Source organism: Colletotrichum tamarilloi (assembly GCF_030869305.1).
Source record: "Colletotrichum tamarilloi strain Tom-12 chromosome Unknown Scaffold_24.1, whole genome shotgun sequence".
Taxonomy (NCBI): domain Eukaryota; kingdom Fungi; phylum Ascomycota; class Sordariomycetes; order Glomerellales; family Glomerellaceae; genus Colletotrichum; species Colletotrichum tamarilloi.
Genome location: NW_026849407.1, coordinates 1 through 497,586, shown reverse-complemented (window position 1 = coordinate 497,586; position 497,586 = coordinate 1). Strand labels below are relative to the sequence as shown.

Sequence of the window (497,586 nt, the reverse complement as noted above, 5' to 3'; positions counted from 1 at the left end):
CGGCACATCGACGCCGGCCTGGCCATAATGGCCACGATGGACGGGCCGGAGGTGTACAGGGTCAGGGCGATAAGCCGGCGCCTCAGACGGCTCCTACGGGACCCCCCGGGTAACGATAATACCCATATAAAAGAACAGATTATGCTGGACCTGGCTGCCCACGCGGGCTGGCACCAGGAGGTCCTGTGCGCGTTGGAGTGGGTGAAGCTCGCCCTGTAGGCGGCTGGAACTTGGGAGGACTTCACGCGGCGGAAGGTTGGGAGCTGTTTTGATTAGTAGTTAGGTATGGAGCGCAATATACCCAGTTTTCCCCAATACGTAATACACGGTACGGCCCCGGCGGATTGCTCCGTCGGGGGGTTAAATTAACTTATTACTTTATTTATTTTTATAACTATTTTTTATTTAAAGCGAAGCGTTTTTTTAAATTATAATTTCTTATTATACTCTAAATAACTAATCCTCCTCTTTTTTTATAATTAAAATCCCGAACTTATTAATTTTTAATAATTTTTAATAAACTTATAATACCCTTTTTAACTAAGTTAATAACTTTATAAAAGCTAATAAATTTAGTATTATAAAGTAAAATAAGTATAAAATTTAAGGCCGAATTATTTAATATACTTTTTAATATAATTAGTTTAATAAGCCTAAGCTTATATAAAGCGTTAGTATTTAATAATATAAATTTTATAAATATAGTTATAAATAGTAAGTTATTACCGAGGCTTAAAAAGAAAATAAGTAGTTATTATGTTATTATTTAAACCCTTAGTATAAATAGTATAATTATAGCCCTAATTTTAAAGCCTTTATATATCCTTTATATTATAAGCTTATTAAAGTAGTTAAAGATATTATTAAAACTATAAATTAATAAATTAGGATTTAAGCTCGTAATATACGTATTATTATTTAAAAATAGTTTTTAAAATCCTTATTTATATAGTAAGATATTTATAATACTAAGGCTCGTATATACCGAGAGAAATTAGCTAAATACTTATTAATTATAGTATTAATTAAGCTATTTAATAAGTAAATTATTTTATATATAGTAAAATAGGTAGATAACGAGCTAAATTACCTTATTAGCCTTATTTAGACCTTTTTCTATTATCTCTAAATATAAAAGCGATTCTTTAAAATAATTAGCTTTAATAATACTTATAATATTAATTATTTTAAGCTCTTTTTTTTTTAAATTACTAAATTAACCTACTTTAAATTTATTTATAACGCCGCGTTTAGCTTTATTAATAATAAAGAACTAAAGAGTTTCCGGTTTTTTTTAATAAATATTTATTAATTTATAAATTAATACTTAGTCCGTTACCCTATTATTATTATTATAAACTATAATAAATAAATAAAGGCTATATTAAATAAGTAATTCCCGGACGTTTAGTAATAATCTTATATTTATTATATTAACTTTGATATTATACTTAGGGCTAAGTAGAAGTAAGTTAAGGACCGTAGTTATAGTAATAATAGTAATAGGTTTAATAACGAGGGATATTAATTATTAATATAAGTAATAGTTATACTAAGTAATAAGAATAAGGCTTATATTAATATACTTATTAATAAGCCCCCCCTTTATATATATTATAAAGTTTTTATAATATAAAAACTTATTATTTTTACTAAAACTAAGTATACCTTCAAAAAAGCTTAGACTAAGCTTTATAAAAGGTTTAATAACTAATACTTAATCTTTTAGTATTTCTACGTAATATACTTATTTTTAAAAATATAATAGGCCTCTTATTTTATTTAAAAATTCTAGAACTTTAGTATTTGTATTATTTCTAATACTAAGTTAAATAATAATAATACTAAAATATATTTTTAAATAGTCTTAATTACTTATACTAGCTTATTAATATTATATAGGATATACTTAGTAATTAAAAGCTACGCTTTTACTAAGCTTATATAAAGGACGAGGTATTTATAAACTAGGAATATATAAGTACTTATTTTAAATACTTAAGCGAACTTTAAATAATACTTTTTTTAAAATATCTTATTTTAATTAAGATATAAAGCTAGTTTATAAAAAAAGTAATACTATTTAATAAGAGGTTATTTTCAAACTGCCTCGGATTTTATAATTAAAATTATACTATTTTAATTAAGCTAAGTATTTTATATTATTATAAAATCTATTTTAAAATATTAAATTTAATTATTTTTAATAAGTAAGAAGTATACCCTTAGTAGTATTTTTAAGAAACGTTTTTTTTAAATTTATATTACTAAATTCTTAATTTTAAGATTATTATATCCTTTTATAATAATCTAAAGAATATAATATAGTTTATTTTATTATAACTAGCCTTATTTAAAAAAGGCTAGTTAGCTAATTAAGCTTATATTATTTATAATAACTAAAGTATAAATAATGAAAAGCGAGGCTACTTATTTAGGAATAAAAATAAGTCGACGTTAACTAGGCTTATAAAAAAAATAAGTTAGCTAAATTAAAGCTAAATATCGAGCTTATTTTAATAATAAATAAGGAGCTAATTTAGCGTTTTTAATAAAAAGAGGATAATAAGGAATAATATAAATAAATAGCTAATATAGCTTAGTATTTAAAAAGAATAGAGCTAATAAAAAATAGTTTATAGTAATAATAAATTATTATAACTACGTTAAAAGAGGTAATTAAGTAGACGTTATTATAATTTACTTTTTATATAGTGGTTTTTTTTCCGGCTTTATAAATATAAAAGATTAACCTTAACGGGATTATATTTTTAAAAGAAATTATATAATACGGTATACTTTTTAACTATGTAATATATATAACATACCCTAAGTACGTATTTAATATAATATAATAATTTTAATATAAAAACCGCTATATAATTCGGGATAATTAAGCTACTTTTTATATAGTAGTACTAGCTAGAAAGGTTAATAATAGTAGTCGGCTATAATAGTTAATTATAATAATTAGCCGTAATAATTAGAGGCGGCCTTTTTTTACTATAGAGGTTCTAAACTTTAATAATAATATAAAAGTTTTTAAAAAAAAGGGCTAAAAAAGTTAATATTTATTACTTAGAGCTCGTAAAGATTTTTTTTATCTTTATTATTTTTAATATTACCTAAAGCTACTCTCTATTTAAATTGAATAAATTTACTAAATAAATCTACTAAATAAACTTATTAATATATAAACTACTACTTTTGCCGTTAATAATCCGTGGTTATGAACTTTATAGGAGGGAAAGTTAAAAAGTTAGAAAATCTAAAAAAAATAGTTTATTAAGATAGTAGGAGTATCCATTGATACTGTATATTGATACTGTATAATCGATATCGAGAACCGCCCGAGCAACTAATAAAAGTAGAATGAAAAAATAAATATATAAATTACTACCTAAATAGCTAGTTAAATAACTAGTTAAGAAGTTAGTTAGTTAAAATACTACCTTAATGAGAACTTAAAGATATTTATTAATAAGTCTACTCCTCTCGGGCTAGGTACCTTTAGCTAGCTTAACGCTATAGCTATTATAATTAATATAAATATACTTAAGGATTAATAAAATATTTTTTAATAATATAGAATTTAGCTAAGTAATAATATAAGTATTATAAATAGCTAGGCTAATATAAATATTAAAATTTAATATATTAATACTAACTTAGAAATTATATTTTATAAAACTAGAAATCCCTTTAATATAAGCTATATTATAAATATAAGAGAATATATAAGGAGCCCCTTAATTCTTAATAAAAAAGAGTATATAATATAGGATCTAGCTATTTATATAAGTTAATATTAAGAAGTCTTATATATATATTAAAATAAGTATAGCTCGCCCTCTAAACGGGCGGGAGAAGGTCGGGAGCTATTAGTAAAAAGAAAATAATAGTTAAGTTAGTTAACTATTATTTTAATTATTAATTAGATATAGAGCGCAATATACTTAGTTTTCCCTAATATATAATACACGGTACGGCCCCGGCAAATTGCTCCATCGGGGGGAAACTTAATAATATAATTAAGAACTTAAAAAGAGCATAAGTAAGCGTATTAAATAAGAATATTAATAAAAAGAGGTTATTATTAAGTAAAATAAAAAGAGAAAATAAGAGGTAGTATTTAGCTATTAAAAGGGCGATTAATATATTACGGTAGGATTATTAATATCTTAAGTTTAGTTAGTATTAATAGTTAATAATAGCTACGGCCGGTTATAGTTAGTTATAAAGTTTTATTAAAGTACGTAATAAAAATACTTAATATTAACCTTAATAAACTAGCTTACTTATAAGGGTAAAGATAGCCCCTAATAAGGCAGACCGGACCCTAAAGGGATTAAGGTTAATATTTTATACTTATAAAGCCAGAAAAAAACCACTATATAAATAAGTTATATATAAATAAAAAATAATAATTACGTAATAAAGTAATTACTATGATTACTTTAAATAAGCGCTTATTAGTATTTACTAAGTAATAACTTAATAAATTGGGCGGCTTATAAGGTAATAGCGTCGGGCGCCTAATATTACCGTTAATAATCCGTAGTTATAAACTTTATAAGAGGGAAAGTTAAAAAAGTAAAAAATCTAAAAGAAATAGTCTATTAAGATAGTAAGAGTATTTATTAATACTATATATTAATACTATATAAATAATATTAAGAACCGCCCGAGCAGCTAGTAAAGGTAGAAAATATAAATAAATAAATAAGCTAGTTTATTAAGGTTAATATTAAGTATTTTTATTACGTACTTAATAAAACTTTATAACTAACTATAGCCAGCCGTAGCTATTACTAAGTAAATACTAATAATCCCGCTATACTATATTAATTACTTTTTAAATAGCTAAAAACTACCCCCTACTTTCCGCTTTATTTAATAACTTTAAAATATCCCTTTAAATGTTTTTTAACTTATTATTATATTACGTTTTTAAGATATTAATAATTCTCTAGAGTTAGTTAAGTATTTTAAGCCCGTATTATATAAGCTAAGTACTTATTAAAATAATAATCATATTAATATATATCTTTCTAATTTTTAAGTTAATAATATTTAATTTATATTTTTTAAAAAGGTCGTATTATAATTCGGGGTCCTCTAATATAATATTTATAAAATCGAACTTCTAGTTATTAAAGAAGCCCTAGGGGTCGATAATAACTACGTGTTTCGGTATTTTAATAATATATATTCAAGAATAAGTAGACGATTTAATAATAATAATAATAATAGGGTAATAGTAATAAATAGCGAGGAAGTAGCGTTTTTTAATTTTAATAAAGGAAACGAGGTAACGAATATACATATATATATATATATAAGTCGAAGTTAAAAGCGTAGTAAATATTAATAAGGTTAGTATTATACTTAATAATAATAATAAGGGTATTTTAAAAATTATACTATTATAAGCTATTATTATAGATTTGTTTAGTTTAAATAGAGAGTAGCTTTGGGCGATATTAAAAGCAATAAGGATAAAAAGAATCTTTATAAGCTCTAAGTAGTAGATATTAGCCTATTTAGCCCTTTTTTTTAAAAACCTTTATATTACTATTAAAGTTTAAAACCTCTGTGGTTAAAAAAGGCCGTTTATGACTATTATAGCTAATTATTATAGCTAATCATTACGGCTAACTTCTATTATTAACCTTTCTAACTAGTGCTATTATATAAGTATATTACTTAACTTATTATTAATAAGTAATAAAGTAGCTAACTTATCCCGAATTAAATAACGGTTTTTATATTAAAATTATTATATTATATTAAGTGCGTACTTAGGATATATTATATATATTATATAGTTAAAAAATATACTATATTATATAATTTCTTTTAAAAGCGTAATCCCGTTAAGGTTAATCTTTTATATTTATAAAGCCGGAAAAAAACTACTATATAAGCTATTATTACCCTTTAGAGTCCGGTCTGCCTCATTAGGGGCTAACTTTACCCTTATAAGCAAGCTAGTCTACTAGGGTTAATACTAAGTTTTTATTATATAATAAACTTTATAACTAATAATAACCGGCCGTAGCTATTAATATTAACTAAACTTAAAATATTAATAACCCTGTCACTATAGTATATTAATTACCCTCTAAATAGCTAAAAACTACCCCCTACTTTCTACTTTTTTTAATAGCTCTATATTTTTCTTTTTAATCTCTCCGAATTTCTTATTTTATTATAATAATATTAAAGTATTAATAATACTCCTAAGTTTATTAAGTATATCGAGGCTATATTATATAAGTTTAGTATTAATAATAGTAATTTTTATAAGGGTATTATTATTTTAAATCTTTAAGTTAATAATAATTAGTTTATACTCCTCTAAGTAATTCTTTTATAAATTAGGATCGTTAAGTATAATATTAATAAGATCGAAATACTAGCCCCTAAGGTATCCCTATAGGTTATTAAGTTATTAATATCTCGGTATTTTAAGTATTCTCAAAGTAAACGGTTCGATAATAATAATAATAATAATAGTAATAAATAGTAAGATAAGCGTTTTTAACTTTAATAAAAGAAATAAGGTAACGAATATATATATATATATACGAAATAAAGTTAAAAGTATATATTACTAATTAGTATTATTCTTAATAACAGTAACGAGGGTATTTTTAATATTACTATTATAAAGCCGTTATTTAAAAGGGCTACGAACTTAGCTAGGTACGTAGTAGGCTTATAAAATAGTAGCGTCCTGCGCCTAATATCGCTATTAATCCGTATTTATAAATTTTATAAAAAGGAAAGTTTAAAAAATAAAAGAAAATTAAAAAAATAGTTTAACAAGATAGTATAAGTATTTATTAATACTATATATTAATATTGTATAACTAATATTAAGAATTGCCCAAGTAGTTAGTAAAAGTAAAATAGTAAAATAAATAAATAAGCTATTATTATATTATTAATTTATATTTATAAACTTTATAAACCCCCCGACGGAGTAATCTACCGGGGCTATATTATATATTACGTATTAGGGAAAACTAAGTATATTACGCTCTATACTTAATTACTAATTAAAACTCCTAACCTTCCCCCGCTTCTAGCTATTTAGAGAGTAAGCTATACTTATTTTAATATATATAAGACCTCTTAGTACTAGCTTATATAAGTAGCTAGATCTTATATTATATACTCCTTTTTATTAAAAGTTAAAGAGCCCTTTATATAGTGGTTTTTTTCCGGCTTTATAAGCGCAAAAGATCGACCTTAATGGGATTACGCTTTTAAAAAAAATTATATAATATAGTATACTTTTTAATTATATAATATATATAATATATCCTAAGTACTTACTTAACGTAATATAGTAATTTCGATACGAAAACTGCTATATAATTCGGGATAGGTAAGTTACCCTTTTTAGCTATTTACTAACAATAGGCTAAGCAATATACTTACGTAGCGGCGCTAGTTAGAAAGGTTAATAGTAAAGGTTAGCTATAATAGTTAGCCGTAATAGTTAGTTATAATAATTAGAGGCGGCTTTCCTTAATTATAAAAGTTTTAAATTTTAATAATAATATAAAAGTTTCTAAAAAAAGGGCTAAATAAGCTAATACTTACTACTTTTTAGAGCTTATAAAGATTTTTTTTATTCTTATTGCTTTTAATATTACTTAAAGCTACTCTCTATTTAAACTAAATAAATTTACTAAATAAATTTATTAAATAAACTTATTAATATATAAACTACTACTTAAATAGTCTATTCTTAGTATATAATTAGTAATTAGTAAGCTAAAGATGCTTATTAATAAGTTTACTCCTCTTAGGCTAGGCGCCCTCTTTAGCTAGCTTAATACTATAGCTATTATAATTAATATAAATATATTTAAAAAGTAATAAAATACTTTTTAATAATACGGAATTTAGCTAAGTAATAATACGAACGCTATAAATAACTAAGCTAATATAGACGTTAAAATTTAGTATATTAACGTTAGTTTAGAAATTATATTTTACGGAGTTAAAAATCTTTTTAATATAGGCTATATTATAGATATAAAGGAATATATAAGGGGCCCCCTAACCCTTAATAAAAAGGAGTATATAATATAAGATCTAGTTACTTACGCAAGCTAGTACTAAGAGGTCTTATATATATTAGAATAGGTATAGCTCGCCCTCTAAACGAGCGGGGGAAGGTCGGGAGCTATTTTAATTAGTAGTTAGGTATAGAGCGTAATATACCTAGTTTTTTTTAATACGTAATATACGGTACGGCCCCGGCGGATTACTCCGTTAGGGGGAAGGAGCCCTTTATATATTCCTTTATATTTATAATATAGCCTATATTAAAAAGATTTTTAGTTTTATAAAATATAATTTCTAAACTAATATTAATATATTAAATCTTAATATTTATATTAGCCCGGCTATTTATAGTATTTATATTATTACTTAGCTAAATTCTATACTATTAAAAAGTACTTTATTAATCCTTAAATATATTTACGTTAGTTATAATAACTATAGCGTCGAACTAGCTAAAGAGGGTGCTTAGCTTAAGAGGAGTAGACTTATTAATCAGTATTTTTAGCTTATTAATTACTAACTATATACTAAGAATAAAGTAGTAGTTTATATATTAATAGGTTTATTTAGTAGATTTATTTAGTAAATTTATTTAGTTTAAATAGAGAGTAGCTTTAGGTAATATTAGAAACGATAAGGATAAAAAGAATTTTTACGAGTTTTAAAAAGTAATAAATATTAACTTATTTAGCCCTTTTTTTAGAAACCTTTACGTTATTATTAAAGTTTAGAACCTTTATAATTAAGGGCCGTTTTTAATTATTACGGCCGATTATTATAGCTAACTATTATAGCCGACCTCTATTATTAACCTTTCTAACTAACGCTACTACGTAAAGGGTAGTTTACTTATCCTAAATTATATAATAGTTTTCGTATTAAAATTACTATATTACGTTAAGTACGTACTTAGGGTATATTACGTATATTATATAGTTAAAAAGTATACCGTATTATATCATTTTTTTTAAAAATGTAATCCTATTAAGGTCGATCTTTTGCGAGTATAAAGCTAGAAAAAAACTACTATATAAACTTTATAAAAAAGAAAGTTTAAAAAGTAAAAGAAAATTTAAAAAATAGTTTAATAAAATAGTATAAGCATCTACTAATATTATATATTAATACTATATAACTAATATTAAGAATTGCCCGAGTAGTTAGTAAAGGTAGAATAGTAAAACAAAAGTAGTTTATATTAGTTTATAAAGCGCTTATAATAAAGTTAAAAACTAAATAAGTTCTTATTAATAAATAATAGTATTATAATAAAAGTAATTTAGTATTAATAAGCTATAAAATCTAGAGCTTTATATCCTATTTATTTAGTTATATTACCGAGCTATAGCTAATAAAAATACTTATAGTAAATTTAAGACTTTATAATAGTAATAACCTTAATATACCCCCTTTTCTTATTAATTACTATTTTATTAATTATTTAAAAGATGGTATAAAAGTTTACGTAGTTAGTAATAATATAAGACTTTAGGCTTTTATAAGTAGTCTTGGTAAATAAGTTTGTATATATATTAAAGTTTTAATATTTATTTATTTTATTATTCTACCTTTACTAGCTACTTGGGCGATTCTTAATATTAGTTATACGGTATTAATATATAATATTAGTAAATACTTATACTATCTCGTTAGACTATTTTTTCGATTTTCTTCTACCTTTTGAACTTTCCCTCTTATAAAGTTCATAAACACGGATTAACGGCGATAAGTTTTTATATTTATTAATAAAATACTAAGCTTATTAATAGCGGAGGGGGATATACGTATTAATTAAGTATAATAAAGCTAGAGTCTAGTTAGTAAAATCCGCTTAGAGCTTTTTTTAAATAATATTAAGATTAATTTCTAAATTTACGTAAAATACGTATATTTATAATTAATTAAAGCCCGTAAATATATACTTAAACTTAGTAACCTTAAGTTACTAAGTAATAAATAATTTATTAATATATAAGATCTTATTAAGTACTATAATTTATAAGTTATAGAGGAGAGTAGTAGTAGTAGCCTTTTACTCTTTATAAGCTAATATAAAAGCTTTAATAAGTTTTCTATTTTTATTAACGTTAAACTTATTTTAAACTTTTCTAGTACCGTTACTTAGCTATTTATATTTAATCTTAAGGTCTATATTCGTATTAATATAAAAAATATAAAATTAGAGTTAAATAATAAATAGGACCTTAAATAGGGCTGAGTAAAGGGTATTTTTAAAATTAATAATAGCTATACTTAGTACCTAAGTACCTACCTCTTATTAAATCGTATTAAATAATTATATAAGGAAGTTATATAATTCGTAGTATTTTAATAAAATAATAATAAAAGCGTAGTTAAATAGTAAGCTAGTATTTATAATATTAATAACCTAAAAAAGAGGTATTTTAAACTTGTTTATTTTATATATATTATTAAAGCCTACTACTTACGGAAAGCGCTTCTATATTCTTTTATATTATATAGTAGTGTTTTTCTAGCTTTATAAGTATAAAAGATCGACCTTAATAAGATTATGTTTTTAAAAGAAATTATATAATAGAGTATACTTTTGATTTATATAATATACGCAATATATCCTAAGTATATAGTTAATATAATATAATAATTTTAATACGAAAACTATTATTTAATTTAGGATAAGTAAGCTACCTTTTTTAGTTATTTATTAATAATAGGCTAAGTAATATACTTATATAGCGGCACTAGCTAAAAAGGTTAATAATAGAGGTTAGCCGTAATAATTAGCTATAATAATTAGCTATAATAATTAGCTATAATAATTAGAGGCGGCCTTTAACTATAAAGGTTTTAAACTTTAATAATAACGTAGAGGTTTTTAAAAAAAGGGCTAAATAAGTTAATATTTACTACTTAGAACTCGTAAAAATTCTTTCTATCCTTATCGCTTTTAATATTACCTAAAGCTACTCTTTATTTAAATTAAATAAATTTACTAAACAAATTTACTAAATAAATTTATTAAATAAATTTACTAAATAAATTTACTAAATAAACCTATTAATATATAAACTACTACCTCAATAAGAACCTACTTTATTCTTAGTATATAGTTAGTAATTAGTAAGTTAGAACTAAAGATACTTATTAATAAGTCTACCCCTCTTAGGCTAGGCACCCTCTTTAGCTAGCTCGATACTATAACTATTATAATTAATATAAGTATACCTAAGGAGTAGTAAATTACTTTTTAATAATATAAAATTTAGCTAAATAATATTATAAGCGCTATAAATAACTAGGTTAATACGGATATTAAGATTTAATATATTAACGCTAGCTTAGTTATAATAATTATAATAAATAAGTTAGAAATATATAAAGTTAAAATAATAAGCTAGTACTTTAAATAGCTCTTATAAAACCCCCTAGGTAATAATAATACTTATATAAAAAAAATAAATTATATTAAACCTAGCTACTTACGTAAGTTAGTTTTAAAAGGTCCTATACGTATTAGAATAGGTAAAGCTCGCCCTATAAGTAGCTAGAAGTAATAAAAAGTTAGAAGCTATTAATAAAAAGGAGATAATAGTTAAGTTAGTTAACTATTTTAGTTAGTCATTAGGTATAGAGCGCATTATACCTAGTTTTCTTTAATACGTAATATACAGTACGGCCCCGGTAAATTACTCCGTCGGGTGGATTCTTTTATATTATAAATAGGTCTATAATATAGCCTTAGGTAAGTTTAAGTTTTTTATTTTATTTTATAAGACGTAGTAATAGAAGCTGCGTGTCTAAATATTATAAAAAAACTACTTAAATAAGGGTCTTATTACTAAGGCACTCGAATTACTACTTTTACTACTTATTATAAACGTTTTTTTATTTAAAGTATAATAATATATTAGGTATATAGTTATGAATTATTATAAACATCTCGCGAGGCTTAATAATATTATACTTAAATAAGCTATTAATAAGAGTAGTTTATTTAGAAAAAAGCTAATAATAAGTAGAGTAGACCGATAAGTAGAAGGATAAGCCGTAATTATAATCTCTTAAAGTAGTAGCGTTAGGCGCCTAATACTATTATTAATAATCCGTTATAAACTTTATAAAAGGGAAAGTTAAAAAGGAGGAAAGAAATTCAAAAAAGATAGTTTATTAAGATAGTAGGAGTATTTATTAATACTATATATTAATACTATATAATTAATATTAAGAACTGCCTAAGTAAGTAATAAAGTATTACGACCTAATATATATAACTAAGACCAGGGCCCGCCACGTAGGCTTATAATAGCTATAATATACTATATATATAAGAGTATAGGAATATAAAGTAACTTTTATAGAACGGAAGAACTATAAATAAGTTATATAAAAATGAAAGTAATAATTACGTAATAAGGTAATTATTATAATTATTCTAAATAAGCGCTTATTAATATTTATTAAGCAATTACTTAATAAATAAGAGTAATTATTAATAAAGGATATATTTATAAATAGACTTATATATAATATAAACTTAAGCTAGACTTAGGGATAAACTTTTTATAGCTTTTTTAATAATTAACTTAGTATTAAATCTTATAATCGCTTTTAGTTATTTTTATTAAAAACCCCTTTTAATAAGACTATTATTAATTCCTAAAGCCTTATTTACTTTATAACTTATAAATATAGTTTTAGGGAAGCTATTTATGACTATAATACTATTTACTTAGTACTCGTAGCCTTAACTTTTACTAATATACTTATTACGACTAGCTAGCCATAATATAAAGGTAGAATATAAAATTAAATACTTAATTATACTTTTTCAAGCCCCCCGACGGAGTAATCCGCTAGGGCCGTACTATATATTATATATTAAGGAAAACTAAGTATATTGCGCTCTATACTTAATTACTAATTAAAATAGTAATTAACTAACTCGACTATTATCTTCTTTTTATTCACTTTTAATTTTCTACCGCTTTTAGCTATCTAAAGGGCGAGCTATACCTATTCTAACGTATATAAAACCTCCTAGTACTAGCCTATATAAGTAGCTAGATTTTATATTATATACTCCTTTTTACGTAGTTATAAACTTTATAAGAGGGAAAGTTAAAAAGTTAAAAAATTTAAAAAAAGAAAATAATTTATTAAGATAGTAGGAGTATTTATTAATACTATATACTAATACTATATAATTAATATTAAGAACCGCCTGAGTAACTAATAAAAATAAAATATAAAATTAAATACTCCTTCTTATTAAGGGTTAGGGGGCCCTTTATATATTCCTTTACGTTTATAATATAACCTATATTAAAAAGATTTCTAGCTTTATAAAATATAATTTCTAAATTAATATTAATATACTAAATTTTAGTATTTATACTAGCCTGGCTATTTATAATATTTATATTATTACTTAGCTAAACTCCGTATTATTAAAAAGTACTATACTACTCCTTAAGTATACTTACGTTAATTATAATTACTAGGGCGTCGAGGGGGCCTAAGAATTTATCGAGCCCTAGAGGGGGGTACCTATCGAGGGGCATTTTTAGAATAAGTTCTTAACGAGGTAGTATTTTAACTAACTAATCTCTTAACGAGGTAGTATTTCAACTAGCTAATCTCTTAACTAATTATTTAACTAATTATTTAGGTAGTAGTTTATATAGTAGTTTTTTTCCGGCTTTATAAGTATAAAAAATCGACCTTAATAAGATTACGGTTTTAAGGGAAATTATATAATATAGTATACTTTTTAACTATATAATATACGTAATATGTAGTTATGAACTTTATAGGAGGGAGAGTTGAAAAGGTAGAAAATCTGAAAAAAATAGTCTATCGAGACAGTGGGAGTATCCATTGCTACTGTGTATTAATATTGTGTAAATAATATCGAGAATCGCCCGAGCAGCCAGCAAAGGCAGAATGAAAAAAACAAATACTTATAAAGCTAAAAAAAAAAACTACTATATAAAGGTTTTAAATTTTAATAACGACGTAGAGGTTTTTAAAAAAAAGGGCTAAATAGGCTAATATTTACTACTCTTCGTACTAGAGCTTATGAAAATTCTTTTTATTTTTATTATTTTTAATATTACTTAAAGCTACTCTCTATTTAAACTAAATAAATTTACTAAATAAATTTACTAAATAAATCTACTAAATAAACTTAATAATATATAAACTACTACCTAAATAGCTAGTTAAATAATTAGTTAAGAGGCTAGCTAGTTAAAATATTATTTTAATAAAAACCTAAAAATACTTATTAATAAGTCTACCCCTCTTAGGCTAGGCGCCCTTAGCTAGTTTAATATTATAGCTATTATAACTAATATAAATATACTTAAAGAGTAGTAAAGTACTTTTTAATAATACGGAATTTAGTTAAGTAATATTATAAGTATTATAAATAGCTAGGCTAGTATAAATATTAAAATTTAGTATATTAATACTAACTTAGTTATAATAATTATAATAAATAGGTTAGAAGTATATAGGGTTAAGGTAATAAGCTAGCGTTTTAAATAGCTCTTATAAAACCCCTAGGTAATAATAATATTTATATAAAAAAAGAGATTATATTAAACCTAATTACTTATATATACTAATACTAAGAGGTCTTATGCGCATTAGAGTAAATAAAGCTCGCCCTATAAGTAAATAGTAAAAGATTAGGAGCTATTTTAGTTAATAATTAGGTATAGAGCGTATTATACTTAGTTTTTCTTTATATATAATATATAGTACGGCCCCGGCAGATTGCTCCGTTAGGGGGAGGTAATAATATATATATTAATAAGTTTATTTAATAAGTTTATTTAGTAGATTTATTTAGTTTAAATAGAGCTTTAGGTAATATTAAAAGTAATAAGGATAAAAAGAATCTTTACGAGCTCTAGTATAATATTAGCCCTTTTAGCCCTTTTTTTAAAAACCTCTCTGTCGCTATTAAAGTTTAGAACTTCTATAATTAAGAGCTACCTCTAACTTTTATAACTAACCTTTATTATTAACCTTTTTAACTAATACTATTACGTGAATATATTACTTAGCTTATTATTAATAAGTAATAAAATAGCTTACTTATTCCGAGTTATATAGCGGTTTTTATATTAAAATTATTATATTATATTAAGCACGTACTTAGGGTATATTATATATATTATATAGTTAAAAAGTATATTATATTATATAATTTCATTTAAAAACGTAATCCCGTTAAGGTCGATCTTTTGTACTTATAAAGCCGGAAAAAAAAAAAACTATTATATACTCTTTTGAAGTTCTTAATTATATTATTAAGTTTAGGTTTATTTATATTATTTCATTATATTAAAAGGTTATTAATAAAGGTAACGCTTATTATAATATATTTATTTATTTTTTATAAGTTAATATTATAAATATAATATTTATTAAAGCGGTCTTTTTATAGCTCGGGGTCGTTTAATACAATATTTATTTATGTTTATATTCTATTCTTACTAGCTACTCGGGCCGTTCTTAATGTTAATTATATAATATTAATATATAGTATTAATAAATACTCCCATTATTTTAATAAACTATTCCTTTTAGATTTTCCTTAACTTTCTCTCTTATAAAGTTTATAACTATAGATTATTAACGGTAATATTAAGTACCCAACGCTATTATTTTATAAGCTTACGTACCTAGCTAAGTTAGCTACTTTTTTAAGTAATAATAGCTTATAATAGTATAATATTAGAAATACCCTCGTTATTATTATTAAATGATATTAACCTTTATAAGCATAATATCTACCCTAATACCTTTAATTTTAATTTATATATATATATATATATTCGTTACCTCGTTTTTTTTATTAAAATTAAAGACGCTTCTTTTATTATTTATTACTATTGCGCTATTATTATTACGCTATTACTATTATTCTTATTATTGAACTATTTACTTTAAATATATCTTATTAAAATACTAAGATACTAATAGCTCGTTAACCCTTAAGGCTCTTTTAATAATTAGAAGTTATTTAATTTTATAAATATTATACTAAATAACCCCGAGTTATAAAAAGACTACTTTAATAAACACTATATTTATAATATTAACTTATAAAAATCGAATAAATATATTATAATAAGCATCGCCCTTATTAATACCTTTTTAATATAATAAAATAATATAAATAAGCTTCAAGTTAATAATATAATTAAGAGCTTAAAAAGAGCGTAATTAAGTATTAATTTTTATATTCTGCCTTTATTAGCTATTTAAGCGGTTCGTAATATTAATTATATAGTATTAATATATAGTATTGATATATAGTATTAATATATAGTATTAATATATAGTATTAATATATACTCTTACTATTTTTATAAACTATTGTTTTAGATTTTCCTTAACTTTCTTTTTTATAAAATTTATAACCCCCCCGACGGAGCAATCCGCCGGGGCTATATTATATATTACGTATTAAGGAAAACTAGGTATAATACGCTCTATACTTAATTATTAACTAAAATAGTTAACTAACTTAATTATTATCTCCCTTTTATTAATAATTCTTAACTTTTTATCGCCCGCTTATAAAGCGAGCTTTATTTATTTTAATATATATAAAACTTCTTAATATTAGTTTATATAAATAGCTAAGTTTAATATAATTACTTCTTTTATATAAGTATTATTATTATTTAGGGGGTTTTATAAGAACTATTTAAAATATTAAATTATTATTCTAACCCTATATACTTTTAACCCGTTTATTATAGCTATTATAACTAAATTAATATTAATATATAAAATCTTAAAATCTATATTAGCTTAGCTATTTATAATATTTATAATATTACTTAGCTAAATTCTATATTATTAAAAAGTACTTTATTATTCTTTAGGCATACTTACGTTAGCTATAATAACTATAGTATCGAACTAGGTAAGGGCGCCTAGCCCGAGAGGGGTAAACTTATCGACGAGTATTTTTAGGTTCTTATCGAAGTAGTAGTTTATATATTAATAGGTTTATTTAATAGATTTATTTAGTAAATTTATTTACTTTAAATAGAGCTTTAAGTAATATTAAAAGTAATAAGCATAAAAAAAATCTTTATAAGCTCTAAAAAGTAATAAATATTAACCTATTTAGCCCTTTTTTTAAAAACCTCTACGTTATTATTATAGTTTAGAACTTCTATAGTTAAAAAAGGCTATTTTTAACTATTATAACTAACTATTATAGTTAATTATTATAATTAACTTTTACTATTAACATTTTTAATTAGTACCGCTACGTAAGTATATTACTTAGCTTATTATTAATAAGTAGCTAAAGAGGGTAGTTTACTTATCTTAAATTAAATAGCGGTTTTTATATTTAAATTATTATATTACGTTAAGCGCGTACTTAAAATATATTACGTATATTATATAATTAAAAAGTATATTATATTATATAATCTTTTTTAAAAGTATAATCTTATTAAGGTCGATCTTTTATACTTATAAAGCTAAAAAAAAACTATTATATAAAGTTTATAACTACGGATTATTAATAATAATATTAAGTACCTAACGCTACTACTTTATAAGCCTACGCACCTAGCTAAGTTACCTACTTTCTTAAGTAATAATACCTTATAATAGTATAGTATCGGAGATACCCTCGTTACTATCGTTAAATAAGAGTTTTGTTATTAGGGTAGTACTATTTAGTTATTAGGGTAGTAACCTACTTTTTAGACTAATTAGAGCCTGCTATCTAAACTCTAAACTTTTTAGCCCCGCTATACTTACCTACGGGCTACCTAGCGAATGTACGTTATAATTATATAAAGTAGCTACGGGTACGTATTATTATAATTACTTACGGTTATAATTACTTACTTAATTACTTATTTAACTATTTTTTTTAATAAGTAACTATAACCGTGGGTAATTACGACCGTACGTACCCGTAGCTACTTTATATAATTATAATATATAAATATAACTATAAATAATTACGACTATAAATAATTACGCTAAGTAGCCCGTAAGCAAGTATAGCGGGTATAGGTATAGGGTAGTAGTTCGGGCTCTATAGCTATAAGCCCTTATTAGTTTAAAAAGTGGGTTACTACCCTAATAGCTAAATAGTACTGCCCTAATAGCAAAACTCTTAAATAATACTAACCTTACGATATTTACTTTTTAAGTTTACTTATATATATATATATTCGTTACCTCGTTTTTTTTATTAAAATAGAAAAACGCTTCCCTTATTATTTATTATTATTATATTATTATTATTATACTATTATTATTATATTATTATTATTACTATTACTATTTAACTATTTACTTTAAATATACTTTATTAAAATACTAAGACGCTAACTCGTCGACCCTTAGGGCTTTTTTAATAACTAGAAGTTCGATTTTATAAATATTATACTAAATAACCCTAAGTTATAAAAAGACTATTTTAATAAATATTATGTTGATAATATTAACTTATAGAAAATGAATAGATATATTATAATAAATATTACTCTTATTAAAACCTTTTTAATATAATAAAATAATATAAATAAGCTTAGGCTTACTAATATAATTAAAAGCTTAAAAAGAGTATAAGCGAGCGTATTAAATAAGAATATTAAAAAGAGGTTATTATTAAATAAGATAAAGGGAGAAAATAAGGGGTAGTATTTAGGTATTAAGAAAGTAATTAATATATTATAATAGCGGGGTCGTTAGTATTTAATAATAATTACGGCTAATTATAATTAGTTATAAAGTTTTATTACGTAATAAAAACACTTGATATTAAGCTTAATAGACTAGCTTGCTTATAAAGGCGAAGATAGCCCCTAATAAGGCGGACCGGACCCCAAAGGGGCGTAATTAAGTATATTTGTTTTTTTATTTCTACCTTTACTGGCTGCTCGGGCGATTCTCAATATCGGTTACATAGTAATAACACATAGTATTAGTGGATACTCCTACTGTCTTATTAGACTATTTTTTTTAGATTTTCTACCTTTTTGAACTTTCCCTCTTACAAAGTTTATAATCACGGATTATTAACGGCGATATTAGGCGCCCGACGGTAATTAAGTATATTAAATAAGAATATCCCTTTGGGGTCCGGTCCGCCTTATTAGGGGCCATCTTTACTTTTATAAACAAGCTAGTCTATTGGGGTTAATATTAAATATTTTTATTACGTACTTTAATAAAACTTTATAACTAATTATAGCCGGCCGTAGCCGCTACTAATTATTAATACTAACTAAACTTAAGATATTAAGGATTTTACTATTTATTTTTATATTTTACTTTTACTAGCTACTCGGGCGATTCTTAATATTAATTATATAATAATAATATATAGTATTAATAAATACTCCTACTATCTTAATAGACTATTTTTCTTTTTTAGATTTTCTACCTTTTTAACTTTCCCTCTAATAAAGTTTATAACTACGGATTATTAACGGTAATAATAAGTATTACTATCTTATAAGCCCGCGTACCTAGACGATCCTACTTTAATATATTAATTACTCTCTAAACAGCTAAAACCTACCTCTTATTTTCTAACTTATTCAATAACTCAAGAATATCCTTTTTAGTCTTTTTAAAACTCTTATTTTACTATTATTATACTAAGATATTAGTTATACTCTATAGTTAATTAAGTATTTTATAAAAACTATTTTATATTAGTTAAGTATTAATAAGAATAATACCTATATTAATATACGTATTTTAGATCTTTAAGTCGATAATATCTAATCCGTATTCTTTAAAATAACCTTATTATAATTCGGGGTCCTCTAGTATAATACTTATAGGATCGAACTTCTGGCCCTTAAGGCATCCCTATAAATTAATAAGTTAGCGTCTTAGTATTTCAATAATATTTATTTAAAATAAATAATTTAATAATAATAATAATAGTAATAGTACGATAATAATAAATAGTAAGGGAAATAGCGTTTTTTAATTTTCATAAAAGAAATAAGGTAATAAATATATATATATATATATAAATAAAGTTAAAAAGTAAACATAAGGTTAGCGCTAGCTATTTTTAATAATAGTAATAATAATATTTTTAATATTATTATTATAAACTACTATTACCTAGAGGGCTATAAACTTAGCTAAGTAAATAGCTTATAAAGTAGTAATATCGTATTTAATATTATTATTAATCTATAATTATAAATTTTATAAAAGGGAAAGTTTGAAAATGTAAAAGAATATTTAAAAAAATTAGTTTAACGAGATAGTAAGAATATTTATTAATACTATATATTGATACTATATAATTAATATTAACCCTTTGGGGTCCGGTCCGCCTTATTAGGGGCTATTTTTGCCTTTATAAGTAAGCTAGTTTATTAGGGTTAATATTAAGTATTTTTATTGCGTATTTTATAAAACTTTATAACTAACTATAGCTAGCTATAGCCGTTATTAACTATTAATACTAACTAAACTTAAGATATTAACGACCCCGCTGCCGTAGTATATTAATTACCCTCGAAATAGCCAAAAACTACCCCCTACTTTTTACCTTTTCTAATAGTACTAGATTTTTCCTTTTAATCTCTCTAAATTTCCTATTTTATTATAATAATATTAAAGTATTAATAATATTTCTAAATTTATTAAGTATATTGAGGCTATATTATATAAGTTCGGTATTAATAATAGTAATACTTATAAGGGTATATACGTTTTTTCGGATTTTTAAGTTAATAGTAGTTAGTTTATATTCTTTTAAATAATCCTTTTATAGATCGGGATTACCCCCCGATAGAGTAATCCGCCGGGGCCGTACCGTATATTACGTATTAAAGAAAACTGGGTATAATGCGCTCTATACCTAACTACTAACTAAAATAATTAACTAACTTAATTATTATCTCCCTTTTATTAATAGCTCCTAACCTTCTACCACCCGCTTATAAAATAAGCTTTACCTACTTTAATACGTATAAAACCTCCTAATACTAGCTTATATAAATAGCTAGGTCTAATATAATCTATTCTTTTATATAAATATTATTATTACTTAGGAGGTTTTATAAGAGCTATTTAAAGTATTAACTTATTACTCTAAACTTATATACTTTTAGCCCGTTTATTATAATTATTATAACTAGACTAATATTAATATATTAAATCTTAATATCTATATTAACCTAGCTATTTATAATATTTATAATATTACTTAGCTAAATTCCGTATTATTAAAAAATATTTTATTATTTTTTAAACGTATTTATATTAGTTACGATAGCTATAGTATTAAACTAGCCAAAGAGGGCGCTTAGTTTAAAAGGAATAAACTTATTAATAAGTATTATTAGCCTATTAATTACTAATTATATACTAAAAGAGTAGGTTCTTATTAAAGTAGTATTTTAACTAGCTAACCTCTTAACTAGTTATTTAACTAGCTATTTAAATAATAGTTTATATATTAATAAGTTTATTTAGTAAATCTATTTAGTAAATTTATTTAGTAAATTTATTTAGTAAATTTATTTAGTAAATTTATTTAGTAAATTTATTTAGTTTAAATAGAGAGTAGCTTTAGATAATATTAAAAATAATAAGGATAGAAAAAATCTTTACGAGCTTTAATACGAAGAGTAATAAATATTAGCTTATTTAGCCCTTTCTTTAAAAACCTTTATATTATTATTAAAATTTAGAACCTCTACGGTTAAAAAAGGCTACTTCTAACTATTATAGTTAATTATTACGGCCGACTATTATAGCTAACTATTATAGCCGACTTTTATTATCGACCTTTCTAGCCGGCGTTACTACGTAAGTATATTACTTAGCTTATCGTTAGTAAGTAATAGGGTAGCTTACTTATCCCGAATTAAATAGTAGTTTTTATATTAAAATTACTATATTATATTAAGTACATACTTAGGATATATTATATATATTATATAGTTAAAAAGTATATTATATTATATAATTTTTTTTAAAAGCGTAATCCTATTAAGGTCGATTTTTTATACCTATAAAGCTGAAAAAAAAAACCACTATATAGATCGAGATTATCGAAAATAATATTAATAAGATCGAACTACTAGCCCTTAAAATATCCCTATAGGTTAATAAGTTAGCGTTTTAGTATCTTAAATATTTTTAAAAATAGGTAAATAGTTCGGTAGTAATAATAATAGTAATAAGGTAATAGCGATAGGGTAATAATAATAAATAGCGAGGGAAGTAGCGTTTTTTAATTTTAATAAAAAAAACGAAGTAACGAATATATATATATATATATATATAAGTAAAATTAAAAAGTAGGTATTAGTAATAAGAAAATCGGTATTATTCTTAACGACGGTAACGAAAGTATCTCTAATACTATACTATTATAAGCTACTATTACCTAAAGGGGCGATAAACTTAGCTAAGTGCGTAGGTTTATAAGGTAATAGCGTCGGGGACTTAATATTATTATTAATTAATACCTACTTAATATCTAGCCGTAGTTATAAACTTTATAAGAGGGAGAGTTAAAAAAGTAAAAAATCTAAAGAAATAGTCTATTAAAATAGTAAGAGTATTTATTAATATTATATATTAATACTATATAATTAATATTAAGAATCGCCCGAGTAGCTAGTAAAGGTAGAAAATATAAATAAATAATTAATATTAAGAATTACCTGAGTAGCTAATAAAAATAGAAATAATAAGTAAATAAATAAGAATATTACGGAGAGGTTATTATTAAATAAGATAAAGAGAGAAAGTAACGGGTAATATTTAGTTATTAAAAAAATAATTAATATATTATAATAATAAGGTTACTAGTATTTTAAATTTAGTTAGTATCGATAATTAATAAAGGCTATAGCCGGCTATAGCTAGTTTTAAAGTTTTATTAAAATATATAATAAAAATACCTAATATTAACTCTAATAGACTAGCTCACTTATAAAAGCAAAAATAGCCCTTAATAAGGCGGACCGGACCCTAAAGGGAATATAAAATTTATAAAATCGAACTTTTAATTATTAAAAAAGCTTTAAGAGTTAACGAGTTATTAATAACGTCTTAGTATTTTAATAAAGTATACTTAAAATAGATGATTAAATCCCCCCGACAGAGCAATCCGCTAGGGCCGTACTATATATTACGTATTAGGGAAAACTAAGTATATTACCCTCTATACTTAATTATTAATTAAAATAATAATTAACTAACTCGACCGTTATTTTCTTTTATTAACTCCCGACCTTCCCCCGCCTATCTAGAGGGTAAGCTATATTTATTTTAATATATATAAAACCTCTTAATACTAGCCTATATAAATAACTAAATCCTATATTATATACTCCTTTTTATCCCTCTAACGGAGTAATCCGCCGGGGCCATACTATATATTACGTATTAAGGAAAACTAAGTATAATACGCTCTATACTTAATTACTAATTAAAACTCCTAACCTTCTACCGCCCGCTTATAAAACGAGCTTTACTTATTCTAATATATATAGGACCTCTTAGTACTAGCCTATATAAGTAACTAAGTTTAATATAATCTATTTTTTTATATAAGTATTATTATTACTTAGGGGGTCTTATAAGAGCTATTTAAAGTACTAACTTATTTTCCTAATTTTATATACTTCTAGCTTATTTATTATATAATGGTTTTTTTCTAGCTTTATAGGCGCAAAAGATTAACCTTAACGGGATTACGTTTTTAAGGGAAATCATATAATATAATATACTTTTTAACTATATAATACGTATAATATATCCTAAGTACGTACTTAATATAATATAATAATTTTAATATAAAAACTGCTATATAATTTAGGATAAGTAAGTTACCCTGTAGTAGTACTAGTTAGAAAAGTTAATAATAAAGGTCGGCTATAATAGTTAGCTATAATAGTCGGCTATAATAGTTAGAAGCGGTCCTTAACTATAGAAGTTCTGAACTTTAATAGTAACGTAGAGGTTTCTAAAAAAAAGGCTAAATAGGTTAATATTTATTATTTAGAGCTTATAAAGATTCTTTTTATCCTTATTGTTTTTAATATTACTTAAAGCTCTATTTAAACTAAATAAATTTATTAAATAAATTTACTAAATAAACTTATTAATATATAAACTACTACTTCAATAAGAACCTACTCTCTTAGTATATAGTTAGTAATTAGTAGGCTAAAGATGCCTATTAATAAGTCTACTTTTCTCGGGCTAGGTACCCTTAGCTAGCTTAATACTATAGCTATTATAATTAACGTAAATATACTTAAGAAGTAATAAAATATTTTTTAGTAATACGGAATCTAGTTAAGTAATAATACGAACGCTATAAATAGCTAGGCTAATACGGACGTTAAAATCTAATATATTAACGCTAACTTAAAAATTATGCTTTATAGAGCTAGAAATCCCTCCGATACGGGCTATATTATAAATATAAAAGAATATATAAGGGGCCCCCTAATTCTTAATAAGAAGGAGTATATAATATAAAATCTAGCTACTTATATAGGCTAGTACTAAGAGGTTTTATATATATTAGAATAAATATAACTCGCCCTCTAAACGGCTAGAAGTGGGGGAAGGTCGGGAGTTATTTTAATTAGTAATTAAGTATAGAGCGTAATATACCTAGTTTTCCCTAATACGTAATATACGGTACGGCCCCGGCGGATTGCTCCGTCGGGGGGAGCCCGTTCATTATAATTATTATAATTAAGTTAATATTAATATATTAAATCCTAGTATCTATACTAGCCCGGCTATTTATAGTACTTATGATATTACCTAGCTAAATTCTATATTATTAAAAAGTATTTTATTATTTCTTAAGTATATTTATATTAATTATAATAGTTATAGCGTCGAGCTAATTAAAAAGAGTACTTAGCCTAAGAGGGGTAGATTTATTAATAAGTATTTTTAGCTTATTAATTACTAACTATATATTAAGAGTAGAGTAAGTTCTCGTTAAAGTAATATTTTAACTAGTTAACTTCTTAACTAGTTATCTAACTAGCTATCTAAGTAGTAGTTTATATATTAATAGGTTTATTTAGTAGATTTATTTAATAAATTTATTTAGTAGATTTATTTAGTAGATTTATTTAGTTTAAATAAAGTAGTTTTAAATAATATTAAAAACGATAAGGATAAAAGGAATCTTTATAAGCTCTAAGTAATAAATATTAGCCTATTTAGCCCTTTTTTTTAAAAACTTCTATATTACTATTAAAGTTTAAAACCTCTATAGTTAAGGAAGGCCGTTTTTAATTACTACGGCCGACTATTATAGCTAACTATTATAACTAATTATTATAACCGACTTTTACCGTCGACCTTTCTAACTAGTACTACTGTAAAATAACTTACTTATCCTAAATTAAATAGTAGTTTTCGTATTAAAATTACTATCTTATATTAAGCGCGTACTTAAGATATATTACGTATATTATATAATTAAAAAGTATACTATATTATATAATTTTTTTTTAAAAGCGTAATTCCGTTAAGGTCGATCTTTTATACTTATAAAGCTAAAAAAAAAAAAACTGCTATATACTCCTTTTTATTAAAGATTAAGAGGCCCCTTATATATTCCTTTATATTTATAATATAGCCCGTATTTCCCTCTAATAGAGCAATTTACCGGGGCCGTACTATATATTACGTATTAAAGAAAACTAAGTATATTACGCTCTATACCTAATTACTAATTAAAATAGCTCCTAACTTTCTCTTACTTTTAGCCGTTTAGAGAGCAAGTTATACTTACTCTAATATATATAAAACTTCTTAATACTAGTTTATATAAGTAGCTAGATCCTATATTATATACTCTTTTTTATTAAAAGTTAGGGGGCCCTTTATATATTTCTTTATATTTATAATATAGCCCGTATTAAAGGGATTTCTAGCTCTATAAAATATAATTTTTAAGCTAATATTAATATATAAAATCTTAATATTTATATTAACCTAGCTATTTATAATATTCGTATTATTACTTAGTTAGATTTTATATTATTAAAAAGTATTTTATTATTTTTAAGCGTATTTATATTAGTTATAATAGTTATAGTATTAAGCTAGCCGAGCGCGCCTAGCCCGAGAGGGGTAGACTTATTAATAGGTATTTTTAATAAAGTAGTAGTTTATATATTAATAGGTTTATTTAGTAAATTTGTTTAGTAGATTTATTTAGTTTAAATAGAGAGTAGTTTTAGGTAATATTAAAAGCGATAATGATAAAAAGAATTTTTATAAGCTCTAGTATATAAATATTAACTTATTTAGCCCTTTTTTTAAAAACCTCTATATTATTATTAAAGTTTAGAACTTCTATAGTTAAGGGCCGCTTTTAATTATTATAACCGACTATTATAGCTAACTATTGTAGCTAATTTTTATTATTAACCTTTTTAATTAGCACTACTATAGGGTAGCTTACTTATTTTAAATTATATAATAGTTTTCGTATCGAAATTATTATATTACGTTAAGTACGTATTTAAAGTATATTATATATATTATATAATTAAAAAGTATATTATATTATATAATTCTTTTTAAAAGCGTAATCCCGTTAAGGTTGATCTTTTGCGCTTATAAAGCTAGAAAAAAAAACTATTATATAGCTCGTATTAAAGAGATTTTTAATTTTATAAAATATAATTTCTAAATTAATATTAATATATTAAATTTTAATATCCGTATTAGCCTAGCTATTTATAATATTCGTACTATTATTTAGTTAAATTTTATATTATTAAAAAATACTTTATTATTTTTAAGAATTAATATACTGCCGTCGTAAATTAATATACTAACGTTACTCTTATATTAATATTGCTATTTTATTTTTTTAATTAGTTTTAGAAAAATAGTACTTCTTTATAAATGTAGTAAACGTAATTATATTAATATAGCTATTCTTATTATCCTTTCTAACTTAAGCTCTAATTTAAAAGTTTTAAAAATAAGAATATTACTATAACCTACGTACTCATTTAGAATTACTATATTATTTATTTAAAATTCATAAATCTTAAATTAGTTAATAATATAAGCTTTTATAAATCTTAAATAAATAAAGCTTTTTTTTTATATATTTAAAATATATAAAAAGTAAATTATAATAACGTCCGCTTAATTACCTCTTTTAACGTAATTATAATAATTTATTATTATTATAAACTATTTTTTATTAACTCTATTTTTTTTAAATACTAAGCTATATTAACTATTTATTTATATAATTCCTTATTATCCTCCCCTTATTAAGAACGTTAAATTAGTTTTTTATTTATTATTAAAATAAGCTTAATATTTAGTTTTAACTTAGCTAATTTAGTTTTTTTATAAGCTTAGCTAGTATTAACTTATTCTTATTTTTAAATAAGCGGCCTTACTTTTTATTACTTATACCTTAATTATTATAAATAGTACGGGCTTAACTAACTAACTAGCTTTTTTTAAATAAGGCTAGTTATAATAAAATAAGCTATACTATACTCTTTAGCTTATTATAAAGGGATATAATAATCTTAGGGTTAAAGATTTAATAATATAGATTTAAAAAAAACGTTTTTTAAAAATATTATTAAGAGTATATAGTGGTTTTTTTCCGGCTTTATAGGCGCAAAAGATCGACCTTAATAGGATTATACTTTTAAAAGAAATTATATAATATAGTATATTTTTTAATTATATAATACGTATAATATACTCTAAGTATATATTTAATATAATATAGTAATTTTAATACGAAAACTACTATATAATATAGGATAAGTAAGCTACCCTCTTTAGCTATTTATTAATAATAAGCTAAGTAATATACTTATGTAGCGGTACTAGTTAAAAAGGTCAATAATAAAGGTTAGCCGTAATAATTAGCTATAATAGTTAGTTATAATAGTTAGAGGCGGCCTTCTTTAATTATAGAGGTTCTGAACTTTAATAGTAACGTAGAGGTTTTTAAAAAAAGGGCTAAATAGGTTAATATTTATTACTTTATTATATTAGAACTTATAAAGATTCTTTTTATCCTTATTATTTTTAATATTACCTAAAGCTCTATTTAAACTAAATAAATTTACTAAATAAATCTACTAAATAAACCTATTAATATATAAACTATTACGTCTATCGAGATAGAGGGAGTATCTATTATTACTGTGTATTAATACTGTGTAATCGATATCGAGAACCGCCCGAGCAACTAGCAAAGGCAGAATAAGAAAAACAAATATAAACTATTACTTAAATAGTTTACTCTACGTATATAGTTGGTAATTAGTAGGCTAAAGATGCTTATTAATAAGTCTACCCCTCTCGGGCTAAGTACCCTTAGTTAACTTCACGCTATAACTATTATAACTAATATAAATATATTTAAAAAATAATAAAATACTTTTTAATAATATAGAATCCGGCTAGGTAATAGTATAAAGACTATAAATAGCCGGGTTAATATAAATATTAAGATTTAGTATATTAATATTAATTTAAAAATTATATTTTATAAAACTAAAAATCCTTTTAATATAACTTATATTATAAACGTAAGGGAATATATAAAGGGCCCCCTAACCCTTAATAAAAAGGAGTATATAATATAAAATCTAGTTTTTTATATAGTAGTTTTTTTCTAGCTTTATAGGCGCAAAAGATCGACCTTAACGGGATTACGTTTTTAAGGGAAATTATATAATATAGTATACTTTTTAATTATATAATATATATAATATATCCTAAGTACGTACTTAACGTAATATAGTAATTTTAATATAAAAACTACTATATAATTTAGGATAAGTAAGTTACTTTATAGTAGTACTAATTAAAAAGGTTAATAATAGAGGTTAGCCGTAATAATTAGTTATAATAATTAATTATAATAGTTAGAGGCGGCCCTTAACTATAGAGGTTCTAAACTTTAATAGCGACGTAGAGGTTTTTTAAAAAAAGGCTAAATAGGCTAATATTTACTACTCTTTAGAGCTCGTAAAAATTCTTTTTATTCTTATTACTTCTAATATTACCTAAAGCTTTATTTAAACTAAATAAATTTACTAAATAAATCTATTAAATAAACCTATTAATATATAAACTACTACCTTAATAAGAACCTACTCTACTCCTAGTATATAGTTAGTAATTAGTAAGCTAAAGATGCCCGTTAATAAGTCTACCCCTCTCGGGCTAAGCGCCCTTAGTTAGCTCGATATTATAGTTATTATAATTAATATAAGTACGCTTAAAAAGTAATAAAATATTTTTTAATAATACGGAATCTAGCTAAGTAATAATATAAATACTATAAATAGCTAGGTTAATATAAATATTAAAATTTAGTATATTAATATTAGCTTAGAAATTATATTTTATAGAGCTAGAAATTTTTTTAATATAGGTTATATTATAGACGTAAGGGAATATATAAAGGGCCCCCTAACCCTTAATAAAAAGGAGTATATAATATAGGATTTAGCTACTTACGTAAGTTAGTATTAAGAGGTCTTATATACGTTAGAGTAGGTATAGCTCGCCCTTTAGACGGGCGGGGGAAGGTCGGGAGTTTTAATTAGTAGTTAGGTATAGAGCATAATATACTTAGTTTTCCCTAATACGTAATATATAGTACGGCCCCGGCGGATTGCTCCGTCGGGGGGATCTAGTTTTTTATATAAGCTAGTATTAAGAGGTTTTATATATATTAGAGTAAGTATAGCTCGCTCTCTAAACGGCTAGAACTTAGAGGACTTTACGTAGGAAAAAGTCGGGAGCTATTAATAAAAAGAAAATAATAGTTAAGTTAGTTAACTATTACTACGGTTTTAATTAGTAATTAGATATAGAGCGCAATATACTTAGTTTTCTTTAATACGTAATATACAGTACGGCCCCGGCGGATTACTCCGTTAGGGGGATTACTAAGAGTATACTTCTTATTTACTAAAAGTAGCTAAATTTAATATTTTAAAATAGATCTTATAATAATTCAGGATACTTAGCTTAATTAAAATAATATAATTTAAATTATAAGATCCGAGGGGGTCTAAAAATAGCCTCTTATTAAATAATATTACTTTTTTTATAAACTAGCTTTATATCTTAATTAAAATAAAATATTTTAAAAAAAGTATTATTTAAAGTTTACTTAAGTATTTAAAATAAGTACTTATATACTCCCGGCCTATAAATACCTTATTTTTTATATAAGCTTAGTAAAAGTATAGCTTTTAATTACTAATTATATTTTATATAATATTAATAAGCTAATATAAATAACTAAGACTATTTAAGAAATATATTTTAATATTATTATTACTTAACTTAGTACTAAAAACAACGTAAGTACTAAAGTTCTAATATTTTTAAATAAAATAACGGGCCTATTATATTTTTAAAAATAAATATATTATATAAAAGTATTAAAAGATTAGGTATTAGTTATTAAACTCTTTATAGAGCTTAGTCTAGGCTTTTTTAAAAATATACTTAGTCTTAGCCCTTTGGGGTCCGGTCCGCCTCATTAGGGGCCATCTTCGCCTTTATAAGCAAGCTAGTCTATTAGGGTTAATATCGAGTGTTTTTATTACGTACTTTATAAAACTTTATAACTAACTATAGCTAGCCATAGCCGTCACTAAGTAGTATATTAATTACCCTCCGAATAGCTAAAAACTACCCCCTACTTTTTGCCTTTTTTAATAACACTAGATTTTTCCTTTTAATCTCTCCGAATTTCTTATTTTACTATAGTAATATTAAAATATTAATAACACTCCTAAGTTTATAAAGTATATCGAGGCTATATTATATAAGTTCGGTATTAATAATAATAATATTTATAAGAGTATATACGTCTTTTTGGATTTTTAAGTTAATAATAACTAGTTTATATTCTTTTAAATAATTCTTTTATAAATCGAGATTATTAAGGATAATATTAATAAGATCGAATTACTAACCCTTAAAGTATCCCTATAAGTCGATAAGTTAGCGTTTTAATATTCTAAATATTCTTAAAATAAACGGTTTAGTATTAATAGTAATAGTAATAAGGTAACAGTAATAGGGTAATAGTAATAGATAGTAAGGGAAGTAGCGTTTTTTAATTTTAATAAAACAAACGAGGTAATAAATATATATATATATATATAAGTAAAGTTAAAAGTGTAGTAAATATTAGTAAAATCGGTTTTATTCTTAATTATAGTAATAAGGGTATCTCCGATATTATATTATTATAAGTTATTATTACCTAGAGGGGTAATAAACTTAGCTAAGTACGCGGGCTTATAAAGTAGTAGTATTAGGTACTTAATATCGTTATTAATTAATCCGTAGTTATAAACTTTATAAAAGGGAGAGTTAAAAAAGTAGAAAATTTAAAAAAAATAGTTTATTAAAATAGTGGGAGTATTTATTAATACTATATATTAATATTATATAATCGATATTAAGAATTACTAGAGTAGCTAGCAAAGGTAAAAAACATAAATAAATACTTAGTCTTAGTAAAAATAATAAGCTTTTATATTATAAGGACCCTATAATATATATAAGGGGGGGGGCTTATTAATAAGTATATTAATATAGGCCTTATTCTTATTACTTAGCGTAGCTATTATTTATATTAATAACTAATATTTTTTATTATTAAACTTATTGTTATTATTATTATAACTACGGTCCTTAACCTACTTTTACTTAGCCCTAAGTATAATATTAGAGTTAATATAATAAATATAAAGTTATTACTAAACGTCTAGGAACTACTCGTTTAGTATAGGTTTTATTTATTTATTATTTTTTTTATTCTACTTTTACTAGCTACTTAGGCGGTTCTCGATTTATTTATATAATATTAATATATAGTATTAATAAATACTCCTACTATCTTAATAAACAATTTTTTTAGATTTTCTACCTTTTTAACTTTCCCTCTTATAAAGTTTATAACTACGGATTATTAACGGTAATATTAGGCGCCTAATACTACTACTACTTTATAAGCCTACTGCGCACCTAGCTAAGTTAGCTACCCTTCTAGGTATAGTAGCTTATAATAGTAGTATCGGAGATATCCTTATTTATTTATTATAGTTTATAATAATAATAATAGGGTAACGGACTAAGTATTAGTTTATAAGTTAGCGGATACTTACTAAGAAAAACTAAAAACCCTTTAGTTTTTCATTATTAATAAGGCCGAACGTAGCGTTATAAATAAATTTAAAATAAATTTACTTAGTAATTTTAAAAAAAAGAGCTTAAAACGATTAATATTATAAGTATTATTAAAGCTAATTACCTTAGGGAATTACTTTTATATTTGAAAATAATAAAAAAAGGTCTAAATAAAGTTAATAAAGCGGTTTAGCTCGTCGTTTACTTATTTTATTATATATAAGATATCTCGCTTATTAAATAACTTAATTAATATTATAATTAGCGAGTATTTAGCTAGTTTTTTTTTTAATTTATATAAGCCTTAATATTATAAATATCTTATTACGTAAATAAGGATTTTAAAAACTATTTTTAAATAATAATATATATATTACGAGCTTAAATCCTAATTCGTTAGTTTATAATTTTAATAATATCCTTAACTACTTTAATAAGCTTATAATATAAAAAGTATATAAAGGCTTTAAAATTAAGGTTATAATTATATTATTTATATTAAAAGTTTAAATAATAATATAATAACTACTTATCCTCTTCTTAAGCTTTAGTAATAACTTATTATTTATAATTATATTTATAAAACTTATATTATTAAATATTAGTACTTTATATAAGCCTAAGCTTATTAAACTAATTATATTAAAAAGTATATTAAATAATTCGGCTTCGAGTTTTATATTTATTCCGCTTTATAATACTAAATTTATTAACTTTTATAAAGTTATTAACTAAGTTAAAGAGGGTATTATAAATTTATTTTAAATTATTAAAAATTAGTAAGTTTAGGATTTTAGTTATAAAAAAGAAAGAGAACTAGTTATTTAAAGTATAATAAGAAGTTATAGTTCGAAAAAATGCTTTATTTTAAATAAAAAATAATTATAGGGGTAAATAAGGTAATAAGTTAATTTAAAAACCTTATATTTATTATTATTAACGGATATATTTTTATTAATAAAATAGTACTATTATTAATTATTAATTAGATTTAATAACCTATTTAATAAGCTAAAAAGTATTACTAAACTATTTTATTATAAAATAAGAAAGTTACTAAGACTATTTATTAAAGAAAGAGGGGTTATATTCTAAAAAAAGTTATAAAAAAATAATTTACTAAGTTTTCGTTATTCCCTTAAAAAAATAATAAATAAAATATAATATAAGCTTTATATTAAAGTAATTATTTATAAAAAGTTACGTATTTTATAAAATATTAACTAAGAGCTTAATAATAAAGTTATATTACTTTTTAAAATTACTAACTTTATAAAATTAGCTAATACTAAGGTAGTTATTTTTTAAAAAGGGAAATAATAATAATTAGTTAGATAATAATAAGAAACCGTAATTAATTAATAGTCGTTTTTATAAAAGGGGAAGTTTTTTAATAAGGGTATTATTTTAAAATTAACCTTAAGGAACGTTTTTAACTTTAATTATAAAAACTATTATAAATAAATACTATAAATTAAATTTCGAAGTTTAATAATATAACTTAAGTATAAAGGGAGTAAAGGAATAAAAGCTAAGAATACTTTATAAATCTTTAATAAAATCTAATTATATTAATAAAACTTTTTTAAATTAATTAAAAAGTAGAATAGCGATATTAATATAAGAGCGACGCCGGTATATTAATTTATAACGCTAGTATATTAATTCCCCTATTTTTTAAATATATTTATATTAGTTATAATAGCTATAGCGTCGAGCTAGCCGAGGGCGCCTAGCCCGAGAGGGGTAGACTTATTAACGGGTATCTTTAGCTTATTAATTACTAATTATATACTAAGAGTAGACTATTTAAATAGTAGTTTATATATTAATAGGTTTATTTAATAAATTTATTTAGTAAATTTATTTCGTTTAAATAGAGCTTTAGGTAATATTAAAAGTAATAAAAATAAAAGAAATCTTTATAAGCTCTAATATAAATAATAAATATTAGCTTATTTAGCCCTTTTTATAAAAACCTCTATATTATTATTAAAGTTTAGAACCTCTACGGCTAAGGGCCGCCTTTAATTATTATAGTTAATTATTATAGCTAATTATTATAACTAACCTTTATTATTAACTTTTTTAATTAGTATTACTACGTAAGTATATTACTTAGCTTATTATTAATAAATAATAAAATAGCTTACTTATCCCGAATTATATAGTAGTTTTTATATTAAAATTATTATATTATATTAAGCGCGTACTTAGGGTATATTATACGTATTATATAATTAAAAAGTATACCGTATTATATAATTTCTTTTTAAAAGCGTAATTTTATTAACGTCGATTTTTTATATTTATAAAGCTAGAAAAAAACTACTATATAAGTATAAAAACCTCTTATTAAAATATTCTATTGCTTATTAATTATAATATAATTAATAAGTGTATACGTAAGTAAATGCGTAATCGTAGTACGTAATTCTATCTCGAGAGAATTCTAAATTATTTAGTTACCTTCCAATACTTTCTATTGCTCACGTAAGCTTATGTAAGCAGTATTGCTTACATACTCAATACCTATAATAATCTATAGAAATCGTAGATTAATATAGTATATAGTTTGCTTACGTAATATTGATAATAAGGCGAATAATAAGGTAAACAAAGTTACTTTCGTAATACCCTTTTATTAATAGCTCCTAACCTTCCGCCGCCCGCCTACAGGGCGAGCTTTACTTACTCTAATATACATAGGACCTCTTAGTACTAGCTTATATAAGTAACTAAGTTTAGTATAATTTATTTTTTTATATTAATATTATTATTACTTAAGGGGTTTTATAAAAGCTATTTAAAGTACTAGCTTATTATTTTAACCCTATATACCTCTAGCCCGTTTATTATAATTATTATAACTAAGTTAGTATTAATATATTAAATTTTAATATTTATATTAACCTAGCTATTTATAATACTTATAATATTACTTAGCTAAATTCCGTATTATTAAAAGTATTTTATTACTTTTTAAGTATATTTATATTAATTATAATAACTATAGTATTAAGTTAGTTATAGAGGGCGCTTAGTTTAAGAAGAGTAAACTTATTAATAAGTATTTTTAGCTTATTAATTACTAACTATATACTAAGAATAGAGTAGTAGTTTATATATTAATAAGTCTATTTAGTAGATTTATTTAATAAATTTATTTAGTTTAAATAGAGCTTTAAATAATATTAAAAATAATAAAAATAAAAAGAATCTTTACGAGCTTTAGTATAGTAAAAAAGTAATAAATATTAGCCTATTTAGCCCTTTTTTTAAAAACTTCTATATTATTATTAAAGTTTAGAACCTCTATAGTTAAAAAAGGCTACTTCTAATTATTATAGCTAATTATTATAATTAACTATTACGGCCGACTTTTATTATTAACTTTTCTAACTAGCGCTACTATAAAATAACTTACTTATCCTAAATTAAATAGCGGTTTCTATATTAAAATTATTATATTATATTAAGTACGTATTTATAATATATTATATATATTATATAATTAAAAAGTATACTATATTATATAATTTTCTTTAAAAGCGTAATCCCGTTAAAGTCGATTGTTTATACTTATAAAACTAGAAAAAAGCCACTATATAAATAATTAAATAGTAATAATAATAGTAATAATATAAAAATAATAAACAATAAAAGAAGTAACGTTTTTTAATTTTAATAAAAAAAATAAGATAATAAAAATATATATATATATATATTTATATATATAACGTCAGGCGCCTAGTATTATTATTAATAATATTAAACTTTATAAGAGGGAAAGTTAAAAAGGTAGAAAATTTAAAAAAATAGTTTATTAAAATAGTAAGAGTATATACTAATACTATATATTAATATAAGAGATTAAGCTATAAGTACTTAACTAGCAAGGTTATAATATAAGTATAAATATATTATAAAACTAAAGCTTATAAAGTCCTTTATATAAGCTTTACTTCTTAAAAAGTTCTTTTATAATATAATTTATATATAGGTTACTAAGTTATTAACGTCCTATTACTAACTATATTCTAAATTTATTATAATTACTCCCCCTTTGTATAACTTTAGTCCCTAAAATTATTATATAATATCTTTTTTTAATATTAATAATAAAGCTATTAACGTTATTATTTATAATAAATTCTTTAAAGTATTAATAATATCCTTTTTTATTTAAAAATAAGGTATTACTCCTATTTTATTATTTACTAAATACTTTATTATTATTATTTAATAATAGCGCGCCGACCGATTACTAAGTTAGTAATACGTATTTATAATAAAGTATTCTAACTATTATAATATATAAGGGCCTGCTTAACCTCGTAGTTATTATTATTACTAAGCTATTAAGTAAAATAAAAGATTTTCTCTTATTACTAATTACGTATTTATTTATTTTTTCCCCTCTTTTATTTAATAACCGTTTTATAAATTCTTTTTTATATAACTATACTTTTTTTTATAATATTCTAATTCTATATCGTTTTTTAATTATAATTCTCTTATTATACTATTACTAAGTATTTATTAAAATATTTATTATTTCGTATATTTAAAATATATTTAATATAGAGTATAATCCTAAGAAAGGTTTCTATAGTCTTTATAATAGTACTCCCTATATACGCTACTTAGTTAGTATATATTATAATATTAACGAGCTTATTTATATTATTAGTACTTATATTACTAAGTATATTATTTATTAAGTTAATAAGAAGAAGTATTTTATTATAAATTATTAAGTCCTTATTAATCCGTTATTAAAGTATTTAACTAATAATATTTTTTTAGGTTTTTAAAGAACTATATAACGCCGCTTAGTTTATTTAAAATATTCTTATAAAGTTTTATAATACTAAAATATAGGATAGTTTTAACTTTTATAAGTACGGCTACGTTTTTTATATTTTTAGTTATACTATTAGTATATAAAAAAAGGTCGCTACTTATATTACTAACCCGTTAATAAATAATAAAAAAAAGAAAGTTTAACTTAAGTAGGCTATTTTTTAAGAGCTTATTATTAACTACTAGTATTTAAACTTATTAATTTTAATTATAATAAGTTATTAATAATTATTTAGTAAATATTTCTTTTTATTAACTTAGATTTTTTTTTTAAGTTAGTATTCTTAATATTAATAACTAAGCTAAGATTATTTTTAATTTTAGTTATTTGTAGCTAGCTTATTTTTATAATAATAGCTGCGTAACTATTTTATAAAATAACTTTAATACTTTAGTTTAGTATTATAAAGAGACTCCTTAGGGTATTATTATTATATATATTTAGGAGTTTTTTACTTTTTATAAGCGCGTTATTAAGTATTTAGTAAATAAAGTATTTATTTATATTATTATTATATATAATATTACCCCTATTTTTTATAATCCTAAGACTCGGATTTTTATTAAAAAGTATACTCTTATTATTAATTATATTTTTAATAATAAAAACGAGTAAAATAACTTCGGGTTCAAGTTTAATAAGTCCTAGTACGAGGATAATAACTCTAAGAAATTCCTTAACGATTTAGAGGGTTCTTTTTTTTAATATTATAATAAGCGCTATTATTTTAATATTAATAATATTATACCCCCTACTTTACTTCTTATTTTACTTCTTATTATACTTCTTATTATACTTCTTATTATATCTTTTATTATAACTTTTATTATACTTTTTATTATAGCTCCCGTCGTACTTCTTATTATAACTCCCGTTATATTTTTTATTATAGCTCTTATTATACTTCTTATCGTAGCTCTTAGTAATAACTAAGTAATAAATACTTTATAAACTATTATTATTAATATATATAATAACTTACGTAACTTTAATTACTTTCTTTTTATTTATTATAATATTAATAAAGTTAATAGCTTTATTTTAAATAATTAGCTAAGTACGTATATAAAGCCTCCCTATTTTTTATTTACTAAGCGTAGTACTATTATTAATTATTATATTTTAAAAGTATATACTAGAGCTATTATTATTATTATTAATATTATATAAGTTACTCTCCCTATATAGCCAGATCTTAATAATCCCTTAGTAACGTATTATTAAGGGTTATAATATTATATTTTTTTTCAAAAAGTTACGCTAAGCTAAATAAAAAGGGTTTTATAAAGTATTATTAATTAACTTATTTTTAGTTACTTTTTATTACGAACTTCACGTTTATTATCTTATTTTATATATCTTTTTTTTATAATATTCGAATTTTTTAACTATTTTTATTATATTTTTAAAATATTTAATAAGCTTTTACGTATTATATTTTATAAGCTACTTAGCTTATTTAATAAAATAATATAAGTTTCCTCTTTTATTTTATTTTATAACGATTTTTTTAATTTTTTAAATATTCTATTTATTTTTTAACTCCGGGAGATTTACTATTTAGTTACTAATTATTTAATAATTTCTTTATAATTCGAGCTAAAAAACTAGGAAAATATTATATAGTTCCTAATATTATTTTAATAAATATACTTAATAAACCTATTTATCTACCTTTTTAGCTATTATTATTTTAATTTTATCTTAATACTAGTTTATTATTTTTAAAACGTATATTTTTTATTAATAAGCCGACGACTTTTTTATAATTAAACTCTTTTATAATATATATTTTTTATTATAATAAGCTACTTAGCTCTTAGAGGCTTATACCTAAGCTTACGTAGCCTAGGCCCTAATTCTATTAATTTTTTAAACCCTTTTATAAACTCCCTAAACTATAATTTTATAATTAAATATATATTTAATATACTTAAAGTAATAGCCGTATAATATTATATATAAAGATACTTTTATAATAAAATATTAGCTATTATTATATATATAGTAGTTTTTTTTTTCCGGCTTTATAAGTACAAAAGATCGACCTTAATAGGATTACGCTTTTAAGGGAAATTATATAATATAATACACTTTTTAACTATATAATACGTATAATATATCCTAAGCACGCGCTTAACGTAATATAATAATTTTAATATAAAAACCGCTATTTAATTCGGAATAAGTAAGCTACCCTTTTTAATAATAGCGCTAGCTAAAAAGGTTAATAATAAAGGTTAGTTATAATAATTAGCCGTAATAATTAGCTACTATAGTCGGCTATAATAATTAGAGGCAGCCCTTAACTATAAAGGTTCTAAACTTTAATAATAATATAAAAGTTTCTAAACAAAAGGCTAATAAAGCTAATATTTACTACTATTATATTTACTATACTAAAGCTTATAAAAATTCTTTCTATTCTTATTACTTTTAATATTACCTAAAGCTACTCTCTATTTAAACTAAATAAATCTACTAAATAAATTTACTAAATAAATCTATTAAATAAACTTATTAATATATAAACTACTACTCTATTCCTAGTATATAGTTAGTAATTAGTAAGTTAGAACTAAAAATACCCGTTAACAAGTCTACCCCTCTTAGGCTAAGCGCCCTCTTCGGCTAGCTCGATACTATAGTTATTATAATTAACGTAAATATACTTAAGAAGTAGCGAAGTATTTTTTAATAATATAGAATTTAGTTAGGTAATATTATAAATACCGTAAATAGCTAGGCTAATACGGATATTAGGATTTAATATATTAATATTAGCCTAGTTATAATAGCTATAATAAATAAGCTAGAAGTATATAAAGTTAGAATAATAAACTAGTATCTTAAATAGCTCCTATAGGACCCCTTAGGTAATAATAATACTTATATAAAAAAATAGATTATATTAGACTTAGCTACTTACGTAAGCTAGTATTAAGAGGTCCTATGTATATTAAAGTAAGTAAAGCTCGCCCTATAGGTAAGTAGTAAAAGGTTAGGAGCTATTAATAAAAAGAAAATAACGGTTAAGTTAGTTAACTATTTTAATTAGTAGTTAGGTATAGAGCATAATATACCCAGTTTTCCCCAATACGTAATACATAGTACGGCCCCGGCGGATTACTCCGTCGGGGGGCTATTATTATATATAAACTCAGCCTTTTTTAATTATACTATTTACTTATTTAACGAGCCCTTAGTATAAATCCTTAGATATTTTTTTAATATTTAATAAGTCCGTTTTATTTAGCTATCCGTTTATAAATAATATATAATAAATAATTAATAATATATTACTTATTCTTTAATAAACTCGTTTTAAAATGCGCTTATAAAAAGCTTATTTCTATTTATAATAATACTTTTTAATATACCGAACTTATATTCGACCTTTTTATATAGGATACTTATTATTTATATTATATTAAATATTTTAATAATAAATAAGAACTTTATAAATTTTATTATATAATAAATAATAACTAAGATATAATTATATTTAGCGCTATTATTACGAGTACTTAATAATAGCTTTATAATAAAGTTTATAAATATTTTTTAAAATAGATATAAGGATAATAATAGTAACTATAACTACCTATATAGCTTATATTTTAAAGTTATAATTCCTAAATAATATTCGTAGTTCTTAACGTATTTTTAAATATCTTATTAAATATTATTTTAATAAAACTTTTTTTAAATTAACTTAAGAGTTTTTATAGCTCTTATATAACCTACTTTATAATTATTATAATATTAATAAAAGATCTTTATTTAAAAAAACTTTATTTAAGAAATAATAAGTCTTTTTTTAAAAAATAGTATATCCTATTTATTAAATAAATATACTTTTAGCTTACTAATTATAACACGAACTCTTATTAATTATAATATATAAAACTTATTTCTAATTTATAATCTTTTAATAAGCTCCTTAATTTGTAATAAAAAATAAGAAGTAAATACTATTTTATTTTTTATAAGCTCCTTTATAATAGGATATAAGATATATTATTTTAATATAATAACCCTAGCTCTATCCAACTCCTTTTTATCCTTACCGGACTATTAATAAGTATTTATTAATAACTTTTTTACTTTTTTATTTTAAATTATTATAGTAATAATTATTATTATTTTATTAATACGCCCTATAATACGCTATTAATATAAGAGAGAGGATTTCTTATTCTTAAAACTAGTTAATATTTAGTTAGGATTATAAAAAGAGGCCTTAACTACTTAAATATATATTTTAGTAATATTAATTTTTTTTTTAAATTAATTATCTTTTATTAAATATTAAGTAGTAATTTATTAATAAAACGTAGTTTTTAAGCTAATATAGAGAGGACGTTTTTATAAAGTACTTCCCCCTCTATATAATTTAGTTTTTTAAATAGACTATTCGCTAGGTTTATTTTTTTTAGCTTATATTCTAAGTTAAAGTTAAATATTAATAATTTATATACTTACTTTATAAGCTTTTTTTAAAAGTCCCGTATTAGTATACTAATTACTTTTTTAAATACTTAGTAATTTATTAGAATTATAAACTTTTATAAAAAGCCTTAAAAATAATAAGCTTAGTATTTTAACTTTTTTATTATAATAAGCAGTTCTTATTAACCTATAGCTTATTATTATTTTATATTTAAGAGCTTTTATAACTAATAAGTAATAGGTTATTATTTTTTATTAACTTATTATAATAAGATTATTATAATAGTTTTAATTAAAACGTCGGTTTTTATTTATATAATACGTTATAAGTTTTAATATATAAGTACGGTTATTAAAATAAAAGCGATTTTTAATTAATTAAACGCTTTATTTATTTCTTTAGTTTATTAAAAATCCTTTATTTACCCCTTTTTTATTTTTAATAATACTATTATTAGTATAATAATATTTAAGTATTTAGTAATAAACTTTTAATAAAAGTTATAGAACCTTAGGAATATTTAAATATCCTTAATAAACTTTAGTACTTTTTAATTAATAATCGTTTATACTTATAACAGGTTAATCTTAATTCTTTTTAGTATAATAATATAACTTAGGAATTTAACTCTCTTTTAATAAAACGAGTACTTTAATAGTTTAGTAAAAAGCCTATATAATTATAAATATTACAAAACTTTTTTAATATCCTCTATATACTACTTTTTTATTATTAAATAAATTATTAAATCGTTTATATATATTATATAATAAATATTTAATAAGTTAGCGAGCGTTTAGTAAATATATACTTAAAACGTTATAAATACGTTCGTTAACTTAAAAAGTATAATAATATATTTAAAATAGTTATATTAGCTCCGGAACGCTATTTTTTATTAATCTTTTTTTTTAATTTAAATATAATAATAAGTATTTTTAATATTTATTTTAAAAATCTATTTTATTTTATAAAGCCTATTTAGAAGCTCGTTAATAAGTAATAATAAGTATTAATTCTTTATAGTTATTTTATTTAGCTTATAATAGTTTATATAAAAATATAGTATACTATTTCTTTTTAATATAAAAAGGATTAGTACCCTAGCTTTATTAATTAAAAATATAATATAACCGTTTACTAAGTTCTTAATAATATACGTATAAAGCTTATTAAGTTATTTCTTATTTGATAAATAAATAGGGTTATATAGTAGTTTAGTACTTAGAATTAGGTTAATTAAGTATTTTACCCCGTTATATAATTACGGTCTTTTTACTAATTACTTATTAAATATCTTTATTTCTAATTAAAGTTTTAATAATAAACCCCTTTATAATTTAGTCTCCGTTATCCCTATAATACTTTTTATAATAACAATATATAATATATAAGCCCTTTTATAATTCTTAATAATATTATAAGTTATTGCTTTTAATTTAGTAATAAAAATAGGCTCGTATAACTATATATTTATTATAATATTAATATAAATACCCTCTTAGCTTATTAATAATTATAATAATAAAAAGTTTATTATTTTTTTATCCTTATTAATTATAATGAATAATTACTAAATTTTCCTTAGCTATTTATAGTAATTAATAAAGAAGAGCGTTAATTAATAAGCTTTCTTTTAGCTTATAGCTTTATTTTAAAAATCCCTTAATAAAGGAGCTATAATAATAACTAAAGTTAACCTTAAATAAGTTATAAACTTAGTATTAATAATATCTATTTTAAAATATATATTTATATTAACTTTTATTAGTTTTTTAATAATCCTTTATAAAACTATTACTTTACTTTTTATAATTATTTTTATTAATACCTTCTTAATACTTAGTATAAGTATATTAAGTATATTACTTATACTTATTTATTTTTTAATAAATTAATTTTTATAACTCTTAGCTTAATAATAACTTATTAAATAGTTATTAATATTAGCTTCGATTAGGGGTACGTTAACTTATTATTACCCCTACTTCCTAACTTATTTTTTTAATATTTATTAAATATATAGCCTATTTTATTATATATAAAGTACTTAATATTATTATTATAATGCTTTTATAATAACTCGGTACGAGTACTCTTATTATATAGTTTTTATAATATTACTCTTAATAAGTCCTTAAAGCTTAGCTTTTTAAAACTCTTTTTATTCTTTTTTTTATAAAAAGGGGATATTTAATATAATTATTTTAATAATAAATATAGCCTCTTTTTACCGTCTTTTTATAACTAATTACTACTTTTTTATTAATTTAATAATTATAATTTATTAGCTTTATAAATTATATTATATACTCTTTTAATTAAAACTTTATAATAAATTAAGTCGTCCTATAACTAAAATAATAGTTTAAAAAAGAATTAATATACTTTTATTTTTAAATTCTTTATATTTTTTATATTTAGATTATAATAAATTATTAATTATTTAGTAAAAAACTAAGTAGGGGTTTAACCCTTTTTTAACTTTTTTATTCTTAACTTTTTATAATATTCCTATTTTTATATCTCGGGGTTTACGTATTATTAATAAATAAATATTAAGAAGTTATTTTAAGAGAGGGGATCTTAGAGGCTTTTTTTATAATTATATTATTATATTTATAATAATAAAAATATCTTAAATAGGGCCTATTTAATATACTATTTTATAAAACTTTTTATATAAATATTATTACTTATTTTTATAATAATAATCTAATTTATTACTTAAGTACTCATAAACTCTTTTTTAATTAGTTTATAATTATAAAAAAAAGGTTTTTTATATTTTTATTAACTTAAATATATTATTAATTACTTAGTAAGTTATTTAATAAGCTTTTTATATTAATACCGTTTTTAATTTCGGTTTTTAATTAGTATCTTTATTATTTTATAAAAATAAGTTATTATTAAGCTTATAAAGTTTACTAAACTAGCTATTTTAATATTATTTATACTTTTATACGTACTTAGACCTTATATATTTAGTAATTAGTTATTAATAAACGCCCCGTTTATAATAAATAAGGTCCTTAGGGTATTAATAAAATAACTAACTTATAAAAATAATTTACCTTAATTATTTTTTTTATTTAGCTTTTTTATAAATATTAATATTTAAATAAAACTCGTTTTATAATAAGCTCGTTTTTTTAAATAAAATAGGGTTAAGTAATTAACTTTAAATAATTATAGTTCGTTAATATTAATAACTTTTTATTAATAATTAAATATTATTTTATTTACGTTCCGTTCGTTTTTATAATTTATTATTATTTATATTAATTATTTTATAAAAATAAAAGCTTTAAAATTATAAAAAATTAAGCTATAAATACTTAATTAATAAGGTTATAATATAAATATAAATATATTATAAAATTAAAGCTTATAAAATCTTTTATATAAGCTCTATTTTTTAAAAAGTTCTTTTATAATACGATTCGTATATAGGTTACTAAGTTATTAGTATCTTATTACTAGTTATATCCCGAATTTATTATAATTAATACTATTTTTTTTTTTTTTTTTTTACTAACTACTCGGGCAATTCTTAGTATCGTTTATATAGTATTAATATATAGTATTAGTATATACTTTTACTATCTTAATAAACTATTTTTTTTAAATTTTCTACCTTTTTAACTTTCTTTCTTATAAAGTTTAAGATTATTAATAGTAATATATTAATATTATATAATCGATATTAAAAACTACTTAAATAATTAATAAAAGTAAAATATAAAATTAAATATATATATATATATATATATATATAAATAAATTAAAAAATACTAAAGTAAATATTTTAAAGTTAGTATTATTTATAATAATAGTACCGAGGGTATTTTTAATATTATATTATTATAAGCTATTATTATTTAAAAAAGTAGCTAACTTAATTAAGTATATAATAAGTTTATAAAATAATAACATCGGGCGCTTAATATTATTATTAATAATCCGTAGTTATAAACTTTATAAGAAGGAAAGCAAAGGAAAATTTTAAAAAATAGTTTATTAAAATAGTAGTAGTATTTATTTTTATTATATATTAATATTATATAATTAATATTAAGAACTACCTGAGTAGCTAGTAAAAGTAGAATATAAAAATAAATAAACTAGTACTTAATTACTCTAATTAAGGTATGTATTCTAAGAAGAAACTATTTAATTTAACGATTTCTAATAAAATATCAGTTAGAAGTATCCTATTGGCTTCTGTGACGTCACGTCGTTTTGAACTTTGCCCGGCAGGCAAGTCTTCCAGGCAAACCCGAATTTCCATATCCCCGTGTATGCCCTCCCGACGAACAGGCAACTTGCCCATTGCATTTCTCGATAGGGATGCGCAACTCATTCCAAGATGGCCGCAAGATCGGCATCCCGCGATTCGAATCCTCCCATACCCTTCACCGGCGACGCTGACAAGGGCAAATCCAGCCGAGATCTTTCACCAGTATTCCCACTTCTCAACAACGACGAAACGGCGAAAGCTCTATCCTCCGATGCTGCGATGCAAATCCGTCCCGGCGAAGATGACGTCGATGAAGAACCCGCGGTCGCAAAGCCCTTTGTCAGAACGTCAAGTCCTGACTCTGCAGCTCGGGCGGCGGATGCTTATGATGAAAAGGGTCCCGATCGCCTCGATCGCAAGATGCATAAATTCAGCCTTTATGAGACTGCCACGCGGTACTACATTGTGGGGGGAGACGTGACGGAGAAGCGGTACCGCATTCTCAAGATTGAAAGAACAACCGACGACTCGGAGCTCAGCATTACGGACGACAAGATCATCTACAGCCAAAAGGAGATGAACCAGTTGTTGGATACGATCGACGATGGCAACAAAGGCACTGGTGGCATCAAGCTCCGATGCACTGCCTGGGGCTTGCTAGGTTTCATCAAATTCACTGGACCGTACTACATGCTCCTGATCACGAAAAAGAGCACAGTGGCAATGATTGGGGGGCATTATATCTACCAAGTCGATGGTACAGAGCTTGTGCCGCTGACGCCCAATCGATTCAAGGCGGACGTTCGCAACACCGAAGAGTCCCGGTTCTTGGGCATACTGAACAACCTGGATCTTACCAGGTCGTTCTATTACAGCTATTCGTACGATATTACACGCACACTGCAGCACAATCTGACAAGGGAGCGCGAAGCGCTTGCGCGGGGGCTTCCAGGGACCATGGATGACTTCAATGGCATGTTTGTGTGGAACAGCCACCTGCTGCAGCCGGCCATGAAAGCACTCAAGGACCCGTTCGACTGGTGCCATCCCATCATCCATGGTTATATTGACCAAGCTGGTGAGTACTGGCAAATGACACTAATAAGTCAACTGGGCATCTACCTGACTGCGTTTCATAGCCTTATCGATATACGGGCGCACTGCGTATATCACCATCATTGCTCGGCGATCTCGTTTCTTTGCTGGTGCGAGGTTTCTCAAACGAGGGGCCAACGACCTCGTGAGTTTGCCCAACTAGTATGCAAGAAACAATGCGGCTGACACTATATGAATAGGGTTACGTTGCAAATGATGTTGAGACGGAGCAAGTCGTCTCAGAAGCCTTGACAACTTCATTCCATGCCCCAGGACACAGGCTATTCTCCAGCCCGCAGTACACTTCCTATGTTCAGCACCGGGGAAGCATTCCCCTGTACTGGACACAGGATAACACGGGCGTGACACCAAAACCCCCCATCGAGTTGAATCTCGTCGATCCTTTCTACAGTGCTGCCGCTCTTCATTTCGACAACCTTTTCGAGCGCTACGGCGCTCCTATTTATGTGCTGAATCTCGTCAAAGCGAGAGAACGGACGCCGCGGGAATCCAAGCTGCTGTTGGAGTATACAAACGCAATCAACTACCTGAACCAGTTCTTACCCGAAGGCCGCAAAATCATTCACAAGGCGTGGGACATGAGCCGAGCGGCGAAGAGTCGTGACCAGGACGTTATAGGTACACTGGAGCGCATTGCCGAGGATGTTGTCACCACGACCGGATTCTTCCATGATGGCGACGGCAAGGTGTACCCAACCAGCGTCCAAAACGGCGTGGCCCGAACCAACTGTATAGACTGTCTTGACCGAACCAACGCTGCCCAATTCGTCATTGGGAAGAGGGCCCTAGGCCATCAGCTTCATGCACTCGGCATTCTCGAAGACACCTCCATCAACTATGACACAGACGCCGTTAATCTCTTCACTCACATGTATCACGATCACGGTGACACTATTGCTGTGCAATATGGTGGCTCCCAGCTTGTCAATACCATGGAGACATACCGCAAGATCAATCAATGGACGAGCCACTCTCGCGACATGATCGAGAGCTTCAAGAGGTATTACAATAACTCTTTCCTAGATGGGCAGCGCCAAGAAGCGTACAACCTCTTCCTCGGCAACTACATATTTGCTCAAGGGCAACCAATGCTATGGGACCTTGCGACCGACTACTACCTTCATCACGCGGACCCACGAGCTTGGTCCGAAAAGACGAAGCGAAACTACATCAATTGGTATACTGCAGATAACTTGCAGGAAAGAAGTTTTCCGCCTTACATGCCACCCCCAGGCGAGGCAAAGAACAAGCCAGTATCTCACTTTGATGATTACTGGGTCGAATACTATCGCCCATCCACACTCTCGTCATTTCTGAAAATGTTTCCCTATAAAATGAACTCAACCATCAAATACATACCCTTCAAATCCACGCAAGATGGACGGTATGACCTGAGTCCTTTCCGGGTTCGCAATGAGACTGATATGGACGCCCACGAGAAGAAGAAGCCCAAAAAAGAGGTGACAATCGTCGATCCGCAAGACTTGAAGTCCCCTCGGGACATTGACGCTGCATCGGTCATGTCAGACCGTACTGCAGGTGGGAAGGGGATTTCCATTCACCGCTGGCTTCAGCCAATGCAGGACAGAGTGACTGGGCATCATGGAATTATGAAAGAGACCCATGCAGAACCACAAGATCCGTCAAAGATCAAGCCCACAGCCCAGGAAAAGACTAAAGCGGCTCAATGGACCTTCACGAAGGCCGTTAGTGAGTCCCTCAATCCATCTGTCAGCCAACAAGAGGCCGAGGACTATGAGCGGTACATCAGCCACCCTCAAAACCTGCCGCTGGTAGTGTCTGCCGAAACGATCCAGGCAGAAAACCAATCCGAGTACCAGCACTATGTCCAGAGCAGTGAGCAAAGCGACGCGATAACGCCTGTCGGTACCGAGGAGGATATCGCTGTATATGCGGAGCTCCTCAAGGTTGGCAGCAATCCTCTTACCGTTACCGAGGAGGATGCTCAGAAGAAGCGATACAAGGCCTATAGGAAATGGCTTCGTGGCAAGTCGTTCTTCAAACAGCAGCCACTTGATTGAGGTCACCTCCGCTGTTCCCTTCACCTACCGCCACTGCCCCATCCCCCTGGTCTCCAAACAAGTCTTCGAGCCTAGGCTCCGCAGCTAGCAATGCCGATATGTGAGGCTTTAAGGGCATATCGGCCGCTGCAAAGATCGCGCGCAGGATAGGTGCAAGTTTGGAGATTTCAGCTAAAGCCTCTTTGGTCGCCGCATTCTCAGGCCCGTTCCTTTGCTCAGCGAGCATATTCAACCAGCAAACGCTGGTGGATCTAAGCACTTCGCCTGCATGTGTCCCGTTTGGAATTCTCGGCCAGCAGTTCACCAGTATGGCACCGAATGCCTGCGCAGCCGCTTGTATGCTGCTCGGATGAGAAGCGAGAAAGGGGTCCGTCATGATTGCAGAAACCATGGACAGGAGTTCCTATGGAAGAGTTAGCAGTCGAGGCACCACGCTGGAGACATGTGGAGTTACCTTCAAATGTGCTGTGGCAAGAAAGCCGAGTTCGTTGACGATAGAGGTCGTTTGTCGAGCAAGTAATTCAACAATTCCAACATAGTCGGACGCTTGCCAGTAGCCCATGAAAACTCCTTCCCTGAGCAAACGAGTAAGAAGTCCTTTCTTTTTGTCTCTGTCCCCCTCCCCAGGAAACTGAATTTTGGCAAGCCGGATGATTGCACTATATGCCGGATCAAGTAGCAGGAGGGACTCTTTCTCAGGCGTCAGAGTTGGCAAGGATAGTAAGGTGGGGAAGACGGATTGCTCAAATATGTCACCCAGGCCGGTTTGGACGAGGACCTTGCCTGGGCATTTGACGAGAAAGTCGCCTAGAACAGCCAGGCCCCTTGCTTTATTTTCTGTATCGGGGTCGTCTAAGAGAGCGAGGAGAACTGGAGTGAACAATGGCCAACTTTTTTCGACAAGCGCATCCTGTAGATTAATGGTTAGCCGGCCATTCCAGCATCATGACTACTTGATATCGGAAGTGTGACCAACATGGGATTGTTCCACAGCCCAGGAAAACACTGTAACGGCATAAGCTTGAGTGGTTTTCCAAGATTTCGCGTCATCGGTATCAGCGGAAGCGCCAGGAGTGAAGCGGTCCTGACTGTCGTCGGCGAAATGAGCTTTTCTGCCGGTTGAAGTGATGCGACTAGAGCTGTTCCGAGAGAAGAGGGGTCGAATAAAGCCCTCCAGCACTACCGATGTGATGAACGCCTGCTTTTGAACACCGTCCAATGAACGCTCCAGGATCTCTCTAGCATAAAGCTCTGCATTGACGGTCGTCCAGGTTCTCTTGCGGTCGGTGTATGCAGCAATAGCAATGAGATCTTGGTCGTCAAGCGATGGAGAAAATCTCACGACAAGACTTCTCAAGATATCCAACGCCTGCTCGGCTAGAGCTGGGTCAGTGTTTGACAGCGGGCCAGAAGAGCTGCTCAGTAATCCTAGTGCATGGCTAGATAGCTGTGCGATAGACTCGTGATCTTGAGGCCCTTCGTCGATGCGGTCGGCGTTTCTGAGACAGAGTGAAAGAGCGCTGAGAGTGGATATTGGTGGCTGCTGGTGGTGTTAATGACTAACAGTGTAAGATGAATTAGATGGACTAATAGGTCGAACCCACAAAATGCTCGACCTCCGATAAGTCTTGTGCGAGGTCTGTGAGAGTATATCGTTTTGGTAGATCTGTAGCTCCTGTCAGCTTCCAATGTCTAACGAAGCACTGCTTTGATCGCGAGGGAAATGCGGACCTCTATCGACGTTGAACTCAAGTGAGCTTGACGTAGCTCGATGCAGGGCCTCAACTACGTCGGAGAGCATAGCGGGCAATGGTGAGACCAAATAAACGTGGACGATTGAGGCGGGACAGGGCCCTTGATGCGGTTTGTTTACTTGTATGCAGGTCGTATGACAGGTTCCTTTCTGGGCAAGTTGGGACCACGGATGACATGAGAAGTCTGACTTCTTCGCTGCCGAAATTAAGTAGATGGTTAACCGTTGATGGAAGCAAGTAGCAGCAGGATTGAGCGGGCACAGTGAGAGCGAAATCAATGCGTGCAGCCTTCAGAGGGCAAATCGTACAGACATGTACAGTACATATATAGTGTTCTACACTGTGTGGTGCTGTGCAGGCTTCTCCAACATTTTGTACTCGAGTACAGGCAGACCGGCAATGAAGGACCGCCGCATTGAAGACGTAAGGAATATACAGAAAATCTGCCTTCATAGACAGAGAGATGTCACAGAAAATTTGGTGGCATTTCCCTCACAGCTTCAATAAGCAAGTGGTCTTCGGGTATTTCAAGCCGGCCCCCCTCAGGCAATAATATTGTCTTCACCGGCATAACCCCTCCTCGCCGTCACTCCTTTGTCAAGTAGAACCTGCATCTAGCACTGTCAAAGACAGTCGAAGTCTTAGCTCGATTTATAGTGCAGAGCCCGTCTTCAAGGGCATTCTGCCCAGTACAGCTGGGTTCATCATATGGGAAGCCCTTCGATCCCTAGTTCTACTGCCCGTCGTCGCACCTCTTCGATGGCCCCTGCCGGCTCAGTCTCGTCTGGGTGACGAAGCTGCCAGGCAACGCAAACATCCAAGGCCTGGCCCATCCACTTGCCGGGGCGGACACCGAGTTCTTTTCCCAGCAATCGCCCGTCCACCAGGCGCGTCAACGAAGGTGCGTCCATGACGTCCAGATCAGTAAGGTGGTCCAGGAACTTTTGCCATCCAGAGAGAAACTCTGCTCTGTCTGTGGCGGAATGAGCAAGCTTTTCCGGGGCAAGGTACGAGGTGTACGGAGATGGCGGTACTTACCCGTAGGTGAATCGGATGGCAACCTTTCAATAGCCTCGACAAGTAAGGCATAGAGTACCTGGATTCGCCAGTGGCCTCCATGGCTGTCCCACTTACGAATTGCCATACCAACGATGCCCCTTTCGGTAGTCCTAGATTGCCCGGCACCAAAGCTTTTCTTCAGACCAAGAATCTCGACGCGGTGGCGATATGCTGCAGTAATTACATCGCAAAGCTTGTTGGGGGCCTTGATGCCTTCCCGGGCAACCAGCGTAGTCAGAGGCACAGTACCCCGAGCCTTTGGTAATGGTACTTCCTCCGTTATGTGGGAGTACGGGGTAATTGCAGCCAAATTCCAAGCAAAGTATGCAGCTTCGTCGGATGTGACGAGAACATCATAGATCAATCCGGGGTCCTTGTCATGAGCGAGCCTGTCAAGGAGATCGTAGGCCAGTTTCCACTTGGAGAGATCAGGTGACGGGTGACCGCTATCACTAGAATCCGTGAAGATGGCCTCGTACAGGTTGAGGGTTCGAATCAAGTCCAGAGACATGCATGGGTTCTTACCTGCTCCAGCACAAAGCCAAACGAGTCAGTTCACCAGATTCGTATATCAAAAAAGTTAAGCATAGGCAGACGAACCCTTTAGCATCTTTTCCATCTCGACACCAACCCTTTCGCGGCTAATTTTAAGTTTCAGAGCGTTCAAAACTTGGGGGTCGGCCATGACTGCAGTGGCAGCAGGATCAATTGAAAAGTCGAGACGACTGGCGAAGCGGAGCAATCTCAGGACTCTGAGGGGATCGTCTGTAAAGGTCTGGAAAGGCTCCATGGGTGTGCGGATCAGGCGAGACTTCATGTCTGCGAGTCCTCCGGTCAGATCTTCGACCAGGCCGGTGTGCAAATTGTAAAAGAGGGCGTTAATGGTGGCATCGCGGCGCAGAGCATCTTCCTCGGCAGTACCAAACTCCATCGTAGGATTGCGACTGTCCTGAGTGTACGTCTCCTTGCGTAGATTGACAAAGTCAACGTCCAGACCAAACATACGCGTAGTCGCTGTCTCGAGGTGCTTCGACTTATCGGGATTCGCGGCAATCCTGTGGAGGCTGCCCATATCATCGGGACCAATACTGTGCTTCTTTGTATGCTCTTCTAGAGCACAGTAGTCGCGCAGCTCCAGACTAAAGGCATACCCAGTCATGGCATTGATGGCGGTATCAATATCGTGAGACTCTATGCCAAGGAGTTTATCACGAACCCAGCCCCCAGCCCATCGAAGGACGAGAGGCTCAGGTGAACGACCGGCTCCATCGATAAAGGCAGCAACGTCAACCAAAAGATCCCTCAATTGCTGCTCTTTGGAAGTAAGACTGAGTGTCGGGGGATCATTTGCGGTGGTGAAGTTGCTCATAGACGAGGCGGCAATGGAGGTGGTCATCTTGGACGGCGAAGAGACAGACGGACGACCCACAAACGCGTCAAAGTTTCTCTTCATGAGGCAAGGGTACAAGGATGCGCGCGGCACCGAGCAGCGGTTCCAGGTCAAGACAGATCGAGGCCGAGCACAGGTACGTAGCATGACACGACAGGCCTGACAGTTGGAAGGTGTCGAGTCGGCAGATGCGCCAGTGCAGAAAGTCGAGGGGTAGAACGTGCGCCGCGTTAGACCACGGGCCTTGATCTTTGAGTTTCGAGATAGAGTCCTTCTGGTCTCACTCCAGAAGCAGCCCCAGCTTAATCACCTTGGCTAGGGTGGTCGTGGTAGCAGTGGTGATGGAGGCGGAGGCGCAAGCACAAGCGCGGTTGCATGAGGTAAGGAAAGGGCGCAGCACAGGCCTTGAGGCAAGCAGTCTGGATCCCGGGATCGTCAAAGGAAGTCGATGAATGGTGGGTTGATGATGTGGGTGCGGCTGATCATGCAAGACCGCACTGGGGTTTGAGGTGATGGTGAGCTCAAGATGAAAAGTCGATACGAGTGGCTGGTGCGCGGTTAGCTGATGGATAGTAAGGTTGGGGCAAGGCGTCAGGGCGATGAGACGAGACAGGTCGCGACAAGTCAAGATGAGTAGAGCGAAGAAGGGTGAGTCAAACCAAGAGAGCCAGGACTTGGTGTCGAAAAATCAATCATTAGGGACAAGTGATATGAATATGATCAAGACGTTGTCTGAAATTACAAGCTCATCTTGGAGGGGGTATGTATGATGTACTCATATAAGCCAGAGATGAGAGTCATTGGGATTTTGACTCACAACTTGCTACGGGTATCTAGTCAACCGAGACCCTGTAATTGGGCCAACGAACTTGATGTTTGCTTCGAGTTCGCCAAACGTGACAGTAAGAAGAGGAAAGGAAGTAATGAGTGTGCCGTGCACCGGCGAAAACCTGGCTCTGGCAGGCAGTGGTGATAGACAATGAGTCTTTACTCAGGCAGGCACACAGCGCGCAGCACGCAGGCACGGGCAAGTGACTTGTTAAGCACCTTAGTGCTTAGGTACCTGAAAGTGCTGATTTGCCCATGACTCCACAGGAGTGATTACGTAAGGAGACTTTTTAGTATGATTATGTAATGCACAGAGTCTTAGTTGACGTCGTTTCAAAGTGTATGTGAGTGGTGAACTCAAGTGGACCTTTCTTCACTCTACCTTGCAACCTTACTCCGTACTTGACCAACTTACCTTGTCTTTGGCTAATACTATACTAAACTTCCCGTGTCATCTGATTCGTCCAGGGATAAGGCTCGCGCGGACAGAGATGGGGTTGTTGGAAGCCCAAAACTGGTGGTGAGACCAAGTTTTCCATATTGCTGCCCCTCTGTCAAAGCATAGCGACGAGGGTATGTTGGGCACCGTCACTACGGATACCGTCCAGTGCTTGTGGTGTCTTGAGGGCCTCTTGTCCAAAACATACTGTCAGCTTCAGCCCCAAATGGACAATCATCACTTAGTGATACAACTTTTAACGGACCTGAATCCCACACAAGGCTGGGATACCGCGATTAAAGTCCATCTTCGACCATACCTTGCCAGGAGCAGATCCACACCTCTTCCTGCTTGACCACCTCAGTTGGGGGATTTCCCCCAGGGGATAGCATGACCGTGGTCGTAGTTTGGCCAAGGTTGGCTTAGCTTCCGCCGGCCACGTTCCCGTCCACCTTTAACCTTGATTACTCTTCCTTTCTGTTTGATCAACCGCTGGCACTACCACCACCTGACAAGCTACTGTATGCTCTTTAGACTGGCTCACGAGGATCATGCATCACACCGTTGTTGTCACCGGCTGGCGGGTCGATCCGAGGCAATTTTGTCTTCTCTCCCTCTCTCATGAGCAACGGCCAACGGGATCGATTCCATAGCTCTGCCGCACACTGGAAGGGGAAAGGCTCATGCGATTGGCCCCGCAACCATGGGGTTTGACAACTTGGTTTCACACAACATCGGTGCGCAGCCCACGTCGCCTGTTTCAAACGATGCCTGTCTCACGAAGGTAGGTTCGCCGCCCTTGGCAACTACCCACCTTGCCTAGTACCCTGCTACGTTTACCCGCTACTCATCTTTCGGTCCATCTTGAAACTAGTTACACTGGATTGTGAACTTGCTGTCTAGTCAGCGGCTTCAATTCCCTAAAGCATCTCGTCCGTTGGTCGGTGCGTGCTGGCTGCATATGCAAGCGGCAAAGGGTCATCTCAGACTTCATCTCATTATTAGTAATTCGCGGCATTCCTAGCTCCAACGGCTACTTTTTCTGTGAGGCCCGGTCAGATCACCAAGCCCGTTCCTACATCGTGGCATGTAGCTGATACGTCACAGGAATTGTCTTCCTAGAACTCCAGCCTATCGTATACGAATCCAACTGCAGAGGATGGGATCTGAAGTTGCCTATATGCACGTATGGTATGCTCCCGCATCGACATGCTGCATGCGGTAGCCACCATTGTGTGCAAACCGACCTCGTCCACCATCGCTACTGTTAGCCACCAGTCACTTAGTCTCAGCATGCACTACATGGGAGCACTTGCCATTTCTCCTCATCACGTACATGGAACGACTGCAACCTCCGTGTTTCTTTTTCCCTGAGTGCGACAAGCAAGCACCATGGCTATGACTCAAAGACTGAAAGATGTCAGGACAGAAATAGCATCTTCAGGTGCTCTCGATACCCGCCACAATCCACAGTAGCCTCTCTTTTGGCATCCATTCCTCTGCCTTGGTGGCCGTTGCTCGATGCTCGGTGCCCTCTGGGAACCCTGCGTCGTGTTGAGCGTTGAGAGGCTACAAGGTCATCGCCCCTCGCCATAGCTTTGACTAGTATTGAACCGAGCTATGGCGCTCCGCAGCACAGGGCACAGTCGATTCTCGCGTATAACGACCGGTTCTAACGCGTGTCCTACCATCGGCTGCACGATTTGCCGGTTTGCCAGCCGTTGCACCTGTGCGCGGCTCATAATCGACCTTGACTTGACTCGGCTCGACCCGACTGGCCTACGCAAAGAACGAGTTATTCGAATTCGTACTGCCTTGCCGACCATCTGTGCGTGCGTGATTCTCGCCGTTGTCGGCCGCAGCGGTTTGATCCGTCTGCACATGTGCTCTCTTTGCAACGCTGGTCGACAGTGTCTCCCTTCATCTACATTGTCTAGCTACTAATGCATCTGCCATACTGGCTTATGAGTGTCTACTCAGGGTTATCCACGCCACGGCGGTAGATCATTTCTGCCCGTGCGTTCGTAGTTGACTGCAAGTTCAATCCAATTGGGCTGCCAACTCCCGGGCTCGTTCTTACATTCCCCCCTGCAACAATCACGTCGTACCCCGGTGATCTGGATCCGGCGTTGACGCTCCCGCGCCGTGGATCGAAACAGCCGTATATCTCTGCGTCAAACACGCACGAGGCATGGTCTTTGCTTGCCAGGTCTACCACCACAAACCTGAACACAACAGCCTTGTCCCTAGTTGCTATGTCACCTTACATAGCACCTCACCCTAAGCTGGCCAGGCCGCCGCAATCCCCACGCCTGTCTTGGTCTTTAGAAACGGAAACAAGGCCGGCAAGATCCCTGTCGAGATCATATTGGTAGTGCTTAATTTCGATGTAACCCGGCAGCAATCCTGAGCTAGGTCATGTATCTCGTAACTCGCCGACTCGTGGGCCTACTCCGCAGTCGATTTTACTCATGGGATGCTGAGGGATTTGCACCAACGAGCTGGTCGCAGTATGCATTCACAATATCAGTCGCTGCTGTTTTCTCCTGGATGGGTTGAAAACCGTTCTCTGTCAGGTCAAGCTACCGCCTGTATCTGCCCGACTAGAAATACACGGAGTATAGAACTGCAGGTCATCCCCTTATGTGTGGCACTCTTGCCGTTCGTACCTTGAGCTAAGGTAGTGGACGGTGCATACGATCATTTTGCACTCATTAACCCCCTTCAACACTGGTGCATCTGGGTTGAGTCGAAATAAGGTCGCGGGCTCGGACTTTTCCAGCTGACATTCGGCCACACCAACTCCGGAACCTTGCGGCCATCCCTGCTATGGCGGCCTCATGTTGCACACGCCCCTGGCCCGAGGTTCGCATGAGGCTCTGCTCGTGGCCTCGCCACAGCCCGACTTTGTGGATACAACTTTGAGCGAGCAACAACAGCCGCGCGTGGAAGGTACTTCTGTGCATGTGCACGCTCCTTTAGCTGTAGTGATACCCCCCGGGATCTCGCATTGAGGCTCTATTGCGAAAACATGTTTGGCTTGGCGGTTTGGGATGTCGGATGGAAATTCGACCAGCGTTCTCTGAGTATCAGAGGAGAAGGCGGGAGAAGCACTCCGGATGCTCACTAAGGCGCGTAAGGGCATTGGGATGCAGGACATGCGCGTCGTCTCGACATCAGGCAGACATCCATCCACCGCTTGGTTGCTCTCAAAGGGGTGCTGACAACCAAGGTATAAAGATGGTCTAACCTCCGGCCTCAATCCTCTCGTACTCTTCTTCCCCATCCAGCATTCAGCAGTCTTTTAGTTAACCGACCACTTCTCTCCTTCCAATCATTTGTATTGTATAATATACCCCTGCCGGCCAGGACTTACCTTCTCTCACATCACAATGTCTTCCATCAAGAGCATCTTCGCCATCGGCCTCTTGGCCACTGCCGACATTGTTGCCGGCCATGCTGCCATCATCGGCGCCACTGGTGATGCCGGCGGACAGGGCATGGCCCTTGGAATCGACTCCAGCACCCCCCGTGATGGAACACGTCGTGATCCCTTCCAGGCTGACAGCACTCGCTTCAAGGGAGAGGCTGCGGATACCTTCGGCGAGACAGTTGGAGCCGGCACCAACAACCTTGAGACCGGCACCAAGGCCATGATGGCCGAGACCGGCACCATGCTCCCCCAGATCTCCGCCGGCGGCTCCGTCGACATGACCCTGCACCAGGTCAACGGTGACGGTGGTGGTGAGTATTCGATATGAAATCTTCTTCTATTTGACACTTGACTTACACGTACCAAGGCCCCTACGACTGCATGATCAACGCCGATGCCACCGGAGCGTCGTGGACTAACATCAACGTTGTCACCACTCCCCCGGGCCAGAACTCCCGTAACCGTGACGGTGCCATGACCGATTTCCCCCTCAAGGCTGCCATCCCCGCCGATCAGACTTGCACTGGTACCGTCGCTGGCCAGAGCAATGTCTGCTTGGTTCGTTGCCAGAACGCTGCCCGTGCCGGTCCCTTTGGCGGTATTGTTCCTGTCCAGATGGCTGGCACCACCACGCCCGCCGCTGCCCGCCGCAACTTGATGCTCGCCGTCAAGCGCTCCGATGAGCTTCTCAACAAGATGATCAAGCGTGCTCAGACCCCCTCCGCCGCACCCGAGGACGACGCCGCCTATCTGGCCGAGCTCCGCGCCGACGGCGAGGAGATCTAAACGCTTGTGTTTTCTGTAGAGAGGGATTGGGACTACCACGAGGGTCAAAACAGAGATCCGTGGAGGCAGGATGGATAGCAATGAAGAGAGGCTGTTAACTGATGCTGATGCTGATGCCTTTCACTTGTATCTGAGGTGCCTGACTGTGTCTTGACACCTGTAGTGCACAATTACATTCTCTGACTGCTGATCACTTTGGTTCACTGTAATGCAAATGTGTCAAATGATGTTCATATGTATGTGTCCGTGTCGAGATTCTTTGCTGCCCTTAAACAGTGGTGAAAGGTATGAGAACATCGTCTGCTACCGTAGTTGAGTATGAGAGTGACGTGCGAAAAGCGTTCACTTGCCACATTGAACAAGGTATCACTTAACGGGGGAGATGCGTACAAGTACAGCATGCGTGCATGAAACTGACGGGGAGCTGAGGCGGGATGACGGCGGGAGCAGAGAGGGGGCGACACAACGCTAGCAGATGCAGTATGAGGGAATCATAGGACATGATCCCAATCCGAGTACCTCAGTGTCAATCTACCTATGACTGCTAGCCACACTTCCTTAGATCAAATCAACGGCTGACAATGTTGACAGCCATTCTCTCGGTGATGCCATATTTTCGAACAGACGAAGTATCATGTCTTGGTCTTGCTGTTGTCGCTCCTGTAGAGCCCATCTTCACGTCGAGGACTTTTTTATCAAGTCTAGCGCAGGCCAAGGCCTCTGATCTCAAGATAATATCTAAGGGGGGTGTCGAACCGCCCAAGTGTCGCGGGTGTCGAAGTCTAGGGTTCCCTGGTCAAGGGAGGGAGCCGAGGAAAGAAGAAGGTGTTGAAGAGAGAGGGGAATCCGAAAAGGGAAACATTGGAACCTCCCCGCAGTTTCCGAGATGCTGGTTGAGTTGTGTGGCTGTGGTTGGAGGCCTGTGTTGGGATAACAAAAGTAAGGTCAGGTAAGGAAAGAATAGTTTAAGGTATCATTCGTACGTAGACTGAGGTATACTTTCGCACCACCACTACTTAAGCAGTACTTTCTCATGCTTGACCACAGCTGCGAGGCACCAATACAGAGTATGGGTGGTGGGCAGGTAGCTCTTGGGGTGGTCGCGGCCTCCGTTTATTCGCCGCGAAAGGCGTGTGACGTCAACGGCGATGGCAAATCCTCGTCACTTTCCCCGCGTTAACAGAGGGAATGGATAATGTACCTTGCGCCTACTCGAGTACTTTCAGATACAAGAAACCTTGACAACCTTCCCAAACGTGTCGCCTCACTCTCTCGCGTTGGTTCAACCTGAGATACTGTCAGATCTTGCACTCTCATGTTTTCTATGGGAGATGAACACCTCGTCTTGGATCATGTCGCTGTTAACAGAAACCAAGCCAGTTTGACCAAATGAACCCTCAACATCAGGCAAGTGAGGTGAGCTGCGATATGCAAAATGACACGTCTCCCTACAATGCGTAGATTGCTACATCATGTATGTTATGACCACCCTCATGTTCCTGATACCTGGTGTATATGAGTGCTTGGCTCTATTCAGGTTCTCTCTCGCTGCAGCCATCGTGGTCTTGGCACATAGATCTGTGTGTGCGTAAAGGTCCTTCAAAGCTTGGCTCAGGTGCACTCAAGTGAGTGATGTGCATCACACGTCGACCCAGCCTCAACCTTAGCACGTATATGATCGACAGGTTCATTAAGCCAAAGCGCCTTCGCTTCTCGAGTAGGATCAAGTGAACTCATACCTCCCTCAATAAACAAATTGGAGGCCTGGGGATCAAAAGTGCGCAACTGGCAGGTGACCACCCCGAGTGAGTTCTGGTCCGAACCTACCTTACTTTGACCTCATGTGCTCTCTTCGTACACCCCCCATCGTACAGTACATGACATGCATCGCCTCCGCCTTCGTTGACATCAACGCCCGCCAGCTGCATTGGCTAGCTACCTTACCTCTGCTCCTCCCTCACCTTGCCCTCCAATGCCATCAGTAGCACCCACCCTCCACGACTCATCCATGCTACCCAAACGCGGGCTGCTGTTAAGAAGGCAATCGCGAGGCCTGGACCTTCATAAACTCACGTCTTTCCCCCTCTCAAGTCTCCATTCCCACTCCTTTGCTCAACTTCCCCACTTACCCCCCTAACCAGCGACACCACGATACCCTCAAACAGCGTTTCCATCAGCCACCACCCTACACAAACTCATCTTCTGAACTCTTAGTAAGACCTGCCACTGAGCAAACCTATACTCATACCATCCAGTATATCCACCATCACCATCACCATGTCAAGTAAGCGTCCCCGTCCATGTGCAGCGCATGTGAACCTTGCTTACACGCCCTATCAGACGAACAAGATAGAACCCAGAGCATCTCGGCCGAGGTCGGTAGCTCGCCAGTCGTACTCGACGGAGAACCCGCCGTTGCACTCTCATCCTCGCCCATAGATCGAAGAGCCAGCACCGACGAATGGGGTGAGCTTTGGAAGTGTCCTTTGAAGTCTGCGAGTCTCTGGAGTGCTGACTGATGTGCTTCATCTACTAGACGCATCCAAGGTACCCCCGAGCCGCTTCCAAAAGCGCAAGGGTTCCATCTACGCCACGCCGGGTTCCCGTGATGGCCACGTCGACCGCAACTACGCCTCGGGGTTCCATGAGAAGCACACCGAGAAGGGCTATACCAAGACGCCCGCGAAATAGTCACCAATACAGTGATGTTTTGGGGAGGCGCACGGCGTGGTATGAGGAACGCCCCCCACGCTCGCGGCATGGAGCAGTACGCCTAGCCAGACCACTACATATGAGGCTGTGAAACACATCAGCCAGACAAGGGAAGGGAGAACATTGGAGAATGAATTGATTTGAATGGGGTGGACCGGGAATTGAAAAGTATTGTAGGGGTCCTGCTGTCTGTATGCTATTACCTAAAACTAGCCAACCACCGCCAGGCCGGAGAAATTGATACATGTTACTCGTCAAGGTCGTCAATGTCGATAGCGTCCGGATTCGCCGGTGCTGGCGGTGCTTCCAATGTGCTGCTCATCTTGGTAGCGTCGCTGGCAGCCACGAACCCGGCTGGTGCTCTTGCTTGTCGCTCAAGTGCCGCCATGGCATCGTCCACCTCGGCATCGCCCGAGTCCTCCGGTCTCCGCTGACTACGCGCAAGCGCTTGCGACGCGATGAAATTGACGTCCGTGTTGTACTGCGCCTGCACACTTCGCTTGATACGGAGCATTTCCTTGAACGTATCCTCGTTGCCATGCTGCACCTCGAATGACTCCCACTTGGTCCAAAAAGCTGGACTGGTGCGTGGATCACAGAACTGTGACGCGTGACCGTAAATGGCTCTCGCCCGATCGATCTCGCCAAGGCGCTTCTCCATGTCGGCAAACTTTAGGCACATATCCCGTGCTTCGTTGTCGGGTAGAGTGGAAACCGCCTTTTCGTAGATTGGCCTCGTCGATGGCAGGCCAAAGTTAGACGCTGACTTGGTGATGTAGAAGTTGAACATGTCTGCCCGATCCTCATCCGCCACCGCACGCGTTGCGCGTTCGTAGATGCGCATAGCGTGCCTCGCGAGGCCCCGCTCCTCTTCCAAGTTGCCGTACATGAGGTAGATGACCTTGGCGAATTTGGGTGGGCAGTCTTCAATGGCCTGTTCGAAGAGGTCGCGCAGACGCTCAATACCGATCTTGCGATCCACGGCCTTTGTAAGGTAGAGATTCCACAGCTCAAAGGCAACTGGGTAGCTGAAGAGGTCCAGGCCACGTTCGTAAATCTTGAACGACTCTTCGTAGTACTGGTGCTCTTCCAGCAGATTCGCATAGTTGACCACTGTCTGCGGTGTCGCGATTCGCAGCTCAAAGATGCGCTCGTAGACCTTTCGTGTGTCCTCCACAGTGCTGACACTCTCCACGAGGTCCACGTAGAAACTCCACAGCTTCCAGCTCTTGTGCACACGCTGCTGCGGCGATAGCGTCTCGTCAAAGTAGTCGACTGTGGATCTCTTCGGTGCCTGGACAGCCTTGGCCATGATTCGTACGGCATCGTCAAAGTTCTCGTTCCTCAATTCCATCTCAGCCCATTCAATCCACATATCAGCCAATTCGGCAACGGACTTGAATGGGACTTTGACGGCTTTCTCCATGATGATGCGCGCATTGCGTATGTCACCACCACGCTCGTAGAATTTGGCGTAATTGGCCCAAAGCTGATGGAAGGCCCCGACGGCCTTTTTCGGTTGTATCGTGGCGATGGCGGCTGTGTATGTCTGAACGACTTCGAGATGGTTGTCGCCCCAGAGAGCCACTCTCTTCTCCCACTCAGACACGTTGTTGGGGTTCTGGCGCAGGACTACGTCGTTGAGAAGGAATGGCCGTCTGTCCATGAGTTGCTCGAACCGCATCATCCGTATGTCGAGTTCGAAATCTGCCTCCTCGTCCACGATACCGTTGTCGGCACGCTCCGAGGCTACCTCCATTAGGGCTCCAATGATGGACTCTTCGAACTCGGTGTACGAATCGAAAACAAGCGTGAAGTCTCTGACCGTCATTACCGTGGTGATGGCTTCCTCGAGCACATCTCTGGCGCGCTCGAAGCTGCCTCGTCGGATCCAGTAAGTCGCTAGGCCGCACCAGAGTTTTCCTCGTTGATCGGCGAACCTGACAATGCCGCTTCTGACGATCCTGTCAACATCAATACCCGTTTCGTGACCGGTTTCAATATCCGCCGCGTGCTCGACCATCAAGTCCACCATTTCGCTCCACAGTTCATAGTGCCCTTTCCCTTGCTTGCTAGTGAAGCGCGGATTGTTGAGGATGTCCATGTACTTCTTGATGGCTTCAGTGTAGAAGCCGACCTGCACAAGGAGCTCGATGAAGTCTTCGGCGTCCTCGGGGTGTATTTGCATGTAGCGGCGCCACACCTTGACGGCGCTGATTCCTGCAGCAGAGTTGATGAACGGCTTGTAGAGAGCCCAGATTCGATTGTGCTGGGTAATCGGCAAGGCGCGAAGGGCTCGATCGAAAGTGCGTCGGGTGGTCGTGACCAGCGGCTGCTGAAGCAAGAACTTCAGATATAGCTCCCAGATGCGAGGCATTTTGTTCAACAGAATGAGCGCGCGCTCGAATAAGGCATTGACTTTTCGGTACTCGGCGGGGAAAATGGCAGCATTTAGCTTCGAAACGTGCTTGGTGCGAAAGGTAAGATACTATCCGTACAGTTAGCAATCGGCGGCGGCGGCGGTCCGCCAGCTGGCGTGCTCCTCGCGACTTACCATCTTCCATAGCTTGTAAGACCGGGGGAGTTGGAGACAGGCTCGTTCGAGCACGAAAGCGCGTTCGTGTACAGTTCCATGTTGGGACTTGAACTGAATGTAGGCAAGCCACGGCTTGATGCTTCCAGGGCTTCGCAGGATATCCTGTTCGTATACGGAGTCCTCGTCGCTCTATCGGACACTGTTAGCTTCTATCTCCAGTGTTGACAAGACGAAGAGGGCAAGTAGGAGGATGGGCGGCGCATACAACGAGGTGCAGTTCCGGCCGCCTCTGAGAGCCGTTGAGAAGCGTGGGAGCAGGCATCTTGGTTCAGGCCGTTTGTCCAAAGGCCATGAGTAACCAAGAGACTGACAGCTCGAGCGCAGAGAGCGCCTTTTCGCCTTGTGCAGGTCGCGTTGGGGACGAATTCGCAGCTTCCGGGGGCGCGATTTCAAAAGATGATCATGGCGCGAACTAGGCGACAGATCGTTCCTTTACGATGCAGTCTGGCAAGGTCGACCAACCAAGGTACTTTTTCTCGCATGCGCCACGTCCTGTATTTTTGGGATGGCGCTCGGCTATTGGGATAAGTTAGGCGGCAGTCCCAGCCACTGATACAAGCATATCGCAATGGAGGCGCCGTGCCGCTTTAGCGTCCGTGAGACGCTCACGCGCGGATAAAGACAGCCCACTGTTGAGCTTTATCAGTGGACTGCTAATCGCCAGCGATCCACCTACCTTATGTACACCAGGTACCCGACTCCATCTCTGGGGGGCCGCTTGAGGTAGGTACTTCCACCTGAGCGTCCCATCGCTGAGCCGGCTCTGAGCACTGACGCAACAGCAGCCAAAGGCCGCCTAACAACATCTCCAGCTCCTCCTTGTCGACTATATCGTGGACGACCGTCTTGCGCCCAACTGCCTCCGCCCTTCGCTGCCGTGCGAATCGTCTCGAACCTCCCCTCCGATCTCCTTTCAATTCCAAGTCCAACCTATACCATCGCCCATTCCGATCATCCAACACCATGTCGGGTGCTCCTGTAGGCCGAAGCCCTCCTACATCATCTAGAGTCGACCACGGAGCTTTCTAATATGTCGATGCATCTGTGTAGGACCGAGAAGCGGTATTCCCCACGCGCCAGTCGCTGGGTATCATGAAGGCCAAGCTCAAGGGCGCCGAAACTGGTCACAGTCTGTTGAAAAGAAAGAGCGAGGCCTTGACCAAGTATGTGTGCAATGAACTGTATCTTGCAGTATGATTTGATTCACTGACGTGTTCCATGATACAGGCGATTCCGAGGTTGGCAGTGCCGCTTCCAGTCCGAGACGAACCTAGGCTGACCGATGTGACTGCGCCCTGAACAGAAATTACAAGACGTATCGACGAGGCGAAGAGAAAGATGGGACGCGTTATGCAGATTGCTTCCTTCTCCTTGGCTGAGGTCACTTACGCCGTGGGCGGTGATATCGGATACCAGATCCAGGAGTCGGCCCGGTCAGCTCGCTTCCGTGTGCGTACCAAGCAGGAGAACGTTTCTGGTGTCTTACTCCCGGCATTCGAGAGCTACGTAACTGAAGGAAACAACGATTTCGGCCTCACGGGCTTGGGCAAGGGTGGTCAGCAGGTCCAGCGTTGTCGCGAGACATATGCCCGTGCTGTTGAAGCTCTGGTCGAACTTGCCAGTCTACAGGTACGCCGCCGCGCGTCTCCATTGAACACTGCAGAAGCACTAACAGCGCCAAGACCGCTTTCGTTATTTTGGATGAGGTTATCAAGGTCGTTAATCGACGTGGTATGTATTCGATCAAACGTTGAACTTCTTAGCGATTGACTAACATTTTGCAGTAAACGCCATGTAAGATGCCTGCGAGATCATCTTGGCAGTCCACCACTGACCGTCTCACCAGCGAGCACGTTATTATTCCCAGGACAGAAAACACCATCAAGTGTATGTTGTATGCCTCACTTTGGGATACCTATCTAACTTTGACTACAGACATTAACTCGGAGCTGGACGAACTTGACAGAGAGGAGTTCTACAGACTTAAAAAGGTACGTGGAGGTCCGTCAGATCTTGATGGCAATTTCTCACAGTGCACTGCAGGTTGCCGGAAAGAAACAGAGAGACACTGCTGCCGCAGACGCCGAGATCAAGGCCAAAAAGGCCGCACGGGCAGCAGAAGAGAAGGGCGATACGTCAGGCCCCGGCGACCTTCTCGCTGCGGAGGAAGACAACGACGTTATTTTCTAGCTTGTCCTTGGGGCACGGATTGAGAGGTGGCGATCAAGCATGCGTCGGGTGCGGTGTTATTAGACTTAGGTAGCCTTCATTGGGTACGCACTCGTTGTAAACATTAGTACCCTGCCGGAACACATTTATTACCTCCCTACATGCAAACAGAGTTGAGGCTGTTGCCTTCGTCCCAATCAACCGTCTTACTGGCGCTGGTATGTGACCTTGATCGTGTGCGTGTCCCCCAGCACCATGCCCGCCGTGTTCTCCTTCGCCGTAATGGCACCCTGCTCACCCTCGTACTCTACAAAGGCAATACCGCGGCGTCCAGGCACCAATCTGACCTCACGGAAACCCTCGAAACGGCCAAAGATACTGGTAACAGCCTCGATATCGTAGTCGTCGGGCAAGTTCTGTACAAAGAGAATCTTGTTTGGGGGCAGATACTCGTCGGGAATGACTGCTGTGGTAGAGGGATTTGTGGACTTGAGACCAGTTCCACGAGCAGCCTTGGCAGGACGGGCATCTGCTGCCGGTGCACCGCCAGGGCCAGGTCTCTTGAGACGTTTCTGCTCCTCGGCAGCCTCGAATGCCTTCTTCTTGTCTGTTGGTGATGAGAGGACAGAGTCAGCAAACCGTTCTAGTTCAAAGTAGCGAGAGAAGGCAGTGTGAAGGGCGAAATGGAATTACCCTTTTCAGCCAAGCGGCGGCGCTTGTGAAGCTCAAATTCGTCGTCGTTGCCTACCGACTTGACGGTCGCGTCGCTCCTCGTCCGGGCCAGGGCCAGCTGCATAGGCTTCTCGAATAGCTCGAATCCCTGAATCTCCTCGATGGCCTTGCGCGCAGCCTCTGGATCGTCAAAGACGACAAAAGCCTGGCCCTTGGCCTTGAGATTCGTCTTGGCGACAATGTCAATTACATTGCCGTAATCGGAGAAGATCTGAAGCAGCGCATCCTTCAGCTGGTCGACTTTGGCGCGCTCCTCGAGGTTTCGCACGTATACCCTGTGGCACAAAAGGTCAGCCAACGGCCCGACGTGTCGAAGTGCAATGACACGTACGTGGCGATAGGAAGACCGGAAGCCATGTCTACGGTTGTGTAGGCGAGCTCCAAACAAAAATGAACGGGAAGAAGAGGGAAATGTAAGTGCTGAACTCGAGTGACAGACTGAAATTGGCTTGTGCATAGTGTTGCGGTAAGTTCTGGTTGCCTAAGGCGCGTACCTACCTTGGGCACGGCCGATCTACCCTTACGGCCTGCGCGGTGACGCGCGCAACCTCACGCTTTCAACTTCAACATCAAGCTATCATAGCTTCGCTTCATTCTTGTTGCACAATCATTGAGCAATCTCTACTAGTGTTTCACGAAAACGACACTACCTACTAAGTAGACTATTGATCAGCACCTGAGAAGATGCATGGTGTTGTACTAGACTAGAGATCATTACTCTAGCTCTGTTGGACACCTCGCGGCCTTCTTTTGCTGGGCTGTAACCTTGCTATCTTGGGGCTATAGACACTATCCGCTTTACAATTGTCACATACGACCATACCCATTGGAAAACTCGGGATCCCGTCCGCTCTCCCATAGATAAGCCAATGAGGGCCAGATTAGTAGTTGGGTCGGTGACGACCAGCGAATACCTGGTGTTGTATGTTTTGACGCAGACGATCTCTTTTTCTTCAGTTTTGCTCGTTCGCAAAGAATGGGTTACTTTTGGCCTTGTACTTCAAGCTTAATCCTAAAGTATCTTGATCAGCCTGGTCTCCAGGTTAGAAGCAAAAGTCGTTGGCGGAGCTCGTGTGTTCGGATTACGCAACCTGCCAGAACAAGGAACGGTATTGTTCTGAGAATGGCTAGGGCTCGTATATTAGATGAATTCAAGCTAGGCTCGAGGACAGAATCCCGTAGATCTTCGGCAATCAACTTCGTAGTCATGTCACCTCCGTCTTGCAGACAGAACCTTCGCTGCCTAGCCCCTGACGAGCCTTTGACTGATCACTAGTCTCCAGAGGCTTGCCCCCAAACCTTACAGCAAAATCCACAGGATGCTTTCAGCAGCCGAATTCGTTTACTGCTGACTACGAATCTGAAGTCAGGAAGCTCGCCATAGGATGTGAATATACGAAAATATGACATTCACTATTTCTCTCCCCTATCTCTTCCTGGGTACCTCCTAGCTAGCCTCTACACCTAATTTATTTTTATCTGAATTAAGAGACTGAGGATAGTATTTTGACTTCCTCCAAGGGTTCTCTCTGAAAGGGGCTCTGCAAAGTCCAATATAGCGAAGCAACTCAATTTCGTCCCTCTCAAAATCATCGCGCCTAATCTTCAAATGCTGGGCAAGGACTATTGAGATTCACCTCTACATCTTGATGGAAACGGGCGCCGTCACTGGGCACCTAGGAAGGTGGTGCTGTAGGTTCGGCAGGAGGCATGTCCTCCAAGTCTGGGTCGATCATGGACTGCTGGGGATCTAAAGATCCACAATCCATTGCCGTTGAGACACCGTCGTAGAAGGCCTCGTTGTAAGCTGCATCTAGGTAGGCTTGAAAGTTCCCATCGCTGAAGGGCACCTTGGTGTGCTCGTATTCGATGCCGTTGAACTGGTCTTTCGTTCGCTGTGGCAATCGGTGCCAGCCAACGAGAGGACTCAAAGCACCGCTGGGTCCGACGTCAGAGGGAAAGAGAATTTGACCAGCATCATAGGTGACGAGAGGATGTGTCGCGGGCCCGGTGCCGTCTTTGGCGACATAAAGCGTAGTTGTTCGCTTCGTGTCGAACTGGCCGGGGCTTGTGGAATAGCTGATGCCACGAGGGGAAAAGCTTCTAGCTTCATCCGGGCATTTTTGGAAGGCAAACCATACCACTGCAGTAAGCCAGTGATGACGATGCTGCTCAGCATCTCCCATGACCTTGGAAAGGTAGTAGCTGCAGAGAACGGCGAATCTATCGTGAGATTTATCAACTCTCGTGTAAGTCTGACCAGCCTGTTTGAAACCACGGCAATCGCCTACGAAGAGGCAGCACGGGCTGCAGGCAGGTCTCTAAGTTCCGGAACATACTACTATTTCATGAACTGCGCTCTTGGGCCGGCTCAGTCCTCGGTACCTCTCGTGCAGTGGGCGAACTCGGCACACGGCTGCAGTCATGTTGGCCTTGTCGTTGGCAAAACGGCTAGGTTTGGAGTCAAGAAGTTTAAGGCAGTCTATATCCACATCAGACTGTGGGATACTGGTTTCTCTCAGTCTCAGCACGACTACACTCCATATGAGAATCAGAAGTAAGTAAATGTTGAGCTGCGTTATTCACTGTTCAACGCTGACAATGGCAGGCTCGTCTATGGTGGCAAAACGACTTCATCCAAAGCTAATCTTAACAGGCTAGTGGATGCAGGTATGTCTTCGCGTTGTTTTGTTTTGCACTGGAACAGCATGCTCATATTGTTCAAGGTATCGCATGGCTCGAAGATGCTGGATACGAGCTTACAGAGGAGCATAACTGTGTAGCCCATTACTAGTATCTTGCAAGCCTCCTCTAGTGCTGATATGTCAGAAAGCACTTGGTTTGAAGTCTTCAGGTTACAATATGGTGCAAAACTTATGAGGACACATCGGGGAACCTCTAAGTACTATGATTTACCTGGACTAGCTGAATGAATCTGCCCCTTAGGCGTGTGCCTACGAAAGAAAGTCTGAGCCAGATTTTATTCATAGATACAAGCCGTAGATCTAAACAAAGCTTCCATAATCCAGATTGCCGCCAGCTTGCTGTCTTTTCTAAAGACTTCACACCGTTGTTCCGGTCTCCCCGTTATCATCGTAACAGGACGACGTGAACTATTTTTTTGGGGAGACAAAAAAACCATTGAAACCTAACATTTGTTGGTGATTTTTGATAGCATGTCCTCCATCTGTGCCATCACTCGCACATTGCGTGTGTGAAAGAGGGCCACTTTCAGCTCCCAACGGGTTGCCGAGATGTGCTGCCCAGAACTCTTTCCCCGCAGCGTTCTGGAGCTTGCAAGTGTTGGGAACGAACTCGTGTCATCGACGCCTCTGATTGGAATAAAGAATGGCTTTCTATTTTACACTGGGTCTTGATGATACACTGCACTTGGCCACGATGACATGCGTAGCTCTACTGCGTCTCAGCTTCTCCTTCCACTCATGCAAAGCACTCTCGATGGTATCCCGTGGGTGAATTGTATCTAATGCCGATATGGCACAGCATCTTGACTATCATGAATACCTGACCCATGCTGCCCCCAGTTGCCATATATATGTACACGTAAACAGTCATCTCAACTATCGGCATTCACACTCAGGCGCCTTACAATGAGTTATCTCTAGGCAGTCGTACCAGCCGCTGGCGCCGGCTCTTCTCCACTACTTGGTTCTTCCAAGGCCAGGTCACTCTTCAGTTCTGGAAGGAAACGGTCGATCCGTTTCCAGGTCTCGTTCCATAACTTTTCCTTCGAAGCGTCTTGTCTGGGGGACACCAAGAAGCCGCTGCTTGCCATGAAAAGCACCACGTTTTTGAGGTTCTCCCGAACTGCCTCCTCCTACGTACTGTTAGCAATCTCTTCTGTAAGGTCCAGGACTCTCCACATAAACGTACCAGGCTATCGCCTTGACCGCTATTCATCAACCGATCCATGATGTCAATAATCTTGACCCACAGATCCAGCATTCCGTCCCACTCTGAGAGGAGCACGAGATACTGAAGGAACACTTTGCACAGCAGGGACGCAGCTTGAACACGCATCTCGCTCATGCCGTCACGGTCCGATGAAAAGACTTCAGGCTTAAGGAGTTTGTGAATGAGAGGGAACAGGACCTCGCCAAATATGGCGGTCCACTCCTTGTGGTCACTGTCAGTGAGCTCAGGCGAGAGTAGAGATCGCTGCAGCGACGTGAACGCCTGGAGGCGAACATCGCGGCATGGGTTTGTACATTGCGTTGTTAGTGCTTGGAAGATAGGGAGCCAGTAAGCGGACCATGCTGTAACATTGCGTTAGTCGTTGTTACTCATTTCCCAGCGGTGAAGAGCATTACCTTCGTTGCTCTCAAGATGGGACTGCTTCATCAAGAAAGGTATACGCGCTGTCATATTGTGAATACTGTTGACCGCCTTGGTACCTCGTGAGATTGCCTCATTGACACTGCTGGCCGTTAGTAACTTGCAATATGGCAGAGGCCTCGGGAATCACTCACGTCGTCTTGTCGTGTGTCCCCTCTCGGGCCTTACGCTGCTGGGCATCTAGCTTGCGCTCTGCAAGGACAATCCGACCTGCCCCGGACGCGAAGTCGCCAAAGAGAGAGATGGCCGCCTCGTAGTTGTCGGCAATGATAGCAGGTGGTGTACCTCCGCAACCTAACTCGAGAATGTCAAACACGAGAGGTGCAGAATCTGGACGTCCGGTAAGTGCTCGCATGATTGCCCAGAAGTCCGGGGAAGTCATGATCTCGTTGCGTAGTGGGCTGGGTTCGTCAATGCACAGTCTTAAGCCCTGGAGCACCATGGTCGAAGTTCTCGCCAGTGCTTCCTTGGGGAAGCTCGAGATTGTGTGCAACAGTACCGGGACGTTGATGTAATCATGAGCCTGTAAACCAGTTAATGAGGAAAAGAAAACGCTTTCAGCGGGTAAGTGCATGCATACATAGCTGACTCGGAGTAGCTTGAGAAGATAAAAGGTCGCCCTCGAGACAACAATGTAGTGGTACCGTCCAGCATCTCGCAGTACGACCTGCAGTGCTTCGATGACCCTCTTTGCTACAAGTTGGACAGTGTCCTGATCGCGAAGAGCCAGGACTGTGCTGAACTCAAGGATGTAGGCCATGGCAGGGTCGTACACAGCTCCTGGTTGCACGGGCTTTTGGCCGTTCATTGTTGCTGCGGGTACATTGTCCGACTTGACAACGATCACCGTTGGGTTGTTATCTTCAGGTAGTGCGTTGAGGAGGGAGTCAATCAACGGCTCTAGGTCTTGAGGGGAGAGTTTTCTACGCGACTCTGATTAGTAGCTGGACTGGCCAGGAGCAGGCTGACTTACGAGATGTTGGCAAAGACGTTGCCCATATGACATGAGTTGACACAGTCGACGGTGCAGAGGGTACTTTCCAGTTCCTCGTCCGAGGGTTCTGGTGGATCGTCTGCTGCGTAGCTGGAAATGTAGCTAGTGAAGGCAGAAAAGAAGCCCGTATCGACAGTCTTTGCAGCACGATCGATTACCTGAGAAGGTGTGTGCAGCGGGATCGGACCAATGTCCAGAACTGGTGAATCCGCAAAGAAGGGAGGGACCAGGGAGTTGACAAAGAGGTTGAGCCATATGCGGGTGATCTAGATTTCGTTAGTTTTTCCGCCATGATGACCCAGGAGGATGTTGACATACATGTTTCCAACCATCCTGAATTAACTCCTCACTGCCAGTGACAACCCGGAAAAGTACCAGAGTCGCCAGTTGCGCCCTGAAGTCTCTTCCAAGTTTCACTGCCAGCTCGCTGACCATGACACTGCTTTCGCCAGCTTGGACCTCGGTATTCAAGTTGGTGTTGAAGGGTATGTCAGTAGCCAAGGTTGTCATGTGGCTCAGTGCGTAGATGATCTGATCGAGAGCCTCCGTGTTTTTATACTTGGCCGCAATACGAGCGCATTCGTCAAAGCCAGTGACGATCCTCGCAAAGACTGCATCGTCCGTAGCCGACATGAATACGTAAGAAAGGGTGGACACGATAGGCCGCCACGTTGAGGCGAACATGTCGGCATCGTAGATGTTCGTCTCGCACAGAACCAGCGGACGCACCGATTCCGACTTGACGAGCAACTCGCGCCAAGCATAGTCAAACGCATGCTTGTTGTCATGCTCATCAGGCAGGATGATCTCGTTGGTTCTAATGTTGTCAAAAATATCCTGAAGATACTCTGGCGCAAAATTTTGGCCATCATTGACGCCTCGCAAATTTCGTGCAAAATCGTCCACGGTCATACGCTTTTGACTCTTGAGGTTGGGGTTGTGCTGATCCGTGTTGAGCATGATGATGGCGTAGGTCAGGACATAGACAGCATCCGCGTTGGCGACCTCGGTTGGTTTCGCCTTCAAGCAGTACTTATCTGCGAAACAGACAACGATTCTCTCAATCAATGCTGACTCGCCAGGCAATCTGAATGTCTCCAACAGTCCTCTGAGCGCCTCGTCCACTCGCTTCTCTGAAAAGTCGAAGTGGCCCATGAACGCCTCTAGTACGGCCTCGTTTCCCTTCTTGGAGAGATACTCGCCGAGGACCTTTTTGGACACGCGCGATGTTCCCTTGAGGAACTTGGCGACCGCGACTGGATCCTTGAGGTCGGAGATGATTCCCTGGGCCTCGAGATAGGCAAGGCCGCCCTTGGGGTTCTCGTTGAACTTGCTGGTACCCTTGATAATGATCTTCTTCTTCCGTCTCAGTTCCCGTAGCTCCGTAGCGTCGGGATAGCCATCGACAACCGGGGGTTCGTCCAACCTTTCGGCGATGAACTGGATGTATCTGAGCAGTGCATCCAAGCAAAGCGGTGGCACGCTCGTCGTGCTCCAAGTTGCAGAGTCCGGCAAAGCATTTCTCGAGAGAAGGCCAATCATGTCTTCGCATAGGTCCGCTCGATCAGCGTCGCAATCGTAATTGACAAAGAGTTCAGCCATGAACGTTGGCATCCTTGACAGTACACCAATGTTCTCAACCATGGCTTGTCGTGCGTCTGGCTTCCTGGCACCACCCTCAAGACCGAGTTTTTGCCGATCCTTCACCGGGACTGGCGTCGAGCGGCCGCTGCTGGTCTGCGATGGGGGTGGCTTGACGAGCTTGGGGGATTGCGGTATCCCGGCATACAGTGACGGGTCAATGCCTGGTTCTCGCGGTATTTCTACCGACGGGTGAAGGCACGCAACGAGATACGAAAGAAAGAGTTCCTGCTGCAATTTTAAAACACCGCGGCAGGTGGCTAGTAACGTGCCGGCCACGATCAACGACTCTTGCAGGATGGCCATGTTGTCCGACCTAACAAGCTGGAAGAGATAGCAGCAGAGCCTGTCCTCGGCTATCCCAGCCAAAGCAGGGTGCCGCGCAATAGAGGGACCAGAAACCTCGAGGGCAACGTGAATAATGCGCAATGCCATGACTCTCATAGTGTCGGTATGCTGCCGGTCGTTGGGGTCCAAGAAGTTGACTAGAACCCGGAAGAGTTCCCGCACAGAAGGCAGCGAGTAGGGCCGGAGATCCAAAGAGTCGGAACTCTCCGCGCCATCTGCATCACCATCGGCCTCCACATCGCCGCCAGCGCCAGCGTCGGTCTTGCTATCACCCGACTCTGAGCCTCCCCGAGATCGTGGATTCGGGTCCAAGGGAGTCGAGCTTGAGGTGGACAGGCGCGCATCCGGTTCAGGGCTCGTCACCTGCAAGCCTGGCGCAGTAGTCGCGGCTGGATCCATTTTGACGCTGTCCATGTCTGCGCTTGTTTGCTTGTCGAGAGCGTCGGACTCATCTCCGGCCTCAACCTCGAGGTGTTTGACGTCCTCAAAGATAATCTGGCACATGCGAACCATGGACGCCTCGGCTGTTCGTCGGAGGACGGGCGAAAATCGAGGTTGCGAGCAAATTGCTAGCCCCCTGCCCATCATATCGCAAACACTTTCGTCACTTAAAATGTCGCCTCCTGGCCCCGACATCATGTCCTCCATTAGGTGAAGAATCATCAGGAGAACAACCTCCACCTGTCCTGAGTCGCTTCCGTCGAATTGACACCGAGTGACGGCTGCTGATAGGGACTGCATGGCAAGGGCGAATCGTGGTGACGCAGGGCTTATAAACCCGTATGCCAAGAACTTGCGCAGGGCTCCCAGAGTGAGGATGGTTATGGGCGCGGCCGTACCTTTCGTTTGGATTATCTGAAGGAACGGATTCAAGAGAACCAGAGCGTCGAATGAGTGTATGTCTGGGGCGCAACGTTGTTAGCAAGGCTAGCTCAGCATAGCAGAGGCCAGTGCCGCAAAGAGCGAGTTTGAGTCCTACCTCTAACGCTGGCCAATTCATGACGGAGCTTCCCAAACCCGGCCATCAATGGGTTGTCCTGTATGCTGCGACCCTTCTTTCCACGTAGGCCCCATCTGTTGGCGGAGGCCACGTCCTGAGCGCCATCGATCCCGAGTCCAGTGCCTGGTGTCTTGGATGCACCCCTCGGTGAAGGACTCGGGGGCCCCAGGTGAATCGGGTTTGGGCTCCCACCCAAGATGGCCGAAACGGAAGAATGAGGTGATCGCGCATGTTTTTGAATCGCAGAAGTGATCGATATGCACTCGGACATGACCAAAGACACGGGGTCTACAGCGACAGAGACAGGTCGGCTTCGATACTGCATCCTCGGCGCGATCATGGCTCGACGAATGTCCGCGCTAGAGCGCGTGCCAACGGCAGAGGCCGTCTCGGTTTGCAGCAAGTCATCTGCATCTCGGCTCATGGTATGAAGGTAAACGCGGTGGTTCGAGGGCGCGCGCGCGAGGATCGGTCTTGGAGGGCTCTCGGTATGATGGTGTCGGGTGGCGGCGTTCAGGCTAGAGAGAAACGACGAAGCACGGGCTGAATATCCGTGGGTGACAGCAAATTACTTTGGCAATGTGTGCCGGATGCCTTGTGCAATCGCCGAGGAGGGGTCCAAGGACAGATATCCGTCGAGCCGTTGGAGGTTAGCTCGGGTTCGTAGGGTGCGGATCGAGAACGTTGAGATTTAGGTGTCTTGTCCAAGACGGAGACAGCTGTCGCCAAAAAGGATTCCTGGGCGTGGAATTGACCAGGTTGCAGATGGAGCTCCAAGTCTTACCGTGTACCTACGGAGCAAGGCCACTCTACGTGGCGCCCGGTGTTAGTGATCACTAAGTATTAGCAAGTACCCACGGTAAAGCAGCCCGATAAGGTGCAATGCCCCAGATTGGGGTTCCGCTGCAAGGTACCTCAGTACCCGAAAGCTAAGCTGTGGGGGTACGTATCCTCCCAAGGTTCTAGCCTTCAATAGAGGTAGAGGCCTACTTATCCGAACTTTTATAAGCCACCTTACTTTATCCTCTAGCCTTGGCCATAATCTTCTGGCAAGACACTTTCTACACAAATAGACACTGTTTAGACCTGGCTCTATCATATCCGTCACAGTCTTGATCCCAATTGGGGTCTCAGTAGATAAGAGACGAGGCCTATTTTGAAAAAAGCCAGACAGTCGCGATTATTCACAATCAACAAGAGTCCTGAACTGACAAAGTTGTTTCGGGCTCATTTTCTGCATCTAATCACGTATATTGAAACTTCAACTGTACATCTGTAACTCATAATTTCGCGGGCTAGTTCTATGCCCGACGTGGTGCCCGTGTCCTTGGGCCCCAAGATAAATCAACGCCTTCCTACAACATCCCTTTGTTCCAGACCATCCGGTGGCAGATATCTTAGTGTACAACAAAAGTTGACAACACGGCTCGACTCTGCTTTTTATCCCCGTGTATCGATTGCGCAAGCTGTCCGCTGGCGGCAACCTGCGTACCGATACTTGTTCATCAAGAACAGCGACAGATCCCAGCAATGTTCGACGGTAGGGAGTCATCCTACTAGATTCATCCTCCTCAGCTCTCAGCCTTCTTGGCGAATGCTGCGCCGTTTCCGTCCTTTTCCTTTTTTGCCAGCTTGTCTGACTTGCCTTCTGTATCCTTCTTGTCTGCTGCTGCGGCCTTCTTGTTTGTATCCGCTTGGTTGCTGTCGGGATCCTTGGGCGACTTGGCCTCCTTGCCCTCCTTGGCGACCTCCTTGGTGTCTTCCTTTGTGCCCTTCGTCTCTTTCTTCTTCTCTCCGACGACGAGGTTTTGCATATCAGTCTTGTCCTTCTCCCACTGGCTGCTGGCATCGCCGAACTGCTCTTTGACCTTCTTAGCCTTTTCGGCCTTTTCTTCTTCCTCTTTTTGGCTAGCAAGCCTCTCTTGTTCCATTTCCTGTATTGCGTTAGAATAGACTTCATGACGTTGCCATTGAGCAAGAGACGTACCTCCATGTGCTTGATGTCGTCAACACTAGGCTCGTAAAGATGCCAGATCGTGTAGTGCGGCAGACCGACAACAGAGTATTCCATGCGCTTCGCCATCTACACCGGAATGGTTAGTTCTCTTCTACATCCAGTAGCACAATCATCTTACCTTTCCGAATCCTTCCGTCTCAGCGTGCTTCTCGAAACTAAAAGCTGGGAAGTGTACTCCAGACCGGAAGACCTTGGCCTTGGCAAGAATACTGACGCCGCCCACTCCATCAATTTCCATCTCCATATCAGGGTCGCCATATGGGTCTCGCAGGTATGCCAAATGCGGCCGCCAAGTCGCATACTCGGCGTAACCTTCAACGATCACAGCATCTTCGTCCAGAGTGTCCGCGAGAGCTAGCGCCGTTTCTGATTCCTGCCATGAGTTGAGATCATACGGCTGCTCTCCACCAAGCCAATCGGGCAAAGGTCGCCAAACATCTGCGAACCGTTAGTGAGATACTCTCCCTCACCCCTTAGGGTTTCTCTGACTTACTTGGCACAATCACGTCCTTGTTGTGACGCATGAGATCTTCGAGGATGGTGAATGGGGCGGTTTCGACGTCAACGTCGCGCCAGTACACCCAGGAATGGTATGGCCGCAGGGCGGCACTGAGTAGCCAGTTACGGGCCTGGGCCATCAACTTCCTTCGGCTCGCCTGTGCCGCGAATCCGTGACGACTCTCCACATCCTGGTTGACCTTTTGTCCAAAATCCTTTTCGATGATGGAGATCTCGCCGTAAGGCTGTTTGGGGTCCTCATCGGCCTGAATCTCCTCTAGCATATCGTTGAGAACCTGTAGGGTGCGGTCCTTGGAGTCGGAGACCAGGAAGGCAAGGTCGATGAGGTGGTGGGGGTAGGTGAAGTTGCGCAGATGGGAGGCGAACATTGACAGATGTGACTCGGCGTCTCTCAGAGGGACACAGAGAAGAATGCGCTCCTCCCGCTCCCATCCTCTAGCAGTCCCCTGCACATTGCTGAGATCGTAGTACCGTACTGTTTCCAATTGCAAGTCGCTGCTGGCAGACAGCAGACCGAGGGAGAAGATGGAAGTCAGGGAGGCTCCCGGCCAGACGAAGACGAGAAAGAAGATGGCGACAACGGCGACAATGATGAGGCGAGTTACTAGACGCTGACGACGACGATTCGCGGGTGTTGAGGCTCGTGGTTGGTATCTGTTGAGAAGAGAATGACAGGTCAGCGAGGCGCGGCGCAAAGGATAGAAGCAATTAGCGAGGAGAGAACAAAGGTGTCTTCCTGACCTATGGGGGGAGATCTCGAACGTGTTCCCCCTTGGATATCCATTGGAGTAACCACTCGCATGATGCCGCGGCACCACCTTGGAGGCTGAGGAAGAATAAGAAGGCAACATCCAGGGCACTGGGTGGAAGTCGAATTCCCGGTCCCGAGGTGAGGGTGGAGAGTTGTACAGCAATGAAGCACCTCGCCCAGCCCTTGGGAGTCGTGAAGATTAAGCAGAGGAGAGCATCTAAGACCAGGGGGAGCGAGTGCTGTGATCGTTTGGCTGGCTGGAAAGTGCGGCTCGGGCAGCGAACGTGTCAAGTTGTCGAAAGGTATGAAGGCCGCGATCGTGATGGCGGATGACAATGCGTCTTGAGGAGGATAGGTAATATGGGTTGGGTCAGGTAGGTTAAGGGAGCGTCGACGGGATACCTGCGAATACGGGGTCTGGGACTGGGACTGGACCGGGACGCCAACTTTGGCTACGTATTATTTTATTTTCAGATTGCCTCTCTGTCATCCCAGGAATTGAATAGGTACTTGGCGGCCCAGCCGTGACAGGGCACCTAGCCAGGTACCGGCACCCCTGCTTCGCGCCGTTTGGGAAGCATGCACAGTAAGGACAGCGTACTTTGAACGTGTCCATCTGCCAAAGGCAGGGTGGCAGGGCGGGAGGATGGGTACGAAGTGCACAGTCTGCCATGTAATTGGACGAAACTTGGCGCAAGAAGCCTCCCTGAGCTCCCACTAGTCTGGATTCCATTGCCTCAAGCTACGCGGGACCAAGGTACCTTGCCATTCGAGCTTCTGAATTCGCGACTATCTGGCCGTGCAATCGCCCGGGAGGTCTGTAAATCTGCCTCCGTTAAAGCTTAACCTCCCTTCCATCCACGTTCGCTCCCAACGATAAAGCGGTATTCAGTGCTCTTAAGCTAAGTCTTCTCTTAGGCACCCCCCTCCCCCCTTCAAATGCTTTCATGACACCGGCAAGCGTCAGTCATCCTCAAAAACTCCAACATCTGTCTGAAAACGTGAGCGTAGAGTCAGACTTGGTAGAGCTGACAGGAAGCAACCGATCAGAGAAATGGGAAACTTGGCTTATGGGCTTGTGGAAGACACTAGGGAGTATGGGCAAGATCACGACTAGGAAGAGATACGTCGTAAATCCCTTTAAACGCAGGTAGTAAGGTAAGTTCAGGCGCCTTACCGCAACAACCAAATTGAACAGGTAGGTCCCCTCGATGATGAAGTCTGGAGAGAGTACGCAACACAATACGAAGGTGTCGCATTTCACTGTTAGACGTGAGGTATTCGGCATTCCCGAGGCCATCACACATAGACATTTTACCCACTCGCCCACATACTCCATCACACTGCGCTTGCGGTTGTGGGGGACATCAGGGAGGAGAGCGCGGCTAGAGACCAACACTCCATGCCCCTCTGACATATTACTCATCTCCAACGCCTTACCACATTATCTCGACTGTAGCGGCAGGTGGATAAATTGCGCATGCGAGGCTACGCTTCACTGTAGGTATCATGAACACAACGAAATAAAAGCGCTCTGAAGGATGTCACGAGAGATGAATATACACACAGAATTCACATCACCGAGGCAAGGCAAGACGAGAAGGAATCCTAAACGTGGCCATCATTAGCAAAGTGAACCACACGTAAAGACTACTTGAGAAAGTATGATGATGGCATCAGGTCAGACGAGCCGGGTGTACTCATTCAGCCTAGCCGGCCTCGCAAACCCTGAACCTCAGAACGAGGAACCGAGAAGCTCAGCACTGAAGTCAAATGACGACTCCCGAGGGAGCCAACTCCACCACCTTCCTCGTCCCTCCGGAGAGGAACTCCAGTGCGGGAGGATGACTCGGCTGGCATGACATAGTTGAATGGATAAGCTGTGGTCATCATGATGTTGCGTGTGCCCCGGGTAGGAAGCCTGGGAAGCACGCGAGGGAAAACATTGCGAACAAAAAAATTCTTACCTGTGCTTGCGCGCTTGCCCACTATGTTGGTGGCGACAGCTCTTACGCTGAACAACCAAGATTGCATGCCTCCTGTGGGACTGTTCCTGTTAGCTATTTGACTCGAATGATCAAACAGTAGCAAAGGAGGAAGATAGACGTCGTATCAGACAAAGTTTTTGGTATATGGGTTATCATCACAGAGTTCAGTAGCAGAACTGAATGATATGGTTGTTCATCATAGTCGACGATGTGCAGGTGCTGCAAAAAGAAGGACGGAAAAAAAAGCGAAGTTGACATACCCAAAGAAAGTGTAGACAGGAAGTTCTGACGATGAGGTATTCACCTGGTTTATTAACCTTGAACCACAGTTAGTGATGTTCTCTTTTCTGGTCTCTAGAGAATGTGCTGAAGGTCCATAGTGGCGTGGGATCAGATGGTGATGCATGTTTGTTCTTGCGCTCAGGAGATCGCGGGAACGGTGTGTAAGATATACATCATGAAAGTGGACAGTGGGCGCGAATGAGGCTGAAAAAAACTTACCGAGTAAAATGCTCTCGAAGCTGACCATGCGAAAGCAGCCCAATTTGACTGCCGAAGCACTGATCTTTTCGCGCTTGCGAAGGATGGTTGTTGAAGTTGATGGAGGAAAGGAGTGTGGTGAAAAATTTCGACTTGAAGTATCGAGCCTTATATGGCATAATGGGATGTCTCCACTTACCTTTGTGGACCCCGCGCCGGCGCGCAGATGCATCTAAGCGGGTATGGTGGCCGTAACCACAGTGGTCGGTAACGACCTGGAAAATTCACCTCAGGCCTCATCTCGAGCAGCTAAGAAAGGCTCTCAACCCAGGCAAACGACGTCAGGTATTCATCAACTCTACACATATTGCGGGAAGTCACACTCTACCAGACTAATACTGCCAACCAACAAACCGAACAAACCACCTTCCTCGCTATTGGGAATAAAAAAAACAGAGTCTCCATCAAGATGGCTGATCGACGGAGAATTAATGGACCGCCTGGTACAACGTTACCGCCCGTTTATGAGACTACGGATCCGATTGCGACCACCAGGGAAAGGCTGGCAAACGGAATTCGAGGATTGTGTTAGTTTACCTTTGCTTTCCCCTTGGAATTTGATCATGCTAACGGTGAGAAGTTCTCAAGACTGGCGTCACTCCTACAGCTTCAGGCTCAGCATACATGGAGATTGAGCCACCACTCGGCCAGATCAAATCTCAGGCCGCTTCTCAGTCAAAGACCAATGGCATGAAGCTCATCTGCACTGTCCATGGGCCTCGTTCGCTTCCTCGATCCGCACCCTTCTCGCCCTACCTGGTTCTCTCAACTCATGTCAAATACGCTCCTTTCGCCACACGTCGACGTCGAGGCTACCTTCGTGACTCGAGTGAGAGAGATCTCAGCGTTCATCTCGATACGGCCCTACGCGGAGTCATTATTGCGGATAGATGGCCAAAAAGTGGCGTCGACGTGATTGTTACCATTATTGAAGGCGACCAAGAGCGAGAGGCGTCCCACTCCCAAGGCAACGAAGAGTGGGATATGATGAACGTTCTCAGTGGTTGCATCACCGTTGCCGCGGCGGCTCTCGCTGACGCTGGTATTGATTGCGTCGACATGGTCACCGGCGGTGTTGCAGCTCTTGTCTCTTCAAACGAACAAGACACTACAGACGCAGACGCACTGTCTATTGTCTTGGATCCCGTTTCTCTAGAGCACGACAAAATACTTGCCGCTTGCTGTGTGGCTTACCTCCCTTGTCGTGCGGAGATCACCAACCTCTGGGTGAAGGGTCAGCTCTCGCCGTTGGACCCCTTACTCCATACGAAACTCATGGGTCGCGCTATTCAAGCTTCCAAGGGCAACTACCGCGCCGTTCTCGAGAGACTCGAAAGCAACCAACCACCCAGCAGTTAATCGATTAGACCATGGCAAATTACCTAGTGGAGGTATGCAGCCCGGGTTCGAGAACACGGCGTTGATTTTTCGCGCCTTCGAAAAGAAGCCACAACTGAGTATGGCTTCATGGTGACTCTGAGCGTCGAAAACTGAAGCATGCGTTGTCATGCATCAGCTCGGCATATTTTATCGGGTGATTCGCACTCGAGTGATCACGAAGGAGGATGAAGATCTTGGCAGACTGGCAGGTGAAAGCAAGACCACCTCGGGGAGCCCATGCAGAATTGTCAGATTAATGACGGTCGCCGAGCCCTCTACACATAGCCATACTCGTGACCGGTGCTCACAATACGGACTACGTCGAGAACAGGCGTTGCGGCCAAATCGACAAAAGATACCAGCTCCATGTACGAAGAAACATTGAGAGCTTGATTCGATAGATGAGGGGTGACAGACATGTTTAGCAAGAACTGGTGAAGTCTGTTCATTCGATGGTAGACTGGGAGGCAATAGAACTTCCCTCATCGCGATATGCCTGCTGAGAAATGAGCAAATGAGCTGTAAATGCAGTACAGATTATCCCGAAAAGGTTTGCTTATGGCCGTTGCCTGTTCTTGTTCCAGCTCACTTCAAAGTGACCGCCTTGCTTTGTATTGAGACATCTATCTGCCTGGCAAGGAAAGGACATCATAGCGGTACTCCCTAGAAGTTTACTCCGTATAGACCTTCCAGGTTGTTGATGATACCTTCAAGGTTGAGCATGGATGCTTGTCAAGTACCCCACTTTACCCCAACCTCGGCGGCGCAGTCGTCGCTCTGAGGAAGTCCTTAGCCCGTCTCTCGTAAGCACTCGGGCCCCGGCTTCCAGCTCCTCGGTGCTCTGGGCTCGCTATTGTCCGTCAGAGAACGGCGCTAAGGAGTGGAGAGACCTGGAGCGATCAGTGAGCTTCGCGGGCATGCGACAACATCCCTCCATCCCATCCGAGCTTCCGTCCTTATCCATCTCTACACCCCCACCGTCCTTGCCCTCTTGACGAGCCATCTTTGACCGACCTTGGGCCCCGATCGTCCGCGAGATACCATCGACGACCACCTGCCTAGTCGACGACCGTTCCTGACATTGGCCGTCCTCAGCTACCTTATTGGAGACCCGGTCAGCCGAACACCTCCTCGTGCCTGCTGTCCGCATAATGTTCTCCCGCATTCGACGTCACTGCCTATGATCCGAACCGCGACACTCCCAGCCGCCCCGAGCGATAAGGCTGCTGCCGCTGCCTTTGTATAATCTGGCCTGAATACCAAGCCTTTCCTGGTGACCATGGACAATCTGCATCCACCTCCTACTCTGGAAAATACAGGGGTGTGGCAGAACCTCTCGCTGTGGACGGCCCACCAGGTTCAATACGCCGTAAACATCACCAAGCTGGCTCCTTCCTTCGAAGACCTGGTATGGGCTGGCCCGAGGATGGTGCGAAAGCTCACGGCCTATCTTCCCATTCCCGACTCCCTCGAGAGAGTCATTCCAGAAGCAACGGGACCCGGCATCTTACGTACTACCGACGCGGCTACGACCGCTGCCTTCGATATGAATATACCTCCTCCCATAGGCCATCTTCCCGGAACTGGGCCTGCTATTCCGGTTGATCCAGATGCTGTCTTGGCCTCTCCAAAGTTCACCATGGAGGGCGCAAGAGGGCTAGGTAGTGTCTTCAGCTATGCGACGAGCAAGTGGGCGCTTTGCTGTATTGCCATGGCAATCGTCCTCAACCGCACGCACATCTTCGCAGCTACTCGGCGACGCTTGCGACTCACTCTGCCAATTCGACTGGCCTTGCGTGGCCTTCCCGTTCTTCTATTTTTGGTACAAGCGCGCGGCCTACTGCGGTCAATCCAGTGCCAAACATCTCCTGACTTTGCCGAAATGCGCTGGGGAAACACAAGCAAGAGCTCCGAGCTCATGTTCTCACAAGCCGGCGGTCTCCTCCATACCATGAGTTCGGCACTGTTGTTGGGGGCTTCAGACGAAGCGTCCTGCATAGCTGTAGGTATGATTCCGACAGATACCAATGACGCGACGCAGGACATGAGGGGATCTCTGTCTCTGTTGTGGCCGCTATTCGGAACGTTTTGTTTGAGTCAATTCCTGGAGACCGTATCGTGTGCTGTGCAGGGCCGACCCTTAGCTGCCGAGACGGGCATGACACTTTTCGAACACTCCCTTGCCTTTGCCGAGGCGGATGCTGCTATTAGCAACCAACTTGGCTGGGGCTTATTTACCCAATCTCAAGTGGCAGATGCTGCTTCGACGAGCGCCAGCAGCATAGCCATCAGTCGCTCCATGATTCTCAGAAGGGTTAACACCTCACCCGAGGTTCTACTTGTTGCCTTTTTTTCAACCATGAGCCATATTACCAGCCATTTGCTAGGCATCTTCAACCTGCAAGCCAAATTCCGACTCGTCAGCACCGGATTCTGGGGCCTATGCTTCATGGCAAGCATTCTTTGGAGTGCTTTCACGTTCTCCTTGGATGATCCTGCGAAGCAAGGCCTGCTCAGATTTCCGACAGTCTGCATCATCGGCTTCATCCCTCATGTTCTTGTGCTAGGCGGCATTCTGGTCTGTTTCTTCATCTACCTGCTCGCTCTCGGTCTGGCGGCTCTCACGCCAATAGAGGGTCAATCGGGACAGAGGCTGAGCCTTCGCGAGCGGCTGGCGCAAGCCCACGCCAACATGCAAGCCAACCTCTCTCTATCCGACATTCGGATCACTATGGAAATGGACTTTTACACCGCTTTGCTTCGGACCGGCTTTGGGGCTATTGCCATGGCAAGCGAAGCCGTCTACCTAAACGAAGACAGAGACGTCACAATGAGACCGCACACGTGGCTTGAGGAAGAGAGGTACCGCGAGCTTGAAGAATTACGAAACCAGTGGATTGGAGCCGGCGCTCCTGACTCTCACTATGATGCTATTGGCACGATTGGTCTAGTGCCGGTCAGGGACGACCACATGTTGTCAAAGAATGGATACGCCCGCGAACGCGCGGCTCAAAAGGTGCCCAAATCACGGTCTGGGGAGCGAAGATTACGGGACGGCGTTGGCGCTGCGGAGCGGAGTGGCCGATGGTTGATGGCATTGGACTTCATCATGAACATCAACAGACTGATCTTCCGGACGTGGGCTACCACTATGCTGAAAATACTTTCCAAGATTGGCTTACGGCACCCGAAACTTCTCCTTTGGATCGTTCGCCGGCCCAAGGCTGCCACCGACTTGAAGAACTCGAATGCCAAGGATAGTGCCGGCCGTTCTCAAGCACCTGCAGGCCCCGCCGAGTCACCCATGAACATTCCACTGACCGACAGCGTTGATGTCGAATCCGAGTTCCGACAGCAAGTATGGAGGGGAAACCAGAACTGGGCTCCCATGGACGAGGCCGACCTCGATTCGAAGCTGTACGGCTGGTGGCTGAAGGGTGGATGGTGGGGTTCGGCAGATAACAGCGGAGAGTATCAACCGTTGGCAGCAAATGATGATGATGATACGACGAGCGTCGTTTCTTTCAGCACGAACGGCGACAGCGATTGGGAGTCGGAAGACGCTGGGCAGAGAACGCCCACGCAGCCTAGGTCATGGGCTTCGCGCGAGCACACACCGGTCCTGGAGGATTCACTACAGCTGTCAGATCTGGCACGCCTGCTACACCCTAGCAACCCCGAAGAGAGGGAAGAGGCGCATGCGTTGGCCGCGCATTTGAGTAGCGACAGAATCGTGACACGATCTCAGTATCTCAGGTCACGGCAGCTACAGCGAACTCAGATACTGCAGCCAAACGGGCAGCCAAATCGTGTCACGACGCGGCCGGTCAAGATGACACCAGACGAGGAGGTTCAACGCTTGGAGCAGCTGCTGCTGTCCCGGCGCTCCCAGTTCTCGACTTCCGTGGATCGCGGGACATCGACATGGGCAGAAGGGGCGGCTGGTCTGGGTCCGGATGGTCCGCAGTGTGTTGTCTGCCAGAGTTCTCCCCGGACCATCATAGTCTGGCCCTGCCGGTGCTTGAGTCTTTGCGACGACTGCCGAGTGTCACTTGCTATGAACAACTTTGACAAATGTGTGTGCTGTCGTCGGGAGGTCATCAGCTTCAGCAGGATCTACGTGCCCTAGGGTTAAGTTGATAATGGCAGGGCGTCTACGAAGAAGCACGTTTGTACTTGCTAAAATGGGATATCAGAACATTGGGAAATTTTCGGCGTTTGGGGGCGGTTTGTAGCATAGTCATTTCATTGAGGTACACGGAATAGGGGTATCTTGTTGGTATTACATAGGTTAGTTATCTAGGCTTAGCGCTGAGCGTCACGTTCATTCAGGCGTGTGGCCCAAATTCCAGCTCACATTCCTGCCCATTCAACGCAAAATGCGCGCACATGCTTCGTACCACCGTTGACGTCGGGAACCTCTCCGCCAAACAAAAAGCCCTTCTTCACTGAAGTTCCCAGACGGCCACTGCCGACGATGTCAAGCATCGGTATCTTCTCATCCCAATCGTAGTTTGTAGCGAGGAAATGGGCGTGATACCGCAATGGATCACCCGGGTATACACTGTAATCAGCGCCAAAACGTAGACCAGGAGTCATGAAGTATCCTCTAGACTGCAAGTGTTGGTGCAACGGCCCGGCGAGAGGTTGAGGCACTGTTTCCTCAACTTCGCCTAAAGGCACCAGGAGACCTTCGCTGGTTGTCGGCGTGACTGCCACGGACGGCTTGGCATCCACGCCATCACGGGGTTTGGAGCTCTTGTCTGGAACGGCACTTCCAAACAGAGAATCATCCACCTCGGAACCAGGTTTTGGCTGGGCCGCGGCCGACTTGGCGCCCTTGTTCCTCCGCGTCTGTTCCGTAGCTGCCTTCTTGGCCTGATCCTCTGCCAGCAGCTTCTGCGCCTTGCTTCGACGTTCTTTCAGTAGTGCAATGTAGGCCTGGCGGGTGGCCTTGTCCGGAGAGCGTAGGGACGACAGATGATGCGAAGCCTCTTCGACGAGGCGGCCTACCTTGTTCTCGATGAGCACGCTGGCCTCCTCGGGTAGCAACTCCAGCGGCAGACTGAGAAACACGTTTTGTGTTGGGTTCTGCGGGGTCGTTCCCACCAGAACGGAGCAGATGTTGTGGCTGCGCCTAATTGTGGCCACATCTTCAGCGTCGAAGACGAGGTAGCGATCTGCGATCTTGGAGATGCGCACGGGAGGGACCGAAGGGTCTTCCAATGCTGCTGCCATTGTTCTTGCCTCGGACCTTTTTGGGTCGACCTTGCTGTCCTTGTGTCTGAGAGAAGAATGTTAGCTACTGCTGGAAGAGCTTGCATGCAAAAAGCTAGTAACAGTGCTGAAAGCCACATAATCATATCTCGTTAAAATGATAGTTTCGTCACAGAGTGTCAGTGGATTGACAGATTGATTGAGATTGGGTTGTTTAATCATTGAGCTTTGGGAGGTGTTGAAAAATGGTAGGAAATTCATAAGACTTACCCTGATGCGTGGTTGTCGGAGGCAAGAAGGAAGCATGGTTGGAAAAATTCGTAGGATTGAGGTTTATGGAGCTGGCAGTGGTGGAGACGGGCGGTGAGGCAGAACCCCTCTGACTCTTACGGTGGTGCTGGAGGTGTTTTGTATGCTCCGTAAGATAGCGTGGCGCTGTGGCTGTGCGTTTGTACTCTTCAACGTCGAGAAGGCTAGGATTTATACCTGCCTTTCGACTGCAAGTTACCGTTTCGCAATTCAAACAATTTGACTGTTGACTAGATACCTCTGCCATATAATCCCACTGTTTCGACACTTTGATCCAGAGAGAAACTACGAGTTCGAGGATCAAGCCCTTGAGGTACGGGTAGGGCGAACCTTCGTAGTATATCAGGACATTCACTGATAGGCTTGGGCACGCTGGATCATGGGTAGGTTGAAACGGCCTCATATTATTATAGGCTCAACTCAATCAGTCATTCATTCCATCTAATACTCAAAAGTCTAGCTTCTCCCCCTTCTTCCCCTCTGCCTTGGCTCCTTGGCCCCCATCCCCTTCATCCAACAAAGGCGGGAGAACGTAAGGCTTCACAATGAGCCCACTTGAGCTGCTCATTCTGAAGGAAAGGTCTTCCCGCGAAGACTGGCCCTCTATACCTCCTCCCCTCTCGTGGTAAACAGGGAGGCTATGCACCTTGAGCATACCTTGCACGACGTCTTCGGACTTGGTATTGGGCTCGATGTGCACTTTTCTCGGGAGGGGCAGCATTTCCAGCACTCCATCGCACAAAAGCTCCATCCATCGTGTAAATCCCGTCGATCGCGGGAATAACGAGGTAGACAGCGAGATCATAGCCGTCAGAATCCCTTCGTGCTGGCGCAGCAGTGCTCTCAGTTTGTGCAAGAATTGCAGGGCATCCGCCGGACGGCAGAGTGAGGAACCATAGAGTGCGGGCGACAAAAGGCTCGGCACTACGATACGATGGATAGCACCGGGCGGTGATGCCTTCAGCTTTGCTGAGACGTTGCTGATAAATGTGTCTAGAGGGGAAGAGCTGCCTGAACCCGATGGGTGGAGCCAGCTCATGGCAGCAGTCGATGGGGTCGCATGCAGTTCGCCCTTGATGTCACCAGGCTGTAGACGTTTCCCGAGGTCAAAAGAGTGACAGAAAACTTCGGCAGCCCCTGCTAGGCCGTTGTTGTTCGTCCCTAGAAGATTGTTCATCTTAGGTCAGTGTCCGTGGCCATTCCATGTTCCATGTGGTTCGGGAGAAACGTACTTGGTCCGGCATTGTTGCCAAGGCTCTCATATCTCCACGCTATTTTCATCTTCTCGTCTGATGCTGACGCCGATTTCTTCTTACTTGAGCCACTGGCTTTGCCAAGTCCTGGAAGCTCTCCTCTCCACGCGTCCGTTGGGCCAAGCACGTGTACTTGTTGGCCCTGCACGAGACCTTCGGCGGCATAGTATCTGAGAAGTACACCCGAGAAGTCTGTCGTTCCAGACTCCTCTACAAGAATACTGTAGCCAAGCGGTAGCCCTGTGTGTCCTGCCAGGAGTTGGTCTAGTGATGCCGTTCCGGTGGAGGTTGTAGGACGACCGTCAAGGGGTGATGAACGAGTCCCAGCCGGTGGTAGAGCTTCCTGCTTCGGAGCCATGGACTCTCTCACAGGACCTCTGGTGGATGGCCCCAGGACGACGTTCTTTTTCCTGAACGACATGGTGCCAGGTGTGCTTGAGACACTGAGTTACAAGTTCGCGACTAATACTGCTCGAAAATATGCAGTACCGGGCAGATTCTTGACTTGGAAGCAGCTGGGTTGTGGCACCTACCGTTGTGTTAGAAAAACGTTGCCCAAATAAATTACATAAAATTCTCATGAAAGTGGAAGTGATTCCAATTTTGACTCACTGCAGTGTGTATAAGACAACAATCCAGAGGCTGCTTCTGATACTGCACTACTGGGATAAATTACTCACCAGTACTTCAGCGAAAATGAAACTATATGCACTCAGATACCTGACCTGGATATAGTTGAGAGCGCCGTGGAAGTGCTGGTACGTGAAGAAAGTAACCAGTAACTTAATTACATCAGATACAGGTTCAGTCCCCTCCACTGAAGAGGGCAGGTGGGGGTTGGTTGTTGCATTCACTTAGGTACCTTACCTTACAAAAATTTAAGCCCCACTGGTCGCAGTCAGGTACCTAATTATGCTTCCCAACCCGACGCGCCCCTCGTCCGATTGCACACTACACCGGTTAACTCAATCACTCTTCGATTTTTATTTTTTTTACCTTTCCGGCCGGAGCTTCACACACCACATCTCGAAAGTCACTTGCCGTCGCTCACGATCCTCAAGCCTTTGCGCCTCCGAACGAAAGACCTTGTTATCTTCCTCGCAACAACCGACGACAATACCGCGAATTACTCGTACCATTCACCTCGGAGAAGCACACCAAATTATACAGCAATTATGTCTGGCAGCGGCGATGTTACCCTCTTCGAGGAGTCCTTCACGGTCACCAACTACGACCAGTCCAAGTACGACAGAGTCGCCCGTATCTCGGCCACCTCGACCGACAACCAGACGCTCATGACCCTTGACATCAACATTGAGCTATTCTCTGCCTCCGTTTCCGACAGCCTGCACGTGGTTCTGGCGACTTCTCTGGCCCACGATGGCAGCAAGGACGACGAGAAGGGATGGCGGGACGTGACCAAGGGCACCCAGGACCGTGAGCCGTCATTGGCTGATATGTTCGATTACGTCTGCTACGGCAAGATCTACAAATTCGAGGACGCCGACGATGGTCAAACTATGTTCGTGTTCCCGCATTGAATCGAGTGCGCCGCGCAGAAGCTGACCGTGCTGCAATTATAGCAAGGCCTACGTCTCATTCGGAGGCCTGTTGATGTCCCTCGAAGGCCCCTACAAGAAGCTGACCCCGCTGAGAGTCGACTACGTCTACCTGCTTATTAAGAAATGATTGAAAAGATACTGGAACTTTTCGTAATGGGATTTCCAACGCTTACTCTCTCTATTCTGGCGCGCATAAAAGTGAGGTACTACAAAAGGCTGTACAGAAGTTGTATGGCCCTATACAGCAAGAGCATGGGCACCGGAGTTAAAGGCGTCAGGAAAAATATTTGAAAGAGCAAGCCAGGTTGTTCGTGATATTCCCCGGATCTCGGAACTTTAGTCCTGGCTCAAGCATCCATAGCCCCTAGAGACGGGTCCTGGTTATGCGGCCCAGGAAACGGCATTCGTCGATGGATTCTTTGCGCAATCTGATCGTACTCGGGCTCGTTCTCTTTAGTCAAGATACCCCGGCGGATAAAAAAGTCGAGAGCCACCAGCGCGCAATTTGGCTTCCATACGCCTTGTGCGAGTCCTTCGCGGACCTGCTCGACCGTGCACAGGCTGAACTCGGCGACTTCGCCGTCCTTTGGCTGCGGCACAACGTCTGCGGGTAGTTCGAGATCATAAATCCATTGAACCTCGGGATAAATCAGCCCTTCCTCGCCCGCCTCTGCCTCGGTGATGTAAATGTACGTGACGCCGCCAATAAACTTGGTCTGATGGCGAACAATCTCTTCCGGCAGGCTGGCTTCCTCGTCTGCCTCACGGATGACACACTCAAAAGGGTCTTCCCCCGTCATAAGTCCGCCGGCAACGGTATTGTCCAGCATGCCGGGGAAGGTTGACTTGGTCGGAGAGCGACGCGGAACCCAGATCTTGATACCGTGGCTCGCTGACGGGTCACGCACAAAGGCCGTCAAGTGAACGCCGTATCGCATGACACCGAACAATCCTGAGGCGGCCCTCTCAATGTCGAAAAGGAGTTCGCCATTGCGGCCGTACACGGGCCACAGCTCGTCGCGCCAACCCCGGAGGATGGGGAAGGTGTCGTTGGCTCTCCAGTACTCAGAGAGGTCCGCCGCCAGCTTGCTGCGGCTTTCTAACGTCGGCCCTTGGAAGGCTCTGAGAGTGCGCTTCTCCGAGTCGACTTGGACTTCCCCTTTGATGCTTTCGGGTACCTTGAGCAGCTCGTCGACCACCCTTGGCAGGACGTATCCGAGAGGTACATCGCCCTGCTCGTCTTTGAAAATGAGAGTGTACACTGAGCCAAACGTCTCAGCATTGGGGGTGTTGACTTGGGGCTGCCTGTACGGATATCTGCATCCTGGGTCAGCTGCGGGGGCTCGGCCTCGGGGTACAATATGCTCAGTGCCAGTGTTTCTCACGAGTCGACCTGGTCGATGAGATCAATGTTGGTGAAGGTCTTCATCTTGTCAGAGTATGTTCTCTTGGTCGTCTTGAGAAGCAACTGGGTGAAAATCCGGCCGGGGTTCAATGACGATCGTAGCATGTGTTGTTGTGTGCTCTGAAAGATGCGAGGAAGGCGTGGTCTAGAATAAGGTGCAGCCGGATCTCGAAACGACGTCGAGATGCATATAAGTCTGACCCCGATGCCGGAAGTGACGTGTGTCCAGCAATAAGAACCGGCATCAAAATCTTGGACCCCTCGAGTCGGACTTCGCAACGGCAAGTACAGACAGAGTAAGGGTATATCCGTCAACCGGGTAGCGGATCCGATACAAGCATATGATTGGCTAGTGTCATCGAGGCTTCTTCCATCGTCTCGAGGCTTCCTCCACGACCTAATGCAGCTGCCCCTCCCCCCACCTTGGAGTTCGACAATAATTGTACTTGACCCGGTGCTGCTCACCTCATCGCCAACCTCATTCTCTCGCAAAGTCCTCAAGCACTGAAGCCTAGAACTTCGTCTCCCTCCGAGAAGCTCCCGTTTTTGTATAAGTACGCTGGTAATCATCTCTTTGATATACAGCCAACAAGCTAAGCTACTTGCTTCAAAGCTTCAAAGCGATTTCTCACCCTCTTCAACCAGATTTTCCGAGTCGTTCACGGGACGCTATCAAACGGCCTTCCACATCATCCAAGTCATTATTGCGTCCACCGCCATGTCCGGCCCACTCTTCGGCATCGTCCCGGCCGGCCAGCCCCTGCTGACGGACCCAACATCGGCGCCCTCGGAAACCTCCTTCCTCTATTCCATCTCCGCTGCCAGACCCTTCTCCCACATCACAGTCATGCTCCTCCCAGGCATCGTCCTGCCCCCCGACACCGCAGCCGCAATCTACTTTGCCACGGCCGCCGACGTCGCCGCCGCCACCGCAACGGGCCAGACGCCAAACTTCAAGTTCCTCGGCGGCATCGGCAGCGGCAAAGAAAGCGCAACCTTTAAACTCAACGCCGGCAGCAATGCCAACAACGGCGGTGACCCCAGCGTCATGATTGGCGTCTCGGTCGAGCCCGCCGAGTCCGTCTTCTCCCGCATCCAAGAGATCTCCGCCAACAAGGCCTCCTCCTCCTCCAACGCTTCCTCCCAGCCGTCCACGCAGCTTCTGGCGCAGAACATAATCAAAAACGCCTTCAACTTCCTCGCGAGCTTCAGCGGCACGGCCGGGCCGGGAGGTGTCGAGGTCGTCCCGCTTAAGGCATTTGAAGAGTGGTGGAAAAAGTTTGAAAGTCGCGTGAGGTCCGATCCGAGCTTCCTCGAAAGACCGCAAGACTAAGGATGCCCACCGCCATTTGCTCACATGTTCCTCTTTACCTAGTACATAGCACTTTTAATCTGATACCCGAATAGATGATTTCATTGAATTCATGTTCAAGACACGTAGACAAACGCGGTCTAGTCTTCATTGTCATCTGTTTGAAAAATTGGGCTGGAAAGGACTGGCGATTCGGCGTTGTACAACACCCAACGCAGAAGAGGAACAAACAAATCTGCGACAGCTCAATGCCATGCAATGCCTCCCAAAAGAAAAAACAATCTCTCGTCTAAAGCGGCCCGGTGACACTTCCCGTGTGATGAAACGCCGTTAACTGCCTCCATTCCGAAAAGCCCAGAGGGGCCTTGATGCTGGGCCAATCCATCATGCCTGATAAACGCCGTCTCCAGAAGAATGAACAAGAAGAATTAAAAAAACACCCAGGTGATATCCCCATCCAGTCGCTAGCAGGCATGCATAATCTTACACTGCGTATAGCAGGCATCTCTGTTACTTAATCCTCATCCAAGGGCTTCATAAGCGGACTCTTCAGTCGTGTCGGGCTACCAGCGCGACTGCGACGTCCCGCATTCACCAGACTTGGTACCAGCCTCTCCCTGCTCTCCGTTCTCACTGCCAAACCACCGCGGTCCATCGAAAAGGTTGGTCGAGCGTCGTCGAATCGCTCAATTTTGAGTTTCGGGGTGGCAAGGCCGGAAGAATGACCTGCTCTGGAGCCCTCGCTGCTGTCAGAGTGCTCGTTCTCATCAGAGTCGACGGAGCCTAGCTCGAACTGATCGGCATCGCCCTCTTCAAGAACTCGTTCGTAGGTTGCCGATGACCGTCCGAAAAGCTTGTTGGTGAATGAAAAGCCCCGCCCGAACTTGCGAGGACTGCCCGGACGTCTCGTTCCACGAACGGCAGACGCAACCTTGCCGAACCATCGTGCTCGGCGGTCTCGCTTGCGCAGGAAAAAGGCTAAGACAACCAGAACCAGGATGAAAGCCAGAAGACCAGATCCAGATTTCGTCTTCGCCTTGTCCAGGAGCTCATCAGCATCCCAATCGTCGTCGTCGTCGTTATCTCCGATCGTTATAGGGGAAAACTTGGATCCCGCGGGCTCAAAGTCGGTCGCGCCGGCAACATTGCTTCCAAAGCCAACCGGCTGGGCACTTCCTGAGGGGGGAACTTGACCGGCGGCATACAGCACCATCTTACCCAGGGTCCAGCTGACTTCGACGCCATCGATTTCGTTGACTGGCTGGAAGGGATCGACGAACCCTTTTTCCTTGGCTTCCTCCAGGGTACCCTTCGTGACGTTGAGACCGGGTTGCGGCGTATGTTCGAGTCCAGGTCGCGGGATGCCGATTCCTTCGTAAAGGACATTGATGAGCCAGGACGCCTTGAAGCAGGCTTCCTGGGCATTCTTTGCTTTCTGGGCAGAAGACTTCTTTCGCGCATCAATCTTGGATTCGATATCCACCCAATTCTGTGTGCAAAAGTCCACCACGTTCTTCTGGTATGTTGCCAAGTCGTATGCCGTCTTGTGACCCTTTCCAAATACTCCGTGGGTCGTGTGCCAAAACTCCGAGACACCGACAAAGTGATTCACGTCGAAATCGATGTTTGGTACGTGCTGGCCGTTGAGGAGGCAAGGCTCATCTGTACACGGAGTGTCTTTTCCAAGGAGAGGCTCGGTTTGGCGCAGGCATTCGTCGAATCGACCGGTGCCGAGTAGGGAGAGTTCCTTGCCCACAGACTCAGCCTCGACAGGGTCGCCTTTGACGTCTGTTCGCAAGCCCGCAGGGAGGCACGGATCCGGTAGTTCGAGGTCATTGGGCTTGCCGTACTGTTCTTTGAGCTTGTCGATATAACGCTCGCGGGCCTGGTTCGCGCCGTAGCCAAGCCAGGTGGCGGTGAAGACCCTGTGCTCAATGGTGCTGCCGTCCAGGGTGCGCAAGCGAACAAGCTTTAGATCGTCGGCATGCCTCTCAGCTTCTGTGCTGTTTGGCGCGAACGCAATCTGCGCCGAGGCACCTCCCATGTCCAGAAAGCCGTATGTGTGGTGGCCTTTACCGTGCGTGTGCTTGTCGGGGTGGTCGAAACCGCCAAGCAGATAGTTTGTAGCGAGCCAGCCGTACAGACCCTCAGTCTCCCCAGAGATTACCTGGATGTTGGTATTGCAGTCGGGTAGCGAGAATCGCGTGTTTTGTTGTAGGTAGGAGCACATGTTGCTGAGGAGAGCCTTTTGTTGGTGGTCGGGAAGGAGACGCATGCCGGCCGTAGCCATGAGGTAGACGGGCGTGTCGGCAACCTTCTTGTCGGGAACCTCCTTTAGGGCCAAGTTGATGAGGGATTCCAGGTGTCCGTGGCCGATCTCTTCTGGCTTCTCGGCAAAGGAGGACACGCCAGGACGAATCTTTTCGCTCGTCTGCAGCTTGATCTTGGGCAGACTATGAAGCTCTTCCACAGTGGCATGCTTCATGGCTTTGGCGTGATCCTTCCATTTGTAAACGTACAAGCGTGTGCCTGAGGAACCAGCATCAAAGATGATTCCATATCGCCCTATTCAGTGAACACTTGAGTCAGCTGGTTGCACAGTATAATGTCAAACGCGATGTCTTCTATGAGCGTACATTTTTTCCCCATGAGGAGCAGCTGGCGCAGTCAAGCTGCGGGTTATTTGCGGCAGGTTTGGCGTGGGTAGGTTGCAGAAGGCAGAAGGCGAGGCGGGATTATAGCATGGGCGAAGGGAACCCGGCTGATGACAGAGGAGTCGTTATCGAGGTCGAGTAAGCGTGGTGGTACGGCGCCTTGAGACTCGTTCGTTTGATCGATTCGAGTCGGTTGTTTGCTCTTTCGAGATTTGCTCCCTTGGTGGTCAAGGTCGAGGAATTTCGAAAACGCCTACACAAGACCAGTCGCAATCGAGGATCGTCGTGTTTCGCGGCGAGGTGGGCAGAGTTCGCGTAGAGGACGATAGGTGTTGGCAACGGAATGGGTTAGTTGAAAAACAATTGGGTAGTCGTAAAGGCAGGGCGCAGCGGCAGAAAACTGATTTCAAGAGAGTTTTGTCGTTTAAGATTGATTCAAGCGAGCGTCGGTCATCCTGGAGATTGGACAGGAGAGATTGGAGAACGAAGGTTGGCAATTGATTGCTCGATTGATTACCGGCGTCAGGGGAATAAACGGCCAAGGCAAATGGAAGGGACGGGGAGAGAAAAGAAGTCTGGAGACGTGGTTCTAGGACTCGGGGGTGGGACTCTGGAGTGGAGGGAGCTGATGGAGACGCAGACGCACTCGCGGTAGGTGAGTGGGTGAACAGACATACGCAGTAGGCAAACGGAGACGACGACGGGAGACGGAGACAGGGGGTGTGGCTCGTGTTGGGGCCTGGGCTGGCACGCCTTGGTATAAGTTGGTCCCTCTGGGAATGGGATTACTGAGGTGACAGGGTGGCAGAATGACGGGACAGGGTTGCATTCAGCCAGAGATTACGCATCAACGCACACTGTAAAGGTAGGTGGTTTCTGTTATCTCATGTCTTATCAGCGAGAAAAACATGGATAGCCAATGGAAGCTGGAGGCTAGAGCAAGTCTCGGCACTGTGTCGGGCACTTGCTTAAGTACCTTACCTACCTTGGAGGATTAGCCAAGCACCCAAGGTGCCTCAGTGCCTGCAGGCAGCATACAGACTGAGACTACAGAATAGTGGCTGGCTACCCTTTTCAACACTAGTCCTAAAGGTGAGGTGACGGGAGTTGAAAGATGGCAAACCGTCTGGCTGCGTGTCTGCGCCGGTCTTGACTTCAAACGAGGGAGTGCGTAACCGTCTGATTGTTGGTCATGATTGGTGCCCTCGGGGGAACGTGCCTTTTCCCCTCGACTGCCGGATACTTTAGGTACTGTCGCCCAGGGCTACACTGTACCTGCCGTGACAGCACCCAATGGAAGGTTGGACGGAAATGCTCTCGGGGGTTTCTGCATCTCGATGTACGGATACTTGCGCTGAAATCACGGTGCCAACTGCCAAGGTACCTTATCTTGTGTGTCCTCCCTTGATCATCGCCCAGAGCTGTTATGCAGCATTGCAGATAGGTATAGGGACCATCAACCCGCGGGCCATCGACTTTATCCCTCACTTCCTTCTCCCTCGACTCAAGGACCGTGCCGGCGCGTGCATCAACTAATGGAAGGAAAAGAAGCCTCGGAAGAATTGGGGGACCACACCAGTAGCAAGCACTAATCCAGCGCAGCGCGCCATTGTGCACGCTGCAGCGTCCATTGCAGTGCAAGTGTCGCCGGTCGGGCGTGCCGTGGTCCCTTACTCGCCATCGTCGCCTCCCTCTGGCCCGTGCACCGTGAGAATTCTTCGGATTGCTCACTGGGCTAGTGAGTTCACTAGCAGGTACCCCTGCTGTCGGACTGCAGAACTTGGTTGGACCCCTGACTTGGCGTGTCAGATTGGCCAGGCGGGAATGCCACGGCGCGACTACGGAGCACACTGTGCTCGCCACGTACGATGTACCTTACTTGCACTTCGTCGCACCTTGAGGCAGGCATGGCAGGCTACCGGTAGGCACGGAATTTGGGAAGCTCCTTCTGCAACCGTCGTTCCCACGGTTCCGAACTTTATGCTTACCTCATCACATGTCCACCAGGTGCAAGAGATATATCCCCCCCCCCCCCCCAAACCACGAGTCTCACGACCTTATTGACTGCCGTCCTATGAGTGAGCGGAGTTGTGCAGATGCAGGGCACAGTGCTTGAAGACAGTGCCAAGGGATGCATGCAGGCCATCACGCAACTAATAAACTAACCGGCCCACGGTTACGACGAGGATTGCCCCGTCTGCTATCGCAACCTTGGCCCGAGATAATTTCTTATTCCCTTCTCTGCTCTTTCTTTTCCCATCTTGAAATTGGTGCACAATCTAATCAACCACATGGTTGCGGGGTCCATCGTACATGTATGGCAACTTGTCTTCAAACCGCCACGCATGTATCAAATCGAGACTTTCTTCCTTTTGCTATTCGCTTTCTTTCTTATTCCTCGTGACTATCAAAGGGATTGATTTATAGGCTCTCGAGTGTCCCCCGGAACAACATGGCTCCGTATCACACTCAACATATTGTACACTACAATACTTGAGTCGAATGAAGCTCTCCAAGTCCAAGTCAATATCACTTCTGCTTGCAAGGGGCAGCTCGTCGACCCACCCCCGCCCCCAATGATATCACGCTGTGCTTAACTTCCCATCTATAGCCTTCTTTCGTCTCAACATCCCGTCTGCTCTACCAGCATCACCAACTCTCCTTGGATTTGTGTCTTGTTCCCGCCCGCTTTGATATCTGAAACCACCGAGCGCCGATGTTGAGCACCAACGTCATACACCATCGTCCGGGGCTGCAGCGAATGGCATCCGCCCTCCCGCCGCGCATCATCCGTCGCCGACCCCTCACCCCACTGTCAACGCTCGTCCTGGCTTTCACCTGTCCTCTAGATGGGATGACTCCCCAACGCCTCCCATTGCAATCCCAGCTTGCGCCTATGCGGTGGCCCGGATCCCAGCTCCGGGAGAACAGGCAATGCGCTATAAACCAAGGCCGTCTGACTGCTGTCGACATGCATCGGTGACGAAACTAGTAGTCGAGGTTTCTGCTGTCTTCGTGCTTCCAGGCTGTGTCTCCTACCTCTGCACTGTCGCCACCACTGCACCGATCGTTGCGCTGCTGCTTGTAGCCATCTGCCGCCTAACATATCGCCGTTGTTGCCGCTCTTGGCGCGAGGTCTGTTGAACTTTTGCAGTTTCTTCCGTTTCTTCGGCATAGTCTTGGGACTCTCTTGGCCAGTTTCGATGTAACGCTCTTCGCCCACACGCGACAACGACGACGTTGAGCTGTATCTCTTGATGGACCTTGGTCGGCCGAATCGTGGCATGACTGACAGTGTACCGAGTTCTCGCTGGCAGGCTCAGCAACTCAAATCGACTAAAGACAAGACTGATATGCGTATATCAATTACCAAAGGACTGTCAAACGCCTACCGTCATCGCCCCTGATATAAGTCACATCTCCGTACCCAAAGGCTCCTGCTACTTCGGCTACAACTCGTGGCCCATCCTCGAACAAGGTCTCGACCTCGTTTCAAACTCTTGAACAAGAGCCTTCATGTTGAAAACAAATATGTGGGTCGTCTATCGTCCATATTCCTTTTGCAACTTCTCCATCTATTGTTCCCTCCAAACACGTGTCTAGACAACAAAGGCATCTGTTCTCGAAGAGAACAATCATGGCCCATGTCACGGGTCCGCCAAATGACCAAATGCTGCGGGAGCAAGGCCTGGACGTTTGACTGCTGTCCCAAGTCGTTAGTCGCGATGTTTCAGAGGCGAAGGATGGAAGAAATACGATAAAAATATGGCTCCGTTTCGTCGCGTCCCGTAGAGCCATGACTACTGTGACTGGTATGACCAGTCCGGATACCGGAAGAGAGGCCAACTCCAAGACCTCGCCCACGCGATATGGGCGGGTGTCTTGCAAGTGGGAGGCTCCCCGAGGGACCGCGAGGCATTGGTGTTCCCGTTCCCGTTCCCAGCCCGGACGCAATCGATAGCCCGAACCTTTCATGGCTGCCACTGCCATGTCCTCGGGGTGTACCTCGTGGGGTGCTCATGATGCCGCCTTCGCATTTTGTCAGCGTGCAGTTTCGTCGCATGTTAATAATATCCGGCTTACCTTGCGCAGGTCCTGGTTTTGACCAAGCTCTGTCGTCGCGAAGCGGCCCGGAACCTCCTCCGCCAGCAAGAGGTCTTCGATGTCCCCTTTCCGGCCCGACGTAGGAATGTGCATTGTTGTACGCAGACTGCGACTGCGATTCGTAGATGTTTTGCCTCGCTGCGGGTTCAGGAAACTCAAAAGCCGGTAATTGTAAGTCGTATTGAAGGTTGGAGTCAACTGCATCCGAGGCGGCAGCCTCCATCTGTCCCAACTCGGCTTTCCGCTTGACCTTGTCGTAGAGTTCCTGAACTTGTGTGAGCTTGCGGCACTTGTCTTGGTAGGAACGCGCAAGTTCTTCGTGTTTCCGTCGCATGTCGTCGTAGTCAACTGAGAGAGCTACTGGAAATTAGCAAACTTGTCTGTGACCTCAAAAGACGGCCACGCTGTTGTTTCGTACCTCGCATCTTTTCCTGGAGACTCGAAATGTCGGCATTCGCATCACCCACCGTCTTTTCGAATTTGGTGTTTAGGGTTTTCAGCTTCTCCGTCAGCGTCTTTTCGAGATAGCGCTGGTATATACTATGCTAGGTAAGTGACCAATGCCGAAGGAATTGGGACAGGGACCAGCTCACACTTCTTGGGTTGTCTGGTAGGCCCAAAAGCTCAGAGCCCTTCCTGCACATTCCATGATGATGTTGGGGCTCAGCCCGCTGAGAACGCTGGTTTTGTAGTCTTCGGTCAGGTTCAAGTTGGTCACCACAGCGTCGTCTGGATTGTTGAGCTGGCATTCACAAGCCGGGCACGACTTGCGGCGAACCTGAGCTTGGCCCGTCAAGCCATGACGCTTAGAGCAGTCTACACAAAAGATGTGGCTGCACAGGTTCAGTTAGCTAGCGGCTGCTTGATTTGCTCAAGGATATCTTACTCACCTGCACGTGGTGACCAAGGCCTGGTCACTGAGCTCTTTCCGACACTTGAGAACGTTGCATTTAAGAGTATGTTCCATGGCCAACGCTGATGCTGGCCGTTGGATTAAGGGGAGGCTGTAGGATTTGCTACGTTTGGGGAACCTCGATGCTGGTCTGGCTCTTCACCGCCGCGATGTATCGAGTAGTTGTTTCGAAGACAGAGTATGGATTTTCGTGATTCGCTCGCAAAGTGCGAGTGCCTGTCCAGAGGACTAGGTTCGATTCTATCTCGGATCTTTCTCAAAATAACTTCCCAGAGGTGAAAGGTATCGGTAGTTCAAGAGCGTTCGAGAGAAGAACGGATGCCATTGTTGTGGGTAAAGAATTTCATTGATGTTGGACTTAGCCTTCCTGGGGTACTTTCCTCATTTGACCTACTCGTAGGGCAGTGCGCTGGCCGATATTTCTCCGCGTGCGCAAACTGATAAGTGAGGTCCGCCCTCACGATAGGTAAGGTACCTTAAGGTAAGGAAGGTGGCGAGGACCTACCACAATTACCCACCTTCATTTGGTGCAGGCACGTACCTAGTACTTACACCATGGACTTATGAAGATGCTCCTGCCTCGTCGTTCCTCGAGTAAATGCTAGTAGATACCCGCCTACGATATGGCCGTGACTCTTCCGCGAGAGAAGAGGGATGGGTCACATACTATTGAAATGAGATGCCTGGCCTATCAACATCGCTTGAACTCACTTTACGATACTGACGGGCTTGCCCTTGAAGTGATGGAAACACTGCCGCCTTTGTCTTGTTTCTCAACGAATAATGTTGCGAATAGGAGGCCGATCGTCTGTTTTCGAAGCTGAGGAAAGCATCTAGAAAGTCGGCTGCCGGAGCCGGTGGGAGACCCAGCCCGACTGCACCGGAGTGGGGCGCATCCCAACGGCCCCCAATCCCCGCAGTGCGGTTCGTTTCGTCTCGGTCTATCGGCCGGGTTTGGGTGACCCACAGTTAACCGAATCAGCGGGGCCGGCACTTTTCGCCGCTGTGGCCGTGTCGACGATGAGACATGCATGAAGCAGTGTCACCAGAATTCTGCTTCGCTTTCTACTTCGTCTAATTACCGGTAGCTCAGTGGTTCCCAATGAGTTTCACCAAGACTTCGAGGAGTCCGAAGGGACAATATTGAGCCTCGGTGTTTTCCGCTAATTCTGAGCAGAGCATGACCCGGTGGTCGCACCGCCCGCTGGAAGCATGACTCGTATGCCTCGTCGCATCCCGTCGACCGAGGCTATTGGCACGCCGGTGCCATCGGGGACTTAGGCCCGGTGTCAAGAGATGAGCAAAGCCTTATTCGTGGTGGGACGGCCGGAGTCACATCGTGTCCTGGCGCCCTAGCATTAAGTCTCTCGGCTCAATTGGCAAAGAACACTAGTCACTGGGAGTCTAGAATCTAGAAGAAGGCTACATCCTGGCCTACAATGTAACACCGCAACCCTTGTGTACTGTGGTATAGTCTTCAATTGAAGGCACACAAACGTCACAGAAGCGAGAGTCGCGGCAACTAGACACAGAGTGTAATGTCAGGTTTCATTGTGTACAACCTCAAGATATATCTTATTGAATTGCCGTGGAGTACAGAATGACTGGGTTCGGCATCTGTTATGACGGGCGTCGGGCGTCTCTCTCGACGCCACACTCCTGCAGAAGCCCCTTGTCAAGTACGTCAACCTCTGATGAGACTCATTTGAGCCAGAAAGGGCCTGGCAGCGGTATACGAGCATCATTGAGCTTAACGGTCCTCTTCCTAGTGAATTGTTCCTGGCATTCTCTAGCAAACAAGACTTATGATTCGCTCATCGTACAGATACGCGTTTTCATGTCTCTGCTCTTGCCCAACGGTGAGACAAAGCTGGTCCTCAAAACAAGGATAGAGGCATGCTCGTCGCGCACTATAAGGCTCTTCGCGCTGGAAAGGCTCCAGTAGCGTGGCATCTCGTTAAATATTCAACACTATCTTATTTTCCCCGGACAGACGAAGAACACCACGGCGACAAGGGTCTCTGCCGATCGCCTACATTGTCAAATCACCGTAGAATCGTTATGTGGCGTAGCAGGCAAGGTACAATGAGAAATAAAAGGAAGAGCGAGGCATATGAGGCGCCAGAGGGTAGGGGAAAACAGGGACTACAGAGAAGACAGAAGAACCAGGACTGGAACAAGGATCATGGGATGATTCTGGATGTGTGGGGTGCGTGGCGTCTATGAGGGGGAGTACAGAACAGGGGCAACTCTGCTCTCTGCGGGCCGACATCCCAGAGAGGCCATCCTTGACACCTCCACCATCCCATTTACCCGCCCAATCGCAACTCGGGTCCTCTCGGATATCTGCGCGTTCATCCTAGCTTGGTTCACCTTACCTCGGATCATGGAAACCTCACTCAACCTCAACCTCTCCAGCTCTAACCTCTGCATGAACCCTCAGCTTCTCTTTGAGGAATGGGGAGCATGACGCTAAGAGAAATGGCCACCATCGGCGAACCTTTGACGAACCATCCTGCTCCGTTCCAACCACTCACCTCCCAGCCAGCCTCGTCCCGGCCGACGCCATGGCATGATCGCCCGCTCTCCCGATCGCGACGTTATGCTTGAAATGAGTAACAAAAAGTCCCCTCCTTTGTGCCCTGTCATAGTTGTGCAACCCGAGGTAAGGTACACTTGCGCTACGTGTTGTTCAGGGGTAGGTGAAGCTCCTGCTATTCGTCAGCAGACTTATAATTCGCTGATGCTCTGGAGCACATCTTGTTATGGAACAACCTCCCGCTTCTCAAGGATGGGAAAGTTGAATAATGCTCCATGACTTCGCGGTACGTAGGACTCTGCACATCACTCGCATCCAAGGCCTCTTTACAGCCATGTGCCTGCCATGGCCGCAGCAGGACGTAAAGTTATGCGGCCACGCGGGGGCTCATTAGGATCGTAGGACCGGTCGACGAGGCCCAGTCTTGCCTTGCCGGCACTCCAGAGTAGCTCCTCGCATGGCAAAAACACACGTGGTCGATGTCATTGTTGCCAACGGCGGGCCGGCGAGTGAGCCCGGGGTTAAAGTGAGCTCCAGGCTGTCTCTTGTCACAGTTTGTTTTCTTCATGGGGTCTCGTTTGATTGCAGGTCATACGTAAAATCGTCATCGTCGTTTCGGGGCGTTTCCAGTAATCTTCGCTGCCATCATGTCCCGTTTTCCATGCTTTCAGGCGCGCCCGCCACCCTCCCCCTTTTCCTCTTTTTGGCCCCGTCAATGTGACTGGCGTACGTTCCAAGAAACTCCGAGCACTATTTGGCTCACCTTTTTGGGCATGCGAGCTTATGTACAGCATCTCTGGCTTCGGCCTATAACGCCCTCCGCCAAGTGTCCCAATCCCAGCATCAGGATCCAAGTATGTACCAGAGAAACAAAGCCAGAGCAAAATCCCCAATGTGACACATCAGTGGACGAAGAAGCCGCCCTCCATGCCGGCTACCTGGCTGCCCATCATACCGTAGTCCATATGCATCATATGCTCGCTCACGTTGTACGGGGAAAAGTCGACGGCCTGGTCAGGACCCTGGCCCCAATACATGCCGTCCATATCCCATAGTCCATGCTGATCGAGCATGCCCATCATGCCCATCCCTTCCGGCTCCAGGCCGATGGGTGACATGTGCAGCTCCGCCTCCGCCATCAGCATCCCTTGCTCGCCCGCCAACCCTTGCAGAGGGCTTTCTGACCGCATCGACGGCTGTCGAGAGGCTTCGTACATTCGCCACACGACCTCTCGGCTACGCTTCGCCGCCAATGACCAGTCCTCCATAGCCTCCAGCAGGTCGAGGATCGTCTCGATCTGCTGGTGCCAGTCGCCCACACGCGGGCTATTCCATTCCCAGAACGTGCTGACCAGTGGGATCATGGCCGCTTGGTAGAGGAACCACACAGCGTTCCATCCAGACATTTGGTTGCGAGTCCATTCCCGGGCAATATCCTCAATGGTCTGCTTCGCGAGCTCGCGGCACGTCTCAATGGCCGTGACGTCCTGCTCGGCCACGTGAGACAGCGAGCCGTTGCTAGCCAGACTCAGCAGAACGGGTCGGTGGAGGAGCATCCGCAGGTTCTGATATCGCCACTTCATGATGCATCGGGCAATGTACAACGGCTCCGCGCAGGGGTCCGTCGTTCTCAGGAGCCACGGTAGGCTGCTGTACCAGTTGACCAGCTGCCCGTCGAGGTTGCAGCGGTCTTCTGCGCGGAGGAGGGGCGAAATGGCCAACAGGTCCTGGATCTGCGTGGCAATCTTGCAGAACTTGATGTTCTCGATGAGGGGCAAGATGCCGGCGTGCTGCGCAGAGTCCCGGCCCTGGCTGATTCCAAATTCTGGCGGCCGGATGTTAATGGCAGGGCCCCATCGGCCGAACGAGGGTCGTCCCATTGTTGTTGTTGCCCATGTATCGAGGCAGAAGAGACTCCACCACGTACGGCGTCTGGTCTCGGCGGCGGCAATGTCGCTGGACCCTTGCGCCAGGCTCTCTCTGTGAAGGCCGAGAGCGCTTGCCATTCTAATGGCGGCGCCAAGGACAGCGTTGGCCATGTTGGGTCTGTTGATGTAGTGCAGATAGTAGCCTCCGATCAGCGCGAGGGCTTGCACCATTTCGATATGGCTGCTGCCAAAGGCATCCATGGGCAGATGCTCCATGGCCCTATTATAGTAGTTGATGTGGTTGTAATCGTCCGACTTCATAGCGACAATGCTGCCCATAGCAAAGACCATGTTCAGCAATGCTAGCCAGGGGGCATCAAAGCGCTGGCCTTCCAGATAATCGGCTCGGAAAGCGGCCTCGTCCAGCATGGGAACGAAGACATGAATGCGTTTGAAGTAAGCATCAATGAGCGTCTGGCCCTTCCATGACCACGGGATGCGCTGGGTATCCTTGGGCACGGCGCTTCTCTGTCGCATAGATGGGAAGCTGTGTGTGACTTCGGCGCTCTGGAGCGGCGTGGTGAGCGCGTTGCGAAGTGCCGGCTGAACCTTCATGAGACACATGAGCGCTGCTTTGATTGAAGAGGCGCCGAGATATGACGATTGACGGTCCACGGACAGCGAGAGGGCGTTCACATCGTCGGCCTCAATGGGGATAGGATCGCGTACGCGGCGTTCTTCGTCCCACTCGGTGTCCCGGCCAGGCATGAGCTCGAGGCTCGAGAAGCCCCGCTCGGAGCCGGAGCAAACCGGGGAGTCTAGTTCTTGTGAGAGGGGGGGGGTGTTGAGAGGCGGTGAGGGTAGCGCGGTTGGCGTATCCAGGACCGGGTGTTCAAGGAGACCAAGGAGGTCGTGGCGAGATAATGGGAGTAACGATTGTACGTCTTGATGGGGGAAGAGACGCTTGAGCACAGAGCGGCATTCTTCGAGAGACTGTGAGAGTGCCTCGAGCGTCTTGCGAGACGGAATGACGCGCTGCCTGTGCTTGTCATAAAAGCAGCGCTTGGGAGCCCGGCTTGAGAGACATTGGCCGCATGGCTGTTGGCCATCACAGCGGCTGTCAAAGAGGTCAGATGATATCGGGTCAAGAGAGGCCGAGCGGAACGTACATCTTTCGTCTCTTGCACTCGGCACAAGCATGTGGGGTAGTGATTCTCTTCGAGCCTGACGAGCTCGTCGATTTGCCGCCTTCCTGCGACTCTGACGTCTGCTTCCGTGGCGTCACGCCCTGGACTGGATGGTGTGAGTTGGAGAAGACAATCACGGCTCAAAGAGACTCACAGGTGTGAAACATTCCACCCTGAGCGGGTACTGAGATGGACGGAGCCATGTTCGCGGTTGCCGAGAAGATGGAGTTGCTCTGGCCGATGAGAAGCTGAGATAGTTCGCAAGAGCCTCGGGTAATTCTGTCAAGAGGCGTTGAGATGATCAAAAGATCTATCTTTGTCTTTGCGGGAAATCCAGACGCACAGATCAGTTCGTCAACAAGGTTGGCGCAGACGCAGACATTATATACAAACTGGAAGAGAGAGTTGTTGAGTAGAGTCAAAATGAAGTACCCTCCCGAGCACGGCAACCATTCGAGGGACCCGGCGCGGCAACACTGGGTGTGGGGAAAAGCAGCATGGGTCTCGAGGTGCACTGAATGAGAGGGAAAAGAGGCGATGGAACCTCAATGCCGTGTCGGCTACGTGAAGCAAGATAGACAGGCAATTGAGCTTAGGGTTGGCCGGCCGGAACCAAACCAGGCTAGACGGCCAAGAAAGTGACTGGGGGGCTCACAATGGAGGGGGGCTTGATCCAGATTCAAAGTGTCTCTGGTCCATAGCGAGGTGACATCTGTAGAATGTCGATTGCATATGTTCATGGTGTGTGAAAGAGGCGGCTGGTGGGCTATTTCTTGAGTGAGAGTGAGAGAGAGTGAGAGAAAGAGGCAGAGGGCAGAATGAGCTAGGACGAGGGGAACCGAGAGAAGTGGATTGAGTGTACAAACATGGGCGTGTTGGAGCCTTGGAGGCGACGAGCCGAAGAGGTGGTCAAAGTCAAACCTGCGAGGTTCAGCATGGAGCCGTAGACTCGCACCTAGTGCCAGGAACGCTGACCGGGGTTTCTTGTCCCAGAATCCCTGGAGGAGGGGCGTGGACGGATCATGAGAGTGAACGGGACCGTAACAGGGCCAAATTCCGGAGGGACGGGAACGATACCTAGGCACGCCAGACACTATATCATCAGACCAAAAGATGAGGTACGACAACTCGCTGGTCTGAGTGAAGCGCAACGCTGAGTGGTGGACCTGGCCTCACAGAGATTCGAGTGGGACGGCATGATGGGAAGCCTCGTGGCGGTGTCTTGGACTCCAGGGGCTTGAGGATCGTGGCCAAGGCCACTACCGAGCGGCCGACACAGGCACACAGGCACCGTGGTACAGAGAGTTCAGATGGTGGGAGAGGCGTAAAAGCAGCGCAGATCACTGTTGGTAGGTAGAGTGCTATATCGTTGGTTTATAGCAGTAGAAGTCATTGGTAGGCAAAGCAGGAAGAAGCGGAGGATGAAGCGAAAGACACACCCCCTTTGGATATCAAGGCGATCTGTGATTGGGGCAGAAAATCTGGAGAGTGTGGAGAAGGATGAGGATGAGGAGGGATAACAGGTTTGTGTCACTGTGGCTGGTGAAAGATGGGATGGGTGGGAGAATGCAGGTTTGCTAGATACAGCAAGTCAGCAGTTAGCGACACCAACAACACAGCTCAGGTGACACGGCACGATGGGCTAATGTACGGACGAAAATATGGGGATTGGGGTAAGGTTGCAGTGCGCAAATGGCTCTAAACCTCGTTGTGAGGAGATTTGCGAAAATGGGAGCGAAGAAGTCGCAGGAGGGATGGGTGGACACGGTTGGTGTTGTCGTCCGGACCGATGGGCAAATTGTTAAATTAATCAACAGGCAAAGTTTGGCGGTTGGGGGAGGGCAAGCAATGTGAATGAGTGAATGAGTGAGTGAGTGAGTGGTCTGGGGGCGGGGAAACCGGCGATGGGAGGGCGGGGGGACGTCGGGTCAAAGTGGGGTAGCGTACCGGGCCACGGGTTTGACAGGCCACTCAGAGGACAGAACGGAAGACGGGACAACGATGGGAACGTACCGCTCGCAACCGTGATTACCTACTGCGCGTGTCCACCACCCGATGTGATCAATTTACCCTCGGTACCTCTTTCCTTCTATGCCTTAGACATGTATCCATAAAGTAAGGTAGGTAAGGTAATGTAAGGCAAGGAAAGGTACCTTACTGCCAAACGGAGGTGTGTAATAAGAAACACCTTGTAGGCAACATCGCATCGCATCGCATCGCATCACATCACATCTGGCATCCGAACGGTTACTGGGATCCTTATTCGTTCTCAGACATAGTTCCTGGGACCTTGATCCACGGTCAGGTGCGTATTGCAAGTGGCAATGGCTTCCACGTTGGACGGCAAGCGGGTGAAGTAGTGTTTAGGTTGAAGTGCCCAGTGACAGCCGTCAGCCACTGACTGGTGGGGAATCTCAATCGGGCGGGGCCGAACCCCTGGCGCGTGAAGCTAAAGTCATTGCTTTTCTTGCGGTCCGCGAATGCCCACGATGCCTTCCATTACCTTAGCAGTGCTTAAGTAAGGAACATATACGTAGTAGACACGGACCATTATCTCCAACTTTCTTTTCCCTTCTCGAATTCTGGACGTGTGCGACCGTGCGACCGTCGACGTGAGGGAGGCAGGAAAGCAGTTCCCCTTTCGCGTCAAAAGAGGCAGGTTCTCCATGCTTACCTAAGGTAATAGCATCAGCCACACCGGTAATATGTAGTCCCGCCTCAGCCATGGCATTTACACCTCATTTCAACGACGACAATAACCACGGTCTGGAATTCCTTACCAGCGCGCTATTATCCGTACCGCTCTAGCCGAACGCGAAGCTCTTGAATCTTGCCCGACCCTCTATTCCCTTTCTTTTCGAGCCTTGGTGTGTCTTTCAGGCCTTCCGTCTCCGTCTCCGCGCATATCCGCAGCCGTCCTGAACATGTGGAGCAAGATCCATACGCGCATCGCACACCAAGTCTTTTTAGCCTGTCTCTAAGCTCCATTGTCTGCTCTTTTTTCTCAATTTTTTATCCACCCTCTCCATCTTGACAGCCGGTCACCATGGACTTCCTCTCATAGATTGGGTGCCAGGCTAATTCGCCTACTGTGGTAGAGGCGTGTGGTGAAGGGAGGAGGTGTGGAAGAAATAAACAGGGTGGTACCACCGCCGATCCAGGGTATCCGTACACCTTCTTTCTAAAGCCCCTCCCCCTCCTCCCCCTGCTTCTCCAAGCTGTCCCCGCATCCTTGTTAAAGAAGATGGCCTCCAATTTGTGAGGGGACACAAATTTCTTTGACATCTGACTCTGTTTTCCATGTACAGACGAGACGACACCTTCTCGGCCTCATGCGGCAGCCCGACAGCAGTCCGATATGGTTGATCAATTCATGTCTTAGACCTCTGCTCTGTCCTGATCCGGTCTGCTCTAACTGGCGGACCGGCTCATTGCATCTCACTTCGGCCGGCTTGCTTACCATCCCTCCCTCATCGGCCCATCAGGGGATGACATCTTGACCGAACGAAAAGCAGGAAATTGATCAACGGCTTGCCGGACTCTGAAAGGCTGTCTTATTGTTTCATCGTGAACCTCGTCATGGGAAGCCGCATTATAGGACCCGAAGGCGACCAAACTCGCGGCAAGCGTCGTGAAGCTATCTAGAAGTCATAGCAGCGTTCAAGTATAGGTGCATCTTCCAAGTCTCAGTAGACTTGCTTCCACTATACTCCAACAGAAAGACCTTATTTCTGCCCGGCTTCGATCCCGAAAGCTTTCGGCTGTTTCAAAGCACTTCCCGCCGGCATGTGCCGCCCATCGTGGGTCTCAATTTTGGCTTCATCGATCCAGGACGACCGGCCCTACCGACGGGTACCTCTCACAGGAGCGCCAGACGGACGAGGCGGCTCAGTCACGCATTCATCACAGCCCATGTCACACCAGCATGCGCCTATTCTTCTTTTCTGCTTCTTCCCTCTACTTCTTGGAGTACTTGAATCTGCCGCCCGTCTCATATAGCTCCATAACCGCTCCTACCCTCCCCACACCCCTTTGCATTACAAGTTTGGTTCCTCCAACCACGCTGCCTCCTCTACCGTCTCGACCTTTCCTCCCTTGGTTTCTATTCCGGCCGGCCTCCATCATTACTGGGTATGTGCTCAGAGTCTCGCGTGCGCGACCTGGACGGGACAACTGTACCTGGAGAGCCTGCACTAATCAACAACGGCAAGACACATCAGGTGGACAGCCTTCCACGCAATGACACGCCTTGCTGAGGAGCTGTACCTGGCACCTCTCCCGACGAACCGTTCCCATGTCCCCTGCGTATTGTCTGCCGCCCGTCATCCGTTAAAGGAGCAGATTTGCCTAAAGTAAGGAACGCCTATTCAACTGCTAAAAGCCACACTAATGCATCTAGGTCTTTGCGGACCCAAAGAACGACACACGGCTCACTGAGGGACTCCCTGATCTTATCACCACCACGTCTGCCTCTGGGCCGTTGTGTCTCAATCTCCCGCTGACGCACCGCACTGAAGACCTGGTACTGTGGCGGTGACCGCTCATGTGCTCGACAAGAGCTAACCTTCACTTCGCGGTTGACCTCGTGCAATGCATCCGCACTTATTGGGTATTCGATACCCCACAACATTGCCTCCCTCCTCCATCGACCAGGCATGACTAGAAGTCTAAAACACATCGACTAAGGTGTGGTATGCTCGATCCGGTCAGCCGACAGCACCTCACTCTTAGGCGCCCTTCCTCGCTGGCCTGGAGCGGGTGCCTGCTCCTGCATACCGTTGGATTTTGAAGAGAAGACTACTCTCTCTCTAATGCCGACTACACGCGCCACTACAGGGAACAATGGCCTCCCCGACAACCTGAGATGAAACAATGTCTTTCGCTAATCTGCATGACCACGGCATATGCTGGCTTGTGGGATATATCCCTCTTTGAGTTGCCATGTGCCTCACGCGGTACTCCCGGCCAATGGCAACACTACAGGCTGAGATATGTTTTGGCATCACAGAACACCGCAAAAGATGGTCTTTGATCACGTCGATCAACGAGGCGGCATCGTTTTCGCAGTCGCAAACCACCAGGCACTCCTGCAGTAGCTTGTCCATGGTCTGCAGAGGATGATCTCCAAGGTTCCTGAAGGCATGGTTCCCCAGATTCAGGATTGTGCAATAGCAGAGGGTATCGGACCCGGCGAACCGTCTAGACTTGTCGTCTCCTGTCTAGCCGCGCTTCTCCTGCGGGGATCTTTGAGTCACGGGTTGTGGAGGTAGGGGTGCGTATGTTTGCATGAAGCATGGTTGGCCTTCCAGTAGCGGCTTGTGTCCGACGCTGACTGAAGCTTGCAACTTCTCAAGCCGACGGTCGACCGGGGCAGTGTAACCGTGATTTACTCAGCCAGATTCTTCCGCGAGTCCGGTCCCAGAGTATGCTCAATTTGCGAGTAATCAGAATGACAAGGGCCTCTCCGACGACTATCCGTAACTTGTAAGGCCTCCTGCGGGATATACGCGGGAGTGATCACGAAGACTGCGAAATGCCGCATGGGCGCTCTCGAGTGTGCACCTTCGAGGCTCGTACATGTCGTTCAAACTGGCTTCCGAAAGAGGCCTGCCCAGCTTACTATGTTCGCCGGCACAGCAATTCGGCCCGCCACCTTTATCGACACGTGTCTAATCTTATTGACGCATCTGGCTCGGCTGCTCGACGGCTGCGCCCGAGAGACAGGGAAAGTTGTCGAGTGACGGCTCTACTTGACGGGCAGCGAGCCCGTTTACGGGCCAGCCCGCACAGAGACGGCTGCGCCTTTCTCTGCCCGTTATTCTCGGTTCAATACAGGACCCGCTTGTCCATCTGATGAGCGAAGAAGAAGTCTGGGGTATTCTGCTTTGGAGCAAACGTCATACATTTTGACAAGTCTTGTCAATCCTTTTGCCGGCTCTTGTCCTCTACGAAGATTGACTCTATTTCCACACCTCGATCTTGGGCCCGTCAAACGCACTGCGGGATCGAAGCAACAGCACAAGTAGCACTACGCCGCAGAAGAAGTCGGCGCTATTGCTCCATCACTTGGATTTGACGATATAGCCGCCGTTCAAAGTCTTCCTGTCGGTTACATTCTGCGCAGTCCATGCACCCTGACCCATCTTGGATGCGCATCCTGAGAATAGTCCCTCCTTGACCGCCATGATAGCAACTCGATGGAGGCATGCGGCTTGCAAACCGTCTCGAGATGCATCGCCCAGCCCAGGAGGTACGCATCCCATCATACGGCAGCCCACTTTGACACTTGCTCGGGCAACTCGCCGCACGTATCCGACCTTGCCGCCCCCCGCCGGTTCAGCCTGCAAGGCCAGCCGGACGAACCTGCAGAGGATCGTGAAGTTGATGGGTGTCTGCTGACACGGCTCAGACGCACACACACGCCCATCTGCACCCATCTACACCCTCTTATTCCCGCCGGTGGCTTGCGTATTGCTTATGGATCGTGCCAGACATTGAAGAACTGTCAGACAGACATTTCGCTAGTTTCGTGCCTTTCCAATGCCTTGGAGGCAGTCCTTTCGGAAAGCCAGCCGAAAACCTTGGTAATATGCTGACCATCACGTCCAGATTCTGTACCAATACCAAGAAGTCGCTTTCTTAGCTGTCGCTAATCGGATTCCTGTTCCGTCCAGAGCCGCCCTCGTTCATATTCCAGAATTGGAAATTCTGGACATCCGGCTCCAAAGTCGGATTGTTCCTGATACCCTTTGCGGTTTTCTGTTCTTGAACTTCCGAATCGTTTTGGTTGTTGTTCACTTGTTTGACGTTGTTTTATTCCCTCAGTCGCGCAGTATGTTACATTGTTTCTGTATGAATAAGACCACAATAAACGGGCGGCTCCGCTGTTATATGCCGTCGTTTGAGTCAGGGAAGAATCTTCTACCCAGCACTTCTCACTTATCAGTTTCTTTTTAATAAGGAAATTCAAAGGTTTGGGGGCCGTTGAAGAATTATATCCCATATCCCACCGGAATGATCTGAGAAGCAAAGAATCCTTATCTCTCCGAAATCGTCCGAGTTCTTGGCATGCATTTTCAGTGTTTTCAATGTCGTACTCTCTGTACAGATCAGACGATCGATGCCTTTTCACTGCGGACACTTTTGCCCACAATCCGGAAGTTTCATTGTCGGGACCTGATATCACGGCAAGACTGACAGATCACTCATCATTTGCATATGTACGGTCAAAGACTGAACAATTGGCGGTGAATAGGGTCCTTGAAGATTATGAAGCCGACAAGAATCATATCATAAGGCATAGCAGGTGGACTTCTCCAGGTCGCCATCGTCAGCCCTCGTCACGTCCATCTGCTCCAGAGCGGTTCCGCATACCCCTGGCCGCATCGCAATTCATCCACATCCCAGGTAAGGTAGCTGTAAGGGACTGCGGTCCGACGTGATCTCCGCCCAGACAACCACCCACCCATCCGACAGGGTCCAGTGATGGTTAAAGTGGTGTCCTTGCCCAACCCCGGCATTGCAAATCAGTTTGCTGCGGCGCTAGAGTTGCAACCACACACCCCTCCCCCAAACAAATTGCCATCCCGGAAACCATCTCCATGTCTCCCAGCTCTAGGTACCACTGCCACCACTACCCCCGTTTGACCTTTCTCCAATATTGGAAAAAACAATCTATTCTTCCGGGATCTGCGACTTCAATGCCGGACGGTTCCCCCTTGGGGTTCTCCCAGGGTCACGGTGCGTACCATCGTCTTCCCCTCATCTCTCCGCCCAAGGGGAGTTGCTCCCAACTTTTCACCAACCACGCTGGCTGGACATAGCATCGTCAGCTTCCCCGCACGCCTTGCTCTAGTGGGGTCCACGGTCCATGGTCCATGGACGGCCGTTCTCATGAAAGCCAGGGGTTACCACGAGCGGCCGGATTGGAAAGTATTTCCGACCCCTAGAGACGAAGAATTTGGCATCGGCTTGCAATGCCGTCGAATATGCAGGTGTTCTCGATGGGTACGTATTGGTTCGTGATGATTTTGATCGTCTCTTGAGCCACCATACCGCCTGTCACGGCGGAAACGTTGTGCAGCTCTCCACCGCCAGACCTGGCTACCTCTTGCGCCGCCTGCGCGAGCCGCTCGTTGTCGCTCCAGTCTGGAAGCAGTGTCTTGATCTTGTCTAGAATCTCATCCGAAGATGCCGTGGGTGTGTGTGACGTGGACTGGAGGGCGAGATAGATTGGGAACAGCGACAGTGGCACCACGCCCTCCTTGGCCATTTCGTCGTTGGCAAATTCCTGCGCTGTAAATGCAATGTGTGAGCACCGGCTGTGGCAATCCTCGTGGAAATGTTCCTCACCTGCTACGCTACGTAGTTGTTCGGGCCCGCCACTTGCAGGGACGACCAGCTTGACAAAGGCCGCATTCTTACAAAACAAGTCGACCTCGGCTGCGTCGACGCCCTCGCCACCGGCTTTCTGACGGACCGATTCAAGCACCTCGGCCGCATCTTTGCGGGCCTTGGCCTTGTAGATGTTCTGAAGCTCAACATATACGCTAGTTTGGGCCTTCATGTCTGGGAGGCCGCCCGGTACTGGCAAACAGCCGTGCTTCTCATAAAAGTCACGGACCGCTCCTGCGATGATCCAGAAGCTAGAGGTGGCTTCGTTCTGCAGAGTTGTTAGGTGGGTTGGCCTTTTTAGGTAATACAGCGGGCACTCACCTCGTCGGCATGCTTGTACTCAAAGACCTCCTTGACGGCAGAAGGGAGTGACGGTGGCGAAATAGTCTTCAACACGGCAGCTTCAGCCTCCTCAAAGTTTTCCTCACCTCCTTCAGGGTTGTCTGTTCTCGTAGCAGCGGCCACCGTCTTGCGAAATTCGACTTTTTCCTTATAGTTGCTCGGGGGCTTAGAGTCGTGAGATGACTTCCATTCTTTCAGGTAGTGTAGGAGAATAACAACGAATGGCAGGTGGCCGTGTTCATGGCTATCGAGACTGTCAATATCTTTCGTCAGGCTGTCGGCAAAGGCCTCCAGCTCTTCCCACGGGGTCAATAGCCGCAAGTCCGTGATGGCTGTAACGTCAGGATGAGTGTCGACGATGGGGTAGATGCCTGGAAGACGAGTGCTGAAATAGGAGTAGAAACCCGCAGAGTGTATCGCGATCACTGGCGTCTTGTGCTCTCGGCTGTACGACTCGAGTACGGTGAGGTCTTCTTGTTTCATGGGAAGTGTGTACAAGATGATGGTGAAGGGGTTGGAGGTTTTGAGAAGATCCTGGAGGCCCGTATTTTCCTGCTACTGTGTTAGTCTTGTGACACAGGTTCCATGATTCATTTGCCTCACCGAAGTCTTAGGATACCAATCACCCTGAACCTCAGGATTGAGCTCTAGCAGAAGCTCAGTACAGCTCTGGGCCCTGGACTTGCCGAGATGGGACTCGTCCAGGAAGAAGTTGACGCCAAGATCAGCCTCATTCACAACGGCATCATCAGCAATCGTGAAATTTCCAATTCCTAAGAACGTTAGTTTTGGATGATGAGTATTAGAACAGCAGTGCACATTCAGAGCCAGCATGTAAGCTACCGGTTTCATACCTGGAAGTACGAGATTCTTGAGTGTTTCAACACCTACAGTGCCCGTGCCGGAATTTACGAGCAAGATATTGGCAGACTCCAGAGCAGCTTGCCCGCTCGCAGCCCAAAGCCTGAGTTGGCGGTCATATTTCTTTTCCTTTTCCGATGGCACGGTGAGGGCTGGCAGCGCCTGGTCGGCTATGATGTCTGTCATGGTTGAAGCGGGCGAAGAGAGACCGGACGGGGATGTGTCAAGTATTGAATACTAGGATTCGATGAGATCCAGGGACAGTCCAAGTCTCGATATAGTGAGGTTCGATAAGTCAATGCGATAGCAAGTCGGCCTTGACTGACGATAGCGACAGGACGTGTGCACTGTGGTGGGTTGGATGTGGGACGGTCGTTGCCAGCGCCTTTTTGGCCGTTTGAAGGTGCCTGGGCTGAGTGTCGTCAACGACGAAGTGGCACCAAAGCATAGTGCTGGGGTTCTTCGCACGGTGAGGTGTGAGACCATGGATGAGGTAAGCAGGCGTTGACTTATTAATATGCTGCTGGTTACCTAAGGAGGCACGTGGGAGGGCGGGCCTCCGTCCGGCCCGGGAAAGGGGCCGCATTGGTACCCGTACGGCCGTGGGGTCTTACCTTCCGGACAACGCCCCACAATTGCGATCCATTTCCGCTTTCTTTTTCCCTTAGACATTGTGAAATTGACTGGAACTTTGCTTGTCAGGTATGAACAAAACCCCCTGCCTTCGCCCTCTCCATCTACGATCGTCAGACACCAGCAGTGCCGGGAACGGTCAGTCGTATGTGCACTCAAAGCCAAACATGAAAAACCAACAAGCCGAGGAAGAAGCAACGGAGATCCCAGTCAACCCAGCCAGTATTCTTTGCCATCTCAATTCTCTCAACTCAGCACCTGTCTCTGCCGTGTGCGCGTGTGTACATATCTCTGTGCACTCTGAGCAAACATGCCACGAAATGAAGTTTGCGTCTCCCTCGTCTGGTCTGCTCTCTGATCTCCTTACCCTGTTGTTTGCTTAGGGGTTACTGCTGCTATCTTTACAGTTCCCAAATGATACTAGGGAGAGTGGGAGAGAGCCCGGATTTACACATCCTAACAGCACATTGTATTCGGTGCGTGGCGCAGCCATCCACTACGGAGACTCAACGATCACCGAAGCCAGGACTTTGAGTGCATGACCATGGTTTACTCCCTACTTACGAGCGCCGTCCGAGTGGGCATTGCGAATAGGCGGTGTCGAACCCACATTCCTCAGCGACGGATTCGCCTCTCTTCTTCATTCCCGTCGCTGGGTTTAAGCACTGAGTCTGCGGCCTGGCTGCGCACTCGGCAGCTGGATCCAGCGGAGCATAATTGTTCGGTCGGTAGTCACGAATACCCTTCGGCGTTGGCAAACGTTGCTGAGCAAACTACGATGCTGGCCATCCTCGGACTTGGAAGATTGAGGTCATCTATCCTGGATCCAGTGATTCACGGAGCTGAAAGTTAGGGCCTTCGCCGATGAGATACCATTGATCAGATCGGGCCTGGATTGGATGATGGATCTAGACCACGTTGCAGCTGATTCTTTAACGGCCGTGGTGCGTCGGGGAGGCGGGTTTTAGCATTTCTCATCGGACGACCTGCTGCCACCGAAAAGCTATACAAGACCCCAAGGGGACTCCGACCGAAAGAAATGCGGCGGCCTAGACTACTGCACTATCGTGCCCTCCCTTCTTCGCTCGCCTCACTGGTATTGGTCTGTCTCACTACCGACTTGTTTGACTCTCTGGTGGTTTTTTTTGGTGTGGCGCGCCGGGTCCACGCCGCATTCGCCTACGGGATCAGCTTACGGCCGGCAGCAGCGGCGGGCCAAAGACAAACAACTGGGACCGTGAGCTCAGGAGGTCGTTTCTGAGCTAGCGAATGCGAATGCGTTGCTGAACGCCGAACGTTCGTTTTTTCCCTAATTCGTCTCGCCCCGAACGCCGATTCAACCTCTCCAGTTCTCTCTTATGTTCGGCCATGGCACCTGTCAACCTTTTAATCGCGTTCCCTTCGTGGGTTTCGCCCCGTTCTGCTTACTTGGACCTCGCATTCTCTTCCCAAGCGTCTTTTGATCCTCCTGTCAGATTCGCTTCCCTGGCCTCTCGTGACATCCTTCACTATGAGTTGCCCCGGCTCTGCTTCTCAACCCCGTATCTGTACATCGTGAGTGGTTGTCGACATAGTGTTGCTCCGACACCGACGATCTTCGAGTCAGCCTTTCGCCCTATCAACGGACAGGATTAAGCCGAGTGAACATCCCTTCAGAACCATCAGTCACATCAACAACTACTTAATCGTTGTACAAGGCCTGGATCCACCGACAACCTCGATTTGACATTCACGACCACATCATTACATCGACGACACTCTCATAGCGACTGCTACTTGCTGGCATAACTCTGCATCGTTGAGGGAAGCAATCGTCATGGGTAACATCAAGGAGGACATCGAGTCCACCAAGGCCGAGGGCCTAGTAGAGAATCATCATTACAGAGATGCCACCTTGCCGCCATGGAGATTCTGGCTGCTCAGTATTGGGTAATTATCCCCACGATGTGTTGAGGGCTGCTGTAGATCTCTATGCTAACCTGCCCGAAAGACTCTGTCTTGGACTGTTCCTTTCCATGTTGGATGCTTCAATCGTGGCAACAAGTCTGTACACCATTGGCACAGAGTTTGACTCGGTCGACTTGATCAACTGGGTTGCACTCGCATACACGCTCACATACCTAAGTTGTGCCGTCTTGGTGGCTCGAGCATCCGACATTGTTGGCCGCCGCAATGCCTTTTTGGCAAGCTTCATCATCTTCTTCGCCTTTTCCCTGGGCTGCGGGTTTGCCCAGAACTTGGAGCAGCTGGTTGCATGCCGTGCCCTGCAAGGCTTGGGTGGTTCTGGTGAGAAGAGAATGCTAGTTATCGTCAAGTCATTTGCTAAGTTTCCGCCAGGCCTTTATTCCATCACCATGATTATCTTTCCTGAGGTTGCCCCCAAGCACTTGCTTCAGTACATGTCCAGCCTCGTCGGCATGGTCATTGCGAGCGCCGGTGTGCTTGGCCCAGTTCTGGGAGGTATCCTTACCCATTACGCCTCTTGGCGATGGATCTTTTGGATCAAGTGAGTGAACCCAGTCCTTGGAGAAGAACGTCCGTGTTCTAACATCAAAACAGTGGTCCCGTTGGCTTCGTCTCAATGCTCATCTTCTACCTGACATGGCCCGACGCTAAACACCTCCCAACGCTGCAACGTAGACGCTGGAAGGAGCTGGATATCGTGGGCTCCTTTCTTCTCGTTGCAGCATCAGTTCTCGTTGTCTTCTCCTTTCAAAATGTCGGCTCGGACGGCAATAAGTGGCGTCAAGCCGTCTTCATCGCCCCCGTTACCGTCGGTGGCGTATGCTTCATTTTATTGTTGGGATGGGAGGCTCTCGTCGCCAAGTTCTGGAGCAGCCGCATCATGGCCGCTATTCCGATGCGACTTCTGCGCAACCGTGTCTACGTCGCCACAATCCTCAACACGATGTTTCTCGGGTTTCCGTACCTCCTGGTCATCTACGCCTTCCCTGTCCACTTGCAGATCGTCAACGGAAAGAGTTCGTTGCTTGCGGGTATCCTACTTCTCCCCATGCTAGGCTCTGTCGCGCTAGGAACCACTCTCGGCGGAATCATCAACAAGAAAAAGAACCGACTTTTTGAGACAATGACGACGGCAAGCTGCTTCGTGTGTATCGGCTGCGGCTTAATGACGACACTGTCGTCGTCTGTGGAACTGGAACCCAAAGCACTTGGTTTCCTTACGTTTATCGGCTTTGGCTTTGGTTTGTCAGCCACTTCATCAACCGTCCTAGGAGCCACGGAGTCCGAGATTCCAGATCATGGTGAGTAATCTGACTCTGCTAGATGTAGACAGACAGCTAACGGAGCAAAGCCCCCGCACAAGGAATCATCGCACAGGTGCGAATTCTCGGTGGCAGTCTGGGAATCGCCGCGTCAACGGCCATCTTGGGCAACTTCATGCGAGACGAGTTGACTGGCGTGCTCACCCCGGGACAGCTGTCGTCGCTCCACGGGGCAGGGGCGAACTTGACGGAGGCGCAAGCCGCAGCCGTGCGTCAAGTCTATACCGACTCCTTCTGCAAAGACATGCAAGTGGGAGCTATTCTATCTGGCATAGCGATCCTACTCAGTTTTGGCGTCTATCGTCGAAATCGTGTCACCATCGAGGAGCAGCGACAAATGCACATCAGAACCGAGGTGGAGAGGAGACGGAGGGCATCGGCAGCCACGACGTTGGTTTCTTCAACAACAACGGACTGAGCCTGTGTATAGCGAGCGCTGTATCTTTATTGTTTGGTTTGGTTGAATGATTTCTGAAGCATAGCACCTGGCCGGCGTTATGGGGTTCTCACTGTCAATATTTGGGCATCAACGGTTGTATATGATGAGAATGGGTTTATGAGCAATACCTCATGTCAGTATTAATTATCAATGTCGAAATATCTTGGAACCACTCCGCGGCCAACAACCGGAAAACAACGGTGATCGTTGACTGAACCGAGGGCGTAGCAAGCCGCAACCCTGGCCTATGTAACCCTGGGCCGCCTGTCGGAATCTCAGCCGGGTAGAGCTCATCGGCGTTGGTGCCGCATGGTGCGGGGATAGAAAAGGCCGCCAAGTACAAATAAGTCGGACTTGTCAATCACCTCATCGGCGCGACAGCCTGTCATGGCCAAGAAGGCTATGAATGAGCCCCATTAGACCCTCTTGTCAATTCCCCCATAGCAAAAGACTAGCCCTGCTACTTATACTTGAATAAGTGATGGGGTCACTACAAGTTGTGTCGAGTGAAGAAGCTTCAAGCAAAAATGATGCAATCGCCTGTCCCCGCCGGTTATCGGTCGGTTGAAACCCCGCAGTGTGGGGCCCATCCATTCCGTGCGCCGTGCCGTCCACTTGTGCTCTCCCCTCGTCTTATCCGTCCCTCCTTTGCCTCTGTAGTCGGAAACGTGTCGACACCTTTTTTCTGTACCGGAACAGCTTCCCCTACTAATCCTTCCCTTTCATTGGATAATAGCAACTGTACGAGCAAAAGCAACCTTCTCCTGACTTCTGCAGAATCCCAGATAGAGTCAGGTATATAAGCAACTAATTCATCCCCGAACCGACCCTCTTCTTTCCCGGTTCCTCTCACTTCACACATGCGCCCCTATACCCGTATAGCTCGCTCCGTCTGCTCTTCACTCTTGTCATCTCAACGCCAACAGCCTCAGCTGCATGCTTCACTGCGCAAAGTCCTCCACCAGAACCATCACAGAACCATAATGTCCGCCGCAGCAAAGCGCCTCGAAGGCAAGACGGTGCTCATCACCGGTGCCTCGAGCGGTATCGGCAAGAGCACGGCCTTTGAATATGCCCGTACGGCGCCCAAAAACCTCAAGCTCATTCTCACAGCCCGCCGCATCGACACCCTCAAGGAGGTCGCCGCCGAAATCCAAATGGAGGTCGGCAGCGGCGTCAAGATCCACCCCGTCAAGCTGGACGTCAGCAACCCCGAGGAGGTCCGCCAGCTGGTGCCTAATCTGCCTGAGGAGTTCAAGGATATTCACATCCTCGTGAACAATGCGTACGTTTGCTGCTCATTCTCAGTCTGGCTTTTAACTGACACTGGCTCCAAAGCGGCCTCGTCAAGGGAGTTGCCAAGGCTCCCGAGATCGCTGAGGAGGATATCAACGTCATGTTCGCTACCAACGTCACCGGCCTCATCAATGTGACGCAGGCCATTCTCCCCATCTTCAAGGCGCGCCCCGATGGCGGCTCAGGAGACATTATCAACATTGGCTCCATTGCTGGTGAGTTTGGCGCCTCTCAGTCTTATGTTTGCGAAAGACCACGTTTGACTGATCGTCGCCATGGCAGGTCGTGAGCCGTACCCCGGTGGCTCAATCTACTGCGCGACCAAGGCCGCCGTGCGCAGTTTCACCGACAGCTTGAGAAAGGAGCTAATTGCGACTCGCATCCGCGTCATTGGTATTGACCCCGGCCAGGTCGAGACTGTAAGCCATCTCTTGGGAGCCAAGTGTTAGTCACGAGATCTAACATGCTATAGGAATTCTCCGTCGTCCGCTTTTACGGTGACAAGTCCAAGGCCGACGCTGTTTATGCGTAAGTCAATGCTTTACTCTTTTGGATGCTTCTGTCTCAGACCTTGCGAGAAGCTTCAAGTATTAGCACGATGCTAACTATGCCACAGCGGGTGTGAGCCTCTCACCCCTGAAGATATCGCAGAGGTTGTCGTTTTTACGACCACTAGGAGAGAGAACGTTGTCGTCGCAGACACGCTCATCTTCCCTCAACACCAGGCGAGTTTGACTTTTGAATCGTGTACATTGAATTATGTCTGACTCTTCACACAGGGTGCCGCCGGCCTTCTCCACCGCAAGTCTTGAAGGGGAGGCCCTCGGTTATCGATTAAGCGGTGATTGGAGTGGAGGTGGGATGTATAGAGTGCAGGGCGTATATCAAACGGACTCGAGCGGCCGACGTGCCGGCCAGGGAGGTAGACCTGTAGATCAACCAGCGTTTTGTTTTGGAAGCATGAGGGGTTCGACTACGCTAGACCACGTTTTTCGTGCGAGAGATCTAGGCTGTAGAGCAAGTGGAAGAATATCACATCCAAACTATCCCCTTGTGAAACGATCTTACTACTTTGCCGGACTCGGTAGACCGACTTGAGTCAAGACATACTGATGTCACAATAGCATACCGCAGATGATGCTGCATACAGGATTAAGAGCTAGCGTTTGCCAATTCTCGAACAGAGTCATTGTAATGTGAAACGACTTTATCGAGGGGAGTACCGAGATACATGGCATCACCGCTTGTATGCGCCTCACTCGAGGTATTTCCCCCTTCACTTGTTTGCATTTAGGCAAGGTTCAGATTGAATGAGTGGTGATGAGTCTTCAGTACTCCGTACTCCGTGGCCATACAAGGATACCCGAATGAAGGTCATATTCGTTTCCCATCAGCGTGAGCTACCGTGTGACGGCAGCCCGGTACACCCAGTGGCCGAGGCACTTGCAACTGTTGGGACGTCCTTCCCTGCTCGAGCTGGTTGTGATCAGGGACTGTTAGTGTTTGCATGAAGATGGAGCGCTGCAGCTAACGCGTAGAGATGATTGGCCTTGGCACCGCCTTAGTAAAGGTCGGGGGCTTCCACTATGGGCATCGCTAACCAACGCCTCGCCAGCTGGTGGTCATTCCCCTAAACTCCCCCGCATGGTCTTTTCAGACACAGCCACTAGAGGTACCAGGCCGCCTGAGCACGCCCAAAAGATACATTGGCATCGTCCTTACATGAGCATCACTCGGCACTAAGGAACCTAGTCACATTCATTTCAACAACGATAACAGTCCCCGATCTGTGCTTCCCTGTCCGCCATTTCCCAACGACCAGGGACCTGGCGACATCCTTGACAACTTCACACCGCACACCCTCGCGCCCACTCGTCAGCAAACACTGCGAAACCCATTCTTTCTACGAACGTCGTCACAAAGCTCGACTGTACTTATATGTCGCGGTAGCTGCCTTGCCTCCCGCTGTGCCCGTAGACCGTCACCGCCGGTTCCACGCCATGCGAGGCCTACACCAACCATGAACTGACAAGATGGGCCTCACAACTTTTCTCGGATCCTCTACCGACAAACTCGTCTCCAGCCGCTCCAAGACCTCGTCGTCCAGCTCTCTCCAAAAGGCTTCTGAGAATGCCTCCTCTCAGACGACAGACGCTAGCTCTACCTCTACCTCCGCCTCCCACTATGGATACATCTACGACGAGGAGCAGCTCCCTGCGCTGTCTCCCGACTGTCCCGACCTTCGCGAGCTTAACAACAGCCTCGAGGCTCTTGCGGCCATCTTCCCTGATATTCAAATTCAGGTCTTCCGCGAAATGTTGATCAATTTTGACGAGGAATCGAGGCTGGCTGTTGTGATCGACGCCTTGTTGAAGAATCGCGTCGCCTGGGTCAAGGGTCGCTGGAGGATTGTCGATAACCAACCTGCCAGGACCCCGGTTGCGAACGAAGAAGCAGGAGAGCAGAACGAGGCTTTGATCCCCCGCGTCGAAGCTTTCCGAAGTCCCGAGTACAAACACGCCGTGCAAGCGCTGGCTTGGCACGAATTCAAGGGCCTCTCGCGCTCCACCATCAACGCCGTTCTCGCCGAGTCCAACTACTCCTATCTCGAAGCCCGCAACACTCTCGTCTCGTTGTCGTCAAAGTCGTGGCGTTTCACCATATCGTCCCTCTTTCTCCGCCGGAAACCGGTCGCTACGGGCGAAGCCGAAAATCATCCGCTGATAATATGGAAGTCAACTGGCCAAGGCGCCATCGTGCCGTCTCTAAAGGCCACGGGGAACGCAGAGCTCGACTCTGAGCTGTACCGTGATTTGGTCCGACCGCTGAAAGACCGGGCACGGCAGACGCAAGAGGACAAGGATCGAGGTCTGGCCTCCTTGATGAATAATGAAGAAGCCGAGGAAGCCGGCGCCATGCACGAGTGCGCATGCTGTTTCACCGAGTCCACCTTTGAGGAATTTACAACCTGCAACACGGACGGGCATATGCTCTGTTTCCGCTGTGTTCAACACTCTATTACGGAAGCTGTATTTGGCCAGGGATGGCACAGCAGCATCGACACAAATCACGGCACGCTGAGATGTCTCGCCGTCGAAGGGAACGGGTGCCCTGGTCATATTCCCTACGAGCACATACACCGCGCCATGCTAGAGGAGAAGAAGGGCGCCGAGATTCTCCGTAAACTCGACCAGCGTTTGGCAGAAAACAGTCTCCTGACTTCTAACATGCCCCTTATTCGTTGCCCCTTTTGCGACTATGCAGAAGTGGATGACATCTACCTCCCAGCGCAAGAAACGCAACTTCGAATCAGACTTGACAGTTTACTCAGTCTTGCGCTATTACTCGTCTGCATCGCAACGGTTCCGTTCCTCCTCCCTGTGGTCTTGTTATCCTCCTTTCTCTGTCTTCTCGTCAGCACGAAGCAGACGGTTGGCGACCGCCTGGTCGCACAGTGGCACCTGGCTCTGGGCCGCCATCGCCGACGACGTCGTGGACTCAAATTTGCATGTCAAAACCCCGATTGCGGGAAAAGCTCGTGTCTATCCTGTGCCAAGGCCTGGAAGGACATTCACGTATGCAACGAGTCGTCTCTGGTGGCGTTGCGTACGCAGGTTGAGCAGGCGATGAGCATGGCCATCAAACGCGTCTGCCCGCGATGCCATACGTCATTCGTCAAGAACTCGGGCTGCAACAAGCTCACCTGTCCTTGTGGCTACAAGATGTGCTACGTCTGCCGCAAGGACATTGGCGGTACCAACGGCGACGGCGAAGGGTACAGGCACTTTTGCGACCACTTTAGGCCGGACGGTGACCCGCGGCCCTGCACCGAGTGCTCGAGGTGCAATCTCTGGGAGAGCGAGGACACCGACTCGGTGCTGAGGCTGGCCAAGGAAGAGGCCGAGACCAAGTGGCGCGAGACCGAGAAGCGCGAGCTGAATGGGGCCGAAAAGGCCTTTTTGGAGACGGGTTTCGCCAGGAACGGGGTCTCGCCGGTCGAGAACCGCCTCAAGAACGGTCAATTGCCGACCTTGCCAGAGCTCTGCGACTTTGTGGTTGAGACCATTTTTGTGTGAAGCACGCTCCGAGTACATGTGTGCTTTGTAGAGCGGCATGATGCGGCATGTTGGGAAACACGAGAGAAAGAAAGACAAGAGCCTCGGAGTTTGATAAGGTCATGAGTATACCGGTATATGGGCATTTCTGGGGCGTTCAGGGCTTGCGGGATGGTCGAGAAACGGGAACAACCTCACATCATGAGGGTAGAGTAAATGAGGGCTGTCGTCTCGCGGCGCTCATCTACAACAAAGTAACCTTTTGTAATTGGTAAATACATTCAACTTTAAAGTTCATAACCTGCCTTATTCCTAAACTTGATCTGAAAAATCTCATGAATCATACCGAGAGAGCCATGTACTCATACAAACTAGAAAAAAACATGTCCGGTGTAGTCTTCTCACGCAATAGTTTAGAGCTTGCTCTTGTCGTCAACCAGCTCCGCCGCAGCGCCGCCAATGGCCAGTTTGCCCGTCTCCTTGACCTTTGTCTGGAAAATGACCTTGCCGCCGTCCTTCCACATCTCCGTCACGAGCGTCTGCCCGGGGATGACGGTGCCGGCGAAGCGCACCTTGATGTTCTTGACGGGGCCGAAGCGCTCGTACACGGCCTTGCCGGCGACGCCGAAGAAGCAGAGGCCGTGGAGGATGGGGGCCTTGAAGCCGCCCATCTTGGCAAAGGCGGGGTCGACGTGGAGGGGGCTGTCAAACGTCAGTCAACAATCTTAATACTTAGGAAGTAACTTCAACTCACTTGTAATCACCGCTCAGACGGTACAGCGCCGCCTGCTCCTCGGTCGTCTTCTCCTCGACAACGACGTCGGGGTGGCGGGAAGGAGGCTTGTTGGCCGCCGTGCTGGCGCCACGGTCCGCGGGCTTCTTCTGGCCGCCGAATCCGCCGCAGCCTCGGAGGAACACAGTCATCTCGTTGTAGAAGACGGGCTCCTTGGTCTCGGCATGGACCGTGGTGATGCCGCTCTTGACAATGGCGGCGTTGCCCTTGTCAACGACCTCGAGGAGCTTGCCGGTGGACACGAGCTTGGCGGCGGTGGGGATGGGGTACTTCTTGATCTCGAGGTACTGCTCGCCGTGCAAAAGCATCATGGGGGAGAAGTTGGGGACAATGTCATCAAAGTTATACGGCAGCTCCGTATTGAAGGGCGGGATGACGCCGAAGGTTGGCACCACCTGGAAGTCGTCGGCACCCTCAAAGACGTACTTGAGCTGGTCGCGCTTGGCGCCGATGCCCAGGTTGTAGAGCATCACGTCGCGCTCCTCGTACTGGAACTCGGTTCCCTTGCTCTCGGCGTTCTGCGCGGCCTTGATGGCGTCGAGGTACTTGCTGTCACCTCCGGAGCTTGCCTCTGACTGTAAGGACACTTGATCAACATTGTTCTTATTTTTGATGCTATTGCTACTTTACAGGATTGCGCTGCCGAAGAAGTCTTCATACCTTGGACTTGTTGCTCTTGTTCTCCATGTTTGCCATGATGCTCTGAAGGCCATCCTGGGTTTTCTCGGGGTGGTCGGCGCGACCGTCCTCGAAGTTTCTGATGGCGTCCCAGTGCTTGAGAACCTCCTCGGGAGTCAAGGGGACGTCGACGGGGAAGCCGTGGCCGCCGGTTCTCTGCCAGCGGGTCTGGCCGACCCAACCGCTGCCAACTTCGTACAGGCCGCCGGTAGGGTTCTTGGGGACCTTGTCGCTGGAGAGGGCGAGGACAACGGGCGCAATGTAGTCGGGCTTGAAGGCCTGGACCATCTCCTCGGGCATGATGGTTCTTGTCATGGCAGTGCCGGCGTTGGGAGCAATGGTGTTGACGTAGATGTTGTACTTGTAGCCCTCGAGCGCGAGCGCACGGGAGAAGCCCAGGATACCGCATTTCTGTACGTTTGTTAGTGATCATGTCCCGAGGTTCAACGCCATGATACTTACTGCCGCGGCGTAGTTGGCCTGGCCAAAGTTGCCGTAGATGCCAGAGGTGGAGGTGGTGTTGATGACGCGTCCGTACTTCTGCTTGAGGAAGTACGGCCAGGCGGCCTTGGTGACCTTGTAGGTACCGCGGAGGTGGACGTTCAGGACGGGGTCCCAGAGGCTGTCGTCCATGTTGTTGAAGGCCTTGTCGCGGAGGATGCCGGCGTTGTTGACAATGATATCAATGCGTCCGAAAGCATCAATCGCGGCCTTGACAACAGCATCGCCGTCTTCTGCTGAGGCCTTGACACCAACAGCCTTGCCGCCAAGCTTCTTGATTTCGTTGACAACATCGTCGGGGTTGACCAAGTCGTTGACAACGACCGTGGCGCCGTGCTTGGCGAATGCCAAACTGTAGGCACGACCGATACTAAAGGCTATTAGCTGCGAACGAGCACATGCAATGTTCCATAAGCTTACCCGGCACCACCGCCAGTGACGAGAGCCACACGGCCGGTGAAGTCAACCTTTTCACCCTGCTCGTTGGGGCCCATCTTCATGGAGTCCTCCAAGAGGGTCAAGAAGTCATTAGGACCAGAGGGGTACTGAGGCTTGGAGAAGTCGATGGCCTGATCCCACTTCTTAATGACGGCGCTGGGTGTGTAGCTGTCGTCGGCCTTGAGGAGGAGACCGCTGGATCGCTCCCAACGCAGCTTGGCAATGTGACCACCGCCAACCTCGAAGATGGAACCGTTCTCATCCTTGTTGTCCTTATGTACGAGGACGGAGACGAGGGGAACGACCCATTCGGGCTTCAAGATCTCCAGCACATCGGGCGGCATCACAGTCTGGGTCATTCTGCTGGCGGCTGTTTGTACCAGTTAGCGCTCATGATTTATTTCCCCTGCCCGCGGCTCCGCTTGCCCACACGTTGCACGTACCGATTGGTGCAATGACATTGCACAGGATGTTGTACTTGGCGCCCTCCTTTGCCAGAGTCTCGGTGAAGCCGACCATGGCCAACTTGGCAGCTGCATGAACCGAATTAGCATCACGAGGCGATTTATATCAATTGGGCACCGGGTGGGACACGTACCAGAGTAGTTGCACTGGCCGAAGCTGCCAAAGAGACCGGCAGCCGAGGCCGTGTTGATGACACGGCCGTACTTTTGTTTCCTGAAATGGGGCCACGCCGCGCGAGCGCACTTGTACGATCCTTTGACGTGCACCTTCATAATCAGGTCCCAGTCCTCGTCCTTCATGTTCTTGAAGCTGATATCGCGCAGGATGCCAGCATTGTTGATGAGCACGTCAATGCGGCCAAAGTTCTGGATCGCCGTCTCGATGATCTTGTCACCGTTCTCGACCGAATCGTAGTTGGCCACGGCCTTGCCGCCGGCAGCCTTGATCTCGTTGACGACAACGTCGGCCGCCTGGGTAGTCAGACGTCAGCGATGCGCACCCGGACGCTTTTTTCTATCAGATGCCATACCTTGGTTGAGTTGCCCTCGCCCTTGAAGGAGCCTCCGAGGTCGTTGACGACGACGCTGGCGCCGCGGGAGCCAAAGAAGGTGGCATAGGCCTTGCCGAGGCCACCGCCAGCGCCAGTGACGACGACGACCTGGCCGTCGAAGCGTAGCTGACCAGCCATTGTGTGTATGTGATGGATTGAAGAGAGAGAGGGAGAGAACAGTCGCTAAATGGAAATACAGGTGGCACAGAGAAATCCAGAAGAAGTTTGGAGATTGGATATGGTTAAGAGGTCGCAACGATGATCAGTCCAACGAATCTTTTGTTCTTGTGAAAAGACGGACGTGGTGGTTTTCTAACTTCTGCGCTTCCGGCAACTGTCTTCTGTGCAGCGTGACGGCAGCCGCTCAGAGAGCCGAGGCAGCTTGCTGTGTCCGAAGCCGACGAATTACGCTAGTCTGAAAGCGGCTAAGGCCAAACTTCACATGCTCCGTTTGCCGTGGGATACAAAGTCTCCAATGGACTCGAGCGCGACGAGGTACCCACGTACCCCGTCGTGCACATGAGGTCATGTGGGGAAGGAAGTCAACCCCGCCACTCCATGTCACATGCCCCTGCTCGACCACGGGTCTGACCACTCACAGCGCTGTATTGGGCCAGCCTCCGGTCGGCAGCGGGTACGTACTTCCCCAGCGTCTCCCCAGTGTCTGGCGCCGTGGAACACTGGGGAACGGCCACCAAGCCCCAAGGTCCAAGGTGCAAAGGCGAGAGAGCGGGATGCCGTGCCCACTCGATGCCGACGGACCTGTGCTGAGTTGATGGCCCCAGGGAACACAGACGGCGCCGAAAGAGATGGGTACCAGCCCCTTCTTCCTACTGGTCACCCCAGCTGCCGACCAAAGTCTGTCTGGGAGGTCCAGAGTCCCCTGTGAATCTTGCAAGTTAAATTCAATGGTTCCCTACGAGGAAATTTAGCCTTGGTAAGATCTCGGGTATGCTCGCCTACAGCACGAGATGAGATGCCGTGGGGTTCTGCCGATTCACTCTGGCTCCTAGCTAGCTGATGACTGATACATTAAAGATGAAGTCTTTTTGCCAAAGATCTTGCAGTGACAGCTTTCAGCCCACCTCAACCATGTAGAACATTGCATACTGCCGGGACCGGTAGATTGAATCATCACCATGGTGCACCCGCGGTAATCAGAAGCGGAAATGAGTACGTACACAATCCCGGGGACCCAGACACGCGCTTCGGCGTCAACCCGCCGCGAGGATGCATGCCGCCCCGCATCCCGCTGAACCCCGCCGGACACCTCTCGGCATCGGCGTCCAAACGGCCATGAAGTCCCTCACCTGTCTCGCCGGACCACCTCCGCATCCACAGACATCACCCGTGACTCCCCCAATCCCCAGGTGCCGCTACCACCACCGCCATGGCCTCCACCGCACCGCCCATCATCGATGACAAAAGCCCCCTCTGCATCCCCTTCATCACCTCCCTCCTCAAAACCCGTACAACCCCTCAAGATGAAGCATTAACACGCCCCTTCATAATCGGTCTCAACGGCGTCCAAGGCGTCGGCAAAACAACCCTCGTCCGCGCCCTAGCCGACACCCTCACCAAACTAGGCTACCCCACCCTCGTCTTCAGCATCGACGACCTATACCTCACACACGCAGACCAAGTCGCCCTCGCGCGCTCTCACCCAGAGAACCTCCTCGTCCAGCAGCGCGGGGAGCCAGGAACGCACGACACACAGCTCGCGCGCGCATTCTTTGACAGCATCACCAAGGGTCAGCCCACCAAAGTCCCCTCCTACGACAAGGCAGCCTTCTCCGGCCAGGGTGACCGCGTCCCCGAGAACCAGTGGACAGAGGTCAACAAGCCCGGCCAGCCAAAAGTCCAGGTTGTCATCTTCGAGGGCTGGTGCGTCGGCTTCCGCGCCCTGCCCGGGGCCGAGGTGGAAGCCAGGTGGAAGGCCCCCAGCAGGACGCTCCAGAAGCACAAGCTCGAGCACCTTCTGTTGGTGAACGCGAGGCTCAAAGAGTACGACGCCATGACTGATCTCCTCGACGTCTTTATCCACGTTGATGCCGAGGACACCCAGTACGTCTACGACTGGCGCCTGCAGCAAGAGGCTGCGCTCCGTCGCGAGAGGGGTGCGGGCATGACTGATGCGCAGGTCGTCAAGTTCGTCGACGGCTACTACCCTGCCTATGAGCTGTTTTCAGATAACGTCAGAAAGGGCATCTTGCCAAACAGCCCGGGCCATCAGATGAGACTGGTCGTCCGTAAAGACAGATCGGTCAAGGAATCGTTCATTTTATGAGGACAGTCTGTCAATGACATAGAGACTACCTGTGCCAACGCCGGGAATATGATACAAACAAACCACCCCAATACGCCAGTCATGATAGCCATGAATCATTAGCCATAAAGTGTCATCAAAATTCGCTACACATCCGAACGCCCCTTTGCATGCACCTGCACCCGATATAATGATCCATGGCGCCTTGTGATGATATTCTGCAGGATGCAGTCAAACCTCCTTGTCTGCCAACATGTCTTCGCCCTTGTGGCGGATCTTGCTCAGCTTCTTAGTAATGTTCTCAGTCCGGACGCGGACTGCCTCCTCCCTTTTGGCAATCTCCGTCTCGAAGCGATCAACCATGTCTCGCTTCTCCTTGCGCGCCTCTTTCAACTTCTTCGCAACACTGCCAAATTGGTCCAGGAACCAATCGCCGGACCGCTCCCAGTCGCCAACACTCATCTGGCTAAAGAAGGTTTTCTGGTCGGATTCGCGCTGGTCCTTGAAATGTTCGAGCTTGACTGAAAGACTGTCACCGTTCAGAGGCGTAGCCGTTGGAAGGGATGTCTTGGCAGGATCTTCGTCGAAGGGTTGCTCGCGTAGTTGGGAGTATGTCATCCTCTGGAGCTCTTCGTCTCCGTAATCACACTTCTCACGACGTCGCTTCCGTGATTTGTCTCGCTGGCCGCGGGCCGCAATCGGAAGTGGGTCTTCAAGGGGAGGCACTTCCGTTGGCATACTCTTCTTACGACTAGCGCGGGGAGTACCGTGATCGTCCTCTGTAGCAGGATAGTCACTAGCCAGGCTGCCGTCGACTTCTTCTTCCTCTGGAAAGAGTTCGGCTCGCCGGGACTCCGGAGGCCTGTCTCTTCTAACAACACGCCTCAGGTTTTGCTGATGATGTGGGACTTTACGAGTTGGAGCGTCCGAGAAGACTTCCTCGTCATCCTCAAAGGCGGGGGGCCCGTACGGTCGCTTCACAGTAGTGGGGTGAATGGCAATCCTTGTCTGGCGCTGCGGAGAGCGGTGGTTGTTGTAGAGAGGTTCGCTCGAGTATTCCTCATGCTCATGCTGCTGCTCTCGTGAGTGTGCCATGCCGCCGTGTGTAATGGGCAGAGCATATTGGTTCTTTGGCATAACTCTCATTGAGCCGTCCTTGCCAATGATGAAGCTCGGCATCCCGTTGTTTCCCATTGCCTGATGGGTATCCTCAAACTCGGGCATCGCAGGCACTTCGGCAGCGGGTTGCAGCGAGTGCGGCAGCGCACCGAGGCGATCGTCGATGCCGGCGTCGTATCGCTCGGTGCGTTGGGTGGTAGGCGAGCCGAACTGACTATCTATGTGAGACTCGGGCCAAAAGCCAGGCCCATCGCTGCTCTGCGAGTTGGATCGTTTTCGTTGGGGTGGAGGCGGGGAGCTATCCGGCAGAGGCTGGCGAGGATGCATGGGCGGTGCGGATTGAGGTTGGGCAAGGCCTGGCTCAGGCTGGCGGATGTGGGACACCAAGGGTATGCCAGACGCGAGAGGCTTGGGGGCAGGCAGCCTCGCAGACTCGGTGATGGTCTGTCGAGTAGGGAAGCCAGTTGCCCCGGATCGTAGTTGATCTGCCTGGTTGTTGCTTCCGTTCGGAAGGCCCGAGTCCATGGACGCATTCCTGGCGTACTGGGCCATTCGGTTTGTGCCACTGCTCGGAGGCATGTTTGCGGCGGGGAGTGAAGCCTTTGATTCGTCCGAGTGCTTTGATTTCGTATCAAAGCTTCGCAAGAGGGCGATTGCACGCAGGGAGTTGGTGGGAGAGGCAATAACAAGTCGCCGTGTGCCGTCGTAATTCGGGATAGGTTGTCGGGTAAAGAAGGCAGTTGCCTCGAGCTAGGTGAAGGCTGATCACCTCGTATCGCGACCTGGCATTGGGCCAGTGCTCATTCGACTGCTGAGAAGCAAACGGAAAGTGTGACGGGGAAACAAGGGTGGTTCGGGGAGGGAGAAGTCGGGAAGCAATCATGACGAGACATCTCTTGCTCTTACTTTTTTTTTGGCCGTTGTCGCGTCGAGCAGGTCCAAGTCGCGGTGCTTGCGTTGGGTCATTAAGCTGTGTCCAATGGCGTTTAGTGCATGCGAAGCCCGGGCCACCTGCAGGGGTTCTGTTCCCTACCAGGGCGTGTCTTTAAGAGCGTCGACCTACATGACGATTCCCCCTCTATATGATTTCATTTACTGGAGTGTAGTCCAAGCAGTCTCGAGAAGAATATCTCAATGGGGCTTACTTGGTGGTTTCAATGATTAAGTCACCAAGTAGGTTCAGACACAAATTTGCCTCTCGAATCCCCTATTAGCCGGCCATAAGATGATCTTGGGACTGAGCCCATCTTGAAGCTAACTCGTACTTCAACATTCTTTGTTGCTCATTCAAGCCAAAGAGCCGAAAGGAAACAAAAGCTAGCATCGCCATGTATTGCAGGGTTACCATGAGCAGTAAAGAAATGCATTTGAAACTTTTGAATTTCTAACCAGGCAATGCGCCCCTATCAGTCGGTCTGTGAAAGGCCATCGCTCTTTGCCGCCCCAAACATGTTTAGCCATGTATGCTCACAGATCTCGGTCTATCATCTTTGTCTCTTCTCTGCAGAGAACGAGGTGCGTCCCCAACAACTGCACCGCAATCGTGACCCAAATCCTTCCGCTCCCTCACTCATTGCCTCTAACTAGGCTTCGAAATGCTCCTTTGCCTGTCTTCCTCTACCTGCCTCGGCCGCAGGACACGAGTGGGTAATCCTGGAGCCTAGGTGTCATTCATCCTAATGCTATCCGCATCCAGCCAGACCTAGCGGAAGCTCTCCGTCTCCCACCTCGCCATTTCCCATCCTCCAAGATCATAATCTCTACGCCCCCTTCGATGGGCAACACATTACCCCTACCCAGTCCCCTAAAGCTGCTTTCAACAGCACTCGAGGCGGTCGTGACCTTTATAAAACCCTCCTCCATCAGAAAATCCATCCTTAGCCAGTGAAGTGGAAGCGAGCTGCCTCCAGCTGACCGAGACCCTCACGTGGAGCCACGTAGCGCCGACGATATGTGTTGGTGAAGTCTTGCAACAGCGCCCTCACCTGTCTGATGGCGGTGGGGTCGTTGCCGCTGAGACGCTCTCTGATCTTGGCCATGAGTCGGTTGGCCTCGGCGGGTGTGATGGTGCCCGGAGGCAGGAGCTGGATAGTGCTCTCAACCCAAGTCGTCGTCTGGGCGGGGAAGAGCTCGAACATGGCCAGCAAGACACCACTACCGTCAGCGAAGCAATCCCGAGGGAATGTAATCATCATTCCAGCCATGACCTGCTTGACCAGCTTCTCGCCGTGCGTGGCAAGAAGTTTGCTCACCACCTCACGGATCTGAGCAGCCACGTCCGGGGGCAGGACATCAGACGTCGCAGGGTTATCACCCCCGTACGTGAGAAGGTCACGGAGGAGGTGAAGCGTCGCCGAGAGCGGATCGCGCTGCTCCAAAGTCAGAGCGTAAATGGCAGCCTCAAAGATGGGCCCCAGGAGCTCTGACGGAACGATCCTGCCAGGGTAGTAGAGAAGAGCGTCAATCAGGAGTCTGAAGAAGTCCTCAATGACGTCGGGCAGCTCGCTCGGCTGCAGCTCGCTCATGACGCGCAGGAATGTCGTGGTCTGCGCCTCGAAGAAGGCATAGATGCTCTGCGTAATCTCTTGGTTGACGTGTTCCCGGTCTTCAGAGAACTCGCGCAGGATGGCAGCCGTGACCCAGAGGAACGCGCCTTGTCTCGACGCAGCAAAGCCGCCGGCCAGCTTGTTGGCCATCTCCGGCAGCAGGGGTGTCATGGCAGTGCGGTAGGAGATGACCATGTTTCGCCAGCAGCGGCAGATCCTCTCGCAAATCGGAACGAAGCCCATGAAGTTGTCCAGGATCGTTGCCAACACGGGGAAGACTTCCTGCCAGTACTTGACCGCCGGGTTCTCCTCGCCAGGTCCGACATACGGCACCACGATCTGAATGAAGATGGTGATGAGCTGGAGGTGGTCTAAAGGCTAGTTAGTCATATGTCCCCGAAGATGCACTTATAAAACCTACCTGCGAGCGCCAGCTTGCCCTTGTCATCGGTCGCAAGGTTGGCCTTGTTCATCAGCCGCTGCACCAACGGGTCGCAGTAAAGCTTGAGCAGCTTGTAGATCTCGGTGGGCGGCTGCACAGCAACAACGCTGGCAACGCCCTCCGTGATCTCCTCCTGACTCTGGTCGGGCAGCTTGTCGAGAATCTGGTCGTAGAACTCTTGCATTTGGATCACCTGGCCGCTCAGGAGCTGCTTGCAATCGGTGCAGAAGTACTTGATGGCCATGGCCGCAGCTCTGACAACTTCCTTCGAATCCGTCTGGAAAGACGTCACAATGTAGTTGAACTGCGGTTCCAGGTACTCGGGGTGGGCCGAAGTCCACTCGGTGTAGCGACCCAGTACCATGATAGTGGCAAAGCGCAGCTTCTCGTGGCTGGGAATCTGGACGAGAAGAGGCATGAGTTGAGGCAGAACAATGCTCTCTTCCTTGTCAACCATCTGTCCCATGGCACGCATGGCGAAAAGGGGTGCTTCAAGCTCTTGCCAGTGAGGAACTGAAGTTGCCGTTGCCTGACCGGCGTAGCTGTGCATCCAGACCTTGATGGCCTCGAGCACCTTTGTGAGGCAGTCCGTCACTCCCATGACCTCGCAAGAGTCCTTGAGAGTGTCGCCCATCTGGTGTCTGAATTCGCGGAACTTCTCCTCGGCCTCGCGGTCACCGTCGAAAAGATCCGTCTCGCTCGCAGACTCGGACTGCGGGTATCGCAGGTGCGTGAGCAAGATGTCGACCAACTTCGAGTAAATGTCCACAAGCTCCAGTCTGGCCTGAATGTAGCGCTCTAGAACAATGTACTGCTTCAGCTCGTACCAGAACTGGAATGTGTGCTCGATAACATCGCGGTCCTTGTCTCTGGCGGCGCACTCGAGAACAGCGTCCACGAGGGGCCTGAAATGGCCGGGCTCACGGGCAATTGCCACGACCCAGGCCTCGGCTGCCAAGGCGAAGATCTTGGTCAGAGACTTGTAGATCTCGGTGTCCTCCTCTTCGACAACCACGGCGATTCTTTGACGCAAAGCAATAACGCGGGGGAGCAGAATCTGGATTGTTTCCAGATTATCGTCCACATCCCGCGTTTCTCTAAAGACTGTGCACAAGCATTCCGCCGCCTCCTGGGAAGCCGAATCGTTGCTCACACCGTTAAAGATAACGTCGAGGAGGGGGGAGTTGACGACGGTGCTGACGGGGACCTCGCGCAGCCATGATGTGATGCACTCCATCAGCTGCGGGTTTTGGGCGGCGGATGCTACAGGAAAGGGTCAGTCTCGACCGCAAATGGGCTCGAAGGGAGACGGGTATTACCAGAAGATTGTGAGTAGTTGATGAGCAGCTGCACGACCTGATCCGTATTGTCACCCAGCAATTCCTTGGTCCGCTCGGAAAGCTCTTCTTCCTATCATTGCCAATTAGACTCTGATCCTTGTTGAAATCGGCCCGGTAAAACCACGTCGCGGGAAGTGAGAGGCCGTTCGATGTTTCCGTGATCCACATACAGTTAAGGTGATTTTGCGGCCTTCGGTCACCTCCTCGGGCAGTACGCGCAGGAAGTCGAGGATGGCTGCGTGGCTCTCGACGCTGTCACCGAGCGACGAGACCACCGTGGGAAGGACGTCCTTCCATGCCGTCATCTGCACCGCTAGTGTTGCCAGACAGACGCAAAGCTGGACTCGTATCGGCTTGGGGCCGGCGGCGAAGCCTTTGAGGAGGAGAAGGATTTGATCCCGCAACGCAGGGAGTTCGGCTTCTGGGACTTGCGTCGAAAGGTCGTAGGTGATCTGGAGAACGCCATGGTGAGCTCGCTGTCGCATCAAGTACTGCCGCACCTATCTACCTTTCCGCGCAACGTAATGGCCGCAAAGAGCTGGGCCTCGGGCTCTGCGCTGTCCTTAAGAATACCAAAGATGGTGCTCCACGCAGAGTTCTGCAGACATTCGTTAGCAAGGGTGTTGGTCATTCGCTCCGTGTCCGGGTGTCCTGACAGATTTCTGGAACCGTTCCAAGTAGGCGTGCGCCTTCTTCTTGTTCTCTTGCTCGCCACCACGCATCGTAACCATAGCCGATAGGACATCCTGGGGCGCAAAGGCCTCCGAAGCACCATTCGTGGCCATGATTTTGGGCCGGTATATATCGCGGGGGATGGATGGCGCGGGCAACCAAGAGCGATTTCGGTGTGAGGTGGCAGTTTAGGAAGGTGGCGGTTGTGGTGCTATTTGACGTCGCGCTAGGGAACCGCAAGGGCGTGTGGTATAAGGAAAGTCGAAAGTCTCGCGCAGCAGAGGGAGGAGGTGAGCTCTTTGCGGGCTGTAAGGAGCGTCGAGCTGCTGGGGTGGCAGATTGAATGGCTATCAAAGCAGTGCGCCGACAATGGTCCAAAAGTGGCAGATGGAGGGGGTGGTGGAGGGAGGTTCGCGAAAGGAAAATAAAACGTCAGTCAGGCTGGCGGGACAGCGGGCGGATCAGAGCACAAGGAACCTAAGGTAACCTAACTAAACCCGGCTAAGAAGGTTTTACCGCATAGCACTCTCGTAGGGCATCTCGAAGACAGACGGCAGGGTACCTTAACCTGGGGACTATGGCTGCCAGAAAGGTACTTCAGGCTTCCGCCCGAAATGGCGTGGAGGGGTAAGTATCTTTGACAACGACGGCTGTTTTCCAAGGTTGTCCATAGGCAAGCAGAGTGTTGCAGGGGGAGGCCTGTCACTGAGAGCGGCCTGCACATGATTGGGCCCATAATTATATGCCATAAACCAGCTCCTATTGATCTGTTTGATTTTGTGGGGTCTGCCAGCAGGTGGAACATCGTTTCGCCCGCTCCGTCCGATTTCTCCCAGCGACTGACCGAGCCTTGCGCATCCGACCTGGGCCAGGCAGAGCACCAAGCCAGCCTCTCTGCGATCTCGTTCAGCCTGCGACCAATTGCCCCACGACATTTCATCGACACGAGCCAAACGCGACCGACGAGAACCAAACGTCTGCCATCCGAGCCCGACCACCTAATCGCTTCAATTCCCGACTCACACACGCGAAAATGACTGGACGCGGAGGCGGTGGCGGTCGCAGAGTCCTGCTTCCTCCCATCAACTTCATCTTCAAGCTCCTCCAGTCAGTTCTGGTTCCGTATCCTTGAACTTTCTTGTACTGATCTCTTGCAGGCAACACACCACGGTGCAAATCTGGCTGTACGAGCAGCTTTCAATCCGGATTGAGGGCAAGATTAGGGTGCGCGCGTGATCTCTCCCACCTATACGGCTCAACGCGATGGCTAACAAAGGAATAGGGTTTCGACGAGTTCATGAACCTCGTCATTGACGACGCAGTCGAGGTGAAGCAGGTGACCAAGACGAACCCCGAAGAGAAGAGGAGGCCGCTGGGTATGCCGCTCCAACGCCAGAGATGTCAAGCGCGGGTTTGCTAACCTGCACGCAGGACAAATATTGTTGAAGGGCGACAACGTGTCGCTGATCCAAAGTTTATCGAGTTAGAGAACGACTCGAGTTGAGAGGATGACGCCGCAAAGGCGAAGCACGCTCTGGGGCGATTGCACAAAAAGTTGATACCACGGATCTGTCACCCCGAAAGGCTAGGCGGCAAGAAGAGAAGAAAAGCTATTTGTTGTGGGAACTATCTGCCGGCCTCTTGACCTTTCCGTTGCCCAAAACGAGACCATGGAGTGGTTGGTCATGCTGAGCCACGGGAATAGGTCCGTCGGAGGGTCGAGAGATGAACTGCTCCGCGAGAGCCAGGCCGTAGAGCAATACAGGACGCTTGGGAGACGACAGCTCCCCGTCATACTTTGCCGTGTACCTGCGGATGAAAAGATCATAAAAGCCCTTTCCGTGTCCAAGGCGCCGTAGTGAGCCCGAGTTATCGTCAACGTCGAATGCGACCCCGGGGAGTAGCATCAGGTCCAAGAATGAGGAATCAGGGGACTCGGCACCAGGCTCGCCTAGGACGCGATCTCTCTGGTGTACCGTCTCGGGGTCAATGCTGGGGATGCCCCATTTGTCAGGTTGAAGTGATTCGTAGTCGTGGATGTCGCGCAGACGGACCATGTCCATGACCCTGGGCGGCGTCTCCCCAGGCGGGAAAGGCGACTTGTGTAAGTACGGAACGTAGACGTGCTTTCCTGCTGACAGAGCGTGGCGCACGATTTGGTCTGTCTGGATTTCGCCAAAGGACATAGAGAGGAAGACGCTGACCCTCTGTGCTTCCACGTATGGTTTAAAGGTCTTGAGCGTCTCAAATACTGCTCGGCCTAGGAGGACAAGGTAAGACGGCGTCGGGACGCAGCATTGGAAGCAATGTCTTACTCTGAGTGTTGATGGATTCGTGGGCAATGAGAGCGAGTCTGTCCTTCATGACAGAACGCAGCTGGTTCTTTGCAGCTACTAGAGAAGCCATGTTCGCTTTTGAGACGACTGTGAGTCTTGATAGCTAGCAGCTGACGTGTGGTCGGTGAATCGAAGTCCAAGGCTCGGTGTAAGTGAAGCCTTGTAGTACTTTGGAGCAGGGGAGCTCTAAGTGAGGTAAGGTACCTTTGATAGGTAGCTGTAGCTGAAGGGCTTTAGTTCCGATCACCGGTGGACCTTAATCTGCATATACCTTTTATAGAGATGATTTGGTAAGCTTATGTATCAAAGGGTGCTTCTGAGCCACTTGAGCATGCGCTTCACTGTGGCTCGGCTGGATTGGCCTCCGTGTAAGAATGACGTCTAGACACTGTGAGTTTTTCGGGCACATCATCAGCAAGCCGATGGGATACCGAGGTGTTGGTCGATACTGTCTGTAAAGAGCAACACTGCTACGCATACACTGCAAACCTTGGCCGTGTTGGTGCTCCCCAACAGGAGTACCAAAGCCAACCGATCCCTAATCACAAAGCAACACGCAGTCAGTGGGCTAGGAACCGACCGGTTGGGTGGCCACTACTTTGTAAGGCATGATGGGAGAGGCATAAGTAATCCAGCTAGGGTCGATTTGCTTTCGATAGCGAACCCGACAGCACAAAGACTCCTGCAACGGTGGCTGTGTTGGTTATCGGACGGTTGAGGGAGCTGAAGAAGGCTTACTTGGCTGCGACTTATATTCAAAGTTCTCACCTCCACCGGGTGCTCGATTTCCTGGGGAATATTGTTGACGGCTATGCACGGCCTTGTGGTCTTGCATTGGATGGCAACGAAGGGGTGCGAAACACAACCGGCTGACCTTGGAGGCGCTGACGGACGGTCCAGTGCCCAGTAGTCCAGTAGTCCAGTGGGATGAAATCGAGGCAAGGCGCCAACCAATTTGCCAAGAGCGGCGAGAACTCACCACCCTGCTCCGTGACTCTTGTGACGGCTTCATCGGGTTTGGTGTCGTGCTTGGTATTTGGCGAGAATGCCTAGTTGGTGCGGCCTGTATTCGTACAGGTGTATCCCGTGGTGTTGCATGAGCAAAGGGGGGGCTTGGGTGACCTGGAGAAGTTCAATATAGGCGTCTGGTGTCTCCCCCCCCCCCCCCCCCCCCCTTCTCTCCCCCGCACCGGGAAACTGCCGTGTGGGGCGTGTGTGGGGGGGGGGGGGGCTGGGTGGGGGGGGGGGGCGGTGTGGCGCGTGGAGATTAGAAGAAGGGGGTTGGCCCCCCCCCCCCCCCCCCGTTTGACTTTCCCCGGAAATGCAACTGGGCATCTTGGGGCCGTCTTGGGATGGGATGGCCATGTAAGCCTGGGCTGGGCGCCTCGGCCAAGATAGGGGTGAAGGAACACGCCCTGTTGCATGGCGGTTCTCACTCGAGCTGGTACGGCTACGTGGACTTTTGGCTCATGCCTGATCACGAGCCACGATGGTACGGAGGGTCGGAGGGAATGTTGAAGACGGGAAGATTGAAACATTCAACGGAACCAGAGACAGACACGAGGCGAGTATGGTCTACGGCTACCTAGGCATGGTGAAGGCAACCCCAACTGGAGAGGCGGGGAAAAGAGCAGACGATGGGCAAGTTGAGTGAGAGTCTACCTTGGGATAGCTGGATAGGTACTTATCCTGCGGCCGTTCGCCAATGCTGCTAGATGGGGCGAGTGGGTGACGGTCCTCTAAGGTGCAGCTGTCGTTGCGCCTCGAATCTTAAACGTCTGTAAGGTCGGCCGAAGGACACGGGCAGTGGAGAGCATGACGCTGAACCCAACCCCAAAGGTACTTCCATTACTTCTCTTGCCTGCCTGTACTAAGGCAGAGACCTAGGGGAGGCAAGGTACCGCGCCGTTCCAATTGACCCCAACGACGCATCTCCCGCCAAGGTACCTCAACTTTAGGGACGTCCAACGTGCAGTCGGTACCAACGGGAACCTGGAAGGCGTCCCTTCTTACTGGACGAGGGCGGCCGCGGATGCTGGAGCTTGAGCCATCTGCAGGACCTCAGTGAGTAAGTACGTACCTCGAGCATCATGGAGCATTGGAGATCCACTCGCCCTGCAGAGGCAACCTTAGGAACCTTGTAGTGGCAGCCAAGATTTCCCCCAAGCTCCTCGTCCTCCACCAGTCTGAGCCTGTCTCTGCAGTCCGCCTCTGCCTCTCTGCCACTCTCGCCGCTGCGTGCCGTGGTACATACGTCCTTCACCCGTCAGGTCCTTCCTTGCCCTCTCCTCAAATTCAAATACCTTGGGTTGCCCTGCCCCTACATTTTCGACTTGCTTTCCTCAATTATCTTCCCAACACTCCTCCAACCTGACCGTGTTTCCCACCCTCTACCAAACAAACTCGTCTGGACGGGCAGAATCCTTCCACTGTCGCAAAGGTAAAAACCGCCTTCGCGACCCGTCGCTTCCGCGCTTCGATACCCGCCTTTTCTAGAGCTTCTCCGATCCTCACACAGACGAAGTAGCCGAACCGTTACTCGCCAACTTTGCCCACCATGGCTCAGGTCCCGCCTCCCAAGTCGAAGCTCGACATCCTGCCCAGGATGCAGGCAAAGGGGCCCTTCTCCGTTCCCTCTCCCGGCGCCGAAGCCAAGGACGGCGAGACTCTGCCCCGCCGACTTCCCCAGGCGGTCCCCGACCTCATCACCGTCCCCGGCAGCGGCAAGATCACAACCACCTTCGAGCTCGTCAAGCAGAGCGCCGAGAAGTACGGCAACGCCAGGTGCTTGGGCTCGCGCAAGCTGGTCAACACCCACCGAGAGACCAAGAAAGTGAAGAAGATGGTTGACGGCGAGGAGCGCGAGGTCGACAAGCAATGGACCTACTTTGAGCTGAGCCCCTACGAATACATCACCTTCCACGAGTACGAGCGCCTTACCCTCCAGCTCGGCTCCGGTCTGCGCAAGATTGGCTTGACCAAGGCCGATCGTCTGCACCTCTACGCCGCCACGAGCCAACACTGGCTGGCAATGTCTCATGGCGCTGCCTCTCAGTCCATGCCCGTGGTCACCGCCTACGACACCCTCGGCGAAGAGGGACTCAAGTACTCCATGGTGGCTACGTCCGCCAAGGCCATCTTCCTCGACCCCCACCTGCTGCCTACGCTGGGCAACGTTCTCCAGGAGGCAAAGGACATTCGCTACGTTATCTGGAACAACCAGCACCAGATCCAGCAGACACACCTCGAGCAGCTCAAGTCTGCCCACCCCGAGATCCAGGTCATGAGCTTCGAGGAGTTGCGAAAGCTCGGCGAGGAGAACATGGTCGACCCGGTTCCTCCCGCCACCGAGGACCTGTGCTGCATCATGTACACATCTGGCTCAACCGGAACCCCCAAGGGTGTTCCCCTCAAGCACAAGGCCGTTGTGGCCGCTGGTATGTCTTTCCCCGGAACTGTGAGCAGACCCCCACTAACGAAGCAAAGTTGCTGGTGTGAGTGCCGTTGTTCAGCCCTTCATTGGCCCCGGCGACGGTCTCCTGACCTACCTCCCGCTCGCCCACATCCTCGAGTTCGTCTTTGAGAACGCCTGCATCTACTGGGGCACAACCATGGGCTACGGCAACCCCAAGACCCTGTCCGACAACTCTGTCCGCAACTGCGCCGGTGACATTCGGGAGTTCAAGCCCTCCGTCATGGTTGGTGTCCCCGCGGTGTGGGAGACTGTCAAGAAGGGCATTATCGCCAAGGTCAACGCCGGCAGCGCCCTCGTCAAGACTTTGTTTTGGAACGCCCTGTCTGCCAAGCAGCACATGATGAGCCTTGGTGTTCCCGGCACCGGCGTGCTCGATTCCGTGGTCTTCAAGAAGCTCAAGGAGGCCACCGGTGGTCGTCTCAAGCTTTGCATGAACGGAGGTGGTCCCATTGCGAAGGAAACCCAGCAATTCATTTCAATGGCCATCGCCCCAATGATTATCGGCTACGGTCTCACAGAGACCACGGCCATGGGCTGCCTGACGAACCCGTTGGAGTTCAGCGTCAACAACATGGGCGCGATGCCCGCGTCCATTGAGATCAAGCTGGTCGACTTTGCCGAGGCCGGCTACTACGCCACCAACAAGCCCAACCCTCAGGGTGAGGTTTGGATCCGTGGACCCTCCGTTCTGGAGGAGTACTACCAGAACCCCAAGGAGACCAAGGAGGCCATCACCGAGGATGGTTGGTTCAAGACTGGCGACATTGGCGAGTTTGACAGCCAAGGTCACCTGAAGCTGATTGACCGCAAGAAGAACCTGGTCAAGACTCTCAACGGCGAGTACATTGCGCTCGAGAAGCTCGAGTCCATCTACCGCGCTGCTGCTGTGGTTGCCAACATTTGCATCTACGCCGACGCCAACAAGGCCAAGCCCATTGCCATCATCGTGCCTGCTGAGCCGGCTCTGATCAAGCTCGCGGAGAGCATCGGCGTCCAGGGCAGCAATCTGGAGGGGCTGGTGCACGACAAGAAGCTGCAGAGCGCCGTCCTCAAGGAGCTGCAGAATGCCGGCCGCTCAGGTGGCCTTTCTGGCATTGAAATCATCGAGGGCGTTGTCATGTCCGACGAGGAGTGGACACCACAAAATGTGAGCATCCTTGATTCATATTCCCAAGCAACTGCTAACCATTCCCAGGACCTCGTCACGGCCGCACAGAAACTTCAGCGCAAAAAGATCCTCGAAAAGTACAAGTCCGAGGTGAACAAGGCCTACGGTTCGTCTTAAGGGCGGATCGTTTCCTTCACGTTTGATCATGTGGTTTGATCTTGTAATTCTCCCCTAATTTTGCAGCAACGGATTGGGTTGGCTACGGGACGCTTGATATCCAGGAGTATAGTGTTGTGTGTGGGTGTGTGCGCGCGTCCAGCCTTGTAACAACGATTAAACCTACCTTTATCCATCAGTATCTTGGCGGGTCTTATGGGTCGGGTCAAGGATGTGTTTTTTTTTTTTAAATCTAGCTCAGTTTCATTCCAAGTGTTCGTCTACAGGTATAACGCGGTGCTCGATTTCATCATCCCATGTGTGATTCGTTTGCATGGTGGATTGACGTGGCGGAGACTGGGTGGTGCCGATGCGTTGTCATCCACCTGAACCCGGCCGGGCCGAGTCGGGGTCCCGGTCTCTGGGTCCGAGGATGCCGTGCCGGCGGGAGTTTCGGGGGTTGCTTAATTGTCATCATGACCCGACCGCAGGCTGTTCCCTTCCATCCGACGACTCACTCAACCTGGCCGACATTGGCCGTCCACAATACGATGGAAACGCGAGTGAAAAAAAATAGGTCGCAGTAAATCATTGGAATACCATTCCTGCTAGCCCTGGATAATAAAAGTCGCACTTTGATCACTGCGCGCAGCTCGCCTTGCCCAAAAACACATATAATCATGAAAACAGACCCGAGGGTGTGTGGCGGTGGTATGAGAGCCTCCACCTGCTCCGCGCCACACTACACCAGGCCGTCGTAGAGAGACAGTGCCGACACAATCGTCTCGTCACGTTTGCTTCCCTCCTTGAACTCTTCCATGTCCAGGCTGCCGTTCTCGTCCTTGTCCATCATGCGGAAAATTTTCCGTACGCGCTTCTCGGGGGTGTCTTCGTCTTCAGGGAGCTTAACCATGGAGCCGACCTGCGCGTCATCTTTGTCAGCATTTTGTTGGGAGGGCGGGGTGCCGTGGATCGTGAACGCAACAAAAGCACCATACGCCCACTGAGAAGAGACTCACCATCTTGTAGATTGCCTCGACGATCTTGAGCATCTCATCGTAGCTGATCTTTCCGTCCCCATCAATGTCGTACAGCTGGAAAGCCCAGTCGAGTTTGTCCTCCATCTTGCCTCGGCTGGTAACACTGAGGGCGCAGATAAACTCCTTGAAGTCGATACTACCCGACTTGTCGCTGTCGAAGACGTTGAAGACATAATCTGCAAATGAACTTGGATCACCGAAGGGGAAGAATTGCCTATATATCTTCTGGAACTCTTCTTTGGTGAGCATGCCCGAGGGACAATCCTTGAGGAAGCCTGCCACGGATTGTCAGTTTGATTTCGGTACTGGGAAGATAGGCCTTGCGCGGAAACAGACGATCAAGCATAGATCGATGCTGACATACCCTTGTACCATTGCTGCAACTCCTTCTTGTCGAAATGGGTGGACTTCTGCAGTTCAGCTAGCTGCTCCTGGGAGAGCTTGGACTGACTAGAGGAGTAATATTGTTAGCTTGCGAGTCTGACGATCAAAGCGCGGTTGTTCCATGTTTCTGGAGAGGCGGATCGCCTCAACATGACATGCCCTCGGTCCATTTCTGCCACACAATGGGACCGCAAGGAAAGGCACGTTTGGGGGGCGGGCAGACTTACGATTTGCCCATGGCTAACTACGAGCCTCGACGACTACTTCAGATACCGAGATCCCGGGGGGGCAGGTTTGGCTCAGGGTCGGCGGAAGAGCGGGATTGCGTGGTGGTGGGTGGCCTGCGTTTGTCGCGATGTGAGTCGTGGGACGGCGTCGGCGGCAAGAACACAGTGTCGTCGCTCGGAACGAGTGGGCCGATGCCGGCGCGGGCGAAAAGGCACTACTGGTCGCCGAGGAAAAGGAAAAGCGTTGAGTCGAACTGATCGTGGATTTTAGGCGACGGCGGAAGGGAGCGGCGCGTGGTCGAAGACTTCAAAGGAGGAACAAGGCTGGCGACAGAGGCAGAGTTGCGCTCCAAGGGCGGGGGAGGGGAAAGAAATAAAGGGCCCAGGATGCTGTCGCCTGTCGGTGGTGGTGGCCAGGCACTTTGGTGCAAGGTGCTTGCTTCTGACGCTGGCGGGGACAGGACCCGATGATTGCTCGGAAAGTTGGCGGCGGGGGGGATGGGCGGCTCCCTGTACGAAAGTAAAGGCGACGGTACCGAGCGTCCACAGAGTACGAGGTGGCCAAGACGTGAATAAACGGGGACAGAGTATCTACTATTGACCTAGTTGTCGGGCTGGATCGGCAGGGTTATGGATACCTTTACGTGCGGCTTGTGGTTTGCCAGTTGTAGGGAGACGAGGTTGCGAATCTTTGTTACTTGAAACCATAAGATGATAAACAACGAAGAGGAAGATGCTTGGTACGTCAGGTTGTAGACTTGGATGAAGAATACGCGGGAGGTGTACAGAGGAAGGAAAAAGTCGTGGGTGGAACCTGTCGTAGCCAGGTGCGAATCTGGCACGGAAGATAAGGTAAGCAAATGTTTGAAGCTATGAGCAGGCGCCACGCACACAGGTCCAGGCACACGTAGCAGGCACGGCACGGCAGGTAACAGCGGCGGAGGCGAAGGACTCGGAAGGAGACGCAGCAATGATCAACGCGACCTTCTGCAAAGCATCCAGGCATTGTGCCATGTGTGAGCACACCGCAGACAATTAATTGGCAGTACTTAGATCCAAAGGCAAGGAATGACAGTGACGGACATTGCATCCGCCCAGTGGCAGAGCGGTTACAACTGACAGGAGCTCTACGTAGGTGCGCTATCCAGTAATGTCGCAGCGAATCCAATACTTTTGGTAGAGAAATGACCGGGATGCCTGTAGCGTAAGGTAGTGCTTCATTAACACCCGCCACCTGCCACATCTGTAAGTTGACGAAGGACTGGGATAATTGACTTTGCGTCGTTGAGTCCCTCAACTATGCCATTCGTCCTCGAATTCAGACCTCTCTGAATGAGCCCGTATCTTTGTGAGCAACATTTTAAATGAAGGTTGTTCTATGAATCCGAGACTTGGCTTGATTTGCCGAGGTCAATCTCAGTGTCCAAGTGCCTTGGAGCACGGTTCATTCAGGGTGTCAGAAACATGAAGAAACACCCGACACCAACGTGGAATACGCCGCGAAGCGTTGAATAGTATGTTGCGTGGCCAGGTACCATGTATCCCCTACAAACAGCCCTCGGACGATGAGTGGTCGTCGACGTCGACCTTGAGAAGCAGGGGCTTGGCGCTTCGCCCACTAAGACGTCGGCTCATGAACTCAGCCCCCAAGCCAGAACCCCAATCGGCGGGATGCCACGATTGCCACAGGGCTCACCGTCTCTCTCGCCTCGGGTCATTCGTACATGGTGTGGATGTCGACTGGGATATGTGCCCGCATGACGTTACCAAGTGTCAATCCTTGGGATTAGAAGGCACCTTCCTACGTGCCTACCTGACGACCTGGACCGGCGTCTAAGTACCAGTACACATCTCACACTCATCGCTCTCTCTAAGTCTCTGAGGGCTCCCTCATAGCCTTTGCCCACATCACGATCTGAGTGTCAACCACACCTTCAAGACGGCCTCCAACTAACCTCGCTTTGAGACCCTCAGCCACACTTTGTCAACTAGACTGCCACGCATCTCCAGACTTGAGCAAACTCTGAAGATTCAGCCTCACTCTGGAAACACCATGCAGGCCCTCCTCGTCCGATCATCGAGGCTCGGCCACTCAACCACCGAAAAACTCCACCGACTGCCGGGACCCAATACTTCGTCCACTTCGGAGCCCATCACGCAAAAGGAAGCTCCCTTGGCGCGCCCCGGTCGTCGCACGAAGAAAACCGCCACCAATTCTTGTGGGCAGGAATGTAGAGCCAACGCATCATCAGGAACGCGATCCACGGTACCGGAGGCCACCACGCATGAACACCTTCCTCGAACGTCGTGTCTCGGTTTGTCAAAAGAAGTGGAATCGTTGTCGTCTTTTCCAGGATACGTCAGGCATTTCAAAGTTTCTAGAGATGATGAAGTAGCGTACTCACCTTGAGCTTGGGATCACCCATTCTGCCGAGCAGCTTCTTCATGAGCTTCTCATACCACTCATCCCAATTGCGGTCGTACTCATTCAGCTTGAGCAGCGAGTCAATCTCATCGCTGAGATGCTCCCGCAGGACGGGCATGAACGAGTCGATGATGCTTTTGAGCTTCCCTCCGCTGTACGCCTCTTCGCCCTTTTGGACCTTGTCCAAGTAGCCCATGTACGCGTGCAGGCCGTCGTGGAAAGCTTCGTGCTGCGCGACGTTGGCCCGCATCAGCCCCGGCACGCCGGCCAGCTGTTCAATCTCGGGGAACACCTCCGTCTCTTCCGTCTCGTGGTGCTCCTCCACCATCTTGCTCCATTCTATCGCGTATGACACAAAGTCCTGGACGTCGTTGGGGGACTTCTCCACGTTGATGCACTGCAAGTAGACAGTGTTGATGATCCGGAGGATGAGATTGTGAATGATGGTCATTTCCTCGGCCATGCGGTTCACACCTGCCGTCTTGACCCCTTTCTGTGTGCAGATGGTTAGTCTTCGTCGAGTCTCAATGGCTGCAAAGGGACTTACCTTGGTTCCCGCACGGGTGCTACTAATGAGCTCAAACGGCCCATCGGCCCAAGCCTTCTTGCTAGACATGGTTTGATATCGAACGTGAGCTTGCGAGACAGATGAGCGCCACCCAGATGAGAATCGACGTTGAAAACCTCATTTTATATCAATACTGAGCGCCCTCATCTCCGCACAACACCGCTCTTGCTATCCAGATCCACGGCGGAAGCGCTTACACGTAGCGCCAGCCAAGTAATCCTCTGGCGTAGAACTCTCTCGCAAAAAAGGTGAGATGAAGGATTCAGAGTGCTGACGAGAGCACCCAACGCGGCAACAAGTCGTCTTGTCAATCCAAAGAAGAGGCTTTGACCCCAGTGCTTACACCTCAGCTCGCTCTTCTGCCCTATCAGCGCACCTTCATTATCACGTCGTCCCGTCTGGTTGGCCCATGTTAATCCTGATGCCTTGATGGAGGTAACTCCAAGGAACGAGGACCCCCAGACGACCCCCATCACTGCTTTCATCCTGATTGGCATCGAGCAAAAGGACAACGCGTTCAATAGTGTGTATGTAAGTATATATGCGTCACGCTCCAAAAAGCGAAGACATGGTGGTCCGTAAAGGGTCTGCCCATATAAACGCCGCGGCCGAAAACAAAGTAGGCTTGCTTCCCGCCCAAATCCCCAAGTGCCACAAAGCGAGAGGAATTGGTGATTAAAGCGCAAGGAAATGATTCAAATGCCCATGTCTCATGAAGCTTGTTTATCCTCCCAAACCAGTTCCGTTCGATGCCGTGCCCTCCATCATCGCCGTATGATAAGAAACAGAATGAACCCCCCGCCATGCGTAAAACACCCCAAGCACGACACCCAACCCAACCCGGCAATTGCTTTTTGTATCCCTCTCGCGTTCCACACATTACCCGACAACGGCCTTCATGCTCAGACTCTCCAGGAACCCTCCCAGATCCTCCTTCTTGACCTCCACTACGCAGTGCTCGAAGCTGTCTATCCGTACCCGGGCATTGGTCTCCGCCACCACCTCCTGGAACGCCGATCCGAAGCGGTTGAGGCCGTAGCCCTTCTCCTTGGCGTCCTCCTCCTCTTCCTCGTCCTCCGAGTCCGAGCCGTCAGACGCCTCCGACTCGGTATCGAGCTCGTCAAAGTCTGCATCGTCATCTCCCGCCGCCCGACGCGCCGCGCGCTTCTCCTCGCGGATCTTTTGCTTGTTACGCCGTGACTCTTCCCGCTGGTTGGCCTTCTCGCCCTTGGCCGCCTGCCGCTTCTTGGCAGCCTCGCGATCGAGGAAAGTGGTATCCGGGCCGCCGCCGCCGCCGGTGCCGACAACGAGGTAAACGCCGCGCTTGTCGTTGAGGCTGGCGACGACGAGGGGCGTGCCGCGTCCACCGTGGGAGAGACGACCCGTGGTATCCTTTTCCTGCTCGACGAGGGCCTCGCCAACCCAGAGAGCGAGCTTGGTGAGCGCGGCCGGGTGGCCAAAGACGGGCACGTCGGGGCCTTCCTTGACCACGCACATGCGGAACGCTCTGAGGTGCTTGATTTGTTTCTTGTTGATGAGTGATGTGCCGGTGCGGTAGATTGCGCGGTGGAGAAACTGGGCAGTTGGCAGTCCTGCTTTGAGAGCATCGATGCTTCACGATGTTAGTACGTGCTCATGTAAAGTGCGCGAATCACTTACTCTTCCAAAGCGTCGTATGCTTCCCAGAAACGCGCAACCCACTCCTCTCCTTGCGCAGCAACAACCTCCTCGTCGTCCACATCCTCAAACTGGTCTTTCGGTGCTTGCGTGAGCTCGGCGACGTCGTTGTGCTTGCCCACCTCCAACAGAGCACCAATAACGACGCCCACGTCTTGTGCGCTCAGAGTCGCCCGCCAGCCCCAGCTGCGGACAAAGCCCCAGCCGTCCTTTGCGCCAGCGCGGTCTCTCCCGTCCGTGTCGACTGAAGGGACCATGTCGTCCAAGTTGTAAAGAGAAGCATATTTGAGCAGCTTTGTCCGGAGCTCTCTCTTCAACATCATGTCCATGTGCGTGTAGCTCTGCTTGCACTGAACCAGACTGACGCCCATCTTGGCCAGGAGCTTGTGGAGCCTCTTCAGACCCGTGTCGCTCCACGTCTTGAGCCGGGCAAAGAGGTACGGCGAGTGCAGCATGCTGTCGTACAGACTCCAGTGTCTGATGAGGAGAAACTTGGGCTCTGGCGACAGCCTGATGCTTGTGTCTTCAGGGCTGCGGGCCGTTGTGGGGATGATGCCAGAGTTCTCAGCAGCAGACGGACGGCCGCGGACGACTTCGGGCGGATTCAGGCGTCGAACCTCGTCTCTCAGCAGCTGGCGGATACGTGCGCCGCGGACACCCATCCACCCGTTTCCTTGTCCCCGGTCCGAGTTGCGGACGGGCACCGCGATACCTGCAGATGACCTTCCGTACAGCTCCATAGACGTGACACCAACGATGGCGAGCCACAAGAGGTCATTGTCGTCCCGGCCGAGCTCCGACGCGAGAGAGTACATCATGGAGGATATCGGCTCGGAGAAAGAAGCACCGATCTTGTAGTATTTGCGGAGAACGGTCTCCTTTTCTCTCCGCAGGCGCAACAGACGTCGCCGCAGGACCCTGGCAGATGGCGCGGGCGGTGGTTGAGCAGCTGATGGAGGTTCCAGGGGATCGCTCGAGAGAACCATGCCTGCGTCTCGTAGAGATACGAGCCCTCTGTGAGCTGGCCGTCGTGGAGATGAGGGGATCGAGGAAGACTGCTACGTGTTAGTGGGCATGGAAACAGAATGACGCATTACAACTCACAGAATTGCTTCTCCTCCGCTGGTGCGGCCTATCGTCTGTGTCACTGGACTCGTCCTCCTCGTCTCGGTCCGACCAGCTTTTCCGCTTCTGGCCAGCGTGTGCTGGCTCTTCAAAAAGATCCTCGTCCTCGGCATCATCGTCATCGTCGTCCAAGTCGTCCAGGTCCTCGCCGTCGTCATCGATTTCGGGCATATCAAGCAATGCCAGGTAGGCTTCCTTTTCCGCGGCAAGGTCATCCTCAATGTCGCCATCGTCAAACACAACGATGCCCCCCTTGCCTGGCTTGTAGGCGCGATCAATCCGACCAGCCACTACGCCTGGCGGACACCTGGACTGGAGCGAGGCACCTTCCTCGACGGCCGGTTCCAGTGGGAAGCCACCAAATACGTTGCCCAAGTTCCACGGACGGTGCGAGTCCATGACCCAGACCTCGACGCCGCCAAAGGTCACCTCCTCTCCCTCGGGTTCCAGTCCCAGCAGGCTTCCAAGATCAACCATGCCGCCGAGACCGAGGCACACAACAACGCCCCCACTCCCTCCTTGCGGTTCCATCATGGGCTGGACCAAGTCCCGGCCGGCGCGTTCGAGGTCGGCATATCCGGAGACGGGCTGGATCTTGTGGGGGATATAGTCGTGCTTCAACAGGCGAGTCAGGATTCGACATGCGCATAGGGAATCGGGTTCGAGGGCGACGAGAACGAGTACGGGAGGGGACAGCGGGTGTCGCGTGTTCTGGAGGTGGGTGTATAGCTTGGATATCAGAGACCGTGGAAGATACATGGCTAAGAGGATTTTGACGCGTTTCCACGGTGTGTATCGAGCGACTTCATGGGTTGCAAAATGGTTGTTGTCTCTCTTGTGTGGACGCGGTTGGGAGGGGGCTCTACGGCGGGTGCAATGGGGCCGACGGCGGGCGGACTGTCGCAAAGGGTAGTCGAGAGCAAGCGAAAAGATGAAAGACTGCAAGCCGTGAGATGCGTAGGTTTGAGGCTCAGAGGCTGAAAAGGACGGCTCTCTAGCGTGGGGTATATCAAAGTGCAGAAGAATCGACGGTGGGTAACAAACAGTAAGTATTCTGCCTCATGGGAGCGTAAGGTGAGGTAAGGTAGGGTAAAGTGGTAAAGGTATTATTTGGTGTGGTGGTGGTGGTGGTGGTGGTGGTGGTGGTGGTGGTGGCCCAGGCCCGAGTCAGAATCGAGTGATTGAGTGCAAAAGTGAGAGTGACGCGCTGGACGCGGTCTGCCAGACTTTAGCGACGCGTTTAGGTACGCTACCAGCTGTTTGCGACGTGCTGATCTGGGAACCTGTTAAAACCACGGGAAGAAGTGGACCGTGCCGTCGGCCGAGTGCACGGATCAACCGATTGCGGGACGCCGGGACAACCCCGCTCCACTTTCAGTCGTCCGTCCTAACGCCGATGAGGACATGAAGGTTCTCACTCCTATTTCCACCTCTACCTTAGGTACCTTACCTACCTTATCAGGTATCATTTGAAAGTGTCTCTCGTTTCTCAAATCTACAAGCTTCATGCCTTGTTGTCCTTGGCTTTTCTTCCAAGGTCTCTAACAAAGCGAGCAAACACGAGTCCAACGGTGCGCCCCATACCTTCTCCACTTGGTCGGCTAGTCTACCTATTTTCCAGCCGACATAGGTTGATCAGCGTCCCTCTCATTGCTCTTCAAAGTACCTCACTACAGACAGGTACTCCGCATTACATAGGTACCTATCCATGAGCCTTGGCTGGCCGTCTACGAATTGGACCACGGGGGTAACGGAGTTGTCGTCCGAAGTAGCTTTCAATGGCGCCCTCCAGTGCTAGACCGTTAGCATCGCGGGCTATCGGTATCCTACCCATGGGAACCGCTTTGTCTGCTTGAGATGTTCATCAGTAGATAATCCTAGCTCGTCACTGTCCGAATACACGCCACATCCCACATTAACACCCCGCATCACTTCACTGCTCGCACCGACGCGCGCTGTGCACTACTGTCTGTGTATGTGGTGACCGCCATCTCTGAGAGACCGAAACACACTCTGCAGTCTGCTTATGCGCGACCTCCTCGAAACGGCAAAGCTTCGATCCCCTGCTTCTGCTGCTACTTGCCCATCACAGTGGACTTGAGAGAATCGCTTCCACAGAACTCATCGCTCCCGGGCCCTTAATGACGCCGCCCGGCCGATGATGGTATAGACACCGCTCAATATCATACATAGCCGCTACCTTGCCTCACTCACGCCCTTGCCTGCCCACACAAACGTCTTCCTGTAAGCTCGCCGTTGGATCGGCCCAGTCTCCAACGGCCTTCTATCCTGTACCTCCGCACCGCTGCCGGCACCGCATGCGGCGCTGTTTCTAGCTCGCCGTGTCCTTGGAACCAGACGGACATTCACACCGCTCCAGCCTGTTGGCACCGGTTCAACCGCTGTGCCACCCTTCTGGGCACATTTGGTACACCAACAGCTGCAGAGAAGGGGGAGCTGTTGCTTGGTGATTGGCTTACCATCTAGTTGGTACGAATTCCGATTCCTAGTACCAGGTACTGTTCGTCTCTCAAATTCCTCAACTCTGGTTTTCTCCCAACCCTTTTCCGCCCGCCCATTACTTTCTTCTCTGATTCCCACGTACGAGTTGCTCCTCTGGTGCGTGCAGCCAGCTGGGCTTGCCGAACGAGTCATCTGCAAGACTGACAATGCTGTGACCGTTCTCAGGCTTGTCTTGCTCGACCATTGTACGTTAATTCGGTAGCTTCGCCCAGAAATGCGCCACCACATAATCCAGCAGGCTTCATCAGACCGTGGTGTTGTTGGCTCATATTGGATACTCACCGATACTTTAGAAATCACACTTACCCTATCTCACCACCAAAGGGCCACCTCAGACGCGGTGAACCGTCTCACGCGAGCGGTGTTGCCATAATCACACCCCTAGTCTGACGGCCCTCGAAAACCGTCTACAAACCCGCCATCATGAACATGTCCAGCAGCGAGCCCATAGAGCCTGCTCCACCAAACATGTTGGACGAGGACGAAGACTTTGAGGGGTCAGACTACGGAGGATCAGACTATGGAGAATCCCTCGCCTCTTCGGGCTTCACCTCGCTCGCTTCCCGTGTGATGAAGCACTCACACGAGGGTGGAAGGTGCGTAGATCATGTCTTCATGGTTCATCCCCTGGGAAGAGAAACGCGGAAACTAAGTTCACGTACCGTCAGACGCTATCAATCCTTCCTGCAAGGCATCTACCCTCTTCCGAATGATGAGACGGAGCAGTTCCGCGAAGAGATGAAGCACCAGCTTGTAAAACGCCTCCTTGATGAGAACGACTATCTGGCACCAATTGGTGACCACCCGCAAAAGATCATGGATATCGGCACCGGCACCGGCCTCTGGGCCGTTGACAGTAAGCCCTCGTTGTTCACGCCGGTTGGGACTCTATAAATCTGACTCACCAAAAGTCGCGGACAAATTCCCTAGCGCACACGTCATCGGCGTCGACATATCGCCTATTCAAAACTGTTACGCGCCGCAGAACGTTGACTGGAGAATCGACGACATTGAAGAGACCTGGTCGCCGCTGTACGCCAACTTGGACTTTGTCCACATGCGCTCCGTCTGTGTGACGCTTCGACAGCCAGTCAAGGTCATCCACTCGGCGTACCAGTAAGACCCCTTGTCTCTGCCCGCTATATCAAGTTTCTGAAATAAGTCTCTGACGTCCCTAGAAACCTCAAACCAGGCGGCTGGATCGAGTTCCAAGACGCCGGCGTCAGAATCGGGTGCGACGACAACACCCTACCCCCAGACTACGCGCCCGCCAAATTCATGGACAGGTTCATCAGCACCTTCAAGACGCACTACGGCTGGGACCTCGAGTTCCCAAACGTCCTGCCCGACATCCTGCGCGAGGCCGGCTTCGTCAACATCCGCTACCGCTTCTTCAAGCTGCCCATCGGGCCCTGGGCCAAGGACCGCCAACAGCGCGAGATCGGCCTGTTCCTCAGCAAGGACGTGCTGTGGCAGCTCGTCCGCGCCGTGCTCGTCAAGTGGGCGCAGCTCGGGCTAACCAAGCAGGAAGCCGATACCATGGAACAGGACATCCGGAAAGCGTTCCACGACACACGCATACATGGATATCTTCCGTGGATCTCCGTCTGGGCTCAGAAGCCGCCCACCTGAGGCAGGACGCTGCGGTCTTTGCACTCTTGGATGAGATGTGTTTGATGGTAGCCAACCAGCCAGCCAGCCAGACAATATCACCCGGCCCGCCCGCGCAGGTCATGCAGCCGCGACAGGCGACGGCGAGGCTGTGGCGTTTCGGTACGCTCGTCAGTGCCCTTTGGCTGATTGGTTGATGTTGGTGACACGGCATGCATTGTACGGCGTGATTCGACTTGCTGGGAGTGCGGGCACGCGCACGTCTGACAGCATTCGTGTCGGCACGCTTCCTGGTCAAGCCACCACTCGCCTGGCGACAGGAATGCTCATCGTCAGTCGGCAGTCGACAGAGAGAGCAAGCAATTCGTCCGCAATCGTTCGCAAGGCTGGCTTGGCGCCAGTCGACGGCAAACAACGTTGCAACGTGGCCAACGCCCATCTTTCATTCAAGCGAGAAACACTCCGGCCCCAGATCCATTTACGTGTTTGCCCCCCGGATCGTTTACGGTTTTCTTCCATAAGTTACATACACGTCAAAATACCCATGCCTACGTACATCACGCCACTCTGCAATGACATTGGCGCTAAAGTCCCAGACCTCCTCTTTCCTCCAACCCATGAAGCGGGTGAAGAGGGCCAACGTCATGGACTCGAGCCCGACACTGAAGTTGGCTTCTGTCCAGACGCCCAGGGTCTTGTGCTTGACGTCGCGCGGCCACTGGTTGATTGGCCACTTGAACTGGATCCGCACAATATCGACGAATCCAACGCTCGCCATCATCTCGGCCGCCCTGCCGCAGGTATCCAGGAGGAAGCCCGACCTTTGGCCGGCCTCCATCATCAGCTCGTTCCATCTGCCGAGGTCGCAGTCTGGCGGGATTGTTTCATCGTCACACCTCATGGGGAAGTCGATATCCTGGATCTCAAACCAACCCCCGGGGTTTAGGTTGCTCGAGACCACGTTAGCTGATGGGCGCCTACAAGGGGAGATGACCTACTCAAAGGCTTGTTGGTGGAAGTTTTGCCAATCCCTAAAAGCGCCCGTCATCATCATACAGTGAACATAGTCAAACTTTCTAGAAAAGCTCCACTCCTCCTCGAGGTCGTCGATTTCGTAATGCACGTTTGGCGGTGTGCTGGAGCGGTCAGATCTGATCAGTCTTTGTTATTCTGCCACACTCACAAGCCAGGCTGGACGGGCGAGAGATCTACGCCGACAACTTCGGCTTCTGGGTGTGCCTCGCCTGAATAGAGTCAGTAGATGTGTCATATTGAAGAGAGACTACTCGCCAAAGTCTATGGCCCACAGCCCTATGCCACAGCCGACATCTAGGACTCTGTGGGGATGGTGGACCGGGGCAAAGTTGAGCCTGTTTTCAAAGGTCAACTGGCAGAGCTGATATTGAAAAGCTGCGAATAGTTAGAGGTCTGTCAAGCCATGTCGGAGCAGGGGCGTACCTTGTCGATCGAGTTCTTCCTAGACATGTGAACACGTTAGATGCGGCTCATCTGAATTGTACATACATACCTGATCAGTGGGCAAGACATATTTCCCGTCCTTGTATCCGTGATAGATTCTTCCGTTCTCCTCACGTGCCCGTACAATGCTTGATCGGAGTGATGCTGTTGAGGATGGCCATGCCTCGGACTGCCGTCTGTTTAAGCGTTGTTTTTGTCTGTACGCGCCCCAAATTACCTACTTCTCCCAGTGCTGAGTCTACATCACTCCCTCCAAGGCTTTGCATCTCGGCATCTTCAATGTCCTAGGATAGACCTTAGTAAGATGTCCTCAAGATCCCAACTCACAGACCCCTTTCCCGAGTGCTGACCTCATCTGGTTCCAGATCAACGTTTGTCCCGTGCGGGAAAACAATGTCTATCTGATGCATCGCATCAGGCACTCTTTCGGTCATGTCGATGGTTTGTTGTCGAGATCTGTGTCGCAGTTCCAGTAAACAAAGGGAAAACTCCAGAAACAGGAATCATCCCATCAGAGACGGAAGACTGTCAAGGCGTATCAGCTTGATATTCCCTTGCCGCTGCCAAACGCCTATTGAAAAGGGTAACGGACGACACCCGTGCCGGCGAGGGGAATCGTTCGGATGGGGTAATTGTGACGAGGCGACACAAAGAAGCAGCTTGCTTGTCATTCGAGCCTTCGGCTCCGTGTCACCAAAGGCGGCGTGCTGTCAACAAGTCCTAGTTGGCCCAACGAAGCACGCAGCGCATCACGGTCAGCAGTAGATGATGCGTGAGGTTAGTTGAACCCCCTCTCGAGAGCCTCGCCAGACCGGAGAGCAAGCTGCTGCTGCAGTTTGTTCCGACAGCAAAGCTTGATCCCAACACCTTTTCAGGTGCTTGGCGCTATCCGCAGGTGGCTTTGGTCATCACAGGCACAAACATACAGTAGCGGCAGTAACAACACTGTGTGTGTTGGCGTGAACGGTGCCTTACACAAACCGTATGCACGCGTCAGCCATAGCCGGAGTTTGTCGGCTTGGAGTGTCCACCGAGCGAGCTTTCAGTGCCCAGTCAGGACACGATACCTTCCACAGGAGGAAGCAGACGTGGTTGTGGCCGACGTTGCGGCGTTTTGAAAGCCGGGAAGCGTGGCATCGTGTCATCGGCCGTCTCGTCGAGAGCCGGATGCCTGCATACAATCATGCAGAACATCGGGTGGGCAGGCAAATACGGCCGGGTTTGTTGCCGCCGTCAACTGCAAGTTGCTAGCTTGATGCTGATGATGTGCGTCGTGGAGAACCAGGGGAATAGAAGAAAAGTCAATCACCACGACGACGAGGGTGTTCCCGGGACTGACTGCTGTCTTTGAGCATCGGTGTAACCAAACTAGAGTGGCTGCAATCCGGCTCGGGAGGGGCACCACGGGTAGCAAACAGGATAACGGCTCATGGGGAATCTCACATCGAATGTGACCACCCGTATACACGGTTGTCGGACAAGAGCTGCAGGATGGAGTTTAGCTTAAGTATTGCTGCTCATCTACCATAGTCTTGGGTGGCATAGTACTTATCACAGTTTGATGTCAATCCATATAGACGAGTCGGGTTGAAGACGTAAAGTTATGGTGAATAGCCTTTTTCGCGTGCTTGGGCGAGGTTGTCGAGATACCATCTGTCTGCTTCACCGAGATGCCTGTCATATAGTAGCCTCTGGCCGGAACCCGATGTCATGCGGGTGGAACGGGACGCTGCATATGACGGCTCACATTTCTATTTCTTTGCTAGAATGATTGAAGAAGAGTAGGATGCTCGACGGACGGAGCGGGTGGGAAAAGAGGTGAAGAGACTAGGGCGGAGGGTTGGGCCACGAGACGTGGTGATATTGGTGAATGAGAGAAGCCATGATCCATCTTGCCCGAAGGAGGTGCTTGGGATACCTTACATTAGCCACCCTCTCCATATTCAATGGGTGATGAAGTGAGAGAATAGACGGAGGTGCGGTGTCTTTCTTCACCCCGGCTGCCAAATTCACAGCTTCCCTTTCCGAGCTGCTTGCTGCTTGCTGCGTTCTGCTTGCTCTTTCCATCCCATTGCTGCGGAAAGCTCTTTCCCTGTGGTCTGTGGGTGGTGTAAACTGAATCAGACAAAGGAAGAAGGCGCTCTCATCGCCCGCTGCCTGCCGTCTACGCATACTTCTACGCTGTTGCCCTCCGTAGAGGTTGCCGAGTGTCAACTGCCCGGCCAAACTTTCCTTCCCTCTTCAAGTTTACTCCTCAGACTCACTCTCATCATCATTCTCTCACTTTTCTCATCTTACAAACTCACTCACTTCCTTATCCGACTCAACCCTCGAAACTGTCCCGTCACTTTCAACAATCCGAGACATTATGGCGACCATCGAGGAGCTCTCGGGCCACATCTGGAACCCGCTTCTGCTGTTCTTTACGGCCCTTTTCATACATCTGGGGTCCTTGAGCTACCGTTCATGGAACCGTCTCAGACACATCCCCGGACCACCAGGTGCCGCCTTGAGCAAGTGGTGGATGCTACGTAACACACTGGGTGGGCAGATGCATCTCGCTCTCAAGCGAGCCTGTGATGACTATGGTGAGTTCAAAACTCTCATCCCAGAAACACCACCAGCTCGCCTAGCTAGGTGATTTGTTCCGGGGGCCAAAAAGGGTCTCAGACACACATGCCGCCCAGCCAGGCAACATCAAAGACAAACGGCCTGTTTGTTTCGACAGGCTGCTGACAGGGAACTTTGCTTTAGGCCCGGTCGTCCGCATCGGACCCAACGACTTGGTAACCAATGACTCGGAAATCCTTCGCCGCATGTGGGCGGTTCGCTCGCCATACCGCAAGGGCGCCTTCTACGAGGCCGTTCGCTTCGACCCCACGAGGGACAACCTCATCTCCATGAGAGATGACCACGAGCACAACGAGCTGCGCGCCAAGATGGCCATTGGCGTAAGTCTGCACTCATGTCTGTGTCTTTCCATACTCACACTGATCCCAGTATTCGGGTAAGGAGAATGAAGGTTTCGAAACCACCATCGACAGTCAGATACAGGCCTTTATCAGACTCATCGAGGAGCGATACGTGTCGACCACTGGTGCCTTTCGCCCAATGGACCTTTGCCAAAAGGTTCAATACCTCACGCTGGATATCATCACCTCCCTTGCATTTGGCTACCACTTCGGGTACGTCGAGCAAGATGCCGACGTTCATCAGTACATCAAGATGACTGAGCAGAGCATGCCCGTCATGATGACGCTCTCGGTATTCCCGCACCTGGCCAAGCTGCTGCAGTCGCCCCTATTCCGCCAAGCCATGCCCTCGGAGCATGACCGCGTGGGGTTCGGCAAGTTCATCGCGTAGGTAGCCCTTTTCTTTCTAGCTGTAAACAACTAACATTACTAGTGTTGCTAAAAAGGTCGTGGCAGAGAGGCTCATGTCGGACAAGACGGCCAAGCGGCGAGACATGCTTGGATCGTTCCTCGCACACGGACTAACTCGAGAGGAGGCCGAAGGCGAGACATTGGTCCAGATCATGGCCGGGTCCGACACCACGGCGACCGCCATTCGAACGACCATGCTCTATCTGATGACGTCCCCCTCATGCTACTCCAAGCTCGCCAAGGAGGTGCGGGAGGCGGCCAACGTGGGCACAATCTCATCTCCCGTGACCAACCGCGAGGCGGGCGGCCTTCAGTACCTGCAGGCGGTCATCAAAGAAGGTTTGCGGGTGTTCCCTCCCGTCACCGGTCTCATGTCGACGACGGTGCCCGCGGGCGGCGACTTCATGCACGGCATGAGCATCCCCGAAGGCACCGACATTGGCTGGACAGCGTTTGGCGTGCTACGCTCCAAGGCAGTGTACGGCCCGGACGCCGACGTGTTTCGGCCTGAACGGTGGCTCGAGGCCGGCGAGGACGAGCTGAAGGCAATGACGGCGCAGTGGGAACTCGTCTTCAAGTACGGAAAGTGGCAGTGTCTTGGCAAGACGGTTGCTCTCATGGAGTTGAACAAGGTCTTTGTGGAGGTAAGTTACGGCGGAACCTTCCTAATTGTCAAAGTAAGAGTCTAATGCCGCGTATAGCTTCTTCGCCGTTTTGACTTTGCCCTGATTGACCCCGCCAAGTCGTGGAGCTCATTCTCGGCTGGCATATTCATCCAGTCCGACCTCTGGGTGAGAGTTCAGAAGCTCGGCTAGGCAGCTCAAGACTCGGACTTAGAGGCGCGTCGATCGTCGAGGGTCGAAGGGGTTGCAGGGAACGGAAACTCTGCGTACAGTGGTGAGCCAACTAATTGGCTTATAGATTGGCATATATGGCAGAGGCAGATTGACAATACACACTTTTTTCGTTGAATTGCGTGTGCGGACATGGCCGAGTTAACCAGGCCAAGACGCACAGGAGATGAAGACGCCCTAGTGATCGGAGGGCGTTGATCGCCTGTGAAGGGAAATCCCGAAAGCGAGTGTCCGCGAACTCCGGCCATCCGAGTCATGCAGGGTGAGTTCAGGAGGGCTGAGATATTCCCGTGTAGTCCTCCATCATTCACGCACACAATGTGTTCAGTCAAACAGGTCACCTGGAAGCCGTCTCGAAAAGTCTGGTGATGAGGTTGCGAATGTGATCAAGTTACGGATACAGAGACACCAATGGTTAGAGGAGGTTGTTGAGGTTGGTAGCTCCCCGCACTATTGCCATCCTGTGGCTTCCCAACGCAGCTACTACGTAGACCTGAGGAGCGAACTTATTTCCCCATGGTCGACCAGTCTAAGCGAGCCCGACAGTCCGCGTGCTGCACGATAATCGGCCCGCAACGTTGTTCTTCTCTTCGTACTTCATACTTGATAAAAAATATAACCCACTTCACAGCAATACGTAGTAAGGCAGTAAGAACGTCCGAAAGCTGACTAGTTACTCCCGTCGAAGGAACCGAATTGACTTTTGCTCGCACTTATGTGAGAAACTCTGCCAAAGCAACTCAGGGCATTAGACTTCTAGAACGAAATGACGGATCCACGACGATCCCCTATCCCCAATGCTACCCAAGAGACGCCATCCCTGTCCGCGTTCGATTTGGGATGAACACGCAGGGGTCTGCAGCACGATGATGCCAGTAATAAACTTCGAGAGCTACTATTGTTGTTCTGTGCCCACTGCCCAGCTAGGCCCGCACTTTGCTATACGACTATGTCTCGGGGGCTATGTTTGGGATATAAGAGTTTCCCATCTCATCGTCGACCCGAAATGCTCTAGTCCGGCACCTTCACCGAACACTTCAACGACTGAGGAAGTAAAGGCACGATCACCATGAGTCTAACAAAGACCCTATTCTGTGCCGTTGGCCTCGCTGCCAACGTTGCACGCGTTGCCGCCGCCGATCTCGACGACTTCATTTCAAGTCAAAGAACCATTGCGCTCAATGGTGTTCTGAGCAACATAGGACCTGATGGCGCTTCGGTTGCAGGCGCAAGTGCCGGCATCGTCGTTGCCAGCCCTTCCAAGGCCGATCCCGACTGTAAGTGTGTTCACGAAAACGTGTTGTTCTCTTGCTGACTTGGCCAGACTTTTTCACGTGGACTCGCGATGCCGCCCTGACCATGAAGATGATTGTCGACGAGTTCATCCTCGGACACGACGAGCTCCAGGTTCATATTGAGGACTACTACAAGTCCCAGGCCGTTCTGCAGACCGTCGGCAACCCTTCCGGATCATTTCTCCCCTCCGGTCGTGGCCTCGGCGAGGCAAAGTATCTCGTCGATGGCTCGCGCTTCAACGGCGAATGGGGTCGCCCGCAGAGAGACGGCCCGGCGTTGAGGGCCATCACGCTCATCACCTACTCCCGCTGGCTCATCGACAACGGGCAAGAGGCCAAGGCCAAGGATATTGTTTGGCCCATCATCTCCAACGATCTGTCGTACACCGCTCAGTACTGGTAAGCAGACTAATTTCTCATGGCTTTGCAGGCAGCTCACAATGATAGGAACTCCACTGGCTTCGACCTGTGGGAGGAGGTCAACGGCTCCAGCTTCTTCACCACCCAGAACCAGTACCGCGCCCTCGTCGAGGGAGCTGCGCTGGCCGAGTCGCTCTCCGCCAAGTGCACGGGATGTGAGTTGGCCCCGGACGTCCTCTGCTTTCTCCAGACGTACTGGAACGCCGCGGACGGCTACTACGTCGCCAATGTCAACACGCAGACGAAGCGCTCCGGCAAGGACGCCAACGTCATGCTTGGCTCGATTGCCGTCTTTGACGTGGCCGCGAGCTGCGAGGACCCGTCCATCCAGCCGTGCCACAGCAAGGCTCTGAGCAACTTCAAGGTCTGGGTCGACTCCTTCCGCAACGGCACGCTGTACCCCGTCAACGAGGGCATCGCGCAGGGTCAAGGTGTTGCTCTCGGTCGGTACATCGAGGACACGTACTACAACGGCAACCCTTGGTGAGTTGCGCTTTCAAGGTGTCAAGACGTTCAAGCTAACTAGCCAGGTACCTCATCACCCTCGGCGCCGCCGAGTTCCTCTACGACGCAGTGGCGCAGTGGAACGCCCACGGCCAGATCAAGGTCGACGCGACCTCCCTCCCCTTCTTCAAGGAACTCTACCCGACCGCCAGGGAGACAACCTACCAGAAGAACAGCAACTCCACTCTCGACTACGCCGGCATCGTCAAGGCCGTCAACGCCTACGCCGACTCCTTTGTCGAGATCGCACAAAAGTACACACCCGCCGACGGTGCCCTCGCTGAGCAGTTCAACAAGACTACTGGATCCCCGACCTCGGCCCGCGACCTCACCTGGTCCTACGCCGCCTTCATCACCATGGCCGAGCGCCGCGCCGGCCAGTACCCGCCCAGCTGGGTGCCAGAGGCCGCATCAGAGGTTCCCGCCACCTGCGCCGCCTCGACCACGACCGGCGTCTACGTTCCCGCCACCGCCGCCGGCGCGCCCGACGTCACGGGTTCCTGCACCGTGCCCGTCACCTTCCTCGTCAACGCCACCACCTACTACGGCGAAGGCCTCTCTCTCCTGGGCAACATTGCCGAGCTCGGCGCGTGGAACGTCGACAACGGACAGCCCATGTCGGCGTCTGGGTACACCGCCGAGCGCCCGCTCTGGAGCGTCGACGTCGAGCTTCCCGGCGGGTCCAACGTCAGCTACGTCTACGTACGGAAACAGAGCTGCGGCTTTCTCTACGAGGAGAGGAACCGCACGCTCACGGTGCCGGCGTGCAACTCTACGCAAAAGGTGGTCACGGACGATGCGTGGGTTGGAAAGACGAATGGCTGCTAAAAAAAAAAAGTACAAGTGCTATTCGCTAGCACGTTTGAATTCATTACATCGTAATAAAGATGGTTTAAGGTCCAGGTAGAAAGACCCCAGATACTTGATAGACCCCTAATTTCCAAACATGTTGTTACCGTCCGGGTTGCCCATCATGCCGGGTCCGCCGCCAACCATGCCGTTCCCGCCCATGGGAAACCCACCGAAACCGCCTCCAAAGGCCCCGTACGTGTCCATGTCGTATCCTTGCATCAGGTAGCTCCAGTCCATGTCGATGACGTCGGCCTCGGACGGAGGCGGGTTCATCACTGGCGTGCCCGCCGTCACGGACGGCGGTGTCATCATCATGTTTTGCGGAATCTGCTGCATCGGGAGCTGCGACGCGGTGTTGTTCACCGGCGCTGCCCTACCCACGCCACCCGCCTGCTGCGAAACGCCGCCGCCCGGTGGAACACCGACGCCGGGACCGCCCATGCCCATCTCCGGCCCGGGCCGGCGTCCACCCCCACCCCCACCCCCGTGCTGCTTCTTCCCCATCTTCTCCGCCCGCTGCCGAAGTCTCGTGATCCACATGGGCTCCTGCACCGGCTTCTTCCCAATCTGCTCCTGCCCAGCCGCGTGCGCGTCCCACGCTTTGATGAACAGGTTGCCAAACGCAATGTGCATGGGACTGTGCAGCGTGCTCATCAGACCCCTCCGCTCGTGGTTCTCGGCGATGGCGTCCCACGCGCGCTCGACCATGGTGCCCGTCAACCTGTGCCGCAGCTCCGTCACCAAGAACATGTACGCGGGGAACGGGAAGTGGAGGTACGTGTACCACTTGTACCCCTGCAGGCTGTCGGCGGCCTGGACGACGTTGTCGTACTCAATCATCTGGACGGCCTCGAGGAAGAGCGTGTCGCGCTCGTGCTCCGCCAGCGTCGTCGCCTCGCCGTTGCCCATGCGCACGAGGAACGAGATGACGCGCATCTTGCAGAGCGATTGTCGCGTCATGGTAAGGGTGAAGAAGTGTAGTGGGATCTTGGGGTCGCACCACTTAAGGTACGTGCCTTCAATGTGCGCGAAGAAGCCGTCGAGGGTGTAGACTTGGTCCTGGCCGGCCATGCGCACCGTTGAGATGGGGCGCGGCGGGGCTTGGGGGCCGGTACTGGTGCCGGTGCCTCCGCCGCCGCCGGCGTCCTTGTCCTTGTCGCTGTGGCGTTGACCGTCGCGCAAGGTGTCGCTGCTGATGGCCATGGCCAGCTCTGTCCGGATGAGGACGAAGAGCATCTCCGTCACGCCCTGATGCGGGGTCGGTGCGTCCTTGCCGTTGACGTGGAGGTCTGTGTCGTTGATGTTGAGGGGCAGCTTGCAGTCGGCGGCGGTAGACAGGGCCGTCACGGTCGACCCCGTCATCTCTCCTATCCGGCGGTCGTAGCCTACAATGGTCCACCACAGCCGCCGGCGTTGCTCGACTTCGTACGGCGACAGGCCGAATGCGGCAGCGTCGCGGTGGAGGCCCATCCGTTGGGCTATCCTCACGGCGATACCAACGAGACAGAATATTTGCCGCGGGTCGACAAACATGCGAACGGCAATCTAGCTTGTCAGCGTGCTTCCTCGAATGTTGTGTGATGACTTACCAAGTAGAGCATGTAAGCCTGGAGGACCATCGTATCACTGGTCCGCATGAAGCCTGCGTTGACCAAGGCTTGCTGAAGTGCGGTGTGGAACCTTGACAGGACGGTAGGCTTTGGCTCGTTGAACATCTTTGCCACGTCGACGTCTTCCATGGAGGTGACTGCCATGAGGTAAATAGCAAACATGAGCGTCTCGACGCTCTTTGGGATCTTTTCGAGGTTGGCGCTGGCCTCGATGATAAGGCCCTGTACCGTTGGCACATGCGTTATTTTGAGTAAGGGGTTGACGTTGTTAATGTAGATTTGCCACAGTTGAAAGATTTGGATAGGTGATGGGTGGAGATGCGTCACGGAGGCGTTTCGACTTCCCACGATGAATGGAAAGCCGTCCTGGTTATCGTACATCTTGTCAAAGGCGTGATGGATGGTTGAGCCGTCAACCTCGTCTTCTGACGAGTCTCGCAACAGCTCCTCGCTAGCTCGAAACTGAATCCAAGTTAGATGTGCGGATGGCAAAGCAAGGTAAGAAAACACACCTCTTTGTGAAAGGGAAACCATTTGCTAAATGGCCTAGTTGGGATTGAGTTAGCTGACGATCAAGTGTAAGGGAGTGGGCCTGCGCACTTATCGGACTGTGATCTCCGACTCCCTGCCACGGAAGGGGATGTGCTCCCCTCGGGCGATGTCTTTAGCCCCTCAAAGTCGTTTGCGAGGTCGGCATCCTCGTCGAGCATGTGGTCATCGTCAAGGTGTGTCGAGTTCCTATCGCCGGCCTTGAGCTCGGCGGCGATGGGGTCGAACTTGACGCCATTCTCCGCCAAGAGGGATTCGTACTTTTTGAGGCGGTCGACGAGATCGCGTTCCTGAAGACGCTTCTTGCGCCTTCTGGGCGGCTGTGGTGGTATTACTCGACACTCTACCCTGGCCTTGACGCAGTTGGCACACGGCTTGTTCTTGTCGCAGCGGACTTTTCGTTGCTGGCACAGCACACACGAGGTCCCCCTGGTAAGCTTCATCGCTGCCATGGGGTCGGGTTCGGGTGCGGGTGGAGGAACTGCCCTCGGCGGGGGTGGGAGCTGGGCTTCTCCCGACGACATGGTTCAGTATTATGTGGATGCCTCTCTCTTGAGATGCAACGACGACGCGACAGTCAGCCACCTTGCAGACGTGGTTCGTCGGCTAGCTTGTTCCCAACTCGGATCCGAGGGGTGACGTTTGCAGGCGAAACGTTGACGGGATGCAGCATGTGAGTCTAAAGAGTGATATCCAATGAAGAAGCACTTCCAGATGCTGCCGCCAAACTTCTTGCCAGGATCGGAGGAGGAAGCTGTATTATTGACCGAGACGCTATCGACGTGATGGTGTACAAGACAGTCCCGGGATAGGTTGAAGTGCCGTATCCTGTATGCGGGCAGTGTAGATGGCCAGGAACGAGCAGGCAAGAGCTTAGAGACGGACGATCCGGATCACAATTCGTACAAAACAATCGAGGTGGTATGACAGAGAGTATGCAAAAGTCACATACGGGGACGTCTAGCCTATGAGACGAACAACATGACTGTCAACTTGGTCAGTCCGGTGCTAAGAATTGAGGCTCTTTGCTTAACTTGGGCCTCTCGTGCCTTCTCGTGTTGAGACTACAAAGGAAACTGAATGGTTGTAAGATGAACATCAGAGGAAGCGGGGACTGCGGTCAGCTACGTTACCCGCCCGGGACCGAAGGGGGACCCATCGGTGCTGGCCTCCCCGTGGCCCGCGCCTGCAAGAGGTCGAAAATGGCCCAAGCTCCTTCAGCTGAAGTGCGTAGTAGAGACCCTTAGGTAAGCCGGAGATTGCTGTGAGATACCCGAGCACCCGGCGCTATGTCGGAAGAGGGCAAGCCCCACCCTTTGCCCGGACACAACATCGACCTCCGGTGCCCGAGCAACTGCAACGCCATGTCCGTACACCACCAAGAGACAAGGGCGAGAACTGGGCAAAGCATCCTTCTCTGGACATCCCCATCGGCCTTGACAAGTCGGCTTCTGGATCTCGTCATGACTTTCTTCTTGTGAGACATTCCTATGCGGGCTATGATGGCCTTGCGTGGCTTCGCGTCGCGCCCTCTGCCTGTCACACTATGCTGCCGGCCACCGCGTCCAAGATAAGCAGGCAGGGCAGAATGGCGGCGATGGCCAGGCTCGCCATATATAGCGATCCTCGCCTCTTAGTTCCATGACCCCGTCCTAGTGTCTCTTCCGCCAGACGAGCTCGTGGTCCGAACGTGATCTGTAACTTGAGATCTGACCGTGCGCTCGAGAGTCCGGACGAACCTCTAGCTCCCTCCCCGTTCCATTAATCAACATTTTCCCGCTGCCAAGCCCCAAAAGATTTGCGCGTGCTGCATTCTTTGTTTACATTTCGTGGCTTCACTCGAAATCTTCCAGCTGCCCAAATCCCCACGACAGCTTCAACATGGCGGACGCAGGTGCGAAGCCCGTCGAGGGCGATACTGCCTCAGAGAAGACCCGTGAGTTGGAGACGTCCAACAGCTCCACGCGGACCTTGACTCCGAGAGAAAGCGACGAGCGGCAGCAGAAGAAGTCGTCCGAGGAGAAGCCCATCGAACCCGAAATTGAGAGCGAGAGACCAACAGAAAAGGCAACAGTTCAGTCCTCGGCGATATCAGCAAACGAGAGCCATAACGATGTGGCCAAGCAGCCAGACGTCGACGACGACGTCGATGAAAAGGCCGATATCGAAGGGGGACCATCCACGGGGCCCCCGCCCGTTTTCGATGAAGCCGAGGAAAACTTCAAGCCGAAAACCATTACCTTTTGGCTCGTCATTTTGTCCAACTTTGTAGCAATGTTTCTCGTTGCTCTGGACCGCACAATCATTGCCACGGCCATCCCACGCATCACTGATGAGTTTCAAAGTCTTGGCGACATTGGCTGGTACGGTTCAGCGTACATGCTCACGACTGCGGCCTCGCAATTGGTGTTTGGTAGAATCTACAAGTTTTACAGCCTGAGGGGGTGAGTCTCGATGGTCACTGACTCTGTAAGCATGCTAACACAACGGTAGAGCATTCCTTGGAAGCATCCTCATCTTTGAGATTGGTTCGCTAATCTGCGGTGTGGCGCCGAGCTCGTCGGTGCTCATTGCGGGCAGAGCCATTGCCGGTGTTGGTTCGGCTGGCATCTTTACGGGAGCGATGATGGTCATGATTCCCATGATCCCGCTGCACAAGAGACCCATGTTCCAAGGCATCTTTGGCATGGTGTTCGGTCTGGCTTCTGTCATTGGACCCTTGGTTGGCGGTGGCTTCACGAGCAACGTCACATGGAGGTATGTGCTTCAGAAGCCTATGGGCTGTGGCGCAACTAACGAGACGCAGATGGTGCTTCTACATTAACCTCCCTATTGGAGGCGTGGCGTTCGTCTTTTTGTTCTTCATGCTCAAGGCTCCCAGGCGGCAGCCTCAAGAGCCGGCTACGCTGTTCCAACACTTTAAGCGTCTCGACCCCTTGGGAACGTTCTTCTTCGTCCCCTCCGTGGTATCCCTCCTTCTGGCGCTCGAGTGGGGCGGATCAGAGTACGCGTGGAACGACGGCCGCATCATCGCCTTGTTTGTCGTTTTCGGCGTTGGCTTCATGGCCTTCGCTGCCGTGCAGGTCTTTATGCCCAAGACCGCCACTGTGCCTGTCAGGATCATCAAGCAAAGAACCATGCTGGCGGGTGCCTTCTTCATGCTGTTCTTGGCCGGCTCGATGATGCTGGCCGTGTACTACCTGCCCATCTGGTGTAAGTAATGCGATCAACATTAATGAATACGTGCTAACAACCTCCAGTCCAAGCTGTGCAGGGAGCCAACCCGGTCAACTCGGGAATCTACACCATCCCTCTCGTCCTCAGCATCGTGGTATCCTCCATCATCTCCGGTGGCGCGACGCAAAAGATTGGATACTACGTCCCGTCCATGATCCTCTGCCCCTGCATCATGTCCGTGGGCCTGGGCCTGATGAGCACTTTCCAACCAGGCATCAGCTCCGGCCACTGGATCGGCTACCAGTTCCTGACCGGATTCGGCCTGGGCTTCGGCATGCAGACCGTTGGGCTCGCGGTACAGGCGGTTCTCCCCAAAGAGGACGTGTCGACCGGCGTCTCCATCAGCTTCTTTGCCCAGCAATTGGGAGCCGCAGTCTTCGTCTCCGTTGGGCAGTCCATCCTCAGCAACCTGCTCGTGTCGGAGCTCTCGGGCATCCCGGGGCTGTCTGCGCAAGCCATCGTCAACACTGGCGCCACCAACCTGCACACTGTTGTGCCGGCGCAGTTCTTGGACGTGGTTGTCCGAGCGTACAACTACGCCTGCACGCGCATCTTTTTGGCCGGCATGGGGCTGTCTCTCGCGACGCTCATCTGCGCCTTGTTTATGGAGTGGAAGAACATCAAGAAGAACAAGAAGCAGCAGCGGGCCAAGCAGCGTGTCAGCCAGCTGAGGCCAGGAGACATGGGCGCGTAGATGAGGGTAAAGTAATGATAACGATTAGAGTATGGACATAAATTCAATATATACAGATCAGGGTAGGTAATAATAAGTTATTATGCCATCGCGCGGCCCTATCTACACTACAATTGGACAGTCTCACTTTGAGGTAGAACTAAAAAGAGTTCACCCCCCCGGTGGCGAATGGGGGCTACATCTCTTGGTGCACATGCTGGGATTTTGTCGACTCGAACTCGGGACCTCTGAGCCTTCACCGATTAGGCTGTTCGTGGACTTCAACCACTCCACCACTCAGCCAGTTTTGACCTGACCCCCAAAGGGGCGCTTGCTGGCTGGTGACAGGAATGGACCTGAAGGGGTATATGAGGGCTGTCAGTCGTGGTGTATTCGAGATGCTGGGTGAATATACGTTGGATGATTCACGAACTGTAGCTGACTTGCTGTTGAGTAACGCTGAATTGCGGGGTGGGTAGTAACTAAGTAATATTCTAGGCCATAACGGGAATAGCTTTACAGGGCATGCTATATACACCTGTTTAGGGATCCTATATATTAGCGTAGTATTTATAAAGACGGACTTTACTTAAATCGGAATAAATTCTATAAGGTAAATATATTTTTAATTAGTAGCGAATTACTTATTAAAAGTAGTACTTAATACTTTTATTATTTTACTTAATTACGAGCTATAGTTAACGAGGTATCGAATATACTAGCTATTTTAACTACTTTTTAAGTACTACTTCTTATGTTATTTAAATAGTAGCTCGTAATTACTCGGGCTTAAGTAATTATAAATCGTAGTACGATTTTACTTAATTTTTTATTTAAAACTATATATTTTTTATTAAGTTAAGGTTAGGATTATATACTAATTAGTATAGTATTAATATTCTAAGTATTTTTAAAATAAAACGGGTCTATTTAGCTTTATAGGCTAGGGTATTATTATACTAAAATAGGCTTAAATAATACTCTTAGAAAAAAGTAATAATTATTAATAATATTTAAAAAAGGTACTTCGTAATATTAATTCCTCTCTATTCTTTTTTTTAAATAAAACCTAGGCCCTTAATTCTATTAATAAAAGCCCTTTAAAATATTTAATTATATAGTTTTACTTATATAAGGATAAAAGAGGCTAGGTCCTTTATATTATATATTATTATTTATTATTTTTATATAGGGTCCGTAATTACCTAAGTCTTATTTAAAAAAAATTATATTTTCTTAATCCTTGAGCTACGACCGTAGTTAGAGGTATATTTAAATAAAATTAACTTATTATTATTTATTAACCTTAGTTTAATAGATTTAGTATAGTTAAATAGCCCGGTAGTAGCTTAAAGATTATAAAGTAGTTATAATAGTATATTACTTATAAATTAAGAAATTGGGAGGTAGAAATAGTAATAAGTCTAGTTATAGGATCCTTTTATATAAATCGTTAAATAGGAGCTATTTTTATAAATAGGCTTTTTATAATATACGAATTATTAGTTTATAATACTTATTTTTTTATAATATAAGTAGCTAGGACTCTATATAAGTTATTTAAACTTAGTAATATATATATAGTATAGTTTTTATAATTTACTTATATATCTAATTAAAGTACTTATAAAAGGCGCGGATCTCGATTTTTTAATTTTTTATAAGCTTTTTTATACGTAATTTTATAAGTATAAAGGGTAAAATAATATTATTTATAACTAGTTTATAGGTAGTAGTAGTTATTAAAAATATAATTAGTAAAATAGAAGTAGGTAGCGAAAGTAATATAATTAATAAAGTAGAAGTAAGTATAATTAATAAAGTAAAAATAGGTATAATTAACGAAGTAAAAGTAGGTAAAAATAGTATAATTAGGCCCGTAGTTAAGGCCGTAGTTAAGGTTATAATTATAAAATCTATAATAGTTTAATAAGCGAGAAAGTATAAAATATCGGCGTTAAGTAGGGATATTAGCTTTTATTTTTAAAGTATTATTTCTAAGTTTAGTTATAAAAAATGGGCGAAGAAAATAGAATCGGTACCTCGTGTGGGTAGATGGGGTATGTAACTTAACTACCCTGTTAATTCACTGCGCTAACATATGGGATCCCTGAACAGGTGTATAGATTCTTGTCTTCGTCCTAACTACCCGGATTCAAACACGAACACACCTCCTGATCTGGTCGCAGTTCTTCATCTTTCATTTATCGAGTCCGTTGCTAAGTTACCGAACACCGGCCTTCGACGGAGGGTCGGCGAGGTTGGTGGGGCCAGAAATAAAGACGGAAGAAACTCCACGCCAGTAACGACAACGGATAATGACCGAGTCGCGTCAACCTTGAGTTGGATTCGCCCCATTCATCAAATATAATTAGCCTGCGCGTTGCGGTTGACCGCGGGTAGCCTCCTTCGCCCGAAAGTCTACTGTCCAGCCCACAAGCTTTGGTCCCTTATAGTCAACATCAACTTCAACGACGGCTCGGACTGGCATCCTGATCTTGTCTTGGCATCGAGCACGCCGCCAATGCTACTCAACCGGGCATGGACAAGGAGGAGGAGATTCTCGTCATATTACTCCATGATTGATATGACTGATCAGCCCATCGCGCCGTTACGCAACCCATCTCAGCCCTAAATAAACAGACAGAGCCCGGGATTACTAGATCTGCCGGATGCTTCGTCACGAATGGCATCTACATCACAGGAAAGCGGCATTGCCACGCCTACGCTAGAGAAGGCAATCATCACCGCGAAGCGAAAAAGAGCAAGCAAGCCCAAAGTGCGGACCGGCTGTCTGACTTGGTAAGTCTCTCGGAACCGCTGTGACCAACCTTAACTGACTCGGTGGTAGCAAGTAAGACCTCAACTTGTGCTTGGCCTCTCACCGATACTAACTCGACCCCTAGAATCAGACGCATCAAGTGCGGAGAGGAGCGGCCCGCTTGTTCGCGTTGCACGTCAACAGGCCGGGCTTGCGACGGCTACGATAAAGGCCTGCCAGTTCGGCCAAGAGACAGCGATGCTCTTGTTCCCCAGGCTCTACTCATCCGAGTCTTGTCTGAGAGCCAGAACCCTCGATTGCTGCGTCCCCTCGTTGCCGACATTGACGGTACACACACGGAGCGCGTCTACTTCCACCGCTTCCGCCGCATGGCAGAGGCCGGCCTCTCCAACCATGTCACGAATCTCACCAGTTTCTGGAGCCGATTCGCAACCCAGCTAAGCCACTCGGACGACGCCGTGAAGCACGCCATTGTCGCCCTCGGCTCTGCCCATCACATGTATCAGACAGCTCCTCCTCGTGGCGGAGAGGCGCCTCCCCGCGAGCTCGAAATCTTCACTATCCAGCAGTACGGCACGGCCATGTCCAAGCTCTCCAGCTATGCCCACGTTCCGATGAAGGACAGGATCACCGTCACTCTCCTCTGCTGCGTGTCCTTTGTCTGCATCGAGTCCTTGCGGAATAACTGGCGACCAGCGCTGACACATCTTTCGAACGGCCTGCGCATCATTGAGAGTCTTCCCATGAGCAAGCTCAACGAGCTGCGAGACGCTGTGCCCCCTCATGCTAGCGCAGACCCCTCGGAAGACGTCCTGTCAATGGACTACATCCTGAGACTCTTCGCCACCTGGGAGATCTCGTGCGCGCTCTTTGCTGAGAACTTCAAGCCCGTTATCGCCATCAAGCTGTATGAGGGGAGAGAGCTCGACGACACGCTGCTGGACGAGTTCGAGACCATAGCGGATGCTCATCGAGCCATCGTGCAATACACGCGTGACGTGTTTGCCCTGGTCTGGCTGACAAAGGAGCAACAAGGCGACGACGAGTTCTGGGCTCGCCCCGTACCGCACCGCCAGCACGAGATCCTCATGGAACGGGGCAATCACCTGACGGGTCTCTTCCAACGCTTCATGGAAAGGCCCCAAGCCCCCGCGAGCGGTACCGAAGAGCACCACTCCATCTGCCTCGACATGCTCCACTACAAGTGCGCGCGTCTGATATGTCAGACGCTGCATCAGAAGCCGCACCAGAGGCAGCAATCGCCCGACGTTGTCGCCCAGCACGCGGAGCTCGTGTCGTTAGCTGCCCTGCTACACCAAGGGCTGGTTGCCAAGCAGCGCGAATCTGGGGCAATGCCTCGATCGTTTACGCTCGATATCGGGATTATACCGCCTCTCTACTTTATACTCGTTACCTGTCAAGATCCCGTTATCCAGGGGAAAGCCCTTGGGGTGCTGCGAAACTACCCGCAGCGAGAAAATCTCTGGGACGGCAACTTTGTGCGCAATTTGTTGGTCACTGTTGAGAATGTCAGCTACGGACCGGTCCATCCCCTCAAGGATGTACCGCATTCGCTTGCGTTTGGCAAAGGCATCCCGGCGCTCTATGAGAAGCTACAGGAGCTGCGCATCAACGTTGAAGGGGGTAATTAACATGGGTGGTATTTGATTTAGATGAAATGACACAGCATATCCTTGAATTTGCATTGTTCTTTAACACTTTCAATGACTGATTGAGACCCTGGAGCGTGTGTTTGGACTGTTTGTTCTGTGTCGCTATGTCTTGATACATCAGAGACATGGTTTGGGTTGTTGTGAGATCAACTGTCTTTATTTCAGGCTTAATAAACTTGGAAATCCGTTAATACTCATTATTCTCCAACCTATAGACGCCTTTGTAATTGCAAATTGGCCTTTGGCCCCTCTGTTGATTGTATGTTTGACTGAAGTTGAGGTTGTCACCAGATCGGTACGTACCGGAGCTAAATGCGCGGGGCAGAGCTCCCTCGCTCGACCTTCAACTCGGTCGCATCTACAACACCACGACCTCGTTGTGCGAGTACTGTAACCAGCTCCCCATCACCCAATTCGGCACAAGATGGCGACGTACCCTCACGAAGTACCTGCAATTGCCGAAGAAAAGACCGGATTCGACCTAAACCTCCAGCATGGACACCAGGACCTCGTCCAGGCCGTCGCCTTCAACGCCTACGGCGACCGGTGCGCGACAGGGTCCGTAGACGGCAAGATCAAGGTCTTCAACCGGCACAAGGACGGCGTCTGGCACCACTGCGATACATGGGGTGCCCACGGCGGCGAGATCCTCGAGGTATGAACACAGGAGACGCAAGCAAAACGAAATCGCTGACCTCTGCCTCTTCGCCCCAGCTCCAATGGCTCCCCCCGACAGTCTACCCGAACCTCATCGCCTCCCTCGGCATAGAAGGCCGCTTCAAGCTGTGGGCGGAAGACCCATCAGCAGCACCGGGCCGCCGATTCAGCGCCAGCAGCCGCGCGACGACGAGCAAAGCCGCCTACGAAATGCGCTCTCCCAAATACCCCTACCGCTCCTTTTCCATGAAACACAACGAAGAGACGCGGCACACGTACCTCGCCCTGCTCTCCACTGAGGGCCGTCTGGTGGTCTACGAGAATGAACAGCCCGAAAACATGTCGGAATACACACAAATCGACGAGCTGAGCATCTGCCCCAAGCCGAGCCGCGGCGAGGAGATTAGCTTCAAGGTCCGCTTCGACCCGAACCTGGACCCGTGCTACAACGCCCTGCGGGCGGGTGTGGCGAGCGACTCCTTGGGGCTGGTCGTGGCAGGCATGTCGTCGGTCAAGATCTACCGCTCGAGGGACGTGATTGCGACTTCGTATGGCGTGGCGCAGACACAACGAGAGTTCTACCTTGCCGTCGAGGTGGGTGTCCACCGCGGCCTCGTGCGCGACGTGGCGTGGGCGACGGGCAACATTCGAGGGTACGACACCATCGCGACGGCGTGCCAGGACGGCTGCGTGCGCGTGTTCCGCATCGACACGCCGCACTCGGCCGACGACGGCAAGACGTGGGCCACGACGGAGCTCACCAAGCACGAAAATCACTATGCGCAAGCAGCGGCAAAGGCGGGAGGGCAGACGAACGATAAGCAACAGCAACAGCAGCATCAATCGGGACTCAGCGCAAGCCTGGCAAAGTCTGGCTCGCATGCGGAACGGCATTTTTCGGGGCAGCCGGGCCAAGTGAAGCACGTCTTTAAGGAAGTCGCCAAGCTCGACAGCCACCGCACGCCCGTCTGGCGCGTCGGGTTTGACGATGACGGACAGATCCTGGCCAGTACTGGTGATGATGGCAAGCTTGTGTGCTACCGGCAGACCCCGAGCGGCACATGGGCCAAGAGTTCCGAGTTGGCCATGGTGAAGACGAGAATGGCAACGGTTTGAGCGTATGATGATGTTAATTGGGCTGGCAGGTAGATGAGTCCTGGAGAATCCGGCACCGTATGTCACCAAGGCTGAGTACTTTGAGTATTGTGCCGTAAGTCACCGGCCTCGTAATCACTGTGAAGCGAGGTCCTCCCAATAGCCATCAGAGGCTTGGTGGTATACGAAGAAAACAAGGCGCAACTAGACACAAGCGACGGGCACGTATCAAGGAAATGATTTTGAAGTTAGATACCCTACTGAGAGGCTTCACAGCCTGCGCCGTCTAATGCAAATGACAGCCAAGCGCCCTTGATTACACATACTCTGTCTCTCTCTCTCTCTTACTTGCTTTTTAGTCTCCCGTTTTCCGTGTTCCGAACATTTACTTTCTGCTGCGCTTCTGTCCGCCACCACCGCCTCCATCGTCGGCCGCCTGGCGCTTCCGCCCGTTCTTGCGCCAAAACTCCTTGCTCTCCTTCTTCTCACGCGCCTCCTTCTTCTCGTCCGAGTCGGCAATCTTTTTGCGGTACTCTGCGCGCTTCTCCTCCTTCTTGGCGGCGCGCTTGGCGACCTTGTCGTTGCGGATCGTCGACAGCTGCTGCAGCAGGTTGCGTGCCGTCTTCTCCTCCTTGTTGAGCACCACGGCGCGCTTCTGCATGTACGTCTCCTTCTTCTGCTTGCGCTGCTGCACGATTTGCGACTTGAAGGGCAGCTCGGCGGCCAGGGCGCGCGGGACTCTGAGGGGGTTGAAGTGCCGCGTCTGGCGCTCGATCTTGCGGTACTGGCTGTTCTTCTCGAGGGGCGTGTCGATGCCTTCGTCGCGGCGGACTTGGCCGGTAAGACGCATCGCCTGCCACCCGACGAGGTTGGTGACTGGGTTGTAGAAACGGTGGGGCTTGATCGGGTACCAGGCGCGGAGGAAGACGATGTCGCTGTAGAGGATCTTGTCCTCGAACGTGGCGCGGAAGTGGCCTTCGGGCTTGGAGAGGGCGCGCTTGATCTGACCGCGGACGCCCGAGACGGTCTTGATGGCGGCGCCCTCGAACTTGGCGATTTCGAGCGCCGTGTTGAACATGCCTTTGATGAAGGCCGTGTTCTTGTGGATCTTGTCGGCGGTACCCGTGAGCTTGAGCTTCTTGACAATCTCGGTCGACTCGTCGACGCTGAGGACGGTGCCGGTCGCCGCGATGCGGAAGCCCGGGTTCTCGGGCGAGAAGGAGTTGAAGCAGACGAAACCCGTGCTGGGCGCGATGAGCGGGCCGTAGACGGTCGCGAAGCAGTGCGTGTGCTCGGGTGTGTACTTGAGCATGCGGTTCCTCGTCCGCGAGTCCGAGGTGCTGTAGATGGGCATGGTCTGGAAGCGACGCCAGCCAAGGGAGAAGATCAAGGGGTCGTTGGACTTGAGAATCTTCTTGTGCCAGCGGTGCTTCTTAATGCGCACCTGGACGAAGCCGAAGCGGTCCTCGGTCGGGGACAGGCCGCCGATGATGATGGGGTTGCGCGGGTTGAACTTTTCGACAAACTCGGCCGGGACGCCCTCGAGCACAATCTTTGCGTACTTGCCGGCGCGGTAGCCCTCGACGGCCGCCCGCTGCCGCTCGTCCAGCGTCTCGAACTCGGCCTTGTTGATGTCGAGCTGCTTCTGGATGACGGCCTTTTGCGCCTCGTACCAGTCGTCCTCGCCGAACTCCTGGTCGCCTGCCGCGCCTTCCCGCCTGGCGTTGGCTTTGTCGTTCATGAAACCCTCGCGGTCTTCCTCTTCGAAGCGTAGCTTGAGCTCCTCCTTGCGCTTCGCGTTCTTTTCGCGCTCCGTGTCGAACGCTTCTTCCTCTGTGGGTTCCTCCGCGTCCCCTCCGTGCTGCTCGCCCGTCTCGAGGTCCTCAAAGACACCGTCACCTTCATCGTCCTCGTCCTCCTCATCATCGTCGATGCCGTCAAACTCGTCATCGTCATCCCCGTCGTCGTCACGCATGCCCGCCGTGGTGAAGCGCTTCCGCAGAGCCTCGACGGCCGCCGCCTGCGACCACTTCGCTGCCAGATCTTGGTAGTCGTACACGGGTATCGATCGGTCCTCGACCTTGTCCTCCTTGTCCTGCTTGGACTTTTGGAAAAAGTCGTCGTCCTCGTCCGCTTCGATGTCTTCTTCTTCCGGATCCTCGCCCCGCCACTTTTGCAGCGCTTCGTCGGGCGACAGCTTCTCGTCGTACATGAACCTGGCCAGGTCCGGTGTGTGGTACGAGCGTCGCTTGCCGTGGAGCTTCTTTGCGCGCTCTGCCATGTTCTCCTTCCACTTCATGGCCGCCGCCTCCTCGTCTGAGTCAAAGTCCTCGTCGTCCATGTCCTCTTCCGAGTCCTCATCTTCGTCTTCGAGTCCCGATATTGAGCCGAGGTCCGAGTCGCTGTCGGCAAAGGCAATGTCGTCCTCTTGGGCGTCCTTGTCGGCGGTTCTCCGGAACATCTTGCCCAGCTTGCCCTCGTTGAACTCCTCTTCCACGTCGGACTCGCCCTCGTCTTCCCCGCTAACGAACCCCTCGTCGTCGTCCATCTCGGCGTCGGATTCCTCGTCGCGGTCTGCGAAGCGTGCGTGGCGCTGCGTCTTTCTGCCCGTGTCCTCCTCCTCGGCCACCTGCTTCAGCTGCTCGCCTCCCCGGAAGAGCTGCACGCCCTCCTCGGTCTGGCCCAGCAGCTTCCGCTCGCCCTGGAGTCCCACGATGAGCTCCTCGCCCTCGCCGCGCTCGCCGTCCTCGGCGTCCTTGTCGAGCGTGAAACCCTTTTCCCTCGTGATCCAGATGGCGTCGCCGTCAATCTTGAGACCGCTGCGGTCGGACATGGGGGCGTAGAGCTTCTTCTCCTTCTCATCCAGGCGTCGTCGTGTCGTCTTGCCGGTGACCTTGGCGAGGGCCTGTTCCATGGCGGGTGTCGGGCACGGGTCGGGCATGACCTCGAGGTTCGCCACGGTAAAGTCGCCCAGTCCCGGAACGTGAACTCTTTGCCCCTGCTGCGTCATGTTGGTGCCGCGCAGGTATCCCGACAACACGATCGACCGGTCGCACATGGGGTCCTCCTCAATCTTTGTGGGATGCGTGATGTCTCGGTAGCTGTCGATGATGGTGTACGGGTGGGAGTTTCTCCAGATTAGGGGGCGCGGGTTCTTCATAACGGACAGGAAACGGGAGAGGTTGTGGATTTCGCGGTCGGGGTAACGTCCATTCATGACACCAGAGAGGTAGAACAGGTGAGCGCCGGCGTACAGCTCGCTCCACAGCCTCTTCTTGAGTCGCTTCTTGGCGTCCCTCAGCGCCTGGGGTTTCCGGAACAGGTCAAGATGCGTGAGGATGCCAAAGACGTTGCCGGGCATACCGGTGGCGGCGAGGATGTTGAGGAACTCCATCGTCTCCATCTCGAATCCGTAGTTGCCGTCAATCATGAGAAGGACAATGTCGGCGATCTTGGCCATGTCGACCATGGCCTCGAGCTCATTGGGGCACTCGACAAAGGTCAACCGCTGCTTCTTGGAGGTGACGACGGTGATGGGGCCTTGGGGGTCGGACACGGTCTCCTTTGCGTATCGTCGGATCAGGGACTTGAGGAGGGTCGTCTTGCCGACACCGGGGGGTCCCACGATGGTGACCAGCCTCGGTGGCGGCTCGTCGGGGAGGCGGTCGACTTGCGGGACATGGAAGCGTCGTTCTTTGATCTGTAAAGGTACAAGTCAGTTGCTGGTATGCTATGTGAGCAAGAGGAAGGGCCGCACATCTGAAGATCTTGCGGCCGACCTGGCAAGCTTTCCGGGGTTAGAAAAGGCAAAGGCCTTTGGGTTCTTCTCTGCGCGCTCGTCAGTATTCGAATTGGCGGGTGGTCATAAGTACAGAAGACTCACCCCCGGTGTTTTGCTTCCCCTTCTTGTCCTTCGCCTTGCGGTGAGGCTTGTGTACTTGGTCCTCCATGACGGCGTTGCCCAAAGATGTTGGGAGGTCCTGCAGCTACACGACGAAAGACGGGCCTTGGGGTTTTTTTTTCTTTCGTCGCAGCGCTTCGCGACTCGACTGCTATCGATCAAAAATTTGTTGCGGGTCTGACTTATCTAATCTGTCTATCGATAAGATAGTATGCGCCCCCACTTCCTCGTGTTACCCCTCTGTGCCCCTCCCTCGGAGATCGTCGTTGAGCCGACCCCACGATATGGGATCACAGTTTGCGGCATGGTCTTTACACGATGATGTCTTTACGATTCCGGTTCTTCAATGTTTTATTGTATCTAGGTGTTTTGTGGAATGTCATGGACCACGTTGGATGAGGAGGTGGTGGTATACGACACGAAGTTGGCAAGGACTCATGCATACCGGTACCTTGAGTTACGAACAGAGGTACATCGAAAAGGTAGAGCAACGGAGGCAGAGGGTTAGGTCAGCAATGACGGCATGGCGATGACGACCCGGTGGTGGGAGATGGTGAGAGATGGCCGGGGACGCATTGATTGGTTTCTGGGCCAAGTCACAAGACAATCCAAGGCTCCGCAATCCTCTGCGCGCACCGGCAGGATGATGCGTGAAGAAACGAGATGCATGAGGCGCCAGATCTGGTCAGTCTTTTCGCGTCTTATCTCGGCTGTGCACGTCGGTCGTGTTGTGGATGCGCTCTATGCGCCATAGATGCCTCTGAGGGATAACTTGTTGGTTGTCTGGCAGGCAGATGGAGGTGACCATCTCGGCTCAAGAGGCGCGCAAAGGTGGGATGACGTATTGCGTGTGCATAAGGGGAGCAATTCCTGAACAGTAGGAAGCAAGCAGATGCTGGTGCCATCCAATGCTTTACGTACCACACAGGCGTCCACACCCACGCGGTCCAGGGCAGCAGATAGGTAGTTGCTGTGGTTGCATGGACCTTTCCCTCCACTCGCTGGGCCACCCACGAACCTTTTCCGCGTCACTGTTAGTTGCCGGCTGTACGCAGTAGGCAGCCCACCTCGAGTTCCCACACCCATCCCGTCACTGTCACTGGTGTGTACCGTCTAGAAGGTAGCACATCCCTTAGCAAACCGGGCAGGCATGAGTCCTGCCGGCTTGGTTATAAAGAGACTCCGCCGGCCTATGTCCAACCTGGGAGCTTGTCAACTTCAACCTCGCTCTTGCACAACCACAGACTACAACTCCCACCATACAAACCCAACCACATCCATCAGAATGCCTACCTACATTGTGAATACAGCTCCTTTACACTGAATACCACCGTCACCGTCCAGCAAGCTAACCTCTCCCAGGTCACCTGCAAGGAGGATGCCTCCGCCGACCAGGTCGCGGCGTAAGTCTTCTCTTCCACGACGATACAGATCTAAGAACTAACAGCAGACCAGTGCCAAGAAGCACGCCACCGACCAGGGAGGAAAGATTGGCCACGAGTACAGCCTGATCAAGGGTTTCTCGTACGCTCTCCCCCATGTCCCTCAGCAGTACAGATGACTTACCAACTACAGCGTCGAGTTCCCCGAGGACCAGATCTCAACTCTGGAGAGCCACGAGCACGTCAAGCACGTCGAGAAGGACCAGGAGGTCAAGACGCAATAGAGGGATGTATCGCGAGCGAGGGGCTGGCAAGCTGTACTTGATCCACTACATACCTTAGACTCACGAGATTCTTCATGGTTTACGCTTCACTTCCTTTACTAGTTTTATTGTTTGTGACGCTTGGCTCGTAGCAACTTGCCTCGTCAGGGCAGCTAGGAAAACATGTTCTCTTTTGCCATAAAGGTCCTCATCCATACAAACAAGGTACCTTCCGTAACAGCATCAAGCGCTTGGAATCGGCCCCCGCCGACAGAGGTCCAAGTGTCTCACCACCCCCGGCGCGGGGCTCATGGAGAGCCCGGACCACCTCACCCAGGGGCCGTCGGTAGCCACTGGGAACCCCACAAAAAGGACAGTGCACAAACCACGCGCTAAGGTCCCAAAGCGTATGATCTCATGCTCTTTCCGCTGCTGCTGCTGCTGCTGCTACTGCCTGTTGCACCAGAAACCTCCTCCCCCAACGGATTTCCCCTTGACCGTATCACTCCTCTTTGCAACATCGACAATGCCGCCATGATACCCATAGCGAGACCATTGAGGCCCAAGACGCCCCAGAGGATACTCGCACAACTCCATACTCCTTCAAACACTCGTCTGCTCTCTTCCTCTCGGCACGGTCACCGTCACAGTCACCGCCATGGCTCCTCTCACCACCTGTCCCGCGTCGACGACCACGAGATTGTCCAGCTCGCCAACAAGACGCAGCATCCCTTGAGCCTCACCGACCTGGTCAAGTACTTACACTCTTTGAATCTCGAATGTCAATCCAAGCACTAACATCGAAAGACACGGCCGCCCTCCTCTGAGCGAAAAGTCCTTGCTATCCTCGGCCAACTTCACCCTCTCACTCCTCCCGATCCGCCTCGCCCACCGCATCCAGGCCCTCCGCAACCTACCCTATATTGTCGTCTCCAACCCCAACATCAGCCGCATCTATAACAACTACGTTCACTCCCTCTCCACCCTCCTCCCCTGGTGGACAAAGGGCGGCGATAGCGCTGTCCGCACCCTCGACGACGAGATACGCTTCACAGAGGTCCTCGCCGAGCTCGTGGCAACCCACACCGACACAATCCCCATCCTCGCCCGTGGCTTCCTCGAGTGCCGCCGCTACATCTCTCCGCAAGAAGTTACCCGCTTCCTCGACGAGCACCTCCGCGCCCGCATCGGCACTCGCCTCGTCGCCGAGCAGCACATTGCCCTGCACTACAGCTCCCAGCCTCACTTTGACCCCCAGGCTAGCCCGACCCCGTGCCCGGAGCAGCCCAGCTACATTGGCGTCATCGACACGGCCCTCAAGCCGGCCCACATCATTGAGTCCTGTGCCGGCTTCGTGGCGGATATTTGCGAGCTGCGGTACGGCGTACGGCCGCAGCTCGTCATCGACGGCGAGCCCGACACCACGTTTGCGTTTATACCGATGCACCTCGAATACATCGTCACCGAGCTCCTCAAGAATGCCTTCCGAGCCACCGTGGAATCCAGGGATAACAAGGAGCCCATCGTCGTCACCATCGCCCCGGAGCCGCCCCGACCAAACCAGCACCTCAAGATTGAAGTGCCCAAGGAGACGCGCGGCGAGTTCAGGAGCGACGCCATCAAGCCGCTCGAGGATAATGTCCCCGGCGTGACGATTCGCATCCGCGACCGCGGCGGCGGCATCTCCCCCGAGGTGCTACCCAACATCTGGTCCTACTCCTTCACTACCTTTTCCGATGACGACGAGTTTCCCGGGTCCGATGATGGTGGCCTAAATGTGATTTCTAGCGCGAGCGCTGGTGGGAGCTCGATTGCGGGTCTCGGGTACGGTCTGCCGCTGAGTCGGGCGTACGCCGAGTACTTTGGCGGTGGGATTGCTGTGCAGAGCTTGTACGGCTGGGGCACCGATGTCTACCTGCGGCTCAACGGCGTTGGCAAGATTCAAGAGCGGAGAACATGAGTAGACAGGAGTGAAAATAAAATCCAGTCCACACGATTCATAATGAAGGTCCATTGTCTCATAAAGATTAATTTGAACTACTAGGAGATGTATTATCCGGTGGAAGCCATCCGCGAATGTGGTGCCAAAGAACTACGATATGCCCCCAAATAAAGAGAAAGAAACATTGTAAACAAGATTTGTATCCAAGACATGCCCCTAGATTCGCAACGCCCCCAGTTTTTGTTTTAAAATGCCCTCATGATACGACAGAGATGAAAGCTGGCCCGTGTTATGTACGATTTGCCGTTAAGATGCCGATACACGTACACAGTCTACATGTTGGCCAGCTCGTTGTCAATCTGTCTGTCCATAAACGTCCTCCTCTCGCCGACGAGTCCCGTCTGCAGCCTCTGCTCGACGAGCGCGCGGACCTGCTTCTTTGTCACCGTGTCGAGGTCGACCTCGCGCAGAACGCCCTGGATGGCGTCAATGATCATGCCGTCGTCGGGTCCTTGCATGTTGCCGCGCTGGAAGTCGAAGGACGACGTCGATTGCGCGGCGCCGGCCTGCTGGCGGTTGATGCCGAGGGCCGACTGCGAGCGGTTGTTGCCGACGCCAAGACCGGGGGAGACGCTGGCCTGGCCGCGGAGGTTGGAGACGCTCGGGCGGCTGCTGGGGAAGTCCTGGTAGGGCGTCTGGCCGCGGTGGATGTCGTGGGCGCCGAGCGAGACCATGGACTGGCGGTTGGCCATGTGCTGGTCCTGGTGGTAGGGGCTCGTGGCGCCCGAGGCGCGGGCCATGCCGCCAAAGGGCGCGGGCGACTGAGGCGGGACGTAGTGGTTGTTGCGGTTCATGCCCGTGAGGACGGAGCCCTGGCGGACGGACGAGTAGACGGAGCGGATCTCGTCCATCTCGTACTGGTCGTCGTAGCCCATGTCGGCCTTCTCCATGTAGCCGCCGCGGCGGCCGGGGAGGTTGTTCATCATGGCGTAGTCGTCCCAGCGCTGGAGCGGGATGCTGCGGGGGTCGAAGCCTTCGTCGTCCACGGCGATGAGCTTCTTCATGCCCTTTTCTCCAATGACGATACGCGTGTTACCCCACGAGAAGTTGTCCTGGTTCCAGAAGGAGTAAATGGGGAGCGCAAAGTTGTAGATGGGGAAGGCGAGAATGTAGATGATCATCCATCCGATGTGCTGCCACTGCCGTTTCAGGATAAAGATGAGGGCTTGGAGACCGTACACCGCGGCGAGCATAATGATGGAAATCATGGGGAATTGTCCGGTCCTACTGGCTACGAGGTAGATGAGGTAGCCGAGGTAGAAGGTCGTCGCCGGGAGGATAATGGTACCAAAGAGATCAATAAAGACGATGAAGCGCATGCTGAAGCAGCAGAAACCGCACATCTCCTTGAGCTTCATCAGTTCAAACAGGTTGTGGATGGTGGAGTTGATCCAGCGACGACGTTGGGACAGCAGAACGCTCCACGACTCGGGGGCGGCAGTCTGGCAGTACGCGTCGGGGATGAACTTGAACTTCATGGACGGGAAGTACTTGGTCATGAGCGTCGTCAGGTAACGATCCTCACCAAGAGACAGCAGGTTCTTCTTGTGGAGGGTGTCGACGTCACACACGGCATAGTCGCGGATGATGTTGTCCGAGATAATGAGCGGCTTGCCCTTGTCGACGGTGCGCAGACGGTACATTGTGAAACTGACTGGTTAGCTTGGTCCTGCAAGTGAGAAGTGAGGGTACATACCATCCAGGCAAACATGTGACGGATCCGAAGAGAGACTCGAAAGCCTTGGCTAGGTTGTGGGAGATGAAGTACTCGTAGACTTGAATCATGGTCCACCAGGTCTTGTCATCGTTTTGCAGACCAGTCTCACCGCAGATACCGGCAATCTTAGCGTCGTTGGCACAGGCGGAAACCAGTCTGTTGAGCGAGTCTTCCCGGACACAGGTATCGGCGTCAATCATCATGAGATATTCATACAGCTCGGGGTCCACGCCGATGATGTTGTTGATCTGGTGGAACATTTCCAGCTCGAGCGGGGACATGGGAGAACGGTGGTGGACGCGGTTGAGGAAGCTCATCAGCAGAATCTGGGAGTCACGCTTGCCTCTGTTACCGGGCTTGGCCTTGCTCTGCTCGGATTCCTTGCCGCACTTGACAATGACGAGGTAGGGGACGACGTTGCCTTCGAATTCGTACAGACCAGAGTACACCTTGCCGTAGTTGAGTTGCTCGCTGCCCGTGCCGACAGACTTGAAGGGCAGCGCGGGCGGGTCAACCTTGGGGTCTACGCCGAGGATATCCAGGACAATCTTGGGGGTAGGACGATCGTTGCCTTCACCGACAATGACACCGTCGCAAATGACGCAGATGAGCTTGCGCTTGTTGTCGTACTGAAGGGCCGTTAAAGAGTCAAGCGCCTTTCGCAGCGAGTCTTCGCCTTCGGTATAGGCCGGCACTTGGCAAATAACAAACTTGTCTTGAGGAGCGGGGCGACGCTTGGAACCGAACTGCAGAGCAGCCAAGAACTTGATGAGAATGACGGCGCAGAGAATAATCGTCATGGCCAACATGATGTAGTTGTTGACCTGACACCTAGCGGAGTAGCGGAAGTCTGGAATACCCTTATAGAACAAATTCTTTGCGCAGTTGAGACTGTTCTGGACGCTGGTGTTCTCGGTCGAGTTGCTGGCGGCGGCCTTGATGATGGTGTTCCAGTTGTCGGTAATGTCTTCACCCGGGTTGTTCTCGACAGCGCTCATCATCTTGGTGTTAAGGAACTTGTACGTGTCGACCTGCTTGAAGACGTCTTGGGTGTGGTAGTAGTTTGTAAAGTCGTAGACGCCGCCGTTGTAAATCACCCACATGTGGCTGTTGTCTTGGCCGTCCGACTTGACGTCGCCCTTGTCCCAGACGAGATCGCCCTTGTAAAACTCCTTCATGCGCGGCAGCAGCTTCTTGCTGTACCAATCAGAGTCGCCGAGCGCGCTCGTACGGTCATCGGCCAGAGAGCCAGACTTGTGGATACCAATGGTGTACTCGGGGGTGGTGTTGGCCTGGAGTGCGGTGGACGAGGCGATTCCGAGACCGGGGCACACCAGAGTAAGGGGAGGCGGGAAGTAGTCGTCCATGTCCAATCCGGCGAATTGAATCATGTTGGCCTTGGTCGTCTCAATGTTGGTATCGGAGTGCTGCGTCTTCCAGAACTTGGAGACATCGTACACGCCACCGCGGAAGCTAACGTAGAAATCCGTCTCGCCCTGGTGCGTGCCGACTTCCGTGCTATCCCAGGCCTTATCAAAGTTGGGACACAGGAGCTTGCCGAACCCGATAATCCAGAAAACAATAGCAGCGTTGATGAGCACGATGAACCAGACCAAGGTGAACTTTTCACGCCAGGCCATGCGCACGTCGGGACGCTTCATGCGGCCGATGAGGCGCAGCGCGGGCGAGGGGATCCAAAAGGTCCAGAACCACACAATGGCAACCCAGAGACGGCGGTCCTTGTCCATGGTCTTCTCCTCGACGTGCTTGCCGTCAGCAATTTCGGGGTCCATCTGGCCGACAAACTCGCCCTCGTTGTTGTAAAAGACTTGGCCCTTGTAGGTGTCACCCTTGGTGCCGAGACCATAGTCTCCGTTCTGCGCGGGACGCATGCCCGAAGGAGCTACGGAAGGAGCACGCATCGCGGCATTGTGAGCGAGGGTGTGTTGGGAGAGGTTGCCCTGGCTGGCATTGCGCTGGTGGGCAATGAGGTGATCACGGCTTCCGTTGGGTGTCGTGTCCAGCATGGGCGTTGGGAAGTAGCCGCTGCCGTTTGCCGAGTAGCCTGATTCGAGGTTGTTCACGGCCAGGACATTGCCCATGCCGGGGAGGTTGTTATCGAGGGGCTTCATGTCGAGCATGCTCTCCGCCTCCCACCAAGCGCTCTCACGTGTCCACACACGCTCCTTACCGACAATGACCTCGCCGTTGGTCCATCCGCGCTCGAGGATCCACGTCTCGATGCCCTCGCGGCCGTCTTGGCAGCCCAACGCAGCGTATCGCTGGACAAACTCGTCAATGTCGAAATCAGCGGTGAAATCCAGGTTCTTGTTTCGCCTGTTGGCCCACTCGGGCAGCCTCCAGGAACGGAGCTGGCGGGAGACAGTGCCAGCTGACCAGGCTGAGTTGACGGAAGGCAAAGCAGCCAAGCTGGCGGGAGAGTCGTCGGTGGGGTGGATCGAGAGGTGGTACCACACGCGGCTGGAGCTGAGAAGCGTTGCGAGCTCGAGACGTCCGGCAACTCCGAGGTTGATGCCCTGGCCGGAGACCGGGAAGAGCAGCTTCTTGAGGAACGCGTCGTCATCGGCAGAGTGTCCAATCTTCTCGAGAACCTCTTCACGCTTCTCGAGCGCGTGCTGGCGGTCCTTGCCGGCGGCGCCAGACATGATGCCAAGCTCGTGGCCAACTTCCGCAATGGCCGTCTGCATCTCACGCACGACGGTGCTGCCGGCGGGAGACGCCTCGATGCCGTCAGCAATCATCTCCGAGTTGATGCCCACGGTGTCGTCAAAGATGCCACGCATGGTCAAGGCTTTGCCCAGGGTTGGGTCGGGGACATCCAAGATGGTGATGCAGACGGTGTCGCCGTCGCCGTTGGATGTGGGCGTGCGGGCACCACCTGCGATGGACTCGGTACCGTCTCTGATACGTGCCATCTGCGCGGAGATCGCCTGGTTGGCCTTGGAGATGACCCAGTCGACCAACGCCTCGTACAGACCGCCAACCAGCGTTGACCGGTCCTGCGTTGTACACTGCGTGGCAAGGGTCTCGGGATCCATGCCCAGCAGGCCGCTCACATCCTCGCAGATTTCGTCAAACACGTCCTCGTCCAGGTTGTAGTCGAGCGTGTCGCCGAGCTTGAGCAGGCCAGCGAGGGTAGAGATGAGGTTGCGGTACGCAGAACCCTTGATGCCAATGTCCTTGAGGGCGGTCCTAAAGTCATCGGCAGCAGCGGCATCGTCAGCCGTGGGGAGGTACGAGGGCGGGTCGTATGTGCCGGATCTCGCAAGCAGGGCATAGCTGGAGGCGGGCTTGAGGCCCAAGAACTCCCTCTCGGCGGGCGTAGAGACCGACGTCAATAGGTAGTAAAAGACGTCAAAGGCGCGGTACCCCGGTTCAGAGGGGATGTTGAGCAGGCCCTTTGCGGTATCGATGCCGCCCTGAGACAGGGCGATGGCGGCTCCCTGGAAGTTACCGGTCAAGTTGAGCGTCAAGGTGACGCCGAGGGCAGCCTGTCTGGAAGCGGAGGGGTTGTAGGGGGTGGAGCATCTCAAGAAAGGCTGGATGGCCTCGAGTGACCTGTAGACGGATGACGGGATGTTGAGTGGCAGAGATGAGAGGAAAGGCGTGAGGACCGAGGGGCTCGATGTGTGAAGGGAACTAAGCAGCATTAGCAATTGTTGTCTGTTGATTGGGGTTTGAAGCCTACCCAAGAATGATACAGCCATCCTCAGCACGGCGGCGAGCATGTTCCCATGCTCTGGCACCGAGGGCAGGATCTATGGTGCCTCCTGTTCTTCCGTCCGGTCCGGCCTGTGCTGCGGTGAGCCATGTGTTTACGACAAGGCTGGAGCCAGCGTCCAACTTGAAGGGTTGGGATGACAGGTAAATATTGTGAATGGCGTTGAGGAGGGTCGTGGTGGAAAACTGCGAGGGTTGTTGGCCGGCACGAGGACCTCCCATGCCCTCGGAGGCCACCGAGTACATGGACATGCGTCCGCTCGCCATGGTGATGGGATTGGGTTCGTGATGTCCGGCGCGGACAAACACGTCGACGGACGAGACGCTATTCGAAGTCGGTGATGTCGTCTAGCTCGAGGTAAACAAGACGATGAGGACTGTCGTCAATGGGTAAGAATTGAGAAGGAAGTCGAGAAAGTCGTTCAGTGAAGCGAGTGTCTAGAAGGGTGTGATGATTAAGGTTGTAGGTAGCAAAAAGAGGCGTATTTCCTGCACGATTTGTCGACTGAGCAACGCGGGTTGGTGGTGTGTGTGATGAGGCTGCAGCTGGATTCTCTCCCTTTCTTTCTCCTCTCTTGCAAAACGCAAATATGGCGATCAACAAGCAAAGGCAAAATTAAAAGGAAGAGGATGTGTAACAAATTAGCGATAGAGTAGGCAGACCACCAAAACGAGTGAGGCGTCTGTATAGGAAAGAGGTTTGAGAGGAAGAAGGGCTGAATAGTCTCTCGGACACTTTCAAAATCGAGTGTCGAGTAAGAAGAAAGTGGCGAGCGAAAGGGGGGGAGACACTCAGAGACAGAGAATGACCTATTTTCTCTCTACACAGGTCCCGGAGTGTCTGGCAAACGAGCGTCCGCTAATAGGTAACGTAGCTAACAGGCACAGACGGCAGACACACAGCTCAGACAAGGCGGAAGACCTGGAGCGTGGGTCTCGTAATGATGGATAGAAGATGCTTCTTTTCGTACTGCCCGAAGTACCGGTCTCACGAACACAGTAGGAATAGATACCTGGGTCGAGGGATCATCAACACACCACCAGCCTCTGTAGCTTCCATGGCCAGGTCCAAAAATACAGTATGGATTCGAACGTGTGTGTGCATTGTTCCTCCCTCTCTTGTCCTTTCCTCTGGGCTTCCTTGTGTTGACCCCTGAACTGGGGCGGGCGAGACGGACCAAAGACGCATAGTCTCAGTCCAGAGGCCCCCGGCCAAATTTTTGCCATCAGAAGGGGAACCCTGGCGACGTTGCCGTCAAGCTCGGGTCCCTAAACTTAGCCCGACCGCATGTACCTTGCACCACGGTGGAATACCTGGAGCAGACCGTTCGGCTGGAGGCTCAGGGCTGCTTCGCACTGTAAGAATATCGTTCCTATGCACGCTTCAGCTCCTCGAGGACTGCTTCACGACGGACGCTGACTATGAGGCTGGAGCTGGCCTGATGGCTGATGCTCAAGTGAGATCTAGGAAGCTCGTCAGCATGGAACACCAGGATGAGGCTTGGCTCCATCGATACTTGAACAGAGACAGAGGTGCAACACGGCCAAAACCAGATTCGAACCCAAAGGAAAACGACGTGGATCCAAGTGCCAACCACCCCCGGTGATCAGGATCCAGCTAGAAAGGCCCCCAAGAGCCCGTCTCCACGAGTCCACAGTCGTCAGTCGCGCATCCTGTGGTGGCCAACGAAAGCCCCGGCTAGCCTGGCAATAACTGTAGATCTGGCCGCGGGCAGTCCTTTTCATGGAACAAATACGAGCCCATGGAGACGAGAGTCGGCCCACCCATCCGATCGCACCGTTTGCCATTTGGTGCATAAGATGCCACTGTTGCTCACTGCTGAGAGAGGAAGTGCATGCCGACGCGAGAGCGGGTGTTTTCCAAGCGTCTGCAAGGCCAAGCAGGATTTCATCCAAAAATTGATGCTAGCAATGGCATCACGGCGTGCTGCAGCGTAGAGCCTGCTGTGTAGTAGTATTGTGCTCCCCTGAGAGATGTTGCTGGTGCCGGCAATACTCTATCGGATCCACGCAGGTGCATCTATTGACTCGGTCATGGCGACCGTGATGGAATTGTGTTGTGATCATGCATAAGCTTTGAGCACAACGTCGTAAGCGTCCGATTTTGCCTGCAATGTGGTGGCGGGTGCAGCAACTCTCGCGGCAGACTAATGGAGCTGTGCATCTACTTCGTACACAGAGGATAGATGGAGGGCGGTGCATTTTGGTGTTGTTCGTATTGAGGCACTGAGCAGTGAGAGCATCTTTGTTGTTATCGCCAATTGCCGCTGACAGGGCCACCTCGAGCGGAGCCGCGATGGCGGGTGCGAGAGCAGCAAGACTCGAGTGTGACCCGCGACCTTCGTGTCTGTTGCTGACAGCATGATCATGGAAACTGAGCCATTGGTCAGCGGAGAGGAGAGGGTCGGATTTGGCTTGGCTGAATGGAGCGGAGTGGTTGGTGGTTGGTTTGAATGACTGGCATGATGGAGTCTCGGCGTGAGGCTGTGCCCTCGAGCGCCGAATAGTTGTTTTTTCCTCTATGGAGCGTGTGAGTGTGCAATTTTTATGTTCCCGCCAAACACAGGGTTTTCTGCTTTACCTTGATTTATGGACACACGCTATGCCCGCAAGGAACCATGAACCCCATTATCATGTGCTGCAGGTCTTTTTTTGGACCTTTTAGCGGCCGATGGGAACTCGCCGGCTGCTTTCAGATCCAATGGATTGATCCCCATGCTTCTGCAATCTGCATCGGTGCCCCCTTTTTCTTTTCTTTCCTTGCTGAATTTTCTCTGGCGGCTCACTGGTTCTTCATCGAGTGTCTCGCCCTGCATGTCCAGCCTCCGGGAGTGTTGAGACTACAATTGTCGGTAAGTTGTGAGTTGCAACAGGATGATGAGGTCGTCGATGAGCAGGTACGTTCCCTCGGATCCGTAAGCACCGACACCCCGGGGAACGCAGCGGCACAATTGATCCGCACCTTTCGCACTGTACGTACATGTACCTCTCGGAAGTACCTCCCGTCCACAATTCTCTTCTCTAATTGAGACGTCGACAATTCGAGGTAATCAGCCCGCCTCCTCCACGTCTGCCGCCCCGGACCACAGGCACATGCGCGGCTTGGACCGTCTGCCGCCTGCCATCCTAACATCATGGATGAACCGCAAAATCCTGCTCATCAATCATGCATCATGCTCGATATCCAAACTCAAACGGCTTGCACTACATTCTAAAGTGCTGTCGATGGTCCCTCAGCCACAGCCGTGTAAACAAAGAATTCTGCGAGACCCGAACCACATTGTCCCAGAATAGGGATGAGACGCAATTACACGCTGCATTCCTCGAGACGCCGGGTCAACAGCATCATTGATGACAACATTTCTCTCCACGCACCGGTCCGATCAACCAATCTCGCCCGGGCGGAGTCGACCCGTTGGCTCTCCCTTGAGCCATCACAGGATCTGAAGGGAAGCCGATCTTCAGGCACTGGCCGCTGGAACGCAACGGCCTCAGCGTCTTTGGTCTGCTTGTCCTTTTTGTGTTATATCAGCGCTCCCATCGGCTGGCATGGATACAGCACCCAGTCCGCGCCCTCCGTTTGCTACGCCCATCGGGAGGACGAGAGTCTAGCGGCGCGCTGGAAACCGTCGGCCAGCGCCAACGTCCAAGTGGCAGTGAATAACATGGCGCCGTCGAGTGTGAGACGATCCCTCATGGCGCCCCGGTGCCAGCAGGTCCCCCATCAACGGATCCGTAGGACAGCAGCTGTGTACTGTTCAAGATGGCTGCCCAAGGCACCGGTATTCGCGGAGAAGCACAATGTTGGGGCGCCACCGCACCAATCCGTCCGCTAACAGCCACCACAAGGTTTAGGGATTGTTGAACAGACTTCCGGCAGAGCGGACCTTGATCTGTTGTTTCGACCACACTTTTCGCGTCTGCTTCTACGATTCAATGCTACCCGTTGGGGATGAAGTAGAGGGCTGTTATTATGCTCTTGGCATCAACTCGGAACTAGGAGAGAAGCGAAATACACATCGTGATGCGAGACGCGTGCATTCTTCATGCTGGACGGACCCTGGCCAGTGCCAGCTCTGCATTCTCAGCAGAACCACTGGCACTCGCCCCTGGCAGCGAAGCCCGCTCAATGTTGTCACAGCCAGGCTGCCAAGTCGCGTCTTCAAGGTTTATGGGAATATGCGGAGACCACTTGCAGCCTTTGGACCAACCCTTTGAGCGCGGTTATTACCCTGATGATGATCGGTCTCCTGAATTCTCATCTCCTAATGATCTGACTGCGCAGTATATAGACACGTTTGCAGCCTGGTGTCATACCGAGTATCGTCGCCCTCGCGCAACACAACAAGCATCATTGCACAGAACGTGCTCCATGTCGAACAAGCTCAAGAGACCCCGCACAGGACCGCTGAAAATACAGGGGAACGCAAGGAATATAGAAGTCCCGCGGAGGAAATGACGGGTACAGGGGGATACAGTGTAATGTGGCTTCCGCGATGAGAACCGAGATCAGGGAAAAAAGGAAGGGGGAAAAATCGAGAAGAAATTCGAGCAGGGGGGAGGGGTCTGTCAATTTCGTCTTCGCCGGCGACACCCCTCGAGGCCACAGCTGTCCGTACAGACGGGAGGCAATGCTTCAGGCAGCTGATGTCGACTCTTCGGGCTTCTCAACAGCCCACAGTGTGTGGGTGGTGCTGTGGCACAGAGTTCGTATGGACGAGTCGTGCGTCTCGTGTTCATGTCGCCCGCCGGACCACTCTTCGCGTGAGAGCAGCACTTTTGGTACCCAAAGAAAACAATCCCCTTTCCTGGTGCCCGTTGCCGTTGCCCACACCCCTCCCCCCGGTTACGCTCCCTTACCATACTGCGTACTGTGTACTGTGTAGAGAAGAGAGAGTGAGGGAGACCGTCGACGGCGAGAGACCACGAAAAATCGGGACGTCCTTGACCTTTGCCAGCACTTTACCAGCGACTACTTCGTTCGTTTTGTGCCTCGAGCTTTTCCCACCTTCAGCCTCGCCATCCCAAGTCGCTGCTGTTTCCGAATCCTCGATTCCTCTTCCTCACTTCTCCGTGCACACTCGTTTCCTAGTCTGGCAATTTGTACATCTCCTTTCGTTTGGGTTTCGGCCAATCTCCCTGTTTACCTACTACTATCACGACTAATCTGAGCTCTTTGACCGTTAATCAACATCTCAAGACTCTTCTACACGACGAACATCGAACCCCCTTTGACCAAAGTCTCTCGTTCGAAAAGCCCCGCCATTGACTACACTACGCGTATCTCGAGTCCATCGACGTTGGCGTCGTCGTGCCCAACATGGCGATGAACCTGCCTCCTATCGGTGGGAGCGGCGGAGGCGCTCACACTCAACCTTCTCTACCCTCGCTACCCGCACATTCACAATCAGACACGCAGTTAACGGCACACTTGGCCAGTCGTTTCCATGTGTCGCTGCCGACCGCTCGCCTCTCGTCTCACGCCCTCATTTCTCTCAACACCTACACGTCCTCCTCAAAGGGCCCTGATGGCGGCAAGGAGGGAAGCGCCATGGGCGGCGCCGAGGACATTGCGGACCGGGCATGGATCAGATTGGGTCACAGATCGGAGAACCAATCCGTCGTCTTTTTGTATGTGACATTCTGACAATATCAAAGGTCATGGCTAACGTGAATAGGGGTGAATCCGGCTCCGGAAAATCAACCATTCGATCCCACCTCCTGACTGCGTTCCTCGGCAAGTCCTCCACCCCTCTGTCGACCAAGGTCTCTCTGGCCGCCTACGTCTTTGATACCTTGACGACGACCAAGACCGCCACTACTCCCACAGCCTCCAAGGCCGGTTTGTTCTACGAGCTGCAGTATGACACGGCTACCACGACCAACCCGGTCCTGATTGGTGCCAAGCTTCTCGACCACAGACTCGAGCGTAGCCGTATCACGGATATCCCGACGGGAGAGCGTAACTTTCATGTTTTGTACTACCTGATGGCCGGCACCAGCGCGGCCGAGAAGGCCCATCTTGGCTTCGAGACGCCGGCCGGCGTTGCTCAAAAGAGGTGGAAGTACCTGGGTCACCCCACCCAGCTCAAGGTCGGTATCAACGACACCGAAGGGTTCCAGGTTTTCAAGAACGCCCTCAAGAAGCTCGAGTTCCCTCGCAGCGAGATTGCCGAGATCTGCCAGGTTCTGGCCACGATTCTGCACATTGGCCAGCTCGAGTTCGAGACGACGTCCGACACGCAAGCCCAAGGAGACGACAGCGGCGGTTTCTCCCACGAGGGTGCCCAGACCGTCACTGCCGTCAAGAACAAGGATGTCCTCACCATTGTCGCCGCCTTCTTGGGCGTCAGCTCCCAGGACCTGCAGACCACCCTCTCGTACAAGACCAAGATGATCCACAAGGAGAGAGTCACCGTCATGCTGGACCCCGCCGGCGCCCGCTCGCACGCCAACGAGCTCGCCCGCACTTTGTACTCGCTCTTGGTGGCCTACATTGTTGAGTCCATCAACCAGAGACTCTGCGCGCCCGAGGACAGCGTTGCCAACACCATTTCCATTATCGACTTCCCCGGCTTCGCCCAGCAAGCGTCCACTCACTCGGCGCTCGACCAGCTGCTCAACAACGCCGCCTGCGAGGCCCTCTACAACCTCACCCTGCAAAACTTCTTCGACCGCAAGGCAGACATGCTGGAGAACGAGGAGGTCAGCGTCGCGGCCACGAGCTACTTTGACAACTCGGACGCCGTCAGGGGTCTGCTCAAGCCTGGAAACGGCTTGCTCAGCATCCTCGACGACCAGACGCGCAGGAACCGCACCGACGTGCAGTTCCTCGAGAGTCTGCGCAAGCGCTTCGAGGGCAAGAACCCGGCCATCACCCCCGGCTCCGCCAACACCAGACTGCCCGGCAGCAACTTTTACACCGAGAACACGAATGCCCTCTTCACCGTCAAGCACTTTGCCGGCGAGGTCGACTACCCCGTCAAGGACATCATCGAAGAGAACGGCGAGGTCATCTCCGGTGATCTGCTCAACATGATCAACTCCACCAAGAGCGAGTTCGTCGCCCGCCTCTTTGGCCAGGAGGCCCTCAAGACCGTCACCCACCCCAAGGAGAGGTCGACGGTCATGCAGGCCACCATCAGCTCCAAGCCTACGAGAGCGCCCAGTGTCATGTCCCGCAAGACCACCAGGACCGCTCGCAACCAGCGCCGCATCCAGCAGTACCAGCAGCAGCAGGACGAGGCCGCCCAGGACGAGCTAGACAGACTCAGCGAGGGCAACTCGCAGTCGGGCGGCAACAAGCTGCAGGCCTCGGAGCAGGGCGCCTCTGGCCAATTCCTCGCGTCCTTGGACAACGTCACCAAGTCTGTTGCCGACCCTAGCAGCAACTCGTACTTTGTCTTCTGCCTGAAGCCCAACGACCGACGCATTGCCAACCAATTTGACAGCAAATGCGTCCGCACCCAGGTGCAGACGTTTGGTATTGCCGAGATCAGCCAGCGCCTGCGTTCGGCAGACTTTAGTTTGTTCCTCCCCTTTGGTGAGTTCCTCGGCCTTGCCGACTCGGACACCATCCTCGTCGGCACCGAGAGGGAGCGTGTCGAGCTCGTCGTCGAAGACAGGCACTGGCCCGCCAATGAGGTCCGCATCGGATCGACCGGTGTCTTCCTCAGTGAGCGATGCTGGATGGAGGTCGCCCAGCTGTCGGATGGCGCCTCGGCCACTGGCCGCTATGCCCTACCATCCGACAACGGCGACGGCCTGACTCCCCAAGACACCCCCTTTGCCGCCTCCAAGGAGCGCCTACTCTCTGCCGGAGGCACGCCTCTGCTGTACGGCGAGAAGGGCAAGAACGGCTACTTTGGCGGCCAGGACGGCTCCGATGCCCGTTCGGAAGCTGGCGTATCCGCGTTTGGCGGCGGTGACATGTTCAAGAACCTCGACACGCGCGAGCAGATGGCCGAGCGCGGCAACGAGAAGAACCTCGAGGAGGTTGAAGAGTTCAAGGACAGCGCCAGCCGTAAGCGGTGGGTATTCATGGTCTACCTCATGACCTGGTTCGTGCCGGACATTGCCATCCGCAAGATGGGCCGCATGCCCCGCAAGGACATTCGCGTGGCGTGGAGAGAAAAGTTCGCCATCAACCTGCTCATCTGGCTCTTCTGTCTCTTTGCCGCCTTCTTCATCGTCGTATTCCCCAAGCTCATCTGCCCCACCCAACACGTCTACAGTGCCGAGGAACTCTCCTCCAACGACGGCCAGGACGACAACTCGGCCTACGTCGCCATCCGCGGCGTGGTCATTGACCTGGGTGCCTACGCTCCTCGCCACTACCCGCCGTACGTCACCAACAAGCAGCTCAAGAACTACGCTGGCAAGGATATCAGCACTCTGTTCCCCGTCCAGGTCAACGCTCTGTGCCAGGGCAAGGACGGCTCTGTCGACCCTCACGTCACTCTGGACTACCGCAACACCAATCTCACGGGGTCCGCGCAGCTCACGTCGACCGACCTCAACTTCAAGTACCACGACTTCCGTTACTTCACCAATGACAGCCGTCCCGATTGGTACTATGAGCAGATGATTATGCTCAAGTCCAACTACAAGAAGGGCACCGTCGGCTACTCGCCCCAGTATATCAAGACGCTCGCCAACAAGCAGCAGAACATTGCCTACATGGGCGGCCGCGTGTACGACCTCACCCAGTACATGAACGGTGGTCTCAAGATGCAAGCCAAGGCGGGCGAGTCCGTTCCCGACGATTCCTCCCTCACAAGTTTCATGGACGACGCCGTCGTGCAGTTGTTCCAGGGCAAGTCGGGAACCGACCTCACGGACCTCTGGGAGAAGCTGTCCCTCGACACCGCTGCCAAGAAGCGCATGAAGACGTGTCTCGACAACCTGTTTTACGTCGGCGACGTTGACACGCGTAACTCGGTCCGCTGCCAGTTTGCCGAGTATCTCGTCCTGGCCATCTCCATCATCCTCTGTGCCATTCTCGGATTCAAGTTCTTGGCCGCGCTCCAATTCGGTGGCAAGAACGTGCCAGAGAACCTCGACAAGTTTGTCATGTGCCAGATTCCCGCCTACACGGAAGACGAGGAGGCTCTTCGTCGTGCCATTGATTCCGTTGCCAGAATGCACTACGATGATAAGCGCAAGCTCCTTGTCGTTATCTGCGACGGTATGATTATTGGTCAGGGTAACGACAAGCCGACGCCGCGCATCGTGCTCGACATTCTGGGTGTTTCCGATACCGTCGACCCCGAGCCCCTCAGCTTCGAGTCTCTCGGTGAAGGTCAGAAGCAGCACAACATGGGCAAGATCTACTCGGGTCTGTACGAAGTCCAGGGCCACATTGTGCCGTTCATGGTTGTCGTCAAGATTGGCAAGCCGTCCGAGGTGTCCCGCCCCGGTAACCGTGGCAAGCGTGATTCCCAGATGGTCATTATGCGTTTCCTCAACCGCGTCCACTACAACCTGCCCATGAGCCCTCTCGAGCTTGAAATGTACCACCAAATCCGCAACATCATCGGTGTCAACCCGACGTTCTACGAGTTCATGTTCCAGATCGATGCCGATACCGTTGTCGCACCCGATTCCGCCACCCGCATGGTCGCCGCCTTCCTCAACGACACCCGCCTCATTGCCGTGTGCGGTGAGACTGCGCTGACCAACGCAAAGGCCTCGTTCGTCACCATGATTCAGGTCTACGAATACTGGATTTCTCACAACTTGACAAAGGCCTTTGAGAGTCTGTTTGGCAGTGTCACCTGTTTGCCCGGTTGTTTCTCCATGTACCGCATCCGCGCCTCCGAGAGCGGCAAGCCCCTGTTTGTCAGTCGCGAAGTCGTCGAAGCCTACTCAACCATCCGTGTCGACACGCTGCACATGAAGAACCTGCTCCATCTCGGTGAGGATCGATACCTGACGACGCTGCTGCTCAAGTTCCACAACTCGTACAAGACAAAGTACACCAACCGCGCCCACGCCTACACCATTGCGCCCGACTCCTGGTCCGTCTTCCTCTCGCAGAGACGTCGCTGGATTAACTCGACCGTCCACAACCTCATGGAGCTCATCCCCATGTCCCAGCTTTGCGGTTTCTGCTGTTTCTCTATGCGTTTCATCGTTTTCATCGACTTGCTGTCCACCGTCGTCCAGCCCGTCGTCGTCGCCTACATCATCTACCTGATCGTCACGGTCGCCCTGAACCCCAGCGTGGTGCCGGTCACGGCTTTCATCATGCTTGGTGCCATTTACGGTCTGCAGGCCATCATCTTTATTGTTCGCCGCAAGTGGGAGATGATTGGCTGGATGATTCTGTACATCCTGGCCATTCCCGTCTTCAGTTTCGCCCTGCCCCTGTACGCCTTCTGGCACATGGACGACTTCAACTGGGGTAACACGCGTGTCATTGCCGGCGAGTCGGGCAAGAAGATTGTCATTTCCGACGAGGGCAAGTTCGACCCCTCCGTCATCCCCAAGAAGAAGTGGGAGGAGTACCAGGCCGAACTCTGGGACGCCCAGACGGTCCGCGAGGACGCCCGCTCCGAGGTCTCTGGCTACAGCTACGCTACAAAGGGCCAGGTCCCCGTCTCCGAGTACGGCTACCACAGCCGTCCCGGCTCCATTGCCGGCGGATACGCACCCCCGAGGGCCCCCGGCATGGGCTACGAGCAGCGCAACCACTCGCGCATGTCGCTCGCTGCCTCGGACGCCGGCGGCAACCGCAACAGCCAGTTTGGCGGCTCCCAGTTCTTCTCCCCCGAGGACATGGTGGGCCTGCCCAGCGACGATGCCCTCCTGGCCGAGATCCGCGAGATCCTGCGGACGGCCGACCTCATGACCGTCACGAAGAAGGGTATCAAGCAGGAGCTGGAGCGCCGCTTCGGCGTTCCCCTCGATGCCAAGCGCCAATACATCAACAGTGGTATGTCTTTTGTCTGTGATATGTAAAGCACGTGCTAACTCTTTATAGCAACCGAGGCGCTGTTGTCTGGCCAATTGTGATCAATTTATACTAATTTAATGCATCATTTCTGGATTGGGGACACCAAAAAAGGCCGACTTTGCGTCGACGGATCTCATTTAGTTTGACGGGGGCCCGGGAGGAGCATGTTTGAAATATAAAATGGAATTTAGCATAATACTGGATCAAGTCGCCCGGGCAGACAGATGTTGTTATTTGGTTTGGGACACCGCATGGCGGATGACTGGAGTTTTAGCATTCGCGTCAGAGTATATATAACCTCATTATTGAAGACAGTTTGTATTTGATCTGTATTATGTGAACTACTTGCTAGCGGCCGGCACCTCCTCGTCCAGGGGCAGAATGTGCGGCAGAGGGCCGACGGGGCTGATGGAGAAGGGGTTGATCTGGGTGTGGCTCTTTGTGTAGTGCCACTTGATGTGCTCGAACTGGGTCGTGTCCTTGAAGGCCGGCACGTTCCAGTACAGGTTGCGCATCCATTTGTGGATGAGGGGGTACCCGGAGCGGATGTCGCGGATGTTGCACTTGAAGTGCTGCACGTAGACGGGCTGTTTTGTTAGCACCAGATCATGGTTGCGTTGAGGGGGGTGAGGCTTACATCAAAGCGGATGATGGTTACGTAGCTGTCGTTATCACGTTAGCAAAAACATCAAGAATGATGTACAGAGACGTTCACTCACAGCCTGATGTCGGCCTCGGTAATCTCCTTGCCAAAGTAATACGGCCCCTCGGCCGCCGTGCTCTTTAGGTGCGCCTCCGTCTTGTCGAGCGCCTCGAACAGGGCGACGACGTTGCGCTCGTAGGCCTCCTGCGTGGTGGCGAAGCCGGACTTGTAGACGCCGTTGTTGATCTTGTCGTACGTCCACTCGTTTGCCTCGTCGATTTGCGCGCGGAGGGACTCGGGGTAGGGGTTGACGTTGCGGTATTGTTCGTCGAGGAGGTCGTCGAACTGGGTGTGTTAGCTGTGGTGCTCAGGGGTCATCTTGGTTCATAGTGAACGGGTCATGACACACCTCCGTGTAGAGCATGCGGATGATCTCGCTGCTCTCGTTGCTGACAATCGTCTTGAGCTTGGTGTCGTAGAGGACGGGCACGGTGAAGCGGCCCTCGTAGCCCGGCTCCGACTCGAAGTAGAGGTCGCGGAGGTGAGTGTAGGACTCGTGGCCCGGGACGGGGTCGGGCACGACGTGGGCTCCGGGGACGTCCTTTTCGTCGCTTGTCACGAACCGCCAGCCTGTGTTGTTAGTCTTATTTTCTAAAGTAAGGGGGGTTTCCTTTTGTTGGGTGTTCCGGCCCATTCAGCGCGAGAGATCAATCAGATGGGATGCGTGCTGAGTAAGGAGAGGGAAAACAAAAAGGTGACCTACCCTTCTCGCCAAGATGCCAATGAACAACAGAATAGCTAATAAAGTCCTCGAGACCCTTGAGCTGGCGTGTGATCAATGTCCGGCAAGCCTATTCACGCGTCAGACGAACCCATCCTTTTTCCCCTCTTTCTCTCGTTCTCATCAACACTCTCGATGAGTGAGAGAAATGAGTGAGAAACAGAAACAACTCACCCAAGGACACGCATAGCTGACGTAGAGATGATACCGCCCCTTCTCAGGCGCAAACTTGGCCCCCTCCTCGCGCGAGATGAAGTTGCGGAACGAGCTCTGCTGACGCTTGAACTCGCCCGACTTGTCGTTGGGCTTCACCCAGTCTGTGACTTTGCCGGCCTGTTGTGTCGTCAGTCCCTTCAGTCTGTTTTCCTTTTGCCTTCATCGTCATCAGAGCCTGTGGGTACACACCATTTTGCTTGGTTGATTCCGTACAGCGCTCGTGGGAAACTTTACAGACGCGTCCCTTTCTTGACCGAAACGCGAGATGGATGAGAATGCGCGGGCGGGTTGGTGGTTATGCAAGTACAACGTTCTCCGTGTCGTCGACGTGAGAGATCTCGTGAGACGAGTGAGTGCAGGGGTACCAGTGTTCATAAAGTGCTCTGTCGTTGACGAGCACTATGACTGAAGGTGCGGGGTGGGCGGATGAGCCTCTTATACGCCGATAGTCTAGATAAGGTCGACAAAGCCAACACCCCAAACTGCAATCAACCGCGCGGGCAGTCCACTTAGGCCCAGGGTTCACTTTCCAAAGCAGTGGATCGAACGAGTTGATTTGTCGCTCGCTGCTCTCATAAACACTTCAAATCTACAGCTGCAGCTTACCTTTACACAGTTGACTCGCAGACCCCGCGGCTACGCTAAGGCAGCTTGACGATTCTAAGCAATTGCTAATGGTGACGTAAACCCAGCGCTTCCCCACGCTGAGCCGCCAGCGACAGGGGTGCTTACAAATGTCTGCGTTAGCGGCTGCGGGCTTAGTAACGCCCTCGATTTAGGAAAACCACCAACACACATAGTAACAGTGAAGAGCTCTATTCCGTGATCCTATTGCCTATTTGGCTGACCACAGTTTCTGGCCATTTTAAAACCCTGGGCTTCTAGCCTCGCCAGTTCCAGCAGATATCATCAATTGCACACGGCCCCACTTACGCCATCTTCATCTTGATGTAGGGAACCTCAACGTCCTCGCCGTCCACGTCCTCGGCCACCATCTCGAAAATGACCTCCTTCTGGTGAGCCGGCACGGGCTTTTTGGACACCGTCTCAACGAGCTGGCTCAGCTTCAGGTTCTGGCGGTCCTTAAGCTTGGCCGGAGGGAAGAAGCTGGCGTACAACAAGCTGACGCCGGAGCTGAGCATGGAGATGGTGAGGCCCTGCTTCTCAAAGTGCTCCAACAGCTCCTTGAGTGTGATGTCGTTGACCTCGAAGCGGTCCCAGATCTTGTCCAACTTGACAATGCCGTTGGGGCCCTTGAACTCCACCTTGGGGCTGGCAATGGGCTCGCTGAAGCCGAAAAACGGCAGCGCCAGGTTGATGAAACCGTTCTTGTACTGCTCAATGTCGTCCTTGCCATCAATGACCTTGTACAACTCCAGAATCACCAAGCCCGTGACGAGCGCCGTTGTCGTCGCAATCGCCGGGATGATCTTGCCGGCAATGAACTTGGTCTTGTGGCGGTCAGCCTGCTCAATCTTGTAGTTGGCCGCGCGCAGGTTACTGCAGGCCGTGATGAAGTCAATGTGGTGGTTCGAGTCGTCGTCCTTTTCAAAGTCCACAGGCTGCAGTTGGAAACCGGCAAGCTCGTTAGGCGAAGGGAGGCTGCTGATGAGCTTCTGCAGCTCGTCGTTGTCGTCAAAGGAGCTGCCCGCGTCGGCGTTGGGGTCCTAGGTCTGTCAGTATTTGCATGTTTACATAGACTATAAACTCACAGGATCGCTGTCGTTGGCCTGAATCTTGACACCCTCGGCGGGTGAGAACTCGGGTACGATAATGTTGTCGAGCTCGCGCAGGTAAATGTCCTTGGAGGTGCCAGGCGACTTGATGTTGTAGTTGAAGGCGTGCAGGTTGGCGGCCGCCACGACAAACGCAAAGTGTGTCGGGTTGTTGGCGTCAAACTTGAGCGGCTCGGGCGCGCGCTTGGGGCCAGACCAGAAAGGGGTGCCGGTCGACGTCGTCGAGTCCTTGGGGAAGTTGTGCAGAAGCTGCTGGATCTTGTTGTTGAACTCCTTCTCAAAGAGAATGCGCGCCCACGCAACGCAGTCCTCAAAGGTCCGCGGGCGGTCCGTTGTGAGGTAGTCGCGGAGCGTCTCGAGCGTCAGCTTGGCGCTACCACCCTGCTTCAGCGTGCCCTCAATGTAGTTGGGCTGCGTCAGGTACAGGTTGACCGTGGAAGGAGACGTGACAAAGAGGTTCTCAAACATGTGATCCTTGGACCACGCAATCGTGTGCTCAATCTTGTTGGGGAAGCTCTTGACGGTGCACATGGGGAACTCCTTCTCAGGGGGGTCCTGCGATGAGGAGTACGACTCGGTAAGATGGGGGAGGACGACTTGGGTGTTGCCCTTGGTTCCGAGCGTTCCGCTCTCAAGGAGGGGCTTGCGGAAGAAGACACAGCGGCGGTCGACGTACGTTCTGGCCTCGACGTTGTCCAGCGCGTTGGTGACGCCATCGAGGTTGCCCCAGAACTCCTCGTTGAAGGTCTCCTCCGTATCGGGACTCACGCGATCCTTGAGGCACACAATATGGCCGTTCAGGTCGGGGTTCATCGCCTGCACAGCCTCGGCAGCGCAGTCACTCTTCATCTTGCCAACGTCCTTGGGGCGGAACAGGAACTGACGGTTCAGGTTGCTCTTCTCGATAGAGTCCATGTCGGTGACGGTGATCTGGCCCTTGGGACCGGTTCCGAGACCAATCATGGCCCAGTTCTTGAGCATCTCACAGCCAATGGCGCCGGCACCAACGAGGAATTGCCGCAGGTTGGCAATCTTCTCCTGGTACTCGCGGCCGAAGACGACAATCTGGCCGTCGTAGCGGGTGCCGAGAGGCTTGCACAGCTCGGCGGTGCGAGCGGAGCTGGTTGGCAGAGACTCGAGCGAGTCAAAGTACATCCACTGCTGGATGGGCTGGAACTTGCCCGAGACGGCCTTGAGGATCTCCTGCGCCGCGATTCCGCCAAACAGGGCAGCCATGGCATTCAGGTCACCAAGGGACTGGTAACTGAGCTCCTTGAGGAGCTTCTCGTCAAACTCCACCTCGACGCCCTCTGCCTTGGCAAACGCCTCGGCGGAGCGCAAAATCACAGTCGCATCCGTGTCGTCCAGGGGGTTCGGGAAACGGCCCTGGCTCTCCACAAAGGCGTGCAGGGCCTGGAACCCGAGGTGAAGCTGCTGGGGGCGGTCGAACTTTGCAAAGTCTGAAATCATGAATTCGGGCTCCTTGAGCGCGGCAGAGAAGCTCTTGAAGTTGATCTTCTTGGGCATCTTGACCTGCTGGTACAGGCCGCCGCGGACATACTGGCCGAGGCCGGAAACGTCGCCGATGGAAAAGGTATACGGGCCCTTGACGGTGATCTTTCGCGGCTCGCCTCCGTTGAGCTTCTCCATGCCCTCGATTTCTGAAAAGGTGACATAGTCGCCGTCCTCGAGGCCGTGGCGGGTCTCGTCGAGCGCCGAAACCAGGCCCTCCTCGTCGATGCCCGCAATGATGCCGGTCAAGGGTGCCTCGCCGGTCGGGTCGATGACGGTGAAGTCGGCGCCGAAATCGCAGAAAATCGAACCGAAAAGACCAAACGTATCGGCGGCCACGACGTAGATGCCCTTGGAGTGGCAGTAGTCGCCAATCAGCGCTTGCAGCTTCAGCGGCAGGCTGGTCAGGACGACGACCTGGTACTTGTCAAACTGGGAGAGGTTCTCGCCCAGGCTATGTGTGTTAGCGTAGTCTCACGGGAGGGCATCCTAACTCACCTTGACGACTGGTGGACCTTGACGGGGGTGTATGCGTTCAACTCGGCGACTCTCGGGGCGGTGACCTCGTCTCTGGGCTTGCCCACATCCTCGGGGTGCAGGAAGAACTGTGAGGACAGGTCGGCGAGGGCGACCAGACCGGGGTCGTAGAGTGTGAGGCTCTTGACGCCGGCAAGGGCAATGTTCTTGGCGATCTCGACACCCAGGCCCTTGAGACCGACAATGAGGATGTTGGAAGCGCCCATGCGCTTCATGGCCTCGTGGCCCAGCACATAGAGCTGGCGACTGTAGAGCGACTCATCGATCTCGGTGTTTCCGACAACGGAGTCGTCGACCTGCATGCGGGTCACCAGGTCGACCTCCGGTAGCTTCTTATCCTAGGGAGTCTCCAAGTCAGCGGCGCGATGCGTTGACGATGCATGGACGATGCGGGGTATGTAGACGGCGGCGATACGGCGAGGGCAACGTACAGCCATGGTTTTCTTATTGGGATCAGGTGTCTCCCCGTTGGAGAGTTTGCGCTTCCCCAGCTTGACGATGCCGGACCGGAACGTCGTTTGCTATGACGTGGAGGGAAACACGGGCGGCGGGTGGGACGATGAAGCTTCCAACCCCACCAAACAAAGACGTGTGTGTTCGTGTGTTCGTATAGTGGAACCGCGGTTGGTTCTCTCGTCGTTCGTCAAGGTTGCAGAGAGTGTGTCGCTGCGTTTCGTGGGAGAGGTGAAGGGAAAAAATGCACCAGGCAAGAAGCGTCGTGTTGCAGTTGATGTGGTTGTGCAGGAAGAAAGAGCAGCCTCGTTTCTGGTGATGTAAAGGTGGTCGTGGAGCCGGATGTGGAGGTGTCGACGAGGGGCAGGGGTGCGCCTGGGTTACCTCACGTAAGGCGGGCGATGCAGGCTGGCTGGCGCTGTGAGGTAGAGGGAAGCTCCACTGGGCGATTTCTAAACATTGCCCCTCAATGCATTCAGCAGTAAGGAATAAGGTACAGCCTAAGACGGCCTCAGCGAAGGTGAGGCAGTGTCGTCTGTACTGTGTATACATTTCTTCCAGTAGATTTTATGTGTGCCATCATGTATCGTATTAGGCGACTCCTTTGCGCACGGTAAGAAATTACTGTGTGCCAGTTTCTCCGAGAATCTACCGAGTTCCATCACCACTTGAAGTCGACCTGAACGTGAGTCCCAGCTTGGTTCGTTGGTTTGAGTAGGTCTTCGAGCGCAGAGGTTCTCCATGCTGTTTCTTTTTAAGGGTCATATTGGTGTCTACAATATACTACTATATTGCCCAAGGAGGTTGATTCTAGCAACATAAAGATGTTGACACTGGTCAGTGACAGGAATTGAGACATCGATTCAAACAGCAAATAAAATCAAATGTAACGTCCACCAACATGTATAGACTCGTTGAATTCCTCGAATGAAAATCAAGACGTCTACCATCATGATTTTGATTTTTTTTATGACTGGAAAGTCTGGAACGCATGTGGAATGGCGCATATCATGTTCTAAATCTTCTTTTCACTTAGACAGTACACCATGCGCAGACATGTCATAGTCCATGGACGTTATACCTGCGCTCCTTCATAGTTACTGACGAGCACTCATACACGGTTACACCAGGGCATTCGTTGGAAAGAATTAACGATGTAGCAGGATCAAGATCACATGAGTACGTGTATCACCAGCACCACATGCCGTGTGACGTGGGCACCGTCCAGACTCTGTCGCGCACACGATCCGGCAGATACACGGAAACATTCACACTAATTGACAGTAAAAGCGTTGTTATGCGGTAGTTGAAGAGAGTATATTTGGGCTCGAGCATATTCTGGGAACTGTACTATCCACCCTCTAAGATAGGCTGCGTGGGCCTCTCCATATCATCTTTCCAGCTAACCACTTGCGCGAAACGAAGTAAAGCTTTGATGCTTTACTGGACCTTCTTGAGCTCAACGTCGCTATGGGATGTGGTCAGCCAACGACGCCTTGGTGCTGACAAACAGCAGTCATCTCCCGGGTCAACTTACAAGATGAGGTCGGCGTTGGGGGGAATGTGGCCGGTGAAGCCGCTGTTGGGGAACATAATTAGCATCAATTGGTCGTCATGGTAGCAACAGATGCCTGGCATGGCCCTGGGCACCGTTGATGGTGAGTATTGCTTACCGCTCGCCATAAGCGAAGTCACTGCAAAACACACGTTAGCCAAGTTCATTGTCTTGCCGTACGCTGTACAAAGCCATTCCACTGAGGACTGTAGGACAGATGTTTCTTACCTGGTGATGTCGAGGGTAGCCTTCTCGCCGACGTTCATCTGGGTGACACCCTCATCCCAGCCTGCATTCATGCGTCAGTAAGCATCCAGTTCCGCATCACCAGCATCGTGTATGTATTCGAAGAAGCCCGAGGAGGAGAGGAAGGGAGGGAGGACGTAGGTAAGCGTCTCGGTGCAGACATACCCTTGATGACCTGGCCGACACCAATTCTGGTGACAAAGTCGCCGCGGCCGACCGAGGAGTCGAACCTGGCAATTGAGCACTCGTTAGCATAACATGCGAGGGAACAGAGACGGGCGGGGTGGAGGGGTTGTTTGCTCACTTCTTGCCCTTGTTGTCGGGCTGGGAGGTATCCTTGAGGAAGCCAGTGTACTCAATGGTGACAGTCTGGCCGGGCTTGGGGATGGCGCCGGAGCCGGACTGGTGAGTCGTCTTGGTAACACCCATTTTGTCGGTTGTGATTTGTGAAGTGATTGAATTGTGTGTTTGTGGTGGTGATGTTGGTGGGAAAGAATTGCAGAGAAGGAAGCTGAGGGAAGCTACTGCTTTAAAGACAAGGGCAGCAAAAGCAGGTAGAGGGAATCCAAGTGGGGTTGACAGAGGATGGAGGGGTAAAATCGCAGAGGGCAATGGTCCAGTAGTTTGGAGGGGGCAGAATGCAGCCTGGCGCTCTACATAGTTTCGTCACCTTGCGATGGGAAGAAGCACCTTATGGTACCTTACGGTGAGGCAAGGGCCACCCAATGTATCTATGTCATGTATCTATCTACCTTACATCCTAGGTTTACCGGTACTGAGAAACGAGGGGATATCGAATCGAACCGAACCAGGCATTGCGACAAGCAGAGGAACGGGGGGGAGGTCGACTCGCGCGCATCGCCTCGAATTGCGGTTGCGTCGGTGAGGTGCTCAAACCAAATGGAAGGGAAAAAAGGTACTTGCCGCCCCAGCCAAGGGACCCGATGACGAACCCGGGCTCTTGGTTGCGGAGACTTGTAAACGCTGTAACCCTTTGCCTGTGTCGCGCCGAAAAGTCTACTCCTCGCCTGGGTACCGTTACCAAGAAACAGAGTCCGCCGTGATGGGCGATCCCGAAGCCAAAGGTCCCCGCCCAGCGAGCAGAGGTACCTTGCCGACCACGCCAAACAGCCGGCTGTGCCTTACGTCAGGGCGGCCTGTCAGAACAGTAGGCGCGGGCGGCAGCGGACAGTTCCTCAACACCCTCAACCACCAGAGTTTAACCTCGAGCGTCCAACAACTCCCGGTCGTCCTCGCTTCACCTTGCGCGTAACCTTTCCGAGGTTCCTGACCTAGGTAAAGTACCCGGCCAAGGACTGGTTGAATGCTTGTGCACGTGTACCTGCAAGAAGCTTTGTGTGTTTGTATCAGCGCAACACAGCACTGGGGATACCTTTCACTACATGCTCAAAATAATGATTAGAAAATCACACAAAAAGTTGGCAACGGCTACCGCAACTCTCCCACGCACCCCTGGCAATCATACCAAAGGTCAACAGTTCACCCACGCGGTGGCTTGCGTCGATATGTCAACCTTATCCGTGTTGCTCACCTTCAAGCAAGGTACCTCAGATGCGAGTCACATCATCTCACCGCCCAAGCACATACCGTCAATCCGGCTCTCCCACGTCTGGAAAAGCCCCAAACGTAGCTAGCCGTCGAGATTCGGCCGCTCGCGCTGATCCCGCCGCTGAGATCCATGGTTCAGCCGGCTTTCCATCGCTTCTGACTGGTCATCATCACCACCGTCCGCCGTCCTCGCCGCCGCCTACGCAGTATTGCTATTGCGAAACTTGCGTCTCCCCCCGATTTCTCCGCTTCAGTCAAGCCCACCTCCCGTCGTCCCCATTGTCAAAAGGCTGCATCGCGACGTGCGGGAATTGCCCCTCGGGCAGACTAGCGTCCAAGCGCTAATACGTCGTCCTGCAGCGAGCCTGCGAACGAGGGGTTGCGGCTTTGCGGCTTTGCGGCTTGCCCCAGTTCTCACCTCCGGCCCTGTGTTGCCCCTCCATCCCATCGTGCTATTCGCAGATCAACGCTCGTCCAACCAACCTGGTGTCACTCGCTGCCGCCGCCGCCGCCACTCGTCAACGTCCAAAGCTAGCCTGAGATTTCGTCGTCGGCATCCAACTGCACTCAAGACGTTGTTCGTCAGCATGTCTCTCGGTCACTCGGCCGGTTTGTATACGGTCGTTGGAGTCCACGGCGCCACCCAGCCCTGTCACAAAATGATGGTGGACGTCGAAAATGACAGGAAGCGGATCCCCACTGCGTCTGCCAACCACCTCCATCATATCCCGCGAGAAAAGGCACGTCGCGGGACACGAACGGCAGAAAAAGAAAAGACGAGGTGGATTTCGTCGGCTGGGGCTTTCTCGTGGAGGCGTCAAACTCGACGCAAATGCTCCTTGGTCTTTGGTCTTTGGTCTTTGGTCTTTGGTCTTGGGCGGCGGGCACACAATGTGACTGCTCATATCCGTCTGCCATATGCATATGCATCTTTGCGGCTTTCGCAATACCGTTCTGGTTATGCTTGCGAAGAGCCCGCCATTCATCGTCGCCAATTTAGGGCCAGGCTGACAGGATCCCGAGCTGCTCCACGGCCTCGCGGCGGAACACTTCCTGCAGACCCGGTCCCGAGCAGTCGTCAAGGTGAGAAGACAGAAAGAGTCCATGCATTGCAGAAAGCAAGCCGGATGAAGTTTCCAGGGCAGCGAAGTCTCGCCAATGACTGCTTTCGCAAGCCGTGTAATGGATGCTGGACACGGCGGCTGCAGCTCCGACAAGGTATATATCTTCATGCTTCCCAATACCGTCCGATCTGCACATTGTTTGCTCCTTCTTCGCATCAAGCCGGTGCACCATGATCGAATGCAGTGGGTTTTTTTATGATCGAGAGACGAATGACATGTATTTCTGTCACGCGTCACATGATCCTGATGAACTGCTCAATACATCAATAACCACAGCTTGCCCACAAACCTGAAATGCCATAAAGGGCGTCGACAGAGCACCGTGAGCAGTCAGAAGCGTATCTGTTCTCATTGTCACGGTTGGTACATGGCAGTCGTTGACTCTCTGTCGACGTGAAGGCAATGAGGCTCCGGTAGTCGCTGAAATGACACTCGGCCGGGCAGGTACCGGCACTACGGTCTGAGCCGACCTGCCGTCCGCTCCGTCAATCTCCACACCTACCGGAGGCTCCGGCGTATGCCACCTTCCTCTCGGTGCCGGCTCTCTGACGAATCGGCCATGGCATCCGTTGGCGCCTCGAATTTAGAGTGCATACCATACCTGACACGAGCGTCGCAAGATGTAGAGTGCCCAACGAACACTATGAAATGATGAGATCCCTACCCCTGGAGTCCTCGATGCCACAGGCTGAACAGAGCGTCGCAGAAGAAATCAGAGTGGCCTGGCCGAGTACGAAATCATCGCACGTAGGCGACAGGGAAACACGTGGCTGAAGCGTCCGGTGCCACAGCAGCCCTCTGGATGAGCCTGCAACGGAATCCCTCATTCCCATCACATTCCATCATCGTACTCTGCTGTCATTTTGAAACACACAGTTAGAGCCGTGTTGGTTTTTTGCCAGTGTTGGGGACGAGGCTGCCGCAGAGTTCATCCCGACATCTCAAACATGACACCTGTGCAGCATCACCGGCGAGTCGACTCTGCGGTGCTTCGCGGGCGGGAGCACGTGCAGAAAGATACGAGACGAAGACTCGATACGTGAGAATGCCTGGGTCGTCATGTTAGTCCTGATCTCATGTCAAGTCAATCTTACCTGGGGCTGCATCAGATTCCCGTGAATTCTGCGAACGGCTGCGGCTCACACCCCAGAGACATGGCCAAACACCCGTGAGGATCATAATATGGCAAATACAGCGAAGATTTGGCTGCTTGGAACGGAAGACATTGGTCGGTAATATGAAGCTGCAGGCAATAGAATGATCGGCAGGTAAACAACCCCCCCCTTTCACTTTTCAGAGGGAGACTGACAAGCACTCCCCAGCACATCTTGAAACACCTTGGAAAATGCTGCAATGGGTCCCAAATTCGATTTTCCAGCTGTCCAGCATGTTACCAGGGTTTCAGGGTGTGTAGCCCACATTCTCAGGTGCGGCAAAGCCTCGGGAGCCTATCCGTAGAGGGAGGGAGAGGGCAGCAGCCGTCAGGTCGCACTAAACAAAGGAGAAGGCGATTTCGAATCGATTTCGAAGCAAGACACAGCGTTGCGTGGATAGCCGAGACGCTGGAGGTGACGAAGGGGTCTCGAACTCTTGATGCCGTGGTCATAGCGTCTCCCTGGACGCCGCCAGGAACTGAAATTCGTCACTTTTGGACTGGAAGCTTTCCCTGGAGATTGGGAATGAGGGCACGTAGCTGTTCAAGTTAGCTCGAGAGCCACGCTCACGCCGTGCCTTTAGTACCTGACGCACCAACGATAGCGCATGTCTTGGTGCTATTTTGACTCAGCCCGGTCCGCTCGCTAGCGATGGTGGCACGCGAAGTTGGCAGACACAGTCGATGCCGTTGGAGCGGGAACCGCCACCGGGACTCGGGGGCCGGAGCGGCAGCTTCAGTCTTCAGAGGCGTACCGCGTACGGATACCGTGCCGCCAGTGAAGCAGCAATTGATGTGACTTCATTTCGATGCTTGCTGTGGCTCCCGTCCAATGGCTTCTAGAGTGACGGGTGCCGATGGAACAGACACTCTGGCACGTTGATGACACCGCCGCTTGAAGCTCGACGATGTGACGCGACACAACACGAGACGGGCCGGACGGCAACTTGCGGATAGGCGAGGAATGGGAACGGAACATGGCTGTGGCAGAAGAGCAGAGAGACAAGGCATGCGAGTGCTGCACAGCCTCAATCTCTCGTGTATTCAGGAGCGCTGTTCCACCGACCCTCATTCCCTCCTCTCATGGCATTGCTTCAGGATTCAATCACTGTCCTGCACCTGTGACGACACTGGGGGAGGACGAGAACTGAACATGGGCCTGGGCACCAGATTCCGAGCCCCGGGCTTGAGTTCCACAGAGTCGGATAGAGCATTCGTGTCACGGCCATCGAAGCCCTTCGAAAGCCAGTACTCCGTCTCGAACAGATGATGGGGCTCTTTTGTGCCGATTAAGTTGTCCCAAGGCTGACGTCTGAGTGTTCCTGCGGCCCTGAGCAAGGAGTCGCGTGTGCAACTCGCGTGTAACTGTAAACAATCCAACTGGCCCGGCATGTATCCCGGTGCGCGAACCCGCAGAGACTGAAAACCAAAGAGAGGGATAAAACAGCAAAAAAGCTTCGATTTTTTCTTGCTTGCTCTTTACCCACGTGGAGAAACACACCATCAATGGACGTTGCAGGGTGATCCTCGATGGCTGATCAGAAAGGGCGAGACCATTCGCTGGGCTTGCGTGCCCCCCAGTGCGTTCTGATCAAAGCTTTGGGTGACTGGCTGATCGGCGGAGACCAACCCCACTTGACGAGTCGCAGAGATATTGACGGCGGCCGGTTTGCCGGTACTGAGACAATAACACCCAGTTAGCAGGTTTCCTCCAGCCCTGCGCAGCTGCGCCCTCGTGCCATCTGTAGGAAGACATGGGCATCGAGAAGGTTTTCGACTTGTGCACGAAATCGAGACTCAGTGTTGATGGTATTGATTTTCCCAGAGCCTGGGTCGTTGTGCATCGTCGTCTCGCTAGAGCTCCAAATCTCGTCTGTGGCGTGCGTTGGTGCGGTTATGATTAAAGGCTCAAGCCCACGTCCATCAACGGGACATTCGAGACAAGCTAACGACACCGGCGTCGGCTCCCATTGGGCGCGTGTTCTCAGCCATCCACACTATCGCATGGGGAAGGTGGGAGTCGAGCAGGGATGGCGCCGACGGGAAAGGGACGAGATCAGGACGCTCCAACGGTAGCCCTGCTGGCGAGCGGTACCTCGAATAAGCGGGTATTGGGCCTGTGATCGAGTATCCGCTTTGTACCGCTTCGTCCTATGGCCCGATCGAGGACCAACAACCGCCGCTTGCTAGAACTTGAAAGCGTGCTGAACACAAAGCGCGTGTCGTCGACCCGCCGTTGAGATGCCAATCGAGGCGCACTGGTATGGCGGTTGTATCATTGGCATTCGACTCTGATGAAACGTCGAGAGCGATGAGAGAGTCGAGTTTACTCTCTGTACGATGGTAGTGGTCCAGATTGTCGAATGGTGCCATGCGAATCGGAGTATTGGACGCTACGCGAGTGGTGACTCTGGTGAGGGCTACTTTGTACAGCATTATTGATTCTTGACTGCAGGTGGCGGGCGGCCTGAGCACATCAACTCCCGAGCACGGCAAGCGCAATCTATTATGCTCATAAACATCAATTTAGGCGTGATGCCGGGTTGCAACGGCAGCAACGCAACGTATCTCTACGCCCCGCAATACTGTCAAGTTGGACGACTCTTGACTTTATTCGTACAGTCCCGGCCAAGGAGACAGGTCGAAAGCGTCGCTTGTCAAGTTGTCTGTGTGTCCAGCGTTGCCATGGACCTGGGGACCACCTGCAACCCTAGAGCAGTCACAAGACGTGGGCTGCTAGCGTTGGAGCGTTGCAGGGCGGAGGTTGACGAGGGATTTCCACAAGAGGATGTTGTAAATGCAGATTGCCTCCGATTATCATTTCGTCCGGGTTGGGGTTCTTCCAGGACACATCTGTACATAGTATGCGTACGGTTACCAAGTGTCGTCAATCATACTCGGGTCTCTCGAAGGCAACGATCAACGGCGGGACTCGGTCTGGACTGTCCATCTCGTCAGCTAGCCCCACGGATCCATGATGTTTGTGCAAAGAATTGGAGGGGGATGATGGATCTGCGCCGTTGGTGGTTCTGAGCTCCGACTCTGGTGTGTTTGTGCTCGTTGGACAGCTGGAGGGCCGATGTGTGCATGCATTGGTGCAGGTTTGTGCAAGGCCACGGAAGGGAACGCGCCTTGGAAAGGTGAGACCAGGGAGGGAATAGCCCGCATTGGCAGTTGCCCACCAGTGACCACGCACCTGCCCAGTCTTTGCAAGTTGCCAGTGGCCCAGAGAAAGTGCCCACTGCGTGACTGCCCACCTGGAAAAGCCTAGAGCACTATTTAACTCTATCGTTTTGCATTACTAGAGGATTACCGCAGTATATATAGACGCTACCCTACCCTCGAATTCTGTACTATTTAACCTTAACCCTTTTCTTACCTATCCTTTCCTCTATTTTACCTTCTCTCTTATTAAAAAATCGTTAAAATCGTAGTTTTAATAACTTATTAATAAGCTAATATTATTATTTAAAAATAAATAACTTATTTTTATATATAAATACTAAGAGTTTTATTATTATAAAAATAGTAATAAATATATTAAAGTATTTAAAAAAGCTTTTTAATAAACTTTTAATATTATTTAAAGTAATTATCCTCGAGCTATAAAAAAAAGCTAAAGTATTATATTAATACGGCCCTATTTATTTTATTAATATTAATAATACCCTTTTTAATATAAGATATATTAATAATATTTTATAGTTATATTATTACGTTTTATAAATTATACTTAATATTAGTAAGGTTTTTAATATTATTTACTAAGTTTTTTATTAAGGTTATTATTATAAGGTTAGTTTAGTTATTAATATTTTAATAAGTATTTTAACTTAATTTAAAAGCTTTTATAATTCTTAAAAAGAGGTTTTTAAAAAACTTATAATTAGATTTTTTATTTATTATAAATAAAACTATTATAATTAAAATTATAGTATTACTTATAGACCTCGATAATAAGTAGTTAATAATATAGTTATTTTTTTTTATAATAAGTTTAAAAAAGTATTTTAATTTAAGTACTAAGTAAGTATTATATTATTTTATTAAAACTATATTCTTATACTTATAACTTAGAAAGAATTAACTTTCTTCGATAATAAGGTACTTAGGAAAAGCCTAGAGAAGGAATCTGGGAAGGAGGAGCGCCCCCCGGTCTTGCCCAGTGACCTCCCCCGGCAAGGGTCTGCAGGGGTTGAACGGCGCAAAATTGCCCGTAGCGTCGCATCACCGAGATTTGGCCAATGATCTGCGCTCGCTTGTCAGATTTACCCCTGTTAACCGACCCACCTGGCACGGCCTCGAAGGAGCAACAAGCCCCGGCAGAGGACGAACAGGGCCAAAGTTGACAGCAAGGCCGATGGGAAGACCTTGAAAAGGGACTTGCTTCTTTGCAGAAGTAACCACCCAAAAAGCAAGTATCCAATATTGGCGAGGGCGGGCAAGGGCCTGGGTCCCCACTTCCGACCCACCTCACATCATCTATAGCTGTGCGGTACGTACCCAGCGGCAGCCATTTCTGCCCATTTTTAGCCCGTGCCCCGAAAAAGCTAAGCCCCTCTCTCTCCATTTCCTGCGGGCAGCGGCTGCTCACCATCTTGCACATCGTCCGCACCTCAACTTCCAGTGCCGCTCAGCCAGCAGCCAGCTCCAAGCAATGCAACGCGGGCAACAAACCACCGTCTGACGAGTTTGCTTGCCAGCAACGGCTGCGGTGGACTTTGTACGGTACATACAGCACAGCACGGCACGGCACAGCACAGGAACGGTGAGCCTACGTTTTCTCCACACCACCTTGCCTTCCCGCCCTCCTACGGAATGGTGTGCTCTCCAGACCATTACTGTGCGCACTGCAATAAGGCGGACCATGAGTGCCCGGGCTGCTGCTTGCCAGCTTGGTGCTGTACGAATATCGTGTGCGGACTACCGGCGTTGGCCAGTGATCAGGTACGGAGTACCGCACGTTGGAGCCTTGTACTGGCTAGTGACTCGTTCCCCTGGCCGTCGACCTGAGAGCTGACCGTTCCGACCAACAACCACCAGAATCTAGAACAGGCACACGGACGAGCACGCCATGACAGAGGGACCTCGACGGTAGACCATGACCAGAACAGCAATGTCATTTCGCGAGATTTTCCCACCCGTCCCACCGTGGACGTCCGGCAGTGATGGCGGACAGGGGCAACACATGGTCAACACTCATCAATGCACCGTCGTCAATGTTAGCGTTTTCCGGTGAGAGTCGAGAGTTTGGCTTCCACTTGACTATTCTGGACGACATCGAGTCCAGGGTGCTATCAAATAGGGAAACAGATGCGCACGATGCGGCACCGTCCAACAACACAGTCCAAGTCGGTCTCTTGAGTCTAAAAGTCGGAGAGGCCACCGGCCCGTCTGTTTGCCAAAAATAATACATCACGTTCACGTCTGCAAGATTCGGGGGGAGGGAGATCCCGGGTCTACGCGCTTTGCTCACAATGGGGATCCTCGCCTTGACTAAACAAACCCATTGGTAGAGGCCATACGCCGCAATGCTGCAGAAGTGCAGCGTTCCAGCCGTTTGTTGGGCTGGGACGAGAGTTCAGCCGTGACGGTCGAGTCGCCTTGTCTTTCATCTCGTCTCTGGGCAATCGTCCATTCTACACAAACCCAATCCAACAATTTCGTCCCAGCTCTGTTCAGGGTTGGCTGGTGTATACTGCGTATGCAACGAAGAGGAGAGATGCCTCTCGGACGACAACCCGCCGTCCATGTGCATTGTCAGTGTAGGTGAGGCTTTTACGAGACTCGTCGGTCTCAATCCTCAAAATGGCATCCGTTTGGCTCCAAAGAAGTGTCCGTCAGCCCTCAGGACCCAGTCAGAGTCAGTAAGACCCAGACTGACTTTGCTGTGCCCAGGGGAGTTGCGTAATGGTCGGGCGACGTCGGCTGTCCCTCTCGGCCGTGGGCGCTGACGGGGATGCAATACTTCGTACACTAAGGATACGCATAACTCGTACCGGCTGGGGCTAGCTGGCATAGGAAAGGTACTCGACGGCGGTCTTCAGGTGTGGTGAGAGTATTAAGATGACGGGCCGGAGAGGCACCACAGTCGTCGTACCACACAGGTCAAGCCATGCCGCCTGCGTGTGTGCACAAAGTAAGGACCAGTAATTATTCTTACGAATAGTGTAGGTAGGCAAGTCGTGCACTTGTGCCAGCTGGGCCTTGACTCACCTGCAGGGCCTCATGAAGGGTAGTAAGTAGACTGTTGGTGCCATGGTAAGGTAGGGAACTTGCAAAAAAAGGGGGTTGACGCTTGGGGACGACGGGAAGAGGAAAAAATAAAATCGAGCCAAACGTACCTTATCCCGTACCTGAGGTGCACTACTTGTGGACGTCTTAGCTAAGACAAGTACTTTATTGCCTTGGTCACTGCAAGAAAGTACCGCACACCCCCCTGCACACCCTCGAGTTCGTGCCTGGACATATTAATTGCCTTCGCGCAGTACAGCCCAGCAGTGCCCGGCTTGGTTCCTCTGCCATTCCAGCAGCCAGCAGCCAGCAGCCAGCTCCCGTCCCTTCTCCCCCCTTCAGCACCGCGATCAACCTGGACCAAGGTACCTGTGTACGGAGTACGAGGATCAGGTACTTACCCACGAGTGTCCTTCACACGTAAAATAGCCGATAAGATACCTTGGACTTCGTACCCGCCATCCCATCACCACCCGCCCGGTCCATGCTGGCCCATCCCATCTCGTCCCCTCCCTCCCTGACGGTCGACCTGAGCCCTCACCACACTCCTCCTGGACTCCTCCCTCTACTCTCGCTCTCTTGGTTCTCTTGGTCTTTATGCTGCCACCCCCGTCCGTCCTGATCAACCCCCCCGGTCTCTCGTCCCTCGTCCCTTGTCGTGTGTTTCCATCAATCAATCAATCTCCCATCCTTCGCTGCCTCGTCCATCCACATTCCTTCTTGCGTCCCCTTCCATTCCTTTACACCACCCTCGCTTTTTCCTCTCTTCCCTTCCCTTCCCTTTTACTCCTCACGCTCGCTCTCCTCTTGTCGCCCCCACCTCTCTCCCGACCTCGTCTCTTCGACAGTCGAATTTCGACATCCCCTCGCCTCCGTCAAGAATTCATCCGGCGACGTCGAACCTCCTCTCCGATTCTCAACCTGCGCCTCCTCACGCCGTGAAAGGGGTCTTTTTTTGCCGTCGAGCCGATCTAACCGCCCCCCTTATGTGCTTTGGACGCATTTGAAGATCGTCGTCGAGGTTCCGCGCCGACAACCTGCCAGTTTCCCCATGCATTCGACAACGGGAACTGCCATAATCTCAGCCGACGTGACGGATCAATAGACGTCCTCGCCCAATTCAATCCGACGATATCTCGTCGAGTCACTCATTTCACACACCCAAAAACCCAAACGCCATCACGCTCATTGACAATTCCTTGTCAAGTACATTCGTTCTATAACACCCTGACAAAGTGAGTTGCCAAGGAGTCTTGCGAGCATCGAAGCACTTACTAACACGGAATGGAGACCTCCATCTACTAAACACCAATATTGGTATCATTACAATCGCTAAAGACCTTCAATTGAATATACGATAATCGGGAAACGAAACCATGCACGCAAAGACTGCTCTTCTGGCCGCCGCCCTCGGCCTGGCCTCTACTGCCTGCGCCGAACAGGAACGACCCAAGATTTACTTTCCGCGTCACGTTAAACGACAGTTTGTGAATTCGACGAGTACGAGACAAGAGACGTTCCCTCCGGCCCCCGAGAGCACCACTTTCCAGTCCACCGCATCGGCCTCCATCAGCTCGACATTTGGTGACATCCTCACCAGCCTTTCGGACTCTCTCTTTGGCTCATCGTCGACCGTTCCCACGCCGTTGCCGACTTCCACAATCTCCTCGGCCCCCGAATCCGCACCCCCGACGACAATCTCCACCACAGTCTCGACCCTCCCCGATGGGAGAGTGACGACTGTGATCATTTCGAGCACCGTCATCTTCGACCCGACAGAGACGACTGAGACGACAAGCTCCGCCGTGCCCACATCTACTCTGCCCCCGGTTACCGTTCTGCCGACGACCAGCGAAACCTCGACAGTTTCCAGCGAAGCCGCCTCCACCTCGCAGGCTGCCGCAACCACCCAGCCCACAGCGACGACCCCCGAGACCACCACTGCCGCCGTTCAGTCGAGCGCCGCCGCGACCTCTTCCGAGGCTGTTCAATCCTCCGCGGCCGCGACCACCGCTGTTGAGTCCGTTCAGACGTCTGCTGCTGCCAGCACCTCCGAGGCCGCTCAGTCATCTGCTGCCGCCACCACTTCCGAGGCTGCCCAGTCTTCTGCTGCTGCGACCACCTCTGAAGCCGCTCAGTCATCTGCGCAGGCTTCCACCACGGAGGCCGTTCAATCCTCGGCAGCTGCCACCTCTGCCCAGGCAACCACTACCGCCGAGGCGTCGTCTGCCGTGCCTACCACCGAGGCCGTCCCTAGCTCCGCTGCTCCCACCAACGTCGAGGTCACCAACTCGACCGCCGAGGCCGTTTCTTCGACGCAAGCTGCCACGAGCGCCCAGGCTGCATCGAGCGAGGCTACCACGGCCGCATCTTCTTCTGGTATCCTCCTGGCTCCCACCGGCGTCGTGTCCGAGACTTCCAGCACCCAGGCTACCACCTCTGCCGAGCAAGCTCAGCATTCTTCAGTGGCTGCGAACCCCGAGACTACCAGCGCGGTTCCCAACGTCAACGCGACCGAGCCCGTCGTTTCGTCATCCCAGAGCTCCGTCGTCCTTCCCGTTGAGACCACCACTTCTGCCGCCGTTCAGGTGACCTCTGGTGCCTCCACTGAGACCACATCTGCCGCCGTCTCTGAGAGTAGCAAGCCCACCAACCCGCTGGACCCCATTGTCTCCTTCGTCTCCAGCCAGGTTGCCGTTCCCACGAACCTCACCGAGCCTATCGCCAACGCGACGTCGTCCGAGGTCCCTGTTGCCTCGACGTCCGATGTTGTCATCCCAACGCCTACCGCGCTCCCGGCACCCACGGACCCGACCTCGACGAGACTTCCCATCCCGACTGAGCCTGTTGCCAACGTCACCTCCTCCGCTGAGGCCTCTGGCGTGCCCACCACCTCGCTCCCGGCACCCACTGAGCCCGTCGCGAACGCCACGACCTCTGTTGAGATTTCTACAGAGCCCACCAGCAGCAGCCTCCCCGTTGTGAGCAGCGAGCCCGCCGTCAACATCACCTCCTCCACCGAGGTCCCCGTGTCTGTCTCCACGACCGCTCTGCCCGCTTCCGATGTTGTCAACGCCACCTCGACCGAGGTCCCCGCCGGACAGACTACCACCAGCGCTCCGGTCACCATCACTGACAGCACTGCCATCCCTGTGCCGACGACCACGGCTACCGGCTCTGTTGAGATCCCCGTGAACACTACCTCTACTGAGACATTCCCGACTACCACGCAGCTTTCGACCTTGTCTCAGCTACCTACGGCTTCCACCACCATCAGCAACTCGACTCAGACGGACAGCTTGACTGTGGCACCCACGGTAACACCTTCCACCCTCTCGTCGACCTCCGTCGCCAACGAGACCGCCACGGCCACCAACGTCGTCCCCACTACTACTGAGTCTCTGACTACTGAGCCTGCCGCGACCACCACTCTTCCCGTGAACACCACTGTTCTCTCAGAGACCTTGATCGAGACCACGCCTACTGTCACTGTGCCGCCGCCTACGACGACTCCCATCATCACGAGCATCCCTGCCACGGCCACCATCACTGACTCGGAGTCTTGGTTGCCCAGCACCATCATTGTCGAGCAGTCCACTTCGCTCAGCACGCCCACAGAGGCCCTTGCCCCGACGTCGACCATTCCCCTGCCCTCTGACCTTCCCAAGGTCATTAGCGGCCCGGACCCGAACGTCGCGCAGCCCAAGGACACCATTCTCCTCCAGATTGGTTTCCTGCACGGTGAGAACTACCAGCACGTCAGCAAGAACCCCAACGCTGCTGCTCAGATCTTCACCTGCCTGCCCAAGGCTTTGGCCGATGCTGCTGGTCTGGACATTAGCCAGATCCAGATGACCAAGCTCGTCCCTTACGACACGTCCCAGACTCTCGGCTACATCACCACGCTCGCCAAGTTCTACTACCCCAAGAGCATGGTCGACACCCTGCGCATGGACATCAAGATTCCCAACTCGGCCATCTACAACAACCCCGATCAGCTTGTCTACAACCTCACTCAGAATATCAACCCTGCCATTGAGATCATTCCTGGCCAGGAGGATGACGGCACTTCCACGGGCGGAGACGGATCGTCGTCTACCTCCACCCCCAACAACCCCAATGACCCCTTCGGCACCGGTAACGACGGCTCCAACCAGTCTCCCATTCAAAAAGGTACTGCCGCCGCCATCGGTATCGGGGCTGTGGGTGTTGCTGCTGCGTACGGTGCTGCCATGTTCATTATTGCCCGCCGCTACAAGCAGAAGAAGCAGGCCCACCGCCGCGCCAGCTCCCTCACCTCATCCGAGATGCGCTACACTGGTGCTGGCAGCCCGCCCATGATGGGCGGTGCCCTGATGAGCCAGGACTTCTCCAACTACGGAGCCGCCGGTGGCCGCGAAAGCCACGGCAGCGGTCGTACGAGGGGAAGCGGGCCCGGCAACTCCGCTAGGACGGCCTACATCTCGGCCCCCGTTGCCGCTGAGAACTCTCTCGGCTGGAACTGATTGACGACATAGACGCCATTTCCATATCTGTCACCATTTTACGCTTCGATACCCTTCTGGAGGATCCTGTTTGAACAAGATGCTAGGCGGTTGCCCGGTATCCACCGACGGCATTTAGAGAGGGCACGCCCCCTCGGCCACGAGCCCCATCTGCTCGAGAGATTTCTTTCTTTTTTTGTCTTTTTGTCTACAAATACCCTTCTACCGCGGGTCGATCGATGTAGGTCGGCTCGTCGGCACCCTATTATCAAACGCACTCGGCGCCACCGTGTATCCTGCTCCGTCGCGGGCGGACACGGCTGGTGCGGGTCCATTTTTATTTTTATTTTTTAATATCTTGTATCTGTGTTGAGGATCTATACATGGGGCGAAGAGCTGGATGGTGGGAAGCATCACAATCGCGTCTTTTCACGATATGCGAGGAGTTGGAAAGTGGCTGGGAAAAAACGGCGATACCCTGGGGGGAAGGAATATAGGCCGGGCTTCCTTGTATATTTTTGCAGTCTGAGGCGTGGCCTCTTCACCTCGGTCCTTTTTTCTTCCCCCGGCCTGTCAAGCTGAGGTGCCTGTGTGTGTTCGCGCAAGGGCGTTTTCAGACAAGGGGTCCCCTTTTTGCCTGCAATGTCGCAGATACAGCGAATAGAGTAAGAACATGAGAACGAGAGAACAAAAAAAAACAATATTAAAATCACTGCGTCCGAGGGTCCAGCGTGGTAATGTGTGCCGACCTGCGCAGGCTGTAAATAGATACCTAGTCATTAGTCGGTTATCGTATATATCCGTTTGCAGCACTTTGGTTGGTCCGGGGTTAAAACGTGCCGGGTGTATCTTGTTTATGTGATGCCCCGGTGAGTTTTTTCTTTTTGCAACCCCCCGTTTTGTCGTCATGCCTCGCTGCTGTCTATCGGCGAGTACAAGGCGGCACATCATGTTGTAGTAAGTAAGTGCGGCATGCAGGTCTCACTTGCCTTGTCTATTGGAAATAAACTAACACTCGAGTTCGACATTTGATTCACACTCATCAATCGACACGATAGCAGTAAGTCTCGTAGACTGCAGCCGATTGATTCTAAGGTGGTCGGTCGTGACGTAGAATACTTACCAGGAAACCCCACATCGCTAGGTCTAAAGTTGATGCAGCCAGCTATTGCTGACTTCGATGTCAGGAACATTTTATCGACAATGTCACTGGGCCAATCTCTCAACAATCGCACATTTTTGCACCAAAACCAATGCATTGAGTATCCTCGCGACTGTTGTCGCCTTCCCAAATCCCATGTGGCCGTTGTCACCTCTCATTCATAGCAATAATGCCCTACGACTGTTGTCGTCTGTTCCTCCCACGTTGCGTCTATGATGACCTGCAACCATCACCACCTCCTTCAAATCACGTACGACCGTTGTCGCCTCTCATTTACATCAATGATGCCTTACGACCGGTGTCGTCTTTTCCTTCCATGTCATGTCTATAATGACCTGCGACTGTTGCCGCTCACTCAGCCCTGCGGCGCTCAGCAACCACCAAGTGGTGCTCTTCATTCCTGGGTAATCTGTGCCTTTTATCGTCTCCCACCACATGCTTATGCGTGCCAGAAACGCGACCAGTGATGATGTTGTGCATGTGCGGCATGGTCTTGGTGACCTGGATATTACTCTGCACATGGAGCATAAAGTATGTGTGACCAACGGCGCCAATCTCCCAGTCGGAACCATTATAGGTTGCCTTGTAATGAGGGGGGAATTCAACACCTCGGCCAGTGAAGAGGCGGATTCTAACCGGTGTCGACTCGTTCCTGTAACACACAGCGGCAATCAGGACGAACGGGACTTGTTCAGAGGACGCGGCCTCAACCTGGAAAGTCTAGATCGAGTCCAACGTCTGCCTTTCGTCGGCGGCCGGGTGGGTACTCGATCCGGATAAAACTCGACGGGCGCACGAGCAGGCGTTTGACCAAATCACCGAATAGCTGGTTGACCACGGCTCGCTTCTGGATCTCATGCCCCAAGTTCAGCGGACCTGACCCCGCCTCTCGTGCGACGCGGATGAAGCTACGATCAGCCTCCTTGCCGTCGTCCTCATACACCCACTTCTTTCCTGGTCGCGAGACGGCGCGAACAAACAACAGGCGGGCGGGCTTCTGTCACAGGAGCTGGGACACTTGCTCCGAATGAACGATCTTCTCAAACGTCGCGGGGCCTGATGTCGGGCGTTGACTCCCTTTCCCACATTCTGTCTCCACCAAATTTCACAGTCTCGCGTGTTGGAATCTCTGAGACACACGGCCCGGAACCCGCGGTTCTGCCGATGATCCGGCCGCTATCCGGCCGCTGAACGCATTTTCAGGATGCCAGTCATGTGTTGACCATCGTTCTCGCCAAGCACCCTATCAATCATGGCGTGAAGCTGATCGCGCGGGCCACTCGTCACAAATACCTCGTCGGATCGAGTAAGGTTAACAATCGCGCCGTGATGGTCAGCGTCCTTTGTCACTCTGAACCCGGTGGTTCCCTATTCCAGACCGACGTCGAGTCAGCCAAAGGCGGGCCTGCTCGAGGTCTTGCGCCGACGTCATTTGTTGGTTGGAAATGGTGAGCGGGATCGCTCGCGCCTCTGTTCCCCATCGCCGATGAGATCGTCTGTTCGAATTCTCGACTGCTGGCGCGGTCGCCGCGGTCTCTCTGTCTCGATGAATCGGAATTTTGCGACGACGTTTTCTAGTGGTGTTAGCAACAGGTCCAGTGAAGAGTTTTGGATACGTACAAAAAGGCGGTTGTGTGTTTGTGTAAAGGCGAAAAAGATGAATTGGTGAGGTAGTGTGCTTTGTCTTGCCTCCTTGTGAATGGAGAGCAAGGTCCGGCCCCCACTTCGGTGGTTCCGTGTGCTGTGTAGTCACCTCGGATCGGTCCGGCCCCATTGTTTCTGACAGCCGCCGACTCGAGCATCCGAGCAGCCGCCGGGTAGACTACGACAAATTCAACTAGGTCACGGGCAACGAAAGCACATTTCACAGGAGAAGTATTCCGTAATGGAAATTCAATCGATTGCACTACCCACCCGGTGAATGCCTATCCACGCCTCCCAGTCGGGGGGCTCACTCATGCCCCTTGGCGTGCTCATCCATGCCTCTCAGCGGGCTCCCCATATGCCCAATGCCACCCAAGCCTCCGAAAGAATTGATCCATGTCTTCTCACAAGGGGCTTCTCGCAATCGCAGTCCCGGTCAGTGACTCCTCGTCCGCTGACTTGCCGCTCTCTGACTCCTCGCCTTCTGACGTGTCGTCCTCCGTTGTATCGTCTGGTAACGTCTTGTCTAAGGACTTTTTATTCGAATTTTTCGACTTCTTCTTCGTAACTTAAGGTCTGACAACTTCAACGCCGTCGTCAATGCATGCTCACGTTCGTCATCGGTGTAGTCTATCAAATCCCCATAGAATGAGGCCTTTGCGTGTGTGTCTTGCGCCACGGGGGACACGTTCGTCACGGAAGGCATATCGAAAGCGGAGTCTCTCTGAGCCAGGGGGGCAGGGAGAACTTTCAGCTTTTTGATCCCAGTGGAAAGGCCTCCTTCAGCCATGGTCGGCGTCGGGGTCACAACGTCAACCGACGGGTTGCCCTACGCGACGTCAAGATCCGTGGCACCAGACGGAGACACCAGTGTGCCCTTTGAATTGTTCTCGTTTGGAGCCAACGGGGGCGTGGCGACCGCGTTCGCAACGCCCTGCGACGTCTGGGTGTTGTGGACCGCCGCATTAAAACCGATCTGCAACGTGTTTCTGCTGTTGCGGATATTATCCTCACTGGAGGCACTCCTTTCCTCTAACAATGGGGCGTAGTCGATGAACTGGTCAGCACTGTAGCGGTGTGTTGCCGGATCCTTGGACAACTTTTCTCTCTCCTTCTTCCAAAGCTTGTGGTCGAAGTTAACCAAGAAACGCTCCGACTGCTTCAATTCCTCGACAAAAGCCAAAGTCCAAGGATACACTCCCTGAAGGTCCCAAGATGAGAGTCCCTGATCAATTATTTCCTTCTCCCACATGATCCAAGGCTTCCGGGAGCGGATGGGGGGCATGTTGATGCAGCGGTAGAACACGATCTCGTACTGGTGCACCCAACCGAGCTCTCCAGAGCGCTTGCAGTCATCCCAGTTATGAGCAGTTGTGTTGCATAATGGACAGCCCAAAACAAATTCTGACTCATCCGGGATCAGACTGTCGCAGAGATAGTGGTGCTTATGCCCACATGAGCCGCAGACGGCAGTGATCTTGAATCTCTTGCTGTGATCAAGACACTCTATAAGATATCTCTCATGTTCCCAGACATTGCCAAAGATATCTGGCAGCTTACTCCTTCGCAGAACAGCACGTTTGACCAGCTCGACCACGACTTCAGGCATGGCAGGAATTCGTTGATGCTCCTGCATGCGATTCCGCGGAAGCTGCTGAGGTCTCTGATCCAGGGCACCCTAGCATTTGACACTGTGAACTCACGAGACGCGAGTTGCTACCCGGCAAAAGGACAGGGCATCTATGCCATTGACGTATACATTGAAAATCGAGGTGGGAAGTTCCTCGGTTACGACGAGATAACCCGCGTCATCACCGAATTGAAGGATTATATCAAGGCATACAGGATCAACTTGCGAACTCTACATGGTCAGAAGGCTGAAATTGCTGAGAGGATGCTCTTCAAGAAGGCATATGCCTTTTATGATGCATTTGGGACCTCGGCGACCAACAAGACACGTCTGATTAGCAACTCTGCCGACTTGTTTGTGGCTAATAACTTGGTGAAGGCGCTCTAGCGCAGACAGCGTGCGGCTACGGACCCTCGTCAATTCAGTGTGCATCAGATCCAAGGCATGCAGTATGTCGGATGCTCCGGTGACCTTGGTACCCGGGTGCCCGTTTACGCGGCCAACAATGCCCTTGGAGGCAAGCGCACACTGGACCCGACCTCGATCAATACGCCGTTGATACTTCTTCTTTCGGCCATCAAGGCTTCTGGGCTGGTGCCCAAGACGGTGTCGAGAGTGATACTTAAGACCTGGGAGCCCGGATTGTGCCCATAGCAGAAAGGCTCGTCATCTCATTGGCTCGATCCAACTATTTACAGGATGGCTTGAACGTGGCCGAAGGCGGCGGGCAAAGGGGCAAAGACGGGACCTCAACCATGCGTCACATGGAATTCGAAGTGTTGTGTGTGCGGCCCTATTTCAGCAGAAACATTCAGCTTTCCCTCGCCGACCTTGAGCAGAGACGCGTGTTTCTGGACAGCCTCAAGGCGATTGACAGCGCGAGGGGGGATAGTGTGAAGCTGTTTCGTGAATACGACGAGCACAAGCTTACGCTGGACAGACTGCTGAAGCAGTGGGAGACCGAGCTGAAGAAGGTCATGAAGAGCAAGACGGATAGTCTGCGATTGCAGCACACTGCGGTCACTGCCGAAGAGCTTCAATGGCAGAGGCTCGACGATATCACAATGAGGGTGTGTCTACGCCTGGGTATACAAGACGAAGAAGTCGAAGACGTCGAAGAAGTTGAGGGTGAAGATGAAGGGGCCACAATCGTGGACTAGACCGTGGCGTGGTAGAGGATTCCCTTGTAGGCGTTCCTAACACCGTAGAGTAGACCGTCATGGGCGTCGTGCCGTCGTGGGCGTTTTGCCGTCGTAGGGAGGCCACTGTGGGCGTGACATCGTGCAGTAAACGTCGTGCCGTCGCGCCGTCGCGACCACCGTAATTGAGACCAACCGTGGTTAGATAGGTGTGTGGGCGTTGATAATAAAACTTGTTTCTTGTGAAAACCGTGTGCGATTATGTGTGTACTTCATTTGTCTCGTCTATTCCGGTCGTATGTATTCAAGTTTGGCGATCTAGACGGCATCAGTTAGCTTTATTTAGTCAAAGGTGCTCATTATCGGGGTGAAGACATAGCAGCGTAATGATTAGGACTCAAGGGTAGGCGTGTTTATGAGAAAGCTGCAGAGTGATTAGCTCGTCGCCGTACCCAACAAATACTTGACACTCACTTGCCAAACGTGGCCGCGTGGCACCTTCTCATACACATTTTCACATCTCACTTGAGAAATGAGAGGGTCCATGGGACTTCATCCTGGCCAGCCCAGGTATATAACCCATGGAGACCTCCCCCCATATCGGCTTCTCACACAGCATCACACCATTAAGCACACATCTCTCGTAGTGTATAATAGACTGATTGGCCTTTCCTCACTTATACGTTGCATCCGGCCACGGGCCCGCCACCGCATTCACCACCAAGACCCGCGGGCGTTCGACTCGTTGTCATCCCGCAACTATTCTACCTGGCCATAGTACTAGATATTAGTGGACAACATATCACCAGGTCACAAGCCTTCGTGAACGGATGTCGCGTGGTCAGGATTCCTTGACGTTAGGAATAAGTCTTCCCGCGAACAGAGCAAAACGCGGTCGAGATAATCCCACGCCATAGCCATCCCAGAAAACGCCTTAGCTAAAGATATCACAGGCACAACTAAGCGTTTATGATAGTCGTAACCCCGTTACTGTGGCTAACTCCAAGATAAACAACTCTTTATAAGAGCTGACTCGCGGCTGTTCTTCCCGGGCCCTGCAAGTCAACAGGCCTGTAACTAGGAACGCTACAGACGTACGACTCATCGAGATCAGGCGCTAGGTAAAGACAGTCACTATGATTGTCTGCACCGCTCGCGGAAGGCACTTTGACGGGCTTATTACCGCGAGTTCCGTCATTTCGACAAAGGGCCCCTTGCGAGGGTGAGAATCCTCGCGCCTCATCTCTACAAAGACGAAGACCGTCCCCGGGACCGTCTTCATACCACGTCGATCATGGGATCCGCGCATCTCAGCTGCGCCTCCCTCACATCTCTGAGCGTTGTACTAGCCCCTCCAAGACGGCAGACGTAGACCCAGGATCGAAGCCCCATGGAAGGCGTGATGGAATCGATGCACCAACTACAGCTTGTCAAATCGCATTCATCGCAGGGTCACAACTCGTTCATCGTTTCCCCGTCGAAGGGCCGTCAGTGTTCCTAGCCGGCTTCGCTTGAACGGGCCGGAGTAGAGAGGCATGCCTGCGTGCATCTATATCATCTCCGGGGCCGATAAGGAACCAAGCAGCGCCTTGGGTGTATGTGGCTCGGACGACACTGAGGACCAAGTGTTCGCCCGTTGGCTTTCCCAGCAGCCTCCGCTCGCTGGCGTCGCCCCTATAGAAAGCAGCCGATACTGCATCAGCGGCCGGACCAGCGTTGACTTGGCGTTCTGGGCCTCTCAAGCTAGGCGGCCAAACGATCGCGACCAAGATTCGTTCGTCGTGACTATTCCCAAGAATCACATCGCAGGAAACTGCTTCGAATGCCAAGGCTCTAAAAAGGCCAAACATCACCTTCCTGACAACAGCTTGGCATTTGGGTACAGTTCAGAGAGGTGTACGCCCGCCGATTCCGTCACCAGGAATATCGATGGCCTCGTAAAAGGGCCACTGGCTGTAGTGGGAGTATTCTGGCGAATATGTATATAGCTGGCGTATGGCTACATGAGCTCGGCAACTTATAGGTCTCGACGACTCGATATGGCGAGCCCATACGGCTTGGTCGGGGGACCTTTGGTGAGATTGTTGAGAGGAAGAGTAGCCAACACCGACGGCATCTTTATTTCTACGACAAGGACCAAGGTGTTGGCTCGACTCGACATGACGAGCTCAGAAATGAGTACGTTAGATATATGCTCGAGAGCAGGAAGAAGATCAATTCGGGCACAGAAGCAGCGTTTGGGAGCGATAAGATCACTGAACAATGCGAAACACCCCGGGGCCTTGATCAGCAAGTCGATGCCGTTGGGAAGCTTTTCCCTAAAGCAACCCATAGCAACGGCATACGTTTGTTTTAGAGCCACGACGTGGTCGGAGCTGGGGCTGGATATTCCTCATGCTGGCATAGAAAAGGTTGTGGGGTCAGCACGGCTCACCGAGAGTCATGGCCAACAGATAGCCAACAGAGCAACAATACAAATAATATCTTTACAGTGTGATCGTCCGGTAATTGAGTGTAACCAGCCTAGGTATCGCATGGGTGCCTGGCTCTGTTTAGCCATTAACCTTTCCGGGAGCCGCACGCATCCGACGAAGCCAAATAAACTTGCCGCGTACTACTTGTCGTGACACTCGCCTCGAGGCTGTGACGATGCATACAATGGACGTTGTTGCTGTGTAGTTGGCGAGCAGCTTGCCGTGGCAGCGCTCAGCTACATAATGACAGAATCCACCTCGAATTACATCACAGGTTGGGCGATTGGTTTAGTGGTATAATGACCGCTTAGCATGCGGTAGGTCCTGGGTTCGATTCCCAGATCGTCCAAAATCTTTTGTGCATTGCGTGTTTTTGGCTTGATTCGACAAAGAAAATGGCAACGAAGATGTCGCGCTTCAGTTAAACAACCTCCCAACTGCCCTGAAGCTAATGTGCGCACGAGTCGCGATCTGTTGACGATGCAGAGTCACGCAACGTATCAAGGAGCTCCGTATGCCTCATGCGGGGGGTCCACTTTAAATCACGGAAGCAGCTTCATCATCGCATTCAAATTGTTTGCACTCCATTATTGATACTGGAGCTAATAGCAACACAGAGAAGAGCCCATCCAGCCCGTCCGATCAACGCCTAAGCCATGTTATTGCATTCGTGAGATGTAGCAAGTTTTCCGAAACGCCAGATATCCCGGGGTCGTCCACCCTCATAAATGTTACAGTTCAATCACGCCTCCTTGGCCACGTCGCTGGTCGAGGGCGTCGCAACGTCCTCACCGACAGCGGCAGCTCTGAGGTGTGATGGGTGGGCGGGCTCGCTGGGGTTGCCTTGGGAGCTAGTCGCAGGCAGCAGATCCGTCAATTGTTTCTCTAAATACCCCATTAGCATCGACAACACCGGCGCATCTCGAGAAACTTACCCAAATCTCTTATGCGGTGACGGAGCATCTGATTCTCTCGGACCAGCATCTGAGTCTCGGCCTGGTAAAAGGCGCTTTCATCGCGACCGCCGAGGGTGTACTGTTCGCCGCTGTCGCCGCTTATAGATGTTGAGCGCAATCTCGGAGAAGCGCCGCGACTCGGGGTTCGAGAGCGGCGTTGGATATCTGCTCTTGCCATGTCAAAGGAGCTTCGGGGATGGGGCACAACCGGGGATCGCGAGAAGGAGCCCGAGGAGGGCAGCGGAGCGAAGCCCGATGGCGGCTGCGAAATGGGGGTTCCATGGTTGGATCTCTCAGAAGCAATCGCCGAGTCCTCGACTGCGGAAGAGTTCTGTCCCTGGCCAGCTTGGAGTTGCTGGAGCTGCAACTGCTGCTGGCGGATCATCTGGAGGAGGCGGTTCTGTGTGTGTCAGCTTGTATCAAGTTCGATGCAAACCTAGACATACAACTTGAGCTTCCTGCTCGGCTTCAAGCTCCTGGTGGAGCTCTCCCAGACTGGGCGCCCGATTGTGATGGGGGTCACCACCAGGAACCATCATGGGCGAGGTTGTCATGGGCTGCGGACTGGCGGTTGTGGCGCCAGTCTGCCCGTGTTGGTTATCTGCGACCATCTCACCCGGGCCGGGAAGAGAAGGATCGTTAAGCTGCAGGTTCATGAGAACCGTAGACAGTCTTCGGCCGGCGTTGGGTGACTGTCGACTTCGAGATACGGAACCGCTAGAGGAGCCTGGTTCAATTAGCGAGTGTTTTCCGATGCAGTAGGGATTACACACGTCGAGAGGGTTCGTTTTGAAGGCTAGCATTCAACGTAGCTGCGGCTTGCAGCGAGGTCGACTGGCGTCGCGGCGAGCCAGCGGGGGACTCCCCACGAGGAGCTGGACCGCCGTCCGCAGGAGGGAGAGGAGCTTCGCCGTTGGTGGATGACATTCTGGATCGGATGGGCAGAGATGGAGGAGATGAAGGAAGAGAGTTCAGGTCTGGTGCCATGTCATTTGTGAAGGACTATCTTGGTAAATCGAGTGGCTGATGAGGTGCCAGGCAGTTGAAGCGAGGGATCGTCGTCGCGATGGTCGCAGCTACCCATGCGGTGACAAGCGGGAAGGTGGGGTGAATGTGCGTCAGAAGTGGCGCGTGAGGTACCCAGTGTGAGGTAATGCCGGGGAGCGCCAGGGCGAGAGGAGCTATGGGAGCTGGAAGGGGTTGAGGAACTCGAGGAGCCTGAAGGATTCAGAGGAAAGGATAACAAAGGGCATCAAAGGCTGAACACAGTCATTGGTGGCATGCTTTCTGGATGTCTGGTGACCGACGATTCCTGAGTCTTGAGTCCTTCATTTTTGCAGGTCACGAGTGATATCGGTCGATCAACGAACCGCAGCAGCAGGTGCTTCCAAGTTGAGGGGCAGCGCACCAAGGCACCTTCCAGGTTCACTTCCTTACCTAAGGCGGTAGGTGCCCTGGGGTGACATCTTGCTCCCCACGAATCAGAGTGTCTGAGGTACCTGACGACGGGGACCTTCTTCGACTGCAAATTCTTAGTCATCCTAACCTGACGATGATGGCACCACATCCATCATGATCCATCATCCGGATAGACCGTGACCATAGGAGGTCATGGGCCCGTTTGCAGCCGTCTTTACACGCCAAATGCCATCTCCTTTAGCCGCCTGACTCTCGCCAGCTTAAGAAGGGTCTTGCCAGACTCTCTCGCGAAAATTACCCGTGACTCCGGAGTCCCAACTCACGGCCCTGAAATCGCCTATACCTACCTTTTCAACGTCGCCTTGACCCGGCAAGCCACGGCTGCCGTTCGTGTACGTTTCCCACCTGAAGGGAGCTCTGGAAACAGTTGATCCAGCCGGCTGGCGCGCTGTCACCGAAGAGACTTGCGAGCGGTCTCCCGTTGTTTATCTTCCGGTGTCTATTCTCGTCGGGGTCCGTTCTAGCTGGAGCACACAGGTCTCAGGTGAGCACCATGCGCAAGCGGCAAGCCGCCGCCTGGGTGAGGTGATGCGCAACGGGGCCTAAGCTTTCTATTCTGGACATGTCGCCGCTAGATCTCCCGCCAACGCCGCCGGGCTGGGCAACCGTCGCAGCGACCGCTCCCGATCATGGCGCCGCCATGGCCTGTCTGGTAGAGTTGTTGGCCTTTGATGTCCAGCCCCGAGGGACCGGCCAGCGGCTGGTGGCGTCGATGCCCTCAAAGCCTATGTCGCCATGCCGGAGCTAGAATGGCGTAACGCATACCTCGCTGGCAGTCGCTCTCGCTTGTGACGATTCGGCTGCCAGGCACAATCCGAGATAGACTCACGTGCTGTCGTCTCTGCAAACAAAGAAACGCCACTGTGGATGTGGCCATTCGGTGGAGCGTGTGACGACGGGCTACCGTAGTTGACCGCTGTAGCTATCAGATTTGTCTGACTTTGAGACATACGGATACATCGCCATAGCACCTTTACGAGTTGACGCAACGCTGGAATGTGGCCATCAAGCCCGCCAGTTTGGTTTCCGCGCTGCCCCGGCCTTACGACTACGGACGTAGCTTGCGAACCATTCGGCCGTGACGGAGAAGCACGTACAGCTGCGCGCCCATGGCAGCAACTGACGCACGTCGTGAGCCTCAGTAATCGAGTTGGCACGCAGCGGTTGCCTTGGAATGTGACCACCGTTACGCTTGCAAGCATTCGCACCACTAAAGCGGTTGAATCACAGTTGCATTCATGATGTGCAGTAGCCGTCTAGCTAGGGCGCGATACAGAGACCCCAACGCCTAGTCACAAGCCCAGCAATACGCAGATAACGTGGCCGTCCTCTTATCTCGATATCTTGCATCATGACCTACGTACGTAGGGATTGACAGTCTGACCACGACAACGTTGAAGCCGTCAAAGTCAAATCCCAACGCCCATACCGAGCACCCATCGCCACAAGCAAGCCGGCGCGTCGATCGGATGAGCCCGGATGCTGCTGCAGTAGCTCGTTGCCCGCGGGTGCCTTACGGACTTTGTGGTCACCAAGACTGCAGACAAGAGGTTCATGGAGCCGTACGTAGTAGCCTTGCGGACAGGGGCATGCCTGCTTCGAGGTCACGAAAGAACCCGGCTCGCTGGTTGGTTTTCCGGCGACCAGGGGGCTTAGACCCAGTCGGGCCCCGAGAGGTATGGATAACTGGGATAAATGGGAAGACGCTACTGCAGGAACAACGCGACTCCAAGAACACCATCGCACCAGGTCTTTCGTGTGCGATCCCTAGGGCAGGGCTGGAAGTTTCTTCTTCATGGTTTGCACGGCGTTCGCGAGATTTGTGCTGCCGACGCTGCGTTATCGGCGTTTGGAGTTGGATCTTTGGTCCGAGACAGAAAATCACTAAGAGATCGAGTAACAGGGTTGAAACCTGTACGTAGTGCTCCGTAAACGGCTGTCGTGGTTGGGGTCCGCCCTGGACACAGCATATCGGGGCCCCATCCGGTAGTGCCTGCGTGGCCTCGTTATCAACAGGGTCGGTTCGATATTGAACGATCCGAAGAGCCTCTTCCGAGTTGCTCGACATCGTCAAATAATTGTGGGATAATTCGGCCACGACAACAGACCTCATTTACAATCCGGGACCAGCGGAAACTTTTCCGGGGAAAAGTTCAGAGTCGCATTAGCTCGCACAATGCACCTGAAGATGCGCCGTAGGACACTCTGGGCACCGTTGCTTGGGATATGATGCTGCGTATCTGCACGAGCGCCGCGTTCTCTCGTCTCGCAAAGGGCTGGATGGCATCTGCAGTGGCCGAGCGGTTCGCAAACATTAGCCCATGCAAAGGCAGCCCACGTTGGAGGCGGTAGGATGCGATGTTCTCGGCAGGATTGGGGATCACCAAGTCGCACAATGTGCTCTCGCCACGCGTCTGTCTCGATACACTCGGTATTGGGACTTGACCCGTCGTTGATCAATTTCGGACCTCACCTTCGATGGAGGATCACCACTCGTTAGCCCTCCCAAGTGGCGATGGTGGCTTGCGAGAGTGTTTCGCAAGGTGTCAAGAGTCGACGCCATGGATCGCACCAGAGAGAAAGGAAGGCTAACATGATTCTAGACGCCGACGTATTGGACCATGGGGGGGATTGACACAGAATACGGGGAAGGACAGGGCCGACGAGCAAGCGACGGGGGTGTTGAGATGCAACGACTTTGAGTTGGTTGATCCGCTTCGCCGCGCCTCCAATCTTGGCCAAGGGGCTGGCTTGGGTATTTCAAGGTGAAGCTGCAACTCGGATGCTTGGCAAGACGACTCGAGTGGGTTTTATCTTTTGCTGGAACGAAAGCCTTGTCATCAAGGGGCCAGGTCGTGGGGCTGCGGCAGGCGGTGCACATCTTCATAAGGTTCGCAGAGAGAGGATGTCATACGGGAATGGCCGCTTGGACAGTTATCCGGAGTGAAGTTGTGCACGAGAGTCACCGTTGTGCACCCCGCCGGCGCCTACAACGAACCCTGCCGCGAGGAACCAACATGACCCAAGTCTTGGGACTGAAGAGAGAGCGGCAATCCAAGGAAGCGCGGATTCAACAAGCGACCTCAGGCAGTAGTCGGAAGGCCAAGGTTTCGAGAGCTCGGAGAAATGAGAAATGGCGGTGCTAGAAGGGAAAAAGGGCCATGCGCAGGGACCCAAGCTCCCAAGCCATCATCTGTGCAGAGGGTTCTCGTGGTTCTAGGTGCCGTGGGTGGGCGATTACAGGATTGAAGGAAGCGGGAAGGGGGGAAGCTCCAACACGTCGGTGGCAGAGGCTGTGCTGCGTTGGTGGTGATGAGTGTGGTGTGACTTGTCAGTCGTCATTCATGACTGATGGAGGGCGCAGATTTCTGATTCAGATGGATGTCGGTTCTTTATTGCAGATTTTTCCTTTCTTGTTTCCCCTTGAGCTCATTTCATATATTTGCTTTTCCAAACATCCATGGTGTGGTACGGAGTACTGGGTGCCAGGTGGTTCGCTCCGGGGTGGGGAAAACATTTCCGTTCCAGGATGTCTGCTTCGGTGCGGTTGGTAGATGAGTGGGGGAGCCATGGCCCGTCAGGCCCTTAGGGCCCAGGACAAGAACCACTGGGAAGCTTTGCCCAGAAAGGATCTATGCCACATTTAGCAGTGGAACATCGTTATTTGCCCCTGCAGGAAAGGCCAGAGCTGCCCGCCCCGTCGGAATTTGGACGAAATCCGTGACGATGATTCGTTACGGAGGGTGAGTACTCGTAGGGTGGCTTTTTGGCGTGTTTCCGTTTATGAGATACGTACCGACAGGAAGGAAGTTGTTCTCAAAACATCCCCGGAATAATTCATACTACGTAAGGCACTTTACGCAGGTTGGGAGCATGGGACACCGGTCCTTCAGCGTCTGTTCGCCTGTTCGTCCTTTCTTCTGCCGCGTCCCAAGGGTGAACCCAGCTTCTGTCTTGTGAACTTGAGCATGGTGACATGGTAGACCTGTGCTCCGTAGTGCGTACAAGTACACAACTCGTACATGGCAACGAGAGACGAATTGTTTCTTGTTTTTGTTTGGGTGTGGTTGCACGGAGGATGGAAAATGCTGTGAAAGGCTACTTCTCGTCGTGGGCAACCGCAGTATCAGTCGTGTACCCGATGGAACGCTTCAGCTCATTGTTTCTCTCGTCAGGTACGTTTTGTATACGAAGTAAAGGTAAGGCAAGTTGACTGTGAAGCAAGGTGTATGCAGTAAGGTAGAGCATCGCGCCCTGCGTCTTATCAAAGGTACGTACCCTGAAGCCCAATTTCAGAGGGATCACCAAAAGACAGGATCACCGGCGTCGTATCGTCATTTCGTGGGCTGCTGGTGCTGCCGACCGGCGAAAACCGACCCAGGCCTGGCCCTCAATAATTGCAGTCTGTCAGGGTGTCACTTTGAGATTGTCAGTTGGTCGCGCCTCTTTCGGTTGAGGCTTTCATTTGCCGTCCGGCCCCAAACAAGAGATTTCTCTGGGTAGTATCGACCAGGGGTTCGCGAACGCGGCGGGCACACGACCCCAAGATGGATCCGGGCATCAGGGGATCCCAAAGGAGAAGAGGCCATCTCAGTTGCAACTTGCCAGTGTCATGGGTGCCGGTCAGGATGCAAAAGAGTGACTCGCCAATGCTGTAGTAATCCGTACGGAGTAGTCCTGCACAGGCTGCACTCTGCCACTCAGCACCAGCACTGTTGCTTGCTTGCTCTTGTTGCCAGCTAATTGTCAATTTGAAGAGTTTTCACTCCCTTTTCCCGCCTCCCAGCGCCCAGCTTCGTTGGTCCCCGAGCGGCCCCCTGTCCGAGAGTGCCGAATGTGGCCAAGGTGTGCGACTGAAATCCATCCCTCTGCTCATTGCCGGGACTACTGTATAGGTGTAGAGTCTGTATCTGTACTCTGTAGTTCGTACTCACGCAGCAGCCTATGACTACAGAGCGTCCGAGGCCCGAATATGTCTGCCCTTTGCTTCCGCTTCCGCTGTGCAGGGCTCGCTACATGGGACGGGACGGGGCTGAATGATTGGACGTATTGCCGGGGGCCCGCGAAGCAAGGGGTCACCAAGGTCCAAGGAAGAAAGAAAAGGGTATCTGTAAGGATATCAGGATGGGCAAGGTTCAAGGAGGTTATTGACGGGGTCCAGCGCTCCCCAAGCTCCGGCTCCCAGCTCCCAGCTTGCCAGCCTGGACGTAGGAAGATGCTGAGGTGGGACGGCGGACGCGCCGTCTTCTCGGCGTCTCTCCCTCCCTCGTCATCAGAAGCCAAAGCGGGCGAGCAGAGGAGCATGCTGGCATAGTAGGTACTGAAAGTCAGCGTGTTGAGCAAGTTGAGGCTGATAGGTGATCGAAAATAGGTACCCAAGTTCTAGGTAAGTAAGGCAGGCAATCTTCAGAAACCTGAGGACTGAGGTGGAAATCATTGAGGGTACGTATCTTGCAGACCACAGGCAGGGAAGGAAGTGCAGTGCAGTGTGCAGCGGGTGCGCTTGCGCCTGTGATGCCTGCGCCTGAGCAGGTACCTACGCAGCATGACTAGGTAGGCGGGGTGCGCCTGTGCTGGGCTAGCAGCTCCCCTAACGGCAAAGTAAAATCCACCTACCTGGCCTAGTGGCCGAGCTCACTTGCACTTGTAGCGTTGTACTCCATCAGGTACCGCGGGTACCCACGCTGCACCGCACATCCATCCGCAGGTGGTCAATGTCCCCCTCCCCCATTGTTGTTATTGTTGTTATTATTACTATCGCCCGAATGCCCTCCCATTTCCTGCTTTTCGCGGGTGATGCCTCGTTTTATTTCTCTTCTCTTCCCCATCTGCCATTCTGACCCCCTTTGGTGCAGCTGGCCCGGTTAGGCAGGCCCTCTCTCAGTCCGACAACTTCGTACCCACCACCAACTTCCATCTCAACCAACCACCAACAACACAGTTCTGTGAATTGCTTCTTTCTGTCGACACCAAAGAGTACAAGCCAGCCTCCAGCTTTCAGCCTCCCGCCGCGCCGCGTCTACTTGCAATAGTACCGTCTTATACGCTCATATCGGACACGCCGCCTCGCAAGAAAACGAGATATCACACACTCATCTCTCGCTCGCCTCTTTGGGTCTCCCCTCACAACATCCTTCTCATCAGACCTTCATCGTTTCCAAACCCACCCCCCGACGGACTGTTGCCGGGGTTCAAAAGGTTCCACTTCAAAACCCTGCCAACAGTTCAATTGTTTCTTATGCCTACCGAGCTCTACCACTCGCACTGCCAAATCCACCCATCGTCTTCTGTTATGCCCATGCGCATTCTCGCCTTTCACTCCAGCTGTCTTATACTCACGTCACCGCCCGCGCTCTCACCACGGGACACTTCTCTCTCGACAACGTCTGGCTAGGTAAAACACAAAAAACCCCGTCATGGCCGATGTCGAGCCAAGCAGCCCTAGTGCTGCCAACTTTGCGGAAACGCTGCAGTACCGCGCAACACAGTCCCGCAGAGCACGACCGCCCGCCGTTGAACCAGCCACCGCAGACTCGTCGAACCGCGTTCCTCTGCGCTCCGAAAACAGGCTTAGCAGGCGCGATTCGAGACTGGGACTGAGGAGCATCTTTGGCAGGGCAAAGGCGTCCCGCGAAATCGACCCCTCGGCCTCGTACTTTGACACGGGTCGCCCCAATAGCATCCGCGCCTCGCTGGCGGAAATCAGCAACTGGCCCTATATGCGATCCGAAGTCGCCATATCCGGCACAAACTCATCACGACCGACGTCCGTCGCCACCAACAATGTGCCGTTCAACGACGCTTCCCTCCAGAGACGGCCCACCACTACCGAAAGGACCAAGCCACAAAACGCCCCCGCGAGGTCATCTCGCGGCAACCTCGCAACCTGGGACCCCCCACCATTGTTCCAGGCATACCCCCAAGCCATCAAACACGCCCAGCTTCCCACGGCCACGACGTCCGCCGATGTGATCCTCCGTCTCACCGACCGCAAGGGCAGCGTCAGCATCCGAGAGGACCTGGCTCACCTCGCCCTCACCCCGGAGCTTGCTGAGGAGCAGCTCGCCGACAGAGCCGTCGAGAAGGTGCGGAGGAAGCACCTGCGAACGCTGTCCACCGTTAGGCTCGAGTGGACGTCCAAGATCTACGTGCTCTGCACGTCCGGGTACCTGCTGCAGTACAACGGCGAAGGCAACTTTGATCGCCTCCCGGAAAAGGTGCTGCACCTCAGCAAGGACTCGGCCGCGTTCGTCAGCGACGCGATTCCCGGCAAGCACTGGGTTCTTCAGGTTTCCTCGGCTATGGAATCGAACGGTGTCTCTTCGGCGGACTCGCGCGGGTTGCTGTCCCGCCTGCCTTTCCGCGCCGCCGACAAGCGACACGCCGCCAACTTCCTCATGGTATTCGAGAGCGCCGAGGAGATGGAATCCTGGATCGCTATCCTGCGCCGGGAAATTGAGTCGCTCGGCGGGAAGAAGACCCTTTCGGAGACGGGCCGGCCCAAGGCGGATCCCAAGATTGTACAGCTTCGCGGGCAGCCGAGTCAAAGGACCCTGGTTGTACGGGACCCCGACAGGTTCTCGCGAGTGCTGCCGCCAGACTTTTCTCTTCAGTTGGAGCAGGCCAGGCTTCACGAGGACGACCGCCGCCAGTCCATGATTGACGCTGAGATGACGCGCGACCCCTCCATTGACGACATCTCCACCACCAACAGTATCATCTCCCATGATGGCCGGCAGCTCGAGAGCCTGCGTGACAGCACCAACCGGCTTTCGTACATCTCGTCTGGTCAGCGCACCTTTCTTACCTCGGCCGGCTCGTCGCCCGCATGCTCCCCTGTGCGCGACAGCTTCGCCAGCAGCCACCTAGACGACCTCCCTCCTGCAGAGCATGACTTGCCTGCTGCGAGACCCAGACCCAACGCCGCGGCCATCCTCGACCGCAGACAGTCTCTGCAGACTTCAGGCTATCTGGAGCTGCGCGGCTCTCCCATGTCGCGACCTCAGTCCACGTATACCGAGGCCGACTTCGCGCATGTGGCCGCCAACTTTAGCGTTCCCATGAGCAGGCGCTACAGCGCCGTCAAGAGCCCCTCGTCGAGCCCCGAGCAGACGAGGAGCAACCGCGACTCTATTTCTAGGATCGCCCGTAAACCCCCGCCAACGGCACTTGCCATGGCCCGCCCGTTGTCGATCGTGGCGGATCAGCCATCACCGGCGTCTCCGGCGCAGGCCCCCGAACTCTCGCAAGTGTGCGAGGAAGAACGGGAGCGCCCGAACCTGAGCCGCGATAGCATGGCGGAGTTCCCTCCCCGGCAAACAAGTCTTTGCCCCAAGGAGCAGGCTGTCACGGTCACCATCCGTACCAGCCCGCGAAAGTACGCCAGCTCGCCGTCTCTGAACCAGCTGGAGGGGTCGCCTCTGTCGCCGGGACTCCGAACCTTTATCCTCCCGTCAAAGACACCATCTCCGGCCTCGTCGAGCGGAGCATCCCGCACGTCTCCCCGTCCGCAGTCGTCGTTTGTGTTCCAGTCTCCGGCTCAGAGGGCCACCCAGAGACTCAGCGCACACTCTGTCATGAGCTACTCGCCACGGAGCGAGGACGTAGCCACTGGGCTCCCGATGCTGCCCGAGTCAGACTCTGTGTCGCCTCGATCCATGCCGCGGGCCCCGATAACACCTCCTACTCCGTCGAACAAGCAGCTCCGAGTTGACCACTCCAAGGTCGTCTTGGGAAGACGCAGCATGCCTCAGCTGGTCGAAGGACCTCCGCCGGCACCGCCGCCAAACTGCGCGCTGCCGCCCATCCCTCAAAAGGCACGCTCTCATTCCAAAGCGTGACCTACCTGTCATTCACCTTGATTCGATTCATGTGACCACATCTTTTTTCTTATCTTTCAGGCTATGGCCTATAAAAACCGCCCATGGCGGCGCGGGTGTTGAATCTCCTATGTCTCTTATTTTGTTGTTGTTTGCGTCATACCCCTTTGCTGCGCAAATCGGCGTTTTATGGATAAAAAGGCGCCCTCCCCATGATATGCCATCTGGACGGCATTCGGAGTGTTTTTTCAATGGTGAACGTGCATCTCACGGCTGGTTTTGGATGACAAGGGAAAAGGCGATAGATTTCCCTGCGAGGGGCCCGATGACGCAGTGTATGACTTGTAGCAGTAGACTATGCCCTGAGGCAGTACAATATGAAGAACATTTGATACATCAAGGGAAGAGTGAAATGAGTGTGAGATGGCCTTGACAGCATGTGTGTCGGACCGCTGAGGCTGAGGTAACGGTTGCGAGACCAAAAAGGGCTTAGCGCCATCTGCCCCACACCGTCTCTGGTGGCGCACCACGAAAATCAATCAACATCAAAATTCCTCCAGTTCTAGACCCCACCACCGATTTGACCACCGCGACAAACCGCTTCAGGACTGCAAACCTCTGACGAATCCGACCGATATCGAGAACGGGATCCGATTACAGCGTATACGAGAAGATAAGGTTGCCCAACATGGCTACGCCCAAGACCAAGTACGCTCGACTCCTGCACACAACTTTGTCCGATCGAAAGGGAGAAAAAAAAAAAGACAGCTAGCTAACCCCTCTCATTCAGGCACGACTGGGCCGACGACGAAGACGTCGAGGAGACGTCGACCGAGCTCCCCGCGCCCCAGACCATCAGCAACAAGGACGGCACCAAGACGATCATCACCTTCCGCTACAATGACCAGGGCAAGAAGGTGAAGATGACCCGCCGCATCCGCTACACGACGCACACCGAAAAGGTGAACCCGCGCGTCGCCGACCGCAAGACGTGGTCCAAGTTCGGCCTCAGCGCCAAGGACCCGGCCGGCCCTGCTCCCGACACCACCTCGGTCGGCGAGAACATCATCTTCCGCCCCAGCACGAACTGGCGCAAGGACGAGAAGGAGGCCGGCGAGGACCCCGGCGCCCAGGCCCTCAAGGACAAGCTCAAGGACAAGCAGGTCAAGTGCCGTATCTGCAACGGCGAGCATTTCACGGCCCGCTGTCCCTACAAGGACACCATGGCGCCTGTCGGTGCCGACGGCGCCGACGTCGCTGCGGGCTTGCCGGACGACCCCGCTCCCGCGGCTGGCGGCGCCGGAGGTGCTGGCGGTGCCGGTGCCAAGAAGGGCAGCTACGTCCCGCCTGCGCTCCGGGCTGGCGCGACTGGCGGCGCGGGTGCGGGTGATAGGATGGGAGGCAGCAAGTACGGCGAGCGGGACGACCTCGCCACGCTGCGTGTCACCAACGTGCGTACCCCCCTTGACGACGGAGGAGTCCTGGTGGTCTTGAGAGCTGTGATACTGACAGTTGTGTACAGGTTTCGGAAATGGCAGAGGAGCAGGAACTGCGCGACATGTTCGAGCGCTTCGGACGCGTCACGCGTGTGTTCCTCGCCAAGGACAGGGAGACGGGACTGGCCAAGGGCTTTGCTTTCATCAGCTTTGCGGACCGGGGCGACGCCGTCAAGGCCGCGGCCAAGATGGACGGTTTCGGTTTCAAGCACTTGATTCTCAGAGTCGAGTTCGCCAAGAAGGCGGCCTAAGCTGTTGGTCGAGAGTGGTGATGATGGGGATGAAGATGGCGGTAACGAATGTTTTGATGCTACTACTGGAGACACGGCTACGGCAATACGGGTTTACAAAAATTTGGCATCCGCTTTGGGGATAACGGTAGTTTTTTACATCCCTCGTTTTTATTTTCTCTTTCATGGAAAATGCAAAGACATGATCTCACGGGACTCTGGGTATGTGTGAGGACATTGCTTGATGAAAGAACCCACCACATGATGACCCCGATATTCGAAACTCACAGATCACGGAACTGACGTTTAGCATCCATGATTTGAAATACTGTAACTAATACAAAGCAGGTATCTGATGGGAAAGCCAGACTCGACTCCGTTTCCGCCCCTTTTCTTCCACAACTCGAACTCAAAAAGCACACAGACTGAGACAAAGGAAAAGTAGTATAAAGATAGTAAACGATGATTACAAAAAACAAGCATTTTTCCAATAACGAGACGCCGGATGTAAACACGGAATAGCCGAGACTCCTCGTGGATGTAGAGATGTTGTGTATATTAATAGAAGAGTTCCCGTCTTCGTGCTGGTTTCCGTCATCATTATCTCGTTCAAGGCCGTGAAAAGTGTATTCAAAAACAACAATAGGAGATGAGTAGACAGTAAAGGAAACAGGGGGTGGGTTGTTTGGTTGGTTGGTGTCGTGTAGACGAAGTATAGCGAGTGTGGGTGCCGCGAGGGCGAAGAACGAGCGAGTGCCATCTCTGACTAGTGGTGGTCGATTTGGTGATGAAGCTGTTGTGTCGATGTTTGTCGTTGTCATTGTCGCGCCGGCGCGAACGGAGGATCCCGTCGCAGAGCAAGTTCCAAGCGGCGAAGAAGAGGAAGACCTTCGCACAGAGATCCCATTCTAGGAACCTCTGCACAAAGACCTCAGTTTCTGATCCCCCTCAACCACGTAATCGACTCGACTCTGCGGATAGTCCATCAAGCAGCGGGCGTCTCCTCCTCAGCAGCAGGGGCATCGCCGTCCGCGGGGGCATCCCCCTCAGCACCATCAGCCTGGGCGTTCTCCCTCGCGAGCTTCTCCTCGAGCTTCTTCTTCTTCTCGAGGGCGCGCTGCTTCTTCTTGGCCTCTGCCTTTTGGCGGCTCGCCTCCTGGCGCTCGTCAAAGACGTAGGGGAGCGATTTGACGGCGCTGAAGGTGACGGCGAGGCCGCGGCTGAGGTGCTTGAAGCACTCGGCGTAGTGCGATTTGGCGTCCGAGAGGTCGGCGCGGGCGGCGGTGGCTCGCTTCTTTGCGCGGTAGGCTCGCTCGGCACGCTGGGCGCGCTGGTAGTTGTCCGAGGCCTGGCGGCGGTTCGTCCGGAGGAGGTTTTCCGTGCCCGAGGTGCCGGGGCGTTTGGGGAGGGGCTTGGAGTCGCCGGCGATGGAGGACGTTGGGGTTTCGCGGGCCATTTTGTGTGGTCAGGCTGTAATTAATTAAGAGCTTGTTGTATGTGTGTATGGAATGAATGTATACAAGTCACTATAGACTGTTTGCGAGCAAATCACTTGTAAAGCAGAGCAGGAGGGCCGGTGACTCTTCCGGCTCGTCTTTATACAACTACCGAACGATGCTGGGCAACCCATTTTGCAAAAGCGCATATAAATGAACACTGAAAAAAAAACGCGACAAATTTGATTTGGTCCCGATCCCAGGAAGGGGCCCTGGTGGTGTGGGTTGTGTTTTGATGGTAGTCATTCTAGAAGTTCATGCAAACGACCGGCGTACCCCGGACAGCCGTCCAGGGATGCCTCCATCATGGGAGCCGCCTGGCGAATGAGTGGTCGCGAGCAGTCGCCTTGTGGTAGCATGACAACAGAATCAAAACGCGTGGCGCGCTTGGATTCGCGTGATTTGAGTGAAGGGACGTTGATGGGAAGGGTTTACATCGTTGTGCCTCCTGAAGGGTGTTTCCTTGTGTCCATGGTCTTCTTCCCGTCTTCGCTGGCTCCGCTTGGAGCTCGTGAAGCCTTGCGCTTCAAGTGTTGCTGATGCAACGGGTTTGATCAATGTTACACACCATCGATCTGTCGTGCGTCATCTAGTTCGATACAGCGTTGGCCTTGATTATCACTCGAGAAACTGTCGTCAAAGTGCGGTGATGTTTGTTGACAGACGGGACTCAAAGCTTATCGTCGAGAGGTCTCCTATCGGCACGTGCATGATCTCGAGTGAGCTTGTACATTAGCTGGCCCGAGCGTCAAAGGGCCCTCGCTTAAAGCGCTCAAGCACCATGACGCTAGACCATGTTGGGATTGGGTCGCTTCTCCGCTAGCCGTAGGCAAGAGCCCCGCACCTGTGCTAGGCGTGGCGCGCTCACGCTGTAGACTTGTAGAGGAAGGTAAGTCGCTCTGCAGTCCAGGTTGCCTGAGGTACCAATGGTATACAGGCACGAAGAAGGCGCTGCTGCATCTCCCGCATTCGCGCTTTCCCGCTCGAACGAGAGAGAAGACGCTGGAAGGTTGAAGGATTTTTCCTTCTCAACACCTTACCCTGCGCAGGGGTGCTTAGGGCCACCAGTAACCACACGTGTGCAAGTGGTGTCTGACCTCCGTCTGTACAGTGCTAGTGAGAAGCTTCAGGCCAGTTTCTTTGTTCAAATGATCTAGGTATCTGCCGCGAGATGTTGCGGAGGTAGGTAGCTCATTATAGCTACCTTTTGAGGCAATGTAATCGGATGTCATCCGTGGGACCTCTCATTGGACCCTTGGTGCCTTCCATCTTCAAGAGCTCCTGCCGGTGCTGAATCGCGCAGGCGGCTCAAATGCTCGACTTCAATGTCCACTCCAGTGTTGCGGCTGCCCACGGATCACATGCCAAGTTCAAGTGTACTTTTCTCATTCCCCACGGTACTTGCACAATGTAGCGAGTAAAGACGAATTCAACAGTTGCGGGACGGGCGGGCTTTCTCAATCCAAACCAATCCAAATCAGCAGGAACCAAACCTAACCCGCCGGACTAGTGGGGCTGGTCGTACAGTGTAAGTGCGGCAGGTGCCTCCGTACCGTACCTTCCCAGTGCTTCCTCACAACGCTGCCTCCCATTGGAAACCTCCAGCTGCACCCTCAACCCTTGCCTGTGACGTTCTTTCCACGTCGTCCTTCTTCCCAACGTCTTGCCTCTTCGCCTGTCTTCTCTCCTCCTCTCTCCTCGCCTGAACTCTTGCTCTTCTTGCATTGCTCCTGCTCGTTTCTCGCGCACACAAAAAGTCAACCTTGACACTGGCGGCTCATGGACAGCCTGAGCAACAGAATCATCATCGCACAACGCCCTTACCGACCCCCCTGCGTGTGAAAATAACCTAAACCCCTCCATCGGCATCGTCGATTGCTACGCTGCTCCTGCCCTTGGCCTAGCATGAGCTCTTCCGCCGCGCCCCTCGCAAGTGATGTCGGCTCTCTGCGTCAGCGCCAGAGGCTGACGTCCGCGGCTGGCAACGGCGAGGATGGTCTAAACCCCTCAGCCGCCGCGGACGACCAGTCTGAAGACTCACTGCAAAAGCCCAACAAGACGTTTGGTCGAACTCCCGATGGCACAGGTGGGTTTCGCGGTGATGTGCTTTACTTGCTGTCGACTGACAATCGCCTAGTCTTCACCGTCCCCACCACGCACGACATGGTGTCGCAGCTGCTCGATCCGAGACAGCCCAAGAACCTCTCCGATTTGCTCGTCTTGGCCATTCTCGCCCTCCAGATTGTTGCGGCCTATTTTGTGCCCGGCAACCTGAAGCGTCCCTTGTTCGCGCTCGTCTTCCTCTTCTGGCGAGCCTCGTACAACATTGGCATTGGATACCTCCTCACCATCCAGTCCAACCACCGCAGGCTGGAGACGTGGGCCGCGAGATGGAAGCTCTTTGAGCACCCCTCGTCGGGAAAACAACCCCGCCCTTGGCTCTACAACATATTGAAGCGTGAGCTCGAGGCCAAGATCCCCGAGGACTACGAGTTTGAGAAAGCCCCCATGGAGTACAACACCTGGCTAGTCTTCCGCCGTGTCGTCGATCTGATCTTGATGTGTGACTTTGTCTCCTACTGCCTCTTTGCCGTGATCTGCGGTCGCACACCCGCCGGCGAGAACCCCTTTGTCGGTTTTGGACGATGGTCCATCGGCATCCTCTTGGTCCTCTTCAATCTCTGGGTCAAGCTGGACGCCCACCGCGTCGTCAAGGACTACGCTTGGTACTGGGGTGACTTTTTCTACCTCGTCGACCAGGAGCTGACCTTTGACGGCGTCTTTGAGATGGCCCCGCACCCCATGTACTCCATCGGCTACGCTGGCTACTACGGCATTTCCATGATGGCTGCGAGCTATGAGGTCCTCTTCATCTCAATCATTGCCCATCTCGCCCAGTTCGCCTTCCTCGTCGTTGTTGAGAACCCGCACATTGAGAAGACGTACAACCCGCCTGCCCCGCGTAAGCGCACTGCCTCGACGCCGCTTACCGGCCAGCCGGAGCTCGTCGCCATCAACGATGAAGTTGTGGGTGACCAGGCTGCCACGGCCCAGGAGTCGTCGCCCGAAGCGCCCGCGCAGGTGCACAACCTGATCGGCTTGAACAACCTCGACCTATTCCGCATCACAGATACCTCGGTTCTGTTGCTCGGCTTCTACATGGCCGTCCTGACCATTGTGACCCCATCGACGTCGGTGTACCAAGTCCTGTTCTTACTGCACGCTCTGTTCTGGCGCGTGTGGTATCACCTCGGCCTGGGTGCCATCCTCGCGTGGCAGTCCCGCAATAAGTTCTGGACGAGACATTTCCTCAAGTACGGCGAGAGCCACACTGAGGCATGGAATCAGTGGAAGGGCATGTACCATTTGAGCTCTGTCATGTGCACGGGATCCTTCATCGCCGCGTGCTGGAAGATGTACTCGCCGCCAGAGGACTGGGCGTACGGCTGGGTCCTCCTCAAGCACGTGGTCGGAGCCGGCCTCGTCTCCCTCCAGGTCTGGACATTCATCAGCGTGTACGACTCCCTCGGCGAGTTTGGCTGGTTCTACGGTGACTTCTTTTACGACTCCACCGCCAGGCTGACATACAAGTCCATCTACCGCTTCCTCAACAACCCCGAGCGCATCTTTGGCACTGCTGGCCTCTGGGGCTCTGCCCTCATTACGTGGAGCAGAGCCATCTTCGTCATGGCTCTCGTCAGCCAGCTGTTTACGTTGGGCTTCATCAACTTTATTGAGAAGCCGCACATGCAAAAGACGTATGGTCGCGGCATTCGTCAAGAGGCCGGCCTGACCAAGTTTATCAAACGTTCGCTGCCACCGCCCGTCCAGGGCTGGCAACGCGGTGTCGACAAGGTGATTGACGACACGGCACAGTTCATTGAGGAGTTCCTCGATACCGCGCGCCCCAAGTTCGCTTCCGGCATCAAGACGATCGTCCGCGACACCTCGGCCCTGTTCAACAAGTACCCGGCTCGTCTGACCGTCACACGCCTGTCTCCGGATCTCGCTGGGCTAGACCCTAAGCTCTACTCCCTCTCCGTAGAAGGCACCCCCTCAAGCCTATCAGCCGCCAATGAGCGTGCCACGGGCAAGGAGGGTCTGACGGCCCGATTCCAACGCGGTGTCGAGACCATGATCTTTGAATATGGCGCCCCTTTGAAAGTTAAGTGGCGCGCTCCCGCAAAGCACGACAGCAAGGACTGGATTGGTCTCTACATGGTTACCGATAACCGCTCCAGAGAAGCGACAGAGGTGCCGTCCCTAGGCCGGTGGGTGCCTACGACTCCCGGCAGCTATGATGCGGCCACCGCCGACAAGGCCATCTTGATCCCCGATCGACCGGCTCAAAAGCAGGACGCGTCGGATCCCGACATTGTCGAGGGCGAGGTCATCTTTGAGGGCGATCGGCTGTGGTGGACTCAGGGCGTCTTTGAGTTCCGGTACCACCATGCCGGCAACCACCACGTCATGACCATCTCGCAGCCCTTTGAGATCCGCATCGGCAAATTCGATGAGGACGATGTCGAGGTTGACGCCAACGGCATGTACGAAAAGGCCGTCGAGCAAGCCTTGCTGCCTCTTGTGCAAAACTGCTGTGACCGTGACCACGACATTGCGCCCACCACCGTTGACGAGCCCTTTGGCGGCCACGTCGAGCGCGATGGCAAGTATGCCAAGAGAATCGTCTACGCCATCCACCAAATGTTTGGTATCGAATTCGCCCCCGCCATCGTGCCCGCCGACGGCAACGTCAGAAAGATGGCCTGGCGAATCTGCAATGCCAAGCAGGTTCTGGTGAGTTACTCGTGCTTGTCCATATGACACAAACTGACGTTCAATAGGCACCCTACAGTCTGTCTCACTCCAAGGGGAACAGCACTCCTACAACCTTTGAGAAGGCCTAAGCATCATGCGTTAGGCCTTACGCTCGTGATCTGCAATCGTACTGGAACATTAGGAGGGAAAAGTTGGCGCACACATTCAGATTGATGACTTGGTATTATGCACGTCGGTTTACCTTGGCCCGAGAGGCGACCGATGCCCGGCGCAACGAACAGGAATCGAGGATGGGAAACAAGAGCGTGTGGATGGGCGTCCGTGAGTTACCTTAGCCTGAGAAAGAGAAAAATAACAGTGACCGCGCTGCAGCGATTTGTTTTCGCAACACTTTTTTGGTACGCAAAGATTGACAGTCTCACGGCACAGCAAGTAGGAGAGCCCCCGCGAGAGACACGGCACGGAAGGACGGCCTGGCATTCCTGGTGCACACGGTCCCGAGGTGAGTCGTGCATAACCACCCGCAAGATGACCCTCTCTCGCAGATTCGATTGGCTTGGACTTTAGGCAAAGAAGAGGCGGTACCGGCGTTGGGATGGTTGAGTATGGAGACAATGCTACGCCCCCCGCATGAAGCTATAGTAAGCTATAGTCTGGGCTCTTGCGGTACTTGATATCACTCCGAGGGGAGACCTGGAGCATTGTTTGCTCAGTCCGTAATGTCCACGCCGTCTTGGTACAGCGCCCATGTGTGCCAAAGAGTCAAGATTTGAAGTGATCATGACCCAGGATGGAGAGCTCGCACGTCGTCAGGCTCGTTTTAACGCATTCTGATGGCTGTCGATATACCTCGTGCGGCATGCGAGTGTTCGTCCCTGTAAATCCAGGCACCGTGTGGTGCACATGGCCCGGCACATGGCAGACCTAGACATGCAGAATAAGAGTAAGCTTCTGTGTGACGACGATCCCGCAGTTCACAAACGGCAAGCCGGAGGCAACGCTAGAAGAAGACAAGGTTGGCCGTGGCTTGCATCGGAGTGCGGGGGAGGCCACATGGCACATCATGATGCGAGCTTGCCATTCTGGCCAGTTGAAATCCGACAAGAAGGTGATTGGCGAAGCGTCACTCTCGAGGTTCGATGCAGAGGCGCACGGCCGTTTGACTGCCGGGCGGCTCGGTCGGACGGCAGACGAGGGGTTTGACTTTTTGGTGATGTATCCGTGATTCGAGTGATGCCACACTCGACCAAGACCTCACTGGGCGCCGGCATCGTCCCGTGCCTGTGTTGGTCAGTGTTCACCGTCTCCCGTGCTGGGGACGGCATCATAAATTACCGCAAATTGGGAAATTTCTCAGAACCCCACGAACGAGAGAGAAAACCCGCACGAAATCAACAAGCGGCGCCGATTGGCCGACTGCATCTCCGTGGTTCCCCCTCACCTCTCCGCCTCCTCCAGTCCTTTTGGGCTCCTCCTCCTCTTTTCTCCACATTCTCCGCATCGGCACACGAGTGGAAGTCAAAGTAACCTTCTCCACCTCGAACTCGACACCCTTTTTCTCAGAGTTTGTGTGACACGAACATTTGCCATCCAAAGACGAGGTGCGGTTCGTCGAGTTGTGTGCTGCGGGAAGCTGTCTGGTCCTTCTGTGGCATACTGCCGGTACGCTGTACAGGAACAGAAAGGGGCGGTTGTCTCGAGGTACTCAACCTGAATCTCCCAGACAAACTCTATCATCGAACCAGACGAAAATACCGTGAACTACCCCTGGCCGGACGTTTTCATTACAGGGGAAGCCCATCACCTTGCTAACGTCGCTTCAGGGTTGAGCCTGTCTTCTGGAAAGTGTCCGCACCGCACTCCGACTACTCCGCCGTAGTGTCCGTACGCTGTGAAGTCTGTATTCTGTAGGCATTAAGGTTAGCCACAGAAGCACAAGAATCCCGTTCGCCGTCCCAAACAGGCAACCGGGTCCCGTTTCGAAGTCCAGGTCCCGGCTTTACCAAGGCAGTGAGCGCATGACCAGGGAACCAAGGTCTACGGGCGACAATCGTTGACACATTCAGAGGAGACTCCGTCCTTGCCCCTGGGGCCTTGAGGGGTCTTACGCGAAAATGGGCCGTCTTCGCTCCTCGAGTTCAAGACCTCGTCGTCGTCGTCCTTTTCTTCTCCGTCCCGTGCTCGCACTCGTCACCGTCGTCACACTCGTTCCGTGCCTCGTTCTCACCGTGCAGCTGTTTTGCCAACACAGACATTCGTTCGTCGTCCAGTATTTGCCCAGCATGTTGCGAGACCTCTTTGCGCCGGCCGGCCTCGTGCCGCTGCTGCTCTCCTCTCCGGCGGCCGCCACCCTCCTCTACGCCTCATCGTACAGCGGCGCCATCACCACCCTGAACCTCACTCTGTCGGGCGCAAACGCCACGCAGTCCACCCTGCAGTCGCTCTCCTCTTCCAACGGCTGCGCGCCCAGCCCATCGTGGCTCCAGCTCGACAAGGCCAACGCGAGACTGTTTTGCACGGATGAGGGTCTTACAACCAATGTCGGCACTGTCTCGTCCTTCAAGACCGGCGCCGACGGTGTGCTGGAGCAGCTGGCCAAGACGGAGACCATCAGCGGTCCCGTGAGCGCCGTTGTCTTTGGCGAAAAGGGCCAAGGCCTCGCCATCGCTCAGTAGTATGTCTTGATGTTTGTTGACGACGAGCACGAGCTAACTTTTGCCAGCGGCGGCTCCTCTGTGAGCTGGTTCGACATTTCCAACCCGGCGGCCCTCACGCCCGTCAAGTCCGAGACGTTCAACATGTCGGCTCCCGGCCCCAACCCGTCGCGCCAGGACGCCCCGCACCCGCACGAGGTCTTCCTGGACCCCAAGGGCCAGTTCGTCCTGGTCCCCGACCTGGGCGCCGACCTCGTCCGCGTTTTTGCCGTTGACGGCGCCAACAACCTCGTCGCCGTCGACTCCCTCGTCGCCGCCCCCGGCAGCGGACCCCGCCACGTCGAGTTCCTCGTCACCCCCGAGGGCAAGACGTACCTGTACCTCATTAGCGAGCTTGCCAACACCGTCACCGCATACGACGTCGCCTACCGCGAGAACAAGACGCTCGGCTTCACCGAGGTGTTTTCCGGCTCCACCTACGGCGCTGGTGCCTCTGCGCCTGCCGGTGCCAGCGCCGCCGAGATTTGGATTTCTGTGAGTCAACGTTCTTCTGTATGAAGTCTCAATGCATACTAACAAAACAGTCCGACGGCAAGTTCTTGACCGTCTCGTCACGCAACGATTCGGCTTTCAGCATCAGCAACCCCGACACTCCCGGCGAGGGCGCGCAGATCCCCTCCGACTCCCTCAACACCTTCACCATTGACGCCAAGACGGGTGGTCTTACGCTGCTGCAAAAGTTTCCCGCCGGTGGACGCATCCCGCGCCAGTTCTCCGTCAGCAAGGCGGGCGACCTCGTAGCCGTTGGTCTGCAGTCCGACAGCCGTGTTGTTGTGATTAGCCGTGATGCCGCGTCGGGCAAGCTGGGAGAGATTCTCACGAGCGCCAAGGTTGATGGTGAAGTGACTGCCGTTATTTTTGATGAGTAGGCGTTTAGCATGAGCGTAGCGGCATGAAACAACTTGCATCTCCTTGAATTGTATACCACAAGTAGATGTTAGATACCAACGAAATCAAAATCTGGTGTATAGGCAGTCTGGGCCCGTACTGACCTCAATGACATGTTGGACATTTCGAGACCCACGATACAGGAATCATACACCCGAAAACTCTCACTCGCTTATGCGCGTCGTGAATCATAAACGCCCCTTGGCTACGTAGGAAGGTCAGCAACCCGAGTTGGGAAGATGACGGGCTCCTAATCCGGTAACCGAGGGGCGGCTCGCGAGCAAGCCAACGTGCTTGAAGTGGCTGACCCCGTTCGACTAAAGCTCGGATCCCCGGGCGGGCCATCGTCTGCAGGCCTGGGTCAGAAGGGAACCCGAAAGGCGGGCGGGAAGATAGATACCTGGTCCATGTGAGGCTGCGCGTTCTGATGCGCACGTCAACTTACAAGACCAGAGTCGCGGGAGCTGAGTGATAACACAACATCGAAAGTCACACTTGGATGAGTGCCGACGCAATGTAACAGCGCAGCCGAATGGAATTCTCCAGACCGACACTTGAGGCAACGCGAGTGCATTTTCGACCTACTTCATGGCGGACGCAAGGAATAAGATTGGTTCTTTCTTGTAGAAGCTGAGGATTTTGAAGTCGTACTCTCAGAAGTCTAAGATTAATAGTAGAATACTCGGTTTCAACTCCAGATTCCACAAAGAAGGTACCCGTCCGCGGCTGGCATTTCGAGTGACGGAACAGAGTCATCGATAAAGTCTGGTTCGATACGACCGTGATCCTGGGGTTGTCGACCGGTATACACTCAAGAAAGGTTCCGACAGACACGGCAGAGGAATGCTGCTTCTTGGCCTGGTCGGTCGACATGCAGCAAAACTACAGAGTGTCAAAGTCTGGTAACGAATTAGAACCCCGGAAGCGGGTAGTCGGGAGGGACTTACAGTGTGGGGCATCCATCGCCATGTGTGGTGTGCCAGGGAAACGGCCGGCCGTTCGCCCGTCCGACCCCGGATTCTCTCCCGGGGACGAACTCGCGAGATGGGAAGATATGCCTAGGTAGATTGCGGACCGTCGTGATGAATGTTGGTCGAAGTGAGTGATTCGTAAGTCGATTTCTTTTTCCTTTTGGGGTACCGTCGTAAATCTCTCGTGAAGAACCAGCTACTCAGCGACATCAACTGCTCATGAACCCTGGCCTTGGACGCACGAGAGCGAGGCGGGAGCTCGTCAATCTTGTTTGGAGAAGCGTCCCGATTTGGGTGTTGGAGGGGTGGTGGTTAATCTACGTTCCGGCGGTTCTCGCCCACCACCCCTCATGACCTGGCTGGCGTTGTAGGATCCTCTGTTGAGCACCATGACAGGGTCTTGCTAACATGGCGAGACAATCTCTCGCAGCCCCATCTTTTGACAGCGGCACAGCTGGTGTTGTCTAGATTGGGCCCGAGGGATTTCTAGAACCTGGAGGTGTTAGTCGAGCTTGGTAGAGTGGCGGGAGCGAAATGAAGTTGACAGGGATGCTGCCACCTGCTTGGACAAAGTCTCGTCAAAGTGTACGAATAACCGTGAGCGTGACGAAGGGAGTCGACATGCAGGTACAGGCAGAGAGGGGAGACTGGGGCCACACAAGAACACCGGCAGACAACGGGAGAGACTCGGGATTGGGCTTCATTCGTTATGGAGTTGTGGCCATGGATAACGGAACGAGGTTGCAACGTGAAGTGTGTAAAATTACGAGGGAGGTTCGAAATGCCCACTGGCCTTAGTAAGCCAGGTATCTTGTATCCGTACTTATAGAATCTTAACTTGCAGACGAGAGGAAGGAGATACCCTCAATGACTCCAAAGAAGGCAGGAAGGCACTTTCCCGTTTCCCCCGCCCTGGGGAGCACTTGCCTCAGGTCAAACACTCAAGGTACTTTATTGATGTAGTCGTGGCCCCTCCCCCAGATTGGCAGGGCCGATCGACACTGAGGGCCCTTTCCCCATGAATGCCGTAAACTCGGAACGGAATTAAGGCACGGATCAATACTTTTGGTACCAACGACATCAAATTAACCCAATGTACCTGCGGTAAGGCATGAGGTTGTCAACGCAAAGAACACATGTCTCTCAACACCCACGATGGACAAACATGGACAAACCGGCAGCACACCAAGATGCTTCTTCCGCGCTACCTCACTGTGTAGGTATAAGCGACGGCCCCTCTGCTTAGCGTGCGCCGTTGACCCTTGTTCCCCATCTCATCCTCTCCCCGAATCCCATCCCATCCCATGCCCGTTTCGTCCCATGCCCGTTGCAACCGTCGGCTCTGGTTGGCCTGGCCTGGCCTGATGTCTGCCGCTGCGGGATGGGGTCACTGTCACGACGCACCAATCCGATGGATTCTCGCTCCAACGACTCCAAGCCGGGGTCCGGGGCAAAGGGGGATGAAGCTGGCCTAGAGCTCCCCTCTGCTCACCTGCGGGCACTCAGACGAGTGTCTCTTTTTACCCTCAACAGCGACTTGCTGCCCATCCTTGGCCATCCGACACCAACAACGCCATAGGATTGCTTCCTCCGCATTTTATTTTCCCTCCCCCCCCCCCCCCCCCCCCCCCCCCCCCCCCCCCCCCCCCCCCCCCCCCCCCCCCCCCCCCCCCCCCCCCCCCCCCCCCCCCCCTCCCCCTCCCCCCCCCCCCCCCCCCCTTTTCCCCCCCCCCCCCCCCCCCCCTTCCTCCGCCTCCTCGGTGATTCTCCCATAATTACTGCTCCACAGCCGTGCATTCGTCTCTTCTCGCCTTCTCTGTTCCGTCGTCTGCTCCCTTCTCCTACGGCACCTCCAAAGAAGTTGTGAAACACCGCGATACCTTCGAGCCTGGTCTGACTGACACCTTTCGCCTCGAGTCACGCACCCCCCGTTCAGCCGAACCTAATCGCATCGGTCCGGTCTTTGTCGATTGCAGCCTCGCAAACCGCCAGTGCATCGCAACTATTTAGCCACCAAGCCCCCCCCAAGTCGCCGCTTCACTCATCCATCCACCCCCGCCTGAGCTGCGCTATCGCGGCGCACCACCATCTGCCCACCACGTCTTCCACCAAGCTTCTTCGTCTCCAGACGCAGCACGCCATGTCCCCGTCGTCGACGGGTGACTCCCCGCGCTCGGCCACGGGTAACGGCAACGCGGGGAGGTCTTTTCCCGTCCCGTCGCGCGAGGCCTTCAACGTCGACGTTCCCTCACCTTCCATGACCAACGGCATCCACCCTCTCAAGTCACCCGCCTCGCTCAAGGTGCAAAGGACGCCCAGTTTCAGCAGAGATGGCTTCCTAGGTTCCGTGCAAAAAGCCCGGAACATGTCTCAGTCCTCCGAGAACCGTCCCGATGCTCTGACCAATGGCATGCACAAGGCGCCCAGCGACGAGGGGTCCAACCCGCTAAAGAGGAGGAACACGGACGTTGGCATCGACTACCCACGGAGGAGGGCCACCATTGCAGTATGTGAATTGATCAGTGTGAAAGACATTGTGAGCTGACCAACGACAGTGTGAAGTGTGTCGCTCCCGCAAGTCTCGCTGCGATGGCACAAAACCAAAGTGTAAGCTCTGCGCCGAGCTGGGCGCCGAGTGCGTCTACAGAGAACCCGGCATCAAGCTGGATGCCGGGGATAAGCTGATTCTCGAGCGCCTCAACCGTATTGAAAGCCTGCTGCAGATGAACATGGTCGCCGGACAGGGAAACGGCATCGCCATGAACCAAGAGTCGCCGTCGATGAGCAACGGATCAGGCCTCAACGGGGACAGCTTGATGGGCATACCAGGCTCAGGCAACGCCGTCTCCATCATCCCCAACGGCGGCCTGGGCACGTGGAACAACCCGACAAACATTTCAACCATGCCCAAGATGCATACAAACGCGGCGCTTCACCTATTGCAGTGGCCTCTCATTCGCGACCTCGTCTCTCGCCCCTATGACCCGCAAGTCCTGCTCCAATTGGAAATGGCCCGCGAGCCTCTCCATTCGCTCACAAAGACGCCGTGTGTCGACCTGTCCAATACGACTGCCTACATCGAGGCCTACTTTGAGCGGGTGAATGTCTGGTACGCCTGCGTCAACCCGTACACGTGGAGAAGCCATTATCGAACAGCCCTCTCCAACGGCTTCCGCGAGGGCGCCGAGAGCTGCATCGTCTTGCTGGTCCTGGCCCTGGGTCAAGCGAGTTTGAGAGGCAGCATCTCACGCATCGTCCCGGGAGAGGACGCTCCCGGGCTGCAGTACTTTACGGCCGCGTGGGCGCTGCTGCCCGGTATGATGACATCCAACAACGTCCTGGCGGCGCAGTGCCACTTGCTGGCTTCGGCTTATCTGTTCTACCTGGTGCGGCCCTTGGAGGCTTGGAATCTGCTCTGCACCACCAGTACCAAACTTCAGCTCTTGCTCATGTCCCCCAACAGAGTCCCGCCCAATCAGCGGGAGCTCACTGAGCGAATCTACTGGAATTCACTTTTGTTTGAGAGCGATCTTTTGGCAGAGCTGGATTTGCCACATTCGGGCGTCGTTCAATTTGAGGAGAACGTCGGCCTTCCTGGCGGCTTTGAGGGTGAGGAGCAAGAAGCGATTGGCCGGGACGACCTCTGGTACTTCCTCGCCGAGATTGCCCTGCGGCGGCTCCTCAACAGGGTCAGCCAGCTCATCTACTCAAAAGACTCGATGGCTTCCACAACCAGCCTGGAGCCGGTGGTGGCGGAGCTCGACTTTCAGCTGACGCAATGGTACGAGAGCCTGCCGATGCCGCTGCAGTTCCCCTTCACCCGTACCCTCCTCTCCGATCCGGTGCAGACCGTGTTGCGCTTGCGCTTCTTTGCTTGCCGGACGATCATCTACCGCCCGTACATCTTGGCCGTATTGGACAATGAGCAGGCCGTCCTGGACCCCGCGGTGCGTGACAGTTGCCACAAGTGCCTGGAAGCCTCCATCCGGCAGCTGGAGCACATTTCGCAACAGTAAGCTCAAGTGCTGAATCATTTCTTGTCATAACGCTAACTCGCCGCAGTCACGCCGGACACATGCCATACCTGTGGCAGGGAGCGCTCTCCATCGTATCGCAAACGCTACTGGTCATGGGTGCGACCATGTCACCCTCTTTGAGCAGTATCCTCCTCACCCTCGTTCCCCACAGGGAAACCATCGATCAGATCATCAACGACGTGGTCATGGAGATCGAGCGATACTCGACACTGGCCCCGAGTCTGAGCCTGGCAGCCGAGATTATCAAAGAGGCCGAAGTGCGAAGGAGGGCATACCTGAGCGGTTGAAAGCCGCTCGGCCCGCCCGCCTATTCGAATTGCATCTAGTTGTCTGCAGCGGGCCACCCATCTCAACAGTGCGACCCGCGGTAGTCTCCATCTCCACGTTCCTGACGGTGGGCCATCGCCATGATCCTCCTGCAAACGACCCTGGGGTTGAGTACCCCGCCGCCCGTTTGGCTGGGAAAGCCGGCGTACAGTCGCAACAGCATCGAGCGTGCAAAGCTACACTGAACGGTGGAGGCGTCCATCTGGGGTGCAGACAGAAATCCGGGGTCACGCCATCTGGAAATGGGGGCTGGACGCCGCCCTGCGAATTGGCGTGGCTTGGTTGGCGGGTAATACTTGATCTTACACGGTATTCGGACCGAAATCCCGGCATGACCACCCACACAGCCAATGAGCCAGCCTGGCGCCAACCCATTTCGAGATGGCTCTGCCGCCGACCCCCGGGAATAGAAAGAGAGAGAAAGAGGCGAGATGCTGTTACTTTTCATTGAGGGCAAGTCTGACGGAGTGGTCATTAGCGCACAGTGGCAGACTCACAGCAGTACTCAGTGGCAGCGCTGCGAGGTGGCTGGGATAACCGGCTCTGAGGCATACGGGTTTGGGAGGAACAAGACTTTACTTTGGGCGGCTCTAGATGAGCCAGCCATGGTACCTTTGGGAGGACGGACAGAACACTTCTCTGGCCCGGGGAGTTGGCTCCCAAAGAACAGGGCTGCCGAGATGTGGTGACATAGTAACTGTACAACATAGCACTGCCGATGAAGAAATACCCCATTTCCTGTCTGTACCTGGAGAAAGAAAGACAGCCCCAATTATCTGTGCATTTGTGGGCATGCGAATGTGACCATCTGGCCTTGCGTTACAGCTGCAGACGTTGAACTCAACCTCGACAGTACCCGACCGCGGCAACGTCCTGAATGCAGAAGGTCAATGTGTTTCGACCTAGATTGCGCGGGATCTTGCGATTCGCTCACTGGTGTACTGGGAGTCTGGGACGCGACCCCAACGACTCATCTATGCGGGGTAAGGTAAGGGCAGTCTGCCCCGCGGGGAACAAGGTGACTGAGGTGCATGGTCAAGGCAAGGTACGCGAAAGCGAAAGGGGCTTTCCGGTCACGCGGCTGTACTGTAGCTGTTTCCTCGTCCATGTCCGCGTGATGCTGCGTGCGGTTGATGTCCCGGTGAGGCATGTGAGGTCTATTCGCAGGGAATACATGATGGCTTAATTATGGGTTTGTGAGAAGTATATCTCTTTCTTGTCCCCAACGCCGTGTCTCGCTCAGCGTCACAAGGGGGGGGGGGGGGGGCTACCGACGGCCTACTATACGCCCCTGCTGATATGCCGCCGATGTACATACCGGATTGGCACCGCAGCGGCCGGATGGCACCGTGTACATGGGCCCCATCTTTTTAAGGAGTCCCGCATCTGCCGGCGCGGGGTGGGGCTATCGGGGCTGCATGGAACGGGATCACGGGGTGGGGTTTCCTGGCTGCGAGGGAAGGAGAAGACGGGATGGATCCACCAATCGATCTCGGGCTGGGTCCTGCCCAGGTTTCCAGAACGGTGATGCGAAGCAGCGAGCGTTGGAGTCTGTTGGTTTTTCTGCCCAGAAAGCCCAGCGCTAGGCTGTTTGGATTTTTTCTTTTCTGCCTCCTCTGGCGCGGGATGCGTTGCACGGCAGCGATGTCGGAGGATATCGAGGCACATGCGAGATTTGAAACCATGGAGCAGAGGATGCCGCCTACACGAGACTTGAGGCAGGCGGTCTGGTGTTTGGTAGGTCGTGGTGGTGTGGATTTATGGTCTAGGAAAGAATCGAGACGATTCGCCAGCCAAGGCCGAATCAATGAATCGATAGGATCGAAAGAGAGATGAGAAAAAGCAAAAAGCAAAACTAGTCGGTTAGTGGCCGATGTGTCGAGGCGGTCTGCAGACGCCAATGACTCGGGGGCCAGCACAGGGTGTAACGGTCCGGCTCGGCCCCACCTGCGCCAATCGGCCCCGTGGGTAGCTCCGATCTACACTTTTTCGCAGCCCGGCCGAAAAGAGTGGACCAGGCACACCCAATTTCAGCATGCCCTGCAGTGGGCGCGAAGACGATGGAGATTTTTCATGATTAGGGTACAGGAGGTCTGTAGACCCTCATGAAGCAAATTACGCATGAATAGCCAATGTTAACTGCAGTGCATGGCCCCCCTTTCACGATATGAGACTGTCGGCCAAATCACAGCGTCCGTGTGCTGGGCCGGCACCGCTCCCGCGGGCTGGGATCCCTGTGGAACGGCTGGCGGTCACGGGTGGAATGCGAGGGCTGAGGCACGTGCGCTTCAGGTCTGGGTACTGCGGTGAGCGCGCTTGAGGTGCGAGGTGCAGCACTGCAGCGCAGTTAGCGAGCTTAGGTAAGGCAGCTGAGGTGAGACTGGGAGGTGAGAGGAAACGGTGGCGGGCAGTCCCCTGCAGGGACGCTGAGTACAGGGGCTCAGCACCGCGCTGCACCACCCGCTAGCCCCCCGCCAGTACACCCACACGCATTTCGTTAGGCTGGTTAGGTTCGCCTCATGGTTAGGTTTGGGCTGTCAAAGAGGCAGCCGCTCCCGCGCTGTAGGCGCACATCGGACTGGCCGCTAGCTGGGACGACTGTAAGACGCTTGTACGGACACGCGCGAGAGGGTTTTTTGGTGTCCGGGTGGTGGTGGTGGTGCAGGGACTCTCGTGGTTTGTGGTGGGAGGCTGGAACGCGACGAACGAGCGGACCGGTCCATTTGAACACGAGGGCGGGTCAAACTGGACACTGCAAATTGAACACTTCATGTCTGTTTCTGGATCTAAGGGGGGCCAGAGTCAGACAGAGAAGACAGAAGAGGGTATGGGGCAGCACGAGGCGGGCAGAGGCAGAGACAATTGGATCTCGTTGTAGACGTGGGATTGGATGTGAATGAGTGAACCTAACAACCGTCCAGAAACCAAGAGATGGAGGAGGCGGAAAGGTGAAGCTCCCCGCCGCCCGCAATAGGGGCCAATCGGTTGCGCTGTGCCTCGGTGGCGCCCTGTTCCTCCCAGTGGCAGCTCTTTCCAGGTCGGGGCAATCCAAGCCAATGACTCCTGAGACCTGAGTCGGCTGTCACAAACGTCCAACCTCACCCTTCTCATTCTCTCTCTCTCTCTTTACTTCGTACCGTCTCTTGTTCTCCCTCTCCCTCACCTCACTTGGACCTTGCTCCAAAGTCAAAGCTGCCAGCCCTCTCCTCTCGCACATGGGCCGATCCAAATAAGCTGATCCTTCGAACCGTGATCCATCGAAACGTCGATATCCACTGTCTCCCCCGTCCGACCAAACAGCTTCCGCTGCTGCCCGATTGATACCTCACCGAGGGGCATCAAAGACGAGAGACACGAGGCAAACCAGTCGCGGCTCGCCTTCGTCAGTTGCAGGACACATTCACGAGAAGAAGAAAAAAGGAACAGAGAAAAAAAAGCAGGGCGCGCAATATCACCGCATGTGCATGTCCGATATGCAACCCGACATCCAAACCCAATCACCGCTCCACGGCATGCATTGAAATCACCCACTCACGAGCAACCAGCTGTCAGGGTGCACGCAGTACGCAGCACACACAGCACATCCTTTCTCGACACTAAGCCTACCTTGTAGATCCAAGGCCGTGAGACCCTCACCACACGTCCACCCCCCCCTCGACTCCCGACTCCCGCTACCGCTACCGCTCCCGCTCCCCTTTTTTCCTCCACCACCCTCAAAACTCGTCGCACTCCCGGATGAGGCTGGCCCCAGCCCAATGGCCTATCGAGATGGCGCAGAGTTGCACAGGAGAACGAGCCGTCGGCGGCATCCCCCCAGCCCGCCGCAAATGGCCGACTATGATTGGCACCCGATCCCTCACCCTCACATGAGCCCTCACCCCAGCGTCGCTGCTGTTGAGTCCGCCTACGACCCGATGCCCTACCGGAGGCCCAGAGACTTTATACAAGGGCCCGACAGCACGAGCTCACCCTCGCCCTTGGGAGCACCACCGAGAAGAATTGTGAAGCTCAGCAGTGCGCCTCCCACTCCAGGAGCCACGATGCCCAGAACCCCAAAAGCCGGTGCTCCGTATAGAAGGGGAAGGGTCCCAGTGGACAATGGCTATAAGACGTACGACGAGGAAGAGGAGGAGGAGGAGGACAGCGAGGAAGAGTCAGATGACAGTGAGGAGGAGGAAGAGTCCCCCCTGGCTAGACGGCGGCAGCAGCAGTCTTCCATTCGACACCGTAGCCGCAGCACCGCCCACCACTCGAGGACGCGGCCGCCGGTCTACGAGTCGAGACGGTCGTCGAGGTATTCGCGGTCTGAATCCGAGTCGGAGTCGGATGAGGACTCGGAAACGAGTGACTCATCCGAGGAAGAGAAGCGAGAGACACGGCGAGAAAGGGAAAGGCGGGAGCGGGAGAGGTACCAAAAGGCAGCACGGCATGCTCAGACCGTTGTCGAGCGGCGGACGCCTCCATCAGCCGATAACACAACCAAGCGCCGTAGAAAGATCAAGAAGATCATCTACATGGAGGAGGACGGCTCCACGGAGCCCACGCCACGGCAGTCCCTGGGCGACCTCAGCCGCTCGTCTTCACGGCACCGCTCTCACCCGTCTTCGTCGCGTCCGGCATCCGAGAGACACTATCCCAGACAGCATTCGTATAGTCCCGTGAGGAGATCGAGCCGTCATCATTCGTCGGCCAAGACGTACGAGATCTCTCAACCTCCCAGCGCCACCAAGAGGTTGGCGTACGAGATTCTTCCAGATAGGAGTCGTCTTGACGTGATTCCCAGTAGGCATTCCAGGAGACACCAGTCTCAGGTTGTGTACCCAGAGACGCGGTCGATCCGCCGCTCCAACACCGTATCAGGGGCATCGCATGTCACGTCGCACACGCGAAGCACGACTTCGTCAAGTAGGCCGGCGTCTACTTTGGTGGGAAACGTCCTCACAGGGAGCACCGTCTCCCGCTCGTCAGAGAAGCCAGGAGCCAGGTATGTTTGTCTACGGGTGCACGTCTGCACCAGCTAACATCGTCCAGAGTCGAGTGCCTCATATGTATGGAGGAGTTCCAGCCGAGTAGAATCGCAAAACTCAAGTGCGGCCACCGACAGTGTGACGCGTGCCTCAAGAGACACTTTAAACTCTCCATCACAGATCCGCAGCAGATGCCTCCAAAGTGCTGTGTCGCAAACATACCCTTGAAACACGTGGACCACCTGTTCACGCCCGAGTTCAAGCAGAAGTGGAATAGAAAGTTTTCAGAGTTCACGGCGGCCAACCGCATCTACTGCCCTTCGAGAAAGTGCGGCGCGTGGATAAAACCCGAACACTTCCGCAACGAAGGGGGCGGTCGCCAGTCCACAAAGTGTGGCCAGTGCAAGACCAAAGTGTGCTGCTCTTGCAACGGCAAATGGCACTCATCGAGGGAGTGTCCCAGCGATGAAGAGACGACGAGATTCCTAGACCACGCCAAAGACGAGGGATGGAAGATGTGCTACAAGTGCAGTCACATGGTTGAGCTCAAGGAGGGCTGCAACCACATGACATGGTCAGTGTTCTTTGGCATTTGGTCTGGATCTCCTGCTGACGCGTGGTAGTATTTGCGGAGCACAATTTTGTATGGTGTGCGGCACCAAATGGAAGAGCTGTGATTGTCCTTGGTTCAATTACGAGACGGTCGAGGCGGAGCGGCTTAACGAGATGCATCGGCCGTTGGCGATGGGCCGAATGGAGCAGCCGGACCCGGGCACCGAGACCCCGAGAAGCGCGAGAAGTATCCGATCAGCCGGCGTGGGTCACACGACGCCTCGTTCGCGTTCCCAAGAGTACGACAACCGACTGATGCGGAGGTTCCAAGAGAACCGCGACGAGGACCTCGCGAGGACGATGCAGACGTACGAGCTCGATGAGGCGTATGACCGAGGGTACGGGGACCTCGTTGGCATCGGCAACACGGCGGGCCACTTTATAAATGAGGACTATCGCAGAGACACCGACGTATTCGCATCCGCACCTATACCGCCTGCGCCAACGCCACCGACGGCGTTTGAGCGACCGCCGCCGACCGATTACATGTCGGGTGTCAACCGGGCGAGAGGCCTCCCCCAGGATCCTCTGGGGCAACGACTGGCTGAGCGGTTCTCCGAGTCGCGTTCGAGTCCAGGTGGCCCCCGGCCGGGTATGATGGCGCCGCCGCCACTGCCACCGCTCGCGGCCATGACGGCGCCCATCATGGGTCCTCCCCCTCCCATGATGGGACCGATGGCCATGGGCCCGCCGCCGCCGATGCCACCCCCGATGCCGATGCTGCGACGGCACACAATGGAAGAGGAATTATACAACAGCGTCAGATCGATGCGGCCGTCCGAGCGAATGACGCCGGGGCGGATGATACACGACTACGAGATGGAGGCGGCGGCGCACGCGCATACGCCCCGGAGCCGGAGACGAATGCGAGAGGAGCCCAAGTCGTCGACGCTCGCCGGGCTCACGGGCATTGGCCGCGGCGTGAACCGGGTGCATGAATGGCGAAACTATGTGTGGCCTGGCCAGCCCGAGGGTGAACACACGGCCGTAGCGTGATGCTTTACGACAGAGAAGGGGAGTCATCCTACGAACAGAAAAAAAAAAACAGCGAAACACAGCACACAACACGACTTATGATTTTGCGAATTTTCCGGCCACGTTTTCTGTTCCACATTGCGCGCGTTTACGGGTTGCGGGTAGGCTGTCTGCTATTTCCATATGGTGATGGGGTGGGTGGGTTATTACTTTTGCATGTAATACTAAAGGCGTGATATATCCTCAGATGGAACCTGGTATTTAGGGGCGGGCGTGGTTTTCTCGGGGAATTATAGGTACAGCACGCAAGGTAGTGGTGAAGTTTTACCGAAGCATAACACACAAGAAGTTTTTGTTGCCTTGCCTTGTGTGCTTGCCTCGCTCAGGTCAGCACAGCAAAGCAGAGCACAGCTGGCTCGGCTCGTTTCTCATGTGAACTACGCTGCCTCGGTCGGTTCGCCGTGAGTCTGTAGGTTGTGAGCTTTGTGTTTGCTCGGATCCCGACCGTCTGATGTCGTGGGTCAGGCGAGACGTGGAGGATGCCTATTTTGGAGTATGGGCGGCCACGTTTATTTTACGAGCAATTTCTGTATACTTTTTTTTTTTGGATTTTGCCGGGGAGATTGGTTTTGTTTATGTTGATTTTGCTGTTTTGATGAGTTGTTGATGTCTTTGTTGGCATTTGATGGAGTTTGTGGGGTGTGTGTGGTACTCTATGTGAGAGTGTATCGAATCCAAGCTTTGACTGTGTAGTTGTGTACGGACCTGGGTCCGGGGTTGCGACCGGGTTCGCACCGTTGGACCTTGGACGTGGGAAACTGAGGCGTTTGGCTGGCTGACTCGTTTGGTATGGTTCATGTTGATGTTCCCCGTTGCGCGTTGCCCGTTCCCCGCTGGCTGGCTCGTGACGTGGACGGTTGGATGTGGATATGTGAGGTTTTTTGCATTGACGGGCTTATTTCGCACTATCTCAAGGTGGTACTTGCCTGGGTTTTTTGTGAGTGCTTGGCCACATCACATGTATTCCCGATCTCACTGAGTAGGAGTGGGAGTGGGAGTGAGATGGGATGAGATGAGATTTGTTGTAACCTATCGTTGCATTCAGCCGACGTGCTCGCATAGGTGAGCGCACGTCCGCGATGGAAAGTATGATGAGTTGGCAAGGTGAAGTGAAGTGAGTGGTACGATACGTCGGATTTCCTCGTGCGTTTGATCTCAGCCGTAGACAGTACTCTGTAGATCTGTCAAGCCTGAGGTTCAGTGGTTGAGTGCAGAACAGAGTTTGGAGCAGCGTTGGAAGATGGATGAGACCCCCCACCAATGGACATCTCGATTCGATGTTCCATCGATGGGAGTCTGGCGTGGTTCACCCCGGTAAGGAACGGCCTCCCATGTGAATCTCATGGCTCCAACTAGGTGCCGTGAGACTGATATGTATGTAGTGCAAGGTCCCAGACGGTGGGGTTTTAGGCTGGGCTGATCTTTTTGTGCTTGCGGCCTTGGCGGGGGGTTTGGACTGGTGACAATCTGTGTCGAGAGAGGTATGGCATTTTCAACTTTTGCTTGTCATGAGTCGGGCATGATTTGAGAGTGAGTGAAACTTTACACATAAGCCCGTCTACTAATGTATCCCTCTCACACATAAACCCGTCTACTCATGTGTGCATCATCCTTCTCACAGATCCTCCCAGATCGGATCGTGGAAAAGCGTGTTCGATGACCTGGATCTCATCGAGGCTCTGCGAGGAGGGACCCTGCTGCGTGATAAGGCGACGAGAGTGTACAGCACCGTGTCACTGTGAGTCCTCGTGAGGTGGATTCGTGGATTTCGGAGCGTTGTAATTTGAGGCGGGCATGGCGGGGTTGTAGACGAGGTATCTCTTGTATGGCTGTAGTGCGAAAAAGTACTTGAAAGCTTAGCACTCGCTAGTTGTTCATAGACTGACGGGGAGGATGAAGAACTGGGACGGGAGGAGGGGACCCAGGGCTGCCGAAAAGGCTTCGCCCTTCGCCCAATGACGTTGACGTCGTCTGTGCGTACTGTACGCTCTTTAGCGGGCACCCAAACCGAAGCACCCACGCACCGGTGGCACCCAAGCCTCCCCCTCCACCCCTGTCCCTGGTCTGCCGGATCCCTCGTGCTCTCTTTTTTGCCCATCGGCGCCATCGCTCTCGGGCTGCTCGCTGCATCTTGCTGGCCGCTCTCGTCGGGGAATTCGACATTCCACCTTATGCAAAGCTTCGCCCTGCCTTTACTTTGAGCGTTCAACCTGGAACCCGACATAACGTACCTTACCTCGTGCCGGCTGTACTATCCGGGGGGCACAGGGCCATCCAACCCCACCTCCGTCTTTCTCCCCCATCGTCTTTCTCCTTTCCCCATCTTACCTACACTCACCTACAAAGTCTACAAAGTATCCAAAGTACACCCTCCAATACCTTGCCTACGACCGCACGTATTTGTACTTTGTCACTCCGAATCCTCCTACCTCGGGTTACACCTCACATGCCCTCTCGAGTTTTCCTCAACAATCGCCTCCGAATGCAAGACGATTTACGCGATTCCGGCTTCAGCACGTATTAAAACATCCCGAGCTCCAACCGTGCGATCCTCAGCTTCTTCACCCTTAACTTCTCGTCGAAACTCCTCCCTACCCCCCGATTCGAATCACCCAGAGATGACGGCGTCGACAACGTACCGAAAGTAGACAATCTCCCCCCCACCCCCGGCAGCACAATGCTCCTCGTATACCAGGTCGGGAGCGTCAAGATCGGAGAGGTCGTCCGCTACACCGTCACCTACACGCCTTCCCAGGACCGAATCCTGCCCTCGCCCGAGCGCCTCTACCTGCGCGTCCGCAACACCTCGGCCATTGCCCTGCGCGCCGCCTTCGTCCATGGTCCCTACACGCTGGGCGCCGCCGCCTATCCGTCCAACTTCGACCCCAACGTCAAATTTGCGAACCCGCGCCGCTATGGCGTGCCCGAATTCGAACCCATGCTCAAGGCCGGCGGCTCGTGGGAGTGCGAGCTGGTCGTGCCGGAACACATAAGGCAGAGCGCGGGTACCGGAGGTGGCGCACATTTCGGCGGCGGCGGCGGGGCATCCGGGGCACCCGGTGAAACCGAGACCGAGTGCGCCTCGTGGATCGTCGAGGTATCGTCGCAGGTCATCTTCTCCACCTCGGCCGCCGTCGGGTACGAGGTGACCATTGCGAGGGATGCCAAGTCGCTCAACCTCAGCTCGTCGCTGCCCGTCATCGGCGGCCAGGCGCAGGTCCCACAGCCCGGCAAGGTCGCCGATCACCAGCAGAGCATGGGCGCCAAGGACGGCCATCATCCGGCGCAGCCGAAGGGCGTCTTCTCCAAGGCGATACGGCTCAAGGTCGAGGACACGGCCGCGTTGTGGAACACCCCGAGGCTTCCGGGCTGGGACGACCTCAACATTGACCGCCTCAAGAGCCGCGCGAAAAAGGACCAGCCCGTGGAGAGCGTGGTCACCCAGGATAGGCAGACGGACGAAAAGCCCGAAATCAAGCAGAAAAAGGTGCACCTGGTCGTCCTTACCCATGGCCTGCACAGCAACCTGGGCGCGGATATGCTATACCTAAAAGAGAGCATCGACCAGACGGTAGCACAAGCAAAGATTGATGCCAAGGCCCGGCGTGCCAAGGAGCGCGCCGACAAGACGGACAAGGGAGAAGACAAGACCCAAGACGATAGCCCTGCAGAAGACGACGGGGACGATGAAGAGGTTATTGTGCGTGGCTTCTCGGGCAACGCCACAAAGACTGAAAGGGGTATCAAGTACCTGGGTAAGAGACTGGCTAGGTACATCCTGTCCATGTCGTACCCCGACCAGCCGTTCTTGCCCTCAAAGAAGGGACACGCAGAGTCCGCTGTCTCTGCCGTCTTCAACAAGCCGGATTCAGACAGCAGCAAGGCGGCCCACAAGCACAGCACGATACACGAAAAGGAGTCGGACGAGAAGCGTCCGTTCAAGATTACCAGCATCAGTTTCATTGGACATTCCCTTGGGGGCTTGATTCAGACATACGCCGTTGCATACATACAAAAACACTCGCCCGAATTCTTCACCATTATCAAACCAATCAACTTTGTTGCCCTCGCCACGCCCTTTCTCGGCCTCAGCAACGAGAACCCTCTCTACGTCAAATTCGCCCTGGACTTTGGCCTGGTCGGCAGGACGGGTCAGGATCTCGGTCTCACATGGCGAGCGCCCACCATTGCGAGGAGCGGGTGGGGAGCCATTGTCAGCAACCTGGGCGAGAGCGCACACAAGAGGGTCATGGGCGAGGTGCAGCCCGAGTCGAAGCCTCTGCTGCGGATTCTTCCGACGGGCCCAGCGCATACCGCGCTCAAGAAGTTCCGCAACCGTACGGTCTACTCCAACGTTGTCAACGACGGCATCGTGCCGCTGAGGACGAGTTGCCTCTTGTTCCTGGACTGGCAAGGACTGGGACGCGTGGAAAAGGCACGGCGGGAGGCAGGCTTGGTTGAGACGTTGGTTGGGGCCGGCTGGGCCGAACTGACGGGCGGCAGTCTGGCACCGACACCGAGGAGATCTAGCGCATTTCTGCCACCAGACGAGGGAGAGGTATCAGACGATCACTCTGGGAATATCACGCCTACAGCACCGACAGATGCGGTTGAAGTACCGCAGCCACCACAAAATGCCATGGTCGAAGATGACCGGGCGAGTCTGCGGTCGGTGCCCACGCCGTTCAATGAGAGCGGCCCTGAGGATGCCAAGGATACAAGTAGCGGCCCGTTTGCCGGCTTCTTCTCCCTGTTCAAAGGCAGCGAGCAGACGCAGGCCAAGACGCAATCAAAGACGCCCAGCTTGTCCAACAAGCAAAACAAGATTTACAGGCGCAGTCAGACGATCAACTTTGACGAGATCCCGCAGACATCGGGCACAAAGGTCACGGCAGGCCACGAGCTGGAGCGGGATCAACAACACGTCGCGCCGCCGAGGACGAGCTTCTTCGAATCTGCGCACGACCTGATCAATCCCAAGATCCCGACGACGGAGTACATCATTGATCCCTCCAAGCGGCCCAGAGCAATCTTCCACGACCGCGTGTACCACCCGAGCGATATACCGCCTCCCCCGCTGAAGAAGAAGCCTACCGGCTCGTTGGCGTCTCGGAGAAGCACGTTCCGAAGGGCTGCCTCAACGGGGTCTGGCGGCTCGAGGACCAGCACGGACTCGTCGCCGCACCCGTCGCAGCGCTTCTCGCACGAGGGCACGATGGATTCGACACGAGACTACGACGACACGATCAACACGAACCCCGACAAGGGTCCCGACGAAGAGATTGACGGGTCGCAGATGCGGGTCGAAGAGAAGATTGCCCGGGCCTATCACCGCGGTCTGGCGTGGCGCAAGGTGCTGGTGAAGCTGGAACCCGACGCGCACAACAACATTATCGTGCGTAGGATGTTTGCCAACGCCTACGGCTGGCCTGTCGTGAAGCACTTGGTCGACGCACACTTTAGCGATTCCGCTACAGCGAGAACGCGCGACGAGGACGAGGGGTCCGGCGAGCTTGCGCTGGACATGGGCCAGGCGCCGAATAAGTACGGGGACGAAGTCAGGGATAGCGGCGCCGGGTCGACGGGCGGCGATGGATCTGACGAACGGCCGATTGCGGGCATGTTGTCTCCCAATTCGCAGCGGGAAGCCGCAGACCGGGTGCCGGATATGCAGGCGCCGCCGAAACGACGTTCATCGTCGCGCAGCTCGTCGGCCAGCCCACCTAGGATCACGCGGGCGACGAGGCCGCAGCGGCCCGAGAGGGTTGACTCCATGACGTGGAGCGATCGGGACTGGGCGGACGACAGCGATGATAGTGAGACGACGGCGACGACGGCGAGCGTCAAGAGTCCTGTGGTGGCGGAATTCAAGGATAAGGAGGGAGGTAACCGGTCGTCGACGCCGCTTGGTGGGTGGAATTGGACGGAGAAGATTGTGGGGAGGGGAGGGTCGAGTCGCAAGGCGTCGCCCAAGCCGGAGACTCAGGCTGATGGTAAAGCCGTGAGTGACGCCAAGGGTGATGTCAAGGCTGTTGAGGGCGTCAAGACTGTCGAGGCTGTCGAGGCTGTCAAGCCTGATATGAAGGCCCCGATCAAGGCTGGCGACAAGGCCGGTGCCAAGGCTGATGCTGAAGCTGATGCCAAAGCCGACGTTACAAACGGTGCCGTCAAGAGCGACGATGTCAAGAGCATTGACAGCGGCGTCGACTAATGACGGGTGGTGAGGGCCGGCGTGCACATGAGAAATACCTACATTACATACATGCTTTTAATCGATGAGATCACGTTTTGATGACTTATTTGACCATGAGATATTCGATGAAGTGACAGTTATCATGAGAGTGATGAGTGTAGTATCAACCGTCGGGCAACACTGAGATGTCGTTGCAACTCAGTAGTAGGGTACATAGCTACACACTTCAAGGCCACTGGGAGGTATGTACCTGACTATCAGCAGATAGGAGCCGGGACCCCTGCAACATCCCGCTTGCGTCATCGGAGAGTGGAAACTCACTTATAGATATCTTCTCACTTACAAACTCGGTCTCAAAATCCCGAGTTACGACGGATTGAACACATCTGTTGATCATGTCAATGAGACCGCCGTCTCTGAGACTCCTCAATGGAGTCGCACGGATGTCTCGTCGGGGCTTCTCAACCTCCCCCGCGAGGGACGTCGATTTCACCCACGTAGTGAGTTTCCCGGACCCTTCAGTTTCCCGATATCAAACATCATCAATATCATACTCACAACCCCACAACACCGAATCTCAAACAACGACTGTACTAACACGCCCAGGTCATCGGCGGCGGCGCAGTAGGCCTCGCAACGTCCCACCGCCTCGCAACCCGCCCGGACACCACAACCCTCCTACTGGAACGCCACACCGCCGTCGGCACCGAAACGTCCTCCCGCAACAGCGAGGTCATCCACGCGGGGATATACTACCCGCCAAACACCCTCAAAACAGCCCTCTGCGTCCGCGGCAAGCACCTCTTGTATGATTTCTGCGCAAAGCATCACGTGGGCCACGCCAACACGGGGAAATGGATCGTCGCGCAGAACGACGTCCAGCGGGAGGCGCTGCAGCGCGTGCACGATTTCTGTACGAACGAGATTGGCGTGCCTGTGCGGTGGGTGGGCGAGGAGGAGGCGAGGAGGGAGGAGCCCGAGGTACGGGCGCTCGCTGGCGTGCTGGAGAGTCCTACGACGGGGATCGTCGATTCGCATGGCTTGATGGTTGCTTTGAACGGGTTGTTCGAGGACGCGGGGGGTGTCGTCGCCTTGAATTCTCACGTCGTGGGCGTGCGTCCCCTAGGACAAAAAGGAAGCCAGGGGTGGGAGGTCAGCGTGCGCGATCCGTCGACGGGGGAGACGAGCGCCGTCACGGCGGAGGTGCTCGTCAACGCTGCCGGGTTAGGCGCCGTGGACGTGCACAACATGGTCGTTCCCCCGTCCCAACTCAGGGAAATGTTCTACGCAAAGGGAAACTACTTCTCCTACTCTGGCGGCAGCAAACCCGCCCCCAAAGTCAAGAGACTCATCTACCCGGCCCCCGAACCCGGCGCCGGCGGACTGGGAACGCACCTGACGCTCGACCTCGCGGGCCGGGTGCGCTTCGGGCCGGACGTGGAGTGGGTCGATTCGCCCGACGACCTGGCCGTCAACTCCGCGCGGCTGCCCGAGGCCGTGGAGGCGATTAAAAAGTACTTGCCCGGTCTCGATGCCGGTGCCCTGGTGCCGGATTACGCGGGGATTCGGCCCAAGCTGGGGCGGAAGCAGGCCGTTGCCGACGGCAGCGGGTTCCACGACTTTATCGTCCGCAAGGAGGACGGGTACGAGGGGTGGGTGAACCTGCTGGGCATCGAGAGTCCCGGCCTGACGAGCTGCTTGGCGATTGCGGAGCGGGTGGATGAGATTGTGTACGGGTAATGGCACGATAGCATGGTACTGTGGACGAAGTGGGCAAAGTGTGATAGGACTGTTCATTCTGTGTCTCCGACGCAGATCCAAATCGGAACGCTACAATATCCTATGCTCTGCCATGTACTACACGGAAAAAATGGACCAGAGCGCATCAGACAAGGTCCAACCACATGTTACAGTAAACACCGAAATGACGCTGCAGACTTTTCATAGAGAATGCGTGTGTAGATGTCGTCCCTCCCCAAATCATAAATCATGCAAAACTCCGCGACGCCGTTACCCCCAGGGCAGCTGTGTCATTTTCGGCTGTACAGTCAACTCCGTCATTCCAAACGCCAAAGTTTATCTCACGCGCTACCGTAACGTCAAGCTGGGCTGGAACTTGCGGCCTTGAACGTCGACGTGGAACTCGTAGATGCCGTTTTCCGCACCAACGTACCTAGTCGGTCAGCTTCATTCAGTTTCACGCCAAAAGACCAACTCACAAGACTCTGCCATCCTCGCTCCACGAGATACCGGCCGTGTTGTCGGGCTCGGGGGGTGCTTCGTGGACGCCGCGCTCGGCCATTCGCTGCTCGGCCCGTCGGCGCAGGAATTGATTGCGCTCTACTTGCCGCAGAAGGTCGTGGTCGCGCTCCATCTCACGCATGTTGACACTGTTGAGGAGCGGCAGGATTTCCCTGTTGCGGTCCTGAACGGCTTGCCGGAGATCCTGGATGTTGCTCTCAAACGACATGGTGTAGAGCGCTTCCAGGTCTGCCCAGCCACTGCCCGCCGGTGTCAGGCTGCGCAGACCGCTTGATCCGCCACGTTGTGTTGTCGCCAACGCTTCACTCGGGTGTGTGCTCGCCGGACGCCGCGGTGGGTGAGGAGCCGCCAGACCGAGATCTCGGTCAGAGCTGGACTGCAAGTCCATTGTGCCGTCCCGGCCCGAGTTGGACTGCAGAATGAGACGCTGGGCCGTACGTATGCGTTCCTGCGCCCGCTCTCTCGAATCGCGAATGTTGCCGAGGAGGTCGCCAATGGCCCTGGACACGTTTTGATTCGAGTCATTACTGGGCTCGCCCGCCTCATGATCTAGCGCCCGGCGCGCCGCGATTCTCTGTGCCCTTTGCGCTTGGATATCCCACTGCGCATTCAGCCGTGGGCGTGCCATTGTTTCGGGGTCGATACGGGCACCTCCTCCACCCATGGGAGGCATGCCGCCAAAGAACTGTGGCGATGATTGCTGAGACGTCTGCTCGGCCATGCGCGCCGCGATCCGATCCCTCTGCTCCCTCCGTCGGCGGTCCTCCTGCAGAGCCTCAAGCACCCGCGTCTCGTCGGGTGTGAGTGCTAGGTGCTGGCGCCCTGGACCGTCCAGTCGCCGCCGCCGGCTTTCGCTGGCCTCTGGCAGGATGGACGACAGAGTATCGTTCGGTTCGCCGCGACCCTCCAGTAGCCGCGGGTCAATCGTAGCACGATCCAGGACGGGGATTTGGTCGTACTCGTCGGTGGCGCTGATGTCCAGAATTTGACGCTGCACAAACCCGCTCCTTAGATCCGCGATACCAACGTGGCCGCGGTCTTCGGTCCAAGCCAGGAGGTCATACGGCCCGGGACAAAAAGCCATGTCGCGGACTGCGCCCGACCCGGCCATCGGCCGTGACGACGTGAAGGATGTCAGCAGCGGATCGGCAACGTCCGGATCAGTCAGGCTCGCAACGTCAAACACCGAAATGGTGCCATATTGTGTTCCGACAGCGAGATATGCCCCCGTGTTGGAAAAACACGCCGCAAAACTTCCTCTGCTGTCGGAGCTGTCGTCGCGACGCTGGCTCTTGAGCAGAATCTTGCCACACAGCTCCCAGCGGTACTCCACCTTGTCGTCGTTCCTAAATGGGCCGTTTTCGTCGATTGGTGCCTCTGTACGATGGTGAATGTACAAGTAAGGGTCGTCGAGGATTGCGCACAAGAGGCGGCCGTCGGGCGAGATGATGGCTCGATTGACGTAGTCGGGATACGTCACTATATCCAGAGGCTCGACCTTATCCTGGTTATCAAAGTCGCGCAAGCCGACCAGAACGACCGTCTTATCATTGTTTGCCAGGACGGCGGCGGACTCTGTGTATGCTCCGTGATGCATGGGGCCGGCTGCTGGTGGAAACCACATGGTTATGCAGTTGACGCGGTCGCGCGCGAGTTTTTGGCTCTTGGCAATGACGCTCTTGTCCAGCCTGCTGCTCATATTCAGCCGCCGCGATTGGCTGAGGAGCCCAAAGACGGTATCTTGCGGTCGAGGGGATTCGGAGTCGGTGCCCATGCCGAGGGGTAACCTTGCGTCGGGTTCCAAGTTGAGTTGCAAATGGAGATTATTATCGTCATCGCTAGTGCTGTCCATCTGGATCGCCGTGAACTCGCCCGTCTCTCCTCCGCAACACACCCAGCCGTTCTCAGCGACTAGGCATCGCGGCGAAAAGGAGAGAAACTTAACCGTCTCGCACTCCTTGGTCGTCGTGTTGAGCCGCTGGACATGGTTGCTGCCAGCGCCTCCGGGGAAGTAGACGAGGTTTCGTTTCTCGGCGCTGATGAGCGATCGTAGTTGCCAGTGTCTGCAGATGGTTAGTACTTGAGGTAAGGCATGCGGTGCGCGTGGTAGTGGACGAAGACGCACTGAGATCGGACAGGGATACGGTAGTGTTTCCGCGGCTTCTTGGAAATCAAGTCGTTTGTCGGATAGTATCTGCGACAGTCAGTTTGGCATGGTCGAAACAATTGTATTGGGGTTCATACGACACGCCATCTTTCACAGCCATGATGGCTTATGCAGTGGCCAGAGGGTTCGTCCGTCGGAAAGTAAACATATAGGTGCCGAGGCACGCGTATCGGAGCAGAGTCGCCAGTGCAATCAATCCCACCCGCGTGCTGAGCGATAGCAGTGACGACAGGCCGGTGAACACGCAGCGACCGATGAAGCCGTGGGATGATTCGGGGTGTCGGATGTTTGGGGACGATGCGATGTGAATTGCGCGAGACGAGAGGCAACCTCCCGCATGACGTCCGTGTATGGCAGGAGGGGCCTGTTCTACTTTTCGCCTTCGTCCTGGTTGGTTGGCGGCGCTCTGCCACAGAATACAGTGGTAAGCTACCACCTTGGGTACTTTAGAAGGGGCGACCAGGGAGTACCTCTGCAGCACGTACCCTAGGCCAGTGCCTCGGGACGGGAGCTTGGGCTGCTGCTTACCCAACGAGGCACACTGCTTACCTATCGGAGTCTTCCACCTCCCCTACCTAGGCACCTTAGGCAAGATACTAGGCAGGTACCTCATCAGCAAGTAGTCCGGGGTCTAGACAGGCGTCCAATCCAATTGTTGGTTAATTTTCTTAGCTAAAAGACGCCATTTTGACGGGGGTTTCTAGCGCTTTAATGGGCCATCTTGGTGCACCCAACTAATTAGTATCAAACCACCTCGATGCGACCGCAACCTATGGTAAGGTTGGCTTTGCTTCTCCATCAAAAGTCGGCAAATGACCGTACAGCCTCATCTACCAATCGTGAATTCCCATCTCAATTCGAACAGGAAATCTTGCCAGTTGTGGACCTCGTTGCGATCCGTGACCTGGACTCGTTCTTAGGTGGTACGTCCCAACAGGTCTCAGCCATCTTAGCCTCAGTCGGACTTGATTCGAGAGAAACGCAGAGACGGGAAAGGAAGCCAGATTCTCGAACACTACGGCTCTCGGATGGGTAGGCGTACACTTGCCAACGAGAACCGCAGTATTGTGTTACTTCAGCCTCAAATCATTGAGCAGCAGAGTTGACTGGTAGATGATCTGGCAAGGAGACTCAAGTTTCAATCTCTGAAATGAAAATCAGGGTCTTTGAGAGTTTTCTTGATCCAAATCGCTTATAACGAGCTACAGCATGCCCAAGACGTAATCTACCATGTTGTGGTTTCGGAATTCTCCAACCGGCGCCAAAGCACCACCGCCAATCAGTTTGGAGTTCTGCTGATTCTCTGGCTTGAGAATCCTCCAAATCATTGTGCGGTCAAAGTACCGAAAGCCACATCGGATAAAAGGGGGAGATATTACCCATACGAGCAGGACCCGAGGACTTTGACTGATACGTTGGATACACCCGAGAAGAGACAACAGGAAGCTGCGTTGCGCCAGGTCTTGATCCGACCTCGGGGTATCCAGACCCACCGCCGGGTCCACTTTTCGGGACCGGAAGCGCAGCCGTCGGGGCCTGCTGGATCGGGTGTACTTTCCGCGCTGCCGGTGGACCTCTCCAGCTTTTCTCTGCGCAGTTACTCAAGTGCAGAGCAGAAGTCGCACTCCCAAACAGTCTGGAACAGCTTGCCGGTTACACAATGGATTGCATTTCGTGTCTAAAAGAGTGCAATTGTGAGGGCCATGAGTTGGATGAACCGTCCAAAGACACTGGCATGCAAAACGGAGGCGCAAAAACTCTGCGTGCCAGGGGATGAATGAGCAACATCAACGCGTCAGTGCCTCGACGGCAAAGAGCTCAATCTCCAGGTCGAAAAATTTCCAGCCGAGCTCCCCCTAGCTCCGTCCCTGGCCGGTGACACGTCCACTAGCGCCACGTCCATTACCTGCAATGGCCGGGCGATCCCGTTGCTTCAGCGCGGTGGCTGCCATTCTTCCGTCACGTGCGACCACGCCCCCACTGCTGGGGGCCTGGAAAGCCCCAAATTTCTAGCAGTGGAGCGCCTGCAAGTCGGAATAACCGATGCCGGGGTCCCGACCTTGCGGGATTCGGTCGGCTTCTATGACCGGGGGCGCGCATCATTTTTCGGGTCAAAAAATTTCGATCTCTCCTTGCCATCATCATTTCCTCGCATCCTCATCCACCTCCTCCCTCCCCCCAATTCATCCACTGTGTACTCTATAATAACCGCTTTTCCATTCCTTTCCGCGCGCCATCTTCTTTTCCCTCCATCCCCTTTTGTTATACCCACACACAATCAGGCAAGATGATGTCTGCACGCTTCTCAAGAGCTGTAAGTTGTGATCCCAGTGACACCTGTCGCGATACATCAGAGTTTTTTGCTAACGCGCAATAGCTTCCCAGAGCTACCAGCTCCGTCGCCCGCTCGGCCGGCTTCGCTCGCCAGCCCTTTGCCTCAAAGTTCGCTCGCTACGAGTCAACATCATCTGATGGCAAGGTCACCGGCGCCGTGATCGGTATCGATCTCGGTACCACCAACTCTGCTGTCGCCATCATGGAGGGCAAGGTTCCCAAGATTATCGAGAACGCTGAGGGTGAGCAGTCCGTTGATCTATCGTCCACGCACCAATAAGCTAACAGTCATCAACAGGTGCGCGCACAACGCCTTCCGTGGTCGCCTTTGCTCAGGATGGTGAGCGTCTCGTCGGTGTCGCCGCCAAGCGCCAGGCCGTCGTCAACCCCGAGAACACCCTCTTCGCCACCAAGCGTCTCATCGGCCGCAAGTTCACCGACGCTGAGGTTCAGCGTGACATCAAGGAGGTTCCCTACAAGATCGTCCAGCACACCAACGGCGACGCCTGGGTGTCTGCTCGCGATCAGAAGTACTCTCCCTCGCAGATTGGTGGATTCGTCCTCAACAAGATGAAGGAGACCGCCGAGGCCTACCTCTCCAAGCCCGTCAAGAACGCCGTCGTCACCGTTCCTGCCTACTTCAACGACTCTCAGCGTCAGGCCACCAAGGATGCCGGTCAGATTGCCGGCCTCAACGTCCTCCGTGTCGTCAACGAGCCCACTGCCGCCGCCCTTGCCTACGGTCTTGAGAAGGAGGAGGACCGCGTTGTCGCCGTCTACGATCTTGGCGGTGGTACTTTCGATATCTCCGTCCTCGAGATCCAGAACGGCGTCTTCGAGGTCAAGTCTACCAACGGTGACACCCACTTGGGTGGTGAGGACTTTGATATCCACCTCGTCCGCCACCTCGTCCAGCAGTTTAAGAAGGACTCCAACATTGACTTGTCCAACGACCGCATGGCCATCCAGCGTATCCGTGAGGCCGCCGAGAAGGCCAAGATTGAGCTTTCCTCCTCCCTCCAGACCGACATCAACCTGCCCTTCATCACTGCCGACGCTTCCGGCCCCAAGCACATCAACCAGAAGCTCACTCGCGCTCAGCTCGAGAAGATGATGGACCCCCTCATCACCCGCACCATCGACCCCGTGCGCAAGGCCCTCAAGGATGCCAACCTCCAGGCCAAGGATATCCAGGAGGTCATCCTCGTTGGTGGTATGACTCGCATGCCCAAGGTTTCCGAGTCCGTCAAGAGCATCTTCGGCCGTGACCCGGCCAAGTCCGTCAACCCCGATGAGGCTGTCGCCATTGGTGCCGCCATCCAGGGTGCCGTTCTCTCCGGTGAGGTCAAGGACCTCCTTCTCCTCGACGTTACTCCCCTCTCCCTCGGTATTGAGACTCTTGGCGGTGTCTTCACCCGTCTCATCAACCGCAACACCACCATCCCCACCAAGAAGTCCCAGACCTTCTCCACCGCTGCCGACTTCCAGACCGCCGTCGAGATCAAGGTCTACCAGGGTGAGCGTGAGCTCGTCCGTGACAACAAGCTCCTCGGCAACTTCCAGCTGGTTGGCATCCCCCCTGCCCACCGTGGTGTTCCCCAGATCGAGGTCACCTTCGACATTGACGCCGACTCTATCGTCCACGTCGGTGCCAAGGACAAGTCCACCAACAAGGACCAGTCCATCACCATTGCCTCCGGCTCCGGTCTGTCCGACTCCGAGATTGAGCAGATGGTCAATGACTCTGAGAAGTACGCCGAGGCCGACAAGGAGCGCAAGGGTGCCATTGAGGCCGCCAACCGCGCCGACTCTGTCCTGAACGACACCGAGCGCGCTCTCAACGAGTACGCCGAGAAGCTCGACAAGACCGAGGCTGACGGCATCCGTGAGAAGATTGCCTCCCTCCGCGAGTTCGTCTCCAAGAGCTTGGCTGGCGAGGGCAACGCCACCGCCGCCGAGATCAAGGAGAAGACCGACGAGCTCCAGGTCGCCTCCCTCAACCTCTTTGACAAGATGCACAAGGCCCGCGCCGAGTCTGGCGAGCAACCCGCTCAGGACGCCAACGCCGAGAACAAGGACGAGAAGAAGCCTTAAATGTCTTCATTCGTCTCTTTGCATCTCGTTTTCACCTCCGCGAGTCGAAAGTGACTCGCGTCAGCATGTTTGATTATCACTTTTGGGCGCGGCATAGACCTGCTTTGCTCAATGTTTGTATTCCACCTGTACTCATATCCCGGTCTCGGGTTCGCCTGAATGGCGCCGAGCCGGCTCTCTCTTCCTTGTTACCCCTTTTTACAACATGTTTGTTAATACCTTGCCTGCGGTCGGCGGAACCGGCGTTGGAGCATCAAAAACATTCACACACACGAGATACCGATTCGGTATTCATGATATGATCGACGGTATGGATCAAAGGGGATTAAGACGGGGTTGCATATGTACAAAACCAAACCGAATCTGGAGTAGTTAGACGTGATAATTCTACATCCCCTCTCAAAACAATCACCTGCCTTGAGACCGTGACACTTTCATGTTAGTAATGCCGGAGCCATCGTGCATGTCAACAACTGCAGAAAACGTAGAAATGGACGTGATAAAGGCTCTCGCCCGATTAATTGACTACTTTTATCTACCAAAACCAAACCATCCTCTCTTCTGTGCCTGCGGCTTCTCGCCGCTCTGTGCCGCAGGTGCGGCCTGGCTGGGTGGCGCCTTGGCAACGGGCTCCTGCGGCTCCTTGCCCGGGTAATCAATGTAGTTCCACGCCACGTCGAGGAAGATGGGCTTGACGGGGATGGCGGACAGCTTAGGCGGGACACTGACAATGTTCTGGAGGTCGATCTCGCTGGAGGGGTACTCGCGCAGCCGCTCAATCAGGGGCAGCTTCTGGGCGTCGTCCTCGTTGGAGGCCGCCGACTCCTTGAGCAGGTTCGAGAGGTGGACGAGAGCGCGGTGGCGCTGTAGTTCGCCTTGGAGGTAGGTTGCCAGGGCCTTTGCGTCCGCGGCGGACACGTCGATGCTGCGCGGGGCGTTGGGGTGCGGTTGGGAGCCCTTGGTGAGGGTCGAGGCGGCTTCCTGGGCTTCGCTAGTGGCGTGCTTGATGAGGGCCAGCGCGTTGACGGTGTTGCCGATGATGGCGTGGGAGCGGGCAATAGAGAGAAACCTGTGTTGTTAGTATGAGATAACTAAACCGGTGATATCAACTCACTTCAGAGCTTGAAAGTACTCGGTAAAAGCCTCCAGCTGGTCGGCGAGCTCCTCGTCGTTGGCCACGCCGGGCAACTCCCTCGCAGCCTCGAGACTCTGCAGGGTACCTTCGTACAGAGCGACGAGTTCCTTCAGCTTTGCCGCCTTGCGTCCGGGGGTCTGTTCCTTGGCAATCTTGTCTGCCTTCTTGGACTTGCGAGCCGACTGGTATCTCTCCACCAGGCCATCGTCGTTGCCCGTCAAGACGCGGTTGCGACCGATTCGCCAGCTAATCATCTCGTAGTTGACCGCCGTTCTGGTAATCTGCAGGCTCTGCATGCGGGAGTCGCTCTGGGAAACGCCCTCGCCTCGCAGCTCGTCGATCGCTTCTTTTGTGGCATCGGCGGCATCCTGCGTCGCCTCGAGGATGTCATCATACGCGGCAGCCACGTCCCTGGGGTCGGCATCAACGAGGGACGGCCATGTCTCGGAGAGCTTCGTCTTGGCTTCCTCTGCTCTGCCCCACGCCAGAGAGATGGCGGCGTCCTCGATCTTGACGTCGCGAGAGCGCCAGGTGAGTGCCCTGGGTGCGTTCTCCTCGCCGCCCTTGCTGGCCTCGGCGTCCACCTGCTTCAACACATTGGGGTCGAGCTCGTTGATCTGCTGAACGAGGGCCGTATCGGATTGGGGGAACGCTCGTCTGGCGATGGCGGGAACGGGTATCGTGCGCGGCGTCTTCAGCTGGTATGCGGCGTAGCGGATCGAGGGATCGATGGTATCAGAGAGGAGGTCCTTGAAGATGTCGCCTTTGGTGGTCGTTGCCATGGCGCTGTAGATGATGCGCGATACGGCATAGCTTCGCAGGGAGGGCTCCCAGTGCTGGTTCTCAAACTGGGCGGCGCCGCGGATGTGGGCGGCGTAGGCCCGGGATTCGAGCTTGTCGTTTTGTGATGCGCCAGCCTCGGGTTGGGAGAGAAGCTCGGCGAGGAGTTCGGCCGCCTTTGTTGCTTTTTGGAGTCGGGAGACTATGTGGGATCTCGTCTTGCCGGTCATGCCTTTGGCATCCGAGGCGTGCGATGCCTTGATGGCCATGGCATTGGCCCAGGCACGCTCGCTCGTGAGAAGGAGGAGGTGGACATATCTAGACAGTGTCAGTCAACATCCCCTCGTCCTTGCATGTGTCGACATACTCGTGGTTCTCGGCAATTTGCGAGACACCAACCTCACCCTTCTTGCTAAACTTTCCGCGATTCTTGGTGGCGATGTTGAGCTTCTTGCGGCTGTTGAGCAGCTTCTTGGACAGCTGGGTCTGGTAGGTTGCGTAGTCTCCGTAAAGGAGAGCCGCATCGCGGCCAGAGACGACAAACTTTGTGATATCCATCGCTGTGGGTTCGTCCGTTCGACGGGGAGGCAGAATCGCGACAGGCCACACCAAAGGGGACGGGATGATGTCGAATCGACCTCTGCGCTGCGCGGGGGATTGGTGGGGCTCACCAGTGTCCTCTGCTTCAATGTCAAAATTTGGGGTGTGTCACTAACCTCCTGACTGCACACCTTCGGTCATTAGGTAAGCTGGGGCGGACGCCGGGTTGAAGATGTTCCCATCAACGCCATGTCATTGGTTGAAGCTCCCCGAAAAAGTCCATGATGGTAGGTGGATTATGGACTGATACAGCGCTCTTTGAAGGCATCGTGCATACTTTCCGGCGGGCCCTTTGTTCGCATTTGCAGAATAGATCATAAGTCGTCACTGGGAGATCTTTCCCAATCGATACCCTCATTGAGATACCCTGCGTAGGCCAATCTAGCTTAGCTCAGCTCGGGCAACACCTCGGTCGGTCGACGACGTCTTCGATTTCGCGACTCCACCCAAAACTTTTTCGACATTGCGCGACAACACCAACGACACCCACGACCAGCATGTGCCCGAGTGCGTTTGATGTCCGCCATACATGATCGATACGTACCGTGTTGGTGACAGCTTCAATCCCAATGCTGGAGAGAACGGCGGCGACCCTGGAATCATGTACCAGTCTTCATGCTCTTCCATCCGCCGTGCGACAACTTAGAAGCCAGCGCAGGTTGTACACCGGCTTCTGGCAGCATGGCGCCGCGGCCATAGATATCTCCAGCTACTTGCTGGCTGCGCGTTTCCATGCTACCGAGCAACTCACCTACTCCGATCCGCCGCCAACGCCTCCCGAAACCCTCGCCGCCTCGACCTTTCTTCTCGACTTTCTCTACCCCAGCGGAACCGCCTCCTTCTTACGCAGAGCCTCTCCAGGCCTTCCTCACGATCACCTGGCGTCCATTCGACGGCTTCCACGGCGGTCCAGACCATTCACCTCTTCCACGGTTGCGACTTCCACAAAAGACTCTGACTCGCCAGGGGCATTGTCAACGAACTGGGGAGACGAATCTGCTGTGCAAGACCAGCGGTACGAATACCAGAAAGATGTAGATCCGGCCGAGGAAGTCGAGTTCGAAGAGGAAGACGAAGAAGATGACTACGACATAACCAGCTCGCATGACACGCATAGCGGTCCGTCATACGCCGGCGCCGGGTCGCGGCCGCAACTGATGAGGGAGCTGATGGCCGACAAAGACACGGAGTACTTTGGGTCCATATGGCAGCTCTACTCGCAGTTGGAGCCGAGTCTGAAACCAGAGTTTCGGCCCGAGATCATTGAATACCTGTATCGGTCCGCCAATGTGATCGATGCGCGAAGGGTCGTTCTCTTGTTCCCCCAAATCGACGACAGTCAGTGGACCACATTGGCCTTGACATCAGTTGTCACGGCATATCTACGCCTGGGTCGAGAGACCGAAGCGTTGCGGCTATACCACACGGCGCTGGACGAAAAGGCTTTCGTGTGCGGTCTGGACGAGCTGCTGGGTCATTTCTTTGCAAAGGGCGATTGGAAAACCGTCAGTCGGGTTTGGTCATCGTATCACACGGTGTACCTCGCCAAAGGCATCAACTGCGGAAAGTTGACGCAGCTTGCAGCAACTCCCAACCTCGGGGCCCTTGCCATGAGCTTCGCCAAGGAGGTCGAAGCGCAAGAACCAGAAGTAGCGCAGAGACTCAGAATCTTGCTCAACAAGGCGGTCAGGCGTGCAATCCAGCAACCATGCAAGCCCAAAGAAGCATTGCCTCTGCTCAAACTCATCGAAAAGGACCAGAGCAAGTGGTTCAACATTTATCTCTCGGAAGCCATGGCACGAGGACAACAAGAGGGATTGGCCAAGGTGTACCGTGTGTACCGGTCATTTCCCAAGGTGAGACCACACTGGAGAATTCTCCATGGCATGTTTGATATCTTTTACCCAGACAATGTCGCGGGCCTCGAGCAGGTCTACGAAGACTACCATACCAGCTACGGGGGACTGGACCGTTGGGGGTTCAGGAAGTTCCTCAAGTACTACGCATCACGGGGCGACGTCAAGTCTCTGGAGCGTTTGTGGGACAACTATGTCGGCGCCTACCGTCACCGCCACGTCCTTCGGGAGCCAGAAACATTCAATTACGTCATCAACGCCTATGCGAACCTCCAGGACTACAAGAGCGCACGTCGATTCTTTGACGAGATGATAGAAAAGCATGGCGTGATACCAAATACCGAAAGCTGGAATCAGCTTCTCAAGAGCGCCTGTGCGAACTACGACCTCGCCATGTCGGTGTTTGAAGAGCTCTGCGAGAACGTATCACCCGACAAGTATTCTTTTGCTACCATCATGTCCACCTCTTCGACAGACGGAGACATTGCAAAGACCTTGCAGCTTCTCGAGAGAGCGAAATCGCTGGGCATCGAGCCGGACGCCACCATGCTTGAGAGGGTCATCCGGGCCTACTCTTGGCATGACCGGACGAGAGCCATGTTGTCAGTTTGTCTCGATGCGCACGCCAACAACGTTCCGGGCGACCACGGCATCCTTTGGAACGCTCTTTTGCGGTCTCAAGCGAATCGCCGCAATCTGCCTGCTGTCGCTCGTGACTTGGAGGCCATGGCGAAGCAAGGCGTCAAGTGGACGCCCGAAACCCATACACAGCTGCTCCGCGCCTTGGTCCGCTGCGGGCAAACACAAATGGCGTACAGGCTGCTGCGTTCGGCTGCCTTTGAGAAATCGTTCAAAGTGGTTCCAGACCATTTTGAGACCGTCGTGCAGGCTGCCCTGGACGATCGCCATTTGGGCCTAGCTCGCAAGGTAACGAAGCAGTTGCGACGATACAAGACAAAGTCGGTCAAGGGTCGCATTGCCCAGGCCCGGATCATGATCAAGCAGCAGTTGTTTGCTTACAATCAAGATGAAAACAACGTTGACGGCATGGAGGAGCTGATGACATATATTCGGGAGCTGGCCAACAAAGCGGGCCATGAACGGAGTGGCTCCTCAATACGGCGCGCCGATTCCTTGCACCGCCTGCGCGTTTTGCTTGATGAGGCCATCCGGCTCTTCGCTGCGTATCGCGATTACGACGCCGTCAGAGAACTCCAACAGCTACAGAGGGACAACACTGCAGCCACGACCAGTTCCGTCAACAATGAAACTCCTGTCGAGTGGCTATACTATACGATGAAGGAGGATGCATCCAACAAGAAGTACGAAGAGGCTCTGGCAACGTGGAGACAAATATATGACAGGGTCTTGGCCATTGCTCGTCCAGCCGAATGGGGGGGTAATCGCAGAGCAGTTCTGCCGCGGCACCGTTACCGTCTTTCCAAGCCATTTGAGACCTTTACACAGGTATGTGTGGAGCTACAGAGCAGGACGCGACTGAAGAGGGGCTTTGAGAAGCTACTTGTGTCGGGCTTCATGTTGGAGCGCCAGGCCTTTAACCTTCTGGTCCAGGGCCTCGCCCGCACGGGAGCTTGGATGGACGCCTGCAAGGTATGCGAGGAGTACCTGATGCTGAGATGGACGGGCTGGCAGCAGAATCGCATACGCGCGCAAGTCAAGAGGAACCTACCGCTCGTGACGCGTCGCGTTCAGAGCTCTTCGCAAGTGCTACGCCCGACATCGTACACCATCATCCTCCTGTCCAAGGAATACCATGAGCTGCGACGCACAGCCATGTGGTCGGGCGAGGCGGCGCGAAAATTCAACACCTTTAAGGAGCTGTGTCCGCGCCTGGAGGATGCACTCAGGAGAATGGTGTACACGGGCGTAGGTATCGAAAAGGAGCTCTATGGCACCCAAAAGAGGTTCGTGGAGGCGCGGGCCGAAGAGGTGCTCTCGATAGTGGATGAGGGAGGCATTCTTGGCTCGCAGACGGAGTCTTCATCGTTTACCATGGGCGGTGTCACGATTGACGGTCTGCGGACCCGGATGTCATTGGTGCCCTCCCTTCCTCAGGATCCATCATCGTCAGCGCAAGCGCCCGAGGCTTCACTGATAATCACGAGCGGAGTGACTATCGACGGCCTGCGGACTCAGGGTTCGTCGTCGTCGTCGGTGCCTCGCGTGGAAGATGCTGGCTCTCAACCTGAGACCACATCGTCGGCGCAACAGCCTGAGCATTCATCAATGACTACGGGTGGAATTACTATCGATGGCCTGCGGCCCCAGGGTTCGTCGGCAGTGTCCGACTGACCCTATGGGGACGCGGCGTGTATCAACAGAGATATCTTGTACAAGACTTATTAGACCAGACATGAGTGTGTTGTTTAGAAGGCATTTAATTGCAGCGATGATTTCTTGGAGAGGTTTTGACATCCTCCTCGACGGGGATGACGATAGATGTGACAATACAACTTTTGTTTATTAGCTTTGGTCTAATCTTCGTTGAAAACTACAATAAGCCACAACCCGTTAATCACTCGCTATCCCGTCCTTTGGAGAGTGCATGATCCCTTGGACGGTGCCCACCATGGTGTCCCCCATGCCCTCGTTCAGCGCATCGCGGCTCGCAAGCCCAAGCTTACTCCTCTGCATCACAAACAGCGCGGCCGTCGGCGCGTCGAGGCTATAATCGAGATGCGGGTTGAAGATGAAGTTGCCCCCCTGGCAGATATTATCCCCCGTGTGGCACACGACGAGCAACTTGGTCGGATCGACCCCGTCAATGGCTTTCCCGCCCAACGGGTCGCCAAACAGCACGACGCTCGACAGCCGCGCGCGCTGGTCGGGCGGCAACTGCGCCACTGCGAGGCGGGCCACCTGCGAACCCTGGGAGTAGCCCGACACCGTGAGGCGGGTGTCTGGGCAGGCGGAGAGTGTGCGGGAGGCGACCTGCGTGGCGAAGGCAGCGCCCGTGGCGGAGCCGCCTGCGAAGAAGCCTGGCGGGTCGGCCGGGTAGGAGTTTACGCCTTGGATTGCGATGGAGCCTGTGCCGTTCATGTAGGTGCGGAGGGCGTCGAAGAAGGGGGGCCCGGTGAGGAAGCCCACGTTGCCTGTGTTTGTCAGTCTCTCAACTACGTTCCGTTCAGGGGGAGGACGGCGTACCTGGCTCGTTGGTCCCCCGGGCAAAGAGGACGGCCACGTCCGGACACGTCACGGCGCGGGTGGTGTTCCCCGGGAGCGGGAGCGGCATGCCCGTCGTGCCGTTGATGCCGAGGGCCGTGTCGAGGTCGTTTTGCGTGATGCCGTTCTCGGCGACCGTCTCGCGGAGGGCGCGCACGACCAGCAGCGTCGTGTTGACGACTTTGTCCACCAGGCCCGGCACGCGGTCGAGGACCTCGAAGGAGCCGGAGAGGAGACTCGAGAGGTCCCTGTCGCGGTAGGGGTTTCCCTTGATCTTTTGCGGTGGTGTTGGTGTCGTGTGTAGTGAGGGTATCGGTATCGTCAGCGCCGTGGTCTGCTGGTGTAGCAGGGCTGACGAGAGGAGGAGGGCGGATGACGGCCTCATCGCGCCCCTTGTGTTCGTGTAAGTCGTGCCAAGGTGGTGTAAGTGAGGTTGTTTCGTTTGGGTGTACCCAGATTGTGATCGTTCGGGTGATCGTCAACCGCAGAGCCGCAAAAGGTAACCTTGGATCGAATAAGGGACCTCTAGGTTACCAGAGACCCAAACGATTGTCAAGGGGGGTTGTTCAGGGTATTTCAAAGCTTTGACATGTGCGTGGGCAATGTCCAAACGTCCTTGGCGGTTGATGAGAGAGTTGCGTCACACACATGGGATCATGTAAGTGAGCTCCTCAGCGACGGGGGCCGCCCATTGCGTCCTTGCGTACTCACGACCAGACTCGCTTCAGATGACGCCGCCTCACTCGGACAGCATTGTAAGTGAGGAGGGGGCATTGTGAGAGAAAGTCGCAGACCACGACGGAATCTCCCTCACCACCAAAGAAGGAACACCAAAAGAAAAATGACACAGCCCCTCCCGTGCAAAACGCGAAGGCGAAGGCGTTTCACACCACCACCACTCCTAAGCATCCCCCGCTGCAGGCGGCGGGCTCACGGCGAGAATATGCCGCAGTGAAACCGTCTGATGTCGAATTCGTGAGATTTCATCGCCAATGACAGGGCACTGAGATGCTTCGCTCGGACTTTGTCGAGCGTGGGATTCCGTCATTTGAAGTATTTGAAAATGTCGACGCTCGGATGTAAGAGGAGGTGAGAGTGAGTGAGTGAGTGATGAGAGTGGGCGCATAACCCCCAAGAACCCCTCTCCTCATTAACCCGATGTCTGGCATCATGAAAGTAAGTGCATCTATTGCAGTGGTCTGACATCCTCGTTCTAGATTCACTCTGCTACTCTTACCTTCATGATCCTGCCAAGTTGGTGACAAAATGGGTTCCCCCTCATCACATTCGGCGGCCACTCTCCATCATCATTACGACCACGAATACTAAACGGAGAATACTACAAGTAATAACCATCAAATCCCTCAAGCGCATCTCTTACGTAGCATTCACTTAACCTTAATCAGAGAAGCGATTGCCTTGGTACGAGTAGAAAGAGTGCTCAATATGATGTATACTATGTTATCACCCACTCACTTCCTTCACACTCCAGCCTGATCTCCTCCCATCATCCGTGCCTCCCACCTCAAAGTCCGTGTCCCGCAACCGTGTGTTCTCAGTCAACACCTAAATAAACACAGCCAAGACCGCACGCAAACAAAAAACCGCCTTGCGCTTTCGCACTCGGGAAATCAAAAGACAGACGGACGGGAAGGCGGGAGGGCGGAGCGCTGCAAGACCCCGTCGGGGAGGGAGATCTCAAAAAGACCACGCGCAGAGATAGTAGGCATCCGTAGAACGAACTACATGTAGGACACGCGGATGGCTTCCGTGAAGTACTCCGGCCACCCGGGGACGTCGCTACCATGTGTTCGGGATCTCCTGGACTCCGTGTGGAGGATCTCGAATTTGATAGAGTGAGGTGCATAGTTTATGAGTGTATGGCTTTGAGCTGAATGATATGGAAAAGTTTCCATGTCAGACACGGCCTCTCGGGGACTCACCTACGATTCGATCACCAGCACCCACTGCAAACGACTGATCAAGTACGCACCAAGATGAGTAAGTACTATCTCTCATAAGATATCTCGATATGAACACCGCCGCCCTCGGCGGAACGTGCCTAAATAACCAAAAACTCCATCCGTCTATGACATACCCCGTTTCCCATAAAACAAAGCGCCCTTAGTGACCCTTACCCATATAACCCGGGGCTAAATAAGTAAAAACACCAAAATCGGTGTCGTAAATATGTACAAAATGGCTCCAATATGATGTCAAGTCTCCAAGTGAACCACGTTCACTACGGACGACCAAAAGGCATCTCGCCTTGCTGCTGCCCCTGTCCCTGGTTCTGTACACCCAAAGACCTCAGCCGCTGCGAAAGCAACCCCTCCGCAGCGCCACCAGGACTCCCGCCGCGCCCAGAGGACGGCGCGAACGCGTTGCCGCCGTACCCGACGTCCCCCTTGCTCAGCTTCTCGTACCTCGCAATCTGCGCGTCCCAGCCGTCCTTTGTCGTCGGCCTGCTCGCCTGCTCCGACTGCGGCGACAGGACGCCGGGCGTCGTGGTACTCGTCGTGTTTGTCGTGTCGCTGACGTCGCTCCCCAGACGGGCACGCCCTCGCCCCGAAAGGGCAAACGGCACCGCTTCCACGGGCTGATTACTGTTTCCCCCGCCAAAGCTAAAGGTTGACGGTGACTGCCGACTGTACCCCGCGGCCTGCGGCGATTGCGAGAACCCGTCTGATGTACTCCCACCATCCGCCGCGTACGGGTAGGCAGACGGAACCAAGGGAAACCCGGCACTCCGCCTCCGAAACGCCTTTTCGGCCGCGAGCGTCGCCGCAGGTCCGCTGTGGCTGTTCGACATGGGCGGGTGCATCACGCGGATGGGCTTGTAGGGCGTGAACCGCGGCTCCGGGTTCGTCGTCTCGTTTCGGAGCTTTTCTTTCCCGTCGGGGACGCGGTTGGCAAAGACGATGCGGACGCTCTTGTAGAGGTAGAAGCGCCCCTTGGACGGGCAGCAGATGTGGAGGTGCACGAGGTATCGCAGGATCGGGCGGTCGGCGGCGGCGGCGGCGGCGGCACCGGGTGCGTCCTCTAACCCGGGCGTATTCGTCTCCATAATGGGACCCGCGGAGTAACTTCGCTGCCGGATAAACGTCTTGGTCCCGGGTTCCATACCGGCCAGGTCGTAGGGCACCAGGAATAGCTTCACCGCCGTCTTGTTGGGGTTCTTGATGACGATTTGGATCTGCCCCTTTTCGGGGATGCGATAACTCCCGCCCGGCGGAGCTCTCGGAGACGCCGATCTCCGTCTGGCCCGCTGTGCGGCACGATCCGAGGACCCGTCCACGGGCCCATCCGCCATGAGGACGTCGTCTTCGGCAATCTTCTTCTCGACGTACCGGCTTTGCATTTTCCTCTTGGACCGCTGTCCCTCCTCGGGGTTGGGTAGACCGTTTTCCAGGTCAATCTGGCCGACGTACGGGCTGGGGCCGTCTTCCGACCGCACACGCCCTTGCGAAGCTCCCCCGTAGCTGTAAAACACGGCAGGAAACGGCAACGTCACATGGGCGGGACACCGCAGACTGGATTTGCACTTGCCTAGCCCCAGCACGCCAATCTGCGCAAGAAAGTCGAGCGGCTTGGACGGGGTCGTGGACATGCGGCCGCGGAGGATGCTCTCCTCGTACGACCCGACCATGGAGGCGTGCTGCAAGGGGGAGGTGTCCGAGTTGAACGACGGCCGCCTGGGTCTCAGAAACGCCGCGGGCGTCTGCGGCGACGAGGCGGCCCCAGGGAGTGGCACCTGCGGGATCGACGTGAGGGAGCGCCGCGGCTGGTGCGCCTGGTACGGCAGCGCCGCTGTGCCCCGGTGCGAGGACTGCCTGGGCGAGGGGAACGCAAAGGGGGACGATGTGACCGAGTTCAACGTGTGTCGCCGCAAAGGGCCCGCGAAACTCGGTGAGCCCCCGGTAATGGCGATGCTGTTGAGCGGCGCAGACAGGTCGAGCTGGTCGTTGCTCTCGGACTGGACCAGCGGGCTCGTCGGCGGCTTGTAGACGAAGCTAGACGAGAATGAGGAGGACAAGGAGGACGGGACGGATCGGTAGTCGTCATTCGTCGCCGGAAACGGCAACCTCGTCTCGAACTGAAACGGGGAAAAGTCCCGCGGTGGTGACGTTGCGAGCCATGAACTGCGCGACGCCAAGAACTTGTTGGTTGCGCCATGCGTCGTCTCCTCCTGTGTCGTCTCCTGCTCCTGCTGCTGCCGCGACCGCGACCGCGGCCTCGGCTGGTGGTCCTCTGTGAAGTCGCCGCTGTGCAGAGCAGACCGCGGCCTCTGTATGCTCAACCCTTCGCGCAGCCGCTCATCGTCCTCTCGCGAGCCGTCGGCGGCTGCTCTGTCCGGGGTGATGCTCGCCGGCGGCAAGAGGCTGTTGTTGGACGAGCTCGCGGGCGGCCGGGGACTCTTGGGCGTGCTCGGGCGGGGCAGGTTGTTGAAGAGCGACTCGAGCTTGGTGATGTTGTGAGCCACCAGATCGGTCCTGGGTGATGCGACACGGCGGTTCGGGATCCAGGTCGGGCTCTCCCCGCGCTTCAGCCGTTCAATCAGCTCAGCCCTGTCAGAGGTAACTGCGGCGGCAGCATCGGTGTCGGTGTCGGTCTCGGGTGTTGACGGCCTCGTCGGGCTCTCGATAACGGGACCTTCGCATAGCTCGGTTCGTATGCTCTCTTCAGAGAGTCTTCGCATGGGCGACGGTCGGTGTTGTGGTATGGGCGGAACTGCTTGCGGTGTTTCTGGCGCGGCGGCCGCTCTGTGCTCGGCTATGGATGATAAGAGGTGCTGGTGGTGTTCGAGATCGTCCTGGAAGATGGGCATGGTTTGGTCGAGGTCTGAACCACAGCACGGCTGTGGTCCAGATCTGGAGTCGGGTTCGCAATGTTGGCGGCGGTCGAGAGGAAGCCGATCATGCCTCCCGCGTCGTCTGCTCTGCTTGTTGGTTTGTAGTTGTAGTTGTGGGTTGTATGGAGGAAAAGGTGGTGCGTCTTTGTCGGGTGATTTTGGTTTCGTGGTGTTAGTCACCAGGTTAATTATTCTTTAACAAACGGGACCCGGTAAGACGTCATAAAGCGCACCCCTGGCCGTAAGGTACTATCAGTAAGTATCTTAGGTTCTGAGTCAAGCAAGGGTACCGGTGGTTCTGGCGTGCTTCACTGGCGTTGTACGAGAAATGAGGCTGTCTAAGAAGAGAGACAGGACTGCACTAACGACGGTAGGACAAGAAGGTAAAAGTATCCGTAAATATAGAGACAGAGAATGAAGAGGTTGGAGTTGCGGTCAGTGACATGCAATGCAATCCATCCGAGTGAGCTAACCACCTGAGTACTACTCCGTACTGCTGGAGGGAACATGCAGCTGTCGTTCGTCGGGGCTGGCAGAGGCGGGCCCCAGCACACCAGTGCAGCGCAGGCCCGCAAGCGTGCTAAGGCAGGTCAGGTAAGGGCCTGGGGGGGGAGGGGGGAACCTCTAGGGCAGGTGGTCAGCTGCCCCAAGTCTCCAACTTTAGCGAGCAACGGCCATCCTCGCTCTGCCAGTCCGGTGAGCGATTCACTCCGTCAATGGACCGTCACTTGAGTTTCTTGGACCGATATGCCGACCCTTGCTTCATGCATCCGCCAGAGAACCCACCAGGACCAACATCGTCCCTCATCGACCCCTTATCCGTCGTCAGATCCACCCTTGTTCTGCGCTGGCGTCGTCCCACTCGCGCGATGCGATTCACGTTTGCGTCGGTGTCCTGCCGTGCGTCTTATTCATGCCCGACATCCGCTGTAGCCATGAAATAAAAGATAACCTTCTCAACTATGGTGCAAGCCACAGACGACCAAAGGATAGTTTCTAGTTCCCGTATAAGCAGAACAGAAAGAGGAGAGACAGAGAGGGGAAACATCGTTTTCGTTACGACGCTGACCAAATAATGTTGATCAATTCAATGGCTGAAACAGTAGGCAGAGTCTTGTTTTCTTAAACTCAACCCATGCCTTGACTCTATGCGTCTGCCATGAATCCTGTTCCTGGGTTTTTACGTTTCCCGCTTTCGTATCCTTTCAGAGCATGCATTCCAAGCTTAGCCAAATGCCGGGACAGGTTTCGGACCCTTGGCCCCGCTCTAGACCTTATCACCTCTCACATTAGTGACGATGGGCTTCATAGAAGATGGGTTAGAGTGAGTGGTACGGAGTACTCAAGACCCAGTGATCAAACAGATCTTAGCTGGTAGCTTGTCATTTATACTCTGATAAAGTCCTCAGGCAGCTCTCATTATGGTAGAGTTATCACAACCCGTCAAACTCTCACGACCTGCTCACCGCCGATTTCGCGCTGATTAACCCTCTCAGCTCGTACGTAGAACACCACGTCAAAAGTATTCTAGCGGAATACTGAGAGTTAGCAGCTGTAAGACTTCAAAAGTCGTTACTCGAAAACCCTTCACCAAGAAATCACGGCTCCTGACGACGACTGCGACATCACTAAAGGGCCCTCACCAATTAACATCACGCATACGACATAGAGTTCGCCTTGGGGGTATCAAATTCTGGTATCAATTCTTGCGGTAACGTGTCGCTTTAGTGTCCGTTGAGACAATGTCGTGAGACGAATCCTCGTCCCAAACCTGCATCCTACTACTTGGAACGTATACAGGTAACACTGTAGTCTACTTCATCCTCTGCTCTCTTCCATACGACGAGCACCCCCTACTCAACTCCCCAGTCATCGTCATCCGCAACATCATAGTCCATATCCCGCTGCTGTTCCGGCTGCTGCTCCATCAGGTCACGTGCCGCCGACGATCCATTAGGTGCGGCGTTGCCCATGGCCATATCATGGTCAGACGTGCCCTGGGTCTTTGACGATGCGCCATTCTCAACAGTCTTGACGGGGGCCAGGGGCGTGGCGACCCACGACAGCTCGAGTTGGCCGTCGATGCCCGGGATCTCCTGCTTGGGGAGACCGTAAAAGAACTTCTCAGCCGTCTTGCGGTCCTTGAAGGTGACTTCGGTCTTGGACGGGGTGGTGTTGATGCCTGTGAATTCACCGACAGCAAGCAAATATTGCCGAAGCACCTCGTCCTTCTCAGACGAAGTAAAGTCCACACCCGTGACGGACACAGTCCGAGGACGGTTGTCGAGCGAGTACGCGGCGTAGGCGACGTGGACATCGCCTTGGTACCCGCCGCGGTATGATCCTCTTCCTCGAGGAGCGTAGCCACGGCCACGCGGGACGAAGCCGCCTCTGCCGCGACCCCGTCCGCGATAGCTCGCATGCCACGAGTTGGACGGTTCATCCGTCGCGCTCGGGTCGAGACCCAGGAGCTTAGCCTCGTCTTCGAGAGCCGCGAGCTGCGCGCGAAGCGCCGAATTCAACGAGCCCTCTTCTCCATTCTCCCCTCCATCGCCGTTCTTCGAGGCCAACTTAGCTTGAAGCTTCTGCTGAACCTCGCGGTGCTGGGCGAGAAGCTCGCGTTGCCGCTGCTCCAGTTCTTGGCGTTGCTTGTCTAGCTCTGCCTTCTTTTGCGCTTTTTCCTCGTGCTGCCGCTGGGCCTCTTCTTGCTTCTTCATAAACTCCTCAAGATCAATCTCCGGCTCAGCGTCTGGGTCTTCGCCATTGGCAGCAGCGCGTGCGGCAGCCTGCTCGCTCTCTTCCACGAACCAAAACACTCTGACGAAGCGGTTGTCAAAGATGACCTTGGGAGACCGGTACGCCGCATTGGCAGCATCCCACGTGTCATACGTGACAGTTGCGAGCCGCTTGTGAGGCTGCAGCGAGACCTCTTGAATATCGCCAAACTCGGAGAAGAACTTGCGGACTTCCTCCTCAGACAGGTACTCCTCGGGTATGTTCTCCACGACGATTGTCGTCTTCGTGGTATCCTCAACAGGGCCTTCAGCGGAAAAGGAGGCTCTGATCTGACGCCGTTTGCCTCTAGTAGCACGGCGGTTCTTGCGGCCCTCGCGACTGGATCGCTCAGCGTTGAATGCCTCCATGAGCTGCTGCATTTGTTGGAAGTTTTGCGACATCATCATGGCCGCGTCTCGGGGATCAAAGTCTGTGCCATTATGTCAGTCTAAGACTCGTCCAACGATGTTCAATAAAAAAAATGGTAAAGAATGTGTAGCTTTCAGTAGTCAACCTTATAAATTTTTTGTAAAGTCATCGCACGAATGCTCTGATGGATTACTCATCATGCTACGGGTTGGGAGTGATGGACAGAAAAGATGTTGAACTCACCATCGAATTTCTGAGGACCACTAGGACCGCTAGGCGGCAACCAGATGGGCTCGACGCCGTGGTCATACTGGCATGAGCTTCCCCGAGCGCAGTACCCCTTGGTCGCGAAGTCGCGGCATTTCTGCCTATTTCTTCGTGGCCCTTGAGGCGGGGCGGCGCCCTGAGGATAGGCCGGTGGCATCTGAGGCATCCCGCGCCAGTTCTGGGGGCCAGTTGGTGCTCCTCGCGGGAAGTTTGGGTCGTACGGCGCCGCCGTAGCCGACAGCTGGAACGAGCCATCGGCAGGGAACGGCTGCGCAGAGTACCCTCCAGCACCCGGAGCCGTCGAGTCCCACTGACTCCGGCGAGGTTGCTTGTAAGCGCGCTCCTCGAAGCCCGCGTCCCGATCGCCCGAAGCGCCGGCGTCGCTCCTCTCATTGAATGAGCGCTTTCGCGAACCACCCTGAGACGGAAACTCCGAAGCCGCCGAGCGATTGTCTGCCTCTGTCAACCTCTTGGGCGGGGGAGGCGCGCCCGGGAGAAACGACTTGTACTCAATGACGCGAAACAGCTCGTCAACGAATTCCGGCGCGGTGTCTGTGGTACGGTTTGTTAGCGAGAGCTTGAACGCGTCGTCATTGTTATCACACTAACCTGTGTTGAGGAACTGCGGCAATTCGCTTTCGCATGCCGCACGAATGTGCGCAGCGTCGCCTTCCTGCGAGGCGAGAAGAGCAAGGACATAGTCGGCCAAGATGTCCGTCTCTGTATCGGATCTGGGAGTGGTCAGCAAGAGCAATTACGAGGCAGCTGGCAGAGAGACGAACACTTCAGGCAGCTTGCTCAGGAGCCACGTCCTGAGCAAGGGCGCATCCTCCTCTGCTAGAAACATGGTCGTCGCAGTCAGGGTCGCGCCAGGTCATGGGATTGAAGAACAAAAGGGTTGACGTATCAATAAGTCTGATACTCAAGTAATGTATGGACAGGTTGGAGTCATTGTTGTTGCTCGGCGGGAAGCCACGCGAACAAACAAAAATTTGCCCAGAAATGAGAGGTTGTTGCGAGAAGGAGCTTTGTCGGAACGAGGCTGAAAGCTTTTATTTGCAGAGCTCGCTAAGACGACCCACTTTAAACCTAAGTGGGATCCATGCGAGGGTCGGCGTCGCTGCTGCTGCCCGCTGCCGTTGCCCGCTGCAGATCTCAGTCTTGTCTCGGGAGGATATGGCACGGCGATCTGAGATTCAACAGACTCGTGTTACTTCATCACAGTACAGGCACAATGCAGCATTTACATATTGAACTTGTCTTCATTTGAGACTACGCGAAAGCTATGGAAAGAACGGGGTCATAATTTTTGATATCATCCACCAAACCCAGTTCGTCATAAATGCCCAAAAAGGCACAACGCCATTTTCTATTAACCCGTGGGAAAGGCGTTTACAACTTGTCGTAGTACTGCGATTCGTTAGCATTGATCAGTCATGGAGGTTTGTTAGGGAAACTCACGTTCTCAACACCGGGAACCTCAACCTTGAGACCCTTGCGCTTACGCATCTCCTGGACGATCTGGCCGACCTTGGAGGTGCCGTCCAGAGGAGAGCCACCGGGCAGGGGCTGCCAGTGGTCAAAGACGGACTGGGGGAAGGCCTGTCCGGAGGTGGCCTGGCGCAGGTCACTGTTGAAGCCGAAGGACTCCATGACGGGCAGGTAGGCCTTGATGGTGAACAGGGGAGTACCGGGGCGCTGCTCCTCACCGAAGACGTGACCACGTCTGCGGGTAAGGACACCGTAGACACCACCCATGGCCTGCTCGGGCACCTGGATCTCGACCAAGAAGACGGGCTCGAGGAGAGCGGGCTCGGCGAGAAGGGCGGCGGCGTACAGGACACGGCGGGAGGTGGGGATGATCTGGCCACCACCACGGTGAATGGCATCGGCGTGGAGGGTGACATCCATGATGTTCCAGCGGACGGAACGCATGGGCTCCTCGGCAACGGGACCCTCGCGGGTGGCCCACTGGAAACCAGAGACGACGGAGTCCTTGATTTCGTTGAGGTACTGGACGGCCTTGGTCTGGTCGACGAGCAAGTTGGCACCGGTGGTGTCGGGGCCGAAGGTCCAGATCTTACGGGCGTCAGTGACATCCCAGCCGAAGTCGTCAGCGAGGACACGGGCGCGGGCCTTGAAATCGTCACGGGGGCTGATCTTGCCAGCCTCGATCTCCTTGGAGAGCTCCTCGTCGATGGGCTCAGCGATCATGTAGATACGGTTGTGCTTGTTGGGAGACTTGGAGAGAGCGGTGATGCTGGACTTGCCAACAACGGTCTCACGGTACTGGACGACGGGGTCGGAGATGATGAGGGGAACACCGGCGTGGTCGTTCATGAGATCGTTCAGGCAAATCTCCAAGTGGAGCTCACCGGCACCGGCGACAATGTGCTCACCAGACTCGGAGGTCATGGTCAGGACACAGGGGTCGGACTTGGAGAGACGCTTGAGACCCTCGACGAGCTTGGGGAGATCCTGGGCGTTCTTGACCTGGACGGAGCGCTGGACGACGGGGGAGACGGAGAACTTCATGACCTTGAGGTTGTGGGCGGTGTCGGAGGTGGTGAGGGTACCAGACTTGAGGAGGAACTGGTCAATACCAACGAGACCGACAATGTTACCGGCAGGCATGTCGTCGATGGCCTCGACCTTGCCACCCATCATGAGGACGGTACGCTGGATAGCCTTGATGAAGAGATCCTCCTTCTTGCCGGGGGTGTAGTTGGGGCCCTGGATGCGGACCTTGATACCGGACTTGACGGTACCGGCGAAGACACGACCGAAAGCGTAGAAGCGACCCTTGTCGGAGGTGGGAACCATCTTGGAGACGTAGAGCATGAGGGGACCCTTGGCATCGCAGTCGCGGATGGCAATGGCGGCCTCATCGTCGGGGGGACCCTCGTACAGAGTCTCGGCACGGTACTTCTGGGCGGTGACGGGGGAGGGGAGGTGGAGAATCATCATCTCGAGAAGGGCGTCGGCGGCGGGGAGGAAAGTGCGCATGACGGCCTTGAGGAGCTGCTTGCCCTCCTTCTCGCGGTCCTCAACGGGGAGCTTGAGGTCGAGCTTCTGGAGAAGGGTGGCGACCTCCTCCTTCTTGAAGTTCATGACGGCGGAGAAGATCTTGAAGATGGGGTCCAAGATGAACTGGTTGAAGGCACGCTCGAGCTGCTTGCCCTCGTGGGTGCTCTTGTTGGTCCACTTCTTGGTGTGGGGGTTGAAGTAGTTGTCGCCCCAGAGACGCTCCATCATCTTGTTGCGGTCGACACCAAACTTCTTGGCGTAGCGGACGGCGAACTGGCGGATGGTGAAGGCCCAGCCGTGAAGACCGGAACCGAAGGCGATGGTACCCTTGTCAGGGTAGACCTGGACGTCACCGAGCGACTTGTCAAAGTAGGTGGAGATGATGACGTTGACGGACTCGATGGTACGGGAGAAGGACTGGTAAAGGTCCTCCTTGGAGACCTGAAGCTCGAGAAGAGCACGGTCGACCTTGTTGATGATGACGACGGGCTTGATGCGCTCACCGAGGGCCTGACGCAGGACAGTCTCGGTCTGGACGCAGACACCCTCGACGGTGTCGACGACGACGAGAGCACCGTCAGTGACACGGAGAGCAGCAGTGACTTCGGAAGAGAAATCAACGTGACCGGGGGAGTCGATCAGGTTGATGAGGAAGTCGGTGCCGTCGGTCTTCTGGCCAACAATGTCCTTGACATCGTCGGGGTCGACGTTGTGGTACAGGGAGATGGCGGTAGACTTGATGGTAATACCACGCTCCTGCTCGTCGGCACGGGTATCCGTGGCTCTCGCGTCTCCGGCCTTGGCGGTGGAGATGATACCGGCCTTGGAGAGAAGGGAGTCGGTGAGGGTGGACTTTCCGTGATCGACGTGGGCAATGACGGACATGTTACGGACGTTGGTGGGCTTGTCCATGAGCCCACGGATCTCCTCGACGGTGAAGCTGTGGTGAGAGCATGGTTAGTATGGTGTTTGGCTGTGTGTGGGAGCTTAACTCCGAAGGAGAGTGAGGGGAGAAGGTCAAAGTAAGGTGAGGTGAGGGGCGGGGTAGAGATGGGCGCTCAGCAAAGCTTTGCTGCAACGATGCGGCAAAGTGTGCAGGCATTGCTCCATGATGGTGTTGATGATGATGATGAAGAGACATGTCGTGATGTTGCTTATGCCCGAGACTAGAGTAAGATGGGTTCTGATGAACTTACTTGACCATCTTGACGGCGGTGGCTCAGCGAGCTCTTTGAAATTTCTGTGTCGGGTGGGATGTGTAGAGTCGAAGTTGGGCGAAGCGGGGTTGAAGAATCTGCCCCGCGCTCACAGAGTGCTGAATCCTTTTCTCTGCTGGGAGAGAATGAAGGAAGACAGATGAAGATGTGAGGGTTGCCTCGAAAGGTTGAAAAGTCGACGGTTCCAGGAAACGACAGGGGAACTGATGAGCTCCTCTACCGATTCTTTTATCGTCGAAAAGAGGTGAATGGGATGGGGGGGGTAGAAGGGTAAACAGGTGGGAGGGGGAAGGAATGGAAAAAAAAGGGAACCGGTGCGTCCTCGCCTTGCCTTGGCCGTGTGAGGCAGGCGGTTGCCCCGAGGGAAAGGTGAAAAAAAAAAGTTAGTGACTGACTGGCCCGCCGGAAGGGAAAAAATGGGTAAGGTAGGTGGGGCACCAGCAAAAAAAGAGTGTGAGAGAAAAAAAAACCCCGCCACTCTCGAGGTCCCTCCTTCCTGGTTTTTTCGCCCTTCCCCTCTCCAACCACAGCATCTGCAAAGCATTTGGGCAGGCACGGCACACCTCACATGGGGCGTCTCCTTCCTGCCCCTCTTCTTACGCACTGTGGACGTACCTCTCGCCCTCTGGATCCCATCCAATGATCCACCTTCACCTTTATCACTTCGTTATTCCCAGACCTGTAGCCTCTTCTCTCACTAACAACCGTGGCGCCACTCACTTTGACTGCTTGTCACCTCTGCCGCAGTACGCATACAGTATTATCTTTTGCAAGGCAAGGAAGGTATGGGGTGCCTCAGCAACAGCCTTCCAGCCTTTCGTCAGCACCTTGCACACTAGGAAACGCAGCAAGTATTTGCTCCAGACCTCTACTCGGGGCACTTCACCCGGCCGGTCTGTGCAAGGAGGGGCAGTGTGCCAGGTGCCTTCCTTATGCGAGGGAAAGGGCAGTAACCCTCTCCTCCTCGCACCAGAATCGGTACCTCACCACTTGCGCAGTACACCCCCAAACACCCCCAGTTAGGTCGTCTCAACTGCTCTCCCATTCGAGCTGGACGCTCATTTGACACACGCCTTGTTTGAATTAGACAAAGCTCCCTTCCGTCAGGCCAAGGCACACGGCCACTGCTTCAAAGCTATCTTACCTTAGCTAAGCATTCCATGGTACTCGCAAGTGAGTGAAGAAACTCTACTGTAAGCTCAGCTCAAGAGGTCTGAGGGAAAAGAGCTCTCCCTGCTTATCTAAACAATCAAAACTACCCCGCCTCGCTTGGCCTCTACCGTGCACTGCACTGTACCCAAAGCCAGCCCACCCTGGTGCACCGCAAAGATGGTGAGATCAACCATCACCGCTTTCAAACCCGCCCCGCGTAGACGGCATGGCTGCGAATTGGGCTCTTCAGCACCCAATGACGGAGTCGGCGTTGGCCATGAATCCTCCCTACAAAGCTTACCTACTCTGCCCGCAGTGAGACGGTAGACCAAATCATCCGGGGTGGCGGAAGATCAGACACCCGGCCGGACTGGCTGATGTGCAGATTCTCGGTCAGCCTAATCGGGACGCCGTCATGGTACCCACACCTGCGACTGCCACTTCCCGACCGGACCACGACTCACCGGCATCCAAAGCCGCGAACCATATATCGGTCTGGCTCGTCCCGTCAAAGCAAACCTCGCCTCTCTACTTATCTTTCGTCAGGATGCTTATTTACACTTCTGCCTGTCACTGCATGCGCCTCATCCCACAGTGGGCTCGTCACTCACAAGTCCGGGTGTGTCAGTCGCCGTGGGAATAATATCATGTTTTGATTAATAAGTCGATGCTTGAATGGTATCCCCCAATGTGCCGTAGTGATGCTCAAGGTCCAACGACCCAAATGCTTAACTCCTTTAACGCCGAAAACGATTGTCTGCCGAGTGACTCAACGCCGTGGCCCTTTGCGGCTTCGCCTTCCCATCCTCAAGACCAAAGTCCCTTCATGACCCCAGAATCTTTGAATACGCATCCTCCACCTCCCCGGCCAACTCAAGCAACGCCACAATCACAATCTGGTGCGTCAGATTCGGCAACCGGTCCCTGTGAAGCCCGATCCACTCCAGCGGCGGCGTCGCCTCGCCCATGTCCCTCAACTGAGGCGTCTCGATAATCGGCGGCTCCAGCGCAACGTAGTCGTACTTGGACTGCGGGACGTTGACCTCGGCCGTGATCTTTTGCTGCTGCTGCGACGGTCCCCCGCCCGCCTGCCCGTCGCCTCCTCCTCCTCCTCCTCCCCCTTCCGTGTCGGCGTCCGGTACGCCCGTCACCTTGATCGCCGTGAGCGCCGCCGTGAGCGGGAGCTCTTTGCCCCACGTCTGCTCCAGCGATTTGGCGTGGCTCGCCCACATGCCGCGGATGTAGCTGATGCGCGAGTAGTTCCATCCCACCTCCACCTTGCCCTCGAACGCGCTCTTGAAGATGTAGTCGATGCGGTTGCGGTTCGGTGTCTGCCACGTCTGCATCACGGCGCCGACTTTGGGCACTTTGAGAATGGTTCCACCGCGCGATCCCGTGGCTCGCTCGACAACGTCTTCCACGGAGATCTCGCTGAGCGTCTTGGGCGCTTCAATGTTCCTGACACCCGCGAGTCCGATCCGCAGCTGTCCGAGGGTGAGTGCCAAGATGCTGTGGACGCGCCGCTGCTCGATGCTGGCCGCGAATCGCGCTTCCGCGCCGAGAGCCTCCATCTTGAACACTTGATGATCTGAAAATGTGCTCGGAAACACGCCCAAGTTCAGTGCCTTAAGTGTAACAACAACATCTGTATCCAGCGAGATGGGCGCTTTCGACAGCGTGTCTTCGGCTGGAAGCTTTGGCGCGCTTGTGAGATGGGGAGACAAGGCGGCGCTTTGGTATGATCTCCTCCTCATGAATTTCTCAATCTCTTGCAACGACATTTCAAAGTTGGCGCGCCTCTCCTGTATGAGTTTTTGGAACGCTTGGTAGAGCGATACGGCCTGTGCTGCCGACGTCGTGGTGCCAAAGATTTGCACAGCGTCTCCGTCAAAGATGGCGACGAGCCTATCACCGGTGCCTTCGAGACTGCGTCGAACATTGTACATGAGGAGCTCGAGAGATGTTATGTCGGCGACGAGGAACGCCTGGTAGTCAAAGGCGGCCTTCACCCTGAACTGGCTGAATCCAATGGATGCTTGTACCAGGGGCGTTTCGTTGAGCGCCGCCTCTCGCTCTGGCCACTGGATGGATGTCCGCAGCTGGAACTTTTGCAGTGCGATGAAGCCGCTCAACCGGCCTGTGCAGTCTATGCCAATCTTTTCGAAGCCCAGGCACAGGTTTTGCTCCCAGTCCGACGTCTTCTTTGACGAGACCCAGAACTCCTTGATGGCAAAGACCGACTTGCCAATGGCCTGACCCATGTCTACGCTGACATCAAGAGATGTAATCGAAATGGTCGCCGTCCAGGGGAACGCTGCTGTGGCGGCCACCTGCTGATATCTCTGCACCAAGTGGCCTTGTTGTGATGTTTCCGTGTTGAGTTTGGCGACCGGAGCCGTCGTGGTGTTCCGCAGCTCCGTCGGGTACCAAATCTCGCGGAACAGCAAAAAGTCTTGAAGCTGCTTGGCGTTGATGGAGACGGTCATCGGGCTGACCTTGAGAATGGCAGACACGCCGCTCGTTCCGCTAACATGCTTGCTGTTCATCAGCGACAGCACGATCGAGTCGACGTCAAAGCTTCCTGTAGACTCTCGCGAATATACATGCTGGACGGACGCTTGCAGCTTGGAGAAGGCTCCCGAGATGGAAAAGAAGTTGCCTTGTTCCTGTGAGCGCACCGTGTTGACGGTGAAGTAGATATCGTCAAAGCAAGTCGTGGCAGCCACACGTGCAATGGGCTGACAGCTTAGCGAAAACTCCTGACGGCAGATGCGCAGTCCCAGGTTCAGCTTCAGACGTCCAATGACGGCGTTTGGATCAGCAGTGAGAATATTATCCTCATTGCCAGCCTTGGGCTTCGCCGCTGCCGCCGGAGTCTGGGCTGCCGCTGACGCAGGCGTATCCTTGTCCTTGCCCACGACTTCTTTGACGCTGGTTGTCATGTCCATGATGAGGGGCACCACAGACGGGTACAAGATGTTGCTCGAGGCGTCAATCTTGATCTCGCCGTACAAAGAAGGGTCTTCGTTTCCGTTGTCGCGATACTCAAACTTCCAGGCCAGACCTGGTGATCTGAGAACAGTGCTGCTTCCCGTGTCATCCGTGCTGAACTGACCATACTTGCCTGCCAATGAAGGCCGTCCGGTCCTGGAGCTCCCACGGAGTCCGTCTGTTGGCTTCTTTCCTGATACATAGACCACGGCACCCGAAAAGTCAGCGTCCACCAGCAGAGACTCTAGCCGTTTTGTGCCGAGTATGCTTCTCTGCGGTGGCGCCGGTTCCTTGATCTCGTCCACCTTTTCGACCTTGGGCGGTGCGGTCCCGGTAGTCCAGTTTTGAGACGCTCTCTGCACGTTCTGCATGGAAAGGCTGATGGAATCTTTGAGGATCGCAGCAGGAATGATGAAGCCCGAGGTCAGGCGCAGGTCGAGCGACTTGCCCACTGCCTGGAAGGCCAAGCTGCGGGTGTTTGGATTGGACACGTAGGCAATGTTGAAGACGACCTCGGGAAGCAGCGCCGAGTGAAGCGATCTGAGACTCTTGTCCTGGCCGGGAGGGACCATCTGGAGCTGGAAGTTTTCAATGGAGAGCCTGGCTGATTTGGTCTGGCGTGTCCCGAAGCTGACAAGCTGAACGGACAGAATGAGGTCTTCCTTGCTGCCCGCCAACGGTAGTAGCTCATCCGAGGGGTCGCCAACGAGCCATGAAATCTGCGTGTCGCGCACCTCGAAGCGGTACACAATCGACGACAAGAACGAGTCAATGATGTCTGGTTCCTCTGCCTCTTCCTGATCATTAATGGCAATGCGAGGCCGAGTCTGTCGGATCTTGCGCAGGTACTCGAGCTCGCGCGACGTATCGAGGTCCTTGATCTTGTCACCCATGTAGCCCAGAGCAGCCACTACCGTTGAGACGGTTTCCGGGGACAGCTCGATCTCTAGACCGTCGCTTCTAAAGTTGAATGACCTTTCTTCGGTGCCGTCTTCGGTGCACCGCGTATTCATCGAGATGAGAGCGCCGAGAGCGAGGCTGCCACAGGACCTCATGGCGTTGTCCCTGCCCTTCTGCACATCAATGAGAATTTGACGCAGGTTGATGTGTAGTTCTGGTTGAGCCAGGATCGGCCCGTGAGACCCGTGACGGTTGGCCACTTCCAGGTGCACTCTGTCCAGCTTGAAGGAGAGGCACGCTGTAGGATCCTTTTCAGACACGAGGGGCGTGTTTCCAAACACTTCAATCCCGGCCAAGGTGAGATGGATGGTGTAGATGAGACTCGAGTCGGGTTCAGGCGGCGACGGCTTCTCTTTGGTGATGGCCTTTTCGCCAAAGATTTCGCTAATGTGGCCCTGAATCGCCTTTGTGCCCTCCTGAAGCTCGTTGACGGCACTAGAGATCTGGGGTCGGTTGAGAGCGGTTAAAAGGCTGTAGACCGCAGAGGCGTCCAACTGCATAAGCTCGACAGAGCCAAACACCGACACCGAGTGCTCCCCCTGGCCCATGTGACTGACGATGCGACCATTGGTCGGCGGGATACGGAGAAGCGATATGCTGCGCTGACGGTCTCTGACGTCCATGCGGACTTCGTGAGAGTTCTCCTTTACGTCAAAGTCAAAGATGAGTTCCTTTCCAAAGTTGGCAGCCACAGCTGCGCGCGCTACAACGCCAGAGATGTTGTAGGTCATTGACTGCAGCAATGGGACGCTGATGCGGTACTCGTCTAGGAACATTGCGACGTTGACCCTGAAGGAGGACAGACGCTCGGCAATCTTGATGCTGTTCCTGCGGGGCGGCGCTGGAGATTCTGGCAGCTGTTTCTGGAGCTTATGTATCTGAGTCAACTCGTCCTTGACCAGATAATCGGCGACTTCTACGAGATAGAGGGGATCTTGCTTCACGGCAAAAGTCAAGGTGCGACTGCTGGCCGTCGATTTGATAGTGTGGCATGACGTCGTGTCCGTCTCTAAGAGCTCGTGGGAAACAATGATGCTTGGGTCCTTGATCTGGAACATGCCCAGCAGCTCCGACCGATGATGGAGGCGGGACGTTACTGCATCGCAGCTGAGGATGAAGTTGATAGATGAGCCAGTCGTTTCATAGGCATCAACCAGGCAAGACACCTTCATGTTGTGGCCGAGAGAGGTGGCGCTGAGGTTGATAGTGTCCACTTCAACGGAGCCTCGCCCGACCGCCAACACAACGTGGAATGCATTTTGGGTTTTCGGCTTTGAGGTGTTGTCCACTTTCGGCTTACTCTTGGGCTCTTGAGGAGGTTTGTTAGCCCGGCTGGATTTGTTGTACAGTCGCAAAACATCCTCGGCTAGCTCGCACAGTTCCCAGTTGAGAATGACGGCAGCTTCGCCACAATAGACATTCAGAACAGTCATGTTCTTTGACACATCTTCTGCTCCATCGGTGTTTGGCACTGCCTTCTGCTCCAGCCTCGTCGTCAAGTCAGAGAAGACGACTCTATTCTCCTTTGGCCCTGGGTCGAGAAGCAATTGGACGTCCTTGAGGCGCAGGGCGGCCAGGATCGGCAGATCGGGCGATGCGGGTTTGTCGTCCACCTTTACCGCTCCGAAGACATTCTTGATCAGTGAAGAATCGGCCACGTCGGACAGGTCCCAGCTGCGCCATCGTTGGAAAGCATCAATAACGCGCTGCGCAGCATCAGCCGGTGGCGAGGCTGATGCCGCGAGGCAGCTCAAGTGCAGGTCTTCTTTGAAGGCCGCAGGCAGGTGTGTCCAGACTTGACGCAGTCTCGCAGCCATCTTCCACGAATCAAAGGTGCGTAGATGCTCCTCGGCAGATCGCAACACTGCTGATGGGCGAGTCAAGAAGGATGGGTCACCAATGGGATGCCCCTCGGTCATGAGCTTGTAGACGAAGTGTTTGATGCGGTCTTCGTGTCGAGACATTGTCTGGCCCAGCACCTCTCCCAGTTCCGCAGCGACAACTCCGGTCCTGTGGATGAGTGAAGCAAGGTACTCGATCTTTTCTGATGCCGTGCTGCTCTTGATGCTGCCAATGTCTGCGTCAATGTACGTGACGTCTTTTGAGCCCAGTGATACCATGACGCTTTCAATCTGCGCCATAAAGGCTGCTTGGTTCTCTTCAGCCCCTGAAAGCCGTTCTGAGGCTGACACCTCGGCAGATCCGAGCTTCAACAGCACGGAGGTTCTCTTGTTGCTCTCAACGGGCTTCAACGGGTCCTTCCATGCGTCGATCGAGCGGAGACACAGCGATAGTCTTGACACGGTCACGTCGTATTGGTCCTGCTCTTCTCCGCCGGGGTTCATGCGGTCGACGGTGGAAGAGTTCAGGAAGCGTATGCTGGCCTTTGGGACCCTGACGAGTACATCGGTGATTTCGCCGGCAACCTTCCTCTTCTTTTGGAGATCAAAGATTTCCGTCATTGATGATATTTGTAGTGCGTCCAGGATATCATCTGGATCACTCGGCTGTAGCGCCGCGAGTAATAGCGACACATTCTTGACAGCTGAGGGGTTCAAGAACGCAGTGATGCCTGACGGAATTTCCAGTATGATGCTGTTATGAGCACGATCCTCGGTCAGAGACTCGGGGTCAATGTCGTCGAGACCAAATTCAGAGAATCCAAAGGCGGACGCTTCTTCGTCTTCCTCGATGCTTTGCATGACAGCCTCTGACGTATCAGGCCGAACGCTCTCGAGGGGAAACGGCGGAGTGTAGAATTGGCTCGAGAAGGCCACCGACGAGTGGTGGCTTGCATCTCTCACGTCTCCAATGGCGCTGTAGAATGCCGAGTGTCGGCCGGTCGACGTAGAAACGTCTCGCTGGTGCTGCCCACCCCTTTTTGCTTCAGAGCTATCCGGGTGCAACATGTCTGACTGCCTAGACTTTGCTCGCGATCTCACAGAGCTTCTTGGCCTCACCACACTGCTAGTGCTGGAGGCGGTGGACGTGGATAGAAACGAGCTCTTGTGACGGAGAGGTCGAGATCGACTAAAGGCCGAACGACTATCAAAAGACCGCTGGTCTCCCTCGACGCCGTCCAGGACCGTTGGGTGCGGGACCGGCGGGAAGCCCTGGGCCGGCGGGTCAAGCTGGTCAGGAAGCGTTTCCTCCAAGATGCCCGGTAAAAGCAGAAATTCAGTTCGCCCAGCCCGTTGATCCTCTCGACGGATGAGCTCCTGCTGCAGCTTGCGCTCTTCAGAGAAATGAAACTTTCTTCCAATAATGGCCACGCGAATACTGGCTTGGAAGAAGGCGTCTGTTTCGACGCCGTGCTGAGACTTCCATTTGTGTCTCATTGCCGATTCCGAATTCACACATGAGACCTGAAGATCCGGGAGTCGAATGTCGGCTCGCCTAGAGTAGTGCGTACGGGCCCAGTCGTTGAACTTGATGTCGAGGGTACCGGTCGAGAACAAGAATGCCGCTTCGTCGACGTGGCACCAGACGCGGACCGCCTCAACAGCCACCCTCAGGAAAGTGACGTCGTATACAATGACGGAAGAGAGCGGTATCAAGGCGTTCTCGTCATCGTCGAATTCGAATGCGAATCCTTTGCCCACGCCCATGAGTGCCGTCAAGAAGTCGGCAGAGCACTCTCCCGATACGGTACCGACGGAAATGTCCCAATTGCACATGTAGGTTGGCTCGCTCGGGGGAAGCCCGAATAGACGGTGTCCGTAGATGGTGAGGCCGTCAATGAACAGCTGGGTACTGGACACTGCGCTGATGGGTGTTTCCGAGCCTGACTGTGCGTTTCCGAGAGACAGGTTCAGGGGGTTGAGATTGACCTGCAGGTCCATGTAGTAGTTTGTGAAGCGGAGGTCCAAGGAGAGGCCGGCAGTCTCGACCTGAACATTGCGCTGGCTGGAATAGAGGTTGGCAGGCAATAGCAGGCGCAGGTCGTCAATCTTTACGCTCATAATTACGTCCAAGTCGTTGGACTTTTTCGGAGGTGGGCGATTTGCGAGCTCTGCATCCGGGTTGCTTTCCTTGAGCTGCAAGAGGTCTTGGTACTCTTCGAGCGTCTTGAAGTGGATGTAGTCACCAAGGTAGTTGTCCTTGAGAACCAAGACATATCGTATGATGAATCCGTAGATTGTTGCCGTGGGGGACTGGAGACTAAGGTTGATTTCTAGGGTATCAATGTTGGCCGGCGATGTCGTGGCGTTGTAGTGATATTTCCCGTCAACCTCAAAGTTCTCGCCATGACCGATCTCTTTTGATGTGAGAAACGTGCCCTGCGTATTCCATGGAGGCACATGTAGCCACAGCGAAAACGTCTCGGCACTCAGAACAAAGGGTACGGTATTCATGCTTGGCCGGAACTTGTCAATGGGGATGCACGAGTTTACAATGAGGGAAGGGCTTTTGGCTATGACGTAGGCGTTGTCCTCCAGATCAGTTGGGTTGTTGATGATATTGCCGTCGTTGGCGTTTAGGTAAAGCATTGCGTCGCGGAGCTCGAGATTGAGGTAATATCTAAAGGGCGTGAAGACAAGATACTCGGCCGGTGGCCCGGATGCCCAGTCGTCGACCAGGTCAATGATGAGGAAGACGTGGTCTCTCAGTATAAAGAGTTCCATTTGTTCTGTGACGATGTTGAAGTACCACGTCCTGAGGGTATTCCATTTAAGGGGGGTGGAAAGATCGCAGGAAATACGCTGAGGCCCTGAACGCCAGAGAAGCTCGTGGTTCACGCTGGTCGCGAGCTCGGTACTGGGCAGGTCGACGTCGAGCTTCATCTGGTACCCCGTTTGGCTGGCAAGCATGTCCATGGTGAAGGATAATGTGGAATTGCCAGGCACGATGAAGTCGAGCCAGCCTCCGGGACGGGTGGGTGCCGCGTCTGTCTTTGTGTTCTTCTTGGCACGGTTTCTCTGCTTGCGCTTCATCGGTTGAGGCGGAGCTTTCATGGGCGGCTCTTTGCCCTTCCACTTCCAATTCTTCGAGTCCTCTCGAATAGGGATATGCAGCGTCACCTCATCTAGCAGTTCGACAAACAATTTGAACTGCGTGGGAACGCGGTAGGCGCCCTCTTCCAAAGGCGTCGCGGGAACGGCGTCTTTTGACAAGCTGGGAACGAAGACACGCTGAAGATCCGCTCGGTGTCGGTCTGCCCAAGGCCCGTAGTTGACCACGCCGCCGTTGATGGCAAGACTCATGCCCCATCCGGGAGCCTCGTCGCCGTTGATGTACGTTGCAGCATTCTCCTTCGAACGTCTGCTCGCCGCCTCGGCCGTTACCTTGCCTACGACATCCCAGTAGATGGTCAGCGTCGCCTCGGGGCTGTCTACCACGGTGGACTCGGCAGCATACTCGACGCCCGCCCACCGCAACCTCGAATCCTGCTCATCTTCGTCCAAATAGCGGGCTAAACCTTGCCACTGGTTGGAGCCAGGTATTTGGGACACCGCGGTGGTGAGCGGACTGCGCGAGCCCAGAGAGAAGGATTCGACGGATTTCCGCCAATACGGCACCAAGTTGCGCAGTGTCCCCAGCGTGCGGCGTCTCTGCCGCCGGAAGAATGAAGTCTTGTACGTAGGACTAGGCTCCTGGGCTGCCTGTTTTTCGCGGCTGGCCCTCGTCGCCTGGTCTTCCTTGAAGTCGTCGTTCTCCCGCATCTCTACGATTGGGTGCTGAAACTTGATCTTGAAGTTCTGCCTATACGGGTCCGGAGTGGACGTCTTTGAGGCATCGATTTCACCAGAGAGCCCATCGGCCTTGACAATCAATATGGCCTTGGTGTTGTCGTTTCCCATGACTACAGCTGCCTTTTGGCATGTCACAAAGATGGGGAAGAGCTGCAGGAGAAATGGCAAATCCGAGTCCGCCTGAACATCATCGTTGCTGCCAGCCGGGCCATCGGAGGGGGTACTAGTCTGACTAGCCGAAGATCCACGGCGTCCAAAGGTGTTGCCAATTCTCGACAGCAGAGCCGCGCCAGACGTCTCCTTTTCGTGTTCTGCGGAATCTGGCGACGGCTCCGGCTTCTCGGTCGTCCTCTGTCCTCGGTTTCTCAGCGAAGCGTTTTCGTCTTTGGACTCGAAAGCGGTCGACACGTTCTCGGCAGTCGCTGTGGGCTCCTTGAGGCCAGCCAGAACGCTGTCATAGGCAGGGCTCCGGTTGTAGATGAACCATTCCAGGCCAACCAGAGACATTGTAACTCGGCAGGGCAGATTCGAGTGTCGTCCGTTTGTCCCGGCAGAAGCCTGCTCAGCTTGCTGTTGTGCTGAAGCTTTTATGTCCACCTCGCGCACTCGCCGTAGCCAGTATCGCCATGTAACGTAGCCATGCTGAATCAGGAACGTCTCGTTATTGCCGTGATATCGTAGACCGGTGAAGAATATACGTCCACCAAGAAGCGAGACCTGGAGGGCCTGTATGTCTATGTAGAGTCGGTAGCGATGCCATGTGTAGGTTCGTATGCCCCACGAAAGGAGCGATCCAAAGGCTCTGTTGAAGTAGAGGAGGAAGAAGACGGCGAGAGCACCGCATATGATCAAGTATACGAGAAACTCCCATCGAAAGGCCGGAGTCTCGGTCGGCGTGGGGTTCGGCTCCCCTTCTTGCGGCATCCTGACGGCGACGAATCAACAATGCCTCAGCTGGCATCAACGTCGGAGCTGTCCTCGTCCACCCACTGCCATGTCGCGGTTTCGTCGTCGCTCGCTCGGTGTTGTGATGGTAGGTTCGTAGGGTGACGGTACGCTCGTAGGACGCGGTAGATGCTGTTAGGGGTATCGGGAGTATCGTTTGTACAGAGTAGGATGGGATAGTCGGATGGGTGAGGAATCGGTGAGACAGCGCAACATTAAAGCATGCGCAATGTGTGCGATGCGGTTGAGGTTGAATTGGTGTGGGATCACAGGCCAGTAACTTTCTAGCAGCCCAGTCGCATTTCCAAGTCGCGCCGAGCGTTCCCAACGACGGGGCCCGGGTGTCTCGCGCTAATGACAACCCGCGTGCCCCAGGAGGTGGCCCACTGACGGAGCTGTGGTCGTAGCTTCCGCACCCCCCCAGCAGCCCAGCAGCGGAGGTCAATCCCGGTATGGGCGGTGGACACATGGGGCGGGTCAGTGGAAGGTCACTGTGAGGTGGTGCTCACTGCTACCCCACACGCTCAAGCACGCTGTGAAACCAAAGCTTCAGGGGAGCTGCCGGTATGGACCTCCCTAACAATTAATGCAAAGTCATTGGCCACACGCGAATGATGCGCAGCTGTCACCTCCCGCGTACGTACCTGTGTTGTATGCTAAGTACCTAGGTAGGGACGTACCCCCAGGCTAAAGTACGGCGTCTGCAGCTTGACCTTTCCACCTTGGGCCTTGAGCCGCGCATACGTACCAAATTACGCACCTGTCACGAGCTGCTCATGACAACCTAAACCTAAACCTCGCAGCACGGCCGTCGTCATCTTCTTTCTCTTTCTCTTTCCAGGTCTCTTTGACAATCATCTTCTTCGCTCCCCCGCCTTGCGACGTCCATACCCGAGCTTGAAGCTTGCTGTTCCGCCCTCTGCCTCTCCTGAACTCCGTCCTCCGACAGCCATGAGGTAGACGACATTCCTCAAACACAACAAACACCACCCTTCGCCATGTCCCGCCTCGAGGTCAACATGGCGGGCGGCACAGGCGAGAAGCTGACCACGGCCACCATTATCGTTGCAGGTGTCGCCGCCCTGATAGCCACCTTCCTGTCAGCCATGTAAGTCCTTGTCGTGCTACCCTAACTGGCGCAACTGAGGCTAATGAGCAACTCGCAGATCCATCTTCCTCCAGTCGTATGCTACCTATCCCGCCCGCGCTCCCCCTCCAACGAAAGCTGACGTCTAGCAGGAAAAACTATCGAAAACCACTCCTCCAGCGATATGTCGTTCGAATCTTGCTCATGTACGTTGGCTGTCCCTTGAGAACACGATAAGCACCAGAGTCTAACGAACAAAGGGTCCCCATATACTCGATATCGTCTTGGACAAGCATGGTTTCTATCAAGGCTTCGTCTTTCCTCGACCCTGTCCGAGACATTTACGAGGTGAATATAGCTTGGTGGCACTTTATGTCCCACAAGTGCTAACAAAGCCAGGCTTTCACCATCTACACCTTCTTCCAGCTCCTTATCAACTATCTCAGCGGAGAACGCGCTCTGATCATCATGACCCACGGCCGCGAGCCAGTCTCCCACCTGTGGCCTATGCATCATGTGCTGCCCCGCGTCGACATTTCCGATCCTCACACGTTCCTCGCCATCAAGCGCGGCATTCTGCAGTACGCGTGGTTGAAACCCATCCTGGCTTTAGCCACCGTTATCATGAAGGCGACAGATACCTACCAGGAGGGCTACATTGGCGTGGAGTCGGGCTACCTTTGGAGCGGCATCATCTATAACCTCAGCGTCACCATCAGTCTGTACTCACTCGGCCTGTTCTGGGTATGCATGCATGATGATCTGCTGCCCTTCCGTCCGGTGCCCAAGTTCTTGTGCGTCAAGCTCATCATCTTTGCCTCGTACTGGCAAGGGTTCTTCCTGTCTATCCTCGTCTGGCTCGGAGCCATCCCAGACAATGTCGAGGGGTACAGCCCCGATAACTTGGCCGCTGCCATCCAGGACGCCCTGATTTGTATCGAGATGCCGGCGTTCGCTATTGCCCACTGGTATGCCTTTTCGTGGCACGATTTCGCGGATAACAGGATTTCCTCGGCACGGATGCCCGTCAAGTTTGCATTCCGCGATGCGTTTGGTGTCAAAGATCTCATTGAGGACTCGAAGGAAACATTCATGGGCGACAAGTATGGCTACCGGTTTTTCGACTCGGGCGACAAGATCATGGCGCATGAAGAGTCTCGCGCCAGGTTGGGAAGACTCGACGAGGGCATGCGGTACACAAGAGGTGGCAAGGCAAAGTACTGGATCCCGACGCCCGGTCAGGTCGATCGCCAGACGAATCGCAACTTGAACGAACGCGACCCCTTGCTCCAAGGAACTGCGGGTGGTCCGAGTGAAGAGTACAACTCTGCCAACGGCACCTTCAATGAAGGTCTCACCGGCGAGCCCGAGATTGACAACGACGATGAGCGTCTCTACGGCAAGGCGCGCGAGTTAGAGTTTGGTGATTGGAATGTGAGTGCCGAAAGAATGTCATGACGACGATCAGTGTTGCTAACAAAGTACAGTACCCCGTCATCACTGCTAATGTCCCCCTAAGCCAACGGTACATGTCCTCTCAGGGAAGTTTAGGATTTGCGTCCGAGCCACGGTCGACAGTTGAGCGTCTACGTGTGTCTCCTCGGCCTAGCGAGCCAGCCGTAGTTACGATCAAGAAGAAAAAGAAGCAAAAACAGAAGCAAGTCGCTGCAGCTGAGACATCCCCCGATCGTACCGCCTCTGGGCCGTCATCCAAGCCTCAAAGCCCATCACCTCAGCCGACTGCAGCCGAGGAACAGGCTGAACCCGAAGCGAGTGCTTCCAAGTCGTACAGCGAGCCGGAAGCGTCTCCCCTTTTGCAAGAGGCAACAGCATCGCCGTGGGCAGAGAGCGAGCAAGAAGACGATTTCAATAAGAACTTTGGTGTCGGGGACGACGAGGAGATCAACAAGAATGTTTGGGGCGGTGGCGAGTCCCGCTAAAAGAGCCCGGAACAAGGTAGCTTTGCATTTTATAAGTTCGATACCCTTACTCTCGTGTTCTATGTTTCAGCAATATTGGCATAGCGAGGAGTTTGCGAGGAATACGAGTCCACTGTTCATCACAAAGGCTGATATTGGGGTTGCCATGTATCAATACATCTGGGTACAGAGCTGGTGTTTCCCTTTCATGAATATACATTAGATTCTCTTCGCCTCTGGTGTATTCCACCTTCACCCACGCTCCATGCCACTATAGGGAAGAAATTTGTTTGATACTGTCACCAAGGCCCATGGCGTGGCGGGGAATGTCAGCTCGCTCTGAATTGCCCCGCTCCCATGGGTCACGGGTTCGAGTCCCGTTTCTTGTAAAAATCCAAGCTTCATTCACATGACGGCAGAGGTCGTTATGGGCCTCCTTGGATCTTTCGTAGGCCCCCTATCGGGGGCTGAGCTTTTGCTTTTGGTCCAGATGATTGTCGTGATACAGGCAAGCATGTCTGTCTGTATCGCAACCGCAGAGCAACTCATCCAATCACCTCTTATTCGTCCTGCTCCTCTTATCGCCACCGCCGCTGCCGTTGCTGTCTCAGCGCCGCAACCTCCTCCTTCTGACCACCGACGACGCTCGCCGGGCTCGGTGGCAGCTCTCCCGTGGCCCACTCCACCGGCTCTGGCCCCAGCTCAAACTCCAGCGTCCCGCCCCCGGCAAAGATATCATCCCACGTCACCCACGTCTTATCCCACACTTGTCCGTTGACGCGCAGGCTCTGGACGTAGTACACGTCCTCGGACCCACCCGTCGAGGTAATCTTCAACTCGCGACCACCACCAAGGGCGATGGTCAAGTCGGAAAACCAGGGTGAGCCGATGAGGAACGTTGTCTGGCCCGTAAGGGGGTAGAGACCAATCATGTTCCAGAGCAGCCAGGATTCCATTGCCCCCGCGTCCGAGTTCCCCGGTAACCCGTCCGGCGTGGGCTTGTAGTACGACTTGGCGACGAAGCGGGCGTGGCGCACGGCGAGGTGCTGCTTGTTGACAAAGTTGAAGAGGTACGGCGTGCCGAAGGAGGGCTCGTTGCCCGGGTTGAAGATTGTGTTGCCGAACGCGGTGTTGCCTGCGTACCCGCCCGGTTCAAACGTCTTTTCCAGGCGCGCGGCGTAGAGCTCGGGTCCGCCGGCGAGGTCGATGAGGTGCGCGGCGTCGTGGTGCGCGTTGAAGGTGTATTCCCACGGCGTGGCTTGGTAGTACGCCTCGGCCCAGTAGCAGCCGCCGCAGTCGAGGGGGTCTTGTGCCGGGAGAGGGAACGAGCCGTCTGCGTTGCGGGGGCCGAGGAAACCGTTGAAGCCGTGGGCCGTCATGTTTTCGTTCCAGTGGTTGCGCCAGTTGCGGGAGCGCTGCAGGTAGGCGTCCGCCGTGTCGTTCTGGCCCAGGCCCCGCGCGACTTGGGAGATGGCATAGTCGTTGACGGCATACTCTACCGCGCGGGTGACGGCGCGGGCGTAGGTTGGGGAGATGAAGCCGAGGTCGAGCCAGTCCGGGAGGGCGCCGCGGCCTTCCTTTGTGGATGAGGAGGGGTCGCGCGGGTCGTTGTTGGGTGGCGGGGGGGTTTCGCCGTTTGTGAGCATGGCGGCGAGGCCGTCCGTCCAGTCGACGGCGCCGCGGACGTTCTTGACGTAGGCGTCTGCGAGGACGTTGTCTGCGTTGGAGCCGCCCTGGACGGCGCCGTTGAAGAAGGAGGAGCGGGCGTCCGAGGCGTAGCCTGTGAAGCGCCAGATGTCGATTGTGGAGCGGATGAATTCTTCGTGGGCTTGGGGTTGGAGGATTTGGAGTAGGGATGTGGTGCAGCGGAACTTTGTGTGTTAGATGTTGGATCACGAGGGAAGAAGGGTAGGGAGAGACATACGGTATCCCAGAAGGTGAAAATGTCATCGTAGTACGGCTCGGACGACTCCCAGAGCGGGTTCTCGCCCGTCTTGTTGGTGGGGAGGAGGTTCATAAAGTACAAGGCCGTGTACAGCTGGTCCAACTTGGTTGTGTTGGTCTCTGTCGTCGTCACTTTGGAGAGCACCTCTGTCGTCCACGCCTCGCGGGTTGCCGTCCTGACGGTGGAGAGGCTTGTCCCCGCGGGGATCTCGACGTTGACGTTGCGGCATGCTTGGGCGGTCGAGATGAAGGATACGCCGACGCGGGAGGTGACGGCCGGGTCAGCGAATGTGAAGACGGCATCCAGGCGCTGCGTGCGAGATTCGTACGAGGTCGCTTCATTGCCGTATGCGGAGAGGGCGTCTGATGTGAGGTCGGTGCCGAGGAAGGTTTTGAAGGAGGAGGGGTGCTGGTCAAAGTGGCCGCAGAAGAAGACTTTCCACTCGGCGGCGCGGTTCCAGCCCTGGTCCGAGGTCTCAGTCGTGGCTCGAGAACATGAAGGCGATGGACTTACATTATCGTAGTACCCGTATCCTTCGTAGTGAACCCCATCGCTGGTATCGAATACCTCGATTCCTCCGCCGAGGTAGTTTTGCCCGAGACCTTGCCCCCTATACGATGGCAGAACATGCGAGACATCAACAATGATATTGTTGCTCGCGCCACTGCCATTGTTCCCAGGAAACGTGTACGCATACATCCCAGCCCTCTCCGAAGCCCCCAACTCCACCACGACCCCGGAGCCGAGGAACGCCCTGTAATACCCGAGCTCCGTCTCATCCGGCCGGGCCCGGGTATCTGTGCTCTGATTAACCTGGAGCGGGTTGTCGAGAACGCCTACCACGGGCATCTGGTTGACGACGCCGTACTTGGGCGCCCCGCCGGTACCCGACTCGTGGAGCATGGAGAAGCCGGTGACATTGCCGGCGGGGAGGTAGCCTGAGTAGGCGTCGACGCCGTTTTCGAGGTCCGGGCCTAGCTTGACCATGCCCAGCGGGCGGGAGACGCCCGGGAAGGTGTTTCCGCCTCCTACGGAGCCGGTCTGGGTGTCTGTTAGTCCTTGTGGTTCTACGGAGGCATTCTGTGTGAGTCTGGGAACCTCACGTCTGTTAGGACGTGGCTGGCTAGGTCGGCGGACTGGGCTGCCACCAGGGTGGAAGTGAGCTGGAGTAGAGCGGCCCGGCGCATCTTGATTATGGTCTCTTATGGATGAGTACCCCGATTCATACGAAACTCGTACAAGACACGGGATAAAGCAGTACCTTTATACTCTTGTTATCAACACAGTGAGCCAAGTTGATCCTCTGGATCTACTTCCCGATGACACCTCAATCTGATGACGCAAGATAAAAAGGCAAATGAACGACAATGAGGGGAGTCTCATCAAAACGAAGGAATTCGACTCTCATGCGGAGGGCACGAAACGACGTTGCAGGAGCTTCCACGGGCCTAAGATCCAGTTGCTGTAAGGATCGTGAGAGGGAGAGGGGGGTAACGAGGGACATGCAACGTGCCGAAATGAGAGACTATGACTGGATCAGAGCCGTTGATGTGACGGTAGATGGAGGATGACGCCCCCGTAAAGATGTGAGGTCAAAAGAGAGTGTGTGAGAGAAGGCAGATAGATGGGAGCTTGGCCATTACTCTTTAAGACACACAAAGGAGATAGGTGAATACGGGCAAACAACCAGAAGCTTGGATGCGGTTCGGCACGGAAATGCCATGGTAGCGGCGCAAAGGTCTTGGTGTTTTGACTGGTTCGTCACAAGGGGGGAGCGTGGCATCGTAACCCACATCACGCTCGGCCGTCGCGTAGCTCCCCCCTGGTCTAGCTAGAACCGTAGGCGCCCGGCCGAGGGGGGCGGAAAAGACGGATGCGACCCCCAACATGTGGTAAAGTGGTTCTATGTAGTATCTAATTGTCCGGGGTATCGTGCGTGGGAAACGTCGCTCTTGTTGGAACTTGAGGTAGGGTTGCGGAAAGTAGACTTTCTGCCCCCAAAATCTTAGAATAAGATGCTCAAAGTATATTGTGAACCAACAGGTTGACAGGCACCTTGTGGAATTGAGTTTGGCTACGAAGATCAGGGGCCCCCAAAATGCCGAGACTTAAGTTCATTGGGGAAAAGGGAAACAGCTCCAACAGAGATAATGTCAGCCAGACGCTAGCGCATGTGGCGGGTTCTTATTATCTGAGACGGCGGCCGAGGTCACCCCCGCCGTGTCATTTGATTCGGCCCCGTGCCCGGAGTGACCCACTCCTTCGCGGCCCCCCGAGACACCCCCCGACGGGACTGCCCCTCCCCCCACCTTTTTCAGGAACGACTGAACACGAGCCACTGCCTCTTGACCACCTCACGTCTGGATAAGATGAATGTGAACTGATGATCTGTTGTCGGGAGTAGCATATTTTGACTATGTTTCCTCGCATCTCCCTTCAGCATTACGACTGGAAGAGCTCAGGCTGGCCGCTGCTGTACGATGCAGGAGGTGATTCGACCAAGTGAGGGCCTATGATGCGACTTTGCTAATGCACGTGTACATCTGCTAGATCTGAACAGTGCGGGCTTCGCATCCTTTGAATCTAGAGCTGGAGTTCGAGGTGCATCATTCGGATAGCCGGGTTTACTTCTTATCTAAAGTGAGTGTCTAGCGTCGCTCAATTTATATTTTCTGAGATGACAGATCTAAAGAGCTCTTTCGAAGGTACCAGTCTCAAAACAAGCTTGGTCACCTTGAATGGCATGTATGTAGTTTAAGATCAAGCTCAATGCTGCGACAGAATTTCAACTCCAGTCACACACTCATGCCTTCCCTCACAGCTCTTCTTCTTCATAAAAACGTGAAGGCTGTTAAAAACGTAAAGCCATTTCGTCGAGTGCCCTTACAGAATCTGGCATGTATGAAGGGGAAAACATCGAAAGAAGCTCTCGTGGCTCACATCCAAGGTACTTAGGTACTTACGCAGTGGTGACAGACTTTGTGGTGGGGTTCTCACGTGACCAGAAAGGTCTGCTCGGCCCCACCACGAAATTTATCCGACATGGGAAGCGGTGTGAGAATTTTGTCGCTTCCAACGTCGGTGAGCCGTGGCAGAATCTGTGAATCGCATCGCATCGCGCAGGTCCAGCCCACGTTATCGTTCATTGTCGCCCACTGGTAAAAGCCTGGCGAGGCATTTCTTGACCGGTGGCGTCTCTGACCTGTTCCGTATCGAACAGTCAATCGCCTCGGCATCTCAGATTGCTGGTCCGTTGCCAATTCCTACATATCGACCTCGAAGGCAGAATTTCTTGGGCGGTCACCACCACTCTGCGGTGTGCTGAATCTCAAGCACCGAGCTGTAAGAGGTCAACGAACCAAGTTTGCGCCAAAAACAGCAACTCCCTTGGATTATCCAGCCTGGAATACGCGCCAAAGACTACATCATGGGTCGAAAACCAAACCCCGTGGTGGGGGAATATTTCACCCGGGGCCCCAAACTTCCTGATTCCAGCAACCGATACCCTCACACCTGCAAGTTGTGTGGTGAAAACTTCCCAAAGGGTCGAGGCGAGGTCCTACACAAGCACATTACGGAAAAGTGCCCAGCCATCACACCTGAAGAACGCATCAACGCCGCACTCGGTTTCGCCGGACTTCACTCCGGCTCATCAGCCCCGCGATCAATGAATCTCCCACTCAACCAGCTTGACGTCGCCGTCGCCGAGGTCGCCCCCGAAGCACCTGAGAACTGGTCTGCCCTCCGAACTCTCGCAGAAGCATCGCGACAAGTTGGAGAGAATGAGATGGGGGCGCCTTCAGCACTTGGTCGCGACCGATCCGAGTCCGCGGTTCGTCAACTCGGAATCGGCTTTGAAGTCCAAGAGCAATTCACCCTCGAGAACCCGCCCTGCAGTTACGAAAATCGACCTGGTCGTGAGCGGAAGGGTGTGTCATTTTTTCTTTACTTTCATTCTCTTTGTTCACAAGGAAGGAGCGTTGCTTCATCTCACCTCATTATTCCAACTCAAACTCAGATCGCGAACTCAGATGAGCTGACTTTCACAGAATCCACCTCAAATGACAGCACCAACCCTCTCAGCTTCCTCACTACTGAAGAAAAGATGGAACACTTGCAGGCTGCCACTCAGCATCCAAACGACCCGCCTTTGGATTCATCAGATCTCACCGTCGCTGCCGTGGCCACTGCCCGTCTTACTCATTCCCTTATGGATCCTGAATTGCCTACTGCCGAGCACGGCGACCCGCTTCAAGTCGCCAGCCCTGTGATGGGATCAAATGAGACACTCAAGCCAGACGCCGCTGTCCCTATCGAACCCCTCCCGGTACAAGCTATGCCTCAGCAACTCCAGCAGCCTCAGCAACCAGAGCAACAACCTCAACAACCCTGGGGCGAGATGACTTACATGACTACGAACCACATCCCCACAGTAGCAACTCATGTGGCACCAACGTTGCCTCCTCCCAACAGAGGCGGCACTCGTATGCCGATCGGCAACGGAACGCAGAGCGAGCACAAGCGCAAGGCCTACAACCCGCTCCGGCGCAAGGAGGTCCAGGCCGCTCGTAAGAAGGGCGCTTGCATACGATGCCGTATTCTCCGCAAGACCTGTGGCACCAATGATCCCTGCGATCAATGCCGAAAGATCCAAGGCCCGCGTCACTGGACCTACCCCTGCGTTCGCACTCGTCTGAACCAAGAGCTTACCCTCTACTCAGCCGCCTTGATAGTAGTCCTGGCGCAGACTAGGGTCAAGCACGCCAGACAGAAATACCAGCTGCTCTCCAACGGCACCTCTCTCGTCGTCTCTTTGTGGGAGGATAGCCCGAGCCTGACGCTCGCCGCTCTGCTTACCCCCCGCCCGCAGCCTCCTGTAGCCGAGGGCGAGACGGAAGAGCAGACGGCGAGCCCAGACACAAAGACGGACTTTCGAGTCGTCATGATTGACCAAGACAAGGAGGACCTCCCCGCCCGTATGGAGGAGTTCTTGAAGTTGATTCTGCCGACGCTTATCGAGCGCGAGCCCTCCCACTTCATGCAAGTCGTCTTGGCGGCCGCGCAAAAGTTTCCCGACAACAAGGCGACGGGCAAGAACTTGAAGCTCGCCATTGAGCTCTGGGGTCTCATTGAAATTCTCGACCGAGAGCGAGGCTGGTGCATATCTGAAGAGCGCCAGGGCGTCGTCGTACCCATTGGCCCCGAAGAGTTTGCCGGCACCGACGACCAGGACATTTACAACCTCATCACCTTCCAGCTATCCGCCGCCACGGAGCGCAAAGCCAACAACGTCTCGAACAAGCTCATCAGTGAGCTTCAGCGCTGCCTGGAAAACGGCAAGGCCAAAATCAACTTTGACGTGTACCTTTCCATCCTCATCCTCCTCCACTGCCTGGAAAAGACCACCTGGACCTTCAAGGTGTGGGAGATGGACGACTTCCGCCAGCGCTGGCCCCTCGACCGCCCTCCCACCATGTACGTCAACCAGGGCCGGGACATTGCCGACCTCTTGAAGATGCTCCTCACGCTTCGAAAGTCTCACCCCAAGACGTTCCGGACACTTGATGGCCGGCTCAGCGTCGTCGACCTCGGCGAATCGGACTTTGACATCATGGCCGAGTTCTTCCAGGCCCTGAACCTCGAGTGTAAGTTTGAATTTCCTTGGATTATGAGAAGTAAGCTGACCGCCTCTCTTAGACGACGATGTCGTCCGCAAGCTCGAAACCTGCGCCTTCAGCCCAGAGACCTCACGCTCCCTCGAACTGCACTTTTGCAGCCATGTCCTGCTTCCCCCTAAGGAAGGCGACCATGGACACCACCACGCCGTCACGGCCTCCAGCTCCGGCCACAGCACACCTCCGCCCCCTCACCCTCACGCTCCGCCACACCCTTCCACCGTCCCCGTGGCCTCAGCCTCCCCAGTTCCCGTCCCCGACACCCCCATGACGGGAGCCTCTCCCACCGCCCCTACCCCCACAGAGTCGCTGCCGACTGATCTGCCCTAGTATGGGGATTGGTCGTGGCGGCATTACACCGGACAGTAAGCTGCTGCTGATACAAATACAAAGAGGCAGTGTCCTGCTTGCGTTCATCACGCACGCACAATTCACGATGAATGACTGAAACGAAAAAAAAGATACCTTTTCAAGGAAACACAAAAAAAAAGCACCCTTAATGAATGTACGACTACTATCGCCACCACAACCACCATCTCCATTGGAGACATGTCTTCATTGGCGACATGAAAGCAAACCCCATACAAAGGAACCAAAAAAGGAAACCACAGGACTTGGGTTGGCAGAAAGACTTTTGGCACTTGGGGAACAAGGGACTCATGGAAAAGCAAAAAAAAGTTTTCACAGTTGGCTTCTTCTCTTTAGATAGATGGGGCTGTCGTAAAAGACACACCAAAAGTTCACTTAGAATTCGTCACGGTAGATAGATACCCCCCTTTTCAGTCAAGATCACATTTTCTGCCCTCAACTTCACACCTCACTGCATCGTGACCACGTACATTGAATTCGTTTGTTTATTGCAAAACATGGGCTATCCGACATTGAACATTTCATCACTCATGCGCCCGCCCCAATCTGGCAGGGCGCGATTCTTCCCCAAGCGCAATGTAGGCCCAGGGCATCACACCCCGGAACCTCCAATACCTCCCAACCCAAGGGCTCTCTCATAACCAATTCATCCCCTACAACCTAATCATAGGCCCAGATACCTGACTTTCTCATTCTGCACTGAGGAGGGGGCCACTAGCCCTTGATACTCGCCGCAGAGTCACCGGTGCCCGTCCTCGAGGGTCCGATGCCGGGCCGCTTGATCTTCCTGAAGCACGTAAACTCGTTCTTGCTCGCCTCACGCAGTCGCTTCAACACGCTCCTCATCTCGGGAAGCTCGCTCTGCAGGCGCGCGCGCGCGTCGTTATCGGTGCGCCCATCGAGCTCCTGGTAAATCTCGCTCTGGAGCGCCGAGGCACGGTCGGTGGTGTACTGGCTGAGCGTCTGGGCGACGAACTCAACGTCCAGGGTGGCCTGCATCAGCGCCTCGAGGGTGTATCTCTGTCGCGTGCGGAACGCCTCGAGAAGCTCACGGCTGGTTTGCTCGAGGAGGTACGAGAGCACCTGCGAGGTGAGCGTGGGTGCCGTGGTCGAGACTTGGGTGTGGACGAGCACGAGACTGAGGAGAGCTTCGTAGACGTAGGGTCTCGCTTCCCGCGGTTTCTGGCCCACCTCAGGGACCCAGTCGGGCGAGGCAACCCCGGCTCTGACAATGTTGCGCAGCTCCTCAATGGATGGGCGGGTGTATGATTGGAAGAGCCTAGCGTCAATCTGGCCCAGAACATCCTTGATCGTTTTGGATTCATCGCTAAGTTTGACCGAGAAGGCATTCTCAAACTGCGAGTTGAGACTTGGCACGACCTTGGCGCGGAGTGACTGCAAATTGCTGAGAGTAAGGAGCATACGGACGTTCTATACAGTATGTCAGTAGGTAGTTCTTTCAAAATGATACAAGTCAAACTCACCCTGTCTCCCGCGTCGAGTGTCGCTCTTCCGCCGCTGGGAGCGGGCGCGGCGGAGGCGACAATGGTGCCGTCCATATCCGTTGTCCAATCGTCGTCGGCCTTCTTGACAGATCGCTCGGCATTCTCCACCATGCCGCTCAACGCCTTATAGAGCGTCGTGACGTACTGGCTTCTGACCATCTGCAAGAGTTTACTAGGCGGTGGGAGGACAATATCCCCCGCACCAGGCTTTGACATGGCTTCGGATATGTACAGGATCTTCTGCATGCCGGTAAGCAACGCGCCTTCAAAGGCGGAAAAGCTCGAGGGCATGCGGGTGAGGTCGCCCAGTTCCGGTGATCGGTACCAGTCCTCTACGAACTTGATATTCTCAGCGTCCTTGTTCCATGCTGCGCAAAGAGCGGTGACGCATCGTTCTCTGGAAATGTTGACAAGCGTCTTGAGCCTGTCCAAGACGCCAGGGTCCAGTCCATTCGCAACGGGGCCGATGCTCGCCAAGTCGGACGCGCCCGAACCTACCAGGGCGAGCATCTTGGAAAGGTAGTGGACACCACTGACGGAATTGGACCACGGAGGCCAAAACGCTAGCTTCTCCCACGTCTCGCCGCGCTTGGGCGAAGGAGGAGGAATGTTGTTAGGGTCGAGGTTCAGCCGAGGATCCAAAAACCCGGTGGGTGTGAGGTTTCCGGCTCCTGCAGAGGGCGGACTCTTGGGTGATAGGGGGAGGGGCGAGAAGAGCAACGAGATATCCTCGGGTGGCGGGCCCGCGAAAAAGGCAAAGACCGTTTCGCGAATCAGGTCGACTAGCTCCAGCGTGCCCTTTTGCAAATCTCCAGCACGCTCCTCTGGTAGCTGGTGATGGACTTGCGATTCTCCATTGTACCCCAAAGGCAGCGTGCGCTGGATCTTGCCCTCCAGGAAGCCTTGAACCGTCTGCCAAAAGTCCAACACCTCTCCCAGGATGCCTTGAGCCGATAGGATACTCGATAAGAACGCCAGCATCTTTTCCCACAGCTCTATAACGTCGGCGGAGTCAGCCGAGGCTATCTTGTTCTCCACGGCCGCGCGCCCCAGAGACCGCAGATGCGATGCAACCGCGTGCGCTCCGGGCTTGTCGGCGTTGGCCAGGCGTCGTCGTAGAACCTCCACCTCGACCTTGGAGCGGTCTGACGTCGACTGAATCTTGCCCTTGAGGTGGTCGTACCGACTAAGCAGCCAGACCCAGATGGGGTTGTCGTCAACGCCCAGCTCGAGAAGCAGACTAATCAGCTCCATGTGCTGGTCTTGCTGGCCTAGGTTGTCGGCCTTGGAGACGCCGTGAAGGGTGACGAGCTTCCGCCACACGTCCCGCTTGAAGGCCTGGATCTGCTCGTCCACATCGTGCCATATGCGTGCCGCTAAAACAATCTGATAGATGTCGGCTTGGCTCGAAGAGCCCGCAGCGGCGTTTGCAGCCAGTGCTCTTGCATCGTCTGAGAACTTGCGCGCCTTGTTGTACTCCTCCACGAGACTCTCGTAGTCTCTTCGTTTGATGCTCTCGGCAATGGCAGAGCTTAGTTCGACGTACTCCTTGAACTGATCTAGGTTCGCCGACACAACCTTGAGATTCTCCTCCTTCTCACGTCCTCCCAGCGCCGGACCCCACACATCTTCCGCCTTGGCAGAGACATCCAGAAGAGGCGCCTTGATACCCGAGACTCCGTATTCGCTTTCCTTGACGAGGGCGTTTTTCTTACGAGCGTCCGAGGTGGGAGATCCGAGGGATGCGGCGAGGTTCATGCCGCCGTTGCTGCCTCGGAAGCTGCTGCGACTCGCGTGGCGGGAGTGAGCTCGAGCACGGCCCGTGGTTGGCGGCGGAGGCGGCTCGGCGCCGCGATACTTCATCTCCTTGTACACATTATCAATGGTAGCCTTGGCCTTGACGAAGCGCTCAAAGTTGGTCTCCACCAGAACCTTAAGTGATGCGGATTTTTGATCGATTGACTGAGACAGCATGTCCAGGCCGGTCAACAAGCTTTGGGTGTCGGCAGTCGCGTGCATTTGCGAGAGGAACAAGGCGGGAGAGAAGGTGGTCGAGGACAGGAGGAATCGATTGCCTGGACGCATGTCAGTCTTGCTGGTCATTATCACAATATCGAGCCCACGTACGCAAGCGCGGATCGTCCTGAATGGGGACTCCCAGCTGGCGGAGGGTCCTGACGACACTGTCGGTGGTGCCCAAGGGATCGGGCTCGTCGCGCTGGACAATGTTGGCGACACCTCCCTTGTCCGACTGGGCGCCGGGGATTATGCTGCGTCGGTCACTGACGGCTCTCTCAAGTGCCTGGTATCGCGACTTGCGGCGCTGCAGCTTCGCCTTCTTCTCGTCCTTGGCCTCGTCCTCATCGTCGGATGCATCGCTCTGGTTCTTCTCGGCTGGCCATTCGTCGGGGTATGGATTGGGGAGCTGGTAAAAATCCAGAATAGTTCTCTCGTAATCTGACGACATTATGGGGTATTGGTATCACGAATCGTGGTGGTAATTCGTAAAGGAGGAAAGCGATCGTTATTCCAGCCGGCCGAGGAACGGCTGGGGGCTCGGCGAGGGAGCTTGTTGCTTGCAGTACGTGTAGCCGTTTCAAAGGTACAAGATGAATAATTCCATTGGCCAAAGATGAACGATTGACAATGCCGCACAGAGGCAACCAGGGTGCCGGAAGTGCAAAAAGCACTGCGCAAGTGCAACAAAGTGAGGTGCAACTTGATGGCGAATTGTTTGCGTTCAGTTCCAGATGGCAGCTAGCTTACTGCTCAAACCTAGGTAGAGAGGTACCTTGGTGACAACGGTGCAGCCCACTTGGTGCCTTCTGTGGCGCACACCGACGGCACCTCACTCACCGAAGCGCACCCAGGTTTTGGAGGTGAGCTCGGTCAGACGGGCTGGTCCTCAATCGGCCGGAAAAGTCTATGTCCGTTCCTGCCACCCGAAGAAAAGTTGGAGGGTGGGGTCTGCCCAGCCACAAGGTGTTATAGGTGTGGCTCAACTCGTGGCTAAACCTTCGGCAGCAGTCGGTGCTAGGAGGTCGGTCATCGATAATCCCGCGGGATGTTTTCTTATGCCTTTGAAGACACGCCGCCGCTTTACTGGAGATCCCACTTTCGGAATATTCAACCTCGGATAAAGACAACTCAGGGAACAAAGATACTATGGAGATGTACAAGACTGTATAGAAAGCCACATTCACATCTTTCAGAAAAGTCGTTTTCAGTTCTGTAGAGTTCTCAAGATGGTAGAATATAAAACATCATGAATGCATAGAAAGCCAACAAGTTTTTTTTTTTTTTCCTGCAGCAGAGCCGCTTACACCTGCCGGTGCAGCCAAGACCCCTGCGGTAAAGCGGCGGTTTATTTTCTCACCTGTCAAATCCGGCTGGCCGCCGCTGGCGTCTCTGCTACTAACACTTCCTTCTCCCGACCTTAAAATTCCCGTCTCCCGATAAACGACCAATCCTTCCCACCCGACCACTCTCCTCCGCCTCCACGTATCCTTCAACACCAAAGGACTCTAGACACGATGCTGGCCGCCCGTACTTTCGCTGCGCCTCTCCGGCAGCAGGCCATGCGCGCCGCTCCCCGCGCCGCCGCCGTCTCTCAGTTCCAGGTGCGCGCAATTCCTCCATCCTGTTCCTTGCCGTCCCGCGATCCCGCCCGCCCGCCGGTGACGATTCGGCGATGCAACACGGGCAGAGCCTCTACTACAGGCCAGCCATTCGAATAGAACTAAATTGCTAACAGTTATGTAGAACTCCAGATTCTACTCGAGCGAGCGTGTCGCCAAGTTCCACGGTGTCAAGGACTCCAACGTATGCCATTTCCCTCCTCCGTTACTACCCGCCCCATAAAATTTTACGCGCAAAGGAAAGACCTCGGCTTTGTTGTTTGTTGGCGCACCCCGACCTCGACAATGACACTGCATTCTCTGCTCTTGAACGCACATGTCACTCGTCATGTGCAGATGGACGGGTACTCGAGCAACAACAATGCCCCGAATCGGCCCTTTACGCAGCCCAAAATCACTCAACTGGCGATGGTCAAACCTGCGACATCTACATGCCTTCAAGACAAAACTAATCACCAATCTTGTATAGGGCAACTACCCCGTCTCCCTGATCGAGGGTGACGGTATCGGTCCCGAGATCTCCCAGGCCGTCAAGGACATCTTTGCCGCGGCCAAGGCCCCCGTTACCTGGGAGCCCGTCGATGTCACCCCCATCCTCAAGGACGGCAAGACCGCCATCCCCGATGCCGCCATTGAGAGCATCAAGCGCAACAAGGTCGCCCTCAAGGGACCCCTCGCCGTATGTGTTTACCGACCATGAGCCATTCTCTTCCCATTCTAACTTGAACATGCAGACCCCCATTGGCAAGGGCCACGTCTCCCTGAACCTGACTCTCCGCCGCACCTTCAACCTGTTCGCCAACCTCCGTCCCTGCCGATCCGTCGCTGGCTACAAGACCCCCTACGACAACGTCGACACCGTCCTCATCCGTGAGAACACCGAGGGTGAATACTCTGGCATTGAGCACGTCGTCGTCGATGGCGTCGTTCAGTCCATCAAGCTCATCACCCGTGAGGCTTCCGAGCGCGTCCTCCGCTTCGCCTTCCAGCAGGCCCAGGAGATTGGCCGCAAGAAGGTCCGCGTCGTCCACAAGGCCACCATTATGAAGATGTCCGACGGTCTCTTCCTCAAGACCGCCCGCGACGTCGCCAAGGACTTCCCCGAGATCGAGTTCGACGCCGAGCTCCTCGACAACACCTGCCTGAAGATGGTCACCGACCCCCTCCCCTACAACGACAAGGTCCTCGTCATGCCCAACCTGTACGGTGACATTCTCTCCGACATGTGCGCCGGTCTCATTGGTGGTCTCGGTCTCACCCCCTCCGGCAACATTGGTGACGAGTGCTCCATCTTCGAGGCCGTCCACGGCTCCGCCCCCGACATTGCCGGAAAGGGCCTGGCCAACCCCACCGCTCTGCTCCTCAGCTCCATGATGATGCTGAGACACATGAGCCTCGGCGAGTACGCCGACAGAATCGAGAAGGCCGCTTTTGATACCCTCGCGGAAGGAAAGGCCCTCACCGGCGACTTGGGCGGCAAGGCCAAGACTAACGAGTTTGCCGGCGCCATCATTTCCAAGTTGTAGATACCTACTACCCCTGTAGACTGTACGATCTTAGACAACGGATATTACCTCCTGTTTCCTTTAACGTTAGCCATAGTCGTTCAATGAGTTCATGAGCTCCAACAAAATTTGGTGTTTTCGTTCCTGTGGTTTCGGGCTGTGAGTGACTGGCAACATATGGTGGCAATAATTGAGTTTGACTGTTCACAACGTTTGGGCACTTCCCTCTGTCGCATGTACGAATTTGCTACCACTAAGATAACGAGCGCAATCAATACCTTATCAACAGATCAAAAAGCAGACTAGGATGACTTGACAGGTCGAACGGACACATAGGTCCGAGAGTCAACGATAGGCCTTAGCACTGACAGGACGCAATGTCCGTGAACATACCTAGTGAAGCTTGGGGCGAGCAGGCTTGCTGCAGCCTCGCACATCAGCCTCGTCTCGTGGAAGACAATGTCGTCTTCGCATTTGTCATGGCGTCGCAATGTTGGGGATTGCCAGGCCGCTGCGTCGTCCGATGAACGGATACCTCCTCAAGACTTACACGGCAGGTCCCCAAAAATCAGTGTCACCCTTCTTTGGAGTCGACCCTAATACAGAGTACGTTTGCTACATCCTGTACATGGAGGCCATAATTAATCGAAACAAAGTAGAAAGAGTATAGTCGGTTCGGGATGAATTCCTTTTGAATGAGAAAAGCTCGGCATCTTGAGCTAGCCTCAAGCCGACTCTTCACTCATCCCCCATTTCTCCACCCAAGATTCAAAATCAACTAAGCCTTCGTGATTATTATATCAACAGTTTCTACACCCACCCCAGCACATGAGTAATTTGAAGCACCTCATCTAAGTACCGAAGCAAGTACGCATCGAAACAGAGAGTTTTTCTCTGATTCAGATACGGTCACATCAAGGCAGTCATGCACCCGAGTCGGTGTAAGTGATAAGCGCATCTGGGTTTCCCCAACAGGCGGAAGAGACAACGTCATTCACGGGTTCGGAGATGGCAAACAGGCGAAATTTTGTTCAATACTGTACTGAATAGCAATGCAGTGATATTTGGTGTGCGTGGCATTCAAGGGCCGCTCGGTACGAAAGGCGTGCTATCGGACAAGTTCTTGATCTTCTTGTGCTCGGGGAACTTATCCATCATCATCTTGAACAGTATCAAATCATCTCGAGCGTCATTGGCAGACGTCTTGACTTCTTTGCCGTGAACCACAGTCTCATACCACTCTTTCAACTCTGCAGTGTAGGCATCCTCGTACGAGGTTTGGAGAGACCTGTGGGACTTTTCACCGTGCTCGTTCAGCTCGTCAATCTCCACCGTGATGCCGAGGCCCTTGACGAACGGCGTATCATAGCAAATCGTGACAGTCTTGTTCTCCCCGTAGACGGCAACATGAGAGTCGAATCTCGGCACCGAGTCAATGCCCATCTCGTAGACGCACGTGAACCTGTCGTCGGGGGCGGTGCCGTTTCGGTACTCGAACATGGCCGTGTACCAGCGCGCGTTGTCCGTCGAAGCGAGAACCGATTCCGGGAGGCCACCTAGCACATTCCTCATGAGGCTGAGACCGTGACTCCCGAGACTGCCGAGGAGACAGCAGTAGTCCATCTGCGCGGCTGTGAGCGATTCCGGCTCTTGTCCCCAGGCTTGGCCTAGTAAGACGGCCAGTCGCGCCTTTCTGTCCTCCGACACCTCGGTTGGTATGTCATCATGGTACTTTTGAGAGTATGCTCCCGATTGCCCGATGAAATAGGCATTGGGGCCGATAATGTCGCGAACGCGAGCGTACTTGATCTTTTCAACGGAGGCGATCTCACGTTTGAAGGCTTGGAGGCTTGGAGCGTAACGTCGCATGTAGCCCAAAAAGACGCGGGCATTATTGGGGGCCTTGGTCTCGGCGTCGATAATCTCGTCGGCGGCTTGCAGACTGAGCGTCATGGGTTTCTCGAGCAAGACGTTTTTCCCGGCCTTCAGTGCAGCAATGGTATACGGGGCGTGGTACTCGTCAGATGTTAGGATGACGACGACATCAATGGCCGGGTCATTGAAGATGTCGTCTGGGTTTGTGGTTGCGTGGGGGATGTTGAATTTGGCACGACAATGATCGGCCGTCTTGCGTGAAATGTCGCAAATGGTGACGACCTTGAAGAGATCAGACAGAAACATAAAGGTTGGAAGGTGAACGATCTGTGCAACGTCACCACCGCCAACTACGCCAACTTGCAGGATCTTGGGAGACATGGTGAGAGAAGTTTCAGTTAATGCAGCGATAGACAGTGGTGCAGTGAGTGAGAGATTTCATGCGTGAAGCTGGAGGATACAGGCAAGGTAGTTTGAGTACAACTTGACACATCAAGCCGCAAGTCGGCCTTTTCATATGGCTGTGTGTAAGCCCCGGACACGTATTCTTCGCTAACCCAAAACCGCCGAACCGGTGAGGCATGGCGTTGCCCGTGATGCACCCGAGCAACATGCATCCTCTCCGCATCCCCTCATTTAGTCTCCCCGCACCGTGCTAGCTGTATTTGGTTTTCCGACCAGTCTTGCTTTTGTCTAGGCGGACTGCTCTTTTTGGCAAAGAACCATCAGATGTTTCTGCTTATCAAGTGCATTACGGAAACTATGATACGATACGGAGATTCTGCCCTCAAACCTCTCAGCTGTTGAGCCCCTGCTTGCTGCTTGCTGTGGTCACTCAAAGGAGCATGCTGCCATGTCTCACTCACCGAACTCGTCTCAGACGATATTTCAAACTGCGTATTCACGGGCAGACTCTGGCAGAAGTTGAGACTCAACGTCAACAACCATGTCTTATTACTGGTTACTTCTCACATCTCAAGTTATGGACTCCTCTGATGATTCTGATTCTGATCATCTTCGGGAAGAGATCTGCTCATTTACTCAGCGCGCCTTGTCTGTCTCTCGCGTATCGCGCAGTATCGATAACTGTCATCCGTCTGAAGAAGTGAAGTTGAAGGGACATGTTTCCAATGTGATGATGGGTTTGAATTTCAGGGTGGACTTCAAAGTGGTCATCATTCAGCTATTCCCCCTCTACGCCGTATCAAGCTTCTTTTAATAGACGTGATAGACTGGGGGCATGCCATCATACCTATTCAGCCTCTTCAAGGCGAGGCGTCTGCACTTGTATCATTATCACGATGCCCAAGAAGTTGTAAGAATAGAGGCTAGTGCCAAATATTTCTTCAAGAGGAGTTTATCAGGTTTCTTTCAAATAAGAACATAGTAATAATACAACCATCAATAATTCCCTTACAAAACCGCAGTCAAAGTCACCAAACTTGACTACAACACAAAAGAAATCCGCTTGAAAGCCTCAGAAAATACCTCATCATCACCATCTTCCCTTCCGCTAACCCTCCAGGCAATAAACCCATCAGGCCTCACCAACACAGCGCCCTCCCTCCCAACCCCAAACGTTTCCTCAAAGCTCTCGCCCTCCCTCTCGTCAACCTCGACGACATCCTCTCCAACATGAACAAACTCACACCCAGCACCAACAGCAGCAGTCTTCCACTCCCCGTCCCTCGAGAGCACAATCCATCCACGCCCAAACAACTCCAAACTCGAAATCTCTTTCCCATCCCTCTTCCTAACCACCAAATGAGGCGCCCTTGTCCCGGGCTGACCCTTCCACTCATCAGGCCTCATCGCATCAGGCAAAGCCTCTTCTGTCCCCAAATCCACCCCCCTAGACCGATAAATCTGCCCCAACTCCATGGCAATATCGTCAATCACCTCGACCTTCTTCCCCTTCCCCCCATCACCCCGGATATACGCCTTGTAATCATCTCTCGCAAAGAGCTGATCATGCCTCACAAGCGCAACAGGCCTCCTCTCCTCATCATACGTCCCCAGAATCCCCTCGTCCGCCACCCCGCTCCTAACAGCAGCAATCTTCCACGCCAAGTTATGCGCGTCCGCGAACCCCGTGTTGGCGCCGTACCCGCCCCGGTTAGGCGGCAACGTATGCGCCGCGTCGCCCGCGAGAAACACCCGCCCCTCGGCAAACTTCTCCGCGATCCGCGCGCTCATCTCCCAGAACCCAATCGTCACCAGCTCGATATCCCCGTCCTGGATCTCGTCCTCGCCGAGACCGAGGGCTTTGCGGATGAGGTCCTTTTGCGCGCGGGCGTCCATCTTGTTGCTGTTGCCGACGTTGATCGTGTCCTTGGCGTCGGCATCGGCCTCCTTGTCGGGGATGGTCTCCTCGGCGGCATTCCACATCAACGCCCACCTCCCATCGTGATAACTCACCAAAAAGGCCTCAAACCCGTCTTCGCGCCCCTCGATCGAGAACTGCACGAATCCGCGCTCCAGAAACTTCTCAATCGGCGCGCACCGGAACATGACGCTGCACAGACTCCGCAAGTGTCCCACGCCCGTCGTCCCGATCCTCAGGCCCTCGCGGAAGATGCTCCGCGCGCCGTCGCAGGCGACAATGTACGATCCTTCGACGGTTACTTCCTCCCCTGATTCTCTGTTGACGGCCGTGATGCGTACGCCGTCTGTTGACTGGCTCCAGGACGTCATCTTCCACCCGAGCCTGAGATCCGCGCCTAGCTCGACGGCGCGTTTGCGGAGGATGGGTTCAAGTCTGTCTTGGGCGATCGCCGTGCCCATGATGGGAGCATAGACTTTGCCTCCTTTTTGCTGCGGTGGGGGTCCACCGGAACCAGATCCAGGTTTTTTGGTCTCGCCCTTCGGGCCAGCACCGTTCTCCTTGTTGGCGTTGTTATTCCAGAGCTGCTCATCAGCCCACTCCCCCGCCAGACTCTTGACCTTCACCCGACGAGGTTTCCCGCCCGGCGGACCGGATCCGACTTTCAGCTGATCAGGGGAGATGCCGACAGTCTGTAAGAGTTCCAGCGTGCGCGAGGTGTACCCGATGGCGCGCGGGTGCGGGGAGCTCGAGGTGTGGCGCTCGAATAGGATGACCGGGACGTCGCGGGCGGAGAGGAAGAGGGCGCTGGCGAGGCCTACTAGGCTTCCGCCTATGATTATCACGGGTGCTTGAGTTTGCGTCGTCATTGTGTGTTGATTTTGGTGTTGGTTGATGTGCCGACCGGTGTAAGTCAATAACAAAAAGTAAAGTCTCGAGGCTCAAGGTAAGATTGGATGAAAAGCGTAGTGTGGTTCGACCGTCCATCCAAACTTGTGTACGAGATGCACGATGAGGTCTTTATACATTTGGCATTTCAATCCCGCGCCATTGTGACGGCGTCGACGGCGGTGGTTTGCAAGCTCCGCACTTGCCCGGCTCCGCTGGTCCTGGCGTGGCCGGAAACGCAGCCACCGCCCCACACCGGTCATCTCGGGTACAAACACAGCGCTCGGTCCCGAGTGTCCCTCACTAGTTCTCACCGTCCACACAGATCCACTAGCAATTGTCCCGCCGGCTTACTCAACGGGTTTTCATACTTCGCGGTCACGGCATCCATCTTTGCTGTGGAAATATCACAAACACCCCTTGTTAATTGAATTCCTTGAATTGTGTGCTCATTGCATGCCTTGAAGCCTACCTAATTACGCCATAGATTACAACCTACATCCCTCCCGTGTACACCCGAACAAGCATAAAAGTCCTGTTTACAAAATCATGCCTCCAACGGACCGATAGTGGTAATGTCGAGACCCTTGGCCAGCTCCGATTTCGAAGGCATCTTTCCGAGCGACATCAACTCGGCTGACTGAACCATGGCAGGGTCCTTGCCCATGGAGGCCATGGCGACAACCGTCTCGCCATTTGTGTAGTACGCAACAAACGCCGACTCTTCCACATTGCCTTGAATCACGACATCGTCCCATCCGCCGACGGTGTTACCGCAGTATCTCAGCTGTGAGCCAAGTGCGGACCAAAAGACGGGGATGAAATGCGGCGTCTTGACGGCTGAGTTGATGATGTTGTTTGCAACAGAGCGACCAGCGTTCTGGGCGACATTCCAGTGCTCAATGCGAGTGTACCGGCCGTCGCCTCCAGGACCGTGGTAGGGGTATGTTGCGATATCACCAATGGCGTACACGTCCTTGAGACCAACGATCTCAAAGTTCTCGTTGGTCTTGATCGAGCCATCGTCCTCCAATCTGATGACCTTGTTCTCCCTCAGGAATTCAGTAGCGGGGGCGACACCAACACCGAGGATGACTAGATCAGCCTCGAGTTTAGTGCCATCCTTGAGGTATACCGCGCCAACATTGGCAGCGTCCGTGGCTGATGGCTCTGCCTTGTCAACGCCGGCATTCATGTGGAACTTGACGCCATTCTTTTCCAGGCTCTTCTGGATGCCAGCGCCAATCTTCTCGCCAAGAACCCTCTCCAGAGGAACCTTTTCCATACCGATGACGGTGACTGTGTTCTCCTTGGCGGTGGCGTTGGCAACCTCCATGCCGATGAAGGAGGATCCGACAATGACAATTTTCTTGCCCTTGTCGCCAATTGCCTTGACAATCTTTTGCGTGTCGTGGGCAGTTCTGAGGGTGAAGATGTTGCCCAACACCTTGAACCCTTGGAGGGGCAGGTTTCTGGGCGTACCGCCGGTGGCCAAGATGAGCTTGGTATAGGGGACGCTGTCGCCCTTCTTGGTGGTGACCTTGCGGTCAGAGAAGTCAACGTCGGTTACCTCGTCGGCGACCCAGTCGACGGAGCCACTCTTATACCAGGCCTCGTCGCGCCATTGCAGGGCGTTGACGTCGGTCAGGAGAGCCTTGGACAGCTTTGTGCGATCAATGGGGAAGTAGCCTTCAGAGGAGATGATGGTCAAGGGACCGTCGTAGCCACCGTTGCGCAGACCCTCAACAGCTCCGAGAGCACCAGAACCTCCACCAACAATGACCACCTTTTCTTGGTCGGCACCACCAGCGGCATTGCACTTGAAGTTGGGCTTGCGGCGACCGCCCTTGATAGCGGCCTCTTCGCCAGAAATGTAGACTGCGCCGTCGCGCTCGGTGACCTTGAAGACGGGAAGGGCGTCGAGAGCAGGGGCATCCTCAACGTCGCCAGTTTTGGCATTGAAGCAAGCTGCATGCGTGTCAGTGAAGTGCAATGGAGCCAACGTGGGAGAGGATAGATACCTCCGTGCCAGGGACATGTCAAGCGACCAGAGGTGGTCAAGACTCCCTTTACGAGTGGTGCGCCAAAGTGGGTGCATTTGGGGCCAACAGCCTGTATACTGCCGCCGGCGTTGAGGAGGAGGACCTTTGCGCCCTCGATTCCCTCGACTTCAACCTCCTGCTTGTCTCCCGGCTTGAGTGACAGCGAGGAGACGGACTTGAGCTTGTAGTCGGCCATGGCTCGTGCGCTATACGAAAATGGGTTCTTTTGTGTCGTTTGTCGGAGTAGAGAAGAGACTCTTACGTGTTGGCGGAGAGGGAGGAGGAATCTGTTGGTTTGCATGAAGGATGGAGGGGGAGGGGGCCAAGGAGTAGATGGGTGGGCGAAAGAGAGGGGAAGATGGTACGGTCACCGTCGAGGGGTACTCCGACTCAGACTGACAGCTGCTGATGTAAAGCACCGGGGCGGAGGGAGGGGGTCAGATAACAAAGCACACGGGGCCAAGACTGCTTAGGTATTCCCAGATGTAGTGTGGGAGCTAAGTATCCTAATAGTGATGTGCTAGGCAGATGGTGACTGGAAGGTAAAAGCTTCCGGGGGTGACAAGTAGACAGAGATGTTGCGGTAAGTATGCTGTAACTGGGGTAAGGTGGGATGAGGCAAGACGTGATGGTAGGCGGTCTGCTGAGAGACCGGGGTTGTGTTTATGGAGGGGTTCAAGAAGGCGGGCAGTGTTTTTGTGTTTGTAACGTCGGGCGATGGAGAGTGGTGAGGATTCAGAGCATCATCATCATTCATGCGCTGGGCTTTGAGGGAAGCTCTCAATGGCTGCAGATAAACACGGGATGGTCAGAAAGACGCGAGAATGTGAGGTACCTTACGCTGTAGGTAGACGTGCAAGTGCAAGTACGAGGCAGAGATGGACGCAACTTCCTCCCCAAAATTGGACGATTGAATGATGACGCCATGACAGTGAGCTCGTTCCTCCACAGGGAAGGATCTCCCGGGATTAGCGGCGGCAACCACCTTCCCCAAGACGATGCTGTTGCTTGTGCCATTCCTTCCCTCTACGCAGTATGCTTCCTTCCAGTGCAATTCATCTGTTGTGGCAGGTGCTTGAGCTCACTCCTGGTCGTCATTGTCCACTGCGGCCCCACCTCATCCCGTCATCCCTGCCAGCTTGCAAATTCCTCCCATCTCACTGGACAAAATGCCAGAGCTTGGATCACACCTGTCTTGATCAGGGTTAGCATCAAACCTAACACACGGGTCCCATAATTATCCCACCAAAACACCCCACCACTCGGTCCACCGTCCGCAGGCACCGATTGCCCAAGCTCTTGTCCTCAATGGAGCTCAACACCAACGATTCCAACCGGGTCGATCATCACCAAGTCAAGAAAGCAGATCATCGTGAACATGACTTCTCAGTTTCTCTACTGATATTCAAGTTCCCTTCATCCAGTAGTCATAAGACAACTATAACAAAATCAACCCACTAGATATAGTCTAGATGTGGTAGACTCCCAAACGCCAATATAGTATCATCACAGCTTAGTAATGACTATGCCCAACCGTCGCGGCAGCACGACTCAAGTCTCCTTGGAAACCCCCGGCCTCTAACGTGTCCCCTGCCTCAGAATCCGCAGTCACCGGTGACTCCTCCACGATACCCCCAGAAAAAGCCCCTGTAAAGTCCATCATGCCTGCGCCCTCAAAGAAACTCACATCCTCCTCAAATTGCATCCCAAACGGCAGCGTAATGTCCATTGCCTCCACCACCGCAGCCGCAGCCGCTTGCTCTTCTCTCTTCCGTGAAACCTTATCCACCGTTGCCATCGCCCGCCGGTGCAGCTCCTTGACTACCTCGTACAGCCTGCGAAAGTCTTCGTTTGCAGAGAGACGCAGCATCATATCAAAAAGCTGCATCGCGTGTTGCGCGAGCTCCTTGTCCGCCGATACGTTCGGGTTTTCTGGGAAAACAAACATGTTGGATAGGATAATGATGAGCCCCGAAAAGTGCGCGCACGCATTGGACCAGATGCTGCAGTCCGTCTTTGGCGATTCCACAAACAGATTCATGCAGTCCCGGCTGAGCTCCACGCACTTTGCCCACCCCGTCGGCAACGGCGAGTTCTGCCTGCTGTTTCCTTGTCCTATACCATCCAGGTCTTGTATCGTCGCACGGCCGTACGAGCTGATTCTCTGCACCCAATCCGCGTCGTGCGAGTAGATGCCGTGGACCATGACGGTGATGACAAAATAGTTGTGGTAGAGAAGCGAAAGGTGCACCGTGGGAAGCGGCTCGGCGTACTCCAGCAGCGACGTGAGCTGGAACTCGGCCGGCACGTTGCGGCGCCACGTCTCGAGCATCTCCTCCAGACGCGTCACCCGCAGCTGCGCTTCCGACTTTGCCACCTTGCGCGACCTCGTGCTGTAGAGCAGATCGTATACCTTCCCCGCGATGTGGCTGAGCTCGACCCTCGCCCGGAAGAAGTTGAACTTGCTGCCGTTAGACGCAGCCATGACGCCCGCCCCGTCGTCCGGGTCCAGCTCCGGCAGGGGCAGGTCGATATCCGCGTCCAGCTGGAACGAAGGCGTCTTTGACCGCAGGCTGATGTCTTTGTCCATGCAGTAGGCGAGCCAAAAGACCCGCGACCTCTGCCGGGCGACCGCGGGCGAAAAGTACTGGAGGGACTCCTTGTCGTGGAGGTGCAGCCGGTGCGCCAGCCGGATAGCCGTGCCGATGAGGACCGAGGCAGGCTTGGGATCTTTCGTACCCTGGAAGAGAACGACCATGCCCACGAGGACTTGGATCCCTAGCAGGTCCTCTTCTCGCGTCACCAAGTCGGACACGACAGACTGTACGTTGCGCATGTGGTGCAGCACCTTCTGGTCGTCCACCAGGGCATCCAGGTTGCCCGACTCCTTCAACGTGCACCGATACCCCAACGCCAGGGCGATGTTGATGGCTGCCCAGGCAGCGGAGGAGTGATTCGAGGACGGCGAATACCAGTCAGAGAGCATTCGCATAAAGGTCGGCTGGTCAAAGAGCGGCATGATGGAGTTGTAGCGGTTGAAGAACTCGTCGATAACGGGCGTGACTTCCTCCAGCGGCGGCAACTTTGGCTTCTCCGGCTCCACCACCCACTCACTCGGACTTTCGCTGCATGAAAAGGCATTGATGAACTCGGTGCTGTCGGTTGAGTCGCCGGCACTGTCCAGGGGCAACTCGATGGTGTCTGTAAGCGGTGCGGACTGGACTGGTGCGGGTGCTGGTGCTGATGCTGAGGACGGGACTTGGCTGGAAAGGCGAATATTCGCATCCAGTGCGCGCTGCAGCTGTTCTTCTATCTTTGCCAACCGGCTCTCCAACTCTACCACTCTTTTTGGGCTGTGAAGAGGATCGTCAGTTAGAGTCCTGTGATTTGATCATTACGAACCAACGTACTCTCCCGCGGTGGTTTCTTTTGGCCGTTGCTGGCGCTCTTTCGTCGGTACTACTCTCCGGCGGACTGTGGTGGTGCGGCACTCAGACTTATACAGCAGACAGTTTGAGCAGGCCGGCTTGAGCATGTCGCACTTGATCTTTTTGAGGAAGCACAAGTCGCAGGCTGTAAGCGTGTTAGTCATGGTTTATTGGGAATGGTGGTATTTGTTACCCTTGCGGCGTTGTGATGAAGTCTCCATAGTGAAGTCGTCTGTGAGTGTACCGTGTTACCGTCTTGGGTCAACCAAGTTGGAATTCCAGACAATCGAGGTGGATGAGTTGGATATTTCAACCATTCGAGACTCTGAGTCGTAGTCCAAAGTCCCAATTAAGAGAGCGAGGCAGGGGTCTGCGTCTGTTTTGGTGGTGCGCAGCAGTAGCGCAAGGATTAAGTCGCTGGGCCAAGATTACAAATCCAGAGGTGACGGATGCGCCTAGGGGTCCCGTCAAGCCACAATCAGCTCGCATTCTCTTGGTCGTTTCATTGGGTGCTCGAATCCTTCTCGGACTTGAAGTCAAAGTCGATCAGTTTTGGATTTTTGGTTCTTGTTGTCTCTTACCGCAAACGTGCTTTCTCAGCGTTTGATTACTGCGGTGGGATCGTCAAAGTTGAGCTCACCGTCTCTCAGTACGTACCGAAGGCGCTCACCGAGTCTCACCGAGGTGACCGCACCAGATCACTTACACGACACTTGGTGAACAAGGAGATCAGATCACAAGTTTCAACCAAGACCATTTCGTATATAACTCTAGCATTCTAACAGCTAAAAAAACCTTACAAACGCAAATAAAACTATAGTCTCTAATCTAAAAGCAAGTCTAAATCTAGCAACACCACGGCAATGCACGACCACTGTCTTCAGTCAAGCAACCAGCAACCAAAACTACGCCTTGGAGGTCTCCCTATAAGGCAGAGTCTCGCCAGAATACTTGACAGCGCCATAATGCTCCAGTTTATCCCCATCGGCAATCAAATCCCCATACCAAGCCTGCATATCCTGCGCAAACCTCCCCACCGCGCCCTCATCGCTCGCGTCGAACGGCTCCTCGCCTCGCCCAACCTGATGAATCTGCGCCGCCGCCATCGTCAATCCCATCCCGAAATCCTTCTCAACCATCTCAACAGGCTGCACGGCGCCTTGCACCCTGCCCGAGATCAACTCCGAACCGAACCTAAACTCCTGCGCGCCGGGACGTCCCAACCCGACCCCGTCGACAACCTCGAGCGCCTTCACCATCGCGCCTACGGTCCTCATCCCGCCGACAATGTACGCCTTGGTCTTGCGCGCCGCAGCATCTTCGCCGAGTCCCTTGACAACCGTATCCGCAAACTCTAAGAAGAAGCCCTCCCGCTTGCGCGTACTCTCCTTCTCCCAGCTCATCCCCATAGCCTCGTACGTGCCCCCGGAAATCTCCAAAAAGTCGAACCCGAGCCCGGAGAGCAGGGCACTCATTTCCCTCGCCTCGTCAGTCGTTACCCCGCCCTCCTGGAACTCGACGCTGTTGATCTTGGCAGCCAAGATGAACCCCGGCGACGTCCGCTGTCTAACAGCCTTACCAATCTCGGCAATCAACCGGGTGCGGCTCTCGAGCGTCTGCGGGCCGTACTCGTCGGTGCGGCGGTTCGTCGTGCGCGAGAGGAACTGCGCGAGGAGGTACCCGTGCGCGGCGTGTAGCTGGATACCGTCGAAGCCTGCTTTCTCGAGGTAGGCTGCCGCGTGGGCGAAGCCTTCGATGAAGCGGGCAATGTCTTGTTTGGTGGCTTCGCGGGGCGTTGCGAATTCCATGCCCATCTTCGGTCCTGTTCTTGCTGTAAGTTTCAAGAGTGAATGATTGAATGAAGGGGGGAGAGACCACTTACCCAAGTGGACTGCGGACGCGGAGACGGGGTTCGGTTGAATCTTCTTCTGCACCTGGCGCCCGGGGTGGTTGACCTGTCCGACCATGAGGCTGCCATCGGCCTTGCCTGCGGCGGCGATGGCCTTGAAGCCCTCGAAGCGGGCGTCACCTTCTTCGGGGGCGCATTCGGGGGTGATGATCATGTCGCCCAGGGTGCTCACGTCCTCGAACTCGATTGTGATGTTGCCTGTGGAGATGATGCCAAAGTTGTCTGGTCCTTGGCCCCATCTGGGAGTGTTGGGTTAGCATCAAGGTGTTTCAGCTGTGAAGGCAAGAAGAGGAGAGGACATACCGGCGGTAGACTTCGACGAGCTCGGGCGTGGGGATACCTCTCTTCAAAGGCTCTGTGGCGCTCCAGGTCGCGAGGGACTCGGCCATGGCGCTCTTGAGGAGGCGGTTCTTGGCCGTCTTGCCGGAGAAGGGAAAGGTCAGGGGCCGGGCCAGGGGTTCCGGGCTGGCGGGGGAGCTTTCGTAGCGGGCGGGCATGTTTGTGGTGGTAGTATAACTGACTAGAGGTTGATAAATGCTTGGTTAATAGTAGGAAAAAACTGTAGAAATGCTATGATGATCGAGGAGATGATGCTGATGATGATACTGTTTGAAAATCGAAGGCGTCTAGGGAGCTCACTTATAAAGACATATTGAGTTGCCACGGGATCGAGCCCGGACGGCGCTATGGTCCCGAAATGATGCCCGCGGAGACGAGTGCAGAGTCGATGGCGCAATGTGGTAGTATCACGGCTGCAGCCGTGGCGGTGGTTTACCCGGAAAGTTAGCGTACGGGGCCCTCCACGGAGGAGACGTCCGTGGGGCACCGGGTTCCCCGGCATATCTTGTAGTAGACGCCGGGGGACTTCAACCACGTGGAATGATATGCAACCTCACTTCCAGGTGTTTTCTACAAATTTGAATGGATTACCTCTTTGTATTTTCATTTTCGTTACTATAAAAATGAGTCTCTTGTCTCCTTCGGGATTTATAGCATCACTCTATACAAACGTTCTGGATTCACACTTACGCTTCTACTTCCAAGTGCTCACGTTCATGGCTAACTCGACTCTGCATAGCAATCAATAAACCGGAACTTGAAAATGCTCTGATTTCAGAACTCAGCTGGGTACAGCATTACTCATTGCCGCGCGATTGCATCGCGAGACCGAGACGATACCACAGTCAGGCGTGTAAGTGGCCCAACTCTCGGTGAGTATCGGTCAGTATCGGTGTGAGATCCGTGGAACTCCGTGGAGCTCTCCAGCCACCGTGGCGGCCACGGCGCTCCGTGGAGTTCCACGGAGAAAACGCCAAGGATCTGGATTAATAATGCCCTCCCGTCCCCATCTCAGCGCAGATCGCTGACGGAGACCGTCGCACACGGTCCAGCTTCGCTAGGATTGTGGAGCTTGTCAGCTCGAAGGATCAAGCTTAACGTAAAGTCGTGAGTCTCTTGTTGTTGATTGACAATCACAACACACTAGGCAATGCACAGCCGCTAGGACATGTCTTTACGAACAATGGCAGTCTCGAAATCAGCACTTGATCAAACGCAAAAGCAAGACGTAATCAGGAAATACTAATCAATGAAACACTAGGGTAAGAATCTACTCATACATGCATTCTTAGCTTCGCTTGCGCCCCAGAACATCCTTCTTACAACTCATCCTTGGCCGCATCAGACGACTTCGTCTTCTCGTCAGACACCTTGGACTCCTCAGCATCAGCCTCGGCCTCTGGCGCAACCTCTTTCACCTTGAGAACCTGAGCCTTGACGGTGAACTCGATGTCCCTCTTGCCATTGGCGGTGTCGGGACGGGTATGGCTGACGGGCCACGCCACGACGGCGGCATCCTTGGGCACGGCCTGGTAACTACTCAAGTCGGCGAGCGTCGCTGCGATGATATTAGCCAGCTGCTCTTACAAATGCATTCGAGGAATTGGAAAGGGAAGGGAAACGAATGGATGTCAAACTCACCTTCACAGTCACTGCCGTCGGCAACAAACAGAGGAAGAACAGGATACAACGCTCCCGGCGCAAAAATAGCAACCCTCCCCTCATCAAGCCCACGATCAACCTCCTTAGCCTCGCCAGGAACAGCTACCCGCTCCGTAATCTTATCCTCTTCCCCAGCAGGCTTCTCAAACACAGCAAACAAACCCTTGCCGGCGCCGTCAGCCCGCTCCTCCTCCTCAATCCACTCGCGCACGCGCAACGGAACATCGGCGTACTCCATCATGAGTACGTTGCGGTCGTACATGTGGCGGTCGAGGCCGGCCCAGCCGCCGGGGTACTCGCGGCCCGAAAAGAAAGTCTTGAGACCGTCGCCCCAGGGGAAGAGGCCCGTCGGCGGCTTGTCAAAGAGGTCGTGGAGGGTGTACTGTGTGGCGGCAAAGGTCTTTGACGAGGAGCAGGTTGGGGTGTAGGCGTCTGTTGTTGCCGAGGTGAAGGGGTCGCGCCAGGGGAAGTTGTCTGCCATTGTGGTTTTTGCTTGGGGCATGGGCGGTTTGCCGATTTGGAAGGCCGAGGCGGCCGTCGCGAGGAGGGTGGTTGCGAGAGGGAGGGATGTGGACTTCATTGTGGTGGTTGTGTTACTAACTTTTGAGAAGACTCCCTCGGTGAGGATGGTGCTTTGAAGAGTGACCCAGGATGCGATGAGAGACTAACACAGGAACATGAACGAAACATAGAATGGCTTTTCTTCACTCATCTCCCAATTGACTTTGCCCGGCCCTCCTCATATAAACCGATTGCTTGTGGCCAGATTGGCAACTCCAACGACATTGTTGTCCTTTGCGGACGCAGCATGCTCCGGATTGCCATATTGAGTCGCGGGTTCCTGATGCCAATGTGGGATTTAATGCGGCCGAGCGACGAGTTCTTCCGTCTACTTCTCCATCCGCACCTTTACCCCAAGTTACGTGAGTTCAAGGCCCCAATTCGACTCCACTTTCCCCTCATTCCCGGCTCGACGGGAGCGGGTTGCGGACCTCGATCCTTGTGCCGCCGTTGTGTCTTTATTTCTGCTGGTCGACTCACGTGTCAACTCATCTTACCTAAGGGATCAATGATCCATGTCTCGTTGTGGTCTTGTAATCTTGTCTCCAACTGGCACCATCTGGGTGTTCTCGTCACATCACGATGAGATGAGCTACCCGATCTCCGAGTGGTGACGTCTGTCTTAGTTCAACGCTCACCCCACCTCAGTTCCATAGATCCTCTCATACGCGCTACGTTAGGCTCAAGGGCCAAGACTGGTATATCCTCTCATTCTTGAGTTACTGCAAGAGAGAACCTTGATGACCTTGAGTTCGAGATAAAGACACTCTTATTCCCATTCACTTCATCCTATGCGAAGTGAAGTTCATCTCATCCGATCTCCAACCTTTCAGCGTCCTCCCACATGCGATGAACACACGAAAGGCTCTTCAAACGAGATGAGCTTGGCACTGACTTGAAAGACTATCACGACGCCAAAACTCGACCCCGCCTATATCCACCCAAACAGGAACCCAGACCTTCTTTCGACTCACTGCCGAGCTTACTCAAGCCTGACAAGCACTCTCACAACCTCACCTGACGTCGTCCATTCTCCTAACCGACCTCCCGTACCAAAATCCCCCCTCTCATTTTTGATAAGTCCGGACGCGAAGCTGGCGAACCATGGAACACGGCGAGTCTCCAGTCGTGAGCAGGGGTGAAACGAGGGGGGCAACATCGAATTTTCCCCGAGCAATCGCAAATCTTGCAAATGCCGTCCCGTTTCCAACCCTCCACGGCCATCTTCTTTCGGATAAGCATGTCTTTTTTCAGCCTCGTGTCACCCTTGCCTGCTTCTTATTTCATCTTCATATGAACCCACTCCAACGGTCCAGAAAGGCGCACCATGTGTGCATGCACATCCGCTCCGAGCCGAAACGCCTCTCTCATTGGCTCTAGGAAGTAAAGCTCCGCTGCTCCATGCCGTGTCTCTCTGGAGGCGCTGGGATCCATGACGTCGCGTCTCCGTCGAAAATGACGGCGCGCGCCGTCATGAGCTTCAGTCTTTTGCCCGCCCAGTGTCGCATCGCGCTCATTCGGCTGGTTCGTTTGAGGCGTCTGGGCCCGGATGAGCTATTGGCTGCTTAGTTATGTGATAGCTGTCTTGTCTTCGTGATTCTCTATAAGGATCAATGATTCCAATGACTTGACAAGTGATTGGAAATAAATCTCGTAGACTCTTCTTGGCCTTCTTTCCAAACCCAAGAATTCATATCAGTAATCACGCACAAAAATGGCTTCACAAGCAGCATACGCAGCCGAAAAGGCCATTGGCCACCAAGACGACGCCATCACCGCCCAAGATGTGACCGAATACAGCGGAAACAAAGGTGACGACGGCGAGCTCATGAAGGCACTCGTATGGCAAGGCAAGAACAAGGTCGAAGTTGGTGAGTGATGAACAACCAGTGTTTGCCCCCCCTTGCAATCGTACATCCTAACCTCGCCGCCCAGTCACCGTTCCAAAGCCAAAGATTCTCGAGGCCACCGATGTCATCCTCAAGGTCACCGGCAGCACGCTCTGCGGCAGTGACCTCCATCTCCTCCACGGCTCCGTCGTCCAGATGAACAAGGGCGACATCCTCGGCCATGAGTTCTGTGGTGTCGTCGACCAAGTCGGATCCGCCGTCACCAAAGCACAGGTCGGCAAGCGCTACGTCGCCTCATTCCAAATCGCGTGCGGAAGTGTAAGTTTCTTGTCTTCTTCGTAGACACTAATGAGTGTAGCAAGAAGCTGACAAAAGTCCAGTGCTTCTACTGCAAGCAAAAACTCTCCTCCCAGTGCGAGCGGACAAACTCCAACACCATGGAGAAGTCCATGTACGGCTCCCAAACGGCCGGCATGTTCGGCTACTCCCACTTCACGGGCGGCTTCGCCGGCGGCCAGGCAGAGTACGTCCGCGTGCCCCTCGGCGACGTCAACCTCCTCGCCATCCCAGACAACGTCCCCGACGAAAAGGCCCTCTACCTCTCCGACGTCCTCGCCACGTCCTACAACTGCGTCAAAGACACAGCCGTCTACCCCAACGACCAAGTCGCCGTCTGGGGCGCGGGCCCCATCGGCCAAATGGCAGGCGCCTTCGCCCTCGACGAGGGCGCCTCCAAGGTCATCTTCGTCGACACGGAGCCGCGGCTCTCCTACATCAAGTCCAAGTGGCCCGCCGCGCACGCGGACAAACTGGAGCTCATCGACTACAAGACGCTTTCGCACGGCGTCACGAATAAGGAGACGGTCGTCTCGCGGCTGAAGGAGCTCTGCGGTGGTCGCGGACCAGATGCCGCGCTCGAGTGTGCGGCGGGTGAGTACCCCAAGGGCTGGCTGCACACGGTGGAGATCGCGCTCGGCGCGGAGACGGACACGAGCGAGATTGTCAACGAGATGATTGAGGGCGTGCGCAACTTTGGCAGGGCGGGCATCACGGGCGTGTATGTCGGGTACACGAACCACTTCAACATCGGATCGCTGATGGAGCGCGGGGTGCGGCTCATCGGTAATGGGCAGGCTCCTGTGCATCTGTACTGGGAGGATCTGCTGAAGAAGATTCAGGAGGGCAAGATTGATGTGTACCAGATGCTCTCGCACCGCATCCGTCTCGATGACTTGGACAAGGTGTACTACAAGTTTGACAAGCATGAGGACGGGATCCAGAAGATTTTTGTCGAGACAAAGTTCTCGTTCCCTAGGGCGGAGGGATCTCCCGAGTTGACGACGTATTAGGCTAGAGGGTTGGCTAGAAGTATGAGTAACGTGGCTGTAATGAGATATGATGAACATTGCATTCGCGATTAGACTGTTCAAGCGTATTATGCTGTGTATGATCTAATCAACTTTCCCTATTTCAACGTACTCGACCTCGATGGCCTGTATATGATTTAGAATTAAGATGAGATACGACTTGAGCATAAGCATCGAACAATAAATTCCGGCGCCACCAAGAACCACTGTCCGTGCCAACGTTAAATAAAGATTTCTTGATTATAGTGTCACTCACTGACTTCGGTATGGACGGATTGCAGACTGGAGAAGGATGGTAGACAGTCTCTGGGCCTGGATCAACTGTGCCAACCACATCTCGAAGCGAATACATGCATGTCTCACCTTTCAGCAGTTGTTGATGGCTATACTCTCATCAGCCAGCTTGATGTCCAGGATCGTTCAAGCCCGGAAGCGACATCACCTTGCAAGGAGGGTAGCTCGTCGTGCTGCAGCGCTTTCTAGTTGATATCTCACCACACGACGTGACACATTCTATAAGTATATCCAGACTTGATGTAAGTAATCGTCGGATCCATTTCGGCCTAATCATCAATGTCCTCATCAACATATTGAATAACCATACAATGAACGGACCCTCTTACCCCTTCAACAGCCCGCCGTAAACTATCCTCTCATCACCACAAAGATGATTCCACTAAATCAACAAACCCCCTCGCCGCCAACTACCTCTTTTCTCTACCGCCCCAGTCCACGCAGTTGTTCCTTCTTAATGTCATCAATAGTATCCCTCGACTCGACAGACACCCTAGAAGTTATACCCATCTGCTGGTCCCCAACAAATCTCTTGTTGTTCGTCCCATCTCTCGGCGTATACGCTGTCGGGAGAGGATACTTTGACGTTGAGTACGGGGTGGAGGGGTACGACGCTGGAGCCGAGAAGATGGACTTCACGGCGGTGGAAAGTGAAGAAGAAGAAGACGACGAATCGGTCTTTTGTTTGATGGTTTTGGCGTAGGTGTTGGGCATTGGGTATCGTGAAGCCATTGCGTTGGAAGTGGTCAGAGTGAAGTTGAGCTTGCTGTGACAAAGTTTGGCTTTAGAGACGTTGATTCTTAAGTAATGAGAATGAAGATACAAGTCCGGGAAGACATCAAGCATAAGTTTGGCGACAATGCCTCCCTTTTATACTTTTCACCGCCGACACCTCTTCACCGACGCCCTTGACTGTTCACTTGACTCGGTGTTAAACAACGCAGATAGATCGCCGCCTTCCAGGCCGCCAATCATGCAACCGGCTGACATCCATCGCGACGCCAACGGAAGCCTTGCCCGACGCCATCGCCCATGCAGCTGCCTGGGCTTACGATACCGGCATACCTGGAATATGAATTCCTTCTCGTCCCTTTCATCAAGATGGCGTCCGTGACGCATCACGCACGACACCAAAATCCAACCAAAGGGCGCAAAAGATTGTCCCTCATGATGGCAGGGCTACACTCTCCGCCAATCGTATCGAACCCAACGCCCGGCGATAAGCCGACGTTCAGCCTGTCCAACTGAGAAAGATGCACCCGACATCACCAAAGAAAACTCACGACATGGGTACAAACTAAAGATAAGGTAAGTCCGTCAGGTGGGAAACAGCACGGGGGGCTGCCAGTACTTCCACAATGAGGTGTAAATGCCACACCCGGCGAGCTGGAGCCGGCAAGTCGGGAGGCAAAGTTTACGGGGGAAGCGGGAGATGGGGCCGGGGCTGTGTGGGTGAACTTCGCGTGATTGTCGGGCATTGGGGGAGCGAGGAACCCAAGTGCCGGGCCGGAGGACCAGTCGGGAGAGAGGGGTCGTGGGGCCGCGTGGTGCCGGGCTTGTGCCGTGCAGGGGGGTGAGGAACGCAGTCGTGCCGCGATCCGTCAGTGCCTACTTGCGAAGATCACAAGACAAAAGTTTGTTTATATGCGACCTATCGGCGGTTGCTGGCAATGTGATCTGCTTACATCGCCGACGTGCCCGCTTCGTGACACATTCGCCAAGCGGTTGGATGCTCATGATTGTCGTCTCTAAGCTGTATGTCGCGGAGGTTGGATAGCCCGTCTGACATTCGCAAAACAGCACTTTCCGACTTGTAGCATTGGACATCACATCACCTGGCAAATTACAGCAGAGCGGATTGAATTTGAACTTTTTGGTGGTATCTTGAAGTAAATAGAAACTTAGGTATCTTTCATCGCCCACCATTCATGACAGACATTAAACTCTCGGTGGGGTTCATCTTATCAACCCCGCCTCGGCATCGCTATGCAGTAGAACCCCCACATCATCCCCCTCTTTAAACACCAACAGTCTTCTCGTGGTGCGTAATGTCACCATCGCTGTTGGGCACCGCCTTGTCGCCCTCGGCGGCCTGGCGCTCGCGGAAGTTGGTGGCGGGTCTCCAGCCGACCGACTTGCTGGCGACGCTGACCTCGGCGTAGAGCTCCTCGACCTCCTCAAGGGTAAGACCCTTTGTCTCATAAATGAAGAAGTAGACGAAGGCGATGCAGATGAAGCAGCACGCGAACCAGACGAAGAAGATCTTGGACTGCAGGTTGGCGTAGCCGTCGCCGTAGTTGACGAGGTAGGGGGTACTGTAGGCGATGGCCCAGTTGAGAAGCCACTGTTCACATGTTAGCGTTTTAAGCTCGAATGTAGGAGAATTTCGTCGAGTAACTTACGTTGGTGGCAGTCGACAGAGACAGAGACTTGGCACGGGTCTTGAGGCCGAAGATCTCACCGTTGACAACCCACGCGAGCGGACCCCAGGTGGAGGCGAAGAAGAAGATGTAGACGCAGACAAAGGCGATGGCGGCCTTTTGCGCGGGCAGGTTGTACACGATAATGTTGCCGGCGTCGTCCTGGCCCGTGGTCAAGGTTCCCAGCATGGCGACGAGGAATTGCGAGACGCACATGCCGACGGCACCCCAGAGAAGCAAGGGGCGACGTCCCCAGCGGTCGACGGCCCACATACCGGGAAGAGTCGAAGCGACGTTGATGGACGAGGTGATCATACCGATAACAAAACCGTTGGAGAAGCCAGAGTTTTGGAAGTACTGCGTTCCGTAGTAGAAGATGAAGTTGATACCGGTCAGCTGCTGGAGCGCCTGGAGAGCGCAGCCGGTGAACTGGCGCTTGAGGACGGGGGGCTTGAAGCAGTCGAGGTAGCTACCGGTGCCGATGGTGGCCTCGTAGTCGTTGTTGGCCTTGATCTCGGCAATCTCCTCGGCGACGTAGGCATCGTTCTCGGGAAGGCGGCGGATCTTGGCCAAGGCCTTGGTGGCGCGGTCAATGTGGCCCTGCTTGATGAGGAAGCGAGGCGTCTCGGGCAAGAGAAGCATGCCGAAGAAGAGGATGAGAGACCAGGCGAACTGGACGGCGATGGGGATGCGGTAGGATCCAGTGTCCTGGCGGGCGTGCGTTGCGTTGTTAATGATGGCAGCCAGGAGCAGACCGATGGTGATGGCCCATTGGTAGGCGCCGACAATGGCACCACGAATCCACTTGGGGGCGGTCTCGGATTGGTAGAGGGGGACTATTCACGGTTAGCAGAGGTTCTTCATGACGGAGGAGAATAATACTGACCCAGGGCGGAAATCAGACCGACTCCGAAACCGGCGAAGAAACGACCGGCCAGGAAAAGGGGAATGGCAGTAGCAACGGTCTGGAGAACAACACCGAGGTTGAAAACCCAGCACGAGGCGACGAGGGCCATGCGACGTCCGATGGTATCAGCGAGGAAGGGGGAGGCCAGGGCACCGAAGAAAGTGCCGGCAGAGAGGATGGAGACGATGGCGGATTCTTGGTCGGGCGAGACGTCCTTGTTACCGGCGGTGTTCACGTAGCCGGTGCTGAAGAGGCGTTGCCAGTAGGACTGTCGAAAGGTGGTTAGTTTGTACGTCTTTTATCAAGGTGTTGGGAATCAAGACATACCATCTCGAGGATGCCGTTAATGGTACCGGTGTCATATCCGAAGAGGAGACCGCCAAAGGCGACGAAGAAGCCAATGGCAATGGCCGGCCAGGCCTTGCCTGGGACACCCTCAGGCTTGATACCCATGATGACGGCGGGCTACGGTATCTGGTTTGAGTGTGATGTTGGCAATGTGAGAAGAAGAGGTCAAGCCGTGTTCAGCAGAAGGGATGCAGTTGCTCGGACTCTGCGTCTGAGAGGAAGAGTGTTGGGCAGTGAAAGGCTTGAGCGCGACGACGGAGAAGAAAGAAAGACATCTGGGGAAGAGATGGGAGGAAACGACGAGCATATAAACTCGTCCCCAGAATGCGGTACGACGCGGAGCTCCCACACAACAGGAAACCTTCCCCAAGGTGGGGGAAAGTGGAAGAGGTGCCACGGTGCTACCGCATGTTACCTGAGTTACCTAGTAGGACTTTTCGTGGTATCCGTATTCCGTAGGCGGGCCATGACAAGGTAACAAGGTTTCCTTTCTGCAAAGGGGGGGTGTAATTGACCTCAAGTTCAGACAAACCATGTGGAGAGACGTCCAAAAGGTCAGGATAGGGCCGATGGACGATCACGAGGTGATGTTGGGATGTGGAGGGAGGAAGAAGGAGAGTGTGGGTTGACCGTGAGCTCGCGGAACCTAGTACCAACACATCAAGGCATCTGAGCTGCAAGAAACCAAGTATTGGGTACTTTGTACAATTGTGACGATCTCACGAGCGAGGTGGCAGGGGGAGGTAGACCATAAAAAAAACCAGAAACAATAAAACAGACTACCTTGGTGTATCCGCAGCCGTAAAGTCGCCAGTTTAGCCCGCCAGGTTTTCCCATGGGTCCCCCTCTTCCCCCAGCAAATGTGAATGAGCCCCAGCAGGGGAATGGCCGGCGCTAGTCAGGTCAGAGGGTGTGAAGGAGAAGGGAGAGGGAGTGTGAGGGGGGAGACTCTACAGACTCTGGGGTAGCTCCGGTCGGTAGCAAGTGTTTCACAGCAATTGGACTCTTTCTCAGCGGCGTAATACGGAGGCACGCAGGCATATACTGTGTAGGTTGGTTCATACATAGGTAAGAGACGCGGACTGGCGGCAGATGTCTGCTCTACGCGCCTAGTCTACGGCTTGACCCAGTCAGGCAAGTAAAGATATCCGAGGCTGGATTTAAAGCAACGGGAAGGGCACATGAGCAACGCCCCCAACGGTTCATCGGACAAGCACTACAAGCCTACAAGGTAGGGCCAAGTCGACGTTGAACGGCGCGACCGACGTTGAATAGGTACAATGGGATTGTTTCCGCCCGATGGCATGGATACGGAGTGCGTGATCTTGGTAAAGCTGGGTGTGGTGGAAAAGTTTTTCTGGGTCGCATCGAGTGGCATCAAGTCGAATCTCGTGCATCCCCGCGAGTCGTTCGCCCAAGACTTTGGCAAAGGTTTTCTGGAGAACTGGAGGACATGGAGAAGATGGAGAAAGGGCGGGGAGTTTGGAGATTGCCAGGGCCTTTGGGGCCTTTGGGCAGGGCGTGGGCCGTGGGGCAGCTTTTTCTGGTGAGATAAAACACGCCCCTCCCTCCCTTCTGATGATTGTGTTCTACTGCGTATACGTAGTAGACTATCCGCAATGGTCCGATTCATTGTTGGTTTGCGTCTGTTTTTGGGGTTCAACGTGGGCCTGGCATCGTGTAAGGTACCTAGACATCCATTTAGCTGGTGCCAAACAGAGTGGATGAAGTGTTGTGTTTACAGAGTAGTGGCATTGTATCGCAACTATTGCCCTCGATGCTGATGGTACCGTATCCGTACGAAGTAGAGACTTGCAGACTCGGGGATTTGTGATCGGTCAAGGTACACTGCTCGAGGTACTCCGCGGTCCATACATTGACGGATCGCTAGGTAATCAGGTACCTGGAGGCTTCAGCCATCAAGCATCGAGGTGGAGTCTGAACGTGCGAAATGTGGGCGAGAAGAAGACGATGGGAGCGAGAGAATGTGCGGTTTGCGGCTCGCCAGCCAGTGACGGCGTAGCTTGTAGGTACGTACTGCGTAGTGGAAGCGGGCTGGGGAAACTTGAAAGTTGTGTGGAGACCCCACAACGGTCACGCCGCGTCGCCGCCCGAGGGCATCGCTTAGGGATACGTACTCTTTCTCAATGTGGAGTTGCGTACTCTCGGCGATCCAATCAGCCAAGCAGATCGCCTGAGCTTGGAAGGAAACAAGCAACGGCCAAGGAAGTCGCGACTCTTCACTTTCTCTCTCTCACTTGGTTACTGAGGTGCTGTCTGCCTCGAATGAGATCTTTCGATGGATGAGCTTACATAAGGAGGCACGCAACTCGTAAAGCAACTAACAATGCAGCCAAGACCCGCCGTGGCCGGCTTCGCCAACTGCCGTCTTCACAAGCTCACAGCGTTTGCTTCCGTTCAAGGCTTGATTGACGATGGACATGGCCATTCTCGCCCAGCTTCTTCCTCTCACCTCATGCATCGTGTCACCCTCGTGATCTGCGGCGAGTCCTGCCCAGTCATTTCGAGACATCTGACATGCTGCCCTACACCGTAGCATGTTCCCGACTCACTGGGTCATGGCAATCATCGCCTGGCCTCGGCTCAGTCTCACTCTCCTCTCAGTGTCGTTCCCCAAAGTCTCACTTTCATTTAGTGAGCTTTCCTACGAGCGTGAGTGAGAGACAAGTGAGACGTAAGGTGAAGGGACCCTGGCCATGATCGACTGAAAAAGTCGAAACTCACTTTCGGCCCGTTTCCTCGCAGCTGCCCCGTCAATACCTTAATGTGCCCACGCTCCTCCCCTGCTCACCTCTCCACGTTGGATCCGCAGCTTCTCGTACTGGCTGCTCTCATTCGCTGCGCATTCACCACTTCATCTCCAACGCTATTTCTCTCGCTGCTACTCTTTACAACATTTCCACCTTCATCGTCAGCTGCGACATGAAAGTTTTTGTTCATCTTCATTTTTTTGTTTAATGAACCATGATACTTTTAGTTTTCATTCACGATGGCATCAGGGCATAATCAAAATTGACACATTCGCTCAAATGAAATTACTAGCAAACCACTCAAAAGTGTTTGCTGCAAGCATAATCCGTCACCAGATCGCCGAATCGCAAAAGGACGTCAGTGGCTTTATTCGGAATTCACCGACCATCTTTCATTCGGCCGCCCTCACACCATCTCGACGCTCGCCGTCTCCGCGTCTCCACCCCTCAACCGGCGCCCGTTATTGCCCGCGCCTATGCGGTATACTCGCCGCCATGAACTTGACTGTACTCGAACGGGTACAGTACTCTGCTATGTGGACTTTTCTGCATTCAATACCTACCAAGTATCGTGCGGCGTGCCTGTCCATCCCGTCGGTTCGGGTGACAGCTGCCATTACAGCATTGACTTCCGTACGAAAGTCTCGTAAGATCACGACTACTGTCGACAATGACTCTCATCCCAGCCCAACGTCTCCATCCGGCCCGATGCCTGTCAAGTCTTGTCAGATCGGCCGTGTTCCATAATCTCGCTCTTTTAAGCGCCTCATCCCCAGTCGCCCACATTCCCGCTACCTCTCTCGGCGCTTCTTCGTTGTCTTTGCCCCGGGCTCCATCCCGGCTTCGGCCAACAATCCTGGCGCAAAACGCCGCAAACCCACGACGACTTCACTTGAGCCGTCCATGCTCCTACGCCCTTAACGCCTCCTCGCAATCGATTTGCAGACGTCGTTCGATGTGCTAGCCTTTGTAGGCACTTCTCGTGTTCTCAACAACCTCTCAACATACATCACCACCACCTTTCCCCCCATCATCATCACCCGTTAGCCAACGACCTAATGCGCAGCACAGCGCGCCGCAACGTTGACAGGCCGCTTGGCAGCGAGAATGGGCTCCGTCTCGGACCTGAGACGCCTCATTTGCGGGCGCTCGCGCAGTTCTCGCTTGCGAATATACCAGTAGTCCCACCAAAGGCCCGATATCTCCAGAAACGCGGGGTTCTTTCTCTCCGCCAGCGCGCCTTTGCTGGAGAATCCTCGCGTATCGAACTATCAATGGCTATCCCTAGCTCGCCCGCAATCGAGCGCCGACGCCTCCTCGGTTTGACGGGGCTTTTCCCCTCGAAACACCATACAAATTTTGAAATGGCTCCAACGCCTCCTGGGAAATGCGGCAACAGAAAAGAGTCCAACTTTCAACCCAGCTAAAGCGCACTTGAAATAGTAGGTTTACGACCTCGCCTACCGTGGCGTGGGAGAGTGTGGGAGGCTCAAGATGCGTTCGCGCGTATGGACCAACAGCAGAGCCGCTGCCGCTACTGCTCTTCCAATGAAGAGGATCGCCACCGTGCCGGCTACGCGGCCTCGAATGACGGCCGGTATCGCTATGCTCACATGATCAACTCGAGGGGCTACAGGCTGGCCAGGCTACAGGCTGGCCAGGCACCGGCCTCAGCGTTCCCGGGACTTTGGCCTGCTGCGGGCGGTGAGGCCAGACTGGTCTCTTTCCGGGGAAGCACCGCGGGGGCCGATGGGTCGTCCCCGTGTCTCTGACGGCCCAGTGGCTACAGAAACGGCGGGCTGGGTACGGGGTTGGTGATCTGACCGATTTCTGACCTAGTCTTCACGTACCCCTCAACTGCGCATCACGAGACAACGCGGAGTCTGGAGAAGCCTGCTTGCTCCAGAATCCAGAATGTAACGAGCTTCCACACATGCCACGCGCGGACCTGTAGGGAACCCGAGCTGGAGCCTCCATCGGTCAAAAGCCACGCTGTGTGAGGGTCGAGATCTGGTAATCGGCCCGTTGCATAAATCCCCGACAAGGTGCATAAATCTGATAACCACCGTCTTGGTATCGCATGGCCTTATCGTTGAGAATCAGGGGCCTCGAATATTTTGGTTCAATTTGATGCCTGATTTGAGGATAGAGCTGATCGCTGGGGAAAAGTCAAGGTCGAATGCTCAAAATCTCGTTGTTCTTGATAAAGTCATCAAAAGTTCGGCCCTGACTTACTTAGACTTGGAAGTCCTGAGAACGCCAAGTGGCACACGACAGCGAGTCACGGCTCTTAGTTGAGGAGAAAGCAAGCTGCCAGAGGAACGAACACAAGCTGTGTAAAGAGTGTCTCAATGTGGCATTATCAAGCTCTCCAACTGATTTATTCCCCGCCACGGAACCGGACGAGAATGATGAGGCACGCCTAATGCCACGACACTTTCATCAATCACGAATCCACAGCTCAGCAAGTCCACTGCGTAATCGTCAGTCTTTACAAATCAAGCCATATAAGTACGCAAACTTACCTCCGCACCACCAGGGGCCACATACGACGTGAACCCAGGCTGGTAGATCTGCAAGTGTACACGTCAGCAAACCACAACACAGCATAACATCACTTTCCACCACAGGGAGGACGCTCACGTTGACAGTATACCCGGGGTCAGTATCCTTGAAAGCACCAGGAATACTCAGAGTCGGCGCAAACGAGCTCGCGGAGGCGGTCGAGCCCGTGACGTTGATCTGCGCGCACGAGATGTAGAACTGCGGGATGCCGGCCGGGTAGGGGTTGTGGATGCCCAGCTGGTGGACGCGCAGGAGGTACTCGCCGTTAGGAAGGCACGTCGGGATCTTGTACTCGTAGGTTTCTAGGTGCTGATGGTCAGTTCAATCCTTGACGGATAGGAATTTGATGAGGTGAGTATCGTACGTCTCATTGGCCAAGTTGCCTGACCGTTGCTAAAGGTCGGGAGGAAGTCTTTGAACTTGGCCCATTTCCCGGACCCGTCGTAGTCTTGGACGTGAGAGGGCGCTTTGGACAGGAAGCTGGGCGTCTGTCAGCGAAAGCTACTGTGCATTGGCCGAGTAAGTACTCACAGCGAGATGGGACCCTGGTGGTAGACGGCCGTGTCGAGGGTGAAGGTGAAGGCGTCGCCGGGCTTCACGTTGACAACCGTAGTCTGGGCACCGCTGGCACCGCCGACATTGCATCGCAAATCGTTCGAGGCGAGGTCTATTGGGCCGATCAGTTTCTTCTGTCCCTTCCAGAAACACGCAGATCAAGTGATGAGGGCACGTACCAGTAACGGGAGAGTTGTAGTTGGTGTTCTTCCGGATGTGCTGGAAGACGTCGTACTTTGTGGACCCCACGGACAGCTGCTGGAAGATGTAGTGCCCAGAGACTTCCGATACGGCTGCCGAGAGGACGGCGGCGGCGGTGAAGAACTTCATGGCGTCGGATCCGTTAGGTTGCGTCTGGTCAGAGAAGACGAGCGTATATTCGGAGCAGGAGCTGACTCGGAAGAAGGATGAAGATGATGAGGGAACCACGTCTACGGGCTCTTGGCTCTGTGCTCATCATTTAAATGGGATACTGGACGTTCTGCCATTTTCCTTCGCCAGGTCGTAGTGAGACGGCTCGGAAGCTCAGCTTCCCTGATGCTACTCTGGAGAGCAGTCATGATTGGCAAGGGGGTCAATCAACCTTGGTAATCAACAAGACCCTCTACGCGGCAACGATGAGAGGTGGGATTACTTCGGCTGTTGACGGGTCTCCGGTACATGGCCCCGAGCATGGTGTATCGCGTGATGGGCGGTTTGCTCTGACTGCCAGGAGACGGTACCAGATGCTATGTTGACCTGGTTGTGCCCAATATGCGTCAGCCAATGCTAAGCCGTGTTGTCGGACCACGAGACTCGGTCTGGAATGGTAACGGATCAGTGGTCCAGGGCTTACTTCGTGTGTCTAACTGAGCTCTTAGAGGCACCCAGAACTATCCTTAGACGGTGGCTACCTCTCTTGAACAAGATCTTCTGGATGATTCGGCGTGCTTAACAGTGACACGTCTTAGCTCACCGAGGCTATCTGTAAGACTCCACGCTCCATCACTGATGCCTCCTGCAAGCAAGTGAAAACTCGCAAAGAACCACATCTCGAGCACACGGCGGCGTTGGATCTCGACAGCGATGATGAAAGTCATGTAGCCACCGGCAGAAGTCGTGCATGGCACGTGAGCCGTTCATTTGCCGGAGGTGAAATGCACCCCAGACTCTGTACTCTACTTAAATTAAGCTTGTATGGAATAGCATTTTAGCCGTGTAGATCACTTGGCAAACGTCGGCCTCGGCTGAATTCATTGTTGCTGAGAAGCGTTGCCTATAGTAGTTTGATGTGATCACTACAACGGATTGTAGAAAGAGGAAGGTGACTCTAGAAAATATTGAAGGGCACTGAGAATAGACATCTTTCCCGCATTCCTTTGAAGCTTCTGGTTCAAGTGCCGGCGGCTAGAGCCATGGGCAGTGATAGTCTGGACTCACAGCATATAGTGCTCTTACCGCTTTGCCGCCATAATTGCGTATCTCGCGATATCGATTGTATATCAGTCGACAGTCAGTCCAGTAGTATCTGCTTTGAGATTGAGAGTACTCCGAGCGGGTGATTTATATTAACATCAAACTCCTTTTTGAAGCTATCCAGGATCGTGAAACGGAGTCTCCCGGAGCCACAGCCTCCGGGCTCTAAATGGTACATGTTCTTTCCCTCCGATCACTGATGTATTAACTTTATGCCACTGACCAGTAATCAATCCAACTCATCAGAACCGCTTCCAGTCAAATTATGACAGTAATACAACAGAAGAGCATGGGGATGGCCTCAGAGGGAGTATATCAATTTGATTCCAGGACTGACTCATCTCATAAGAATTAGGACTGAACAAAGAAGACGGACAGAGTCATATGAAAGCGTTCACCGCACGATCAACGGCTTTCCATAAGGCTAGAGTATCTCAGGAGCACGTTCAATCTCCCCGCCCGGAGCGAGAAAGCGGATCGATCACCGGCCCGCCCGGGAAGCGGACCATGCTCACCCCCTTGCTCTTCGGGATCAGAGCTTCCGCTACCCCCGCAGATAAGGCGAATTGTACCCACGTTCACGCCGAGTAGTATCGCAGGCTTTATATTTGACCGCTTTATTAGAGTTTTGATTCCGGATCGGAGAAATAACAAAAGTTTCGTACGGATAGTCTATTGTATGCGGATGAGTAGTATATTTGAAAAGCTGCCGCGACCTTACTTGTAGTCGGCCCGATACTTGATGATGTCAACCAACGACGAACCTCGTGATTCGAGATGAATAATTGTGAATAAGAGGCAACAAGAGTTGTGCTTGTTGTTTTGCGCTGTGATCTACAGACAGACGGGTGTCTGCCAACCCACTTGGTTTGGCTTTACCGCAATAAGCGCTTTGGAAACACCCTTTGAATGATGTTTCTTTTCAATCTTTTCTCCGCTTTGATGAGATGGGTGATTCAACCTTTAGGGCGCCGAAATATTGAGAGCGAACCAGTCGGATGGACACACAAGACTTGGAACTCTTGCAGTAGATCACGTTCTCTCGTGTAAGCGACACTGGGTTTAGCTCACCATTTACATAGGTTACCACGACGGAAGCAGACTCTGAAAAAAGCGCCCTACGACGCAGCAAGCTAAGATGAAAGGCCTCAGCTCTCGTGTGATGCGGTAGAATTCACCGGCTATATCCAGGCCTGTAACATCGTCACGTCTCGGCAATCTAATCTCGACACCCCTTGATGTGTATTAGGCAAGTAGCGGACGAAGCTCAGTGTAGTCTAAGCTACTCGATGGGTCTCAGGGGTAATTTCTACGGGACATGTTGTAAATCGGTTTCTCGATGACTTTAACTATCGAGCCTCGTCCTGGCAGCTGACAGCCTTGAGCTGCTGTTGAAACGTTGACGGAAACCCTTACCTTTCAGTAACTTCTAGGATCATTTACCTGAGGTCTCAAAATGAAGGCCTTCATCGCAATCCTTACGACGTTTGTCGCCCTGAGCGAACTTGTCTCTGCCCACTGTGAGAAGCCCAAGAAGTGAAGAGCGTCCCATCCCGAACTGACAGTGCTCCCCAACTAGACCGCTTCACGAGCCTCGTGGTCGGGGGCGTCAACACAGGGGAATACGTCCATGTCAGGCGCAACACAAACTACAACAGCCCCGTCACAGACGTCCTCAGCAAAGACATCGTCTGCAATGCTGGCGGCCTCTCCTCCGGTCCGGCGACGCAGATCGCCACCGTCGCGGCCGGTTCGACCGTAAATCTTTCTCTTCTTCCTCCTCCTTCTTCTCACATCTTCACGCCCCCCTTATCCGCCTTCCTGCTCCTCACCCCCTCCCCGTTTCCGTATCTCCATGCTCGAGATACCTTACACCCGAAGATCCGCGAGTCGACACGACTCGAGAAGACTCACTAACCAACGCACTCTCTGCAGGTCGGTTTCGCAATGGATCAAGCAATCTACCACGACGGGCCTGTCATCGTCTGGCTCTCGCCCGCCGCGGGATCCAACGTGACGACCTACGACGGCAGCGGTCCCTGGGCAAAGATCTGGGAGCTAGGCGCGCAGACAGGCAACGGGCAGATCAAGTTCCCCGCCTCGAACCAGGCGGGCTTCAACTTTCAAATCCCCTCATGCACACGTACGTCACGACATTTCCTTTCCGTCGAATGGTCAAGTGGTGGACTTACTCGTGCAACAATGGTGCTTGCTGCTTTCCCCGGTCGTGGCCCCTCACCCGGGACTATGCAGCCGTGATCACCGTTGATCCCCACGGACGGGCACTCAACGCCCGCCCGTGTGTGATGTATGTATGTATGGCTGGGCCGCGGAGTACTGACGGAGTCTAGCCCCGGGAGAGTACCTCCTCCGCATCGAGCAGATTGGACTACACTCCGCCAGTGCCAAGGCCGGAGCCCAGTTCTACATCTCGTGCGCCCAGATCAAGGTGACGGGATCAGGGAGCGGCACTTCGTTCTCGCCTACTGTCAGATTTCCGTGAGTTGTCTCCTCAACTTCCATGTCATTCACAGATATGTCCAGCCTGGTTCCCATGCTCAATGCTCCCAATCCCAACGCCTCCCCACACCAAAGGCAACTCCACCTGCAGGGCAGGGCGGCGGGCGGGCGGACGGCGGGCGGCTCGTTCTCGTTTAAAGAAAAAAAATGTCGCGATGGAACCTTGATAGGGTGTTAATCTCCACGTATCACTTAGGGGCGCATACACTGGCGACGAGCCCGGTATCTTGATCAACATCTACTACCCTGTGGTGAGTTCTCTCGTGCGCAGACCTTTCCGCGCCCACGCGGGAAAAAAAAAAGTGAAGTCATCGTGAGCGAGTCGTGCTGATGTCTTGGCGGGGTCGAAAAATAGCCAACAACTTACACCGTACCGGGAGGACCTGTGGCAAAGTGTTGATCCAGGCCCTTCGTTCGTGTCATTTCATGGCGAGGGTGACGCAAAAAACACATTTTCCTTCACGATAGCCATGGTTGTTGGGTATTAGGGTTTCCGCGGTTTCCACGGCGCGGGCAGCGTGCGTGGCTGGTTGGCTGGCCGTGCCGCTTGGTATAGTCTGTAAGGGAGGTGGATTAAGATGGATACGAGAAGATCCAAAACAGAGACAATATTGGATTTGATTGAATTTTTTTCATTTGTTTGATTCATCTACCAAAAAGCTTCGTGAAATACACGAACTTGGCAGAGGTGTTGGGCATGGCTGCCGTGTCGAGACTCTCGTGTCCCGACAATAATTATCTTTTCAAAAAAGAAATGGGTACTGAGTAAAACACCAGACTCCATTCGCAAAAAGTCCCAAAGAGTCGCTCGTTCGATCCTGAAGCCATCCATAAAAACAGGGAAATACCCCCCACTCTAGAAAGCCCTATCAAGATCGTCAAAAGAGAACGAAGGAAAAAATGAGACAATAGAGCTCCCATAAGTCGTTATCCCCGCAATCACCGGCTCCCAATACCCGGTCTCAAATCCCGATTCTGACGATTCATTCCCCCCTCTTCCGCAGCTCGCTGGATTCGCGATCAATAGGGACTCCACAACTTATCGGGGCTCCCGGGATAGTCGAGATATGACTCGGGGACGGGACTCGAGGTCGAGACGGGAGGAGGGACAATGCGGTATGCGTCGAGCGCAGACATATCCAATGCCAAGCTTCCGGCCCCGTCGTTGGCATTGGTGTTGCTCATCAAGTCCCACGCCGGAGCCTGCCCCGCAACAGCAGCAGCAGACATCTGCTGGCTCGCGCGGAGCCTGTAGCACTCGTTGGCCAGGAGTCTGTAAGCACAGCAGAGCGCGTCGTTCTTCTGACTCATGTCCTGGATCTGAGCCTGGAGCTCCTCGAGACGGGACTCTTTGCGCTTTCGGTAGGCGCGCTGGTTGGCGCGGTTCTGGGCGCGGCGCTTCTATACGGGGAGAAAACGTGGTCAGCCTCTTTTTCCTTATTTGCAGTCTTTCGGATGCGGCCCGCGGGAGATGAAGGCCGGGGAGCCGATGCTCGCCAATAAACGGGGCTCATGCCACGGACTCGGGGAGGAAATTGCAGACTGGGAAGCCGGGGGAACAACTTACTGATAGCACTGACTCGCTGCAGTTCTTATATCTGTTGCCCCGTCTTCCTTTCTGGGGCTTTGAAGACTCTTCGGATCCGCTGGTGGGGGAGTGTGCGTCATCGTGCGAGTCTTCTGCCTTGCTGTGATCGATGCTGGAGGTCGGGCTGTGAGGGCTAGACCATAATGACGTCGGAGTGCAGTAGCCATTCTCGTTGGAGTTCTGTTCGACTTGTGAGTTTCAAGAGTCTCATATGTGTTGTCTGGCAGGCTGTAGACATACGATGCGTGAGGCGAACTGCGCGGCGATGATGTCGTAGGGGGTTGTGCCAGCCATTGAGGAGAAGTCGACGGGCATGGCGTATGGCGGGAGTTCTGGTGATATGCTGTCCATTGCGTAGATGTGTATTTTGGGTACTCTTCCCAACCTCGTTGTTGACGATGATTCACAGTAGATGAGATGGTTCGTGAGATTGGTGTGGCAATACAAGGATCACGGTGACGTTAATGTATGGCGAACTAGTGTGAGAACTGAGAATAGTGTTGTAGATGGATCTGTGGGATGAAGAGGCGAAGAGGGAGGCGTGGAGGTGGAGGGCAGTAGCGTGATCGAGGAGGCGAGGGTGGGCAAGGGCAACTTATATATCCTTAGTTCTCGGTGTGAGAGCGAAGCATCGCCAAAAGATCTCCGAAGACGGCACCAGAAAGAGATGTGACGATTCTGCAATGACCAGAAACAGGACAGGAGACAGGGGGAAGGGGTGTGTGTGGGAAGCAGACACTCTTGTAGACAACATGGTACATACATAGAGAGCCGATGGAACTATGAGGAAACGAGAGCACGAGAACCATGGGCTGGAACCAATGACGGTGTGTGTTAATGTCAACGCTGGCCCGGCACGGGTGGACGAAGACGTGAGAGCGAGTACCTGCATATGGAGTCAGTTGGTCGTCCATCCCAGTCCGTCGCATCTGGAATTCGGTATTCGGTGCCGCGCCGGTCTACAGTGTACGTATCTGGAGGAGGAAGGGGGAGGGGTGTGTGAACAGTGCAAGGCTTGATCAACAATGAGATCAAAGAGCTATGGTGGGCCACCGTCCGTGTGTACATGAAGGGTGAGTGGATGGCTGGTGAGGATGAGGATGGGTATGTTCTCGGCGTGCGAGTCTATGAGTAGTAAGAGGTACTTTGAGACTGTAGGAAAAGACATGCTTGTCTACAGTTTCTGGACCAAGTGCCATTACAGAATACTTCGACGCATATAACGGAACTCTGAAGAAGGAGTCCAATGGCAACCAACGATGTAGGGTAACATTACAATATTCGCGCGTTGTTTCGAAGCCAGAACTGAGCAAATAGAGGGCCAGAGAGGACTCTCTCTCAAGTAGCTGATTCGGGCTGTGGCCCATTCGATCCCGGGACGCCGGAGACGAATCGCGTGTTTTGCAGAAGTCGAGGCCCGAAGACGAGCGGAGACGACCCGGGAATAGCAGAAGGGAAGGGAAGCCGCTGGGTCTCGTCACAAGTTGAGAGAGAGGGCCGCTCACAGAGAACCTCTCTAGTGAGACAAAGGTGTGGGTGAGTGAGAGGAAATGAGAGTGAATGAATCAGTAGGCGCGCTATTTTCCCTGCTGGCTGCGGGTTCGATCGGTTTGGTTTCCCAGCAATCATTGCGGGAGCTAATCCTCATCCAGTCTAGCTTTGGCACTGGCTCAGAACACCTTATTTTCTGTCAAATGTCTTGTCTCCGTGGACCGCGGACCGTAGTGTACGGAGCATGCAGAAGAGTGTGAGAGGTAGGTGGGAGTGGTGTGTACCCGTAAAACGCGAGCTCGGCCTCATCCGTTATGATATCATTTCGTCCCTCAACGACAAGGATGGCATATGTATGAGCGTTTCTGGGATCTGTATCACTGTGCGATACAGCTGTGCTTCACTCTGTGCGAGTTTGTCAAGGTGGCCTGGACTTGGACTGGCATGTGTTCGCAGAGGGGTTCAACCGTCCAGCTCAGTCGGAGGCTCTGAGTTCAAGAGGGCAACGATGAGACTCACCGGTACCAAAGTGTCAATTAAGCTCGGCAGAGCCACAAAAATAAACCAGCCCTGCAGAGTCTCAGACTCACACTGCGTATCCATAGAGAGTAGAGACTAGAGACTAGAGACTCGCCATTCCGTGATCTTCGCGCGGTGCTCCACGGATTTACCACTCTTTGCGTGGGTCAGATGGTTGGTTTTCTCCGTGATATTTTCTCACTTCATTTCCACTCCGTTTTCTAGACTGAGTAGATTCTGTGTTACCATGGGACTTTGCCCGGCATTTCGGCGTCTCGCAAAGTGGGCGGCCCCTTTTTACAACGCTCCCCATTGAAAATGAAAATTTTAGACAAGTTTTTTTTTAATTGCTCGTTCCCCATCTCGAAAAACCCTTCAGCTTCAGCTACTCCAGCTGAGAATAATTCGGATGGGACGGTCTTCACCCAATGCGAATGCCCTCACAACGACATCATGGGACCATGGGCAGTGATCAGATCGGCAGAAACTCAAAAAAGCCTGGACCTGTCTTCCCGTGTGGCTGCCTCCCTCTCCAAAACCTTCAATCCGTTAATTCCGCCATGCATTGAAAGACTGTCGACCGTTGCTCTATCCGTACTGTCCAGGCGCACCCAGAGCTAACCGGTGCCCTTTCGGCTCCGACAGAGCTGCATTGACCAATTCTATAGCCGCCATCGGGCGACGGGATGTGATGCTGGGACCGGGATGTGAACACTACTTACCCGAAAAGGGAACAAAACAATTCTCTCTCTAGGGCGTCCAGTCCAGCCCTAGCAAATACGTCCAGCCCTTTTTTTGTGTCTCTCTTGTTCTTCCCGTCGGAACCACAACCTTGCGGTACAGGGGTGCTGACGCCTGACTCGGGTACGTCGGACTCGCGTCGGTGGCGTGTCGGTGGTCGGCTTCAGCTTGCGCCGGGAGTGACAGTGAAGACTGGCAGGGCTTCGAGTGACAAGCGATAGTTGAGTAGTATTCCAGCAGAGCCGTCAGTTTCATTCCCGGTAGTTCCCATGGCGTAAAGTGGGATAAGGAGACAGCTTGAACAGGGTGGATTCGCGTAAATCGGCTGCCCGTTGATCATCCACCCCCGTACGAATAGCTGACAGTCTCGCAGAGACCTCAACGGCAGTGGTACATGATATCCCTGAATAAGCTTATCCCACTGAGCGTATCGCTGCAAATCCCTCTTGTCTCTGCTTACGTTTTTGTTCATCGTGCCCTCTCTTCTGAAGCTTGACGCCAGATGCAGATGGGAGAGCCACACCCTTCCCCCTCTCACCCCCCACCACCATCACCCACCAGACCAACGGTCCATCGATGCACAGAAGGCTTGGCGTTTTCTTCCGATGCTTCGATGTCCTTTCCATCCGGTATCCATCCCTAATCACGACGTGAACTCGTGATGGTCAGTGTGGGTCGAATTGGCGATATGCTGCATGCGGTAAACTGCATCTCAGTTTTGTTGATCACTATTGTTGGAATCTTTACATCACTTCTGACGGCCTTGCTCACTACGATCGCATCTATCTCGGGATTACACATCGCTTGTATGCCTAACATCCCCATGGAACGATACAACATGTGAAAGACACTAGGCGTGAGCTCGTTCGGCACCGATCCTCGGTGAGCTTTAGTGAACGAAGCACACTACTCTTAGTTGCTGACGTCGTCGAACCCAGGAAATCCTTCCCTCCCCGCTCGGTCGCGGTTTGGGAGCACGGGTCCCGCCGTCAAGTTTCTAGTCGGGCCAGCTATGAATATCTTACCGTAGACACAGATTCCATACTCTATGGTTGGTCCCCGAAAATTGACGTGTCTTAATTCCGACTTACCCGCCCAGCGAAGCAGGACAGAAACTTTATCCTGAGCCGTTGGAACCGGGGGCGGCTTACTGGAGCCATTGCATGGCTAGGACACCACCACGTCAGGAATCCGGCACAACACAGGGGCGCAAGTGCGCCGCAGTAGCGCCTATTCGGCTGATGGGACGTGGAGGTCCTGGACCATGTCAACTGTGCCGATTCCGACTCTCATCATTGCCATGCAGGCTGAATGGAGAGGGAGGGAGTTTCCCCGCCATTGCCAATTCTCACACTGCGCCGGCGGAATGGCCGATTAAAAGAGCGGGACAAGGCCGATTCGCGACCCACATTCTCATCGGCACCGTCCCGGCGAAGCGGAGGCAAGGCGGAGTCCCGCACCGGGAGCCCTTGCACATCCATCGAAGATATCCTGCCTACAACTGACTCTGATCCACGCATACATACGTACTCAAAGATACGCCACAGAATACGACTGAGTGACGCGAGGGCGAAGCGAGGAAGTCCTTCTTTGCAGATGGCATTTGACTTTTCGGGCGCTGTCAGAAACATCAGACCAAAAGTGTGACTTTCAGGCTACCCTTCTCTCGGCGGGGAGGTACTGCTCATAACAAGCAAACAAAGCCAGCATATCCCCCCCCTCAAGTCCCGAACCCGCCACACCGCAAGTGCCTCTCTCCCCATCCCTACCACCCTTTTCGCGACGCGAGATTCTCCCCGAGGCGCAAGCCAAGCCACACACGTCGAGCGGTTTGAACGTTTCTTGAACCCCGAATTTTGGGGTTTGCGCAACCCCCGGTGTACCTAATCTCGTTGGCCCGTTTGAAGTCATTTTTCGTCCCAAGTCGAGAGGCTGAAGTGAACGTTCAATACGAGGAAGCTCGAACCAACAAAGTGCGTCTGGACCTCTCGTTTCCGCGGGTGCTGAGTATGGTACCCTTTTCGGCCAACGGCGTCGAGTCACCGTCGGTTAAAGGGCAGGCATACCGAGATCGTTATGCTGCAGCCTAATATTGCAGAGTCAGACTCAGACAGCTAGTGCGTCCCTACTGAATAAGTGATTATTCGCCATCCTAGCTTTCTGCTTTGAAAACCATTTTGCTTCTGGTTGTTGCCTAGGTGTTCGTCATCAGCTGTATCCCACCTACGGCCGCTGTCCCAGATACGAGTGACGACTCACGCCGCGCTGCCGTCTCGAGAAGGGCGTCGTCATCTGCCGCCTCATAGCCTCCGTACGCCACACATGTCTGGAAGAGGTCTGGACTACGATCGTCTAGCCCAGATCGTCGGCTCTAGTCCCTGACCTAGCGATTTTCTGGGGTATCCCGATTGTTCGTGGTTGTACTTGTTTCACCTGACGAAGATCAAGAGTTGATAGGAACCTATTTTAAGATTTCGTGAGAGGGCCATCACAACTCCGCTTTCATAGTGTTGAGGTCAGGTCCCATACAACGTTCTCTGGACCGTAAGTCGATGGCAACAAAACATGCCGACACAGAGCCTCGCTCCTGGCTATGAAGGTAAGATGTGAGCCTTGGTGACTATTGTTGTCTAAGCCCCGTTTCTCCGTGCCGATGAGCACCTGAAGTAACCCGTCAAGGTTGAAGGTGTTTCTATCCCACCCAAGTCCCTGACCAAAGCCATCAAGCTCCTCGCAGCCAACAAGGGACCCAAACTCAGAGCAGCTTGTGTCATACTCTATAGCTGAGCAGACCACAGAATCTTCCGTCGGGGTAAGCAATGGCGTACACGTTGGCCCAGTGGGTTAACGTGTACAACGGCGCTTACGGAGCTCACATCTAAAAGACTGGCCTGCCCGACCGTAGTCCCTTGTTACAGCCGATGAGTGAACATACAATCATATAATTTGCCATTTTGCCATTTGGCGCCTTTTTCTTTTTGATGAGGAGTTGCTTTCGTTTTGCTGGATGGTTTGTTCAAGGTAATTTCCCTATTTGCGTAGCCGTTGTGAAGATGCTCGTGGGAAGGGGGATACGAGAGATGTTGGTCATGCCATGGGGGTTCGAGCCTACCTATGGACGCTTTTTGTAGGTTCCCTTTCGTCAAGGAAGATGTGATTGTTTCTTTGGACAAGAATTTTTGTCTTTACAATATGTAAAAATGCGAGTGGAATACTCGATCTGTCACGACAAGGGCACGTTCTGTTGTATAATATACGTCGTACCCAACAGGACGAGCAGATATTGCCAGTGACTCTTTACTCCATCGCTAAACGACACCGCGGATCCCATTGAATGATCGGAAGAGAAGAGCCCCACTCAAGCCGTTCCGAAAACCAAAATTGTCAAATCATCAGTCATCCACGCCTGTCTTGCCCCGAGCCAGCCGTTTTTGACCCATCCCCCATCCCTCGTACGCCATTATATAAATCAAGAGCTGTTGGCAAAGAACTTTGTGATCTTCTGTGTGCCGCCCTGTTTCGACTTCACAGGACTCTTACTCCCATTACTCGTTGGGTTGATCCTGCTCTGCCGTCCCTTCACAGGCGAAACCCTCGAAGTCTTCCTAGGCGGCTCCTCTTCTGCATCTTCACCAGCGTCAGGTGCCTCCCGCTTGACCCCTGCTACCTGCTGGCTGCCCTCCTTATCAGCCGCCTTGGCGATGACTTCCGGCACCGGCTGGCTCTGTCCAACTTGTGACTCCTTGGGCTCTTCTTTTGTCTCGATAGTAGGCTCGAGCTTCGTGGCCTCCTTGGACTTTTGCTTGGCAGAAGCATTGGCGAAAAAGTTTGCAATGTTGTGTTTGTTCTCCTTACTCGCGACGGGGATGATGAATGAGGGTGAGTTGTTGCCAACCTTGCCGACCTCTTTGCTGACGGCGTAGCATTCGAGCTCGCCGTCGAATGGCTTCAAGAGGTCCTGCAGCTCCTTGGACCATTCGTGCCGCTTCGGGTCCAGCCACGTCTTGAGCTCTTTGGAGCCCGGGTCGAGGATGACTGGCATCCTGTCGTGGAGGAACTTGAGCTGCTTGTTGGAGTCTGTGGTGATGATGGTGTAGGTATATCGCTTCTCTTGGGCGTCTATCTCAAAGTTAGACCCGCTCGAAACGATTGAGGATTGGGGATGCTCACCTTCATACTGTGCACAATCCCACAGCCCAGCAAAACACATGAGCTGCCCGTCCTTCCTCTTGACAAAATGGGGCGTCTTCTCCTTTCCATTCTTCAACCACTCATAGAACCCCTGAGCGACGACGATACACCGTTTCCCCGCCTTCATGGTCGACCACATACCGCCAGGCGTGCTCAGAGAGTCGTCGCGGCAGTTGATCGTCTTGGAGAGCGTGGCGTAGCCGGGATCGCGCTTCGTCCAAAATGGAATCAACCCCCATTGCATCGACTGCAACTTGTACTTGACCGAGCTGTCGCTGCCATCGTTGCTTTGAGACTGGCTTGAGGCGGCACCATCCTGTTGGCTGTTCCCTTGATGACGGCCATGGCCCGCGCCACGGTCCGGGACATCGGCGCGATAGACGACGCCGTGGTAGCCTGGTGCGAAGTTGTATGTCTGGCGAGGAGACCCTTGACCCTCGTCTTCTGGCACGTCATCCACTGACATGTCATCGTCCTCCAGCATCCGTCGGATTTGCGACGGCCGCTGCGCAGGTGTTAGTATTGGGCTTGGAGCTTGGTCATGTCTCCGAGACTCACCAGAGCTAAAGCGTATCTTCCGCACATATTCCCCAATGACCCAGTGATCCACAATGAAACTTTGTCTTCTACGAAGACTTGCGCCGAGATGCGATGGATGGTTTAAGGGCCAAGAGCTCATATGCATTGATGACGTCGTCGAGACGCGGGACACTGCGGCAGACGTGACTAATCTACGCGCTAGATGCACGCCGGCACGTGACCCTCTCCTCCAAAAACCACTTTTCGAGATATCACGAGATACCTCATCTTGCTTCAGTCCTTCGAAGTTTGATTCTCTTACTCTGAGAGAAGAACATGATGCAATCGATGTACTCTCTACGCTCGCGGTCTTAACCCTCACCCATCAACGCAACTCCAACTAGAAGCAGCATCAATATCCCCCTTGCCACCCCACGAAGCATACCCAGGGTAACTACAAATCGGCCTCTGCCTCAATACCCCCTTGTCAACAGTATCATTAGCAAACTTGGTCGCAATAATCTCCCTCACGCCCTCTCCGCCACCCTCGACCCACTCAACAAGCGCAAGCAACACATCGTACCTCGCATCATCCACGCCAGGCACAGGGAACACATGCTGCCCGCTCCCCTCCAGCGCCGCAGCGTGCCCGCTGCCACCAAAGTACCACGGCGCGTCGTACACCCCGCCCGAACAGTGCTGCATCCCAGGCACAAAGAACAGCCTCCAAAACTCGTCCAGGTCGACCCCCCGCGCCGCCATGGCCGCCCACGTCTCGTCGTATAACACGCGGCTCACGTCCGTCGGGATCAAACCGTCCGCATAGCCGTGGTACTGCACCAGTTTCCCGCCTCTCTCATAGAACGCAGAGAGATCAAAATTGTCCGCGTTCACGTTGCCCGGGTTCAGCCGCGCGGCCTCGACGAAAGTAGAGTAGCCGAACTGCGTCGTCCAGTCCCACGACGGGTCTTCAAAGAGGTAATTCTTGGCGTACTCCGTCCCGTAGAGGCTGGGCTCGTTGTTCGATCCGAACGACGACGGCATCTGCTTCTCGGAACCGAGGCCAAAGTTGGGGTAGACGTACGTCAAATTGTGAACGTCGGCGTCGAGCTGGATGAGCGGGCGGTACAGCTGCTTCAGTGTCGCGATCTGCGGCGCCGTCAGACACGTAGTGGAGCGGTTCGAGATCGCGCCGGTCTTGCAGAGCATCTTCTCAGGCCGGAAGTTGCAGTGCGTAGGGTTCATCACCACGCCGTCGACGACACCGTCAGACCCGTCGCACTGCCACAAAACCTCGTCGCTGATGGCGTCAAACACGGCGGGCGGGAGGTACCCGGGCCCGTCCTCGGGCAGATTCACAGCCCCGACTTTGAGCTGCCACAGCTGCTGGCTCGTAGACATCCACGCCGGCGCACCGGCAAGGATCCCGTCAAAGTCCTCTGGGTGGTCCTGCGCCGACTTCACGCCCTGCCGGCCACCTGTTGAGCAACCGGAATAATACGACCTGTTGGCCGCGGCGCCGTAGTATCCCTCAACAATCTGCTTCGCGACGACGGTCGAACCATGGAGACTGCGCCCTGCCCAGTCGGCCTTTGTCTCGGGGTTGTTGAGCGCCCAGCCCATGTCCTGGCTCGACGAGTTGTGGCCTGTGGAAGTCGACATTGTCGCGAAGCCGTATTTGACGCCGGTGCCCATGGCGTACCAGTTGATACCCCCCGAGAACCCCCCGTTACCGACCGCGAGGAACCTATTATTCCACTCATCTGGTAGGAATAGACCAAATGTGTAGGACGATGTCGGCGAGGACGTGACGTTGATGGAGACGACGCAGAGGGGCGGAAGGTGCGTCGCGTTTTGGGGGTAGGCGATGTTGCCCACCTCTCCAAAGGTGCCATTGTCACCTAATTGTAAAGTCGTCAAGACTTCGGCTTGGTTTTCTGGTGTAAGGAGGGCGCTCACGCTCTCGAGTGAACACTGGCTTGGGGTCTTTTGCGCGGAGACTTGTGAGGCACAACCCTCCGCCCACAAAAGCAGGCTCAACACACGCGGAGCAGACGGCATGGTGACGAATAAGAGGCCCAGAAAGATCATGCCAAGTTCAAAGTCGTCCCGACACTCTGGCACTGCGCACCTTCTTTCATGGCCGGCATATTTATACAGAGGCAATGGCCGAGAGTGCAATCTGAACCGTTGCATTCGTTCAGGATTCCACCCCGCCGGCTCCGCAATTCACCTCCATCATCCCCGCGTTAGTGGAGAGTCTGTCAATTGCACCCCGCAATCTCGTTGCGCTAATCTTATATCAGTCTCGTCAGATGAACATCTCAGAGGGGGGGAAACAAATGAAAACCAAGTCCGAGGCGGCGGAGGCGCAAGGTTTGGAGCCAAATGTGACGTTGCTGATGGCTCTGGGGATAAACAAAACCCCACGGCGTCCGGCATCGGCCCGGTGGTGTGGACTACATGGCGGCCTTTAACCGTCGTTATTATCCGCTTCATTCGGTGTTGTTGAATACCTAGATCTAGGAGGACCGATGAGAGCAGGTTACTCTAACACATCTCTAGACAGCGTATTAACGTCACTGCATAGGCCATACGCCTTGATCTTTCATGTCTTCGTTCCGTCTGATACTAGACTCTGTCTGAAGACAGCGAGTACTACTCTGTGAAACCGTATACAGAAATGTACAATCCCTGGTTGAATGAATGCCATGCCTCTCCACATGAATACTCTGAAAACTCCGTAATCCCCTTTTTTTAAACAGTCCGCCTAGACTTGCGCTTGAGCGCCGTCTGCGCAGCCCATGCATCCTCGAAAATAGTCTTGCGCTGCCCAACATCTCCCCTCTCCATGGCGAGGCGGCGCACTACGTGGAACGCGCCGGTTCCTACACTCATGGTCTGGCCCATGATGATACACTCACTCACGCCCTCAATCTGATCCGTCTTCATACCGGCAGCCGCCTCGAACAAATGGTCTGGCGTCTTCTCGAACGAGGCCAGCTGGAGAACACTGTCTCTCATCTTGGACAGTCCGAATCGTGTGATACCGAGGACCTCGCCCTTGTAGGTCATGACATCAGCAAGCAGCTGCATGTGACGCGGATCGATACCCATGTCACCCATGACCTCGCCAATTTCAAAGGCAATTGTGCTTCTTGCGGCCTCGATACCCAAGACGTCTCTGCACTCCATAATGTTGTTGGACTTGACCTTTCGTCCCTCGACACCCTCTGTGTTCATGCAAGCGAGAAGCCCATAACCTTCGACCAAAACAGTGTGAGTTTCGTCCTCGGACGATTGGATGATGGCACGAGTGGCCTCGGGGTAACCAGAGATGGCCACGGTCGGGATCGTTCGGCGGAGGTAGTTGGCTCGCACCAAGAGATCGCCAAGCTCATCCACGGGCTTGGCCTTGACAGACCGCTTGGAAGCCGCCGACTCGTCGAGGCGAACGCGGATCTCGATTCTCCCGGCGCCAATGTGCATATCGGACCTCGACACCTTCATCTTCTTGTGCTTGCAAATAGACTCGGCCACATCGCCCAGGGTAATGCCTAGTTGCATGTCGGACAAAGCATCCATGTCGACCTTGAGAACGACGCTTCCCGACTCGGCGAACCATTCGTCCTCAATGTAGCTCAGGATGTCCTCAACATACGTCTTTTCGATACGCGCCTTGACAATCTTCGCGGCTGTCATCTCCCTGTTCTGCATCAAAGGGCAGGTGATAACGGGGGTACTGATAGTCTTGGAGGCGTTGATAATTTCCTTGATACGGGGTACACCCTGGGTGATACTCATACCAGCGACACCAGCAAAATGGAAAGTCTTCAGAGTCATCTGCGTACCGGGCTCACCAATAGACTGCGCACCAACAGCTCCGACGGCATGTCCGGGCTCGACGTGCGCCTTTTTGTACTTTTCCAAACACAGCTTGATGAAGAGTCGCAATGTCGTCTCGGACATCTTGGCGACCTTGTCGGCAAAAGCCTTCTTGGCCTTGACCTCATCCTCATCAATGTCAACATCCATGCTGTCAGCGTTGGCTGTCAGGCCGGTGAGCTCCATCACACGAGCAAGCTTGTTGGCACGTCCGGTAATGTAAGACTCTAGTGATCGCAAGAAGTCTCTGGCGCCTTCGTGCTCGTCTGTGTACTTTTCTTCCTCGTTGTCGTAATCAAGAGTCAGATCACCCAACAGCGACTTTCTGGGATAGCGCGCGCGTTCTCGAGCAAGCAAGTTGTCGCAGAGTTTGACCATCTCGTTGGGCAGCAAGGCAGCCTCGTCATTGTCCCAGGTAAGGTTCTCAGCGTGAGAGAAGGTTCGGTCAAAGTTGACAGGCTTCGCAGTGGCCTCCATGTCGACGGGGTCCAGTTTGTCGGCACCGAACTGGAACTGAACAATACCGCCGCCAGATGTCCGCACAGTGTCGTCGTACTGCGTTGACAAATCTTCCAGAGACTTCATCAGTCTGCGTGACATGTAACCGGTCTCGGCCGTCTTGACAGCGGTATCGACCAGGCCTTCACGACCAGACATGGCGTGGAAGATGAATTCGGTGGGCAGAAGCCCAGAGTAGAAACTGTTCTCGACGAATCCCTTGGACGGCGGCTGAGGCGCGTTCTTGTGGAAGTGAGGAAGCGTTCTGTCCTGGAAACCATCGGCAACACGCTTGCCACCAATAATCTGCTGTCCGACTAGGGCAACCATCTGGGCCACGTTAATTTCTGAACCCTTGGATCCAGACTTGGCCATGACCAGCGGGGCGTTGTTCTTGCTGAGAGTCTCGATACAGTGAGAACCAGCCTGCGTTCTGACCTTACTGAGAAGACCCGAAATGGAGTTCTCTAGCGTCTCCTCCATGCTGCAACCCGTCGCCTTTTCGAGCTTGTTCTTCTTGTACTTGTCAATGAGGACATCGACCTCTATGCTTGCACCCTTGACAAGCGTGCTCTTCCTCTCGAGCAGTTTCTCGGTGGGGAAGACATCACCAATACCGATGGAGAAGCCTCGATTTGTGAGATGTCTTGCGCACAACTTGGCAAGTCGGTTCATCGTAACCACGGCCGCATCGGGACCAAAATCTCTCAGGATAACATAAAACACTGAATCTTTCTTTCCTGATCCGACCGTCGACTTGTCCATGACACCGCACATGACTTCGGAGTTGCGAATCACCAACCATCCGTCATTGGGATCCATATCGGGGCACTGTCCAGCTCTCGCCTTGTATTCTCTGCACTTAGCGTCAAGGTTAATCTTGACAGGACTGTCTTTGTTGGGTCGCATCATCATGCTGAAGACCTGCTTGCCGGTCCACAAAGCCTTGGGCTTTAGAATGGCAGGAGGGGGCAAGTCGAGGTGGACCTTGCCGTCCATCATGTGCATGCAGATGTACGTGAACGTCTTGCGGTCGAAGAAGTTGTCCTTGCTGCTCAGAAGATAAGCGGCGGTAATGAAATCTTGCGTAGCCGCAATGACAGGCTCTCCGTTCTTGGGCGTCGCCAGGTTGTGTTTCACACCCATGAGGTTGATGGCCTCGGCGCGAGCTTCCTCTGTCTGCGGTACGTGAAGATTCATCTCGTCACCATCAAAATCGGCGTTGTAGGGGCCGCATACACACTCGTTGAGGCGGAACGTCCTCCACGGTCGCACTTTCACCAAATGACTCATGATACTGAGCTTGTGCAGAGACGGTTGACGGTTAAAAAGAACAATGTCGTTGTCTTCCAGATGGCGTTCGACGACATCGCCGATTTTGAGATCCTGGGCGACCTGGTTCCGGTTACCAAACTTCAAGGAGATTTTGTAGCCTCCCTCATCGTTCTTGATGACCTGCTGAGCGCCAGGCCAGATGCTGGGGCCGTTGCGAACGCACTCCTTCAACTTCTTAATGTTGTAGTCTGACACTCGCTCCGGGTAGGTCAAGTTCTTGGCGACGAGCTGGGGAACAGCAACCTGGTCGATGCCAAGGTTGGGATCGGGAGAAATGACGGTTCGTCCGGAGAAGTCGACACGCTTTCCGGACAAATTGCCACGGAATCGACCCTGCTTTCCCTTTAACCGCTGGCAGAAACCTCTCACGGCTTTGCCAAATCCCGGCTGTTGCAGACCTGGCACGTCACTGTTGACGTACATGGCAACTTGGAGCTGGAGATACTCCCACTGTTCCATAATGGTCTGAACTGGCGAGCCCTTTTGTAGTGCCGAGCGAATCATGCCGCTAACCCAGACAATGTCTGCCAGCTTTGTTGTGATATCGTCCTCGTTACTCGCGTTGTCCTGGGCTACTGATGGTCGAATGCACACAGGAGGCGCAGGAAGGAACTGCCAGATAAACATTTCAGGACGGCCCTCGGCGGGGTCCAGGCCAAGAAGCTCGCAGTCGGTGGGGCTGATCATTTTGAAAAGGTTAAGAACCCTCAGAGGATTCATATCCTCCATGGCCTTGCGCAAGTGCTTGTCCAGCTCGCCATTGTTCTTTCTGGCCTCGGCGAAGGACTCGTCGAACTTGATCTTGCTCTCGGGAGGGATCTTCTTGGCCGAAGTGGATTTGTTGTACGTGACGAACTTGTCGTGGGCGAGCTTGAGAACACCAACTTTCCTAATCTGGCCTTGGACGGAACCGCAGTACATGCAGTTCTTGACCTTTCTGCATTGCTCGTTGATTCGTTTGCAAATCTGCGTCCGTCGCAGATTGTCGAGCAAGGGTCGCCTCAACTCCTTGAGGAACGATCTCTTCTCGCTCTCTGTGAGTAGGACTTTGCCGCAGTCCTAGATACTGTCAGCGGCAGTCATTACGAGGGAAACTGGGAATGCTCACCTTGCAGATGTCCTGCAATATCATCATGACGAAGCGCAGGTAGCCAATGTGAAAGGCCGGTAGAGGAAGTCTGACATGACCGAAATGGCCTGTGCAGTTTTGCAGCGATTCCTCACATGTTGAACATTTGCCTGTCTTGCTTGAGGTACCCTGTCGGCCAACACATTAGATCGTCTCATAGATGAATCGTTGGGAGTCGCTTACAAGACGGGGGTCAAGAGGACCATGCTGATACGGGGCTCTGTTCTTTTCGATGTCGTACAGGAGGCGATCGGAAACTTCGAGGACGGCTTGGTTCGCGATATCTTGGTTGGACCTGGGAGCAAGCGGACAGAGTTAGCGCTTCGGTTTATGGCATGAGCTGGGTGTGTGGGTGACTGACTGGATGCCAAACTTGATGCCTCTGAATCGCTTGGGCAGCTTATCGACAAGCTGCGACTTGACCGGAGTCACGGTGGTGGTGGTCGCCATTGCAATTGCTCGTGGAGCGCGCTCGTTTGGTTCGGTTGGGAGAAAGCGGCGGCGGCAGTGGCGGGTGAGTCAACCCGGAAGGGCGAGGTCGAAGTCTACGGGAGGAAATCGATGGTGGTGGATTTTCGCATTCGGCGCAAGGTCATGATCGAGATCCGAAGTCAGTAATAGGGTAAATACGGACGACGGGAGGTTCGGTGCGACAAAATGCTACGGTGTGTTGTGCATTGGGGATCGGTACGGAGGCGTGGAAAGGTCCAAGTCGTCGTCGGGATGGCTGAATTGGAGTCGGCCTCGCTGGAAATTTTGTGAAGATGGAGGCACGGCGGGACAACTGGATAAGGCGACGGCTTAGCGTGGGAATGAGGGACGGCATGCAGGTCGTACCCCACCATCGAAAAACACAGCTCGCCCCGCCCACTGCCATGCGCGACGACTTACGGGTACGTATCTGTTGCTCAGTGCTAGTTGATAGTGGAGATTCCCAATTCTTCGTCCCTACCTTAGGTCGCGTAGGAAACTGCCTTAGCAAGCTTAGGTAAGGCAGACTTCCTATTGCATGCCCTGTGATTTACTTAGACGAGTCTGAGATTTATTTCCATGCCATAATTGACCAGCCTTTGAAATTGCCAAAGCATTATTACCTGTTCCGAAATGTGACCGAACTAGAGCATCAAGACCAGAAGCAGAAATTCAAGTACCTGGAGGCATCGCAGCTGTCGGTGTGAGTCTTTCGGTGCAAGTACAAGTACCTAGGCACCTAGGTATGAGGTATACCTTATGTACGGATAAGCGGCACAGTGGTTGGTGAGTCTTCAAGTCTGCAGTGAGTGAGGTGCAGCTGGCTCGCTTCTGACGGGAGATGAGGTAAGCATCAAGAGCACCTCCAGACCTCTATACCCGACCGTTAGTGCAGTGTCACTGTAAGGTACTTCGGAAGGTGGCCCTTCGGCTTGCATTCCACCGTTGTTCCATTTACACGGGACTGCAAACTGCGTCATGGGGTCCCTGAAAGCTGGAGCTCCCCATGTCCAAGTGCAGCTGACTGGGGCCGTCTGCGCCCTTCATTCATCCACCTCCATCATAGCCCATACGGAGTACGGATACAAAGATACGAATACTCTGTTCACTACGGATCCTGTGCCTGGGGAAGCACCTGCAGATGGGTAGGCGACCTCGTGTTCCTTTACCGCGTATTTCCCTTTGATCCAGAACTGTCCACTCTCATGTAAGCCTCCATTACCGACTGGACACCTTACCTCACAGATACCTACCTGCCTCAGAAAAGGTACTTACCGTAAGAGCAAATACCGCCAAAAGTGCAAGTACACGTTGTCCCCTTTGATAGTAGTGCCAAGCAGCCAAAGCCCCGCGACTTGTTGGAAACTCATTCTTCCTGAGCTCTTCCATCTTCCTCCTTCGCCCAGCTTTACCTAAATACATACAAGATTCCGTCAACCCCCCAACCTTGCTCTCTCTCTCTCTTGACTTTCGTTCGATCTCTCTCACCTCACTGTCGCCGCCTTAACCCTGCACCACTGCTCCAGTCTGAAACCAGCATTCCTGGTTCCCGCCCAACCAGCTCCAAGCTCCCCCCGAAACTGCCCTCCAAACCGGTCACTGCTCTCCCCGACAGTCGGTCACGTCCTCCCCCCCAAGAGGACTCCGGTGACGCACTCGCACTGATAAGTGCCCGTCTGCTGCTGCCTCTGTCACGTTGGCGCCCGCGATTCTTCGCTCCAGACAGGCTTGGGGACGACACTGCAGACCGCCGAACCTCTCCGGCACATATATCAACAGCTACATCACCGCAACCTCTCGCCGCTCCTGGGCATCCCGTCACACCTCCGCCGAATGGCACTCGGCCCACTCGCAGATCATGGCTCCCGGCGGCGCTGACCGCAAACCAGAAAAGTCCTACCTCTCATCCGCTGTCGACTCCATCAACCCTTGGGCCGGCAGCCGGAGTTCAACACCGACGCCCAAGGATCCTCCTCCACAGCCCGTGCCCGTCCCGACATCCCGTCCTGGCGATCACAGCATCACCCACTTATACGGCCAGAGCATCAAGACCTACCCCTCCGACTGCCCTCCACTGAACGTCCTTTGGTACCACGCAACTGATGTGAGATCCCCATCGTCAGCACAAAACTTGCCCACTTTCAGACTAACTCGATGCTGCCCAGGTTCCCAAGCGCAAACCACAATTCCTCCGAGACAAAGCGAAGCCTGCCGAAGATGCCAAGCCCCCGACCCAGCCAAAGAAGTTTCTGCCATTTTCCAAGCTAGATTCTCGTGCAATCGAGACGGCGTACCAGCGTTTGTTGGAGGATTCAGAGAAGCGAAGAGGAGAACGATCGTTGCGCAACGTTTCGTCCGGCTCCAAACGTGGTCGCCAGAATACCGACGATGAGGGCGCGCACAGCAGCGTGGAGACCAACCCCGAGGGTACCCAGACCCCCAAAACGCGCGTTCCCGTGAACGAGGACTACCTCTTTGATGTCGATATCGAAAACCGGGAGCTGGGCCCGGTCTACTGGCTGGGTCCTGTGTATGAAGTGCGTCGCGGCACCTGGTTCTACGACGAGGGTTCGTCTTTGCGGCCATGTGAGGAGAACCTAGCTTCACAGCTGGAGGAGGGGTATCTCAAGGTCAAGCCCTGGACATATCCCAAGCCGCGAGTTCGCAACGACCCGAAGAACAAGGACCCCAAAGCCAAGGATGTAACGCCCAAAGCGTCCGTCGAGAATCTCAAGGCCGCAGCAGCTACAACTCCTACGACTGACGGGAGTCTAAAATCGCCGGGGCCGCAGAACCAACATCAGCCCTCTTCGCACCGCTTGTTTGGCGCCTGGATGAATAACATCGCAACATATCAAGATGCAGGCACCGCGTGGCTGACCTCAGACAGCATGCTCTCGTGGGTGACATCAACCATGTATGAAAGATTCTCGGGCGGTGGTTACATGAGTGGTGTCAAACTGGTCAGGGGCTACTCTGACGTGGCAAAGAATAAGAAACAACAAAAACAGCCGGCGACGCCAACCGACCCTACAGCAACCCCGCAGCTGGATGAGAAGCAGCAGAAACTGCTCAAGAGGAGGTCTGCGCCACCATCTTCCAGACCGTCGCAGTCAACCGACGAGATTTCCCTGCTGGAGGAGGAAGATGACAGGGAAAATTCCCTCCAACGGCAGATCTCTTCGCTGATGGAAGGGGCTGAGCGCAATCAGGAGGAACAGGAAGAGGAGATTCGGAAAAGAGAGGAAAAGGAGATCGAAAACGACTACAACGGCCAGCTTGGCGAGACCCAAGGGCGAGAAATCGAGCATTTGGTATTAGTCACTCATGGTATCGGTCAGCTCCTCGGCATACGGTAAGACTAAAGATTGGGCATATTGTCTACTTGAGAGACTAACTTGCACAGCATGGAGAGCGTGAATTTCGTCCACGATGTCAACATTTTGCGCAAGAACATCAAATCAGTGTATTCCAGCTCTGCTGACTTGAGAGCACTCAACTCGGAGCTGGAAGATGGCCCTCGAAACTGCCGTGTGCAGGTTTTGCCGGTGTGCTGGAGACACCTGCTTGATTTCCCCAAGAGACGGGAAAAGAAAAAGGAACAAGATATTGGTGACGGTGCCCAAGATGAGGACGAATGTAAGTGACCGGCCTGAAGTTTAGTGGACACGACTAATCATTCAGAAGACCCCTCCCTAGAGGACATCACCATCGAAGGCGTGGCGTTTGCCAGGTCCTTGATTTCCGACCTTGCGCTAGATGTTCTCTTATACCAGAGTGCATACCGAGAACAGATCTCGGAGATTGTGCTAAAGGAGTCGAACCGCATCTTCAAATTGTTCATGGAACGGAACCCAGAGTTCAAGGGCAAAGTCCATGTTGTTGGCCATTCCCTCGGCTCGGCCATCATGTTTGATATCTTGTGCCGGCAAAAGGAGAAGCAAAAGACGTTGGAAACCCCTCGGAATCCCCTCCGATTCTGGCCGGCACAAGAAAAGATGGAGGCCCATCGTGATCGAGAAGCCAATGAGCTGCGATTTGAGTTTGACGTGGAAGATTTCTATTGCCTTGGGTCTCCGGTGGGGTTGTTCCAGATGCTCAAGGGACGGTACGTTGCTGCAATTTCCTTGCTGAGCTTGAGTTGACTAACACAACTAGGACAATCGCGGCTCGCCATCTGCCCAACTCCCGGCCATCAGAAAGCCCCTTGAACCCGGATTTGATGGACGACCCGTTCCTCGCCGCGAATCCGGCTTCTCCTACGCATCGTGTTTCCGCGATCACCGGTCTGCCCTATTCAGTCTCGTCTCCAAAGGTTTCGCAGCTCTTCAACGTCTTTCATCCGTCAGATCCAATCAGCTACCGTCTCGAGCCCCTGATTTCGCCTGCAATGTCCACCTTGAAGCCCCAAGTCTTGCCGTACACCAAGAAGGGCATCTTTGGCAACGTGGCGCAACAAGGCCTCTCGGGCATCGGTATGAAAGTTGGCCAGAGTGTCAGTGGGCTATGGTCCAGCTTGAGTGCAGGCATAGCAAGCAACATTCTGAATCGCAGCCTCGGTCTCAGCAACGAGGATGTGGCCAAGATGAACTCGGCCAACTCACCACAGCAGGTTTCAGGAGCGGGCACGAACATTGCAGACAGCGGTGTGATTTCGGATGCGTCGAAGCTTGGGGAAAAGACGAATGAAAGAAAGAAGCAGCTGGCGGACTCCAAGTCGATGATGGGCCGCACCAGCATCAGCGGGAATGAGATGACGCTGATTGACGACGAGCTCGAGACGTTGTATTCCAAGTTCCAGGAGAAGCGGGTGGCACTGGCCAAGACGGACGACGACGGCGGCGCCGCGGACTGGCTCGAGGCAGAGCGTAAGGCGCAGAAGCTGCGGCGGGAGGAGATGAAAGTCCGGGCCCTGAACCGCAACGGGCGCGTCGATTACAGCATTCAAGAGTGAGCAACTGATTTGAGTCTTGCTTGAGTCTATATACTAACACGCGATAGGAGCGTTCTCGACTTCAACCCCATGAACACGATTGCGTCGCACATGAGTTACTGGTCTGACGAGGATGTCAGCCACTTTATTCTTTCACAACTTCTCTCTAATAGAAGCCGAGCAGACCGAAAGTAGACGTGCCATAACTTAGACTAGACGTTTAGGATGGGCGACCTGATCAATACAATGGTATTTCACGTTAAAAAGTAAGATGTCTCGTCACGTATGAGTGTCTCGTTGCATTGTACAATTCTTCCACAATAGGCTGGGTATCTTTTTGTTTACTTCTCATCTCTCAACATAACTTAGGCACGCAGAACACCGGCATCAACCAAGGCACCCCAACGAGCAGGCAGCCCCTTGGCCACATCCTCGGCCGTCGACCCGTTCTCGGCCTTGAGCGCGCGAATGTCCTCGCCCACATCGTTGGTCAACCTCACAATCTGCAGCCCTTCAGCCGCCTGCCGCGCCGCAGCGGGGAACACGTCCGTCGGCAACCGCGACGCGATCCACAGAAGCAACCAGACCACCTCCTCCTGCGCCTTTTCCACCGCGACGTGTAGGGCGCTCTTCCCTCCAGCGAGAGGGTCCTGGTAGCGGATCAGCTGGCCGAGCGCGGCGACGTCGCCTGCGAGTTCCTCGTTTGCGTCCTGGAGGAGGGTGACGATGCCTTCGACGTCGCCCTCCGAGCACATGAGGTGGTATGCGCGGGCGGGGCGGGCTTCTGGGTTGGAGGCGAGGTAGGCTTCTTCGGTGATGGTGGGGAGGATGTTGAGGCTGTCTTGGAGGCCGCCTTCGTTTACGTAGCGGGTTAGGATTGCGGGTTCGCCTGTGGGTGTTTGGGTTGGGAGGTAGGTTGTGCAAGAGGGGCAGGTTAGGGAGAGGGCTGTCTGTTCGGATTGGTCTAGGAGGCATTGCCTGATTTTGTTAGCTGGTGTTCGAATGGGATGAGAGGGGTGAGCAAAGTGGGTGAGGCGGAGGGATGTACCAGTGAAAGTGGCAGCCGCAGGGGAGCTCGAGATCATCGGGGACGTTCTGGGGCTCGTCGCCGGTTTGGTTGTCTTCGTCTTCGCTGTCTGGGTCGATTGTGATGATGAGGGGGTCCTCGCAGGCTTTGCATACGGCTGCCATGGCGAATGTGGATGGCGGGGGTGAGAAGCAGAGAGGTGATAATCCGGTTCTGTGGTATTAGAGCGTCCAAGCCACAGACGGGTGTTCTAAGAGTGGTGGAGGAGATAACGACGAAGTTGAGGTGAGATTCCTTTGGTCGCGATGAGGGTATCGCCACGGAGGATCAGAAAATTCGAGGTGGGGGGGGATTCGGTGCGGGGACTGTGCTCAGATTAGGGAAGCACTGTACTTGGTCAGGAGTTTGCTACAAGCAACACAGTGCATCTTTTAACCAGTGCTTTACCAGTAATGTGCCGGGATCATGATGCATATCTTGGTCAAACTTCCCTGAACCTAGTCGTTCCAGAAAATTGCCTAGAGCGGCCTACGGGCAGATTGACGGTTGGCAATCTATTTCAAGGCTAGGCAGGTCTGGAGAACACTTTGGGCGCTTAGGCATTCATGGGCTAGGGAGTAAGGGGGCGTCTAGCTGCTTGAACTGTGCAAGTGGGCAGCAGCATAAACGGAGCGGGAGATCGATCATCGGGCCTTGCGCAGGGCGAGGTTATTTCGAGATCTTGGGTATTACTGCAATAGCCCTTTATGCCTCATGAGACCTTCCAGGCTGCTTTACATAAGTATCATGCAGGGGAAACCATATGAGGCGAACCACGTCAAAGAGAAAGAAGAAAAAAAGCTGATGGCTGGCGGTCCGGAAGACTCTCGCGGACAGCCAGGTCTGGAGGTCTCGTTTCCGCGTCCGTCCCCGTGATGGAGAGCCGAGAGCGTCGTGGACGTGCAGAACATGTGTTGTGGTGCCTGGCGAGCCACGCGTGCACGTCGTCGTAGATTCTCCCGGTGATGACTCGACGTCTTGGCTAGACTTCATCTCACGTAGTGTAGCGGCAAGTAGGTATCATGAATCGGGAATGAGGCAAATATGGCAAACGGCAGCCTGAGATTGTCGTACGCTGGCTTACACAAGTAGTCGTAGGCGAAACGAGAGCGAGCTTGCCTTACGCAAGCCGTTGTGGCTGGTGGCCGTTGGTCGTCGGGTACCTCGGGCGTCTGCTTGGATACGCGGAAGGGTAGAGTACACTAGGTCTCACGGGTACCCGACTTGTCCGAATCCAAACAGGCTTCCTGCGGTTACTCACCTACCTTAAGGTGCTAAAGCAAGGGAGGTACCGCGTTTCTCGCATTGATTTGGGTGGCAGGTCGAGGTACCTTACCTCAGCTTGCTTCAGATGTGAGCACTGAGGAATTGGGATGTACCTCTCGCCCCAGTTTGGGCTATCGGGTACCTATGGGTCCATCACTCTGCTTGAGCGGCTTGCCTCACTCCTAGAAGATGAGGTTTGGCAATGTCCACGGGTACGGCAAGGCAATAGTCCAGGCTCTGCTAGACCACGTGCTGAACATTGCTTCGCTTCACCAGCGTCGCGTTGGGTACCTAGTGTACTCCGTAAGGTAAGGTAGAGGCAGAGTCAAGTGTCGCATTGCAATGTAAGGCAGCCAAAGTCGAGAGCAAGAGGTGTCTTAGGTAATCGAGGCGATGGCTGTACAATTACATCAATGGCCCCTCCCCGCCCCCGCCATCGAACTGGGAGAAAAAAGGTACCTACCTACGTAAGTCTCGCACATTCCATCCGGCCCCCATTGCCCCCTCTTCCCCCCTCTTCGAAGTACCTCACACGCTCACAAAGTCACCTTTCCGCCTTAACACGCGCATTTCGTACCTCGTCGCGGCATAGCGCAGCACAGCATTTTGCACAGCCAGCCCCATTGCGAGCATACCTATTTTACCTTGCACAGTACCTATACCTTGGTCGTACGGGTACCATACTTACAGTACCTGCTTACCTTGTGCCTACTTCCATTACCTGAACAACCCTCTCCTGGGCCTTTAACCTGCTTGATTTCTTGACCTGGGTACCAACAAGTACAACCTTGCTTAGCCCCGGTTGACCATCGACATCATCACCCTCCTCCCTCTGGTTTATTCAACTTGTTTGTTACATACACTTTTTTCTCGAAATACAACACCGACAACATAAACAAACCACGACTGCTTAAGCCAAATCCAACACCTCGAATGCCCTACACACCAAGGAATTTAGATAGCAGGACCTAGAGGTACTGCGCCTACGGATACAAAGGACCAACCTCCGTCAACGTCCGTGCGTTCCGGAGCTTCCTGCGCATCTGCCACTCCCGCTTGGTCCCTGATCAAGTCAAGTGCTTCCAACCTGCTCCTCCGCGCCGAGCGCATTACCCAGAGAGACTCCCGTCATCCTCTTCTCTCCACCGTCCACCAACCTCACCAGCGGCCTCGCTACCCTCAACCTGCCGTCTCCCTCAATCGTTCGTCTCCTTTCCCGCGACACGCCCAGAGACGACCACAACCATGAACGTTCTCAAGCTTCAGAGGTGCGCACACACTCAATCGCATTCCCTGCCCCGCACCGCTGCGAGTGATTCACTCCCGCCAGCATTGCTCAGGGGCTCTGCTTTGCTCTAACCTCTACGTCTCGTCTGCCGTCACTAACCAAGCATTCACCCACAGGAAGTATCCTCAATTCCCGCAAAACGAAATCTTTGGTCTCAGCGACGCATTCCGCAAGCTCGACATTGACGAAAAGGGCTACGTTGACGAGGCCACTGCCATCAAGGCCACCCAGCAGAGCGAGCGCCAGCCCTACGATGTCGTACGACAGGCTCTGAAGGAGGTCGATCTTGACTCCTCCCGCAGAGTCGAGCTCGAGGACTATGTTGCCGTATGTTTGAATGGAATCCTGCTATCCATCGCCCTCCAAGTAATGCTAACAACACACCTACAGCTCATTGCGAAGCTCCGCGAGTCCTCTCCTGCTCAGAAACGCATGTCGACCGGTCCCGGTGGTGGTACCGGCGCATCCATTGTCGCGCAAGCAACCGGAGGCATGGGTCACTCTTCAAAGTCGAGCATCGGCAAGATTCACGTCCAGGGCTCCAATGCCAACGTCACCCATACCATCAACGAAGATGAGCGCACCGAGTTCACCCGTCACATCAACGCCGTCTTGGCCGGTGACGCAGATATTGGAAGCCGTCTTCCCTTCCCTACTGACACCTTTGAAATGTTTGACGAGTGCAAGGATGGTTTGGTCTTGGCCAAGCTCATCAACGACAGTGTCGCCGACACCATTGACGAGCGTGTTCTGAACCGACCCAAGAACAAGAAGCAGCTCAACGCTTTCCAGATGACGGAGAACAACAACATCGTCATTGAGTCGTCCAAGGGTATCGGTCTGTCCGTTGTCAACATTGGCAGTGGTGATATCATTGAGGGCAGAGAGCACTTGATTCTCGGTCTGATTTGGCAAATCATCCGCCGTGGTCTTTTGAGCAAGATTGACATTAAGCTGCACCCCGAACTCTACCGCTTGTTGGAGGACGACGAGACCCTCGAGCAGTTCCTGAGACTTCCCCCCGAACAGATTCTTCTCAGATGGTTCAACTACCACCTCAAGGCCGCTGGCTGGAACAGACGGTAAACACTGAGCCATGAAATCAATGCTAGAAGCATGCTAACTTGCGCAGGGTGAACAACTTCTCTAGTGATATTAAGGACGGCGAGAACTACACTGTACTCTTGGCACAGATCGGCTCCGAATATGGCGCGACGAGAGCCCCTCTTCAAACACGAGACCTTCATCAGCGCGCCGAGGAGATTCTGCAAACCGCCGACAACATGGGCTGTCGCAAGTTCCTTACCCCGTCATCTCTGGTCGCTGGTAACCCCAAGCTGAACTTGGCTTTCGTTGCCAACCTGTTCAACACCCACCCCGCGCTTGACCCCATCACCGAGGAGGAGAAGCTCGAGGTTGAAGACTTTGATGCCGAAGGAGAGAGAGAAGCCCGCGTATTTACTCTGTGGCTCAACAGTTTGGATGTGCAGCCTGCTGTGCAATCCTTCTTTGACGATTTGCGCGACGGCACGGTGCTTCTGCAGGCGTACGACAAGGTTATCAAGGGATCCGTCAACTGGCGTCATGTGAACAAGCCACCGGCGCACGGCGGAGAGATGTTGCGGTTCAAGGCGGTTGAGAACACAAACTACGCGATCGAGCTCGGCAAGCAGAACCGTTTCTCGCTTGTGGGCGTCCAGGGTGCAGACATCACCGACGGTCAACGGACCTTGACTCTTGGCCTGGTGTGGCAATTGATGCGCAGAGACATTACCGTCACTCTGTCAACACTGGCGCAGCGTCTTGGCAAGAAGGAGATCACGGACTCGGAGATGGTCAAATGGGCCAATGACATGTCTCGCAAGGGCGGCAAGTCATCTGCCATCCGATCCTTCAAGGATCCCTCCATCGGCACCGGTGTGTTTTTGCTGGACGTGCTCAGCGGTATGAAGAGCAGCTACGTCGACTACGACCTCGTCACCCCCGGCCAGACGGACGACGACGCCTACCTCAACGCCAAGCTCAGCATTTCCATTGCGAGAAAGATGGGCGCCACTATTTGGCTGGTGCCCGAGGATATTTGCCAGATTCGCAGTCGCCTGGTGACCACCTTTATCGGTTCTCTCATGGCCACGGCAGAGAAGCAGGGACTGTGAAACGATGCGTCTTGACGAACGAAACTTGTTCTCTCCTTCTCTCTCTTTCTCCCACGCTCGATGTTTCTTGTCTATGAGGATAGAAAAAGGCCAAAACTGCGGCGAGGCTTTGATTGTTTGTTTTTAGTTGGATGAATCCATTACGAATACCACAGACTTTTGTAGAATTGGGCCAAATGTGACTTCTCATGTCTTGTGCATGTATTCTTATGACGTATACGCGGTAAGGTTTGGCTTCCTTGATCATCAAACAGTGACCATCCGTGTATTCGTGCAATCGTTTCAGACGCACTCCTATTTGGACTTCAAGGTAATGGTTTGTCATTGTACAGATCACCAGCCTCGCGGCAACTTGTTTACACGTAACATCACAGTATAAGGTACAGGCTACACAGCAGACTCGGCCCCGTAAAAATGCCAAACCAAAAGATGACGTTCCCCAGCACCTTGCGATCCCTCATCCACCTCGTCCGGCTTAGTTGGACAAGCTATACGCAGTCAGCACCCATGTCATTTCCAGACATGTAAACATGATCAAGTAACTGGCAACGATGTGGAAAATAGGGAAAACATATCGAGGGCCGACGTACCGGCAGCTGACACATTTGCAGGAACAGGAGGTAGCCCCTCAGCTTCTTGAACAGACACCACATGACGAGCTCGTGGACGCAGGCGGAGAGGAAGAAGGTGATGAGGGTCGCCGTGTGGCGGTTTACTTTCATGGAGGAGATTGAGCTGTGGTAGACGTGTCGGAGGAGGAAGTTGTGGACGGGGCTGTTGGGTTGCGTTAGCATTCATTCGTCTTTGTGTTGTCTTTTGGATGGGGTAGACGGTGATGCTTACCGGTTCCAGTCGCGGGCGAATTGATCCCATGAGACTGTTGTCACGTCAGTAAGTTTAGGAGTTTCGAGCAAAGGGGGGAGGGCAGACGGACCGCTGTTCCACCACGCGTCGTAGAAGCTTCTGTCGGCAAAGTAGGTGAGTTCCGCGAGGGTGTTGAGGACGGTTTCCCAGATGAGGTACCATGCCATCTTGCGTTTGTCGTTAGTTCTCGTCTCCAAGGGGGGACGTTGTGGGGAACATGGTCTTGACTCACCATGTACTCCATCATAAAGGGGAAGATGAGATCACTGAGCATCCAGGGGAAGTAGCGGAAGCGCTCGGCCAGAGGCATGCCCGCCTCCTTCATGGCAATGGTTTGCATGACTACGGGGTCTGGCGGGCGTGTTAGTAACGGAGTCGACAGCATGATGAGAGAACACCGAAGTGTTCAAAAAGACACGAGGACTTACAGATAAAAGCCTGTGACACCATAATCATGACGAGAATGATGCCAAACGTGGCCGCCGTCTTCTCGGCAACGTAGTACCAGTCAATCGACTCGGAACGCGGGTACTCGAGCTCGTACACGACGGTCGGGAGAACAATGTACTCGTAGTGGTTCGCGAGCGAGAGGTTATTGGGGTACGCCCGGACAACGCTCGTCGCCTGACCCCGGAGCTCGTCCGTGATGCCGTCAATCTCCCACCGGATGATGCGCTCAAAGACCCGGACCTGGTCTGCGTCGAGGGGCTGTCCGGACTCGATGGCACGGGCGATGCGGTCCAGATCCGTCAGCTGGTGCTGCTCGTCGTCGCCGCCGCCGCCATCCTTTGCATGCGATTGGGACTGAGCCTGCGCCTGCGCCTGGGCGATGGACTGCCTTCGCCCGTGCATCTCGGCCGCGGAGGGCGGGTTGGCGAGGTGGGAGACGGAGACGGTCGAGGCCGAGGGGGTGGTGGAGGAGGGGAACTCGGTGGGCGCGACGTGCTCCAGCTTCTTGAGTTTGGAGAGGAGGTACTTGCGCTTCTTGTAGGCGGACGAGAGGTAGCCGTTGTAGAAGGCGTACGAGTGCTGCTTCATGAGCATGACGATGCCGTGCAGGACGAAGAAGACGGTGTGCGTCCAGGGCCAGTCGCGGATCAGCGTAAGGCCTATGACGCCGCCGATGAAGGCCGACTGCCAGATCTGGTGGACTGTGAGAATCCTGTCTGCTTTCAAGGTATGGTGTTCACTTACGTTCTGGATAATCCAGCCTGACCTGTCCCAGTCAACGTAGCCGGCAAAGACCAACCGCTGCAATACCCAGCTGACGCCCGTGATGGCGCACAGGACGCCGTCGGAGGCAAGGAGCACGACGACGTCGCGGCGGAACATGGTCTTCATAATCTCGTTTGTGCCCAAGGGGTTCCCCGTCGCCCGCCAGTTTGTAGCGGCGATCCTGGTGACGAACAGCGCGACGGCCAGCCAAAAGAGCGTATAGAAGCCGTGAAAGGGGCTGTTGGCCGTGTTTACGTTTTGCCGGTCAAACGTGGAAAATTGCCGTGTGAAGACGAGGTCGCTGAACTTGCCGGCTCGGCGTGGTCTCCTTGGGTCTTTTTCCTGTCATTGTGTTAGTTGGTCATTACATGGTTTGCGTGAGCGACCTACCCTCTCTAGACCCCGTTTGAGAACATCCCGCAACTCACGGTCATCCGGAGACAACACGTATGTCTTGAGACGACCGGATCCATCGCGGAGGGGCTCATCGTCGATGCTCGAGGTTTCTGATAGCGTCGATCCGTCTAGTGAGAGCTTCCTCTCACGGTTTGAAGAGTTCTTGAGAGGTGATGCGCCGGGACGAACCGGTGCTCGTCCTTTGCGCGGCCTCGCTGACAACTTCGGGTCATCGTAATCCTCTTCGCTTGGGCTCTCGGAAGGCGTCGCCGATGCTGCCCGGCCCGTAGCCCGTAATGCATCCCGGAGTGAACGGGGCTCCCGGGACGCGGCCAATGAGGTTGTCATTTGGCCGTTCTTTGGTGTGTGTCTTTGCACGGTCGGTATCCCAGAGGATACTACTGCCAGATCATGCAAAGAATCTGGCTCACTTGAGACGAAATAAGCGCCGTGCGGTGATGCGCTTCAAGGCGATGTCGTCTGGAGAGTATAAAGCAGAAGCTCAAACTCAAATGAATTGGCAAAAGATGATTGTGTATATGAGTTGACGGCGTCACGGTCCAAAGTCGATGTAACGACACAGCCGAGGACCCAAGAACCCGGAAGCCAGTCGACTCGCGCGACTGGGATGCGAGTCCGAGTGATGGACGATACGGGTACAGAGGAGGTTTGATAATGACTCGGCGCGAGTACGAGAGTACGAACTGTTTCCCCAAAAACGGTTTGATGGAAAATGGGTGCCAAGCAAGCACAACAGATGGTAGTAAACTGAGAAAGGATGAAACACGAAGACGAGTAGAGAACTAAGACGAATTGGCGGGCAATGATATAAGACCAGCTCCCCGCCAAGTGATGGATTCTACGGGCCTACCGGACTCAGATGTCAGTCGTGGCGGATCATAGACGCCTCTGCCGAGCTACTACTCCATGGCTGACACGGATGCGAGAGAGACAGAGATGATCTGAGATTGTAGGACAAAGGCGTTGGCAGGAGGCTCAAGGTCGGCCGAGGTCCCCGGTGAGTTTCCTTGCAGTCATTGCCGACGTGACACCACAGCTTTGCGGCTCACGGATGGTACGATGAGGAAGAAACAAGCCCGAAGATTGCGAGGTTTTCGTTGGGGAGCTATAGTCTATCAATCCCGCTTATCCCGCCCCAGGACAGGGAGCCGGGAACCTACAGTAGGAGGCGACATCATGTGGGTGGTGCATGTGGACTCCGACGAAGTCAGGTAAAGTATAAAAATAAGATAACAGATGCAGCGCGTGGGAAAAGACGGAATGAAATGGTGGTCCTCGCCATCCAGAGCACAGGCGACCCCAGTTGATGAGTTGTTCGTTTGACGAATAATAAGCCCGATCAAGGGGGTTTTGGTGAATAGGATCCCCGTACTCCGTACAGTATCGCATAACACGTGAAAAGGGGAGACTACTGGTAGATGATTGTATGCCAAGGTAAGACACTGGTCTACCCCGAATGTCTCTGGTTGTTGCCTCGATTGTAGTGTTTGGCTAGGTAGATGCCGGAGAAGAAGTCGCGGTCTTCTTGTTCGGCCTTTGACGTATTTGTGCAGATGGAATAGTTGAGTAGTAAAGATTGAGTGAGCAGCTGGGAGAAGTGTCTCCTTGAAGGGGCATGTCGCATCCGAGGAGAAGGCATATACACGTTGTCCATGATCTATAGTGGAAAGTGGTATGTACTCTGTCTTCTCATTGGCAGTTCTCTAACGAGAAGCTGTCGCATCGTGTGGCCGGAAGCGGAGAGACAGAAACACACTCGCATCCGGGCACAGGCCGAGTTGCCCCGTCGGTGCGTTGTCTAGTGTTTTTGGCCGGAGGATGGTGAACATCGATGCACTCTGTAGATGTTTTGCTACGTTTAATTCTCGAACTGCTATAAACCTTTGGTGGTAGGCAGGAGCTTCGGCAACTCACGGTGAGCGTGTTGGGTCACCTTGGTCACCTTGGAATGTTTGCAAAATAGATTTCCTGTCCTGGTGTGCAATGACATCACTCGCACCCGAAGGGGCCGGGTGTACCTGACCTCTCCGTTTCTGGTTAGCTTGAGCAAGGTAGGTACTTCGTCCCTTACCTTCCATTGCTTCTGAGGTGCTGTGGGTGCTTGCTGAAACAGTGTCGCAGTGGGCGGGAGGCACCTGCCAGCGCATCGCGTTTCGACCTCCCCTGGCCTTCTGGAAGGAGCCACACAGCAACAGACTGTCACTGACTAAGGTACCTGGAGCAATGAATGGGAGGCAGGAGGCCCCAGCGGTGACTGCTCCTTACAAAACACCCGCCAAACACCTGATGCGGACTACTTTACGTAAGCTTTTCCAGCTCCGAGCGCGGTGCCAACAGAGCAACTGACGTCCTTCCACGTCGTTTTGAGGTGGCACTGCTCCACCGGTACGTACCTCCAAGCTCGTTTCCGTCAGGCACTCCGTACTCCGTACGCCAAAATCTTTTTGATGCGCCAGGGCCGATCCGAGCGACCTCACACTTCCTCTCCTCCTCCTCCTCCGACCACTCTCATCACCAAACCACCAACGCGCATCTTCTTCCACCTTCTCCCCCATCGCGAGGCTCTGCTCCATCAGAACCCCGTTCTTCGTTTCAATCTCCATCGCGAGACACACACTTCTCTCTTCTCTACCCTCACATTTCTTTCAGTTTCTTTCAGCCAAAAAGTCAGCATCACCAACATCATGTCGCGCGGTGGCACCACCTTGTACGTGACTGGCTTCAGCCACGGCACTCGCGCCCGAGACCTCGCCTACGAATTCGAACGGTATGTCAACTGAATATCAGAAACTCCCACGTCGATGCCTCCGTCCGTCCTGTTTTCCTCCCGGCACGCGAGAGCCTTCCGAGATTTCCGATCATCTCTCCTTCCCTCGCTGCTCCCCGCCCACGCCTCCGTATTCGTCCTCCGCCCGTCCTCCCGCTCTCGCATTCGCTGCTCTCAGCCTCATGCATCAACCCAAAGATGCCTCCCTCGCCCGTCCTACGTTTCCCCGTCGATACGTCCTGTCTTCGTTCGCTTGGGCTGCCTCCTCCCAACCCACCGCCCGTTGTCCGCGCCGCTGTGGCCTGCCAACGCTCCGTGGCGCACCGAACACAATACAGCTTCCTTTTGCTGCGCCGACGACGGCCGACGTTTGGTCTATATCGGATCAAACGGACAACCTCATGTATGTATCTACGTGCTGACGTTCTGACTCGAATATAGCTATGGACACCTTGTCCGATGCGACATCCCTGCTCCTCGCTCGGCATCCAGCAGACTGTGGGTTCACTCTCCTCTCGCGTATCCGCACAGATCCGAATAAAGACTGACACCATGCCAGGTTTGCCTTTGTCGAGTACGAGGACCGTCGCGATGCTGACGATGCTTATCATGAGATGCACAACAAGCGCATCGGTCGCGACGACATCCTGAAGATTGAGGTAAGGCGGTACGAGACGCAGCCTTGAGGGACGTTTGCTGATACGCTACAGTGGGCTCGCACCCCTCCTTCCGCCTCATGGCGCTTCGACTCCGGCCGTGACCGTGAGCGCGCTCCTCGCCGCTCCTCTCCCCGTCGTGGCCGCTCGCCTTCTCCTCGTCGCAGCACCCGCGACTACTCTCCCAGAAAGGACGACCGCCGGGACCGCGACCGCGACTATGACCGTGGCGACAGACGCGACACCCGCGACCGTTCCCGCAGCCCTGACCGACGGTGTGTTGACTCTCCTAGATCTTTCAAGAACTCTCCCAAAGAATCCCCCCTGGGCCAAGGGCCCCTCAGAAATGCCGAATTTGAACTAGTGATCCTGACTGGTCAGAAGTGATCGAGACGCCAAGGAAGACCGCGAAGACCGGGAACCCCGTGAGAACGGTACCAACGGTGACGATAGAAAGGGTACGTAAACCGGCGACTAGGTGTGCATTGGGCTGCATAGTAAGCTAACACTCGACAACAGCACTGGACAGCCCTCCCCCTGCCCATGACGACCTGGACGTTGCTGCGGAGTGATAAGTATACCTGGCAATCTTTCTTGTCGGGTTGTGCGCGGCTGTGCCAAAAGTTTTTCTGATTTCTCACCCGGTTCTCCTCTCTCTCTCTCACACACCATCTGAATCCTGGATCTGTAAAGTGTCCTCACCTTCTGGGAGATATTTAGTCTCGATGCGACCGGTCCGGCTTCTTCGAGTTCAGCACACGACACCCCGGGCTGTCCGATGTTGGCAGCATCCGAGTCACCAGACATACCTATCCAGACTCGATATCGGCGGGACATACGTTTCGGAAACGAACGCGAAACGGCGCGAAATTATTGGCGAGGCGGTCTTTTGAAAGCATTACCCCCTAGTAGTTAGAAATTGACATGTAGGTTTTTTACAGCAGCCTCCAGATCTGGCCTGATGGCTTAATTTGAAGCTCTTTGACACAATTGAGCTCAGAGTTGACTGGGTTTTGATTTGGTGATAATCCGGCCATGACCCTGATCTGTTTTGGATCGTGTAGCAACCAACCACATACGTTGGTCAGGGAAAACTCCCTCTAGAGCAACGTCTAGTCAAGCAGTCCACGTGTTTATGGTTGCTAAAGCAATTCCTGCGTTATTGAAGCAGTTTGTAAAAAATATAGCCTGCCGTCTCTGCCTGTTGGGGGCTTTGAAGGTTGTAAAAGGTGTGAAAACGCAACTGGTTGAAATCATCCACAGAAAGACATTGAAGCGTAAGGTAGGCAACATACCCTGTGACTTTAGGTAAGGGTTACTAAACCATTGGCTAAAGGTATTATGTTTAAAGTACTCTGAGAAAACCGAATTGCTACTACCCAAACCCAGCTGCATATTTTGATCACCCATGTACCTAGGTAGTACATATCTCAGGTTGCTTTGCGATAGCGAGCTGCTTGTTATTTGCTTGCTAAACGACAACACAGCAAATAGAACGTTCCGTGATGCAATGCGGGGAAAGCTGGAGGAGGGCGGGGTGATCTCCGAAGACTAAGGCAGGTAGTTGGGTGTTGATAGGGAGGATCCGGAGGGTCGGGGTGCCGAAGGGAGGGTTTCTCGGCAAACTCGCGCTGATGTGACCCGGACGCCGCCGAGATGGATGAGGGGAGAAAATGGAGGCACTGCCGGACCTGGGTCTCGGGATTGGCGGTAGTCGCTTGGGATAGTTTGCCCAGGCAGGATTGGCGGTGTTGAACAGTGTTTGGCAACCTGGGTGAGAATTGCAGCAACACCAAATCCTGGCTGAACTGTGCCGATGGGATGTGGCTATACCTGTTCTATCACTGTGAGTGCGAGATGAGATATCATGAGTTCCCGGATACCAAGATTCTCAATGTGGTCATGTGTTCTTGCGAGCCTGTACCGTATTCTTTTCACATACGGAAGCTGGCTACCCCATTTTCCCCCAGATTGTCGTCATGGGAGTGGAGTTCAAAGCGAGGAGAGCAACAAGGCCGGAGAGCCCTCCATCCACTCAGCGGAAGCAAGATTGTGATTTCAAGAAGAGAGGAAGTTACCAACTGAAATTGAGCTGTTCCGGCAGCTGCATCATTTTCCGGTTTGATTGTTAACGGGTGGTATCAGCGGATAAAGGGTAAGCCGGGGTTGGTTTCCAGTCTTCAGGTTACAAGAAGCAGCCGCCTCAAGAGGGACAGGTAGAGGTACCAGGCGAGATGTACACATCCCGAGGTTCCTCAGCTGTGGTGACCAACGGACACTTTCCGTGCCCAGAGCCGGCGGGTGAGCCACAGCCGCTGTGGCCCGCGGGGTCCCCTAGAGACTGTCCGCCTTGGGCTGATTGAAGTGCTGTCAACTGCCCTGTAGCCCTCAAATTTGGAGCCAGTTACATCATCGCAAGTACCCCAAGTACTTCGTCGAGGTCCCAAGCAGCCACTTTCCATCTTCCGCCTGGGAGGGAGCTGAAATTCGATCTGCGTCGTTGGGATCTGGTCACTGCGTCCGCCCCTTCACAACCAGCTAATTCGTTCCTCGCGACCTCCAGCTCTTCCTCACACCTCGCCCCTCGACGACCTGTCACCGCATCCAAAGACCAAGGACCAAAGGTCTCGGCGCAAAAGCTCCAAGCTTGTCGAGGCTCTGCTCCTACACATCGCGCGCCTTTTGTCAATTACGCCGGCCCCCCTCACCCTCCGTCTCGTCGCTATTCTTTCCTGTCCCCGTCGACCGAACCGACTCTGTTAATACTCGACCTCAACCTCTGCCCGTCCCGACCAAAGGGTTTCTTGCTCGCACATCCCTCGAAACGATCCTCGTCTGCTTCGTGCCAAATCATCAATTCGTCGAGCACTCGTTTACCCTCGTCAACCGAATCGAAGCGCCCTGCCCCTGCCATACCTTCTTGTCATTGTCAGCTTAGCCGCGGCACATGCGAAATACCCTCGTCCAAACCCAGCAACCAGAAAAACCCGCGATACCCACGACCACCGCCTAGCCGCACCAGCTCGCGGCCACGAGTCACCTTTGATGCTCGAATCCTTCTCCTCTCCATCTACTGTCCGCTCGATTATGCCTTCGTCGTCGTTACCACTCTTCTCTTAGAATACCTGAATCTCTTTTTCTTTGGACTTTTTGGGTCATTCTTTTTCCCCTCGAGCATACTTTTCCCCCTCGGCGCTCCTTCTCGTTCCTCCAGAAAGTCGCAAACCTCATCGAGTACTACGAGATCCTTCCCCCTCCCGCCCTCAACAGTCTTAAATGCAAGCACAGTCATAGCAACCAGGTGGCTTCGGAGGTTCAGCAGTGTGGTCGTCAATCACGAGTTTTGCGCTTGCAATAACACGCACACATCCATCCGCACTGCTCCTTGACCAGAGTCTGAAGTCATGTCGCCTGTAAGTGCTGCCCGTTCTCAGCTGCTGCATTTGCAAGCATCCTTCCTGCCCTGCTACATCGCTCTGCCCGGCCATCTACCAAGTTTTGTCTGCAGCAAGTCAAAGGTTTGCTGACATCCAGTCTACACTGGCAGTCTCTCAATGATGCGGCGGTTCCTGCTGCTGCTCCGGGCCCAGCTCCGGAACCGGTCAAGTACCTCTGGTTTCGCGATACCTTTTCCCAGCCCGTCGTTGCCGCCTTCTGCGCTGGCGGTGTTGCTGGTGCCGTCTCTCGAACCGTCGTCTCCCCCCTCGAGCGCCTCAAGATCCTGTTCCAGGTCCAGAGCGTAGGACGCGATGCCTACAAGCTGTCTGTAGGCCAAGGTCTGGCCAAGATGTGGAGGGAAGAAGGCTGGAGAGGCTTCATGGCTGGCAATGGCACCAATTGTGTGCGCATTGTGCCGTACTCTGCCGTTCAGTTCGGCAGTTACAACTTTTACAAGCGGGTGAGTACCACGCGCCTTTGACCACCTTGTGCTGGGTCGGAAGTGTGGCTCACATGAGCCGCTGCAAAGAACCAAGGCTAACGCGGCACGACTCACAGAACTTCTTTGAGTCTTCTCCCGGCGCAGACCTCTCTCCTCTCGCCCGTCTGACGTGTGGTGGTATCGCTGGTATCACTTCCGTCTTCTGCACATATCCTCTCGACATTGTTCGCACTCGACTGTCTATCCAGACTGCTTCCTTTGCAGAGCTAGGCCCTAGGGCCGAGAAGCTCCCGGGCATGTGGACTGTCATGGGCACCATGTACAAGACGGAGGGCGGTATCTCTGCCCTGTACCGTGGCATCATCCCCACCGTTGCTGGTGTTGCCCCCTACGTACGTGGTTCCCCTGTCTCGAGATGAAATTGGTCCTAGACTCTAACTTGACGACACAGGTCGGCCTCAACTTCATGGTCTACGAGTATGTACGCAAGTACCTAACCCCCGAGGGTGACAAGAACCCCAGCGCCGTCAGGAAGCTGCTTGCTGGTGCCATCTCTGGAGCTGTCGCTCAGACCTGCACCTATCCCTTGTGAGTCGACATGGCTGACATGAGTTATCATTTGTCTTGCTAACAGATGTAGCGACGTTCTTCGCCGAAGATTCCAGATCAACACCATGACGGGCATGGGCTACCAGTACAAGGGCATTACTGACGCTATCCGGGTCATCATTACTCAGGAGGGCGTCAAGGGCCTGTACAAGGGCATCGTCCCTAATCTTCTCAAGGTTGCGCCGAGCATGGCATCCAGCTGGCTCAGTTTTGAGCTGTCACGCGACTTCTTGGTCTCTCTCAGGCCTGATGGTGACGGCGAGGCTGCTCTCTGAGATGAGATGTAGCTCACATTACTTTACTTACATCCGATTGGACTCGTCAAGGGGACCTTCGGTATGAGGATTCCAACGATCACCAGGGTCAACGGAATGCCTTTATTAGACGGTGGCTGGCATAACAGTCACATCGAGGCAGAGAGACTGCCTCTCCCCGGGTTGTTCCTTTCCAACCTGGCATTTCAATCACCAGTGTTTTGATAATGTATTACAACAAGACTCCAAGAGAGGCGAGGACGTCATGTGACTTTCCTGCATGGCATCATGGAAACGTGAAAACGGGCACCGCTTTCCCAGTAGGATCGATGCACAAAGAACCAAATGGGTAGACCAAGCATTAGCTCAATACAAGACATGGATCGAGCTCACAAGAGTGCCTTTTATGCTGGTGAGGTGGTAAATGCCTATACTACATCAGCTAGAGGTTAAGGATGGGAGCATCTGGGCTATTCTAAACTCTTTGTCATTCATCCCTTTGTGAAGAAATTCTCTGGTTATATCGACATGCACTGGAGTACCTCGGTCAACATTGCCTTGACCGAAAAAGAGGTCTGACCGAGACTGACCGAGGATGCAGGGGACCCTGCAGACTTTCCATAGAGTGGGTCCGTGCAGGTCCACCGTTCAACAGGAGCGCCCCTCTGGAAGAAAAGGACCCACCGGAAAATTTATTGATCCACTCGACGTTGATTTCAGTTGCCCTAAAGCCCACACAGCCCGATTTTTCCGCCTGGCGAGGAGTGCGTAATTCTAGTGTGGCCCAGCGGAAATCTTTTGAAAGTTTCTCTTTTACACCGACGACGACAACATCACGGCCGCCCATTTGACTCAATTCGCCAACTTCGGGAGTCTATCGACAAAATGGGTACGTAGGAATTTCCCATTCAAGCCTTTACATGCGAGTGGAATTGTGCAACGCGCGGTCCTTTTGTGTCTCTCTGATTGTCCTCGTCGAAATACTTGGACCTGGTGAGAGATGAATCGGATCTGCCGTTGCCTCTTCTGCGAACTTGGCGCGGCGAAAGGAAAAGGAATCCTCTCCTCACCACAAGATGATGATGCCTTCGTCTCTACTCCTGCGCTCTGCGGGGAGAAATAGATTCGTACCAGAGCTCATCGCATCGTGGTCGACGGATGATGGACTTTTCTCGCCTGCATTCAGAGCATGCTTGAACAAAAAGGCTGACGATTGGGCTCTTCACCCCCGTTTATAGGTATCGATCTCGACCGCCACCACGTGCGCAGCACGCACCGCAAGGCTCCCAAGAGCGACAATGTGTACCTCAAGCTTCTCGTGAAGCTGTACCGCTTCTTGACCCGTACGTTGACCTCGATCCAAGAACCCCGCGACGAACGAAAGAAAATCGACTAACCTTTTGCAGGTCGCACCGACTCCAACTTCAACAAGGTCATCCTGCGCCGTCTCTTCATGTCGCGCATCAACCGCCCTCCCGTCTCCATCTCCCGCATTGTCGGCAACCTGGACAAGGAGGACAAGCGCACCGTCGTCATCGTCGGAACCGTCACTGACGACAACCGTCTCCTGACCGTCCCCAAGCTGACCGTCGCTGCCCTGCGCTTCACCGCCACCGCCCGCGCTCGCATCACCGCTGCCGGCGGCGAGGCCATCACCCTCGACCAGCTCGCCCTCCGCGCCCCCACCGGTGGCAACACCCTCCTCCTTCGCGGACCCAAGAACTCCCGTGAGGCCGTCAAGCACTTCGGCATGGGTCCCCACAAGCACAAGGTACGATCATGTCGCCTGGTCCAGTGGAAATGCTACGAGAACAGTACTAACACCCTCTGCAGAAGCCCTACGTCGAGTCCAAGGGCCGCAAGTTCGAGAAGGCCCGTGGTCGCAGAAGGTCCCGCGGTTTCAAGGTCTAAGCGTTGGTGGTATTTCCCATCATTGCTTGGCTCTTTTTCACTCTGGGGTTCGGTCGTGCGTGGCCTGGTCGCGCAGGTATGGACCAGAAGCAAGAACAACGCTATCACAAGACGGGTGGCGTGGGGTTGAGATATCCCCTGCGCTTCCTGTCGTGCTTTACAGGGAACACTTTTTCTTGCATGGTATGGCGTGGTTAGGTATCCAAAAAAAAGAAGAATTGACGACTACGAAACCTTCTCTTAATGGCGTCGAATGGCATCTCTTGGGCTTGGGTTTTTTTACCACTTTCATTCTGGACTTGCCCCTCTCTGTGACTCGCATGTGTGATGCTGTGTGCGAGATGTGATTTCTACCACGTCCATACCGGTTTGTAAACCAACTGTGGTCGTAGAAGAGCAGCCTATATATCGGAGGTGAAGTCTGCTTTACCACGGACGTATGTCCCCTTCTCGCAGATAAGTACTGGACAGTACTATTGTCCCCGCCTCTCGAATCGACGACAAACTGCCATCACCAGTTCTTAACCACCTTTTTCACCCTTTCCAATTGCACTCTACCTCACCCCACGTTCTAGACTGTAGCCAGTCCCATCTACACGATGACATGAAGCCATCGCGAGAATGATCCTCGAAACAGCCAAACTCTTCGTTTGACCGCTATGACTGCTCCCAAGGCTGAATATTTCTTGTTTGTATTCACACTGTTTCACGTTTGCATACCGTAAGTCTAGACCTTGCTAAACAAAAATTGGCAAAGGCAGTAGTAGTTGTTGGGTTGCAATGATGGGGAAGAGTGGGAAGGATTTTTGACCTACAGTTTGTTCTCCAGCGTACCATTGGCCCGACTGGTTTTGATAATCTGCCAAAAGTTGGGGCGGATATACTCGAGTAGACTTCCTGTTGGTTTTAGGTGCACTGTTGATGTGAGGAGGGGCCACTCTCTCCATATTCTGCGAGAGGTGTAAATGAGGTTCCGACCTACAAGTAGCTTGGGTGGGCTACGATTATCGTCAGTATGGTCTGTAGGTGGCCCCTACGTGGGCCCATGGCCACGAGGTCGAATTGGACTTCCAATCCGACACTTGCTTACTTTAGAGGGGGAAAAAGAGACATCTGGCTCTCTACGATGGTAGAATCGCCTTATGGCTTGCAACATGTATCGCGGCCCCCAGATGCAGGAGTGAGTCAATATTGACAGAAACGAGTTCAGCTGAACCCATCCTGACCTGGATCAGTTCTCACTTACTGTAATGATCGGCAGAGTCATAGCAGAGACAGACTGGTCCCACCCCTATCTCTTGACGACGGCCGACGGGATGAAGCAGCTGGAAACAATTCATATGCATTGCCGGCAGGCAGACCTGCATATACGGCGGAATTGTATATTTTCCACCCGCTAAAGCCGGATTGCCGTCTGTAGCATGATGGTCCCCGCGAGGATCTCAGTTCTGCTTTGAGGGTGTTGAGGGGAGAGACAAAAGGCGCCTCTGGGCGTATGAAGCGTCATGAGGACTATAGGTGGCTCATATAGATCAATTGACCTCTTCGTCAACTCACGGTTCGAATCAATTACCCTGTGATACGGATACCAACAGCAAGTAATAATCGAGTGGTGCTTCTTAGCTAGTATTTGAAATGCAAGCCATGCCTTGCTCCCGAATAGCTCTCTGATAAGTAAAAGGCTCCTACCAGCAGGAAGAAAAGCAAACGGTGTCTCAAGCCAGCACTCAAGCATTGCTCTTTGAAGAAGAGCTGAAGCCGGCGTGGTCAAGATACATATGCGCCAAGAGGCTTCTTGTAGCACTCCTTGCATATATCGAAAGGGAATTCGGCTCCGCGAGAGCACAGTTGTCAGCACCTCCGCACTCGCCCGCGAATCTCGCGCGTGAGGCTGAGATTTCTGATGCGGACAACCCGACTTGCCCTAGCATACCGATAAGATTCGAGATTAGAACGGGTTTAGTGTTATCTCGAGATCATGTTGTGTCTGGATGGGTTGCATCAATCATCTCCTAGGTGAGCCAATCTACAATGTCAGCTGCGCGACAAGTCACAGATATTGATGCAATAGAGTGGCTACTGAAATCTCATGTTTTAATCACATAGTGTTCTTTTCTCTCTTCGAGTGGCCGTACAGCTAACTTGTCTCATGCAAGGCCCTCGTAATGAGGGTTCCCGGTATCTATATCTAAGGACCTGGGCTTCTTCCACCCAGCCTTCTTGCTCATACCATGCACGAGTCACCCCATTCTTCTATACTTTTGCCATGGGCACCGACATCTCCACCTGTCCACAGGACAGTAACTCGACTGACTGTCTACTTCGAACTCTGGTCCAAATTCTGAACGGATCTCAAAAGGCCGACGATGCGAAGTATGATTGGGACCCAATAACCTTTGCCTTTACTGTCATCGTTGGTGCTGTGGCGCTTTTGTTCGCTCTAGTTCCCATCGTTCAGACCATCATCGCACCTGGACAAGGGAGCAGAACGACAAATCGCCTTGCCATCGGAGAAAAGTGGTCAAAAGAGAGTTCGAGACAATGGAACTGGCGCCAGTGGACATACGAGTATACTGTCATCACTCCCATCTTCCGTATGCAGACCCTGAGGAAGTGGGTGCAGGCGGACATCGACAACATCAAAACAGTTCCCGACGAAACCAACTTTGGGAGCGACATTGACGAGATCTGCGAAGAGAGAACCAGGTGCACGGATCCAGAAAAGCACATCGCGTGTCAAAACAGCACCGACGACAAAATCACCGAGAAGGACTCTGAGGGGTTGAAAAGTGCTTTGATAACGATCCTCCGCTATTTTCTCCCAAGGCAGACCTCCGCTCATTCCGAGAACAGGCCTGCTGCAACCTGGATTGACTTCTTCCACAAAGTTGGACTGGACAGAATAGACCCTCGAGACGACTTGGGTAGACGGAAAGTCACTGCTGACTACCTACCCAGCGACCTCGTGGCCGCTCCTGCGTACGCGCAGATTGGGGTTATTGTCACAGCCGCTTCAACAACACCGGGCTGGGCGAAGTGGCCCACCGATCCATCGTCAAATTTTCCTGTGATCTTTGGTTATGGATTTCAGTTTGACTTCCGTCAACACCCAATACTTGGTGTTCTTGGAGCCTATTCGCAGTACAGCAAAAGACAGCAAGATCAAGACGATTCTCGCAACATCCCCGGTATCTTTGGACTCCAGTGGCTGTACGACAAGACCAAGGCGGGTAAGGACGCCCTTCAGAAGAAAGAGGAGAGAGAGAAGCTCTTGTCGTACCACAGCCTATCCCGTCTCAATGTGGCCATATCCCACTCACGCGCATCCATAGTGGCCGACCGGCAATCTCTTTTTAGTGCCGGGCCCAACAACCCATTGACTGTCATCAATCTGAGCACCAGCCATCACCGCGTCGAGGTATTAAGATACATGCTCAAATTGTCCGAGCAGGATATGCATTCCAGAGCACAGGGTGCCTTCATGTTGGACTATGGAGGCCTCTCCCACGAACAATACATGCCCATTGTCGGGCTGTTCCTAGCTTCCACACCACGATATGTGCCTACGTTATTCCCTACGGACTTGCTGAGCAAAAGGCCTCCTCTTACTCTTCTCGCTTTGAATGGACACTTCTGGACGAATGTCACAAGAGAAAGCGTCAAAGGAGACGACATGTCTGATTGGCCTGTGTCGCTCCAGACCTCGGACTGGGACCAAAACGTCATTCGATGGGTCAATGATGGGATGGATAAATTGGGAAGGGTCAAAGGTGAAACCCTCGAGGCAGTTTTCAAGGAGACTAAACGATCAATCATCCACCACTTGCAGTGTCAGGGAGTGGGCGCAACGAAGCCAGCTGTTGGCCTCAAGGTTGTACTTCATCTATGCATGAAGCTGCTTCACAACGACAAGACCTTTCGAACCTGGTTTTCCAAATATCATCCAGCAGTCGCGGCATACTTGAGACGCATCATTCATCTGCAACTCCAACTGCTGGATCGCTGGTTCTTGAACTCCAACCATAACACATCCTCCACTCAGTCTCGCGCAATCCGCATTTGCAACACGACTCTCGCGTTGACGCTAGCGGATGAGAAGGCACCAAAGAAAGATGATTCAACCAGTCCAGTTCCTGATGAACTGGACCAGACTGTCTGGCATCTCCACTCTAACACGCTCGAATGGATCGAAGACTTGATGAATTCCATTGGCCTCACTCCGGAGACTCTCGAGAGCACAAGAAGCGACTGGGAACCAGAAAAGAGCTCTGATGTCAAGAACCGCTCAATCCAGAACACTGGGACTCAAGAAGAAGACTCTGATGAGGTCTTAGTACCCTTGGCTGCACAGATGAAGCCGCGCGATAAAGATCTGAAGTACCTTGCAGGCGCTCATTACAACAAGAAGTGGGAGCTGTTGAATACTCATCAGATGTTAGACAGGTTGGACAAGGTGGCCTCATCCAGGGCCGACAGCTCCTATCGGAAACGGCGATTCCAGCAACGTGATGGAGGAGATGTGGCCAATGAAAAGACAACTGACGATATGATCATATTCCGCTGTATTCTTATAGCATTACTTTTCCAGACAGCCCCAGATAACGCAGCGCTCATCAAGTCGGGGGTTTGGGAACAGGTTGTGGCTATCGTCTAAGGGGCAGAGTGTTGGTTGCGACGAGCAAGGACTGAGGCCACGATACTTGTAACTCGCTGTCTACGATGGGTGTACCAAAGAGTATTGCCCAGAAAACTAGTAGAAGATAATACATAGTTTAATATGTAGACACCGTTACTGGCATCCGTTACTGTTGAGAGCTCGTTGGATATTTCCTCATTTATGACGATGATAGCTCATCAGGAGAACCTGGCAGCGCATCCGTACAAATAGTATCTATATTCTGAGTTCTACTCTCTGAATCTTACACTTAGTTATGAATTTGGTGCGTAGGTACCAAAGGAGAAAGGTATAAGTCAGTGTTTAGTCCATGAGTCTAGCTATAGATTGACGGAGCCTTAGCATCATTCCTCCGCTCATAAAGAGATCATTCGGAAACAGACTCGAATTCACCCGAGATTTATTTCCTCTTACTCCATTCTTCCAATAATGCCCCGGCTATCGGCCAATCCATCAAGAAATCAAAACACAGCCCTCACAAGATCGACCAGTCCAGTGCGGTCTAGCTCATCAGGCAGACCCTAGAAGCAACTCTCCCGCAGTCGCCTCTATCAACCGAAAAGCCGATTTCGGCAGCAGCTTCTTGCACTTGGGACACGCCGGTTCCTTTTTCCGCAGGGTACTCTCCGTCAACTTCTGGAAGAGGCATCGTTTCCCAATAAAACACCTGCATTTCTTCATCCGCACGATCGGCTCTCCGCGATGACAACCGCGGGCGCCATGATCAAAGGGCTTGAACATGGCGCCCGGCGAGTGATCGTAGTACTTCTTGTTGCAGACGGGACACTCGAGACGTGACGGTCCTTCCCAGTCGTCGACGTCCTCCGCTACAGAATCGATCAGGGCCCGCCTCGCCTTGTAGGCGATGACTTCCGAGTTCCACTCTTGGCGGCGGTCGTGGTAGTACTTCTGGATCAGCTGGACAAAGCACATGAAGGGTTTATGCGGCAACGATGCCTTGTCAGTCGAGCTTGCAATCTCGGCGAGATTTTCCAGCCCCGGAACGGTCGATGGACCGCGAAACACCAGGGGCATGATGATGCTGCAGAGCACTTTCACAGCGAGGCCGAACCGGCTGTTGGAGATACCGTTGTCGTGCAAGAGAACTTCTGCCATGAACTTGACCAGGTTGGCGCGCCTCGACATGGCGCTGGACTCTAGGGTATGCGCATCAGTCCACCCGCCGCCATACTCTGCGTTCTGCAAGACCAAGGCTGACGCCAGCTGCATGTGGTCGCGGATGTTCTCGTCCAGCGTCTTGCGACGGCTCTTGACAAGGTAATTCGAAAACAGAGGCTGGTGAGAAAGCCCGCCCCTGAAGTAGAGCTTCTGCGCTTGACAGAAGCCAGAGAGCACGGTATGTCGGAATCTGAACAGGTTCTGCATGGCAGGGTTCTGTATACGCATATCCGACTCGGCCTTTTCCCCGGCCATATCCGTGAGGTACTTGCGGGCCGCCGTGGCCGGGTTGTAGTAGAACGCCAGCGGGCCGTTCGCCTCGCAGGAGCAAGCGCCGACGCGGTGGTCGTTCTCCTTGCACCGGCGCTCCATGAAGAAGGCCCGGAACCACGACTCGCTCATCTCCTCGTTCGTGACGTCGCTGGAAGGGAATTTGCTCCGGATCCAGAGTAGGACGGAGTGGGAGTACTCGGTCATGTAACTCTGGGCCCAGGCGCTATCCTGGACGTCGTCGCGGTGCCACTCGTCGTGCGAGGGGGTCACCCGGGGCACGGCGGGGGTCTCGCCCGAGCAGCCGGGGCACATGTAGCAGTAGAAGCTGGTGCGATTCTCCCATTGCTGGGCCGGGCAGGGGAAGATGTGCGAGCAGAGGATGTTGGCTATGACGCGGTGTCGTCTCTTGGGGGCATTAGGACGCGGGCTGGCTGGGCAGTTGTAGAACTGTAAATGTTTGATACACATGGTTGCAGTTGATGGCGGATGAAAGTATGACTTGTGGCTCGTCTTTGAGAATTTGAAGCCCGCTTTCACATTGGATGATGAGTCGACAACGCCAACTTTTGGTCCTTATTCATCTCTTAAGTTACTACCTGCGGCTTTGTATTAGCTCGAGTGTTGGGCAACATAACGTTTCCCAAGGGCGAGAACGGTTCTAAAGATATCTATCACAGACAAGAATGGGAATCCCTGGGCTCAGCGAAATGTAGACCGTTCCTTCAATGATGGCCGAGCTCTCGACAGAGTCGGCGTCGCTTTGTGCCACCCTTGACGTCGGCGTCTCTTTCTCACAGTCGCCTGGAACCGGTGCCATTGTGGACTTGTAGACAAAGAAGGACGTCGACATTCAACGTTAGCAATTGGATGAATAAGGGGTATTTGACTGCGTTTGTAAAATAGCGATGCAGTTGGACATAAACCATCAAGGCTTATCCTTCTAGCGCCTTAGAGGACCGCTTGACTGAGGAGAGTGTGAGAAGAGCTGTGGTGTGTTGGTCTACGAAATTCACCTCGCACATCGGAAGCCCATTTTTGAGTGTACCGTGTAAGTCAGAAAGCTATGGGATAGATCTCTAAGGTGGAAGGGGACATATTCACGACTTTTTCTACAATGATTCTCGTGTCCAAATTTTTGGATGTTTAGTTCAGGAGCCCGATGTCCTCAGAGTCTCCGAGAAATTTCACAAAAACATGACATCAACATCAACAGTCTACCGTGATTGGCGGCTTAATTCAGCGCAGTCTGCGCTTCGAGAGTCGACAAAGAGTCTGTGTTCTGCATCAACGCGGCGCAGTAAGTGAAATAATCCCCAGCGCCAGCCTCCAGCCTCCGGTTCCGCGATAACAGACCGCCGGTTCAAGATATCCAGAGAGTCCAGTCTGTTGCGTCGACATAATAGCCAAGTTTGCGTCTCATCGGTATCAGCATTTGCAGAAGCCAGATACTGTATCTTCAAAATGCCCCCTCAACGCCCCTAACAAATCCCGCACGATCAAGTTTGCAGTCTAGGATTGATAGTAGTGTTTGCTCCAAGGTACAGGGATATCCCCTTAGCGAAAACGAAATGGTTTCCCAAGTCCCTGTCGTTGCCGTCTACTCCTTACGTGGGCCGCGATCCCCGTTGCTCGAGCCAACGTCGATGCGGGTGGTGCCAACCGCGATCGAAAATCGCCGATGTATCCTTGTCCCAGATCGTGTCTTTTGTGAGATGAAATGAGCTGGCGTCCTATGCTTACGCTATAACGTGCGAGATCCGAGATTCTGGGACGGCCAGACGGCGAGGGTGCCGGGTGTCGACATGTTGGATCCCACTGGACTCCATTTCCAACGTCAAGCTGCAAGTGATGAGGCTCTTGTCCCGACGAAGGGGAAACCATATCCAATGATAATATAGATTTCGACTGCTACAGATATTGATAGACGAACCGTCTGTAAAAAGTCTGCTTTGCTAATGCCACCGTCGACTCCCCGACTCTTCTCTCACATCTCGCTCTCAGTCTAGCATTTGGCATGGCGCTGGTCCAAAAACAGAAGACTTGTTTGGCCACGACCAACAGGTATGTTCACCACATGAGATTGTTTGCCCGCGCCACTCACACAATCGTGCTTCTCCTCCGAGCCTCCTACTTTCCTCGCTTCTCGCACAACTCACAGGGGGAGGGAAGTGAAAACGATCCCTTGCGTTCGGCGAAAGTCCATGTTCCTTGTCCGTCCATCGCCGAATGCTCGTCTTCATATAGGAACACCAAATGTCCCTAGCAGTAACACAATGTTAGCCTGAATCTCCCTTCGATCTGCGTTTCTGCCCTTCTCTATTCTTTCTTTCTTTCCTCCCCCCTACCCTCCCAGAAACAGACCGGGAATGGCGGCGTTTTCAGACACTGCCAGCTCCCTCTCGTCAGGCTGTACCATTGTCGGGAACCTGGTGGTATCAGCCTGCATCCCATCAACAATGTCCTCACAACTGCAGACCGCCGACCCCGACGCACCGCTCTTCGGCGTCGCCCACAACGTCTCCCGCCCTGCCCTGACAGCCTACACCTGGGCCAATGTAGCCACCTCGTACATCTTCCTCTCCCTCCGCCTCCTCGTCCGCTGGCGCCGGAACCGGCACCTCCTCCGTGACGACGTCTGGATGGTCTTTGCCTGGCTGTGTCTCCTGACCATGGCCATCCTCCAGATGCAGCAGATGGACTCGCTGTGGTACGTCGTTGAGCTCGAGGCGGGCAGGTTCGTCCCCGCGTCCAAGAGGGAGGCGGAGTTGCAGCTGGAGCAGTGGTTGCGCTGGTCGTATGCGCTCACGTATCTCTTTTGGACGGGGTTGTTTGCGGTGAAGGCGAGTTTTTTGAATGTGTTTTTCAGGCTTGTTAGTCCCATCCCGTGGCTACGCAAGGTCTGGTATGGGATTGCCATGTTTTGTCTCCTTTCGTATATTGGGGGATGGCTTTCGGGGTCGCTCATTTGTGATACTCCATCCGACTACTTCCGGGCAGGTATGTTCACTCCTAAACTCGCGGTAGCAGTCTCTTGCATCTGATGCTTGTGACAAGGAAAATGCCTCTCCCCAAAGGAAGTCTACTATTACCGCTTCGCCATCTTCTTCGCAACAGCAGCCGACGTCTTTACGGACCTGCTCATCATGAGCCTACCCATCGCCGTTCTCCCCTCGCTTCAACTCGACTTTCGCAAAAAGTTTGGTCTTGCGGTAGCCTTCTGCCTGGCCCTCATCACGATCCTCACAGCCATCGTCCGCATGACGCAGGTGCTCAAGGGCGAGACGGTGGACATGGTGGGCCTGGCCGTGTGGAGTCTCACCGAGCTCGGCACCGCCATTATCGTGGGATCGCTGCCGCCACTAAAGGCTCTCTTGACGCGTGGGATGAGAAAGTATAACGGGAGCAGGACGAACCGCAATAAGTCGTACATCAACTGTAGAGGCGAGCCCAGTAACGGATACGGCCCGAATAATACGTCTCGGTCCGTCATGGTTGCTGAGTCGATCCCGTTGGACAACAGGCATAGGAGCGAACAGTTTGATGGGGGGATATATGTTCAGAAGACATGCGAAGTTCGTGTAGAGGGTGCTTCGAAGAGAACGAATGATGAGGAAGAGGGAGTTGTGACGAAGAGTTTTGCTGCAAATAGACCTCCATAGACTCCAAGAATTCTCTACCGAGACTATGAATGATTACCAAGACACCACGGCCCACGACAGGTAAGATGAATAGAAATTATATTTAGGTCGACGCATCATGCTGTATTGCTGATTGTAGCTCTGTGTAGATGATATGGCGCCTTTGGTGAGAACGCCTAGTCGTCCGTCAGTCCGTCTCAATTTCGACATGCTGCCCGGCTTGTGTAACAAAAGAAATGAACTAAAAAAAAACGCGAATGCAGACGCGGCGTAAAGCAGTAGGGTATCTTCAGCTCCCATCCTCAACTATGCCCAGGTTCTCTGAACGCCACTTGTGTTTGTTTGTATACCCAAGAAAATTCGACAAAAGAAATAAAGGATAGCGCCCGTATCCATGAAATGCAGTAAACCATGCTCATACCGAGCCACGTAGCCTCACTCTTCCAACACCTCTCGAAGTGCGTCGACGTCCACCTGGTCAGGCGACACTTTGCTCGGAGGACCGCGACGCTGATGCGCCGCCAGGTATTCATGGAACCCTGGAATAGCACCGGCTTGATTGATGCCCGGCGGTCTGAGGAATTCCTTTTCCTTCTGCTTCTCTTTCCCGCTGCGTTGTGTCGGTGTCGGTGTAGGCGGTGCCTGCGTGGGTGTTGTGGCTCGGCCTGCTGCCGCGCCAGTCCAAGGCCTCCAGCTAACCCATCGACCTATTCCTCCAGAGTTCTGCGAACCTTGAGAATGGGTGCTTGCTGGCGAAGCACTTCGAACCGGAGTGGAAACCATCCTCGACACCGGTCGCCCTGCCAGACTATCGCGAAGCAAGGCGTCACTCCGTCGATCGCTTCCTCTCGATATCGTTGACCGTGCCGTGACTCCGGTGAACACAGCATCGGCCCCACCCAGAGGGCGAAGGGTCAATTGACTCGGTCGTACTTTGAGTGTGTGAATGTCCAAGCCTCCCGACAGCGACATGATTGACTCGTGGGAGACGGCACGGTGTAGACCTCTCCGCGGTAGATCTTCGTCCTTGGAGAATGAGATTTCTGTCTCGGTCTCGGTTTCTGTCTCTCCGTGGTCCTCATTGGAAGTGAGTAACCCGGGCACTTCCTCACCGCTGTGATCCTCTCTTTCTTCCTCAATCGTAGACGAAATAGGCTGAGAGACATGTACTGTCGGGGCAGCTGGCGGCGCTGGCGAACCCAAGTTTAGGAACTTTGGAGGTACAGAGAAACTTCGAATTGACACCTCAGAAGGGCGCTTGTGGTGAGAGACCTTCCATGTAGGCGACGTAGGATCCAGGCTGGTCGTCGGAGACATGGGTATGTCCGTCTCCAGCATTGGGCGGTCGAACATGGAAAGACGAGGATTTGACTGAGGCGAACTCGGGACGGACGACGGTGCGAATTCAGAGGGTTGCTCTGAGAAGACGGACCACCGATTTGAGGGCGGCATCGAAACTGTTGACGTTGATCCCGTGTGAGAATGCGAGGCCCTGGGGGTCACTGGTGAGGGGCCGGGTCGCCACACGGCCGGCGGAGGGGTGGACGATCGCGAGACGCTGGCGGGAGAGAAGATTGCCGGGTTCAGGCTGTGACGCTTCTTCTTCTTGTTCTTTTCGGCAACATGGTAATGGTGGTGGATATGCACTTGCTGGGAAATATTGTGCTGTATCGTCTCGCTCAATTCCGGCCCGATTTCAGCACGCAAGGTCGACGCAGCGCTGGCGTCTTCCTCCCCGATGGGTTGATGACACATGAGCTGGTCCCTCATGGCCTGAATTTCGTCGTTTGAGTTGAGAAGCATTTCCCGTAACTCGGCCATGCCCAGCTGCAGATTAGCATTGTCCTGCAGCAAGTCTCGGACAAAGTGAGATACCACGTTGGTGGCGGGTTTCCCGTTGGTGAGCGACTTGGTGGCGGCAGCTCCCTTGAGGCGTCCGGCGGCAAGGTTCAGTTCCTTTTCCATCTCACGCTGGCGCTCCACCCGGCCCAAAACCTCGGCATGGCGTTCACGCTCTTCCTTGGCCTCCTTTTCCATGCGCTCCAGCTGTTCCTGAAGGTCAGAGATGCCTCTCTCGGCCTTTCTCCACCGCTGCATGGCGGAGCGGGCCTCAGATTCGGTCGTAATTAAGGTGTTTTGCAGCCGCAACTGCTCCTGTTCGAGAAGCGCAATATGCCTCTCCATCTCCGCAGCACGAGCTGCCGCGCCCTCGAGACGCCGCACTGCTTGGTGAGACGACAGCAGGGTAGCCTCAAGGGTCTGGATGCGGATATCGGAATCCTGAACCGTGTTGTTGAGCATTTCGAGCTGATCTAGTAGGGTACGGTTCTCTTCGACGGTCCTCGCGTTCTCGGCCTGTAATTCCACCTTTTCGTTTTCCAACTGCTCTATGCGGCTCGTAAGGGACATGCGATCTCGTTCGGCATCGGCCATGTACGCCTCATGACGAGCAAGTAAGGCCTGGAGAGGGAAGGTCAGCGACATGGCGACATGTGCAGCGAGAGAAGACGACGGTGCATTTGGGACGATTCGCAGGTTTGGTAGCGAACGCAGAGTTTGCGGGCTGGAACGGTGCCGGGACTCCCCATCTTGAAGTTAATCACGGGAAATGAGGTGTTGGAATGTCTCGAGAGATTGGCACGGGCTTGGGGAGCGGCACGGCTGGAATGTTTCGACGGGTGAGGGAGAGAAGGGAAAAGCTAGAAAAAGAAGAACGAGGACGCACCTTGCCCAACTTGGCGGCGGTATGAACATCCTTTTCGACAGTTTCGAGCACGGAGCAGCTATGCTTCAAATAAGCACAATCGTTGCGACCGCAGCAACATCGCATTCTGGACCCCTCGTCCGGGCGGGGAGCGGAAGTTTGGACGAAGTCTGCCATGGGATCGGCGTCGCGAGGACGGGCGTCATCGGTGTTGCGGACGGTGTCGGTGTAGTCGTCGGTGAAGTGGGTGTCTGCCGTGTATCGGTAGGCCGTGGTGTTCAGGTCGAGGTCTGTTGTGTCGTCTTGTTCTGGGTCTGCATCTGGTTCCGGTGGTGTACGGGTCCCGAGTTCTGCCATCGTTATTGCGGCAGAGTCGTCGCCACAGCGGACAGCATGCTGAGAGCCCAGAGGCGAAGGCACGGACGTTGGGATCGGGGCTCGGGGTGCCGGTCTGGGTCGAGCTAGTCAGGCAGAGAGCTGAGCGAGAGCGGGGAGAACGAGGTTATCCGTAAAGGGACTATTCACGAGAGACGACTGTGGGAGGGGTCTCTCTTTTGTGAGTTGTGCGAGCCAGGTAAGGCGGGTTTATGTTGGAGTTGTGACTCTGTGTGTGTGTGTGGGTGCGTATTGTTGGCACTCTGTGTTGTGCGATTCGTACATAGGTATTATTATGGCCGTTGAGTTGGCGGCCGGTGACGCGATTGGGCTCTTGGAGGCCACCTGCAGCGAGGAGGGGACTGTATTTCCCAAGGTGTGATTGTTGTCGCGATGGACTGGACGCCCAGGCGCGACTTGGACCGGTTCTTTGAGCTTGCTGACGGGGGCGACAAGGGTGTCTGTGGTGTCTTGGTGCCTCTTCACTGGAGAAGACAGGCCCTGGTCGTGGTGAACTGTCTGCAGCAGCGCAAGATGACAGGGGACAACCCAGACCAGCGGGGGTAGTCTGCAGTTTCTTTTGAGAGCATGTGGTCCGAGCCGAGATTGGGCTCATATAAAAAATTGGAAGAAAAAAAAAATCGTCAAGAGGACGACGATGGAGGGTTGGGTTCGTTGTATGCCGTAGGAAGGAGGGAGCTATTAGGAAGATGAAAGGCATCTATTCGCAAGTCTGGCTCGAGCAAAGACGTGCCTGACGAATACTGAGTAGAGACCAAAGAAGGGAGAGACAAGATGACGGCGTAGGGATGATTATTCCAGGTCGGATGGGAGTTGGGACGAATACACAGTAGGAGGGTTGGAACTTGGAGGGGAGTGGAGGGGATGAGAAAAGGTCAAGGATGCGGTGCCGCGCCTGAACCGGAGAAAAAGAGGTGGTGAGAGCACCAACCAAAGAAAGAGAATGGGAAAGGTGAGATACCTGAATCGAGACAGTTTCTTTGAGAGATCGTATGCAATCTGAAGGTGCTTTCATGTACCTTTCCTTTGGCCAAAAAAAGACGGACAGGAAACGTTCGCGTCAAGCCAAAAACCACAGGTGCAACCATTGCAGGTCGCACTTCTTGCCGTGCTTGCCCAATCTGGCCCAATCTGCGGTAGCGCATCCTCAGTGCTCCACTTGATACCCGCCAATCCAGGAACACTTCACCAAAGGACCACGGTACGGAGGTACCTAGACCGATGCTCCACCCGCACAAGGTACCTCATCCAGGCACGTGCCACCTCAAGTACTCTCGGTACGTGCCCTGCGTCTTGAGACTTTCCCTCCAATTACCTGGTACCTTACCTCACCTTGCCTTACCTTGGCACCTTACCTAGGTGAGGGGAGCGTGGGGAGATGTCAAGGCCAGCCGTCACAGAGACATTCACTCGCAGCGAATGAAACATGTCTGGCCCTGCCACGATGACGACAGACCTCACCCTCTGCTTGCAAGCAAGCTGGGAAGTAGAAGCACTGAAGGTGGTGAATTGGCCAGTCATCTCAGGTCCTGTGACCAAAGAAACCGGCCGCATCTTGACGGCCAGCGCATCAACACACCACCAGCCACCACAATATCTTCCTAACCGTCTTTTAAAACGACTCGAGCAGATAATCACTCAAGGTACTTCGTGGACTAGCTAGCATGTGGATGGCACGTTTACAGGCCGGCACGATCTGGAAAGGGCTGTCCTTGTGTGGCGCCGCACATGAAGTTGATCGGCATTTGCTCGAATCGGGATGCCCCCGCGAACAACCTTCATTCCTGAGTCGAGACGTGTAAACTGACGCGAGACCGCGTTATTTCACAACAAGGAAACATGGCAATCTCAAACTTTTTCGACATAAATATGGAGGGATATACCAAGAGTTTTTCGATTTTGACCTTTCGCTACCAATTCCAGCAAAATGTTCCTTGAACACCACCTCAAGGTTGATTTACTTCAAATCCTTGCAGGCCCATAACTGGTCTATCAACCGGGATAGCTATAATATGCACACGAGGACGAGATAACAACTCCGGTATATTTGGTAGTAAACCCACAAGTGAGTCTATAGCAGATCACACATAAGCATCGTGCTATTGAATTCGACATTAAGAGAATGATAAGATGACCATGGGTAGAATGCATCGTGATCCATCGGACCATCGTCTACCATGACTTTCGGAGTTGGTTCCCAGACGGGCGGTTCGCCTGCCTGTGCCGGGTACCTGCACTGGACCTTGAAGTACCTTAGGTACCTTACCTCCACTGTAGGTAGCCTGCGAGGTGCCTGCCTGAGGTGGTCCGGCAGCGTACCTGACGCCGCTGTGGGTCCCCCACCGGCCCGGTACACCGACTCCACCCGCACACCACTTTCGGCTCACCACAGACGTCAACTCAGGAACGCCGAGCTCCAAAAACCACCGTTGCCTCAACCTCCCGTCTACCGCACCGCACCGCAACGCATCCCGGTTCGAGGTCACATCCCGATATACCCACGGGGACAACCTTACGGTACGGTCATCTTCTACTCCAATCCACTCATTCACCGAATGACGCAACAATGGCACATTCAAAAGAACCTGCGTCCGTGTCTGCTCCGGTACACACCAACACGGACGCCAGCAAAACTGTCGTCCGCGGCGCCTCCCTCCTCATCATCCTCCAAATCGGCTCCCGCGCAGTCACCTTTATTGCAAACCAGCTTCTCCTCCGCTTCTTGACGGCCCGCCTTCTCGGCGTCTCGACACAACTAGAGGTCTACTACCTTTCGGTGCTCTTCTTCGCCCGAGAATCCCTTCGCGTTGCCGTCCAGCGCCAGGAAACCCAAGGCAATGCCACACGTCATTCCTCCAACAACAAAAAAGATGACGACCCAAGAGCTCGTATAGGTCGAGAAAGCCAGGCTGTCATCAACTTGGGCTACCTCGCCGTCCTTCTAGGCTTTTTTGTCACCATCGGCCTCGGATGGTTGTACCTCTCCTCCGTCGACTCGTCCACCGCCCAGACGCCAAACTTCCTCCTCGCCCTCCGCCTCTACGCCCTGGCCGCTATCCTTGAACTTCTCTCGGAACCTTGCTTCGTTCTTATGCAGACTCGCCTTCGATTCGGCACCCGCGCCACGGCCGAGTCCATCGCGACTTTCCTCCGGTGCACCGTTACCTTTGCTACCGCCTTTTGGGCCTCTAGGGCTGGCGTCGAGTTCGGCGTGCTCCCATTCGCCGTCGGTCAGCTCTTCTATGGCGCAACTCTGCTGGTAGTCTATCTCTCGTCCGCATCTCGCCTCGCCCGTGCAGATGGCTTCTCTCTCCTTCCAAAGAGCCTCGCTTCCACATCGAGTGGCGGACGAGAGGACTACCTCGCCTCCTACTTTTACCGTCCCACCGTCAGTCTAGCCTCCAGCATGACAGCCCAGAGCCTCGTCAAGCACATTCTCACGCAAGGCGACACCTTTCTCGTCTCGGTTCTGTCCACCCCCAAATCGCAGGGCGTCTACGCGCTGGCCAGCAACTACGGAGGCCTCCTGGCCCGTCTCGTCCTCCAGCCCATTGAGGAGAGCAGCCGCAGCTACTTCAGCCGTCTGCTCTCCTCTCATGACACAAAGACCAAATCGTCACCGGCCGCCAAGGACACAGCAGCGACAACCACGGCAAGCCAGCATCTTCACACTCTCCTCAAATTCTACATCCTCCTCTCCTCAATCATCGTGAGCATCGGCCCCGTCGCCGCGCCTCCGCTTCTCTCACTCGTAGCAGGCCAACGCTGGGCCTCCGAGGGCGCAGGCGACGTCCTGGCCGTCTACTGCTACTACCTGCCCCTCCTCGCACTCAACGGCGTATCCGAGTCCTTTGTCGCCTCCGTCGCTTCCGAGGCCCAGGTCCACCGCCAGTCCGCCTGGATGGGCGTCTTCTCCGTCGCCTTTGGCTCGGCCGCCTTCTTTTTCATGCGCGTCATGGACCTCGGCGCCCAGGGCCTCGTCTACGCAAACTGCATCAACATGCTGTGCCGCATCGTGTGGAGCCTCGCCTTCACCAAATCGTACTTTGCAGGGTTGGAAACGCCGTTTGAACTCTTTTCGCTGCGGCCTAACGCCGTCACCTCTATCGTCTGTCTATCGGCGCCGCACCTCATCAGGAGGGTCGCCGGTCTTGCCTCGGCGGGCGTGTCTACTTCCCCGTTCAAGGACATCATCGCCATCGGTCTAGCCGCCGTTCCCGTCGTACTTTTGATGTAAGCTTTTCCCCGCCCCATGTGATTCGCGCCGCTGTGGCCTATTGTGTGCGTATGTGTGTGCTTTTCCCCATCTAACATGACATCAGACTCTTTGCCGAACGCAGGTTCCTCCTGCAATGTTACAACTCGGCACGCAAGCCGAAAGCAGCGTAGGCGTAATTACCTCGAGGCGTAAATGGAACATGTAGAAATCCTCCCGAGAAGCCAAAAAAAATCAAAAAATAGTAACAAATCAGTCAAACGTGATCTTGGTCGCCTTCTTCGTCATATCGACGTCCTTGAAAAAGGCGCCGTAGGTGCTGTGAGCCTTCTTCTTGACGGTCGTGCCGAACTTGAAGAGGTCATCGGGGACCTCCTGCTTGGCACCCTTGAGGATGTTGATCAAACTAGTCAACTTTGTTAGCAACCATGTCCAAACTGAGGTATTTCCAGGACGCAGGGTGACTCACGATCCAGAGTGCGCCTTGTCGTGCTCGGTAAACAGGGTAATGGCCTCGCCAGTCTTGCCAGCACGGCCGGTACGTCCAATTCTGTGAACGTAATCCTCAATCGTCAAGGGGAACTGCCAAAAAGTTAGTTTTGAGGTGCTCGATAGACGTTCAAAAACACAAAAAGACTCACAGTCACGTTGACAACCAGCTTGACCTCGGGAATATCCAAGCCACGGGCAGCAACATCAGTAGCGACCAGCACAGGCGTGGTACCAGCCTTGAAAGCCTCCAGACTCCTCGTGCGCTGCTCCTGGCGCAGATCGCCGTGGATACCACCGACGCGGATGCCGCGCTGCTGCAAAAAGGTCTCGACGCGCGTGGCCTCCTTCTTGTACAGGCAGAACACCAGGATACGGTCATCCTTCTTGGCGCCCGTCTGCCACTGCTTCAGGATCTGCAGCAGCCTTTGCTCCTTGGCGCGCGGGTCGACGACCTCGACGCGCTGCGTGATGCGCGTGTTGGCCTGCAGCTCGACGGCGCCGTTGGCCGTCTCCTTACCGCTCGAGCCGATGGTGATCTTGACGGGGTCGACCATGAAGGACTCGGCGAGCTTGCGCACCGACGCGGGCCAGGTGGCGGTGAACATGACCGTCTGGCGCTGCTCGCGCGGCGGCATGTCGCCGAGGATGAGCTTAATGTCCTCCTCGAATCCCTTGTCCAGCATGCGGTCGGCCTCGTCGAGGACGGCGAATTTCACCTGGCCGAGGGAGATGGTGCCGTCCTGCATGAAATCCTTGAGGCGGCCGGGGGTGGCGACGATGACGTCGGCGCCGCGGTTGAGGAGGTTGCGCTGCTCGTCCTTGGAGGCGCCGCCGTAGATGCAGATGCTCTTGAGGCCGAGCAGGCTGGACACGTGCTCCATCTGCTCCTGGGTCTGCATGGCCAGCTCGCGGGTCGGGGAGACGACGACGGCCTTGATGCCGCGCTTCTTGATCTTGGAGATGCCCTCGACGAGCGGCAGGGCGAAGGCCATGGTCTTTCCGGAGCCCGTCTCGGCGACGCCGATGACGTCCCGGCGGGAGAGGGTGTAGGGCCATGAGGCGGACTGGATCGGCGTGGGCTTCTTGTAGGCGGAAAAGGGGTTCTTCTTGACGAGGTCGGTCTTGGGGAGGTGGGCGAACTCGAGGATGGAGCGGAGGGCGGCGTTGCTTGTTATCGGGTCAGTGACGGTGATGTTCTCGGCGGCCAGGAAGGTGTTGAGGTCCGATTGGGGCAGGGCCTTGAGCGCCGCAACCTCCTCGTAGCCACCGAGGATGGAGGCGGTGGGAGTGGAAGCGGTGGCGGCAGCGGCGGCGGCGGGAGCTGCGGATGTGCCGTTGCTCTCGGCCTCCTTGGCCTCCTTCTCTTTCCTCTTCTTCTCCTTCTTCTCCTTCTTGAGTCTCTTCCTCTCGGCCTTGTCCTCCTCGGTCTCCTCCTTGGACTCAGTGGCAGCGGCCGGAGCCTCCTCCTCCTCCTCGACCTCAGCAGCCTTGGCCTTCTTCTCCTTCTTGCGCTCCTTCTTCTCCTTCTTCTCCTTCTTCCTCTGCTTCTTCAGCTCTGCCGCCTCATCGCTGTCGACGTCGCCACCCGCAGCGAGGTCCTTCTTCTGCTTCTTGCTGGTGACACTGGCCTCGGCCTCGGTGTCGGCGAGAGAGCGCTTCGTGGCGGCCATTGTTGCGGTGGTTGGAACGGGGATTGACGCAACAATTGATTTGGAGGGAAATTTGCCGTGAGAAGCAAAGACTCTTGGGGGGGTTTTCGGTCAGGTCGCAAATCTCAAAGGGCGGGAAGAAGGGAAAAAAAAAAAGAATTTTGTTTATCGATAGGCTGATAACGGTCCTGCCATGCGACGCGATAACGCGATAAGACACTGAGTATCAGATAAGCGGAGGACCCTGCGCTAAGCCGATCTCGGCCAGTAGTCCCCGCTGGCCCACTTCCAGAATCGGAGGCCCATGACCCACTCCGGCCCTTCACAGTCCAGGATGGCTCCACCGTCCCCCGCCTTACACGTCCGCTTCACTCAACAGCTTCCCCTCACGCTCGCCCACCTCAGATGCCACCTGTTGTCCTCGCTCAAAGACGGAAATGCTGTTGCCTGAGCCTCTCGGTCTGCAAAGCATTCCTTCAGACGTTCCTTCACATGCGGCAAATTGCTAATGCGAACGGCTGCATGATGCCCCTGGCTAAGGAACACACAGTGACGGCTAGGCTCAATCAGCTTACAGCACTCATTTGGATCAAATGAGGTACTTTCGTCACTCTCGTCTCTCGTTCAAGTGAACGAGACAAAGTTTAAAAAACCAACGGATAGAGCTATCCTCAAGAAGTCTTGAATGTGGATACAATAGCCTACGGCGTCGGGAGTATCCCAGGAGAAGAAGCAAGTGAGGCCCAACAGCGCGACGTTGATAGATGGCACGTAGGAGTACACACCAGCGGGCCACAAAAAGGTCGGGTTCCGGCCGCGGGCATCGCGGCCAAACACAACCAACCAATAACCTACGCTTGGCGTCAGCAAGACGGCCCAACCCTGCAAAAACGGGAGCTAAGCATCTTCTGCTTCTTTTCTTCGAGGCATTTCTGCAGCCAGCTAGCGAGCAGAACTACGTACAGATCTGTCGTTCAACCCTGCAACATCCCGTTCCCCTCCCAATGGGGTTCATCGTGGTGCCACATGGGGGCATGGCGGTCGAGTATCAACCACACCGCGGGAGACGGGGGTAACGAGGGGACGAGGGGGGCGGGAGAGCACATCATACTGCAAGAGGCAGTCCGCCCAGGGTCCAGCCGTTGGCGATTTGCTCCGTCACACACAGCTGACTGCGGCGTTGACCCTTGTAACTACCTTTCTTGATAGCTGCCCACGTTGCATGTCTACGCTGGCAATGCGGTCTTCTTGTAGAAGAGGATGTCGGCAAGATGCAGAGCGGGAGAAGAGAGGCGAGAGAGACAGAAGCATAAAAGGTATGGGAAGATGGCGTACCTCGACAGAGGGGCCACCTCCCTGCTCCCGCTCCTTTCTTCCTCCACGCCCTCAATATCAGCTACACATCCAGCCATGGCAAGCTGCCAGGTGCAGGGCCAGCCCGACCTCTACGGCCTGGGCATCCGCGTCGCCTTCTACATCCAATGGTTCGGCGCCATCGTGATAGAGTACCTCGACATGGCAGACCTCCCCGACATACGCCTCATAGGTCTCCTCTTCTCCGCCGCAGCCTTCCTCGGCCTCGTCATACGGCTCTCTGTCGCGGCGAGGAGCGTACAGCCGGCCGACGTCTACATTGTCCTCTTGCTCGCCATGGGCATCTACATCCCCCTCGTCCCGCTCTACCTCTGGAAGGCGGTGACGTGCTTCAATAGGTACTGGGATCCATTCCGCTGGTCCAAGGAGACGCCGAGCCCAGCTTACAAGGGGCTTAACTTTGCTTTGTTGCTGGCTATTTCGTCGCTGGGCGTGTGGTATTGGTGTTCTTTTGTGCCGGAGAACGATTGTTCGCGGGAGCAGTATGGGTTCTTCTTCAGCCGCGTGAGTTTGGGCAATAAGGCGTTTGTGGCGTTTAATGCCATCATGTACTTTGTCATTCTGTTTGTGTGTTTGCTCGTCCTCCTGCTCAAGGTCGGTTGGAAAGTGCCCTTTTGGAGGGAGAGGCGGAAGAAGCGGAGAGTCAAGTGAGTGACCACCCCTGCCCAAAGATGAAAGAGGTTTGGGACTGACAATGTTTTGTGCCTAGGAGAATGCACATCATGGCGATCAAGGAGTTGAAGACGCTGAGCAACATCGCCGTCGCCGCAACACTTACCGCAGCCGTCGAGCTGGCCGTCGTCTGGAATCACATCTCCGACGTGAACAACGTTGCGGATGTGGCGCAGGTCCTGCCTTTGCTTGTCAGTGCCGGCTTCCTGGTCCGGATCCTGTTTCTTCATTTCGCGGGCGTACGTGACGGGTCGGATTCTTCAGAGGAGGATAGTGATGGGGGTTCGCATAGTTACATGACGGAGTCTCAGGGCGGGTTGCCGCCAGCACCGCCACCTGTCCATCCGCGGTGATGGCAGTGGCCGTGATTGTTGACTTGGCGTTCATGATGATTTGAACATGAGGTGTACACTATCGTTTCTATATACCAAGCACGCAAGACTTATCTCACCACCTTGATCAGAGCGTGGGAGATTTGTTTCCAGAAACACGCACAGAGTCTCGAAGTATATGAAACACAGATCTCAAAGCAACGTACATCGAGATGTCTAAGAAATAACAGCCTATACTCCTACATCCAAGACTATGCTATTCATGACGCTTCACAATGGTCCTACGCTCTCATGACACAACTCATAGCAACAGCCAGCTTAAACGACATGCACTCAATTCCCAACCTTGCCCATCCACTCAGGAACACTCGTCAACCTCTTCATCTCATCAACAGTCTCATCCCACAACATCCTCTGCAACCTCCAACTCTCATCCGAAACAGCGAAGCCCTCTGGTCTACACATCACTGTCAGTTAAACCACAGCAAATCGCAAAGAAAGAAAACTCACTCCCAAATCTCTTTATCCCCCAACGTCTTTCCATGCGTCTCTCCGCCCGCGACAGCAACAGCATGAAGCCCAACCCACCCAGCCACCTCCGGCCTCCTCGCCCTCACAGCCTTCACGGCGTCAGCGATGAGGCGGAACGGCTGGGGGAGAACGTTGCTCATATTCGTATCCACCATCCCGGGACAAAAGGCGTTGACAATAACCCGCTGCTGCTGCCGTTTCCCTTCTTCTTCAGCAGCACCAGCACCATAATGCCTCGCTAGCTCCCGCAGAAACAGGAATCCGAGCAGCTTACTATCCGCATACCGCGCCATACCAACGAAATTCGCCTCATCATCAAGGTGCCCGAGAAGAGATCCCCCCTCTGGAACCGTCGTCTTCCCCGCCAGACTCGTCTTCTCAACCATCCGGCTCCCTGTCCAAGCAATCCTTCCAGCCCTCCCCGTCTCGCGCGCCGTAGCCTCCAACACGGGGAGTAACTCGAGTGTAAGCAGCACGTTGGAGAGATAATTCACCTGTACGGTCGCTTCGTGGCCCGTGGGCGCCACGCGGCGTCGTAGACCCGGCACGCCGGCGTTGAGCATTGCGATGTGGAGATGCGTGTACTTCGCCTTGAATGTTTCCGTGAAAGTCTTGACGCTGGCGTAGTCTTCTGCGTCGAGCTTCATCACCTCCACGACGGGGTTCTGGTGGCGGGAGAGGACGGTTGGGTCGGAGAGGAGTGTTTGTCGTACTGCTTCGCCCTTGGGCACGTCGCGGACGGCGAGGACGACGGGGGATGCGCCGAGGGAGAGGAGTTGGCGGGCTAGTGCGAGGCCGATGCCTGATGTTGCGCCTGTTACTATCGCTGTCTGGCCGGCGAGGTTAATGCCGTCGGGGAGGGGTGTGACTGGAGGCTGGAATAGAGGCATGTTGGGTCGATATTAGGATGATAATGTTTGAATTGCTTCCGAGTAATCTTTCTTGTCTATCATCATTACTCCGCGTGAACGACCCACGGCTCTCATGTTGTTTATGAAGCCATCGCCAATGTGCCATCTCCACGGTTCGAATCTCAACTCCGCCAAGCCTTAGACGCTCCAGCATCCCAAAGTCCGCCGTCATTTGCTCATTTCCCAACCATCATGACTTGCAGAGGATTCCGTCGTAGAGGAGGATTTGGCGGACTTGGGATTCGTCACAGTTAGCTTGCGGCGCAATTAGTCATCCTTGAAGTCGCCGACTTGCTCAGTCACCAATACACCTCGTTAACAACTGGGGGAGCGGAGGCGGTGCATCGCATGAGTTGCCGGAGCCTAGACTTCCAGACGCCTGTCGTCAATTGATATCACGACGAGAAGTCTCCGAGGACATGCCGAAGCCCGATGGGTCGGGTCTAAAGCCGGTCTTCGGCTCACATACCGTCAGCCGGTTCCGGGGGGTTAAGTGACTCAGCATTTTCCACTCGCCACCAGTATGGGAGAATCAAGTGCCACGAGAGTGAGGGCCAAGACCTGCTCTGATCAATAGCCCCTCTTCTCGCGAATGAAGACAATGCGGTCACGGATGTTGTTTGTTGGCTATCGATGTTGTCCGCACAATAACAGCTAGGTTTGATCCTTGCGGATGCAATCCCGAGGTCAGCACCCAGCCCCGCTCCCTCATTCTGAGAGCTGCGCAATTCGAAGACTCAGTCACACCGTTGGCGCTCACGATGCCCCGTGCAGAAAGCGAACTTATTGTGGAACGGTTTGAATTGAAGCATTGAGTGGTGCATGAGTGGCAGGACAATGTCGTTCTCTGGCATTTTCGTCTCTGTCGACTCGCTGATAAGCTGGCCACTAACTAAATGGTATTCTCAACACTGACGTACAATCAACCCTGCCCTTGAAAGCCTCTTGGTAGACATGAAAAAGGCCTGTTTCGCGGCAGCGTCGATGCTTCGTGTAGCGACTGCCGTCGCTGTAGAGGAGCTCTCATCCCATACAAGCTCTGCGAAATAAAAGACAGCCATAATTTCCTTCCCAAACTCCGGATTTTGTTGAAAAAAGTCGATGAACAAGACGGCGATAAATCTCGTTTTGTTGGCAAAGTCTGCCCAGCCCTGCCCTGCCCTCTAGGCCTCCACCCGGGGACGTCTCCTCTTCACTCCCCTGACCGAACTCCAATGACGTGTGACGAAAGAAAGGTATCACGGAGATGTGTTGTTTATGCGGAAGCGGAGGCGGCGGACTCGGCCTTGGCCTCGGTGCCGGCCAGGTTGGTGGGCTTCGCGTTGGGGTTCTTGGTGTAGTAGTCGGAAATGGCGGCCTTGATGGCGTCCTCGGCAAGCATGCTGCAGTGGAGCTACGTTGCGTTAGTTACGGCGACACAAGAAGAGAAGAGGCTTTCTTGGTCACATACCTTGACGGGGGGAAGCTTGAGCTCCTGGGCAATCTCGGTGTTCTTGACGCGGCCGGCCTGCTCCAAGCTGTGCTGTAGGTCAGCATCGGTGCGAAAGGTATATCTGGGGCGAGGTCACTCACGTCATGCCCCGGACAAGCTCGGTAAGGTAGCTGGAGGAAGCGATGGCGGATCCGCAGCCGAAGGTCTTGAACTTAACATCGGAGATGACATTGGTCTTGGGGTCGACACGGATGTTGAGCCTGTTGAATGTGTCAGCGATTGTAACATAATGGCAGAAAAGCCATAAATATTGGTGTCGCGAAAAGCCGGATTCAGTGCGTCGAGTTGAAGAGCGTGGAGAGTGAGGTAGCGCATCGAGTCGGAGACCCAAGTGCACGCCGCTGCCACAACCCAGGCGGCCCAAACAATGGTATCGTGATATTGAGAAGATGAATCGTAGGATGGCTTACTTCATGACATCGCCGCAAGCAGGAGCACCGACGAGACCCTGACCGACGTCCTGGTCGCCCTTGGGCATTGAGCCGACGTTACGGGGGCGCGAGTAGCTGTACACGTCAAGATTAGCCCTATGTGTCTTTGAAAGGAGATATCCGGGGTAGCATACTGGTCAAGGACCTTCTCGTGGTATCCCCTCGTGGCGCCGACAGTGGCAGCAGGTGCAAGCTGACGAGCGGGCATGGCAGAAGGGCGGACAGAGGTCGCAAGGACCCTGCGAGAGGCGACGCGGAGAGATCTGGAGAACATTTTGGAAGAGTTTCGGACTAGTGGCTTTTCAAAGAGGTGCAGGTCGATGAATATGGAGGTTGAGCAGATTAAATCGATACGAGCGTAGTCGCAAGAGTCGATTTAGGGTATTGTTGATGAGTCGAGATGGCGATGGCGACAAAAGTTGGTCGATATAGCAAATTGCGTTTGGCAAGAGATCGAGGTGTTGAGGGGGGCAGACTTGGAGGGAGGCGAGAAGTTCTTTGAGAGGATAAATGGAAAATGGAAATTATTACGGAGTAGCAGAGAAGGCCTGCGGGACTTGTGACGGAGAACGATGGCGATCTCGGGGGTAGCAGAAGCCGACGGGCCAATGGGAGCGTTCAATGACCATGCATTAAGTCATGGACAGTGGTCGGCCACTGGTCCCCAGGCCCGTACACTGCCTATGCCATCTTGGGCTTTAGCATACAGTCACAGCAGTCGCAGCAGCCAGCAGTCAGTAGTGGACGGGGGTGACGGCTTCAGGGTGGATGGCTCGGCGCCTCGGAGAAGACATTTTTTCATCCGCCTCCACAGCGCCGAGGGTCCCCCAGCCATTAGTGTACACTAATCCGCTTCAAGGTTCCCTCCCTTCTTTAGTGTGTCTCTTTTTCAGCGTGTCAGGATGTCAGAGCTGCAGACCTGCCCGTTATCTGATCCACTCTCTGAAGCATGGGAAGCATCTGATTGGCCGGGATGATGCCGTTGTTTCCTCGGCCCAGCAAGAACGCACCGCACCCAGGACTTTGGTGACTTTGGTCCCGTCCTCTTGCCGTCCATGTCGTTGACCTTGCCTTATCGGATCCACAGTACGGAGTACTTAAGGTACATACTTAAGTAAGCTATCAGGTGCAGGTGACCAGCTGGCAAAGTGAGAATCCATCAACCTGACAGCTCTGGGTGCTCCAAGTGGGGATGACTGGGGGATCTTTTGACGGGGCCTGACGGGGCGGCAACAATTTGTCATGGTTCTTCGCCGTTCTCGCCAGCGAAAGAGATTCAATCTGATTAGATACGCAAGCTACCTCCGTGCTCGCTGGAACGTACTCCGCCCAAGGCACCTCAGGTCAGGTACGTACTCCGTAGGTTTGACGCATTTGTACATGTCCGCTTCCAATGGAAGCCTAAGTCCGGGGAAGCCGCTTACCTGCAATCCGCACCTTATATAGCTCCGATATGCATCTATGATGACTTCCCACCACGGACATTCACATAAGCCTAAAAGTGCATTTAATCCATCTATGCTTTCCTCAAGCTTCCCCACTCTACTACGTAATCCTCAAAATCTGAGGTGCACGCCACACTGTGCCCCCCTCCAAAGCTGAGCTAATGCCACCTACCACTGTCACCTCAGGGAAGCTGCCAAAGTAAGTTCAGGCACCAGGTCCCTGTAACTCCAACGCGGGGCACTCAGTCCAACACCACCACCACCACCACTGCCACCGTCCTCGCCTGCATCAGCCTGAGCACGAGCACATCTCAGCCTTTCACCTCGTTGCTTAGCTCTCGGCTGTCGCATCCCGTTGGCTGCCTGTTTTGTCTCTGGTCTCAACTGCGAGGCTGAACACAACTCACCTCAGACTCAAAACCATCTTATTGTCTGCGACTTTTTCCCAACTCTTCACACAACTCTGGATTCGCCGTCAACCCCACACAAGATACCCTACCTTACCTCAGAGACGACAGCCTCGACCTGGAAGCCTTCTAGGATCGCTCCCACCATGGCGTGCCCGCATCTTGAGTCCATAGCTGCAGGTAATTATTTTCTAGTCTATCCTCATCTTAGCTCTGTCCAATACTATGACACTGACCACACCTCTCCCAGCCCTCCAGCCGCCTGCACCTCACAACTCCGTCTACCGGGAAGACTGCACCCAGTGCTTCGATTCCATCGTGCGCCTCGTCCATGACCCGCCTGCTTCTGCTTCTTGCTGATCCTTTTGCCCAGGACGATCCTGCCGGTGTCGATGTTTGCCTCCAGTGCTTCAACGGCGGTTGTGCCGGTGACCGCAACCATGCTCAGCTCCACCGACAGCTCTGGAGCCACCCGCTCGTTCTCAACATTCGCCGCACCCGCAAAGTCCTTGTCCGAGATGAACCCCCCTTGAAGATGTCCAAGCTCGCCATCGCCGCCGAGACCGAGGCCGACCGATACGATACTACAACCACTGTCAAGTGCCTTGAGTGCAACCAGGAGCTGGACAAGACGAGCGACAAGCTTGCCCCCATTGTGGACGGCATCATGAAGGCCAACACCTTCTCGAGGAAAGAGGAGGTCAAGGCGTGGGAGCAGGAGCTTACGAGCTGCGAGCACATCCTGCTCATGCAACAGACCGAGTCAAGAACCATTCAGTCTGGTGATCTCGGACACTGCTCCGCCTGTGATCTGCACGAGAACCTGTGGCTCTGCTTGGAGTGTGGAAACCTGGGCTGCGGAAGGAAGCAAATGGGAGGTGTCGACGGTAACTCTCACGCCCTCGCGCATTCGGATCAGTCCGGCCATGGCGTCGCCGTCAAGCTTGGGTCCATCACACCCGAGGGAACGGCCGACGTTTACTGCTACAAGTGCGACGAAGAGCGCATCGACGGCGATCTTGGCCAGCACCTGGGACACTGGGGCATCAACCTGGCGAACCAGCAAAAGACGGAAAAGAGCTTGACCGAGATGCAGATTGAGCAGAACCTGCGCTGGGACTTTAGCATGACCACGGAAGACGGCAAGGAGCTTAAGCCTCTGTTTGGCGCTGGATTGACCGGCCTCAAGAACCTTGGCAACAGCTGTTATCTTGCCAGCATCGTCCAGTGTCTCTTTGACACTCCTGCTTTCAAGAATCGCTACTACTTGCCCAGTCGCGACCTGCCTACTGTCCAGGATCCTGCGGCGGACTTGGAAACCCAGCTCCGCAAGGTTGCGGACGGCTTGCTCTCGGGTCGGTATTCTAAGCCCGACTCAGACGTGACTGCATCTGAGCACTCGCCCGAGATTTCGCACCAAAAGGGGTTGGCCCCGGCCATGTTGAAGCACTTGATTGGAAGAGGCCACGAAGAGTTCTCGACTATGCGGCAGCAGGATGCTTTCGAGTTGCTGCAGCACATCTTCAAGCTCGTCACTCGGTCCCAGCATCCCTCCGATCTCGGCGACCCGACCCAGCCGTTCCGGTTCACTCTAGAGCAGCGGCTGCAGTGCCTGGGATGCAAGAAGGTGCGATATTCGACTAATGAGCAGGACAACATCTTCATAGACGTTCCTCTGGAGAAGGAACCCACTGTCGAGGGCGAGGGGACCAAGGCAGACGCCTACAAGGCCGTAACTCTCAAGCAGTGTCTCGATAACTTCACGGCCGAGGAGGTTGTTGAGCTGACATGCTCTTCATGTGGCAGCAAGGATGGCTACACTAAGCGCTCCTTGTTCAAGACCCTTCCCGAGAATCTGGTTGTCAACGCCCGCAAGATGGCAGTCATCAACTGGGTCCCTGTCAAACTTGACGTCCCCGTCATTGTCCCCGATGAGCCCTTCCTCCTCGACGACTATCTTTCCAAGGGTCTGCAGTCCTCCGAAGAGACCCTTCCCGATGAGCCCGAGGCCAGCGCCCCGGCCTTCGTTGCCAACCCGGAGGCTGTCAGCCAGCTGGAGGCCATGGGCTTCGGACGCAATCGCTGCGAGCGGGCATTGCATGCCACTGGCAACTCGGACGCCAACGCTGCCATGGAGTGGCTGTTTGGCCACATGGAGGACCCCGACATTGACGATCCGCTCGTTCTGAGTGGTGGTGGCGGTGCTGGGGGAGCCGGAGGAGCATCTGCGGATCCGGAAAAGATTGAGATGCTCGGCGCCATGGGCTTCTCGGTGCCTCAAGCAAAGAAGGCTCTGCGCGAGACCAACGGTGACGTGGAGCGAGCTGTTGAGTGGCTCTTTAGCCATCCAGAGGACCAGGGCATCTTTGAAGACGAAGCCCCAGCCGCCGGAGCCGATCCCGCTGCTCCCAAAGCGGACGCCGGCAGCGCCGCTACCCCTGCAAAGTACCAGCTGCAGTCTATCGCCTGCCACAAGGGCACAAGCATCCATGCCGGGTATGTTGACGAAGGGTTATACCTTGAAGACTGAACTTTCAAAGTTTGCTAATATTTTCCATTAGTCATTATGTCGCCTTCGTTCGGAAGGAAGTCAACAGCCAGCCCACTTGGGTCCTCTTCAATGATGAAAAGGTTGTCGAGGCAGGCGAGATTGAAGAGATGAGAAAGTTTGCCTACGTCTACTTCTTCAAGCGTGTTTAGGTGGATTTCGGGGCGTAACAAGAATGGCGTTTCGGTTTGGGAGAGGTGTGACGACGAAAACAACATCAAGCCAGGCTCAATCAGTCCTGCGCAACTTCATGACGGTGGCGGTGAGACCGGGCCACGGATGCATCTGATAAGACGGGGATGATTGCATTACAGCATGGGCAGGCGGTGGTTTACTGTGGAGATGAGAGACGAGACACGGAATGCATAGTGAGTGGTGTAGAAAAAGGGAGATTTGAGGCTAGTTATTAGCCATCCATTGTGAAAATGAACTTTTTCCAGAGACTGAAATTTGCCTGTCTTTCTTCCGTGAGTGGTCATCGTACCACAGAACACTACCCAAACGCCGTGACGCCGCACACACATCATATTACATACACACAGATTTCCATGCTGTGTTCTCTTCCCACTTGGCCTATAAACCTTTTCTCGTCCGCCGACAAGCCGTAACCTCGCATCATACAGCAAACCCGCCCACACGAGACTTGCCGAATTCTACTCCGCCAAGCGATAGCTGACGAGGGTGTCAACACGGTGATTGCTGGTGCTGAACCCACGCAGCTGGACGCGCTCGCCATTGACAATCTCCTTGGCGTCGCTGTCGCCCCACTCGACGGGCACCTCGGAGTCGGCGTCGGCGTACACGAGGACGTTGAACGTGCAGTCTCCGTTGAGCTGGGGGAGGAACGTGACGGAGGCGGTGATCTGGCGGAAGATGGCGGCGATTTCGGATTGGATTTCTTGTTCCGTCTTTTCGGGGGCCGCGTCCTCTGCTGTGGCGGGGGATGCGTTTTCTTGGTCTGCGGGTTTGGAGGAGGATGATTTGGAGGACGAAGAGGTCTTTGAGGATTTGGACTTTGAGGGGCGGCCAAAGATTTCGACGTCGAATTGCCAGCGTTCTACGTGTTCGCCCGTGTCCTTGTCTGTGATTACGATGACGAGCTTGGAGATTTTGCCGCGGAGCATCCAGCGGTCTAGTTGGGACATGATCTTTTTGATGTAGGCTCGGACTTGGTCGTCGGAGGAGACTGGAGGGGGAGAATACGGTGTTAGCTTGTGGGGAATCTTTGCTAGATGTGAGAGTTGGCGAAATAGTGCGAAGGCTGTGTCGGCGGGATGGGAGATGAGGAAGGCGAACCTAGCATGTTGAGACCGTATTTCTTGACGCTGTAGAGGATGTGTGGTCAGTCTCTGTCTGTCGTAGGAGGGGGAAGAAAGGCAATGCTAGACGTACGCTGAGAAATCTTCTGCTGGGTAGACACCTCGTTGGAAGCTGTTTGAGAGAACATGTCAGTATTCGAATCGGCGCAGCATGTCCAGAGGGATCAAGGTTCGTACAGAATAGTGTGTATCGAGTATTGAAACTGTAGGTACGAGTTAGCTCGGCGCAACCGCCATTTGGCAATGACAACATGGCAAAGGAAGGGAATGGACTGACGAATTCGGCCACGAGCTTTGCGCTTCCCTTGAGGGCGAGCTTGTGCACCTTGGACTTATCCTCCTTGTCCGACTTGTCGGTCTTGCTAGCCTTGCTGGCTTTGGCGGGTTTGGCATCGGGGGCCATCGTGATGGAATTCGGGGTGTCGATTGACGGTTTCGATGAATGGTGCCGCTGTCGATATCGGTGTCGTCGAACGGAGCAAGTGATGATGGATCCGGGGGGCACCGGAATCGGGGAGAAGGAAATCGGAGAGATTGTTTACTTTCGGGGGTTGAGATTGAGATTTGGGATTGATTTTTGGGGGTTTGGTTGCGGGGTGATTTGGGCGCTGCCGGCGCTGGCTGTCATTGCTCGTGGCTGATTGCCCCGCCGCCTGGACCGTCCGGAGGTCGAAGCTCCCGGCAGTCCACCTGGGTACGTATCTTGACAAGGTGCACCCTTCACCTCACCTCACCTCACCTTGCATTGTTTTACCTCACCTTACTCTACCTTATCTTGGCCTCTAAATAGACATATAGAGGCCCTCCTGTCGGAAGCGAAATCATTTCTAGATGGCAAAATCCTATAACCAAACAAAGTTGAGCCTACGATGAGTTGAGGCATTGTCTTGCTACCAATCCGTTCACATCTACATCAACGAATCATTGACTTGGCTGCGATGGACTGCCTTGATGCTGATCATCTCAAGATACCTTACTGCCTCTCTTGAACTAAATGTACACATGACTTTTGTACATGATAACCAACTTACATCATTATGTTAGTACAGCATTGATCCCGCCAAAACATGCCCCTTACTCGCCATTCCCATACCCCTGAATGGCATCAAAGAACTGCGCAGACCACGCCATCGAGTCCACAATCTCCGCCGGCCACTGGCCGGGCGCCAAAGGAGCCACACCCATCTCAAGCATTCCCATATCCTGCGCGGTAGCAGAGTCCGGCATCCCGCTCAACGCACCCATCTCCACCGGCGACAGCATCGCCTGCTGCGCCTGATGTTGCGCCTGCATCGAGCTATTTGGAACATGATGCTGAGGTTGCTGCTGCTGATGCTGTTGCTGCTGCTGCGGCATCTCAGCGAACACCGCCGGCCGGGGCGGGTTCTTGCTCTTCCAGTCGATGCCGCACTCCTTGAGCCCCTTCAACATATCCCGGGCGCTCTTGGCGCTCGACGAGTTGCAGCTCAATGCCTCAAACATCTTGAGACACGTCTCCGCATCGTCCGAAAGGCCCTCGGTGTCAAAGACGGCCTCGTCCTCCGCCATGGGCTGCGTAAACGTACTCGATATCAACAGAATGGAGCTCGCGCACAAGAGACACGAAATCATCTGCCACCAGGGGAAGTCGTGGACCAGGTCCTTCTCGCTCGAGACGCCGTGCAGCAGCCGCGCCGTCTCCCGCGCCTCGGCAACACATGTCTTTTCTGATATGCTGACGAGATGCCAGTCTACCTCGGAGAGTGTGGAGGACGTGTCGTCGAGGCCGCGGAGGAGGGGGTAGCACAGGTATGGCCGGTGCAGAAGAGCCCGCAGGTGGTGGAACTTGACTGCGAGGATGTTTCGCTGGTGTTTGTTAGTACTATGTTGAAGTTTGCGTACACAGCGCAGACCACTTCTGTAGAAACCTACCTGTCTCTTGAATGCAAAGTTCTGGTCAAAGGCATGCCCCAGATCAAATCGCAACCGTCGCGGGAGCTTCGACTTCCAATCCACAAGCTGGCGATCCAGTTCCCTCGTCCGGAGGGCACCCGCAGAGGTGAGCTGCGAGTGCCTCGGCCCAAAAACATCCCGCAGCGCGCGGCCTAGAATCTGCGAGAAACCAATGACGGCGAGGAAGTAGTCCCCGCCCGACGTCTCCTCGACCGGCGGCTCCATGTGAGTGGCCTCCCAGTCAATCTCCGAGTCGGCACGCCGCGAAGGGAGCGGTACATTGAAGTCGTCCTCGTGTACGGCCGCGGGGCGGCCCAGCTGGAGGGAGAGAAGACGGTCCAGGACGTAGATGGAGTACCACACCCGGCGACGCGTCTCGGTTTCTACCGTGTGCCGGGGGTTGTTCTTGTCCTTTTCGACATGTAGACCGATACCTTGAGCGATTCGGACGGCTTGGCCCAGGGTCATCCAGCAGCTGCGAATGTTAGATGTGTGTAATGGGACATGGTGAGACAATGCAAAACAAACCTGTCCGTCCGAGATACCGCGAGATAATAGAAACATTGCGTCAGAAGCAGTGAGACCTGGTTAATGGACCGATCCGACGATGCCGTTGATGCAGCAAGAGCTAAAGCACGCTGGAAGTAGACGCCGTGGAAATGGCGGGTATCCGAGTTCTTCTCCAGAAAAGACGTATAATATGAGCCAATGGCGCAGATTACATCTATGACTTACGTTAGCCCCGTCTTATCTTGCTATCCCACGGCTCCCAGGGAGGTTGATAGAAAAAGGGGCGCATGATTCAAACCTACAATAAAGAGCAGATTCCGTGCCACCCAAACGATCACCGCCGTTGGGCGCGCCCCCTATCCTGTCACACAGTTTCGAGAAGGTAGACTGCGGTATGAAAGGGTACGCGAGGTGAATGGTTGCAAAGTACACGTCGGTGAACTTGCGCTCCTGTTCGGGGCCTGGAAGCTCCACCAGCCTCCCTCCTGCGGCAGCGCCGGCGAGCAGCGCGTCGCCGTCCTGTTCGTAGCTGTCAAAGTCGTGGTCCGCCCCTGCACTGCTGCCGCCACCGCCGCCGCCGCCGCCGCCGGGAGCGTCTTTTGTCTGTAGGATTCGCTTAATGACATTGAAGAAGTGCACGTCGCTGACCTCGCCCAAGTATCTCTGGCTAGGCTTGAGCGAAGGTGTCGGGGAAGGTTGGTAATCGTGGTGGTTGTGCTGTCCACGGTCCACGCCCGGCGAGTATGACGGCGTCTCTGTCGAGGAGGTCTTATTCACGGCCTGGTCAACTTGCGACTTGATGGAGTTGAGCTGCGCTTGGGCGTCTTGCTGCTGTTGGGCAGAGGGTAGCTGTGTGATGAGGCTCTGCACTAGAGTCTCATACTGATCTACGGCGATCTTAAAGGGGGCATACGTATGCGCGCCGGGGCCAGATCCGGCTGCTGGACCTTCTGCGCCGGCATCTCCGTTGCCGGTGGCCTTTTCCCGTCGTCGACGAGGTCTTCCTACGGAGTAGACGCAGTCGTAGCCATACCCGACGCATCTTCCACACTTTGGCTGTTTCCCGTCGCACTATCAATTTGTATGAGTAAGCTGTGAACACATAGGTATAATGTCAATGCGGAAGAAAGGATGTTAGAGACTTGGGCTGTTTAATCTCACTTTGGATTTCATGGATCGGCATGTCTGGCAGGCCTTTGCGACCCGCTTACGCTTGTATACGGGTTCATCGTCGGCGGTATCTGACATTCTCTCGCAAAGGCGCGCGAAAGCCGACTTTCCCGAACAAAATAGCTGCAATAGTGTTTCCCCTTTCGAATGGGCGCGAATAAAGATATACAAGGGGGGTGTGGCGGATGAGAAGGGGGGGAAAGAGTGTGTATTGTACGAGAGCAGTTGGCAGAATGACGTTGGGGGACGGAGCCGGTGATGCCGAGACTTCCGATATTTCCGGCGGGTGTCAGTCCCTTATAACTCACCTATCTAGTAGGTACTTTGGAACCTCGACCGCATTCTCGCTAGGGCCCAAGCCAAGCAAAAGGTCACCACTCATCTTAGCCCGCGCCAAGAAGAAGCAACGCCCGGCCAAGGTATTGAAGGGTTGCGTTGAAGTGGTGAATGAGGGGACCAGTTTCATCCGACTTGTCTGTGCCTGTCTTGTCTGCAATTTTGACGACGAGTGTTGAATCGTTCGGATGATATGCGGGTCAATTCCCTTACACGGGCAGTACAGTAACCCCTCCAGTGATGCAATTATCCCAGGAATGAGGATGTCCTTTGCTGACTGTGCATGCATCTCTGCCAACGCAGAACAGACTAAAGCATGAAGAGCGTTAAGTTGGCAACTGCTTATAAGGAACGACAGTGCTCAACTGGATAGCCAGACTGAATTGAGAGGATCGGTTTGTCACTCACATGTAAGTATGTATACGTCTAGTGTGGTTTGGTCGGATAAATCTGTCACTATTTCCCACTTTTTACTCTTGCTTGTTTGAGATAGGTGGCTTTCAGTAGTATTCTTCTGCGGCTCCCGCTAATGACTTGTGCAGTTCTTCGTGACTTCGACTGCTAAGCCGAGTGACCGCACTTATGGCACTATTGGCATATGGGCCAACGACTCAATACGATGCAGCTGACTATTCTCACATCCCCCAAATCTCGCTCTTTCTCTCCCCCTCTATCTAAAGTGAAGGATGTTTGGCACACCATGGGAAACTGTCCTACTTACAACCCATGCATCACCTTGTTGGCTTTAGACCAGCCCACGTCTCATTCTTCAACCCCCTTGACCTGCTCTATTCGATGTATAACATCACTCCCATCCGGACTCGCCTCAATCACCATTGCCGATAGCTCTCTACCATACGCACATCCAGAATCCAAACCAAACGCATACCTGGTCCATGGTCCTTGGGCTCCCTTCTCCTTGAGCGATTCCGGTACTTGGATGTCTGGTTCCACCTGCAACCCTTCCTTGGCGTCGTGACCATACACGACAACCGAGCGATCCTCTGGTGCTTCAATCATGTTCTGAGTCTCGTTCCAAGCCTCTCTCCAGCGTTTTCCATCATTGAGTTCAATGGCAATGGTCCCCCCCTCTTGATTTGTTGCAATCTTTGAAACCTCATCACCATCCCACAGACTTAAGACTCGTGCCAGCTCACCATCGAGTCCCTCGCCCTTTGCGACCTGAAATGCCGCATATCGACACAGACGGCTCTTGATCCTCTTCGCAAGAGCAACTTCAACGTTCTCCGGGTGGACGCCGTCGATCGGATACACCAGGCTGCGCATGTTCATCACAGCCCAAGGATCTTGCTCCTCCATCGGTAGCAGCGGTACCAGACCACCATGCGCGACCACCACAGTCCCAGAGTTCCAAGGAGGACTCTTGGCGCCTCTGAACGGTCCGATGTGCAAGATGAGAGGCAGCGATGAGAGCCACGATACCTGCTCCTCAGAAAGCTGCGTCGCAGTAACGTAGTCGCTCGACACGGCGTACGGGATATCCGCCGGCAACTTCTCCTTGCTGTCTTCGAAAAACATCTTCCCGTCGTCGCCCGTAGACCCAGTAACCCTGCCGCGCTCAATGAACCCACGCGCAGCCAGCACGCGGTCCTCGTTGTTGCCCCTGACGCAGCTGGCGCCGAGGTCCATCGCGAGCTGTACCACGCCAGCGCTGTCGGGGCCTTTGTTGACCAAATCACCGGTAAAAACTAGGTAGTCCCCCGCATCTTTATCGAAGCCGACTCTGTCCAGGAGCTTTTGCAGCTGTGATGCTCGTCCATGAACGTCGCCCACGATGACTAGCCTTCTCCGGAGAGCGCCGCATTCTGCCGACGGCACGTACTTCGGGTCCAAGGTTTGGACGGTCTGTCGGAAATTATACTGGGATGTGGTATGGCTTGGTTTAGGAATATTCTCGACTGGGTCCATCATCCTTGCGAAGTGTTGAGTGTGTTGAGAACAACAAACATTGTCTTCACGTGCGGGGAATAAGACGGGTGGACCTGACAGTAACGAATCAGAGGGGGGAGCACCAACCAAAAGAGAACATCAAATGCTGTGTCAAGATGTCAGCTCGCCTCAGTACTTAGGCAACGAACAGCAACTGCATGAGTTAGTAGCCTGTAAGTATAATGCCAAAGCTCGTCCATGAGGATGGAAGCTTCGTACCGGATATTTGGGGTCTTTGTCAAGTTTAAGATCAAGCCTCTGTAGGTAGTTGGTTTTGGGATGATCGCAGATCACAGCAACTCTAAAGTTCCGTATCCCCTGTAAGTTATCAGCCTCAAGCTTGTGACTTTGGAGTAAACCCTCAGTTCCCGCCAAGTCTTGCCAGTAGATCTAATTGAAGGGCTGTTTGCGAAAGCGTTTTGAGAGCAGGCTTTGCGATTCGTAAACGCTGCAGGCGCAGCCCGTTCGGCACAAGGCAATGTAAGATAGAGAGGGTATGCCGGCCTAGATGTAAGTGTCCATTTACATGCTTCAAGACGACCGATCCAACACCAACATCTTGGCATTATGATCGCATGGATCCTCAGTGAGTCGCCAATCCTCAGAAGGAAGCCAGGGCACCTCACATTGCAATTTCGCACTGTCACTTTGTGGCACATGTGCAGGACTCAACATCATAAGGCCACTTCGCAGTAGTTACTATGGAGATAGGACCAGATTTAAAAAGCCAGGATACTTTTGTGAAACGTAGTGCCAGGTCTAGTAATGAAGCCTTAAGAAGACAAAAGCGTTCAGCCAATCTCTGCAAGGAACAACTATAAATGATCAGTTTCAAGGCTGAATCTCGGCTTCTGAACCCCTTCGCCACGCCCGTCCTTGGGAACACCGCTCAAATTCCGGGTATGCAGCCCAATTTCAAACTCCATCTTGTCCGTATCCTTCTTCGTCCAGCCCTCAACCGGTATATGTGTCCTGACCTCCAAATGGTTCTGGCAATTCTTGCACCCAGATACGTGCCAACGACTGAGCACGGCCTCCGTCCCGACCAGCACCTTTTCCCCGCTCTTCAACGTGGCCCAGGCGGAAACGACAAAGGAACCCCCGATGGCGGCGCGGTTGATGCCGCTGACGGTCAACACGGGACTCGGACCATGAGGCTCGCCGACCCGCGTCGGGGGTTCGGGATAGTCGTATGCGTAGCCCAGCTCGGCAATATTGACCACGTCTTTGGACGTCATTGCCTTGTCCGCGCCGTGAGGATTCCTGAACGGGTCGAGGGGGCTGTCGAGGGTGAGCCAGGTGCCGCCCGCCACGCCGGGCGTTGGGCCCTGATTGTCGACGGAGTTGGTGCCGGGGTAGCCCTGGATGATTTCGAGTGAGTGCTCCTTGTTGTGCTTCTTCTGCCACCGCCAGAACATGAGGTCGATGAAGCAGTGGTGGAAGTAGAAGATTGGGTCAAAGGCGGCCGTGTCGTTCTCGCCCATGTCGCCGTTTGCGTCGCCGATTTGGTCAAAGTTACTGCCAGGTAGGTCGAAACCGCCGACGGCCAAGTGAATCAAGTTGTGCGGGGATTCGAGCGGTACGACGGACTTGAACCCGGGCCCTTGAAGGCCCTCGTCGTTCCATTGCTGCGCGGAAGTCGTATTGGAGAATACAGTGTAATTGGGAGCGTCAAGGCAGTGGTAATACTTATCCTTGACTCCGGCAGATTGCCTTTTCCCGTCGCTGTTCAAGAAAGAAGACTTGGTGAGCCAGGTGGTAATGTTGTCATTGAGCATCTTGTTGGTGGCCTTCTCTCCCATTTCATGCAGCGAATTGTTGTGAACCCAGGTCTTGTTCTTGTCCTTCGGGCCCACAAGCCCCGAGAATGGGTAGCGGACGGTCTCATAGCCCACAGGCTTGGTGTAGTCGGCATCCGGGATAGGATCGAGCCTATCCTGGATTCTGGCCTGGAACGTGTACGAGAACAGTGGATTGGAGATCTCCTTGCCAGTGTCGGAGAACTTGTACTTTCTCTGCAGGAAGATGGGAGGAATGCCGTGCTCCAGGGACTCCTTTTCGGTCTCATCCCAGTAGGGCAGAGCTACACCGGGGACCTGGCTCTGGAGAGCTTTTTCGAGCCTCAGGAGGTAGCCGCGGTGCCAAGTTGGGAAGAGGACATTGCCGTGGTTGCAGTAACCACCCCACCAAGCAGGATTGGCGTATCCAGCACCCCTGAAAGGCTCGCCATGGTAACCGGCAATGATGAAGAAGGAGTTGGAGTCATGAGGGGGAAGCTGTTGGATGCCGTGGAATGCCCTGACGAGGTCGTCGAGCTCCTTTGTAGACAATGTGCGGATGTTCTTTCTTGTGATTGTTCCGCCCATATTGAGACTTTGATGAGGCACTCGATGATTTCTCAAAAGAAGTGAGTTTGAAAAGTTGGGGGGCAAGTTGATAGAGATTTATTGTGAGAATGTGAGTATTTACCAGGTAGATATAGCCAAAGGATATCCAACCCTCATGTCGATACTAAGTGCTGTATTTTGGTACCAACCTCTCCAAAGATGTTTTCAGTCGTTCACATTCAGCTTGATGAACCCTAAATGCCATGATGTGCCAACTTTGACGGATGCTATTCGAACGAAATAGGGATTGTATGCTCGCTATATGCCACAGATGATCGTTCCCCGCATCTTTAATGAAGCCTAATCGACGCATCTGGTTACCCGGCTTGCGTGGCTGGAAGCTGAAGTTTAGAGCCAAAAAGCTGAGAGAATGTCTCACCGTTGACGGCTTACAAGCTTTCACCGGACCTTTCTCACCTATCACTGCCACAGCCTTTAGTTATGTTCTCTCCAGTTTCCCCAATCCGACAATGGATTTGCTCAGAACGACGCGTCAATAACTTACGATAGTGGTTGCTAAAGCTGCAGAGTCGACCTCGACTTGTCTCGAATGAAGCCCATAATTGCCGCGACACGATTTGATCAAGTGCAAAGAAGGCGCAAAGCATGTTGCGATATCACAATAACGTCTTGGCCAGAACATGATGTCGTGCTACCAAGAGATTGGTCGCAATGTGCTGTGCAACGGTAGACGTTGAACAGCGTAGGCGTACCTTCCAGAGGCCCATTGAGGGGCGATCTTAATCAATCGATTCTGCACGTTTCCCGCTCTGGACGGAAGGGAAGACAGCGAGGATCCGCGCGGATATGTGAGCCATACACTGCCGAATTAATGTAGGTGACACCGCGAGCCTGTCAGTATGCGGTAGTCCGTGGTGACCCGTGGCTAACTGACATATAGGGACACGGCGAGACAAGGACAACTGTGTGACGAGGCGCGTCTCAGTTCCATGCGATGAGAGAAGAGGCAATGATATATGTGGCTACCATTCTTGTCCATGGGATAACATCAAGTAGGTAAGGCAAGGTACTAAAGTGATAGTGACGGCCGAGGCGAGCCATGAGAGAGAGGCCATTGGCTGTAGCCATCGCTGACGGAGGTGGTGTGGAATAAAGCCGGAGCTCTTGTGGGGCCGCCATGCCGCGATCGGGTCGGAAGCCGTTGCTGCAGCATCAGAGGCGTATTTCCTTAAGTACGTGACTTGAATGCCAAGCTATCACTATAGAAGCCACATGGTTTATCAGTTTTCGTGGCCTGTATGTAGCTGAGCGTTGCATCTGGGCGGAACATCTCACGGTGACCAAATATGTGCTGAGGGCTAGGAACATTTGAACGTGGGAGCATTTGAACGCGGGAGCATTTGAACGCGGGAGCAGCACCTCAGTTGAAGAGGCCGTAGCAGGGTACCTGAGTGCCTTACGGTGCCTTACCTAAGCTGAGGTACCAAGCACGTGCCAGGATGTGAGACACGGAACGGAGGTTAGGTAATCCCAGGTTCTGCCGGCCGAGTGGATTTCCTCGCTTAATCCGCTGCCATGAGTCGCTGCTGTTCCCGATGTTCTTCCACACAAAGTCCCCGGCGACTGGGGATACGTACCTAACCTGAATCTTCCAGGCTGAGGTGAAATGCCCACAGTGCAGGGCCCAGACCAACACCTCCACTCTCCCTCTCACCGGGGCCATCGCCAATCGACCAGCCGACCAACGAATCAACAAGGAAAAAGAGAAGAAAGCGGAAGAAGAAGAAGAAGCAATCCCGGCTGGGAGGTTCACCAACTTCTTTCTGCATCACCGCTGGACGAAGCAGCTCGAAACGAAACAATGGGGCTCATTGACAGGTGCGTGCCGTCCGACATGGGCAGGCCGCACACAGGAAACCCCGAGAACTGAGAGACACATTGATTGATCTACGGTGGCATGGGTCTCATCTGACGTTGGGCGAATGCGGTCTGATATCAGTACTCGGTTATCATTCCATGATCACGTTGCATCGATCGCACATCTCACCAAAAAAAAAAAAAAAAGTCTCCACGCTCCGACATGACATGAACATGCACGCAGTGCGCACTAGCATCTACTCCGTACGCGATGGAACTTGACATTCCAAACTGAAAGTCCGACATAAGCTTCTTCAGTAGCTCCATACTCCATCGTTCCATCCCCATGGCCAGGGGCCAGGGCATATCAAAGGTCGGTCAGATCTTTTTTCACCTTGGCTTTTGGGGTTTCGGGTGTGGCTGACTGAGAAACCAAGAGGAAGAGAGAGGCTTGTTGCACGCTTGTGCTTGTTGCACCCGTCGACGGCCTACACAGTTTGACACATGCTGTCTGTGGCAGCGCCAAATGGTCACCCTTTTTTCGATGACGACGCCATGGCAGGTGCAGCGGGAGCCTCGGTCTTCTGCAATCCCGCCGTTGGCACCGTTGTCTGAATCAATGATGACATGAACCATCCACTCACTTCTTCATGCGTATGTCTGACTCTCTCTCCAATACTTTACCCATCTACTCTGGCCGACGGGAAGCAGCAAGAGAAGAAGGAAAAAGTAAAGACAGTCGACATCCATCTTAACAAGCCGCTCCCGCTCCCGCTTTGCTCACACCAACACCAACACCACCAACACCCACCGCCACTAAATGTCACTTTGTCGCTTGTGCCACCCCAAACACACAACAACAATACCTAGCAACACCACCAATACCACACATTCGGGAACTGCCCAGACCCTTACTGGCTTGCAAAGCTCATACTATTACTCCGTATGCCACTCTTCCTTAACTTGGAAGCTGTCTGGATTCGGTAAAAAGCCCGCATCAATAGGCTCCTCTTGGTGCCGCGCACATTGACCATCCTCCGCCCTGCTACGGCCGTACCGTCCCGCCCGCGCCGCCTTCTCCAAAACGGCTTGCATGAGAATTCCGCTACCTACCTCGTCAAGTTATCCTGGGAGTTGTGAATCAATCCCCTTCTCCTCGCGTCCGTTCCGCTGTACTGTCGCAATCACGTTGCTTTTCTACCTAGTTGTCTGATCGGATCTGAGATTTTTCAATCCGATTCTTCGCATCGCTTACTCGGAATCCCGTCTTGGTCGCATCGTGGGTTGCGCATGGGTATCTCAATCCCCGTCCCATCTCACCAACACGCCTGGTAAAGTGGTATCGATCGACCATTGACGACCAAAAGTTTCTCATTCACTCTGCTCACTCTCACCTTGGACATCCACACACACACACACACACACACACACACACACACACACACACACACACACACACACACACACACACACATACACACACACCCCTCATCAACTAATCGAACAACCACCCGCTCCTACGTCCGTAACCGTTTTCACCGCACTTCTGTGCCCCCGGTCGATAATTACTCGCCTCTCGCAACAGTAGGTAGGTATCTCGCTCTCGCACCATTCAGCTCGTCTCCCCCGTATCGCCCTCACAGTCACCTACCTACGTTTACGGAGTACTGAGATACATCTCACATACTCACGCCGCACTGCTTCATTCATCCCGTTTGATGAATGCTCCCGGCGCTTAATGCTTGTACATCGCCTAACATCCTGCGTAGCAACACCGTCATGTAAGCAGACCCATCCCATGGCCCGTCAACATACATATGCATTCTACCTACCTTACTTAAAAGATCGCCATCCTCTTCCCTCTTTCTCATCTCCGCTCTGCAGCTCATCTAGGATCTCATCGTGCCTACGTTTCATCCATCTGTGCTGCCTCTCTGACATGGGTCATTAGATGCCGCCGACCAACAATATTTGCTTCTTCTTCCTGGGGGCCAAAAGATTGTCCACCTCTTGCATAGCGGATTCTTCACTTCTTTCACAACTCACCGACTCTAACGACAACTACACTACCTCACCGATACACCGAGCCTCACCGGCCACTTGCACCGATCCGGTCACTAGCAAACTAGCAAACACCGGCTGAAAAATAGCGTAAGTTGATACCTGCCAGTTCACGTGGCAGCTTTCATGCGTGTGCCTCATCTTGAGTGTCTTTCACTCGACATCTGCTGTCCGTGCAGTATTCTTGAGTGAACACACTCACTACTCTCTTACTCATCTTACCTCATGCATACTTCTGCCTCAGTATACAACTCGCAAATGTCACTGACCTTGGAATTAGACGGCACACACCAAGCTGCAAATCCAGCACCACCGAATCGTCGCCCATTCATTTCTGTTTACATAGATAAAGTCCCAAAATGGCTACCACAACCACAACCAAAACGACTACGACCTCCATAACAATGTCTACCAACACCAAGATCCCAGCCAGAACCGTCAGGCGTACCGCCAAAGACGAGGAAGCAGACCTTCAAATGTTCGAGGAGAACCGTCTCAGGGCGCCCTACGAAGAATGGCCAAATGAGGCAGGCGTGAGCCTCCCCTTCTCTTACATCAATGCCCTCCAAGACGCCAGCTAACAGCTCTAGTTCGATGGCCTCACCGAGGAACGCGGTCCCATCGAACTACACGTCCAAGGCCAGATCCCAGTCTGGGCCGCCGGCGCCCTCTATAGAACGGGCCCGGGCAGCTGCAAGATCGAAGACACACCCAAGGGCACCTACTACGTTTCCCACTGGTTCGACGGCTTCGCCCAGACGCATAAGTTTGACATTACTCCTCCTGAATCCCCAGGCGGTCAGACCCGCGTGCTCTACTCCTCCAGACGGCAATCCGACGACCTCGTCGCCTCCATCAAAGCCGCAGGCCACCAGAACCGCTACACCTTTGGCCAACAAGCCGACCCTTGTGTCGGGATGTTTGGCAAGTTTATGGGCGTCTTCGCCCGCGGCACTGCTCCCAATATCTGCGTTGCCGTCAACGCAAATGTCCCCGGCTTCGATACGAAAGATCAAGGCCCCGCGGGGCCAGGCCACCGTAACGCTGTCCGCAGCCTTTGGCTATCAACCGACTCAAGCCCTCTCATGGAGATTGACCCAGCGACCCTGGAACCCATCGGCCTCGCAAAGCAGGAAAAACTCCATCCGTCTCTCTCCGGCCCCATGTCCTGCGCCCACGCCCAGCGCGACCCGGTTACCGGCGACATGTACAACTTCAACCTTGCCTTCGCCATGAAGTCGACCTACCGCATCTTCCGCACTAGCTTTGCGACAGGCGAGACGGAGATTCTTGCAACTATTGCCGGGCCCGACGTGAAGCCAGCCTACATCCACAGTTTCTTCCTCACAGAATCGTTCATCGTGCTATGCATTCCCTCGTCGCACTTGGGCTACAAAGGCCTCTCTGTCCCCTGGGAACGAAACATTCTAGACGCCATTGTGCCGTTCGACAAGACCAACACATGCAAGTGGTATTTCATCGATCGCCACCAGGGGAACGGCGTCATCGCCTCTTTCGACACCCCCGCGGGCTTCTTCTTCCATGCCACAAACGCCTTTGAGGAGCCGGCGGCCGACGGCAGCGACGGCATGCTTGACGTCTATTGCGAGATAGCAGGCTACCAAAATCTCAACATTCTCTATAATCTCTACTACGACGTCATCATGAATCGCAACTCTGCCGGCGAGAAGTTTTGGACAGACGAGAACAAGCGCTACAAGAACGGCTGGGCTAGCCTCCAACGCTTCAAATTCAGAATCCCCAAACCCGACGATTCACAAACACAAAAGATAACAACAGTGACGACTACACCACCACCGGAGCTCGTGGTGTCGATCCCGGCCCCGCACGCCGGCGAACTCCCCACAATCAACCCTGCGCACTTGACGAAACGTCACCGCTACGTCTACAGCCTCTCGGACCGCGGCCTCAGCACCCTTCTCGACACAATCGTCAAGACGGACGCCGATACTGCCGAAGCTCTCATGTGGGAGTGTCCCACGGCTCACACGCCCGGCGAGCCAATCTTTGTTCCTCGGCCTTCTTCATCCGCTGGCGGCGCCGATGGTACCGATGGACAGATGGCCGAAGACGACGGTGTGATTCTGAGCGTCGTGCTCGACGGCACCGCGCAGACGAGTTATCTCTTGTGCCTCGATGCCAGGACCATGACGGAGCTCGGCAGGGCAGAGTGCGAGTTCGCCGTTGGCATTGGCTTTCACGGCATCCATGCCCCTTCCGGACCGGACGCGTAGGGACCGATTATTTCTATACCTTCTCGATCCCCCTTTTACAACCTTCTTATGAACCTTACGATGAATGAAACTTGCGGCGGTGCTGGAAGGATTGGTTGGTCTGGCGTTTTACGAGACAAGTGATCATGCGGGATAGAACTTCATTGCGGCAGACTTTCGACGACAGGGATTTAGACGTCTGCAAACTGGTTTCTCAGGCTGACATGGGTTTCAGTCTTTTCGAATGTGTTGATAATGAGCCTGTACTGAATGATTTGCTACGGCTGAGCTTGGTTGAGCTGGATGTACCCTAGACCTTTCTGAATTAAAAGACTCCCACTGCTCACCTTTCGCTACTTTCTGTAGGCTGTCAATTGCCCAAGGGCACTCAGCTGCAGCCTCATTGAACATATGGCGCAATGTATTGTTACAGAGGAGAATAAACGATAGGTTGGGCATTATTTCGCCATGAAGCGCAACTACTGGTACGAAAAGCACAACGGGGAACATGTACCCTTCGAGCAACCAAGCATCTCCGGCATGATCTTTCTCAAGCCCTCAGACCAGCCTTTAATAGTCCCCGTCAAACTCCAACGTGATCTCGACTCCCTTCTCCGAGTGAACCGCGGAAATGGGAACAGTAACAATGGTCGCTCTGACGCCGTGGTTGACGTTGTAGTGGAGGTCCGCGCCCGTGACGTTGACCTTGATGGAGTCCAGGTTGCTCTCTCCGCGGTGCCAAAAGACAAAGGTGTAGTCTGTGCCAATGTACTTGGACGCCTCGGCGCCGAACTTGTTATGGGGCGCGTTGGCTGTGAGTCTGCGGGTGTACTTTCCGAAGTCCTCTTGGTCGGAGAGTCTCTTTTGGGTGAACTACCGTGATTGTCAGCATTTTTTCTGTTCCTGAATGACAATGTCCACGTCTTGTAGAATTTTAGAACGAGATGAATGCGACGTACCTGCTTGATCTGGACCTTTGTGTAGTTGTCGTTAGCCTGGGCATCAGCAAGACCGTCGTAGTGGTGTGCCTCGCCGTACCAGGGACGCGCGCCAACGGCGGTCTCCAATGTAGAGTTCTTTGGCGCGCTGTCCCTGGAGATACCGTCGTCGAGATACATGTCGTAGATCTGTAGGTGTTTCAGTCACAACAAGTCTTGATAGAAGCAGGGATCTCAGTCCTTACGTTGTCCTTTCCGGGGTAGACGTGGACGGTGATGGGGTTGGCGTTTTGAGGGGTCGTGCTGGGATCGGCAACGTAGTCCCTGACGCCGACCTTGGGGATGATGGCGCCTGATTTGTTTGTTAGTCAAAGATCTCTTTCAAGAAAAGCTTGTCAAATGGCGACGATTACTGACCTTCACGGACATACATGGGAGTCGAGTACGGGAGTTGGCGCTCGTCGTCGGAGATTCGGCAGTCGTACTCGATGCGTTGGCCACCAGAGGCAGCGGGACCAAGAGGAACGCCGAGAGGGTCGTCAGGTCGCAGGTTCAAGGGGTACCAGGAGTCGGGGTACGGCAGGTAGACCTTTCTCGACTTCTTCTTGCGCCCATCCTCCCCGACGAGAGCAGGGGCGACCAGGAAATCCTTTCGGACCATATACTGGGAACTGGTGAAGCGACGGTTCTGCAAGAAGGTTAGCAGGTGGGAATCACGATGGAAGATGTCAAAAGGTAGCATACATCGGCGCTGAAAAGAGAGCGGTCGAGATGGTCGGTGACGGGCTTTGAGTTACAAGTTAGTCCATGCATCTATCAAGTTGTAATGCTGATGACGAGTACTCACCATGGCCCTGGCAATCGGCAGACCGTTGATCATGTTCTCAAACATGGCATCGTAGAGCAGTTGCATGAGCGAGTAACGAAGACGGATCAAGTAGCGGCAAGTCGGCAACACAGCTCGGTAAATCTCGGCCTCACGACCCTGGAACTGATCCTTGTGTTGCTCGTAGTGCAGCTGATAGGCGTACGGCTCCTGGAACCACTTGCCGTCCTTTCTCATCTTGCCCTGGTTAGGGCCGTCGATCCAGGTTCGGAACCTCGTGTAGTGGTTTCTGAAGACATTAGCGGGCATATAGAATTGAGATTGGAGCACAAAACTTACCGGAACCAGGGCAAAAGGGAGTAGGCCCCGTACCAGCGAATAATCAGCTCTGGGTTGGGGTAGTTTCTCTCAGACTCGATGAACTCGAATCCACCGACATCAGCACCAGAGATGGTGACGCCGGACAATCCCAGAGCGAGGACCTGCGCAACAGAGATGCGGAGGAACTCCCAGGTCGACGAGTTGTCACCAGTCCAGAGCCCAGCGAAGCGGTGGCTACCGGCGAAGCTGCCGCGTCCGATGATGAAGTTGCGTCGGTTCTCGCGCCACGCGAGCTTGTCGTTCTTCTTATCCTTGGTCTTCATATGCAAGTGGTTGAGGCCGTGGTAGGTGGCCTTGTGCAGGTTGTAACTGTACAAGGACCAGATCTCAATGGCCTTCTTCTTGTCGGCGGCTTTGGGGTCGCCAGACCACCCATCAGAGTCCAAGAGTAAGCGGAAGGGCAAGCTGCGGAGGGAGAAACAGATCAGAATGAGCCAGTTGACAAAAGGGGGGTCATCTCAACTTACGACTTCATATCACCATACTGCTCGGCGATGCAGGGCTGAGTCATGTCCTGCCAGACAAAGTCCAGGCCGGTTTCGAAGAGATACTCGTACTGCTTGCCCCACCAGTAGCGGACGGCCTTGTTGTTCAAGTTGGGGTAGTGTCCAGGGTGGCCATTCTTCCAGCCGTAGTAGACGCCGCCATGGAAGGGGACACTCTTGTTAAAGCTGTTGGAGAAGGTGTAGTCATCTCCATCCCAGTAGTCAGGCTTGTCCGTGTTGGGATTGGTGAAGTAAAGGTTGCTGGTGCCGTACTGGATGTACCGCTGCTCGAGAGCGCCAGGCGCTGAAGGATCCAGCTCTCGCTCATCCTTGAGGAAGTATTGGTTCTCGAGGCCTTCATTCAACGTGTTGTACGAGCTAGAGGGCACATTGCTGATGTATGGCGTGATGTTGGTGCTGCACTTGACACCGAGCCTGCGCAGCTCAGAAAACATCCACTCCGGGTTGGGGAAGTGACCCGGACGCTTGTCGATGGTGAAGGTGCGGTAGTCATCCTGCATATCGACATCAATATGCATACCATCAATCGGGAAGTTGGCCTGTCGGTATCGATGGACAGCGTCCAGGACCATCTCTTGCGTATCATAGCCGTAACAACCCTGATGATAACCTAGGACGTATCGGGGCTTGAGCTTCGGCTTGCCGACGACAGAGGTGTATAGCTGAATGACTTCCTGAATGCTGTCTCCGGCGAAGAAGATGCCCTGGAAACTATTGAAACGCGTCGCCACACGAAGCTGAGTTGGGTCCTTCATGCCAATGTCCACACAGATCTGGGAGTAGTTGTCGATGAAGGTTCCGATCTGGGTTTGATAACCCGGTTGGGCGTCCACCTCAATCCAGTACGGTTCCGAGTGATAGAGAGGCTCACGATCATCCAAGGGACCGACGCCGTAGACGTTCTGGTACCTCATATTGTCAAAGTCTGTGCGCGGGGTTTTCATTAGTTACATGATCCACGCAAAGCTTTCGGTGGGCTTACTGAAGTAGTTCATGTACGTCTTTTTCTTGAAGAGGTCTTTGCCACCTTGCTCGCCAAAGCCCATATAATCAGCCGTAATGGACTTGTCCAGGCACAAGATAGCAGAGTGCTCGCCATAAAGCAAACCCCTTGGCTTGGTCTTCCAGATCACAGCAGGGCGGAAACCTTCGTTCACAGGAAGAGTGAGGCTTTCGACGACATCCTTCTCGAACGTCTGCGGCACAGGTCTCGCCTCAGCGGGAGCAAGGCTCTTCAAAAGACGAACTGCGGTGATTTGGAAAGGATTGCGAGAAATCCAAAGCTGAACCTCCTTCTCAGGGGGTGCATTGGGGGTCCGCTGAACGACCGACTGCAAAATGTAGTATTGGTCATCTTCAATCAGCTCAACCTGCCATGCGAGCTCTTCGCACTTGTCCAAGATGCTGATCAGCTCGGTCGTGGTATTTCAGATGAGAGTACGGCTACGACGGATGGTTAGAGGATACGTTCTGCTCGCAGTATTCTACGCTGAATCATAAGACAACTTAGGAGACTTACGTGTTGTAGTCCGAAAAGTGAGATGGCTCTGTGTTATGCGGATCAAAGCGAATTCTCCATACTCTTGGCCTCAAGAACTGAACAAGAAGCAGAGATCCATCATTGAATCTGAAGATTCTTCCATGGCTACACGCTGGGTTGAGCTTGCCGTCAGGGAGCTTTTGGTCGGCATCGCTGTACGACACCGACTTGGGCTGCTTTACGCCAGAGCCCTGACCATCAATCTCATCCTGGAAGAAGTCGTCGGCCTTCTTGAAGATGAAGTGATCTCGAAGTTTGGTAGCTGAGACGTCTCCGCCGCCCATTTTGAAAATTGTGATTAAGATGTAGGTGTCAAAACAAGGTATTTGAAGATAGTGAATGAAAACTCAAGAGGAGCACGTTAATCGAGCTGGATGTTTGCTGCCTTTCGTGTTCACGGCTCACGTCTTATATGGTGGCAATATCCGAATCGATCCTCCTTGTTCACGGTCATTGCGGAGATACCAATACACACACGAAAACAGGATCTCACGAGCCAGAAACATGAGATTCCATGCTTTACGATCGAGACTTGGCAGGATTTTCGTTTCCTCCCCACTTCTGCCGTTTTCATTCCGGGAAAATGTTGAGATAACAGTCCAATTTTCATCTCACTGAACTTTCCTGAAATAGTGGCGTCTGAACAACTCATAAGAGACAGTATCATTCCTTTTCCAGTGTGATACGGTGGTTGACCAGCCATCGCAGGATGATCATCGAGTATGTCACTCAGTTTGTCGAGCCAAGTCGTCCCAGAATAGTAATGGTTCAGGTGAGGGATTTATCAGATTTGCATTCGTCCAGTATCACGGGCATTTAATAAATTGCTGTGATTTTCTCAACCAGAATAGTCTCAACCCCACAAATACACATGTATTTCGTACGTTGAACTCCTCTCAGTACCGAATCCCCGAATGCGGGGCGGACCGCGGGCCGCCTCGGAGGCTGAGACAAATGTCTCTTATAGGTTGCAATCATTGGACCGATTCTTGTGTTCCATTGGAGACGGGAGCGCGAGAATCTAGGAACGAAGCTGGTGCCCAGGCGCCGTTCAAAGAACCCGCAAACCCGACCCTTGAGCAGGCTGAACGCGCGTCGACGTAATTCGCTGGCTAGACCTGTAGACGTTCTCAATGAGGTGCTAAAGATCTGATTCAAAATAGAGGCGCAGGCAAGGCTACTACAGAAGTCTGCATGCGATGCGAATACCTATCACCACTTCAGCCTGGCCCCTCAGCTATCTGAGCCGGAGACACATAGCCAGCTCCCCGAAGATCAGGCCATATTTTCAGGAATTCGGGCGTTCCTCGTTCACGAAATGATTCAGAATTAGTCCTAAAGTGGACCATGAAATTGGCCAACTTTCACTATACTGCCTACTACCATGGTGCCACTACCACGCCCCAAGTTCTCGACCTCGCCGAGAGTTCCGAGCCCGGAATCATGCAATCTCCACCGGACCCTGATCGTTCCATCACCCGCGGATCCTACCCCAGAGTCGAATTTATCCTAGACACAACATTTGGCCGCGTTGATGTGTCGAACTTGGCGGTCCCTGCGTCGGGCGTTTGCATGCCAGATACCCCGCCCGACTGTCCGCCATGCGGAAAAGCTGAGCTGAGACATCATCTGCCGGCAAGCCAACATGGTGAGACTGATTCAACTACTTCTAGATCCGGCCTGCGGGGATGAAAAATACTATGTTGCTAGCGATACCGGGTCCATGCTTTTGCGAGTGTCAAGTTCGTGAATACATGCAGTTTCTCCACGATGACTTGGATTTGGTCGGATAGTATAAAACTTGCTGTGTAGCTGTGGTTTTTGGATGTGAGGCCAAGCAGATCATCCCTCCCCAAGCATTTCATCTCTACCTAAGTTCTGAAGAAAACAAAATGGCGTCCATCGACCTTCCAGTGCCCGAATTCGGGCGTGCTGTCATTGAAGACAATAGAAAAGACGGCTACTGGGTCGAGACGTTCAAGTTTGGTGAAGGCGAAGTTCCAGGACTTGTTGCGTAAGAATCTCCATCTTCAAATAACTCGCGGCTGGACGTCCAATACCCGATCGACACTGACTCTTTTCTAAGATCTGGACTGGCTTCCGGAGAAATCGAGTTCCTGGATAACCCCATTGCCGCCGCCAAACATGAGGCTAAGGCTAAGGGCGAGGAGTTCTATGCATCAGAGATCGACATCACTGGACGTACGTGGCATGCTTCTTTTACTTACAAGATAATGGTTCTGACATGAAATCAATAGCATGGAAGAAGTATCAAGTGGCCAAGTTCGACAGCCCAGTCGCTGTCGTGGCCGTTGACATCAACAGGAACGGGTTGACCGACATTGTGGTTTGCCACGACTACGGCCCATTCATGCTTGAGTGTGATCCCAAGGGAGGTTGGATCTCCTGGCTTGAGAACCCCGGTCGTGAGAACTTGGGAAAAGAGCCGTGGAAACTCCGAATGATCGGCCGTTGGCCTGCGATGCATCGCATGAAGGCTGGATACTTTACACAAAAGTACGAGGGGATTGACGCCTATCCACAAGGTCTAGACTGCGATTCATTGGGCTAAACTTTGACTAGATCCGTGATGGAGATTGTTGCCGCATCGGTTGTTTGTGGACCGCACGACAAGGTTAGTCGTCGCCGTGTCAGAATGCGTTCTGTTCCTGCTCTCTAATCACTATCTACAGATTACCCCCATCCCCATAATCCGCTTCCAAGCTCCTGAGGATGTCCTCAATGCGTAAGTCAACTGCCTCGAACCAAAATAAAGTAGTGACTCGCTAACATTTGTCAGCACTGAGTGGCAACGCTCAATCATTGACGATGAAAACTTCACCGTCATTCATGAGTTGACGGTGAAAAAGTAGGTCGACGCTTTTCACTCCGCACGCCAACGTGAAGAGCAGAGATTCCGGGAGCTAAACAAAGTTCAGATTCAATGGTCCTACTGGACTCGATTCTATCATGGTCTCATCCCGCGAAGGTGCCAACTGGCTCTACTACGAAGAGGGCTCGTGGAAGCGACAGCTCCTCTCAAGTGGAGAGCCGAAAGAGGATCGACAGCAGCCCAACTCTTTATCGCCGGGATCTGGTGACCATTGGGGCACTGGCTGCGCTGATGCTGGCAAGATCGGCGACGATCCGTTTGCTTACATTGCGACGCTGGACCCCTTTCACGGTACAACGGCCTGCGTCTTGTCCAAGGTTGGTCGTGGTATGAAAGATACACAGTGGAGGCGCCACATCCTGGATATATATGGCACGCCCAACCAGCTTATGAAGTACGGTGATGGACCCGGCCACTACATTGTTTGTGCCGATTTCGATGGTATGTTATGTTTGTTGGCAAGCGCTTTAAAGGACTGGCTGACTGAGGGCTTTCTACGTGTAGGCGATGGCGATGACGAGTTCCTCCTGGCTTTGTTCGGCTCTCTGGATCGCGACAAGGACCTGGAGTCTATTGTTGTAAGTCTGGACGACGACCCGCATCTATGACAAGATTGTGGTTGCTGACATCCAGTTCTACAGCCAACGAAGGGACCCAACCCGAATAAGGTGAGTAGAAACGCAACACTTGGTCCTCGGCAGCTCATATTTTGTAGGGCATCATGTACTACAAGGCAATCGATGTCGAGAAAGGATTATTCGCGAAGTGGAAGATCGCAGAAGAATCATCAGCTCGCATCGCAATTGGGTAAGTTACCGAGGCCGTGTCGGATTGGCTGGTATAATACTGACACGGCACGTTCGTAGTAACTTCACCGGTTCTGATAAGCTTGACTTGATCTCGGTCGAGTACAATGTTCCTCGGTATTACGAAGAGCCCAAGCCCGTCATTACACTTCACGTCAATAAGTTTGCCAAGCCCAAGCCCGCCGTGACTGAGCGTCACATCGTACCTACGGTGTGGGACAACGAGGGCTTGGTGTATCTCGCTCGGCCCAAGGAAGTCAAGAGTCAACAGTCTTTCCCTCTGATCGAGGTTGCAAACTATGCGATTAGCATCGAGATTCACCCACTCGGAGCAAAGATCCCTGTGGGCAAGAAGGATGGCATCAAGGTCCTTTACGGTTCCGTTGCTGATATCGAAGGCACTCGTACAGCCCTCGGCTTGCCTCCCTTCCCCCGGATCGCGCCTATCTCCAGCGAAGACAAAGAACTCAGCGCCGACAAAGAGAAGGGGGCCATCATCCTGAGAATTGTTTCTCTCGGCGAGCCTGGCGTATGGGAGAAGGCCGGGGATGTCCCCGTCAAGACAACGTTCAACACCAAAGAACTTGGCCTGGAGTTCCCCGACCTCAAGTTCACCAAGGTTGAAGATCTTTGGTGGGGTGACAACTTCAAGGGAGTTGACTTCACCAACATGTCTGGTTTCCACTTCCGATTCCAAGACGACAAATCACAGATCGCGCATCTGCAGTTCTGGACTGCTGGTGAGTTACAATAGTGTTCCAGGAGCAGAAACTGTTTCTGATCGATTTGCTTACCATATCCTCTGCAGGACACAATGTTAATTGTGGAGTTCACAACCACGGTAACGATATCTTCCAGGAGATCCACATCTGTCTCTCCCCTGGAACCGAGACCGGAGGTATGTGGAGGCTCAAGGAAGGCAAGGAGCCTGAGTCTGCCGGGCCGGATGACTTTGACAAGGTCCCACTTCCCCGTCTCAACGAGCATGGAGGTCTGTGGTACCGCGACTCGTACGGCGATGCCGTCCGCGGGCACAACAATGTTGTCTCTTACCCATGGCACAAGTGGCAGGGAGGAAAGGGCAAGAACGTCGATGTCTGGTTGGCGCTGGAGTTCAACCCTGATTTGGCTCAGTAGGCTGCAGTCTGATGCAGACGTGCAAGATTGGCGAAGTGTTGCTGTCGCTCTCTTAGTAATTTTCACCAACAAGGTAGCTTCTAATATTCTAATTCTAGTGATCAACAGACTGAGAATTTCATGCGTGAACGGTAGAAAGCTGTCGCTTTCACGATCGGACACCATCTCTAATTCTCATTCAAGTCCTTACAATCACGAGTAAATAGTGGGCGGCTTCCTCATATATAGATAGCCATTGCCTACTATTGGATCCGAAAACCTCGCCCAGTCTCCGACATGAGCGGGGTCTAGATCAACGATGGAAGCTGTGCCAGGCGTTGATGTCACAATTGGAGCTCAAAACTCCGTGACCAAAACTCCGAACGCGAAACTCCGGCACCAAGACCCACCAACATGCCTCCGGTGAAACGTGTCCCAGCTAGAAAGGCGAGCGGGTCAAATGAGAGACTCGCCAGATACTTCGCATGACTAGGAGATGTTTTCTTAGTGCCATCGTCTGTGGATTTTCATCTGCCGGCAGACGATTGCTACATCGGGCCGAGCCCGAAACATCGGAGAGGCGAGTCTGCCGGAGTTCTGACCAGCTGTGGCACTGACGACATGAAGGCGTCCCCAACATCCGTGGCCTGGGGAGTTTCTGAGATGCACAAAGGACATGTATATAGGGCCGATCTTGACCATATGACTTCCTACAACTTTGGTAGGAATGACAATATCGTTGAAATCATTCGTACTTCACCACAGGTTGCAACCATGGCAGACTATTCAGTCTTTTCCGAGGCATCTCGAATTCTCAACGATGTCTTGCTTGCCGACCCCGCCCTACGACTCCCAGACTCTTTCAAGAAAGCAGCTACAAAAGTCAAGTTCCTTGGAGATGATGCAAAACCATTCGTCCTCACGCCCTTCAAAATCACCGAGTCATCCGCTTCTCTAACCGCCCTGTTAGCCACCGCAGCCAACGTTGCTGCGGCAGAGAGGTACGGCATAGAGTATCAAGACGTCCAAGTCAACACCGACGCCGCGACGCTTTTCCTGGAATCCGTTCTGCTGCCAACAGTCGGCGGCAAGCAGTTTCTTCAGGACCCGCAGATGGCGGCTGAGATTGCCAAGATGGACATACACCAGTCCTCAAAGCCCATTAGGCGATACGCAACAAATGTCTACAAAACCAAGGACGGCAGATGGTACCACCTGCACGGGTCGATGAACGCGGGGCCAACAATGGAGATGTTGGGTGTCGAAGATGTCGACGTGACCCCCGAAGAAGCCATCAAGATCTACGCCGAGAAAGTCGCACATTGGCATTCAAAAGAAATCGAAGAGGTCGCCAACGAGAAGTACTATCAAGCAGGTGTCGTGTGCCACACGCCGGAAGAGTTCTTCTACAGCGAGCAAGGGAAGATCATGTCCAAGGAGCCACTATGGACCATGACCCGTGTGCCCGCTCCGCGGAAAGAGTGGCCGAAAGCGCGAGATGATCAGGGTTTCAAGCCGCTTGCTGGCATCAGAATTATTGACTTTTCCCGGGTGATTGCGGCCCCAGCGGTGTCCAAGATGTTGAGCGTCCTCGGAGCCGATGTTCTCCGCGTGTCATGCGACAAGCTGCCCGACTTCGGTGCGACGATGCCGGACTTGCAGACGGGGAAACGGGACACCAACATTGACCTCAAGACGGAGGATGGCAAGAGTGCTTTTGCTGAGCTCGTAAAGGGTGCTGATATCCTGGTGGATGGATATCGCCCAGGTGCTTTAAAGAGACTAGGATTCGATACGACCTCCTTACGCGAGTTGAATCCCAGCTTGATCTACATGCGAGAGAATTGTTACGGATTCAAGGGACCTCTGGCTCACCGATCCGGATGGCAGCAGATTAGTGACTGCTTGGTTGGTCTTTCTCATCTGCAAGGCAAATTTCTCGGCGTAGATGAGGCTGTTGTCCCGCTTCTGCGTAAGTCATTCGGGCTCACCGGTGCACAACACATTTGCTGACGATTATCCAGCCAACTCTGATTACCAGACAGGCTTGGTCGGTGCTACTGCTGCCATCCAGGCCTTGATTGCCCGTACATCAGAGGATGTCACGTTTGATATCGATATCAGCTTGACACAGTACAACATTTGGTACTACAACCTAGGCCTTTACTCCGAAGAGCAGCAACGGGACCTTAGAGCCCGTGATCCCGACTTCAGCCCGCGGCATTATGACGACATGGGCACTCTGGTTGGTAAGACGCACCAGTCCTGGAAGAAAATTCGCCCCGACATCTTCACCCATCCCGAATACTTCTGGGACATGAGCGGACGGAACTACGGGCTCGAAGAGGACATCAGAGTTCTGGCTCCCGCGTTCAAGTTTGAGACGACTCAAATTGGGTGGGAGGAGCCGACAGGTCGAAGAGGAAGGTCGAAGCCCGAGTGGATCTCATGAATCTTGTTGTGTCTATCTTCGTGCTGAATGGTAGATAGCCTAGGGCACACTTTAGCTTATAAGATGAACATCGAAGTATCATCTCCCAAAAGATGTTCGAATCCCCAAGGAACACCCCAAGAATCGAGGGTGTTCTGGTCAAATGGCAGAGAGTTAGTTCCGTTGATCCCGTTGCTTGGGTTCAAAGTTGCTTCGTGATGAGTCTCGAGTAGGGGAGAAAGATCTGATAAAGCTACTCGAGAAGAGTCTCGCATGGTGTCCGAAGCGCTCTCTTGGTTGAATTCCTTGCCATGAGCGACAGTCTGGCCGCGGCTAAATGTTGTATTCCCTGGTTGCGATGATGTGCTGTTGGACGTATTCAAGGCTTCTAGAGCAGCCCTGTACACATCCCGACACACAGTTCGTACCGGAGTCAAATATGAGCCAGGTTCAGAACGTTCGAGTAGGGCAAGACGCTTCAGAGCTTTTGAGACAGAATCGAGATCCTCGGCGACGTTCGGTGCGCGGGGTCGACGCAAAGTATAAAGGGACAAGATGAGGATGGCAGTGACACTGATCGGAATCACGTCCCTAAGAGGAAGAATTAGCAACTGTTTGTAAAGATTGCATTGCGACATGGTTCGCAAAATGGGATTACTTACCAAGTCAAGCTTTTCCAGGTATCCGGGATGAGTAAATCCAGCTGGAAAATTGCCCTAGCAGCATCCACAGAGTTCTGAATAGATGTTGTGACCTGGCCTGATAAAACTGTAGATGATCGCTCCGGCGACGCCAACGACCTCCAGTCATATTCACTCTGTGCCCGATGAATCAGAATCACGCAATGCTGATAGGTGTAATTCAAGCGTAGAACAGAAGAGTAGTTGAGCAGCTCGGGAAGACTTTCGAGATCCAAGACTGTCGAAAAGTTCGCTCGCCAGTCATCCAAGTCCTGGTTTAGTGCTTGCGTAGCATCTGAAACGACATCTAAGTCAACCCCTTGTCCAAGATAAATCTTGGAATATAGTCTAGCTTGGATGACAGCCAGGCGAGAAGCGGCTATGAAAATGTTGGCTAGCCCGTTGGAAGGAGCATGGGTGCTGAACTCATGCTGCAACAGTAAATCAGGCAAATCAACCTCAAAGCCACCGAAATCTTGCGCAGGAGGCCGCCCGGTCCGGAGACTCAACTCTCGGTCCAGAGAGAAAGCAAGCCAGAATACATTGGCTCTCGTCGCTTTCTCTATAGGGCTCAGCGACGAGCTGCACTCCTTTCTGTGTAACCCGATGGTGTGTGCAAGTCGAATGGCGTTGGCCACTAACATGAAGCTGGGCTGAGGATTGGGAGTACCCAGAAAAAACCACGCTAATATCAGCAGAGCTTGGACCGACATGACTTGAGTGGCCCTCATGAGTATGTCCAGAACGGTGTCGAGTGCGTTGGCCGCATAGCCCCAGGCCAGTTCCTTGTCGTCAGATATCCCTTGTTCAACGCGTCTTCTTTGAGATATTGCCAGGACGGCGTTGAGTGACGTCCACCAGGCAGGGCCGCCGTCAAAATTGCCAGAGTATTGTTGACCAAGCAGTGCGACAAAGGCAGGTGGGTGAAAGAGTGGTAAAGCCATGTATTTTTCCTCGAAGAAGGCCGTAACCAGTGAAAGAGCTTCGGGCCACGACGGCAGATGGCAGTGAATCCTTTTCTCAAAAACTCGTTGCAATTTTGGATGCGTCCACAGAGACCAAGGCCCCGTTTTTGAGCCCGGCTGGATATTTTGACGGCGAGCCGATGTTGTTTGTTGATCGAACGGTGGTGGCTGAGTTCTGAATAATGCGATGGCGGAAGATGGGCCTAGAGGAAATCAGCTTGTGCATTTGCTTTGGAGTGTCCGTCGAGACGGCTTGTACCAAAATATCGCAAATCTTGTCCGGCACCCATGAGAGAGTCTTGAAGAGATGTATTGTCAGTGATAATGATTATTTTGCCTAGTACAGAGCTCTGATTTAAATCGTCATTCCTAAAGTGGGCGAGGGTTGAGCTTCGTATGGATGAGCAGTGCTCTCGCTGCTTTGCAGCTCGGACGGGGATCCTTGAGAAACAGATGCTGCCTGTAAATTGTCATGATTTGGGACGCATACTTTGGCTCTAGTCTTGCCACCATCAGGCGAAGGTGATCCGAATACTGAAGTACCAGCCGCCTCTTGCGCCCTACTGGACCTCGTGCGACGCGTGGATGACTTTACAACGTCGGCATAGTTGCACATGAGAGACAACTCCAGGCACCTAGTACACTTGGGCCTACTGCCGTCGCATTTGACCTTCTTCATGCGACAATAGTCACAGGCCTGTGGAGATAATCAGCTATCAGCAATGTTGCGAGAGACGTCTGAGAGATGTTAACCTTGGCAAATCGACGTCGCCTGTCTCCTGCAATCACACTGTCTGACATATCCAATCAAAAGTCCGAGAAGTCTTGAAGGGGTGCATGAAAGCCTATTGCGGGACTCAATGTAAGGTACCCAAGATTGAGGTAACTTGAAGAATGAGGAATTTGATTGGAGGACCACGGCGACTTCCACAGAAACAAGGAGTGACTCGGAGGCGGATTAAGCGAGAAATCCGTTTAGCTGGGGCTGTTTCATCAGACCAATCAAAGCCCACCAGACCGTCCAGTAAATTCAGAAAGCGGAAGGCACAATCCCACTGTCCCTAGCCCCCGTCCTGTTCAGGTCTCCACTATCCAGCTTGGCACGGCGCACGGCCTGCCGTCAGAGTGAAGGAACTGCCGGTCAACATCAACCCCGGAAATGGAGTAACAACCTCAACTACCAACAGGGCTTTGAATTACCTTGAGGAGTTAGCAACTAACATATACTTGAGGCTCTCATGTGACATCCATGGCTTGCTTCGTGCTCTTCATATCGAGTAGAAAATAATAGTATAATATGACCCGAATGGCAAAAAGTCAGTGCGCTCTCAAAGAGCGTTGCAGGACCAGGCTTTGGTTCATTGTCAGACTTCTTACCTTTTAACATGTTTTGGTTTAAGGTACTCTCCATTGATCAAGTTGTCACAAATTCTACAATGGTCACTTGGTGGCAAGATCTCGAACGAGGTGGTCGATGCCACTACATAAAATCTCTAGTTCCTTCCCGACAAGATTCCAGCAGTTGTGTACCTGAGGCAGCTGGACTCACCTCACAGGAAAGGCGTTAGCCCTAAATGAATGTACATATGTTGTTGAAGGGGTGGATCTCGCCTTCCCGCTTCTCACCATCCCGCTTCTCACCTCTCTGCAATAAGGCTCTCCTGCTTCACCTCGTTGTCTACAACTTGCCATCTTGATTGGCTTCGCGACTTGATTCGCGCGTCCTTTGTTGAGGTCTTTGGCTATACTACGGTACCTACCATCACCGACCTGTCAATTATCTCTCCCACCTCCATCAATCGTACCGAAGAACTAAAAATGGGAAGTCTCTCGTCAGTTGTACCCCAAACTCCTTTATTCTCCTTCTAGAACTAACTTCATCAGGTAGCTAGCCATAGCATCCTCAAAGACACGATGTCGGATCTAATGGAGGCTCAACTGCAGAAGCCGCCGATTGTCATCGCAATCCGTAACGACGCGCCGTTTCCCATCATCCAAGTCGCACCTCGCAGCCATCCGAAAGACTTGCACAAAGCCAGCGAGTCTTGCCATCAGGTTGAGCTACCCAAGGCTCTCAAATACCGCAATGCCGCCTACTATACAGATGTCGCAGATGACTTTTTAGACAATGCCGACTTTGAGGCATTGGCTGGTCTAGACACTGGCAGACCAGATCCCTCGATTGTGCTTCACAGCAATGAGTCAGATGTTGCAAGGTCCATTGACGAAACCATCAACCGAGTGATCGCATTGGTGCTTCTTGGGGGGCACCCAGATGGAACACTCACGATGAGCAGCACCACACAGAGATACAACAAAATCGACATTCCTGACCCCGAGCCGTATGAGCCCAGTTCTATCACATGCATCCCCGACTGGACAGCCGCGTGTGCCTACACCCCCGAACCCGGCAAAGAACAGATCCTCTCGAACCTCGTTTTGGAATACAAGGACCGGGGCTTGGTCTTCACTAAGGAGTTTGAGAGCGAAATGCAAATGACTCAGGAGCGATTGGTTGGTGCTATGAAGGAATTCGCGGAACGTGGCAATCAGGTTTCGAACTCTATCGCGACAAATTCGGGTAACGACCAAGCCGTCGCAAGCGCCGACACCGCTGCCCAGGCTCTTCGACAGTCGAATGTTCGTTACAAGAAGCAGTCTACGCTGGGTCGGCAGTTAGCCACCCCATTCACTCCGCATGTCACGGAGACACTGCATCAATCGACGAGTTACGCTATCACCACTCCCGCTCGCTTTGTCGGTTTCATGGAGCATCAATCCTTGATCATGTTTGAGTTTGAGGGTCTCACGAGAGACTCCATGTCAAAGGACGAGATCACGCGGCTTCGAGCAGGACCAGGCCAGATTGTTAGCGCAGTGGTCGTCGACAACCCGGCTCAAATCCGACGCGTCGTTCTCGGTGCCTGGCTACGCAGCATTCACGTTCTCCATGACTAATGTTTGCACGTTTCTGGCCAGCATTTGTGGATTGTTCTGGAACCAAAGGGGACGTTTGGCGATGGGTTCTTATAGAGGCGATTGGGGGCTATTGGGGGCGATTGATGTGGGCTTGAGGAACTTGCCGTGCAGAAAGGCTCACGTTTCCTACGGCATCAACATTACTTCACTTCTGTATCTGTAGAGAGGAAGCTTGAGAGTGGGATAAAGGATACAGCAGCAACTTCTCAATTCAGTTATGTTTCTTGATTGTGCCCATCATGTGCCGCCGCTTGGCATCCACCAAGTTACCGCTAACTACCTCAATGTCAATCCCAATACCAATTTGCAGTGCCGCCCCTCTCTTCCTAGAAAATGTTGTCCGATTTGTCCTCGAGTGTCAGACTCTCCAAATCAGTTGTTAAAGAGTCAATGTCCTGATCAGTGGGCCTCGAATCTTGCGACTCAGTGTAAGAGTCGCGCTCGCCAGATATTCCAGCCAACAGTAGAGACTGCGGCATAGGGTGGGAGTCGTCAGAAGAAGGACCGGCTGCTTCGTCTTTGTCGTTCAGGCTGGGAATGTTCTCATTGTGATCTTCCTCGGTAGGAAGCGTTGTTGAGACATGGGCATTGTCGGAGTCCACGGACTTTACCGAGGGGTCAGAAGTAGTCGCGACCGTCGGGGCAACCGTTTCCAGGTGACTGCCACTCTAAGGCTGTTCCTCGGGCAAGGCGCTTGTAGATGTTCCCTCGAGCTCGGCCAGACCGTCGGACGCAAGAAAGGTATATTCTTCATTGGGCGTCAAAGGACCAAATGTTTGAACGACCCATTGGTCGAGCAAACGCGGGCGGTTGATGTTCGGACCTTTCCAATGGGCAGGGATCCAGCCTGCGAAAGACTCCAGTCTCTGCCAGCCGAATCGAAGGAACGGATGGGGCTTTGTTGGATAGTTCTTGTACGTGTCAGCAGGCTCCCTGCGCAAATCATCGACCAACGCCTGCCCATAGCCAATCAGAACAGCCCTGGGTTTCTCCAGCGGCTCACCGAGGTTTCGCATGGAAATTATAACATTGCTAGAGTGAAAACGGCAATGATCAACTCCAATGTACTCTTCCGACATAGTACCGTCCATGAGCTGCTTTATAGTATCCATTCTTGTATCGAGATCTGTGGTGAAAGCATCGCGTGACTCGGCGCTGTTGTATAGCTCAACCACCTCATACTTGGGGCCATCAAGTGCAAAGAGTTGGTCGAGGCCGGTGCCATCGATAAATTCGGTTGCAAGCACCGCAACATCCCGGGTCCGGTCTGCGAACGATGGGTTGATCGACTTGACTTCCGTGATCCATCCTCCATAGAATTGAGGAGCGACATGGGGGAAGCCAGTGAGCTCCTTTTCAAAGAGGCGGTTGTAGGCGCCGAATTCGTCACTGAATGCTGAGTCGGCCTGGATTGTGACTTTGATGAGGCGCTTGGTGATGTCGATGGTCTTGTGCCAGAACAAGGGATCGAACACCTTCAGGAAGAGTAGCTGTCCCTCAGACGGGATCTCATGCTCTCGTTCATTTGGGGCGGCCGATGGCGAAGCGACAACTTTGCAAAGGAATTTTTGGGGACCAGGATGGTATCCAGCACTGCCGTCAATCATCCGAATGATCTCGACCTCCATGGAAGCAGCATGGCCATCTTGGTTGTTCTTGTCAATGGTCTTGGGCGCATTGTTCGGGTGGAAAACCAGTCGTCTGAGCGAAAAGGCCTTCTCTTCATCGGATACCATCATGTCGCGAGAATTCCAGCCATCCGGAAGCGGGTAGTGATGATCGCCGTAGGGCGGAAGCGGTTTGTGTGATCGGAGAAGAAGTCGTCGTCCTGGCGAGTAATTCTTCTCGTGTTCGGGGAGAATGTCCATATCCTCCCTTCGACGTCTGACAGCTGTCTCCTCGGGAGAGGAAGAAGCCATGTCGATTTCGTCTCAAAGTCTGATTTTTGATATCCTTGATCAGTCTGATGCCGGTTTAGGCTGAATGGAAGTAGACTTACCTGTTGAATTTGAGAGACAAAATCGACGGGTTCGCGATGAAACTCAGTTGTACAACGAAAAGCTGAGCAAAATTGTGGATGAAGGACGGCAAGGATGAATGAAAAACCTTGGGGTAGGCGAAAGTGAAGATTGAAAGCGCCAAGGTAGGTAAGGGCTTCGGATTACCTTGTGCGGTACCAAGGTGAGGCATGGGAGGTAGGGAAGGCACAAAGGTGGTATCACGAGGACCTTCCAAATGTGTATGGTCAGACCCACTCACGGGAGCAGGTACCTTAGTAGTCACCTCGGAGTTAGGTGATCCAAAAAGATGCCTATCAACGCAATATGATTACGAGATCGATTCTTTGTATTGTAACTAAAGGCTACCTAGTATTCTCAAGGACTACATCACAGACAAGAAAAAGAAAAAGAAAAGGACAGATATTAAAAGTAATAGGAAACAATAAGAACAACAGGAGATTTAAGAGGGATAAAACAGTATGGATACCTTAATGAAAATAGAGGTAGGTTGGTGGGCGGCCAACAATGCCACCCACTGGGTAAGGTGAGGTGAGGTACGAAAATCGAGGAAGGCACCTTAAGGTTCTGCGGCTCCGCAACTGCACTGGCCAATCTCGATCTGTCTCCCCCCCATCAAGGCAAGTACCTTATTCCTCCCGTCCCCACTATTCGTTTGGGCACGTCCTGGTCTCCTCTGACAGTGGTCAGAGACTTGTCATGAGAGCATCAATCACCATACTCGAGACTCATCACTCATCACGTGATAAGATAAGTGTTCCTGATCAGGTTCATCATTGAGGTAGGTAAGTGAATATACATGTAGTCTTTAAGGGCTAGATGAGGGCCAGGTCAGATATGCCCCCCCTCACTCTGACCGCTACTCCCCCTTCCACCCGCCCTACAACGGGACGCGCCTGCCTCACCTGAAGGTTTACTACCTACGCCTACCTTGGCTCCCAGGCGTACCTACCTTACCTCAACACGCGTCCCTTCTTGAGCCACCTTGTCTTTGTTTTCCCGGAGACCAACGACCAACTTGCTCCCCTCAACGATTCTCAACCACAATCGCCGACTGTTATTTCCTCAGTCATCCCGTCGGTCTGTCTAGACAAAATAGGAATATTTGCCGAATAGGTATCCTACTCTACCTCACCCTACATCAGTATCTTTGGCTAACCCATCAAGAAATCAGGTAACCGATACCAATTTGCAGACACGTCACAATGGGTGACCAACAGGCCAAGCCGCCAATCGTGGCAGCTATTCGCAACGACGCCCCTTTGCCGGACATCTCAATTGGAGATTGCCCCAGGTCGAAGAACTTGCACGATGCAGGTGAAACAGCCAACCGGATCGATTTACCAAGGGTCTTGAGTCGAGCACCTAGCGACTATTACACCAAGGTCGCGGATCGGTTTTTAGATACTGCAGACTTCAGACTGCTTGACGGCGTCGACCTCGGACGTCCCAACCCCACCATCCTGTTTCACCGAAACGTATCGGACGTGGCTAGATCAATCGAAGACTCCATCAACCGAGATGTTGGGCTGGTTCTCGTCAAAGGGCACATGCCGGGAACTTTGGTGATAGATAGAACGACTCAAGCTGGGAAGATGATCAAGATCCACAATCACCAGCCATTCGAGCCAGCGTCGATCATTCCCGTCCCAGGCTGGACGGCCAAGTGTAAACTGACCGCTCCTGGTCAAGAACCCATTGAATCGATGCTCGTCGCCGAGCACAAGGATAGAGGCCTGGTCGCCGTGGAGGAGTTCGAGACAGAGCTCGACAAGACCCCTGTGGGACTGCTGAATTTGTGGCAGGAGGTACAAAACAATGCCGCCGAGCTGACGGAGATGCTCGAGACGGCCAACAATGAGGGGATTGCGCAAGACTTCCTACGCCTCACAAGTGGCCTCCGAAACTACACGACACCTCACAATCGTGAGTTTGAGTCGACCTTCGGAATCGAAAATCATCCCAAGTCTCCGTTCGAAAAGGAAGTCACCACAACGCTTCACGGGATTGCCACCCATGCCGTCGTGGAAGACGCTCCCTACGCCATACTCGGAGACTATCAGTCACTGGCAATATTCGAGTTTACCGACATGTTGACCTTCCCGAAGGTGAACGAGATCGACCGGCTTCGTCGGGGTCCGGGCAACAGGGTTCGAGTACTGGTGCTCAATAATGAGTCAGAGAAAATCCGCCGAAACATGATTGGCGTTTGGCTCAAGAGTATCGGAAGCGAATCAGGTGAAGCCTGGATGAAGAGCACCGGAAGTGACTAAGACAAGGGCAACACGTAGGAAACGGAGAAATGAGCTGGTGGTTGAGTTGCTGGTGAAGGGGTGGGGAAGGGGATAGAATGGAAATGTTGGCGTGTGGGATAATTGGACTCGGCCTGGAGTTTTGGTACCATGGGCCTGTTTTATCGATCATGGAGTTAGTACTTGCAATTGGTTTTGTTATTAAATAAGATCCTATGAACTCTGTGAAAGCATTATTAATGATGAGTGTACACGTTAGCAAGATGGTCTTTCAGCCGGCAAGACACATCTTACAGCAACGTGTGGTTCAGCAGCAGCAGACCACAAGCAATTAATAGTCCAGCGAGAGCAATCCTATCGGGCTTCGGCTTCTTCACAAGGGCTTACGTCTTGAACATGCACAAATCGGACTGCACCCTCAAAGGGCTACTATGGTTGCTTCTCTCAATAGAATGGCACGAGCTGAGACGCTTTGCTGCATGTTACAAGATAACTCAAGGGGTATTATTATCTGCACTATCAAAACTACAAATTTGACGAGATTGGTATTTAAGCGAGGGAAGCGCAGGTGAAGGGGCTGCTGATCTTTCCAGTCTTGAACTTGAGGTCCTATTCGAGACAATTAGCATGGTTACACTTGAGTGGGCATATACAGGGAAACTCACAATCTCAACAATACTGGCGTAGGTACCGCAAACCAGAACAACAATGCCGATGATGAAGGCAAGACCGTTGAGCGCAGTCTTCATGAGGTTCTCCTTGGCAAAGACGGAACCCTCGCGCATGAGCATGAACCACATCAGGGCAGGGAAGTAGAAAGTGAAGCCGGAGATGAAGAGCGAGGAGCTGATGGACAGAAGCTCGGAGAAGAAGGGGATGGCTTCGGCGATGATGAAGGCGATGATGGTGATGACGGTGATGAGACCGAGCCAAGTGATCCAGCCCATCTTGGTGTTGATGAAGCGGATGATGGAGTCCTTGTAAACACGACCGTGGATGTAGCGGCCGACAACGGTGGTGTTGATGGATCCCGAGATGAAGATGACGGGCAGGGCGACGCCGAACGCAATCTTGGAAATGGTGTTACCGGCGGACAGCAGGGCAGGGGACTTGACATCCTGGCCAACAAAGGCGTAGATGAGGGCGCCAGTGAAGGTGTAGATGAAGATCTCGATCAGACCAAGGGCCCAGATAGACTTCTTGTAGTCTGTCGGGGTGTGCATCTCGTCCATGAAGGAGAACTGGCAAATGGCAAAGCTGTAAGCGAAGACAACGTTGGTGATGGCGATGAAGGCCTCGGCGAACGTGATACCATCCTTGGGCCAGGCAGACCAGGGAGCGGTGGTAATTTCACCTCTGTTGATACCGGTCGCGATGATGGTGATACCGATGGCGAGAATGATGGAGACGAAATCAATGTATCCCAGGATGGCGACTTCGGCAAAGGACGGGGGGATGGCAAGAATCAGCAGGATAATGGCGGAGACGACGGCAAAGACAATGGAGCACGCGCCGTCGTTGGTGATGTTGCCAAAAGCGATGGCGCCGGTAAGGGTGTGAGAGCTAACCAGGAACGTCAACTGAAGCGCGAACATGGCACCGATGATTTCGTAGCCCCAGCGGCCAAACATGAGCTGACCGGCGTCGGCGTAGTGCGACACGTGAGGGAACTTGATCTTGACCTGACCGACGACGTCACTGGTGTAAATGGCGATCAAGCCCAAGGCGACGCACACAATCACGCCGGCGACCATACCGAGGGAGGCGAAGGCGGCGGGGAGAGACAGACTGCCGAGGGCGATGGCCTCGACGATGAGGACGACGGTGAGACGCTTCCAGCCGAGGCGGTGGAAGTGGGCGCTGCCCTGGGCGGCCTTTTGCTTCTCGAGATCCTGGCGGTTGAGGTCGGTGACTTCGCCGACTACTTCGCCGGGGAAGACGGCATCGCGGGAAAATTGGGGGGCGACAGCGGCGCCGTCGGAGGACTTGGTGTCCTTGTTGTCGGCGGCATGAGCCTGCTGTTGTCTAATCTGGTCGTGATCCATGATGGGCTCCTTGTTGGAGTGTGTGTAAGGTTGGAGAGAGTGTGGTTTTTTTGGTCTCTAGTCCAAGTTTTGCGTGTGGCGTGGGGCCCGGGCGGAGGAAGAGGAGGAGGGGAGGACGCTTTGACGGGATGATGTCAAAGGCGAGATGGGTGTTGTTGGAGTTGAGGGCGTTGCATGAGACAAACACACTCGGGCGCACAACAGGACGGACCGGGTTGAACAGGTCTGACTTCGGTTGAAGAAAGAGAGAAGAGAGAGAGATGAAGAGTCAAGAGCCGGTTGGACTGAAAGAGAGAAACAACAACAAGAAGATGGGAAGACGGAGGCGGGATATATGGTGGCAAAGGGCGGAGCATCAGCACCGACCCCGGAGTCAGGCCGAGGGCTCGACCTCGTCGAGTTGAAAGCAATTCACCTCGACTGAGACCCGGAACCTACGATGATTGGACCAGGGTCCTTATCTTTTGGCCCCCCCGCGATCGTGGGCGGTGACACCGGCACCTGGGAAATGGAATGGGATGGGGATGGGGATGGGTAGATGGCCTTACCACGGACGAGGGACGAGAGAGTGGGCGAGTGGGCGGCAAGAGTTCGTCAGCCAGATTACCTAGATGGCTGACATACGGATACTCAAGTCCCACGGAAAGCTCTGCTATTCGACGACTCGTACTTTGTACAAGAGAATCATCAACCCGGCCCCCCTTGCTTTGGGACCGGATTCCGTGCGTTTGTGAAATTGCGGGGGAATAAACCGTTGCAGACTTTCCCCGCGAAATCGGCCAGCGTCCCTGAGATTCCAGAATTAACACATTGGTCTTTGCGTGAGGCCGCGTGCTGCTTCCCCGAGTTTCCCAGTGGAAAGTTGTATTTCTCGTTGTCAAGAAAACTAGGAACGCGTGCCAGCAAGTTGAGGGTTGTTGACGGGGTTGCTCTGTTCACGGTCGTGTAAATGCGGGACTGAGGCAATTGGTAGAGTTTTTGCATCGTAATAGGGTGGATATTGTGACCTATTCTTTACCTAAAGGACCCAGAAGCAGAGCCGCAGAGTGGCCTCATCTCGCCCACCTTGAGTCAGTCCATGTTGCTGTTCCCACGGGCGACCCCGAAATACGACCGGTGGCGCGCTGGGAAGAGGCCTGACGTGACTGGGATTTGAATAAAGATAGTCTGAGCTCCTTTCAGAGAAGGGAAACGGACGAAAGAGAAAACTTTGCCTTATCTAGAGTTGCTGGAACTCTAGCGAGGAAAAGAGCGTCATAGGTGACTTTGAACATTGGACGTTGGGCCAAGAGCATGAGGCTCAAAAATTTTCAGACGAAAACGAACAAGAGCCAAAGCCAAGAGTGACGATTGCCGAACAAGGGGGGGGGCCTGAGCCCGTTCGTGGGAAAAGACTCCCATAGGCGCAGACGTCTCTCGGATCTCTCCCACCCTTCCACCCTTCTACCCGTCCCCCTCCTCCCCTTCAAGTTGCCTTCCCGCGCTGGCGTAGGCGATTTCTGCAAGCCTTGGGATTGTCCTGAGTGTCTTGCTTCGATGCGCTAAACCAGTCGTGGGTTGCAAGGCCGCTTACCCGCAGAGGGCCGCAAAGTTAGACGTAATAGCGCCGCCGCGGTCCCGTAGATTCCCGACATCCTTGAGTCGTGGATCCATGCCGATCCCACCTTTGCCCACTCACACCTGTCACGTATTGGGAAGGCTTCTAGAAGATCGACTGGAAGGCCCCAAAAGGCTTGTCGACGCCTCCTACGCACTTCCCTGCACATGTGGCCACACAAAGCGCACAAAGGGCTGATCCCCCCTGCATATGCCCGTCTTCCCACCCGTGCCACCCCGTCCAGGGCCGCCTGTTGAGCGAGGCGAGCGAGGCGAGATCTCATGCGACGCGGGTTTTTGGAGCGAGTATCCATGCCGGACAGACTTCTCTCGTGCGTGAACGGAACCCATACGGACCCTGTTTTTTGCGTGTGTCTTCTTCTTGTGCCAGTTCTTTAGGCCAACTCTGACTGGCCAGAGAGACTTTCTGCTCAATAATTTGACATACAACCATTACCAACCGCAGAGATAACAGTTTCGGAGGCTGGTGTGGTTTTGGTGGGTGTTGAGAAAGGAGGTTGCATTTACGCCGAGTTCTCGCCCGACATTAACTGGACACATTCGTGGCAAAGCGAAACTGGTTTCATAGACATTAGGCGAAAAAAAAAAAAAAAGGGTGACGAGAAATCGCAACACGTCGATGAAGAAGGCGAATCAAGGCAAACAAGGCCATGGATAACAACTGTGCATCAGCAGGTTGTATTGGCGTCTAGTTGAGGGTGATAAACTAGCTGATCTACCGCGTTTGGCGGATCCGAAGGTTCAAACTTGCGTCAAACGACTCGGCCGTCGTGCCGCGAGAACCGAACTACACAGCTTTGGCGTGCAAGATCTTCGTACGAAGGAGCAACTGGAAGCGGTTTGCGACGGGCTTTTGCTCGCTCCTCGTTACCGGGGGGGGGGGGGGGGCACTGGAAAGGGGGGGGGGGGTGGGACCGGGCGGTGAGGAGGGGGCGGGCGTTCCTGGTTGGGGTTTTGGGCCGGGGGGGCGGCTGGGGGGGGGTGGTGGGGGGGGGTCTGGGGGCGGGGGGGGGGGGGGGGGGGGGGGGGGGGCCAGCATGAGCAGGGGAGGGTGAGGGACATGGACTGAACGAAGCTGTTGGCAATTCCGATTGTGTCATTGAATCCGGGGTAGAACTGCGGGGATGGGGCCAGTTTGCGTTTGTAATTTGTTAAAGGGCGCGCGCTGTTGGTGTGGCGGTCGTCCTCGAAATTATCGTCGCACTCTGTTCTGAACCGGTCTGGTCGTTCCTGGAGATGACATTCCTCCAAACCTGAGTCGTGCCATTCTCTCTTTGCCATGCTGCCATGTTGTCATGATGTTCCCAGTCCATGGTCCCTTTCGGTTTCAGCCGGACGAACGCATCAACGGCCGAGATTGCTGCAAACCGGACCATCCCAGCCGCTGACCACTCCGAGAAGAGGACGATATCGCAAGCTGGAGTCCCCGAACCATGCATCCCTCGCGCGGTGAACGCTCCGGCCACGCACGGGGAGCCCGCAAGCAGCAACTGGGCCAATCCCGTGTCCGTTATTTGACGTTGTGGGAACTCCAAGTGGTTTGCTGCATCCGTGCATTTTCCACATTTCTACATGACACCAACACCAACACCACCACCACCACCACCACCACCACTAGTACCGCCTTGGCCGCGCTCCCACGTTGCCCATACTTCATCCAAGACTGGTAAGCAATGCTTATCCCGCCAGAGGAACCCGGAAAGAAGTTGCTGCAGGTTCTCGCGCCTGCATCGTTCCGGCGGCAAAATACCCCTGGCTCGTTCCAGTAAGCTATTTAGTCTCGACGAGAACCACTCACGGTCCTCGGTTGTTCCGGACCCGACGATGCCCACAAAGAGAACCCACAGCAAGGCGGCATCGTGAGACACCCAGATGAGTGCAATGGAATCCGCGTCATCGAGGGCGTCGCGCATCCTCCTGACGAGGACCCGAACCATGTGCCCCGTCGTCGGGATCTCTCGCAAAACGGTATAAAGAAATACATGAGCCGCAGAGACGAGAACTAGGAACCGTTTCTGCACTGGCGTCGCTGTCCGGCGCTCCACGTATAAAAAGTGCAGAATTGTGCTATCAGCCGTGTTCATGACGATCCTGATGTCGTCTGCGGACACAGACACGGCACCGCCTGCCTGCGAGAGAATCGCCTGCCTCAGCGCCACAAAGATCCTCAGCGGCTCGTCGCTCTCGTCGGGGTTGTGGCCGCCGAGCTTCTCCAGGTGTCGCAGGGAAGGCGTCCTTGCGCGATTCACGACCGACGGCGGGAGTGACACCTGCGCGAGAGTGTGGAACATGGGGAATTTTGGCACTCTTCCGAGACCCGAGGCTACTTGGATGTCGATCCTGGGGGAGGGATTATGGTCAGCTACCGTTCGTTGTGAAGGGCAATCGAAGGAGGTCAAGTCACACACCAATTGATGCAGCGGCAGAGGATGTAGTCGTGTTTGATCGTCTCCGGTCCCCCTCGAGCTTCTATCATGGCGTGGAGCCCCGTCAAGTGGACGTTTGCCGCCGAAAAGTGACCTTGAAAAGCCTACCAACATATGTGTGAGAACTGGGGCATCGAAGTGAGGTGGTGGTATTCGTATATGAGCGCTAGGAAATTACTTACTTCAACGCTTCCCAGCATGGCCACGCCGGCAAGAACAGAGAGGTCATTGCTTGCACTACGGGCAGATTCTTGAGAAGCTAGACGATCTCTGATCATCCGCATCGCCTCCCCCTTTTGCTGGTACCCTTCCCGCTGGAGCTTGACGTCAAGGAGAGGCATGGTGGCGGTCAGAAACTCTGCTGCCAAGGCCAGCGTAACGCGCATGATGAGAGCGCTCTGCATAGCATAAGGAAACCATGGTCTCTGAGTATCGATCGTAGTGGAGTTGAGATTGAATCTGGTGGTGACTGGAGAGTTAGCTCAGACGCACAGCAGCGGCGTGGCGTGACGGCGTCCGCTCGTGAGCGGTAGAAGCTGCGGCTCTTACAATATTTCACCAGAGAGTCCACGCAAGGACTACTAGGAATAGGTAGCGTATTGAAGGGGTCAGCGCTATCGCTCCCCAGTCTCTGTACCCAGGGTGGCAGCGATGCTTGGTGCAGAAACTCAGCAATGTCGGAGGGAGACTACGGAAGTGTGAGTGATGACGGCCTGAGTCTTGTGGAGAGATGGGGACAAATAGCATACATGGGAACAGCGAGTTGACTGCACATCCTCTTGTTCTTTTTCTTGTTCTTGCAGATGCTTTGGACTCTTGGGTTTGGTTGACTTGAGCGTTGTTCCCGCCAACCTGAATCGTCCCTTCAACTGGGCCTTCTGCTTGATGGTGTCTTGTGAAATTGAGGCCGTCGAGGATCCCAGCTCCGAACGGCCCCTCTGGATGGCAGTTCGGATAGCATGACTTCTGGTGGATTTGCTCGCAGTTTGGAAACTCCCTTCAGTGGCATCGACGGTGATGAACTTGAAATCAGATTTGGGGCCCATGTCAAGGGGAGTTGGACCAGCCGAGGGGCTCCTTTAAGGCTGAAGCCCGGTCTGATCTCTAGCGTCACACGCCAGTCCCGTCCACATCTCCCACAATCAGTCGTCGTTATGCTGCCAAGATCAATCTGTCGGCCTGCGATATCATCAACCCCTGGACTCGTGCTCAGTAAGGCAACGAGCTAACAGAGGGGCAACAAAGGACAACAGGACCCCCCGCTGCACGTCAACAGCAACAAGCCTGATTGGTTAAGGCTCGCTAGACTTGGCTAAGGTTGGTGAATAAAGTTGGTCCAAATGCCGCACTCAATGCTGAGAGTTAGTCATCAACCAGGTAAAATGGCCCGAGTTCTTTGCGAAGGATCGCGAGTTGAGGGGGATACGGAGCAGCTGAGAGCAAAAGGCAGAGAAGGGGAGGCAGATTGGCCCGGCGGAGGTACGTAACGGGGCCAAGACCAACACTGATAAGACGCTTGCCTAATTTGATCTAGCCATCCTTAGATCCAATCGATGCAGCCAGTGAACGCCTGTCGCTTAGATGAGTGGGGATTGCTCTCCAATCGAGGCACGTAAAATACAAAGGACACGTGACATGCGCAACGATCATCCGACAGAGATACGTACCCATCTCAGTTCCAGGCCCGATGTTCGTCCGTTTTCGGCCTCCGAGCGGACGAAGCGGACGAAAGATGCCTAAGCACCGACGACATGAACAACATCAGTGAGACAGGCAGCAAGCCAGAGCTGCCCACGGCAGATGATCTGGGCTTTCCAAACGAGATCACGTCTTTGTTATCACTTTTGATTTTTACTCAGTGAGCTTTGGTATCTCGAGTTACCTCCTCTGTTGTGATATTTGACTGCATGTAAAGGCAGCATTCGTCCTCAAGTCGTTTGGTTTGAAGCCCATAACAACAACATCCGAAAAGATGGATGAACGGCCGACAAAGAAACGTAAAGTCCGAAAGGGAACACGAAGTTGCTGGCAGTGTAAGTTCGTCCGTGGAAGTGCTCCGGTTTCCCGAGCGAGATCCAGCTCTGCCGAATTCCCCGATTCAATCGCTGTTCTTGATTTACTAACACCCCGTCCAGGCAGGAAGAGAAAGATCCGCTGCGAATTCTCCTCCAACGAAGAAGAAACCTGCAATGGCTGCCAGGCTCGCGGTGCCGCCTGCGTAAGCCAGGAGTTCACCGACGATGAGCCGTCCGGCCCGCCTGAGCGCGGCCTTGCTCAGCGTCTTGGACGGTTGGAAGAGTTGATGGTGAAGCTTGCCGACAAAATGGGCCCAGAGCCTTCATCGGTCAACAAATCGACCCCGCCAACACCGTCGGTCGAGGGTTCCCTTCGTGTTTCCGATTCAAATGTCACCCCGGATGACTCGTCCTGGCAGTCCGTGAGTGGGACCACCGCCGTCTCCGCCCCGATTCCCGGCCGCCCCCTATCCCAATCCGCACTGAATCCGCCTGCGGCGGAGCGTCCTCGTGCTGGCAGCAAGTACGACAAGATATGCCGCGACATTCACTCCGTGTTCCCATCTCCTCAGGATGCCCAGACCATCGTCCAGTCAAGCAGAGGCCCAATCTTCGTATTAATCATATTTTACTCGTACCAAGATATTCTCGAGGGCAAATCCCAGCCGACTTCTTCTCTCACTGCCATGCCAGATGTCACCAAGCACCCGGCTATCTTGGCAAAGCATTTGCTTCAGTTGACCATTTGTCTGCAGCAGATGCCGCCGTGCTTCGACGTTTCTCAACTCGAGGCTTGCCTGAAGTGCTCCATCCATGAAAAGATGGCAGAGTGGACAGCAGCCGCCAGCGCCGTCACTTCCAACGACGAGTTGGTTGGTTCTGCAGAGGGCTTGGAGTGTCTGATTCTCGAAGGGTTCTACCTCGTCAACTCTGGCAACCTCCGCAAAGCATGGCTCGCCATGAGAAGAGCTCTTAGCTTAGCGCAACTGATGGGCATCGAGCGCGATGGCTCGCGGCCGTTGAAGTCGTGTGATCCCTCAACCGACCCTTCTACGATGCCTTCTTCTCATGCGCTGTGGTCCCGTATCAATTCCTGCGATCGATACTTATCCCTACTCCTTGGTCTCTCTGCCGGCACGCAGGATAACAGCTTCATGTCGGAAACCTTCCTGGTCCGTGACACGCCGATGGAGAAACTGGAAAAGAGATATACGGCCATCTCGCTCCGAATCATTGAGAGAAATCGCACTGCAGCGACAGAAGCCTTTGCCATCACTCAATCTGTAGACTGTGAGCTCGAGCACGCGGCAAAGTCCATGGGACGCAGCTGGTGGGAGATCCCGCCCGTGCCCGACTACACCGACACCACTGGCCAGATGAGCATCATGTCGCACCTGATGCTCCAGATCCACCACCATAGTTTGCTCATCTTGTTACACCTCCCATACATGCTTCGCAACCAGACAAACACCCGGTTCGACTACAGCAAGAATACGTGTTTAGAGTCTAGTAGGGCCGTCCTGAGACGATGCGTCATCTTCCGCACCGCCAACAACGCAGCATTCTCATGCCGCCATATTGACTATTCGTCACTCATGGCCGCCATGACGCTTCTTCTCGGTCACCTCAGTCGTCCTCCTGGCATTCGTGAAGAGGACTGGGCGAGACAACGGAGCGAGGACCGGACCTTGGCTGAAACTGTCCTGGCCAAAATGGAGGAACTAGCTGTGCTGAACGACGACAAGCTATCCGGCGAGAGTGCAGAGATTATCAAACAGCTGCTCCCCATTGTCGACTGCTGCAACGGGGTAACTCCACGCCATTGCCCCGAATCAGAGGCGAAGAATCTTCAGTTGAGCATCCCTTATCTCGGAATCATCAAAATCAAAACCACCGCAAATCAGACAGCCGAGTCGCACTTGCTGGATCTTAGCCACTCACAGCTGCCCACACCAGCAAACACAACGACTGTGGCATCGGAATCTCTCCAGCAAGACACTCCTCCAGCAGTATCCTTGGAAGCACTCCTCGGTCAGGACAACACCATCCCCCACGAGGACGTGTGTGCGGGCTTCAGCGCCGATTACCTCGGATGGCCATGCCCTGGAATCACAGCAGAGGCTGGAGATTGGGCGTTTCAAGGCGTAGATACAACTTATTGGTCCCTTCTGAACAGCGGCATGTCAGGCGACTTTTCTCAGTGACGAATTCAAGCCTTCAGTGCCCAGCAAGGGACGGAAAAGGCGTAGTTGAAAATCTTTGAGCTGTTCAGATGCTAAGGAAGATGGACTGTATTGCAACGAGTCTTTCAAAAAGAGGAATCAACCCCCTTTTCAGTCATCCGGGTTGCCCAAAACTCAAAGCGCACAGCCAAGGAGGCATTCAAGGTCGATCTGAGGCCTGCTCATGTCTGAAGAGCGTAGCCTGATTTACGCATCCACCACTGGACTTCTGTTGGATTCTGCCAAGTATTGTCACTCTCCTGTTGAGCGTGCATAGTTGCAGGCCCGCTTCACGTCGAATAATAGCGCAGCCTAAACAGGCAAGGGATCATGCTGCTATTGGACCCTGTGGTTTGCCCAAACTTGGACCAGAAGACGCAGCACTTGATCAGAAGTTCAGAACTACCATTTGTCCTCGGCAAGCTGGCCAGCTCCTCTGTCTCCTCTCGTAGTTGGATCCTGAACTCAGAAAGCCAGCCAACGAAAGCGGATTGACAACGTAGAAACCCTCCAGGGGAACGCTCAAAAAGACACGATAATGTTTGAGTCTCTGAAACAAATATCCACGTTCAACATTAGCCCCAAGACTCAGCTAGTTTCTGTAATAACGGAAATACAGGACAAGGGATCTTTGCCATTTGGTCGTTCCAAGTTGAGGATGCAGATGGAGACAAGTCGTACTTCATTTCTCGCTTGGTCGAAGTTGGGCATCTCCGCAGATTCGTGAGCCCGGTTAGCAACAAGACTTTCCCTCGGAAGTTCGATGATACTTACGGCTCGGCACATGCGGCTTTTGGAAAAGTGAACATGTTGGACTTTCTCCTTACCTAAGCCAAGCTGCCAAGAAGGGTCTTGGCGCAAACTCTTCAACTTGGATGAGGCTTGCTTGCAACGCTGTGTGGTTATGTACTAATATGTAATTCCCAGAAAGGGGGAACCGGGGCTTAGCAATACGACTCTACAGACTACAAAGGTGCTGTCTAATGTATGACTTTACCATGACCCCGGCCAGCCAGCCAGGCGTTGCTGGAGACATCCCACTCGGGCAATTCGTGAACCACCTAAACTGCGTGGGCCACCAGCATTCGTGCAGCACGCCGGGCAGAAATAATCAGCGCCCGGATCGAGACCCGAAAGACGCACTGATGGGGTTGCCAAGGGGGGGTTCTGGAGCATGGGCACCTGAGACTGGCATCCATCAACGCTCATGTCCGACAGCCGCACGAAAATCCATGACTCGTCGCCGAGCCAGAGACCAATCGGGTCGCTGGCTCTATACTACATATGGGGACTTGGAGGCACATTTGGGGCACAGATTGTATAGTTTGGTGGTCTAGAATTCTGATACAGGTTAGACTTATGCTTGTTTCGCTGCGCAACTATACGGAAAAAGGACCGCACTCCAAGTTCAGCAGGACATTGTACCAGAGTCATCAGACCAGCCAGCTTGCCCGGCCAGCCAGAGCATTGGGCAAAGGATTACACTGCCTGCGCCTATCCAGATCCATAGACCGTCCGTCGTCTGATGCCAAGGAGCAAAAGTCCATCACGGTCGTCCCGATTCGGTAACTGACCCTTAGAGACGTGAAATTGCCAGACATGGGGAACACTCGGCCGCTGTCCGGATTAGTATTCACTCCACGTCTCTTTTCGACCATGGCGGAGATCCGGTTAGGACCCGTGTGACATTACTAGTTGAGGTAAAGGACCCATTCAGATCCTTCAGCCTCAAAAGTGGACGGCGATGACCAGGGGAGACTACTGGGACAAAGGGTCTCGAGGTTCTCAGTTCTCGGTCCTCGGTATAGACTACTTTTGTGTATTATCGATGCGGGCTGGGGTGAGTGAGGCGATGGAAAGGTCCCTAACAATTCTGAATTATTGCCAGAATTAGGACCGTGGTCAATACGTAGAAGGTAGACGAGGAGATATGAGGCTAGATAGGAGGGATGAGGATGAAGGATAAAATGGTCACAGGTCGCTCTCATCATCAGCTTGGTCTCGGAATATTCAGTCTTCATCCAGTCTCAGTTGTCTTTCTCCTTGTACCCACACCGGTTCTTACTCTCTTTGACGCCTTGAAGAACTGAAAATTCAAAGTCACAATCCAACATTTGACCAAGTTTGACTGTCTTTACCTTTGAACACAATGATCTCTTCCGCTCTCTTCGCAGTCTTTGGTCTGGCAGCTACGGTCATTGCCGCGCCTCCTCGCCCTCGCATGCTAGCTGCCGACGATATCATTCTCCTTGGCCACGGCGGCACCTCAAAAATCATGAAAGCAACGGACTACGATGCTCTCGAGACTGCCACCTCTATACCCGCACAAATTACATCATACAATGCCACAAGCACACCTGGCCTGATCCGTCGCGGCTGCCAGCAGAGTTCCGAGGTCCAAGTCATGTCAGATGAAGAGTTCCTCAACTGGGACGTTGCCATCTCCCCCGTCGTTTCCTCCTTGGAAGGTAGCTCCGCTGGCATCAGCGTCTCCAACGGGGTCGAAATCAGTAATTCGCTCACCATCGGTTCTGAAATTACCATTGGGGGCTCAGACATCATCAGCGTGTCTTTGGGCATGAATCTGGACATGTCCTGGTCTACGTCTCAGGAAAACTCCCTCGAATTCGATATCCCGGCGAACATGTACGGCGTCATAGTCAGCCAGCCTTTTGTGCGTCGCGTACAGGGTCACTTATTTACGGGGTGCACGGATAACCCGACAAAGACAACTTTCATGGCGGACACGTACGAGAGCCAGGACTATGGCCAGCTGGCTTGGGTGAAGGGTGTCATTCGGCTCTGCACGAGCAAAACTTATCCTATTCCCTACTGCATTGGCGAGGGCCAGCACAAGTGAGTAGAATTACACGATGGGGTGGTGCAGAACAATTCTTTTTTGTTTTTCTTGGAAATTGGAAAGACCTGTGATGGATTATTTTGGCGCAATTTGATGCACATTTGATGCACATTTGATATAGTACTGGATTAATGTATCATTGAACCTTGAACGTAGAGCTTTAGACCCGCAAGTCACTGCTTGGATACTTGCAGTTCAAACCAGACCAAATCTTTCTCGTTACAAGTAAACCTGCAAAAGTGCTTGTAAACATGTCGAGATAAGGCAGAACTGAACGCTTTCAAGATTTTGAAATGGATAAATTAGAGGATTCATGGATCGTGTTTTTGCCTGATCACCGGACATGGCCTGGCACCAAGTAAGGTAGACATATCAATAATCAATAGAGGTATAGGCTCGAGGAAACTCGACATGATCCCGGCTATTTCATCATGGAAACCGGAATAAGAGACAGAATGGTTGTTCAGCTATTACAGCTCAAATAATCGGCTCATACTTCACGCCTGTTTGATTATGACCTTAAATGGCCAGGAATGGCATTGGATCATTCTTCGTTGGCATTAGTCGGTACAAGTAGAGACCGCAGGAGTTGGAACTTGAACGTGTTGCATTTTGTCATGCCAACGGCTGGCTGTTGGGCAGTGAATAAGTTACCCCAAACAATTGAAGATGGGTTCCAAGGGACATTTTCTTACTTCATGTACTCAGAATTTTATCTTCTCACGCTCACATCACCATGTGAATTTGAGTTAGGAATTATGTTCTTGGAAACGATCATCACTACATAGACCTTACTCTCAATAGATTTTGGATGGCTCTACATGGATGTTCTGTCTCATGTCAAGGCCCCTTCAAGAAAACATTGAGTGGCGGCGCGAACTAAACATAGGTACCGTGTATCTTTAGTAAGCCATAGGATGGGAAAAGTCAAGTAATTCTATTTCCTAGTCACTACTCCGTATAATTAGACCGAACATGATCGTGGATCTCGTGGTCAGGAGGTAACTGATAGGAGATTGATAAGATGAAAACTTGGAGTAACCACACTTGGTTTAGCATGATGGTTCCAATGTAACACAGCCCACGCGATAAAATCACGCACTTGACCAAAAAAGGATTACTGTCAGCTAGAAATTCTGCCCGTTCGGGTTGAACGATTTCCAGTCAGTTACAGAGGTACTTAGGCCTTCCCGGTTTCAGTTGGGAAGAGGCCGGTATCCCTCTAACAATATAAACACTCTAACCTCCTCACTCATAAGTTCATTACGCATAGAAGAAAATACAGAGATGGCGTTATGCTAGGTAGAAATAAAAATATTGGGGACACCGCAAGTCTGGTGTAACATTTAGGGCCGCGGTGTATTGAACCGACGCAACTCGGTTCTGTCGGCGATGGAGAACTTGGCTCATGCACCCAAGAATCCTTCAGCAATTCTTCAGCAACAAGCGAACAAATCCACATCATGCGCGTGGTTGTCTTCGGCGCAACAGGCGGACAGGGCATCGCCCAAATCTCAGCTCTCAAGGCGGCAAACCACTATCCCATCGCCGTGAGCCGGCAACCCCGCATTACTTCGCCGCCCGTCGAGACCCGTATCGCAGAGCTCACCGACCGGTCCGCCGTCCGTGCTGCTCTGTCCGGTGCAGAAGCAGTCTTGTTGAACTTGCCTTCCTTTCAGCCAGCTGATTTCCTCTATGCCGCCGCGAGGACTATTGGGGCCGAGGCCGCTGCGCAGTCGTCGACTCTAAAGATCATCGTGTTCAACACGAGCTTCCCCGTCCCCGAGAAGAATGTCGGCATTGAAGCTCAGGAGCATCGTCGGGAGACACGCCGAATTTTGCGGGAGGAGGTCAAAGGCAGCGGCGTAGCACTCGTTTCGATACAACCCGGCGTTTTCCTTGATAACCTACTAGAAGGCTGGACTTTGCCGCGCCTTAGAGACGAGGGGCGGATAGTTTACTGCCATAAACCCGACCTCGAGGTGTCGTGGATTTCTCTCGATAATCTGGCGCTCCTGATGGTTGCGGCCTTGGCACGGGACCCGGCGGAGCTCGATGGACGGAACATAGTCGTCGGTGGCCCGGAGACGGTAAAATTGTCCCAACTCGCCGAGAAGTTGGGCCGTGCGTGGGGCCGAGAGGTTGGGTTTGAAAACCAGACGGTGGACCAATTTTCTGAGGAAATGGCTGCGGCATTGAAGTCTCAGATGCAATCCGGTAAGGAATTGGAAGTCGTCGTGGACGAGACGAGAAGGGCTTACACATGGTACAATGATGCCGAGGAGAAGCCCTTCAAGGTGGATATGGCGCCTGTGTTGGAGGAGCTGAAGGTTTGCTTGACGGGGATTGAGGACTGGGGGAGACTCAAGGGCTGCCCCATAGAGACCAAATAAGACGTACGCTGAGCTCACTGTGGTAACGATGATGAAGAAACTTGGTCTTTTCGCGAAGCCAGCCTGGCGTCCTTTCAAAGTATTCAACTCGCTCATCCCCTCCGGGCTAGATCTGTGGTTGGGATCTTGGAGGAAGAGACTTCATTTACACTAACCTCACAATTTCACAAAGTAAACTCAGGGCTAGAATTCCTCAAAACCTCATGTTACTGGCCTTGACCTGCTCCCTCCCCTCAACACCTCCTTTTTCACTACCTCAGAGCGATCTCACCGCCAAACCCTCGTCAATGTGATGTAGAGCAGCCGAATCTGACAAGTTACGATGCTAACGCTGACATCTGGCTTATCAAATGTTTTGAAATGCACAGCTTCTACTACCGGTCCGCTACCAAAACATACTCGGTCTCTGGGAGCACGCATAGTTTCACCTCGGCACACCATCCGTCATACTCGTATCGATTTCTCGAGCCTCAATCATCCGACAATCCTTCAAGACTAGGTGTTGGGGCTGACAGATACAACTCTGCTAATGCCCGTGCCCTCATTTGGCCAAGACTCAATGCAAACGAGTTGAGTCTACAAATCCGCAACGACAGCATCGACTCTCATACAGCTCCACGAAACTCCGAGTTTTGTGGATAATCAAAGGGAGACATATGATTTGATGAGAATCTGCATTGGACCGTGAGCTCTAATTTGCGAGTCTTCATCGTATCTTCAGCGTTGAAAGCACAGGCCATTTACACCCATTTAGTCGTGAAACATGTTATACCTCTGAAATCAAAGCTCTTTCCTCAAACATCAAGTTAAATCCCTTTGAATCTCTCAAAGGCATCAACGGCACTCTCTACTTGAGCCTCCATGTCCACACCGTTGATATACATCCCACCTTCCCTCATCTCGGCCTTCATCTCATCCAAGACAATTTCGTGAGGATCGCGGCTGTAAAGTCGCCCGAAACTTCGCGTGATCTCTACAATTTTTTGACTTCTAGGAATCCGCACTTGGTCATAGGCCTTGAAAGCGGCTTCAACCTCGTCTAGGGATGTCAAGCGCAAGAAGATGCCGGTGAGCACTGAGCAATCCTCGATCGCTTGAGCAGCGCCGTTGCCTGAGTGAGGAAGTGTCCCGTGGGCGGCATCACCGACCATGGCTACCCTTCCTCTGTAGTAGGAGGGGGCGTGGTCATGGTCTTGAAGAGTCCAGTCCTCTGTGTGCCCTTTCTCTAAAAGCTAGAATGTGGCTGTTTAGATGACCATGATGCCATGAGGGATAACTAGAAACCGTGAAACTTACAGATATCAAGGCATCTACCCCTGGAAGTGAACCCTTCCAGAGTTGAGGGTCTAATGGGACCCCACGTTCCGGGCATTTGGTGTCCCTTTGATAGCAGCCCACGCTGAACGTCTGGCCAAGGTCAAGCGGGATAGCGTTGATGAACCCATAAGGTGTACAATACGTGATGACCGTGTTGACTGACTCTACAGGGACGACCATTTTGGCTTCGGACATGGGGACGGTGGTGTGGAACTGGCGCCATTGGTCGTGATTGACTGGAGCTGCGTTTGGATGACCAGGCCCCAGAACAAACTTCCTCGTCGGGCTGTTGACACCTTCTGCACCGAAAACAATATCAAACACATCTTGAGTGCCATCTTCGAACGCAACGGTGATTTTACGTGTCAAAGGGTCTTCCTCCATTTTAGCGACTCGCTTGCTGAAGTGAACGCGCTGATGCGGGACCACGTCTTCTTCAAGGAGTCCTTGTATGAAGTGCGCGCGGTGAACGGTCCGCCTGCCCTTGGCCCTTCCCAACTCAGCAAAGATAACTCCAGCGTGTTCACCACTGGTCAATTTGAACTGTGTTGCCATTTCCGTGTTCTCGTCACCAGCCATGAAGTGCGATTTCTTGAAGTACGCCCGCTTGATCTTGGGCGAGATCAAATCCATGGCCCTGATGGCGTTTCCATGTGGTGCAAGACCGGACCCGCGGACTCGGATGTCTGAATATCTCTCAAACAGCTGAACGTCCAAAAGTGGATTCTGGAGAAGACCGACAGCTAGGCAGCAGCCGGCGATACCGGCGCCTAAGATGCCTACGCGAATGCGACTTGCCTCAAAGTTCTCTCCCATAATGCTCGAGTATCAGGTTGTGTTCTGGAGGTCTTGTATTGGTTGAGACCTGGGCCAGTCAAGTGCGGGGTTGGCGAGTTTTGATCTCAGATTCTACGAAAGAAAGAGAGGAGTCAGGGGCCATGCCGAGAACATCCACTTGACTGTTTGCTTGACCGCAGACCACGGATGCAGACCTGTGCTGTTGGTTGGTGAATGCAACGCATCATGCCATTTTGCTCCACACACCCCCTGTCTCTGGGATATAATTTCTTGGAAATCGTTCGTAAAGTGGCTGGGGCCTTCGGACCATGATTCGATTCAACTAGCGGGCCTGGGAGACTTTAAGGTAAATACTCTAGCTAGTATCTCGTTGAAATGGCTTTAGCGCATTGCCAGTGAAATTTTCAACTTTTGTAACTGAACCATGGTTTTCTGTAGCCTACACAAGGCTCTTTTTGGCGCGTGCGCTGCATGATCAAAATGGTTCAGTAGTTGAGCTTTTCGTAGTTTGTTTCGTTAAAGCTGACGTGCCTCGTCTTAAACAATATGATGGGTTCCGGTGTTTCATACCGTGTATGTACAAAGAGGAGACTCAATATCAGCAGTTCTGACAGTGGCTGCTTTATTACAATTGAATCCAAATAATTTAGGCCTATTACTGAAATATTAACACATAATCTTCTACTTATTTCGGAAGCTAAGTGGTTGTTGAAAGTCGATGCAAAGACTTGTGCAATCTCAACCTCTCCCTGAGTCCCCAAGAAATGACATGCCAAGGTTTAACTTCTCTGAGGCTGGGGTAAATATCTCTCAGAACCATTCAAAGCTTTTTCAATTGAGACTGTGTGATGCTAATACTATCAATGGTGGGCACGAGGCGTGGACATGAATTACTTCGAACTGACAGCCTTGAACAGAGATTGAACATACATCGATATCTCCCACCAGGCGACCGACCAAAGGTTAATCTGATCAATGACTTAACAATAATTCCTTTCGTCCTTGTCATATTGAACGTTCCGTTTGAGAGAAATTCACAGAGACCTTGAACAAGATTGAAGAACTAGTGACCCTTTCGCCTTTTATCTGACATATCTGATTTGATCATTGCGTCTGTGGTGTTGAGGGCGTGATGCGGTTTGAATGCGATGTTTGTAAGGTAATTTGCAGGCGGCGAGGGACAGAGAAAATCAGATGGGTTGCACGTGGTCTTCTTTAATCAATCACAAGCACCAATACGTGTATGATACGTCGTTATGTGGTTGTCGCGCAAGTCAAGATTCCAGACGAGATAAACATCAGTCTGACTATCTGCGACTTGACCACTTGCAACGGCTTTGGCCGAAACCTAAGTCTTTGGTTCGACCGTAGAGAAGAGGCGCACACGTATCTAGCTAAGGTATGAGATCGACGGTGAAGTCTGGAATGCGAAGTAAGGCCCTAGCGTCCGCACTCCGGTGGCGATTACCAATCTTTAATTATCGGTGACGTTTTGTCGGGGCATCTCTAGTACCCGACTATCTGACAAATCCGAATTAAAACGTCACTCCAACTCGGCTCAATCCAGCGCCGATGGAACGAGGAAGCGGTTTAGTTGAGTCGCGGGATCTAGTGTTCGTCCGATCGAAGCCATGAAACCAGTTCAGTGGTTACCAGCCTTTTGAAGGGGTCGCAATGGAGACTCGGGAAGACTTATTATTCAAGCTGAAGATGATGATTTTGCGCCATCTCATTCAAGACTAAAACATTCTGATCCAGAGTTCCAGGTAATAGGCATCAACACCATCGAAGTCTCAAAATTTCAAAAATGACAAAGTTAATAGTTGTTTGTGGCGTGACCGGCAACCAGGTGGGCAACTTGAGATGTTCTTCTGTTTCTACGAGCGAGTTCTGACCATACTACGAGTACAAAGGGGCGCTCTGTCGCAGAGACATACCTCAAAGAAGCTGGATGGAGGGTTCGTGGAATCACTCGAGATGCAACCAAGCCAGCTAGCTTGGCGCTGGCTGCTAAAGGCGTCGAAATCGTTGAAGGCGACTTGGACGATGCAGAGTCTCTGAAAGCTGCTCTTCAAGGCGCCAATATTGTCTTCGGAAACACCGTATTTCCCTTTATGTTGGCACTGACCTCGAATCCGCAATTGAAACCAGGACAGTCTGTCCTTGAATGGGCCTACGAACTTGAGGTTCAGCAAGGAAAAAACTTGGTGGAGGCCGTTGCCAAGCTAGACTCGCTTCAACTATTCATCTGGTCAACACTCTCAGCAACTCGAAAATGGTCTGGTGGAAAATTCCAGAATGTCTACCACTTCGATTCCAAGGCTGCTGTGGTTGATCACGTACGGATCCATTTTCCTGATTTGTACAAAAAGACGTCCATGCTGCAATTAGGCCTCTTCATGACCAATTGGAAGTTTGGTCCCGTTAACATTCCATGGGTGAAGGTGCGTGCATTTGGATATGTGCGTGCTCTTTGATTTGGGTTCCTTAGCTGATAAGCAATTTTCGCCTTCAGCGGCGAGACGGCACGATGGTCCTCCGTATGCCAGGAGAACTCAAATATCCAATTCCACATGTTCTCGTTCATGAAACAGGAAAATACGTCAAGGCACTAGCTCAGGCTTCGCCAGGCACGCATTTGCTGGCTTACTCTGAGTTTCTGACTTGGCCAGACTATGTGAGCCTGTGGGTTAGGATGACCGGAGTCCCGGCAGTATTTGAATCCATTACCATGGATGATATGGATAAGCTTGCTCCGGGAGGCTTTGGCCTCGAAATTGGGGAGATGCACGCATACTCTATGGAGTTTGGGTACTGGGGAAATGATCCGTCGGTTATATACCCGGAGCAAGTAGGTGCACTATGGTTAAGATTCCCGAACGAGACGAAGCTAACTGTCATCATTATTCAGCTTGGCCTCAAGGGAGAGCTGACCACGATTGCGAATTACATCCAGGGAGAGGACTGGTCTGAACTGCTAGGCCGGCCTGCAATGGATTGACGTATCAAAACTAGAGGGCCTTTTCCCCTCGTAAACTAGAATTTCATGTTGCTCTAGACATCTTTAGATGAGGTTAGTCTCATTGTATAAGGTACTTGCACTAGGTTCCCGGTGACGTGGGTTTGCCGTCTGTGGGATGAAAAGAGGCTCGAGCCCGCCGTAGTAACTGGAGTTATCTTGTCTGAATTTCAAGAAGATGAGATACTCATGGCTATTGAAGCGTTATGAACGTAGGTCACAAAAGGGGTATCGTTGAAGACGTGATGCAAGCCGGCATCGGTTGATCGATGGACCGAATGTCGCATCCTGTTGGTATCCCTATTACAGGGTAGTTGGTTCGAACCGTGGGTTGACGAAGAGATCAATTGAACTATGTGAATTTCTGCGTAGGTGTAAAAAGGAGGTTCCAACCGTAGGTTGGGCTGGCTACGATAATCGTAAATAGGGCCCCCAATTGGCCCCTGCGCAGTTGGCCGTATGCCGCGGTCGAATTGGACTTCCAATCCGACACATCCCTCCAATTTGGCAGCCTGCTTCAGTCGAGCATAATTGCTTAGGGGGTTCTCTTCTGGAGCACTTCGGAAGCAGACTTAAGTTCGAATGTAAAGCATAACAAGGGGATTCTGCATCTGACGTTGATGATCAACTTTGTAGAGTAAAAAAGGTTATGGATTTCAGTTCCTGTTTTGCATTGGGTAGAACTGTACGGACCTAGCAACGCCGTCTCTTTTCAAGGCACCTGAGATGCACCGCGATTAAGAGACACAAATTTGAGGATTGAATTGATTGCTTGAAATAAAGTAGACAGCTACAAGGTAAATGGGCACTGTTTTATTCAACAGTAGATTTGAGAGCGACTGGGGTTACAGTGCAATTGTACCCCCTCTCAAATCAACATCACAGACTAAGCACAGACTTGACAGTCTCATCGATGCTCTCAGTCTTCAAACCTAAGCGGTCGTTCCAAATACCACCCTTGACGTGCGTATGGTCTTCAAGTCCGCCTTCCCCGAGCACCAACGCCATGATCACGGCCGCGCCACCTTCCATGATCTCCCCTTTTCCAAGTTTGGAGAATCCGTCTTCCCTGATCGCTTGTGAGCTGACTTCAACTGTTTTCCATTTCTCGCCAGTTATTTTCTCAAGAGAGGCAAGAACCTCGAGTTGAGTAGTTGTGAATGATTCGGTAAAGACAAGCTGATTCTTGGTCTCGTCGGAATGCTTGAGGACGGCAACGATAGCCCGCCCTATTTGTGCCGTGTTACTTGCTGTGAATCGAGTCTCGCCGCCATCTACCAGAGTGGCAGTCTTGGTAGCAAGATTGAAGCCTGTCATCCCGAGTTTTAATCCCTAGAGCAGTTCAACAATGTCATCAGTTAGACACCCTGAAAAGCCGCTGAAATCAATGAATACAGCTAGGAGGCCTTACCCAATCAAAGAAAGGCCCAGTAATGATGGCGGTCCAACTGAGAACATCCTCCTTGCTTGCGAGCCAGTCAAGGTGAGCCTTTTTTGGCTGGAAAAATGGGACGGCTGCAATAACTTCATCAGACTGTAGTTGATGTTAGTCAGGGGACGTGCATCTGGTGCTGCCTCGTCTGCACAGAGGAACCCCATACCGCAGAGTCGGATCCATATTCGCTGGGAATAAATCTCTTCACGCCTGCCTTTATGGCAGCCTCCACGATTTTCTGCTGCTCTCCAAGAGCCACAATCGGGAGCATGCTGACAACTGCATCTTGGCCAACAAGGATCTTGATCAGGGAATCCTCACTGTAGTCGGTTCTGACAACTTTAGCACCCGGGGGGAAGATTGCGGAAGATCCCTCGCGGCTTAGAATGGTCAAATCGAGGTCAGATTTGAGCAACTCAGGCAGAACAGCCGCGCCGATATTACCACTAGCCTGCACCCATACCTATCATCAGCAGCCGTGGCAGCGAGAGACATTGTTGTAGGAACTTACACCAACGAGAGTGACTTTTTTCAAAGACATTGCGTGAGGTTCAAAGTTGTTCAGGATGCAATAAAGATGCCGATGAAGAAGACAATGAGGATGGTTATAGTATACGGAGGTTTATGGATGGGAGTTGAGGCCAAGATATTTATCATCTTCAGCCGTATTGAAGACGAGCACCTCGCTGCACATACAAGCTTTGAGTGAGGTTCGGTACAAATGGCAAGGAATCAAAACACATGTAGCTTAACCTCCAAAACCGACTAGTCTTAATGGAATCTGCTATGGTGATCTGAAAATGGCCTTGACTTACAAATCCACCCTCCTGTCTACCGTGTTCCTCCAGTAAATCTCCAGGGGCCGACGAAGGTCTGTAAGATTATGGGACTCCATGTACATTGATGACCGCAAACAGGAATGCTTGTAGTTGCCTATAGTCGGCTCATCTAGTGTCCGCTAGTATTCCACAAATGGAATGTGCTGGGTGCAGATGGGAGGGCAACCACTCGGCCGGGATGATTAGTAAACAACCAGTCTTTGAATATTTGTCTCGTCTTGAATCGGCTAATTCGTTTTTCCAGAGCCTCCTTTCTGAGAAAGCGGTCGCCCCAACGGAACAGATTACAATATACAAATGTTAGAGTATGAAGATGGCATAGGCCGTTGGATTGAGTCATCTCATGGACGGAGATCCAGTTCGTCCGAGAGAATTCCACGCGCGAAGTTTGATGTCGCGAAGAAACTCAAAGAACGTAGGCGGACCTTACAAACCGGCCTTTCTTTTTCCAAAGCCTGCCCACGCGTGTTCCTAATCTACTAGGGTATTTCAAACTCCAAGGCTCTAGAGTTTTCATCAGTCTATTTGGTTATCTCTGCGTTCTGCCTTCCTTTCGAGTGTTCTTGTCCTCCAAGCCTCAATCTCACGCTTTTCTGGACAACCGAACACCCCTATCAAGACAATAGAAATTGAAAAAAAGGTCCGACACTTATCTATCCACCGGATCTGTTCGACTCTTCAAAATGAAGGCTTTGGTGTCAAATCGTAGCACCCCCGCAAGAATCTTCAACCTTACCTCGGGAAAGTCCATCTTTAAGGGAGCCCACGTAACCGACGTACCAAAGCCTGTCATCACTGGCCAAGAGATACTGGTCAAGGTGCATTCTGTGGCTCTCAACCCGAGCGACTACAAGCATATTGACGTCATCTCCCCCAAGAACTGCATCGTTGGATGCGACTACGCAGGAGAGGTGATTGAAGTTGGCAAGTCCGCCGTAGAGTCATGGAAGGTGGGAGATCGTGTAGCGGGCGTTGTTCATGGCGGCTTGCATCACGACAGGGGCGCGTTCGCAGAATACCTCAAGGCCGAAGCAGATCTGGCGTGGAAGATTCCCCAAGGCATCTCGGACGAGGCTGCAGCAACCTACGGTGTCTCAGCCGTCACTGCCGTGTTGGCGATGAATGTGCATCTTGAACTTCCGTGGCCTGATGAGCCAAAGCAAAAGCTCGAAGCATCTACACCGCGACGGACCGTTTTCATCTACGCAGGTTCAACAAGCGTCGGCCTCTTTGCCATCCAGCTCGCCAAGTTAGCGGGCTGCACCGTGGTCACAACAGCGTCTCCACATTCTAATGATCTCGTCAAGAGCTATGGAGCCGACCACGTTTTCAACTACAGATCGGAGAATTGGGTACAGGAAGTCGTATCGGCTTTCCCAGACATCAGCCTGGCTCTGGACTGTATCTCAGAAAAGGGCACTGGTCCTCTGACGGCCAAAGTACTGCAGGCCAAGGGTGGCAAGGTTGTCACGCTGCTTGATCAAGGAGAGTCAAAAGTTCCAGGTGTCAAGTATGACATGATCATGCTTTATACGGTCTTTGGCAAAGAGTTTGCCTGGCTGCCGCCAATCGGACCCAAGTTCCCGGTCGATTTAGAACATCGACAGGCTCTCGCGCGGTTCTACGCAATACTTCCAAGGCTCACTGAGGTTTTAAGACCTCCCCCTATCGAACAGATTAGTGGTGGTATCGATATCTTGCTGGAGGAGTTAGACCAGTTGCGCAAGGGGAAGGTATCCGGGAAGAAGTTGGTCGTTAGGTTTTAGTGGAAGAATAAATTAATTAATCAGAGTGGCAATATTACCTAGAGCCGAGGGTGTGATTTACCAATGCATGCCAGGGTGTAGTGATGGAACTACCTTAGCTAGGTGATCAATGATGTATTGACCGGCATTCCACTCTGCCCCCTCACTAGATACGTTACGTTCACATCAGTCCTGGCTCCCTCCTGATATCCTAAGCTCCGAAGACTCTCGTTATTCATGTCAATCATAACCCGACTGATACAAGTTCTTGCAGAAATCTCGGCACCTCGTGTTCGATCAGTTCCCAGGACCAAGACGTGAAACAATCATGGGGAGCAGTAATCGATCAACATCGAAGTCTTCCCCAGTTGATTTCCCTCGCTTTCTCAAAGCCGGAGCCACAACAAGGCGGACTGGTTGATCTCGTCTCCCCGCCTCATCGTCTCCTTCCCATTCCATTTGCTCGGGATCAAAGATCATCGGTGTCTCGTAAGTGATCCAATCCACACGCGCAACTTGTCTATAGATTTCCTTATCGAGAGCTAGAGCCTCATGCAGAATCCTCTCAATCTCTAAACCCAACTCATCATTCTCAATGATGATGAGGGAAGCGACTGCATCCACTATACCGGATGCTGTATCTCGTACCGTGTTTTCAATGAACCGCCTGACTGCGGATTCTTTCTTCGCGTCGATGGTGTGCAGGATCATACTTGTCGTCTGTGTACTCCACATTTGGAAACTCCGACAGGACTCGACGTCAAAACTGGCAATTGGACATCTCTCTTGGTTGCAATTCATTTCAGTAAAGTGTCTCAACGTGAGAATGGGACGGATTCTATACTCCTACCTTGTCTCATGTGGTTATTCAAGACTTGAATGGCCCCAGATAGTTCGGATCCTGTCCAAAGGTATCGACCGAATATCTCTGCGGTGAGAATTTCCCACAGATATGCTTGCATAACGCTCGAGCGTCTGTTTCCAGACTTTAGTAGGGCGTTTTGTACTGTTGTATCATGAACAACAGGGCCGAAGTAATGCAAGAATCTGGATCCTCTGGGTTCGTGGACTGAATCCCGGGGTCTCATCTTGCCCTCAAAATGCCGGATCGCAAGGTCTCGAATATTGTATCGTAGTCTGGTGGCCAGTTCCACCAGGTGCCGATCTGTCACTTCATAAAGTCCTCCTTTTTGTGACATCTTCAGCCTGTTTAGCTCCTTAGCTGTCTGCTTCCAGCGTTTACGCATATCAGCGAGATCGGCATCTTTTCGCTGCAGCTCGACTTTCAAAGACTGTAGTGTGACCTCCTTCTCATCTAATCCATCCTTGATTCCTTCAAGTTCACTTCTTTTAGGGGTTGGCCTCTGATCCCATATGTGACCCAAGCTATTCAGGTCTAGTTCGGCCGAGGATTCCGATTGCCGAATTGAATTGGTATCAATTGTGGACTGCAGAAGTTCAATTTTTAGGTTAGCAAGATCCATCAGTTCCAAGCTTGTTACTTTCTTCTGTTCATTGTAATATAGAACAGCACGTAGTATTTACAGATCTTGATGACTTTCCGCTCCTCCATGTCAACGAAGGACTTCCGGCTGCCTCCGTGTCGAAGTAATCTTGCTCCTGAAAGTTGTCGTGGCGGGGAAGCTCCCTCTTTGAAGTCGATCGTTCACCATCTCGTGGCCATGTTCGACGAGCTTGCGGTCGGCTAGATGAGTTGTAGACATTCGAACTCTTTTCTGTCATGATGAAAAGGCTGGGACAAATATGTGAAAGGTCCCGTTGACTTGAGAATGGACTCAGCAGTGTTGAGAAAGAAGAAGAGTGGGTATGATCTCGTCCTTGTAGCTTTTAAGAAGCATGGGTGTCAGTTTGTTTCGCCAAAGGTAATGGCAGCTAATGGGTCATGAAGGAGCTTCAGCTCGGCGCAAATTCGGATACGCTGGCTCTCCTTAAACCAACGGCGGAGGATCATCATTCTGCGGGGGCCAAACAAACCAAGTTAGCCCTGGAATTTTATTGGTAATCCCGGTCAGTTGGCTTGGTGAGCCTCGCCTACTAGTATGAACATTCTCAATTCTTTAGATGAAGTTGGTGTGGCACCCCTTGCGTGCATTACGAGGCAAAATCAGTTCGGTGGACGGCCGTTGGACCGAGCACAGTCACACAAAAAGCCTCCAAGTCCGAGTAGGCTTCCTCTTTCATTGGACTCTCGGCGTTCTGATTGATCAGTTACGAGTCGCCAAGCACCAAATGACCTGGCTGCAGGTCAGCTCCTATTCACCGAACTTTTTTTGTGGTGTGATGCAGCAGGCTCAACGGCGTCTAGGCTTGTCGTGTCAGCAAACGGCGCCGTTGATTCCGTCGCCTGACGAATTTGATCCTACAGCACGGGATGGAAGAAACTCGTTGAGTGTGCCAGGGTTTTCCATACTCAAGAATGCTGCATGAGACTGCGTCTCAAACCTCAGATCTGTGAAATTGACAACTTGAACGCAAGGGAGGTGTGCATCAGAAAATTTGCAGCTGAAGTTTGCCGGAACAGTCGTTTCCAGCCAGGTTAGAACTTTTTGAGGCGAACAGGAACTGTTACCGGTACAGACTCGTGCCGAAGCGCCGAGAAGGGGAAAATGCAGGGTTCATGACATGTCGATTCAGGTGAGAGTCTGTTCAAGAACCAACACGTACAGCCTGGCAGCCTTCTGCCTGCATCGGTGATGTTTCCAGGATCCAAACAACGCACAGCAATTGGAGAACACCGATCACTTCCAGCAGTAAAATGGGCGTAGCTACAGTACAATTGATATATGTAATTGTCCAAAACAGCATCTGCCAAAGAAACCTATGGGGAATCCAACTATCCAGATAAACCATGCCTTGAATTTCGATCATTTAGTAACAGCTTTCGCGGCGGAGCTAGTTCTGTTTCATTGTGGTACTTGTGGAAAAGATCAGGACGGTGGTCAGCCTGAAATGCAGGCGCCCGCCCCCAAAGAAAATCTTTAGCATAGCCTGCCTTGACAGACACATCTATCTTCTGAGCACTCGCCTGCAGGCCGCCAACATACGTTGAATATTCCTCTCTGTCGACCATAAAAGGCAGAAAAGTTTCCACAATGACCAGCCTCAAATATAAATCATTGGACACCGATCTGCATCTAGGCCTTCTACTTACTACTCTTGACGTGCTCCATATAGTTCATCAACAAAGCATTATATCTAGTCATGCGACCCGCGTACAATATCCAAGTGCAGGTTAGTCTTCAACGCAATACTTCTTCCAACGAAACATAATCTCACAGTGGGCAGAGGAGGGTATCAAATGGTGAGGAAGATGATGACTTACTTGTCATTGGAATTGACTTTGGGACGACGTATGTAAACTTAGTCTCCCTTTCTCCTCAGAATTTGGACTTGAGAACATTCTTTTTAACGAAGTGATTCTTACTCAGTTACTCTGGGGTAGCTTGGGCTACGACTGAAGAATTCGAAAACGACCACATCAACATCATCACCACCTGGCCTGGTAAGGGTCCTGAAGAAGGCAAAGCCCCAACAGAGCTTTACTACGAAGACGAAACGATGATGTGGGGATATGATATACCTGATGATGCAGACCCAATCCGCTGGTTCAAACTACTCCTCCTCAAAGACGAAGATCTTGGCCCTGAACTTTGCGCATCTGAATTCATCTTGCGAGGCAAGAGAATGTTGAGAGACTCTGGGAAGACTGCCATTGCGCTTGTGGCGGATTTTCTGCGGGCACTCTTCAATCACACGATGTATACCATTACTAAGGCGAGAGGGAAAGAAGTCGTCGACGCCATGAGACTGCACATAGTCATCACAGTACCTGCCATCTGGAAGGGTTATGCGAGGCAGGCAATGGAGACAGCCGCGGAGCAGGCAGGAATTCTCTATTCACGGGCGGCAGGAGAAACTAAATTAACTCTGGCACCTGAGCCCGAAGCCGCGGCTTTGTCAACTTTGAGCGAGCCAGGCCGAAAGGTGGGCAAGAACGATGTGTACATCATTTGCGATGCTGGTGGTGGTACAGTGGTAAGTGTAAACTCTCCTCGATGTTTCGAATATTGGCCCCGTCTATGTTTGATATATCTGATTATCATTAGGATCTCATCAGCTACCAAATCGATCAGACCAAACCCATATCGATGCAAGAAGCAGTGGAAGGAACAGGTAACACCATTCATATAACTGAGATTGGTCGGCTTAGAATAAAAGCTGACAACGCCTACTTACTAGGTAGCCTTTGTGGTGGTAAGTCAACATACCCACTTCCTGGCACCCCCCTGTTTCTGGCACCACAAAAACGATGGGATCACAACCCAACCTCCTCATTACTATTAACTATTGATCCTCAACCACACCCACTACAATACAGCTGCCAGCCTCACTAGGGCATTCAGAGTCGCTGGATTCAGCCGTGATAACCTCCTTTTCACCCGCTTCGATTTGAGCCCGATGGATATCCCTGATGTTCGCGAACTTCGTATTGGGATCG

The 497,586-nt window shown here is 51.6% G+C and overlaps 151 protein-coding genes across 151 annotated transcripts, besides 1 other annotated feature; 67 read left to right on the top strand and 84 right to left on the bottom strand.

The window, feature by feature from the left end:
• Positions 1-1,231: 1,231 nt before the first annotated feature.
• Positions 1,232-1,312: a sequence feature (Short protein (CTAM01_07706, KAK1498069.1) was converted to a misc_feature.).
• Positions 1,313-45,999: 44,687 nt separating this feature from the next.
• Positions 46,000-49,028, top strand: CTAM01_07705 (uncharacterized protein; the record flags this gene model as incomplete). The annotated part of the gene is made up of 3 exons (XM_060523727.1): positions 46,000-46,948; positions 47,010-47,110; positions 47,166-49,028. 3 exons carry the CDS (start codon positions 46,000-46,002, stop codon positions 49,026-49,028), a joined length of 2,913 nt encoding a protein of 970 aa, XP_060381781.1.
• A 403-nt stretch (positions 49,029-49,431) lies between these two features.
• On the bottom strand, positions 49,432-50,829 carry CTAM01_07704 (uncharacterized protein; the record flags this gene model as incomplete). Its single annotated transcript, XM_060523726.1, has 4 exons — positions 49,432-49,938; positions 50,005-50,571; positions 50,633-50,694; positions 50,760-50,829. 4 exons carry the CDS (start codon positions 50,827-50,829, stop codon positions 49,432-49,434), a joined length of 1,206 nt encoding a protein of 401 aa, XP_060381780.1.
• A 657-nt stretch (positions 50,830-51,486) lies between these two features.
• Positions 51,487-53,378, bottom strand: CTAM01_07703 (poly A polymerase head domain-containing protein; the record flags this gene model as incomplete). The annotated part of the gene is made up of 3 exons (XM_060523725.1): positions 51,487-51,755; positions 51,821-52,366; positions 52,442-53,378. The coding sequence occupies 3 exons, from the start codon at positions 53,376-53,378 to the stop codon at positions 51,487-51,489; spliced, it is 1,752 nt and encodes a 583-aa protein (XP_060381779.1).
• Positions 53,379-53,511: 133 nt separating this feature from the next.
• On the bottom strand, positions 53,512-53,874 carry CTAM01_07702 (uncharacterized protein; the record flags this gene model as incomplete). Its single annotated transcript, XM_060523724.1, has 1 exon — positions 53,512-53,874. A coding segment is annotated over one exon (363 nt), but the record flags the coding sequence as incomplete, so codon positions are not given.
• A 4,016-nt stretch (positions 53,875-57,890) lies between these two features.
• On the top strand, positions 57,891-58,717 carry CTAM01_07701 (uncharacterized protein; the record flags this gene model as incomplete). Its single annotated transcript, XM_060523723.1, has 2 exons — positions 57,891-58,242; positions 58,299-58,717. The coding sequence occupies 2 exons, from the start codon at positions 57,891-57,893 to the stop codon at positions 58,715-58,717; spliced, it is 771 nt and encodes a 256-aa protein (XP_060381777.1).
• A 2,277-nt stretch (positions 58,718-60,994) lies between these two features.
• CTAM01_07700 (uncharacterized protein) lies at positions 60,995-61,408 on the top strand (the record flags this gene model as incomplete). The annotated part of the gene is made up of 3 exons (XM_060523722.1): positions 60,995-61,001; positions 61,058-61,183; positions 61,254-61,408. The coding sequence occupies 3 exons, from the start codon at positions 60,995-60,997 to the stop codon at positions 61,406-61,408; spliced, it is 288 nt and encodes a 95-aa protein (XP_060381776.1).
• A 268-nt stretch (positions 61,409-61,676) lies between these two features.
• On the bottom strand, positions 61,677-64,287 carry CTAM01_07699 (pre-mRNA-splicing factor SYF1; the record flags this gene model as incomplete). The annotated part of the gene is made up of 3 exons (XM_060523721.1): positions 61,677-63,917; positions 63,984-64,154; positions 64,231-64,287. The coding sequence occupies 3 exons, from the start codon at positions 64,285-64,287 to the stop codon at positions 61,677-61,679; spliced, it is 2,469 nt and encodes an 822-aa protein (XP_060381775.1).
• Positions 64,288-64,988: 701 nt separating this feature from the next.
• Positions 64,989-66,215, top strand: CTAM01_07698 (ATP synthase subunit D; the record flags this gene model as incomplete). The annotated part of the gene is made up of 9 exons (XM_060523720.1): positions 64,989-65,003; positions 65,076-65,188; positions 65,253-65,263; positions 65,329-65,654; positions 65,708-65,756; positions 65,810-65,819; positions 65,872-65,912; positions 65,961-66,016; positions 66,069-66,215. The coding sequence occupies 9 exons, from the start codon at positions 64,989-64,991 to the stop codon at positions 66,213-66,215; spliced, it is 768 nt and encodes a 255-aa protein (XP_060381774.1).
• Positions 66,216-66,400: 185 nt separating this feature from the next.
• CTAM01_07697 (RNA recognition domain-containing protein) lies at positions 66,401-67,283 on the bottom strand (the record flags this gene model as incomplete). The annotated part of the gene is made up of 3 exons (XM_060523719.1): positions 66,401-66,801; positions 66,888-67,201; positions 67,258-67,283. The coding sequence occupies 3 exons, from the start codon at positions 67,281-67,283 to the stop codon at positions 66,401-66,403; spliced, it is 741 nt and encodes a 246-aa protein (XP_060381773.1).
• A 1,319-nt stretch (positions 67,284-68,602) lies between these two features.
• On the bottom strand, positions 68,603-69,112 carry CTAM01_07696 (necrosis inducing protein; the record flags this gene model as incomplete). The annotated part of the gene is made up of 1 exon (XM_060523718.1): positions 68,603-69,112. The coding sequence occupies one exon, from the start codon at positions 69,110-69,112 to the stop codon at positions 68,603-68,605; it is 510 nt and encodes a 169-aa protein (XP_060381772.1).
• Positions 68,921-69,720, top strand: CTAM01_07695 (uncharacterized protein; the record flags this gene model as incomplete). The annotated part of the gene is made up of 3 exons (XM_060523717.1): positions 68,921-69,483; positions 69,535-69,596; positions 69,653-69,720. 3 exons carry the CDS (start codon positions 68,921-68,923, stop codon positions 69,718-69,720), a joined length of 693 nt encoding a protein of 230 aa, XP_060381771.1.
• Positions 69,721-70,548: 828 nt separating this feature from the next.
• CTAM01_07694 (Sec7 domain-containing protein) lies at positions 70,549-76,074 on the bottom strand (the record flags this gene model as incomplete). The annotated part of the gene is made up of 9 exons (XM_060523716.1): positions 70,549-70,764; positions 70,821-71,203; positions 71,258-71,364; positions 71,417-71,805; positions 71,863-72,205; positions 72,256-72,542; positions 72,595-75,167; positions 75,245-75,783; positions 76,061-76,074. Coding segments are annotated over 9 exons (4,851 nt in total), but the record flags the coding sequence as incomplete, so codon positions are not given.
• A 762-nt stretch (positions 76,075-76,836) lies between these two features.
• CTAM01_07693 (mannan polymerase II complex ANP1 subunit) lies at positions 76,837-78,652 on the bottom strand (the record flags this gene model as incomplete). Its single annotated transcript, XM_060523715.1, has 5 exons — positions 76,837-77,199; positions 77,253-77,348; positions 77,401-77,720; positions 77,776-78,455; positions 78,543-78,652. 5 exons carry the CDS (start codon positions 78,650-78,652, stop codon positions 76,837-76,839), a joined length of 1,569 nt encoding a protein of 522 aa, XP_060381769.1.
• Positions 78,653-81,489: 2,837 nt separating this feature from the next.
• Positions 81,490-82,439, top strand: CTAM01_07692 (3' exoribonuclease; the record flags this gene model as incomplete). The annotated part of the gene is made up of 2 exons (XM_060523714.1): positions 81,490-81,607; positions 81,661-82,439. The coding sequence occupies 2 exons, from the start codon at positions 81,490-81,492 to the stop codon at positions 82,437-82,439; spliced, it is 897 nt and encodes a 298-aa protein (XP_060381768.1).
• A 168-nt stretch (positions 82,440-82,607) lies between these two features.
• On the bottom strand, positions 82,608-82,946 carry CTAM01_07691 (uncharacterized protein; the record flags this gene model as incomplete). Its single annotated transcript, XM_060523713.1, has 1 exon — positions 82,608-82,946. The coding sequence occupies one exon, from the start codon at positions 82,944-82,946 to the stop codon at positions 82,608-82,610; it is 339 nt and encodes a 112-aa protein (XP_060381767.1).
• Positions 82,947-83,739: 793 nt separating this feature from the next.
• CTAM01_07690 (uncharacterized protein) lies at positions 83,740-86,589 on the top strand (the record flags this gene model as incomplete). Its single annotated transcript, XM_060523712.1, has 1 exon — positions 83,740-86,589. The coding sequence occupies one exon, from the start codon at positions 83,740-83,742 to the stop codon at positions 86,587-86,589; it is 2,850 nt and encodes a 949-aa protein (XP_060381766.1).
• Positions 86,590-86,813: 224 nt separating this feature from the next.
• Positions 86,814-87,698, bottom strand: CTAM01_07689 (tRNA intron endonuclease; the record flags this gene model as incomplete). Its single annotated transcript, XM_060523711.1, has 1 exon — positions 86,814-87,698. The coding sequence occupies one exon, from the start codon at positions 87,696-87,698 to the stop codon at positions 86,814-86,816; it is 885 nt and encodes a 294-aa protein (XP_060381765.1).
• Positions 87,699-88,434: 736 nt separating this feature from the next.
• CTAM01_07688 (paxneb protein) lies at positions 88,435-89,660 on the bottom strand (the record flags this gene model as incomplete). Its single annotated transcript, XM_060523710.1, has 2 exons — positions 88,435-89,147; positions 89,219-89,660. 2 exons carry the CDS (start codon positions 89,658-89,660, stop codon positions 88,435-88,437), a joined length of 1,155 nt encoding a protein of 384 aa, XP_060381764.1.
• Positions 89,661-90,414: 754 nt separating this feature from the next.
• On the top strand, positions 90,415-90,928 carry CTAM01_07687 (RNA polymerase Rpb8; the record flags this gene model as incomplete). Its single annotated transcript, XM_060523709.1, has 2 exons — positions 90,415-90,761; positions 90,823-90,928. 2 exons carry the CDS (start codon positions 90,415-90,417, stop codon positions 90,926-90,928), a joined length of 453 nt encoding a protein of 150 aa, XP_060381763.1.
• Positions 90,929-91,148: 220 nt separating this feature from the next.
• Positions 91,149-92,311, bottom strand: CTAM01_07686 (NUDIX domain-containing protein; the record flags this gene model as incomplete). The annotated part of the gene is made up of 2 exons (XM_060523708.1): positions 91,149-92,106; positions 92,187-92,311. The coding sequence occupies 2 exons, from the start codon at positions 92,309-92,311 to the stop codon at positions 91,149-91,151; spliced, it is 1,083 nt and encodes a 360-aa protein (XP_060381762.1).
• Positions 92,312-92,924: 613 nt separating this feature from the next.
• Positions 92,925-93,539, top strand: CTAM01_07685 (uncharacterized protein; the record flags this gene model as incomplete). The annotated part of the gene is made up of 1 exon (XM_060523707.1): positions 92,925-93,539. One exon carries the CDS (start codon positions 92,925-92,927, stop codon positions 93,537-93,539), a length of 615 nt encoding a protein of 204 aa, XP_060381761.1.
• A 493-nt stretch (positions 93,540-94,032) lies between these two features.
• On the bottom strand, positions 94,033-96,003 carry CTAM01_07684 (GDA1/CD39 family protein; the record flags this gene model as incomplete). Its single annotated transcript, XM_060523706.1, has 1 exon — positions 94,033-96,003. One exon carries the CDS (start codon positions 96,001-96,003, stop codon positions 94,033-94,035), a length of 1,971 nt encoding a protein of 656 aa, XP_060381760.1.
• Positions 96,004-99,017: 3,014 nt separating this feature from the next.
• Positions 99,018-99,458, bottom strand: CTAM01_07683 (uncharacterized protein; the record flags this gene model as incomplete). Its single annotated transcript, XM_060523705.1, has 1 exon — positions 99,018-99,458. One exon carries the CDS (start codon positions 99,456-99,458, stop codon positions 99,018-99,020), a length of 441 nt encoding a protein of 146 aa, XP_060381759.1.
• A 361-nt stretch (positions 99,459-99,819) lies between these two features.
• On the bottom strand, positions 99,820-101,243 carry CTAM01_07682 (E3 ubiquitin-protein ligase CCNB1IP1; the record flags this gene model as incomplete). The annotated part of the gene is made up of 6 exons (XM_060523704.1): positions 99,820-99,875; positions 100,178-100,201; positions 100,256-100,633; positions 100,695-100,816; positions 100,870-101,109; positions 101,167-101,243. 6 exons carry the CDS (start codon positions 101,241-101,243, stop codon positions 99,820-99,822), a joined length of 897 nt encoding a protein of 298 aa, XP_060381758.1.
• A 3,387-nt stretch (positions 101,244-104,630) lies between these two features.
• CTAM01_07681 (fungal specific transcription factor domain-containing protein) lies at positions 104,631-106,986 on the bottom strand (the record flags this gene model as incomplete). Its single annotated transcript, XM_060523703.1, has 3 exons — positions 104,631-106,713; positions 106,766-106,889; positions 106,938-106,986. 3 exons carry the CDS (start codon positions 106,984-106,986, stop codon positions 104,631-104,633), a joined length of 2,256 nt encoding a protein of 751 aa, XP_060381757.1.
• Positions 106,987-107,884: 898 nt separating this feature from the next.
• CTAM01_07680 (uncharacterized protein) lies at positions 107,885-108,148 on the bottom strand (the record flags this gene model as incomplete). Its single annotated transcript, XM_060523702.1, has 1 exon — positions 107,885-108,148. A coding segment is annotated over one exon (264 nt), but the record flags the coding sequence as incomplete, so codon positions are not given.
• Positions 108,149-110,708: 2,560 nt separating this feature from the next.
• On the top strand, positions 110,709-111,026 carry CTAM01_07679 (uncharacterized protein; the record flags this gene model as incomplete). Its single annotated transcript, XM_060523701.1, has 1 exon — positions 110,709-111,026. The coding sequence occupies one exon, from the start codon at positions 110,709-110,711 to the stop codon at positions 111,024-111,026; it is 318 nt and encodes a 105-aa protein (XP_060381755.1).
• Positions 111,027-114,728: 3,702 nt separating this feature from the next.
• On the bottom strand, positions 114,729-116,566 carry CTAM01_07678 (ThiF family protein; the record flags this gene model as incomplete). The annotated part of the gene is made up of 4 exons (XM_060523700.1): positions 114,729-115,445; positions 115,499-116,071; positions 116,123-116,292; positions 116,374-116,566. The coding sequence occupies 4 exons, from the start codon at positions 116,564-116,566 to the stop codon at positions 114,729-114,731; spliced, it is 1,653 nt and encodes a 550-aa protein (XP_060381754.1).
• Positions 116,567-118,829: 2,263 nt separating this feature from the next.
• CTAM01_07677 (major facilitator superfamily transporter) lies at positions 118,830-120,718 on the top strand (the record flags this gene model as incomplete). Its single annotated transcript, XM_060523699.1, has 4 exons — positions 118,830-118,942; positions 119,004-119,519; positions 119,573-120,279; positions 120,330-120,718. 4 exons carry the CDS (start codon positions 118,830-118,832, stop codon positions 120,716-120,718), a joined length of 1,725 nt encoding a protein of 574 aa, XP_060381753.1.
• Positions 120,719-121,722: 1,004 nt separating this feature from the next.
• CTAM01_07676 (short chain dehydrogenase) lies at positions 121,723-122,873 on the top strand (the record flags this gene model as incomplete). Its single annotated transcript, XM_060523698.1, has 6 exons — positions 121,723-122,024; positions 122,078-122,250; positions 122,318-122,454; positions 122,508-122,563; positions 122,652-122,764; positions 122,815-122,873. The coding sequence occupies 6 exons, from the start codon at positions 121,723-121,725 to the stop codon at positions 122,871-122,873; spliced, it is 840 nt and encodes a 279-aa protein (XP_060381752.1).
• A 1,195-nt stretch (positions 122,874-124,068) lies between these two features.
• On the top strand, positions 124,069-126,111 carry CTAM01_07675 (uncharacterized protein; the record flags this gene model as incomplete). Its single annotated transcript, XM_060523697.1, has 1 exon — positions 124,069-126,111. The coding sequence occupies one exon, from the start codon at positions 124,069-124,071 to the stop codon at positions 126,109-126,111; it is 2,043 nt and encodes a 680-aa protein (XP_060381751.1).
• A 392-nt stretch (positions 126,112-126,503) lies between these two features.
• CTAM01_07674 (short chain dehydrogenase) lies at positions 126,504-129,653 on the bottom strand (the record flags this gene model as incomplete). The annotated part of the gene is made up of 8 exons (XM_060523696.1): positions 126,504-126,792; positions 126,845-127,458; positions 127,544-127,972; positions 128,024-128,432; positions 128,483-128,870; positions 128,944-129,033; positions 129,099-129,435; positions 129,495-129,653. 8 exons carry the CDS (start codon positions 129,651-129,653, stop codon positions 126,504-126,506), a joined length of 2,715 nt encoding a protein of 904 aa, XP_060381750.1.
• A 1,252-nt stretch (positions 129,654-130,905) lies between these two features.
• CTAM01_07673 (D-glycerate 3-kinase) lies at positions 130,906-131,802 on the top strand (the record flags this gene model as incomplete). Its single annotated transcript, XM_060523695.1, has 1 exon — positions 130,906-131,802. The coding sequence occupies one exon, from the start codon at positions 130,906-130,908 to the stop codon at positions 131,800-131,802; it is 897 nt and encodes a 298-aa protein (XP_060381749.1).
• Positions 131,803-132,012: 210 nt separating this feature from the next.
• Positions 132,013-133,479, bottom strand: CTAM01_07672 (uncharacterized protein; the record flags this gene model as incomplete). Its single annotated transcript, XM_060523694.1, has 1 exon — positions 132,013-133,479. One exon carries the CDS (start codon positions 133,477-133,479, stop codon positions 132,013-132,015), a length of 1,467 nt encoding a protein of 488 aa, XP_060381748.1.
• Positions 133,480-134,777: 1,298 nt separating this feature from the next.
• CTAM01_07671 (exportin 1-like protein) lies at positions 134,778-138,013 on the bottom strand (the record flags this gene model as incomplete). Its single annotated transcript, XM_060523693.1, has 6 exons — positions 134,778-135,817; positions 135,868-137,151; positions 137,208-137,298; positions 137,399-137,680; positions 137,737-137,826; positions 137,885-138,013. The coding sequence occupies 6 exons, from the start codon at positions 138,011-138,013 to the stop codon at positions 134,778-134,780; spliced, it is 2,916 nt and encodes a 971-aa protein (XP_060381747.1).
• A 920-nt stretch (positions 138,014-138,933) lies between these two features.
• On the top strand, positions 138,934-139,387 carry CTAM01_07670 (LSM domain-containing protein; the record flags this gene model as incomplete). Its single annotated transcript, XM_060523692.1, has 4 exons — positions 138,934-139,007; positions 139,058-139,124; positions 139,183-139,276; positions 139,332-139,387. 4 exons carry the CDS (start codon positions 138,934-138,936, stop codon positions 139,385-139,387), a joined length of 291 nt encoding a protein of 96 aa, XP_060381746.1.
• Positions 139,388-139,510: 123 nt separating this feature from the next.
• Positions 139,511-140,306, bottom strand: CTAM01_07669 (5-formyltetrahydrofolate cyclo-ligase; the record flags this gene model as incomplete). Its single annotated transcript, XM_060523691.1, has 2 exons — positions 139,511-140,160; positions 140,216-140,306. 2 exons carry the CDS (start codon positions 140,304-140,306, stop codon positions 139,511-139,513), a joined length of 741 nt encoding a protein of 246 aa, XP_060381745.1.
• Positions 140,307-141,947: 1,641 nt separating this feature from the next.
• On the bottom strand, positions 141,948-142,168 carry CTAM01_07668 (uncharacterized protein; the record flags this gene model as incomplete). The annotated part of the gene is made up of 2 exons (XM_060523690.1): positions 141,948-142,101; positions 142,143-142,168. The coding sequence occupies 2 exons, from the start codon at positions 142,166-142,168 to the stop codon at positions 141,948-141,950; spliced, it is 180 nt and encodes a 59-aa protein (XP_060381744.1).
• A 625-nt stretch (positions 142,169-142,793) lies between these two features.
• Positions 142,794-144,996, top strand: CTAM01_07667 (AMP-binding enzyme; the record flags this gene model as incomplete). The annotated part of the gene is made up of 3 exons (XM_060523689.1): positions 142,794-143,673; positions 143,723-144,858; positions 144,907-144,996. The coding sequence occupies 3 exons, from the start codon at positions 142,794-142,796 to the stop codon at positions 144,994-144,996; spliced, it is 2,106 nt and encodes a 701-aa protein (XP_060381743.1).
• A 721-nt stretch (positions 144,997-145,717) lies between these two features.
• On the bottom strand, positions 145,718-146,637 carry CTAM01_07666 (calcium-binding protein NCS-1; the record flags this gene model as incomplete). The annotated part of the gene is made up of 4 exons (XM_060523688.1): positions 145,718-145,897; positions 145,995-146,290; positions 146,380-146,465; positions 146,627-146,637. The coding sequence occupies 4 exons, from the start codon at positions 146,635-146,637 to the stop codon at positions 145,718-145,720; spliced, it is 573 nt and encodes a 190-aa protein (XP_060381742.1).
• Positions 146,638-148,779: 2,142 nt separating this feature from the next.
• CTAM01_07665 (hemerythrin HHE cation binding domain-containing protein) lies at positions 148,780-149,667 on the bottom strand (the record flags this gene model as incomplete). Its single annotated transcript, XM_060523687.1, has 3 exons — positions 148,780-148,923; positions 149,032-149,544; positions 149,599-149,667. 3 exons carry the CDS (start codon positions 149,665-149,667, stop codon positions 148,780-148,782), a joined length of 726 nt encoding a protein of 241 aa, XP_060381741.1.
• Positions 149,668-150,498: 831 nt separating this feature from the next.
• Positions 150,499-153,180, bottom strand: CTAM01_07664 (CDC45-like protein; the record flags this gene model as incomplete). Its single annotated transcript, XM_060523686.1, has 3 exons — positions 150,499-151,231; positions 151,279-152,351; positions 152,401-153,180. 3 exons carry the CDS (start codon positions 153,178-153,180, stop codon positions 150,499-150,501), a joined length of 2,586 nt encoding a protein of 861 aa, XP_060381740.1.
• Positions 153,181-154,496: 1,316 nt separating this feature from the next.
• CTAM01_07663 (uncharacterized protein) lies at positions 154,497-155,076 on the bottom strand (the record flags this gene model as incomplete). The annotated part of the gene is made up of 2 exons (XM_060523685.1): positions 154,497-154,558; positions 154,725-155,076. 2 exons carry the CDS (start codon positions 155,074-155,076, stop codon positions 154,497-154,499), a joined length of 414 nt encoding a protein of 137 aa, XP_060381739.1.
• Positions 155,077-155,367: 291 nt separating this feature from the next.
• CTAM01_07662 (methyltransferase domain-containing protein) lies at positions 155,368-156,576 on the top strand (the record flags this gene model as incomplete). Its single annotated transcript, XM_060523684.1, has 4 exons — positions 155,368-155,540; positions 155,613-155,800; positions 155,856-156,060; positions 156,123-156,576. The coding sequence occupies 4 exons, from the start codon at positions 155,368-155,370 to the stop codon at positions 156,574-156,576; spliced, it is 1,020 nt and encodes a 339-aa protein (XP_060381738.1).
• A 481-nt stretch (positions 156,577-157,057) lies between these two features.
• CTAM01_07661 (methyltransferase) lies at positions 157,058-158,468 on the bottom strand (the record flags this gene model as incomplete). Its single annotated transcript, XM_060523683.1, has 7 exons — positions 157,058-157,505; positions 157,554-157,691; positions 157,739-157,799; positions 158,014-158,032; positions 158,084-158,203; positions 158,256-158,318; positions 158,385-158,468. 7 exons carry the CDS (start codon positions 158,466-158,468, stop codon positions 157,058-157,060), a joined length of 933 nt encoding a protein of 310 aa, XP_060381737.1.
• A 1,934-nt stretch (positions 158,469-160,402) lies between these two features.
• CTAM01_07660 (cytochrome P450) lies at positions 160,403-162,232 on the top strand (the record flags this gene model as incomplete). Its single annotated transcript, XM_060523682.1, has 5 exons — positions 160,403-160,622; positions 160,789-160,985; positions 161,035-161,393; positions 161,440-162,061; positions 162,119-162,232. 5 exons carry the CDS (start codon positions 160,403-160,405, stop codon positions 162,230-162,232), a joined length of 1,512 nt encoding a protein of 503 aa, XP_060381736.1.
• Positions 162,233-163,340: 1,108 nt separating this feature from the next.
• Positions 163,341-165,318, top strand: CTAM01_07659 (glycosyl hydrolase family 15; the record flags this gene model as incomplete). The annotated part of the gene is made up of 4 exons (XM_060523681.1): positions 163,341-163,548; positions 163,596-163,965; positions 164,014-164,469; positions 164,517-165,318. The coding sequence occupies 4 exons, from the start codon at positions 163,341-163,343 to the stop codon at positions 165,316-165,318; spliced, it is 1,836 nt and encodes a 611-aa protein (XP_060381735.1).
• A 105-nt stretch (positions 165,319-165,423) lies between these two features.
• Positions 165,424-168,025, bottom strand: CTAM01_07658 (fungal specific transcription factor domain-containing protein; the record flags this gene model as incomplete). The annotated part of the gene is made up of 4 exons (XM_060523680.1): positions 165,424-166,887; positions 166,932-167,414; positions 167,465-167,498; positions 167,553-168,025. The coding sequence occupies 4 exons, from the start codon at positions 168,023-168,025 to the stop codon at positions 165,424-165,426; spliced, it is 2,454 nt and encodes an 817-aa protein (XP_060381734.1).
• A 1,357-nt stretch (positions 168,026-169,382) lies between these two features.
• Positions 169,383-171,432, top strand: CTAM01_07657 (major facilitator superfamily transporter; the record flags this gene model as incomplete). The annotated part of the gene is made up of 4 exons (XM_060523679.1): positions 169,383-169,945; positions 169,995-170,258; positions 170,308-170,714; positions 170,762-171,432. The coding sequence occupies 4 exons, from the start codon at positions 169,383-169,385 to the stop codon at positions 171,430-171,432; spliced, it is 1,905 nt and encodes a 634-aa protein (XP_060381733.1).
• Positions 171,433-174,097: 2,665 nt separating this feature from the next.
• On the top strand, positions 174,098-177,639 carry CTAM01_07656 (nuclear pore protein; the record flags this gene model as incomplete). Its single annotated transcript, XM_060523678.1, has 4 exons — positions 174,098-174,213; positions 174,267-175,837; positions 176,265-176,521; positions 176,581-177,639. The coding sequence occupies 4 exons, from the start codon at positions 174,098-174,100 to the stop codon at positions 177,637-177,639; spliced, it is 3,003 nt and encodes a 1,000-aa protein (XP_060381732.1).
• Positions 177,640-178,003: 364 nt separating this feature from the next.
• CTAM01_07655 (AARP2CN domain-containing protein) lies at positions 178,004-181,568 on the bottom strand (the record flags this gene model as incomplete). Its single annotated transcript, XM_060523677.1, has 3 exons — positions 178,004-181,318; positions 181,376-181,446; positions 181,502-181,568. The coding sequence occupies 3 exons, from the start codon at positions 181,566-181,568 to the stop codon at positions 178,004-178,006; spliced, it is 3,453 nt and encodes a 1,150-aa protein (XP_060381731.1).
• Positions 181,569-182,804: 1,236 nt separating this feature from the next.
• CTAM01_07654 (peptidase inhibitor I9) lies at positions 182,805-183,185 on the top strand (the record flags this gene model as incomplete). The annotated part of the gene is made up of 4 exons (XM_060523676.1): positions 182,805-182,819; positions 182,882-182,922; positions 182,975-183,043; positions 183,095-183,185. The coding sequence occupies 4 exons, from the start codon at positions 182,805-182,807 to the stop codon at positions 183,183-183,185; spliced, it is 216 nt and encodes a 71-aa protein (XP_060381730.1).
• Positions 183,186-183,581: 396 nt separating this feature from the next.
• CTAM01_07653 (uncharacterized protein) lies at positions 183,582-185,124 on the top strand (the record flags this gene model as incomplete). Its single annotated transcript, XM_060523675.1, has 2 exons — positions 183,582-183,919; positions 183,972-185,124. The coding sequence occupies 2 exons, from the start codon at positions 183,582-183,584 to the stop codon at positions 185,122-185,124; spliced, it is 1,491 nt and encodes a 496-aa protein (XP_060381729.1).
• A 314-nt stretch (positions 185,125-185,438) lies between these two features.
• CTAM01_07652 (chitin synthase) lies at positions 185,439-190,891 on the bottom strand (the record flags this gene model as incomplete). The annotated part of the gene is made up of 3 exons (XM_060523674.1): positions 185,439-186,816; positions 186,863-190,543; positions 190,593-190,891. 3 exons carry the CDS (start codon positions 190,889-190,891, stop codon positions 185,439-185,441), a joined length of 5,358 nt encoding a protein of 1,785 aa, XP_060381728.1.
• Positions 190,892-192,708: 1,817 nt separating this feature from the next.
• CTAM01_07651 (uncharacterized protein) lies at positions 192,709-193,162 on the bottom strand (the record flags this gene model as incomplete). Its single annotated transcript, XM_060523673.1, has 2 exons — positions 192,709-192,753; positions 192,821-193,162. Coding segments are annotated over 2 exons (387 nt in total), but the record flags the coding sequence as incomplete, so codon positions are not given.
• A 779-nt stretch (positions 193,163-193,941) lies between these two features.
• On the top strand, positions 193,942-194,481 carry CTAM01_07650 (uncharacterized protein; the record flags this gene model as incomplete). The annotated part of the gene is made up of 1 exon (XM_060523672.1): positions 193,942-194,481. The coding sequence occupies one exon, from the start codon at positions 193,942-193,944 to the stop codon at positions 194,479-194,481; it is 540 nt and encodes a 179-aa protein (XP_060381726.1).
• Positions 194,482-195,965: 1,484 nt separating this feature from the next.
• On the top strand, positions 195,966-201,661 carry CTAM01_07649 (chitin synthase; the record flags this gene model as incomplete). Its single annotated transcript, XM_060523671.1, has 3 exons — positions 195,966-196,276; positions 196,324-201,581; positions 201,630-201,661. The coding sequence occupies 3 exons, from the start codon at positions 195,966-195,968 to the stop codon at positions 201,659-201,661; spliced, it is 5,601 nt and encodes a 1,866-aa protein (XP_060381725.1).
• Positions 201,662-201,943: 282 nt separating this feature from the next.
• CTAM01_07648 (ubiquitin-activating enzyme E1) lies at positions 201,944-207,464 on the bottom strand (the record flags this gene model as incomplete). The annotated part of the gene is made up of 10 exons (XM_060523670.1): positions 201,944-202,189; positions 202,240-202,264; positions 202,322-202,590; positions 202,655-202,875; positions 203,009-203,096; positions 203,201-203,384; positions 204,176-204,909; positions 204,955-206,944; positions 206,989-207,365; positions 207,459-207,464. The coding sequence occupies 10 exons, from the start codon at positions 207,462-207,464 to the stop codon at positions 201,944-201,946; spliced, it is 4,140 nt and encodes a 1,379-aa protein (XP_060381724.1).
• Positions 207,465-208,920: 1,456 nt separating this feature from the next.
• On the bottom strand, positions 208,921-209,710 carry CTAM01_07647 (peptidyl-prolyl cis-trans isomerase fkr-3; the record flags this gene model as incomplete). Its single annotated transcript, XM_060523669.1, has 6 exons — positions 208,921-208,948; positions 209,018-209,059; positions 209,154-209,174; positions 209,264-209,324; positions 209,447-209,511; positions 209,586-209,710. 6 exons carry the CDS (start codon positions 209,708-209,710, stop codon positions 208,921-208,923), a joined length of 342 nt encoding a protein of 113 aa, XP_060381723.1.
• Positions 209,711-210,853: 1,143 nt separating this feature from the next.
• On the top strand, positions 210,854-212,148 carry CTAM01_07646 (uncharacterized protein; the record flags this gene model as incomplete). Its single annotated transcript, XM_060523668.1, has 2 exons — positions 210,854-211,069; positions 211,105-212,148. The coding sequence occupies 2 exons, from the start codon at positions 210,854-210,856 to the stop codon at positions 212,146-212,148; spliced, it is 1,260 nt and encodes a 419-aa protein (XP_060381722.1).
• Positions 212,149-212,850: 702 nt separating this feature from the next.
• Positions 212,851-213,130, bottom strand: CTAM01_07645 (uncharacterized protein; the record flags this gene model as incomplete). The annotated part of the gene is made up of 2 exons (XM_060523667.1): positions 212,851-213,023; positions 213,118-213,130. The coding sequence occupies 2 exons, from the start codon at positions 213,128-213,130 to the stop codon at positions 212,851-212,853; spliced, it is 186 nt and encodes a 61-aa protein (XP_060381721.1).
• A 1,098-nt stretch (positions 213,131-214,228) lies between these two features.
• CTAM01_07644 (uncharacterized protein) lies at positions 214,229-215,119 on the bottom strand (the record flags this gene model as incomplete). Its single annotated transcript, XM_060523666.1, has 4 exons — positions 214,229-214,457; positions 214,758-214,800; positions 214,845-215,000; positions 215,083-215,119. 4 exons carry the CDS (start codon positions 215,117-215,119, stop codon positions 214,229-214,231), a joined length of 465 nt encoding a protein of 154 aa, XP_060381720.1.
• Positions 215,120-219,958: 4,839 nt separating this feature from the next.
• Positions 219,959-220,303, top strand: CTAM01_07643 (uncharacterized protein; the record flags this gene model as incomplete). The annotated part of the gene is made up of 1 exon (XM_060523665.1): positions 219,959-220,303. One exon carries the CDS (start codon positions 219,959-219,961, stop codon positions 220,301-220,303), a length of 345 nt encoding a protein of 114 aa, XP_060381719.1.
• Positions 220,304-220,737: 434 nt separating this feature from the next.
• On the top strand, positions 220,738-223,866 carry CTAM01_07642 (basic proline-rich protein; the record flags this gene model as incomplete). The annotated part of the gene is made up of 1 exon (XM_060523664.1): positions 220,738-223,866. The coding sequence occupies one exon, from the start codon at positions 220,738-220,740 to the stop codon at positions 223,864-223,866; it is 3,129 nt and encodes a 1,042-aa protein (XP_060381718.1).
• Positions 223,867-225,358: 1,492 nt separating this feature from the next.
• On the bottom strand, positions 225,359-227,357 carry CTAM01_07641 (uncharacterized protein; the record flags this gene model as incomplete). Its single annotated transcript, XM_060523663.1, has 6 exons — positions 225,359-225,727; positions 225,804-225,961; positions 226,231-226,375; positions 226,922-226,970; positions 227,060-227,177; positions 227,264-227,357. The coding sequence occupies 6 exons, from the start codon at positions 227,355-227,357 to the stop codon at positions 225,359-225,361; spliced, it is 933 nt and encodes a 310-aa protein (XP_060381717.1).
• Positions 227,358-227,480: 123 nt separating this feature from the next.
• On the bottom strand, positions 227,481-228,260 carry CTAM01_07640 (uncharacterized protein; the record flags this gene model as incomplete). Its single annotated transcript, XM_060523662.1, has 1 exon — positions 227,481-228,260. One exon carries the CDS (start codon positions 228,258-228,260, stop codon positions 227,481-227,483), a length of 780 nt encoding a protein of 259 aa, XP_060381716.1.
• On the top strand, positions 228,174-229,441 carry CTAM01_07639 (uncharacterized protein; the record flags this gene model as incomplete). Its single annotated transcript, XM_060523661.1, has 3 exons — positions 228,174-228,634; positions 228,707-228,896; positions 228,980-229,441. The coding sequence occupies 3 exons, from the start codon at positions 228,174-228,176 to the stop codon at positions 229,439-229,441; spliced, it is 1,113 nt and encodes a 370-aa protein (XP_060381715.1).
• A 3,195-nt stretch (positions 229,442-232,636) lies between these two features.
• CTAM01_07638 (uncharacterized protein) lies at positions 232,637-233,777 on the bottom strand (the record flags this gene model as incomplete). Its single annotated transcript, XM_060523660.1, has 4 exons — positions 232,637-232,779; positions 232,830-233,250; positions 233,297-233,577; positions 233,624-233,777. 4 exons carry the CDS (start codon positions 233,775-233,777, stop codon positions 232,637-232,639), a joined length of 999 nt encoding a protein of 332 aa, XP_060381714.1.
• Positions 233,778-240,745: 6,968 nt separating this feature from the next.
• CTAM01_07637 (peptidase family M20/M25/M40 protein) lies at positions 240,746-243,169 on the top strand (the record flags this gene model as incomplete). Its single annotated transcript, XM_060523659.1, has 1 exon — positions 240,746-243,169. The coding sequence occupies one exon, from the start codon at positions 240,746-240,748 to the stop codon at positions 243,167-243,169; it is 2,424 nt and encodes an 807-aa protein (XP_060381713.1).
• Positions 243,170-243,836: 667 nt separating this feature from the next.
• On the top strand, positions 243,837-244,895 carry CTAM01_07636 (RNA recognition domain-containing protein; the record flags this gene model as incomplete). The annotated part of the gene is made up of 3 exons (XM_060523658.1): positions 243,837-243,856; positions 243,939-244,599; positions 244,671-244,895. 3 exons carry the CDS (start codon positions 243,837-243,839, stop codon positions 244,893-244,895), a joined length of 906 nt encoding a protein of 301 aa, XP_060381712.1.
• A 964-nt stretch (positions 244,896-245,859) lies between these two features.
• Positions 245,860-246,330, bottom strand: CTAM01_07635 (uncharacterized protein; the record flags this gene model as incomplete). Its single annotated transcript, XM_060523657.1, has 1 exon — positions 245,860-246,330. One exon carries the CDS (start codon positions 246,328-246,330, stop codon positions 245,860-245,862), a length of 471 nt encoding a protein of 156 aa, XP_060381711.1.
• Positions 246,331-248,275: 1,945 nt separating this feature from the next.
• On the top strand, positions 248,276-251,277 carry CTAM01_07634 (phosphatidylethanolamine N-methyltransferase; the record flags this gene model as incomplete). Its single annotated transcript, XM_060523656.1, has 3 exons — positions 248,276-248,456; positions 248,508-251,167; positions 251,215-251,277. The coding sequence occupies 3 exons, from the start codon at positions 248,276-248,278 to the stop codon at positions 251,275-251,277; spliced, it is 2,904 nt and encodes a 967-aa protein (XP_060381710.1).
• A 1,390-nt stretch (positions 251,278-252,667) lies between these two features.
• CTAM01_07633 (uncharacterized protein) lies at positions 252,668-252,886 on the bottom strand (the record flags this gene model as incomplete). Its single annotated transcript, XM_060523655.1, has 1 exon — positions 252,668-252,886. The coding sequence occupies one exon, from the start codon at positions 252,884-252,886 to the stop codon at positions 252,668-252,670; it is 219 nt and encodes a 72-aa protein (XP_060381709.1).
• Positions 252,887-253,263: 377 nt separating this feature from the next.
• Positions 253,264-254,732, top strand: CTAM01_07632 (uncharacterized protein; the record flags this gene model as incomplete). Its single annotated transcript, XM_060523654.1, has 3 exons — positions 253,264-253,823; positions 253,872-254,337; positions 254,388-254,732. The coding sequence occupies 3 exons, from the start codon at positions 253,264-253,266 to the stop codon at positions 254,730-254,732; spliced, it is 1,371 nt and encodes a 456-aa protein (XP_060381708.1).
• A 771-nt stretch (positions 254,733-255,503) lies between these two features.
• CTAM01_07631 (uncharacterized protein) lies at positions 255,504-255,710 on the bottom strand (the record flags this gene model as incomplete). Its single annotated transcript, XM_060523653.1, has 1 exon — positions 255,504-255,710. The coding sequence occupies one exon, from the start codon at positions 255,708-255,710 to the stop codon at positions 255,504-255,506; it is 207 nt and encodes a 68-aa protein (XP_060381707.1).
• A 1,423-nt stretch (positions 255,711-257,133) lies between these two features.
• On the top strand, positions 257,134-260,046 carry CTAM01_07630 (uncharacterized protein; the record flags this gene model as incomplete). Its single annotated transcript, XM_060523652.1, has 4 exons — positions 257,134-257,232; positions 257,659-258,228; positions 258,278-259,734; positions 259,785-260,046. 4 exons carry the CDS (start codon positions 257,134-257,136, stop codon positions 260,044-260,046), a joined length of 2,388 nt encoding a protein of 795 aa, XP_060381706.1.
• Positions 260,047-263,640: 3,594 nt separating this feature from the next.
• Positions 263,641-266,661, top strand: CTAM01_07629 (uncharacterized protein; the record flags this gene model as incomplete). Its single annotated transcript, XM_060523651.1, has 3 exons — positions 263,641-265,070; positions 265,118-265,627; positions 265,677-266,661. Coding segments are annotated over 3 exons (2,925 nt in total), but the record flags the coding sequence as incomplete, so codon positions are not given.
• Positions 266,662-268,315: 1,654 nt separating this feature from the next.
• Positions 268,316-268,924, bottom strand: CTAM01_07628 (uncharacterized protein; the record flags this gene model as incomplete). Its single annotated transcript, XM_060523650.1, has 2 exons — positions 268,316-268,529; positions 268,725-268,924. The coding sequence occupies 2 exons, from the start codon at positions 268,922-268,924 to the stop codon at positions 268,316-268,318; spliced, it is 414 nt and encodes a 137-aa protein (XP_060381704.1).
• Positions 268,925-269,377: 453 nt separating this feature from the next.
• CTAM01_07627 (uncharacterized protein) lies at positions 269,378-274,633 on the top strand (the record flags this gene model as incomplete). The annotated part of the gene is made up of 2 exons (XM_060523649.1): positions 269,378-272,701; positions 273,500-274,633. 2 exons carry the CDS (start codon positions 269,378-269,380, stop codon positions 274,631-274,633), a joined length of 4,458 nt encoding a protein of 1,485 aa, XP_060381703.1.
• A 348-nt stretch (positions 274,634-274,981) lies between these two features.
• On the bottom strand, positions 274,982-277,422 carry CTAM01_07626 (uncharacterized protein; the record flags this gene model as incomplete). Its single annotated transcript, XM_060523648.1, has 4 exons — positions 274,982-275,066; positions 275,113-277,218; positions 277,281-277,349; positions 277,400-277,422. The coding sequence occupies 4 exons, from the start codon at positions 277,420-277,422 to the stop codon at positions 274,982-274,984; spliced, it is 2,283 nt and encodes a 760-aa protein (XP_060381702.1).
• Positions 277,423-279,609: 2,187 nt separating this feature from the next.
• Positions 279,610-281,750, top strand: CTAM01_07625 (hsp70-like protein; the record flags this gene model as incomplete). The annotated part of the gene is made up of 3 exons (XM_060523647.1): positions 279,610-279,636; positions 279,700-279,898; positions 279,955-281,750. 3 exons carry the CDS (start codon positions 279,610-279,612, stop codon positions 281,748-281,750), a joined length of 2,022 nt encoding a protein of 673 aa, XP_060381701.1.
• A 531-nt stretch (positions 281,751-282,281) lies between these two features.
• Positions 282,282-284,223, bottom strand: CTAM01_07624 (signal recognition particle protein; the record flags this gene model as incomplete). Its single annotated transcript, XM_060523646.1, has 3 exons — positions 282,282-282,819; positions 282,865-283,983; positions 284,033-284,223. The coding sequence occupies 3 exons, from the start codon at positions 284,221-284,223 to the stop codon at positions 282,282-282,284; spliced, it is 1,848 nt and encodes a 615-aa protein (XP_060381700.1).
• Positions 284,224-284,834: 611 nt separating this feature from the next.
• CTAM01_07623 (pentatricopeptide repeat domain-containing protein) lies at positions 284,835-288,434 on the top strand (the record flags this gene model as incomplete). The annotated part of the gene is made up of 1 exon (XM_060523645.1): positions 284,835-288,434. The coding sequence occupies one exon, from the start codon at positions 284,835-284,837 to the stop codon at positions 288,432-288,434; it is 3,600 nt and encodes a 1,199-aa protein (XP_060381699.1).
• A 219-nt stretch (positions 288,435-288,653) lies between these two features.
• Positions 288,654-289,689, bottom strand: CTAM01_07622 (cutinase; the record flags this gene model as incomplete). Its single annotated transcript, XM_060523644.1, has 2 exons — positions 288,654-289,234; positions 289,287-289,689. The coding sequence occupies 2 exons, from the start codon at positions 289,687-289,689 to the stop codon at positions 288,654-288,656; spliced, it is 984 nt and encodes a 327-aa protein (XP_060381698.1).
• Positions 289,690-291,546: 1,857 nt separating this feature from the next.
• Positions 291,547-294,132, bottom strand: CTAM01_07621 (uncharacterized protein; the record flags this gene model as incomplete). The annotated part of the gene is made up of 1 exon (XM_060523643.1): positions 291,547-294,132. One exon carries the CDS (start codon positions 294,130-294,132, stop codon positions 291,547-291,549), a length of 2,586 nt encoding a protein of 861 aa, XP_060381697.1.
• Positions 294,133-296,009: 1,877 nt separating this feature from the next.
• Positions 296,010-301,798, bottom strand: CTAM01_07620 (translation elongation factor aEF-2; the record flags this gene model as incomplete). The annotated part of the gene is made up of 6 exons (XM_060523642.1): positions 296,010-297,361; positions 297,544-298,119; positions 298,177-298,298; positions 298,650-298,756; positions 299,029-301,534; positions 301,791-301,798. 6 exons carry the CDS (start codon positions 301,796-301,798, stop codon positions 296,010-296,012), a joined length of 4,671 nt encoding a protein of 1,556 aa, XP_060381696.1.
• Positions 301,799-303,787: 1,989 nt separating this feature from the next.
• Positions 303,788-313,531, bottom strand: CTAM01_07619 (fermentation associated protein; the record flags this gene model as incomplete). The annotated part of the gene is made up of 1 exon (XM_060523641.1): positions 303,788-313,531. The coding sequence occupies one exon, from the start codon at positions 313,529-313,531 to the stop codon at positions 303,788-303,790; it is 9,744 nt and encodes a 3,247-aa protein (XP_060381695.1).
• A 1,019-nt stretch (positions 313,532-314,550) lies between these two features.
• Positions 314,551-316,579, top strand: CTAM01_07618 (uncharacterized protein; the record flags this gene model as incomplete). The annotated part of the gene is made up of 5 exons (XM_060523640.1): positions 314,551-314,660; positions 314,735-314,845; positions 314,900-314,987; positions 315,039-316,073; positions 316,127-316,579. The coding sequence occupies 5 exons, from the start codon at positions 314,551-314,553 to the stop codon at positions 316,577-316,579; spliced, it is 1,797 nt and encodes a 598-aa protein (XP_060381694.1).
• A 557-nt stretch (positions 316,580-317,136) lies between these two features.
• CTAM01_07617 (glycosyl hydrolase family 92) lies at positions 317,137-319,690 on the bottom strand (the record flags this gene model as incomplete). The annotated part of the gene is made up of 4 exons (XM_060523639.1): positions 317,137-318,429; positions 318,483-318,965; positions 319,017-319,544; positions 319,607-319,690. The coding sequence occupies 4 exons, from the start codon at positions 319,688-319,690 to the stop codon at positions 317,137-317,139; spliced, it is 2,388 nt and encodes a 795-aa protein (XP_060381693.1).
• Positions 319,691-321,930: 2,240 nt separating this feature from the next.
• On the top strand, positions 321,931-324,508 carry CTAM01_07616 (uncharacterized protein; the record flags this gene model as incomplete). Its single annotated transcript, XM_060523638.1, has 3 exons — positions 321,931-322,432; positions 322,553-324,148; positions 324,201-324,508. 3 exons carry the CDS (start codon positions 321,931-321,933, stop codon positions 324,506-324,508), a joined length of 2,406 nt encoding a protein of 801 aa, XP_060381692.1.
• A 753-nt stretch (positions 324,509-325,261) lies between these two features.
• CTAM01_07615 (exocyst complex component Sec5) lies at positions 325,262-328,519 on the bottom strand (the record flags this gene model as incomplete). The annotated part of the gene is made up of 3 exons (XM_060523637.1): positions 325,262-325,978; positions 326,032-328,127; positions 328,180-328,519. 3 exons carry the CDS (start codon positions 328,517-328,519, stop codon positions 325,262-325,264), a joined length of 3,153 nt encoding a protein of 1,050 aa, XP_060381691.1.
• Positions 328,520-329,321: 802 nt separating this feature from the next.
• On the top strand, positions 329,322-329,492 carry CTAM01_07614 (uncharacterized protein; the record flags this gene model as incomplete). The annotated part of the gene is made up of 1 exon (XM_060523636.1): positions 329,322-329,492. One exon carries the CDS (start codon positions 329,322-329,324, stop codon positions 329,490-329,492), a length of 171 nt encoding a protein of 56 aa, XP_060381690.1.
• Positions 329,493-329,585: 93 nt separating this feature from the next.
• CTAM01_07613 (isocitrate dehydrogenase subunit 2) lies at positions 329,586-331,216 on the top strand (the record flags this gene model as incomplete). The annotated part of the gene is made up of 4 exons (XM_060523635.1): positions 329,586-329,672; positions 329,815-329,874; positions 330,160-330,369; positions 330,425-331,216. The coding sequence occupies 4 exons, from the start codon at positions 329,586-329,588 to the stop codon at positions 331,214-331,216; spliced, it is 1,149 nt and encodes a 382-aa protein (XP_060381689.1).
• A 1,059-nt stretch (positions 331,217-332,275) lies between these two features.
• CTAM01_07612 (myo-inositol 2-dehydrogenase) lies at positions 332,276-333,451 on the bottom strand (the record flags this gene model as incomplete). The annotated part of the gene is made up of 1 exon (XM_060523634.1): positions 332,276-333,451. One exon carries the CDS (start codon positions 333,449-333,451, stop codon positions 332,276-332,278), a length of 1,176 nt encoding a protein of 391 aa, XP_060381688.1.
• A 1,065-nt stretch (positions 333,452-334,516) lies between these two features.
• On the bottom strand, positions 334,517-336,262 carry CTAM01_07611 (FAD binding domain-containing protein; the record flags this gene model as incomplete). Its single annotated transcript, XM_060523633.1, has 1 exon — positions 334,517-336,262. The coding sequence occupies one exon, from the start codon at positions 336,260-336,262 to the stop codon at positions 334,517-334,519; it is 1,746 nt and encodes a 581-aa protein (XP_060381687.1).
• A 566-nt stretch (positions 336,263-336,828) lies between these two features.
• Positions 336,829-338,519, bottom strand: CTAM01_07610 (uncharacterized protein; the record flags this gene model as incomplete). Its single annotated transcript, XM_060523632.1, has 2 exons — positions 336,829-338,249; positions 338,303-338,519. 2 exons carry the CDS (start codon positions 338,517-338,519, stop codon positions 336,829-336,831), a joined length of 1,638 nt encoding a protein of 545 aa, XP_060381686.1.
• A 1,317-nt stretch (positions 338,520-339,836) lies between these two features.
• Positions 339,837-341,972, bottom strand: CTAM01_07609 (fungal specific transcription factor; the record flags this gene model as incomplete). Its single annotated transcript, XM_060523631.1, has 3 exons — positions 339,837-341,676; positions 341,734-341,896; positions 341,945-341,972. 3 exons carry the CDS (start codon positions 341,970-341,972, stop codon positions 339,837-339,839), a joined length of 2,031 nt encoding a protein of 676 aa, XP_060381685.1.
• Positions 341,973-342,656: 684 nt separating this feature from the next.
• On the bottom strand, positions 342,657-344,157 carry CTAM01_07608 (uncharacterized protein; the record flags this gene model as incomplete). Its single annotated transcript, XM_060523630.1, has 3 exons — positions 342,657-343,582; positions 343,634-343,899; positions 343,964-344,157. 3 exons carry the CDS (start codon positions 344,155-344,157, stop codon positions 342,657-342,659), a joined length of 1,386 nt encoding a protein of 461 aa, XP_060381684.1.
• A 1,161-nt stretch (positions 344,158-345,318) lies between these two features.
• On the bottom strand, positions 345,319-346,241 carry CTAM01_07607 (uncharacterized protein; the record flags this gene model as incomplete). Its single annotated transcript, XM_060523629.1, has 2 exons — positions 345,319-345,557; positions 345,641-346,241. The coding sequence occupies 2 exons, from the start codon at positions 346,239-346,241 to the stop codon at positions 345,319-345,321; spliced, it is 840 nt and encodes a 279-aa protein (XP_060381683.1).
• Positions 346,242-347,936: 1,695 nt separating this feature from the next.
• Positions 347,937-349,421, top strand: CTAM01_07606 (alcohol dehydrogenase GroES-like domain-containing protein; the record flags this gene model as incomplete). The annotated part of the gene is made up of 3 exons (XM_060523628.1): positions 347,937-348,093; positions 348,158-348,390; positions 348,453-349,421. The coding sequence occupies 3 exons, from the start codon at positions 347,937-347,939 to the stop codon at positions 349,419-349,421; spliced, it is 1,359 nt and encodes a 452-aa protein (XP_060381682.1).
• Positions 349,422-350,156: 735 nt separating this feature from the next.
• On the bottom strand, positions 350,157-350,465 carry CTAM01_07605 (uncharacterized protein; the record flags this gene model as incomplete). The annotated part of the gene is made up of 1 exon (XM_060523627.1): positions 350,157-350,465. One exon carries the CDS (start codon positions 350,463-350,465, stop codon positions 350,157-350,159), a length of 309 nt encoding a protein of 102 aa, XP_060381681.1.
• Positions 350,466-351,750: 1,285 nt separating this feature from the next.
• Positions 351,751-353,513, bottom strand: CTAM01_07604 (uncharacterized protein; the record flags this gene model as incomplete). The annotated part of the gene is made up of 4 exons (XM_060523626.1): positions 351,751-352,077; positions 352,136-352,989; positions 353,040-353,328; positions 353,388-353,513. The coding sequence occupies 4 exons, from the start codon at positions 353,511-353,513 to the stop codon at positions 351,751-351,753; spliced, it is 1,596 nt and encodes a 531-aa protein (XP_060381680.1).
• Positions 353,514-357,237: 3,724 nt separating this feature from the next.
• CTAM01_07603 (uncharacterized protein) lies at positions 357,238-357,951 on the top strand (the record flags this gene model as incomplete). Its single annotated transcript, XM_060523625.1, has 2 exons — positions 357,238-357,499; positions 357,626-357,951. The coding sequence occupies 2 exons, from the start codon at positions 357,238-357,240 to the stop codon at positions 357,949-357,951; spliced, it is 588 nt and encodes a 195-aa protein (XP_060381679.1).
• A 726-nt stretch (positions 357,952-358,677) lies between these two features.
• On the bottom strand, positions 358,678-359,973 carry CTAM01_07602 (fungal cellulose binding domain-containing protein; the record flags this gene model as incomplete). The annotated part of the gene is made up of 6 exons (XM_060523624.1): positions 358,678-358,752; positions 358,823-359,046; positions 359,109-359,224; positions 359,276-359,411; positions 359,479-359,746; positions 359,947-359,973. The coding sequence occupies 6 exons, from the start codon at positions 359,971-359,973 to the stop codon at positions 358,678-358,680; spliced, it is 846 nt and encodes a 281-aa protein (XP_060381678.1).
• Positions 359,974-360,064: 91 nt separating this feature from the next.
• On the top strand, positions 360,065-360,529 carry CTAM01_07601 (uncharacterized protein; the record flags this gene model as incomplete). Its single annotated transcript, XM_060523623.1, has 3 exons — positions 360,065-360,121; positions 360,250-360,408; positions 360,485-360,529. 3 exons carry the CDS (start codon positions 360,065-360,067, stop codon positions 360,527-360,529), a joined length of 261 nt encoding a protein of 86 aa, XP_060381677.1.
• Positions 360,530-362,210: 1,681 nt separating this feature from the next.
• On the top strand, positions 362,211-363,837 carry CTAM01_07600 (cellulose-growth-specific protein; the record flags this gene model as incomplete). The annotated part of the gene is made up of 6 exons (XM_060523622.1): positions 362,211-362,274; positions 362,334-362,512; positions 362,690-362,897; positions 363,106-363,203; positions 363,445-363,525; positions 363,763-363,837. The coding sequence occupies 6 exons, from the start codon at positions 362,211-362,213 to the stop codon at positions 363,835-363,837; spliced, it is 705 nt and encodes a 234-aa protein (XP_060381676.1).
• Positions 363,838-364,294: 457 nt separating this feature from the next.
• CTAM01_07599 (uncharacterized protein) lies at positions 364,295-365,213 on the bottom strand (the record flags this gene model as incomplete). Its single annotated transcript, XM_060523621.1, has 3 exons — positions 364,295-364,675; positions 364,842-365,042; positions 365,103-365,213. 3 exons carry the CDS (start codon positions 365,211-365,213, stop codon positions 364,295-364,297), a joined length of 693 nt encoding a protein of 230 aa, XP_060381675.1.
• Positions 365,214-371,082: 5,869 nt separating this feature from the next.
• On the bottom strand, positions 371,083-374,384 carry CTAM01_07598 (tannase and feruloyl esterase; the record flags this gene model as incomplete). The annotated part of the gene is made up of 3 exons (XM_060523620.1): positions 371,083-372,309; positions 372,363-372,378; positions 372,769-374,384. The coding sequence occupies 3 exons, from the start codon at positions 374,382-374,384 to the stop codon at positions 371,083-371,085; spliced, it is 2,859 nt and encodes a 952-aa protein (XP_060381674.1).
• Positions 374,385-375,080: 696 nt separating this feature from the next.
• On the bottom strand, positions 375,081-379,620 carry CTAM01_07597 (RNA polymerase Rpb1; the record flags this gene model as incomplete). The annotated part of the gene is made up of 4 exons (XM_060523619.1): positions 375,081-379,100; positions 379,150-379,299; positions 379,354-379,465; positions 379,532-379,620. 4 exons carry the CDS (start codon positions 379,618-379,620, stop codon positions 375,081-375,083), a joined length of 4,371 nt encoding a protein of 1,456 aa, XP_060381673.1.
• A 1,690-nt stretch (positions 379,621-381,310) lies between these two features.
• CTAM01_07596 (DDHD domain-containing protein) lies at positions 381,311-384,769 on the top strand (the record flags this gene model as incomplete). The annotated part of the gene is made up of 6 exons (XM_060523618.1): positions 381,311-381,745; positions 381,807-382,996; positions 383,048-383,280; positions 383,329-383,749; positions 383,800-384,591; positions 384,643-384,769. Coding segments are annotated over 6 exons (3,198 nt in total), but the record flags the coding sequence as incomplete, so codon positions are not given.
• A 170-nt stretch (positions 384,770-384,939) lies between these two features.
• Positions 384,940-385,765, bottom strand: CTAM01_07595 (uncharacterized protein; the record flags this gene model as incomplete). Its single annotated transcript, XM_060523617.1, has 2 exons — positions 384,940-385,552; positions 385,623-385,765. 2 exons carry the CDS (start codon positions 385,763-385,765, stop codon positions 384,940-384,942), a joined length of 756 nt encoding a protein of 251 aa, XP_060381671.1.
• A 2,386-nt stretch (positions 385,766-388,151) lies between these two features.
• Positions 388,152-390,350, top strand: CTAM01_07594 (uncharacterized protein; the record flags this gene model as incomplete). Its single annotated transcript, XM_060523616.1, has 4 exons — positions 388,152-388,174; positions 388,311-388,521; positions 388,585-389,276; positions 389,327-390,350. The coding sequence occupies 4 exons, from the start codon at positions 388,152-388,154 to the stop codon at positions 390,348-390,350; spliced, it is 1,950 nt and encodes a 649-aa protein (XP_060381670.1).
• Positions 390,351-390,718: 368 nt separating this feature from the next.
• Positions 390,719-393,173, bottom strand: CTAM01_07593 (MBOAT family protein; the record flags this gene model as incomplete). The annotated part of the gene is made up of 8 exons (XM_060523615.1): positions 390,719-390,838; positions 390,941-391,124; positions 391,194-391,227; positions 391,285-391,381; positions 391,447-391,565; positions 391,643-392,357; positions 392,409-392,771; positions 392,820-393,173. The coding sequence occupies 8 exons, from the start codon at positions 393,171-393,173 to the stop codon at positions 390,719-390,721; spliced, it is 1,986 nt and encodes a 661-aa protein (XP_060381669.1).
• A 2,120-nt stretch (positions 393,174-395,293) lies between these two features.
• CTAM01_07592 (uncharacterized protein) lies at positions 395,294-396,841 on the top strand (the record flags this gene model as incomplete). Its single annotated transcript, XM_060523614.1, has 6 exons — positions 395,294-395,613; positions 396,055-396,111; positions 396,173-396,272; positions 396,324-396,544; positions 396,654-396,727; positions 396,789-396,841. 6 exons carry the CDS (start codon positions 395,294-395,296, stop codon positions 396,839-396,841), a joined length of 825 nt encoding a protein of 274 aa, XP_060381668.1.
• A 2,832-nt stretch (positions 396,842-399,673) lies between these two features.
• On the top strand, positions 399,674-401,033 carry CTAM01_07591 (uncharacterized protein; the record flags this gene model as incomplete). The annotated part of the gene is made up of 5 exons (XM_060523613.1): positions 399,674-399,682; positions 399,817-400,167; positions 400,266-400,541; positions 400,601-400,737; positions 400,784-401,033. The coding sequence occupies 5 exons, from the start codon at positions 399,674-399,676 to the stop codon at positions 401,031-401,033; spliced, it is 1,023 nt and encodes a 340-aa protein (XP_060381667.1).
• An 864-nt stretch (positions 401,034-401,897) lies between these two features.
• CTAM01_07590 (eukaryotic ribosomal protein L18) lies at positions 401,898-402,923 on the top strand (the record flags this gene model as incomplete). The annotated part of the gene is made up of 4 exons (XM_060523612.1): positions 401,898-401,901; positions 402,251-402,355; positions 402,419-402,783; positions 402,846-402,923. 4 exons carry the CDS (start codon positions 401,898-401,900, stop codon positions 402,921-402,923), a joined length of 552 nt encoding a protein of 183 aa, XP_060381666.1.
• A 1,396-nt stretch (positions 402,924-404,319) lies between these two features.
• On the bottom strand, positions 404,320-404,736 carry CTAM01_07589 (uncharacterized protein; the record flags this gene model as incomplete). Its single annotated transcript, XM_060523611.1, has 1 exon — positions 404,320-404,736. One exon carries the CDS (start codon positions 404,734-404,736, stop codon positions 404,320-404,322), a length of 417 nt encoding a protein of 138 aa, XP_060381665.1.
• Positions 404,737-405,189: 453 nt separating this feature from the next.
• CTAM01_07588 (uncharacterized protein) lies at positions 405,190-407,577 on the top strand (the record flags this gene model as incomplete). Its single annotated transcript, XM_060523610.1, has 1 exon — positions 405,190-407,577. One exon carries the CDS (start codon positions 405,190-405,192, stop codon positions 407,575-407,577), a length of 2,388 nt encoding a protein of 795 aa, XP_060381664.1.
• A 531-nt stretch (positions 407,578-408,108) lies between these two features.
• On the bottom strand, positions 408,109-409,518 carry CTAM01_07587 (uncharacterized protein; the record flags this gene model as incomplete). The annotated part of the gene is made up of 1 exon (XM_060523609.1): positions 408,109-409,518. One exon carries the CDS (start codon positions 409,516-409,518, stop codon positions 408,109-408,111), a length of 1,410 nt encoding a protein of 469 aa, XP_060381663.1.
• Positions 409,519-411,506: 1,988 nt separating this feature from the next.
• On the top strand, positions 411,507-412,709 carry CTAM01_07586 (uncharacterized protein; the record flags this gene model as incomplete). Its single annotated transcript, XM_060523608.1, has 2 exons — positions 411,507-412,047; positions 412,105-412,709. 2 exons carry the CDS (start codon positions 411,507-411,509, stop codon positions 412,707-412,709), a joined length of 1,146 nt encoding a protein of 381 aa, XP_060381662.1.
• Positions 412,710-413,123: 414 nt separating this feature from the next.
• CTAM01_07585 (uncharacterized protein) lies at positions 413,124-416,383 on the bottom strand (the record flags this gene model as incomplete). The annotated part of the gene is made up of 3 exons (XM_060523607.1): positions 413,124-415,148; positions 415,414-415,829; positions 415,918-416,383. 3 exons carry the CDS (start codon positions 416,381-416,383, stop codon positions 413,124-413,126), a joined length of 2,907 nt encoding a protein of 968 aa, XP_060381661.1.
• Positions 416,384-418,354: 1,971 nt separating this feature from the next.
• On the top strand, positions 418,355-420,177 carry CTAM01_07584 (uncharacterized protein; the record flags this gene model as incomplete). The annotated part of the gene is made up of 2 exons (XM_060523606.1): positions 418,355-420,021; positions 420,111-420,177. The coding sequence occupies 2 exons, from the start codon at positions 418,355-418,357 to the stop codon at positions 420,175-420,177; spliced, it is 1,734 nt and encodes a 577-aa protein (XP_060381660.1).
• Positions 420,178-420,256: 79 nt separating this feature from the next.
• CTAM01_07583 (ATP-dependent RNA helicase DBP3) lies at positions 420,257-422,166 on the bottom strand (the record flags this gene model as incomplete). Its single annotated transcript, XM_060523605.1, has 3 exons — positions 420,257-420,410; positions 420,474-420,586; positions 420,646-422,166. 3 exons carry the CDS (start codon positions 422,164-422,166, stop codon positions 420,257-420,259), a joined length of 1,788 nt encoding a protein of 595 aa, XP_060381659.1.
• Positions 422,167-423,555: 1,389 nt separating this feature from the next.
• Positions 423,556-424,544, top strand: CTAM01_07582 (uncharacterized protein; the record flags this gene model as incomplete). The annotated part of the gene is made up of 2 exons (XM_060523604.1): positions 423,556-424,166; positions 424,229-424,544. 2 exons carry the CDS (start codon positions 423,556-423,558, stop codon positions 424,542-424,544), a joined length of 927 nt encoding a protein of 308 aa, XP_060381658.1.
• Positions 424,545-424,856: 312 nt separating this feature from the next.
• On the bottom strand, positions 424,857-425,944 carry CTAM01_07581 (uncharacterized protein; the record flags this gene model as incomplete). Its single annotated transcript, XM_060523603.1, has 2 exons — positions 424,857-424,980; positions 425,034-425,944. 2 exons carry the CDS (start codon positions 425,942-425,944, stop codon positions 424,857-424,859), a joined length of 1,035 nt encoding a protein of 344 aa, XP_060381657.1.
• Positions 425,945-427,220: 1,276 nt separating this feature from the next.
• On the bottom strand, positions 427,221-428,162 carry CTAM01_07580 (FeS cluster assembly scaffold IscU; the record flags this gene model as incomplete). Its single annotated transcript, XM_060523602.1, has 5 exons — positions 427,221-427,358; positions 427,416-427,482; positions 427,538-427,657; positions 427,868-427,963; positions 428,023-428,162. The coding sequence occupies 5 exons, from the start codon at positions 428,160-428,162 to the stop codon at positions 427,221-427,223; spliced, it is 561 nt and encodes a 186-aa protein (XP_060381656.1).
• Positions 428,163-429,494: 1,332 nt separating this feature from the next.
• On the top strand, positions 429,495-432,440 carry CTAM01_07579 (ubiquitin carboxyl-terminal hydrolase; the record flags this gene model as incomplete). Its single annotated transcript, XM_060523601.1, has 5 exons — positions 429,495-429,532; positions 429,874-429,920; positions 429,991-430,058; positions 430,114-432,236; positions 432,302-432,440. 5 exons carry the CDS (start codon positions 429,495-429,497, stop codon positions 432,438-432,440), a joined length of 2,415 nt encoding a protein of 804 aa, XP_060381655.1.
• A 501-nt stretch (positions 432,441-432,941) lies between these two features.
• Positions 432,942-434,010, bottom strand: CTAM01_07578 (HORMA domain-containing protein; the record flags this gene model as incomplete). Its single annotated transcript, XM_060523600.1, has 5 exons — positions 432,942-433,474; positions 433,585-433,613; positions 433,681-433,719; positions 433,785-433,810; positions 433,885-434,010. 5 exons carry the CDS (start codon positions 434,008-434,010, stop codon positions 432,942-432,944), a joined length of 753 nt encoding a protein of 250 aa, XP_060381654.1.
• Positions 434,011-434,681: 671 nt separating this feature from the next.
• On the bottom strand, positions 434,682-437,297 carry CTAM01_07577 (uncharacterized protein; the record flags this gene model as incomplete). The annotated part of the gene is made up of 5 exons (XM_060523599.1): positions 434,682-435,452; positions 435,519-436,014; positions 436,068-436,263; positions 436,352-437,120; positions 437,211-437,297. The coding sequence occupies 5 exons, from the start codon at positions 437,295-437,297 to the stop codon at positions 434,682-434,684; spliced, it is 2,319 nt and encodes a 772-aa protein (XP_060381653.1).
• A 1,020-nt stretch (positions 437,298-438,317) lies between these two features.
• On the bottom strand, positions 438,318-439,487 carry CTAM01_07576 (calcineurin-like phosphoesterase; the record flags this gene model as incomplete). The annotated part of the gene is made up of 1 exon (XM_060523598.1): positions 438,318-439,487. The coding sequence occupies one exon, from the start codon at positions 439,485-439,487 to the stop codon at positions 438,318-438,320; it is 1,170 nt and encodes a 389-aa protein (XP_060381652.1).
• An 833-nt stretch (positions 439,488-440,320) lies between these two features.
• On the bottom strand, positions 440,321-441,871 carry CTAM01_07575 (uncharacterized protein; the record flags this gene model as incomplete). Its single annotated transcript, XM_060523597.1, has 1 exon — positions 440,321-441,871. The coding sequence occupies one exon, from the start codon at positions 441,869-441,871 to the stop codon at positions 440,321-440,323; it is 1,551 nt and encodes a 516-aa protein (XP_060381651.1).
• A 2,206-nt stretch (positions 441,872-444,077) lies between these two features.
• On the bottom strand, positions 444,078-444,460 carry CTAM01_07574 (uncharacterized protein; the record flags this gene model as incomplete). The annotated part of the gene is made up of 2 exons (XM_060523596.1): positions 444,078-444,221; positions 444,395-444,460. The coding sequence occupies 2 exons, from the start codon at positions 444,458-444,460 to the stop codon at positions 444,078-444,080; spliced, it is 210 nt and encodes a 69-aa protein (XP_060381650.1).
• Positions 444,461-446,130: 1,670 nt separating this feature from the next.
• Positions 446,131-448,026, top strand: CTAM01_07573 (carotenoid cleavage dioxygenase 1; the record flags this gene model as incomplete). The annotated part of the gene is made up of 2 exons (XM_060523595.1): positions 446,131-446,304; positions 446,362-448,026. 2 exons carry the CDS (start codon positions 446,131-446,133, stop codon positions 448,024-448,026), a joined length of 1,839 nt encoding a protein of 612 aa, XP_060381649.1.
• Positions 448,027-448,575: 549 nt separating this feature from the next.
• On the bottom strand, positions 448,576-452,480 carry CTAM01_07572 (alpha-1,4-glucan lyase; the record flags this gene model as incomplete). The annotated part of the gene is made up of 10 exons (XM_060523594.1): positions 448,576-448,878; positions 448,965-449,132; positions 449,189-449,295; positions 449,361-449,631; positions 449,688-449,729; positions 449,791-450,058; positions 450,109-450,555; positions 450,618-451,581; positions 451,639-452,060; positions 452,176-452,480. The coding sequence occupies 10 exons, from the start codon at positions 452,478-452,480 to the stop codon at positions 448,576-448,578; spliced, it is 3,297 nt and encodes a 1,098-aa protein (XP_060381648.1).
• Positions 452,481-454,088: 1,608 nt separating this feature from the next.
• CTAM01_07571 (uncharacterized protein) lies at positions 454,089-457,032 on the top strand (the record flags this gene model as incomplete). The annotated part of the gene is made up of 12 exons (XM_060523593.1): positions 454,089-454,210; positions 454,283-454,398; positions 454,455-454,713; positions 454,780-454,831; positions 454,890-454,942; positions 454,997-455,065; positions 455,136-455,530; positions 455,594-455,667; positions 455,731-455,757; positions 455,805-455,896; positions 455,956-456,635; positions 456,704-457,032. 12 exons carry the CDS (start codon positions 454,089-454,091, stop codon positions 457,030-457,032), a joined length of 2,268 nt encoding a protein of 755 aa, XP_060381647.1.
• A 753-nt stretch (positions 457,033-457,785) lies between these two features.
• On the top strand, positions 457,786-459,463 carry CTAM01_07570 (formyl-CoA transferase; the record flags this gene model as incomplete). The annotated part of the gene is made up of 2 exons (XM_060523592.1): positions 457,786-458,983; positions 459,036-459,463. 2 exons carry the CDS (start codon positions 457,786-457,788, stop codon positions 459,461-459,463), a joined length of 1,626 nt encoding a protein of 541 aa, XP_060381646.1.
• Positions 459,464-459,519: 56 nt separating this feature from the next.
• CTAM01_07569 (fungal specific transcription factor) lies at positions 459,520-461,066 on the bottom strand (the record flags this gene model as incomplete). Its single annotated transcript, XM_060523591.1, has 2 exons — positions 459,520-460,033; positions 460,105-461,066. 2 exons carry the CDS (start codon positions 461,064-461,066, stop codon positions 459,520-459,522), a joined length of 1,476 nt encoding a protein of 491 aa, XP_060381645.1.
• Positions 461,067-463,001: 1,935 nt separating this feature from the next.
• CTAM01_07568 (uncharacterized protein) lies at positions 463,002-464,045 on the top strand (the record flags this gene model as incomplete). The annotated part of the gene is made up of 1 exon (XM_060523590.1): positions 463,002-464,045. The coding sequence occupies one exon, from the start codon at positions 463,002-463,004 to the stop codon at positions 464,043-464,045; it is 1,044 nt and encodes a 347-aa protein (XP_060381644.1).
• Positions 464,046-464,734: 689 nt separating this feature from the next.
• Positions 464,735-465,985, bottom strand: CTAM01_07567 (uncharacterized protein; the record flags this gene model as incomplete). The annotated part of the gene is made up of 1 exon (XM_060523589.1): positions 464,735-465,985. One exon carries the CDS (start codon positions 465,983-465,985, stop codon positions 464,735-464,737), a length of 1,251 nt encoding a protein of 416 aa, XP_060381643.1.
• A 1,304-nt stretch (positions 465,986-467,289) lies between these two features.
• Positions 467,290-468,357, top strand: CTAM01_07566 (uncharacterized protein; the record flags this gene model as incomplete). Its single annotated transcript, XM_060523588.1, has 1 exon — positions 467,290-468,357. One exon carries the CDS (start codon positions 467,290-467,292, stop codon positions 468,355-468,357), a length of 1,068 nt encoding a protein of 355 aa, XP_060381642.1.
• A 528-nt stretch (positions 468,358-468,885) lies between these two features.
• Positions 468,886-470,381, bottom strand: CTAM01_07565 (transmembrane amino acid transporter; the record flags this gene model as incomplete). Its single annotated transcript, XM_060523587.1, has 2 exons — positions 468,886-468,945; positions 469,002-470,381. 2 exons carry the CDS (start codon positions 470,379-470,381, stop codon positions 468,886-468,888), a joined length of 1,440 nt encoding a protein of 479 aa, XP_060381641.1.
• A 2,768-nt stretch (positions 470,382-473,149) lies between these two features.
• CTAM01_07564 (uncharacterized protein) lies at positions 473,150-475,470 on the bottom strand (the record flags this gene model as incomplete). Its single annotated transcript, XM_060523586.1, has 5 exons — positions 473,150-473,488; positions 473,582-474,338; positions 474,407-474,528; positions 474,607-474,822; positions 475,174-475,470. The coding sequence occupies 5 exons, from the start codon at positions 475,468-475,470 to the stop codon at positions 473,150-473,152; spliced, it is 1,731 nt and encodes a 576-aa protein (XP_060381640.1).
• Positions 475,471-476,396: 926 nt separating this feature from the next.
• On the top strand, positions 476,397-478,643 carry CTAM01_07563 (uncharacterized protein; the record flags this gene model as incomplete). The annotated part of the gene is made up of 2 exons (XM_060523585.1): positions 476,397-476,457; positions 476,560-478,643. The coding sequence occupies 2 exons, from the start codon at positions 476,397-476,399 to the stop codon at positions 478,641-478,643; spliced, it is 2,145 nt and encodes a 714-aa protein (XP_060381639.1).
• Positions 478,644-480,810: 2,167 nt separating this feature from the next.
• Positions 480,811-481,521, top strand: CTAM01_07562 (uncharacterized protein; the record flags this gene model as incomplete). Its single annotated transcript, XM_060523584.1, has 1 exon — positions 480,811-481,521. The coding sequence occupies one exon, from the start codon at positions 480,811-480,813 to the stop codon at positions 481,519-481,521; it is 711 nt and encodes a 236-aa protein (XP_060381638.1).
• Positions 481,522-482,984: 1,463 nt separating this feature from the next.
• On the top strand, positions 482,985-483,914 carry CTAM01_07561 (uncharacterized protein; the record flags this gene model as incomplete). Its single annotated transcript, XM_060523583.1, has 1 exon — positions 482,985-483,914. One exon carries the CDS (start codon positions 482,985-482,987, stop codon positions 483,912-483,914), a length of 930 nt encoding a protein of 309 aa, XP_060381637.1.
• An 806-nt stretch (positions 483,915-484,720) lies between these two features.
• Positions 484,721-486,047, bottom strand: CTAM01_07560 (uncharacterized protein; the record flags this gene model as incomplete). Its single annotated transcript, XM_060523582.1, has 2 exons — positions 484,721-485,146; positions 485,211-486,047. The coding sequence occupies 2 exons, from the start codon at positions 486,045-486,047 to the stop codon at positions 484,721-484,723; spliced, it is 1,263 nt and encodes a 420-aa protein (XP_060381636.1).
• A 1,789-nt stretch (positions 486,048-487,836) lies between these two features.
• Positions 487,837-489,030, top strand: CTAM01_07559 (uncharacterized protein; the record flags this gene model as incomplete). Its single annotated transcript, XM_060523581.1, has 4 exons — positions 487,837-487,878; positions 487,943-488,368; positions 488,545-488,880; positions 488,941-489,030. The coding sequence occupies 4 exons, from the start codon at positions 487,837-487,839 to the stop codon at positions 489,028-489,030; spliced, it is 894 nt and encodes a 297-aa protein (XP_060381635.1).
• An 897-nt stretch (positions 489,031-489,927) lies between these two features.
• CTAM01_07558 (isoflavone reductase) lies at positions 489,928-491,024 on the bottom strand (the record flags this gene model as incomplete). Its single annotated transcript, XM_060523580.1, has 4 exons — positions 489,928-490,380; positions 490,460-490,582; positions 490,650-490,946; positions 490,995-491,024. 4 exons carry the CDS (start codon positions 491,022-491,024, stop codon positions 489,928-489,930), a joined length of 903 nt encoding a protein of 300 aa, XP_060381634.1.
• Positions 491,025-492,005: 981 nt separating this feature from the next.
• CTAM01_07557 (TOXD) lies at positions 492,006-493,088 on the top strand (the record flags this gene model as incomplete). The annotated part of the gene is made up of 1 exon (XM_060523579.1): positions 492,006-493,088. One exon carries the CDS (start codon positions 492,006-492,008, stop codon positions 493,086-493,088), a length of 1,083 nt encoding a protein of 360 aa, XP_060381633.1.
• A 276-nt stretch (positions 493,089-493,364) lies between these two features.
• On the bottom strand, positions 493,365-494,810 carry CTAM01_07556 (uncharacterized protein; the record flags this gene model as incomplete). The annotated part of the gene is made up of 3 exons (XM_060523578.1): positions 493,365-493,852; positions 493,918-494,575; positions 494,613-494,810. The coding sequence occupies 3 exons, from the start codon at positions 494,808-494,810 to the stop codon at positions 493,365-493,367; spliced, it is 1,344 nt and encodes a 447-aa protein (XP_060381632.1).
• A 1,479-nt stretch (positions 494,811-496,289) lies between these two features.
• CTAM01_07555 (uncharacterized protein) lies at positions 496,290-497,482 on the top strand (the record flags this gene model as incomplete). The annotated part of the gene is made up of 6 exons (XM_060523577.1): positions 496,290-496,319; positions 496,374-496,438; positions 496,517-497,123; positions 497,195-497,261; positions 497,332-497,342; positions 497,474-497,482. The coding sequence occupies 6 exons, from the start codon at positions 496,290-496,292 to the stop codon at positions 497,480-497,482; spliced, it is 789 nt and encodes a 262-aa protein (XP_060381631.1).
• Between the last annotated feature and the right edge of the window lie 104 nt (positions 497,483-497,586).